This window comes from Trachinotus anak, unplaced genomic scaffold (genome assembly GCF_046630095.1).
Source record: "Trachinotus anak isolate AG129_WGS33_773 ecotype Australia unplaced genomic scaffold, CSIRO_AGI_Tana_v1 ptg000003l, whole genome shotgun sequence".
In the NCBI taxonomy this organism is placed as follows: Eukaryota; Metazoa; Chordata; class Actinopteri; order Carangiformes; family Carangidae; genus Trachinotus; species Trachinotus anak.
In genome coordinates this window covers 17758968-18285841 of record NW_027273854.1, presented here as the reverse complement: position 1 = coordinate 18285841, position 526874 = coordinate 17758968, and the positions used below count along the sequence as shown (strand labels likewise).

Here is a 526874-nt window from a genome sequence, read left to right as displayed (position 1 = left end):
ATATGTGGACCTTGACTTAAACTTTTTAACATGTTAATCCCGATCCATCAATTTTCTGCTGCTTATTCAGGTCTGGGTTGTGGTTAATGATTAACTATACTCATTGTTGATTATTATATGAAATATATGTAAATGACTTGACACTTTTTTTCAGGAGTATCATCCTGACAGGTTTTTATTGATCATTTTCATACTTTGTGGTGTTCAAAATGTCTTTGAAGTCTTAATTTAACTTGGAAACTCAGCTCACAATAGTGCCATTCCCCCTTTTCCAGCTCAATCACAATATACAATTCACAGGAATGTGTTTGTTTTTTTTTGTTTTTTTTGTTTTTTAAATAAGAACTTGTTATTAATGATGCTTTTTGTTAACATCTACCCCCACTCCCACTGCTGCACATACTGAGCCTATGATTCAGACCAATAATTTGCACTTGATGGCGTCACTTACAGTAACTCGTCTTTCCTGGGAACAACACGCCCTCTAGCGGCGAAACATGGCAGCATGCTCGCTCCATATCAAGGCAGTCATAATGGATGGATGACAGTCAGTGATGGACAGCATCACAGTGTGAGGACAGCGGTGTTGGATGTGTCCATTGGGGTTTCAAAAGGCTGATACAGCAGATCAATTGGTGACTCTGAATTGCCCATAGGTGTGTGTGTGTGTGTGTGTGTGTGTGGGGTTGTCTGTCTCTGTGTGACAGACTGGCGACCTGTCCTGGGTGTAGCCCGCCCTCGCCCAGTGTCAGCTGGGGTCGGCTCCAGCCCCACGCCGACCCGGTTCGGGTTAAGCGGTACAGAAAAAAAGATGGATGGATGGATGCATGCATGCATGCAACAGGAGCAGGTCTGAAGAGAGAAATCTGGAGTTAGATGTCCACATTACTGTTCTGGCTGCAGACCCCTTCACTTTTTGCAAACTTTATTCTGTCATTGTTCAGACCGTTTGCTGCGACTCCAGATTGTGGTCAGGTGCTTCCTGTTTGCCTAAATTGACCGAGATGTGTCTAGAGCCTGACTTGAGTCCACCTGTGGAAAACTGAATTGATTGAACATAGTTTAGAAAGGCACACACCTGCGTATATAAGGTCCCACAATTCACACTGCAGGACAAACACTGTGAATTACATTTAATTAAATTAGTGGTTTATCTCTCTCTCTCTCTATCTCTCTCTCTCTCTCTCTCTCATGGTATTGTTTTCTTGTCTCTCTCCTCTCTCTTCCTGTTGCACTCTGCAGGTCTTCCTGCCTCCAGCGCTGTAGAGTCTGGATCTGTGACTGCAAACCACTTACCACCCCCCATTATCCTGCTCAAAACCCACAGCTACAACTATTACTACTATTATTATTGTTATCAGTACCATTACTTAACATCTCTGTGTGGAACTTGCATTGTGCCTCCTCCTCTTGCTCTCTCTCTTTCTCGATCTTTCAACCGAACTGCTTGAGGTTTCTGCCTCTTCAAAGGAAGTTCTTTCTTGCCACTTTCGCCAAGTGCTTGCTCATGGTGTGAGCTGTTGGTTCTCTGTGAATAAAATTATAAAGAGTATGGTCTAGACCTGATTTATGTGAAAAGTGGCCTGAGATAACTTCTGTTGTGATTTAGTGCATAATAAATAAAAACTGACTTGACAGCCTGAGTTTGTCAAACAATATTTAAGTGATATTTCTAAGAGAACATGAGGACAAACATTGAACTTCAAACACTGTCTTCTGAACACAGGCACTGCATCATCTGGCTGATTCCATCCCTACAGTGAAACATGGTGGTGTCATAGTAGGGGAGAGGGTACGATTACACTTTCTGCATTGGAGATTTCAGTTTTTGATTTCCAATGACTAGCAAAATAATTAGGAATTATTATGGGTTATTGATGAGAGACTGATGTGCAAAACTGGCAAGTTTTCCCATTTTCAATTAAATCTAAAACTCAAGAGAGTGAAGGGGTCTGAACACTTTCTGAAGCCACCGAACAGACAGTTGACATTTGCATATTTTCACTACTCAACTTGCAGTGACATATTCACAGTAAAACCTCACTACAGAAAAAAATCTGACTTTAAACATACTTTGTAGCAGTGCGTAAGAGAGCCTCTAAATAAAAACTAAAAAAATACTTGTAGTTAAACATACTCCAGGAGTCATTTATTTTAGTACATATTTATTGGAAATGCAGTCAAAATAAAAATTGATTTTTAGAGAGAAGAGATGTTTGACAGATTATCTTTGTCAGATAACACACATTAAGTGACTTAAGTTAGTTCAGCTTACACATGTGACATGCAATAAATAATAGCTCACTACAGTGACCTAACGTACATTTGCTTCCATTTGTACATTACCCAACACAGCCTTGACAGCGGAAGTGTAAACTGATATCTTCTCCTTTGAAACGCACAAAGGCTAGTGAAAAGAGCGGACTATCAATTGGTAATACAAAAATAGAACCAGGTAGCATTTCATAATTGTAAAGTAAAAAGACAGACAGACAGCAAACACAACTGTGTACTTCTTTTTGTGCAACCATCCTCCTTGAAATGCGGAGCTTCATCTAAGCAGCAGACATTAATTCTCTCTCGTTGTTTTATGTCTTTTGTGACAGAAATAAACCTCTTCAATAAAACACAGGACAGGGCTTTGTGCATGTGTGGCACAGACTGACAGGGCATGCGGTTAGCTCTGTGCGAATACTGAAAAAAGAGCAACATCTTTACAAAACATTATTTGTAAGAAAGAGGAGCGGCTGAAACAGGCCCCGAGAACAGATTTGAGTGTGAGACCAAACCCCTGGAAAGCACTGTGGACAACTGGAATAACTAGCTGCATGGAAGTAGTACTGTAGACTGTAACATTTTTAGACCGCTGCCTCACCATCTGTCTCCCGCTCTCAGTAAACCCAGTGGCCCCAGGGATGAAACCTGCCACTGTGATCCATTTACTCTGCTGGACTGCAACAGATGATTTGAGCACATTTTTAGGGACCTCGGGCTTCCTATCATGCGAATAAATGAGCCACAATGATGAAATTACCACTCATTTTTCCATTCAAAGGCAAAAATGTCTTCATTGAACTCAGTAGGAAATGAGTGTAGTTTTTGTAAACATGTGGAATTATCTTACACTATTTACATGTAGAAAATGAGTGGAAAGTCTAATTATGGTTATTTGACTTCTCTTTCTCTTCGTTCAATAGCCCTTAAAGAAGCCTTCAGCCACCATGGCTTCTTTAAAAGTCACTGTCAGCGAGTTGATAGTCACGTCTGTCACGATCACCTTCCCGGGATGCTCTGCTGCTGTGGTGTTAGCAGACTGACTGCCTGGCGTTGTCGTGGCAATGCTCTGATTGTCGCCCGTCACCTCCTCGTTTCTTGCCTCAGCAGTGGAGCAGGTGGCGGCGGCGGTGGCACCTGCCATCTCGCTGCTCCCCGCCGTCTCGCCGCTCCCCTGAACGCTCACTATCACCGAGATTGTGTTGATTCTCTCTAATCTGGGACATTCTGACCCTGAATCCACACCCTCCTCACCTTTGTCCCAATCTGACCTGTCACCCATGGTAACCGCATCTCCTGGTCTGGCCACAGGCACTGAGGCGCTGTCCCTTGATTGGTTGCACACAAATGTTGTCTGTCTTGTTTCAGCTTTCCCTCCACCTGGTCCATCAGTCCACGTATCTGAGCCTACCGCTGTCAGGTCAGCATCCACCTTCTCCTCTGCCTCCATCTCTAAGTCCTGTCGCTCCAGCAAGGGAGGAGAGCTGCACTCTGATTGACCTTAAAGAGAGAGAAAGCAAAGTCTTGTTTATTTTTTAAGGTCAAAGGTCATGACAGAGCTGCTGGATGTCTAAGTGGCAAACCAACCGTATAAACTGTCTTCGCGTCTCTCCTCGGTGGTGCTTTCGGACTCCTGCTTCTCTTCTTCGCTGATGCTGCTCCAGTCGTGCTCCATGGGTTCCTCTTTCTTCCTCAGTGGACGGATGGGTTTGTTTGAGGGTCCATCTGGTCCTCGTTTTGCCACCCTCTGCTTGCTCTTCCTCCTGACTGAGCGATGGTACATGCTGCCCCGCTCACCCTGGTCCACATCTGTACTCATGGAGCGGGTGAGGGAGAGACGCAGCCTGGATGGGGTCTTCTCTGTGACCTTGTGGGCGCTGCGGAGGTCCATGGCAAAGATGTTCTGGGGCAGAGCAAAGGTGACAGGCAAACAGATAAATCAGTACTGTCTCAGCTACACTGAGTTTCCAGGTACAACTCTGTCATTTGAAAGGACATTTATGGGAAATGTCGTCTAAAGGGATATATCCTGTGATATCCTATGTTTTTGTTCGTGTCAACAAATCCCATGAAAAGACCACAACCAGCAATGAACTGATCCTAATAACGTAACATAATGTAGTATGTTGTAGCCGAAGCATGACATGGAGCTGCACTGTTGTCAAAAAACGATTAAATATTAAATAAATATAATATCTGATGTTTACAGTTATAATATTTACTATGCTCATTCTCTTAGTTTAAAATGTTAGCATGCCATCATTTGCTAATTAGCACTATACATAAAGTGCTGTTAGTTTTAACAGTTTAAAAGTTAGCATTGAATGTGTAGTGTGGCTTATTTTATTTTTTTTTAAATGACACTGTTTGTGAACCACTTTTTAAGATTTACAGCTTCAGTAGAAACTGGGGCGCAGACAGTGTAGGGAAATTAGGAGGAGTCAGAAGAGCCAGTTGGTTTTGGTCTTTTTATGGAATTTGTTGACAGTAACAAAAATGAAGAATATCCTCAGCCTTATCTTTTAAAAGAAATACCAAACTCTGATACACACACATTTTCATATATCATCAACTTGTGAGTAGTTTTGTTTGTTGTGATTGTTGTTTCCCACTGCACTCTGTTTTTGTCTACCTGTATTTCACATCACCTGTATTCTTTTTGACAAACATCAGAAATCGTGCATGAACTTGCTTGACTTAAGAGGGCGCACGTGGAGAACGACAGTGGTAATGACAGTGATAGTGACACAGTAGGATCAAGCGTCCTTCAGTGTTACAGCCCTCGCTCAAAAAGTTAGTTGCAATGCATTCTGGTCTTTTGAGGCTATTAGTACTGAAACTATTTTGTCTTCATTTCTACATTTGGACAGTATTGTACTCTCACAATACCTTAGTGGCTCAATTATTAACGTGATTATTCTTTTCTAATTGTTTTCTTATGTTCTCACTTTTTTACAGTAATTAAACGTTTTAATTAAAGGGGCATGCCACCTATTTTGCACATGAAGGCCAGAGTGCTAGTCAACCTGTGAAAACAGTTGTATTACATCTTTCATTGCTCGGGAAGAAGTTGTCCAAAGACAGAAAAAATAACCCTAATGATGTCATAGTGATGTCATCAGGGTTATTTCTGCTTGTGCTTGAGATTGAGAATTATTTATTAAGGATCCTGTGTTATAAACCAGACATGTGAAGTTTGAAAAAAGCAGGCATTTAGGGGACAAACAATGTCACTGAGTTGCATTATGGGAAATGTGGTTTAGTGACTTTGACCCATACTGAGGAATAAAAGTCAGGATATCTTGGCCTCTGCTGCTTCAGTTCGACCATTCTTGTGTTAATATGTCTCTCAGTCTGAGTCCTCCAACTTACTGAATGTACAATACTAGTTGATGGAGAATCCATTTAATGTATCACACTAAATTTGACAATAATGCAATCATTTTTAAAATTGGCCAACTGAAGGGACACCTGTCTGAGGGTTTGAGATGTTCCTAATAGGCAACCAACAACTATCACTTGGGTAAAGGTGAAAGTGCCTTTGAACAAACAATTTCTGCCATGCAATCAGGGTTAATGAAGGAAAATATAAAAAAGGCTTGAGAGACAAGAATAAAGGTAAGTGTCGCTACCCGCAGGACAAGCCTCCTGGGTCTGAGTCCTTTCCTGCGATAGGCCAGAGCTCTGATCTTCTCCTGACTGGGAGAGAGGCAGACACAGAGGGGCGGGAAAGGACAGGGACAAAGTGACAAAGAGAAACAGACTATAAGCAAAAGAACAAAAAGAAAACCAAAAAAGTGCTTTGCAAGCATAAAAAAAGCTTCCCATTGTTACTCACTTTTCTTCGTAGGCCAGGACCAGGCGTGGGTCCAGGATATTGTCCTCTGGTTCCCAAGTGCTGTACCTGCCAACACAGACACATTCAAATAACGTCTTCCCAGGACATGGAGCCCGGGCATCAAAACACATGATGAAAAGGCTACTGAGTACGTAGTGAGGGGATGAGGTCACTGTATGATGACTCAAGGCTTACTCACTTTGGGGGCCATCCCTGCCATTTCAGTAGATACTCCACATTACCCTGAGGAGAGACAGAGAGGGGGGGGGGCAAGCTTAGAGGAGATGCAGCACAGTCGGACACATTCACACAACCTGCACTTCAAATCTGCTGCAGAAACAAGCTGCTCAGGAGAGAGAGAGAGAGAGAGAGAGAGAGAGAGAGAGAGAGAGAGAGAGAGAGAGAGAGCGAGAGAGAGAGAAATGGACGACTGTCACTTTAAAGTGAGTGAGGAGGGAGGGTCATGGACATTTTTCTGTCTTTCAAACGGTGTTTTTCTCGGGATGACGTCAGTGACAGCGGGGCTGGGTGGCCTCCAAACAGCAGCTCCCTCTCTCGCGCATCGCGGTGACGTGACCGCACATGGCTACACGAGCCGGTCTCAACAATGCACGCGCTCTTTCTAGAAGCGCACACCGGCGGCTCGAGATAGGTGGGGCCACGGGAACATGTAAACAACGTGGTGTGTTGCGCAACGTCCCAGGCTCGGCTCCCAGTAAGCCTTAAACAATTACCCCCCCCCCCCCGTGCCATCGGGAGCGAAATTCAACTGTCTTTACACCTCCGATACGCATAGTGCGTATGCGTGAGAAAGGCGGTTTGTAAGGACACCAGCCGCACATCTAGTTTCACTATTATACCAGGTTATTCTAAACTTCACAACAGTCCATCACTATTGGATGAAGGTGGTGTCGCACACGCTTTTCTTGCATTTTACATCGCAGGACACACTGTCCGTGCACATGCTGCATTAAGGCCGACACTTTAGTTTGCACTGCGGGGTTGTTATCTCGGTGCGGGTCCACACCATCTCCCCTGCTGAACATCACCATCACGCAGCAGTCAGGGACATTACGCAGCAGTTTCACCCCGATACGCCGCCGCTCCGCTCCGCTCCGCTCGCTGGCGTAACCGAAATAAAGTGCGCAGCTTCCCGCACACCGTCCGTACACCCGTTTTCAAGACACACACACCCCCTTTTACATTTTACTACAGCTGCGTAGGCTCCTCCAAAACACGTTCATGCTGCAGCAGCTCAGCCGCTGCACAGGAAGGTTACAGGATGCGACTCGGGCTGAAAAACAATGTTACACTTTGACGCAGTTGATGAAAAAGAACCGATGTGGACTAACATCTCTTCTGCGTAAACTACAGGGAAACTGCGTAGCCTAGTTTTTGTTGTGCATGAGGGCAGAGGACGGTACACTGAGCACACCGCTCCGTTAGGATAACCACCACAGGGAAATAAGTTATATAAGTTGTGTGAAGTGTATTTCCAGTCGTCCCTCTTACCTTCCGGACTCTCTTCTTTGTTATTGACTCAACTGCAAACACTTGGTCTCCTATCGATGACAGCTCCATCGCCGCTCCGCACGCTCCAAACGGGACTCACACTGTGTCTCTGCTGGGTTTTTTTGGTCGAAGTGCAGAAGTGAAAACAGGCAAACAGGAGGGAAAACGCCGTCAAAGTGCCGCTGCCGCCGCTCGCTGCCGGGGTGAGCACTTGTTTTGTGCGCCGAGCCTCTGCGCTGCCCTCACGCCAAACTCCTGCCGCCTGCCTCCCTCACTTTTTAAAATCTGCGACACATCAACACTGGACAACGCGCTGCTTTAAGTCGGGCGCGCCCCCTTTCCATTGCGTAGGACCGAGCCCCCAATGTGCGTGCCCGCGCCTGCGGGGCCGCGCACGCAAATTAGAGCAGAGTGCAGAAGAGGGACAGAGGAGGAGGGAGGAGAGGAGGAGAGGAGGAGGGAGGAGAGGAGGGTCAAAACGACAAGGTTATTACGAAACTAAAGTTTGGGAAGGGGGAGACAACGGGGGAGAAAACATCGCTGCATTTTGAGCGATTTAGCTGATGTTTCTGTATCAGAACAGTTTTATCAAATTCAAAAAAGATGCAAAGGCACAGCAACTCTTTTGACTCATTTTTAATTGTGGGCAAAACTTTACCCACTTTTTAATAAGGTACGAAATGACAGGTCTTTATGTTTTAATATGTTTTTATTTTTTATTTGTAAAACCTTTCCATAGTCGACTCATGCTGTTGAAGAGACATTGTCTCATTGGCAGTCCTGTGAAGTAGATGAGACGATCAATAGCCTACTATTCTTGCCTGTACAGTAAGTATATAATGGAGACAGCAGTCCCTTACCTTAGCACAAAGACTGAAACCAGGAGGAAACAGCTAGCCTGGGTCTGACCAAAAAAGTGACAAAATTTGCCAAGTTCAGTGACTGATACATTATTTCTTCTTTGTTAATCAGAACAAAAAAATGTAGTTAAAAAATGACAATTGGGCATTTTATGACGTTAAATGGCAAATTGTTATTTTTACAAGTCTTGTACTGAATAAACAAGAATCAGTGAACTTTAATGTGCTGGGTCGCAGTTTCTGTTTCCTTTGGACACACCCAGGCTATTTTCCCACTTTTAGTCTTTATGCTAAGGAAATCTAGCTGGCTGCAGTAGCCTCAATTCTCTGCCAGACAGTGAATAGGTCTATTCTTCAAATGTTGAACAACATGTCAGTCCAAGCATAGCCTCAAAATACGACTACTGTGATTAATCTAAAGGTCTTCTGAACTGAGGTTGTGCGGTTAAAACCCTGAACTCCAGCCTGAGTGTGAAACAGAATGTGAACTGATGTATTTTTATGTAACTGTAAAGGCAGGAAAGATCAGAAGCTGCAATGGATATGAAAGACTTGCTTCACTCTCTGGTGGAAATGTCCACCCCTCCAGCCGTGTTTGATCCAAATATGGAACTAAACAGCAAAACACTCACTGAAAGTCTTAATTTTACATACTGAATGCTAAGCAACCTAACTGCAGCAAGGAGAGCTGGAAATAAGGTTGAGTACTACACAGATAAAGATCTCAGTGATGATAATGACTGCTGATAAGTTGCACCCTACATTTATTTTTACAGGGAACTGATTCTTAAAATCTCTGTTCAGTGGTGTGATCACAGCCACTGATCACACACACTTACCTAACTTTATACCTGAACATCTACACATCCAGCTCCAAGGTAGGGACAGCTCACAAAGTCAAAGTGAGGACTGTGGAAAAGAGGCTTGGAGCCAGATTCCTATTATCTCTCACTGAGGCTGATGTGGATCAGTTTACAGTGAAACTCTCTGTAACCACACACACACACACACACACACACACACACAATCCCTCCACACGGTCTACGGTCCACGGTCTCTCTGCACCTGGAACACTTGCATCACTTATGGGCATTGGGTGTCATAGCAACTGTTTCTACAGCGACTGCTGAAAAGCTGGATGATGATGATGATGATGAGATGGCAAGAAGCGTTGATGAACAGTTCAGGGCTGAAGAGTGATCCACACTCACTGACCTACCTGTGACCTTTGACCTCGCAATTTTGAGATTATATAAACAGCCCAAGCAGGAATTCTTATAATAATCCAATGACATAGAGATATAAGGTCTGTCATAGTGATTCTGGTCTTTTAAATCAAAATAAAATATGGAGATATCTAGAGCTGTACAGATAAGGTTAGGTTTAAATTGAATCTGAAAATAATGATTTTCATTATTATCACTCGTCATCCCTTTCTTTATAAACCAAAACAGCACTTGTTTGGTTTTGTATGCGCATTTTATATACAAAAAGATTATCAGTTTATTCTAAGCTGCAAAGTTTTTCCTTCAAAAATGAGATATTCAATACTTTATTGACCTCACTGGTGTTTGCATTTCTTAAAGGGATACCAGTGATTCTGCATCCACAGAGTTACCAGCTGTGAAAGCAAGGCTGGTATTGTTTTCACCATATTGTGTGTGTGTGTGTGTGTGTGAGACCAACCATTTCTGTAACTTTCCGAAACCAACAATGTGACACTGACACTCACTTCATGCAATAACTGGCAGCTGTGTTGCATGGAGGTGAGAAAGGAGCAGGGACTGAATCTCTCACTCTGACCTTTCACTCAATCTTTTGACTTTTCCTGTAAACACATGAGGTCACCATTGTGAGTGTCTTCCAGGACAGACTGAAAATGTGCATCTTTATCCTCATATTTACACCATATTGAGAGCGCCCCCACCAATTTGGCACACTTGGCTTTTCACTCCGCCCTGTCAGGTGTGGTTGTTTGCAACAACTATAAACACTGTCGTTCTCCAACGTGGTCTGACAACATGTCACACAAACTAATTTTGATCAAGCGTACCCCAGCCTGAGGTCCCTGGTATCACAAAGCTCCAAAAACGATAAATAATACACTTCCCACAATGCAACTGGCTAATAAAATACACTATATTCTACCTGCCTCATTAACACCCATGTCTTTCAAACCCTGCACCCCCCAGTTTGTAAAGCACTTTCTGTAATTTCACAATTGAAGTCGAAATCAAAATAACCCTGATGACATAGTATTTTTGATTTTTTCCCAAACTTTTGACAGCTGCCTCCAGAGAACTGTTTCCAGAGAGGCTGCATTGCACTCATTGTTATCTGCCCCTTTAATCGTCTTAAACACCTGAGGACTTGTGGGTCACGGTACTTACCGGAGGGTTCAGTGATCTTACTGTGATTTGCGGTGTAAAATATCTTGACAGGGACTGTTCAGACATGAGCTGCACAGTGATGTTCCTACAGCTCAGTATTTCTCTCAAGACTTGTGGCGATCTCACAGTGCTTTATGGTGTGTGTGTGTGTTTCATCCTTTATGCTGCTCCTATAGTGATCCTGTTACGGTATTTGTCTAAAATGTAATACGGGATGAAGGCAGCGCTTTTCCCGTAAGGAGGCAGCTTATCGCTGCGATTCAGCAAAGGGACACGGCAGTCACATGACTCGTTATCTGCCCGGATACTACTGTGGAGTTGGGAGCCGAGGATGGAGCGGCAAAAACACCACGGCAGGACGGATCGCAGCGCTCACTCCCACCCACATGTTATGACTCACGGATGACTCACCAAACGTGCCAGTAAGCGCACCGCCGCTCCTTCACTGGAACATCAACAGAGGAAGAAAAAACATTAGGGTAACTTACAGCCTCATACCGGGAAACCATACGTTTCTGGTTTATTTCCCTGTTTTCCCAAATCCTTTAATCCCCGGGGCTTGCGCTTCATTCAGCTCGGCCGTGAACAGAGGCGAGGAGCGGTTGCGGGGAAATGAGGCCATTTAAATCCAGATGTGACATCCACAGCTGCACGGCACGAACTTTATCTGAGGGGAGGCTTATGATCTGAAAACACTTATGATCGGGTAGACATTAGTGTGTATTTCTGCAGTGAGAACAGCGGACAGCGCATTTACTCAAGCACTGAGGTCCTTGTACCACTGCACTCCGCCTCCAAGTCTGATCCGACTGTAGCTGTGGTTACTACTTACTTTGTAGATTACAATTTTACATACAAAATGATTGATTATCATCTGTTATTAACCACCAGCAGCACCTTGACCCAATGGAACTGTAAAATGCTATTATTGCTTCAGTAACTATGATTCAATAATATATTGAATCATAACACAACGTTGACAGGGGGCAGTTTTCTAGGTGAGAGCAAGTCACACATTTCAAGCAAATCTTAACCTTCAAGTCCCAAGTTACTGTGGCGAGAATCAAGCAAGTCAAGTTATAGGAAAGTGCTTTTTTTTTGACTTGGCCCCTCCCCATGACAGCTGCCTTGTGCGTTGGCCTCTGCTGGTCTGCAACGTCCTATTATGTTGCCAGGTTTGTGGGCATTGGACTAGAAATCAAAAACAAAATGTAACTGAAAATGAAAATATTTCATAAAAAGTGAAGTTCATTTAAATCATCTGTCTCAACTCTCAGTCAATCCTCAAGTCATAATAACCAGGTCAGAGCGCTGATCACACCAGACTCAAGCCCTCAAATCTGTGACTTAAGTCAAGTCATGTAACCTCTGACTTATACATTTGATACTTTTAATATATTTCTCTCATAATGCTTTTAAAATTTGGATTCAGGGTTTTTACTTGTAAAGGGTTATTTTTTACAGTGCAGCACTGTGATTTTCACCACTGGTCAGGTCAGAAAATATGACTTTTTGCTCCATTTGGCCTAAGAGTTATGAACAGTTAACAGTTATCTGGAATGTGAATATCTTTAGAAAAATGCAATAGGAATAAACTATTTATATTTGCTCATTATGCTATTTGTGTATAGCAGCAACAAAGGTGTTCATACAACTGAAAGTGGACGACTACTCAAAATAAAACCAAAATCAAAACCACTTGAACCAAAACAAAAATAAATAAAGTCTCAAAATAAAACCAAAACCAAAACCAGAAGAACCAAGACAGAAACAATGAAAACCAAAACCAAAATTCGTAATATCACACACTGTGATAACTGTAAAGATATTAACCATAGAAAGTAACAGCACATTAAAGTTTATTAACATACATAAATATTCAGAAAATAATGATGATACTGACAATTCCTCAGACCACCAACCACTTTTCTTTCCTTTTTGCACTTTTTTACATAAGACAGTGTAAAAACATATTTTAACATTTCTTCCAACAAGAGAAATCCACCCATGTAACTGTTAAAGATGCAAATGGTGAAAATGAAAAAAAAACAAAAGTCAACATATTAATACATTCTATGAATTATTAATAAGCTGTGTGCAAATATGTTTTATTTAAAATACACCTTTATTCATCAAAGACAGCACTGTTTCTGTGTCACAGTCACCTTCCCCCAGCTGATCTCAATCAAACAGTCAGGACTGTGGATACAGACGCGAGAATCAATTTGATCCAAGGCCAGCTGAACCAGTTTCCCATTAACTGCTGAGCACTTTCTGCGGTTACAAACACCTGCGAGTTTTTAACTCGTTCAGAGCTTTTTCCTCAGGCAGTAAAAGAGCTTAAACAACCAGAGTTTAAAGCGTATACCTGAACACTGCGCGAAGCTTTAAAGGGAAACATTTGACATTTTGGCTAATATGCCTACTAGTCTAATAATCCGTCATAAAAGCACCGTAATCTGTGAAGAGTTCTTCTGTTACGTTCAGATTAAAAATGAGAGCTATAACATGTTACGCAGTGAGCTTTAGACGTACTGTTGCTGCTGATTCTGTTACTCTCAGACGTAGCCAGGCTAACTGTTTCCCCCTTTTCCAGTCTTTATGCTAAGCTAAGCTAAATGACCGCTGGTGGTAGCTTCATATTTACTGTATAGGCATGAGGCTGATGTCGACTTTCTCATCTAATTCTCGGCAAGAAAGTTACTAGCTTATTTCCTAAAATGCTGAATTCTTGTAAGGAGTCTAGAGCGGAAACTGGCTGCCATCTAGCAGTAAATAACAAACACAAAATGGTTATCTTGACCCCCAAAATGACCAATAACTTTTCCCCTGGAGGCTAAAAAAGAGTCATCCATCTTGAACAAGCACATTGCAGATCTAAGGAGACCTGGGAAATCACAGCTGAGTGAAAACAGAGAGTAAAGTACTAGTTTCTACTGAGCTGAGACACAAAATGTCTTTGACATTCCTATTTTTTTTCGCCAATGTGTGGCACAGCTCGGACTGGGAAATACCATTTTTGATTTTGTTTGGAGCCAGAGTTATTACATGACTTTGGTCTTGTTCTGAAAACTTTAACTGTCCTCTTGGAAATGTTATTGAATATGACTTTACAGGATGGATAGAAGGTCTGAGTAAAGTGTTTATTTACGTAAAGGTGAGGTCCACCCCATGTGAGGAGGCGCTTACAATCTGAGTTGCAGCATATTTGAAAAATAAAATCTGACTCCACACTGTTAGGTCTTAGACTTCAATAACTCCACGCACATTCGGAGCAGCTTCACAGTTATTGTCTTCACCCAGCGGCAGCGGTCACCGCTGAGGACAGGTGACTCGAGTGTGCCCCGGCATGTGGCAGATGCCGCAGGTGCGGGGTTTCTTTGCAGCGGGAGGTTTGTTAGGGGTGATGTCTCCCATCGTCTTCCTCCCCCTCTTCCCTCCGTCTCCACCTCCATTGAATCCACCACCAAAACCACCTGACACAAGGGAACGGGTAAAAACAACATTAGATGGTGAGAGGTCACTGCATAGAGGGTACAAAAGATTTTTCTGTGTGAGCCAGGACTGACAGCACCGAGTCTGCCTGATAAATGGATGCCTCAAGGTCTCAGTGGGAGTGTTTGTGAGTCGTGACAGCTTTTCTTTATCATTAAGTAAGAACGTAGGTGAAGAGGAACGTTCTCTCTGTTGTTTGATCTGAGTGTAAATCTTTTCTGTTTGCATGCTTGTATTAAAACATTTTCAATAATTTTACATAGCATACAGGAAGCATTATGTGATGCTAGGCTCACGGTGCAAATGATTTGACAGGCAGATCATGGTGGTAAGCCAGTGAACTGTAAGAAATATAATTAAATGTACTCCAAATGTCTGTCTGTAATGTATTGTTTATGTTAATGTAATAATTGGTGCTCCTCCCTTTAATGTAAAACAGAGTATGCTTGTGATGTAAAGTGATTTTCAGAGAAAAGTTTAATTATTTGACCACAGACCACAACCTAATCTGGTCCAAAAACACACAATGTCCTTAGCAAGCAGTTTCTAAAAGTGAACTTTTTGTCAGAAATCAAGCCCACCACATAGTAACAGAGCCGACATGTTGTGCTTTGAAAGGAGACTAAACTCCTTTATGCATTTTGATACAGTAAGAAAAAGTGGCCCTTTTTTTACCCAATGTAGCTGTACTTATACGCTAACATCAGCATGCTAATGACAATGCTAACATGCTGATGTTTAGTAGGTATAAGGTTTAGCACGTTCCTCATTAGTTTAGTGTACAGCTGCGGCTCCTGGGAATGTCACTGGTTTCACAGGTTCCTGATCATGATCCAAATACAGATTTTGACCTGATGACGGTGCTGGATGAAATGTTAAGCGATCACCGAAGGTATTTCAGTTAATCTTAAATGTCTGTACCAAACTTCATGACGATCGATTCAACTGTTGTTAAGATACTCCAAGTTGTGGACTGACTGACTGACTTTGCCATAATAAGCTTTTGATTGGTGTGTGCGAGTGTGCTGGTACTACTATCATTGTGAGGATAAATTTCAGTTTTCAACTATTGCAGTGGGTGGATTTAAGGTTAAGGTTAGACTGAGGTTTAGGTTAAGGATAGGGTTGGGGTTCGGTATTTAGTGATAGGGCCCTGGGAATACATTATGTCTTCAAGGGTCCTCACAAGACAATTGTGTGTGTCTGTGTGTGTTTCTGTTTGTGCATGTACATGTCTTTCTATGGTTGTGAAGAAAAAGTTTGGTTTGAAACTAGGGCTGAATGACATGTTAAAAAAAAAAAAAAAAAAACCCAAAAACCATGTGATTATTTTGGGAAATATTGCAATTGCGATATGAGTCACTATTTCAGTTGGAATGGCTATCACTGCATTTTATTTTCACTGAAAAAAATATAAAAAATGATGATGATGTGGTTTTTGTTTGGACCTTTAGCAAACAAGTATGTTCCTTTACCTCTGGAGAATATGATTTGTAGGCTGCAGCATCTCTGTAGCACCACAACGCTTCATTTATGGTATATCACGACACATTTTACCTTTAACAAAAGAAATACAGCTCTTGTGATTTGGATATTGCACTTGGCTGTATTGCAATTTCTATAGTGTTTCAATTAATTGTTCAGCCCTGTTGTGAGGACATTTTGGTTGGTTTTGTGATGGTTAAGCTTAGGGAATGCATTGCATCAATGAGTGTCCTCACAGCTAACAAAAGACAAGAATGCATGTGTGTGTGTGTGTGTGTGTGTGTGTGTGTGTGTGTGTGTGTGTGTGTGTGTGTGTGTGTGTGTGTGTGTGTGAGTGAGAGCCTTGCCTGGTGGAGGTACGTTCTCATCAGCCCATTGGAAGAAGCCACACTGCTGCTCTCTGGGTTTCCCGCAGGTGTGAAACATCCGGCCCTTGTTTGGACCGTCCTTCTGCACCGTGCGCATCACTGCTGTCTCATTGCAGTTACACATTACCTCTCCCTCATGTCCTCCTGCCCCTCCCTCCTGCCCTCTGCCACCATCAAATGTGTTCCTGAACCCCAGTGAGGGCCTCGGAGGCTGGGAGGTCCTTTGTGCAGGTAAGGGACGCGGAGGCCCTTCACTCTGTGGTGCCCCCTGTTGATTTGGCTGATCTGCCCACAGAAAGAAGTTGCAGCTCCCAGCGCTGCACTTGTAGAACTGACGCCCTTGGTTGGGGCCGTCTTTGCGCACAGTGAGGAGAAGAGCGTCCTGACCACAGTTACACACAATGGCATCGCTGTTTGGGTCTACACTGCTACCGCCTGCACCCGGTGGGGGCCGAGGCTGAGAGCTCCAGGAGGGGACAGGAGGAAGGGAAGGTCGAGGATTGGACCGTGGGGCTCTGGGTGGCTCTGGTCTGGGGGGCCTTGGATATGGGGGCCGAGGGTCATCTCCTCTCCCCCCTCCTCCTCCTCCTCCTCCTCCTCCTCCTCCCCCACCACCTCCTCCACCACCTCCTCCACCACCTGCTCTGAGGTATTTCAGGTCCAGCACCTCTCTGAGTGTCTCATCACATCCGCCAATACAGCCAACAAATTCCAAAGGCATCATGGGAGGGAGGCTGCCCCTACGGAACTTGAACTTCAACCTGAAGGACGTAGTAGAAACAAAAGACGGATGTTAAAGAGGGCAAACATAGTATACACCCTAGTGTGATGAAGCTGAACCAACAACAGCTGCTACCATGACTGGTTAAATACTGGTGTCAGCTGAGCACTGTTCACACTCTACTGAGAAGTGGTGCATCCCTTCTACACTTGGCGGTGCAAGAACATGTTGCATATGAAACTGAAACTTGAAGAAACCTACTTCAAGATTTTGAGGCATCTCGGAAGATGTAAGGAGATACCTTATAGGGTAAAGTCGGTTTTGCTAAAGAATGTGAACACAGACACTTGACACAAAGCTTGACTCTGAAAGTTAAGTTGCTAGAAAGTTTAACATGTTGGATAAAAAAAACTTTATAAATGTATCTTTTCATAACAGTCATGAAATAAATTAAACAATTAAACCAAACTTCCAGCTGAGATGATGTAAAAATAAATAAATATAAATAAAACTAACACATCATGTCAGTCACTATTTGACTTGTTCACATTCAATTGAAGAGAGGATGTAGATGTGTTGGCAACAAATAACAGGATTTTAACATCAAAATAAAATCAAATGGTGTCCCTTTCACATGCCAAATTGAAGATTTATTAATATTATTAATTTAAATTAATTGTTAAAATAAACATGTTGTTAATGATAATTAATGACCAATTTAACAAAAATAGGTTTAAGGTATGAGCAGTTGAGATTCTGTGTGATGCAGCAAAAACTAAATTAATGATCAAATTATATCCTGCACAATGTCTTCCTGTATCACTGGGCTTTTTTATTTGCATTGATTATGATGTACTTTCAACACTTCTTTCAAAATCAGAACTCATCATCATCTAAATAAGAGAAATGAATGTTTTCATATTTACTTGAATTTCATGTCTTTAAGCCTGGTATATTAAGAGTACGACAATCTCCCAACACACCTGAAGTAGTTGCTGTAACTTTTGAATAATGTGTGTGTGTGTGTGTGTGTGTGTGTGTGTGTGTGAATATACAATCACTAAACACAGGAATGCATGTAGGACAACAGTTGGGATAATATAGCAAGTTGCCATGGTGACCAGCGAGATGGCAGCAGTAGGCAGTTTATTACAGCACTTACTGAAATCTGATTTAAAAAGACAGTGATATTGTTTAAGAGTGCTGTAGTTCAACTTTTGAGCTCTGTACCAGATTGGTTGCTATGGTAACAGATGCTGGTGTGGAGCACTTTGGCTCGCTGCTAGTGAGCCTGCCCTATATTTGGACTGAGCTGAGGCACGTGCTCAAGGGGTTAACGCCCACTTGTGTAAACAAGGATTTTCTTATACAATGCAGATTTTCAAGAAGTTTCTTGTGCTGATGAAGCCGCTGAGAGCTTCATCCCTGTTCATCTGAGTGAGCATGGACAGTAAAGACCACAGAGACTCCCACATGCACTTCTCAAAAATGTAACAAGTGTAATCTGCGTGTCCACTGAAAACAATATGGTTTCAAAGTTTAGTGTGTGTAGTTAGAGAAATGAGTCTTTGTTGTTAATCAGTGAGAGTCAAATGTTCGGTGAGTGTGACATGTCAATGTCTTGGTTGCATGTAAATATTTCCTTCTCTGCATTAACACTTTCTCAAGCAGCTCTGTATCAAACAGATTGTCAACTGATATTCTAAACTACTTTGTATCATTTCTCTACTGTCTGTTTGGTCATTTGCTTTAAGTGGCATCTTTGTAATTTCCTATTACACTTTCATACAGCTGGGGAACTCACAGGAGACACATTAAAGAAGGCTAAGGGGGTGTTCACACATACGGATTTCAAAAGCTGAGAAAGTGATGGCTGCAATTCGTTGTAAGTGAGACCTGTCTTTACAGCCCCTCACCCCCCTCTGAGCTAAACAGACTTATAGCTACACTACAGGGGAAAGTTGAGAAAGGCTCAACGTGAGACCCGCCTGACTGTTTCGACAGTCACAATCATCCTGATTAAACAAAATGGAAGAAAAGCTGATTGTTGCCGTCACAAGTTACCAGGATATAAAAAAGTATTAGGCTGTGCTTAAGCCATCAGTATGCTTCAAGCATTTTCCCAATGGTCTAACAGCACTCACTATGACCAACAATTTATGTAATTTTCTGAACAAACATGTTGACACCTTAAGGCACAGCAGTGCTATGAGCTAAATGCAGCAGCCAAATCAAGGCTGATGGGAGTGTCATTAGTTTTGCAGATTTTTGGTAATTAAACCGAAGTATCTGAGGAATTTAAATTTTGACCTGATGATGGCACTACATGAATAGTTAAGGGATCAATAAAGTTTTTTACAATTCATCAACTTTGCTGTGAGACAACCAATGAAACATGGCCTAGCATAAAATAAATACTTACATGTGAACAGGGTGTGGCTGACATGTGGGACAAATGCTGTCATCTCTGCTGACCTCCAGCACTGTGTCGGGAAACCACACGGCTGTCTTACAGGCTGGGAAACCCACACAGGACAGGTACTTACTGCAGAAGGGTGGAGACACAGAGGAGGAAGCAGAAAGAGTTTGAGAGGGAAACAAGAGGATAATGAGATCTTTTACTCTCGTTTTAACCCATTTATAAAAAATATTTCAAAGCAGGCTGTATTTTGTTCGACCAACTTTCAGATCACCTTCGGATTCAGATAATGTCAGGTTGATACAACAAGATATAACACTAAATATTTAGTCACCATTTTATGATGTCATGGATTCAGGGCCTGGTGTGCTCAGTAAAGATCAGATTGGCTGAGACTTCTCTACGAGCTGTGATAACATCAATCTTTAAGAATTATAGAGTATGAGTTTAATAGTCTGTAATTAAAAGTGTGCAGTTGTGGCAGAACCACAAGGAACTGCATCACTATGCAATGACTAATTTCAAGTCTCTGCCAAATTAGCTTTATTACACACTACCTATTACACACCAAGTCAGAAAGGAAAATGAATAAGCTGTTTTGGAAAATGTGCAGGTGATTTGTAGTTAATGGGCAAAAACTTTTGTGACATTTGAATCAAGCATCTGTGTCGCCTTTTGAAGGGGATGAGCTGTTTTAGGTGCAGAATGACAACTCAACATATCCTACAGAGTCAAGCTTGTGTCAGTAACAGTTTTAAGCTCCTTTGCTTTGTGTCTCGTCTCACCTGTTTCCCTCCCTCTTCTTCTTCAGCACCATGTCCCGACCACAGTGAGGGCACTTCCTGACCGGCAGTGGGATCTCCATGTCCTGCTGCTCCACTTCAGTGATCTCCTGAGCTGCACCCAGATATGGTGACAGGGCTTCATCTAACCTGAGGCGAGAACAGACAGTGACTTCTTACCAGCAGCCTGCAGTGAATACAGCCCAGGTGTTGACTAATCCATCTTTGTAAAATATGACAGGACTCTGTTCATTTGTGTACAGATGGTGCATACCATCATCATACCACAAATACACAGGTTTATTACAAGATAAAGTGCAACTAACTTCTTCGCCTTCCTGACAGACTCAATGAAGACGGTCTTGTATTTCTGAATGTGGTGCAGCAGCACGCTCTGTTTGTCCTTCCTGCCCTCCGATACCAGCTTGAGATCTGCCTCCAATTCAGCACGCAGGTTTGGTTTGGACATCTCATAGCCCATAGAGTTGTACCCTGAACAAACAAACACACATTCACACTTGTGTTGTTTTTGAGCTGTATCAAATGTTTCATGGACTGTTGGGTACTTGTCAATTGTTTTTGTTGTTATTTTCTTGTTACCTTTGTTATGGATTTTAATTTATATTATTGTTTTGAATTATGATGTAATGTTTAATTGTGCAAACCCCAGGAAGAGTAGTTGCTCTAGTACCAAAGTAGTAGTGGCTAAAGGGGATCCAAATGAATAAATAAATAAATAAATAATATAGCTGATAATTAACATATGTGAACAACAGGGACAATAACAGAGGAAAGCTATCAAGACCTCTATGCATTAATGCTCACAGCTTATCGTGTGTGTGTGTGTGTGTGTGTGTGTGTGTGTGTGTGTGTGTGTGTGTGCGTGCGTGCACGTATACATACCCTCCACTAGTCCCATGCCGAGCTCTCCAGGGAGAAACCTCTGATCAGCTGTCAAGCCCACATACATGCGACTCTTAATAGTCTCAATGTGCTCTGCATGGGTTGCATCTGTGCCTGTAATATACAGTTCAAACAATAGAGTTTCCATTAGACGTGAAACACCTAATCTTGAACAAATAAAGTCTATCTGTGCTGATGTTAGTGTTAGATAAAAAAGGGCTACATCTTTTTACTGTATCAAAAATAAATCACTCCAACACCATGGTTTCATAAAGGAGAAGAGTCACGTTTCAAAGCACAAAGTGTCGGCACTGTTACTATGTGAAGGCTTCAGGTAAGAGTTAGATATGGTAAAAAAAAAAAATGGTTATCATACATGCCAACACACCAAAAAAATCATCTGGGAAAAATTGCTCTTTTGAATATGAAACAATCCAGGTGGACATAAATTGTCTAAACTGGCATATATCCACAGATCAGTGGGTGTGCTGTGACTGTGAGATAATAGAAATTCAATCTATACCATTTCCACCAAGGCCATTTTCTGTTAATATTTCCTGAGTGAGAAAGAAATTCAATGTTTTAGAAACATTTACTATTTCACAATAATTATCAATAAATCTATATAAACTGTGACAGAAGATTTGACCAATATCGTCCACCTCTGGTACTAAGCTTCATGGAAATAAGACTAAAAGATAACTCTACAGTTTAACACTGCACTCCTGTATCACCTCCTTTATTTCACCCTTTCTTGTTCCTTGTCATTACCTTGTGCCTACATTACCCACAATGCAATATAAACCATAAACCACCAGTTTGGTTGGAGATTGGGTTATTATGTGTGTTGTGATAGTAGCAGCTAATGTAGCCATGAACCACAAGCCTCAAGCAGAGATGAGAGGTGGAGTACAGAGGTCTGGTAAACTCACTTCTTTACAACTCCACACCCACAGTTTTCTGCTCCAACTGATGTTGTTTATCAGACTTTGCGCAGCTCCCTCTAGAGACACCAAAGGCTTTAACTTCTCTCACATATGCAGTTGCACTCCCAAACAACTGTAAACAAACTCTCATGTATAAACCTATTGGAACTCCCTTGGAGGTTATGGTGTTATATTGGAAAGGTGGAAATTTTCCGACTTAATTGCATGTTGTGCACATTCACAAATTTAGATGTTTGTGGGATTCATCATTATTTCTTATTTCTGACATGTTTGTAGTAAAGCGTTTGTGAGTGGGTGGGACCAAACACATTAAAAACACAGTCTCTGCTTGTGTGTGTGTGTGTCTGTACTCTACCAATGCCGTGCTTCTCCATCAGTGATATGAGGTCGGCTTCAGTGAGCAGCTGTGGAGGAGTTGTCTGTCCATCCACCATCTCAATGGCAGAGGGCTGGAACTGGGAGCCCTGCTCGTACACCGGAATCAGCTACAACATACAATGCAGATGTGCTGAGACATTTCACACACATGCAGCGAGAGCCAGGAATCAGCTGGAACCCCACAACAACATACTATCTAAAAATAAGGTATTTAAGCAACAGTAATGTAGCTTAGACTGAGTTTCACTGTGTTTTTTTTAATAACCTTTAAATCAGAATCAACAACACACACCCTACCTTAGTGCTCCACCTGTCATATGGGTAAACATCCAGGTAGTTCCTTGCAATGATCATGAGTCCTGAGGTGGAGAACTTTTCCTGAGCTATGTCTATGTCCACTACCGTCTCTTGCCCTAAAGCATCCTGGGATACGCAGGCCAGGAAGTGCCGGACAATGAACTCATACACACGTCCTTCATTGCCCTGGACACAAATGAAACAGAAAATCAACACTTCAGAATGTGTTTGTTCCCCTGTGGGTATAAATGGTGCACATTTTTTTTGCGTCACTAAAGTGGTGACTTCATCTTTCATGAACACAACGTCTGTAACATTGGAGCTACTGCAGCCAATGTGTGAAACCAGATGTTTCCATCATACTGTTGAAAGACAATACAAGAACCGGTTGGACACAAAAGACCTGCTACCATTGAACAGCAGGGGGTATACTTCACTATGATTGTTAATTATGATTAAAAATGGAAAAACATATTAGTCGCAGAAACTACTGTCAACATGCAGTACAAATATGTTATTGTTTAAAACACGTCCGCACAGGGGTTTAAACATCCGATCATCACGAAAAAAGTGACTGAATTATGCACAAACTGAGCTCTATTCTATTTGTACATACCTGCAGTGCATTGGTGTACTTGGTGGGGTGTATGGGGGGATGGGCCTGGTCAGAGTTCTTGCCCTGCCGGGGGTTGGGACCCCCAGGCTGATCAAGCACCCGCTGGGCGAACGTCCCCCAGACTGGACTTTGCGTCTGCTGCTCCACCAGGGGGCTGAGAGCCAGGCTTGCAGGAAAAATGTTGGTTTCTGTGCGGGGGTAGCTGATAAACCTGAAAAGAGGAGAAAATAATAAAAAATACACACACAGAAAGAAACTAAGGTGGAAAACTCAGGAAATACGACATTGCTGGTAAACTCCTCTATTAAATGCCTGAACTGCCAGATGGTGCCTTCTCGTGTGCAAAAATAGGAACGGCTTTGAGGTGGTTGAACTACCTGCTAAACAAAAAATACATCTGACCGTTTCACTGACACCACAAAGCCTCTAATAAAGGTGGCTTCAAGCCAGCTTTCTGATTGAAACAAGTTCAAATGAAAAATAGGACGTTTAGCACATGGTTGGATCAAAACAAAACTTTGCTGTATGTACGTACATTACCTAAAATGCTGCGTGCTCACACTCACATACTCACCCTTGGGTATAGAGTTTTTCAGCAATTTTCATGGTTTCTTTGGCACTTATTCTTAGCTTCCGAGATGCCAACTTCTCCAGTTCCTGTTGGTCAGATAAAGGTAGAGGATTGCTCGCTGGGGGGGGCTTAAACACGTGTTTATAGATGCAGCATATGTATGTGTGTGGCTGTTTGACTTTATATTCTTACCACAGTGTCCAAAGGCAGCGGTCTCCACTTGCTCTTGGGTTTACTGGTTACTGAGGTGACTGTTGCTATGGGATCCTGAAAATGAGTTAACGTTATTCTTGTGTGTAATTTTTTTGTTTTTTTTACATGTGGCCCTTAGCCCATTTTATTCAGGCAGGTTGAAAACACATTTGAATTAAAATTTACTGCTGTGTCCTCCTGAGATAACAGCTGCAGGTGGAGGAGAGGTACACTACAGACACTACACTACACACACACACACACAAAAACACACACACAGTTGGTACAAGTCCATACAGCTTTTCTAGGCTCACAACATCAACAATCAGTGTTTTTATATTAAATTAGTAAACTACTTTGTATGATCAGAATAACCACATCAGTATGTTGTCAAGATGAATGCCCTCTCCTGTCTTGCTTTGCTGCTGCTGTGTTACAGTATGAATACATTTTGTACCTGTTATGCAAGAGGAAAACTTAGGCCAAGTTTTTTTTCTTTAAGATATTTTCTGCCATTTTACCTTTATTTGATGCAACCGTTTAAAAAATGAAGGAAACACAAGAGAAAGAGGGGTTTGAGGTAGATGGGGGATGTTGCAGTTTAAGGGTTTATCTTTTAACCACAAGGCCACTGGACATCCTCAGCCTCAGACCATTTTTTGGGATGCTGGGACAATTTCAACTAAATTACTTAAAGCAGTGAAAGAAGGGTTTGGTAGCTCCCTGCAGTGCTTTGTTTCCTGATGATGAACCTTCCACTTTGTATAGGTTAACATGGAAGCAAAAGGACCTTAATCCATTAAGTGCAAAATTTCAATTAGTTGTAACAGGAGTTATTAAACTAACACATATATTCTGGTGCATGCTAGAAAAACATATGCACACATTACACATCCCTGCTAATGGTTTCACACAAGTCAAGTCAATTTTTATTCATGTAGCGTCAATCTAAAGGAAGAATACCCCTAGAAAGGAAACCTGAATGCAAACTATGTAGATTTTAATTTAAAAAGGGCTTTCCAAGTATTTACATGTGGCACCTTTAAAGCTCCATTATTGATATTTTGATTTGGAGCCGGACAAACAAAACAAAGAGTGTAACAAAGCTCAGAACACTAGATAGAAACTGCAGAGTTGGGTGATGATCTGAGGGTTTCTCTCTCTAAGAGACCTCTTTCACTTCATACTGAATCTGAATCTTTACTGAATCTGCCACAATCTTTTTTTTTAATATTAGGACTATGCAAATTTCACAAACAAATAAATATACAGAGGTTCGTGTAATACAATTTTATTGATGTGTGTTTATTTATTTATTATCTATATGTTTTAAGTTGATCTTGAAAAAAAAAATATCATTTAACTTTTCTTCTTGATTAGTTATTACTGAAGAAAGGAGAGAAGTAAATAATGCACACAAGTGCTTACTCAACAAATAATTGACAAAGCACTACAGGGACAAACAGTATCTGTGTTTGTCTGACCTGAGTTTGGCTCCTGATAGTCACATCTTGCTCCATGAGAAACATGATAATTACATGCTTGTTAGCTTTGAGCATCTTGGCAAACAATTAGTGTTAATGTCTCTCTGTAACAGTCATAGATTCAGACAACGCCTCTATCCTGCCACCAGTAACTGAGACCAAACAGCATTTAAAGCAAAAAGATGGTGAGGCGAGATCGACAAACAAGAGATTACAGAACAACTAAATGTACTGACAGTATGATACAAACAACATCAAAATAAAATGATCATTGTAAATACATAAAGTGTCCAAGGGGGGATAATAATTGTGGCTGAGTTATCATCAGACTTCATTACAGTCTGATGAAGACCCACTGATATTGTCTAAATTTAAGTTACGTTGTACATACAATGTCATTGTGTTTATATTCTGTAAAAATATTTGATGAAGCTGTGAAATGATTAAGGAAAATGTTAGTGTTTTGACCTGATCTGGCGTGAGAACTTTTTCTGATTCTTTTATTGGTTTACTTTACTGTATATGATAAGGAACAAACATTTTATGCTAAAAATATTTTGAAATGTTCACAGCTTTTGAAATGAAGTAATATTTTATTTTTTTGTGCATCCAACATTGTATCCAAGAGTGGGATTATGGTAATACTGTGGTAATAAACAAATCAGATAACAGTTGTTTTTTATTTCTGTTATCTTTATTTCTTTAATGTTGTTGTGTTTCATGAGTTTAGTGAGTAGTTCATGTTGTGCATTCCCAAAAATGGTGAGTAGTTATTTGCATTCTAGTTCAGTGGAGGCACAGTCTGCCCTGTGTTACTTAGGTTACTGCAGGACACCAGGTAGCTGTAAAGTTGCTGACATTTGGGCATCATGGCAACAAAAATTAGCTTATTAACACATTATGAGAATAAATCATAACTCCCTAAAGGAACAAGAGATTAGGAGGTAAATAAGACCAGTATGGAAACTACAAGCATCACGAGTAACAATGTGTGACATGACAAAATCAATAACATGACTGTCTTTACAAGACTCTAGATGTGTGACAGTCAGGATGGGCCTTCCTCGCATGTAAAACACCTCAGCAATGTTTAAACTTTCTGCTTGAGTGTTATTTGGACAGCACTCGTGGGAAATCAATTAAAGAACCTCAGATTTATCACTTTAAATTTTCTAAAGAAAGAGCTAACAATAGCAGCTACTGACCCATAAAGCTAATACAGCACAGTAGAGGATCTTAAAGATTTAGATATTGTGCGGCCTTACTTAATTCATGAACATTACATGAGAGTACGTGACAATGTAGGCACCGACCTCCATGCAGATCTGGTAGAGCACCAGGCAAGCTGTGTGGTTGAAGAGACGGTTTCTTTTCCAGCTGAATTCCACTGTGTCCTCCTCGACTTCATGGAGCACTGACACAAAGAATCAACAGACTATCAGTTTAAAACCTGAATAAATGCATCTGTATTGGATCTATGTGTCTGTGGATGGATGAATTTATACCTTTGATCTTGTAGAAAGTCTCAGGTATGAAAGCCTGGATGGCTTTGAAGCGCTCCACAACGAAGCCCAGAGTAGGAAACTGGCAGCTGCCGTATGAGATCAGCTGATTGGCCAAAGACTCTGGAAAGATTTTCTGCAGGCGAAGTGTCTGGAATCGAGTGAAGGATGCACCTGCAGAAGATGAGCACAGAAAAGAGGATGGGATCATATCAGCCACTTACATATTAACAACCAAAAATAGGTTCTGATATATAGTCCCACTAGTGTTGTGTCATTGGTAAAGTTACATTTAACCAAGGTCGTCATCCAGAGTCAGAACAGTTATTATGCTGTATGAACCGTTATCTGTTGAGCCATCACCTAATCCTGACAGAATCTTTTTAACATGCTCGAGCATGTCTCGTCGTATTATTCAGTACAGTATTAGAGTGCTACCTTACCTATCCGCAGGTCCAGTTCCTGACGGACATCGACAGCATCACTGACGTTAGCATCGGGCTCCATTAGAGTCTCACAAGCTCTCCGAATGGAGTTGGGGGTTATCTCAGAAAACTTTGCTCGAAAGACCTGTATATTGGCCTTAACTAAAAAATACACACAAAGACACACAGACACACACACAATTAGTGGGAGCTATTTAGGTACACAAGGCCTGCTACTCTGTACACAGTCACAGAAACATGGGTAAATCCTGGTCAGAAAACTATAGGATGAAGATACAACAACAAACAACACACACATATTATTAACAGCGTACCTGCTTTGCAGACATCAATAATTTCAAAGCCAATGTTTTCTCCCTCTCTGTCACAATCAGTCCAGATGATTAAGGCCTGGCACTGCCTCGCCTCTTTCTCTAGTGTCCGCTACAGAGACACAGAGGGATGGACAAAAGGGGAAAGAAAGATGGTTAAGGAGTCATAAAGAACTTACTAAGAACTTCTAATTATTTTATCTGTGAGAGTGATCAAAAGGCAATAAATAAAAATAAAGGGTTTGTCTTGGTCAATTGTTAAAAGTTACCATTACTAATAACAATCAAACATCATAATCACCCACACAAAGAGTGACAGATCCCATAGGTTCATTTAAGTACAAAGTTAACATACCTGGTATGACTGTAAATAAGCATACCTTGATTTGTACCATGTTATCTGGACAATACTTCTCTACCTCTGCATCAAATAACAGCACTGGATTACAACTGTGCCTTTGGAGAGAAAATATACAATCACGTGTTATAATTCTGTATGATGCTGAAGATAAAATAAAATAAAAAAACCTATTCTCACTTACCATTTCTGGAACGGTGCTTTAAACTCCAGACCCAGTAAATGGCCTGATACTGAAGTCATTGTTACTGTCACATTCTGGAGCAGGATGGAGACAAAACGAAACCAGCAAAATCAGAGACAGCGTAAACACAAAAGAGCAGACATGTGGATATTTAATTATTTCACTGTATTCACTTACCTGACCAAAGAGATGATATTCATACTCATAGATTTTATTAAACTTTGACATCCCTTCCCTCTGAAACAGAAAATCAAAAACAAAGGAACAGGTTGTAATACACAGTATGAAGTTTTTGGTATCATTATATTTATGTAACTGTGGGTCTAAGGATAGGAGGTGTTGGGCGATATGATGTATATACTTTATATATACATGTGTCTATAGTGTGACACAATACAAATTTGTCTACTGTCAGAGACCTTGTCGTACTGTTTATACCTTGGTGGCTACTGGTTACTCAACTAACATCTCTGGCTGTATTAGGACATTTGGGACAATGCTGCCAGTCAGTGAGCTGGACTGTTTTATGGCAATCCTAAATTTTATATGATTTTTGAATTGATTTGATGAATTGTCTTGATTTGTCAGATGTATTACTCACAGCTCTAATCTACATTGTCCATTTCTAGAGTGTGGTAAGTTTCTATTTGAGATTGCCCAATTCATCTTGTCCCTATGTTGAGACATAACCCTGTTGTCTAATTGGATGTTGTATCATAGATCAGCTAAAATGAATTATATGTTACAGTCCAGTGTTGGGTGAAACACAAACTAAAACGTTATACACTAACAACAAAGAGATATATTGATCTCTGAACAATACCATCAACTGATTTGAGGCTACAACTAATGATTACTTTAATTTTTGATTAATCTGTTGGTCATGTTGATTGATTAGTTTATAAAACAATAGAGAGACTGTTCATAACAAGTCTACAGAGCCCAAGATGTCTCGTCAGAACAGCAGTCCAAAACCCAAAGATATTCATATTCTTAAGTCATTTTCAAAAACAGAAACTGGAAACAGCAAATATGAGGCATTTTTGCCTTTTTAAATGGTATCCATCGACTAATTTCAGCATCACACTGTCTAACACTATCTGTTGGAGGTGTCTGTACTCCTGGTGAAGAGACATGACTGACCCTCCGGGCCCTGCCGCTGGACATGATCTCTGAGATGCCTTTGGCTGCATCGTTTTTCTCAGCTACGCAGAGAACCCGCTTGATCTGAGCCCGGTTCCGGATCATGTCTGCCTCCTGCTGTGTGTCTGGACACCGGCCACTCTGCGCCGCACAGAAACACCTCCGCTGGACCCCGAGCCGCTGTAGTCCCAGTCGAAGCAAGGATCTCCCGAGGAGGTGCACTATTAGCATGCCTGGCCGCTCTCACATGAAGCAGCCGGTCCTCCGGACAGCCCCGCTGTTGCTATTAGCATGTTAGCTGAGGCAGCCAGCTAAAGCCATGTTGTCCGCTTCCACAAACTTTTACCATGAGCTAGAAAGTAGCCTGCGGTTGCCTAGCTCCACTCCGGATAAAAAACAATAGGAGGAAATTAACGTTATCCCACGAAAAAATACTATTTACAAACTTTGTAAACAGCAGCTTCGACCTCTACAGTGCTATCACTAAGTGTTTACAAATGCCGCGCTCGCCTGTCAAATACTGCCGTATTCAAGGTCGTAATACTGTCGTAAAATCCTGGACCCACCAAAACACGTTTATAATAATGATAATAATAAATAAGTGCGTTCAAATTCAATGTTGTCTGCATAAATAGCACATTATTATTAATACTTTTTCATAATGGCAATTATACTGTAAATAATGATATTATATCATTTCTCATGATTAATGAGAAATCCACCCTAAATCAGGAATTTTCATTCTTCCATGTCAGTCTAAGTACGGTTCAAACCAAAACTGTTACTACCACCGAGGACACGGGGGTAATTTAAACTCGACATATTTGAATTTGACTGCTTTGATTCAGTGTAACTCCACCAAATCTGTATTGATGGCATCGTGTAGAGAGCACTGAAAGTGGCTTCATGTCAGGAAATAAAACATGTTATGTTTTATTTTATAGAGCCATAATTTCCTAATAATTTCGCTGAAAGTTTCCTGCAGAGAAACAGCATGTAATCTAGTACTAAGAAAGTATGGGCACAATGGATACAATGTTCTGTGACAGGTCTTTTAGCTAGAGATTGTTGACTCTACTTTTTGATTTGTAAAGTGCATGCAAATGTTCAATTTGAATACAAATTATATAATGATATAATTTATTAATGGATTGTAGATATTAAAAAAAAAAAAAAATCCAACATGGTTCCTAGATGTTAAAAAACCAAACACAAGACATGCAACAAAAAACTAAACAATAAAATCCTGGAATCCAAAAAAGCAATAACAATAAGTATTATTAATAGTAATTAGTACAATTGCTAATATTGAGGGTAGGGGAAAAAACTCAATAGCAAACCAAATAAATAATATCTGAATCAAATAATAAAAAAAGAATTATGTTTGGGGGCCTGACTCATGACCTCAGTACTTGTAATATCCTGGCGTTATTATCCTGGTACAAACACAGACAAATATCCGCCTAAACTGTAAAACTGGCAATGAATTAGAGACTGTAAAGGTGCGTAAATCTTTTTAATAATCACAACACAAGTACATCCAGTCATCGTAGAAAGAAATATGCGAGATTTTATTTTTAGGGTGGAATTTCTCCAGATGGGAGGTGGGTCGGTCACCTGACAAGACTACAACCAGCTGGGTAAACATGGCGTCTGTCTCTGGACGTGAAAATTACATGTAGCGCTTCTGTCTGTAAACGATGTTTCTGTCGCACCAGCGTCCCGCAGTTTAGCCCAGAGCAGAGCAACGTGATGGACACGACGCACGGAGACAGGCAGGTTAAAGAAGCGCTTCACTGATGCTGCTTCACATTTTTGTCTCTGCACAGCATTTAAAGGGTCTGATGCCTGCCCGGACCCTGTGATTGGCGCAAAATAATTGCTTTTGTTAACAGACACTGACTGTTTTTTTTTTGCACAGGCGTCTGCTTTAATCGATCTGACAAATATCAACGACTGGTCCCTACAGGGCCCCCTTTTTAAATTATACAGGCCAGCTTTATGATTATATTTTTGGGGACCCTCTCTATCTTTGGAGCCGTAGGATTGACTGCTTCTTTTAACCGCACTAACAAGCTCCGCCTGGACAACGTGAGAGCAGACCGATCAGTCTGACTGTACTTCATGTGGCTGCGCTCTCACAGCTGGTTCATGACTGTTCGTGCTGCTGCACTGTGTCTTGTGTTTCTCATGCCTTTGTCAACAACACCACTATGATAGGCTCACCTGACGTGGTGGCTTTCACTAAAGAGGATGAGTATGGCCAGACAAATCCTGACCCCTATGCTCTCCCCGAGGAGTTCTCCATCCCTCTCCATCCTCTGGCTGACTCCAACCCCTGGGCCAAAACCTCCTATGCCAAGTTCACCAAAGACTTCATCCTCATCTCTGAGTTCTCTGAGCAGGTGGGCCCTCAGCCGCTCCTCACCATCCCAGATGACCCCAAAGTCTGTGGCACCTTCGATCTCAACTACTTCTCCCTACGCATCATGTCAGTGGATTACCAGGCCTCCTTTGTTGGGCATCCACCTGGAAGTGGCTACCCAAGACTCAGCTTTGTGGAGGACTCGAGGGTGGTGCTGGGTGACTCTAAGGAGGGGGCCTTTGCCTACGTCCATCACCTTACGCTTTATGACCTGGAGGCGAGGGGCTTTGTGCGACCGTTCTGCATGGCTTACGTTTCAGCAGATGAGAGGAAAATCATGCTGCAATTTCAGGAGCTGTCCCTCCGCTTCTCGCAGGCTTCTGAGTGTCTGAAGGCTGGGAACAGGAGAGCCTTCGCCAAGGAACTCCAGAGGAAGCTCCGGGACCTTGAGTAAGACCCTCAGGACAGCATTTAATTGCTATAACACATAGGGTTCATTTCCAAATCTTAATGTAAGCCTGATATTTCAATATTAGTCCTCCCAGTTCCTTTGTTAAATCATACAGGTAAATAGGGAGCAGAGTAATCCCGGGAAAATTGTAACAGCATGGCCAGTTTAATCAGTTAAGGGCCCATGGAGCAAAAATGTGCTGTTTGATCCCTATGGACCCCTGATGCCTATACCTACTGTCCTATAAATTCTTGTTGTGACTTTTCTGTGAGAGTATGATAGACTACACGTTGGTGTCATATTATCAGGAAGTAGGTGCCAGGGACTGACTTTAGAAAACTACAATATAAAGAAGCAATGACATCCACAGTGATGTGCTACTGAATGGCTTAAAAGAAATAGAAGAAATATCAAAAGTGTTGTGTAGTTCCACATAGCAGCAGCAACAACATTGTTCCTCTTTTGCTTTAGCATGTTTGCAGGTGTTGCAAGAGAAGGCAAAAACAAATTGTGACATGCTAATCTTTTTGTCAGGACGTCCCAGATGGGTCATTGGTTATCATTCCCTCTGTCCGGCTGGACATTTTCACTCCTCACGCCCTATGTCTGTCTCGTCGGGTAATCATCAAGATGACACCATGTAGTCTGAACCTTACATGAAGCAAAGCTTTGCTTTGGGCTAAATGCTAAGAAGCATACAGTGAAAACGTCAACATACCGATGTTCAGCAGGTATTATGGTTACCATGTTCAGCACAAAACACAAAGTATAGCAGAGGTCCGCTTGCTTATTTGATCATAAACCAAAATGTTGAGATTTTGACCTGATGATGGTGCCCATTGTAAAGTCAGTGGATCACCTAAGTTAATAAAATTCACCCCAAAACCTTTTACTCAAAATCCCAAATGTGATGGTGGTGATTAGAGGAGAAGTCAGGGGTCACCAAAGTCTTCATTCGCTGGGGACTATGAATGTTGTCCAACATTTAATGGCAATCCATCCAATAGTTATTGAGATACTCTACATGCTACTAGAATGGTTAAATATGTAACTGACATTCCCCTTGAGGAAAAAGTCACAGTGCATTCCCTTTCCCTGTATAAACACATGTGCATGAATAACACCTGTTTCTTCCTCCCAGGTACACTCATTCTGTGCTGCAGAGGGAGGAGGGCCTGCAGAGAGAGGCGGGGCCTCAGTGCATATACTCTGCTCATGCGGTAGAGAAAGCCAATGAGCTTGCTAATGTGGAAAAAAGCATCTATGAACACAGAGACCTACTGAGACAGATCAGTTCCTACCATTGCCGCCCACGCCGAGATCCTCACGCTGTCACCTGCCAGAAGTGTATGACTGAGTGCTTGAGTGAGTGTGAGGCGCTGTTAGACAAATACGCCAAGCTTGCCAATCCCTTCAATTACACTGACAAAGGGGGTAAAGGGGAGGAAAGACAAAGTCAGATTGATGTTGAAGGAGGTGAAGAGGAAGTGGAGGAGGACGAAGACGAGGGCGTTAAACGCAGGCCGTCTTACACACCACAACTGATCAAAGCTAAGTCTGCCAAGTGTTTTGACAAGCGCCTGAAGACCCTCCAAGAGCTGTGTGATCAGACTTTCTATGAGGCCACCGTGCAGCTCCTGAAGGAGACAGAGAGGAGTTTCCGGGGCGACTTATGTTACCTTCACACATGCCGCCTTGACAAGACTCTGCGCAGGAGACAGAGAGTTACCAACTTTCTGTTTGAGGAGGACCTCGGTGATGATGATGAGGATGAAGGAGGAACACTTCGACCATTTTGTGCTGTGAACCATGCTGTAGACAACTATACACTCTTAAATCCACCTCCTATTGTACTAGGACCAGAACCTCTAGAGCTAGACTCACTGGAGCCTCCCGATCCTCTAGACCCAGCCTCTGAGACCAGCCATACTCAGGAGAGTGAGCTTGGGGTTGGGGAGAGCCATCTGGAGTCCTCCCCCTCAGACCAGACTCTGGAGACCCAGGAGAGCTCAGAGGAGACCAAAGGAAGCTTTAGCAGTGATAAGAGCGGGTTGGGTCCAGCAGAGAAGCAGCAAAGTCTTGCTAGTGTGAGGTCAAAACCTCATGATCCTGATTCTGACTTGACTCTTGACCCTGACCACAATACTGGCCTGGAGAGGGAGAGCAGCAGTGAAGAGACCACTGCGGGGGAGGATGAGGGTGACACTGGGGGAGACCAGACCCCTGTGTCTTTGCTGGAAGTGGTGTCTGAGCTGGAGGCCAGCAGAGAGGATGACTGTGAGAGAGGAAGTGACGGGGCTTGTGAGATGGAGTCTGACTTGTTGGTTCCAATAGACACAGCATGCTGTATGGCTCAAGAGGGTTTCCTTTATGAGGCGTCTGCCCCAGAGGCAGATCCTCATCTGGACCAAAGCTCCCACCATCAGCCCTTTCAAACCCTGGTTGTCAACCAGGAACCCCAGGCCCTTCTTCCACTCCAGGACGACTACGCTGTGGGTTCTCCATGTTCAGAAAGCCCTGCAGCTGGACTGGAGCTGCCCGTGGGGCTCCTTGGAGATGCAGTATCCCGAACCTCAGTGGAGGATGGATCAGACTGCACCATGAGTGCTTCTACAGGGTCTGAGCGGGCTGCCTCACCTCTCGGCTATGGGGGGGTGGTGACCCTGCGACAGAGGAAGAAGGCTGGACAGGGAGCCCTGAGGTTTGTGCGACAGTACCCCTTTGCCATACAAGCTCTGTGGTGCCTGTTGAGTGGTAGAACGCTGGTGGTTTTCGGGGCAGATGAGGGGAGAGTCCGTCGGTTGGTTGCTGCTCTGGCTCTCTTTGTGCCTGGCCCTGGGAAGTGTGGAGAAAGGGTTCAAGCCTGGCTGTCCTGCCCTTTCACCCTTACTGACCTGCAGCGGTGGAAACTCATTGGATTGCAAAGGTATGTCCAATTTGCATTCATATTTTAGTTATTCAACCAACACTTTTACACAGAGCCTAGAGGCTGGGATCAAACCAGAACAAGCAGAAGACAAATGCTGTTATTAACACAGATGTACTAAAACACAGAATTTAACGCTCACAGAACATTAGACAGTCTCCATCAACATGTAGTACGACCACCTTACTATTGTTACTCATCTGGTCTGACTCAGTCTTCGATGACTCATATAACTATTCAGCCATTAAACCTGCAGCTTCACGTCTGTATTGCAGTATTTTACATTTGGAGAGGAAGCCTTTGCTTCATGATCTCACGTACGCATTTGTTTGTTGAGAAATGTGGAGGCGCTGAGATAGACAGGAGAAGAGGGTTCAGTGTACCAGCACCAGTGTATAGCAAATATCACTGCCTATAAAATGAGCATTGAAAGCATTTTAATATGATCCACTAAACAGAATTCTAGCCATACAACAATTATTACATATACACAGTTTGAAACGGTGTCCAATGTACAGTTTTTGTAACAATGGCAAAGAATCATTCACTCACATATTTTGGTATTACCTCCAGTGAGGTTAGGGGTGATTTCAGATGGTGGTGAGCATGATCATCCTTCTTGGAAAAATATTGATTTCAACACTAACATGCATAACTTAAAAAATGAATTATTTAAACTGGAAACACTGATGTTCAATGGAAATGTATCTGTAACAAACAAAGAGTTTGTGATAAATGGATGGAATCAACCAAAATAAGTGACATGAAAATGTTTTGGTGGTGGCTTGCTCTTCTTTTCTTCATTATTACCAGAGATTTAAAATAGAATTTAAATGTATTAGGATTTTATCAGCTTGAGGCGGACAAGTTATTTTAGACAAGACTAAGAGTTTACAGCCTTACTAGTGGCTCTGTGAGGCTGTGTTTAGGCAAAACAGTGCCTTGAGCTAAATTCTAATGCTTTGACAGAGCAGATACAAAGCTGATAACAATTCATCTTCAGGAAGTTGTGAATCTGTTTATGAATGAATTGTACCAATCTGTCCAACATTTGTTGAGACATTACACTTAAAACCACAAATGTCAACTTCATGGTGGTGCTGTGGGAAAACTCAGGGCATCGTCTGACTTCTTCTCATCATTAGGATCCATCCCCTGGGAACCATGAATGTCTGTATCAAATTTCTTTCCGAGGTGTCTTATGTTGTTGAGATATTTCAGTCTGGAACATAATAGACTGACCAGCTGACCAACTGACAGACCAAACCGCCACCCATAGAGCAATAACAATAATTGTAATACAGAATAACAAATTATAGTCTTACTATTACGATAAAGGGAGCTTTACCAACATGTATAGTTATCTGTCTGTCTCTCTCACAGAGTGGCATCCCCTGTGGGTTCCAGCATGCTTTACTCGCTGTCCCGCTATAGTCGCTACATCTGTATCCTTGATGCCGACCAGAAGACTCTGCGCTGCCCGCCGTATCACGGCCAACTGCTTGCCAACATAGCCGACCACCGCACCTACATCCGCCGTGGCTCCACCTATTTCCTTCATGTGCAGAGCACGCTCTGTCGCCTGGCAGCCAAGGCCTTCCTGTTTACCTTCACCCACCACCTCCACCTGCCGGTCAGCTCCACGGAGGGGCCAGAGGTGGTGGAGGGCCGACGCCGCTGCTTCCTGCAGGAGCAGCTGGGCCTGGGCGAGGAGGACAGCCAGATACTGCTCTACCTCAGCCAGCTCATCACTCAGCAGTACCTACAGCCTGCCACCGGGAGCAATGCAGCAGCACCTTGTTTTAGTTTTAACTACACCACCAGCGTTTTATACAAAATCTAATATTCTTCTGGGAGGAGGATTCTCACACACATTTTAGCAGAAATCACCTGTGACCCTTTGGTTTTTAACGGACCAAAGGTGATCGTAATAAGGTCTAAAGTAATTCTAGTTTCAGGACAATCTCTGCATCAGTTTTTAGTTACTGTTTTTTTTCTGCCTTGCTGTCTTTTTCTCTGCTCTTGCTATTTCCTCTGTGTGCAGGGAAAAGGAGACAGAGCGAGTTGTGAATGTCAGTGAGTGGTTTACTTGTGCGTATTTGGTCCAGAGCATGTTGACACTCACGAACGCACACACACACACCACAGAGCAGACGAAGGTCGGCTCGGCTTATTGTCCTATGAGCCATTTGTGTGTTTTTCTCCTCTGTGGAAAAAATGTTACTTGCAGGTTTTTGTTTGAGGTCAGTCCCCCCTCCTAACTACACACACACACACACACACACACACACACACACATATTTATATGTATTTAATCTTACAAAACTCAATCCAACATTGTTGTCTGTGTGTCGCAAGTGCTGGTCTGACCTCAGCCAGCTCACTAACAAGTTAAATCACAGATGTGTGTTAACACCCACCAATCACTCAGCAGTTTGTCAGCTATGAGATCATCTCAGCTACATGTAAACCTGTTTTTTTTTTTCAGGATTACTGTGACATTTTCTGCTTGTGGTGAACAGACGCCTCTGTGAATCTGTCCATGAAACCATGCAGGTTTGTTGCAGCTGGTTTTGTGACATGCCTCTCTCTAGGAAAACTACCACTTAACTTCCCCACACTTTCAGTTTTCTCTTTTATGAATGCATTTTAACACACACTCCTGCAGTGACGGATGAATCTTTGTTTTGTTTTAAATAGATGTTGGATTTTAACTGAGGAGATTTGACTTTTGAAAGCATGGTGTAAACATTCCCAGAGGCTGCTTTCGGGATGTGGTGCATGAGGAAGTGTATTGGCTGTGAGAATTAGATCCAGTCGGCTCCACGTGATGTTGCATGTCCAGAGAAATAACGTCATCACATGCATACTCACCTGCGTAGGGCCAGCAGTAGCCAAAACCTGTCAATAATCACTGCTGGCAAGCATTTTCATGGATATTACTCACACGGTCAGGCACATTTTAAAGCTACTTAACCTAAATGTATTGAATTTCACTGTTGTCTTAAATTTGTGTGAGAGTGTCGTGGTGTCAGCATGAGACTGTCTTGTGCCAGGGTGAATCACTGTATCGATAATATTTCTGTTCTTGTTATATTTGAAGGAACCGACTTGGACAAGATGCTGAACAGTTTGAGGAGATGTTGCTGGGATGGTGATGTTGTGTTTGTATAGATTTTATCATGGGAAAATGAAATTTGTGTGCCATCAAAAGCAAAACTCTGAGGTTTGACACTTTATTTAGGACAGCAGTTGCCTATCCTTTTTTTTTGTTTCCTCAGCAATCCTTGCTGAATGTGAGCTGTGGACAAAACTCAACTGTTAAATATATTTATTGCTTTAGGACAAAGTTTGGATTGTGATCATAATGCTGAGTACACCCAGATTTTCTGTTTGGAGTATGCTGAAGCATTGCAAAACTTTAAAGTTTTGTCACCTCGGCCAGTGAAATCACATCGAAGTAGTGTCTTTGATAGTATTTTAGATTTTCCTGCTCCTCATTCTGTGGTGTCAGTGATGGAGCTGTGGTTCTGTGTCTAGGATGGTAACTGTACTTGTGACTGCATGGTCAGAGTTTTAATGTGAAAGGTCAAACAGTGTGGGATTGTGGCTGCTGTCCTTCCTGCTATGAACAAATAGTTTTTTGTTCTTTAAGGCACATGCTTTTAACTACTAACAACAACCTCACTTTTTTTTTAAAAATTCCACCCATTATTATTATTTTTTTTTTTTTTTCAGTTCAGTGCAGTTTGGGCGCAATGATTCTTTTGCTGCTTGTGACATCTTTTTACTTTTCACTTTTTTCTGCTCACATGTTACAACTCTTTTTTTTTAGCTATTGTCCCTCTAATGCAAAAAGCTGAATGTAATCTGAATAAGCCATACCACAGTGTGCTTAACATGTCGCCACTCAGTGTCCTTATGTTGCCATATCATGTCGACCTTTTGTATCTCATCACGAGGGGGGTACTGTGTTAACTCCAGCCCTGAACGATGGCGGCAGCATTGCCAGTTATTGTAATGAAGCACGTTGAGAATGTCTTGATGCTTTCATGTAATGTTGATGATATTCATTTATTCCATTAAATTATTTGAATCCACTTCATTTTTGCGTCAGTGCCTGGTTCACACTGGAGGTGGGTGATCATGTCAATGATGCCGAAGCTCACTGTGAGATACTGGGTGGAACAGACCAATGCAACCTACAGATCATCATTAAACATCTAATTCTCAACAGACTCACTCTGTGTGACTTGCTTTAGCGATGACGGATGTGCAAACATTTGAGGTGTTATGAATAATAAATGCTCATCTGTGAACACATCTAATTGCCCTGCTGGAGCAGAAGAGGAAAAGGTAGTGGGTTAGAGAAAAAGTCCCAGCAAATGAATGATTTAAGATTTAAGAGCACTGTTGCAACAATACACTCATGTTCAGTCTTAACAAACATTGTTCCACAAGAACTGAGTGAGAGGGCAGCTCTGTGTGTGTTACTCATTGTGTAAACAGGTGGTTTTTTTTCTACTGTTTTTCCCCTGGATGCAATTACTTTAGCTTCCTTAAAATCACACAGAGCTGCACAGAAGGAGAGTTCACTGTCTGAGGATTAGCATCAATTACATGTGTACAGTGACATGAAGATTTAGTTAAATAAAGATTATCTACAGTGTTTACGCCTGAGATGAAACAATACCACATATTGAATCATATCTGCAATTTCTTCTTGAGAAAACAATGTTTTATGGAAGAAAAATACTATACAACTGGAATTGTGTATGTCTTCCTTTCCTTAGTAGCTGCAGTGATTTTGGAGTCTCAAAATGTGCTTGGCTCTACAGGACTCATTCCAAAAAAATACTGAGGCAGAATCTGCTTGATCAGAGTCATTATGTGTGGCGTGTGCAGGGGTAGATGAAGTATTCAGATCCTTAAAGTATCTGTAGCACAATGTGGAAGTATTCTGTTACATGTTAAAGTCCTGCATTCAAAATCCTATTTGATTAAAGGTTTTATCAGAAAACTTTAAGTACTTAAAGTAGCAAAAGTAAAAATACTTATTCTGAAGAAGAAACAAATTCTGCCCACCACTGTACTTTTATTATATATTCTATCAATAGACGAACTAACTAGTGGTGGAGCCACTGTTGTTTTAACTACTTCCTGGGCTGTTAAGTATTTTTGTCAACATAGGGGTTTGGCCCCTCCAAAGGGTCACAGGATAAATCAGAGGGGTCATGGAATGATTAATGTTTCTGGAAAGTAGACATAAAACTAACTTCTGCTAATTTGTTTTCTCCTTTCTGTTATTCAGTTGAAATTAGGGAAGTTTAAAGGGGAACTCTCTCTCTCTTTGAAGGAACAACTCTCCCATCGAAACAACTGTTTTTATAAGGAGTCACAAGCCAAACATGTTAGGAACCACTGGTTTAATCCTGAATAATGGTATTTTATCAGATTATCGTGTGTTTTTATGGTAGAATCTAAAGAGTCACCAATTGTGGGGCAAAATATACAATATTGCCCTCTAAGATGTAGTCAAGTAAAAAGAAGCTTAAAATTAAACATTCAGATCAAGTACCTCAAACAAATAATGTAATTATTTTTCACCATGTTAACTACATTCTCTATATCATACAGTTGACTGGTGTTAAAATAATAAGGTTAATAAATGAAACTGTTTCCTAAACTGCAGTAGAAAACCATGTTATTTAACAAAATGAAAGACTGAATGTGGAAGTATTTACCCTGTTGTTCCTGAAATTTAAAGATGTTTGCTTTTGGGATTTTCCTCTGCAATCATGAAGCCATAGGTCAGACACACAAAAACAATTAGTTTGGTCAAAACATACAAACATTTTTGTCATTGGTCACCAAGGTTAAAATAAAAATACAGACACATAAATGACACTGAAACACTAAGGCTTTTTACATCACAGTTTGAACGTACTCCTTGAGGTCTTCAACTGTCAGGTGATTTATGCTACTTCAAGAAACAAATAGGTTTGTGAAAGCCAATTATTGTTCAATAATAGAGCTTTTTAAATTCTTACGATGAATTTTGCATAAGGATGAAGAAAGGTAAAACCAAGGGAGAAAGTAAACCAGAACTGTTTTATTTAAAATTATACTACAATTACAATTTTGAAGAAAAGTTTTCAGGTTTAAAACAATGACATTTCAAACAAATCATTTCCCTCCCAGACTCCTTTTAATGAAATGAAACACATTAGAACTGAAAATGATCTTCACAGTGAGTGTGACTAGCTGGAATGAAAGGCCTGATCCAAAAACAGCCAGCCTCAGGCTCCTACTTTGAGCTTTAGGAGATGAGGGATTTAGTTAGGTATATATAAAAAAAAAAAAAAACAAAACAAAACACAACACACAGAAAAACAAATGTATTTAAGACAAGATGGCCCCTCTCAGTGTGTTCTCCATTCTCCATTGCTCCCCTATGTTTAAAAGCAGAAGAGTAACAAATACTGATCCCCTATCAGGGCAGCTGAGGATGGTGGTGAGGATGTTTCTAATGCAGGTGACTGAAATAAAGACAATGTTGCTCTCGGGGACACGAGAGTGCACAGATGGAGGCTGAGTGAGCCCTGCTGTCCAACAGAAAGTAGACTGGAGGTCCAAAGCCTGCACTTAGCCAGAACAACCTCTACATCCACAGTGGGTGCATTCAATGATCCTTCCCTGCAGAGAGGTTTAAAAAACAAAAAAAGCAGCTGATGAGTTGCAACATTTTACAGAATTTACAGCCCCATTTTATCGTAAAGTTTCATTTTTCTCACATTTTCTTAAGATATTTTATCTATATCTAATGTGTCACTACACCTTATGAAAAAACTACGATGCAGAAAAGTCAGGGGCCTTTCACAGGCCATGTTGAGGTCTTTACCCAGACCGCTACGACTTCATGATTTGTTGCTGTATGGATTTGGAAAAGTCTAATACACATATTTCAGCACAGTAGGAAATGAAGTGATGACCGACACATACACAAACAAAGGGATTAGAGATTAAGAGTTAATGATATACAACATAAAACTCAAGGATAACGCTACACCGTGCACGCGCTGCAGGTGCAGGGTCAGGTGGAGTGTGGTAAGTGCTAGATTAAAACAATCGGAGGGCGCTCTGTGATTGGTGGTTACAGTTAGGAGTAGGGGCCTGACAGCAGAACAACCACAGCATCTTAGTCTTTATGGCTGATCCAACCTAGCACCAACCTGGAGTTTGTTGTCAAATCAATGTAAATTTTGCATGCTCCCGCACTGGACCGACACTGTTTAAAAACATCTACCGAGAGGCAGAAAAGTGTATTTCCAATTCACCAAGGAAGCATGAGTCTTCTGCGCATCGAGAGGAGGCAAAAAGAGCATTTTCCGTACAACCAGATAGAACCAGTTTGTAATTCACCTCTATTGTTTGTCATAAATAAAAGAAAACCAACGAAAAATGTCCTGTTAACATTTAACCAGACATACTGCCCTATCATACTTTACCTCTATCAGAGTGGCGACACCTATGAACAAAATTTGTTCAGTCTTGTCTTGAAGTGATGTTGATGATGAATCACTTTAACATAACATTAACAAATTAATGAACAGAAGTTTAGCCAATTTATTCACTGATACGCCTGACTTGATCATTTCAACAGCAGCATGCAGTTAACCAGACCAGCTGGCTGCATAAAAAAAAAACAACAACAAAAAAAAAAAAAACCTTCCTTTGCAGTAAAGTGACTTTTACATGTTTTCTTCCTATCTTCATCTTTCAAATATTCGGACTTTAAAAAAGTACTATCCATACAGATTTTAATCATTCTTATGATTTTGTCCACTTGTCCTTGTCTATGTTTAGTTTCTCCCACCACCAGAAACAGACAGGAGACAAATCTTAACTCAAAACATGTAACAATGATAATATGGCCTGTAGGGTAAAGGGTTTTTAGTAGTTTTGTTTTTCCTGCAGCAGCTTCCTCAGGGTGTCACACAGAACATATGAATGATGACTGAATATTGACACAGTGACTGAAAAGCCAGAAAATTCTGGCCTGATTCATCCAATCCAAGAGCCTGACATACTTCATGCACCATCAAGGTCTTTGAAAATATGCAGAGTTACAGTGTTCTGTTTATCTCACTGTGGCAGTCTTCATGAGTGTATTTGTATCGGCTGCGCTCATGTCTGCGCAGACATCAGCAGGAATAATGTAAAGCAGAGGAGCAACCTCAACCTTTAATACAAGTGCACAACCCAGTTTGTGTTAAAAAAATGAGTTTATGTCCGACTTACGACTTCCAGCTTGCTCTTGGGGACTCTGCAGATGCAGTTGGTTCCAAAGTTGGTGTCTCTTGTTTGGATGCAGCGCAGGCAGCACAGGTTCTCGTAGCCTTGCTTCTTCCACTTGGCAATCAGGTTCTTGTCTGCATAGCCTTCCTTTATACAGTACTCATACAGCTCTGCCAGGACACACACACAGAAAGACAATACTGGTTTACCAACTCATACCCAGAACAAAGCTAGACAAGGGTTTCATGTGTCTGGTTATGTGCACAAACAAAAACAATACCAAAAAAAGTCTTGGTTCTTGGAAATGTTACAGAAGTTGCTCCTTTATGTTATGTTATGTTTAGGGAAATGAAGAAGTATGATACCAAATACATCATGCTGAATTAAAATGAAAGACTATATAAAACAGTACACAGGAGAACAAAAACAAAGAGGAAATGGGAAACATCAGACATCAAGCAGCTCAGCAGGGGAGAGAGGTAACCCTGCCTACCTCTGCTGATGGCTTTCCTTTTGTAGAAGAGGTCGAAGATGTATCGACTCCGCTGATGGTGGAGCCTGAAAATTGGCCAAAGTGACTCCACCTTACGCTTTCCTTCGTGAGGTTCTGTTTCAGCTGCAATGCAGAAAGACAAATAAGAGAAGTTAGCTTTGGAAAACAAATTAAAATCACGATGCAATTACATAATATAGATAAAATGCCACTTTGGTCTGGGTTCTTTAACAGCCTTCACTCCCATCTGAATATTACTGGCTACTTGGATGCTGCTTTGCTCAACTTCAGCTACAAAAGCATCAGTGAGGTCGGGCACTGATGTTGGGGGATAAGGCCTGGGTCTCAGTCAACCATCCAGTACATCGTGAAAGCGTTAGCTGGGGTCAGTCAAGTTCTTCCACACAGAGCTGGGAAAACCATTTCTTCTTTTCCCTAGCGTTCCCCAAATTGTTGGAAACACTTCTGTCTAAAATGCAACTGTATACCGTGACATTAAGATGCCTTAGGCTTACAACTAAGTGCCAGAGCCGAAAGCAAAAAACGAAAATTATTACGGATTTGCATCCGACTTAAGCGCAACGATTTCAGCAGAAGACGACTGCGAAGTTTCCTTCAATCGTGTTAATCGACTTAGAGTAGTGTATCAATTTCCAAAATATCAAGCAAAGAAGCCAAAATCCGGTGAGACGGTTGAAATTATTTCAACACCTCCATCTGCGTGCTGTTGTTTCAACCCGGCGGCCGAGTGCTGCGAGGAGCAGCCGTCGGGACAAACGCGGTCTCCCGCCTCACCTTCTCTCATTTTCTGATCCAGCTCGTCCAAAGTGGGCTCAATGAGCTCCCAGCCGTCTGGGGGAGGCTTCCGACTCCTCTTTACTTTTGGCATTTCGCTGTGTTTTGTAGAAAAATGCAATTAAAATTCCTGGTGTTTTCGTTTTGATTGTGCGAATCCGTCTCAGGCGCTCTAATGTGACGTCTCCAAGGAGGGTCCGTTTCATATTCTCGTCTCTAAGACAACGTCATCACGCCAATACACTCCATTTATCGACATTTAATAAGATCTTAAATCTTCTCTTAAACTAGCACAACATATGCGTTAATACAAACATTTATTTAGGTCAGTATAAAGATGTCAAGAGAGATAAAAACAAAATAGATGTATTTCTGTCGTTTATGGTCTATTGCATCACTTTAGCGCACTAGCAAATTGCCTTAAGATAAACAACAAGATGTAGGTTTGTTGTATTTAATAACTCACGTAATTTAGTCAGGTCACTGGGCATTATATAGAATTCTGTATATTATTTAGTTTATAGCAGCCGCCGTGTTTAATAAATGCTTGAAAAAGTTGTTGTTTTTAAGATTTGTTGACAGGCATATCCTTGAACCACTTAGAGTCTTGTGTCGTTCATCGCTGCTGTGAGTTTAGCCAGCTGTCAGTTTGTGCTGTCGCTTCAACATTTATGTTGTTTGTCAGTATTCACATGTGAGGGAGTTTATAATAAAGGCGTCGTTTGTCAAAATGCCCAAAGGAGGTAAGGCCGATTGTAAAACCTGCTACAGTGCGTTGAAATCAGTTTTTTATACATGTGTTAGCCTGCTGTTAGCCACCCTACGATCCAGGCAATTTGCTCCTGCGGAGCAAGGATCGTGTCTTAACTTTCATATCTGTCCTCAAGCAAAACACTGGCAGCATTTTATTAACCGCTCCGCTGCTTCTGACACCTGTCTGCTCACGTCATCTGTCACCGTGGTCATCGTTGCAGGTAAGAAAGGTGGCCACAAGGGTCGCGTCCGGACCTACACCAGCCCCGAGGAGATAGACGCTCAGATGAAGGCGGAGAAGGAGAGGAAAAAGGTTGGTGTGGTCCACAACTAGAGGCTCTTTCATCATATGACACATGATGAGCAAATATGTGCAGGTTTTCACTTAAGTACTGGTCTAGCTTTAAAAAAATGCTGCATCCTACACTTCCCATAATGCAATTCAGTAGGCTCTCTTGACTAGCTAGAGTAAACTGATCTTGAAGTTAAGCAGTGCTGGAGATCCTCAAGTCCAAAAACCCTTATCAGCTCTCCAACGAGGGTGTCGGCAGGGCCAGAGAAGTCTTTGAAAGCATTGTATTCAGTAGTTTTAAATATTATTTACAAAGGTGTTGATTATTTTTTCTTGCTAGCTTTAGACAGTAACATTAGTTATAACTTTTGTCTATCCTGGGGGGCAGTTTCTAGAAAGCTCATCAGCTATAGTCTAGGTTTTAGCAAAAACTTAAATTAACAAACAAATTATTTTTATTTTAATTTGTGTATCCATCCAGCCTTTTTCTGCCACTTTTTTTCTGCCTCTTTTGTAAATACCTTAATTCCGTTCATACAGAGTCTCCCCACAAATCTCTCCACTAAGATAGAATTGCGCTCTTGCACCCTGTTCATGGGTCCAGGTCATGTTGACTGATTCAACATTATTTTGAAATACAGTTCGGAATTACAGGCAGAAATTTGATGTAAATGTAAATAAATCCATGTACTTAATAAATAATTGCAGGGCTTATTGTTTCTTTTCTGTTATTCTTGAACTGGTAGGACCATGACAAACGTGTTGAGTTGTATGCTGTGCAGCGCTGAAAAGGTCTTAAAAAGTCTTTATTTTAATTTGGTAAACACTGTAGGATACCTGCATACATAGGTGTTGCATGCATTACATATTGTAACTGCATATGTTTGACCTTGTTGATTTATTAGGTAATGTTCTCCTGTTTGTGATTTACCTGCTTGGCTGTCATTTATGTGTTAAAGCAAGAGCAGGAAGCAGAGGGGGAGGAGGGTGCAGCTCAGAATGACATGGCAGAGGAGAAGTTACCAGCATCAGGATCAGAGGACAGCGATGATGAAAATTCCCAGGTATCACCACACTAATTCTGTCACTCTTTCTCTCTGTTACCACGCACACAGCTTTCTAAACATGCACCACAGTAATAATGCATTTATCATTAGTATTGTATTTCATGTGCACCTGTGAACCTCCCTGTAACTCATTTTTTCTCTACATGGCAGTTTCTTATGAATGTTGTCATGCAGTCATTTCAGTACATGCTATATTCAAAGCTTTCTCTTTATACTGTATGAGATGTTGTGATGTGTTTGCAGAGGAGGAGAGCGGGCGTGGAGGGCTTGATAGAAATTGAGAACCCCAACAGAGTGGCTCAGAAGTCGAAGAAAGTGACGCAAATTGAGCTGGATGAACCCAAGCAGTTATCAAGGAGAGAGAGGTGTGTGGGAACATCTTTTTCTTCTCTTGTGTATTATGTGTTAGAACTGTCAAAATGTCACCTGCGTATTGCACTGCAGGATAAAACTGCACAAGAATTTTAACACCTTATTTTGAAATTGGTTTTACAGTGCTATAAAGCAGTGGTTCCTAACCTGTGTGCTGCAAATTTATTGAAAGCCACAGAACATTTGCAAAACAGTACAATTTGGGGGAAAAGATGTAATTAACTGTTAAAAAAATGAAAACATTAATAATGTTTTTAAATGTTTTAAAATGAAATGATCTTTAAAAACATTTAAAATGTTTAAAAACTTAATTGTTTTTTCTCTCTTGTATTAAGGCCTGTCACTATGATAAGCCAATGATAGAAACTTTTATGTTGTTGCTTGCCGGACGACATCATATACTTGTTTGCTATCGCGGTCTGATTGCCTATAAACACTCAGTGACATTAACTTTGTGTAATTCTAGTCAAAAATGTTTGACACTGAACTTATGTCACCATCTCCACCTTGACACACACCCACACTTGCACAGAGAAGAGATCGAGAAGCAGAAAGCAAAGGAACGCTACATGAAGATGCACTTGGCAGGGAAGACGGACCAGGCCAAAGCTGACCTCGCTCGCCTTGCCATTATCAGGAAACAGAGAGAGGATGCGGCAAAAAAGAAAGAAGAAGAGAAAAAAGGTATGCGCCCACAGTTAGGCAAAACATTTAATGAGGCGATGATCATACAGCGATGCATTTAACAACATGCAGTAAATAATGAGTGACATAAGCCGGGGAAAAAAACTACAGAACAGATGAGGATGCTGATGTGGCCATTCTTCAAGCAGTGTGCGTGGAGGTTGTAGTAAGAGAGATACTCAGAATGTAAATAGTTTGGGGGGTAGTCTCTCTTTTTTTAACCACTCTCCAAAACCAGAACTACAATAATAAATGTATAAGGTAAAAAATAAAATTAATAGTAGGTTTGTCTGTTCTAACGAAAGCTGCAAATGTTAGCATGTCCTGCTATTAGCTTTCAGCCTACAGCTGTAACCCAATGTTAATTGCGAAACTAGGTGGTGTTTCATGCTACATTATTTTGCAAAGTTACAGGCTGCATTAAAAGCCCTTTCCCTGCCCTGCTGGATATGGGGAAGTTTAGACTCCATCAAACTGAGCCAAACACTGTGTTACACTGTCAGACTAGTTAGTCCTCATCCCAAAACTGAAACATCCTGTTTGTCGATACAAACAATAAAGCATAAAGAAACTGGTCAGAAATGAGAAGTATGTTTTGTCTGTCGCTGTCTAAAATCAAGGACCCATTGTTTCAGAAATTACAAAAATTTCAATTGGTAAATCAGCCACTATTATCACTATAAGCTGCATATGTGCTGTGCCAGAGTGGAAAACTGGCATAGCAGTAGTGAATGCACAATTGCAGCGTGAGACCAATAAAATGGAATATGGTCCCTAATCAGCCCTTCTACGCAGAGAAGTCAGATGTCTCCACACCACCTCTGTATACATGTGCAGTCACTGTGTCAAGCTGATTGTGTGTATCTTTTATTTTCTTCTTACAGCAAAAGAAGCGGCGGCAGCAGCAGCAAGAGGAATAAACTCCCTCTCACTGAAATGATGCAGAGTATTTATCAGAGGCGTTTTCACATGTTCCTGGACTGGCGCAATATATATTTGACTATTTTTAAAGGAAGAGCTATGAAGAATATTTGACATTACTGTAACATATGACCATTTGGAAAATGGTTGAGGAGACACGAATGGAGAGGGGTTGTGTGTGTTTTGGCATGGAACAATTGCCTCGTTGATCCTTCCAGGAAGTACAGCTACAGTTGAGATTACATCGGTCTTCACGTACACCTGGAATGAACCCCTTCTAACCCATGAGCTTGTACATGATATCAATAATGGTTATACTTATCATTGTACAATTTCAACTTTGCTAACTGAGCTTTGCCACTATTTTTTTCTTTGGGATCTGACATTGTATATACCTGACTCATGAAAATATTTCAGATTAATATGATGAAACCAGTAAAATATGTGTGTTCATCTCTTTATTTGCTTTATTCCGCTGTGAGAAAACTGTCACATGGTTTGGAGCAGGCTTTCCCAACCTCAGGTGCAAGAGTCCATGTTAGGTCTACTGATATGAAAATTAAATGAGTCAATATTGCAGATATTTATTTTGGAATAGGAGTCAAAGCTGAGAGTTCAGAGAAGGCTTTGAAACAGTATTTAGCTGGATAAAAGTTATATAAAATATAACTGAACCTCAATCAGTTAAATTGATTAATAAAATAAAAATCAGAGTGAGTGAATTAATTCAATGTTTTGGTGGCTTGTCAATTGTTTTTTTTTTCAAGCAGTGGGATGGCACTGGGAAGATTTGGTCACTTTATCTAAGTATTTCTGAAGTCCTGGAGGTCTATGGTCCTGACATCAGGGTCAGTTTAGTCTCTGGTCCAGCATGTATAAAGCCCCTCAGACTAAAATTTCAGTCTTAGGTACATGATGCAACATTTTAAGACTTGTGTAGTTTTGCTCTTAGTCTTATGATTAAGAATAAATAACATGAATATGAAAATGTTCATGACATGATGGATTCAGTATAAGAACAAGCAAATGTTGACATGTTGGTGTGATCTTCCCAGTGTTCACATTTATCACATCTATATCGACTATGAAATGTGCAAAATGTATTACATCAGCTGTGCTGTCAAACACAAGAATTCAATTGAGTTTGAAAGACAATAAACAATAAAACGTTGAAATGACAAATTAAAATAAGTATATGAACTTGCCAATAAACCTTTCTGGAAATGTTCTGATCCCTGATGTTAATTAAACATAATTTCACATTCAAACATTTTATAAGATCACAAGAGATTGTTCTCAATTAACATGGTTACTATATACTCCTTGGTAAATATTCCTATGAATATCCCGAATAGCATATACTGATATTGTCAGTATATACTATTTATAACTGGGAAATTTCTTATATAAAATTTCCTCTTGCATGTTTCAATATACTGAAGCATGCAAGCATAGGATACAATAAATAATGGATAGTCAATAGCCTAATCAATAGTGGAAGAAACACTTAAGTGGAACAAGTACTAAAGTAATGTCCGCAAAATATACTACTCAAGAGTGTTAAATAAAAAAGTAATCATTGGACAGAATGGTCCCTTTCAAAATATGACATTAATACCATGACATCATATTATTTGAATATCATAACTGATGTGTAGGCGCCATTTTAATCATACAGCTGGTGGAAGTGGAGCTATTTTGAACAGTTTTATAGATAGTTTAATCTATAATGATGTATAATATTTTATAAATTGATCATTCTTATTAATCTTAAGTAGAAAGTTATCATAAAATGGAAAGATTCAAGTGCAGGTACCACAGAACTGTGCTGTAGTAAATGTTCTTCACAACTTCCCACCACCGAGTTCAACCATGACTTTAAGCTGTATTATCACTACAAATGGCTTTATCACACACAAACGTACTTTATTTTGATAGCATCAAACATCTCTTTCTCATGAGGAAACAACAATAAAAAACTCACACTTTGCCGCTGTGTCTTGATACAGTATGTATACAGACATACATGCCTCTTAAAACGGTGAAGGCCATAAACATAAACTACCAGACCAGTATTTTCTTTTTCTTTTTCTTTTTCTTTTTACCATTACACCTGATTCTATGACACTAGAGGATCATGAAACAATGCATGACGGTCCATGAAGTTCTCTGGGCCCGGGTCCACACTCCGACCCCATGGGGGCGGTAAGGCACTTCATAGGCCGGATCAACAGGAGGAAGAGGCAGTGATCTGATTGGTGGAAAGTTTGGCGGACTTTCTCCTCGGGAGGAGGAAGCTTCATGAGGAGGCGCTGGTCTGGTTTCAGCTCAGGTTCACCTCTGACAGCTGCAGGAGCCTCCTCTCTACGGGTGAGTCAGCCAGCTCATGTTTACTGAGCACACAAAAAATAACAATAAAAAAATAAAAACTATTAAGTTGATATTTGTTTTGGTAGCTGGAAGTGTTTTTTGTTGTTTTTTTTAAACAAACGCGTGAAAAGTCTTGTTTGTTTGATTTTCCCGCGGTGTTGCAGCCACAGCAAACACATGACAGCTGTCTTCCTGACAAAGCAACTAGCTAGCTAAGAAGTTATCATTGTTCACATGTGAATATTTAACGCTAGGAATACATTTTCGTTTTTAAGCTCACCTTACTTAATGAGTTTTTCAAACTTGTTCATTTAAACTCTTGTTTTGTGTTTCCCCTCCCCCGCTGCAAAGTTAGTGGGTCGGTCGACCACAGCAGATAATAACAGTAATAAATGTCATGTGCTCGGCCCTGCCTGCTCCTCATCCTCTGTCCCGCAGTGACTTAGCTTCATAGACAGGAGTAGCGGCCTCAGATAAAGGTTTGGCAGCTTTAAAGTTCATAGAGTCATGTTATTTGAGTTACCAAATAACCTGTGTCACGCCGGTCCTCTGCAGTTCAGTCTGTGTAATGGTTCAAAGTTTAACTGAGGCCAGGTCACGCCGGAGCTGAGGAGTTGCGACACTGCTGCTGACAGCCCAGTGGTGGGACATGTCCCCCTTTGGCCTGTAATAATAGATCTGTTTGTCAGCAACACTCATTGTATAATCTTTACGCACCAGTCATACCAACTTTTACGATTGCGAAATTGTTTTATGTTGTGATTCTTATCTAATCTCTAATTAAGATTATTTTAAAATGATCTTCTTCAGATCTCCACTTTGTGTGACCAGAGATTCAACGACCATGTCTGTAACAAACGGCCACAGCGTGAGCAAGGAAACATGGGAAGCGCACAACAAGATGATGCTGGAGCCTTTGGTCATCAACGACTCTGAGGTTTGTGGATTTTAAAGGTAGATCACATCCATATACTGGAAACTGACGTGTTGATGTGGTAGGATCACCAATATTAATATATAATATAGTTAAGATAGTTTAAAGGGCATTTATTTCTATTTTTATTTTTTTAAGAGCAACAACTGACAATTATTTTCACTATTATTTAGTCCAGTTATGATGCATTTTTTTTTCTTGTGTGCTAAATTGCCATTTTACCCCTGAATGACAGTATTTGTGTGTGTTTGTGTCTCAGGTGTTCTCCATCATAAAAAAAGAGAAGCACAGACAGACGTACGGTCTGGAGCTGATAGCGTCGGAGAACTTTGCCAGCAGAGCTGTTCTCGAGGCGCTGGGTTCCTGTATGAACAACAAGTACTCTGAGGGATATCCTGGACAGAGGTACAACATTTCATTCATCTTTCAAGAATTTAAAGTTTGTCAAATTATTTCTTAAACACCAATCTTTGATTATGACCTACACATTTAATTAACAAATGTAAAAAAAAAAAGTGTAAAAAGTATGGAGTTAGTTAATAATGATCCCTGTGTTCAGGTACTATGGTGGTACAGAGCATGTTGATGAGCTAGAGAGACTCTGTCAGAAGAGGGCGCTGGAGGCCTATCGGCTGGACTCAGATAAATGGGGCGTCAACGTGCAGCCATACTCAGGTATCAAATACTGATTTAACATCCAAAAGTCAGTTGATGTTTGGTGTGGAGCCTGACCGATGTGATCAGTAGTTTGACTTTGTTGTTCTTTAAACTCTTCTTCTGTTATCATCACTTATTGCATTTCCTCTCATCATCTTTGTCCTTTTTCCTCTCTCTGACTTGTTACACTGTTGTTCTCTCTAAGGTTCGCCTGCTAACTTTGCCGTCTATACGGCCATTGTGGAGCCTCACGGCAGGATCATGGGACTGGACCTCCCTGATGGAGGTCACTTGACACACGGCTTCATGACTGAGAAGAAGAAAATCTCAGCAACATCCATCTTCTTTGAGTCGATGCCGTATAAGGTAAAAAGCAATCTTATGCGCTTTGTCAACACACACACACACACACACACACACACACACTCATCCAGGAATCTTTATACAAGTTGGGTACACATTTTCCAAAGATGTCAACATTAACTGTACATTGCTTGAGATAACGTCTTGTAATAATTGGTAAATACACGAGAATCAAGGCACAATGCTCCCTTTGTGTAGGCAATGACAGCACAGGCCGAAAATAAGTACAGTTCTCTCTAGATTTATTTTTTATTGAATTTAAACAGATGAACAAAATGTACACACATTTATAAAGGCATAACATGTCAATTTTGCATAGGTTTACCCAAATTGTAAGAAATTTAGTTTATATAATATAGACAAAATTGTATTGTAATTGAGTACGCAACAAACTTGGTAATTTTACAGAGCTCATCCACAATAAAGGAGCACAATGTGGAAAGTCCCCATCATCCCTCACCCCCACTAGCCCCATTTTACAAGCAGGTTTTGAAGCCAATAAATAGTCTGTATTACTGATAGAAATCAACAGGCAAAACAAAAATCAAAAAGAGAGTGGAAAATAAGTCTAAAATGATTTCAGGAAAAGTCAACAAACATTTTTTAACTGTTTTAAAAAACTGTCATACTTATCATGACATTTGAACATTTCTCTTGTTTCCTGTTTAGCTAATTTAAAGTGACTTGATATGAATGTAGCTGTAAAAATTGGATTTCCTCTTAAGAAGCAAATAATAGAATAGTGTTCACACAACTTAGATAGATGGTGGATAGATGCAGTAGATGGATAAGATGGATATCAATAGATGGTGAGAATCCTAATGAGATTTTCTGATGGATGAAAATACCAATTAATATAAATAAATAAATAAATACAGACATGCTGGAAATGAGAGATTTGAAATGTGGAAAAGCCTAAAAGAACAAAGATATTTTTATTCAAAGTGATTTCAGTTTAATAAACTAGTGTTGTTGCTGTTAGTGTGTATTTATTATTGATTTATTTGTTATGACATGGTTTACTGTTTCTAGGTGAATCCAGAGACTGGCTACATTGACTATGACAGACTGCAAGAAAACGCACGACTGTTCCACCCCAAACTCATCATTGCAGGTCCTTTTCTTTAAAACGCACATACACACAAATAATAAGGGGTTATTCATCCAATTATGCTGAAAAACCATCACATTCACCTCTTCATCGTTTTCCCCTACAGGAACAAGCTGCTATTCGCGCAACCTTGACTACGCCCGTTTGAAACAGATCGCTAATGAGAACGGTGCATATCTGATGGGAGACATGGCTCACATCAGTGGTTTGGTGGCTACTGGTGTGGTGCCGTCACCCTTTGAATACTGTGACATTGTTTCCACGACAACGCACAAGACGTTGCGTGGCTGCCGTGCTGGACTTATCTTCTACAGGAAAGGTAGAAATGGAATATGATGTTTTTATTTTATTTGTCATGAATGCTTTTTTCTGTCTGTGTTTTCTGCCATTTATCTAATTTTCCATATTTTTTCCTCTCTCCCTGTTTCCTTCCTCCAGGTGTGCGGAGTGTGGATGCCAAGGGGAAGGAGACTTTGTACAACTTGGAGTCTTTGATCAATCAGGCTGTGTTTCCTGGGCTGCAGGGAGGACCACACAACCATGCTATTGCAGGTACCCCTCTGTCATCATTTTGCTCCCTTTGATTTTGTTTATCAGTTTTATCAACACAGACATCGACAACGACATCACAGTGTGTCAGCATCAATCTTATGTCTGTCTGTGGCTGGATGTCATCAGGTGTTGCTGTAGCTCTCAAACAAGCCATGACACCAGAGTTCAAAGTCTACCAGATGCAGGTGCTTCATAACTGCAGAGCTCTGTCCAGTGCCCTTATTGACCGCGACTACAAGATCGTCACTGGTAAGAGATGAGTGCCTCTCTACCAACATGCATTTGATTAAAACTTAGCTTCTGTGCCAGGCACCATTGTACATTGCATTTACCACGGAGAAAAAAATGAGGACAATAACAATGTAATTTTTCTTTATATTCTCCTAAAGCATGAGGAGATGTGATGTTGGTGGATAATGTAAACCAAGTTACCCTTAATATGGCATTTTTCATGGGCACTTTAAGTCCACAGCTTGATGTTCACATTTGATCACATTTGCAATCATTGACAAAAAATCCTTTAAAAAGTGAGCTCACTTTCCTGCTAATTATACAGCACGTTTCTCATAATTATGAGATAAACCGCGTTGGCTTTCTAATAATTACATGGTCTTATGTTGTAATCATGATGCCTTGAAGTCATAATTATAATTACGAAACAGTTTTTTTTTTTTTTTTTTTCTTTGATGTACTCAGTCTGCTTCTTTAGCCTTGAAAATGTCAGCCTCACACCCCTTAGACATCCTTACATCATGAATCTTTTTGTTCAGCAGTTTTTATAATAATAATTTAAAAAATAATAATAAAAAAAAAATTCAAACAGGGTTATGACATTCTGAGTGATGCAGGTATTTTTTATTTATTTATTTTTTTTTTTTAATGGCATGGTTGAAAAGTGGTTTGTAAAAGCACCTTACAGCTTTGTGGTCTATGTAATATCCTGTAATGTTTCCGGTCTCTTCCTGTGTAGGCGGCTCTGACAACCATCTGATCCTGCTGGACCTGCGCAGCAAGGGAACTGATGGAGGACGAGCTGAGAAGGTTCTGGAAGCCTGTGCCATTGCTTGCAATAAGAACACCTGTCCAGGTAGTGTGAGTGTGTCTGCATATGAGCGCCAACACAGTGATACATGCAGTATTGTTTGCATGAGAGTGTATCTATTAGTGTGTGCACTCCTCTAGGAAAAGACTCCATCCTTTGTTTCTGTGAATCTAGCTTGAGATGTAGCCATTCTTAATCAGTGTAAATGTCTTTTTCCCTGCAGAGTGCCATTCTAAATTTTTCACATGCATCTGTTTGCACAGGGGATAAGAGCGCTTTGCGCCCTAGTGGTCTAAGGTTTGGCTCTCCAGCTCTGACCTCCAGAGGCTTGGTGGAGGAGGACTTCAAGAAGGTGGCTGAGTTCATTCACAGAGGTAAAGTCTTAAAGAAAGGGAGCATCTTCAGGTTGCTTTCTGAGAGATTTATTTAAACTGGGAGTTAAACAAATGACCACCAAAACATGATTTTTGCAGAAATTAAAATGCAGTCCTCCCTTTCTTTTCCCCTGCAGGTATTGTGCTGACCTTGGAGGTGCAAAGAAGCCTGGATCCTAAGGCCACTCTGAAGGAGTTCATTCAGGCTCTGTCCCAGGGAGAGAAGTTCCAGCAGCGGGTTGCAGAGATCAGGGCTGAGGTGGAGGCTTTCGCTGGTCAATTCCCCATGCCTGGCCTGCCTGAGCTGTAGTTCAGACACTGAAGGCTGATGATTATAACAAACATTATGCCAATTTTGATGGTGTGTTGTTTCATGTGTATATCTGAGTGTATAACTGTTCAATGTGTCACTTCTCAAATCAAGACAGTTCTTATGACTTCACAGCAGGCATGGATACACACATTATACCACGGTTTGGAACAGATTTGTCTTACTTATTTAGTATTGCTACCAGTGCCTTCGCTGTTTTTAGATGTTTTTTCTTTCTCCCACTGTAGAGCCAGTCTCGTTGTTACAATTACATTGGACCTTTATTCTTGATGGAAATTTTCATTTCTTTTGTGTTACATTTAAAATTCCAAAGTTTTCTAGCAGACAGTACTGCTACCACAAAGCACAAAGCTTGACTACTAGTTTCACACATGAGCATCCGATATCCCATAAACAAGACATATACCATAAAATTTGATGGGTCATAAAACCACTATTGTTTACATTACATTTGATTAAATTAACCATAATGAATGAAACAACTGTCTCTCTGCATGATCAATTTGAAGGTTTTACTTTAAAAGGTCACGTATTGTATAAAGATTCCTGTGTCTTTTTTGATTATAAAGTAGGTCTAGGTGCTATATTGATACTGTGAAAGTATCAAAATGCACAGCCTGCTTTCAGAAGCTGTACCTTAAAACGAGCCGCCAGATTTACCAAGCTACAGTAGTAGGCTACAATCTGTCACCTGTGGTTGGCTTGGCCATGAGTCACTCAGAAAACAGAGGTTCTGAGCCTCTCTTCTGATTGACTGACTGCTGGTTCTTGCTAGAAGTCCAGAGGGAAGCCTGAGAGAGGGCATGTAAAACTGCACTGAGATATTTGTTTTCTTTTTAGGGCATTTTATGCCTTTATTTGTCAGGAAAGTGGAGACAGACAGGAAGTAGGAGAGAGGGAGGGGATCAGACATGCATAAAGTGTCTGGCTTGCCTGAGGTCTGGGCTTTGACCAGGGGATCTGCTGCTCAGGGCTCATTGTGCCCATATGGTATGTGCCCTAACCACCTCTGAGATGGTTTTTGGTACTTAAAACCACAAACATCTTCTTAGGGATATCAAAACTTCAAATGTGACGCTGGAAACTAAAACCTCAACAAAATTGATGTTCGCCTCCTGGATAGAAATATTAACTTTGCTGTAATGAGGGGAATCAGTTTGAGACTACTGGGTGATAGTAGAAAATAAACGGCTTCTTTCATGAAAATTTCATGGCAATCCATCCAATGGTTGTCAAGACATCACTTAAAACCACACATGTCAGATGGTGGGATCATCAAAGCCAGTATGATTCATCCTGTCTGGAACATGAACAACATTTTATGACAGTCCATCCAATACTTGTTTTGATATTTCAGTGTGAACCAAAGTGGTGGACTGGCAAACCAGCATTTCCATACACAGAGCCATGCCCAGTCATAGACAGGTCAGAAGGAAAGAGATGATGAGTACCAGTGTCATGTGGGCATTCAGAACAAAAAAAGTCCAGTAGAAATTAAGAGCCCTTACATCACGCACATTATTTGGTGAATTAAACTGTTGGCAGGATCACTGGCTGAAATGCATTTCCCCGTATAGTTGCACTCTGAAGTGTTAAATGAGGAAAACAACATAGAATCTCAACTTTTCTCCACACTCTGATACACTGATGATCAACAGAGGGACCTCCAGCTGCAGTAGGTAAAATCATCATATATTAATATTAAAATGATTGTAGTGTAATAATTTAGCAAGTAATTTGAGAAAACTACCTTTTGTTTTCTTTTGAAATTTGAGATATTGATTAAGAGGTCAAGTTACCTCAAGAAGGCAAACTGTTGTTTGCCCTGGGAATAATTGACTCAAAGTCAAAATTACTCTATAAAATAAAATTATTGCAACCATATAGTAAAATAATACTCAGCTGCATCGTTAGTGAAGAGGACACTAGACAAGACTAATGGCATGAAGGTACATTAGGTATTATGGTAAATGAAGCAAAGAATTAATGGGCACAGTTTTCACTTTAGGGAGTGGTTTACTAAATTGTGTGTATAATTTATTTATTTTTATTTCATGACATCTCCTGGGATCCATACATTTTTTTTCTTCTATGTAAACTAACAAATTGTTTCTCCACCGGGTTTTTTCCTGAAATCATACCGAACATTTGACCTTCATGTAGAGAATTAAAATTTACAGAAAATACAGTTTAACATTTAGGCTAATGGAAAATAAGAAAAATATGTTTGAAGAGTAATATTACTCAAAATGCGGTGGCTAAATGGTGGTGGATCTGGGGAACTTGGACGCAATTTCTTCAACTCTGCTGCGGTTTTAAGTGCCTCTCTAATAAGTCTTTTATCGCGTTTATCTTTTACGGTGTTACTTTCTCAACAAAATGTTTCTGAAAAATGTATTTAAACCAGTACAGGCACACCATAAGGGTTTGAACCGACCCAAACTCTCGGTGATCGTTTAGTCGAGCCTTGTTACGTCAGGTCAGAGGTCAGAGTTCAGTCTGCGCGCCTCACAGGAGCTGTTGAGAACGGGGAGCAGTTCCGTGACAAACAAAAAGTTACAGACGGACCAGCGTCCGGGGTTTTTCTTCAAAACAGCACCTTAAAGCTACAAGAGACAGGCAGCTGCCGCGGTTTCTCGTCGGGGAGCTCGCCGATTGTTGTTAGAGTATCGGTTAGCCCGGCTAGCCTCATTAGCCACTTTAGCTGGCTGATGAAGAAGTCACTAGCTAACTAGCTCAACTTTAAGCTAGCTAACATAAACGGACATTTCTCTGACCGCGGAACAGCAAACCGACACATGCAAACATGCAGGAGTTACTGGCCAACGTGGATCACATCAAGTTCGACCTGGAGATCGCTGTGGAGCAGCAGCTGGGAGCACAGCCTCTGCCTTTCCCCGGCATGGACAGTAAGTGCTGGGGTGCTAGCTTGTACTTTGCCGCTGTAGGTAAACTCTAACGGCTGTGACTGTTTGTGTCAGCTTTGTGTGTCCTCAGTCTGTTGTCTCTGTTAAAGTTGTAATGTGTCTTTCTGCAGAATCCGGCTCTGCTGTGTGTGAGTTCTTCATGAGAGCAGCTTGTGTAAAAGGTAAAAACACAAGATGACATCATTTCCACTGACTGACAATGAGAAATCAGTGGAATGAGAAATAACTTTTTTTTAAACAGATACTCCAGCAAGGTTGTGTTTTACTTCCACAAAGGTGGGGGACTTACAAGATACAGAGTTTCATAAGGGGTCTAAATGTTTTAATTTCTCATAATGCGACCAAAACCATCTTTTCATCAGAGCCCCCTGCCGGGTAAACACACGCCATGAGCCATCAACCTTTCCAATCAAGTGTCAATTCTCTCATAGTTAAAAATAAGCTGTGATCTACATTAATATGCAGTGAAAGCTCACAAAAAAACCCTCAGTAGGGCTGGGTGATAATTCAACACGATACTTTACTGACATTGAATAGTTGCAGGCAAAGTGAAATTGAAAATTAAGAAAAACTCATTTACATTCTTTTTATTTTATTTTTCATGACCCTCATCAGTTTGTTAGATATTATGTAGAACAGTGGAACACAGGTCAATGTGTTACATGTGAATTTTGCCTGCTATTTCATTGGATAAGCAATGTCAGTAATACTTTATTGATTTCAACCATCTGTTAAATTGCCGAATAATGCTGCCTCTTTCTATACTGTATATGGATTTTTTCTGTATTTTTCACGAGAATGAAAAGACTCTTACTTAACTCTGCTGGTGTGCTGGTTCTCACAAATATGGAGCTTTACATTCAACCTGCTTGTAGCTGCTGTTCCTTTTAACATTCCTCCCCTCACTATTAAAATGTGACCCGTGGGGAAAAGCACTTCAAATGTCCTTATGTTGTGTAAACCAAGGTATTTTGAAAAAAGTGGTTGTCATTAACCAAAGTGATCAGTCTGAGGCATTTCCTGTGGCTGTTTCTCAATAAAATCCTTTATGTAGAAAGCTTTTATTATGAAGACAGAGCAGTAACTGAAGACCATCAAATACAGCTATTATGTATTTGTGCAACCATCTTAATAGATACATGCACAGGATGCCGGTAGGTCAAGCTTCTCAGATCTATGTATGGGAAAATACAAAATACTATACTCTTGTAACCTGTCAGCACCTTATTTGACCTTATTTGAGTGACACAATCTAAAAAAAAAGCCTGTCCAATGGGTATGAATTAGGGAACTTGTTACAGTTGCGTCTGCTGATCATTTTTCCACTCTCAGGCGGCATGTGTCCGTTCCGTCACATCAGTGGAGAGAAGACGGTGGTGTGTAAGCACTGGCTCAGAGGACTGTGTAAGAAGGGAGACCAGTGCGAGTTTCTCCATGAATATGACATGACCAAGATGCCTGAATGCTACTTCTACTCCAAGTTTGGTTCGTTGACTTTCTTACAATTTCTTGTGACTGTTGATCAGCATTCGGTTATTGAAATGTCCAGAGTGTATTCCTTCCTCTTTTCTGCTGCACTGGGTAATTATTTGAGTTTGCTTGACTGTGTTCATGTCTTGACCTTCACAGGTGAGTGTAGCAACAAGGAATGTCCATTCTTGCACATCGATCCAGAGTCCAAGATCAAAGACTGTCCCTGGTACGACCGAGGCTTCTGCAAACATGGTAGGTACCAGAACGCTCTGGTTATACACAGTCTACCCCTGGCAGATTGACCTTCTTCATCAGCAGCTGTACAGCCTCTCTATGTTCTGTTATCCATCTGTGTTATTATATTTCTGTTCCTTACTTCTTGTCCATCTTCCCATCTTAGGTCCCGACTGCAGACACAGACACACACGAAGGGTGATCTGTGTGAATTACCTGGTGGGCTTCTGTCCAGAAGGAAAATCCTGTAAATTCATGCAGTATGTTCCTTTTTATTTGATTCCTATATGATAGTTCTCTGTCTGCTTCAATAACAGTATATGATGAGTAATGTCATTTAGTAAAATATTCATAATACACAAAGATAAACTTCACCCTACAGTTACATAGATTTAACAGTGAGATGTTCTTGTGCAGCCCTCGTTTTGAGTTGCCAATGGGAGCTTCTGAACAGCCTCCTTTACCACAGCAAACCCAGAACCAGACAAAGGTGAGAGGATACATCACAAACACCCACACATCTGGTTCTATAAATAATAACTGTGTCTGGTCTTGACACCTGTCCTACATGCTGTAGCTTCTACCTCAGTGCACTGCTGTGTGTCACGTACCTGCTACTTTGTTGCTGAAGTGTGTTTCTTGTGTCCTGCTGTAGCCTGTGCCGACCATCGGCCGCTCGTCGCTCTCTCTCATCCAGTTGACCAACTCCAGTCCAGGCCAGCGACCGCAGAACAACGCACAGATGGGTGGTATTCAGCAAAACAACCTCACTGCCAATAGAGGACCTCGGCCACTGGACCAGGTCACCTGCTACAAGGTGAGTCATGTGATCAGTTGTCTGTTAATGTGGCCTCATGTGCTCAAAGTCTGTTTCTGACACCAGTTTCTAAAGTTACTGTAAATATCAAGGCTGGCTTTGGCTACCTTAAGGCAGTAGTTTGAGATTTATTCGCTTTCTTGCCAAGGCTTAGATGAATAGATTTATGTCATTCATATCTGTTAAGTAAATATGAAGTTACTGCTAGCAGCATTTTTATGTGCAATGTATTAAGCAGTGAGCTTTAGAGGTGCTGGTTGGCTGAATGTGATTTGAAGTTGAACGGCAGCTAGCTCTACTGCACAGAGAGAAAAGTGGTATCTTTTCTGTTCAACTGTTGAACTATTCCCTCAGTATTAGCAGTTTCTATCTGACTGTTGCTGCTGTGATACATCTGGATACAAACTGAAGGGTACCTTCAACATACAATGGCAGATTATTAATTTATTAAATAAAATATCTGGATACAAAAATCAGATCTTAAAAGTTAATTAATTAATTAATATTATTATTACAATCATTAGATTATGTTTTCCAATTTTTTTAACTTTACTATCTATTCATAGAAACATATTCTGAGTTATTGAATGTAATTCTTTTCAATTTGGTGAGAACTCAAAATGATGAGCCCAGTAGCTTGCATGAACTTACCGCCAGAGACAAGTTGTTTTGGGACCACAAGCATGCACATACCACAAGCATACCATACACTAGAGTCATTGTTTTGTCAGGTTTCATTGTAAACTGGATATACTGTGGTAATCGATAAACTAAACTAGATCTCAGTGTTTATATGTGGGGGAAAAACTGAAGAAATACACTGACAGAAAACACATTTTTGATAATTCACTTCCAAACTTTTGCTCATGGCATCTTCTCAAGTTTGCTGCTTTTCTTTGTAATGCACCAACACACTTCAACATCCGATAATAATTTATACCTAATATTTACTTGTAACAATATTATTATTAATTATTTGTGCTGACACAAGCCTCCTGTCTTCTGTGCAATTCCTAGCTTTCTTTTCTTTTAATAAGGAGCCATTAATATCTTCATCCTTTTTTCTTCTGTGTCTGCAGTGTGGCGAGAAAGGCCACTATGCCAACAAATGCACTAAAGGCCATCTTGCCTTCCTGAGCGGACAGTAGCCATCAGCCTAGAGGTCTACACACCACAGTGCTGCAGGTCACCACCTGCTGATGTGCGCAGAGACAACAGGAAGTCCCCTGCTCCACAAGGCTGAAGTTCGACTTAAAGACTTTTTTGCCTCTTACAAACTGGATATGTGAAAATGACAAGAAAAGACAGTGAGGTCACGTCTGTGGCTGCGGTTGAAGGACTTAACTTGTCAAACCCAGGGTCCAGTCTGCAGCAAGTTTCTCCACAGAAGTGCAGAGCTGTAACATGTTTCTGATATTTGTTTCCTCGGGTCACGTCACTGCATCTGTGATACCAGACCAGCGCTTCGAGCCTGCCAGTTCTAGTACATCTGTCTGATAATTAATAATAATAAAAAGAAAAACTTAAAAAAAAAATACAAACGTGAGAAATGCCAGCAGGAATGTCAATTAGTGCTGTTTGAACTACTGTGATTAATCAGAGCCCAGATCTATCCTACATCACTACCTGAAATCGATTTGCCACACACACAATTTACTTTTCAGCTATAACTGTATATCTGTGGTTTTTTGCATTTAGGACATAATTATTTAGAGTTACATGTGGAGGCCCAGTGGGATTAGATCTGAACACACCAATCGTTCACATTTTAACTAAGGCAGTGTGTGGGGTAAAGAACTTTGGCTCAGCTCATTGTATCTGAGGATAAATTTCATTGTTGACACAGTCTGCACATATTCTTAAAATCTGTACAGTGTGTGCAAATAAATGTTCTTGTTACAGATTCACCTGTTATTCATGTATTCATGTCACTACAATAGTGAGACAACCACTGGTTATAAAATGTTATCACACAGGGTAACTGATAGTTGAGAATTTTAACTATTCCACAGCCTTAGATGTAGACATCCAAACATGATGTACAACATAAATCTTTATATTGTTTATTGGTCATAACAATCACATATTAACACAACAGAGCTGAGGATAGAAAGAGCAGGGGGAACAGAGACATTCAAGTTCAACCCCTGAAGGTCTGATGGCTGCTGAAGGGGCTTAGTGATACTTCCTCCAGCGATCGTGTTCTGGAAAAGAGGATGACAAATTAAATTGAAGAGTTTTTCCCATAAGTGATGTGTGTGTAGACAGAGAAACTGGAGGCTATACCAAATATTGAAGAAGTGACATTTACTCTTAGAAAACAATTTTAGCAAAAATGTAGAACATCATAAATAGAAAGTAAGAGTGGGTGCATTTCTTACTGATGTGGTCATATTCCCACAGGTAGCTGATGGCCACGTAGCCAGCCAGCAGCATAGCTACACCGCCAATGCCTCCCTTCTTCACATTAATGTACTTGTTGTAGTATCTGTCATGGCCTGGAAGAAGAGGAGGCAAAAAAAACCATAAATCACAGAAGAACTGCAACAAGGTGTGATTTTGACAACATGTGAGTGAACATGGTAAAAGGGAAAATAGATGGGGGAAAGAAGGCACATGTAATCTGTGCTCATGATTGAGAATTCACTGGGCTGAATCTCCTAATAAGCAAATGATAATACACTTCGCCAGCCTCTGTCTTCTACTGCAACTGTATTCACACAATATTTTCTCTTGCCAAGACATGTTTTATGAACGAAGCTGCTGAAATGTCCACAGTGATTGTCTGACAGGTGACCGGTCTGTGTCAGTGATTGTAAATGAATTCATTCACTAATGTAACATGTGCGACACTTTTACATGATAAATTTCATAACCTAGATTGTTCTTACACTTGGTGATTGTTTAATGATGTACACTTCATGAACTGACAAAATAAGGTCTAATAATAGTTTGGCTGCATTTCTGCAATACTGGAATGTTATTGTTGGGGAACTGACTGGATTCCTATCAGCCCCATCAGCCATCAAAATAAGCATTTCATTTTATTGTAGTTTTCCAAACACTGATGCAATGATGCCAATTACCTGCAGAATCGAACTAATGCATGTGGGTCTTAGTGACTTAGAAGACCTCTGTACTGCCTCTAACCTCCCTCAGACGAATGGGATCTACTTTTATCGCTAAAATGCGTTGTGAACTAACAGTCTTTAATGTTGGTACAGACACGCCACTAATTATTAGCAGCTACTTCTCCAGTGCTGTGTGAATAATCTGCCCTTAAACACGACGCTGGACCAACCACATTTCTGAACAGGTGTTAAGTGGCAGCAGGGAACAAATTATGTGAATGCTGATGAGAATTGAACCACAGCATATTAAAGGTTCCCTATTTAGTATTAAATTCTTGTGAACTGTTCTGTTGAAATTAAATTTAGTCACTTTTCCAAACAAAGAAATGAAAAACATAAAATGTTGTAGAGGCTAAAGTCTCGCCCTAATGTTGAAAAATACAAACTCCGAACACATTTCCTCACCCCTGCGGAGAGCTGAGATGATGCCATTGGGAGTGAAGTCTCGAGCTCCAGCCCAGCTTCCCAGCTCACCCAGCTTCACGTCCATCAGCCTCTTCTCAGCTACGGGAACTGGTCACAAGAAGAGAAAGCAACAACATTTCAATCACATATTGTCCATACTGAGCAAAACCTGTTGTAGCTCTGGCAGTGTGCTCTGATTTCATTGTGTCTCCAGCCATCAAAACAAACAACTCTCATTCTCAGGCTTGACTAAACTATTTATTCGTTTTGTTTTTCAATAGTTAAATGCCCCTCACAAGTTAGCAGAGGCTGAGGTGATGTCTTAAATACCTGAACCTAAAAGTATTGAATTTGTAACACTATTAAATGAAGAAAAGCAACATGCTCCTCTTATTTGTAAAGATGTGGTATTTTACCATGAAAACTGACTCAATTCTTAATTGTACAATCACAATTATCGTTGTAGTAACAGCCATTTGTCCAAACGAGGAAACACTACTCATTATGTATGAGTAATTTCCATATTTTGTGTGACCCAGGTGATGTTATGTAACTACCCAGCATGTTGTGATGTATAATAACAATAACAACAATAATTTAGGAATTTATCTTATGTTTTCAGGTAAAAAATTAATTCTGCCAGAGCTGAAAAAAATGTTACTTAGTTTACCAACAATTATTAATAATTAATAAAACATTTACTGGTTTCAGTATGCCAGATTTGAAGATTTGCAACGTGTTAACAGATTAAGTATCATTGGGTTTTGCACTTTAACAAAGAGAAAACAGTTAACATGAGGATGTCACCTTGGACGCTGAGGTCCTGTTATGAGTATTTCTTTCTCTATTTTCTGACATGTGCAGGGAAATAATCAGCAGACTAAGGTATGCTAACACTAGTCACTGGCTTCATATATAACATATCAAATATAACACTAATACTATTTAACCAACCTCACTTGCAAGTTTACACTGAGATACACCAACAGACTCACTTAAAGCTCCTCTTTAAAGTTACTTTCCATCTTCTAATGGGCCAAATTTGACATTTACCAGGTGTGTGTAACTAAATTACAGCTTTGATGAATGAAGTATTCTTAGCCCGTAGTTTCAAAACCACTATGAGGCAAAGCACAGCCTTTCGTTATGTTTTTTACGGTTTATTTCGTTTTAGAGTTAAACTTAACTAAAGAAAACATCAGCGTTTGGGGTAGACACCGGATTTACAGGCCACTGTGCAAGCTAGCCAGAAGTACCGGGTACATGACTCAAATATACAGCAACAACACAACTGCAATAGCTTCGGTCAAACAGCGAGTCAAATTCAAAGTTTCTGGTAGATAAACACGACAGGTTGACGTCCAAAAAATGAAGTTGAACTGTTCCTCTGCCAATGACACACAAAGTCCTTGAGGTGACTCGCAGGACTGCGTGCGGCCCTCGGTCAGACCGAGACCTTCAGCTGACTCTCTAACGCCCTGTCCGGCAGAGAAACTCTCTCAGACTCCGGAGACCTGAACACAAAGCGACAACAAAGCGCAGAACAGAGACGCTTAGTGATTAATTTAGCAGAGGACACGCTACGTTACCTGGTCTGTCCGCCATCTTGACTGGTGCAAGGAGTTCGCAGCAGAGGCTGACGGGAAAATAAAACGAGAAGTGCATTATGGGAGAAGCTGTAGTTTTTTAACCCATCCGCCAGAGGGCAGCAGAAGAAACGGGACCAAACTGATGATAAGATGAAAAGGATTTACAGTTATATCACTGTTATTATTTGTAAAAACATCTCAATGGATCATATGATTTTTTAAAAAAATGTGGTGTTTCCTGAAAAACTTTATCAAAAGGGAACGAATAATGTTAGATCTTCGTTTTCTGAATGTTAAAAGACAGACTGCACCGTTTTGGAAAAAGACTAACAGACCAAGTATTAAACAATAGGCTGGTCAAACACTATTAACTCTTCCATTATAAAAAGGCCATTTATATGTTGAAAGGAAAACAAGATACATTTGAAACAGCTTGGGGCCCATGTATTGTGTTTGTGAAGAGTATGGGTTTGGAAGATTATGAAAAAAAGGAGGAATAATTGCTCCCCGGTGTAAACCTCGCAGAAGTTGTGTGGGAGCTCTCGAGACAGTAATTATGTGATGTTAATTCAAAAAATATATTTGATCCTTTATTCTCAGCTTAGAAATGCTTTATTCTGAATCAGTGATATGTAAAAAGTCTTTTTTTGTGTCTGCTGAGAGGAAACTTGTTCCAGGTGCTCCACATTGTTACACAAAATTTGCTGTATTTTTGTCTGATGTTCCTTTAATCTCTGCTTTTTTTCTTGTGACTTGCTCTCTTCAGGCAGAGCAACAAAACATTTATGTTATTTTTGAAGGGAAAATGCCCAAAACATTTGCTGGTCCCTGTCTCTGAAATGTAAAGATTTCTTGATTTTTCCCAGTCTTACATTATTGCAAACTGAACATCTTTGGATTTTGAATTGTTGCTCAAACAAAACACATTTTTCACTGGTCACCATTTATCAACTAAACGATAACTGATGAAGAACATAACCACTGACTGCAGCTCTTGTCACAACTTACTTTACCTAGTTTCATATGTGTATACACACATATGTAACTGTTAATTATGGGTTGCAATTAGACGTTTAGGTCAGCCAATAAGGTTACTGCCTTAATGTAGGCTTTTGTTTCCACAGTTTTGAATTTTGTATTTATGTGTGTATAGATGGTATGAAAAATGAATATCTTGTTTTAAAAAATACACACATGGGATCAATTTTCACAGATATTTGTCACTATTATATTACTATATTACACTATATTAAACAAAGTTTTGCAGTCATGCATTAATGCATGATCAGCATCACACTATAATTTATAAGACTTTACCTTAGATATCACTTATTATCCATTAATGTAGATCTTTCCAAGGACATAGAGAAAGGCAGTAGAACAGTCACAGCAGAAGCAAACATCAAAATGCATAATAAGTCTGTATCTCATAAATTAATTGCATAAATATATCATACTGATTGTTCTTTAGTGTTGGTAGAATAAGATGAAAATATATCATGTTCTGATTCCTCAGTTTTTTTGTCAAACCTCTCTTTCCTTTAAGTGTGTCAGATCTTGTGTATTTTGAAGGGTTTACTACACTGGTGTCTCCAGACTCTCTATCAAAGGAGTCATTTTTTCCCAAAAGAAAGCAGCTGATCAATGTACAGCCAGTAGCAGTGGTATCAATAGTGTACCTGAAGATATGGTTAAGGCTGGTGTTTGTGTTTGTGTGTGAGTGGCAAAGGTGGTGCTGTGGTGGATCAGGTCCCTCCTCAACACACCCACCGATCAATACACTCCTCTCTATCTCATTTCTCCCTCTCTCTCTCTCTGACACACACACACACACACACACACACATACACTGAGTGAATTAGGGTGTGCAGTAGTGATTTTGGCCTTCATCCAAGGCTGAGTAGCAACCTCTTTCCTTTATTAGACTGATTTTCCTGCTTCCCTCTAATGACTTTCATTAGATTGAGGGCTCATACAGATGTCCAACACCCACTGCGCTTTCACCCCTATCTTTTTCTCTCATTTACTTTCCCGTAGGCAGACGTGTGTGTGTGTTGAACATGGATGAATCTCTACCAGGTTTAGTCTTTGATGTTGATGATTCAGCTCTCTTACACATTGACCCAAATGTCTCTTCTCTTCTCTTCTCTTCTCTTCTCTTCTCTTCTCTTCTCTTCTCTTCTCTTCTCTGGATGAAATGATAATTGTAAGGAATTTGGACCCTCAGAGCCTCCCACAAGCAAGCAAAGTTTATTTATATAGCACTTGAAATTTGCTGAAAACTGAAAGAATTAAATCAAAATACATCAAATAAAAAGCAAAAATAAAAACAATACAGACATACAAGAAGATAGACAAGAGGAAAACAGATAAAAGACACCAATTAAGAGCATAAAGTACCACATGCTACCTAAAAGCCTGTCTGAACAGACTGGTTTTCAGTTGCTTTTTAAAAGAGTCACTGAATCCAGGGTCCTCAAACTTAGTGGAAGACTGTTCCAGAGCTTAGGAGCTGTTTACTGGAAGGTCCGATCACCCCGGGTCTTTAAGCGTGTTCATTGAATATGTTCTGCAGTTCTGTGGCTCAAAATGACGGCAAAAAGAAAAATAAAGCTCTAGAAAGATGTGCCCTCTGTTTGTCTGTCTTATGTTTTAGTAGTAGTCTTTAAGTTTAAGTAAAATCAAAACTATGATTATAATATTAAAATATGATCTCCACCAAGTATCTTAGATAACACTACATTAAACAGAAAATGTCTTCTTTTATAGCTGTTAATAAAAAGTTTTTAAAGGCTTTTATTACAGAGCTATAAATTTGAGACTGAATATAATTTAAAATGGCTGTAATCAATATTTTAATGGTGAAAATCTCAAAGAGAACCACCTGACTGTAGTTTCCCTCAGCTCTATTGAGCTATTTAGTGTCTTTCAGCTCAATTTTGTTTTTCGGTTCTTTTTGTGCATTTTATTTTTATACTGGTTCATAATAGAAGAGAAAACCACAGATACAGTACATTTGATCAGTCTTGATTTACTTTACTCCATTTTATAAGTCTTTAAGCTCACATTTGACACTGCATATTATTTTTTCCTGTGCAAGACAAGACAGAAAGTTTTTCATCCAGTGGCTAATAAAATCATAAATGATCATTCATTATGTATGAACTAGACCGATATCGACTGTAGGCTACTAGTTTTCTGTTAAGTCCAGCAGACAGTTTCAGGAGTAAGGGGTCTTTCCCTGTCAGATTGTCTTTCCCTCCCATTACAATTGTGTTTCCTTCCACAGTGGTTAGTTAAGGTTGTATGTTAAAGTTACAGAAAACATATTGACAGAGGAACAGACTCCGATACAACAAGGGAAATGGTCTGGGAAGAATGATTAGGTCTATTATTTCTCTCCAGAATGGTTGTATATGAGCACACTCCCACACACAGCAGAAAAGAGTTCCCCTGTGAGATTGGCAGTTGAAAAAAAGATAAGGGATATTTGGGTTGCATTTAATTAATTTTACTGTCTAACATAATATTCTAATCACTCACTTGCCTGAAACTTCACTGTTTTAGTTCATTCTCAGGGCCCTTGTAGTGTCACTTTCAGCTTCAGCAAAAAACTTTTCAGAAGAAAAGCTCTGATAAACCCACTGAACACAATGTGCACAGCACCCAACAGCAGGCAAAGTTGATGACTAGCTAACTGGTGAACAAAGTGGTGCAAGTCTTTGCCCCAGGTGTTGGTGGAGACCAAAAACAAAGCTAAAAGGAATGTGAATATTGAACTTATATTCACTAGGACTCCATCAACACAACTCCCAGTGAATGACAATGTTGCTATGTGGCAGCTGAATGTGTAAATGTAAAATGTAAAATCAAACTCAAAAAGAAAAAGAAAAAAATTACATCACATGAAAAGAAAAAGAGAAAAGGGGATTATTTCAGTAATCCAAATAAATCAAGTAAAGAAACTCATTTCAGGGCCTCTTATCATCCTTTATAAGCTTCAGAGACTTACTTAGTAATTCATTCATTTAAAATACCCACATTTATGAACGAAAACTTTCCTAATTACAGTAAAATATTTAGCAGAAAATCTCTATTCCCATTTTCAACATAAATCCCAAACTTAAATTGATCTTCTTGGGCTGTAGAAAGCTCAATGTATGGCTCCAGGAGGACTGCACTGATCCACAATGGAAGAATAAATGCTCCAAGCTTTCAACCTCATTTTCACAGAACACACAGTCAAGATTAAACAGTCTCAGTCTTATGAACTTGTTTGTTGGGTAAATCTCATTTAGGATTTTAAAGTTAAACTCATTCACTTTAGGAGGCAGAGGAAGTGAAATATACAGTATCTTCTCCTTATTGCCTTAACCTCCTCAATTTCAAATTCCCTCAATATATAATTTCTTTTTACTGGGCTGATATAACATTCCTTTAACAGAATGTTTCTAATAACTTTGTTTGTACATTTACTGTCACAAAAGTCAATTCCTGCAATGCAATTTTTTGCAAGAGGCTATGTGAGTATTTCCTCGCTGGGCTAGTAACTGCCTGGAAAATACATGGTGACAAAAGGCTCCATGGTGTCATTTCACCACCTTTAGACAAAGCCAGGCTAGCTATTTCCAGTCCAAGTGGCAACCTCCGAGGCTGAAAAATGAAGCCAACACTGAAGCGCCTAAAAAATGTAGTTCTTTGAATGGCCACTTGCGGCCGGCTCCAAAAGTGAGTCAATCCCCACAGACTTCCATGTGACAGTGCCCAACAGAAATAAACATGTTTACAGCCTGGCACAAAAAACGGTTTTGCTCTCTATAACTAATTTCCCAATTCATGACATCTGTACGGGGGGGGAATTTTTATATTCCTCATCTGTTTAAATTTGAGCGGTTGTGCCGCTTTGAGTGACAGGTGGGTGAGCGTATGCTTGCCACAAAGCTACATGCACCCAAGTAACAACCCACCGTGACCGTCACCCATAGGTTTGTGAACTGCTGTTTTAAAGCCTTGAGTTTGCAATTTGGTCGTCGCCATCTTGGTTTTTTGAAACCAGAAGAAACCATATGTGGACAAGAAGGTGGAGCTAAGGAGGAGTGAGGGGTGGATCTGACCTGGTCTGTACTCTGACTGTCAGGCAGGTCGCTGTGTGTGTTACAATCTGTCAATCACACAGTAGCCCCCCCCCATGCATACCCTGATTTATCTTATATTTTCCTCTAAATGAGAACACAATTTAAAAAATGAACATCTTGTTGTATTGGAGAACACTTGAAACTAGTGATTGAGACCATTAACTCATTAGGAAAACATTTACTGAGGTAATTAATCAAGTGAGAAGTAGAGTCATTTTCCCATAGACTTCAATACAAACAGACTTCTTTTTGCAATTAGTGGAGTCGCTCCCTGGCGGTCATTAGATAGAATGCAGGGATAAGGCACTTCTGCATTGGCTTCACTTTTTAGACTCATTCCCATTTTTATATACAATCTATGTATCCACCAAAGTCTCGACTCCACACGCGCCCCACCTTTTTGTGCATTTTTGGATTAGCCAGGACTTTGGCAGAGTCAGGCATTGGCAAGATGGCGATGGAGGAGCTTCCTACTCTGAGCTAAAAAACTACTCTTCAGAAACATATAGGTGATGTCACGGAGGCTATGTCCATCTGTATTCGCAGTCGGTGTTTCCAGTCTTTATGCTACGTTAAGCTGTCAGAGGTAGCTTCAAATTTAGCATACAGAAATTAGAGTTGTATCAATTTTATAACATAAGAAATACTTTATTTATCCCTACAGGGAAATTCACAAATATATATTATATTTTAACTCTCAACAAGAAAGTGAATGATTTCCCAAAATATTGTGTTACATTACTTTAAAAGTCATGGCAGATAGACCACAAAGGTCCTTGTCTATCTCTGTACTAATTTGAATGTAACCTATAACTTTTAATTGGAGGAAACTGCTCAACTGTCTGGCAACGCTCTCTCTCCTCTCCTCATGAAGGTCACACACTCTGTTGAACCAACATCTTGCGTCTGTTTGATTTACACACAGCGCAGGCCAGAGCCTCTAATCCAATCTCATTCGGTGCTGTTGAGAAGCCAGTACACGCCTCCAGAGGTGGCAGATTCCCGAATGCACTTATCGAACACCTACACACACAAACTCACAGATGCTAATATACAGAGATCTAAACACACAATGGCAGATTGACACACTGCAGCCATGCAGAGATAGACAGGGACACACACACACACACACACATATATACATGCACACAGATTTAATTTGGCCTGTAAAGGTTACCGACAACACTGTAACATAATTTCATTTACAGAGTAAACTCAGGAGCAGAAATGACCCTGTGGTCCAGGTTCACCTGCTTGTTTATTGGGTTTGTTTGTTTGCTATAGCACTGCCCAGTGCACTTCAGAAGAGTCTGTACCAGCTACGCACACACACACACACACACACACACACACACAAAAAGCACTAGGGATGAATGATTTTATTCCACCTCAAGAGGCAGGTGCCCCCGAGGTCTGCCACAGAGACAGCTCTTTGAAGCTGATGCAGAGAGATAGAGGGAGAAAGAACGAATGAGGGAGGGAGGAGGCTGGAGAGGGAGCTGGTTTGTACAAAGAATAGACAGACAGGGAGAGGAAAGACAGGAATAAAAGAGGAGGAGGGAAGAAAAGAGATGAAGACCACAAGTACAAAAGGAGAAGCTGGCAGTGGAAAGAGAATGATGGCAGGAGATGAAGGATAAAGGAGAGAAAGGAAAAGGGGACTGAGTCCATGTTTCTGCACACGGCTCTATAATACACATGACCTTTAAGCAGCCACTTTACCAGTCACTCTCTGTTCATCCAACTTTCACGCACCACATCTTCTTTCAATTTCTTTTAAGGCTGTGATAAGGCCCTGTGTTTTTCCTTTATAATCACCACTCTTTTCATTGCCCTTTCATTGTAATTTCTCTTTTCCTTATCTGTATCTGCTGAACACTCTCTCTCCTCTCCGATTCTACTCTTTTGTCCCCTGCCTCTCCTCTCTCCTCCTTTTTTCTCTCAACTCACTCCTTGTCATGAATGTTGTTGTCTTCTCTCCCTCGCGTGTTTCTTCTTCTTCATCTCTGTCCTGTTCGAGAGGGTGGACACAAAGGCAATCATCAGACAGACGGACAGATAGATACCCGGAGGGACGGGTTGTCTGAAATTAGTTTATCAACTCTCCTATTGCTACAGTAATCTCATTAGGGATGTGGAGTTCACCAGGGGAGCTGCTAAAAGGAGCTCACTAGCCTGATGAGTGTCCCAGAGGTGTGTGTGTGTGTGTGTGTGTGTGTGTGTGTGTGTAAGACAGACATAGAAGGGCAGAGAACGAGGGAGAAAGAGAGAGAGGATACCACACGTGTACAAACGCTCCACAGGGACCATTTCATTCATCACAGTGATAATGGCTTTAGCCACTAAATCAAACTTTCCCATTCACATTCACTTACACACTTAAATGTAATGGGCGCTTATGGGACACTGACTAATCGAAGCTACACTTGTGCAGAATATGAAATGGCACAATGCCTAACAGACCTGCAGCACACCTCAAACCTCAGTTTGGTTGTAGCATTAGTGCTGGAATTAGTATTTGCAAAGAATTTGCAGTAAAAGATAAAGGTGGTACTTACAGCTGCTTTTAACTATCAGTATATTTTTTAATTGTTTGATATGCTTAATAACTACCCACATACTGAATATGCGTCTTGTCTTCATCTATGAATCATCATCTTTTGAAAGCACAAAGTCTCATAATTCAAACTGAACAAATCATTTCACTGTTTTGTCAAAAGCAAGATTTGATATGTTACAATGTCCCTTTACATTTTTACTGACTGTCTTTCCCAGACTTAGCTGAGAAGACTGATATCACTCTCATGTATGTTTCATTAAGTATAGAGCAAGAGCCAGGGGGTGATTAGCTTAGCTTAGCATAAAGACTGGAAGCAGAGGGAAACAGCTAGCCTGTCTCTGTCCAACAAGCTGTGCACACAACCTGACATACCCTATAATAATTTTTTTAATTGATATGGTGAACTTGATAGCCATCCAACAGACAAGGATAAAGCAACGTTAACTTCTAAGGGAAGAAGAAATATCTGGTTCTTTAGCTGCTGAATGCTCAACTGTGTTCACTAGCTAGTCACTAACTCTGACGGTCTGCCGTTTGGTGCTCAGCAAGTAGTGTACAGTGGGTATTTAGAGCTTCTTTTACCAACAACATCTGCCAGCTGTGGCCAATAACAGCATGATAGCTGAGAGAGTGAACCAAAACAGTAAAGTTAGAGGCCCTAAAACCAAACCAATGAGCAGTTCTGTACAACTCAGAGGAACCAGGAGCAACCCCCTTCACGTCTCACTAACTTATTTGTGCATTGATTGAATATGAACACTTTTGCTTCTCAGTCATACAGCTGCTGTATACACAACATGCCTTGCTCAGTGGCGGCTCCACTCACCAAAGGTTGCTGATAGATACAGTGCACATATTTCAACACTTCTATAGACGCAGCAGTTCTTCTAGCTTTAAACATACACAAAGAAACCTGTAGCTACATACTCTGCCCTTTTCGTCAGACATCCTTTGTTCTCGAAGGGATCAATGCCATTATCTTTTTTGAGCTGTGAGAGACATGTACAAGCTCTCCATTCAAGCATCAGCACTGTAGATCTCACCAGACTGTTAGATCACTGACGAAGCTGCAGAAACTCTCAGCCATCTCAGTCAGTCTAACTCATCCTCATCCTGAGCAGAAACTGCCTGTAGCATCTTTCACCATTTCTCCTTCAGTTGGATTCCTAAGTCTAACACGAATTTTCACTGTTACTGCATTGAAATACTTATATCTTAAAATTGACAGCACAAGCCATTAGATAAAGAGCTGGATGTTGCTGATTTATTTATCTAAATTTATTTTTTTTCTTTTTACAGCTGAGAGTTATTCTGTCTGCCAATAAAGCCTGGAGCAAGTAACAGCATTTTAAAATAATCTGGAAAAAGCTCATAACCACTTTCTTAAAGCTTCTTCACAAATTATTGCAAATTATTCATCAGGAACTGCTTCTGTTACATACTGTTCATCACCAAATGTTCTCATTATTATTATAGATTTTCATTTAAATATAGATATATATGTGGATGACTAAAAGAAGTAACCAATTTTTTACCCTCTTTTTTTAAGATCACACGTTTTAGCCATGCTAGAGGCATGTCTCTGTGTTTGTCAGTCTGTCTAAAGTATATCAAGAACTATTTGGTGGATTGCCATGAATTTTTTTACAGACATTTTCTCAGAGGATGAATCCCATTGACTTTGGTGATCCCCTGACTTTTCCTCTTGCACCACCACGCAGTTGACAATTGCTTTTTTGGAAGAAATGTTTCGACAATTATTGACTATAAATTTTGGTACATACAGCTGTGAGCTTAACTTGCCATCTAGCACCTTCATCAAGTTCACCTTCATCAGTCCTCATTATCTATAAAATCTGTTGCAGTGTAACTTATTTTCTGACTGACCACTGCGGGACAAAATGAATGTGTGACAGTGGAAGGTGAAGTCGACCTGGCCTCAAGCCTCTGCAGCAGATTAGACACAGATTGGTCCGATTGCTTTACTGTGGAGCCGTGCTGCTGAGGATAGAGAAAAATAAAATTACAGTACACACACACACTACAACAGACAATAAAACACACACTGAGGACACAAATGAACACACACACTCACACAAGCAGAGCTGTGTAAGTGAAATCGTAAAGGGGCTGATTGTTACATAGCAACCTTTAATGAACATTGGCTGTAAGATGGAGGCAGTGATAATGAGACATACAGAGCGAGAGAGGAATAATTGAACTCTGGCTCTCTGAGTGTCTCTGAGCTTTGTTTACATGGCGTTGAGTTTCAGAACAGGGATTTGTTGAGGATGTGTGTGTGTGTGTGTGTGTGAGTGCAGTGCATTTAACAAAGCTTTAAGAGCTCAAACTGACTGAAAGAGAAAGCACACACATGAACACAAACAAAGAACACACACTCACTCACATGTACAGAGACAATCCTCTCCAGTGAGCATGGATCAGATTTGAAATGGAAAAAGCAAAAGAGAGAGGCAGAAATATGAATAGTTATTATCTCAGCCATGAAAGAAGATTTCTGTTCTGTCGTTTGCTACAGTACAGACTACAATACACTGTATAAGCTCTTCTTCCATGTTAATTCAGTACATTGTTTGAAATTACATAATCCAAATGAGGACATTTTCACAATGGGAACTGGCTTTCAGTTAAAGGAATAGTTTGACATTTCGTGATATGGACTTGTCTAATGCTTCTTAGTCTGTCTAATTAGACAAGATTCATACCATGAAGATGAACCAACAGCCAGCAGCCAGTTAGCTTAGCATTAAGATTAGCATGCTTAACACGTTCTCTCAATTTCATAAGAAAATGATAGCAGTTGTTCTTCAGTTAGCTCTAGGTTTGCAGGTGGGTGAGAAAGTGGTGAGAAAGTCTCAAAATGTCAAACTATTCCTGTAGAGAAGATTTAAGACCAATGTCAGTTTAGAATTAGTTTTAGCTCAGTGGAATAATAAGACTAATAAAGTGTAAAGGAAGAATGTATTTAATCACATTCAATGAATACATGAATGTGGTCTGCTTGTATAGGCCTGCTTGTATGTATCTATATGTGTATGTGTGTTTGTGTGTCACATAAACAGAGAAAAAGACAGACGGAGATGCTGAGCTGCGCCTGTGTTGCCATGTAATTCCACTCCAGTTGAGACCTCAGCCAAACATAACAATAGTGTGGATTTAAAGCAAGTGCTTTCCAAGTGCTCAAGGCGCTTTCCAGTTTTCACAGCTTCTTAGATTGAGAGTGTGTGCGTTGAGTGTGTTTGCATTATTCTGTGAACACATCCCACGAAAGAAAAAGATGGGGATAATTTGTGCATGTGAGAGCAGAGAGAGTTTATGTGCCTGTGTGAGCGTGGGTGTGTATTTGTGCTCATGTTTGTGTGGCATACAGAAATAGGAAGAACATGGATGTGTGTGTGTGTGTGTGTGTGTGTATTCTTGTGCTTGCTTTTGTGTTTGATAAAAAGAACTGGAGATTTCTGTTGTGAGTGAAAGAGACAGACAATTCACTGATTGTAAGTGTGTGTCTGTAATGAGCAGGACAGGAACTGTAAAGACGGCTCACCGGTGACTCAGTTACAGTAAGAATCTGAGCTATATTTCCACTGCAGAGGTTTTCAACACTGTTATATAATAACACTATAATACTGTTACCAGAAATGGTTCCTCCAATGTGTACAGTGTGAAATCTTGATAGCTGTAGAGAAAAAAGACCTGGTAGCAGAAACTGTAGTATATAGGTCTGTCTGTAGAGCACTAACATTACTAAACTACTAAACCCCACAAAACCGTAGAGGCACTGTGTTTGGTAACAACTATTTAACTAAAGTACGTAACAATGCTGAAAGTCTGTGATGGGTCACAGAATTCAGTGAAACACCAGCAAACGGACTCAGTCCTAACCTCTCTCTCTATACTCCACAGTGCTGCCCGGTGTTAGAAAACCCATCTCTTTTTCCCTCTCTGTCACATCTCTATAGAGTCTCAGTGGAGTTGATAGACTCGCTCTGCCTCCTTCTTCCTCTGTACTTGTTCCTGCCTCCTCTCTGTCTCCTCCGTCTCTGTACTTTCATTTTCCTTCAAATCCACACGGCGACATTGCATACCAATAGAGTACACCCTGCTCTTTTGCTACTGAAAACCCTGCAGACTGTTACAGCTTCCTCTGCTTGCTCTTGTGTGAACTCTCTTTTCCTTTTCCCTCCCCTGGTATCTCTTTCTCCCTCACTTCCCCCAGTCTCTCCATCTCTAAGGAACTAATTTCTCTCTGCCTCAGACGCGGCAGCTATTCTCCCCTCCTTCACTTTTTTTTCTGTGTCTTCATCCACCTTCAATCCCTATATCTTCATCTCTGCCTGTGTGAACTCTCCACCTCCTCTTTCCTCTTCATGCATCTCTCTCTCTCTTTCCCCTCCTCTCTCCATCTGTCTCCATCCCTCGATCCCTCTGCCTGTGCATTTACACCTGTCTCTTTCCTTTCATCCCTCTTCTTCTTCACCTGCCTTGCACATCATTACCTTGTCCTTTTCTTCCTCCCAATGCCTATTTCTCATGCTCTTTCCCGTCTTCCTCTAACCGTGTGATAGGATTATTGCACCGTCTGTCTCTCTTCTTTGAATTTTTTGTCGCTTTTGGTGGCTCTGCTCTCATTTTCTTGTCATCATTTCTTTAATTTGCCCGTTTCCCTGCCTTCCTCCTTATATTTCAGACTCCATCTTTCTTTATCTCTCTCTCCAGAGGTGAGTGGAGGTGGTGATAGGCAGTAGTACTATCAGTATGCAGAGTCATGGCGCTGTGGCTCTGCCGTCATTGATTGAACCAGCAGCTAAATATAGACGCTGTTGAGGCTCAGCATCTTTACCAGGCTGGAAGGAGGGATGGTTGAATGGATGGAGGGATAGGACACACACATACAAACACACACATACGACGGTGAGGCAGTGTTACAGACACCTCAGTCAGTGCAGTCCCACAGGGTATTTGTCGGACAGAAAAATAATTCCATTGAGTGAAAGAGGCGTAACATAGTCTGACCTTTTTATACATTCATAACAGGGAGCTGCTGAGAAAAATATTTATGAAACACACACACACACACACACACACACACACACACACACACACAGGAGCAAATCACCAGTAACTCATTCTTTCTGGACAGATTGCTGTAGGCTAAAACAACATTACTATTCAACACACAGCATAAATCCAGAGCTGCGAGTCTTCCCACAAGCTGAGCGCAGAGAACATTACAGACACACACACATACTGACACACACACACACACACACACACACACACACACACACAGAGGGAGAGAGAAGCAGGCATGCAGCCAAATGGAGAACTACACAAGCAGGATGATAGACAGACAGAAAGACAGAAATCTGGCAACTCAATTATAACTCAGACAGACAGGTAAAGTGAGAGGCAGACAGGTAAACAAACAGACAGCTAAAGAGATAAGCAGGCAGACAACTAGAAAACAACGCCCTCGTGATCCACAGGATTTTACGCAGATTAAAGTCAGCTAAAGAACATGTCTCCGAACCAACATCAAAACCACTGCTGCGCCACAGAATATGTTCATACGTTTGGTTGGTAAATCACATATTAGTGTTGTTTCATTGTTCTAACAGAACTTCTAAGCTTCTCTTTGGCTCCTAGTGCTGTAGGTTTGTATCTTTTTGTCACTGTTATTGTAAATTTTGATTAATTTTCCTGTGATAGTGAGATGAAATGGTTGATACCACTGTCACATCTGTACAGTAAATATGAAGCTACACTCAGCAGGTGTTAGCTTAGCATAGCATAAAGAACAGCAAGCATTGCTGTGTCCAAAACCAGCATCTCTAACGCTCACCGCTTTACATGTTATAGCTCGTTCCTCACCTGTTTCCAGTCTTAATGCTAAGCTAAGCTAACTGGGTGCTGGTTGTAGCTTCATTCTTATCATGCAGATGAGAGGGTGTTCTCAGTCTTTAGAGCTCAACAAGGAAACAGATTAATGTATTTAGAACTACTGCTTCAAGTCACAACAGGTGAAATATGGTCTGTTGTAGGGTCTCTACAATAATGCAGGAATAAATGTAATCCTTCACAACAACTGCTAGGATGTAATTCTTTCTGTTCTAATTCTCCTGTCAAGCCTTTAGAAATTCAGCCCACAGTGCTAGCAGATAGAAATGTGTTTAAAGCGTAAGACTCAAAACGACGAGACAAGCTGTCGTACGCTGAGGAACAATGATCAGGCCGAGGTCTCAGGAGCTCCAGGAGAGTCAGTTTAGTCTCCACTGTCTTTCAAAAGCGGAAACAAGGTTACAGTGGGCCACAGCACCCACAACTGCAGTGTTGTTAATACAGCTTTGCCTTTTGAGTCACTGGATATTTTGAAATAGTTTTCCTTTGTATGTGTGCAACATGCTCCTGTTAGATATAGTGAGGTACATTGTTATTGTGTTGTGAACTCATGCTGTTGTTGTGGTTCATGGATCTCATGTGTGACGTGTCTGCAGGACTTGGGGAGTTTTGGTTAATTCTGGTAAAAGTCTGTGTAGAGTCATGTGATGAAAAAGAAAATCAAAAATTAAAATAGCTTGTTTTTGCAATTACAGTTTGCAGTTTTTTAAACCAATACACTGTTGCTTCACAGCAAGAAGGTTCTGGATTCAAACCCTGGTTCAGCCGAGACCTTTTTCATTAAAAAAAAAAAAAATCATTATTGTTATTTTTTGGGGATTTGTAAGGCTTTATTTACAGGACAGTGGAGAGAGACAGGAAACGGGACAGAGAGTAGGGGAATGACATGCAGCGAAGAGTCCATCTGGCCGGAAGTCGAACCAGGGCCTCGCTTGCTCAGAGCATTTATGTCCATGCAGGATGCACAATACCCATTTGGACATCAGGTCACCCTGGCCTTTCTATGTGGAGTTTGCATATTTCCTCTGGTGGCCTCCCACAATCCAAAGACATGCATTTTAGTTTAATTGGCTGTAGAAGTGAATGGTTTATTTCTATGTGTCAGATCTGTGATAGACTGGCGACCTGTCCTGGGTGTACTCTGCCGCTCGCCCAGTGACAGCTGGGATTGGCTCCAGCCCCACTGCGACCCTCAAAGGATAAGCAGTACAGCTAATGGATTGATGAATGTCTTTGCATTTCTGTCATTGGTTGATGAAAATATCTACCGAAGTATTTGCAGCAAATTGATACCTACAGCAAGATCCATCCACTGAATGAGTTTACTCACATCTTTTAACATTTTTAATATTTTTGCACGAGTTTTGTACCCAAGCCATTTCTTTTACAATATTTTCCACAATGTATTGGATTTTGATGTAATCGAAAAAAGAAACCCAGAATATCAAAAGGAATGCTCTGTGCACATAATCTTTAAAAGATCAGCATGACTTTATTTGTAAATGCAACAACGACTAAAATCCAGGAACAGATCCAGTTTCCTGATGGGTTAAACCCTTCTGCACAGCGCACATCATTTTACACAGATGATCTTTGATGCGATCTGTGATGTCGAGCCAAGCGTTAGGTGATCTGAATTTTGCATTAGTGGAGTCTAAACATCTTACTCTGTCTTCTTTAAGACAGTATACAACGTCAAAGACACTGTAAGTGGGAATCAAACCCACAACCTGCAATGCAGCTGCACCAGGGGTTCACCTAAAAAGACAGCTATACCGTTTAGCTAATTCCCATCTGGCTCTATTCTTCTATGGCAACGGTGGGGGTGTGCAATATGACGGAGGCCCTGCCAATAATAAAGCATTAGCATATTGAAGTGAACTGATAAAACTGTCAATCACACAGAGGCTCCGGTGCCAGCATTGTGTCTGTGTGTAGGAGAGAATGTGTGTGTGTGTGTGTGTATCTAAAAAGAGAGAGCCTAGAGAAAAAGCCATAATGATTTTTTCCCCCCTCCATTGTTCTCTTTTTCCTAGCCATTATTTTACTTACCTATGTGCTTTGGCAGCACACATGTACTTCACATATCATTCCAATAAGAAAAGTAAAACTGAAAAAAAAGGATAAAAAATAGGAGAGAGGAGGACAGAATCTCTATGGAAAAATCACAGCTTTTAATATTCCTGCAGGTCCTCCAGGGATTTATGAGCCCAACTGTGAAATCAGGGAATTGTAAGTAATCTTATCGCATTTTCTATGTCGTTAGAAATCATTATAATATTCATACCTGACTTATTGCTGTGGCATTTCAGTAACCTTTAAAATATAGGCTATACTCTAAAGTTTGTGTCTGAGGTGTAAAGGGTGAAATCCGTAGCTGCTGATCATTGCAAACTTCGTGCATCCTGTCTTTTCCCTCCTTAAAATGAGATTTTTAAGCTCAGTTTGATGGTAGCCTACTTTCAAGGATGAATACAAAAAGAAGAATCACTATCAATAATTTAGCAATCGCCTAAAACGTGTGCTTACTGTGTTCTGCATGAAAAAAAAAAAAAAGTTGTCATGCATTTAGATGCTCTCATCCTCCACTCTAATAGCGCTTTTGAAAAGAGTGATTGCAAGAGATGAACAGCCAGAGGCAACACCCCCTCCCCTCCCTTCCCTTCCTCCTCTCCCCCCTCCCCCTCCCCCTCATCCTCCTCACCCACCTTCGCTCTCCTCATCCAACCATCCACGCTTCCCTTTTCTCTGCTGCCGGATGGTGCGTTCAGGAGCGTACGCAAGACGGCACCGGGGCTTCCCTTCTGTCTGATGGAGACGGGCTGAGGAGAGACCAGGTCCGACCGGCAGAGACCACTTCGAGGATCCTGGGGGGGGGGAGGTCTCCGCTTCTGCAAAACCCGGGGAGCAGATACGAGAGAGCGGGAGACAAGGGGGAGGTAAAGCGGCCATTAGTAACCTGTTGTTTGTGTGTTTTTTGTTTTTTGCGCGGTGGTGGCCCTTAAAAAAAAAAAAAAAAAGAAAAAAACCCCAAAACACGCGTGGATCTGAAAGCGACATATGAACCTGCGTGGACTTGATGAGGATCAGCTTTTAATGATCATTTGGAAGAGAAGAAGCGGAGGAAGTGAGATGATGCTCTGTGTATCCTTCACTGCTCAGCCGTCGCGCTTTTTCTCCTCCTTTGATTAATTACAATGTTTTAATGTTTAACCTTTATAACAAGCACAACACGTGATGTTAATTGATGTGGAGTTCGTGGATGTTTTATAATCCACGGATCTGTCTGGCAGGTGATCTGCTTAAGGCGTGAAATCGGGCGCCTCTGTGATGTTGCTCACTCCTGAGGGTCATTTCTATGATTTCGTAAGTAAACAATAGAAACTGCAGCGTGACATGAGACTGCAAATCAATTATAGTCGCTGGATGGAGCCTTTTGATTTGAAGGAAAAGGCTGAGAGCGCCGCCTCAAGTCTGGAAATGGAAACACTGCAAAACACCTGTCTTGTTGCCAGTGATGTGGAGTCATTATTGGGTTTAAAACAACCCACAAAACCTCCATCCGACCAGTGCTTTCACGTCAGGGAGAGGGAGTCCACTATTTAATCACCTGTTTCCTCATTGCTCTACATCCACTGGAGGCCAGGAGGAGCCCACATCAGAGAGATGATAACCTTCTTACATCATCTGATCCTGCCAGTTTCCAGACAGCTGGGGGGGGGGGGGGGTTAAAATAGGACCTCACCCTAATAACAAAAAAGCAGCTGTGTTGCTTCATGCTGTAGGCCGGGGCTGAAATCTAACTCTCAGGGCATCAGAGGTGAGCAGACAGGCGGCCGGGCCACGGGCTGATGTGTGGCTCCCTGTGGCAACGCTCTGCATGTGTTTGTGTAACCACACAGGTGAACACAATAGATGAGCTTTTGTGTGTGTGTGTGTGTGTGTGTGCGTGTGTGTGTTTGCATATGGAACAATGTCAATACCCATTTATATTGATGTATCTTGTAACAGTATCATTTCCCTCAACAGTTCCCTGTTGACTGGAGTGAATGAAAACAGGTTATTGAGCCGTGTTACAGCTGCTGTAATGACAGGAGGGACAGCTGGAGATGAGTCTTTAAATGTAAACATGACGGGGTGGGGGCTTAAAAGTAGGTGAGGATGTTCACTGTAGAGCTGAAATAATTAGATGATTAATCGATTAGGTCTAGTTCATCTGCAGGACATTGGTTGATCGTGTCGTTGTGAAGATTTGCTGCTTCTGTCTCACTTCCATCATTGAAGAGGAAATGACTTTGGGTTTTGGTTGTTTGCTGATTGGACAAAATAAACAGTACAAAGAAGTCACGTTGGGCTTTAGTAGCTTGTGATGAGCATCTTGCACTATTTTCTGATGTTTTATAGACCAAACAAAATGATCATTGAATTGAGAATGCGATTGACTAATTCCACTAATCTATTAATGGACACAGAGTGAGTCTATTGATTTGTCTATTATTTGATTAATACATTGGTCCATTTAGTCCAAAATATTCAACGTGTGATGCTACAATACACAGAAAATCCTTTGCATTAGAGATGTTGGAACCAGAGATGATTAGACATTTTTGCCTGATACATGACTTATAGAAGTAACTGATCACCAGAACTGTGATCAGTCAAATTTTTAATCGATTTTCTCTTCTTCTCTGCATTGTACAGTAACAATATAATGCAGTGCCTGAACGCAGAGCTGCATTTTCGCTGACCTTGTCTGCCACCCAGTCCTGCATCCTTTGTCACTCCTTTGTCTCATTTAATATGCCTCTCACACAAACACACACACAGCAATCTATGTTTCTTTGGAGTGTCTAACCTTGTGTCTTGTCACTTTCAGTAAGGCATTGACAGAATTTTTTGAAATTTGTCTTCTTTTGCATTTTAATTCTGTTTCTGCTTCTGTTTCCTGTTGTTTCCTCCAGCAGAGCCTCCATCATCTGAAGGTCTCCTTTTTCTCCTCCACAGCGGGTCACTGTGTTTAACATGCACACTCCCAAGAGTGTGTAGCTTGTAGAACCACGAGGAGTGTTAAGTGTGCGTGTGTGTGTTTGTGCATACTTGAAGTGAAGAGATGAGCTTGGTGGGAGCAGAGCGCCGGAGGCCCACGCCGGCCCAGACGCCCGAAGAGAGGGATGTGTGGCGGGATGGAGGAAGAGCTGGATGGAGGGATGTGGGGAGGGAGGGCTGGAGAGAGGGAAGAGAGAGTGGCGTGGTGCAGAGCTACAGCTTCGACTCGTACCAGCTGGAGGAGGAGGAGATCAATAAAGATGCCCCAGAGCGAGGAGTGCTGGCTCTGTCCGAGCCCGGTGAGGGAGTTTCTGTTCTGTTCTGACAAACTGTGTTTGTGTGTTTACGTGTGTGTGTGTGTATTTGTATATGTGTGTGTATGTGTGTGTGTGTGTGTGTGTGTGTGTGTGTGTGTACTGGCTTTATAAATAGACAGACAAGGAACAAAGAGGGAAGGAAGGAAAGAGATAGATGTTTCAACAACAACAACTTATCAAAATGAAAAAAAAAGGACCACATGAGTATCCTTCTACTCTACAACACCCAGAGGAACAAAGTGTGTTTAGATACATAGATACATAGTTCCCAGTAAATTCATAATGTCATCCATCCATCTACATTCTCTCTATGGCTTATCTGAAACTGCGGGGGGGCTGGAGCCAACATTGCTAACATTGGGTGAGGGTGGGGTACACCCTGGACAGGTCGCAGGGCTGACACATAGAGACAAACAACCACTCACGCTCACATTCACATCTACGGGCAATTTAGAGTCACCAGTCAACCTAACATGCATGTCTTTGGACTGTGGGAGGAAGTCAGAGTTTCATATTGTCATTTATTTATTAATTTAACAGCTCTGTCTCTTAATGTATTTAGCAGAGCACCACATTCTTACATTAAACTCTCTATGTTAACAATATCCATATTAATATGTTAATATGGATATTATTCTTTATATAAATTCAACATTTACAATATTTTGTATATTTTTGCCTTGTAGGTATTTCTCTTTTTTGTAGGCTAATTAGCTACTGCAAGTAGAGCTTGACAGTGCAGAGCCATTTTAAAGAATGCCCTGTTCTGTAATATATATATATATATATACACATATATATACACACACACACACATATATATATACACACATATATATATATATATATATATATTGTATACTGTTTTACTCTGTGACATCACATGTTAGTTAATGTGTGTCGTCATGTGAACCACAGAGGAGCGTATGTCGATCTGAGATTACAGGACCCATGACAGTCTCAACCCAAATAAGCCTGTGAAAGAGAGACAGCTAACACTAGCTAGACCCTCCTTTGAATGTCATGTGATTACTACCATGGGAAAAAGAAAATTTAAGAAAAGCTCCACAAGGGCAAAATTTTGTTTTTATCCTTTACATTTTGCATGTGAAATAAGCGAGGCAGAATTTAATGCGTCACCACAGGCTTTCGCAGTGTGTGTTTGTAGACGATGGTGGAGGCTGGAGTGAATGAAAACAGTGAGGCGAATGAGAAAAAGGATGTGTATGTTAAACCCTGTAGACAGGCCTGTTCACAGAATAACTGCTGTGTTGCCTGGTTACTCAGGTTGCACAAAGGGCATGTTAATCAAATCAGAAGTGACCGAGGACACACAGCGAGGGTCCTAGATTGTCAGAAACCCTCTCTCTGCTCCTTGTCTCCTCGTCCTTTGCCTCTGTCTCGCTTTCTCTTGTAGCTGTCAATCTCCATACCTCAGTCTGCAGCCAGCAAGATAGAAAGAGTATGTTTTCTCTGCACAGACTGAATCTGCCTTCTCCCCTAAAGAAAAAAACTAACTCAGAAGTGTGAGAGGGAAGACTGACTTAATCCTAGCATTTCGTTAAATTTATTTTTTAGATGAAGGTAGAGTAGCTTGACATTTTTTGCCTGTCCTGATTTCATATTTCATTTCATACCTCCTTTGTGAAACAGTTATAGTAGTTATGTAATAGTTACATAAGTAGATACATCAAAAAGACAACTTTCATTTACCCCTGAACTAACATGTAATTTGTTCAGATGAACTCAAACGTAACCCACACAGTGAAATGTGTGAGCCGTCAGAGCTGCACTGAGTTGTGATTGATGTGGCCGTGCATCAGTGCTTGGATAGTCAGTATAGTCTTCATACTTTCCTGCGTGGTGTGCTGCACTTTGTGTCTTGAGTGTATAGGGAGTCAGACAAGGGTGATGTTGCTCCACTTGTTTCTGGTGCCTTCACTGCCACACTCGCAGGTGACTCTTCAGATATGTTGTCATTGTAGAGTAAGGCAGCTTTTTACAATCTATAATCTAAACAACCAAAATGTTCGCACAAACTCGTTCTGAGATGCTTTGATGTTGTGAATACCACATTGGGATGGCTTTGCCCTGTACCCCCTCCAAAAAAACAGTCCCTAAACATGAACATTGGAAAGTAAAAATCCATCCTAAACCCAGAGGAAAGGAAAATATAAGAATAAGATCTCTTTTTTGGTTAGTCTAGTTTTTTTTGTCTCAATTTAAGATCAATATAAGATTTTGACCAGTTTTTTTTTTTGTATTTCCTTTTCTCGATTCCTAAGATCTTTAGATAGTCTTTTTTTCTCTCGCTGTTCTGATCTTTACTTGTCTGAAATAATCAGCTCTAAAGACGGCAGTAAGATCTTAAAGAGAACGTGATTAGTTTATAAATGAGCCTGCACAACACCTGAAATTGTGATTGTAATCAAATGAAGGCCCGTAAGCACAGCATAAGATCTCCTGCTTTTCGTGTATTTCTCCTGTTATTCTCAAACTGGTCAGGATTGATTTCTCATATCTTGATGTCTTACTTTGCTGCTTATTTCTCCGGGGGGGGGGGGGGGGGGGGGGGTGATCATTGATCTCCAATTAAGATCTTATTTACTTCTGTGAGACAAAGAAGAGACATCAACATCTTCCTCTGGGAAGCACTTCCATATTATCAGTCCCTGTACTGAAATGTCAGTCGCAGTGTGAGCAATGCTGCAGTGTCCTCTTCATTGGATTCTCTGTTAATGAGGTTTGACTTTCTGCAGGCGCGGATCTTCTTCTCTGTCTGTGCAGCCCCGATGACAAAGTATCACTGCTTATGCTAATTACACAGTTTGCTTCATTCTGATCAAATTTGTTGCTGTAAGTCTAAACTGCTTCACATCCTGTGAGTCAAGTTTTTTTTTTTTTACCCCAGAAACAACAAACCCAACAGAAATGCAAATATGATTATTAAACAGGTAACTATAAAAAAATGATGTAGATTACTGACGAGCTAAATGCAGGTTATCAGCTATCAATAGATGACCCCAGTTTGCGTAATAATAAATTTGACAAATCATGATGATGTGACATAAATTGTTGGGGTTTTCTCCTTCAGTCTGCTGTAAAGTCAAAATGCTCAAAGATCATTTGGAGCCATTAATACCAGGCTCACAGGATTAGGAGGGGATTATAAACAGTTATATAAAGAACCTGCACATCACACTTTAACCATGACACTGACTCAGCTGTAAAACTGAAACTACTTGTGCTTCTAGTCCAATGGTTCACCCACAGTTCCTGTGATCAGTCTTTAACCAGCACAACAGGAACACAGCCCTCTCCAGCTTTAGCTGCTCTATCAGCAGAGCAGCAGCTACGCCTCCGCCCTGCTCCATCAGCATTCATCCTGATTAGCTTTAATGAAGATGGAGTGCGTTGGCTTCAGACCTAATTCGGATGTTTTCAAGACATTTTTATGGCCACTGTTTGAGCGTGATTTCATACTCTTTTAATTCTCTAACCCCCTGACTCCCTCATTCCCGTCCCAGACTTTGAGGAGCCGATCCCTGACGACCGTTACCATGGCATCTACTTTGCCATGCTACTGGCTGGAGTGGGTTTCCTGCTTCCATACAACAGTTTCATAACTGATGTGGACTACCTGCACCACAAGTTTGAAGGTATAAATATGCATGAGCACAAATAAACCCACGCATGTGCTTACAAAAAAGTAGAGGATGCATGAATTTTGCAGACACAAGTACACACCTGGAGAGTTCACATTCATATCCAACTCCCAGGAGTCATGGCTCTTGCGTGTGTTTCAGGCACGTCCATAGTGTTCGACATGAGTCTGACGTACATCCTGGTAGCTCTGTTGGCCGTCATCCTCAACAATGTGCTGGTGGAGAGACTCAGCATGCACACCAGAATTACTGTGGGTAAGTCAGACAGGGACAGACAAATCTCTAATTATAAAATATATCTCTCATTACATGAACTTATACTGCTACTCATTTGTTAATGACCTTCTGGGAACCTCAAGGCTTATCAGGGCAGAGTACACAGAGCAAAAATGAGAAGACAGTATAAAGAGGAAGAGAAAAAACTCTGCAATAATTCTCCTGTGTATTTTAGTCATAAAGTGTTTCAAACAAACTTTGCCAAAGACTGAATTCACATGGGGCTCTCTTTCAAGATCTTACATCATCCTCAGTTTTTTTCAGCTATCATAACATTTCACAATGCTGTTGAAGTAAACCATTCATGTAGAAGTGTGCACATTGAGGCAGATTTGACTTTAGGTTCGGATTGGCTGGCGAAGAGTGATTCTGGAGAGATTAAATGTGGTCCAAAATTGTTCATTAAAAAGATGCTTTTTAAAGCTACCAAGTTGTTGCAGTGTAAAATGTTAACACTAACATAAAAATATTAAAACTCTTCAGCCTACCCATATGTAACGAGTCATTCTTGAGCACAATTGAAAAAAGGTTCTTTAAAAGTGTATGTTCCCCGAGGAGAAGTTGGATATCTCCGCACATATACGGTGTATGAAAGAGAAAGGTTTCACCACTCTACCCTCTGCAGCTTAAAATAGCTCTGGATGTATCCTTGAGGAGATGTCTTTTGAAGTGTGTTGTCTGTACAAGAGCTTGTCTCTGGAGATATTAAACTCGGGATTGGACTTCAGCTGGAAGCGATGGTGTTCGCGCATCGGCCTTGTCAAATATGTGTTCAGTGCAATCAGCATGACCGAGTTCAGAGACGTCTCCTCACTGTCTGTCTGTCTGTCTGTTTCTTTTTCTGCAGGTTACGTTTTAGCTCTGGGGCCGCTGGTGTTCGTCAGCGTGTTTGATGTCTGGCTGGCAAAGTTCACCACCAGGCAGGCTTACATCATCAACCTTGTATCAGTGGGAGTGGTAGCATTCGGATGTACAGGTACTAATGCCTACTTATCTACATGCCCGTCTTCCTGTCTGCCTACCTACCTACTACTACTCCGCAGTCCCCCTCAGATCTATAGAGTACTTTTAGTGTCCTTTAGCCCATTGTTTTGATTTTACACACAACTTTACTTTTTTGGTTCATTTTCACCATCCTCAAAAATATCAGCAGCAGGCAGCTGTTAAAAACAAAACTGTGCACTACCTGTACGGCACGAGTGAGCAAATAGCTGGAGAACATAGTTGAGTATTCAGCACCTTAAGATATTTACCTCAGGAATTGATGGAAACGAAAAACAGCGCTAAAAGGGGCGTGAATATTAGACTTGCTTTCATCAGGTGGCCAGTGACACACCAGGTTATTAATGCTAATATTGCTCCATATCTACTGGTTGTTTAAGTAAGCCACTGTTAGCTAACAGTTGGCCCGCTAGTTTGTAGGCAGCTGTTTTTAGTGAATAAGCTCTAAAAACTGACTGTACACACCCTGCTCAAGACAAAATGGCTAACAGACCAAGTTAACAACTAGCTGGCGAAAATGGAGGAGCAGAAGTGCCAGATATTTCCCTAGTGGAGGCTAAAAGTTGAGTGGATTTTGGACTTACATTAGCAACTGTTTGCTAAGATATGTCAGTGTGTTTCCAACTGTCTCACTGCCTCCAAGTGGTCAAATGATCAATGATTTTAGGTTTAAAGAATGAACTCTACTGTAACGCCTTTAATCCATTGCCAAAAAAGTGTTTTATTTGCGTATAAGGCAAATTGAACAGAAAATAATGATAATGTTGATTTTTGCTCCTTCAGGATTTATGCATAGTCCCAAATAGTGGATATGAATATTATTACTTTACTGTCTCATACAGTAGATGCAGGTATAGATCTGATAAAGATATACTGTATGTAATTTGACCTCAGAAGTTACCTTTCTGTCACAGTCACTATATGGAAAATATGAAATCACAAGTTTTCAGAAAAGTCATATTTACTGTGGAGCTATTAGACTGTGATTGTGCTACTGTGGGAGTTTTCATGATGTTCTGTTCACCTCCTGTATATATACATACATATGGAGTAAAATGTAAATGTATGTTATCAGTCAGAGCTGTCAAATGAACAAGCAGCAGCGTCAGCACAAACACAAACACAGTAGAAGCTTTATTCATCAGCTGCTGCTAATGAGTTTCCTACACTGAGCCAGTTTCCTTGCTGTTACCATAAGTGTGAACACAGAGCTTTTCAGCCAACAGCAATAACAGTTTGATTAACAGAGGTCCAGAGGTCAGAGCAGAGCTCTCTCGACAGATGAGTGGAGTTTCAGGAAGCAGTGCTGCTACATAAATAAGTGTTGTTACAGGCCACCGTTAACCACTTCCTCTTCCCTCCCCAGTGCAGCAGTCCAGTTTCTATGGTTACATGGGGATGCTGCCCAAGAGGTACACACAAGGAGTGATGACTGGAGAGAGTAAGTACCCTCACAAAGACAAAGATCTCCATCTTGTATATTTTCCTCTGTTCATATTTGTAAACCTGTCTCAACGCCACCCTCTCCTGTCTCTCCAGGTACGGCCGGGGTGATCATCTCCCTGTCTCGCATCTTCACCAAGCTGCTGATCACTGACGAGAGGAGGAACACACTGATCTTCTTCCTAGTCTCCATCAGCATGGAGATGCTCTGCTTCCTGCTTCACCTGCTGGTGCGACGCTCCCGATTTGTCCGCTACTACACCAACCACGCCCAGGGCAAAGGCCCAGGCAAAGGTCATGACCCGCGTGACAATGGGACTGGATACAGGGTTCACCATGATGTCACTGCAGAGGAAGTAAGATTTGTAAGTCTGTGGACACTTTCTTGACCATAGTGAATGCACAGCTGTCTGTTGTGTATTCACACAGTGAATATAATGAATATGTAAGCACCATGGATGTACAGTATTATAGAAAATGCTAAGTTGAGCCTGACAAAGCCACTAGAATGTTTTTAATTTCAGCTTGTATGAAGTTTTTAATTTGAATTCTGGGACACATACCGGTTGCGCTAGCTGGTGGTTGAGCTTGAGGGAGATATAAATTCAAAAATATTGAAATGTTTGGTCATAGATTGCATTTTGTGTTGAATTTTAAAAATGTTAGCTTGCTGAGGTTAGCATTTAGCTCAAAGTATAGTCCACTTAATCAGCCTCTACCTCTACATCTACCTCTAACCTCAATATGGAACAAAAAATGTCCATGGCATGTAAAATACTTTCTGCTATTCCGCTAATCCTGTGAACCAATGCTACATGTTTCAGTTAAGAAAATGATTGTTGTGTGACTCTACACTGTAATTGATGATGAAAAATGATCATGATTAGTAAGTGTCTGTTTTTGTGTTGGCTGCACTGGCAGTTTGACATGATTAACTTTACATTTTAGACATTTTTTTTTATATTTTGCAAATGTGATTTAGTAGCTTTTTTCTTAAGTCTGGGATTTCAAGTAAACTGACTCTTCCACTCCATGTGGACCACCTTATACATATTTCATTCATCAAATCCTTCATTAATGTTGCAACAACAAACACTTTCTGAACTCAGACAGAGAGGAAATGTCAGGACTCTATACTGTGGTGTCATGATGCAACTCAGTTTCTTTGAGGAGTGTGTGTGTGTGTGTGTGTGTGTGTGTGTGTGTGTATATCTCTTGCCATTGTCAGTGTAAACGTCCACACAGGCATTGAGGGCTGTGTGGGTTGTAAAATTCAGAGTCATTTATTTAAATTTACAAGCTGCGTTTTGGCTGCCAGTCACAAAAGGGAAACATTGAGAGAGGAAGAGCAAGGGATTTTGGGAAGAGTTATTAGGGATGAGGTGAGCAGAGAGAGTGGTGCGGATGAGGCAGAAAAAAGATGGAGACAGATGGAGTTTTTGAGAGAAAAGGAGAGGTTGAGGTCTCCTGTGAACAGACAGAAAATGAGAAAAGGTTGGAAGAAATCTCTTGAGGGAAAGAGAGGTGAGAGGGGGTGGGGGTGTGCAAGTGCAGAGAGGCAACCTGCCAAGAGAAGGAAGAGGGAGGGATCGTGACAAAAAATGCCAAAACTAAAAGAAATAGAAAGTGAGCACAGAAAGGGAGGGAAGAGGACACAGCAGGACATCAGTCCTGACAAAGACAGACAGAAATGACAGAAGAGGAGAAAAACCCACACTGTAGTCATGTTTGAATGAGCACTTTGTTAGTCTGAAAACATGAAGCTAATATTCCTCATCACACCATGTCTGTGTGTGTGTGTGTGTGTGTGTGTGTGTGTGTGAGCCTTCAAAGGAAAACACCTCAGGCTGTCGTCCATGCTTGTGTTTGAATGTTGTTGCTGTAGTAGCAATAGTGTGTGTATGTGTTGGTGCGATGTTTTCTGCGTCGGGGGGCTGATTCAGGCGGCTCTTTGTTCTGGTTGCCGGGGGAAACCAAGGCAGCGCTCGATATTATGGGATAATCAAGAAGAGTGGTGCCCTCTGGCCTGGAATTCCCACTAATCAACTAATGGATCTCTGTGTGTGTGTGTTTGTTTGTGTGTGTGTGTGTGTAACTGGTTGTGCACACCTGTGTGATGTGCATATGAAGAAGTGTGTTTATGGAAATAAGCATGAGTAGAAGGATGTGACTGTATGTTTGGATTTAAGAGAAAATATATGTGTGTAGTCTTCTCTCTCTCTCTTTCTCTCTTTGTGTGTGTGTGTGTGTGTGTGTGTGTGCGGCTCCTGGGCTTATTTGCAGTCCTCTCTGCAGTCTCTTTAACATCATTACATCAACCTGCAGCTACTCACAGTCATCCTCTAATAGCCACTGCCATAAAAAGCTGATGTCATGCAGCCAGGAAGCCATTATCAATGAAAGGAAAAGTGAAAAGAGGAAGTTCAAAGTACTGACAGAGAATATGTTTATTTTCTGTGTGTGGTCTACCTCTAGTGTTTTCTTAATGAATTGTTAATTTCCTTCAAAAGCCTTGCAAGTGCTCTCATGAAATGAACAACAAAATGATGATGTCTCCCTGTGTGATTCCATAATTGATCTTTTAATAGTTTGTATAATATTTTCGATTAATTTTAAAACCATTAAGAGATTTAACTAATAGTTTATAGAATTAAGAGCTGAACTTTAAGAGTTAATATAATGCAGATGCTTTTTGTGGTCTCCCCTGTTTGCTTTATCTAAAAAATTGAAGAAAAGGTCTGTTTGTGTGTCTCTTCAGGGAAATGGTGCGACAGGACCGACCTCGACAGAAGAAGGCGTCGAGGACTTTGTGGGTGGTACCTATGTGCGATTTGATGCCCCAAAAGCCAAGATAAGGAAGAGCTGGCCTGGTGTCCGCGGTACTCTCAGTGTTAATCTCATATACTCACTGCTCAATTACCCTCTGACTCTAACAGATGGGCTTGAAATTTAAATGCATCCCTTGGTGATTATTAGGAAGAGGACCGTGCTCTTGGTGAAACTGTAGGCTCAGCTGGGAGCTTTAGGTTTTTAAATATCGCCCTGTGTTTGTGTGTCCTCTCCAACCAGACATGATCTTGCATCGTTACGTGGTGTCCCGTGTGATCTGGGCCTACATGCTGTCTATAGCTGTGACCTACAGCATCACTCTGTGTCTGTTCCCTGGACTGGAGTCAGAGATACGAAACCCCAAATTGGGCGAATGGCTCCCCATCCTCATCATGGCCACCTTTAACATGTCGGACTTTGTTGGCAAGGTGAGGTTCAAGTTTTTTAACTTTTCATGTAAAACAGAATGATAATTGAAATGAAATGAAGACACAATCGAGAAAAGACAGGATATATGTAAATATGGCTTCATCAGCCTTAATCAGTAAATACAGATGTCAAGGCCATTTTCCGTCATAAACACAATTTCTTTTATATAACTTACCTGAATTCTTATCATTATCATTTATCATTTTTGAATCCAGTGTTTCCAGTGTCTTCATGTAATTCCCAGTCTAGTTCCTTCAACCTGAGCAAAGCTCTTATCAACCAGCATGTGTTTTCAGTGTGTGGGTGTGCTGGGCCTTTAAAAAACCTGATGTAAAGATCACAATCATTATATATTTAAAATATGATAGCATGTACAACATTACATGTGAAGAAGCCTTTCCTCGCTTTTAGTGTTCTGACTGAAGTTTGTGCTATCACACACTGTGTCGGTGACTAGGTGCTACCCTTTTTAACAATGATTGAAATATTTGATTACCAATAGGTTGACCACATAATTCATTTCAGTTAAGAAAAGTGTATTTTTAATGACAGTTTATAAGGTGTTATCGTTATTAGATGGGTAATAAGTGTGGAAATTCTGTACTGGGTCTTAGAGACCTGCGTCGGGAACAGAGCTCAGTCTTGTCATAATTGTCTGTCAGAAGAGAGATAAGGAACTTGTGATGCTCATTCTGAGAACTGGGTGCTGCGAGTCACACACACACACACACACACACACACACACACACACACACACACACAAACACACTTTAAAATGTCTACAATATTTGATTACAGTCAGAAAGATAAAACCCACCCTGCTCAGCACCAGATGTCAGGTAGACACAATTAGCAACGGGCTCAGGAGTTGGTAGTTACCAACAACAGAGTTAAAATAGAAAAAATATCGTAGTAATTTTTGCCAGGTGACCAGAAATATGACTCCAGGTGAATGGTAATGTTGCTCTGTATTTGCTGAAATTGTAAACAGGCACCTGTTTGACAGCAACTGTATCCACAGAAAACTCAAATGAGCATCTGACTTTTTTTTCTGTGTGTGTGTAGATTAATCATCACAAACAATAATGGGAAATGTTGTTCATATTCAGATCTCAATTCAACAATATTGTTGGGCAGAATTCAGGGACAGAGAGGTGAATTCTTCACATTTCTCTTTGTGAGAGGCTGCTGCACCTGTTGCGTCATCAATATTTTCTTGATGTGATTTTCTTGCTAAACAAGGACATTCAGTGTTTGCAATTTATTCAGTAAAACCACGGCATTATTCATGAAGCCCTGGGAACATAGTAAATCACATACTGACAACACCGTGTGATGTTCTGTCCAGCTGGACTGGAACTTTATTTTGTCTGAATCAGGTCCAAACCTCACTGCCACAACACATCAACAGGCCTACAGACAGATTACTACTGGACTATCCAAAATATTATGGGAAACCATCTGGAAAAGCTTGTGTAGTTTGCACTGATGAAAACAGGATGTTGGGATGGGAACCAGGAGATTGGGGTGTAAATAACAATAGAGATCGACCTCAGACACCTGCAGGTTGCAGCATCCTCAGTGTCTCTACGTCTGCTTCTCTGGCTGAACAACGTCTCACTGTGGGAAACTGCATGACAAACAGCTTTCCTCATTACTCACATCTTACATCACATAATGCAGACGACACACTAATTGTTAATTAGTGAGTAACTTCAAAATTTCTTCTGGAAGATGGAGGGTTGGTACGCATGAGTAGGCATCGCACCCCAGTGACGCCCAACCCTCCACCCAGCAGTGGGCCCACTGTCTGCTGTATCAACTGAAAAGATATTGTGTTTACAGATTGTGTCTGCTGCCCCCATGTGGCACAAAAAAAAGTTATTTAAGGTTTTGTAGAAAGTATTAGTTGTATTTTTATTTAGGCATTCATAGCCTCAGGTAACCTCTGATCCATCTTTGTAGAAAAGATAAAGCTGATTTGCAGTTGTGAGGTCAGATGTAGCCTCAGAGTCGACTGAGTGAGGTTTGATGAGGCTACTTTTATCCAGCTTATATTTGTGATTACTATTGTAACAATTACAAGTGTGTATAGGAAGAACTGTAAGTCTGGTTACTCTCTTGAGAATAACGTCTACTGGATCAAGTGCTGGCAACACCAGAAAACATGGGAGTGATCCTTTATCACTCCACCCTTCCTGAGATTCTGTGATTTAATTGTATTTTTCAGGCTTCTCTGCTCCACATAAGCTTTGAAGAGACAAAGTCAAACTTGAACACTGAAGTTAACCTTGTGAAATTGTTGAAGGAGTTGCCCCATTTATTAAACCTGAGCGTAAGGCTGGGGAAACTCGGGTGTATTTTTGGATAATTGCTCTTAGCTTAAAGGCTCTATCTGAATATTCAGAAATGAAACCTTATCTGGTGTCCTAAAGTCATAATTTTGACTTTAAAGGGAAAAAAGTTGATTGAGTGAAAATTGTTTGGATTCTATGCTTTGACTTTGTCCTCACAGCAAATTTAGCTTTTTGCTGAAATGGAGGAAAAAAGAGATAAGGAGAAGAGAAATTAAATAGAAACTTGGAGAGGAAAATTAAGGTAGCTTAGAGGTAAAAAAAAAAAAAAAAGTCATGATAAGAAAGAGGAATAGGAGTAGAACATAATAGAAGTGAAAAGACGGAATAGAATAGAGTGCTTTTTGATTCATTTGTTGTGCTCTCTGGCAAGTGGCCTCCCAGTGAAGAGCCATAAGCAGCTGGTAGACCCTCCAGCATCACTGAAATATCCCCCGCTCCGCAGATCTTGGCAGCGCTGCCGTACGACTGGTCTGGAGGCCGCCTGCTCTTCTTCTCCTGCCTCAGAGTGATTTTCATCCCTCTGTTCGTCATGTGCGTGTACCCGGCCAGCGCACCCACCCTGTCCCATCCTGCCTGGCCCTGTCTCTTCTCCCTCCTCATGGGAGTCACCAACGGATACTTTGGGTCTGTGCCGATGATTCAGGCTGCTGGTAAAGTGCCGCCCGAACAGAGGGAGCTGGCAGGTGAGTAGTTCATTTCGATGGCTGTATTTAGAGGTAGTTTGTAAATGTTAGCTTTGACACACTGAAGTGATGTTGATCTCTAAGTTGCTTATCTGATCAACAGAAAATTAATCAAAACAATGTCGATAAGCTCTTTATCATTTATGTCATTTATCATAAAAAAGCAGCTTCTCAAATGGAGCCATTTGCTGCTCTCCTCTGCAAACGGAATATTTTTGAGTTTTTCTCTTGTTTTGGTGACTGGATCAAGTTCATCTTAGGTTACTGCTAATATTGATGACAGTTTTGCTGTTTTCAAAATTTTCTGATGTTTTACATACACATGTTTATCAGCTAATCAAAAAATAGTCAAAAGATGAATTGGTTGAAAATAATCACTGGTTGCAATCCTGTTTAATCTCTATCTGAAGAGATAGAATTGTTAAATAATTATCTTTAGGGGCGCTCATAGGTGGATTTTGTTACCTTTGGGCTTAGCCAGGCTAGCTGTTTCCCCAAAATGTCAAGTAAACAGCTGTGACACCACATCACAGGACAGAGTAGCATCTCACACTGGAGAAGCTTGTTTCCTGCTCTGTCTCTGTATCAGCTCCACACTCATTCTCTGCTCTCTGATTCCCTCTCCAGGGAACACCATGACAGTCTCCTATATGACAGGCTTGATGGTGGGCTCCGCTGTGGCGTATGCAGCTTACAGCTTCGCCGCTCCCGGGGCAGGAACACGCTTCTCTGCGCTCAACATACACACACCCGCCAATGGTACAGGGTACTGAATGTCTACACACGATTAAGACATGGGTGTAAACACACATACATGTACACACATAAGATCCTGGAAGGAGAAGCAGTACAGACTGATGGACCTCTTACATCTCATAGATTCTCCTTTGTCCAAATAATGCTCCCATTTGGCTCATTGGCTAAAGGAGGACGTAGAAGAGACAAAAAGTGAAATTTAGGGTTAGAGGAAATGATGTTAAACAATGAAAATTTAGCAGATTTCTCCACTCACTCATTCTCCAGCCTGGTGACCCAGATGACAATTTCTGCTGTGATGAACTTTTCACTGGAGGTGAAGAACAGGAACTGTCCACCGTTTGAGTGTCTCACAGCGTAATTATTGTCTGCGTGTGTGTGTGTGTGTGAACGGACCGGCTGACATTTGTACAGTGTAGAGTCAAGTGATGTTTCGCAGCAGGGAATGAGCAGCTCACAGTTTTCAAGGAGAACTTGTGTCCTGGGTCACATAAGTTGCATTTCATGATTTCTCTGAGCTGTCCCTGTTCAAAATAGATATGATGTCAGTGTGGGTTTTTCTGGACCTGTTGTTTCAGCTGTTTCCTCATTATAATCTCCTCAGATGAAAATATGACTGCTATTTTTTCACTCTCCATGGCGATTTGATTTGGGTAATGTTTTCAAAATCCTCTCACTGCACCATTTAAAAACACTAAAAGTAAAAGAGTTTTTAGCTTTAGTAATGTGATGCTTTTTTGAGTATAATGGAACATGTGGACTCACATGGGTATAATGATGAGAGGGATCCCAGATAGCAAATAAAAATTCAGCTCATACTTACCACTTACCACATGATTGTTTTCTTCTGGCCCAGTGTACACCCAGTTACTGGCCCATATACACCATGATTGTCGGATGCTGTTGAAACATCTTGGGCCAAGGACCCAGGCTTATGTTGGGCCAGAAGTTTCATTTTGCTAGCTGGGATTTACATAATTGGAAATATTACATAATTGGAAGTTTTTGCCAAATGAACAAACACACACTTCATTCAAATGTTTGTAGAAGCCCCTGAGTTCAAGGTGAGTCATGGGAAAATTTGCTACATTTTACAGGAAGAGAAAAAGGGAATTTGATATCAAACAATATTTAGCAGGTACCAAGAGATGACTGAACTGTTAACACAGTGAGGCAGAGTTTAACCTTTCAATAATGTGTTTATTATTTTACTGTGTCTTTAAAGGAGCTATTTGTAAGTTCTGCTATTGCTACATAGCTAACATTAGCATTAACAGCTGTTTATGCACCAGTCTAGAAGAAACATCGTGAGTTCACCATCAAACTTCATTCCTTTACTCAGAGCTGTGTTTTCTGCAACAGAAAACAACGTCAATTTTAATTCTTTCGCTATCACATCTTTTTTCTACTGGAGTTAGCATGCTAACCAGCTAGCCCCGTCCTGCCTCATCACTTTCCGATGGCGATGGCCTCCAGTCTGCCCTGAAGACGTAGAGCTGCTTGGAGGCGGCGTATATAACCTGTCGTATTGTAAAGACAAAGATGGCTGAAGTTCTTGTCAAGTGACAATCACCACCACCTGCTCCTGACAAGAAACCAGATTTGGCAGCATGGACAACTTACAAATAGCCCCTTTAAGGGAGTTACAGTGTCCCTTTAGTCACATACACGTCATTAAGATATTAAGACACTTTTCATTGAGTCAGTCCATCTGTTTTGTCTTTGTTCAGCTTGTTTGTCTAATCTGAATTGAAAAGGCTTCAGTTGTATTTATTTTCATTTTCATTTTATCAGACATATACAGTATATATGAGAAATAACTAGTAAGAAATGATGTTAAACCTTTTTGTAGTTGTTAGGATCATCTGCATTGCCATCGGCAGCCGCTCGTCCATCACTCTAATGCTAAAAGAAGAAGAGCGTGAGCAGATTTCAGTCTGTTTGGTGAGGCCCACATCACGTCGTGCAGCCACTGATGGCTGAAAACAGAACAAAGTGTTGGTAAGAATTCTCATAAATGGTCTGTGTCCCCTCTTTGTCTCTCTGAACTGTGTCTGTGTTTAACTTCCACGTAATGATGTGGGATATTATGGAGGAAAAAAACAGTTAGTGCCAAACAGTCTGCCTGTTACTGATCAGAGTATCTGAGAGATGAGTGAATGTAAAGTTGTAAATATACAGAATAAAATGCACTCAAGGCAGTGAAGAGCTTTTATTTTATCCATGTGAAAGCCTCTAGAAAGTACCAGATTCATATTTTTTGTAGCTTTGTTTAGCAGAAGCGATCCTGAAACCACCTACTTCCTTTATTTTTTATTTTCCAAGACAGATGCAGCAGCTTCTTAGTTCCTGTTGGATTTGATTAATTTTTCAGCGATAGAGGATCAGCAGAGTTCATTTATACATTATGGAGAAAACAGGCCTCAGTGTAGAAGCCACCAAGTGCACTACATAATGTAGGTGATGGCTTGAATGGAGCCTACTGTCAGTGCTGCTTGAACAATGGCAGGGTGCCATTTGGGAGATAACCTCATTACTATATGTATGTCCCGCTGTGCTGAAGGTGCCATACTGCCCGGGGCCTTGTCGCTCTGAGTGAGCTGCTGGGTTTGATGGTGTTTTTAGTTATTTTTGGTCAGATGTGTCATTAAAGGACATGGAAAGTCTCTTTACTCCTGTTTCTCTCTTTCTGTGGTAGAAAGTACAGTTTGACATTTTGAGAGAAGGGAGATCCCACTTTTCAAAGAATTGCATCACTGTAATTTTCCTAAAACCAGCATAGTGATTTTCCATTGCTATAACCAGTTCAAACTTTAAACTGTTCAGTGGAGAAAATGACACTTTGATTGTTTAAAACAGCCACTTTCAAATCTTATGAATGAATCTAATAACCTGCTGTAAGAGTAATTGTATGAACACTTTTTTTCCATGGGCGATGAATAATTTATCACTTCACAAGATATTTTTGGCATTAGCTGACACCTTTATCCATATTTTTTATGATGAGTTTAACAGTTGAATAGACGTCACTAAAATATGAAGGCAGGGAGCAAAAAGCACTGTGGAGCAGAGAGGAAACATAATCATGAGGTGACATCTTTGCCCCTGATAGAGGATAGAAAGCTACTCTGGAGTTTGTAGGTTATTTCACCGCTGGGGAAAAACATTCACTCTATGGAAAATAACTTCTTTTTTAATTTTGCATTATATCTCATCCATAACATCTCATATTTGACAGCTCGCCCTGTAACTTCCTGTTTCTGTTTTTTGACATCAGCCACAGCCTGAGCTAACTTTTATTTTACTCATCGCTAACAGCAAAGAATTTCTTCAGAAACCATCTCATACTGATAATTTTAGACTGCACACTGTGAAATAACAGTATGGTGTTCAAGGACAGTGTTACATATAGATGCTGCACTGTTTACATGTATATATCAACTGTAACATAAGATATTTTGCAGATGATATTTGTGACAAAAGAATAGTTTAAGAGCTTTAGTGATTCAAGCTAAGAATTGGGGGCAGTGAACTGAATTTGGCCTTTTTGCTGGTGTCTTTATTGCATAACGGTTGGGTGTCAAATCAGCTTCTTAATGTAATATCCATATATACAACTGAATGATTCAACAGCCAGACTGTATTTAGCTCAAGGCCCTGATTCTTCGGACTACATCTGTCTGGTTTCAGAAGCAGGAGAGAAATGATCTCATGAGGGGAACCAAGGTTGGATGGAAATTGTAGCTATTCAACTCTCAATGTTAAATTACTATTACTAACACTATTTCTGCCCAAAAATAATATTCATTGCTTAACCTATCAAAATGCAACTGATATCTTGCTCCAAAACTTTCTAAGCAGGTGCAAAATTCTCCTGACATTTTATTTTGTTGTACATAAGCTACATCATTTCATTTTAAACTAAGGGATTTACCCAAAAGAGTCTGTTTGTGCCCAACATTGTACCATCAGCAGCGCTTAATAAACAGTTGTTTACATCTTCGTCTGCTGCTTCATTTATGTGTGTTGTTGCTATTTCTGCTGTTGCATATTTACATGGAAGGAGAAAAGTCTGTTTTCACATATTATGGTTTAGATCCGAGCCTCTCTGTGTCTGTCAAAACAGGAAGCAACCTCATTTAGTCAGTCTGATTTTTTTCCTGTCTAAACAGCTGTGAGCAGAACAGTTCTGCACCACAAAACCTCCCCAGATAGCAAAATAAATCCGGCCCATATCTGGGCCACGTACTTGTTTTCTTCTGGGCCAGTATATGCCCAGATCCACGGCTCAAATCTGGCCCACATACAGCGTGATTGAAAGATGCTACTTCCACATATGAACAAATTCTGGCACATACACAGAAAATCTTCCGGCTCTCAGTCAATACCTGAGGATAACAGCCAGACTCTGCCCAGATGTGGAAATATATGGCTTTTTAGAATCCAGGCATTATTATAAATGTTTGATATTTCTATTACTGAGAGGTATCTGGGTTGATGTGAAGCATAAGTAACAGGTTTGATCCGGTCAGCTGTAAGTTTGTCATGTGTCTTCAATAGAGCTGGAGTCAGTGAGCAGGTTGCAGCAGCCAAGAAGAACAGAGACAAGAAATTTGAAGTGGTAACCCTCCATCTGTCGAGAGCAAGCGTCCTTTTGCCTGAAGTGTCCTCAAACATGGGTCTGACTTCTCCCAGTAGGGATCAGTAAATGAAGTGAAGCCAGGTAGTGACAGAAATCTGTGGTCGCTGCTTCTCTCCAGCAGAGAGCACTGCTGCTCAGAGAACAGCATCGAGGACAGTGCCACACAAGCACTTCAGGTCCATACACATAACAGAGAGGGGAGTTATCACAGGTCAGAGGTTGTGTCTTTATTTAGCTTCATATCTACGTCAGACACCCCTGAAAGAATTAAAGAAAGAGCTTCTTGTAGAGGGAAAGTCTCCCTTTTTTTTTTTTAACCTTTGACACCTCTGGTCGGGACAGTATCTCTACACAACCATGCAAACCTGAAACAGATCATCTTCTCCTTTAGATCTTCCAGTGCATCTTGTGTTGATAGTGTTGGAGAGGTCAAAGTGCTCTGGAGGAGCTGCACCTCTTGCTCTGTGTGTGCATGTACCTTCTGTATGAATATCTGGGTGTTCATGTGTGTGCACGCTCACATGAGTGTATGCGCGGGCCTGTGTGTGTCTGTGTCTGTGTCTGTGTGTGTAAGCTAATTTTGGATGTAGCTGCAGGGAAAGAAAGTCTCTGGTGTGTGACAGAGCAACTGATCATTAGTCATTCTGCTCCACATACTGTAGAGAGGAGGAAGAGGAGGAGGAGAGGCAAGATGGAGGAGACAAGAAGGCAGAAAGAGAGAGGAAGGGTAAAAGAGGTCTGGTAGTCTGCACTGCTCTGTGTTTTAATGCTGCTGCTGCTGCTGCTGTCTCAGTGTGAGGACCATGAACAAAACTCAGAGCAACATTATTGCTGCTCTAAAATATGTTTCATGAACTCACTGTTTCCTTTCTCAGATGTTTATTAAATTTATCTGTCTGCCTATAACTTGTCTAAACATGTTTGTGCAAGAAACTTGGACACATGGCGCCCTCTTTTTTTGTGCCATAAATCAGTATCACTGCCATAAAATGCAAAATGCAGAACCAACCTTATCTGCAAACAGCTTCTTTGTCTGAATAAATATTGGCCGTTCATTGATGTGAAAATGCAACATGTGGCATTTTCACATCATTAAGTAGTGTCGTTGTTCTTCTTTATTGTCTCTGTGGTGTGGACGTGGTAAACCAGAAGTAGGACAGAGCTCGATGGAAGACATTTGAAAATGACATCAGTCACCTTCTTTTTAATACTTCCCTTAATATATTTGTCTCATATCTTGTTATCACAAATTCATATTAGAAAAAATTCATGTATAATTACAACAGGATCTGTTAATATCTTACAGACTTTGTGCCAGTCATGAACTGCTGGGACAGTCACAATTTTTCCATGTACTCAAAGATTTTCCATTTTTTTGCAATGTCTCAGACTCCAAAGGAGAGAATCAAAAATTGACAACTTCTCACAGGTTTTAGAGCAGAACCATTCTCCTATTTTAGGACAGACAGAACTGGAGGCATAATGGTCTTGGGTTTGTCTGTCCTCCCCTCCATACCTGCGTCCCATTCTTCTGAACATGATATCTCAGTAATGCCTTGACGGAACTTACTAAAATTTGGCTCAAATGTCCACATGGCCTCAAGGATGAACTTACTAGATCTTGGTGATCAAAGGTCAAAGGTCAAGATCTCAGAAACCTCCCAAAACACACAGTTTTGGCCTACTGAATGTGATATCTCAGTTACATCTTGAGGGATTTTCTTCAAGTTTGGCACAAACATTCACTTGAGCTCAAGGATGACGTGCTTAGAATTTGATGGTTAAAGGACCTCACAAAACACGTTTTAGCCATGACTCCTAAATTCATGCACTAATTATTACACAATTTAGCTCAAATGTCATAATGATAAAATTAAGTGGTAGCATTTTATATGCAAATGGTCAAAGGTCAACTTCACTGTGATGCCATAATGTTCTGCAAAAACACTTCTGGCCATTATTCAATGTTGTAACTCAGGAAGGGGAAATTGTGACCCATACGACAATGAGATAGTAAGTCTAGTTTTTATTGAAAATTAAAGCATAGAACAAATAAACAACTGGACATTTAACAAAAAGGAATCACAGATTCTGTTTGTTTAACAGAACTTTTTTGACTCATTCAACACTTGAACAAACTTGTGGCATTGTTTCTACATTGGAAGTGAAACATTGTTCAGAGGGTTTGTGCCAACACTACTGCTGTTTGCTTTGCTTTCACCTTCTGTCCAGTTCATCCCAAACCAGCTCCATGTGGTTTCAGTCCGGAGATTGTGCCGCTCTTCCATCATGTGAAGCTACTGTCTGTTTTCCTCTAATGTATTGGGTCATTGTCTTGCTGTAGGATGAACCTGCAGGAAAGTTTTTAACCGATCACTTCATCCCTGAAAATGTTCTTTTTATGACATTACCTTTTTTTAAAAAAAAAAAAACGTTTTTATTGACCTAAACTAACTTTTTTTTTTTTTTTTTTACCTCAGCAGTTTACCAGTTACATTTATACAATTCCAGGTTTTTCACTGGACTTGAATTGCTTTGATACAAACTGGGAAAATGCAGCATTCTTAAACTTACAACCAGTAGTGTATATGCTTATAATGTAAATGTAATAAAAGCAAGGGATAAAACAGTCTCACCCCAGTGAATAAAGAACTAAATAAATCATATAAGGTGAGGCTGGGACAAGGAAATAATACAAATCTGGGTTTTTGTGACTACTAAGTAGAAATCAGCTGTAACATAATTAATATCATCCGGCTGTTGAACGGAGTGCGGATCTGCAATGGTCGATCATACCCACATCCTGTACATTGGTATTCCCAACATATATTCTGTCTTTTTGGAAGAAAGTGGGACATTTAATGTCAAGGACACAGGGTTTGAGTACTGATGTTTCTGTTATCTCCCTGAAATTTGTAAAAAATACAGGCGTCCTGTTCTTGTTCTGCATCTCACATTTGCTGCTACTCTTAATGTGTTAATTAAAAACAGGTAAAAAAAAAAGAGGAACTTTATCACTGATGTCTAAACAAATACAGTATCAGATCATAAAGAAATATCCAATGGTCAGAAAGATATTGGAAAGGAAACCTAGTGTAAGTTAAACCTTTGGTCTGATGTGCTGATGCATGTCAAACTGCAGCATCAGTTTTACTGCTTCCTCATACTTTTATTCTGTTACTGCTGTGGTCTTTGTACATGAATATCTACTGCACATCCGTACATCCTATAGAGGGATTTTTCCTCTGTTGCTCGTCCTGCTCTTTCTCCCTGATTTCCTGAGACAACCCTGCTCTGCTTTATAAATAAAACCGACTTAACAGAAGACCAACGGTGAATTAATAAAGTAAGGAGGAGAGAGAAAGACAAATACAGGTTATATGTACAATTAAAGTGACAGAGGGGGGTAAAAATAAGTGAGAAATAACAGAGGAGCAACAGAGAGGAGGAAGCAGGGTGAAAGAGAAGGACAATAGAGGAAACAGAGAAAAGAGTGAGAACATAACCAAGGTGAAAGAGGAGGAAGAGGGCAGGAGAGAGAGGAGATGAGGAAAAATGGCTAAAACAGGAAGGTTTGGAGGGATAAGGAGAGAGAGGTGGGAGTGGTGATGAATGAGATGGGAGAAAGGAGACAAAGTCAGAGAAGAAGAGACTGCCAGAGGGACAGACAGAGACATCCTAGTTAGTGACACAGATTCATCTCATACATAGGATGGATAGAAGACAATAAAAACAGTCAGTCATTACAAGATATAAAAAATGAATAGAAAATGTCCTACAGGTGGCAGCCTTGATCTTCCTCATATAGCATAATACCTTATTTTCTGTCATTTCATACTTATTTGAAAGAAAAAAAAGACACTGACCTTTGCAAAAACTTGAAGTATGAGGAGAAAACACAGCATCAACAAAGAAATGTGTTCTTTTAGCTTTGTATCTGCATTTTGTTGATAACTACCTTATATAAATTTACAAGTTAATACATTTAACTATGTAATCTAAAAGTACCTTAAGCAAACCAAACTGTGAATGCCACTCGAATCAAAAGCCGAGGTGTCAGTTAGTGGCACTATACTCTGCTAAACTAGGCTAATGATCTTATTAGCTGGACTAGTTTTTATTTTTCATAACTGCATTTAGCTGCTGTGTTATTTATTTTTTGTTAAATTATTAAGTTATTAAGTTCATCTAAATTAATATAGTTTAATTACAGGAATAGCCATGAGAAAAATGTAAAGCCATGATTAGCTGTGGCTACTTCTAGCTAGCTAGGTAGCTAGCAAGCAAGGGGTTGTGTATTGCTTTTTTTGTGGTAAATGCACATTTAATGTACTGTTTTCTCTTGAAATGATACATTTCTATGGTACAAAAAACATGGAAAATGAATGTCAGTAGTCAGATTCTGAATATGTTGCATTTTGGCAGTATAATACTATACATTACTGTTCTACATTGCATAATGTAATAAATGTAATAAATGAAAGACCGCGTTCCAAACTACCCATGAAATGTTCTCTTATTATAATAAGAGAACATCTTATTACAATAAGAGAACATTTCATAAGATATAGTTTAAAGATTAAATGTAATGTAATGGGGAGAGTCATGGAATAAAAAAATGGAGAAGCTCAGGACAGTTTCACAGGCTCTGACATATTTGCTGCCTCCATTACACTAAAAATCACAATTTTTTGGACCAGTTTTACGGGTCCACAATATTATATTTGCATCTTTACTAGAAAAGGCACTTAAGAAGAACATTAAATAGTAAATATACTTTTGATTCACAGATGAAGTGGGGGTGGAAGTATGGTCTCCAGCCCTGAGTAGGGAAGTGTCTGCGGACCTTCCTATTCCTACCTCTTATGACACCAACAACCTCCAATAATCATCAGGGTTGGGCAGCCTGTATGTAGCCTGAGAGGCAAAACCCAGGGGAAAAAACTTTGTAAAGCACTTTCTGCTGCTCCAAACGAATGAAGGCAAACCAGATGAGTGGTTATCAACTGTTCCCTTCTCTGGATTTTGGCTGCTGGGCAGTCAGAGGACACTGTTAAGAGAAATGTCAGAGACAAAATCAGGTCCCCTTCATCCTCAGTGTAAATTATGCCCTTACGCCTTCATTAGGAGGAGCTGGCAGTCTGGAGCTGGATTCAGCTGTCAGGTAATCAGTGGGCATCACCTCGTCTTCACAGCTACAGTGGGATTTCATTCACACTGTCACTCCTGTCTAAATACCCACAACGGCAGCTGTGTGTGTATGTGAGAGACAGAGTGTGTGTGTGTGTGTGTGTGTGTGTGTGTGTGTGTGAGAGAGAAAGACAAGTAAACATGTCTGAAATACAAAGACTGTGATGTTTCATTCATTACGTTGTCAGTATGAATAATAGATAGCTAATTGATATGCAGTACATCACACATGTACACGCGCACGCACACACTTCCATGTGGGACTGCACTCTGAACTAATATTTGTAAGGCTCAGTTGTCATTTCACATTCAAATTTATCACAAGAGGCAAAAGAACAAGAGGCACAGTGCGGGGCTGGAGAAAGAGATCAAAGGCCAAACAAAACAAAGTATGCACACACATATACACACACACAGTACATACTTATATATTATACAAAAAATAGAGAGTGGAAAATAATAACTATTCGTCCCTCTGTAGCTTTTTCTCATTGAAACATCAGAACTTTCACTTTATTCGATGCCTGATTAAGTGTTGAATTACCTCTGAAAAAGCACGTGTTATAGAGTAAACTCAGTTACTCAGTTAGGTCTACAAGGCCGATAGAGATGCTGTTTCAGTGCTTTCCAACCTGGCTGAATCAAAAAATCTAAATCAATCAAACCAACCAATCAAAAAAAAAAAAAAAAAAAGCTAGCCTGGCCTGACTAGGATGCTGTTCGCTACAAAACTGTCACAGAATGTAACTAAAATACTACTGATGTTTTTACACTTTGGTTTTTATATGCATTAAACAAAGATATAAGACACAACTTATTAACCAATGAGCTTTGAAGCATTAGTAGGTGGATCATTGAAGTTTGGAGAGAGAGGCTAGCTGCTTTCCCTGATTTATGCTAAGCTAAGCTAATTGCCTCCAGACTTTAAGCCCATACTTGACATGCAGATATGAGAGTGCTATCATATCTTTTTGTTCTTTCTCAGCAAGAAAGTAAATAAACATATTTCCCAGAAATAGTCTGGCTCCGAACCCCAACAAAACCACAAACTGCTGATTTTACGCTTTAATTTTTGTTTGAATTAAACAAACATGTTAATTAGTGAGCTTTACATGTGCTGAAAGTGGAATTTGTTTGCTTGTGTTTACAGTGGTCACATTTTTAACACTTTGTCACCTTTTGGAAATGTGATAAATGAATCCGTCTTTGCCTCTGCAATTTTTTGGGTTTTTTTTTTGTGGAGCACAACACTGTGTCCTGTGTGCAAATATAAAAATGGCTGTACTAAACTGATAAACTAACACCTGGATTCGAGAAACTCAGTTTCATAATAACGTCACATATTTCAGAAACCTAAAGGCTGCAGGTGTCTCCAACAGCAAGCAGTCCTGCACTGGATGTCCGGTTTGTGTCCTTTCAGACCTCCTGATGTTAGTCTGCATAAGCCAGGAGCAAAACACAGGTGGAAATAACACAAGTCAAGTAATCAGAGAGGAACAGAGCTGAGAACCACAGACACACAGACAGACAGAAAGATGAAGGCAAGAAGGAGAAAATAGAGTTGGAAACAAATTCTAAAAAACTTTTGTTTATCCTCTTTGACAAACTGACTTGAAGGACAAACACAGTTCTGAAAGTTAGTGAAGAGACTCCAGTCTGAATAACAAGCCTTTCAAACTGTTTGTGCTCAGTGCGCGTTTGAACGCCCCCTCACTCAGATACCTGTCTCCTGGGAAACCGGTGTGCATGAAACACACACACACAGAGAGAGAGAGAGAGAGAGAGAGAGAGAGAGAGAGAGAGAGAGAGAGAGAGAGAGAGAGAGAGAGAGAGAGAGAGAGAGCTGCCTGGAAGAGCTGAGGAGTAAAAAAAGAAAGAGAGGTGGGGGGCATTCAACAGTAATGAGTGCAAACTCTCACATATACACCAGCGCATGCGCGCACACACACACACACACACACAAGCATCTTGGCTCCCTCTGCTCCTTGTGTTCAAACTGTAATGAAGACCCAGCCAATAGAATGCCTTTTTTTGCATGATACTGGCCAATCGGATCCGTGCATGCTGACACACCCACAAGAGGGTGTGTGGAGCACTGCTGAGGTAGGATGGAGAGAGTGTGTGCACCAGTGTGTGTTAGGATGTGTGGATACCTTTCTGTGCTAGTGTACTGTGTGTGTGTGTGTGTGTGTGTGACACAGAGGAAGCTCCCAGCAGGTTCTGATGTTATGCTGATGTTGGTCCTTTGGGGAAAACAGAGAGGTGGCCGAACCCCTGACTGCTGCTCTCACCATGAAACAGGAACACACAGTCAGTTCATGTCAGCAAAGATTTAATTACACATGGACACACAGGAATTCAGAAGACACACAGACACACAGACACACACACAGACACACACACACACACACCCCCTCACCCTTGCCAGCTTTTTGAGGGCAGAGTCATGAACGGTGAGCGGTGGAAAATGTGTCTCCTGCGGTCAGCCCTGCAGCTCAGCAGAGGAAGCTGAACTTTCCTCCATTTTATCACAACCAGCAGCTTCATTACTGGGCTGCCAAAATGGAGGTCTGATGGAGTCCACTGTTGATTAAAGGGGCAGGACACACAAACCGAAACCAGGCACTAAAGCAGAGAGAAAAAATGAGAGCAGCTAATTTTGGTGGGCGTCCTGCCTCTTCTGGTGACGGTGAAAACTGCAGGACACAAGGCGATGAGAAAAGATTATAGCTAAAGTGCACTTGGCTGAATATTTACTGTGAACCGTTTTGTTAAAGGACCAGTTTGACATTTTGGGAAATACAGTTATTCGCTTTCTTGCTGAGAAATGCATGAGAAAATTGATACCTCTCATATCTGTGCGGTAAATATGAAGCCACAGGCAGCAGTCGGTTAGCTTAGCTTAGCAAAGGTAACAAAATAGTAAGTATTTTTTGACTGGAAACGGGGGGAAACAGCTCGTCTGGCTGTGTCTGAAGGTGATAAAATCTGCCTACCAACACATATAAAGCTAATTCGCTAACACGTTATCTTATTTTTGTTTAAACTGAAGTGTGTGGGGTTATGTGCTACTATTCTTTTTTTTAATGAGCCAGTGAAGTCAAGATATATTTTGGCACATATCTTGTAAAAAGGCAAATTGTCGGCTAGCCAGGCTAGCTGCTTCTTCCTTGTTTCCAGTCTCTATGCTAAGCTAAGCTACTCAGCAGCTGGTTGTTGCCTTGTATCAATAAAGACATGTAAACGAGGAAGCGGTCTTCTCATGTAACTCTTTGGCAGAAAGCGAATAAAGCGAATACCTGAACTATTCCTTTAAAACATATCTCAGATCCTTTGTCAAGATGTCATGTTACACCAAGTAAAATAAAAAATGAAACAAAGCTGTGTTCCATATTTCCTGCAAATTTCTGCCTGAAGTAAACGAAACCAGTCAAAGAGAGGGATGAAAGGCAAATCATCAGTATTTCAGCAGTTCAAAAGGAACACAAATGTCACCAAAAAACACAGAAATTTAAAGTACAGTTCCATCTGTTTATTGATTAACTATAAAATATTGAGTTACTAAAACAATTTAAAAGAAACACTGATAAACATGGTTGCTGTCTGTAAAAAAAAAAAAAAAGAAAAAAAAGAAAAAAATTTCCTTACACATACAGTATAGGGCGACAGAATATATCTGGATTCAGATTTATCTCTAAAATGTATTCTTTTTGCTTTTTTACAAGATTAGACATGTGTACAAAGTATATTCTGATAGCTTTTTCTCCCCTCGACAGTGAAGGATCATTTACAAAACTTAGATGATTTTGCTATTTATTTTCAAAATAATCATTTTTTTTTCTGTAACAGGACGATAACGATACTGAAGGAACAGCAGACGAAGAACCAGCCTCCAGTCCACCTCTCTCTCTCTCTATCCCATTCTCTCTTTTGCCCTCTCTCCCATTCCTCTCTCTCTCTCTCTCTCTCTCTCTAGCAGCTAGCTCCCAGTGCCCATCAGCAGTATTGCTTGAGAGGCGTGGACGATTGTTCAGAGAGGGGAAGCAAGGGGGAAAAAATGACAGAAACATGCAAAGAAAAGGGAAAAAAAAAAACAGATGAGAAAAATAAATCAGAGAAAAAACAAACTTTTTCGTTTGTAAAGACCAAATGCAAAACACATAAATGGTGACAGAAAGAACATATATAAAGTCAGGCTCTTTAAACATATGACACCAAATGAAAAATGAAGGCGAAGTGGGGAATAAGTGATGGGGTGTGTGTGTGTGTGTGTGTGTGTGTGTGTGTGTGTTGGACCCTGTTTGAAGGCCTAAGGCTGGGCTTTGGATGGAGATAGGGGGCAAATAGGGATTGGTAGGCAATAACATACACTTTATAGGGTTACAAAGGCGCGTAAGTGTGAATGTGTGTATGTGTGTGCATGTGGTAATACAAGGGGATACGAGTCTCTCTCTCTCTCTCTCTCACTCACACACACGCACATACACAGAAAAAAGTGCTTTAGCAGCTCCAGGGGTAAACAAAGATTAAAAACGGAGCACTTTAACTTGTTCACTCTGCAAACACTGCTACAACCTGTCTATCCATTGTGCTCCCACGGCTTGGGTACCAACCGGAGATCCATTTCGGCCGACTGTCACTCAAAACTTTTGAAATTTAGTCTGCAGACATTTGAGCTTCAGGCAGGGATCATCTGTCTGGTCTCCGCCCGAAAAGGGTCGATATTTAAGAGCAGCAGCTGGAAGAGCAGCTGGGGCTTTAGCAGATAAGATATTCTGGCTTCAATTGATCGAGTAATCTCAGAAAACAACAAATAGAGTCACTCTGTACCTGTTAAACCACTTTCAGTACTAACAAACTAGCAGCAAATTACCAACCTTATCTTGACTGGGTGGCTATCATGTCTGGACTTGATTTAAATGTGCACTGAAATGCTGCTTTACTGGCAGATGTCTTTAGTCATTTATTAGGAAAATGTCACATTAACATCTTGGGTTGTCCTTCTGACGTCACGCAGCCATCTCAATGTGAGTAAAAATATGATATAGCCTATAATAAAATCAGACAAATCCAGAGAAAACCAAAAGATCTCAAGATAGTAGAAAATATTAAACCTATTGAATATCAACAAGACAATCTTCAATCTCTGCATCGAAGCAGAGAGAGGGCAACGTGGTACGAAACATACAAGAAAACCGACATGATAATCACAGATATATACTGCATATACAGTATACTATGTACTGTATATAGATACTGATATATCTGATACACACTCTATACACAATAGTGTAACTAAGTGGGTTAAGAGCTCAGGAACGGAGGGTTGTTTCAACTATAAATCACAAAGAAGAAAGATGTTTCTCAATGTCAGCAGACTGGAGAAAATACCAATCTGATTTCTCCGCAGCACCGTAAGGAGCCGAGGATGATGGCGGGAGTAAGGGGCGGGACCTAAGAGACATTTGGCGAATCATCATCTTAAGGCCTGGGAGGGTAAGGCCACCCAAATGCTCACAACCCTGAGCACGACATTCAACAGTCTCACTCTAAAAACGGTTAAACTAGGCACATAGAAAAAATTCATAAGCAGCTAAGAGAGCCGAAAACAACGTGTAAAAGGGACGCGGTTGTGTGTGTGTGTTTGTCTGCCTGTGAAAAAGGGCGAAAGGGGCGTCACCGGCATGCAGAGGAGAGGCAGCGAGAGCGGTGGGAGGGGGTTTAGCAAATACTCTAGGAAGACATACATGACTCCCAGTCACACAGTCTCCTCTGCAGCGGAGCTCATTCAAAGTGCACTCATGTCAAATATGATTGCTTGGAGGGCAAAATGTGATCATAAGAGGTTAAGATGGACACCCATAAAACAGCAGAAGCAAAAGAAACATAAAATACATCTAACAGGACATTTAGAGGTTGCAAACGCTGCAGCAAAACTGAATGAATGAAGCCTAACTGTGGAAGATCAGTGTTAAAAATCGAATTATGTTGATCTGATCAGTGCTGGCAGCTTCATCCTACATATCAGTGCTATGACCTTGATGCATCTTGGACTGACTGCAGTGTTTGCAACCCTGGAAACACCTTCAAAAAGGAAAAATCCACCCTCTGGGACTCTTGCACTGTTGATATACCAGCTTGTCTTGTTCAGTGCATTCATGGAGTTACTTTATAAGTCAAGTGTTGTAGTTTTAATTTACTTGGTTCACCCCTATTTCTTACAAGAAAGGGGTGTCCTACATTTCCCAGAATGCTTTTCAACACCACCCAGACAGGCCTAAAGTCACCACATCTTGTGGCTGTGGAGAAACTGGCCCCTCCCATAGGACCCATTTCTCCCTGAATTGTTGCTCAACCTCAGTGCAAAATGGTCAAAACAACAAAATACAAGATCCATCAACAGCAGCTGTTTTTGTGTCATAGTGTTCAAAGAGTTTCAGGGTGGATTTTTCCTTGAAGATAAGGAACTCAAAGATGAAAATGGGAAGTGCTTTTAATAGTACACAATTCCTTCCTCTCTCTTTAGCCTGAGTCTCTGAGGGAGTCAGAAGTTTTAGTAGCACACAGACAGTTGTCTGCCCGAGTGAGGATTGTCAAGGGGAATTGAAAGGGTTAAAATAAAGGAGGATAGACTCAAAGTGTTTTTTAAGTGCTCTCTGTTGGACAGCAAAAGGAGGGAGTCTCTACCTCTCTCTTTCTGTGCATCTCTTTCTCTTTTTGCGTCTGTCTGTCGCTCCTGCTGTTCTATAGATACATTTATATGACTGTAACATGACTGTAACATCACCACGGCAACATCATAATCACAACGTCACACCACCGGCGCGTGTGTCCGTCTGTCCGTCCTGTCGGGGCGGGGCGGGGGGGTGGACAGACACGGGCCTCTCTCCTGTATCATCATTCACAGTTCATTAAAGCTTCTTGACTGTTTACCTCTTTAGAAAAAAGTACTCTGACATAAATCTATTACATGAAAATAAAACACTCATATTTTCCTCTATATAACTGTGTGTGTGTGTGTGTGTGTGTGTGTTTCATGGGGGTGAGTATTTACATGTGTCTGTGCATGTGAGTATATGTTTATGAAGGGTATATTTACATGTAAAAGGAGACTGAAGTATCCATGTGTCCTGAAACTCTCCCATGAACACAACAAGCAAAACAGTATGTGTTACTGGAGTCTGTGTGTGCAAATGATCCAGGAGACATGTTCCTTTTTAATACTGTCTGTAGTGTCTCCTGTCTCTGTAGTAGTAGTAGTAGCTGTTCATGACAGTCCGTTTGAAGTGTATCATGGTATCGGAGCACTTGAGTTCATCGAGTCATGGCTGCAAAAAAAGATCCATCATGAATGAAGATCAGTGATTAGACTTGAAAAGACCACGGGCTGGGTTTGACTCCTCGTGAGGTCCAAAGTTGGAACGTCGGATCGCAATTTGGTTTCAGCAACTCGCAGTGTGTTTGTGTTTTTGTTTCAGCAGATGACCGGGACTCCGTCAGTGTTGAAGATCATGCCAGTGGTGGGTTCATAGGTGCCAGCCAGGTAGTAGAGGTCCTCGCTGTCGGCGTAGCGGCGCGTGTGGGTCATCTGCTCATACTCATCCACACTAACCACCAGGCACTTGTGGCTGACCGTCTGCACGTCATTCTCGTCGCTGTGAGACGACTGGTACAGAGCGCGCTGCGACAGAGACACAGATGCTTTTACTCTTTAACTACTGTATTCTGTGTGTTGTGGATGAACAAAAAATGTATTAACAAAATTATACAAGTCAAAAATATCACTGAATACCTCAATACATAATATATTTAGGTATATAATAAAAGTAAGTGTAAAAAGAAATATAAAGCTTTACATTTTTCCTTTAATCTCCAATCACTTGGTAAAAAAAAAAAGCAAACAGCTAGTTAGCTTAACAAGTTCATGTTAGCTAACACCCAGCAGCCTTTTCAGCTCGCTACATAGCTAAAACAGTCAGTCATAAAACTACACCAGCCACTGAACATAATGTCATCATCTGTATACTGAATATACTAAAAAACTACTGTAGCCTCACTGTATTAATTCTTCCAATAGTAGCTAAAGCACCTCGTCAGAAAACTAACACGAACAAAGTTAGCTAGCTAATACTATATTTACGTTCCGGCACCATTCTGTCTTCATGATGTCTCTTGTCCTTATCAAGGACCACAATGTAAAAAGTCTTCAACTTCATTGTGCCGTTCTTACTATTTTTTTTAGATGTGTATGTCTCTTTTTCATAATATCAAAAAACACCAAAACAAACAAACAAAAACAGCAGTGTTAGCTAGCTGACTTAGTAGGTGTTAGCTTACTGGCTGAAATGCTTTAGCTAATGTTACCAGACATTCACGTTCATACACTGATGCTACAGCAGTCTACAGTACACTATATGGATGATCAACATTAGCTGCACTGGCTGCTGTAGTTTTATGACTAATGTAGCAGCAGCTAGGTAGCTAGCTGAAAAGGCTGCTGCTCAGTATGTGCAGTATAGATGAAGTAAGAGAGCTGGACACGGTGCCACCAACTTGACCTTTAAGCCAGTTTGTTGAATTGTTAATGTATTGTGAACTTTCAATCCATGGAGGTTTTACATTTGCAAAACTTCACCAGAACCTAGAAAAGTATGTTTTATTTTTGTGACAACATTGTAATGTAAACGGCACACACAGGAACATGCAAGTGGATTCAGGACCACTAACAAACATGTGCAGTGGAAACCGAGAAGAAACACTTTTTAGCTTATGTGCCAGGTGGGCAATTTTCATTCAATGGTGAATGGCTGGCATCGTTAAGCTAACTAGCTACATAATCCTCTTGAAAAAAGACCAAATGTCACCAAAAACCCCTGAAACCCAAGTGAAAAAGTTGAAAAATAAATGAGCTATTGAAAGATAAATAGAATATTTTAATACATTTTAATTTATTATCATATTATATTTCCTTTTACACTCCACTTTAATTATATAATTAACAGTATTTGTTTTTATGTAATCACAATTATATTTTTAACTTGACTGATAACTTGTCAGTTTCAAGTTTCCATACTGTTTAAGATCCCCCATTAGTTTATTACATGATTAAATTAAAAAACACCAGGGTTTTTAAAGCCTGATAAGCAGAATTGAAAACCATGGGTGCAATAATGAATTTCCCTCTTACCTCCATGAAGTCTTTCCTGTGGATAGAAGAGTGCAGAGCTGCTGGTAAAGACTGACCGCAGATCTGATCCCAGTTCTGGAAAGGAAACAAGTCTTACATTTAGGGAAAAACTGAAACACACAAACATATTCAGTCTGGTATCTTTTTTGAATAAGGCATACCAGTGTCATGATTCACTAAGTCAATGAGTAATGAACAGATAAATATTACTGTAGGAGGTTATATTAAGCCGCTTGTTATTTCTGGTCTGCTTAGATGCATTCCCTTTACAGTTTGACCTTTATTTGACCATGAATAAAAACTCCACTACCTTCTTGTCAGTGAGTTTCTTGCCGGGGTTTGTCTCCTCTGGATGATAGAACCAGTTGACTCTGACCACCATGTTGCTGCCCCAGGACTCCCACATGCTCTGGATGCGGCCAATGAAGGGCAGGTTGGGCCGCCCAGCAGACAGGAACACGGCACAGTCACCGATGCGGATCATCTCTCGGCCACGAACAATGGCCTTATAGAAGAGCTTCTTAGCCTTGCCCTTCATACCGCGTCTCTGGAGGGGGTCATAAGAGGACAAACAAACTCACACAGTGAAAGGAATGATATGTAGGGAAGAACGATGTTTCTTTAACATGACAATAATTCATTTTTCTAATTGTGTGTGTGTGATTTTTCCCTCACCTGAGTGGGTTTCCCAAACCACTTCCAGAGCTGCCTGGCTGGAAGGAAAGCAGAAATCTTGGGCCTGTTCTCCACACTGGGAAGCCTCTGACGTTTAGCCAGCTCCTTGGTAGTGGGGAGGTGGACCCCCTCTCTCCGCTTTGGTCTCCCCACTTTCCCCTCTCCTCCACTGGGCTTCGGTTTTGGAGGACGACCTCTTTGCCCAGAGCCCTTCCCGGTGGCTGGTTTACCAGATTTAGTAGGAGTGGGAGCGGAGGGAGTTGGAGAGGTTGATGGGGAGGGAGATTCTGAGGGAGGTGACAGTTCTTCCTCCTCCACTTTTACCTCTGCCTCCTTCTTCACGTCCTCTTCCTCCTCCTCTTCTTCTTCTTCTTTCGTCTCTTCTTTTGGTTTGTCCTGCACTGGAGGCGGGGAGACGGGGCCTGGTGGAGGCGTAGGGGTCCTCTCTTCATCTGAGCTGCAGGACGAGTCGTCAGTGGAGGAAGAGGATGATGAGGACGAAGATGAAGAAGAAGATGAAGAGGAACCTGAGCAGGAGGAAGAGGAGGAGGAGCAGCTTGAGGTACATTTCTTCTTTTTCTTAATTTTCCCTTTCTCACCTTCTTCTTCTGACTCTGAGCTGCTGCTGCTCTGAGATTCCTCTTTCATCTTTCTCTCCTCTCTTTTCTCCACCTCCTTTCTCTCTTCCTTTTTAACCTTCTCCTCTCTGGCATCCATCTCCTGTCCTCTACTACCACTTCCACGGCTGTCTGCTTTCTCCTTAGCCAGGATGGGTGTCTTATAGGTGGAGTCTTTCTCTGGCAGGCTAGTGTCTCTCTCTGGAGCTCTCAGCTTAGCTTTCAGCAGTTTTTGATTGGCTGAAGCCGTGGTGATGGGTGTGTGATCTCGTCTTACGCCCCGACCCTCTAGCAACATCAGAGCCTTGGTCTTCTTGGTCTTGGGCGAAGTGACACCTTCATGGTCCAGCTTCACGAGGGGCTCTGCCGACAGGGACTTCCGCCTCATTGCCGATCCTCCGTCACTTTGCCCCGGGCTGGACTTGGGCCTGGAGATGGAGATGGAGCTGGAGCTGGAGCTGGGTCTGGAGCTGGATGATAGCTGCTCGGATGGCATCTTTAGTTTGGGTCTGGGGGCAGATGATGATGAGGATAATGAGGATGATGACGATGACGGTCTGGGAGTGAGAGAGGAGCTGGGTTTGCCTGTTGACAGCCTGGAGATGGGGCTGGATATGAGCCCAGAGCTGAGGCTGGGTCTGGAGCCGCTGTGATGGTCTGAGGAGGGTTTTGTTTTGGGTGTGGAGGCAGAGGCGGGTCTGGGGGTGGATGAAGCACTGGGCTTGGGCACAGCGGATGTTGCCATCGGTCTGGACATGGGTCTGTTGGTGGTGGGACTGACACTGCTGGTACTCTCTCTTTCTCTGCGCTGGCTGTTGTATGAGCTGAGGTTGGGCTCGCTGTACAGATCCACAGTCAGGACCTTTCCATAGGTGGAGGGGTACAGAGAAGGAGGGAGAGCACGGGCTGGTTTAGAAGGAGGAGGCTGGGCTGAGCTGCTCTTCCTAGGCACCGGGGAGGGAAGGGTAGGGCTACTTGCAGGGGATGTGGTGGAGCTTTTGCGGCCTGGTTTTGTCTGGACTCCCATTGTTGGCCGGGACGCAGGGCGGGGCTTCTCCTGACCTGCCTTCTGGACAGAGGAGGTCCTGTCCTGGGCAGGTTTAGCTGGAGCCTGGGGTCTCTCTGCAGGCTGGGTGGAGGAAGGTGGAGGATCAGTTTTCTCCCTGCCATCTTGGTTCATGGATGCCTCTGTGGAAAAAAAAAGCAAAAACAGGGAAAAGTTTATTTTTTGGCCAAACACTGTAAAGGGATTCACACTGGATATGCTGACGTTTTCATCATGTGGCCTCATGATTTTTGTGGTTTGCAGCCACACACGCTGAGAATGGTCGACAAATCAGCAAGGAAACATTTCTGAAATGAAAACATTGCATTTTAGAATTGCTTATCCAGTCGAAACAAGGCCAGTGTCAGCAAATCAGACATGCAACATGTGATGTATTACAGCCAGAGTAACAGACTCTGAGCTTTACGGATGCCGTTTGAGCAAATTTATTAAACTGATACCAGAGATGACAGCCGTGTCAAATATGAAAGGTTTGATGAAAGGAGTATCTGAGCGTTGAGCTATTTTTGTTGGTTCTGTTGTTTTAAAAAGACGAACATGACTAAAGTATTTAGATGATAAATATGTTAAAGTTAGGACAGCTACAAGCCACATGGAACTCATTTCTATTATTATTCCTAATAATCACCACAAATGAAGTACATTTCTAACCACCTTCAGAGGATAAGTAAAGCACTCAGAAGGGAAACACACTGCGCTTCCATGACGAGCACCGAGCCAAATAATGTGAAATCCATCTCTTTTTTTATGGCACATTTGGCTCCAGTGTATGAGGAGATGTCCTTTACTGGTCCCATGGAATTACTCAAAGAAAAAAAAAAGGCAAATAAAGGCAGAAGTGATGGCAGTGCTTAATGCACATTGGATTAGTTTTACTTTAAGCACCCCCTCCATTATTTTACCTCCTGTGGGAAACATTACAGTTTCTTTCTTTAATAATTCTTAACAGATCTGACACTGATGATCAGTAACTTCTGTGGAACTCACCGTCTCTACCGACTGTTTCACTGATACATTACACACAAGAAGAATTAGACTACAGTTTATCTATCATGGGGATAAGCAGCGGGTTGGTGGATTAGTAATGACTATTAGTGATGATGATACTAAACTCAAGCTTCCAGCTCCAATGAACCAACAAAATGACAAGAGACACCTGACAAAGACTTTTATTAATCCATCTATTAATCCCTGGGAGGCAGTTTGATCGGCTCACCTGGTTTGGGTTTGGGTTTGCGACCTGGTTTTCCTTTGATCTTTGGAGTGGTCTCCTCTGGCTTTGTTCCTGCCTCTTTGCCCTCTTTGCTGCATTTGCGGACTCTCCTCCTGGAGCAGCTGGCCACGAGCAGCGCAGGGGACGGCTCAGCGCCTGGACAGAGGCAGAGAGCCAGAGGGCAGAGAATTAACCTACAGGCTTAGAGATACTGGTAATCAAGTTTCTTCACAAGAGAAAACAAAAACAATCAAGGCAAGATGTTGTCTGCTACCAATCTGTTATTGCCTGACATCATTATGTCTTTTTGACTGTGCACTGTGCAGAGCTCATCTCTTCAAAGCTTCAACATGTTGGATGCACGTTGCTTCCAAAGAGGGAAATTATTTTTACCCGCTTCTAACAGCAGAAATCAATAAAAGTGTTTTTTTTTTTAAATGACTGTGATGCAACAAGGTGTTTTGAACTCAGTGCTCAATATATACTTTCATTTTAGTACAGTGTTTTGTTGTTTCATCTTTTGGAAGCTCTATTGAAACAGGCTTTAGTCCTCAAAAACATATTCACACAAACTTAAGAACAACAACTACACACAGACACAGACACACACAGGATTCAAACCCAGAAGTAATGGTACAATGAAATTTAAATGTTTCGCTGTATATGAAAGTATTACGAGAGGAGGTGTGTGTGTGTGTGTGTGTGTGTTCCCTCTGCTCCTTTCCATGTTTCAACAGAGAACTGAGAGTGGCAACAAGAAAAATCTAATGAGATCATGATTGACTGAGATGTCACTGTTGCAGTGTGTGTGTGTGCGCTCACAGTGGATCTTGTAGTCTGGCGGCAGCAGTCTGATGTGGGAGAGGGGGATGCGGCCTGTGTCGCCATCGTCAAACTCCACCGTGATCAGATCATCGTTCTCGTCCATATCTGAACTTCCTGTTTTTGGGGAAAATCACAGTTGGCAGTGAACATTTTGATTTTGACACATTTTCAGCAAATGAAACAGCTGCTGTAAGACACGTGTATCTGTCACATCCAGTCTCTGGTTTATTCATTGCAGCAGAGCTCAATGAATTAAAAGTGTTCAATAAGAACAGAGCCCAGACCAGTTATGTTTCCATTACCATCTGACTCTTCAAAATAATAGACTCTGCTGCATAATACACTGAAGGAGCAATCCTGTTAAAATCTTTTACATTTGTTTGTGCTGCCAGCTACAATTAAATTGTCCATGTAAGTGGATTATGAATCATATCATGTAAGTGTTGGGTGTGTGTTTGCGTTTGTGTGTGCTGCTGTTGTACCGTTAACAACAGTGCCGGGGTAAAGGCAGCGGTACTGCTGGCTCCAGTAGGCAGCGATGCGGGTGCCCTCTGGGAGATAGCGCACAGATGGAGGCTTCACATCGATGATCTGCACGTACAGAATGGAGAACTTGTAAATGTCAGCGCAACACAGCATCAGCCACACACATTATTTCACAAGACGGGCTTGTATATAGTAGTTTTATAACTGCTCGAGTATCTCCAGCAAAATATATGCGAGAGTTTACTCACAGCTTCCTGCAGCAGTTGTTCCAAGCAGTAGATGTGTGGTCGGTTCCCTCTCTCCCCCTCCACCACCACACTGTATCTGCAGGGAGGAATCACCAGAGGAGGGTCAGGGTCAAAAGTTCGGGGTCAGTGTGCAACGGCTAGAGCTATTTACGATACTGTCAGACAGTATCCAGAGCCACATCAGCTCTCTCTGAGGTGTAAATGGTCTCTTTGCCAGACAAAGTGAGCCCTTATCTTGATTCTGACTGCTCTGATGTGTAACAGACCGGGGGATGTGCTGTTGTTTACAAATAATGATTATAGTCCCTTGTCTCTGGCATGGAGCAGTTAGCACCCACATCCCCCTGGAACATGAATCCTGTTTGAACAGGACTTAAGTTTGTTTGTTTTCTTTTAATGAAGCATTCTTTATGCTAAGCTAACCAGGTGCTGGATTTAGCTGTAGCTGATTTTGCAGAATGAAGACGATTTCCCAAAATGTCAAACTATCCTCAGGAGTATAGAGGACACCCCTGCAGGTATGAACTGTTGAGCGAGCAGCTGAAATCCTTGTTTCTGTTGCTGCATATATGACAAATGAAGAGGACTTTCTAGCAGGTCACTGTGCTGAGGTGCAACTGTACCAGGTACTTCTCAAATCAAGGACAAACTTTGGAGGCAAAAAAAAAACAAACAAACTGGAGCACACTGATTGATTCGCAGCTTCTAATAGTGCCAGCAGATGTGTGTGTTTCTTCTATTAAAGGCTGCACATCAATTACAGTGCTCTGTTTAAAGATTAAATGTCACCTCGCGTGTACTCACATGTCAGGGGAGTGTACAGTGTTCACGTGTCCGGCGTACAGTAGCTGGTCGTCCATTGGGATCAAAACTCTGAGTCCGTCCACCAGAGAATCCTTATCCAACACACACTGCACTGGAGCTGAACACAACAACACATGCAATAAATATGCACGCCATCATTTACAGTGTGTGTATGTAAGCACTTCCAGACAGTGTGTGCGTGCACTGACCAGGTGTCGAGGACCTCTCAGATACGCTGTTGCTGCGTGGTGGGAGGAGCTCGTCCTCGCTGAAGCTGCTGTCCTGGTTGGGCTCAAAGTCCTCGTCTGCTGCCATGCTCTCCATCAGCCGGCTCACCGCTCCCCTGGAGGGCTGCACAAACACATGCAAGGGCTTTAATTACACTCAGTTAAGTATTCATATAAGGAAAAAAAGCCTTGTATGTATTAAATTTATATTCAAAAAGCAAAAAAGGTCGTTAAGTGAAATCTGCCGTACTGTGAACACCTGGCTGAGGAATGAACCTGACTTTTTTTTGCTGCTCGCCAAATGAGCACGCTGACACACCACATATTAACTTCTCAAAGGGAAATGGTGAAATATTACAACACTTATGCTTACACACAGTCATTCTTTGCGGTTTTACTACCACAGAGAGCCCTGCACCCACTTTAGCTGCCTTTAGCGTCTCCTAAACAAACTCGTGTTCTGGCAGATGGAGAACAATACAACACTTAGGCAGAAAACACACGATACAAGAGGTTTACTTTTTCCTCTAACAAGAAAACAAAACAGCGTTAATTACCACACAAGGAGTCATTTCATTTTTCGAGATTTATTTTTTCCTAGAATGTAATGTGTTCACATTTAGGTCTGATAACTAGAATGTTTTGGGGTTTTGTCCTTGTTAGGATAATTAAGTTCACATCCATAATGACTTTGCAGCTGATCCATCATTGCACTGACCTCTCTGGCCTTGGTCTTGGCTTTTGGTTGGCTCTTGCGTGCCGGGCTGAGGCTCAGAGGCCCAGGGCTGTCGGTGATTGGACTGCACAGAGAGGACGGGCTCACGGGCAGAGGAGAGTCCTTCAGCTTCTTTTTCTGGGTTTTCAAAAGTCACATCACACAGAGTTAAAACATGCATATGAATGAATGAATGACGGCACTGAGGAGCTACTGGACAGATTAACATCCTTACACACACACACACACACACACACACACACACACACACACACACACACACACTAAGGACAGCATGTTGCAAGGCTGCCTGCAGTTGTCCTTTCTTGTCAGCAACACGACACAGACAGCAGGGGAGTGCTGCAGTGACTGAAGTACTGGGAAACCTGCTGGCAATCTGACACAAAGACACACACGCACACACACACAGATGTGTCAAGGGAGACAAAAGGATGCGAGGGTACCAGAGTTTGGAGGAGAAGCAGAGGAGTGAAACAGTAACAGAAAAGAGAGGGGAGATTAGAGAGATGGGGGAAAGAAAAGCTTGTGTGTCTTTGTTTTTCAAGCTTGTCTCAGTTGGTGAAACAACAACCCCATGAATTATTGACGTACTTTCACCACATCTTTCCCCTCTCTGCCCGGTGGAGTGGGTTTGGGTCTGGAGGCGGGTTTCGGGGTGAGAGGTGGAGCTGAGCTGGAGGAGGAGCTCTGACTGGTGGAAGCAGGGGCTGGCACAGGCATCTGATTGGCCGAGGTAGTGGCATCGTGGAGGAAAATCCTCTCGCTGCGTCGTCGGTTCCAGCCCTCGTCCTCGCTGAAGCCTCCCAACCCGGGGCCGGCGGCGAGGTCGAAGCTAAATCGCCGAGGCGACCGAGGGGAGGGGCGTGGTTTGGGCAGAGGCTTGCGTTTGACTGGCAGCACTTCATCTCGCTTGGTGGGGCTGGTCTGGTCGGTGCGGCGGGTTGCCGGGGGCAACAGGGGGAGCTCTGGGGCGGAGCGTTTGCCATGCAGCAAAGAGGGAAACTTCCTCAGGCGCAAGTCTGAGCCAGAGTCTGACCACTCACACTCTGATGAACCTGACACAGGACAGGACAGGAGAGGGTCACATGATGTAAAAACTCTTCTTCTCTTTTACACACACACACACACACACACACACACACACACACACACACACACACACACACACACACACACACACACACCTCCCATAAACATGCAGCCAGTAATAAACTAAGGTGTTGGATTTTCTGAAATCAATAACACTGAATAGGACTATTGATTAATTTGAAACTAATACATAATTCAAGCCTGAATCATTACATGCACCCTGATGTGACAATTACAAATGAATGAATATTTAACCATGAATCAATAACATAATCCTGAAGAAACGCTAGTGCAGTGAACCTGCCCAACCACAAAAAAAATACAATTATAGTGTATAGTGACCGCTGTCAGAGGAAACTGTGAAATGAGTAAAAACAGGAGAGTTTGTACAGTGAACAGCTTGAATCATTTTTTTTCAACAGAATTAAAAAAAGATGGTTTTTCTCAACTTTTCTTTTTCCTGCTTTTCATAAAAACTCTCTAGTTTGATTCTTAGTTACACACACACTGTTGTGTTTTTACCCAGAGTGCTTTGCCTGCTGTGGTGTTTGCCGTCATGGAGGAGGCTCAAAGGGGCCGAGCTGACGGGGAGCGCACTCGCTGCAAACCTGGCCAACAGACCCAGCCCGCTCTCCTCACAGCCACCATCGTCTGAGTCGGACTCCTCGTTGTCATCGTCGTCGTTGTCTTCATCGTCCTCTGAGGTTTCTGTTTCAAAGAGAAGATTTTCAGCTCAGACACAAGCACAGCTGCAGCATGGGCGTGGGCCAAAGGTCAAATCACTTCCTATTGTTTCTACTGACTGTGGACACAAAGAGTGCACCACGGAGAAGATGAATTAACGCAAGAACACAATCAAGATACAACTCCTCTAAGACAAAGACTGAGCTAAGCCCTGTGTGAAAAGAATACAGCAGGCTGGATCTTACAGTAACACAATTACGGTCTACACAATTACCCACAGGCACGCACGCACGCACGCACGCACACACACACACGCACAGAAAGTCACATCTTAGACTGTATGCTGATCAGAAACACCAGTGCAGAGAGAAGATAGACTGTCCAAACCACTGCAGCCTGCCTTCACACTGTTATGCTGTGTAAGCAAGATACAGCAGGAAAAAACTGCCATTTACCACATGCATGTGAGCCACACACAGTCAACAGCTGCTGAAACCATGTGAACTGAGCCTCTGACTCGGTGACAGAGTGAGGCGTGAAACTGCACTTCTTTTTCTCCAAGTTTGAACGGCTAGAAAAGCACACAAAAGGCAGCACACTCACATACACACAGATAGACATGTATACACTAAGTTGTCAGTTTATTAGGAACACCTAGCTAAAACTACTGAAGTCAAATAAACCCGTCCTGCAATAAATCCCACCTTCATGAAGGGTTCAGTGTTCAGTTTTTGTGTTAAAGAAGTGTTGAGTCAAGTGTGTGATCATTTTGGAGGATGTAGTCTGTGGTGCTGTTGGACAGCATTGTGTTATGTTGACAGGTGATCCTATTATTTCTCTCCTTCCCCATTCAAATCAATGAGGGCAGGCTAAAGAACGGACACAGCTCTTTGTTAGATTCATTACAGTTCAGCAGCAGCACAAATTGCCGCCTTGAAAATGATCAAATGAAACAGCTGAATCAACACCTTTTTAACACAGTTTCAACAAAAACTGGACATTACAACCATCACGAAGGGGAGAGTTGTTGCTTTAGACTGCATTATTTTAGCTAGGTGTTCCTGATAAACTGCCAACTGAGTGTATATACACTGTAGCATACTGCTGGTTAGCTGTGCATTGCTGGAAGTTAGCAGTTAGGTCCACGGCAACAGATGAGTAGGAGAGCATCTCCTCAGGGGTTAGAGTGTTAACATTGAAGGTGGATGCACAGTACACAACACCGTCTGCTGACGAAGAGTAACTTCACAAACACCACCTGTCTGGTTAAAAGCCTTAAACTTCTGAACACACCCTGCTGTGATGACACAGTGTACATGAGTCCACTTATTCATCATGGCAGCATGGTGGAAAGTTAAACCACTGGATGTTCTCTTGGTGTTGAGTTAGTCTTTAACCAGAACAGTAATGCTTCATTTTATTTTTGTGGCTCATTCAAATTTTTGTTGTGGCTCTGCACGACAATAAAATAAACATTAAAAACTATCTTCAAGTTGTTTGAACTTGATTTAGGAGTCAAATCTGGTACCTATGTTGTACTGTGAATCCACTATGTGTTAACAGTAGCAAGCAGACGACACAACAAGCAAGCACTGAGAGGACAGCCCTGTGAGGCCCCTTCGTATAATCTTCATAGTAAGTTTGAGTAACCATGGTTACCCCTCCTTTAAACCTTTATGTGGGGGTAACCAGGGTTTTCATTAAAGAGCTTTAATTTGTGAGAACAAAAAAAAAAAAAAAAAAACAAAACCAAAAAATGAAGGTAAAAGTTAATGTTCTGAATATGAAGTTCAATTTCAGCATCGTCCATGTTAGCGGTCAATAAAAAAATAGGGAGGGGCACTTCCTACTTACAGAGCAGGTGACAGGGGTGTGGCCTCAGGCAGGGCGGGGCAGCGCAGCGACGAGAGCGCAGCCTAGCCGTAGCGTAGCCTGGCCTTAGCACAGTCTAGCTTAAGCAAAGCTTTAGCCACAGCGTAGACTAGCCGCAGCGAGGTAGCGTAGGCTCAAGGCTGCGCTAGTCCTTGCCAAGCTTCTGTAATGTCGCAGCGGCAGCAGCACAAGCACATGGAACAGGCTGAGAGACACTCAAAGCATCATGGGTAGGACGAAGGGGGAAAGGGTGGGGTCAGAGGTGAAGGAGGAGGGAAAGGTGAGAGGACAGAGCAAGGTGTCTGAGAGAGCAACGTAAAGGGAAAAGGGTTATTTGAAGGTTTAGTAGACACAGAGGAGGAGCTCTATTGTCCAAATATCCCCAACATCTAACACAACCACTGCTGGTGCATTTACTTCCCCCACAACATCAAACACCAGGCCACATCATCAATAAACATTTAGTCTGAAAGAAATGTAGCTAACCATTCAAAACAATAGAAAACAAGCCAACTAGCATTAGATTTATCTTTGTTTTATAACCATTTCTGCTGACCAGGAAAAAATCTTCTCTGTCCAATCAGATTCAGCTCAGTGTACGTTGAATTTTACTTCTACATATGATGTTTTTTCCCCCAGATATAAACCTTAAGCTGAGCAGTGTTTTCTGACCTTTTCCAGGAGAACTAAAGGGATATTTGACGAACAGAGCACTAAAGGATGTGTGAGGTGCAGTGGCAGCTGGACAGACTGACAGAGACAGACAGACAGATGAAGCAGACACAAGGACCACAGCTCTTTGCTTTCTGTACCAATCAAATCAACACCTTTAATAAAGCTTATAGGTACCAAACTGCAATACAACAAAATCTCACAATTCACACAATTTTTCAAATGTACAAATGCTACAAAAACGGTTTGCAATCCAGGCAATAAAAAAAACACCATAGAAATAGGTAAACTATGTTTTTAAAAAAAGGCAACTTTGCAGAGAAGCCAGCAGCAAGAGAGGTAGAGATCGTCAAGCTAAAGCACAGTCTGGAAACAGCGGCCTTAGCAAAAAGCAAACAAAGACACGACCTGTGACGAGGCTCAGAGACACAGTATTGTCTGACTCAACAGCGAGGGGCGAGGGGGTGTAAGGTTTGGTCAGTAACCTTGGTCGAAGGAGTCGTCAGAGGAGCTGAGGCCCGCTTCCTCCAGCAGAAGGGATAAGTGCTTGTGTTTCTTCTTCTGAGACTTCTGGATGGACAGCAGTGATGTCGGCGATGATGCAGACCGCCTCTTCCTGGTCAGGTTGCCATGGGAACGCGTCCCTGAGAGAGGGGGCCAGCCCCCTCGAGCAGAATTGTGCTCCTCTGAATCTGAGTCTGGTGCGGAGAAAGTGCGGTTAATGATTCATGAGGTCACAGGGATGAAGACAAAGGGTCAGACACAAAGATGATTTCTGCTCCACCTCAACATCAAAACAGATGCTGCAAATTAAACCTGAATTCATTCTGTTTTCTCAAATACTGACGTCACATAAACTACAAGACCTGACGGGTTTGACCCTGTTAAACAACCGACCGGCGAGAAGCTTTCTACCACTACCATGCAACGGCATCATGTCCATCAAGATTGGGGGTGTCAAGAAGATGAGGCATAATGGAAAGAGTTGAGATGAAACAACATCAGTCTTTTAGTCTACAAGTCATCATCAGATACTAGTTAGACGGAGAAAAAAAATCCAGGGAAAATGAGATAAATATGGTTGGTTTAATGATTAAAAAGCACTAGATAGATAAAATGAAGAAAACATGTGAGTCAGTATTTAAATGATGAGTCTGACACTTTTCTTTAACAAATCCAGAGGACAAAAACAAAACAAGGAATTCTTTAGTTTGTCACTCAATGTTTTCCAACTTCACCACCCTCTTTGTGGCCATTTGTTGCTTCTCTAAATGTAAATTTTTTTTTAAAAAAGGGCACAAATTAAAAGTTTCCTTTTTTTAAAAAAAGCTAAGTTACTCCAACAAGAGTAAATAGTTCATTTGTGGGGACTATTTTCAGCAGCGGATGAATACACATTTGGTTCTTAGAGTATTTTCAGGCTCACAACAGAAATAAAGACTACTGCCAGCCTCATCACTGTGAATGTAAATCAGACTAACTAAAAGCAGACAAGCTCTGCTCTCTGTAACTCTGGATGCTTATAAAATGAAAAAATTACTTGGACTCTGTTCTATTTCATATCTGACATCATTATTGGTGGTTGATGGTTTGTCCTCAGGTACTCACTGTTGGAGCAGCTGCTGAGCTCTGATCTCACAGGAGAGAACAAGGTGGTCTTCTTCTGACCTTTAACCTTCTGGATGGTCTCTGAAGTGGAAGCCTTGGCAGCCATCTTGTGTTTCCCCCCTTTGGCAGCGGCGTGGATGGCGCGGTCCTTCATACGACTGTCAGTGGACTTGCCCTTCGACTTGTCTAATTTCGTGTTGGAGGTAATTTTGCGGGATGCACCGAGCGAGCTGAGCTGCGAAAGCGAAAGAGCTCTGTCGAGGTCTGACGCCAGCTGCTCCTGCTCACACACATGGCTGCGCTTTGCCTTCAACACCTGAGAACACCGCAAAGAAAACGTTACATTAATTAATCAGAACAAACGTGTTACACTGCTGGAGAAGTCAAAACAGGCTTTTCCAAGTGGCTCACCTCCAGAGCATGACTGGTGGATGGCTCGTGGTCATTCCAGCTCTTCTTCTTCTTTTTCTTCTTTTTCACCTTCACTCCTCCACTTCCTGCCTCCGTCTCCTCCTCTTCTCTGGACACCCGGAACCTCTTCCTCTGTCCTTCCCCAGCTTCAGAGTCCTCAGAGTATTGCACTGTCCTACCCACCCTGAGACAAAGGAGATTTTACACTGTTTTAAGCAAAAGCTGAACACGCATCTTAAAAAAAATAAATAAATAAAATAAATAAATAAATAAAAAAAAAACAACCTGCAAAATGGGATAAGAAAATGGCTGACTTGAGCTGCAGATCATCACTCACTTTGCAGGCCGGCTGTCCAGCTTGGGAGGCGTAGACAAATGTTTTCTCTTCCTGGGTCGTCCTCTGCCCCGTCTGGTCAGACTCCGCCTCTCATCCTCCTGCTGCTGCTGCCGCTCACTGACATAAACATAGAAGAGTTACGTGTGTTTGTCTGGGGTGGAGATGTGTTTTTTCTGTAGGTGTGTAATAATAGCAGCAGTGTCATTAATTGGTTTTGAATGTGGTTCCTATAATACATGTGCGAGCTGTGTTAAATAGCACTCACTGCTTGTCCCTGCGTCTCTGCAGCTTGCTCAGCTCTCTCTGCTTCTCCTTGTATGTCTTCTGTAGCTCAGCCAGGCGGACACGGTATTCAACTTCCACTGCGTCCAACATGTCCACAGACATTTTACTATATAGCTGCAGAGAAGATAGATGGAAAAAAAAAAGAAAAAAATGACAACTCTGTCACAACATTTCACAAACTGTCATCTCTGGGAGACCATGATTTTTTTTCTTCATCTTACTGGCTCCTCCTTCCTCTGCCTCCAGCTGTATTTCTTGTTGGGATCCAGCATTCTCGGCAGATCAATGTGGGACTGTTTCTCTATGGCTTCCAACAGGATCTGTCTGCTTGCTTCAAGAAGACAGTCCAGACCCTCTAATGTTAGATCTGCATGGGATGAACAGAGAAGTAAAATATTAGAGGAACACAAAAAACTACAAAATTTTTTAAACCCGATTTATTTCTGCCCTCTCCCCACCTTATCCCAACTCCCACCATACACTTCCTCATATCTACTCACCCTGCCCCTGGCTGATGTGCTCCATCTCTCTCTGGGCCATCTGGCTGAGCAGGGCCATCCCCTCCAGCGCCACCATCTCCAGAGGCCCCGCGCTGCTGCAGTCTTCAGCCACAGGAGGGTTTTCTATTTGTGGTATGAGTATTGGGGCAGGTGGGGTGCTGGGTCGGGCCTGGGCGGCCATCTCACTGGCTGTCAGCAGGGCAAGCATCCCCGCCATGGGATCCTCTGGACTGATGACGAGCGGGAGCGGCGAGTTGGAGGTGGGGGGAGGATAAACAGGGGTTTCAGACACACTTTCTTTCTGACTGGGAGTGTGCGAGTCGATTGGAGTGTCTATCTGTTCTTGTTCACACACAGCATTGGAGGTTTGCTCAAGTGACACACACTTCGGAGCTGATTCCTGGCTGTCTGAATCCACTGTGATGCACGATGGATATGGTGTTCGCTCTGGATCCTTGATGGCCTTTGGTTTGGGCTCAGCTTCAGTGAGTGGAGGGGGTAGAGGATACGCTGCCTGACATGAGTAAGAAGACACTTCCATTTTAATTTGGCCTCCTTCCTTCTCTTCCTCTCTGATTTCCTCCAGTCCTTTACCTTGTTGTGGTGGAGGACTGGGGACATGCAGAGAAAGTGGCTGAGGCTGGGGCTGGGACTTCAGTGCTTCTCCGTCTGCTTCTCTCTCCTGGATAACTCGGACAGGGCTGCAGCTCCGGCGAAGGGGACCCAAGGGTTCTGGTGTCATGTCCAGCTGAGGCCGCTCTAAACCGGGCTCCTGTTTGAGGAAAGATCCCGTCTTTGATGGCTCTAGTTTCTGTGGCTTGATGTCTGTGTCCAGGAGCCTTGGATGGAGGTGTGCTGAGGGCAAAGGAGCTGCTGAGGGTGGAGAGTGGGAGTGGTGGTGTGGGACAAGTTCTGTGTTTGCCCCTGTGGGAGCTGGGATGCGATAAGGGGGGAAAGGTGAGCCAAACGGAGCAGTGATGGACTGGTAAGGGTAACCAGGAGGGAGGTCTGTAGAGTGAAAACACAGAGTCACTTCTAGATTCATACGATATCAACCCGATTCATCCACTGCTCAAACATTCCTCACTCGCTCACACGACTGAACTTTGTCTCATCCACCCAACTTCACGCTCGTCCACTGAAGCTCATAACAGCATCAAATACACAGCAGGTGAAACACCTCAGACACCTCCTACATGTCACAGGTGTTCTGACGCTGCACAGATTAATAGACTTTTCAATAGAAAATGCACAGTTCAATCATTTAGTAACAACATGAAGGTGGAGCAGTTGATCACTGCAGCTCCAGACTGCAGCTCCAGACTCACCAGAGTATCTGCTCTTGAAATGTGCAGAGGCCGACTTCTGTCCCTCCGTCTGCTCCCTCCGTCCCACCTCCCCCTCCTCAGCCGCCTCCTGTTTAGGCCGCCGTGGCGAGGACGGGGGCGGGGAGGCTGAGCGGGGGGAAGGCGGGTGAGGCAGGGGTGTCGGCGGGTGCGGCATCACTCTCTGCCCCCCTTCCTCCGACTTGAGGGTGGTCACTGGCGAGGGGAGCGGAGGCAGCGGGGTGAGGGAGGATGTGGAGGGAGTCGGTGAGCGAGAGGGAGGGGGGAGTTTGCGAGGATGCAGAACGGGTGAAGGAGACGGGGAAGATATTGAGGAGGGTCTGGGTTTGGGGTCTGCGTTCCGCTTGTCTGATTTGTCTTCTATCTCTGGCCGGTGCTCGCTGGCCTTTAAACGCTCCTGAAACGCAGACAGAGAATGTGAGCAGCGTATGTGTGATGTGACGAGGGGGTAAAAACATTAGTGTGTGCTTCCACTGTTGAGGTCTCTATGACTGTGTTGTCCTGCTGCTGTAAATATGCTCGGGAGCATCAAATACATGAAATACATTCACCAATTGGTCTCGTTTGAGTAACGTTAGCTAAATCTACATAACTGATCAGTTAAAGAGCTGTTTTTAAAGATTTAGTAGTGACCACAGACAGGGAAGTTAGAAAGTATCAAAGATATGTAAATGTCCTTTAATACAGGGTTTGAACTATGTGTAGTTATTGATACGTGTGTGCTCAACAACACAAAGCCCACTCACAACTAGCTGTGCATTCCTCTGTAACTCCAGGACCTGCGCTGTGTGCTGCTGGATCATGAGCAGCTCCTGTTGCCGGAGCATCTGCTGCTGGGAGAGGAGCTGGAGCTGGGCTGCGTGCTGCAGCGAGCTGCCTGTACCGTAAACCCCCGACCACACCGGGGCTCCACGCTCCAGCACATCACCTCCTGCAGAGCGGTGAAGGGAGGCAAGAGGAAGAGTATTTGTTTACAGTAATTACCAACATCTGTCTCAAAATAAATGTGGTATTTATTTGTGCTAAAGTGCAATTTTAGAAGGGATAAATTTGGCAAACCATCATCATGCACACATCTGTCTGATTTCATATGTACGTGCACACACAGAGAGCAGCTTATACCATAGTGCGGCAGGTGTTCAGTAGGGATGACTATTAGCTGTCCAGACTGTGGGTCCCTGGCAAACTGGTAGGAAGGGGGTAAGGAGCCTGGCAGAGAGGGTGGGTAGCCTGGAGGGAGGGTCTGGTGGAGTGAGGAGGGACCAAGGCCTGAACAGGACGGGAGGGAGAGAGAGGGGAGAAAATGGAGAGAAAGAGTGTGAAGAGTGTTAGAGGAAGATCTGGAAAGAAAACAAAAACAAAAAACCTCAGCCGAGCTAAAACTAACCTTTACTTGGCGTCATCCAGAATTTATACCCACACTGAAGCCGCAATGGAGTCACATATGAGAGCACGCTCTGAATTTAGCTGCTTTTCAGAATTTTTGTCTTTTTTCGCCCTCACTGTCTAGACAGAGCTGGCCCTTGGGGAGCTCTGTGTATCCATGCATATCTGTGTGTGTGTTTGTGTTTGTGTGTGTTTCCATGTTTTCAGATGGTATGTGTAAGCTCACATAAGTATGCAAGTATGTGTCTCCTGACGCTGTTATTTCTGGACGGCGAGTGTTGGAGGAGGAGGAGGAGGTCTGGAATGTCCTGCAGAGATCAGGAATGTCTGTGGCACTTGACCCCTGGAGGCTGTTGCTGGACGGCCTCTCGACAGACAAAAACACCTCCCTTTCTGCTGCGCCAATCAGAAGAGGCTTCCAGAGGTGCAGGCAATATTTAGCAAGCATTTCTTTAACACCAGGTTGGATAACTCTGATGTACACATCACAACTACTGTGCTACTAAGGCTTTGGGCAGTGTGATATTGTATCTGTCCACATCTGGCGGTCTCAACATCTGCATCTGTCGTACATGTACAAACTACACTTGTATCAGCCTGATGTCACGATGCTGTGATGAAAACACTGCGACAATAAACTGAAGTTGAAATAAAATGTAAAGCATGTTGTCATGGTTCAACCAATCAGCACATGAGGGTGAAGTCTCACCCTTGTTATCTGATTTATCTAAGCAGTAGCTGAAAACACAGACATTCAGGTCACTCTCACACCAGAAAAAACATCCCGACATAATATCCATTATCTGCTGCTAGTGTTGTATATTTTGTAAATATCTAATTATATTTATTATTATATTATCATCTATTATTAATCTTTTTCTTAAGTATTTCTTGCATTTGCAGTATTTTCAGTATTCTCTTTGTATTTCACTGCTATAACACTGCAAATTTCCCCGCTGTGGGACTAATAAAGGCTATCTTAATCTTAATCTCAATAAGATGTTGAATATTTGAAATCACTAAATACAGCCCACGTGTGTCACCAGGAATGTGAAATGCAATGTTAGGAACATCTAAATATCTGCTTGTTGCAGTTAGCGAGTGTCTTCACTCATGTGTGTGTCTACTTACTGTATGGTGTGCTGGAGAGCCAGACTGGGGGGGCTCCAGGTCGGGGTATCCAAGGGTGAGAGGTCAGAGTTGAGGGGTCTGGAGGCCAACGCCCCGCCCCTGCCAGAGCAGCCCCTCCTGTCACCATAAGGTTGGGGGTCATGAGGCTGGGTGTCATCATACTGGGTGTCAGGCCGCTGGATAAAGGCGCAGGGTGCATCTGAGTGAACTCTGCCAGCTCTTTAGACTCTCTGAGAGGAAACGAGACATGTTTTTATTTAGAGTCATGTGTTTTGAAGCAGAGATTATGAACAAAGTTATGTTCTTGAAAACTGAGAGCTGATTTTTTTTTTTGCCATGGTAACCTCTAACCTGGCACAAGGGGAAAAATATGGTAAAGTATGGTCAGCACCTGAGCACTTTCTCCTGCTCACGCTCCAGTCGGCCGGCCAGCAGTCTGTCATCGTGGTGACGGGCACGGTCCTCCCCTCGCTCCTCATCTAAGACAGGTTGAGGCACGATTAGACAGGGCTCTTTAGAGGCTGCATCACTGAGACTCCTTGAGTGTTTAATCCCCAATCCCACATGTAACATACATTAAAGAAAAGAATAAGAAGAATACGAGCTGAGAAAGAAGATGTATCAGGTGGTACAGAGGTAAAAAGACATGAGGGGAGAAGAGAAAAATGGGGAAGGAGGGGGGGACAAGGTGACACCGGCTCTGTTACAGTGACATGACACCACATGTCAAAATGAAGGGAGAGGCTAAAAATATGATGTTGGGCTGCAGCCTGAACACAAAGAGCGTGCACGCACACACACTGCTCACACACACACACACACACACACACACACACACACACACACACACACACACACACACACAAATGGAGTGTCAGCTCTTATCAGTTATTAGTCCAGTGCTACAGGAAATGTGTGAACATCTCCTCCACTGCCTTACTATACGCACAGTCAGAGTCTTAAACCCATTCTGCTTACTAAGAGGGCTGGCGGCAAACGGCAGAGATGGAGAGCGAGGAAAAGAAAGAAGGAAGAAGGACAGCAGCAGCACTCAACCAAGACATCCAGAATAAACATGAGGATCTCCTGCTCACGCTCTTTCCCTTTAACCCTCTTCCATCTCATCAACGCTGACTGAAGGTCCCCGAGCAGTAGAAAGGTTTTATACGAGTGTGCTGAACCCTTCAGTTCTGCTCTGGAAAGTGTGTGTGCGTGTGTGTGTGTGTGTAGCCTGTAAAGGGACAAGAGACTTTAACAATCCCTGACATGCTCCGCAGGAAAGGTTTCAAGACTGTTACCAGGGTTACAGGGAGCCTGTCCCACATGCTATCCTCTCTGCATCAGAAAGCCAGCGATTAGCGCTGCACGCCCCCTCTTCCTCCTCCCCACTCCTCCATCTCGCACTCTCTCAACTTCTTTTACTTCCTGACATACCTCTCGTTTCTCGTCTATCAACTAATCGATCTCCGACCATCAGCACATCTCTTATCGTTAGCCCATCCTTCTTCCTCTCCTCCTTCCTGCTACCCACCCATCCATCCATTCATCTATTTGTGTTTTCTGTGTAAATCCTCTGCTGTTTATTTAGAGCTCTCCACAGCATGGGGGGGGGGGGGGACTGATGCCATTAAACCAATCAGTCTGCTCAAGCAGGGAAATGAATAAACCCCCAACGGGGATGCACGTGCATACACACGCACACATGCAAATACACAAACATCTACAGTGTCTCGCAAATACACACAATTCCTCATACACTCACACACACGCTCACACACACACACACACACACACACACACAGTCTGTCATTCTCAAGACTGATCCATTGCTTAGCAACGCACCCATGGTCTTATTGTAATTCAAGGCTTGTTTGTAGCTTTTAGCTGCACTATGTAATGACATGTTTAATGCAGAGAGGGTGGAGGTGAGGTTGGGGAGGTGGAGCTGAAGAAAAGAGCGGAGAAAGAGAAAAGGGGGCCTGAGGTGGGACAAGGAGGGAGCGCTTCTACAAAGACCCTTCTCAGAGAGGAAGGAAGGGGGGAGAGGAGGGGAGACATTCAACAAAATAGAGAGAGAGAGAGAGACAGAGAGAGAGAGGCTGGACTGTGGGAGGACAGAGAAAAGCGTGGAGCTGAGAGAGAAACAGAAACAAGGGGGAAAGACACAGAGAGATGGAGAGGGAGCTCTGTCGCTGAATGACCTTGACGTCCAAGAATAGAGAGCACTGTGGCAGGAATTGCTATGCAGCACAGAGAGCCCAGTGACACCCCAAAAAGAGCCTTTCAACCAAACACATCCCATGACATAATTAGCAAAAAAGTTGTGTTAACAATTCCAGTCACGTTTACATGGATGAACACCTCAAAGTCAAACAGGGGCTGAGGAAATATGAGTTTGATCCGAAAGAAAATGACTCCTCCATTATTCATGGAAACCAGAATGAGGAATCATTTGTTCTTGGTTCATTTAACTAAGGGATCCATGTTCCCTACAGTACGACTGTGAGAGCAGCCACATCAGAGAGTTGAAAGCAGAAGCAGGACAAAGTACACTAGAAAAATGTTTAAATATATCGAGTACACTTGATTTAACTTGCCAGAAACTATCAAACATAAAATTACTTGTGTGATCAGCTGAGTGAACTTTACCTCCTGAATCCTGAAAGTATTTCAAACCTTTCATACATGGTCACAGCAGTGACTTTTCAATATTATACTCCAGTCTTTATTGTTCACATGCAAGACACAACATTTTACTAGAGTAGTCAGCAGGATGTGCAGTTTTGTCACATCTACCTCACATAAAAAACATAATTACCTTTAATAGTTGTTTGCAGCAGCGGTCTCTGTGTGTCTGAAGGTCCACTGGTTGGTTTACTGGTGCTTCCACTGTCTCTCTGCCGGGCCACAGCTACAGCAATGCCAACTGGAGGGTGGCGCACCTCGCCCTCGCCCTCTCGGCCAAACGAACGGGCGCTGTCGGGCCGCTCCTGCTCTCTCTTCAGCTGGGGAGGAACCCTCAACGCCCCTGAACCAGCTGATCCAACCGCTAACCTTTCCCTGTCCCTCTCTCTCTCCCTTTCCCGCTCTCTCTCTTTTTCCCTCTCCCTCTCTCTCTCGGCATCCATGCAAATGTTACCCAGACCCCCAAAAGGCCCTCGGCCATCTGCAGCGTGCCTGGAGGACCCAGGACCTTCAGCACCAAAGTTTCCACTGTATTTAATTAGACTCTGCATGGCTGAAACCTCTGTGGGGTCTGAGCCGGCCCCCCCACCACGCTCTCCACCACTGGACCCTGCCACCAGTGACCCCCCAGGTCGGTAGAGGGCTGATGGGTCCAGGTAGCGTCTCTGACTCCCCTCCTCACCTGCACGCCCATGTCCGTGTTGGGAGGGGTGTGTCTGGGGGGAATGGCTGTGGGAGTGTGGGTTATTGTTGGGCCGGTGAGTTGTGTGAGGGGAATGGGACACTTGTGTGTGTGTCGGCTGGCTGTGGGGTGAGGAGAGTGTGTGTCCGTGTTGGGCTGCCAGAGCAGCCATGTGAGTCGTGGCGTAGTTAGCCAACGGGCTGATGTTATTCCACTTAGGCTCCGCCCCTGCCCGATCTATACCCAATCGGATTGAGTGTTTAGAGATGTCCCTGTTTTCTGGGCTGAACCTTGATTGACTAGAGGGGTACGATGTGTCCTGGCTTCGTTTACCAACAGAACCATTGGAACAAATGACAGAACCTTCCTCTCTTTGATTGCTTAAATCGCCAGACTGGGAGAGTCGAGGGTGATCCATCAGGCTCCTCTCAGGAAACCTGTAGCTCTCCCTCTCCCTGTCTCTCTCCCGTTCACGTTCACGCTCTCTGTCTCTCTCCCGTTCACGTTCACGCTCTCTGTCTCTCTCCCTCTCTCGTTCACGCTCTCTGTCTCTGTGTTTGTCACTATGTTTGTTGTCACGGGCCTGTGAGGCGATCTGGATGGGCCCGGCCCGCTCGTCATAAACCTCCACAGAAGGCACATATGTTGGGGCGCTGACTCGCTGCTCTCTGATAGGCTCTCTGGGTGCAGAGGGGTGGGGCGGCCCAGCGACAGGGGGCTGGAGCGCAGGGGGGAGGACATAAGATATGTGGAGGCTCCCAGCTGATGAGTCGTTCCTCCTCTGTCTGTCTGATTGAGAGTTTGAGTTAGCGTTAGAGTTATGGTTGTGATGGGGTCGAGAGCCACCCTCTTCATCCCGACCCCCTCTGTCAGTTTCTGGTCCATGGAACCTGCCCGCAACCCCACCTGGTGGGAGGGAGGGCTGTGGAGGTGATGGCCTGGATCTGGCCTCCACTATGGAGGGCTGAGGGTGCGATTTGTGCTGGTGGAGGTGAGGATGGAAAGACCAGCTGTCTCTGTCTCTCTCTGTGTCCCGGTCTCTTTCTTTCTCTCGTTCCCGGTCTCCGCTCCTCACCCTGCGGTCCTCCTCGCTCCTCCCATCTTGTGTCAGGTCCACCACGCTGTGCGGCCGCTGCTCCTCTCTTGACCGCTCTCGCTCCCTGTCCCTCTCCCCCCGGTAGGCCCGCTCCCTACCGCATTCCCGGGACATCCTCTGAGGGGGTGTCGAGCTGGATGGGGCGGGCGGCGGCGCAGACAGAGGATGGAGAGGCGACTGGCTCAAGGAGGCTGGCAAGTAAAAACCATCTACAACATAAAACATAAAACAGATGAGTCCAAAAACACAAACACAAGCACACACAGCTGAAACAGGTGATAAAGATTCATGTATACTGCAGCACACATGCAGAGGGGACCAGAATAAATATTTTAAATGTTGTCTTCTCAAGAAAATGTAACTATAATAGACCTACGGTCCAAGGAGAAGAGGGGAAAAAGCTCTATCCATCATAGCAAGAAAAAAAAAAAAAAAAAGAATCAGGGCCAAGACTGGCCCAGCTGTCAGCCTGCTTCTGGCTGGAGGTTTGGCCCAATTTCACTAAAATGAAAAGGCTTAACACAAAACCTACAGCTACTGATGTATCACAGGATATGAAAGGATATGTACTCTAAATCCAGCCATTTGTCTCCATGAATGTTGTCCGTGACAGTGACTGACCTTTATGTGAGTCGTAGAGAGGGTGCTGGGAGAGCGAGGGAGGATCGAGGTGCCCCAGGGACAGGTAGGGGCTGGAGTAGAGGCTGCTTGGCAGCGGAGGGTAACCTGAAGACACCAACACAGAACATGTCACACACTGCAGATCAGACTAAATACATCAGTAATGTAAACAGATAGAAGCAGATAGAAGCATCTTCTGCTGTCAGCTAACAGTGTAAAGCTACTACTTAGATTTAGAGCTGCAATGATTAATTGATTTATCAATTAGTCAACTGGCATAAACTTAATCAGCAACTATTTTGTTATTTGAGTCATTGTTTTCTGTCATTTTCTAAATTGAACTTTTCCAATGTGAGGATTTGCTCTTTTATATCATTTTAAACTGACAAAACAAACTACTGCTCTATTCTCCACTGCCTTCACTGAATCAGTTAATATTTGCACTTTAATGAGATATTACCTCTTTTTCTGTTTTACTGTTTTCTCATTATGCTTTTCACTTCTATTTTTTATGCTTCTTTTATTTCTGGGAAGCTCGTTGAATGACCTCTGTGTATGATAATGTGCTACACAAATACATTTGCCTTGAAGATGCCGCCTCGGATTCTGAGAAACTCTTGAGCCTTTTGTTCCACTAAGTTTTTTTTTATGTTTAATTTAAGCGACCAGACGATTGAGAAAATAATAATGATTAACTGATTACAATTAATTGATGATGAAAATAATCGTAAGTTGCAGCCCTACTTACTATTACCATCAACTCTGAGAGCAGAAAACTGAGGCTACATTTCAGATCATTACATAATTTGGCAAAGCTCTCTGAATATTCAGATTATGTTCATTATTATTTAACCTTCCAATGATTTTCTGTATAATCATTTGTTCTATAATAAGTCAGAAAATGTTCACCGTCTCAGAAAATTAAAATAAACAAAATCGATTCACTTTTGAGAAGCTGGAACCTTTTTTTTCCCTTTGAAAATGACACAACAGCTTATCAGAATAGTGCTGAATAATTTCCGTCGCCCAAATAATCAACAGTCTTAGTGCCAACTCAGACTAGTCAACAGATGTGAATACCTGTAAACCAGATTTGACCAATTTTAAATCATGTTAAACTTTCACCACCGACTTAACTGTTACAGAAAACAGCTACAGTCGACCCCACGTCACCTGCAACGACTCATTTTGTTCCTGAGGTCAGTCTGGGGTTGGTGCCGGGCGAGAGTCTGCCCATCAGCCAGCTGCTGCTCTCAGAGACCAGGTCTTAATATAGACAAAGTCTGGCGCTCTGGTGTAATGCTCTGAATCTTTGTGTTAGGACCGAGCTGACCGCAACTCTGACACTGGCTGGTGTTACGGTGTTAGGCCGAGAGTAAAAAAATACAAAATAAAAAAAGACTGCCACCCAGAGAGGGTGAGACATTCCCTGTTTCCACACTCCGGCCATTCCAAGAAGAATCAAAGATGCCTGTGCTGCTCCAGCACGAAGCGCTGGGGAGAAGAGCCGAAGAATAAATCTGTCTTCTCTCCGTTTTGAGAGCCAGAAATGGAGAAGGCAGGGGACGCAGGTGGTGGGGGTGTAAGTGGTGAGAGGAAGGCATAGGGAGACAGAAATACAAGAGGAATGATGTGACGAGAGCAAAGGAATGTGGGATGGGTTTCTTTCAAAGCTTCCTTTAACCACAGCTAACAGCTAACCTTGATCTCTAACAGCTTTGATACGGGGGTTCCTCTGCTGCTACGATGCATCCCAGGCATATCCAAAGTCTGCCTCGTAGCTGCTGCCCGGAAACGTCTCCAGCTTTTAGTAACTTTAGCTGCTATTAAAGCCAGCCACCAGGTATTAAGAAGCTCTCTTAGGCCGTGAAGGATTCTATTCATATCAGAGCCAGTGGAGTCTGTGGCTGCTTCAGCCAGCAGGAGGCTTTAGCTCCTTTAGCTTTAGGTACTCAACTTCAATGCAGGCTAAACTTTAAGTCAAGCATCAAAAGGCCATCCATCCTTTATCCCTCCTTTCTGTGGCTGATTATAAAGTCAAACAGGGTGTGTCTAGGCAGACATTCAGAGCTGATGAGCCAGTGACTAAACTGTGTAAAAGGATAACTTAAAGTCTTGCTCCTTTAAATTTTCATAAAACCAACCCCTGTTTTTCAGACTGTTCATGCACAGGATTTTTTCTGCAACAGCAAGTGAATGTGTTTACATTCTGTGAGATATCATCAGTGATGGGACCCACCATTCCCACGCTGGATCCAAATTTACTTCACATGCACAGGTGATTCACAGGCATGCATGTCATACAGTATTACAAGGACTAGGACATTTGTAGAGAGAAACTATAGTCCACTAAGGCTATAGTCCATATTTAATTAGCCTAGCTTAGCACAGAGACACAAATATTGACTTTTTTATGGCTATGAGAATTTGTCATAGTTGCAATCACATTTCAGTGCCGCCCCTTGAACTGTCCATGAATTGAAGAAAGTCAGCTCAAGACAAAAATCTTAGAAAACAACACACTAATCACACACAATCTGATTTGCTGCATTTGGAGGCCACTGAACAAGATCTGTCACACAGGCGATGCAATCAGCTTTAAAATGAACCCTAAAAAGAATCCATTCGTCCTTCTCCCTTTACCTTGCCAAAAAACCCTGTGAAATGTGTTTCCTCCTATCTGACCTTCTACTCCAGCGAGATTTGATAAGGAGACACAAAAGGACACGAGGAAATGAGGAGGGAACAGAGATTCAATCACTTACTGAACAGGCCTTGAAAAGAGCACAGAGGCAGAAAGGACAGAGTGGCCCAAGGAGAAGACATATTATATATCCTGGAACATGCATGCAGCACACTCTCATGCCCGCCCTGAATGACAGGTAAACAGAGGGCCAGTAAAGACACTGACAGAAACTTTATAGACTTTTTTTCCACATGGCGACTCGTTTCAGAAAGAGAAGAACGCCACATCTAATTGTTTGTAAATGTGAGTCTCGTGTTAACTTGAAAGGTCCAAATGGTGGAAAAATGTGCTCTGCTCACCCTTTCCTCAGTCTGGTCACGGGTAATTGTATCCAAGTCTAAGCACAACTTTCAGAGCCATAAGAAATATAAACTACACCTATCTTTTAACTGATCTACAGTGTGTGCAGCACAATAGGCCAACAGTGATATCAAAACCAAACAAACAGCCTATTATTTTACAGTGCTTTTCCAAGCTAGCATGGTCACATGCATTACTGAGCTAACACTTCACTGAGTAAACAAAGGTTTTTATTAATAAAGTAGGTCTAACTTTATTCGTGCAAATTATAGGGTTCCTTATATGTATGTATGTATGTATGTATGTACGTTTATGCACTCACTGCTTTTTGTGTCTAAAAGCGTGTTCATAAGCTAGGTCAGGAAAGACATGTAGAAAATTGGGGCAGGAGAGCAACAGACAGAGACAAAGTGCATACTGGACAGGAAGCTCAAAAAAAGAACAAGAGAGAGTAAGATAGATTACAGTAACGCGTGACTGGTGAAAGTAAGAGACTGGCTGTGGACACAGGAAGCAAGACACATTTAGGACAGAGCCAGGAGCGCAGCTACCAGCAGAGACAGAAATGGAACAGGATCCCACTGGTGTAAGCAATGAGGAACAGAAGAGGGACAAGCCTCCTGGGCATTGGACAAGAGCGGACTGGAAGAAATGTCATGAAAATATGGTGTCACGTGTGTCTTCAAGCAGGCAAATTATGTACTGAGACAGAAAAAGAGGACAGAAGCAGAGAAAGAGAGAGAGGGGAGCGTAAATGTTTATTGAGGCGAATGATGATATACCTTCATGAGCGTGTGATGCCCAGAGCTGAGCCATCTGCAGACTGCTGGGATTGGCCGATCTGTACGCTGGGTCAGAGGTCAGGGGGGAGGGGCCTGGATAACCTGACAAGAAGGGGCTGGAGCCTGGTGGAAAGGCATCACCTAGAAAAAAAAACCAAAAAAACGAAGACTGTCAGTCACACTCGTACCACGACGACCAAACTAATGAACAACAAAGGTGATAGATTTATACTGTACATTCTGTCACTTTCCTGTGTGTGTGTGTGTTTGTGTGTGTGTGTGTGTGTGGTGCACAATCAATACACACTGATGTTTCTATGCTGAAGCAGTCTGTTGTAATCACATTACTACCGAGCCACCACCTACTCCGCTTCAACGAGACAGACCACAGACAGACTGTGCTCTGAAGAAAAGAACAGTTAATGTAACCACGACTGAAACCACAATCGTCACAGCAGGAGAGGAACCACGTGGTGTCACCTTCAGGGTACGTTCTCTGGTAAGAAGCAGTGATTTGACGGAGCATTAAGGGAGTGGCCCTGACGTTGTTGGCTCAAACTGTCACATTCTCTCTCTTGGCAAACACAAACAGATCTGTCACCGTGCTGGGATTTCACGTCGTCAGGATTGAACTGCCTCCTAATCTAATCAAGTTACTCTCACTGCTAAACCACTGATGTGTGTAACTCTCTCAAAAAACCATCTGAGATTTTAAATCCTCCAGCAGAAAAGTCAAATATACAAAAAAACAAAACAAACAACACACATTGACCAGTTTACTTTGGCGTATGATCTACCTTTCAGAGGAATAGTACAGACTGGATCATTAGAAGCTGCTATATTTAGATATTGAACTTTAAAGTTCAGTCGCTGCCGACCAGCCCATTGTAAACTGCACATGCACCAGTTCTCCTCTGGAGCAGAACAAGAACCACTGACACCAGCTGTGGAGTTACAGGCAGGGAAATGGGTATGGAGTGTGCTCAGCTCATACTCCAAAGCTACAAGTGTGATTGGTTGTGACACACTTTGTAAATAGAAGACAGCATTGTGGGCGAAGAATAGTGGTGGGCGGAAAAAACATCCAAAAAAAGGATCAAAGTGGAGGACACATACGTTTGACATCTTCTGGGCAGGACTTTCACTATGAAATTGTTGCGTAAACAGGCTGCAGATCCTGATCCAGATCATGGATTGTGGTTCTACCCAAACAGATCACATGATCTTTTGGTCAGATCGCCCACCCCTGTTCACAACAACTGGGTGGTTTCATGTCTATTAAAGTGCACTGATCTGTATGTTGCTTTATGACTCTGTAAATCTAAATAATTTGCCAGTAAACAGTGTGTGAAGGACAAACACTGAGCCTCAGCCTCCCTCCACACTCATACCATACATTTTTAAAACATCACTTTTGCTTCGTTCACACCTGGTTTCCACACAACTCCGGACATTTCTAGCCCCTAAAAATGGAGACGCTGTTAGACCCGTTTTATAAACTCCGGAGTCAACCGTAGTCTGGATGGGCAGAAATTGAGGCTATTGGTAATGACACCCGCCTCGCCCCCTGATTGGGTCTCATCAGTCACAACTACCAGACAGTGAATGCAACATGGATATCAACCAAAGGTAACACTGTCAGTTTGTTTAATCATCTGGAACACAATCACATTGCTGGTAAGTCATATCGCTCAACCTTAACCAGTGACTGTAACTATTTTGATGTATTTCCACCACATTCTGGAGTCTTGATCATTGAACCCTATGAAACACTTCTACGTCTAATATTAATACTAGGAACATGACTGATAGGAACTTGTATTCAATCCAATCAACTTTTATATGAAATTTACATAAACATCATTCCATCACATGACGGCTGGTTGGCACCAGCTTTATTATGATAAAAAAAAAAAGACTGTCGACAGCAAGGACTTATCCAACTAAACCTCTGTCTATTTAATTTGAACAAATAATCCGTTCTGCTCACTGTGATGTGTGTGTACATAAATCATGCCGACGTCACACACCTCACCATTAAAGAGTGAATCCATTGGAAGAGTGAATCCTCATAAACTGTTTCATATCTCAACATGATACTACTATCGATTGTTTTTTTATTAGACATGTATTTATTAGACTCCATTCCCAGCATGTGTGCACCATTGACCATCAGTAAACTTTGAACCTTTGAACCATTACTGCCTCCTCCAATCACAGCCTTCTAAGAGCTGGAAAAGGTTTCATGTTTAGCTGAGGTTTCCCCCACCCAGCCCATTACTGGACGCACTGCACAGCCATTACCCTGATAAAACTAACCATGTGTGTAGGGGAAAGGGTGCTGTCTGTATGAGGGCGAGGGGGAAGGGACTGAGTGAGTGTGTGTGTGTGTGTGTGTGTTTCTGTATTAGTCCTGTGGGAATCTGAGAGACTTGCTGTGCTTGCTGACTTTCCACTGCATCTAAATCAGTACATTAAAACCGCAGTCTGTCAGAGCCTGCACACCCACACATTGCATTTTGAAATCAATAGCAAATGCAGCTTTCTAATTAATCACAAACAAAGGGGGGTGGAGGGGGGCGCGCACATACAGGAGTAATGCAGCGTTCCTTTACTCACCTTCCTTTGAAACCAACTGTGTAGGTGGATCCTTCCACACCAAGTAGCTATTAGACACAGATTTTTTTCAGGTCCCTCCATGTTTGCATGTGTGTTCGTGTGCGTGTGTGTCTGTGTGTGTTTACTGAGGGTCTCTGTGTATGTAGCTTAAGTGGCTGCACTGCATCGTGTTATGATCACTGACATGTGCAAATAGTTCCATGTGGGTTCGCAGTGAATGCCCTATGAGTCAGAGACACTGCAGGAGCTACACACACACACACGTGTGCAAAAACATATACACACTCGAAGACATGCACACAAACAAGCATTTGTGAACTCACACATGCACACCAATTCCTGGGAGTATAGAGAGATGAAAACATGCATGCTCTCACTCACACACTCTCACACACTCACTCTCTCTCTCACACACACACACACACACACACACACACACACACACCCCCTGTGATTAATCTTCAGTTAGTCTCAGTGCGTTAACTCCGCTGGAAAACACCCCCCCGTCCTGTGTGGAGCACAGTGACAAGGTTTTACTTCCAAACAGAGACAACTTTGTATCTGTGTAGTCTCATATTATAATGTCAGAAATACAAGCAACTGGTGTGTATGTTTAGAGTCCAGCCAAACACACTCAGGTTGTTTTTAAAGAGTCAGTCAATTATTTGGCTTTTTCCAAGCTGTGACCTGAACTTTATCTAACAACCCACTGTGGCTGCACATTTTTGTTATATTCCTCCTCTTGCGCTGCATTTTTGAGGAATGATCGCTGCCAGCTCTAATTTCCCCTCGTTTCCTGTGACTGCCTCACAATAAAAGCCTCCACGTGTTTCACGAGTTGAATGCTTTTAATGTGAAGCAGCTGCAGTAGGAAATGTTTGGTTTGCATTTTCAGTAACTTAATACAGCCGAACACCACTGGAAGAGAGTGAAGGGTAAACAGTGACGCTGATATCAGTGAGATAAAATTACAAACAGTCAGGCTGGATAACGTGCTGCATCGTTTTCCAACAGTCCCGTCTGTGTATGAAGGTCACTTTACCTCCACCACTATATACAGAGCTCATTACAGGATGTAAATACATATCCACATCCAAAACTAACTTAAGGATTATATTGTTAAAATTCATGGACTAGATGTTGACACTTTGGATATAGATCATTTTTCAGGACAGTGAAGACGTGTTATATTAAACTATGTGTTCTGTTAAAAACATGTTAAACATCTGATGGCAGCTACTGACTATAAAAAGTGATCGGCCAGTTGTTACTCGTGCACCGTGTGAGAGAAAGCACGATTCACTTCCAGCAGCTCATGACTGTTTGTAATTGGATCATGTAAATTAAAATATGATTTACCACGAACAAACACAGAGAAACTCTTTTCTACCGCCACCTTTCCACCCTTCACTCCAGCGTATCCGTGTGTGTCAGGCTACGTGCCAACAGTGTTGTTCTAACAAATTATCCTCACCTATTATTCATTTTTCTAATTGTTACCTGGTGTGTGTGAGGAAACGTAGACATACCCCCATCGAGACACACACACACACACACACACACACACACACACACACACACACACACACACACACAGAATACATTCACCACCACCACCTGTCAAGGATGTTGAGGTCCTGGTAGGATGTCAGCAGTTTCCATTCCTTCAGGCCAAACACCAGGGTCTCTCTAAAACACACACACACACAAACACACACAAAGAGGCACAGATGCCCAACTAGAGTATGGATCAATCTCTGCATCACAGCCGCCTACAGGGCCTTTATCCATGTGTGCAGAGTGAGTACACACACACACACACACACACAGCTGCATACAGTCCACAGTTACGTTTCATGCCAGCGATCAGGAAAAAAAATACAATCCCCAATTCCCTTTCTCCCTTCCTGAATAGTCTAAGGGAGGAAAAAGAGGGAGGGGCAGCGCGAGGGAAAACATTTGCGCTCTTCGTTCCAGAAACAACATCCAAATGGTAGCTGAGAGGGAAATGTTTCTTTAAATGTTTTGAAATTACTCTTTCATTACCTCCCTCTCCCTTTCTCTCTGCCCTTTCCTTCCTTCCTCTCTCTCCCTTCACAACTCCATCCCACTTTCCCACCCTAGACACACAAACACACACACACACACACACACACACACACACCATTTGGCTCCTACTTCACACGACAGTTAGTTTGCCATATTGGGATAAGCAAGTTGCCAAGAAACACGCTCTCTGACTCCCAACACGTTCTGAGCCTCCATTTTCAGATCCTCATTTCTCGATATCAGACAAGAGAAGGCCTGCTGGAGATCAATTCAGATAGAGACGCCCCTGCAAACCTCTCTCACACACACACACACACACACACACACACACACACACACACACACACACACACACACACACACAGTGAAAATCAGTGAAATCAAGCTCAAGAACAAGAGTCTTGATCGCAAATCGATCTAAGACGGACTGAAACACAACCGAATCCAAAAACAACAAAACTGGAAGACGTACAAAAGCACAAAAAAAAAAAAAACATAGTGTGAGAAGAAACCTCGGGTATAAATGTGTGCCCCACACACACACACACACCCCACAAACACGTACGCTTACACACTGTGTGAACCCATCTGTTACTCATCAGTGGTACTCGGAGCAGGGTTAGCTGGGGGGGTGGGGGGCTCTATTGATCTCTGGTTTTTATTCCCTGCAAGAAAAACATTTAAACAGTAAAAGTCTGCTGTGCTATCCGTCTCTGCCGCAGCTAACTGGCACACTGACACTGCTAATCATTAATCCTGACTGTAAAGCAGAGAGAGAGTTCCTCACATAAACACAGAGGTGAAAGGGTGTCTGGCAACAGATACAGTGTCGGGCTTTGTGTGCATGTTCATTCAGGCTGTGAGCGTGTGGTTTGAAGTGTGTTAATCATTTCAAAATGTACAAGCCTGGTTTTCCTGTGTTTTGAGCGGTGTAGAGGAAACAGTTTTGTTTGTGAGCTCAAGCTGAACATAAACTGTTTCAGCTTCACTTACAAATGCCTCCACACTGTGACGGATGTACGCTATGACATGTCAACTTTTAGTTTCGCAAATGGCAACGCAATGTGCTAATATTGGACAGGTCTCTTTATTTGTAGTATCGCTTTGTTCAGAAATTACACAATAAATTTGCAAAGGAAATACACTATACAAAACACAAAAGACAGACTAACTTGAAGAGCAAAGTCATTTAAATAATTTCATGTATCTCACTCATATTGCAGGGAAATGTCAGAAAATAACTGTTCTAGAAAAGTGCGACAACAAATACTGGGGTATGGAGTCTCTATGAGCTGTTTGTTACTTCATCTGTAATTTCTCTGAAGAAAGTGTTAAGGAAATGGTATGTTTGGTTAAAATGCATTAAATAGGAAGTAAAAATGCTAGTGGGAGGAAAAGTGGGAGCAAATTGTTAAGTCACTTTTATTTATACGGCCCTGAATCATAACAGAAGTTATGATTCTGTCACCATCAAAAGGAAACTGTAGTTGAACTCTACTTCATGGAAAAACTGACACATATCTGGAGACCACAACACGCACAGCTGGAAGCAAGCGGGGAAAAAGAACGATATACTTGACTCAAAATCATTAGCGCTGCAAAACATCCATCGACAGCGCTGCGTGCATGACTGATGGAAAAATACCTTTCCCAACTGTTTTTTTTTTGTTATTGCTTGTATCTAATGATGCAAGTCTCTTACCAGTAAAGACTGACGTGGAAAAAAATGCATATATGTTTGTGTCGCTCCTACAAAGAAGCTGCATACCATGGCTGTAATGATGTAAGTGTTGCATGAACCAAATCTGTACTTTTATTAGTTTGTTGGAGCAAAAATATTAAAATTTATCCAAAACACAATGGTTAACATGTTTTTCAAAAACACATATGTATCTGGTAAATTATTTTTGTTGCTGTTATATGTTATATAGGTTCTTTATTGTTATTGAATTCATACAAAAGTGTGTGTATATTTTCACATTTACATTTTATATGTATCATGAGTGGACTACTTTTATTATTTAGGTGCTAGAGTGCAGGTATCCTCTGTATTTGTATTATTACGGTAGTTTTCAGCGCACAAGTGTGATGTAGAGAAGTGTGTTAACATATGTTACGTGGTGTGACCAGAAACAGAACTTCAGTAATGGCTTTTGAAGAATGTTGTGATCTAAACCTCGATCAACATTCATCATTTCTCCTCCTGGACAGCTGCAGATTATTTTCTACATTAATCAACTGGTTGTTATCTCTATAAGAAGGTCCAAAAATAATGGAAAATATTTGTCACGGTTTCCCAGAATGCAAGGTAACGTCTTCAAATGTCTTGTTTTGTCTGACCAAAAATATTCAGTGTATAAACGGTATGGGACAAATAAATAACAATAAATTTGCACATCTGAGAGGCTGGAATCAGCAAATGTTTGACATCTTTATTTACAAAATGACTGAAACTATTGATAAAATAGTTGTCTGGCTATATACTAATCAATTAATTGACTAATCATTGATTAACTAACTAAGTGGCCTTTGAAACCAGAATAAGGTAAAATGGTCATAACACTAATATTGTTTTCTAAATTTATTCATAAATTGTTATGGTCGTTTTTCACAGCAGACATTTTGAAAAGCATCAAAGGTACATGTACAGTGTGACGGCTTGTGACGATGCCAGGGCCTGAAACTGAAGCAGCTAATTGGAATTCAGCCGTCTCAGTTGAAACGAAGTGAACACAAGAACAGTTGAATCACACAACGTTCAACCAACCAAACGGCAGAAAAGACACCAAGTTAGCGTTGTGTTACTTGCAGCTCTGAAAAAAGTGCAAAAGTTGCCCTGACAGTCGGATACACCTCGTGTGCGTATGAGTCTTGCTGTGCCGTGCTGTTGCACTCAAATCTCCTGTGAAGACAGCAGTTGTTATTTTGACACACACCTCGATACCAGCAAATGGGAACACTCTCGCAACAGGCGCGCGCACACACACACACACACGCAGTGTCACACACAGACGCAGTGGTATGCACAGTTGCACACTAACACAGATGCAATGAACCACACACACATATGTTCAACAACATATAGAAACATGACAACTATATTTTTACACCTGTAGCACAGGGTTGACCGACTTACAGTTTAACATGTATCACAAGCTAAACCCACTGAGCTGCCGACTGACAGGAAATGATCTGATTTAATAAAGACAAATGATGACTGTTACAACTTTGTGAAGAGAAATGAGTAAATAAGGATTAACTAATTGATTAATTAGTGAATCTCAGGATGTCAGTCAGGGTCAAAGGTGCAGGTCGTCTTGGTGGCTCGGCTGGCTAAAGAACATAATCAACAGACAGTCAAGTGTTTCTTTTCCCACACGTTAAACCTGCTCTGTGCGTCTCCTACACGTCACTGCTCATTTTGAATTTTACTTAACCTTCCTGGGAAGAATATTTTAAACCTTATGTAACGGGACACGTAGAGACTCAACATGCAGCCAAACTGACAGACACTGTGTGTGACCTCTGTGTGTCGGAGGGTGTTGTTTGAGTTATAGGCAGGGTTCTGGCAGAGCCAACGACTTAGCTAATGCTTTGGGTATTTCGACATGCCACGGCACGCTTGTTTTCTCTCTCTCTCTCTCTCACACACACACACACACACACACACACACACACACACACACACACACACACACAGGTCTGTCACTCTTGTGTTTGACAGCTGTGTGTATGTTGTGTGCGTGTGTGTGTGTGTGAATGACTGTGTCATTTGTCTGCCTCTGACAGGTTTATTGTAGCAGGGCAGCAGTGCCTTGTGCTTTTTCTTAAGGAGCCTGTTTTCTCTCCTGAAAGATTCAATTAATCTGAGAGGGGACGTGTCCGAGCCACGTCTTCTCTCACACACCCACATACGTAGGAGTCTGTGTCTTGAATACATATAAACAAACAGTCACCACATAAATTTTAACGTAAACAGACACACTAACCAAGTAGCGTGGAGGACAAATCGGTATCGATCAAGACAACCATGGCCTGTCCCACAAGCTGCATGAATCATACTTTCACTCCTGTGTCTGTGTGTGTGTCTGTACGTGCGTGTGTGAGACTGAACGAGAGGACATTTGAAGGGCTTCCACATTTATCTAACCGTGTATGAAAGTGTTGTGGTCAGGATAAATCTCTTCCTTTCTCTCTGCAGAGAGTCCCAGGGGGAAACCCCAGCTCTAACTGCACTAAGCACAATCACATGCTCCTGTTCCCATACACAGGACCTCAATCCTCTCATCTACACCGACACTCTCACATACACACAAACGACAACCTCAGCTCTTATCTTAACCTTAGGGATTGTGCCTGTTTATTTCTCCTTTTCCATTTGTCTTGAGAGGTTTTCATCTCCATTTATTGACTTCTCTCCTCTGCACTCACCACAACACCTACGTTTGCCTCTGCTTCCCACTCCCATCTTCTGCTACTCCCTTGTGAACACTAAAAATGCGTGTGCATGTGTTTATGTATGAGACAAGAGAGCAGGAAAGTTGCTGGTTGAGGTGTGTTGAGGGACGCCCCCCTGAACGTCAATTTTGCCTCATTAAGCAAACATTTGTTCCAACTTCGGCAGTACTAACGTGTAACGTCCTTCCACACAGTTAAAGTCATCATCTACAACTGTGTTTAATGGATATAACACAACAGTGATTCAACCTGCACCCAGTTAATGCACGCCCTTACAACTATTTCTACACTTGGAAAAAAGCTGCCGGTGCAAAGGAAATGATGTGCTTTACTTTTCCCGCAGCTGAGGCAACATTACTTTGTTTGTTTAAACAGATGAGAACTAAGTAGTTAATTGGCTCAAATCCAAGGAAAAAGTTTAATTGTCATGTGATATCTGGGAAACTTGCAGTGCAAAAGCGTTTTAGTCCCAAAAAAAAATGTCATTCTGATGAAAGAAATTCCTTCTTTACCCTTAATTCTTGATGCGCCGTATTCACAATAAAATAATATGAAACAACATCAGTCTGTAACAGTTAAAGTGCAGTTTTGGAAAGAAAAATCCTCTGTGGACTCGCCTGCTCGGTGCAGTCACATTTCACTGGGTCCCACCTCTGCTGCTCTTGGATGAAAGAGGGAGGGAAGGGGAGGCAGAGGACAGATGGCCTCAATCTGGTGATGGAGGCACCCTCGCCTCCGGTAGACAGAGGACCATTTACAGCCATTTATCTATAAACAGTGACTAACCTTGACCTGTTTAGATATGACCTGTGTGAATACAGAGGAATGGGTAGTGCAGGGTAGAAAGCAGGATTTGCTGATAGAAAATGATGTCTTTGCAAAGGTCCCTTTCTGCTGCCGAGTGTACAAGCAGCACAAATGTCAACAAACTATTTGTGGCTTCACAATGCATTTAAAACTCTCACACATCTGACAACCTGGAGGTGTGGAAGTAAGGGCGACACTTTACTCCATTAAGTCAGGTGGAAATCTAAAACTGAACTTAAAAAAGAAAACTCCTGGGAAAGAGGAGTGTGTTGGCAGCTATAAACAGTCAACCCTGCTATCAAGAGCTCAGCCAAACACAGCAGTGCAAAAAAAAAAATGTCTTGAATTCCATGAAACACGTGTAAACAAAAACAGTAGCAGGGCGGCCTTGGCTCCTCTGATTGCACACTGGCTGCTTGAGACCTGGATTCATGCTGCTTATTGCAATTAAATGGAAACATTATGAACATTTGCAATTACTGGCTAATTATCATGTAACAGGGCTGGATGGTGTTATTACAAGCATGGGACCGAGATCTCAATCGGGTTTGGTTAATGTAATGTGTGGGGATTTGATATGGAGGAGCGCCATAAAGCTAAATGACCTGTGTCGTACAGTGGTGTGTTTTAGTGGGCGGAGGCTGCGAGCGTGCGTAGGGGAGATGAGAGTCAGAGTGTGAGAAGGTCATTGTGTGGGCAGAATAAAATGTATCCCGTTTAAAAGGAGTGTTTAAACTACCAATCTGGGCTGGAACAGCGGTTGGGTCAATTCCACTTCACAACCCCTCCCTCCGGCAGCACAGCAAGTTGTTCCACACAAGCACATCTGCACACGCACCGCAAGCAGTTTTCAGCTCGTTTCAGAGCCACAGGAGGGGGAGTGGATGATCCCAGCTCGAATACACTGCTGCTACTGCTGCTGCAAAGACACGTTTTCAAACCAACAAATAGTGTTTTACAGTAAATCCACGCGTCTGATCATTTCACCTGGAAAAATTTCCATGTTATTCTGAAGGCACAAAATCAGATCGACTGGCTGCAATAAACTGCGCCCTGGCACATCTCTTTGCTGCGATACACCCGTCAATCATCCTAACGCTCCCTGCTGCGAGTTGATTTCATCTCTGACAGCTTTTCATGTGCGTGTGTGAGCTGAGTGTGTAGGCTCTGCCGGTGTGTCAAATTAACACTTCATCAGAGCCCTGCCCTGCCAGCACTGCCTCACTTTACTAGACCTCTAGTACCTCGCGCTCCAGATGACAAGTGCTGCATTGAACCCACGCTGAACGATAAGGACGGGGGAACACAGCGAAACTGGAATATTATTATCTGCGGGATTTACCTCTGAAAAGAAACCAGTGAAACTGTAATTGTATCTCTGTCTACACATACGTGACTTCTGGGAGATGTAAGTAACTGGAGAGTGTTTGTCAGATTTTCCATATTCCAAAAGACACAGGAGACAAACATAACACAACATATGGTTTGAACCTTAAGAAAACGCTCTGACTGACCACAAACTGTATGCAAACATTCAATGTTGTCCCTTTTTTTCCACAATGTTATTTCAAGGCTTCCATTACTAATAGCTGGAACAGAGATCAGTGTGCGGGCAGTGAAAGTAAAAGGAAAATCATCAGCTCAGCGGGGAATAACATATACTGTAGCTGATCTACTGACTGCAGTCTGGTAATACTACCAATACACACACACACACACACACACACACGCACACAAGGCAGGTAGAGCGTGATGTAAACAAACACATGGGACTCTGCTCTCTCTGGTTAATGCCACACCTTTCTTTAATGGCCATATATATCAAACCATCAGTTTGCACCCAACATGCTCATATGAACACACACACACACACACACACACACACACACACACACACACACACACACACACACACAGTCTTCTTTCCTCACAGTTTCGCTGATCTATTGAGGCAGCAGTGGGGATGTCCAACAGAATTTGTACAAATGCAGGAAAAAGCACCATCAGCCATTTGCCAAGCATTTACCAGCAGAGTGGCTTTTACTCCACATACTAGTGCCTGAACCACAGCCATTCGTCACTCATACAAACACTCAAGCAATACACCCCTCAACGGCGTAAGAAGTGGTCTGCCATCCCAGTAAGGTCACAACTTTACTACCCCCACTCTCCCAAACACAGACTCACACAAACACAACCTGCATCTGCTGCCACAGCAGTGACCGTGTAATGGTCCACATGCAATCCAAAACCATTGCACCCTGACCTGCACACTGCTGCAACAACACCCACTCCACAACGCTCAACACTCAACCCCGTTGTGCCTTTAAACCCGACGATGTGTGTGTCGGAACCTGCCAAGTAATTTTCCGCTGATGCGTTGCCCATTGCTAAGGCTGAGAATCCCTAACACGATGCCATACTTCCACATCTGAAACTTGTCACAGCTTTATAACAGCCACTCCTCCTTGTGAAACCTGCACCCTGGTTCATTTCCCACGGAACAACGTAGCGACATCAAAATAATGACCGCACACGCTGTCACAAACTGTGCGCATATTTGCGCAGCCTTATATCAAGTTAATGTTTGATCATTTGAGGGTTGTTCTTGTTTTGGCAGTCACCGTAAAGCAATCGGGCAGGCTTATACTTACTGTGGTGTGGATGTAGGTTAATGGCCGATGGCAAGAATTTTCCAGAGTGGAGAGGCGGCGGATGACTAGCGCCCAAGTGACCGGGCGAGGGAGGGATCCTCCCGGCTGCTGCTGCTGCTCCGAGTCGGTGAGACTCCATTGCGAGCCCCGCCAACAACGGAGGTGGTACGTGGACGGATCGAGGAGGTCCAAAATCTCTGCCATCCATTATCCACAAACGGGAAAGTTGTAAAAAGAAATTGTCCGTTCGGATAGGCCCCCTATTCCGAAAAAGACAATTCTGGCTATATTAATGTCTTTAGTTTTCCAGGCGATTCGAGCTCCTTTTCAGCCATCCTGCTGACCTATAAAATACAACAAGAACATCGCTTGATTCACAATCTAAGGGCAGTCTGAGCAAACTGTGCCGCACTGGTAGTTTTAGGGTTTCTTCTCTTTCCAGCGAACAGGCGGCCCATACGCGCAATGACGCAGTTTGGAAAACCACTTCAGAAACTAAACGTTGAGTATTAGCTGGTCGACATTAAGGCCACATGAGTTGCTCCTGGTGAATCCCAACTGTAGATTTTAATGCAGCTTTAACTCATATCCACAATATTATGATCTAACGTTTGAGCGGACTAGCAGCGCTCCTCCCCCGCTGCACACCGAGCAGGCAGCCGCTCCGGGGCTTCGCTTCCCAGGGAAAAACAACCAGGAGAGGAGCGGACAGCTGCTCTGCCCCGGCCGTGGAGACACTGCGAGCCTGCGATGGAAACGCGCACCGTCAAATTTTAATAACCTATTCTACCTTTTCCGATTACCCAGCTGTTTGCCTAAACCGTAAACCAGCAGTGCTGGCTACGGGCCGAGTCGCCCTGTAAACCAATACACCATAAATAGTGGAGGCGCATCAAATATAAATTTCAAACGGGTTAAAAATAAATAAGGTTGCAAAAGCCTGCATCATTAATCGGCGAGGTAAGCGGTGTTTTGTTGCCCACAGATGCGAATTTAGTCCGGGCTACTTCGCAATTGACCATGGGTGCTGCCCAAGGAAAGAAATCAAAACCCAACCCGTGAACACTGAAGTCCACAGTTTAAAAACTAAAACCCAATTTCTAACCAGGCACATGACGGTTTACCATCCAGACCCCAGCAGTATTAAAATGTAATTCTGTGTTTTTACATCACAACTCGACGGATAATTCAGTTTAACCCAAGCAAAGCGTCTTGAAGCTGTTAAAATGTCAATTTTAATCGTTTTGAAAAACACCTTATAAAACACAATCTTCGAAGACACCCGCAAGTGTGATATCAAAATACACAAAGCTGAATAAAAGTTACTTTAAGAAGGACAACAAGCACTTTATCAGCAGGCAAGACGGAGATTTAAAAAAATTATGAGCTACACATTTTTACATAATGCCCGGAAATAAACACTAGTTTGTTTGGTGGGTTAGTTAAATTATTTTTTTTTTTTTTATTGTTAACCAACAAGGCGAAAAGTGGCGTTAACCTTCAAAGGCTGCAAGCAAACACATCACAGCGATGACTCGTGATATCCAGGCGGGCGGGATCTGAAGAGTGGCTCGCTCAGAAATCACAAGAAAGCTTGTTTTCCTCTACAAAAACACAGCGGACACAAATGTCGCCTCTGAGCGCCGGGACACGGGCTCGGGGTTGTTCAGGCCGCGGTGATCCGGGCGGCACGGCGGCGCAGGAGCTCGGCTTTTCAGCCACGTTTCAAACTTTTCACGCTTCCATTAACGACACACAAAACTTTCTCGGAGGAAACGTCTCGACAGTAAGGTTTCCACACCGACAACAGCTTCCTAAAAATCCAAAATGTCGTTTGCACACCTCCGCGCCCTTTTCCCGCAACAATTACAACCCAAATTGTGTTTTAAAACACCGAGAACTACGGCACTTTAGCTGGAAAAAGAAAAACCAAACAAGAAAAAAAAAAAAAAAAACATGCCGAAAGCTTACTTGAATTGAGAAAATGTGGGGGAAGGAGCTAAAAATGCAAACGTTTCTCAAAATCCGTCCAGGTTGCTGGGAGAACTGGAGTAGTCCATTACAGGCTGGTCCGAAGGTAAACTGGGGGATAACTGGGGGGAGAAAGCCCCTGACGCGTCCGTAAACTCCTCAGCAATGAAACACAGCATTGTTTTGCAAGCCCCGCCCCTCTCCTTCGCTACCAGCCAATCCCAGCCCAGCCCAGTGCGTTTTTACACAGCTACACTCTGATTGGCTGCACCGAGTGTCAATCAAAAGTCCAGCGTTATAAAAAAAAAGCCACACACTGGCCGCTCGCCAGCACTATAAAACCAATTATGGAGCAAGGAGGTTGAGCCGTTTCAAGGTCCCCTCTCCCTTCAAGACCGGGTGATCAAAACAAGCAGAGGGTTTCTTCTTCGTTGTTTCGGTGCGGGCTGTGGAGGTGGGGGCCAGTTTTAAGGCGACCCCCCACCCCCCACCCTCCATTTCCACGCTGGGTACGACAGACGCTCAATGATTGGGAAGCGGAAAGCGAGGGGGCGTTGTTACCCTGAGAAATATTGCACTTGTTTTTAATGTATTGTGAGTTTACTTGTTCTCACTAGATAGCAGCGGATAATTACCCAAGTCATTTCTTTCCATCACACCCGCCTCCTCTCTCCAAAAGGAAAGAAATGCGACCTCAAGCATCAGAAATCTAAACTTGAAATAACAATTTAACATTTTCCCTTCAATTAATTCTAATTAAATTATTCTATTCCGTTTGAATGACCACAGTTTGGCCCACTGGCAGACTATAGGCTACCACAAGCTAAATATTATACATGGTTTCAAGAACAGAGTGAAAATAGGAAATCTGTTACGAGCCAAAAGAAAAAGATAAATGTAGGCCTGGCAACTGTCCAAGCAATCCACACAATAATCTTAATTTCTTACAGTTCATCTTCGCACTGAACAGTGTGTATGAGCACATCATCGGCATCATTTGTCATCCTTGATGAGTCCAACAAATCAGGAGTATAGAGGGGGAGCAGTGTGAAGAGTCATTGTCACTTCCCTATTGGACCAGATACAATACACAGTAATTTAAGTGTAATCACTTAGTGCGGCGGTGAGCCCGCAGGCAGGGGACGGACAGGCGCTGGCCGCCAGCATCCTGCACCTTCCTCATGCCGGCCGTGAACGCACCGACACCAGCCGGTGTCGTCGCCCTCGTGACGGCGACATTTTTGATTCCCCACGCACATTTTTCCCCGAGGAATCATGCCCGCGGCTTTCGGCATGCAAACGCACAGAACAGGCTGTCGGCAGGGCTGCGCTGGGTGTCTCCTTCTGCATAATGCGGCTCGGGTCTGAGCGAGGCACAGACGGATTTGCATTAGAAGAGGAAAAAGTGGCGTGCTCATTTAGTGCTATTATGCTAAAATTCAGGAGGGGGGGTCGACCTTTGTTGTGAACTCTAAAAACCCTCTCACATGACCTCTCTTCCTCCCTGCGCTCAGCGCTGTCTGACTCTCAGACTGTTGATCCATAAGTTTCTCTGAAGTGAGCCGCTCCGCGTTACATGGTCGCAAAAAATGTTGATTAAAAAAAAAATCTCAGGCGGTTTCAAGCCGCCCATGTCACCTCCCCTCCACTTCTCCAGCCCCTCCTCCTGACGGGGTGTCGGTTTCAAGGCGGCCCTCCGTCCGGGGTGGGGGGGGAGGAGGAGGCGCTTTAACCGAGACTTCATCGCGACAGGAGCGGAGAGCGCAGCGCGGAGCCTCCGCCGCTGGACCCGCGGACGCTCGCTGACAGCAGCAGCGGGGAAGCAGGCCTCATGCGTGGTTGTCCGGTGTTCCGATGAGGCTCGCTGGTCACGGCACGGTGTCCTTTTTTTTGTTTTAAGACCATCGGACATTACCACCGAGATGAAGAAAAAGAAGAAGCCGCTCGGCGACAGCCCTAACCCCGCTGACCTGTCTGCTCGCAGCGCTCGTCACCCCTGACAAGACCCGGGAGGGGAATTAGCCTACCAGGCGGGGCTCAGAGCGGTGTCCCGTCCAGGGCCGTCCGACCCGGCCTTTGTTCTCCAAATCGCTCCGACTGGGATTGCAGACTCTGCCCTCAGATTAAGGCCCTATTGTTGTTCTCTTTTCACCCTGCGAGCATGAGGCAGGTTTCATCCTCTCGTTGTTTTTCATGTCAAATACTGCGCTGTTCGAGGGGGGGGGGGGGTTATTTCCACTTTGAGGTGGGTATAGCTGCGAAATGGGTCGTGGTGGTTTTCATACAATTTCATGCAACAGCTCAGTCATAGTTCCTTCAGATATTAAGGAGCACGATGTGTGATCGATCCATAAATGAACCACCTGACGCATGTTTACGCAGGAAATGAATTCAGCCATACTGAACATGGTTATCAATTTAATGACATCATTTTCACTTTGTTGACCGAAGGCTGAAGGCGGTCCTACATTATCATGGTCTGCTATTATGCTAAAATTAATATCAGTGCATTTCTGCGCATCTAAACCCATTAGCTGTTGAGTCAGAATAACCCAATAAAGACTAATACAGAATTCCTCATAGCACTGCCAACATAGAGAATAGCAACCAGCGGATTAGTAGAACAATGTGTAGTTTATATCCAGGTTCTCACCTTCAGCATTGGATGGTAATTACAGACCTACCTACTATCTGTTTATTTCTAGGTTAGAGCTACTCACAGTGATGCTTTACTGCAGGAACAGATGGGACCATTTGGTAGATTATGTTTTTATAGCCTATACACCAACTGGGTTCTTTGAGGATGGTCCAACTTTAAGCTCCAAGCTTTTCCTCTATGTAGGGCTGCAGTGGAAAAGTACTGAATTCCTTGATTTATTACCGAAAAGGCTGCTGAGTCAATATAATAGCACAGCCAATTTTTCATTCCACTGACATGATTTTTACTCTGTGAACCAATGCACAATGAGAGCATTTATTATCCTTGACTCTGTCCTAGGTTAGTAGTCTGTCCTCCCCTTCTTGTTTGCGTCTTATCTTTGCCTGAACACCGTATCTAACATCAATCTTTAGCCATGTGGCTGCCCAAATATCATCACTGGGGCTTGGGTTAATTCTGTCCTATCAGCTGAAGGATCAGGTAAGGATCAGGTAAATGATTTGATTTGGCGGCCAGACTATCTGATTTTCTCCGGGCATGTGGCTGCATTAACCCACAGGGGACAGAGCACAGAGGCAGCATTGATTAATTCAGCTGGGGGTTGCACTCCTCTCCGGAGAAGAAATACATAAATAAATAAATACTGGAAGATGTCCTCCCGCATAAGCACCCACCCATCAATAACAGCGCTTTCATAAGCACGTCTCACCTCACTCTGGAGCTGCTCATAAAGCCTGAATGTGTGGCCATGTTCTCAATTACACACTTTCTACAATATTCCATAAATGGCAAATGAGAAACAGCAATAAATAACAACAGTCCAGATATTTTATGTGCCCCCTCCCCAATCGCTTTCCCACACACACACCTCAGATTCGCACACACGGTGCCTGCATGCCCACAGGGCGGAATCATTCATCATAGCTTGTGTCATGCTCCACACAAGCACTGTGTTGTTGTTGAAGCAAGCGCTGCTGCACTGCAGCAAGACAAATCCATACCATGATTGTGAAGAGAGCTAATTGCAGTGCTGTGTTATCTGTTGGGCTGGAGCAGACGTGCACAGAGACAAACACACATATGCAATAAACATGGCACTGAGTCTGAGACATCATCGAGCACATACACACACCGACCCCCAACTGGGGCACGCACACATGTACACACACACAGCCCTCATGGGGTACCTGCCAATCATCAGACAGTGCCTTGCAGGGTTTTATGGTGGACCACTGGAGGGGAGGGGTGGGGGGGGGGGCTTTCTGCTGCAGGACAAACACCCAGCCACAGGCGCACTACCCTGACAGTCATTCAGCTGAATGTGAAGTAGTCAGATGACAGAAAATCTAGATGCAGTTGGTTCACACATGATTATCTGTTACCACACATATTTCCCAGTTTGGGAGATTTTATAATTGGATGATGCTGTTTCTTTCTGGTTATTACTGGTGCTGCCACTAGAATGAGCTGCATTCAGGAAGCAGTGAGATGCATGAAGCGAGCATATATATATGGTCATACATGTGCTTAACATACATTACACACGGCAGGTTATTGCTATAGCAGTGCATTACTGACCCCCCACATATGCAACACTACAGTTAAAGCAAATAAATAAAGAAGTTGACTCAAATTTCCACCGCATCGAACCAAATTAAAGACCAGCAGTAGGAAATCACAACAGCTACTATATTAATATAAAGTGAAGTTTTCTGTCCTGCCAAAGAAATCATAAAAACACAGGCTGCAATTTGGATTTAATTTGAATATATGCTTTTTTATGGAAAATGGTTCCCAAGATGAGGACACGTGGAAGTCAAACCAAAGAGATTCCCATCTGCCTCCGCTTCAAACCAAAAGCGGGGATGGGGGTGTGGAGAGAGAGAGAGAGAGGTGTGTGTGTGTGTGTGTGTGTGTGTGTGTGTGTGGGTGGGTGGGGGGTGTCAACTGTGCATTGAGGGTGCTTGAGCAAGGTTGCAATGCACACGGTGTGTATTTTTGGTGTCTCACAGTGGTGCGGTTATAGAGCTCTGAGAAATCATGGAGTTTTTCTTGAGAGAATAAAAACCACCAAGCCTTGCCACAACTTTGAGGAAGCATCAGTGCAACAGACACAATCCTGAGAATAAAACAAAACAAAACAAAAGAGTGTGGTGATGTGTCAGGGCCGCTGAAACCTCATGAAAAAGATAGAAAGTCCCCGCGTGAGCCTCCACACCTCTTCACGCTCCTGACGCTGCAGCGTCCGTTCTGGGCACAGGGTGTATTTGATTTGACAGAGATGAATAAAAATCAGAGGGAGGAAACAACATGTTGCTTAACTCGAAGATGAGCCAAGTGACCGGCTTTTACAGCTTCATGTCAGCGAGCATGTAATCGATGGTGCAGAGGGCGTGCATTTCCCTCGGTGAACATGTCACCCTCAGAAGAATGCAAATCACTCTGAGGCCTGCAAAAAGAGGAGCTGCTGTATGAATATGCTCTATTATTCTATGCTGGCCTCCTTATGTCAGCTGTGGTAGCCCTCCATTTGCCTTTCACCCACTTTATAAGCCAGGCTCGGGTGGTGCAGTGGCCCCATCTGCTGGAGAGGGGTGAGAACAGCAGGGAGGATCAGCGCCCTGACCAGTGGGGCTGCTGTACAGCTGCACAGCTGTAGTAGATGGAGGAACACAGTAAGCCTAATTTTCTGACAAATTGGTCCCCCTCTGTGTCCTCTCTCAAGGGAAGACATTGTGCTGTTACAGACATTTTTGAACTGAGTAGCTGGAGTGGCTCATTCACAAACACCTGCAGTGCTCACACCTGCACAGGCAACACACACAAGCACACACGATAACCTGGACAAGCACAGAAAAAATGCTCTCCCTTCACACGTACAGTAAAGCACACACACACACACACACACACACACACACACACACACACACACACATGCCAAGCGCTGTTTCCCTGGCAGTGAGTGTTTTGCTGGCGTGGCAGTAAAAGGATATCAGAGGGAAGCAGTCTCAGCAGAATCACAGGGGGGGCTGCAGTGAGATGGAATAAATTTCCAATACGAAACACGCCTGATCTTCAGCGTGTGTGTGTGTGTGTGTGTGTGTGCATGCAGCAGGAAGTCTGCATGCAGCCTGATTTAATGGATGCATATATGAATTCATAGCAATAGCAAACACATGCTTCTGTATGCACGTGCACAGCCCTCCTGGATCATCATATATCACGAGGTTCCTGCATGCAGCCCAGAATACTGCAGGAAAGTGGGACAGCCAGACTAATGGACCCAGCATGATTTTAGTTAGTGTTGGATCTGGTGGTGTCACACACAGAAACAGGATATGATGCATATAGCATGAAGGTGTGGCTGCACCATCCGCCGTCCACCATCCATCTTATCCTCTTTCATCTCTGTAATATGCAAATGTGGAGATCTGTTTTTAGATGTGGACAGGAAATGTGCCCGTATCAGCACGGGATCTATTACCACTGTTCTAGGAAAGCTGGAATAAAACATGAGTGTAAATGGCACGCCCCATCTTTTATCCATGGTTCTTTGCTGCTGCTGGATTAGACACGCAATCCTGTCTCTTGCACTGCCCCATGTCCATCCATATTCACTGTCCATTACGCCATCCCAGTAATAACTCAGCCATTAAATCAAACTCAAACGTAAACCTTATCATTCAAAGGCAGAAATTCACACACGACACTCAAATCAGCTTCAGAGACATGGCTTCACATCGAGCTCTTTGCACATGCTTTAATGTGAATGAATATTTTGAGATGCAGAGAAAATGAAGGCATTGTGTGAACAAACAGGAGTGAATCACATTCATCACTTTGACCAGAAATAAAAACAGGCGTTCGTCGCCATCTCCTGTCTAAACTGTGCAACTGCTGTGGAGGCACAGCAGAAATGTCTGAAGACAGGCCGCAACTGCAAGTCAGAGCAAAATTCAAGAAGACTGAGCGACAGAGCATTTTTATGGAAAGTGGGGATGCCTGGCTGTTGAAGGCTCTTTGGTCATTTCTAAGTAATAAAAGGCCTGTGGTCTAATGATGGCACAGAGAGAGCATGATCAAAAATCTCATGATGTCATGATAAGATGCCTGAGGACAGAGAAAAGACTTCTCTTTTTTTTATTTGACAGTTGGTGACTACTCCAGGATCTGAGCTCATCCTGCATGACTCACCTCCTCAGGGCCTGTCCGGACCTTTTAGTCCTCAATTTGACATCCAGTCAGCTGAGACCCAGGTAACACTGCAGCACGAACATTGAGGTAGAGCACAGCAGAACCAGACACAACCTGATGACGGTTCTGCCATCGTGAAGAAAATCGGTGCAAAAGCAGCACAAACCATAACCTTTTAAAGTTTGTATTTCTGCTGCCTGAATAGAGAATGTATTGATTCCTGATACAGTATATAGGTATTTTTGCATTATATTTAATTAAATATAATTGACATGAAATGCATGGAAACACACATTTATTACAAAATAAATACAAATTAAAGGAGATAAAAGTTGAATTCACTTTCTGTAGCTCTGCACTTGGTGATGGGGTGTGTATTGACAACGTTATGCTTATGTGACTGCATCAGATTCTTTGAAAAAAACACATGGCACACACCCTGTGTGATCTAAGATTTTAGATAGAAATAAAAAAACATGTGTCCTAGGAATGACACTACACCCACAGTGTACATTAAAAGTATGAAGTCATTTGTCCATCTATAAATTTCTGCATCTTGCGACACATTTCTGACAAGCCTGCAGCTTTTTCTCCCCAGTCAGCCAGGATGTATACTGCTGCTAAAATACAGTTCAGGGAAACACAGTGGGCACATTCATAACAAATACAGTATGTTTGTGGTTGGCCCAGATGTGAGGGCACACCTGAGTCATGAGTCACATGCCCTTTAATCTGACCTTGACCTGGCACTCAGTTTCCCTCTGAGCGGAGCTGCAGGTTCTGTCATCCTGTTTCTAACTGTAAAACAACATGTCTTCACTGTGACTGTAACAGGTATTCACAAATTGAAAGCTGAGCACAGGTGAGACAGTGAGTGCTGCAGGGCCAGTAGTCTCATCTACCACATGTCATGTTTGTGAAATACACACAAGTTACTGCCTGGAATGATATTTCATAATTTAATATATTTACATATGGTATAAACAGCATTAGATAACTCACTGTTTAAGTTACACTGTGACAAACATATTGTGGTTCAGATGTCTAAATGAATGGTTTTGCCTCACATTTTTCACAGTAACAAGGCAAAACAGAGCAGCACAGGCCTGTTAGGAGGCAAGAGAAATCTGACAGCAATGTTCTTATGTTAGACTAAATGTTAAAAGTAAAACTAAAGTTCATATTGATTCTTTAAAAGTCAAGTGTTAAGATCACTGGTTTTAAGAATTGGGTAATTTTACCTTAATAGCTGAAAACTGAATAAACAGTTTTAAGTCAGAAACACATTTAAGCTTGTACTGTTCAAGCTTGTGTTTTTTACTGCTGCACTAGTTATTTTCCTTGAATACTAACACTGAAGCATCTAGTAACTTTACACTGAATTAAACCAGTCATTCATGTCCTTTATGCTCTGATCAGTTTTTAGCAGAAAGGTCAAGAGATTCTTATTCAGCTTTTAGTATCTAAACAAAACTTTAATTAAAAAAAAAAAAAAGACAGACAAGAGTCAGACGTCATGTCGGAACACATGTGCACTTTATTGGGATTGTTTAGTCAGTGTACAGGTTGGCCCCACCGGTCTGGCACCCCATGTTACCCCATCACTTCGAGACCCCTTGCCCCACCACCCAGGGGATGAAACCTCCAACAGCGGGAAGAAGAGGTCACGATTGGGTTTTGCATAACAAAAACAAAAAAATTAACAGGACCAAGATATTTTTAAGGCTGAAAGTACAAAAAACCCAGACATAATTTACATACAAGCGATACTACAACCATGTTTAAGTATGCGCCAACCACTGGGCAGCCTTCACAGAGGCGAATACGTGTCTGAACAATGCAGTTAACATTTGGAATCATGTGTCTGAACAATGCAGTTAACAAACATTTGGAATGACTCAAAGAAAACAACAAAATGTACATTTTTTAAGTCCCCAGATGCAACTGCAGAACCCTGGGGTGCTTTTTTTTCTTAAACCTAGCCAAACATTACTGTCTCCTTCATCGTTCCAGTTTTAAAATCCTGAGTCAAGCGCCAAAAATAACTGAAGCCATGCCAATGAGTTGGTCATCTAGGCTCTGCGCCTGAGTGTGTATGAGAAATGTGTGGTGTGGTTGTTTTGCACAGAGCTGAAGTTGTTGGGCGTTTGGTTGGGGAGGGGGAGGAGGAACAGTCTGTTTAGAAGCATTTGCGGTGGACAATGGAGGGGCCGGACTCATCGTACTCCTGCTTGCTGATCCACATCTGCTGGAAGGTGGACAGGGAAGCCAGGATGGAGCCTCCGATCCAGACAGAGTATTTACGCTCTGGTGGGGCAATGATCTGCAAAGAGACAAGAAAATAACCCATTAGGAGACAAAGCATTTTCTAATGGATACATTATAACTAATCTGACATGCCACGCAGGCAGCAACATCATGCCACTCTGCTGGTCATGTAACAAGTTAGCGCACCTTGATCTTCATGGTGGATGGGGCCAGGGCTGTGATCTCCTTCTGCATCCTGTCAGCAATGCCGGGGTACATGGTGGTACCTCCAGACAGCACAGTGTTGGCGTACAGATCCTTACGGATGTCGACGTCACACTTCATGATGCTGTTGTAGGTGGTCTCATGGATTCCGCAGGACTCCATACCTGAGAGCAGACACAAAACACTGATCAGCAAGTGGAAGTGCAGAGTAACCATAAAGGCAGAGTATGTTTAAGCATTTAATGCATGTTGTGTTTCAGTTGGGAAACATACCAAGGAAGGAAGGCTGGAAGAGGGCCTCTGGGCAACGGAACCTCTCATTGCCGATGGTGATGACCTGTCCGTCAGGCAGCTCGTAGCTCTTCTCCAGGGAGGAGGAGGAGGCAGCGGTGCCCATCTCCTGCTCGAAGTCCAGGGCGACGTAGCACAGCTTCTCCTTGATGTCACGCACGATTTCCCTCTCGGCTGTGGTGGTGAAGGAGTAGCCACGCTCTGTCAGGATCTTCATGAGGTAGTCTGTGAGGTCGCGGCCGGCCAAGTCCAGACGCAGGATGGCGTGGGGCAGGGCGTAGCCCTCATAGATGGGCACTGTGTGGGTCACACCATCACCGGAGTCCATGACGATACCAGTGGTACGACCAGAGGCATACAGGGACAGCACAGCCTGGATGGCAACGTACATGGCGGGGGTGTTGAAGGTCTCAAACATGATCTGTAAAAAGGAGAAGAAAACATTTTAGTATTTTCAAAACACAGCAAGTGTTTAGCTTTGTGGCCACTGCACCCACTACATGCAACAGAGTGAGGCTCAGACTGAAGTTAGTAGAAAAAAGGTGCAGAAAGTCAACATTCCTTCACACTTGTGCATGTCAGATGTCTATTTAGCTGCTGATCTACTGAGTCAGCTACACATTAGACACAAGTGCAGATAAAGGCACACAGTCAAGAGACCTGTTGATGATAGATCATCTTATAGGAGAGAGGTCCTGGAGGAGAGGGGGGGGAGGAAGGAGCAAGTGAGAATGGGATGGAAAAGGAAACCAAGGAGGAATAAGGCAACTAGTTTTGAACAGTCAATTATTCAATGTACCATCTGGCTAAACTGGAAATATCAAACTGCACAACTAGGTGTGTACCTGGGTCATCTTCTCCCTGTTGGCTTTGGGGTTCAGGGGGGCCTCTGTGAGCAGGACAGGGTGCTCCTCAGGGGCAACTCTCAGCTCATTGTAGAAGGTGTGATGCCAGATCTTCTCCATGTCATCCCAGTTGGTCACAATACCGTGCTCGATGGGGTACTTCAGGGTCAGGATACCTCTCTTGCTCTGGGCTTCATCACCAACGTAGCTGTCCTTCTGGCCCATACCCACCATCACTCCCTACACACAAGGTCAGACAGCTTGTTAATTTTATAAACAGCAAACAGTGTTGCAGTTAAGCATGGAGATTGCAAATCTACTTGTATCTCAACATGTACTTGGGACTATAAAATATGAGACTTGGGGGGGAGAGAAGAAAAAAAAAAAAGGAATTTTTCTTCCAGTCTCAACTGACTATATAGCATTTGAGCATAAAGATTAAAAGCTACTTAATAAATTTGAAAAAACTTTAAATGTATATTTGGAGCCATGTCACTCTTGTAATTAGTATATGCTTCTTTAAGGGGGCTCGGCTCCATCCTGTGGACTCCAGGCCTCACCTGATGTCTGGGGCGACCAACGATGGAGGGGAAGACAGCACGAGGGGCGTCGTCTCCGGCGAATCCGGCTTTGCACATACCGGATCCGTTGTCAACAACCAGTGCGGCGATTTCATCTTCCATGGCTAAACTGTAAGAAGGAACAAGAAAAAAAGAAAAAGAAAAAGCGTTAAACACTTAAGCACTTAAGTCTCACATCCACCTCCCAGCAGCGCCGCTTATGACGCGCCGAGCTTTCACTTCCTGTTCAGCCGCCGGCTGCAGTTGCGCAGAGCGGCCGTCAGGTGGCGCCCCCGCCCCACATTCCGCCGAGCCAGACAAAAGGAAGTGGCGCTGCATGCTGTTATTACCATATAAGGACATGGTTCGGGTTTGAGCAGCTTTGCGGCTACCGGCGCCATGGCGCTGGGCCAGAGCGGCAGAGCACGAGAGAAAACGAACACGACATTATGAGACCCGGCGCGACCACTCCCTCCGGTTCACTACCGTCAACTTCCTCCTCTGCCCCCTCCCACTATTGCTCAATCGCACTGGTTTTGATGCCGCATCAGAAACCTTAGCTTCATTAATCACTGCGTCATAACCATCCTCCGCCGCTTCATTCATTGCACAATGGCCGCCTGACACACGACCACACGCACCATTACTAACAATTAAACGGTTTTTTTTGTTTTTTTTTAAAAAAAGGTTGGCATCAACCTGGAGAATACCGGACACTAGCTGTTAAAAGAAATCAAGTTGCATAATGAGCTCATGTTGACTCATGAATAGGTCACCAGTGCTTGACTGATGCTCCATTTCCTGAAAGCCACGCCTTTTCCAGAGTAGACGGTCTGTCACTCGCGGTTTCCTTATTTCCTCTTGTTCAAGTTGGCAATACTGGAATTCATGCCAAGATGTGTCTGTTCCACTAAGACATTAATCAATTTATGCTTTTTTTTTTTTTTTTTTTTTTTGTGCAGGCCTTGTATCCTTCTTGGTCTTTCCTACTTATAGGAAGCCTTATAATTTAATTATTCAGATGATAAAGAGAATTTAAAAAACGCTTTAAGACTGTAACCAAGTGTCTATGAAAAAACTGATCTTGATTAAAATTGCCACTGTTGCCAGTCTGAAGGGCGGAGTTAGCATGATGAGGCTAGGCTAATATGCTAAAGTAGGTCACACCCCGCCGCATCGGTCGCACAAAGGGAGCAGCCGGGAACTAGACCACCTAAACTCAAAAGCCTTTTTTAGAGCCATCCTGTCGGGGCAGAAACAAAAAAAAAACCAGCGATGGAAAACTGAAAACGTTGCACAATTACACAATGATAAACCCAGTTTAAGTAGGATCATTAACTTAGTACCATTAACCATAAGCCGGCTACATCCAAGAGCACCTGTGAGCCGCCTTAGTACCAGTTCAGCGGTCTCTGACTACCATTACATACTTTAAAAAGAAAAACACACGCAAACGTGGATGCTGATTTCTATCATAACTACAGTTTTACTTTAGCAGTACAGTTCCTGTGAGACAGGACAAAGAACCTCGTGGTCCTTGCCACCTTTTGCATCCAAAAATCACAAATTTCACAGACGAAAGCATTAAAAAAAAACCAAATCAACTCGTTGTCTACTTGATGAATCTTGCTCTGCAGTTAGAATTTTGTAAATACCAGGCTCGTCTCCTTACCTTTGGGTGGGGGGGCTTTTCGCTTTAAGGGAACCGGTTTCAGGCAAATGATATCCCGCACAAGCTGTGTGTGACGGCGCTCAGAGTGAATCCGTTAGCTGTAGGCGCATTTCTTTTATAGTGCGTCAGTTGCCCGGCTCTAGCCATAAAAGGTAAACTTTCGGAATGGAGCCCTCTGATTGGTCCGGCGTCATGCACCAGGGCACGTCGCTCGCACACTGTGGTGCACTGGGCGCTCTCGATCTGAGGGAGAGAGAGAGAGAGAGAGGGAGAGAGAGGGAGGCGATAATAGCAAAGGATTGGAGAAAATAAGAGGGAAGGGATTGATGTTGTGAGGCCTAGCAAGCCTAATCTCTTGATATACTGTTTTATATACAGGGTAGATTGTGTGTAAACTTTTATAAGTGTGAAAATATCTTCCCTGCACCTGCTCTTAGCTGTTGGGCAGCACTTTCTAAAATGATAATTGCAAGAGCTCAGCACCCAGAACTCCTCCCTGTGAAGGCTGCAAAGGCCCAAGACTTATCCAAAGGCTGTCCTTGCTCCCAGATCAATCTGACACTATTTGAGGTTTCAAACAATACAGAGCGTGGAGGTGATGAGGTGGTGTTGCTGTCTACTTTGAAAACCAGCTGGGAGTCACTGCCCTGCATCACCAGGTCAAACACATGACATACATAACACACAGGGTGGTGGAGCTGCCCTGCACAGACCAGGGAATGGCCACTTACTGTATGTAGGCCACCTCTTCCCCATATTCTGCACATGCTTGCTGTTAATGTTCATTTATTGATCAAGTATTTGTGCTACATGGTCTCAGGCTCCACCTAAATACCCTGTCACTGCCTGCTTGCTGCCTCTCTCTCTCTGCCTGAGATACAGTTTGACAAAGGTGTGTCGTTCGAGGAGAGGTTGGGATATGTTAGCACTCTCTGATTTTAATGGTGTTTGCACTGCACTAGATGTAGAAGTGGAGCTAAATAATGCCGGCCAGACAAAGTACCAGGGAAAAATTACAAAAGAAATCACCAAAATACACGATGAGTGAAAGTACCAGCCTAGGGGTTTTCAGTTGCTGTTTCCTTTCAGTAATGTGGGCTACATATCTCTATTGCTAATCCTAACCCTATGAAGAAGGAAGTGCCTGGAAATCACCTTTTTGCCCACCCTTATTCACCTTTATCGCATGAAAAAGGACAAAAACAATGCTCCTATATCCAGTTACTGTGTGGCTGAACTGAAAATTTTGGTGCTCCCTCTCCCTCTGCTCACTCACATCCTGACTGATGAGGCCAATGTGACACATTCTCAGACTGAAATTTGAAGGCCTTTAAGCCTTGGGCTGGCAGGATAGTAACATTTCCATCCCTGATTCACCATATTAAAGTCCCACACACCATCAGACCATGGTGTTATCAGAAATTATGCAGCTTCACTTTAGGCACTTTTCTTTTCTCCCTCTCCCCCCTTTCTTCACCCTCTCTCCTGTCTGTCCCCCACCATTCTCTCATCTACCTGCTCTTTAATATATAACCTGACACACACTTTTATTCATTTTGTGCTCCTGAATCATCAGTGTGTATGCTTTAGTAGAATGGCTGGGCGACCTCAGTTGCCATTTAAAGCTGTAACGCTGGCCACTGAGACATGCAGCAACTTCATCTCTTCCTCCTTTACCACTTCCCCTTCCTCTCCGTCGCTTGTAACAAATCTTGTATGTCAGTTTTTTTTGTTTTCTCTTCCTTGTCTTCACTCATGCTCCTAAATTGGCTTTAAATGGACATTATTGTCATCCCCACATGGCTCACATGACCCCTTTAAATTAGCTACAAATCAGTGACCCTACAGTGTGAAACAGTGCTGCTTTAATAAAGATGACAATGGCTTGTGTAACTTCCCTGTAACCCTGAGGATTCTGATGGGTTATGCACAACATGTCAGTTCCAATAGGCCATTTTTTTACATGAAACAAAAAGGAACAATCAGAGCTAGACTCAATGTTGAGTCAGAGTTTTGACTCTTGTGAAAGACTGAACAGACTCACACAGGCGCTGTTAGAGGGTTTAAAGATGGAAGGAAGTGTGCTTGAGGTGATCAAAGGTCTACTGGGCCCACTTATTGATTTACAGGCCTTAAGTCCCATTGTTAAGGATCAAATGTCACTCCTAGTTTATCCCTGTCCAACTTATGTCAGGCTAAAAGTTAGGTTTTAACTCATATTTGTTTCATTGGTGATAAACCTGCATTTATGTGATGAGGGACTGAAATAAAATGTGAGGCCAGGTGACGCTATTAACAGAGATTTGAACAGAAACAAGCTGAGAGGATTGTTTCTCCATGTTGACGCTGTAATGGCGTAAACAGGGATTGGCTGGGAAATATTTAATCCACTCTCAAGGGAGTGCCTCCACTCTGTGTGTGTGTGTGTGTGTGTGTCTATATGTTGGCACATAAATGGGTGCGTGAATCATTGTTCCGGCCCAGCCTACTTTGACACAAGTGAAAAACGTCTGCTGACATGACATATTCCTCTTCATTTACTCCACTGTAAAAACTAAAACTAGAGTTCAAATTAGCCTCTCTATCACTGTATTAAATCAGTTGTCAGTCATCTTTGGTTAGCAGGACTGTGGATATGCATGTATTTATGTATGTGTGTGTGTACAGCTTATTGCTCATAAAGTGAGAGGTCTCCGATTAAGTGGCTTGTTGTCAACACTCTTCAGTGGGAATTTCACTAGCCAAGTGCTTGGAATACTGTCCTGGGAAGACTCCTCTCATGTATCATAGTGTGTATATGTGTGTGTGTGTGTGTGTGTGTGTGTGTGTGTGTGTGTGTGTGTGTGTGTGTGTGTGTGTGCTTACGCCCTGGGTGCCAGTGAAATGCAGACTCTGAACCGAGGCCTTGCTGCCAAGGTCCTTAGAGCAATAAAGCTACCTAATTAATTTTTTGGAGGATTTTTCTTCCAGACAGAAGTTTAAACAAACGCTCTTGAGGTGTTGTGTATATTGACTATTAGTATGAGTAGTGGTTGTCTAAATAGACCACTTGTCAAACTAAGTGACACTTTAACTAGAGCAACAAGTGGAAGCTCTGAGCTCAGACCTGTCATTTAGAGTCAGGGAGAGTTGGGGAGCTGCTGCAAATGACTGTAATTTAACTGTAAAAATCCTTTCTCATTTAGTGAAAAAAACACCTTGTGTGTATGGTTCCGCCAAATGGATGCTCAGCAGCTTGACTGTGCGGCCACTAGTGGAAGCCATCATGAGGCCAGAGTCAGGCGCTACAAAGGTTTTCAGCCAGGTGAATTGTTCAGCTGTCTGCCTTTCAATGCTTGTTGTTACCACTCATCTTTTTTCTTTATGCCATGTAGGAGGCCGAGGGCTCAACCTGGAATATCATAACTCACACGAGCCAGTGGTTGAAAGTACTGACACTGTTGTAAGCTGCATGAAGAATCCTCCTGAATTTGGCTTTAGGCTTCATAATCTGTCTACCAGCATCTCTGAAGCTGAAAACACGTAATATATCTTGTTTGAGTCATAAAAAAAAAAAAAAGAAAGAAAAAGCATGCAAAGAAAGAACATCATATAAAACATTATATGTGTAGTAGTGAGCTTCAAACGGTGCAACTTGGCAGATTTTGGTACTTTTAGTCACAGCCAGGCTAGCTGTTTCCCCTGTTTCTACTCTTCGTGCTAAGCTAGGCTAACCAGCGCTTGGCTGTAGATTCATATTTTACTGTACTTACTTTTTTCTTATCTGATGTCTGGCAAGAATGCAAGGGTGTTTCTCAAACTATCAAACTATTCCTTTAAATAATGACATGTTTATCAGTGACTGCATCTATTTTAATATCTAACTATTATCTCTTGAGTCATTGTATCTTTAGCACCTGCTGTGGCCTTGGTTTATATCACACGAGTAAACGACAGGTGATCTCATTGATGTTTTGCCTTTTGCCTGCTGTACTCAGGCATCACTGTGGCCATGTGATAAGTCAATTAGTAACTCAGCGACCAGTGCAGCACATGTGTTTATATGCATGTGCGGGTGATTCAAAGGTCAAAGAACCTCAAATGACAGCAGCTAATCATAACCGAATGCTACCTTTGATGACAGTGGAAGTATGTGTACGAGGAACACACAGCTCAGTGGTGAACTTTACATGGATATATGATCTGAGTGAGTGTGTACGTGTGTGTGCTAAGGCCAGCCCACTCAACTATAAGGAACAAGTCCACATTTTAATGACAAAAACACACAGTCGGTGTGACCGGATGACTTACAAAGTATTAATATGTGTGCACCTTCGAGCATGCATGTGTTCCTGTGTAGGCTCCGTGTTTACTGGTGAATTGAAACTGTTGTGACACACTCGTGTGATGTCACCAGCTCAGGTTTTCTCTTCAAATAAGGTAACCAACCAGGCAGCCAGGAGCAGCACCACAGAAGAAACAGTCTGTTCTGCAGCTTTGCCACGCCCTGCATTACTACACCATCCCACCACGGCTTCCTGTTCCTCTAATGAGCAAAGATGCTGCAAGTTTCTCTTTGCTCTCAACTTAAGAAAACTAATTCACCTCCCCTTCTCTCCCCTCAATCTACATTTATGGTGTCTCCACTCCTTCTGTTGTTCTTATCATAAAGAGAATTTGATATTTTGTATCATAAGGGCAGCTGAGGATAAAAGCAAAGGCATTTTGGTGTGTATGTGGGTGTATGTCTGCGGGGGAAGGGAGAGGAACCATGAAAGGCCTGTTGCTAATGGGTAAAGCTGGTCATAGGGGGTGGACATGAATACTATATCTATTATCCACACACACACACACACACACACACAGGCAGAGTTAAACATCTGCTGCCTTGAGTCTAACTGCTACTAGACTGCAAGACTGCAGTTCAATACAAAAAACATTAGTTGCAATTAGCCTTGAGTGAGGTTGAAAGCTAAGACCTGGAAATGTGGATGTAAAAGAGCTTCGGAAAACAATAGGAGTACGTTGAAAGAGAGAGAAGAGAGATAAAGCCCATCAGACGGGATCTGATGGAGTAAAGCTGGAGACACAGACAGAGAGAGAAAGAGAAGAGGAAGGGGATGAGAAAAATGTCATGACATCTTGGAAAGGCATCAAATTTGTCATCCACAGGAGTTTCAGTCTTACTTCACTGCAACGCTGTGTAATAGCATGTATGATCATGTGAGGTCAAGCTACATGCAGCAATGTTGGGATTTCCTCCTTTGGATTAACATCTAGTGTGTTTAAAGGAATAATTTGACACTTTGGTAACTGCACTTCTTTGGTTTCCAGAGGAGAGTTAGATGAGAACATTGATACCTTTTTCATCTTTGTACAGTAAGTATGAAGTTAAGGCCAGCAGTGAAAACAGGTGGAAACAGCTAGTCTGGCTCTGTGATCTGCCAGAGGGGGCACATATCCCCATGTAAAAGAGCAAATTGTCTTTTTTGCACTGGGCCTTTTGTCAGACCAAAAAGATAGATGATAAGAAGATGTATTATTTGGTGCTGCCAGGCTAGCTGTTTTGTGCTAAGCTAACTTGCTACTTACTATAGCTCCATATTTCCATCTAAACATTAAATTGAAAACGGTTTAACTTTCAGACTCTTGCTAATGTTACTGTGAAAACTGGGTTAGAAATGAGTCTATGTGACTTATTTCTTTTATAGGTAGACAGCGAGGCTAGCTGTGTCCCTGGTTCCAGTCTTTGTGCTAAGCTACAAACATTTGCTTACCAAACAGACAAAAGAGTGGTATGAATGTTTACATTCATTTTCTTATCAAATGAGCATCATTCCAGATTAAATAAGTTCACTTCTCAAAATGTCAAACTTTTCCTTGAAAGATTCGCTTTTAATTTGCTTAACAGGAGTTTTGGCTGTCAGCAGATGCTCCTCACCCCCCCCCCCCCCCCCCCCCCCCTTCCTAAAGACGCATGTCCATCCTCTCCTCTCTCCTCAGGCCCTCTTTTACTCCCTTGTCTTTGCAGCCTGTTGAAAAGTGACTGGCTGACCAATTGTTTGCCATCTGTGACTGGTCATAGTTTCAGAGAGGGAAGCCCTATTCACTGATGTTCCCTCACCCCCTTCCTGCCTCCCTCCCTCCTTCCTATCCATCCACTCCCCCCACCCCCCCACCCCCCGTGATACAGCCAAAGGATTGGTTGTCTGCAGCGTCATTGATCCGTGGGTCACCGTGGTGATAGTCTGACTCCAAGGCACGGGCCAGTTACCAGCTGTGTGTGTCTGTGTGTGTGTGTGTGTTGTGCCTGCCAGCTGGCCTGTTCGTGCTCCGATTGGATTAGCTTCCCATTTACGGCCCAAATGGATCCTTAACTCCAACCCCCCACTTCTTACTCACACACACTTATGCACACACACACTTTATTGGCCACACCCCACCATGGCATCCTGACCAGTATCTTATGTCATTTATCAACCTTACAATATATGAAATTCTGTTAACTTTTGCATGTATGTGTGTGTGTCTGTGTGTGTGTGTGTGACAGCAGTTTACCCATGACAGAACAACAAGTAGTTCAGATTACAAAGCACACATTTTGTGGATCCAAACACATTTTAGTTGTTTTACAGGTTTGGCACTTCCTCTTTTAAATCTGTGTCACAGCTCTTGCTGGTTTTGCTCCAGCCACTGTTGTGGAGCTCTAGAACAAATGTGATTTGTTGCTGCTGGCTACAAACTAATGCAGAAAGTCTTCAGCTAATAATAATCGATCAAAGTCTAATGTTGCCTTAGAGAATCTCCCTGCTCTTTGAAAATTGTGTGATTATTACAGCTAAATCTCATCAAGAGCTTGAAGTGTATAACCCAGTTTTCTGACTTATTTGTTAGACAAAGGGAGCTTCTCTATAAAAGGCCAAACTAATGTAATAACCACATGCAGAGCTGGAGGCTGTGGGGCTTCTTTGAGTGTTGTTCTTTTTCTTTTTCTGTTCCTCATGAACACACACCAGGCCCTCTGTCCTGTCTTCTTCTTACTCTTCCCCTTCCTGTGCACCAACCTCACTTCCTCTTGGTGTCCTGGCCTCTTATTGGCCCAAAGTAGAGACCGAGGTGCCTTTTATGGCTGTGAGGTTTTATTCAGATGTCGTACAAAACAGGCCCTGAGGTTCCAGCGCCTCTACCATGAATGGAGAAATGTCAGAACTGAACCCAAATCAGCACTCAGACACATCCTGTGGTGTATATTATGTGGGGTCTGTGAAGTGCATGTAAAGACATACATGCATGCAAGATGATATGAGTAAAGGGAAACTTTACTTTAAATAATATAATAATATGTTTTTTTGTATGGAGATTATGCAAAATGCAGGTAACATATGAACTAAATCTTCATCCCTACTGCTCAGACTGAGAAGACTTACCTATCTCTGTATCTAATACTATATCCCACTGTTGCACACACACACACACACTCACACACACACGCACAAACTCCTTATTCACCCCCCTGCATTGTGGTGAACCCAGGGAGGCTTATCTATCCTCTGCCATCTGTCTCTGTTTGGTGGGACGGCTCCTCCTCTCAGATTGGCTCATTTCACATGCCACCAGCCTTTTGATTGGCTCGTTTGGGAATTACGAGCCTCTTGACTGGCGGCGGCCATGCTCTTACTTCCTGATTTTCCTTATTCCATGGCTGCCCCCTCAACTGTGCAGTGAGAGAGGTCAGCCACCTACACACGCCCATGCACTTTGGTCTGTAGTCCTTGGCAGTCAGCGCTGTTTGTACATTCCTTACGTAACATTACAGCCTGCCGTGCCTCCTTGCTTTCTCTCTTGTTTCCTCGTTCTCTTAATATCTTTTCATATCTCTGTGTCATTCTCTGTCATTTACTTCCCGTGTTTCTTCATCTGACTCTGACAAGCATCAATTAGAAAACAACTACTGATTAAAGTGTTAAAATAAGCACACACAGAGGAATTTTAGGAGGGTACCTCTGTCCAAATCCTCCTCTCAGCTCTAGAGATCTATCTCCTCTGCCTCTCCTCTCCTCTCCTCTCCTCTCCTCTGCATAGTAACTGAGCCCACCCTCTCCTTTCTCCGCCAAAAAACAACTCCAATGCAGCGCTGCAGCATGCACCCAGTGCCCCTGAAATGCTGAGTAAAGTTTGCATTTGTTGCTTTGCTTTGTTGTATTGTAAAACATCTTTTTTGTTTCAGGCCAGCAGGCAGATTGTGTGTGTGTGTGTGTGTGTGTGTGTGTGCTAGTGGGGTATATTGTTTTGTATGGTGCGGTGCAGTTCATTGCTGTTTGCAGTTCCCACCCTTCTCTTCTCTCACACTCGCTGTTTGAATGAGCTGCCTGGTCTGCGCTGATTGGCTGCCGGTGGTTGCCATATAAGGGCATAGGGCAGCAGCAGAGGCAGGAAATGGGGTAAAGAGGAAGTGGAGAGCCGGCTCTCAGAGACCGGCAGCAGAATGTGCAGCCTATAGAGAATTCATAAGAAACTGCCACACCTTTCCTTCGATCCCTCTCCATCTTTTCTCTTCAGTTTTTAACATGTCATCCCTTCATTTTTGACATCGTTTCTGCTTGTCTTTCTCTCTGCACAATTATCATTCATCATCCACTCTTTTCTGTCTTTCTTTCTTTTCTCCCCTCCTTTTTTCCTCCCCTCCTCTCCCTCCTGACTTAGCATCCTTTCCCTGTTAGCGCGTTCAAAAACGTGTGTCGACACATTGGTAATACCTGCTGTGCGCACAAGTGTGTACAAAGAGTGTGACTGGAAGCCTCTTAATCACTCATGGCAGCGATCTTTCAGCTTAGTGCAGCACACTGGCTTTAGTTTACAGCCGAGGGCTGGACAAAGTCCACTTGGAGCTGTGTAGCAGCAGTACATGGTGCTGCTGTACAGCAGACTGTTATATGAGTACAGTATGATGTAATGTGTCATGGAGAGACATTCAAGGGAGAGCTCTGTGTTCGTCTGTGAGCCTGTAAACTCCAGCTGATGAGCTTTAGCTTGCTGATAAACACAAGAAAGCCATTAAGATCCACAGAGAGGAGAACACAGGAGATTGTAGTTTCAGAGATAGAGGCCACGGGTCTGTTAATATAGACAGAGAAGTCTCCAGCTCAAGTCTTTTGCGTTCTTAATGCATCACCATGAAGCTTTATAAAGCTCGTTATAAAGCTCATTATAAAGCTTTATAAAGGTTTCTCACCCGAACATTTTATGAGATGATTCGGATGCCTCCCTGTGGAGGGGTTCCAGGCACATCCAGCTGTGAGGAAACCACAGGGCAGAAGCAGGACATTCTGGAGAGATCTCATCTGGCCAAGGAATTCCTCAGGGTCCCCCAGGAAGAAGGATGAACTACCTTGCTTAGTCTCCTCTCACCACAGACCAGACCAGGATAAGCAGAGGAGGATGGATGAATGGAGTATGGAGCAAAGGCCGAGACTTGAGAAAAACTGACACACACACTTGTGACTCTTGATGTCGTCAAAACAGTAACAGCCTGACACTGGTAGCCTAATAACCACAGGGACATTGTTTCTAACCCCGGCTGCACTGTAACACGGGCATTAATCTAAAAGCTGACCTCTGTCTCAGTTAGAGCAGGTACAGTGTTGTGATCCAAGTTATGATTTATTGCAGCGTTTGGTCTGAAACTGTCAGGCTGGTGGAGTCCGGTTGTACCTGTGAAGTGACTTAGAGGAGGATGACAGCGCTGCCAGTCTGATTTCACAACTCTGCCCCCCTTTTTGTCTAGCTCTGTGGGTTTGTGTTTGTGTTTGAATTGGCAGGAGTGTGTGAGGTGTTATGGTCTGTAATAATGTGTATTCTTTATTTGTGCATGTGTGTGTGTATTTGTTGACCTGGGTGTGTGTTAGGGAGGCCGCACCCTCCTGTTAACGCTGACGTCCATAAAAGGAGATCTTTAAGTTTGTCACATGACAACAATCTGAGGAATGCAAGACCGGTCACATGGGATGCCGTCTCAAGGAAATCAGTTTCACCCCCTAAGGACTGTGAAATTATGTGTGTGTCTTTGCGTGTGTGTGTGTTTGTTTCTTTAGGTGTATGGTCCTGCTTGCTACAACTTCCATTTATTGTATGTGTCAGCATTGAACAGAGTATCTTTGTGTCTTTTTGTAGAGTGCATGTTCCTTCCTATGAATGTGTGTGTGTGTGTGTGTGTGTGTGACTCTAGGGGAATTCACAGCTCGAGAGATTTCACTTCTCTTTCAGTTGTGTTTCAGTAACTGGAAACTGCAGAGGAGGACGTTCCAATTTCCTTCTATCTTTTTCTGTGCGTGTGTGAGTCTGTGTTATGATGGATTGTGTACTTCAGTGTGTGGCGTGTAAGCCAGTCAATGTTAGTCAGTCACAACAGTGTGTGGGTTCAGAGTTGTCAGTTTTACATCATCGGAAATCAGAGATCTTTGAATTATTTGCAACATCAAAATAAAAGCCTCTAATTCCCATCCTGCTATTTGTGTAGGATGAAGCATGAAACAGTTCTACATATTTGTGTGCATGTGTGTTTATGTAGAAATGAAAATCAGCACTCACACCACTTCCTAAAGCTGAAGCCGCTGTGTGGGCTGTGGCAGATACTGCTCTGTGCTGCCTCCTACAGCTGCCAGCCGTCTACTGAAACCACAAGGTTGTCTCTTTTTTTTCTTGCTGAACACAGAAAGGGACTTCCTCTTTATTCACTATAGGGGACCATATAAGGTCAACGTTTGACAGGTATAGACACAGACACCACCAGTACACGAGTCAAGACGTTGGCATTGGTGGAGTTGTGGAAGCCATATCTGGTCAGAGTGAAGCTGTATGAACAATCTTTCCTTTTATCTGTTGCTCTGTTGCTCTCTGTGTGTGTGTGTGTGCGCGCGTGTGTGTTAGTCATCATGAAGACAGGAAATTTTGGGCAACAGCCTGGTGAGGCTGTTTAGCTGTCATCAGCAGACCATTTCTGTTTTTTCCAGACTGGACCAACAGCATAGCACAGTTTCTTTTTTAGTGTCACTAAACTCATTTAGTGAGTCGAGGATTTTCATATCAGAGCAGCATAAATGGAATTTTGCCAAATATCTTAACAACTATTGGATGGATTACTGTGGCATTTTGTATAGACATTCATGTGGCCCAAAGGATGAGGCCTGCTGACTTTGCTGATCCCCTGACCTTTCCTTTAGTGCCATGTGACGTGTGATTTTGAATGAAATGTCTCAACAAGGATGAATTGAAACACTGCTGTGTCTAAGTACAGCCTCACACAGCTGCTAGCAGGCTATGGGCCTCAAGCATAGTCCTCAAAAACAGATTTTCTTTTACGTTTACATTTCGATTACGTCCACCAAGGAGGTTATGTTTTCACCCCTGTCTGTTTATTTGTCAGCAGGATTATGCTAAAAGTATTGAACCGATTTGCACTGAACATGGCCCAGGGAAGAACCTGTTGAATTCTGGAGCAGATCCGGATCATTTACTAGGAATTCATTTTTTTCCTCTGAAGTCTGCTGTATGTTGTGTGTATAAGTTCTGTTCTCTCAGTTATTAGCTGCATTTAATTTCACAGTTTAAGACTTGAGCCCAGATGTGCATTTGCAGTGGAGAGGCAAAAATTCTGAATGAAACCAGTGCAACTCTTCTCTGGCCCCTGTCCCTGCATCATCTTAGGAATGTGCTGTACACCACTTCACCACAGGAAATGAATAAACAGATTCTAATTCAGGCTGCTGTCATCCCTGGACAGTTTGTCTCTCTGGTCATGACCTGAGCTCTACCAACCCCGAACATATGGTACATATATACGGTACATTCTCACCAACTCAACAACAGTAGGGGAGAGTGTGCAAGACATGACACATGAGAGTATATGGGTGGATAAATGCAGAAAAACAAGGTACAGCTGAAAACGAGGAAGAGAAAAGGCTGACAGAGCCACAAGGTGAATTCATTCAAGATCCTTTCCTGACTCAGGTTTTGCTCTCATTACCTAGCTTCCTCACCTTCGTCCTCCTCCCTCACCATGCCAGACCCTTTACTCCCCAGCCACACAGCTGAGATCCCACTTCATCCAAACAGGAGGATGTGATGTAATGTCGAACATAAACACCAGGGTAGATTCCTCCTCTTTTCTCCTTCTTTGCTCATCTTCTGATGCGCTCCCTCCCTCCATTCATTCATTTGCTCTCTCCTCGTCATCTCCTTGACTTTGGTATGTTCCTCTGGCATGGCAGTTAACTGCACCATGTGTGTGTGTGTGTGTGTGTGTGTGTGTGTGTCTAGGTTAACAAGCCTGTTTGGCAGCATGTCCAAATGGAACACCCCTCCCTCCTCCTCTCCAGACCTTCCCCTCTCCCTCTGCATTGTTACACTGACCATTTGCACAAAGCTGTGGCCTAGTTGCAGTCCGGTTTCCTTCTTCACTGTGTGCACATATTCACTTCCTGTCAGCAGTGGGATACAGTTAAAGTGGAAACAGCTGTTATAAAGAGCGGGCTCAAGGTGTCTTTCATTGGAAGAGAAGAGGAGGAGGGAAGAAGTTAGGAGAGGAGAAAGCATAAGAAAGAAGGAGATGTGTGTGTGTGTGAGTGTGTGCATGCATGGGTATATATAAATGTGCATCTGTGTGTGTGTGTGTGTGTGTAAATGTGTTATAGTTAATCATGTGGAATTCCCTCAGCAGTGGGTTACAGTCAAACTCTGAAATGTAGGGCAAGAGGCACAGCACTTTCCTTGCACTGTTGCATAACCATGCACAAACACACACGCACTTGGGCACATATGCAAAATTGTGTAGCTAGATCCCGCACAACCAGGATACACACATTAGCTGTGACTGTGCTGTTGTGCAGGGAAGAATCCAGTGTGAGCAACTGTGGTAGGTTCAGCTGTTCTCTATCTCTGCACATAGACCTCTGATATGAAAATGTGAGTGTGAGTGTGTGTGTGTTTGTTTTTGTGTGTGTGTGTGTGTGTGTGTGTGTGTGCGTGCGCCATGTGTCCGGCTATGGCCTTAGCGGACAGAAGAAGAAGAGCGAGATTAGACTTTTGCAGGTAGATAACTTGCTTCACAGTCATTGGCTGAGGGCTGCAGGTAATCACCTGGACTGGATTGCCTTATAAGGAGACTCTGGTCACAGACCTGCTGTAAATCCCTCATTCACTCGCTCTGGATACTCCTCTCTCTCTCTCTCTCTCTCTCTCAAATCACCATTTATTTCTCTCCATTTCAGCTCTCTCTCATTCTCTCTTCACCTCTGCAAAGTCTTCCTCAGTCAGTCTCTCACCCTCTCTATCCACCCCGCTCTTTTACATGCTCCTCTGTGCCACTAACGGCTGATCAGACAAAACGAAAGAGGATGAAGTAGAAGAAGAGAGGGAAGAAGAAAGAGGGATGGGGGATTGAGAGAGGGGGAGTTACGCCTTTTTTGGCTCATCTGATTGTAAGCTGATAACCTGGAACGTACTACCAAGCTGTTACATAAGGGATAGGAGACACCCTGAGAGACTGTGTGTGTGCATGTGTGTGTGTGTGTGTCTGTGTATGAGAAGACAATGTGTGACAATGTAAGCAGCAGCCCCATTTCTGTCTTGTTTTCCCAAGTTTCTTTGGTAACGCATGGATAACTGGGTCACACTGCCATTTTTTTCATGTAAAAGAATTTGCTTGTATCTGTGGTTCATTTGTGTGTGTATGTGTGTGTGTGTGTGTGTGTGTGTGTGTGTGTGTGTGTGCGTGTGTGAGGAGAGAGGAGACCACATTGTCGTTGAGAGGAACAGGAACATGTTGAGAGTCTGTAGGTCTTGGCTTTAATTCATCCTCTTTACACTGACCTAATTTCACGACACACCACATCATGTGTAGACCAGTGAACTGTTTCATGTAGCTGACTTACATTATAGACCACCGAATGTCCTGGGAAATCCTGAAAAACACATTTGTATCATTTCAGAAATGAAACAGGGGGTTGGAAAGGAGGAGGTGGTTTTCTGGGGGAATGCTGTTTGCTTAAATTATTAAAAGTAAAACTTGCATTGAGAGAATTCCCCAGGCACTATCCTCCCCCTCTGTGCATCCCTCTGTGTGAGGGGATCCTCTGTACATTTTCATTTTGGCTGCAGTTTCTACTTGAGTAACTCTCCAAAACAATTAAGGACAAAAACCTTTATTGTGAAGGTTAGTCACTGTGAAAACAGGGCCATGAGCAGCACAATGAAATACAAAGTGTTCTGTTGATCTTCTGGGCCTGACATTATAAGAATTACTACTATATGATAGCACAGGGTTTCCCCACATTCACCACTATTTCTGTGGTGATGTGACGGGAAATCTGATGTCAGCTTTCACAAGAAATTCACACGTCTCATATTAGAAAGCTATCAGAGTGTCATTATCTGCACGACAATTTTAAACTGATATTTTAATAGAACCAAATAGTAGAAAAAATTAATCTGCTCGTCAATCCATATCAATAAACACAATAATGACAATCATGGGCTGCATGCATTAGTTTATCAAATGTATTTGAAGAAAGAGTTTGACATTTGGGGAAATATTAACTTTCTTGTCTTGTTAGATGAGACGTTTGATACCACTCTCTCTTCAGTATGATGAATATGAAGCCATATCCAGCAGCTGGTTAGCTTAGCTTAGCACAAAGACTGTAAACTGGGGGAAACGGCTAGCCTGGCTCTGTCCAAAGTTAACAAACTCCACCTAGAAGCACTAATGAAGCTCCCTAATTAACATGTTCTTTGTTTAATATGTGAGAAAAACCAAAGTGTTAAAAAAAAAAAAGAATTAGCCGTTTTATGGGATATTTCTTGGCCAGGATGAGTTGCTAAGCAACCAGCAGAAACTTAGTTACCGTTCCTGGCCAAGAAATAGTCCAACACAAAACACCCTGTCTTGTGGCAGGGCTATCAATCTCCTCACCGAACTCCCAGTAAGAAAGTGTGTGTCCCAAAATGTCAAACTATTCTTTTGATGAAGTTCAAGAGAAAAAGGCTCAATGCCGTCCAATTGTATTGTCAGGATTAGTTCACCTTAAAAAATCCCCACAGTGAAAACATTTCATTTCCTCAATTGCCCACAGTGTAACCTCTCATTCAAACACTTAGAGCAATTGTTTGGAAATACTGGGCAGAAGTATTGATTATTAATGTGGATTAAGTTACAACTGTTATGATAGGTCTGCACCTCTGCTGGTGGACATGTATCTCACCTCTGGGCTCTGGGGAGGAACAAGGTGGGCTGAGGGTCCTCTCCAACACATGCAGTTCTGCCCATCAGCAGGGAGGGGCAGACCTGAGACCACTTGGCTTTAAAGTGTTGGAAACTTTTCAACCTTTGTATCAAGTTTTCTCAGCTTTGCTTGGTTTATTTTGTGCTGTAGTGGGAAGTGAAAGTTACGATGAGATCATATAAACAAAATACTTCCAGTGAATCAGTAGTTTGTTTTATACAGGTGGTAGTCAGCACACTGCACATTTAGAAGAAAAAATAAATGTATCAGAATTTCTGCATAATAACGTAATAAAGCTTTAGTCATGATGGCAACAACTGATTTTAAATAAAGAATAAATTAAAGCTGCAGACACACTCTCTTTTTGATACTGTATACAGTATCACACAGTATGTCCATTATGTGTGTGTATCGGCTGAAACCAGTGTACCCCCTGGTTTGACCCATAAGCGCGGTTGACCAGTGTGTGTGTGTTTGGGATGGCCATCTGTGCCAGATGTTAATGATCCCTGTGTGTGTGTGTGATAGCTTGAGTGTGCATGTGTGTGTCAGCAGATGGTGTGTGTCTGTCACACACATGCTCTCTTCCATTATCAGTTCCCCATCATCAATTATTCACAGTAGGAGATTGAAACCAGTGAGGAACAAATTTACAGTTAAACCAGTCAAACCAGTTACAAAACTATACCCTACAATCTACAAAATGACAAACTATATTTTGAGGTGATCAAACTTGGGCACTGTGAGTCTGTGTTAATTGTTGTTTGTTTAAAAAATAGTGTGTGTATGTGTGTTTACATGTATGCACACTATATGCGTGTGTGTGTGTGTGTGTGTGTGTGTGTGTGTGTGTGTGTAAAATGAAAAAGAACCAGAGCAGCTAAATCTTTCAGGCGATCTGTGTAATAAGAGGCCAGCAGAGAACAGCTGGTGTGTGTGTGTGTATGTGTGTGTGTGTGTGTGTGTGTGTGTGTGTGTGTGTGTGTGTGTGTGTGTGAGTGAGTGTCCAGAGAGGCTCTGTAAGGGGGCCTCCAACTCTTTGTTGCAAAAGGGCATATCATTAGCATCTAAAACTCCTTATTGCCCATGAAGAGAAAGAGAGATGAAAAGCCGCAGATAGACGAACAAGAGAGAGAGAGAAGGAGAGAGAGAGAGAGAGAGACAGAGAGAGAGAGAGAAGGAGAGAGAGAGAGAGAGAGAGAGGGAGGGAGAGAGAGAGAGAAAGAGAGAGAGAGAGGGAAAGAGGGAGAGAGGGAGATGCAGACTGAGGGACAAGTGAGGGAGAGGAAGAAAGCCACCCAGGGGATAGGACAGGAAAATTGTGGCAATGACTTCCAACACCTGCCAGTTCACACAAATGTACCCTCTCTCTCTCTCTCTCTCTCTCTCTCTCTGTGTGTGTGTGTGTGTGTGTGTGTCCATTCCATGTGGATACACATGTGTTGCTCCCAGTGCAGATCTGTGGGTGTGTGACCATGAAATTGATTCATAAGTAGGTGGAGGCTGTGACTGGTGTAGTTTGCTGCTGCTGCCAGTGGGTGGCGGGACAGAGCTCCTTTAGACTCAGTGACTGAGGAGAACTGTAGGTACAGGCCTGTCAGTCAGTCAGCACAGTCAGACTGTATTGTCCAGGAGAGAAATTCATGTTGTCCGCTCTCAGAAAACAGATACAGATTTCATAAAAAATGTAGATTACTAAGAATAAAACAGTCAAAGAGAAATTAAACTTAAAAAACTATATAAAATATATACATTACAATACCTAACTAGAGTATATAAATAAAATGGCCAAAGAATGTGAAAGAAATCCAGTAGTGTAACTCTGGCAGCCACAATATATGATGGAAGCGTAGAAGGTACATTATAATTATAAATAATAATGAATTAGAATTACATTATACATAATATTATATTCAAGTATATAGTATTGGATATAATATATGTGCAGTATATGTGCTACACAAACACCATAAAGATATTTTACCAGTAGAAATAGAGGATAATATCATGATATTGCCAGTAATATAATGTTAAAAAATATATAATTATGGAAATATTGCAGTTACAGTGTTATTATATAGCAAAATAAGTATATAATTCAATGTAAAATAAAATAGAGTTACATATACCACTAATCCCGTAGTGATAATGATCCAGGACAAAGTGCAGGTTTGTTGTTGCAAAGTGGTTGTACTGTATGGTCTACAGATATTATTGTCCATCTGCTATAACAACTGTATCTACAGAGTTCATATAAACAGTGAACATATTTGTAAGTCATTTTAAGACTTTTAAATTTAAAGCCTAAGAATATAAAAACTTGGATATTAGGATCATAAACTGATCACCGATGTGGTTTTCTGGTACAAAACACAGTGCAACATGATCACGTTTAAAGCTGATCTTTGATCTGATGATCAAATGACTTGCATGTGAGAGTTTTTGCTCTGATGAACCCACAGATACAGTCACTGTCCCCTGAGCCCAGTGTACACTACCTGCCCTCCACCGAGCAGCAGACAGGTGGAGTGGAGCATTTAGCAGCTCAAGAGCTGGATATTTAGTGGAGTGGTTAGTGGAGAGCAAAACAGAGCTAAATGAAAAGTGAATATTGGACTTACATTCACCGGGTGGCCAGAAACATGGCTCAACCAAATCACTGATAATGGTCTTCTGTAACTGGTGGGTGTAAGTGAGCAAATGTTTGCTAACATGCTTGTTAAACCTAGTTTAAGCTAATTAAGCTTTATAAGATGACAATATGTCCGTGTTACGTTCTGCTGCGTCCAAGCAGGCAAACAATCAGTTAATGCGTCTTTAAGATACAGTGTGTTTATCTGTAAATAAGCTGAGTAACTCCAAAGGTGAGTCCATTTCCTGAGGTTCGTCACGTGATACAGCCAAAAGAAGAAAAAGCTCCATTTCTTTTTTTGGATGGAGAGAAGTTGAAGTGATCCTCTGCAGCTGTTTACTGCCACGGAGATCAAAGAGGTAGCACACGGCGTTAAGAAAAGGAAGGAAATTAGTCAGGAAGGAGGGATATTCAGGCGACTGACCACAGAAACAGTGTTCATTCATGAGAGCAGGATGTGATGTCACAGGTCCTCGCTGAGAGGCAGGAAGAGGTATTTTTAGTGGTGTCCTGATCAAATTTCCCTGTAGTAAGTGCAGGAGGCGCCAATCAGCCCCCACAATCAATTCAAGCACACACGCACACACACACACACACACACACACACACACACAAAAGACAGCGTGGTGCATTCTCATGACCTTGAGAAGAAAATCAGCGTCTCGTTTCATCTCCTACAAAAGTCAGGGTGTCAGCTGTGGGGGGGATGGGGAGGTGAAAATGAGATGAGATGATGTGACAGCTGCACACAAAGCTAACCGTCATGCTAGCACACACTCACACACACGCACACACACGCACACAAACAAAATGATGCCAATGTAAAAACATGCACAGACACACACCCTGCAGTGCCCCACTCATGCCTCATTGCTCTGTCTCTCTCGACTGACCTATATCTTTCAGTTGGCTACAGGCGCTATGGCCACACACACACACACACACACACACACACACACACACACACAGAGCTACACACATATAATCACACACTCTTCATAATGTGTTAAACAGAGGGAGAAACTATGGAGTTGCTCTGCTGATCTTGGCTAGGCTGCTTTGCTGTTGCCATGACAATAAGAAGGTGGAGAAACTGGAGGTACCCCCAAAGCACACACACACACACACACACACACACACACACACACACAATGCTGACCTTCGACCCGACTGCTGTGTGGAGAATGGTGGCGAGGGCGAGGAGGGGAGTGTTCCCCAGTGGCTCCAGCTTCCAGCTCTTTGTTGGTGGAGAGGAGGCCCTTGGTAGGGCTGCAGCTGTGCGCACACACACTCACTCATGAGCAAACACACACATTCCTTAATGATTGCAAGAGACACCAGCAGAAACAGCTCACTCACTCACTTCACACTCTCTGCATTGTGTCACCGCCGGTTTGAAAAAAATGTTTCCATAACAGTTGCTCTGGCTCTTGCCCACAAACAAACCAGCAGCATCGACATTTTATTTTGTATATCGCTTAAGTATTGATAAGATAAGAATTACTGCATCAATAAAAAACTTATTCACTATATCACCCTTCATAATTACAGCTCAAAGTGCTTCACAGTAAGAAGATGGCAAATACACTTATATAGCTTCGTGGACTGATTAACCACTCAAAGCACTTTACAATGGAAGCAACATCCACCCATTCATACAGCACCACACAGCACTTCTCTACCTTACACACACATTTTCGGGTGTAGTGTCCTGCCCAAGGACACTTCGAAATGCAGACTGTAGAACTGGGAATTGAACCACAGACCAAGTGGACCAGCTGCTCAACCTCCTGAGCCACAGCTGGCTCAAAAAAAAAGAAAGTAACAAGACTCAGAGTCAGTGTATGTGATATGTATTTTCAGGTGTGAAAGTATGGATGGAGGTTATTTCTGATATGGAGCTAAAATGTCTAGATGGAGATTGTTTTAATTTTAAAACGCTATTTTAAAATGAAAGTTGCTGCTCGAGATCCTGCTCACAGGTTTAAACATGGCTGTAGGCTGAGATGAAGCCATGCTGCTCTGCTCCCTCCGTCAATGCGTTGTTTTAAGCTCCAGTCAGAGTCCAAGATAACACAGAGGTTGATAACTTAGATCTGATTTTCATTCTTTCTTTGTGTTCGTGAGGAAACGTGACACTAACAACCAGAAGAGAAGGAGCGAGACAGAAACAGAGAGATGGAGAGAGGGTCTCTCAGGACATGTGCCATTATGACAACGATCAATGAGATCAATAGAAAGACCAGCTGAAGTGCAACAAACTGTCAGGTCATCTGCTGCCCTCACCAGCATCATCGCATTAGGGACTGAGCAGTGGTGGGACAGTTAGATGTGGTTTGAATTTCACGCTTTCATGGAGAGGTATTTATGGCATCTACCTGACACAGCATCACATGATTTACTGCGTGACCAGAGCACCAAAGCGGGACAGATCGTGACATGATGTCTGATGTCTTCACGCGCATACTCAACCATCTCGGCTGAAACGCTCGCTGACCTCAGCCACCGCAGATCGAGCTGCATCCACTTAGCTGGTCAATGTTCACAGTAAAATGTAGGTTAATGCAGGAGAGCTGACATAGATCTCATTTGTTTTTCATAATCAGTCTGCTGTGTATCGCCATCCTGAACCTGCCAAAGCTCCAGTGGCTCCACTCGAACATGTTGGCTTAAATCTGACACAATCCCAGCTGACCGAGGACACGGCGGACACAAACGTACGCACATCTGCACGTGCCATTGTCCAGTGGTTTCTGCAAGTTGGACTCAGAGTCGAAATGACTGACAGAGTAAACACAGGTCAGCACTCCCTCATTCTCTCCACCCCATATTCACACTCGTTCATATCCTTCCTTTCTCTGCTGATGTTTCCATTTCATTGTCTTTCTCCTTTTCACGTGCATCTCTGTTACATTTCAATCAAGTCTGTGAGTCATGACTAAAAGCTGCAGGAACTTCTCCACAGCTGCAGCCAGAAACAAAGAATAATCCATTTAATTCACCATAAACTTGATCAGACTCAAACCTCCTCTGAATCTCCATTTCAATAAAAAGCTTCTGCCACACAGGCCTTTGGTTGGCCATATTATCCAGACACATCTGGAAAGGTGTTACCTGATTGGTGGATATTATAATGCAGGGGTGAAAAAGAAGTTTTGATTGGCTCTGGCTCAGAGGTGTGTGTTAGAAAAGGATACTGATTGGTCAGCATTGCGTCTGCTGACGCAGTGCTGCAGTGCCGTGAACGCAGCAAGTGTGTCAGTGTGTCAGAGCGTGCTTGTGTGTGTGTGTGTGTATGTGTCCGTGCGCTCGCTGCAGCAGACTCCCTGCCCTTCATCAACCAACAGATTTGAGGCTGGTCTCCGTAGCAACCATCCTCAAAGCTCGACTTGAGAACAAAGATAGCTTCCCTCTCTGTCCCTCCCCGCCTCCTTCTGACCAGGCGTTTGAGACTCCTGTGGTGAGATCTCTCCAGTGGCTTGTGTTTGTGTGTGTGTGTGTGTGTGTGTGTTCATATAGGCCTACATGTGTGTGTTGGTTTGTGTTTGGATGAGGTGTAATGTAATCACCAATATATGCTAATCTCATCAATTTCATCACATATCTGGGTCAAAACCTCTTTAGACATGCATAATCAGAGTGAGAGAGAGAGAGAGAGAGACAGAGAGAGAGAGAGAGAGAGAGAGAGAGAGAGTGTGTGTGTGTGTGTGTGTGTGTTCATGTGTGTTTGGCATGATGGAGCATCTCCCTCTCAAACACAAATGAACTTATATTTGCAACAATGGAGGCACCCATCTGGGGGGAAAGATAGGTGAAGAATGAAGGGATATCCACCTCCACACACACACACACACACACACACACACACACACACACACACACACACACAGTACAAAGCCAGGCCTGTACTAGCACAGGAGTTAAGTACATGTGTGCACGACTCTTCAAAACCAGAGCAGTGGAGTTTCTTCGAGGTGACTGAGCGAGCAGCTGTGGATGCTGTGATAACTCATTGTGTCATCGTGAAGGTCATTTCTGTTCGGAGAAGCGAGGATACACAAAGATTATCCTGCACGTTCATCCATGAAATGTGGGTTTAACTATACTGAACTGCAGTCTTTTGCTAACACGAGCCATGTATTTGTCCATATTGGTTTTGTTTCCAGGCATCTCCGTATTAGGCAGCGCCAAGTTGGAAATGACAGAGCTTTCACAAAAGTTTCCTTGTTCTAATTACAACGTGAAGTTGATGTCAATGCTATTTACAAGTCGGAAACCGGTGATTAGGATAACTTTGGTATGACATAAACACAACACGGATAACAGGGGGCCAAAAGAAAAAAAAATGGATGCCTCACATCTGCCAGAGACTGTTGCTCAATGTAATTAAACTAATATTCAATGAATATGAATGAATGACATTATTTCAATCTTCTAATCAGAAGTCTTGATGATATAAATGCTCTCAAGTTGTTAACCTGGGAATTTTTTCATCTCTGCCACATGATGTGAGCGACGAATGTGTGGTGATGCGTTCAGTTACTGATCACCTGTTAGTTTAGAGACGTCAACAGATATTTTCCAAAATGACTGTGACCATGTGTGAAACTAACTGAGTCAGTTGATTGTGATGAGGATTTTGATGATGAGGATGTCATTTCCTGTCACAGTGTAACATCTGTGAGTGTTGACCGCTGTCTGTTAATCCATCAACAAACCTGAATCAATTATTCATCTGAATCTGCTGCAGTTGGCACAGGAAGAAGTGGGGGATTCGCACTTTTGGAGAGGAAGCTTGTTAATTCTGCTGTGCCAGCCCTGTCGATCAATCCCGAAGAGTTGCCTCTTTCTATTTGAGGAAAAGTACGCGCTCATCATACAGAGGTCTGTTGCAGAGGCGGCTATCACTGTCTTTAAGGTGGATGCCTCAAATACCTTCTTTAAAGGAACGGGGAGACATTTTGGAAAATACGCTGATTTGCTTTTTTGTCAAGGCTTGATACCACTCTCATATCTGTCTGTTCAATATGAAGGTGGAGCCAGCAGCTGCTCAGCCTAGCTTAGCTTAGCATAAAGTAAGTGGGATCCCGCTTGCCTGGCTCTGTGCAAATATTACATCTTGTTTGTTTAATTTGTACAAAAACTGAAGTGTAATTGTCATTTATTTTGAAATATCCAGATGAGTTTGCTCTACCCTCTGTTTGATGTGGCATTTTAAAATAGCTGCAGCAGTTCCCCCAACAGGAACATTAAAATTTCAGAGCCAGTGTATTTTTTTCAAAATGAAACAGCATAAAAAAGAAAATGAAATATTGATGTCCTTAGGTCACACACTCTATATTTTAAAAAGGGCCTCTGCTTCCTCTGTATGCTACCTTGAAATCCAGCCTTATGCATGGTAGCTTCAGAAAATTCAGCTTAACCACAAAGTGAAAGGAGGTAACAACTAACTAGGTCCTGTTTAGTACTTACTGTATTTGAGTCTGTTCTTTGTATTAATGTTTGAAACAAAGCAGACGTGCAGTAGGCATTCAGAGATCATTGATATCAGCAGCTGTTGTTAAGGAACCTAAACATCACACCAGGTAAACACCAGGTATTCCTGACCAGACCTGAAGGCAACATCACGCAGTTAAAGTTTGCCTCTAAAATGCACTCACTGAAATCACTGATGCAAATGTTTGTGTGGACTCCAGGGGTTGAAAGTTTCATTTCTCCTGAAATATTTCTCGAAATGAAATAAGGTGACTGAATCACTACAGAGGAGGAATCTGTCTGCTTGACCACATAGACAAGGCTCAGTGATGCAGGTCCACTGCAGGGAACAGCTCAGAGATCTTTACACGAACGCCTTTTACAATTCAGGCTGTTAAAAATAAACATTGCACAACATGGACAGGGAAAAAAATATAAGAACAAGTTTGGTGATTTTATTAGATTGTGATTCTGGAGCTGAAATTACACAGATTTTATACAGATTTGATTTGTTTGAAGATGTTCTGTCTGAAGACTGGATTCATCCAGACTGCAGCACAGAGAGAGACCACTGATTAGATTACGCTTTAGGGTCAGATTACTTTCCGTTTGCAAACCCACCAGCGTGCAGACATGCTGATGAGGCACTGAAGCACTGTGTCATAGCTGTTACTACTAAACTATTCGTTTATGAATAATATAAATTGGTATTCTTCCTCTGGCTGTTGACACTAGTAAAATATTCAAGAGGACGACAGAAGTCTGTGTTGAACTGTGTGATTAGGGTAAGGTGTAAAGTGAATCCCAATTTCTTGAACATGTGAAGTTATATTATATTATATTATATTATATTATATGATATTATATTATATTATATTAGATTAGATTAGATTAGATTAGATTAGATTAGATTAGATTCTTTGTTGTCATTGTACAAAAAAACATACAAACGAAGGTGCACTCGAGTACTGGACTCAAATATATTTAAAAAATGGATGAAAATAAATAAATAAATAAATATAAGTAAATGTTTTCATCCCGTTCATTCAATTTGTACCATACACTCCTACACACATTGCCAACGTATGCAGTTAAAAAGTGCTCAGATGTTATTGCACATAGTAATAGTGTGTGATGTGTTCAAGGGTTTGCTTCCAGTTCAGAGATCACTATGGTAATGGCTCTTGGATAGAAACTGTTCATAAGTGTTGTTGTGCATGTTTTGATGGACCTGTAGCGTTTTCCCTGAAATGATTCGACAAAACTCTGAAATATTCTGGTGTGCACATCATTCATTTTGATGTGTTTAAACTTGCTAACTTTGTCTTAAGAGTTTGGAAAAGAGGGCGAGACGGACTATTTAACTCGTATTTACTCTTATTTCCCAGTGTTATGTAAATATATAAGTGTTTTTCCAGTGACTGATGAATTGTGTTGTCAACAATAAATTCACAATTTCAATTTTAATGTGACACTTGCTGAAACTGGTTTTATGTTTTTGGTCTTTATTGTACCATTTGAAAATCTATGTGAAACATTCTGGATCTGAATTATAAGAATTTATATTGCCTTGTAATCCCATGACATTTTAGCTGTATGCGTGATAAAGTAATAAAAACTTCATTCGTTCATACACAGGTAACGTGAGTGGGAATATAACTCACAGTATTTCATTTCCTTTGCCTCAAATCCATCTGTTACTCTTCCAGATGGAACAAATGATTGTTATAAATAAAAAATATCCTTCAAACCCTCACTGAATAATAATGAAATGATACATTTTGATCTCCTGCCGATCTCCTGTCACTCATATATCCAGAGAGGTCAAAGGTCAGAGTAACCAGGGTTTAATGCTTTGCTTATGGACACTTGAGCAGGGCGGAGGCTGGAGTCTGGTCTGTAAGTTCAATGTGTACAAACTGAGCTCTGATCTTAAAGAGATCCTTTGCATAGTGACACAGGCATAGCTGATGTGCGGTGTGTAGAGGAGGCGCAGAGATAAACCACTGTCAGTGCCATCGCTCACTTTGCCTAAAGGCACAGCTGAACAGCGTCCACGCCTGGAAGAGTCACAATAGTTATGTCATTTCTCTGGGAGGGAAATGAAGTATGAGCTACTTCTGCTTTGACCTTTGTTTTCATAAAAAAACAAAAAACAAAAAAACCCCAAACAGATCCACACTTTATATACTTGTATATGTGTGTGTGTGTGTGTGTGTGTGTGTGTGTGTGTGTGTGTGTGTGTGTGTGTGTGTGTGTGTGTGTTTGGTGCATGGTCATGCTCGTGCACAGACTGAGAGGAGGCCAGCATGATCTGTTTGGCCTCTTTGTTTATGGAACCCTTCCTGCCCTCCGATGTGCGTGCTCAGGCCATGAATGGAGCTTTGTGTGTGGACACACAGGATTTGAATGCTCGGTCCATCTGACCAGGGAGTGTGAGACAGAGGGATGAGAGTGATATGATGTTGGCATTTACACAAAAACAGATTCCCCATAAGTCAAGGTGGGCAGAGGGGCTACTGAGGTTAAAGGAGCCTCCTCAACTGTCTCCTTCCTTTATTATTATTATTATTATTATTTTTAGCACACTTCCTCTGTTTGTGCTGTTTGACTCTTCTGCCGATGCTCCTTCAGCCTGAACCATCCCACCAGAGCCTCTTCTTCTTCTTCTTCTTCTTCTTCTGCTGCTGCTGCTGCTCCTTCAGCTCCCAGGCTTCTGTCCGCCGCCGGGGGGGAGGGGGCGTGGCCTGCAGCGCTACGTCACTGATGGTTATATAGGCTGCAGCTGTGGCGGCGGGCTCGCGCTGCTGAGACAGGCGGAGCACCGAGGACCGAGCGGCGCGCGCACACGCACGCACACGCACGCACGCGCTCCCCCCAAACAAAGAGAAGCACGCGAGGCAGCGCAGCATCCCACCCTCTCGGCCACTTGCAGAACCGCCCCCCTCCTCCTCCCCCTCCTCCGGTCCCGCTCACACACAACCGGTCCGGTCACAGGCTGCGACGCACACAACCCACGATGACAACCAACGGCGCGGCCAACGGAACCAGCGACATGCTGCAGATCCAGTTCGGGCTGATCAACTGCGGGAACAAGTACCTGACGGCGGAGACGTTCGGCTTCAAGATCAACGCGTCCGCGCCGAGCATGAAGAAGAAGCAGATCTGGACTCTGGAGCAGAGCGGCGACGAGTCCAGCGGGAACGTGTTCCACCTCAAGTCTCACCTGGGCCGGTACATCGCCGCCGACAAGGACGGCAACGTCACCGGAGACAGCGAGAGCCCGGGGCCGGAGTGCCGGTTCGTCATCACCGCGCACGATGACGGCCGCTGGTCGCTGCAGTCCGAGCCGCACGGACGGTACCTGGGCGGCACCGAGGACCGGATCATCTGCTTCGCCCAGACCGCGTCCGTGGCGGAGAAATGGAGCGTGCACATCGCCATGCACCCGCAGGTGAACATCTTCAGCCTGACGCGCAAGCGCTACGCGCACCTGAGCGACAAGGTGGACGAGATCGCCATCGACCGGGACGTGCCGTGGGGGGTGGACTCCATGATCACGCTGGTGTTCCGAGAGCAGCGCTACCACCTGCAGACCTCCGACAACCGCTTCCTGAGGAACGACGGCGCGCTGGTCGCCGCCGCGGACAGGAGCACCGGCTACACGCTGGAGTTCCGCTCCGGGAAGGTGGGCTTCAGGGACTGCAGCGGCCGGTACCTCGCCCCCTCCGGGCCCTCCGGCACCATGAAGTCCGGCAAGAGCGCACGGGTGGGCAAGGATGAGCTGTTCGTGCTGGAGCAGAGCCACCCACAGGTCGTGCTCACCGCCGCCAACGAGAGGAACGTCTCCACCCGGCAAGGTGGGTGCGGGGGTCGTGTGTGTGTGTGTGTGTGTGTGTGTGTGTGTGTGTGTGTGTGTGTGTGTGTGTGTGTGTGTGTGTTTATCTCGTCCCTTGGTAGAGGAAGGGTTAAAGTGATGGAATGTCAGACTGCATCTCCCCTGCAGCCTACACACACACACACACACACACACACACACACACACACACACACACACACACACACTTGTACTTCCATCTTTGTGAGGACACTAATTGACATAATGCATTCCCTAGCCCCTTACCCTAACCTTAACCATCACAACTGAGTGCCTAACCCCTCACTCTGTTAGTAAAATACTTTTTTTGGTCCTTACTATGTAGCAAGTACAAGTGTACACACACACACACAGGACAGTGATGGCCTATATAATCACACGCAACAGGCCTGTGTGTATTCGTACATGCTAAACAATGATGTGTTTGCCCAGAGTCCATCAACAATGTTGAATTGTGGGAAACATCTATGTAGATCTAACCCCCCCCCCTCCCAACACACGTAAAACAACCAGAAAGAAGAGGTGATAACTGAGTACTGGCCACATTAGCTGATGTCTCTCCAGTGAGCTTTACAGACAGCTGCCTTGAACAGAGTGAAACAAAGAAGCAAAGAGTCCTCAGCCCTGGTAACACACACACAGCTCCATGTGCACGTGTGCCAGCATTCAGATGTAAAACAGCCTTGAACTGGCACAAAGCAGAACAACTCCACGGTTAAAGGGAGGGAAGGATACACATGATGCCTTTTAAAAACAGCAACATCGATTAGATACTTTGACTGTGACCTGATTGATCACTACCTTCATTATTTGTCTCATCTCTAACAATCGGTTGTGCTACATCACATCTGGTGAGTTTATTTTCAAGTTTAGTACCCGACAATATACTGAAGCATTTCACCTCACCTAGGACATCCACTGGTGTTCCTGTTGGTCAGAACTTCATCTGAAATGTAAAACATCACCATTGACACTAATGATATACTGAACAGAACCTGAATCATCTTTATTTTACTCTCGCAGCCATTTCAACCCCAAACCAAAACTCCTGAGTATATTTTCTTCCTGCAGCTGTATAATCAACCTGGATAGCAAAGCTGACATTTGAGCCTTTTGTGGGTTTGTCTTCAGACAGACTGGAGGTTGTTCAGAGGTTGACAGACAGACACAGGATATTTGTTGATGCACCTGGCTGATATTTAGTCGTCACCATCTCCAGGCGAGCACACTCCTGACGTGAATATTGCGTCTTACCCTTTGTTTTTGTCAGATTAAATCTGTGTGTGTGTGTGTGTGTGTGTGTGTGAGTGTGTGAGTGAGAGAGGGCTGATTCTGCCCTTGTGTGTCTGGTTTTCAGCTGTTCGAGTGGGCAGAGATATAAGCTTGTCCTCCCCCCGCCTTCTTCCTTCCTTCCCTTTCATCCTCACCCCTGCGTAATTTTTTTTCCACTTCTTCCTCACTATCACCTCCTTTCACCTCCTCCCTCATTGTTCATCCCGTCTTCTTTTCGACATCTCTCTCACCATTTCCTTATGCCTTCCTCTCTCTCCCCCAGCCTCCTCACCCCCTCCCCCCACCCCTCCTCCCTGCAACTCCTGCCTTCGGGCCTGGCTGCTGTGTGTCTGAGGTCATTACCAGTGGCATCCCTCATGCTGAACAGTTGATAGGTGTCTAAATAAAGGACCATCTTTTTGTCTCTCTCTGTTTTTTTTTTTTTTTTTTTTTTTTTTTTTTTTTTTTTTTTTAAATAAACACACCCTCAAACTTCACCAAGAAAGAAACTGAACTGAACTGAAATCTGAGCTCGGAGTGAGCGTGTGAATCATGCTTTTAGAAAAAAAAAATCATCAATGTGCCTTTGGTAGAGGTGAGGAACACTCCAGAGAAGGCTGGGAGACTGTGGCACTGTCTGTAATGAATGATAGGACTATGCTAATTGATGCTCTTCAAGCCTATATTTAGGTTCTGGTCGGGAGGAACACACTGGTGAGAATACCCTGCGGTTTAGTGGTTTTGCTTCCTCTTCTCTGAAAGCATGATTTATCTGTCCTTTCATATTCCTCTCCTGTCTCTCTGTCACACTCTGAGCCTGTTTGCTCTGTCTGCTTTGTTTATCTGTCATATTTATTCACTTTTCTGTCTTTTCTCTGCCAAAGAGGTGCTCAGTCTCTGACACAAAATGGAGGCCAGTTTTGAAGGTGGTTGTCGGACAAAAAGGTTCGTGAGATGGAAACTGTGCTTAACAACTGGCAATTTTAAAGAAATCCATTGGAATTGGATGATGACATCCTCTGTAATGAGAGCATGAATTACACGTTAGTGAACCCCAAGTAACAAAGGGTATTTCTGCCTGTTCCAACATTTTCCTGAATCAGATTATGCCTTTTCATTACAGAGGCTGCAGATCAGTGAAAGCAACATCCTGATCACACAAGCTCGAGTATGACATACGTCCACCATGCAGTACTACATAGAGTAAATTAATCCATCTAGGGTTTATTTCTGCATATACAAATAAAAAGTCCTGGTAGGGTATGTTTTAGCATCTTAAATGGAAAACATTACTAAGTGGCTTCATTTTCTCTACCAATAACAGTGCAGTTTTTCATATTACATCATCGTTGCAGGTGAGCACTGGCCGTCATGTGACTGATCGGGGTTAAAGGTGCCCTGCTGGGTTTTCTTGTGAACAAACAAAAGTTATGTTTACATTCAGCGTTTCTCACCAAACATATATGTGTCTATCCTTGACATGGGATAAACATCTAGAACCCAATTCTTTCCTTATGAAGCATTTGATTTTAAAAGATCTAAACTCTGCATTGTTTATGTCCATGTTTGCTAGCTTGTTGTCTTTTGTTCTTGCCTTTGTTGGTATGTTGCTGCCTTTCTTGGCGTGTTATTGCCTCCATCTGTAGGTCTGGGAAATGGCTGCGGTGTGTCGCATTGCATTGCCCACGTGTATAAACATTGCTCTATAGCACTACTAGTTGCCAAAAACTCCACAGAGCACCTTTTTAAATATAGCGTTGCCTCGTCGGTGTCATTATAAATTTCTTTCCACTTTTGTTTACATTCATTCAGTGACAGTGGGCTTCTCACTCAGTTCATAGTGCCACACTAATCCTTGCCACCATGTAACCTTACATTAAACGATTTAAAAAATCAGCGCTGATATCAGAGGATACCTTGACTTGAGATATTGAATTGGTTATGGGTAAGAAAGTTGTATCAGTGCATCAGAAGTCAGCTCGAAGTCAAATGTCTTGCTCAAGGACACTTGTGTAGGTTTGGGTGACTGAACCCATGTCCTCCCTGCTCTGTCTGCCATCCTGCAGCTTAAAAGTGTCCATAATGAGCAGGAGGCCTGAATCTTTAGAGGAAGACCGCGTTCAACCCGCCAACAACTGGATCATTGTGATGTGGATTAAATGTTGAGTGGAATTAAACTGGCTCCAGATGTTTTCAGGACCGACAGATGCTCGTAGGCCCTCTCTGCAGGGGCTGTTCGCCTCGCAGGCTGTGAGCCAAGATGGTGGTTGAAGTCGGCTGGCTTCCATTAGCGGCCTGAAGGTTTTTGACGTGTGCAAGCTCAAGTGGGTCAGTCCAAAAGCTGCGTTTTCAAATCTAAACTGCTGATTTTGTGACTCACATTTAATTGTTGTTGATGAAGTTTGTGTTCTTAGACGCAGTAAATCCAGTTGAGACATCTTTTGTTAAATGGAGCCATGATATGCTGAGTTTGTTGGGAACTCGGAGAGTTTATGCAATTTAGAGACCTTTCCCATCTATGGCTGAAGCTTTACTATTCACTTTAATACTGCAAAATGTGCAGTTAAGTTCTTTACACTGGTCAGTTTAACTCTGCTGCCACTTTTTAAGGTTTAAAACTTCTCGGATCACGTGTGGTGTTTGCTGTTGTGGATGTCTACATCCCCACACCTCAACAATGGAGTTGGTTAATAAAATATCACTCTAAGAAATAGGAATGATGGCCAGAAGTATAAGAAACACGACCCATGTTGTGAAAAAATAGATTTTATTCGGTCACCCCGTTTGCCCATATGAACCCACCTCATGTAAAAACATCAGTTTAGAGTAGTGCAACTGACCTACATTGGAGTAAATATTAAACTTATATCAAACAACAGTGGATTTAATGTTCCAGACTCATTGCAGTTTATTATGAGTTATGTGTTTGTTGTTGTTGCAAAGAAATCACAAGGAATTTGTTCTGTGATGCTGCCAGAAACCTTTAACTCCTCAGTGTCAGTTACTTAGCTTCTCCATTAACTCGAAAGGAGGCCTCTCATCAGTCAGTTATTTTATTTTTCTTCATGGTACCAGCTGCTTGAAGTGGGATCCTGGGAAACAATGTATAAGTCTATGTAATGTCATGAATTTCAGTCAAACAACAATCCATTGAATTCAGACACATTGAAATATGCAGTTTTGTCATGTAGGGAACGACCAGAAGTAAGTAAAATTTTCCGTCTGACAAATAGCTGAATATTACAGCCTTCCTTCTGTTTCTGCTGTCCTCAGCATTCATGATTGCCACTAGTTTGACCCTGTGCTGCAGCTTGGTTCCTGCTCATAAGATCCACTCTCCTCATGCCTGGTCACAAATTCCCTGAGAGGCTGTTTAACGACCCCTCATATGAACTGAGACACAATTATCAGTCAGTTAGCCTGGAGCTCAATGGCCCATTAAGTGGCCCGTTCTGCTCCTGCACTATGGTGCAAGTAAGACTGAGCTCTGGTTTGTCTTTAGCTAAATGGATGCGAGCCCATCACATCCTGTTGGCTACCAGTGTGACCACTGAGTGCTGACTGCTCTTGGTAACTGATGGTCCTCCAGGCCACTGGCTGCAGGGACCCAGTGGTGAGGTGCCTGAAGTGGAGACGAGAAAACTGCAGGGTTTCATTGTTCTCTCAGCTCTTAACTGTATATTTGGAGTGTGATTCCTGTTGGAACCAGGCTGTTTTTATGTCAGATAGTTACTCAGCTGAATATCCACTGAATTCCTGATATCATCTGACGATATGGCAGTAGGCCCTCAAATGTCTTCTGGCTGCATCCTGTGACTAAGCTCTGCTCTTTTACTAGAAATTGGATTTACAAGACTTGGTATGAATGTATGAAGCTCCTGCAAGTCCTGTAAAACATGGCCAACGCTTTAAAAATGCCAAGAGACTCCGAGAAGGCTTGAGATCAGACATTTAAAGGTTATTTAAACAGTTTGAGACCGTGGGAAATATGTTTATTTGCTTTGTTGCTGAGCATTAAATGGGAAGATTGCTACCACTCACTGTCTGTTCAATATGAAGCTACAGCCAGAAACCAGGTAGCTTAGCTTAGCATAAAGACGGGAAACAGAGGGAAGCGGTTAGCTGGCTCTGCCCCAGTACAAAAACCAAAGTAACTGGTTTTATGTGGGGCTATGTGCTGTGAACAGTGACCTCCAGAAGTTATGTTTCCTTCAAAGTCATTGCCAAGAAATAGTCTCACCCAAAAACCTCTGTAAAAACCACAAATTATTGTTTTTACATCATATTTTTACCTCTGGAAAGAACCAGGCTAACCCCCCCCCCCCCCCCCCCCCCCCCCTCAGTCTTTATACTAAGCTAAGCTAACTGGCCTCTGGCTAAAGCCTCACATTTAGCACACAGATATGGAATTATAATTGATAAAATGTTAAACTGATAACAGCTGACCTTTCGAAAGGTTACAGATGTGGAAACAGCATCTGTGTGCAGATTACAATAGTAATTACAATAGTAATACTCTCTCTGTTTGTGGTTGTTCAGCCTGATTGTTGCTGACTCCAGAACAAGCTCTCAGAAGTGTTGAAAATCAGTCATCATGTCGAATCAGAGGTCAAATCTGGCTCTACATCATGCACTGTAGACAAAAGGAGACAAAAAAATGTGGCTCCATGTTGTGTCTGGCCACGATTCAGTCCTGACACCCTTTTCTGTATCCTTCACCCCCCCACTGGCAGGAAATGAGACATGAGACACACAGCTCCGACCTTGGCCTGAGTGTGTGTGTGTGTGTGTGTGTGTGTGTGTGTGTGTGTGTGTGTGTGTGTGTGTGTGTGTGTGTGTGTGTGTGTGTGTGTGTGTGTGTGTGTGTGTGTGTGTGTGTGTGTGTGTGTGTGTGTGTGTGTGTGTGTGTGTGTGTGTGTGTGTGTGTGTGTGTGTGTGTGTGTGTGTGCGCGTGCGTGCGTGCGTTAATCTCCTGCAGGGTGAAGGGTGATGAGCACAACCCAGTAGTAAAAAAAAAAAAGAAGGGAAGCTATGAATTCATGCATCCTTGGTAGGGTTCACTGTTTGTGACGTGCTGATGCGTTTATGTGTTTATATGGACGGTCAGTGTGTTGGTATGTTTTCAGTGTCTGTGTGTGTGTTGGTAGCATGCCAGGAGAGCTGCAGAGCACCAGGGAGCCTCTTCTTCTTAATGTTGTCTGCTTTATTATAAGTTAGGCTTCAGCTGGTCTCCAGTGTGTCATCCTGCTCTGGGTGTGTCACCACATTAATGCCCTCGAACTCACAGTCCAACTGTACTTCAGTCGATTTTTGCAACACAATGAACACAGACTGGGCTTCAGATCAATTTACCAAAAGATTTGGGTCATCCCCGGGCACAATGCTGTATCTGACCTCGTTTTTTATGTTTTTTTAGGAACTGGGATGTTAATGTGGTGTGTGTTTTCTAGTTTGTGTATACTGTGTGAGCAGTGGTGTTTCAGTCAGCATCGTGCTCGGTGTGTAGGCTGGCTGGCCTGCTGTACTCTGTGCGTGTGTGTGTTTGGATCAGAACAAAGGCCGATGATCTGGCTCCCTGTTTGTGCCCCAGCTGGTCGCCTCCTCAGTCAGGCCTGCTGAACAATAGGAGACACACACACAAACACACACACACACAATTGCACTTGATACAATTGCGTGCGTTCACAGCAGACCTCTGGTGCTGGCTCACAGTAACCGAGGCCAACAAGCTGTGCCTGCCGCCATCAGGCTGAATGTGGTGGGCGGGGTGGACAGAAAGATAGAGGGGTTGTTTTCAAGAGCACGAGTGTGTGTTTGTTGTTGGGCTGTGGTGCGGTCTGGGAGGATTCTGCATGTGTGGTCACTTCTTTTGGTGTTGTTAGCTAAAGTGTACAGACCCTCCTCCTCCTCCTCCATTAGCCCTGTGAGCTTCACACACTGATCAGAAGAGACGTATCTGGTTATAAAATAAACTCACACAGGTACAGAGACTCACACCAACCCTGACAGGCAGCCTCGGCCTCTCTCCGAGTCACGGCTGAAGCTCCACGGGGCTCAGGGCCAGTGTTTTGTCTCCGTCAGTCTTGTATTTTTACTTTGTGTGTGTGTTTACCCACCAGTGTTGTTCTGTCCTTGTGATAGCTCGTGACCAGTTTCAAGGTGTGTGTATGTGTGGAAAGATGAGGCACTAAGCTTTTGACTATAGTGAAAAGAGCAGAACACTTCCTCCTGATACAGCAGACCGACGAGACAAACATCGTCCTATATCCTCCAAGACATTTAGGTTTGTAAATGTTATGAACAAGAATAAAAACCCCTTTGATGGCACCTGAGTGTCTGGCCTACATAAATTCAAATTTCTGGTGAATAATTTATTCAAACCATCTCAGTGCTGAAGTGACTAGTGTTACATACAGTATGCCATGTAAACTGTGCATTTTGTTAGTTTCCTGGTCTTTTATACAATAAAATTAACTTTTTTTTCCTTTTTTTTTTTTTACTCCATGCTGAGAGTGAGAGAGAGACTAACGGGATGATGATGGACTTAAACCAGTATAGATTTTTTATTTATTTTTAATTTATTCATACCTAATAAGATTTTAGATTTTTGATTTATGTAAACAAAAAAAGTTATTTTATGAGTACATTTTGGTGGTTCCTCACTTGATATTTTTAGACTGAGCTTTACTCTCTTTCATACTCAGTATCTTTTAAATCGGACAGTTTCTTGTCAGAAATGTTGAGTGTTTAATTTAAATGAATTATTTTGAGTGTTCAGTGTGAGTGTGACAAATGGAGCTTCAGTTGTTGAAGTTATTTAGTTCGTAGCTCTGAGTGTGTCAGGGATACACAAGATCCCTTAATAAATTATTTTCTGAAAAAAAAAAAAAAAAAAAAAAACCACAAAAAACAAAAACAAACAAAATTAGAAAAAAATTACAAAAGGAACACATTTGGAAATATGCTTATTTGCTTTCTTGCTAAGAGTTAGATGTGAAGACTGTTACTGTTTTCATATATCTGTACAGTATGAAGTTATGTCTAGCAGCTGTAGCTAGGCAAACTGATTTTGTTACTGTTTGGACAGAGCCAGGCTGGCTGTTTACCCCTGTTTCCAGTCTTTGTGCTAAGCTAAGCTAACTGGGAGCTAACTGTAGCTTCATATGTAATGTACTGAGAGTGGTATCAATCTTTTCATTAACTCTCTGCAAGAGCGTGAATCAGAATCAGGATTAGGGATATTCCCAAGTATGTTTTCAAGTAGGTTTTCACATACAAAGAATTAGCTGTGGTGTTTTGGTGCCTAACGATAAACATAAAAGAAAAAATATAAAGTAAGATAAAACAAAGCAAGTACTTCAGGTCAGACATCTTAAATATAAATAGAATAATGTAACAATAAAATATTTACAATAAGAATATGAAAAATATTATATAAATATAATACATTAGAGTCAATCAATTTCCCAAAATGTCAAAAATAATCCTTTAATAAAACAAAGAAAAACAAATCATGTCAGTCATTATCTCTGTAAATTGGCTATTTCAGGTCCAGGAGTTTTTTAAATGGATGTCTTTTAAATATGTGGCAGAGCATTTTTGAACATTTTGGCATTTTTGAATTGTCTCCTGCACTTGATTTTTTTATTTTTATTTTATTTTTTCAGATATAGGCTAAATGTTCAAAATACTAAGTCATGCTGTTGATTTTGTCATTCAAAAAGTCCCAGTCCTTGATTAACAAACTGATAATACTGTGGCTCCCTCATATCTCTCAGGAATAGGATAATAAATTTCACATCAGGTGATTTTTCCTGAGACTGTAGCATTTTGGAACGAGCCCATTCGTGCTGTAGGTGAGTCAGTAACTCCTCGTGGGTAGAGGCATCCAGCAGATGGTTATTCTCCCTCTGCACTGCCACAGTGATAAATGGTCTTTCCTGTGCTACTGTACTGAGTGTATGTGTTGGCTGAACAAAAGGCAGTGAGGATTAGAGGAGTCTGATGATGGTGTAGGCAAGCCGAGTCTGACCCTCTTTTCGCCTCGTCCCCCCCCCCCCCCCCCCCCCCCCCCCCTTCTCCGCCTCTAATGTGTTCCTTAAAACCTCCTTGTCTGTTGCAGCTAAACTTGCATTTCATCTTCCACACCCCCCACCCCACCCCCAGCCCCACCCTCTCCCCACCATGTGGTTCCCATTAGTCAGTTATATTTTCCTTCTCAATCATCTGTGTGTGTGCGTGCGTGCGTGCGTGCGTGCGTGCGTGTGTGTGTGTGTGTGTGTGTGTGTATGCATGCACTCATGTGTGGCCCCACATATTTCTGCAGAAACTCAATCTGTCCGCAGAGGCCAGAGTTCCTAGGTTGACTTTAGCGCTTTTTGGGTTTTTTTTTGTTTTTTTTTGTCCTGAAAAAAAAATGTGAGCAGTAATTTCTCGCGCGACTCTCACTTTATGTAATACTTTCTGTGGAAACACAGGCTTGTCTAGTCTTCATTATGTTTACTATTAAGCACACATTTGGCTTCAGTTGGGCACAAATGGTGTACAGCTTGTAATGGGACACCTTGTGTGAAGGGAAAAGCAGTCATGGAGTACTGTTAGGGACTGTATGAAAACTATTAGATTGGGGAGTGGGGCTGAACCTTATTTTGTCTTTGTAAACTTTTTTAACCACAAGAATTGTTAATATTTCCTTCTCTTGATATAGAAAAAAAATCAGTACCCTACATGTCAAAATTATACAACAGTATTGAATTGGCTCAACTAATCTTAACATTAGTGTGCATTGTGGGTAATGTAGGTGCCAGGCTTTGACAAAGAAGAGGAATGTATGTAATAAGAAAATACTGCTGCATCAATTTCAAAACAAAAATAAATCAGACAGTGACAGTGTTATAGAAGTGCAGTGCTAAATTAAGCAACAAAAAAATGGAAGCTGTCCTCAATTTAAACCACAATATCTCAATGGAACAATAATTTTCATGTAGCCACCAAACGAAAATTACAAATTAACAATCGTCAAATTAAGAGCAAACATAAGAAAATGTCTTCATTCTGTCAATCTTTTTTTTTTTAATAAAGAGCTGGTAAGAGAGCAGTAATTATTGCCACTGAAACATGAGTGAAATGTTGCTGCAATTAAATTTATAGGCTAATGTTATGCCATATTTAGCATTATTCTTTTCGCCTTTTGTGAATGTGGGAAAGACTGTTAGTAGAGATAGTGTTTAATCACATGCTGTATATCCATGGAGACCCAGTGCATTCTTTGTGTTTCTCAAAACTGAGATATTGGTCCTACGAGCTTATTTTTTCATTGAGATTAAAAATCAGAAACTGTATTGCTGGTAAAATGTAGCTTCATGACCCATTGTCCATGCGAAAGCCATCATTTATAACTATTAAGCCCTTTATTTTCTCAGAATCATTTTACAATAGACCTCACTACAATAGGTGAAATAATGTAAATCTGGGGTGAGAAAACAAAAGACCATACGCTACCATCCCAGACAATTTACCCTCCCTTCCCTCCCTAATTTTCATACAATCCCTTACTAGATATCATTTTTAATCAGAAGACCCACTTCCAATTTTGACAATCATGATGATGTATTTCTTTATTAAGAAGCTTATTTAGAGCAGATTTTCCCTTATAATGTATTCAGTGTTACCAGTGGAGCCAGTGGTGAGGCTGTAAGAGAACAAGAAACATGGAAAAAATGGGAAGGAGGAGGGGGGAGGGTGTCACACATGAGAAGGGAGATGGATAGGGAGGGAGCACATGAGCATGTTGGTTTGTTTTCTCAAACACGTCGTTGTTTCTCTGTCTCCTTCTCTCTCTTGCTCTGCACACATTTACACAGTGCTCCAACAGACAGTCCATCTCTCTCTGTCCAGCCATCAGGCTGTAAGTCCATCCATGCCATGACTTCATCATACATAATAGCTCGCATTGTGCTCCATGAGCTGTGCGTGTGTGTGAGGGGAGTGGTACACTGGGGGGTTGTGTGTGTGTGTGTGTGTGTGTGTGTTTATCCTATAGTTGACTGATGTTTGTTTACCTCTTTGTTGCTCTTAAGTGCCTGAGTGGGGTTGATGTGGAATTAATGAGGTCTGCTGTTCTATACATATACAGTGTGGTGTATTGAAACACATACACACACACACACACACACACACACACACACACACACACACACACACACACACACACACACACACACACACACACACACACACACTGTCTAGACTACAGATTCAAAGTATCTCTAAAGTTGCAGATTTTTCCCTCATTAGGTAGTAACGTTATCTGTTATCTGGTGTTATTATTTGATTAATAAACTAAATGTAGACACTTCCAGATGTCTACAAATTGTTTGTATCGTTCAGAAAACAGTCCAATTTTCAATAATATGATAGAAAAGAAGATGTTGGTTGTTTCACATTTTCACATTTTTGTCCTGACTGTAAAATCTTGACAAGTATTGGATTGATTTGGATTAAATTTAATACACACATTCATGGTCTCCAGAGGATGAAAGCTACTGGCTGTGGTCATGTAAATTTGAAACTTTTCATACTATAGATACTTTGGTTTATAAACAAACACCTGCCAAACTTAAGACATTAGCATCAACATCATTTCAGTTTCTCTGAGTTTGGCCGTTGCAGTAAATGGACAAATATTGGGGAATACATGTGTGTCAGCTCTGTTTTTCTCCTGCTGGTCTGATATCAATCCCACATTTCTTTATGCTTTTATTAGTGGACAAATCTAACCCCATATTAGTCTTGATTAAATGACTAATTTACTATCAAAATTGTTGTGGATTAATTTTGATAATCGCTAAAAGCTGCTGTCTACAGTCATCGTCAATGCCAGTGATTCTTGTGGCTTTGTGCTCTTTTTTTATCCAGTGTTTTGTGACCGTCCATCATGTTGACTAATCCTTTGAACTATAACAGGGTCTGTCCGTACAGATGTGTGTGTGGGTGTGTGGGTGTGTGTGCAGCTGTGTGAAATCCTTCACTAATCCAAGCCGTCTGATGTTGCTCACTTAGTGTGTCTGATCCTGACCAGAAGGTGTGTGTGTGTGTGTGTGTGTGTGTGTGTGTGTGTGTGTGTGTGTGTGTCTGCATCTGGACTGTTGGTTGTTAATGGTCATCTTCTGTGGCTATTTGCAGCCTCCACATGTGTGCTGGACTCATGAACAACTCACCAGTTGGTATTTTAACGACGTATTTTAACCTGCTCTCCAACTGCCTGACCCCACCCAGGTATGGACCTGTCAGCCAATCAGGATGAGGAAGGTGACCAGGAGGTGTTCCAGGTGGAGATTTGCCGCGAAAACAGGAAGTGTGCTTTTCGGACTGCTGCTGGGAAATACTGGACCCTCACTGCTAACGGCGGCCTGCAGTGCACCGCCTCCACCAAGTAAGAATCACACACAGGAAGATACACATCTGTAATCTGTCTGCTCCAGTCTGTCTGTTCAGTCCCCTTTACAGAGCCTGTGTGTGTGTGCGCGCGCATCAATCACAGACAACCTGATACTGGTCTGTCACAGCTCTTAGTCTGTAGTCCTGTTCTGTAATTTGAGCCGTGCCATGATTTAAGAGTTTTGTGTGTATTGTATGGTGTGTGTCGGGTGGTGGGGGGTGGATGACGTGTGTGTGGGTGTTGAGGTGTGAGTGATCTTATGTCATGGCAGTGGCATGTTCTGGGAGATTAAGTGTGGTTGTGTGAAAGCTCAACCTGTAGGGAGTAATTCTCCTTTATGTGCAGTGGTTCTGTCCAGCCTGAGTGCTGGCTGTTAACCCCTGACCTTTTGACCTTTGACCCTGTGCTCCTGGTTGATTTCCCTGTGAGCCCCAAGATGGATACATGAGCAGAAGCTGAAGCAACTTTCATAGAGACTACTCTTGTCATCCTTGAGTAATGAGTAAAGTGTTTGGTTCCTTTTTATTTGTGTCAAAAATTACCTTTTATTTTGAAAATGTCAGTGTTTCTTAATGCAAAGATGAGTACAGTTCAAAAGAAGCTGCAGATGTAGAGCCGTGAAGCACATTTATATCCACAGAGCACAACACTAATCCGATCCAGTATCAGATCAGAAGACGCATGTGTCCTGAGTTAACTCGGAGGCTGACGCTCCTCCGTTTTTTTTTGTTTTTTTTTTTAAGATTAAACAGAGCAGAGATGGTCGTCGACACTGAGGGGTCACACTGCAGAGTGCTCTGCAGGACGTTCACCAGATTTCTCCATCGCATTCTTGAGCTTTGACTCGGTTCCCTCCTCCCAGATTAGACCACAAAAATGTTCTCTATCACCAAGTCCTCTTGTGGTTTTGGGAAAACATTCAGGAGAATGTTTCAGAGCTTCTCTAATAAAAAAGTAGTGAGGAAAAAGTGAGTTTTTATGCAGGAATGTCAAAGCTACGGTAGAAAATAAAACCTGACTCTCTGCCAAGTGAAAGGATTTAACAAGTTGCTTTATTCAAATTAATCAAAGACTACAAGCTTATCCCTTTACCCTGAGCCTGCGTATCCAGTTACCCAACAATTACTTAAGCTTCTGATAAAACAGCTGGGTGTAGATTTCTGAGCAACAGGAGATCTAAATGTGAATATGTGTTTACACCTGACACTCAAACAAGGTGCCACTGGATGCCTAACTGCCATGTAAATTTAATTATCCTTCTTACCTGTCACGCCTTTACTTTCTCTCTCTCTCTGTAGGTCAGCTAATTGCTACTTTGACATTGAGTGGCGTGGGAAGAGGCTGACTCTCCGGGCCGCTAATGGGAAATATGTTGCCGCCAAGAAAAACGGCCAGTTAGCAGCCACCATCGACTCTGCAGGTCAGTGTGATGTGTTGATCCAGTTGCTCAGAAAGTGACACGTCGCTAAGTGATTTACTTTTCAGCAGTGACGGGCGGGAATTTCAGCACAGTAAAAGAAATGAAATCATGGCTGTTCCAGTTGCTTGTGGGCTTCAAAGGCCGCAGCACTTCTGAGGGTTGGTTTTGTAACAGCTGAAGATAGCTGTTTACTCCTTTGGGATTTAGCTTTGTTGCAATCTTTGTTCTTTTTCTGTGCTTTAGCTGTGTTTATTTGATGTTAGTCATGGAGACTGGAAACATAATGAGAAACCCTGTGAGTATGCAGACTCACTGAGGAGGACTGCATCGCCACCGCAAGATATCAAATCAGAAAAGGCATGTTTTTTATTAAATGTGTGCAAAAAATGAAAGCTTCCTAACAATGCTAACCAAAAACAAATCATACCGCAACTGTCATGGACGTGTACGTAAAATGTGTTTATTACCATGCAAAGTTTAGCCCGTGCAGATTGAAATTGTGCCTAATACACTGTACTTTAAACAGCAGTGTGACGTTTTGGAAAATAGGCTCTCTTCTTGGACCTCTTATTGTCTCTGTGCAGTTGCTAGGCAACAAGAGTCTGGCACCTGACCAAGAAAAGGTCAAATAACCTCTGTCATTGTCATCTTTACACTTCGCATGGATCCAAGAAACAAGATATAATGTCATAATTAGTTAGCTTCAGAGGTGCAGGTATTTTGGGTAGAGCCAGGTGAACAGTTTCCACCTGTTTAAAGTCTTAAGCTAACTTAAGCTAAGCTAACCAGCTGTAGCCTCATATTTACCGTATGTACATGCGAGTGGTGTTAATCTTCTGAGAGAACTCTGAGCAAGAAAGTGAATAAATGTGTGTCCAAAAATGTCAAACATTTCTTTAAATAACAATATCTTACTCAGGTTATTACACTGAAGCACACAGATGTATAAGAAAGGAGAAGTGAAGACTTGCGCAGAAGCTGATCATTTGAGCATCTGCATTAATTTCTGCAAGACACAAGCATCAAATCAGTTAAAGTGAGTGTTGTGTGTCTGGGTGTTTGCATTAGGAAATCAAAGCTGAAACTTTGACTTTGTGCTGCAGTTGCTGGTAAGGGCTGCAGAGAGCGTTGAGGTTTCGAACACAAGTTGCTTTGCACAGATTTTTTTAAATGAGATACATCAAAACTAAGCTCACGCAGTGAGCTGCAACCAAATGCACAAGTTGCTCTTGCGGAGCAGTGTTGCTGTTTTGAATGTACAGATTTTGGCATTTTAGAAGAGCCAACGTGTTGGGTAATTAAATGTATTTGAATCAATGCTTTCAGGTTACGTGAAGAAAACGTACTGACATTTATTGATGACTGAAGCTCCACTAAACATGTTGCATCCTTTGCCTGCCTACAGGTGAGACTGAGGAGTTTATCATGAAGCTGATTAACCGTCCAATCATCGTGCTGCGCGGGGAGCACGGCTTCATCGGCTGCAGGAAGGTGACAGGGACGCTGGACTCCAACCGCTCCTCCTACGACTACTTCACTCTGGAGTTCAGAGACGGAGCCTACAGCCTGCAAGGTCAGTTTTCGTTCAGGCTTATTGTGCCGAAGGACACACTGGCTGTAGTTTGACGTAAACTTGCACATGTGCAGCTGCAGTACACAGCCAGCAAATAGCTACTGCTTGTCAGAGCATGTGGAGGGACCTCCTGCAGGCTTACGAGGGATTAAATCATTTATTCTTTAAGGGATTCTCATTATGGAATTACTCATTAATCATGCCTCGGTGCCAAAAAGAGGGATTTCATACGGATGATTTCACTGCTTTTGCATTATGTAATTCAAACAAAGCAAATTTAAGCCAAACCTTTTGTTCCCTCCTTCATTTTCACACCCATCCCCCACCTTTTCGACACTCGATGCCTCCATCACACTCATTTCTCTCCCTCTCTATTCCATTCCTTCCTCCTCTTCTGTTTCCTGCTGCAGACTCGACGGGTAAATACTGGATGGTTGGGAACGAGCAGTCAGTGGTGAGCAGCAGCGACACACCCGTCGACTTCTTCTTTGAGTTCTGCGACTACAACAAGCTGGCTGTGCGCCACGCCGCAGACGGCAAGTACCTGCGCGGCGACCACGCTGGCGTGCTGAAGGCCAACGCTGACGACCTGGAGACCGCCACACTCTGGGAGTACTGAGGGAAGCGGGGGAAACCACTGCAATGGTGGATGCGGTCGCCCACTGCTGCAATGCTGATGAATGAAGTGTAGCGACGCAGCATGGCAGCACTACCCATCCATACATCTGTCTGTCCACCCCCCTCCTCTCCCTCTCCCTCTTCCTCCATTCCTTATATTATTTTCTGTACTTATGACTTTATTTGTTGATAAACTGCACAGAGAGAACAGGAAGGATAGAAGAAGGAGGGAGACACTTCTCTCTATCTCCTGCCTCCCTTTCCTTCCTTTTATCCTTCCTCCCTTTCCCAGCTCTGCTCTGCAGTGCCGACCTTTATCTGTTGCCATAGTTACCGTGGGGCTGTGCACTTTTTCTGCTCCGATCTGGTTCGCTGCTCGACCTGTCACTCACTCCCTCCTTTGCCTTACGATTGGGCCATCCTTCTCCCAGAGTAGAGCAGAGCCACATTTAAAGAGCCCCCTCCTCTCTGAGTTAACCCCTCGTCTCTTCACCTGTCTCTATTGTCTGTGTGAGCAGCACATGGTGGCAGTATTTATGGTGTCTGGTCTGGTCTGGTCTGGTAGAGCCGTTTCTACCTGATCTAATCTTCCAAAACAGACTCACTCCTGGATTAAATCTGCTTCAGATGTTTCCTGCCAGCTGGATGTGAAGGCTTGAGAACATGGCAGGGTTTTTTTTCGTGCAGGTTGGGTCATGTGGAAACTGATTTTCTGCTTGTACCAGGCCAGGCCCAGTATGTTTGTTTTCATGAGCAGGCCTCGTTGCCTGTGTGTGATGACTATGTGATATAACTGGAGTGGATCTTATGATGATAAAGATATCGAACATGATGTAACTGACGGGTTTAACCCCCCTCTCTTCATCTCACCTGTAAAATATTGAAATGTAAACCAGTTTTCCTGTGTTGTTCTCTAGCTGTGTTCTGTTTGGGTGGCAGGGAGTCCGATTTCCTGGACCAAACAGGACGTAGGAAGTTAAACCACTTAAACTTTCCCCCCCTCCACAAGCTAAAACTATTGTCCCAAGAACAATATAAAGAAAATTAAAAAAAATAAAATCGGTGCGGTCACTTATGTTTACTGCACTCACGTCTTACTGGAAAAAAAACACACTTGTTGACACACAGTTGGATTGATTTCTTTTTCTATGTCCAAGGCACAGACATTATCATGGGTAGGAGTACAGTAGGTAGCCATAGCAACTGGAGTGAAATGATTTATAGATCCTTTTTGAAAGCTGCTTTTTGAACCCCTCAACCAAACGTAAACCTCAGCCTTTATCTAGACCAAACCTTTGATACTGGATTAACAAATTATCATCTCACACACAACCAACAAAACTGGAACCTGGTGCTACTAACTAACTCATAACACGTTAAGAAATGTAACCGTCCTGTCTGAGCGGCTCGCACACTGTGTGGACCAGCGGAGGGTGTTTCCTGCTGCGTCTCTGCCCCTGCACTCGAGCCTCGTCATATAACCGAAAGGCCTGTGAGAGTGCCCTCAATGACCTAAATCTGCTTTTTCTTTGGTTGTAATTTCCGTCTTTGAGCAGTGTCACGAGTCTTCACAATGAGATATGACCAAATTTTATTTGTTTTTTTTGGGATGTTTTATGTTCCTGACTCGTTGGTGTTAGGGTTAGCAGTCTCTGAATTTGTCGTCTATTTAACTGAAATGTCTGTTATGCAGTCGTGTAGCACATTGCACCCATGGGTCCTAACCCTCTTTGATTCTCAATCCTTCTGCAGCCTGCTTTCTTCATTAAGCAGCAGTGGTTTTCATCTGATTTTTACAATACAGCGAAGATTATCTTGGCACATGGCCCTGACTTATTGGGCTCTTCCACCCATCATCATCGTCATAATGCATTCCTCTGATGTGGAAATCAGTATGGAAAAACCAGTCATTGTAGCCCCATGAAATGATACATGATTGTAGCCGGCTCTAAACCAAGTCCGTCCTATTTTCTTTCAAAAGTTCTGACCGTTTTTGCATGAAGGGCTGAGAATCTCAAGTGGAAAAAAAAAAGGAGTGGTTATCCTCAGAGAAACCAGCGTCTCCAAGGTAACCAAGACCAAGGCTTAGACAAACGGATGTGGAAGGGTAAACATGTGGTAATGACTGTGCCTTACTCTTGAGTTTTTGGGCAGTAGGAAAAAAAAAAGATTAAAAAAAATTAGGGAAAAAAAGGATTTAAGTCCACATCTTTGCTTTGTATAACTGGAACTTCCTTTTGTATTATTATTTTGTATAATTTTTTCAATATTGTGGAATTAATCTCTCTTGTGCCATTGGTTCACCTGAAATCCAACGACCAATAAAACTGGGATTTGGAACGCTACACGTCTCTGTCATTGTTTTCTTTTGCCCTTAGTTAGTTTCACTTGAACCCTGATATTTTCATTATTCTTCCTATGAAACTTCCAAAAAGGTTTTTATCATTTAAAACAGTACGAAACTTATGATGCACTGCTATCAGCTTTGTTTGCTGAACTGTTGTTGGGCCTGTCAAGCTATCCGTTCTATTATGGCACATATGTAGTTTACAATAACTGTGGCAGATTTACCATCACAATTCTTATTAAGTAATTGAGACAATTAGTCCTTGATTTCAGACGGAGAAAGACAAAGAGTAGGTGTTTCATTTCCAGCTGGATTTTATCAGCTGTAGCTATCTAGCTAATTAAGCTAACACTGTAAAATTGTTCTAAATATGATCTTAATATTATATTATATAAAAGCCTAAATCCAACATATTCCAGGCAATAAGTTAGTATCCTCACCTGTTGTTGATTCATGTAGAAGAGACAGACAAAGCTGAGCTAAAGCCGGACAGTTCAGGGGAAGGGTTTAGTCAGCATTTTGTGCAAAATTTTCAACGCAACATGACATTTTCAGGAGACAAAAGAAATGCTCAGCTGAATTTCACATGCAGCTCGATTAAACAGGACGTTTAATTTAGCTTTCCCTGCTCTGCTTATTTCTCATATAATCATAAGGCTTCACACAAGTTTGTGACCTCAGCAGCTCCATGCGCTGTCCCACTTACACACATGTATATGGAAACACACACACTTTTTCCTGTCTCCTGAATAGAGCCTTTGTGTTGAAACATTTATTCTAGTGCAGGGAAAGGGCAACCCCCTCCGAAGATTCACACACACACACATGAACACCATTCAGGGTGGTAATGTAATGATAGAGCCTCCAGAGCAGGTCTCTAATCCATTTCCCCCCGTCAGGCTGGCAGATCCCACAGGAACACCCAACATGGCAAAACAAACACACACCACCCCTCCATCTAATCTCCTCCCCTCTGCTGCCCCCCCCCATCTCTCTCCCTGCCATCAATCCCTCTTTACCTCATACACTTTTTGCATTTTCCACCTCTTTCTTTCCCACTCCTGTTCTCCCTCCCTCGCTTTTTCCTCCTCCCTCCCTCCTCTGAATGATTTAGCTGAAAAGATGAGTCACTAAAAAGTATGACCCAGATCCCAGAAATGGGTGCAGCGGTTTATGGGTAAAGTGTCAGGCTGCAGGCAGAGCCATCTGGTTGGCTCTCTCTCTCTCTCTCTCTCTTTCTCACATACAACAAATGGACGAGTGAAGCGAGGGAGGGATAGATGGATGGGGGGAGAGTAAAGGGAAGGGAGGAGAAACTGTGTGCGAAATGGCTGCCATCTCCACCCACATCTGAGTCCCCCTGCACCCCAACCAATCGCCTTGTTACTATGGAAACACCAGCTGCTGGAAGCTGAGAGGTCTGAATCAAAGAGGCGAGCGAGTGTGTGGCGTCGTCAGGGACAGAAATGTCAAAAACCTTCATTACATCCAAAATGCAGGCTGACTGAAGCCTAGGAAGGCTTGTGTGTGTGGTTTGAGGGGGTGGGGTGCACTGAGCTCAAGGCGGGGGGGGGGTAGGATGAGGGGCCTTGGGGAGCAGCAGGAGCAGCAGGAGTGGGAGGGGGAAGGGGGCGTCTGCCTTTGATCAGAAAAGAGCTCATCATTGAGGAAACATTGCCAGGGCCAAACTCTGCGGAGCTGCTCCGAACCTTTCCTCCTCTCATGTTCATCCCATGTACTTGACTCCACCTTTCATCTGGCCGCCTTTCTACCAGCTCTCCTCGCTCTAATCAAATCTACATCCACCCGTGTTTTTCCATCTCTCACGTGGCCAGGCAGCCAGTCAGCGGGTCAGTGGGTCAGTCAGTAATCTCTTTAGGGGATGTGAGGGGGCAACATGGGCCTGTGCAGGATGAATAGCTGTTGACTCACTATGACAGATCATCCACTGGAGACAGGGAAGTCACTCCTGGCATACTTTTACATCTACAGCATCTACAGTAGACGTTAAAAGAAGTGTACCGACACGTCTGTGTTGTTCAAAATTTTTTTTTAAAAATGAATGAATTGTAGGAATGAATGTCCACGAAAGATGGAACAAGACTCATCTAAAACCATGCTAGTACTAGAGCTAAATGCTAACATCAGCGTCAGCATGCTAAAATGCTAACATGTTGATCAAGTCTAATGTTTACAATGTAGTTCAGTGTGTTAGGGTCTCACCAAAGTCATCCTGAGAGGGGCAATAAAGTATGGAACAAATTTATTGGCAATCCATCCAATAGTTGTCAAGACATTTCACTCAAACCCACAAATGTCCACCTCATGTTGGCAACCCACCATGATGTCACCCACTGGTTTGTTTGTGATCTGGTCATCGCCATCTTGGTTTTTTGAAACCAGAAGAAACAATATTGGGACGAGAAGGTGGAGCTGAGGAGGAGTGAGGGGTGGATGTGACCTGCTCTGTTCTCTATCCTGACTGTCAGGCAGGTCGCTGTGTGTGGTACAGTCAGTCAATCACACGACAGCCACGCCCTAATCCATACCCTGATTTATAGACTATTTTCCTCTAAATGAGACCGTAATTTAAAAAATGATGTACTGAAGAAGACTTGAAAATAGCCACTGAGACCATAAACTCATCATGAAAACGTTTTCTGAGATAATAAATCAGGTGAAAAGCAGGGTCATTTTCCCATAGACTTCAATACAGTCAGACTTCTTTTTACAACCAATGGAGTCGCTCCCTGATGGTCATTAGATGGATTGGAGGATCAAGGCGCATCTGCATTGGCTTCACTTTCAGACCCAGAGTCTACGCCCATTTTTATATACAGTCTATGGTTGGTGGTTGATTCATCATCTGGGGACCAAGAATGTTTGTACAAATCTTTGTGGCAATTGGGATATTTCACTGGATAAGTGAAAGCTTTGACCGGCTGGTAACATTAGTCAGGGGGATATCAAAAGTCTTTAGGGCTCATCGTCTCGGCATCATGAATATCTGAAGCAAATTACGTGACAATACATCTACACATTGTTGAGACACTTGACTCACAACCAAAATGTAGACCTCACGATGTAGCTGGAGGAAATGTGAGGGGATCATCAAAGTCACTAAGGCGGGTTTGAAAAATCTTTAACTGTATAAGCAGCTGCAGTGAAGTCACAGCACTGAGCGGCACAGCTGTAATAACACACTCTCATTAAAATTACACACACTCATTAAGGATACACACGAACAGTAACAGACACAAACAATGCCAGAGGAGACGGAGCAGCAAAACCTGTCTGGGGAGCAAATGCTGCCAGACACCAGCAGTCCCTGTGGACGAGGCAGCAGAGGGCTTTAATATGCGTCTACATTCACACACACACACACACACACACCATTGACTCGGGGTGTTAAGGTTGTCACGGTCGCTACAAAAGATGCAAAGAATATAGAGCTCATTGTACGGTTCAGGTCACACTCACTGTCACAGGAACATGAATCCAGACCAACAGGAAGCTGCAGCAGAGGCCGTGTTTATCCTCCTCAGGTGTGTCAGGAGATACACAGGTCATGTGAGGTTCATATTTTCAGGACTACAGACCGACCCGGAGCTCAGATCGTGTCTAATCAAAACCCATTCAGAGCATCAGGTCCATACCAGCTATTCACCGAAAGGGCTTGTTGATGCTGTTATTGTACCGACTGATGTGCTGATTTACAACATTCATATCTCAAGGCAGATAAGGCGAGGCCAGCAGATTTATATGACACATTTACAACACAAAGCTTCACTTATTGCATAAAAGACACTGACTGAAAAAAATAAATTAAGATTTGGTGATATGCATAAAATCTTCTTTCATAGCATATTTAATTTTATCTTCTAATAAATTGTGATATTCTTGAAAGTCAGTGAGAAACTTAGCTACACAGGATGGTCTGTTTTTGAATAACCCTGCAAATTCAATACTTGACAAATAACTGTAGTTTTAATGTGATTGTCTAAGACTTGCTACTTGCTTGCTATGTAAGGAGCGTCCTCAGTGTATTTAAACTGTCCAGAGTGATCGACCGTCTTCTAACTGCAGTTTAATGTCATTTCAGAGTGGGTGTGTGTCTGAGTGACAGCACCATGTTGCCAGAAGTCTCCTTTATTGAGCATTATCGCGCTAGTTAAACCAGCCTTTTGTTCTTTGAATTAAATGAGTCATTAGCAGATAATACTCCATAATACTATCCAACTGTAATCCATGACCCACGCGCTCGTCTGGCAGGCCCTGGGGTGTCCTGGAGGACAACAGGAGGAATAAAACAGTCACAGAGGATTTCTTTTAAAGAAGAAGAGATTGTTTTTAGGGATTCAGACTCGTGCTCTTCATGCCATGAGGACAGCAGCAGTGACAGTCAGGCTGAGGGGTCACAGGTCTGAGGTCAGGGTTTATAGAGGGTGATTACACTCAGCATCGCAGCCATCGTGTTTAAAGTAGTCACGGGAGTCACACAGTAAACAGTGGCTCTTTAAAGATGCAGCCCAGTGATTTTACACATTAGGATCGTTGTACCCATGAGTGAGGACCACTCAGCCTGGAGTGAGGTCAACCCTAGCCTGCGGTGGCTTTGGAGGAGCTTTATCATCATCATCATCATCATCATCAGTCATGGTTATCTCTGCTTGGGCTTGTATGGAAACTTTGATTGTTTTTAACAGAAAGCTTGTGTTCACTGGAGGAGAAGAGTCTGAAAAACCAGACGGGGAGGGTCTGATCAAATACACAACTACGCTATGTGGAAAGTGTAGTATTCATTGTTTTTGGAGAGAACAGTCAGGATATCTCAGCTTTCACTATTCTTTTGAGTTACATGAGCAGCATGGCCTTAGGATGGACATGTTTGTCCACTGGTCAGTCCACAAACTGAGTCCAGACAATTTGACAGTTCTGCAATTTGGTGCAGACGTTCATGTTCCCCAGAGGATGAACCTCAGAGACGCTGGTGATCCCCTGACTTTTCACCATGAGGTGTACAATTGTGGCTGTGTGTAAATATCTCTAACTATTGGGTTGGTTGCCCCCAAAATGCCAGATGTACACAGTAATAAACAGCTGTAACTCTACCACTCTCTCAGACTCTGGAGGCCCCCACATGTCCTCGTGTATCTTTGTTAAATACAACATAGATTATTTCATTCATGACGGCTTGACTGGTGTTGGGAGATGCTGAATCTGATTAAAGTCTAATTGTGGCTCTCACACAAACACAGTCTGTCTCATACCACCCATGACTAATACCATTAGGACCCCCGGGCTAAAATGGGGGTTCGCTGTGCTACTTTTATAGTCTGCATGCAGGAACAAGAGGCTGTGAGAGTGTGTGTGTGTGTCTGTGTACAGCAAAATGATTTGTCACACTCACAGCACACTTGGCTGAACAAAGAAGTCCCCTCTCTCTATAACACCACAAAGCTTGGCTGTCGCAACGCCATGATTGGTGGAAAGCACCCTCCCTGTCATGTGATTGGTGCATAGCCCAGGGGCTCAGTTATCATGAGTCAGCCCCTTTTTCTGCATGGGATGAGGGAGGGAGGGGGGGGAGAGACAAACTGCGCGGTCTGAGAGAAAGACGGGCAGAGAGGTTTTTGTAACAACATGAAACCTTCAAAAAGGCAAAACCTGAAGTTGTATGAAGCAGAGCCTCAACGTAATGTGAACAGAAAGCTTTATTAGAAAGCTGTGTGGTCTCACACGTTACACAAAAGATACGGAAGGGAATGCTAAAATTTTTTTTATTATGTACTCAAAAATATCTGTATAAACTGGAAATAAATGTCTAAAGATTTTCAACCATTTATCATTGCAACCCCAGAAATTCAAGCAGAAAAAGATGAAAAAAGGAACATGTCAGGTCAGGATCTATGTCATTATTGAAGTCCCAAGTTCAGTGGGAGAAGGCAAAGTGTCCGAATGTGTGTTTGTTGTTCTACAGATGCACTTTTCAATAATTTCAGTGTGTTTTACTATCTGAACCCAAGAGGATGTATCAGGCAGAGGCTCTGAAATCTGCGTGAAAACAGATAAACAGAACGAATAGAAAACGGTAATGCACACAGAAAATGATAAAAAACAAAAAGTAACATTAGATCTAAAAAAAAAAAAAAAACACCACTGAAATGAGAAGTATAACTGTGTGTCCGAGGATGACCTCATTGCACCAGCATTAACACACTCAAAATGTGTGTTAGAAGCGTCTGTAGTAGCGGTGCGGGGGTCCGTAGTGCATGGGCAGGTCCATCACGTCCATGTTGTGGTGATGAGGGTTGACGGGGGGGTTGTGGTGATGATGATGGTGGTGGTTGTTGTTGTTGTTATTGTTCAGTGGGGGCAGGTGCTGCAGTGGCGGCACGTAGGGCGCCGGGGGCAGCCGGGGCACGATCACCTGGTGGTACATCCTGCCCTGGGGCGGAGCCGGAGGGTAGCGGGCACGTGGAGGGACGAAGAGGGGCGCTTGTACCGCCTGGGGATGAGGTGGGGCTGGGGGGTTCGGGTTGGGTGGGTTTTCGGGTGGCGGACCCACACGTGGCCGCTTTATGTCGGTAATGGGCTCCGGAGGAGGACCAACCCTCTTCCCTGAATTATCTGAGAAGAAGAAAAATGGGAAGTTATTGATGAACCAGCTGACTCGACCCTAACCCACACTGCATAGCATGTTAAATCATCCCTGGAGGTTTGAATCTCCCCCTGCACGCTCTCACCTGCACACACAAACACATTCAGACAAAGCAAACACAGGAAACACCCCTGCAACTGCTGCCGGTTTATGCTGTAAACATCCAGCAGAGGAAGCAGCAGAGAGAGGAAGAATAATGTTGCTGCAGTGCAACATTTCTCTGCCAGGGAACATAATTCACTTCATTTATATCAGTGTAAAAAAAAAAAAAAAAAAACTAACAGGAGGTGGGTGGGGTGATAAATGGGTCACAAACAACAATCAATAATTAATAGTTTCCAATGAAATGGAAATAGTCTGGCCACAGTTTCCAAAGTAAGCTGAAATGAGTGCTGCGCTGACCTGCACATTTCTTATTCAGCTCTGCCTCTCCTTCCTTCTGGATCTCCTGAATGATCCGCTCGTCATCTTGCTGCAGAAACACAAACACAAAGAAGGCGTTAGTCTTGATCAAATGAAGACAGCATATAATTAACTAATCAGACAGCTTTAAAGGAAAGTTACTTTACATAGTTATACTTCACAGGAACAACAGGAAGACCTTTACGAGATAATATACCTTTATTACCACCTTTATTATTAATACCATTAATACTTCTACTGTGGGAACTGTTGAGACTGTTTCGGCCCTGCTCATTTCTGATGTAATAGTTTGTGCTGTTGCTATACTGAATTACATTACACAGTGAGGTTTTCTTTTTATTTTGTCCCATGGAGACACCAAACAATTTCCACCTGCATCTGACACTTGTTGGGGAAAACACAAGGAAGTAGCATCAGCTGGCCAATCACAGCTCATGCAATCCCAACGTGTAGCTGCATTCTTGAGGAGGCTGCTGTGGTGGGTGGGACTGCAGTTTGTCATTAGAGAGGATGGTGTGGTCCAATTGATGGTGTGCTAGTCTGGAACGCGTTAACCCATCTTACAAAATATACTTTTGGGTTAAAGCTCGTGAGCCTCATGTTCAGATCTGTTAATCTTCACCTCTATGCTCAACAGGGAAGATTTTTAATTTAAATAATGCTAAGAAGGCAGCCGACCCCCTTTACAAACCCTCCACTGGTCCCAGTATTTATCCATTTCTTGGCAATGCTTTCAGGACCAGCTCTTGGCCGGCTCTGGGGCCTCTGCAGAGCTGCTGGAGCAGCTCCAGCTCATTAACTTCTCGGGGACTAATTGTTGGTTCTGGTTGCCAGTGATACTGTGGCCAGGTCACTGTGGGCTGCCGTGGAGTCAGATGCTCGGGGTCAAAGTGCAGGGAGAGTTGGTGGACATCTTTGCGAGTGTGAAAGAGTGTGTGTACAGGACCGCTGAAAGATCTTGGAGCTGGATGTGCAGTGAATTAAGTTTAGTGAAGTTTGAACGATTCCGTGACCAAATAACCAAAATGAAAGCACACAGGGAAAAAACGTTACCGTGGGGTCAGTCCACAGGGAGCACTTGCGGCAGTGGCGGCAGGGCGCGCCGGGAGAGCGGGCGTGCTGGCAGAAGTGGTTGTAGCCGGTGATGGGCTCTCGGCAGAGGTAGCACATGAAGCTGCCGCAGCGGCACGACATCCGGTTGCAGCCCTCCGACTTGACCAGGCCCGTCCCACACTTGATGCACTTCCTCACCCGAGCTGCCGTCATGCGCTCCTCACTGCAGTGCACGGACGACAGACAGACGGAGTTAAAAAGGAGGCGAAGATGAGGATTATAAAGAAAGATGAGCGGTGGAGGAAGAGTTAAAGAAGAGAAATTAAACATGAAGAAAGACGGGGAGACTAAGAGAGACAGATGGAGCACACTCTGAATCTGTGATGACAGATAGTCAGATGATCTTCCCTCTGCCTATCTCAAGGACAGAGTTTTCCTTGTGTATTTTAAATCCTGATGTCAAACGAGAAATTTTGTCTGCGGCTCAGTTTCATGTTTAGGATTTCCCTGTACACATTAACAAGAGGCCGTCACCTGAGTTTTAGTTTCAGGGTCAAAAAGAAATATTTTCACATCTTGTTGACTCGAGCTTCATCATACAGTCAACATGACTGTAGGCTACAGGAACAGGAACTGTATATAACCAGACTAGCTGCTTTTCCACATGGCTGTTTTCATTATTTTATCACTTTCACTGCTGACTGTCAAATGCTTATCACCTGATATGGCTGGCATGGTGAAAGGGGACGGGAATGGTGGACAGCTTTTGCTGAACAGTGACAACCAGGAATCACATTAAAACCTCATGAAAACTTTAAGTACATGGTCTGAGACAGGGGATGCTAATCCTACAACCATCTGAGTCAACAGATCGTATCATGTTACACACATGAGCTGTACTCACACTCAGGCCCAGAGGAACCAGGCAGTGCATTTCTAACTGAACCCAGTGTGACAAACACCGGCACTGAGTGCAGTACAACCCCAACAGGAAGAAGGGACATGAACACCCTCCTTCTCTAAATGAGACAGTTTTTACATCTTTATCTGTGCTAAATTCTGACATCTGGAATATGAAATACATGGTTTGTAAATGTATATATATTTTTTATTATGTATTTAGTTTTTTTTATGTTTTACCATATTTTAATGTTTCATTTCATGTCAGTTACAACTGTTTATTTTAGATATCTATTTGAGATATTTGTGATATATTTGATGTTCATCAGGCTGGACTGGTTGGATGGTACATCTGTAAGTGTTTTAACATTTTGACCTTATGAGGATACAACTAGGATCAAAATATTGTCCATAAAAATCAGTTTGTACTGAGGTAAACGACTCACTGAGGACTCTCGCTGTTCTCCATTATTTATGCACATATGAGACCAAACCTCTACATGTGGAGTGGACCACTGTTGCCATTGTGATTCTTTTAGTTTTGTCCTGTTATAACCATCAGGTCTGTCCTGCTCGGACCCTGATCCACTGATCTGTCTACCAGGCCACTTCCTGTCTCTTTCAGCACCAGGAAGTAAGAGGATCGGCGAACGGCTCAAAACAGGAAGTGTTGCCAGTGGGACTGCTGGGCTACAGGAAGCAGCCGGCCTCTCCGCTTCCTGGAGGCTTGTCCGGGAAACTGAGCTGTTTACCCAGCATCCTCTTTGAGTGAGCAGTGAGGGGTGGACAGCGGTACTGCTGTTTGAGTTTATTCTTTGTGATGTATCAAGTATTAAGACATGAATGTGAAAACTCTCCTGCTTGAAACACAATAGATGATTTGCATGAGCTTGATCATGGAGCTGTTTCTAGTGTGTTTTACATTAGAAGAATGGACCGTTTTAAATCAGAAAATAACCTGACAGTAGAACACGGACAGTTAACTGCATCCAAAAATAACAAGGCATAAAAATAAGACAATCAATAGAGTAACAATTGAAAAATCACAGTAAAAGATGGACTGGTTGGGGACAGAGAGGGGAAAACACCACACCACAAATGCTTTTTAAAATAGCAAATATATCATAGCAAACAGGAGATATACGGCTGAGAGGTGGCATGTTGATGAAGGAGTCTGGTGTGAGATACTTACAAGAGCACCCTCATGCGGATCTCATCCCTCTCCAGGACCTCCTCACATGTCTTCCCTACATGCTGCTTCCACTGGACGTGACACTTTCTACAGCTCTCCTTCAGAAAAAGACAAGAATGAGACAAATGTAGTGAGAGATCAGAGAGAGGGGTAAGGTAGACGAAAAGAAAGAGAAAGAAGGAATGTAACATTTATTATATATATCATCAAATAGCAAGAGATTATGCCACATTTCCACACCCCATCCCTCCGCCACTACTCCTCCTCTCACATTATCCCAGTTAGTGCTGAACAAGAGGAGCCCTGCAGTCAGAGTATTCCTCCACAGCGCCTGCTCTATATGCTGCTGGTGCTGCCACTGCAGGGACTCGGACTTGCAGACACATCTAGGTGTGGCTCTCCCTGCAAATGTGAGAGCGTGTCTGCAGCAAGAGTGTGCGATTTACTCGCCGCTGACTGCTCGGTTGCCTAGAAACAGCAACTCCATCCTCTCCAACCTCCAACCTCCTTCTTGTGTCAGCCCCAAGACGTTCAGCTGAGGGACGTGAGGGGCAGACAGCATCTCTCACACACACACACGCACACACACGCACACAGACATACACACACACACACACACACACACACACACACACACATATACACACACGTCAGCTTGGGGTTGCCTCCTTTGCTAACCCTTAGCTAAGTGGTGTCACCATAAATATTTGAACCATTCATGTAATATTGAAGAATGTGGCATATGACAGCTGATGCAGCACAGTATGATCCATATCTCCACGGCAACCTCCAGTCTGACCCCCAGCCTCAGTCAAAATCGCAACCTTTATATCCGGTGACCTCCTTAAATCACTGCGTGTGTTCCATCTTTTATGTCTCTCTGCGAACACAGGCTTGTTGCTCTCACAGTCTTCACTCAGACAGATATGGGTGTGCAAGGTCAGCCAGAGGGTGGAGAGCTGGGCTGGAGAAGCCAGAGTTTTCCCTGGCATTCGGAGCGGTTTGGATCACAACACTGTGAAGACTCTCGAAAGGCACACAAGGACTTTTAGAGACAAACTGTGGAGCTGGTTCAGTAGCTTCAAGCGAGGGCAAGATCCCGTTTTCTGAGCCTCATCAAACGTGAAACAGATGAAACTTTCCTGACTGCATGAAACATAATCAAGAGACATGGGTGTGAATATAATGAGAAAACCCTCACTGGTGTATGATTTCAGTTAGATAGAGGGGGTTTTTAGAGAAGGGGAGGAGAGATGTAGAATCAGACTGAAGTGTCAGAAAAAGCCAGATAACACAAAGACAGAGGAGGCAGAGTGTGAGGAGGGGAGGAGGGCAGGAGGCAGAGTGGTGAAAGATCACCCCCTAGTGGTAACCTAGAGACCAGGAAGAGGGAGCGCATGAGAACGAGAGAGTGTGCGTCTGCGCGTGTGGGACCTGTTTGACAAGCTGTTGAAAAGCAGGAACACACCGGAGTTCTTATAGCGCGGCTAAAAATACAGCCGGTGATGTCAAAGTCAACCTTGAGTGGGGCGTGTCATCCCCGCCCCCGCAGGTGTCTCATTTAAATACACACGAGTGTGACTGGAATGTGACAAAAGGTCAGAGAGACTCACACACACGTCACTTTATTTTATGTGCAGCAACATGAGGAACTTTAATCTGGGGGAAAGGTGCGTGTGTGGCTACTTCACTCTGCCACCATTCATTCATATTCACTCACTCCTCCCATCCTGTTCCCCTTGTTCCAACTTGTCCTCCATCTCTATTCACCACACTCCTTCCTCATGGGTCCTACCCTCCTTCCTCCTCTCCCCAACCAGTATCTCCTCCCTTCATTCATACCTCACCTCTCCTCCTCTGAATCTTTCTCTTTTTCTATCTATCTGTTGTGCTGCAGGCTGCAGCAGCCCTTATATGGCAGTGCAGGCTGCCTGCAGAGCTTCTGATTGGGGGGGGCCTTGCATCGAGTGTGTGTGTGTAGGTGTGTATATGTGTGTGTTTTTTTTTTTTTTGTGGGGAGACGGCCTTTATTGCAATCTAATCTGAATCTGCCCTGTGTTCTACAGAACACAGGGCAGGAAGGAAGAGAAGAGAAGAGATGTATAGCTAACACGATAGATAGTGATAGAAGATGCTTGTGTGGGAAAACTGATAAGAGATGCAGCAGATGTGATCATGTATTTGATGCCAACCAGAGTGACGCAACACTCGGAGACACACAAACACACTGTTGCACATTTTCAGCTCTTGTTTGCACTGTGACTGCTTTCCAGAGGCCTACATATTACATTCCTCTGATTTCATGAAGTAATCATAACCAGGCAAGGAGCAAGCCTGTCCAAATGTCCTCATAACCACATGTGGAATACATTAACATCCGCTTGTGTGTGTGTGTGTGTGTGTGTGTGTGTAGGTCAGACAGAGCCAGGGGAGAGGAGCAGGAGAAAAGAAAAGAGAGGGAGGAGAATCTGGGTCAAACTTGATCTGAACCACCTTTGAATCGGAGGAGGAAGTGTGTCCAACCAGTAAGAAATCAGTACAAGGGGAGTGGGAAGTGCGGCAGACCAATGAGGCCGCGGTGTGGAAGAAGACGGGTGGGCTCACGGAAGTGTGTCAGTTACATAATGAAGCCCCTCCCTGCTCACAGACTGAGTAGGGCGAGGGGGCGACTGCACAACAACTGTCTTCAGCCATGCTTATGCTGATGGGAACCAGGGACCCAAAAAATAAATAGAGTTAGAAAAAACCCCCCAAAAAAACGAAAACAAAACATACACATTAAAGCTAATCTGTCTAATAATTATATTCTTATGAGAATATCAGTATTTGTGAGGGGGGGGGGGTCTCTGCCACTCAGAGGATAAAACACACCAAAGCAGCCACAGTCACATTTTTATCCTTACACACATTAAAAAAGAAAAAAGTTTTAGTCACACTTTACTGTTGACTAAAAAGAGCATGACCACTGTTCCCTTTATAAGTGTCCTTTCAGAAATACTGGCCTCTAATCGTTGACCTACATCTGCAGCCGTGGGTTAGTGCCCTGCAGACGACCAATATTCAGAAAAAGAAAAAATATCTGGAGCATGTCTAACTTTTTTTTGTATCTTTGGGTGTGTATTTGGATGTAATGGGGTGCAGATGTGCAGTCACACTGCAGGTCAGACACTGTGAACCTCTGGCTCCACCTACGGGTGGATGCACAGAACTGCAAGAGAAAAGCCAGAGCTGTTTGCATTTATATAACCCCAGAGCTTTGTCTGCTTGTGTTCACGGCCCTGTGCTTCCCAAACAATGACTGAAATGACAGTGTTCAACCGAAGCAAGGAAGTTAGTGAGACAACAGTGAGCCAGGTGTTCATAGAGAAGCTGCTGCAAGTCAGAGGAACTAGAGGAGCCCGGGCACAGTCGGCAGATATTAGCAAATAAGAGGAGGTCTTTAAATGTCGCATCTAATACCCACAAGCTTAAAATACACTGAAGAAGAGATCCAGGCTGAATAGGCCGTGGCTGTGGATGCCCATTACAACCAGTTTCATAACAGAGCTGGACCTTCATCACCCCAGTTGGAGCCTGCTGTATAGAAATCCATGTCAAACTTAGGACAGGTGTCTTGAGTCATCAAATACACTTGCTACTTAGGAAGCTACAACAAAACCTAATTGATACTGGTGGCAACCAGTGCTTCCTGTTGTAGTTTCTGAGGGGTCTGAAACTACAAACTACAAAGGGTGGCAGGGTTTGCAGGGTTTGCAGGGCTTTGTCAGCCCTGCAAACCCTGCCACCCTGGTTCCTGAACCATCATTAGGAGCTTTTTTGTTTTTTAGCTTTTACAACTGGAACTATTGCACAGAAACTAAATTTAGTCTCTGGGTTCCTTTGGCTAAGACACGGGTTCAGTTCGTAAGTTCCGCAAAATCTTTTTTTGGTCCCCTGGTAAAGTTTCTGCAGTGGAAATGTGATGTAAAACTACAACTATGGCAGCAGAACTGTAGCAGTAATACACTGCTGAGGATCCTTTCAACACAGATCACTGCTCTGCTCTAATGTAACCGTTAAAGGCAGATGTCTCTCAGTGCTGTTAGTCAAACTGTTGTTGTGGACCTTGAAATAGAGCTTAGCAACATTTTGACCAACTACAGGTCTTTCTCAGTGTGTAATATCTTGTCTGAAGACCTGTAGTTGGTAGAAATGTTGTTAATAAAAGTGTGCAAATTTTCCTTGTGTTGCAATATTATTGATTTTTTTGTCCAGCACCCGTCCGCCTGGACCGCTGTGGATGGGTGCACGACTCCTCTTAACTTATTCAGGTTCATCTATTGATTATTTTTTTAATTAACTGAATAGTTGTTTAATTTAAAAAAAAAATAGTAAACCTGGCTTTGTTCAACAGTTCAAAATTCAAATATGTTCACTTTACAATCATATAAAAACAGAGAAAAGCTGAAAATCCTACATTTGAGGAGCAGAAACCAGCAAATGTTTGGCCTTCTTTAGCTAAATAATGACTTTACAGCAGTAATTTGAAAAATGCACATTAACAACAAATATCAATCATCTACCCTAGTCCACAGTTACAGGAGGGCTTCACCTGCTAAGAGGGGAGTAGACAGTAGGTGTGTTTCCATTAATTTGCTTAATGCACATTTGAAATTGCTTCACTTAAAAACAAGTAACTGAAACATATGAACTTCTCAAACGTCGTAAGAAAATGTATATGGTTGCATGAGGTGGTTTTTCAGACTATTGGACAATGCAATAATCTATGGATAACAAAACAAAACACCAGTGTAAAATATGGGACCCTTTAAATAATAAAAATTTTTCACCATATATATGGTATAGATTTATTGCAAGAAATACATTATGATTGAAATGGAAACATGTTTTTTGCATTTTCCCTCCCTGGGGCCCGTTACCTGCTGCATCAGGTCCCAGGGAGCCACTTCCAACCGAGAGGCAGACCGCTGGAAATCTGCTGTCAGTTTAAGTGGACTGATATCGCAAGAAGAGAAAGTGCCAGATTTAACTGCATAACATCACTGAATGGAAACACAGACCATTCACAACTGTGTTTTGTCGACTTTTCTGCACATTTATTATAACCCAATCTCTCTCCCTTGTTCCGAGAAGTTAGCGTTAGGAGGAGTGTGAGTGTGTGTGTGTGTGTGAGTGTGTGAGTGTGTGTGTTGAGTCATACAGAGATTGTGGTGGTGCAGGAGTGAGTGTGAGACATAAAAAGAGACAAAGACACATCAGGAGAAAGAATGGAGGGATGTGTTTGTGTGGTTTGTGTGTGAGTGTTTCTGAAAAATAATGGAGATTTTCAACTGGAATCCATGTGACCTCCCTGGCAGACACAAAGCAATGCCTCCCCCTGCATTCCTCAGACAGAGGGAGGTGTCCCAGAGATAAACACAGAGGGAGACAGAGGTGGCGACCTCGCCAGATGGAACCGTTTCATCATCAAAAACTGTTTATCAATCTTTCCTCTCTCACTTATTTTGATCTCTGTCTTGTCCAGGCTGCACTAAGGTGATTTATGCTCAAGTGGACGCGGCACACAGAGCTTTCAGGTTTTACTGTCACGCTGGACTGAATTATTCATGGCGTCCGCTCTTGAAAACAAATCGTGGCCCAATCTGTCTTTTGTAGAGTATAAATGAACTCTGACAACCAGCCACATGCGATTACATCAGAGGATGCTTACATTATACTGTGCAAGACCCACAGTGTTAAGCTACATTTGACTGTGGACATATCCCTTTAAAGCCATGGCCTGCAGTAGTTTCCCAGAACCACACAGTGTCTGATAAAGTGAAGAAATACAGAGTTGAACTGACCTTGCGGCACCGAGGGTTGGGACAGCTAAACAGAGACATGTCTTTGTCCAACAAGGCCGGGAAGTTGCAAAACGGACACCTGCAAAGGGCCAGAGAGGAAGGAGGGTTAAGGAGTGAAGGTGAGAGGAAATGAATGTTACAGCTGTGCATGAGACACAAAACATCCAGACAAAAAGATCCCACTGTGAGAAAACAAAGAGCCGTTATGTCTGGTCCCTGATGAGTGTGCTGGTCCCCGTCACACAATGAATCAACATGCATCCAGGCCGACTCCATTGTAAACAGAGGTGGACAGTACACAGCTCCATTACTTGAGTCAAAGTATAGATCCTCAGGGTCCAATATTACTCCAATACAGGTGAAAGCTGTGCAGTTAGATTTTTACTTGAGTTAAAGTACTGGAGTACTTGCTTGCAAAAAATACTCAAGTATCAACAAGTACATTTTTTATGTCAACGCATAGTTGTATTCTTCTACAGGGCACACACAGTGTGTGTTTGTGAAAAAATAACCTAACCTTATGAAAAAAAAAAAATATATATAACCTAGTTCCACACAGGAGTTGGCTGTGATTGTTTTTTCTCAACATATGGTCACAACATATGGTCTATCACATTTTTCAATAAAAGAAAATACATTCCACTGACTAAAAGCTCTCGTTCAAAGTAACGAGTACTTCATAGAAATGTAGTAGAGTCAAAAGCACAATATTTGTTCAATGTTTTTAAGTGTAGTGAAGTGAAAGTCATAAGTTTCCAAAAAGAATAAAACTCATGTAAAGTACAGATAGTTGAAAAATCTACTTACATACAATACTACAGTAAATGTACTTCATTACTGTCCACCTCTGATTGTAAGTTCAAAATATACTGCCAAAATGCAGCTGGACAAACAGCTGGAGTATTAACATATTGGTCCAAGTGGTACAAGCAGGACTAAGTGTTTGCAACCACAATCATAAAGGATCATTTCCATCATCGATTAATCTGCCAATTATTTTCTTGACTTGTTGATTCATGGTTTATCTGTATGATGCTGTATAATGTTAGAAAATGTAATGGAGCTAAATCACATCTAAGCAGTTCTGATAGAAAATGAAGGCGTGAACACACACACACACACACACACTTACCGCACTAATTCATCAGCACAGGTGGCAGCGACGGCCTCCTCTGCCTGCCTCTCATAATATTTACACAGTATGTTTTCTGGCAGGACCTTCTCCAGCTCACACACTGGGTAGGAGCACGGGCAGCCCCCCTCCATGCAGCTCAGCTCCGACTGCAACAGGGACACACACATTAACGCACACAAATAATCAGAACTGCACAGATATGTTCACAGAGCACCTTCAGATGATGCAGTTCTCAGCCACATGAGCATAAACTGAGATTATCAGGTACAACAGTGCACTCCGATATTCTGTCCTCCTCATGCATGGAAGTGGAAGTGGACAAAACATTGGAAACATGATCTGATATAACACAATCTAGACACTAACACTGCCATGACATACAGCCTCATAAAGATGACCAGCAGCAGAGAGAGGATTTATTACATGACTGTTTTATTGGATTACATTAAAATAAACCAGCATTTATAGACTGACCACTCTGTATTTTACATGGCTACATGGAGGGTCTGTCATGCATTTAAATCCTTATGTTGTGTTTTTTGCAAATTGTGTATACTTTACAAAACTGATTCTGATTTTAATTTTGATTCTGATTCTGATTCTTTATACTGCTGCTGGCCTTGTTTCATGACACAGTGATAGATATGATTCCTTGCAGTTCACTGCAGCAGGAAAGTCAGCGTGCACAGACTTGTAACCTGGACTGCACTGACAGTTTGGCAGATATTATGTCCACTGCAAATTTCAAGGGAGCAAAACCCATTCATTAATCTAACAGAAAGATTAGAAGCGCATATGGTTGCAGAAAATAAGGTTTAACAAACTATTTGGCAATATGACCATGACTTTTAACTACAGCATTAACATTTGTTACAATGTTGGTTTTTATAGGAATAGTAGTTTTTGGTTGCTTGGCTGCATTAGCAGGTTGGTCTGACTCACATCATGTGAGTAAAACTGTGTGTGTGTGTGTGTGTGTGTGTACCTTTCCGGAGCCAAACACTGCCTCCTGAGCGTATTTGACCAGGCACTCTTTACAGAACAGGTGACCGTCTGAACACTGCGTCATCTTCTCAAACGCAAACTCCCCGTAGCAGCAGCCACACTCAATCAGCTGGCCGTCCTGCAGAGAGAATATGATGTATAGACCTATTTTAATGTTGCTCTCTTGTATCCAAACCTCTCTGCACTTTTCAGGCGTCATCTTTTTCATAAATTAGAGAAAGTGTCAAGAACCTCCTGGTTTGAAAGGGATTAACAAGTAAAATTAATTTACAAAGGAACAAGTCTACAAGTAAATGACTTTTTGGGGACAACAATTACCTTCAGCCTTTTGACTTAATACTCAGCATATCTACATTTAATTATGGGTATAAAAATCAAAGTTAATTGGTGGAACCCTCATAAATTATCTTTAAGGCTGTCAATCGATTAAAATATTTAATCAATGAGATTAATCGCATGATTGTCCATAGTTAACTCTCGATTAATCGCAAATTAATCGCACATTCTTTATCTGTTATAAATGTACCTCGATGGGATATTTTTCAAGTTTTTAATACTCTTATCAACGTGGGAGTGGACAAATATGCTTGATTTACACAAATGTGTATCTATTATTATTGCAACAATCCAGAACAATGACAAATACTGTCCAGAATATTCTCCAGAATAATCTCAAAGGTACTGCACGCAGGCTTTGAAGCTGAACTCATCCTTCAAAAGACCCTTTTCTTTATCCGTTTCTGCTTGAGACGGTTTGTTTCTGCTTGCCATCCACAACGTTACTGCTGCGTCGCCTCCTGATTTCCCAAACTATGGGAGCGGCCCGACGGTCATAATCACAGAACATGCTTGTGTTAATCGCGCATCAAAAAATCAGCGGCGTTGTAAGGAATTTGCATTAACTCGTTATTATTGCGTTAACTTTGACAGCCCTAGTTATCTTACATATACAGTAATTTCAGTGGCAACATGTAACTGCCTGAAATCTTATATACTGTATGTATTTGGCATTTGGTAATAAAAACAGAAGATTTTCCATCATTCATCAAGAAGAAAGTCTTGTTTAGAGTTAAATGAATTATGTAATTTTAAACCGTAACACTCATGAATCGTGACATTTCACATTTTCTTAAAATTCAATTATGAAGTAATTTACTGACAAAATAACCCGATGAGGTTTGACTGAATGGTGAGCTCTTCAGCCTCAACGGCACCTACAGTATGAACTACTGTGAAGGTCGTATCAATTTGGACAAGGTGTGTGTGGAGTGGTTCCTACCTTCTTATATTCATCTTCATTGACCTGCAGAGCCAAGAGGAAGTCCTCATGCTGCAGAGAGAGAGAGAACAAGAAGGTTAGGCTCAAATACAGTCAGTTTATTCTCAACCATCTCCTCTGTGAATCAGAAGTCACTGGCACTTCCATCCAGTCCCTCTCCTCTATGTAAAAACCAGAAGGCTCTAAATATGGTTAGAGATGAGCTTATCTCTGAGAGTTAATGCTCTCTGAGAGGATTTTGTTTTCTGCTCAAGTGTGTCACTTGGTGTATTTTCATACATTTAGCTTCCTATACATGCAACCACACAAACAGTAGTGTTATGCTGGTGGAAAAAACTGTAATGCTGGCAAAGCAAAATATGAACTCCCTGCTGAGCAGAGACTGAAGTTTGATAAAGACTGTATTATTACAACTGTGAGTGAGAGAAATGTGTGTGTGTGTGTACAGTACCTCTGCCCATTCCTTGGCTTTCTGCTGATAGAAGGACAGCTCCTTCTGCACAGATGCTTCCAGGTTGCTGTACGTCCTGCAGTAGCGACGGTCGTTCTCCAGGAAGTACATCCTCTTATCCAACTTCATTGATCCTGGTGACAAAGTGAGTGAGAGCTGGATTACATTCAGTCCTACGTTCAGAGTTTTAACTGCACCAACAGTTCACAGTCCTCGGACCCAGTGCACAGTAAAAAAAGGCTTACATCAGCTGCATCAAAATGACTCCCCCTGACGCACCGGTACTGTCGCTCTGCAGTCAAACTCATTTACTGAAGCTTTTGCGAATGAAGGGCTGAAAGGCTTTATCAACAAATAATGACCTCTACCTTGATTTAAAGTGTTAAATACACTAGTATGTATTAGTACTGAGTAATGCACGTGCAGGTGGGTGTGAAGATCGTATCGTGTGCATGGAGAGAAAAGTGGGAACGTTTGCTCACCATGCTCAAAATGGAAATCAATGTAGCAGCGCTCAGAGGAGGCTCTGCTCCGTCGTCTCTTTCCTGAGGGGTCGCCTGAATCTTGCCACTTCTTCAGAGCTTCACATAAGGCCTGGGAGAGAGAGAAAGACAGAGAGGGGCTGCTGAGGAGGCTGAAAAGAGGCCAAAGAAGTAGAGAAAGGGGAGAATCGTAGCTGCATTCCTAAGATGCATAGCGTACTACGAGACCACGAGTACCTTGCGTGTGATTGCATAGTGTCCCTTCAGAGCATTGAGGGCCCATTTGATGTCCTGACAGCTGAGCATCCTGAAATCTGCCATGAGCAAGTCGGCAGCCTGCATCACAGCCTCTGGTCCCACCGTGCCCAGCTTGGAGTAGTCAAACAGGTCCTCAGTCACCTGAAAAAACCCGTTACAGATGCATGAACACAAATACATAGACCCTGAGGTATCTGAATCAAAAACACATTCAGGGCCGTCATTTAAATGACGTAAGGCTGTTTCCTGACTGTAGGGTGGGTGGGGGAGCAGCTGAGTGATCAGGCTTTAAGGACGGAGAGAATGTTTCTGCAGTCTCTGCTGTTTTGTGTGGACAGATCAGAGAGCCTGAGGTGGGATTGTTGTTTCTTCCTGTATATGTGTGTGTGTGTGTAGTACCCTGTAAACTTTACAGTCACTGTTCACTTTCTGTCCCACTCACATAATGTAGTCGCTCTCTCAGCATATTTATCGTCTGTTTACCCGTTCCTCAACAAGCTGCACCTCTGTTCACCAAAATCATCCACTGACTGACACCAAGAGCAGCTCCATTAGAGAAACTATCTGTCTGCTGTGCTCGGTTGACATAATTACATAATGAGGAACAATCTCTCCTTCGTTATTTTTAATCATGTAACTGCTTAGTTTAGAGATAAACAGAACATCAGTAATCACTAACATAGGTTTTATACTGCTGTGGCTCTAACAGACAAACTCACCTCTGTCTGGGTGTCTCCAGACTCCAGCAGGATGCTGCTGGGAGCTGCTGCAGCTGCTGCAGCCTCCCTCCTCGGATACTCTGGGTTCTCCAACAGCAGGTTACAGATACTGGAGACACAGAGGGGAGACGCAGGTAAACAGGCTTGCATGGACATGGACACGGACACGGACACGAACACGGACAGGGACACACACACACGGACACACACACACACACACACACACACAGAGACACACAGAGACACACAGAGACACACAGACACAGAAAATATTCAAGTACTGGTATTCCCCTGGAATTTATACAAATGGTTTCACTTTACTGTTTAGTATATGTATATTCACCAACAGACTTTTATTATCTGTCAATCTAGACAAAACAAATTCAAGTACACAGATTTGGTTGTGTGCTCTACAGCATCTGTGGCAATGAAATGCATATTGTGAAAAATGTCAATAACAGTTACCCGAGGACAAGGTGACATATTCAAATGTCTTGTTTTGTTTGACCAAAGGTCCAAAACTCAAACAGACTCAGTTTACTGTCACAGGAGAGTCTGAAAACTAGCAATTATTCACGTTTTTGTGCCTGAAACTTTTTTGTTTAAAAGTTAGTAAGTGACTCGCAGATTATAAGAATCGCTTACACACACTACAGTATCAGTCAGATTAAATCTAACAAATGTCATTCAAAAACATTAAGTACCAGTGATGCCAGTTCAGAGATATATGGGACATAAATGCAAATAAAGAGTGCATCATATAGAGCATTTTGACCAGTTTATGACTTGTATGTCTAATTTGTTGTTATGAACTCAAAAAAAAACTATTCTATTTCCCCAAACTAGACAAGTGCTGGAGAATTCAACAGATATTTAAAATTATGAGCATGTGAGTTGTTTATCCCGACCCTATATGAAACACAGGAGAAAAAGTGTAGGTGCTTCTTACACATTCAAGTCTTTCACATTATTCTTTTGGATCAGTTCTGCTACATAGGTTTCCTGGACATCTGGGAACAGATCCAGCTGTAGAGAATGCACACAGAGTTGAAGGGGTACAGACAGAAGGGGGAGATGGAGTTGAGGCAGAAGAGGTGAGAGACATAGTTACACCTCAATTAAAGTTATTCAACTTGACATTAACCAACTTCTGTGAGTCTGTCTGTTCAGATGCGGTGTGTGTTTGGGTGTACATTCCAGTACATGCTTCGTGTATATGGTACTTACAACAACAGTGATGAGGGGTCTGATGTGAGGATGCTGCTCTGGTCTCTCTCGTGGTACAGAGGGACCAGGCCTTGCATCCTCTATTCGTGGAATGTCCTCTGGTGCAGGGGGGACCGCAACCAGACCAGGGGCTGGATTGACCCTTTCTGGGTTTGGGGCCATGATGAGACGAGCCTCTCCTCCATTTGGAGGGACTGGGGCTGTGGGGGCTGGAGGAACAGGAGGGTTAGAGTTCACATTAGGCACCCTGATGTTGAGGCCGCGGGCTGGCGGACCCGCGCTGGCACCGGCTTGTGGCGGAGGATTGGGAACAGCCGCCCCAGGTCCCTGACTCCCCAGGATGATCCGGTGACCTGCCTCTGGAGGTCCTAGTCTTTCTGGGGCTGCAGCTATTAGCACTGCAGGGGGGATCACCGGTATCACCTGAGGGGCTTGTGTTGCCTGGACTGGAGGCTGGGCAGGGGCCTGGGCCAGGGGTTGTGGCTCAATCTGAATGAGATTGCCTTGCATTCGATTGAGTGACACAGGCTGTAGCAGGTTCTGCGTCCTGAGCTGCAGCTGGGGCTGTGTTATTAGAGCAGAGGCTTGGATACTCGGCTGTTGTGGAATAACAACCAGCTTCACCTCGTTCAGCTGGATGAGGTGGGGCTGTACGGTTGCAGTCTGTGTTGATGTACCAGGCTGAGGCTGCGTCCGTGTGTGAGCCTGTGACTGTGCAGATGAAGTACTAGCCTGAGGATTGTCTTGTGTATGAGCACTTGCACTTGCCTGCTCTTGAGTCTTTGTAGAAGAACTAGATGCAGTTACTGGAACTGCACAGGAATTATGTGTGGCACTGGCAGAGGTACTCGCCCGGGGCTCCACCAGTATGTGTGCTGAAGAGCCAGCTTGTGGCTGTGTGAGTCCAGATGTGCTGGGCTGAGGCTGAATACGAACTCGTATAGGTGTTCTGGAAGAGATGGTATTAGCCTTGGCATTTGTGGAGGTAGATGGGGTTTGGACAGAAGAAACTGCATGGAGCTCCACATTTGTATGTGCTGACGTACCGTCCTGTTGCTGTGATACTGTGTGAAGTTTTGGCTGAGACAGTGTGTGCGAAGAAGAGCCAGGTTGTGGCTGTGTGTGTCCAGAAGTGCTAGACTGCACTGGTGTCTGAGTTCGTATGACTGGCCTTATTGCGGACGAGTTAGCGTTGGCATCTCTGGAGGTAGAGGGGGCAGCGCTCGGCTCCCCTGTGGGAACCCCAGAGGTTGCACTACTCTGAGGTACAACCTGAATTAGGTTGTGAGAGGCCCCACTCCATTTAGCTGCTGGGCGAATCAGGTGTCTGCGCGCAGGAGTTAGTGGCTGCAGAAGAACACAGGAGGCAAAAGACACACATTGATAGATGAATGGAAACAAAGATGCTACTTCTGTTGTAACTTCTGCAATTTATATTATTGATAGCAATTTCTAACTGACCTTATACAAAAAAAATAGACTTTCACGTGTCTAGTGAGTTAAATAACAAGTCTCTGTGATGTGCAAAATCAAGATTTAAGAACAATGTTTGTTAGTCACCTCCAGTATGCTGATGTCGTCATCATCGGCATCATCTGGGACTAAAACAGGACTGCCAGGTACCAGAGTCACAGGCTCCTCGTCCGAGTCATCGGAAATGGTGATGAGCTCCCTCTGACGGGCACGGGAGCCTGCACAGGCACAAGGCACAGTTAGCATCAGGCTTTTCAGAACACTGCATGTGCATGGATGAAATCTAAGTATTGTACTACTGTCGTTAAGGGACAGAGTATGTGAAAGAGAAAAAAAAAGAAGGAAAAAAAGAACACGGTGGGAGCCATGGTGAAGGTATTCATGTTTATCTTTGTTATAGTACATTAGGTACAGTTCCAGAGAGCAGCTCCAGGACTGAGGCCAGTGTCGTGGTCAAGGGGCAGAAACAAACACCAATTGTGTTATAAAATCTGGTTCCTTTGAAATATAAGTCAAAATGTACAAGTCTGTGTACTGTGTGTAAGTATGCAACAAGTCAAAAATAAGCCCCACAGAGCCCTGGACTGGTACTGATATTTATACAACTTGACGCCACTTGCTTGTCTTGTACAAATTTTGCAACTTGAAGCAACTGAGTTCTGGATTTTGAATCTCTTCTAAATAAACTCTGCAAACATGATGCATTGTTGCATTTCTGGTTGCATCAATTAAGCAATCCAAAAGTGCTTAAATCATCATCTGTCATGCACAAGCGACAACATTTTCAGTATATAAAACAGAAGGCTCTATCAGGCACAGAGATTTCTCAGAGACCCAAACATCATCTACAACTAATTGAGATGCTGCAAGAAGGAAGTGTGCAGAAGATTCAGTTCATCCAGTCTGTTTATTTTTTTTCCAGCACACTCACTGAAAATGTATCTGTGCAAACTTCATTATCAGTTGTCAGCTTGTCAGTTTGGTCCTCTCGGCAAAGCAATGTGTGTCATGCCAATGAATTTTGTGATATAAGGAGATTGTGACTGACACAGACATTTTATTTATCTGCATGAATAAAAAGGTGATATTTCACATTTCGATGCCAGTGCAAATGTTTCTCAGGATAAATGCTTAATGGTGATGGTGACATTTTACATGTACAAATAAGATAACTAAGGGATGTTGCATTGCAAAGTAGGCTAGATTACCATGCTTTAATACAAAGATTTTATTTTCCAACACATCGTAGCTAACCTGAGGTTTATAGAAGGTGCTATGAGATGACATGTCACTAAATAAAACCATGAGTGCCATGATCGCCGTTGATGATTAAACTGGAAGATGGACAGTGGTGGTTTTATTACAGATTGAGCTGGATATATGCATGTAAGTGAGGACATGAAGGTGTGTCTCACCTTGGCTGCGGTGGACGTTGAAACTTGCCAGGTGAATCACATCGTCGTCACTACCTCCATCTGCCATTGTGAGACTACACTTACCAGCTCCCCTGTAACTGCCCACACAGTCACTGCTCAATCAGTACCATCTACTCCCCACACACACACACACACACACACAAATATTAAAGTGCTGGTAATCCCCTGAAGTTTAAACAAATAGTTTCACTTTACAATGTATGACTAGTCATAGCATTTACCAATCTCTGAGGGGTCTGACTCCACCCTGTTACCATAAATAATCTGATCACACGCAAAGCATATGCGACTATGCAATGTTCAACTGCCATGCCAGCAGAGGAGAACTTAACAAAAAGGAAGCCTGCATAAAAGCAGAAATGCCAAGCTTGTGGAGGAATGTGAGGGGATAGGATTTGTGTCACTTTAAAATATCATTGGCTAGCTAACTAAAAGTTGATTTGATGTTTTGGCCAATCTAATTCCACAGGAATATTTTGCAACACTACCTTTATTAGTTTTACTTGCTAACCCAGCCCCAGTAGACCTAGATCAAATCAAATTAGGTATCAATGTAAATCTTACATGTTATTAAATAGTAACGTTAGATGCTAACAAGCTGGCAGTGTTGAAATTGTAGCCATATGAATTTGCGTTTTATTCATCGCCTTGACATTAGCCTACACTGTAATACTAGCTTAAAGTTTAAGATGCTGTGGTAAAAAATAAAACATGCCAGAGCGACAATCGATCATTTCCGCGCACACACAGAACAAACCACTGCTTCCAGCTAAGCTAATGTTAATTAGCTTGGCTTGCTAGCTAGCCAGTAGGGTAACTAGTTAGCTCACTTCTGTCACGATTTCTGGCAATAACACTGCCTCAAACCAAACATGTTCAGTCTAACACCTATGTATCAAAAATACACAAGCAGAAAAGTACAATACCGCAGCTTCGTGTTGATCGACCAGTCCAAAACGCTTTGTTGGTGGACTGACAATCCGTGAATATCGAAACAAACTGCCAAAACAAGAACAGTAGCGACGTCACACGTACAATGCCTCCGACGCGCAAGCCGGTGGCCTTCTGGGAACTGTGGTCTGAAGGGAGAGGGTATCCCCGGAACTGTAGTAAGATTCAGGGTTTGGGTAAGTCCCCCCGCAGAGGGTAATCTGTTTTTACACAAGCCAGAAGAACGACAGAGGTGATGGCTGCGAGCAGTTCCCCTCTACACTCTCCTCCCATTGTACCAATAGTGAGCTGTTGAAGTCACACTTGAGGGAAAATAATTCTAAAAATAAATAAATAAATAAAAAATATGAATGAAATAGGTAATCCATAATTTCAAAAGTACAAATCATAAAGGGATAAATCATCACCAGAAACTACAAAACCTGTATTTCCAAATGACACAGAGCTACAGATTATAAGATTTTAAAAGAACTCCATCGCATTTCATTCATTTATGCCAAAAAATATCAATGCACACACAGCTCAATTAGATTTTAGTTGTTTAGATCAGTGGTTCTCAAACTTTTTCACATCAAGGAATGATTTATTATAGAAAGTGTTTGGAACCCATGACAAATGATTGTTACGTGACTGACTGCTGGAAAGGTTGGAGAAACAGATAGATGGATAGATAATACCATCCAAATCAAGCATCAATATATTTATGTTTATTAGAATCATTTAGCTATATAGAGTAAACATTTCTTGATTCTAGAGGTGCAATGAGTCGATTAATGTAGTAGTCGTACCACAGAATATTAATCAGCAACTATCCTGATAATTGTTTGAGTCATTTTTCAAGGAAAAAAACATCCAAATATTCACTAATTCCAGCTTCTCAGTTACATTTTGTCTCCTTTTCTTATGTGATAATAAACTAAATATTTGTCAGTTTTGAACAGTTGGTTGTACAAAACAAGCTATTTTAAGACTCACACTTTAGCCTAACGAAAATTCTGATGGTTGTTTTTTTGTTTACATTAAAACCCAATTTTTTTTAAATTTAAAAAAAATATTTTGTAGTCAGAACAGTATATCAAGTAAATACACAAAAGACTGATCAATAATTATCAGCTGCAGCCCCAGTTCATTAATTTGGATAGTCCTGTGTTCACGCTCAACTATCCACTGACACACACACACAAAGAAAATACTGCACATAACACAAGACATGTATTTTCAATTTAATTTCTTTTAATATAATCTTATTTACATTGTATTTTTTCATAAATGTTTAGTACATAGTAAGTTACAATACTCTTGCATCCATTACACAGTGAACTCAGAACCTAGAAAATGCAGATTGAAATGATACTGCTTAACAGTCCTCAATCTACAACACATCCCAACATTTTCCACATTACTCGCTCAACATTTAGGTTTTTGAATTCATTCACTTCTATGGAAAATTAATGACTGTAAAAAGACTTTGTTCATTCATGGTGGTCTTGAGGAGGATGACTACTTTTTCTAACTTTCAGGCTATTGACAAAAAGAGACAGGCAGAGAAACATCAGGGCCACAAAGAAAAATAAAAAAAGCTGGTGAGATGGATGATGAAACATGTACGATGAGATTTTATTATACATGTCACATACAACCGAAGAATTCCTGAAGCTGACTCCTTCTTTCCATCCGTCGTGGCTCATTTTTGAAAAAAATATCCAGGTCATGCCCTCGGTCCTCTCCATAACGTCAGTAGAGTTAGATTTTAAAATTAGGCCCGGGAAAGTCAATCCCTTTCACTTCAATAAATGTAACATGGTATTTAAAAACACCAACACACTAACAGTTTCCATACACTGACAAGAGTATTTCACCGCAATAATATGAATGTTAAAAAAATGTAACGAAATTCAATAAAACCCACTTTGTGGATTACTTGAAATTGCAAGTGAACTGACCCTTCAACTCTGGTAGAGGGGGTGATGAAGAGATTAGTGTCGGCTCTTTGTAGAGCATATAGCAGCTTGGTCGGTAATCACTTAGTAATAAATAATAAAATATCAGAGTGGATCAGAGTGGTCGCAGATACAAACGGAAGAGACAAAGAGTTACCAAACAGAGGAGCAGGCTCATTTGTTCATTTTTTTTTTTTTTTAACAGCATAACTGGGTGCCATGCCTGACACACACATTCACACACACTCTCACGCAGACTCACACACACACACACACGCGTACGCTCTCACATAGACACAAACACAATCTCACACTCTCACCGTCTGACATGCGCGCGCACACACACACGTTCAGATACACGACAGTGGTTAAACATGAAGCATGAATACTAGTCAGTCAATCAGCTTGTCAGACAGAGAGACAATCAGTCTCCGCCTTGTTCTTCACACATCTGACTTCAACGTCTCTGTTCGCAGGCTCATATGTGATTGGCTGATTCTGTCCAGAGACTCGCTTGTGGCGGTTAGACATTCTGAAGAATGACATCATAGCTTGTTAAAACTGAAGGATAAAAATGCTTCTTCAAAACATCTGAAAAATTTTTAAAATACTTTTCTTTTTTTTGTTGGGTTTTTTTTTTTCTTCCCTCCTGCTGTGCTTCCTCCTTTAACCCCCAACAGTTCGGTGGTGAAGAGGTGGCAGGTGGAGACTGTGTGTGTGTTCTTGTGATGCTTGGCCGCTCTGTATACTCTATGTATACTTGATATTCTGTTGAGGTGTGTGTTTGTGTGAAATGTCATATAGTTGTGTGCAAGCACAAGTGTGACTGTGTGTATGTTGGTTTTGGTTGTGGAGTCATCACTCCACAGCGAAGCCGCAGGTCTCTTCCACAGCTGTCAGCAGTTTCTCGTAAAGTTTCTCGTAAGACTCGTAGGGAGGGATGTCTATCCTGTTAAAACTAGAGACAGGGAAGAATAATTAGTGAGGCCAAGCCTGAAACAATAAGAAGAGCATTTTTTTCCTCTTGTGTGTCCTTACCATGTGTGAGCCTTGGGCAGGTTGTCTGTGTTGGCGTCTATCAAATGGATGGTAAAGAGCCTTGGTCCTGCAGAACCTGTAGAGCCTTACACACATACATTCTAGTTATCACTGCTCTACTCTGGTACACAGCATTACTCAGTATCTAAACAATAACACTCATCAAATCTCAAGTTCAGCAAACTATTTAGTTTCACTGTCCTGCGAATGTATTTTGAGTAACTGTATCTGCATATTAAAAATGACTGGACATTTGTGTGTTTGCATCTGAATTGCATGCTGGGTAAGAAAAGAAGCTGCCCAAACCCCGACCAAAACCACCTGTCACAACACGGACATGCCTCTCCACTGATTTTATACAAAACACAACAGGACACTACACAGACTAGTATCTGGATGTGATGCAGGCCATATTTTGTCAATGTGGAGTCTTTCCTAACACAGTCAAATGTGCTTTAACTGAACTGGTTTTAAAGACTTTTATGCAAGTCTTCCATAGGTTCAGTGAAGAATGTGCAGCTGCAGGATGTGAGTGTGTAGAACAACATAAACATTAAATAAGGATTCTTTATCTGCATCAACTCAAAGATAACCGACTTGAATTTGGAGCTTGCTAACAACAAGCTACCTCTTACTTCATCTACAGCGACAACAATTGATCAATAAGTAAATCGACAGAATTTGCTGTTTGCAGCTTCTCAGATGTTAAAATGTGATGCTTCTCTGTTGAAATGATAGTTCAGAATATAATTGGACTGTTGGCTGGACAAAATACAACTCTGGCAAATCACAGTGGGAATTTTTCATGATTTTCAGACATTTGTGGGTAAAACAATTTATCGATAAACCAAGAAAAGAGTTGCCAGATCGATCAGTAATGAAATGACTTGTTAATTATATCTCTAAATGAATCTCTGCCTGGCTTTAATATACATTAGGTCTGTAAGTATCTTTGCACAACTCCATTCCCTTTGAAATTCCTGTTACATGTGCACGCACAAGTAACATGTCCTCAAATGTGCAACAATTAGACTCAAACATCCCTCCGCTGTAATTTTCTTTAGTTGTTTCACTGCTAATCTGTGTGCACAGTCTCTTGTATAATAATTATCTTCTTGAAGACAGACAGCTGAACGTGATGACCAAATGTTGAAATCAAATTAGAGATGTGTGCAGAGTACATGTGTGTGGTTTCTGAGCCAGTGCATGACCCACCCTGCAGCGCTTTGAAACCCTGTAGTGGGACCCTGGTGGAGCCTGTGACAAACTGCAGCAGGCGTCCTCTCCTTTCCTCACTGAAGGCCTCCACCGCCTGCCAGAACCACCGCACCACATTGCTTTCACTTGTGCAATGCTTCAGACGGGTGTTTGTCTTCCAGTCTGCAAGGTCGATCTTCCCCAGTCCACCGATGATCAACTGGACGAGGGGCAGAGGAACAAATTCAGACAATTAATTAAGACTAGTAAAACTACTTAATACTGAGGCGGATTTTTATTTATCTATTTTTTTTTTAACTGTTCTCCTTTTTGTCTTCTCAAAACTAAAAAAAAAATAGACTGAACTAACCAACATGCAGACATACAATAAAGAGATTTTATTTATTTCACTTTCTCTGTTCATTGTAATAATTGGTTTATTGTTTACAGGCAGCACATGTACCTCAAGTTCTTTATGGTCAAAAGGTTTGAGGAGGTGCTGGGGGATGAGCTCGCTGAATCCCTTCTGCAGAGCCAGAAACTGGGCTTCAATTCCTCGCATGAACCTCCAGTTCACATAAAGTCTGAAATACACAAACAACGCAGGTCAAATAAATATACTATAATGAACTGGCAAAGGTACTGTGCAGAGCAGCTCTTATACTGTTCACTCTCTGTATCTAGGGCACGGTTAGGACAATACCGACCAGAAAGATGGAATTTAATCGTCTCATTGTTTTTACCTTACGTATTCTTTCTTGTTCTCCTCAGTGACAGGGATATTACGCCCATTAGGTTTGAGTTCATGTTGTAAAAATTTTCCAAAGGCGTTGTGCTCCACGCAGAATGTGTGGTCAAGGACTGAAGTGATGTCGTTCTCTCTGCATAAAGAGGATTAGAGTAAGTGACACTGAAATAGAGAGGTGTTGATGATAAAAGTCTCTCTGCTGTCAGACTGATGTGCAGGCGTGTGTGCTCACAGTATCCAGACGAGGCTCTTGTGCAGCTCAGGGTCGGTGGTCTCCAGGTCGTTGAGCTGGATGGGTTTTCCTAGCAGCTGTTTGTAGAAGGGCAGCGTGAAGCTCCCGTTGATGTAGTGACCGTGAAAAACTGCGAGGCCCATCACACGACCCACAAAGTGGAAATATGACAGGTGGTCCTGCAGGAAAGCAAGGAGAGACACAGACACACAGAGAGTCAGAGAGAGTCCTCTTATTTTTATTTTATTTTTTCCAGTGGTGACATTCATTTATGTGCACTGTGTGTGTTTGTGTGGACTCACAGGGTTGATGGAGGAGTCGGGGTTGATCTGTAGTGTGTAGATGTTGTCTGTGGAGTACTGGAACAGGCCGTAATAGGGGTTCAACATTTCATGACACAGCAGGTAGAGCCACTCCCTAAAGATGACCACCACATGGTTAACAAATGTGCAAACTGAACAACACTAGATTATATTGTGCAGTGTTTACAACAACTCAAAACTGACTAAAATGCAAAAAGGTTAAATTAAGAGGTCAGATCTGCTGTTTCCTGTATTTGAAAATGTTATATTTTCAAATTACTAAAGATCAGTGAATGTAATGGGAATGCTGTAAAATGACATTTGTTTCTTTGCTAGCTTCATGGTCATCACCTGTTTAGACTGATTCAACATTTCCACTAATACCAAACTATGATGCCAACATCATACAAACCAGACATTTCAAGAAGAAAGAAACCTGCTTTGGCCGATGATGTTAGTGTCTGAGTTGGAACATTTTGAACACTCAACTTTCCTTTGATAGCTTGCCACTCTTATTGCACTTGAACCCTCCATGACGCTTAAAAATAGGAAGATGAATACTATGAGTACCGGCCATCGAGCCAGAGTTACCATGAAAAGCAGTTTTTGGTCCCATCTTTTCCTCTATGGAGGCTTGACAACGGTTCTAGCCAAGCAGCTATTAACCAACCAAAGCCTGCATCAGGTAAGTTCACTAACTGGATGTTAAGGAAATAAAATGTCCAAACTGATAATGCCAAAGACGATATGGGAAATAATAAGGTGTGGTTTTACACAACACTCCTAAAGTTTTGTTTTCCTTATTCTGAAGAAGCTGCAAATTAAGCAGTATTTTCATATATTTTCAACTATATTTCATATAGTTTTCTTTTTCAATTAGTACTATCAATTACCTGGCCACCCCTCCGTAGTCCAGACCCTCCTCCCCCCTGAACTTCACCATCAGACGCTTCTTCAGGTCTTTGGGCCTCATCTTCATTATCTGCCGATACGACTCCTATAACAAACACAACATTAATACATATATCAACAGATGTGCATGACACACAAAGGAAACAGTATGTGACCCATAACACGGCTCTTTCTCTGTGATGTTCTGCTCCGCTGTTTATTAATAGGCACAATCAGTGCTGCCTTTGTGCTCCTCTACAGACACTAAAAGAATGGTTTGTTGTGACTGGTGTAGGAGTCAGGGGGAGTGTGGATGTGTCTGTATAAATGGAAACTTTCAAAGTATCTACCCCCTCTGCACACTGCATTCGTACGACTCTCTGATCTGTCTGCGTGTGCGTGTGCGTGTGCATTCAGCAGGGTTTCTCATTTTGTTCCTTTGTTCCTTCCCGGCTGCACATCTGCACCCACCTCAAAAATCTCCTCTCGGGACACCTCTATGCGACAGTGTCCTGCTTGAGGCTGCTGCAAGGACAGCTCGTGCCGGAGCAGCTTCAATTTATGGACCAAGTCTCTCTCGTAGCGCGCAGCCACATCTCCGTCTCCTCCGCCTCCGCCGCTGCCCACCCCTCCGCCTCCACCCTCCTCACCCCCCACATCCATCTGGGGGGCTTGGGAGGATTCCTTTGCTTGGGATTGCTGGCTGGAGACGGGGACAAGCAGAGGAGAAGGAGGACGGGGGAAGAGACAACATGATGAGAGGGAAGGGTGCCAGGCGAGAGATGAGTTGACAGAAAGAAAAAAGAAAAAGAGCAGACTGGATTACACACTGTGCATTCGCCTAGAGCAGCTAAATCTGTTGTAAACCCACATTTGTGTAAAACACACGATTCAGCATTATTAAGAGCTGATGACTGTTAGTAGGTCATGCTCAGATCCAGTCTGAGTTCAGCATTATAGCAGTGACAGATTAGATTAACAACAGATTAGTCCTGAAACCACTTTTTGTGTCAGATGTCTGTCATCCAGGTGTGGAGTTCATCTGCCATTCAGGTACATATGAGAGTTTTTCAGGTGTTTGTGTGCGTGTGAATGCCTGTACCTGATAATGGTGTGTAAGCGTGGGTCTGTGAACTGTGTGGTTCGGTTGTTGTGGTCCACAAAGTAGATCCGGCCGGACACGGTGCTTCGGACCTCCCAGCCCACTGGCAACGGACCAAGCTCCTCGCAGCTCACACTGGCCAGGTCCCTGCACCAGTGACAAGTCACCAGACTGAGACTACTGTGCTTTCAACAGACTTCTCCCCTAACACTTCTAATCCTACATACTGTATGTTCTTAGCCCATCATTACTGACCTAAAGCCAGTCAAGTCTCAGGAGCCCCAAGGAAATAACCTGAAAAATTTCCCTTAATCTGTTGGTGTAATTAGTGCAGAACAAAAATAAGGACAACAAGGATTTTCAGCCGTTTTAGTCTAAAGACAAGCAACAGAAGCAGGATGTTTGTTTGTGCACCAGGGGACAGCTTGAAGCATTTTTGCTCTTCTGTTAAGTGGTGCATGAAGTGATGTGGACAAGAAAGTTAGGATGCAATTTCATACATTTCTAAACCCATGTCCTGATGTGAATGTGAAATTTCACAGTCATAAAGACAGAGTAATCCTTCTAATGACACAGCATTACAAAGATGCTACTGTATATATCTGCTGTATTATCCTCTGCTGCTGCAATGACCCCGTTTCTCAGCAGGGTTTATTCAAGGTTTGTCTCATTTCAGGTTCTGCTTGGAGTTTACGTAAGTAAAGTGGGGTGGAATCGTACCGTGGTATCCTAGGGTCGTGCCAGGTGCTGACGCCTGTCTGTGTGTGGAGGAAGTACACCTGGCCCTGCACTGTTGTTCGCTGCTCTGTTTTAAAAAGAAGACAAAGAAAGATGTTACACAACTTTATGAATTCAGCACGGGAGATTTAGGTCAAATAAATATCAAGAGCAACAGCAACATTTGGTGTTTTTGGCTGACCGTATCCCTCTGGTAGGTCAGGCGGTTGGTGCCCGTGAGGTCTGTTCTGAGGGGTGTGGCCATGGCCTCTGGAGTCCTGCCCTCTGATTCGCTGGGTTTGAAGACGGCCCTCCTGACTGGGTGAGTCAAGCCGGCAGTTCCCGCCCCCTGCCGCACCAGTGGAGTCGGAGTAGGGCAACGGTTCCTCGCTGAAACATCCCTCAAACACAGGCCTACACAAACACAGACACAGACACAGACACAGACACAGACACAGACACAGACACAGACACAGACACACACACCACTGAAGTCTTGTCTTCTGTTTTACTAGAATCACATGATAGGCCAACTGCTTTTTATTTTGAACTCATACAGCCAAACAAAAAATAGAGACAAACATCCGAAATGGGTCTCAGTCCAACTTCATCTGGGATCTCAGAATTTTATCAATTAACAGAATTTTCAGACCAAAATGAAACTAACCTGCGACTGGCGTTTTTTCATTTTTTTAAAATTACATTACATTGCATAGATGGATAAAACCTGAACCTGAAGACATTTATTCAGAAACATAACAAATGCCGGACAAGAGGGATCACTGACTGATCTCATGAGGATCAAAATGTGAACTGTTTGTTGTGGACTTCCCAGTAAACACCTCTCTGTGATTTTTGGGCTAAATGTGGGGCCATCTTTTGGAGGTATGGTTTCCATGCCTCAGGAAAATTAAGAAAAGTATTTTGAAATGTACTCAATTTTAGGCTGATATGTGATTGTACCAGTGACAGTTAAAAAAGCACTGAATGTGACATATCCAAAGACTAAAACAAGAATCATCTTTCAACTAAGAAAGCGTTACAGAAAACTCTATGAAACATATTCAAACATTTAAAAATGTGACAATAACTGTTTCTCTAAACTATGTGATACTGGCAGCGTACTGTCCGGTGACACACTCACCCATCATTTTCCAACAGTCCTCTGCAGTCCACCACAGGGCCTCCGCTGCCAATGCGGTCTCGCGTCTGCAAGCTCACTGGAAACAAGCAGGTGGTAAAGGTCAGAGTGGTGACAGTGTGACAGAGAGGGGGGGGGGCAGAATATGAGCAGTGTGAGAGAAAAGTGACACCAAAGATAACGGATGTGTGTGTCCAGCCTTACCTACGATCTGCCCCCGCACTGCGTCGCTGTCTGAGGGGTTGAGCTTACATAGATCTAGACGCTGGTCTGTAAGGAGAGGGGAAAGGAAATGCATCAAAGCCAAAAGCCTTTTTTTTTTGTTTAATTCCTCACTTGGGCTGTTTGCAACATCCGTGAGTTTGCATTTATAACATCAGAGGGCTGGACAAAAAAAAAAAAAAGGACAAACTTACATCCTGTGTCTTTTAGCCTGCTGATAGCATTGGAAAGAAGTCGTATGCAGCCCAGGAAGCCCGCCCCCTGTCGTTTATGGATCTTTTTGTGGTTCCATATACTGATGGTGATGGAGTCTGTCTTTCCAATATAGCTGAAAGAGAGACATCATCATGCCCTTATGTCTTGACTTTAACAGTAAAACAATGAAACAAAAAAAAGTACATTTATTAAATGATCTCATCTTTAAATATTGATTTATGTACAAAATATGACTAAACATCTGTATCTGTATTTAATGTCTTGAACCATTAACCAGTAGACTAGATGTGGGTGTGGTGCAAGAGACTCACAGGTCGTAGTGCTGATTCCATTTGGGGTCCAGTGTGCTCTTGACTGTGTCTGTCGAGTGGCATTGACCTGATCCATCCACCACAACTTTGGCAAATGGATCTGGCAGGCCTGCATGCACATAACTCAAATTAATTGTTTGCATCTACTAAATTAACTCACAAAGAAGATAATAACTGAGTGCTGCATGTAACACTCTCCCCAATAAACCTAACTCTCCATTACTGCTGACATTCAGCTGAATTTGATTGTTTTCTGTATCTTTCTGAGACTGGCCTGCATTGTGCAGTCCCCTGACCCAATAATAACATATTCTATTAGGCTGACACTGTTACAAACAGTGGAAGAACTTGATTATGGCAAACATTATGTGTGCTGACTTTGAGAACATGAACAAACAACTGATTGTAGGTCGGTCGCTGCAGTGTGTACAGGCAGCCAAACTTGTTATTATGCTGCTATCACAGGTCAACAGTCAACATCCCTGCTCTGCTGTGAGGGCACAGTGGGAATGAATAGTATGACCACAGCACATCACAACAACTGAGCAACACCAATTAGCTTACAGTGTAGCTTTTCATGGCATTCAAACAGATCCTTACAGTAACACATCATCTCATCATGTTTACCAGTCATCATACTGTCAGATTCATGCACATGACAATAAGCACAATAGAGGTACTTACGAAAGAAGTCTTTCTTTGCGAGGTTCTTGGCACATAATACTGCAAAACAAAAAATCATTATGAACAAAATGCCACACACACACACAAATATGTAAATGATCTCACTGTGTGTAGGCTGCTACAAATGGATGCTGGTGCAGATAAAAACATCTGAGGAGGAAGACTGTTGGTTAGGATAATGTATGAATGCCAGGGGATGGTAATGAGCAGGAAAACTTATGTGACATGCAGACAGAGTGAACAGTAAAGTATAGGCTAGTCTCAGGACCATTGCACGCACACACACACACACACGCACGCACACGCACACAGGCCGCCCACAGTGAGAGTGGCAGGATGCCTTCTCTGCCACATCATCTTGTGGACTCAGACAGCAGCACTCAAACTGACCAAGACCTTGTGAATTTGTAAGACTGTGCTAAGTGTTTAGTTTATTGTGTGCGTGTGTGTATTTGTTTGCCAGACAGCCTTTGTGGTGCGACAGCTGGCATATGCAACTCTAGGTTAACTCTGCTGTAACAGTAAAAACACAACTGTACCACAATAACTAATTTTTAGAAACCTGTTCATGTCCAGTCTGTCACAAACATGACTCCTGATTACAGGGCAGTGTGGACATTGAACAAAAACAAGCTGCTTGTTTGTATTCACAGCTGATGTCATGCACTCAAAAAGTGACTGCAACACAAGGCGACATTAAAACCACAAAAATATTTACACTGCAGGTTGTAATGGCTAATTCTGGTTGTTTGCCTGTAAGCCCATTATTGGAAACTTTATGTGGTCAAAGAATGTAAACATGAATTAGCTGTGGATGGACCTCTTTTCCACAAAAGACTGATTTCTGAGGGAAGCTAATGTCAGAATCTTAAACCCCTGAGCCACCTCTCAGAGAGAGCAATTTAACTACAGTAGATAACTTTCAGAAACCAACATTGACAATTAATTAAAATAAACTGCCTTGTTTTGAAGCCAGAAGCAAGCAGGAGAATTTGACTCCTATTTTTCTTTTTTTTTGGCCCCATTTCTTGGGTCTTCTCTTTCAAAATAAGACAAAGCACACACATCTGACACATGAGGTAGAATGTGTAACCATATCAAGTCAACCACCTGTATCCAGGTGGCTGTGGGAGAGATGAGGGCTTGAAGTGGGTAAAGTGTCTTCCCATAGATTCCTTTGAATTTGTGAGGGTTCAGTTTCCTCCTGTATATATCTACCTAAGCTTTAAATAAAGCCTCTTGGGATACAATCGGAGCTGAAACAACTACTCCACTAATCAGTTCGCCTAGTTTTCTAGCAAATGTGTCTTTTTTCAAGCGAAATCTTCTCTGCTCAATGTGACTGTAAACTGAATATCTTCAGATTTTAGACTGTTGACTGAATTAGGCAAGTTATCTGATTATGTGACCTCAGGCACTGGCAAGATTATAATTAACAAGTTTCTGACATTTTTTATATGAAATAATTACCAGAGTAATCAAGACAGTATTTTTTGGATTAATTAATAAAGTCAATAATTGTTAATTGCAGTCTTAAATACCTGTCCTCTGAACAATGGAGGGGTGATACTGGCAGTGTTTCAGAAATCCAGATGTGTGGGGCTGTCTTGGCTCAGGAGAACAAAAGCAATCTCATGATCTATTCATTAGAGGTGACTTGCTCCGCCACCTGAACTGTTATCATTGCTTTGAAATCCAATTAAAATCTGGCATGATTTGGTTTGGCCCAGACATCCATTTAGGAAGTTAGTGAGTCGGCCGGTGGGTTGGGATGTGGTGACTGTGGTGGTGTGGATCTGTCTGGTGTAGCCTGGTCTATTTCCTGTGATTAACCCATGGAGAATGGCTGCAGGATATCCTTCCCTCTTCCTCATCAACCCCTTCCATTCCTCCTCCTCCTGACTCACACATTCCTCACCGAGACCTCATCTTTTCTACACAGACAGAATGAAGGAAACACAGCAACAGAGAGAGAGAGGAAAAAACAAATCAAGTCTCTAGTTTGCTCCTGTGTCCTTCTCTAGACTAGCAGAAGAGGACTTTCTCGGTCACTGTCACTGCTGTGCTCTCCTCCCCTCTCACCCTCCAATCTCTTGCCAGAGGAAAGAGACACCCCTAATTTCACCCCATCGTTCTTTTTTCCCCCTGCCTCTTGACCAGCTCTTCTGTGGCACTGAATGTGTGACAGGCTCTTTCTCTGCATCTCAGGAAATTCCTCATTCTGCCAAGGTCGTGGCTGGTAAAGACACACACACACACACACACACACACACACACACACACACACACACACACACACACACACACACACACACACACACACACACACACAACTCAGCTTGTTCTTAATTTCCCCCACTGCTGCTTTCTTTTTTAGCATTTCTGTCCTCTCTTAAAAAAAAAACCCGGGGGGGGGGGGCCCACACAATTTCTATTCATCCAATCTTGAGGGAGAAGCAGAAAGAGTTCAAGGGAGATGATGAAAAACTGAGCTACTTCTGTACCAGGCGAGCAGCTCCTCTAGGAATTTAAGTCACAACATATTTGTAGCACAATCAACAATCTCACACAAATATTTCAAGAGTTGACAATTTCTCCTCTGCTCTTGCACATTATCAAGGGAGAACACTTAATATTCTTCAGGTAAATGACAAGAACCATAAAACTGTAGAATCTTAGAAGTTGATTAAAACTTCTTAAATCACAGATAATGCACAAGTACTTTGGCAAAGATGCCAAGCTGCTGTGTGCTGAGATTAATGATCGCGATCACAGATCTAGTGATATATTATAAATACTAAAATCCTTATGGAGCTGGCAAGACTCTGTTTTAAAATGCACACACAGATTTAGAAAAGAAGTAGATTAACTCATGGGAGATTACAACAATGTAATTTCCTGTTGAAGGTTTTTATTTTTTCTACTCTTTTTTTCGCTTTAGTTAGTCCTCATTGTCACACTCCTCTACCCTCTTTCCAGCTCTCTCCCTCCCTCCCTCTCTTGTGAGCATCACCTGCTGTCCTGACATTGCCCTGTGTTGGTGCTTGGACAAGTCTGTGTTCAATCCGACCAGCTGGCACTAAAACCCCAGCAGCACGTGTTGCTTCTGTGAGCAAATTAACACTATCCTGCTGAATCGCTGTTTTCTTTTCTCCTTTCCATTCATTCGACAGCAATTTTCACAATAAAGCCCAACTTTAAAGAACAACTTTTTCCCCCTACTTTTTGACCCACTCGTTTCCTGCATTTTGCATTATCCTGATCAAGTCCCTGCATTCAAACCACATCTTTCACAATTTTCTGTTATTGTATCAACATAAATTTTAAGTATCAACATTAAGTAAAACATTACTGAAAAATTCTTAACACAAACAGCAGTATAATAAATATTCCTAAACAAAACATCTATTTATATATTCCATGGAATGGGAATGTGGTCTCAGACTTTTGGATCCCACTGTATGTACATGTAAATAAAACTTGAAATGGACAACAGCTTATCAAAGAATAAATAAACAGGATTAAGAATCTCATCAAACATTTGTTGCCAGTATAAGTATTTAGGTTCAATAACTCTGCTGAACAAGATGTGCAAATTTCAGAGTGTATTTCCTTATAAAGTCAAATACTGTCCATTCACATCTCACTAAACCAAATTACAAAGGATAATGTGACACTTTTCTTATACCCGGAGCGCTTCTCCTTCAGCTATTTTAAGCTTATCCCCGAAAACTGGTGACAGGGACAGAAAGACACAACAATCACCTCTTAGTTGGCTAAAACATGTCTGTATAAACACATCCCAATCTCTGAAACGTGAACCAATGTCAAACTTGCCTGGGCTTTGTTTGTGTCCCTGCCACAGACACACAGGCCTTTCTGATGTAGGCCAAACAACCGCTCTCTCTGACAGACTAAACAGAGCGCAGGCCAGCCGGGCAGCATTGTGCTCCCATTGGCTCATCACACATTCCTCACCCAATTAGAATTCCACTCATACCTGTGGGGGCGGGACACAGTCAGGGGCAATAACCTCTGTTTGCATCTAAGCTGAAATAATGAGTGACTGGTTTTTACACACACACACACACACACACACACACACACACACATACAGTGTTGGACCTATTATAATCCAGATGGATTAGAGCGCTATTACTCTATTTAGTAATTTCTCCAAATAGGGGTTTGCTATATTCATTTCTTGATTAATTGTGTGATCAAATAGTGAAAAATGCCCATTACACATTCCCAGAGCTCATAGTGACATCTTCTAATATCTTATTTTGCCGTGAAAAGCCGAGAGATTTTCGGCTTACTAATATCTATATATAAAAAAGAAAAACTGTAGATATTTATATTTATATAGGTTCATCTTGAGAAGCTGAAACCAGTGAGTTTTTGCCAGTTTGCTCAAAGACTTACTCACTCATGCAATGAATCAATAATCAAAATTGTTGGATTAATTTTTCATCATCTCTTTTTCTTAATATTCGAACTTTTGAATCCGTTTGGCACATGCTCCTGTCCCTTACTGTACGTTATATTTTAGGGGTTTTCCTTGTCTTCTTTCAGGGCATTTGCTGTTGAGAGCCAATTGAGACACTATATATATGATACTTTCTATTACAGATAAGCTTGACATAAACTGACATGAGCAAACAAGTAAGATCTGTGTGTCAGATATGTGAATCTACCGTTTGTCAAAATGATGCCTGCTCTGCTTTCTTGAAGTCCAGTTTCACAAAACAGATGAACACAGTAGAAAAATAAGCAGTCAGCACATGGTGGACATTTTCAGTAGCACTTGAATAGCATTTAGGGCAGCACTTTTACTCAAAAGACATCCATCACAATTGTACACTTGGAGTGCCCTCCTACCCTGGTCCATACAAACCACATCAAGTCTGCTAGCAAGAAAATTCTGGTGTTTACTGAAGTTTGAATCAGGAGAAGAACAAGGCGTCTGCCCAGCGGCACAGAGTGGCCATTACCATTTGAATAGAGGCCCCTGGGTGCCCAGTGGGGTCACATTAGCTACAGTAAAAAAAAACATTGTTCCAGCTGTGCGTGTGTGTGAGTGAGAGAGTGTGAGTGTGTATGTGTGTGTCTTTGTGTGAGTGCGAGAGAGGGAGAGGGCAAGAGAGTCCTATGTGCCCTACAGAGGAGAGTCTGACCCAAAAACGAACAGAGATGTTTGAGTTGCGTACAGTGCACCCGAAGACGCAAACGTGTCAAGCTTCTCTGGGGAAGGACAAGTTCAGTGAGTCAGACATTTGTCTAGCTGCAGCTGACACAGCAGCGAAATGCCAATCAATACTCACGGGTAAACTAGGCTAACATGTCAAATCTACCGACAGATCAATTTTCAGAGAGGCTGTTGTTCGACAATCGCTTTCATCTTTGATACAGAGCCCGTCGCATTCAGGTCAGACGATGGGTTAGGCTGGTGGTCAGCCCAAAAAATGGGTGTAACGTTAGCTAGCAAGCGTTAGCGGTCAACATTAACTACAATGTTACTATTAGCTAACGCTAGCTGGCCAGAAGGCAAGTGCTAGGAACTGATAAAGTTTCTGAGCATGGCTTTCAAGCGTTGGTATTTCTAGTGAACTGAAAACAGATGACCAGTCGGACGTTCAAGCTGTGAAACCCACAGGACAGTGAACTGCTTCTTGTCTGTCCTTTCGGTAATTTGCTTAGCATCTCAGCTAACAAGCTAGCACTTGTGCTTCTGTGTTTGCCACACAAAAACCGGATGTTTGGGCAAAAGGCAGACCCGAGAGCCCTAACGACAGTTCACGGTGTCTTATTTGGTTTGCTAAAACCAACACTTTACAGTAGCGGTTAGAGGGTGAACATTTAAGCTACAGTTAAAACATGCACCGTAAGCGCTTTCTTTCGGTCTCGGTTTTTTACCTGTCAGTCGGATTTTGATGCTGGACCCGTTCCTCCGAGTCCCAGGATTCGACATCACTCCGGGAAAAACGATCACACAAACTTCCCGATGGAGTCTCCCAAAAACACAGTTTCACCACTTAATGGGAACGCGAAGAACTTCAGTTTAAAATCATGCGGTTTGTTTTTGTTTTCCTCACGGGTAAAAATGTATTATTTCATGGCAAAGTCCTGCGCTCCTTCGAAACCCCACAACACGGGAGAACATTTTCGGGCAGGCTCAAGCACGTACTGACGTCATGTTCTTAACGGGTATAGCGTTACGTGCTCGTGTCCGGGAAGCGTGGGCGTGCCCGCGAAGACCTTGTTCTTTCAGGGAGACGCTCAGAGATCAGGGTTTACTTTTTCTTTTTTAGATTCTGTATTCTACATTACACCCAGAACGGAATTTCCCCTGATCTCTTTATGCTCATTGCCAGTACTTGACAACGCATTTTACGTTTTAAGAATTACAAAAAAATCGCATTATATTTTAATAGAGAAATGCGACGGGGTAATAAACATAAGATAAAAATCAACGATCAATGACTCATGTTGATTGTACATATTCACCCACACCTTGAGCAAATTTTCAGCAAGTTTGTCTTTTAGTTATCCTCTCCATTTCAAACATCTATACACCACCAGCTGTTTAAACTAGCACTGATTTCTGTTTTCTGCTTTCTCCCAGTCTCCCAATAAATTCTTTAAGAGGCTACCACCAGCTCCTGGATATTTAGTCACAAAAATTCATACTCCAAAGAGAATTTTACTCTCTTTTACACATTTATTTCTCTTCTCCCAATCAATGAATAAATTGTTGTTGTCAGTTGTGTCGTTCTCATCAATAATCTCCCTGTTCAAAAGAGCTTGTTGTTTTTAATTGATGCCAGTATTAAACCTCCCACTCTACCACTTTTTACTCAGGTTTCCATTATCTAACTGCTCAAGTCCAAAACATCAATAGTAGTTCATGTAAATATGGATGGATGCCCTTATGTGATCTTGTGACCTTTAAGGTCAAAACAGAGAAACAAGAAAACCACAGGAACATTGTGAAAAGACTATACTATTCTGTTCTATAGATTTACCCCCATTCAAAAAGAGCTGAAGTATTTATTCTTCGTTCCAAAATCTGTGTGGGAAAAAATAGATACATTGACTTCCCGAAACAGATGTTAGGGTGTAATTACATTGCTGTTTAGCCCAAGGGACCACATCCAGAAATAAAGTCTCAACCTGTGGGAACTGAGACTAACAGCAGTGGATGACAGCAAAACTGATCAACTCAGTAGCACAGGTTGTGTTTTTACACAGTTTACCTGTTACCACAACACTGTATCTTAATTAAGATGATCAGCATTTTAATGAAAAATCACCAGCAATGAAAACAGTTAATGTTAAGGTAAACACTGCTATACTATGTACTACATGTTGTTGTTCTGAATCGTGAGAGGCATCTGCTTTTTGGAGCTCCCCACAAGCACTTGAATGCAACGTGATGAAGACTTAACACGATACCCTGCAGTTAGATCTGCAGATCAGAATAGTGGCTGCATGGAAGTTGAAGTAAATGCAAAACTTTATCTATGTTTTAGAATCTGTTAGTCAGGAATGTGAACTATAGCGTGTGGTGGGCTGAAACACTGGTACAGTCCGGTGAAGGCTGAGGGAGAGCTGGGTGGATGGGGATAACGGCTGGAGGGATTTGGCTCTTTAGCAGCACTGGGTTTAGCTGCACGGCTGCTGTATTAGTTGCTGGAACAATGGACCTTCTCACCAGCCTGTTTACAGGGCACAGTAAATCCACTTAAGCAGTGAAACGGCTTGTCGGACACTAGACTGGGCTCACAAGTACACACTTTGTCTCACAAACACAAACGTGCAGTTTTAACCTTTACATCCATTTTTGTCTGTTGGTGTGTCTGAGTCTGGAACCGATGACGATACGATATGATACGATGATGATGATATTTCAGCCTTCCTCCTCATTTCCTCTTCATTTATTTTTTTGTTGTACCCCGTCCCTCCTCTTAGTGTCTTCCTCCCATTTTTCATCTCCAACTATACTACATCTGTCCAATTCCCGCTTGTGTTTGTATATATTTGTATGTTTAACTATGTCAACACTCCACAGGTGGCAATACCACACACACACACACGCACGCACACACACAAATTAGTTTATCCCTCCAAAACGGTCATGTACAGCTGTTAGTATGATTATGTGATTGTGTATGTCTGTGTGGATGTGTGCACATCTACGTGTGTGTGTGCACGCGCACATGTCTATGTGGTGTATGTACGCAGTGTGTGTGTGTGTGTGTGTCATTCAAAGAGCCCCAGAGACCAGCTGAGTGTGTTCACAGCTACTTAGATAATTCCAGTCATAGAGACAAAGTTAGTTATAGGCTACCTCTGGGAACACACACACACACATGCACACACACACACACACACACACACACACACACACACACACACACACACACACACACACACTCACACACACTCACACACAAACACAGTTAATGAAGTCATTCTTTGCGCAGAGCAGTTGGGAAATCACAGTGGATGTTGAAATTAGGGTTTTTTTTCTCCCACAAAAATATTTAAATAAAGACGAAAAGAGCAGCAAAAAAGTTTTATTAGGCTAAGAGAGGGAGGGGGGGGGGGGGGGGGGGGGGAGATAAAGGACACAGGGAAAGAGATTTCATACGCTGTGAAAATGTGCTATTAGCTCTTAAAATCTGTGTAATACCAGAAAATTCTCAATGAAATTATGGACTTTTAGTCAAACCATTAAATCTGAGGCTGATTCTGTGTGTGTGTGTGTGTGTGTGTGTGTGTGTGTAAGAGTGTGTGATTAGTGTGAGGCTGTGTCTATCAGTGCCCCCTCAGGGGAACAGGAGCAACAGCTGCTTCAGTTCTGAGGAATCTCCACTCTGGATGAGACATTTGCACAAGTGCTGTACTCGAGTACAGTTTTGAGGTCCTTGTACTTTGATTGAATATCTCAATTTCATGCTACTTCAAAATTTTACATGACTTGAATTCAAAGATAAATATTGTATTTTTAATCCACTATATTTATTTGACCAACATAGTTACTAATTATTTATAAATTCAAATTTTACATAAAAAAACAACACATGACAATCTCATAGAATACAATGCTATGTTAAACTGGTGTTTCACCCCTCACAGAAATGTCAGATATCTGCAGTTGTTAGCAGTTCCACCAGAGGGTGATTTCCTCTTCAAATTTCTCTGTCTGAGGTCTGAGGAAGTCAAATTTAAATGAAGCTGAGCGTTGTTTTCTCTTTTTCCTCATCCTAAAATGTATCATGTGACCCAACTAGTGAAATGTATATAAAACAGAGACCTATAGCTCCACCTTGACCAGCTGCTACAGTAAAATATAGCATACACTGATACATCAGTATTGATAATGTAATAATGTCATCTAAAATAATATTTCACTGACAGGGGCAATTCTTCTGCATAAGAAGCACTTTTACTTTTCACACTTACAGTGCATTCACCTAATAACGGTTAGATACTTTGATAATGCAAGATTTTTAATGAAGGATTCTAGTGTAATGGCATATTTGTACACTGTTCAACTTCAGCGCTCTGACTACATCTTCCACCACTGCAACAGTGATCCTAAAAAGAGTGTCGTCTCTGTCAAAGTGCCTCAGAACAGGCTTTGGTGGACACCGGAATTTTCTTCTCATTTTATGTGTGTCAGATACTTTGGCAAGACCTGACTCAGCCTCCTCACAGCTGGCCTTTAACCAAACTCAGCTCCGCCTCACAAATCTGTTTATGCCTCTACGCTGTCCTGTGAAGTCCGCAAGGGATTATGTAAAGATAACGTGATAAACATGCCATGCACTCTTATGTGAGTACTAGTTAGTCATAAAACATACTGGTTTATTTAAAAATAAATTGGGATTGGTTAGTCTGTAGAGCAATAGGTTATTCTAAAAAGGCAAAAAATATATTAAGAGAAAAATTGCTTTTCCCTGTGTCAATGGTTTTAATTTAAGATGCCTTACTCATCCCAAATCCCATCGGGCGCACAAAGGAAAAGCAATTGATGGTTAAGAGCAGAGGCATGGCGGGATGAAAATTGAGGGCAGAGGGATGGAGAAGATAGATGGAGTGAGGAAAGGAGATGGTTTCAGCCTGAGTGATGGCTTTCCAGGGAAACCCTAAATGGAGGGAGGCAGATTGAAGAATTCCCAGATCCTGCACTGCCAGACAGATCGGAGGGATGAGACCTCAGGGTGATGGCTGGTTTTAGAGATGTGACCATATCAGGAAGGAGAAGGTCTGATATATAAGAGCATGGCCTCAACACACACACTCATACTCCTCCCGAGCGTCCCTCTGCCTCCTGCATTGGTGAGTATCAGCCTGCTGACCTGACAGCCACTGTCCTTCCTCTCACTTTATAACAGCTTTATTTCTCCTCTCCATCTATTTCTAACGCAGACTCTCTCTGCAGCAGCCAGTCGGTAGGTGAGCCAATCAGTTGGTGTGTGTTGGTGGCAGCAGCAGCAGCAGCCATGCCGGGTGCATATAAAGGGGAGTGTGGGGACGATGTGGACCCCATGCCGTTCCTGGTTCCCTTAGAGAAGGAGCGGCTGGATGCAATGAATAAACCATATGACATCAAGCGCTCCTGCTGGGTCAAAGATGAGAAGGAGGCTTTTCTTGCTGGGGAGATTCAGTCTGAAGATGGGGACAAAGTGACCGTCAAGACCACCAAGAACACTGTGAGATGAAGACTAAACCTGTGCATTTTGTCATAGATATTTACTATAAACGACTGATCATGATACGTATGATTATATGATTATTCTTTCTGATCAGACTGTGACTGTGAGGAAGGATGATCTTCAGCAGATGAACCCTCCAAAGTTCTACCAAGCCAACGACATGGCAAACCTCACTTTCCTCAACGAGGCCAGCGTCTTGGAAAACCTGCGCAGCCGCTACGTCAGCATGAGGATCTATGTAAGTCTGTTAATGACAGCAGAAAAAACTTTGTTACGTTGCTGTTTTGACACTTAGGACTAAAAGCTGATTGGACTACGTTCAGCTACACTTCCATGGGTTATTAAAGGGGCATTCCACCGATTTGACACATGAATATCAATTTATTTAGCATGGAGAGTAACTCAGGCCACAGTTACGTCTTCTGTGTCTCTGGAGGAGTTTTGTCAAGTCTGAGAAAAATAACCCTGATGATGTCATAGCGATGTCATAAGGGTTATTTCAGCTTATGATCAGAAACTATACTAATATGTATATCCTGACTTGCATTATGGGAAGTGTAGTTTTCAGTGTTTTGGAGCTCAATCCATTCCAATTCTAAGTGAAAAACTAAATTAGTGGATGAACCCCTTTAAAATGCATTCTGGGAAAAGTGCAAACTCAAATAGTAGCACACATTCAGGCAGTTTGAAGGTGTCTGTGAACCAGATGTGGCCACATTTGTGAAAGTTTGTCGACAATATTACCAAGCGTTTTATTCCTTTCAGACCTACTCAGGCCTCTTCTGTGTGACGATCAACCCGTACAAATGGCTGCCCATCTACGGCGCTAAAGTGGCCCAGATATACAAGGGGAAGAAACGCAGTGAAGTTCCTCCTCACCTCTTCTCCATCTCTGACAACGCTTACCACGACATGATGATGGGTGAGGAGAGGGCGATGGCGAGAATGAAATGTTACATGTGGAGCAATGAGGAGAAAGACACAGAGGGAGGCTTTTAGAGGGTAAAGGGAAGGAAGAAATTTTAATCAGTCATAGGTCATTGATGGGTGAGAGGAGGGAGGTGAAACTGGCAAAGAGGGGAGAGTAGCATGCAAGTGGTATGTTGTAATTTGGGATATCCCCCATGAGATGAGTTGCCTGAAAGTTGTTACACAGTTATATGTGGAAAGAGGGAGTGGGGCAGTTGCTGGAGGTGTGTAATCAGTGTGGCGTGCGATGATTTGCTCAGGGAGTAGAAAAATACTTTACAGCCATTATGTGGCATCAGGGGAGAGCTGACAGCTGTCTGTGTTGTTGGTACTGCTGACAGAGAACATCAGCAGTCCTCTGATCTGCTCAGAGGGAAATCAGCAGTAATTATTCTCGCCTCACTCACACTCTCTCTGTTTCTCTCCTCTCCTGCCATCTCTATGTCCTGACCTCACAGAGCAAGAGAACCAGTCTATGCTGATCACGTAAGGACATCATATTCTTTTGTTTCTAAAAAAAAGAGTCCCCTACAAATGATGTATACCATGTAGTCTGCATGTCTCACAATTATTAAATCCTTATTGGCGTCTCTCCTCCAGTGGAGAATCTGGTGCTGGCAAGACTGAGAACACTAAGAAGGTCATCCAGTACTTTGCCAATGTTGGAGCCTCTGGGAGCAAAGTCTCAGACTCTAAGGCAAGTGTGCTTGTGCACAGACATCATTTCATATGCTGCTTGTCTTGTCTTACATAAATCATGTAAATTCCTCTCCTCTTCTCTCCTCTCCTCTCAGGGGTCTCTGGAGGACCAGATCATTCAGGCTAACCCAGTGCTGGAGGCATTTGGCAACGCCAAGACCATCAGGAACAACAACTCCTCACGCTTTGTAAGGACACATACACATAAATATATGATCATGTTTTACATCATGAAAGGACACAAAAATTGGTCGAACATGTAAAAAAAACAGTACAATCACAAATCAACGGGAATCACACTTATGTGTCTGTTTCAGGGAAAGTTCATTCGCATCCACTTTGGGTCAACAGCTAAGCTGGCTGGTGCTGATATTGAGACTTGTGAGTGGATTTAATTTATTGTCTTATTATTTTGGATCAGGCTTTACCAGCATTATTGCACCTTGGTGAAACACCCAGTCTTAGCTTCTATGGGCTATATTTCATCATTCTATAAAAAAATGAGTTGTAACATGTAAATAATTAAGATGAATAACCTCATAATCTCTGTGCGTCTTGGTGTGTCTGTTCTGTGTGTTTGTGCATCAGATCTGCTGGAGAAGTCAAGAGTGATTTCCCAGCAGGCTAGTGAGAGAGGATACCACATCTTCTACCAGCTCCTTTCTGGAAGGAAGCCAGAACTCATGGGTGAGAGACATAAAGCTGCACTGTCACTAGTTAATATTGAATTTAAGTGAATGTAAGCAGAAATAATAAAGTAGGGATCTATTCCACTGCTGGAGACACCCTATTGTTTTACCGTCGACATTGTGAAATCGCTGAATGTTGAAGAATTTTCCTCTTCTTTGTAACATCAGAGACAGTTTCTCACATCTGCATTTGACAAAGGAAATAAATGATTAAAGGATAATTTACAAAAGTAGTGTATACATAGTTGAAATATTTAGCTAAAATGATGGGAAAACAGTGAAGCTAAAGGTAATACATGGTCAAAATACTTAAAAGTAGTGCATTAACTGTGGAAATAGAAGTGGAAGTAATGGGTAAAGCAGTGTATACAAATAGTCAGCTAAAAATAATGGGAAAATGGTGCAGCTAAATGTAGTGAATGCATGGTGGAAAAAGTTAAAAGTAATACATAAACAGTTGAAACATTGCACTAAAAGTAGTTGAAATGTCAAACTTCTGCCACTAGTAATGAAGGGAAACTTCACCAAATTCACCTAAAAAATAAACTAAAATAAAAAAATGTGTGAAGAATATTGTATCACATATTAAAGTTAAATAACATCCAGTTTAAAATCATTTCAAATGAACACATTTGCTGGTGGTGTTGATGAAAGCACCTGAGCTCATCTGACAGAGCTCTGATACTTTTTGTTAATAATAATCAACATCCATTAAACAGTGGGATTTGCTTTCAGGGAGACAAATGATCATTGTCTTATTGTTATGAAAATGCGTTGTTTTCCAGGGGCTCTGCTGCTGAACCCAGACCCCAAACAGTATGTGTGGGTGTGTCAGGGAGTCACGGTGGTGGACAACATGGATGATGGAGAGGAGCTGCTGCTCACTGATGTGAGTCAACACTTGCTCTCTCTCATGATTGGATTCATAGTTTTGCCTGAGTTTTTCGTGCTGTGCTTTGTCTTTAAATCACTAATTAAAACTGAAATACTTGATCTGGTCAAACAAATGAATTTGCCTGTTGATGGTGCTGTTGCCTCTTTTTCTGTAACTTTGTTGTGCAGCACTAGTAATCTCTCTTCTGTTTTCTCTCTATGCTTGTGTGCACACAGGAAGCCTTTGATGTCCTGGGCTTCACTCCTGAGGAGAAGATGAGCGTGTACAAGCTGACCGGAGGCATAATGCACTTCGGCAACATGAAGTTCAAACAGAAACCCAGAGAGGAACAGGCTGATGTGGATTCCACTGAGGGTATAAAAATCCCACATTTTCCTCTCTGTCTGGCTTTTTCTTCATCAAGTTACCTCTCTCTACCCTGTCCATAAGGCCTAGTTCTGCATCTTTTTTATCTTTCTCCTTCTCTTTTGACATTTCTCCTAAAGCCTGCCCTTTCATTCTGGTGTCCCTGCTCATATTTTTCAAACTCTATATACTGTTTCTTCCTTCCATTGATCTCCATCTTATTTGTGTGTCCTACTGTCTCTGCATATGTTAAAATAATTTGATTAATTCCTTATCCCTTCTCTTATTCCCCTCCTAAAGTGGCTGACAAAGTCGCTCACCTCATGGCCATCAACTCTGGGGAGCTGCAGAAGGGCATAACGCGCCCCAGGGTCAAGGTTGGCAATGAGTTTGTGACCAAAGGTATTACAAGCACATTATTTAGATGATTAAAAAAATGTCTTGAAAACAATGACTTTTCAACAAGCGGGGACAGCGCACTTACTCACAGTCCAATATTTGAACTCAGGTCAGAACCAGGACCAGTGTGTGTACTCCATCGGGGCTCTGGCAAAAGCTATCTATGACCGCATGTTCAAGTGGATGGTGACCCGGATCAATAAGACCCTGGACACCAAGATGCAGCGGCAGTACTTCATAGGAGTGCTGGACATTGCTGGGTTTGAGATCTTTGAGGTGGGATGCAGATGGATTGTGTGCTGGATTGTATTTCAAGTTATTTCATCTCATCCTCTTGCATCTCATGATCCAAACCTGTCTTTTGTCTCCAGTTCAACAGCTTTGAGCAACTGTGCATCAACTTCACCAATGAGAAGCTGCAGCAGTTCTTCAACCACCACATGTTTGTGCTGGAGCAAGAAGAGTACAAGAAGGAGGGCATCGACTGGGTCTTCATTGACTTTGGCCTGGACCTGCAGGCCTGTATCGACCTGCTGGAAAAAGTAACGCACTAACAAATACACAGCTGACAACATGGATATACAGTACACTGTACGTTGCGTACATCCTATTTTTCCTCTCTCTGTCCTCTCCAGCCTATGGGGATTTTCTCCATCCTGGAGGAGCAGTGTGTGTTTCCAAAGGCAACAGATGCGACCTTCAAAGCAGCTCTGTACGACAACCACCTGGGCAAGTCCTCCAACTTCCTCAAGCCGAAAGGGGGGAGGAAAGGAGCTGAGGCCCACTTTGAACTGGTGCACTATGCCGGCACTGTGAGTCCTGGGTTTAACGTATAGCTAGATGTTAGGGTCTGGTATGTGTCTGTGTTTGAGGTGTAGAGGTGTCTGTGCGTCCGCTCTGTCAACAGAGTCAAGTAACATCTCTGTATTTATAGCAGGACATGTAACTTTAATGCGAACATGGGCGCGGTTAAGATGTTTATGCCTTTCACAGGTGGGTTACAACATCGCTTGCTGGCTGGAGAAGAACAAAGACCCTCTGAATGAGACGGTGGTGGGACTCTTCCAGAAGTCCTCCATGCCCCTGCTGGCTCTGCTCTTCAAAGAGGAGGAGGCTGCTGCAGGAACTAAGAAGCAGAAGAAAGGGTCTTCCTTCCAAACTGTCTCCAACTTCTACAGGGTAACTCACAGAGAGACACAGGGATGCTTACATGTACTCACATGGGCATACAGGCGCACATAGACCAGAAGTAATCTCTTAGCCCGGTCTCATCGTGAAGCGTAATTTACCACAACCCAACTCAAGTCCTGACCAAAATTAAAGGGAGAAACAAGCTCAATAACCACACTGCTTGATCTAAAGTAGATAAATTAATAAAACACAACTGCAAAACCACACACTGAGGCATATCTCACAATAGGCTCACAAACACACATCACAGGAGTCCGTTAACTATTTATGCTTCACAGGAACAACTGAACAAGCTGATGAGCACCCTGCGAAGCACTGCTCCTCACTTTGTCCGCTGCATCGTGCCCAATGAGTTCAAGAAGTCAGGTCAGTGGTGAAGACTGTGGGTGTTGTTTGATCTACACGTGTTTTTTCTGTCATAATGTCAAAGTACACAGTGTATCTCAAACAGTAAAAATGTGTTCACTAAATTAAGGAATGTGTTCAATCAACTGGAAATGTTGGGCCTTAACAATCACGTTCTCTCTCTTTCATGTTGTGAAGGTGTTACAGATAATCATCTGATCTTGCATCAGTTAGCCTGTAACGGCGTACTAGAGGGCATCCGCATCTGCAGGAAAGGATTCCCAAATAGACTACAGTACCCAGAATTCAAACAGAGGTCTGACTCCCATCACTTTTGTATTGATCTCCATTATTTCAGTATCCATCTCCTTTTTTAAATTGCAGTAATTTTATATATTTGGTTTTCTGTCTTTTTCTGTCTGATGTGTTTTTACAGCCTTTACATGAAACTGTGTTGGAAAAGTCTTTGATACTCCATTTGCCTTAAATTCAGAACCTTGACCCAGCACACAGTTTATTTCTAAACATAATTTTTTGAGGAATTCTATAATCCCAGTTCCCAGAATTTTGTTTGTCTCAAATAAGTTGAATCAAACCTTTTTCCCCCTTTCCCTTCTGTTCTTCCTTTCTCCTTCTGCTCCTACTGTCTCCTAGGTACTACATCCTCAACCCCAACGTCATCCCTAAGGGATTCGTTGACAACAAGAAGGCCTCTGAGCTTCTCCTGAGCTCTGTTGGTCTGGATAACATGGAGTACCGTATAGGCCACAGTAAGGTATGCTGTTGCTGATCACTGTTGTGATATTTTATTTATACAAGTGAACGCGCTCATGCTGGCAGAGATACAGGGGTGGAAAGTAACTAAACTTCTACTACTAACTATAACTACATACATTTACTCAGGTATACTGCACCTACGTGCAATTTTGAGTCACTTCCAACAGAGAATAAAGCGTTCAAACATTAAAATCCACCATGACCAACTGCAATAGTCAAATGAGTAAATTAATGAATTACGAGAGAGACAACACACATAAACAGATATTAATATCGTAAACACAAAACAGTATCATCTCTGATTAAAAACACAAACACACATAATAAATGCAATATACTACAATTTATATACAGTAGCCTATGTGATCATGTTTTACAATATATTTTGAAGTGTCAATAATTGATATATTCTTCAGTGAAGGGCCAATACATCTGAGATATTCTCCACTGTTACTACTTATTACAGAATAGTATGCCAGCATACTCTAATATGTATAGATAACAAACAAAATTCCACTTATAATTATCTAGTGCACATACAGTTTGCTGTGTGATCAAACATCATCCACTCTGGTGGAGAAACCTCACTCATCATCGCATTTTCAGTCATTTGGTCAATGTTGTGCATAAAACACTTCAAACCTGAATCCCTCATTTTTACGCTGCGGAATGTGCAGTCGATAAATGATAATAATTTTCCTCTCTTCCTCCTCTTCCTCCCTCACCTGTTTGTGTTTCCTCCCTCTCCAGGTGTTTTTCCGTGCAGGCGTCCTGGCGAAGCTGGAGGACATGCGTGACGAGCGCCTGGCAAAGATCATAACCATGCTGCAGGCTCAACTCAGAGGAACTCTGATGAGGATTGAGTTTAAGAAGATGGTGGACAGACGGTCAGTGTGTGTCTGTGTGTGTATTCACAGCAGTTTTTCCCCCTAAATGTTTGTGAGCACTAACAGTGTTTCTGCTTTTCTGCAGAATTGCACTGATGGTGATACAGCGCAATGTGAGGAAGTTCCTTCAGTTACGCTTCTGGGGCTGGTGGAAACTCTACACTAAGGTAAAAAGCCAAAATTTCCCTTCCTGACAAATAATTAATTATCTTCATCAGTACCACCTTCATCATCGGCATATTTCCCCCAGGTGAAGCCCCTGCTGATGGTCGCCCGTCAGGAGGATATCTTCAAGGCCAAGGAGGAGGAGCTGAGGGTGGCAGTGGAGAAGGTCAAGGAGCTGGAGGGCAAGATTAAAGATCTTGAGGGGAAGATGGTCACTCTGTCACAGGAGAAGAACGACCTGGCCCTGGCACTGGCTGCAGTAAGTGCACGTCTGCACACAGTTCAGATTACAGGAGGATAAGACAGTATGTCCCTTGAATTTGTTTTGGGGGTGTTGAGTTAGTGTGCAGATATGGCACATAAACTATTCTTACTCCAGAGCTTTCTCTGTCATTGCACCTGAATAATTGTGAACATGGAGACACACTTTATCTCCTTGTCTCCCTGCAGGAGCAGGACACGCTGGGTGATGCTGAGGAGCGCTGCACCCAGCTGATGCACCATAAGGTGCAACTGGAGGAGTCAGTACAGGTAATTTACCTTTAACAGTAAATAACAGTTCCCTGTAGGCATGTTGAGATGATGTGGTGATACAGCAACAAACAACATAAGGTGTGATTGCTACAAAATTGACATTAGTGTTGCTGACAATGTAGACGATTAACAGTGACTTTACTGACAGTGTTAATTGTATAATGTTTATTCACAGGACCAAAATAAGAACTTCTGGAGTCTTGTATGTCTTGAAAACAAAGATTAAGCTAACTGGTTTATTGTGACTAAAACTGTGAATTCAGGATCTGCGTGAGCGCCTGGAGGAAGAAGAAGGCAACACAGCCTCCCTCCATGGCCAGAGGAGGCAGCTGGAGGGGGAACTGAATGAGCTGAAGAGAGACCTGGAGTCTCTGGAGTCCACACTGGCCAAGACTGAGAAAGAGAAACAGGTAAAGGAGAGGAGGATGAAATGAAACACAGCAGCTGTGGAGATACAGTTCATTTGACTGAATATCTCCAGGCACTGCGTGTATCTGGAGCCATCTGGATTAATGGACAGAAAACCAGGATATTGTCTGTAAGATTTTGATTTTACCACTGAATTCTTGTTCTAGGGTCTGGACTTCAAGGTGCGGACTCTGACAGGTGACCTGAGCCAGAGAGACGACCATATTGCCAAGCTGCAGAAGGAAAAGAGAGCTCTGGAGGAACTGCAACAGGTAGACAAACACATGCACACAGGAGAACATGCATGCACACTAATTTTAAATTTTATTTGTATGAGTTTCATGACGACTGATTTATTTTAAAACGTATTCAGAGAACTGTGGAGGATCTGCAAACAGAAGAGGACAAAGTTAACCATCTCACCAAGACCAACAGCAAGCTCAATGCCCAAGTGAACGAGGTGCGAGACCTGACAGAATGTCTGCACCTGCAGCTGAATATACTCTGTATTACTGTCTAAATCGTGTGTGTGTGTGTGTGTGTGTGTGTGTGTGTGTGTGTGTGTGTAGCTGGAGGACAGTTGGGAGCAGGAGAAGAGGATCAGGGCGGAGGTGGAGAAAGCGAGGAGGAAGGCAGAGGGAGACCTGAAGATGACCATAGAGAACCTGAATGAGATGGAGAATGCAAAGATCGACCTGGAGGAGGTCATCAAGAAGTGAGAGAGAAAGGCCTGCACGCACAGACACACACACACACACACACACAAGCTGACAAGTTTCTGACTTCCTCTGTACTTAAAACACACTGAGCAAACTCTTATACAGTGACTTTATATCTGTGTATGCGCCTCATTCTCTGTTCCACACTGTCAGTCCCAGTGGGTACTGACCCTCTGCTGTTTGTGTTCATCCAGGAGAGACTTTGAGATCAACAACATGAACTCAAAGCTGGAAGACGAACAAGCTCTCAGCTCCATGCTCAGCCGCAAGCTCAAAGAGCACCAGGTTTGTGGTCAGACGCACAAGAGTCCACAGGCTTTTATTCTATTTCACGCTGCAGCAGCTGATTTCAGGTAGCAGATGATGAGAAGCCTGAACTTGAGAAGTCACTGTAGATGTTGTTCCTGAAAATGTTGAGCTGAATTTGTAATTATTCTTGCGCTAGCAGGAATGACAATGACAGGTGGTTGGTTGGTCTTCCAAAATGGTGAAGAAATGTATTTATTTTTGTTTATTTATTTAATAATGACTGTGCATGTTACTGTAAATAACATCAGTACAAAATACACAATGTAAACATGCCCGGACTGTAGCAAAAATGCTAATTTACATCCATAGTGCCTTCGCATACAAATCATTACAAGTCACAATACACAACTAAAAACATAGAGGACACAAACACAAAGACAAATTTATTTTGTTGCATAGTGATTTAAAAATGATCACAGATCTGGTTTGACTTCAGCCGGTGTTGGAGACGTGTCTGCAGGTGGGATGTGTCGGACACTTCCTGATTGCAAGTGGAAAGCCATTCCAATATTTACTTCCCTGTCGTGATGGCACAGTTTGTCCATATGTGGTGATCCTATGAGGCACCTCACAGTCCCCTCTAGTGGCTGCCCTGGTGCCAATGCCACTGTCGACCCTCTCTTTAATTAATCCATGTAAAGGTGGTGACGCAAGTCCACGCAAAATCTTATTAATAAAACAAGCACAATTACATTTTTTTTATTCTCAAAACTCAATAGATTATATTTTCCAGTATATTGCAATAATGAATTTAAGGTGTTTTTTTTTCTAAAACGTTTATGGCTTTCTCGAAAACTGATTCTATTGATTTAAGTGTTTTTCCTCCGGTAAATGAAAACCTGTTAAAACAATAACCAATGTGTGAAGAAATCAGTGAGCGTAAAAACAATTAAATGAAAATTAGAGTTGCAGAAGTGAGGGCGATAAACAGCAATGATGATAGAAAGTTTTAATGTCGTTTTTTTTTTTTTACTCAAGCATGTGTTCCTCCATTTCTCTTTCAGGGCCGCATCGAGGAGCTGGAGGAGGAGCTGGAGGCTGAGCGAGCCATGAGAGCCAAGGTACAGCAGCTTCATCCATAGTTTCAGCCATGACAGGACACTTTAGTTCAAACCTGATATATGACTGAGAACTACAATCATTTATTCACATGCTGACCAGCATAAATAGGCTGAAAGATGGGATATTGCATGTTGCTCTTCAAGATTAAAATTGGTTCTCTGTCTGTTCTCTGACAGGTTGAGAAGCAGAGGGCAGAGCTGTCACGAGATCTGGAGGATCTCAGTGATAGGCTGGAAGAGGCGGGAGGAGCCACCGTCGCCCAGGTGAGTGTCTGACAGCTGTCAATCAACCACAGAGTAACACTGAACTCCAACATGACCTCTGCCTGTCTAACCTCCACTACCTCCTCTGCGCTTGACGCCTCAGATTGAGCAGAACAGGAAGCGGGAGACGGACCTGCTGAAGCTGAGGCGGGAGCTGGAAGAGGCAGCGCTCCAATCAGAGGCCACGGCAGCGGCTCTGAGGAAGAAGCACTCGGACGCGATGGCAGAGCTGGGTGAGCAGCTGGAGAACCTGACCAGACTGAAAGTTAAACTGGAGAAGGACAAACAGAGCATGAAGGCCGAGATCGAAGATCTCAACGTCACCATGGAGGCCACTCAGAAAGCAAAGGTACAAAGTTATTTCAGAAAAATGATGTGAATGACTCCATCACCCAAACATATCATACAAGAATATAAACTATTCATTCTTCTGTTATTGCCTCTGTGCGTTTACATGTGTAGATGAACTCGGAGGCCCACGCCCATAAGCTGGAGGACAACCTGGCAGAGGCCAACACTCGCCTGGCTGAGATGGAGCGCACTCAGACTGAGCTCAGCACGGCCAAAATCCATCTGACGGGTGAGAACACACAAATACATACACAGTTCTTTGGAGTTTGGTATAGTCCTGTCATCTATCCTTTTTTTTTTGTTTGTTTGATTGTGTAGCGGACAATAATGATCTGAGCCGGGAGCTAGAGGACGTGCAGAGTAAGCTGACCCAGGTGACCAGGCTGAAGGCCTCGCTCACCTTGCAGATTGATGAGCTCAAGAGACAGGTGGATGAGGAGAACAAGGTACAAGTCACCACAAACAAACACACACACACACACACACACACACACACACACATCTGTTTAACCTTGTTTAAGAAATGTGTGATATACGTACATATTTTCTCTGGGAAACTGGGAGCTGCCCAGTTCAGTCACTTCCTCAGTGACACTTTCCCAGCTGAGTTTTGAGTTTCAGCTCTCTCTCTGACCTTTAGGTGACTGTCCATCTGTCCCCCTGACAAAGTGATTATCAGACCTCTAATAAAATCCACAGCTAAGACTTCTCTCCCTCTCTGTAGGGTCGTAACACAGCGGTGGTGGCTCTGGCCAACGCGCGCCATGACCTCTCCCTGCTGAAGGAGCAGCTGGAGGAGGAGTCGGAAGCTCGTGGGGAGCTGCAGCGCCTCGTGTCAAAGCTCAACGCTGACGTCACCTCTTGGAGGAGCAAGTACGAGACGGACGCCATCCACCGCACTGAGGAGCTGGAGGAGACCAAGTAGGTTAAATACAAGATACAGTAACTACCACTATAAATCAAAGGGGAACCAATGTTTAATAAATGGTGGTGGTGAAAACACAAATGAACTATTGTTGATACTTGTTGATAATTTAATCCCACGGTTCCCTCTTCCTCTTTCCTTCCACCCACTCTTCTCCAGGCGCAAACTGGCAGTGCGTCTCCAGGAGGCTGAGGAGGCTGCGGAGGCAGCCCAGGCCAAAGCTGCCAGCTTGGAGAAGGTCAAGCAGAGGCTGCAGGGAGAGGTGGAGGACCTCACCATAGACCTGGAGAAGGTACACACACACACACACACACACACACACACACACACAGAGTCCTGGCTTCAACCGTCACCAGAGTAATTTGTTAGCTCTCATACTTCTGTAAGTGACGCATTATTGATTAATTTAGCTATATATTCTTTAATTAATGTATGTATGTTTTAAAGAACAAATGGCCATCACAGGTTAATAGATCCCAAAAGGCTGCCTGTTTTTGACCAACTCTATCCTGTAACCAGAAACTGTATTGTAACTCAATAATCAGTTAATAATAACCAATAATCAATTATACCGTATTGCTTCTGTAGCGTCTTTCCTAATGATATGAAACTGTCAAAATCTAAAATAAATTTGTTCTTCGTATCCTATAGGCGAAACACTGTATTTCTCTTCCATTGAAAATTACAACCTACTTATCAATATCTGTATATCAATAAAAAAAAAGATTAAAAAAAGATTAAAAAGATTAAAAATGTATAACTGATTAATTAACTGCAAGCTGTTAGGTACACTCCGTAAATGCACTGACAGAAAAAGTACGTCTTTGCATGAGAAGATGCTTTTGTCTGTGTTTGTGTGACTAGTCCAACGCGGCGGCAGCAGCTCTGGATAAGAAGCAGCGAGTTTTCGACAAGCTGGCGGCCGAGTGGAGCCAGAAGAACGAGGAGCTGCAACTGGAACTGGACAACAGCCAGAGGGAGAGTCGCTCCTATATGACAGAGCTCTACAAGCTGAAGACGGCCTTCGAGGAGAGCCAGGATCATATAGAGACGGTCCGCAAGGAGAACAAAACCCTCTCAGGTGCCTTCAAACTGCTGTGGTTCAATAGATCATAACAGGAAACATGAGAGATAAGGGATGGTATCCTGAAAAGGCTCAAAGTTGGATAATAAAACCTGAATACAAATGTATTGCAACATGTTTTTTTTGACAACGTACCCCCTCTCCTCACAGAGGAGATCAAGGAGTTGGTGGACCAGCTCGGTGAAGGAGGCCGCAGCGTCCACGAGCTGCAGAAGGCCAAGAAGAAACTGGAGGTGGAGAAGGAGGAGCTGCAGCTGGCCCTGGAGGAAGCCGAAGCGTCACTAGAGGTGCAGAGCGCGCTTATTGCCAAGAAAAAACTTGGCTTGTGTGAGCTGTCACTGTAGTAGATGAATTTTGGAAAGACGATGAAAGATTATGTGCAGGTGATGATAGAGTAAACCAGGGACTCCTGCATCCATTCATAGGTTCAGTTGTCAAAATGTGGTGTGTGTGTGTGTGTGTGTGTGTGTGTGTGTCTCCAGGTGGAGGAAGGTAAGCTGGTGCGTGTACAGCTGGAGCTGGCTCAGGTCAAGGCTGACATCGACCGCAGAATCCATGAGAAGGAGGAGGAGTTTGAAGTCACCAGGTTGGACTTACTGTAACATGCAGTAACGTGTGAACCAGGCACACACACAAACACACACTTTACAAACTAAATCAAAACACATAAAAGAGTCATACCTCCACCTCCAAAAGATGTGATGCATTAGAGATGTGTTTTTTAGTAAGTGAAATTACAGACCTTAAAGGTCCCATATTGTATAAAGTGAGATTTCCATGTGTTTTTGATCATAAAGCAGGTCTAGGTTCTACATTAATACTGTGAAAGTATCAAAGCCTCAGTCCACAGAGAAATGCACACAGCCTGTATTCAGAAACTGAGCCTTAAAATAAGCTCTCAGGACTTCTGCAACTTTGTGATGTCACAACAAAGCAGCCACCACTCTCAGCCATGCCCCAAGCCCCGCCCACCACCGAACCACCATCCAACCCTGAGGGATTTGGTTTCTCTGAGTGTTTACCTAAAATCTGCTATATTTTTATTCTGTTGCTCAGAAGACAGATTGGCTCACTGAGCTCCAGAGAAGCCTGAGAGAGAAGATGTAAAACTACATCTACTACGAGATGGTTTTTGGTTCTTAAAACCACCAACATACTGTATCTTCTCATGGATATCAATACTTCAAATACGGGACCTTCATGTATGCACTATACTAACATCCTCACTTCATTCACAATTGTACTGATTGATCACCAATATCCACAATTTGTATCTGTACCGGCCAGCATTAGCTTATATTTATAACCTCTACTCCTCATCAACAACCTGTGTGTTTGTGTTATCCAGGAAGAACCATGCACGTGCAGTGGAGTCGCTGCAGGCCAGTCTGGAGGCAGAGGCCAAAGGTCGTGCCGAGGCTCTGAGGATGAAGAAGAAGATGGAGGGAGACTTGAATGAGATGGAGATTCAGCTGGAGCATGCTAACAGGAACAACGCTGAGCTGGTCAAAACCCTGAAGAAGCTGCAGCAGCAGATCAAAGTAGGAGTTTTATTTGATCACCGAGTGGCGGAATATGGACCCACGTAGAAAAATACCACAGCAATAATCCTTGTGTCTCATCTCTAACCCAGGATCTGCAGGTGCAGATGGATGAGGACGCCCGTCAGCACGAGGAGCTGAGGGAGAAGTACAGCCTGCAGGAGCGCCGCCTGTGTCTCATGCAGGGGGAGATGGAGGAGCTGAGAGGAGGCCTGGAGGCGTCCGAGAGGGCCCGCAAACAAATAGAGCAGGAGCTGGTGGACATCACAGAGAGGTTCAGTGAGATCAACATGCAGGTAAGTGGCTGCACAGGAAGGCTACAGAGGCACACACACATACAGACAATGGATGGTTTGAATGGCCTTATAATACTAATTTCCCACATTTTTAATTGTTGTAGGCAGTATATTTGGTGTGATTCATAATTTGACTCTGTGCCTCTCTCATTTTCTCTCACACTAGAACCAAAGTCTGACTATCCTAAAGAGAAAGCTGGAGGCCGACCTCGCCCGACTGTCCAGTGAGAATGAGGAGCTGATCTCAGAGTTTCGTGCTGCTGAAGAGAGAGCCAAGAAGGCTGTGACTGACGTGAGCGACCTGACCACACAAAAAAGACACACAGAAAATTTGAACATTAAGCAAACATAAACATTTCATAGCAAAGGCATTAAAATTACAAAAAATAAATAATTTGAATTGAATTATTGAATGCGTTGATATGTGTGTCTGCGTCCAGGCAACACGATTGTGTGAGGAGCTTCGGCAGGAGCAGGACCGGAGCGCCCACCTGGAGAAGATCAAGAAGAACCAGGAGCAGAACCTCAGAGACCTCACACTGAAGCTGGAGGAGGCTGAGCAGCAGGCTCTGAAGGCGGGAAAACGCACCATCCAGAAACTGGAAACCAGGGTGAGGAGTTGGATTTATTGAGGGATGGTAGCAATCCAGACAACACCCCTGGGTCAGGCCTCTCATCCGCAGATTGCATCATTTCTTCCCCTTTATTGTCCTACTAGATCAAGGAGTTGGAAAATGAGCTGGACCAGGAGCAGAAGCGCCACGTGGAGACGGTGAAATACCTCCGTAAGGGAGAGCGTCGACTCAAAGAGCTGACCTTCCAGACGGAGGAGGACCACAAGACCAATCAGCGCATGCAGGAGCTGGTGGAGAAACTCCAGAACAAGCTCAAGTCCTACAAACGTCAGATCGAGGACGCTGTGAGTAGGAGTGGTGACAATGAATTAAAATTTTTCATCTTCATATCTTTCTGAAAATGATTTGTTTTAAGGAGCAGGTTCTCGCTGTTACACATACATACACACACACCCTGCCAAATCTAAAACTAAAACTCCACCCCATTTATAGCAATGAGGGTCGGCTAAATAACAGAAACACCTCTCTGTATAATGCAACACAGCTTGCAGTGCGATGAGCCCTCAGGGCCACCGTACCATTGACTACATCCTCTATGGCTGAGATGATTGATGCCACTCTTGTGTCTGTGTGGAAATGTGCAGAAATGTCCAACAATTCCTTTAAATTGTGGCACTTTTAATTACTTGGTTCATGGATCCCGTTGGGGCCTTGTATATTCAAAATTATGTCAATCAAAAAAGAGGACACTTTCTTTAAATTCCTTAAAAGCTCCCCCTCAAACAAAAGTGTGCATTTGTTTAATACTAAGACAAACTTCTTGTGTGTGTCACTGCAGGAGGAGCAGGCCAACAGCAGCCTGTCTAAGTACAGGAAGACGATCCACGAGCTGGATGATGCTGAGGAGCGTGCAGAAATGGCAGAGATGGCCCTGAATAAAATGAGGACCAGGAACAGAGCCTCAACCACTAAGGGCTTCACCTCGGTGGAGATCGTGCAGGTCACCAAGCCCACCAGTGGAAACCAGGATGGGTAGAGGGGAACAGACACACACACACTTTGCTAGCAGGTGGGCATATACACGCACGAGAAGATGTCTTAGCATGTGCTTATACACATGCTTGTGTTTCATCTTTGTGTTTTGTTTTTTTTGCTTCCACAGAGTGACGCACACTCATTCAGCCCTCCAGAGGACGCTTCACTGAGGAAGTGTGAGCACAGGCACACTGAGGAAAGTCTTAAAAAGCCCACACAGAGCTCCTTAGAAAGTCTTAAATAATTAAATAAGTCTTTAACATCACCAATAGTCTTAATGAGTGTAGTCAGGATTGGTCACATAGCCTGTTCTAGTCTATTTTTGCCTGCACGCCATGTTTTACTGTTAGTCTGCCTTGAGTGTGCTGTATGTGTCTCCAGTCTTTGAATGTGCACCTGAAGGTGTTTTATATGGACCTGTCAAGAATGGAGGTTTGCTTTTGTCTGCCCTTTGCTCTCATGGGTCTGTATGTTTTTTGGTTTTTTTTTGGATCCCATATTGTCTCTGTGGAGACAATAAGGGTGTGTGTTTGTTGAATGTGTTGATGTGTGTGACTGTGTGACTTGCATCATCTCAGTCTGCGTCTTCGGGCTGGAGGGAGGAGTGAGTGAAGCTGTGCTCTCACGTCAACGATAGAGAGCCCACCTGTGTGTGTCGCTCCTGCTTGTGTGTTAAAAGTGTGAGTAGTGACCTGCTGCACAGTCTTAATAAACCATAAGCAAGTGACAAGTGTCCTTTCGTTATTGTGTGAACAGGAAACGGCTCATGCGTGACGAAGCAGACATCCAGCAATGTTATATTTAGTGTTTTTGACTCTTTAGCCATTATATGGACTAAAATATCAACATCTAATCTGGATGAGAGTGAATCTAAAGAGACCGCATTAACAGTGTTCATGCAGGCAGTCACGTAATGTACCTACAGTCTACATACCTACTGTCTTCAGTTAACACCACAAATGATACAACTTTGAGGGGCCCCCACTGCCTTCCCAACATAAATCATAATAATGTGGTTAAATGCAAATTAATTTAAGAATATTTACCTCTAAGCATTCTTCTACCTCTAATAATAATAATAATGTAATTATTATTATCAATTACATATAAATACTATATAATAGTAATAATAAAAAGAATGGAGCATTTAGCATGTGTAAGTAGTCAACTGTTTGCATATATCAAATTAAAATGTGATGCAATGTTTACAGCTTGTGTGGCCCAAAAAGTCTAAATGCGGGTTTAAAATTGAGCTAAAATGCAGCAGCCACTTTTAGGCACTTATCATCTCACTTTACATCAAGCTTTTCTGGCGCATATTATTGCAGAAATGTGCTATTAATCAAATCCCTAAATTACCACAAAGTAATTGCCTGAAAATTTGGGGCCCACGGGTCTGAGGGAGATTGCGTGGAGATTAGTGTGTCTGCAGTGCTGCAGCCTACAAATAAAAATCCTGATTAACAGTAAGTCAGTCATTCATATTTGGATCTTGGGACAGTGTGCTGAAAATGGCTTTTGATTCACTTTAATTTGGATATGATCATGTCTATAAGTGAAATTAAATGCTGGTTCTCCTCAGTACTTTGTGTCAGTAATCTTCAACATCTTAAAGCATTTGGTAAAATGTAAAACTTTTTCAAGAAACTATTATAAAAGTATATCTGAGGTAAATGAAGAATATCTTCTGGTTACAGAAGCTGTAAGGCAGAGTAACACCATGGTAAATACTCACTGTTCTTATTTAAATGTCCCCGAGTCCTTTTCTAAATGAATGCAACATGCCACAGTGTAACAACAACAAAAGGCACCTATCTCATACATCAACATGGAATTTATTTTCATTTTAGTTTCAGATGAATGTTTCACATTTTATACAAAATCATTAGAAAATGCCTGACACTCCAAAATCCCACAGCTAGTCCTTGTTTAGTGGCTTCAGACACCAAAGGATTAATGGGGAATCATGCAGCATCCTGGAGCAGTTGATGCGGCTCAGCCTGAGCTCTCGATCAATCAAATTATAATCCACAGTTTTACTCGCAGGCCCAACACTCACTATCCCAGAGAGCCTTAAAGTCAAACCTGACAATATAGCACAGCGATATCTTGCCACATCTAGTTATGTACAGAGTAGAGATTCAGTGGGATGAAGAGTAAGAGAAGACTGTCACTGAGGACTTTTCACTGACAGCTTCCTGCCTTTCTCGACTGATCTGCTGCCTGACTCGAACTGATCATCACCACCCAAATATCTTTGATGTATGGACACAGTAGCACATCAACATCACCATGCATGTTTTCATACGCATGACACATCATTGGTTATGACTGATTATGTAGATTTAAAAAAGCTCATTAATATCAGTTTAAAATCAACCAATGACTGCAGGCCTGGGGGGTTGGGGGTGGGGTAGGGCGGGGAGGTCTACTGAGCCTCTGTTTGGATGAGGTAAATGTGAGCGCAGACGAGTGGAGGCTAAGTTCTCACTGTTTAGCTAATGTACATGCCCAGCAAACACACACAAATGAGGTCTCAGCATGAGCGCGCAAACACACACTCCTATACACAAACACCTCTGCCTCATGCCAAAAGCTTCATTCTTTCAAGGGTAAACTCGACCGATGCCACAGTCTTCACAGGGCAGTGTGTGACCGGATTCAAGAGAGGAAGAGGTTAGAAAAGATAGTACACACCCTCCAGTAAGATCCAACAACTGAAAATAGATTTTATTAAGCCAATGCAAAGAGATCCCTCTCTCAGACAGAAGAAAACCATGACTCTGGGGCAGAGAGGCACTTACACAATCACTTTCAGTTTACACAGTGCTTGCGTCTGTGTGTGTGTGTCTTAATTGGAGACACAGCTACATTTTTTTTTTTTTTTTCAATGAAATGTCCAATACACACACACAGATACTCATTTTCACATTGGAGCATGTTTGTAGCGGTTGGCACGTGTACATGCAAAGCTTCAGTCTGGCCTGCACAGGCAAAACTGAGGGAGAAGGAAGCGGAGGAGGGGAGGAGGGAAGAAAAAGATGGAAATGGATGTGAACAGACAAACGCACATACTGACAGACAGGCCCTTTGAGCGTTTAAAAACACCCCCCGGTCTTTGATCCTGATCCTGCCCCTGCCCCCCTTGTGTCACATGTTCATAGCAGCACCAGAGGAGCCCTCTGAGTGGTGGGTACAGCCGTTCGTAAAATCAGTCAGTTTCAAGGATGAGTGGCGGTTGCTCGTTCTCTTCCTCTAAGCGCAAGTCATTGAGGTCCTCTTCTAGGCCTGCCCCTCCTACGGCGCCCTGCTCTTCGCAGTAACCTAGGAAACAAGGGGTCAAAGGTCAAATATTGAAACAAAAAAACTTGGTGTACTTACTGACTTACATTCTGTAACAAAGTCAGACGTGGCTTACCTTTAGTGACAGCTGCACTATAGGTTTGGGCCACAAGCGGGCGGTCATGTGACCCCTGCTCAAGGATCTCATTGGGTGCTTCAGCACTGCCATCTAACCTGAGGTCAATAACAAGCGCAGATTCAATAGAAGAAAATGTATGACTGTCAAAACTATTACTCCACATTTGTCTTATTCACTCTGTATTAACTCTGTGTGTGTGTGTGTGTGTGTGTGTGTGTGTGTGTGTGTTACCTGTGTTGCTTCATAAGTGTGCATTCCCCTCCCTCTTGTGGGTCCAGGTTGTACAGATACAAGTAACCATCAGCTGCTGCAACCAACAACCTGGGAATCTTCTGAATCCTGATTTAAAACAATTAAAACAAAAATTCACAAACATCTCACATCAGAAAAAAATCGTTCAAAATAAACAACACAGAATTAACAAACTATTTAACTCATTTCAAACGATCACAACAACTAAAGTGAAAATAAAGTTTTTCATCTTCATAAATGAATCAGAACCAAATTAACTGTCTCCATCAGGTGCTAATGAGAAGCACGAAGCAAACTGAATGACCTGTCTGTGTATGTAAATGTGACCGGCACTCACACAGCTAAGGCGCAGATGTTCTTGTGTCCGCAGAAGGGCAGACGTACGGTGGCGAAGGCTCGCCCCTGGGTGAACATCTCTGTGACCTGGGAAGGCAGGTAGGTGGTGGACGCCATCAGGACCTTGCCCAGGTACCCTCCCCATGTGGTGGGCTCCTCCGCAGGCCTACACACACACATACACGCACACTCAATGTGAGAAGCCTGTATCGCTCTGTTTAACATGAATGTAAAGATGGAGGAAAATCCAGCCAAGCTGCCTCAGAAGTCTTTTAAAATCTGGAGACAGAAAGGTACGTACACATACTTCTCCTTCTGCGTTTCTAATTTGAAGATGTGGACCGTCTCTGTGTTGCTGGAGGCCGACAGGTACAGGCCTTCCATACTGAATGCCAATGAGCAAATGCTCACACACCTAAGATATGAAGCACAGAAACAGGTGAACGCACACATACCGTACATACCAATGCATGCGCAGACACAGATACAGAATCATGCTAATCCATCACAGTAAAACCTCTTTCATTTCTGAAAAACCTGACTGTAGCTGCAGCAAGTCAGTGATCAAATCTGTTCTACCTCTTGACTCCTCGCCGAAACTCAAAGAGCTTCTGTCCCTCTGGGATTGAGAAGACACGAATGACTGTGCCCTGGGAGGAAGTGAAAGAAACGAGATATGCAGAGGATGACAACACTTGAAAAGGCAGCAACAATAAGGAACCATATTTACTCAGGCAGGAAACAAAAATCACACACAAATGAGCCACATAGATACCAGGCCAGAGCGCTGTACAAGGACTGTCCTACCTTCTCTGAGGCTGTGGCCAGTTTGGTTCCACTGGCATCGAAAGCCAGAGCCGCTAACGGGCTGTCATGGGCTGGGATCATATTAGCCGCTCGCTGTAAAACAAACACACCCCCTGGTTAGAGATGTGCTACTTCAGGAATACAAATTAATATCTATGAGCCACTTTGACTAATGGTAGCAAACACTGCCTGACAGAATAGACAAAATTTAGCTTTGGCTCTTTATCAACATGACATTCAATAGTCACTATACAATACTAAATGACTAAATGACAATACAATACGCAGCAGAAACACTGCCTCAGCTACAAATGCAAGTGTTTGTGTGCCATGGTCAAAAAAAACTGCTGACTAATGAGATAAGAGCTAAGGACATAAAAATGGTTAATACATTAAACCTCAGGGCTTTCTGAAAGGCAGAGGGTTTCACTGGGCTTGTGTTCACCTACCAGGTTGACTGTGTCAAACACTTGAACTTCTCCTATTGTAGCGCTGCCTGGGTACGCCAGGTAGCAGTTATCATTGCTGATGGAAAGGGCACACAATCCTGGAGAAATGTGTATACAAATAGAAACTAATTAACAAAGACAGATGAACTTGAACCACCACATTCATCTGAACTTGGGAATATGTGAAACTGAAACTAAAATAATGAACTGTGTACACTTTGAGACTGCAGTAACCATAGGATTTATAATTTCCAATTGTATTTTCTCTTTCTTGTTCTGTGTTACATGTTGGAGAGCTTAGTTAGCAGTGAGAGATTTCATCCTTTAGGGCAGCAGCAGCCAGAACAGAGATAATGATGAACCGGCTGTAAAACAACATGATTAACTAGAAATAAACTAATAAAAATGAAAGCGAAACCGAAGGCATCATCCCTGGTTTCACTATGAGCAAATACCGTACAGGGAAAAACCTACTTCCCAATAATTCAATCCATTTTTGCCCTAGGAACATTTTACTGTAGTACACTACTTATCATACCATGTTGAGATAATAACCGTCACTGCTCAGGCTCACCTGAAGGGTTGGGTGGAGTCTCTCTGATAGTATGCAGCACTTTCATGTCTCGGATGTTGTGAATGTACAGCGACTCTTCCAGGCACACAATCAGCCTCTGCAGAGGAGCCACAACACATCAACGTCACAGTCAAAGACAAGCACTACTTTGAAATTTTGTTGCACAGATTTCTCAGCCAACTCTGACATTTGCTCAAGATCAATAAGTTGTTGTGTGATGAAGACGTGACTATAGTGAGACAAACAGGTATTTCTTTGCCCTCGTCCTCCTACCTGTCTGTTGAGTTTGACAGCCAGTATGGTGTTGGAATAGGAGTAGTTGCAGATCTCAGTTCCCTTCTTGAAGTGACAGACTTTGAGCTTCCTGGGGGCCTTCAGGCTGACGATGGCCACCAGGCTGCTGGAGAACAGACGCTCCACAATACACACATCCTCCGTGTCTGCTGCAGACACACACAAAAAATAATCACTTCGCACCTCTCATCTTTTAATAGCTGCCTCTCTGTGATCCTTGTGGGAGTCATTTTTAATAGTCAACGGAGTGAAACGGCGCAAATGAAGACATCGCATGATGATATTTAACAACATACTTAGGGGAATAAGCTGATTACTTCAGAAAAACAATCACTCTTTTCCAACTTTCTGATGGATGCCAAGAATGGTACCACTTTAGTCACAGTGTGAGTTTTGTTGTACCCTAACATACCTGCAAAGACTCTACCACACTATCATGTTTAGTAAATGGTTGAAAGAAAAGCTGGGTTAGTGAATTACAGTGAACAGAACTTATTTTCAAAGATGACTCAGAGTCATCCTCTGACTATACAACATGAGCGTGCTACTACTTCCTTTGCATTGGCTATTTAAACACAATGGGATGATCAAAAAAGTACAGGTTAGCTAACCATACATAGATGCATAATGAGGGTGTACCAGGGAACATACTGTAATGTATGTAAACCCAATAATGAGGAGGAAGCTTGATGTCAAATACTAGGGGAAAAGTGCTGACAAACTTTATTAATATTTAAAGTAAAAGCAATCCTCTACTGGTGCAGTGATTGTGTTCTGTCTAGAGCGTGCATTAAACACAATAACTCAAAAATATGACTAAGCAAAAATGTTACAGAGTAGTAATACAGTTATTGTAAAACACGTTTTAAAACACAAATGTGTGATACCCATTCTGCTTGGGATTAAGAGACTTTACACACAAGTGGGTAGAAAATACTTACTACATTCATATATCTGCTCCAATTTGTCCACAGAGGACAGGGAGAAAAACTTGTATCCTGATTTGGTGCCAACAGCTAAGGACCTATTTACATAAAAGAAACAGGCACAACAGCAGGACTGAGCAAGCGTTGCATCAGAGAGATATCACACCCATACACACTAAATACTGAAGGATTCAAGTATCATTATTACAGAGGCCTTTTAAAATAGACTCTATAGGAATCCGCCTGTTTAATCTCAGTGGTCTCGGTCTCGTCACACGACTGGAGATGTTTTGCAATAGCACCAGGCCTCTGGTCTACAGCGGCCACCTGTACATGTAGCGGTATAACCCTCCGTGCGTTACAGAGGTATATCTATATGTGTTACCTCGGTCTGTGAACAGAAAAACAGTGGCCCGGTTTGAGACCGTTACAGCATTGTCTAACAGTCCTCCTACTGTAGCGCCAGTCCTGAAACATATCAACAAAGCTGGCGCCCAAACCAAACAATATTACTTTGACTTCGGCTTTGTCCATCTGTAATTAATATATTAATCACAACAATTTTCACCTCTGCCACCCGAGAAGTTACATGACACCCAACCTACATGTGTATTGTAGCTAAAGTTAGCCTCGGACCACACAACATCACGTTAGCTAGAAAGCTACGCCCGTGGCGGCTGAAATAAAACATATCTAGACATTTCCATTAGCTAGCTAACATCAGCGTATCTGGGTAGCTATATCTAAAGTGAGAAACCACGTCCAGGGTTTTTCATATCGAGCCCTGTCACCCCGTGAGACGTCCAGACAAGTCCACACTGAGCTAGCTACCGTCAGCTAGCTTGACAGCACAGGCCATCGGATCCCCCAGACACTCTCCCCCGGCCCTGCCTTACGTGTTGTCCTGGTTAAAGTTGGCGAAGAGGAGCTGGCTACCGCCAGCATCCCCGCTTTGACTAGCCAAGTTCATGGGCTCGGCAACATGGACATATAAAGCTCCGGTAGAAACAGCAGCAGTTGGGCTGGTATTATGGCTGTGGTAGGGGCCAGACGTGTGGAGCTTCACGGGGCCATGTCTCTTCCCTGGCCCTGCTGTAGTGATTGTTGTTGTTTTTCATGGAGGCTGTTGCTCCCCCCTACTGCGCAGACTCCGAGGACGCAGCGTGAGGCACCTTTAAAGAGCCAGGACAGTTCCGCTGGGTGCGCTCCCCTGGTGAGATTAAACACGGTGGATGTAAGCAGATATAAGTGGGAAGAGTGTTTCTGTTTCTGATGTCTCGGTTCCACGGGAGAGAGGAGGCAAGAGCTAACACAGCTCTCCTGGAAACACTCCGCTGTGCAGTTGCTGCTCATGATTTGATCTAACAGCGCCCCCCACCGTCAATATGTGCAAACAACATCTGAAATGAACGGCCAACGTTCACGTTGTAGGCTGTAATTGTGTTAAATATATTATATTTAGGGAACATGTGCTGGATAAGATCACATTTATTCAATCAATCAATCAATCAATCATACTTTATTTGTATAGCACTTTTCATACAATGAAATGTAGCACAAAGTGCTTTACATAGATGATGAACAATAAAACAGCAACCCCCCCCCCCCAGCCCTATTGAACATATATAGTGGATAAGAAAGGCATTAGTGGAGGAAGTATTCATCCTTTATCCTTTGTGGAAATAAAAGTACGAATAACATTGAAATGGTGCATAACAAGTAAAAGTCATCCATTGGAAATATACAAGTACATAAGTCTGGTGAGGAAAATGCAGTTAAAGTATTAAAAAAAGTACTCAATGCAGAAAATCTGTGAAGGGATCTCTTCAGGGCTAGATAAACAGGAGGAATAGTGACAGCAAGTGTTTATATTTGTTTAAAGACTGTGAACCTATCCTTTAAAGTCTAAGCAGCATTTAGTTGATTGAGATGCAGTTTATTCTTAGCTATAGTTGTAATATGGTAACAATCAGTGGTTGTTTGCATTATTGATTAATGTGCTGATTATTTTCTCAATTAATTAAATGTTTGGTTTGTACAGATTTTTAGTTATTTATATATATATATATATATATATATATATATAACTATAAATCTGTACTATATATATATATATATATATATATATATATATATATATATATATATATATATATATATATATATATATATATATATTAAGTATTTAAGTATAGTGTATATTGCAGTGCTGAAGTTTGTGTCCAGCATGTAGATTTACAGTATTGACCATGTATCAGATTCTTAAAAATTACTACCAAAAGTTACTAAGAAAGTAAGTCAAGGTAAATAATTCCATTAAATTGCATTTGTTTCAGCTTTTGTGAACATTACCTATTATCTTCTGACTGTCTGTGTTTGATGTGAGCATGAGCTTGGCAACTTATACAGTAACATACAATAACAGCCCTGGCAGCTGGAGCAACAAGCTCTGAGGCGTGGGACGAGAAGGAGACAGTGATGTGAGGTGTTGACTGAAGTGTAATTTGGGATGTGAGTCACAGGCCTTGCCTGTGTGTATTTGTTTCAGGGCAGTTTCAGGTGTAAGTCTGAGCACGTCGCAGCGCTATCGTGACTGACACAAATTACTGACTGGATATAAGAACACAAAGCTTAGCAGTTAAGAGGTAACTGCCTGAGACAGACTCTGCAGACAGCTGCTCCTCATCCTGTGTGCGGATCTCACTGAACAAAAGAAGGATATAGAGTAGAAACACTGCTAGCTACTTGGCACAAGTATAAAAAGGCAAGAAAAAAAGCAACAAACCTGAGAAACCAAATGACACTAAGAAGAATTCAGTCCATTGTGATGAACCTTTGCCCAAATAAATGCTCCTGTTGTCCCCAAAAACCCATCCCTGTGTAAATCAACAAATAGTCCTTATCAACAAGCAAGTATTAGTAAGTATTGGCAAGTGTTTTAATAAAGAGAAATTATTACTGAAAGTGAATTCCCTGAATGCCCACTCAAAGGCCTTGGCAATGTGTAGATAAAAACTATTTTTCATTCACTTTATTGCTCAAGCTCTACTAATGGTCATTATAAGCGCATTTATTTTTGAATTTCATCTGTAAGATTACCACAGTGACTCCATCCATGCATCCTCTTTGGAGTCATTTTGCTAATCAGAGCATTTAAGATCCCTGTTTGCTCCCATGTCGCTGTGATGTCAGCTGTGTCTTTTGGATCAGTTTACTGTTTTCAGGGACTGAGCGGCTGCCTCTCTTCCAGAGGTCTGTCAGCACAGGCAGAGGTCCAACGCGCTGTGTACCGGCCTTTGGTTTACACAAGGCATAGCTTTCAAACAAACATGATGGAAAGAAAGACAGAGGTGAGGTATGGGAAACAGACAGCAGGGCCACGTACCCAGCTTTAGATTAATTATGAGGAAAATGTTTTTTTCGATGATGATGATGGCAGTTATAAGATGCTATGATGATAAGAGACAACAAATGCACTGAGAGTATGAACAAAATATGTTATTGTTATTTTAAAGATTTAAAATAAGGATCACAACATGAAAAAATTTAGTGTTGTAATGTGAGAAAATATAGATATATTGTATATAAAATGGCCTGAATTTGTGACCAAATCCTAGCTGATTTCCTGAATCACTGCAACAAACAAACAAACAAACAAAAACACAACAAACAAACAAAAACCAAATACTCAGCCACAAGCTTCTTCCGAGCTTATAGTCTGTAGGTAGATGGCTATAAAGTATACCTTGGTCACACACACACTGATAGTGATAGTGTATATTTAGGAGTATTATTTACCTGTGCATATATGCTCATCTGGCCACTGTCATTGTTATTTGGAATGTTATCTCTGAACGCAGCCACAGAGGTAAATGTGTAACAAGTTTTGTTTAAAGAGTGGGAATTCGTTTGGAAGTCTGTGTGTTTGCATAATGTATCTGTTCTGTCTCACACAGCTGCTGCACACTGCCACAAAGGGCTTCTGGTGGGCACTGTTATTGTTGGATAATATTTAATTTTCCACTCACTTTGTGTGTGTGTGTGTGTGTGTGTGTGTTGTTTGAAGAGAAGCATGAGTGAATCTGCAAAGTGGAGTTTAGTGACACGCAGGGAGACACATGTGAGACAAATGGAAGCAAAGTGGAGCCATGTCTTTTTTTTAAAGAGAAATGTGTGTATGTTAATGTCACACACAGCACACATGTTATTAAAAAAATCATATACGCTGCCGAATTTCAGTAGGAAGTACTGTATTTTTTTTACTGTAGGTCTACATGGTTACAGTAAAATACTGCATATTTTCCGTGCATGGTCATAAATCAACTAATAATATTATATACAGTCACAGGGAGCATCCTCTGCATGAGTAATTTTACTTGTGATATGTTAATCACCTTTTGGTGATAATAACTGTGTGCTTGTATATTAGTAAGGTTTTGATTGCAGGACTTTAACTTGCAGTAGAGTACCTTAACTTAAGTTAGAAGTCTGAATACTTTTTCCATCACTGCTAAATGCATTTGATAGTGGCTGACAGGTAACAGAATAGGCAACATAATAATCCAAAATAAATAAACATAAAATATATATAACATATCACCTGTCACACATACATACTTTCCCATTATGTTCCAGTATGTTTTTTCTCCCCCCTGCACATGACAGTTTTAGGCCTACAACTTTCACTTTTCTTTTCCTGTATGTTCCACTTCTTCAGACTAACTGTTCTCATGAAAATGAAAATAAACGGCGGCAGGGGAGCGCTGTGTTGTGGGGAGGGGTTGCTGTTTGCTGCTGTGTTATCATCAGCCAGGAGAGGGGAAAGGGGAGGGGAGGCGAGAGGAGGGGTTACAGGCTCAGTCCCGCGGAACATCCTGCAAACAAAACTCTGCACAGTTCCCCGCTCACCGTGAGCTGCGGCGCACACCGCCTCCGCTCCACCGGATGGCTCGTTGTTTGATCTCCAGACAAAGCCCCGACACTTTGGTCAAAAGTCATTTAGTTGTTGTTGTTGTTGAATAGTTGGCCGACTCCGCAGGTCGCTGCCCCCGCTGGACTTATGTGTTTATGTTTGGACGCACGGCGGTGGGACATCCGGAATGGGGAATCCGTAGGAGGGGACGCCGCTCGCTGGTGTGCCGCCGTCGGGAGATAGAGCCGGGGCGCACCGACGCGCTGCGCGCACACGACCCACACACAACATGGACTTGAAGAGGACGAAGTTGGGAAGGTAATTTTATTTTGTCAGGAGGGTTTGACCGCTGAGATGTGGCACCATATTTCTCCTGTGTGACAGACCCTGTGCATCCATGCGCAGTGACGCGCTGGCACAGGGACAATCAGAAAGATGTTATAGATTAGTTTGTGTGTCCGTGCGTGTGTGTGTGTGTGTGTGTGTGAGAGAGAGAGAGAGAGAGAGAGGGAGAGAGACCACTTATCTTGCTATTCTCTGGCTAGAGAATGAAAGGAGCTCATGAACAATAACATTCAGTTGCGGCCTGCTATCAGAATCACTTTATTTCATGCTTCTCCAGACTCCTTTTAGAGTTGTTCCCTATAAAAAAAAATTGATAAATAAATTAATACATTTTTTAAAATGTGATTTATTATTAAAAATAAATACATCCACATGGCCTACTTATTTGTGTTAAGGTGGAAGATAAGCAGCCAAACAGAATTACAAACTGGTGTGATGCTAATCATGTGTTGCAACTGTGTACATGAAAACTTGTCAGCAAATGGGAAGAGACATCAGAATAGTTAGATAAAAGTAGCCTCATGGATAAACTGCTACAAGAATACAACCGATACTGATAGTTGAATTAACTGAAAGTAATGAATAGACATTGAAATAGTTGAACAGCTGAATTAGCTAGCTAAAAGCTAATAGCCTAACAAATAAACTGTCAAAACTGCCAAAAGTAATGGAAAAATAAAATCTTTAAAAACACTTGAAAGTGTTCGCTGAAAGTAATGAATAAACAGATAGCTAAAATGAATGCAGAGTAAAATAGATAAGGGGTACATAGGTCAACAGAGGTTGGGAACCACGGACATAGACAGCAGTTAACAGTATATCACACTGAATTCTTCTTCAGTGTGAGTCACCAGTCAGTTTGTATGTATCTGTGTGTGTCACGCGCTGTTTGTGTGTGTGTGGGTGGGAGATGGTGATAATCGTGAGAACCAGAGTTGGAGTCCCAGAGGAGATGAACTTGATCTTTGCTGGAAAAGGAATAGTCCTGGAGTTACAGAGTGTACATAAACACACACACACACACACACACACACACACACACACACACACACACAATCCTACAGTGTACACTATCCTACCAGGATCCAAAGTTTCTGATCCTCTTAGATGCAACCGATCCTATTAATGTATGGAATGTGCTGTAATGGGCTTTTATAACTAAGCGCTTGCTATTTGAGGTGAAAGCATGGGTTCCTCGTACACACACACACACACACACACGCACGCACACACAGGAAGAAGTAATGAACCGTACAATAAACAAGTTTGTAGAAATCTGAATAGCAGAAAGAAAGAAAAGAAAGAGAATAGTGTGCTGACAACAATGTCCTCTCTGATCAGAGCCTGTGAATCCCTATCCCTTCCTTTCAGCTCATTACACACACACACACACACACACACACACACACACACACACACAGGGTTTTGTCATAACTGATTAGAGGACATCAGAGTGCCACATTCAGGTTCATTGATAGCCCTAAAATACTGCAACAGCACCTCGAAAAATACTGTTCTCTTGTTATGCACTTGGTACAGCCAGTAGAACTGTGGGGGAAAAAAGAAAGGCATACGAGCCATACAATAATCTAATGTTATCTCACTAAATGTTTTCTTTCCGGGGATTCTGTAATTTCTCTATCTTGAGAAAGATAGAGACTGTGGCACAAGCTCAATAGTGAAGCATTCAAGGTGATTATCCATCCATCCATTCATTATCTATACCACTTATCCTTACAGGGTTGCAGGGGTGCTGGAGCCAGAAAAGTTTATTATGTAAAAGCAAAAAAAGACTAGAAAGAATGACTCTTGATGCCCCATAATGTTGGTATTAGTAAAAAAAAAAAAAGGGCGAGAAAAAAAAGGTGAAGAAAAAATATGTGTGTGAGAGGTGTTTTGTGCTGTAGAGAGCTCTGATGTCTTGCACTTCCAACCTGAGCCACAACAGGAAAACACACCGACATTCCTGTTATGAGGGTTGTGGTGGTAAGTGCACACACACGTGCACATGCGCGCATGCACACACACACACCCACACACACACACACACACACTTTTGTACTTCTATCTTTGTTAGGATCCGTTTGAATTTTAGACCTTGAGAGTGAGGAATGTCGTTTTTGGAAAGTAAGGGTATTGTGGCCACTTCATTAAAAGGCTGCTTAACAGAGCTTAGACTTAGTTTTAGATTTAAGGTTAGATTTAGGTGTAGGGTGAGTTTATAGAGGTTGGGGTTTTTTAAATATTCAAATTTCGTTGTATAATTTTGTGTGTGTTGTGTGAAAGATAGAAAACACTCAAATGAAGTTATTTCTTTGATTCAATAAACATAGACTCCTGTTATCAACCATTACTGCCATTTCTACACGTAGTACAGGTTAGATAGGAGGGAGGGGATCCTAAATCCCTCCCACACCGACACATCGGCAAACATGAACCCGATGTCCTGTCGTTCACTGAATGTTCTGAAATGTGATAAGGGATTCACACCACTAAAGTAAAATGTCAACTAAGGCAGGTCCTGCATTATAACCTAATGACATGGCCCTGGATTGTAGAGGGGTCCAGTGTCAAAATCAAGGTTTGTGACCCTTATTATTATAGTTTACATTGTTCTCACATGCTGCATATTTCTAAATAATGTTGTGTTTATACAGTAACCTTGGGGACGTGTTATTACAACAACAGAGAAGGCCTACTGTTTGTTCTCTGGGTACAGTAGTTGTCACTTTTCTATGACTTGTTAGCAACTGTTAGATGTTCCATCAAAGACACATTTCCCCTGCAAACTTCTCGGTCTAAGCCTCTGACATAGAGGAGCTTGAGAAAATGATGCAGCCCTGCAATAATTCCTCTGAGAAGCTGCAGGTCCCCTCAAAGCTTTGGGATGGAAAGAGGGAAAAGAAGAACGAAAAGGAGCTCAAGAAGGATGAGGAGTAGCTGACACTGCCCTACCATGGCAGCAAACTAAAGGCTGTGGAAGAAAAAGGGAAAAACATGGAGCATCAAGCATGAAACAGAGGTTCAGGCTGAAAAGTCAAAGCTTCACATCCAAGGGTCAAAGACCTGCAGCACATAGAGAGCAAGAGAGGAAGGCTCTGTAGGAGGGAATGGAGAGACCATAAGACTCTTTCAGAAAAGTGAGAAGGTGTATAAATAGCAACTGGAACAGCTGAAACTCCAGCTGGAGGAAAAAAAAACATCCCCCTGCCTCCAGCTCACAGGTAAAGTCAAAGCCAAGGAGGAGAAGAATCGGTACCTCCAAAAGAAACTCGCTGTCCTGGAGATGGACATCTGTGAGCTGTGTGTGACAAGTTCCTCCCTGAACCTCAGACCCTCAAAGTCAAGGAAGACATTAAACTAAAGTTGGGAGATAAAAAAGACAAGCACGGTCCTTGAAGTGGAGGTCAGGGAGCAAAAACCTTATCCAAAAAAAAAAGAGCTTGCTGGACCGTCAAGGTGAAGTGAAGATGACTCTGGAGAGGAATTTGCAGCTTCCAGCCGGAAGAAGCAGAACAGACTGATGCTGGTGACGCACACAAACTTTACTTTCTTGAGTCTCATTCTCTTTGCCCAACAAACCACATTCATACTTTACAGCGTATTCAGAACAAACTGAGTGGACACTAAAGTTTTACTGCCTGTTTCTTTACTTACCTTTCCTCAAAGCTGCATGGTGCATTCTAAGAAAATGCATTTAGACCACCAGAGAAACTGTCATAGGAACTTGTCATAGCAAATCAGATAGTGGCACACTGTTTGAATGTGGAGAGGAAGTCTTTTATCACATGACAATATCTCAACTATGCTTCTTTCTCACAATATTTACTGCAGATACTCAGCCAATATTCAAACTTGTTCCTAAGTACTTTGTATTACGATTACGATTATATGCCAGATGTTTGGCCATTGAACTATGTAAGAGTTTTTCTTTACATTTGGTTACCACCATTCCTCGATACTGAGTTTACTTTTTCGAAACTCTTGACAGTTCTTATTTGGCCACAAGTTCTCTTCGACATTACAACTTCTGGGATGTCTGATAATATGGCTGATGGTCAGAAATGTTCTACCTTCATGAGGAAAATAAATCCTCTATCGGGCAAAGGAGTGGTGTGAAAGGTAGACGGAAGAGTGTCACCATCCTTAGATGGGTTGTACACCACATCATCCCATACCATTACAAAATAGACTTAGTCTCACCTGCCCCTTTTCCTCACCTGGCACACGTCTTTCATAGAGGTCATCAAGGAATCAAATGAGGTACTCAGTGTTCCATTAATGGTTCGTGTAACCGCACTGGCCCTCACATTTCTTCCTCACCATCCAAGTTGAAACCTGCCTCATCCACAGAGGTGAATCTGTGGAGTGTTGTCCTGGCTTCAAGATCCACAGCTCTCTGAAATGAATCTGCAAGGAGACATAAGAGTCACACCATCACAGTAGTTACATCATACATGGAAACACGGTTGTTTGTGTGAATGGTTTGATTTTGCTCTAAACCATGTTGTGACATCTTATCTGTACATATTGGTATCTGAACTCTTTCACACGATCAGAGTTCCTTATAAGGAGACAATGCCGTTCCTTCGTCCTGATTTGATGCTTTTTGTGAAGTCTTGCAATAGTTGTAATGTTTAAATTTTAGACATTTCCAAATGTTGTGTTATCTGCCAACAACTCTTTTCTGAATTCCTCTGAGCTTTATGATATGGTTGATAATAACCATATCAACAAGTGCAGTTTCCTGCTCAACAGTGAAAATCCTTCCACTCCCCCCTGTGGGAGATCACCGTTGGATCGAAAAACACAAATGCAAAAGCAATTACACAAAAATGCTCACTAAAAGTATTATTGAAATATATAGTTCAGTCAGAACTTCCTGTAGAATATACATCTTACCTATTGGTTTGTCAGAAGTTTTGGACAATTGTTGCCACCGTTGAGCGTTGCAGCTTTGGCTGCACTCTCAGACCAGCCTCTCGCATCGATAAACCATAGTTTATCTCATCTGAGACACAGTTTACTTCACACTGACTGCTGTTGTGCTGTTTTGTGAAAGTGACGTGAAGAGATGTGTGTTATCAATTGTTAAAAACAAACTGTCACAGGAGGGTTTTGGTAATCTAGTGTTTGATAGACGGCATCTGGATTGTGACAAGTCGTGGTGCTGTAGCTTGACCTGAAGGAGCAGCCACATTACCTTCCTTCATCTTCTTCTGCTCCACTTTCTCCTGATTGCTCTCTTCACTGTGCAGAGTTCATAGAGCGTTGCAACAAAAAGCAATGGGGGCGTGTGTGTGTGTATGTGTGTGTGATGATGATGAGCCTAAATGTGTAAACATATAACACAGCTGACCCACAAAGACACACCTGTGGCCCTGCACGAGGAGCTACATTCAAATTAGTGTGTGTGTGTGTGTGTGTGTGTGTGTTCATCTTGACGTATAAAATGTGGTTTCGTAACATCTCCAGATGTGTTTTTTCCTGTAAGCTGGGATTGAGAGATTTACTGCTGATTAAATAGCCTACACAGCATGCACACAAACGCACACATACACACACACACACACACACACACACATGAACACATAGACATGAACATATGCAGTAATGCCCTCAGACAAACTCTCATGACAAACGATGCAAATGTAGTTAATGGTTAGTGGTCTGAGGTATCCTGTTGTGGTAGTACAGACGGTGACATCACTGGTGGCCATGGTAACGCATACAGTTGCCCTAGTAACGATGAGGCAAACTAAAATTCAGACAACGTGATGTGGATTAGAGACCTGTAAATCCCTCAAGAATGACCATCACACACACACACACACACACCCACACACACACACACACACACACACACACACACACAGAGCTTTGGCCTTCATGGGTTCAGCACAAAGTAACTTATTAACTAATAAAGCAGTACCTTGTTTTGCCTTCAGGTCTACATTGATTACCTGAATTTCTTTCTTTCTCTCTCTCTCTCTCTCTCTCTCTCTCTCTCTCTCTCTCTCTCTCAGGTTCATGAATTGCAGGGTGCCAGCCAGTAGGAGATACCAGCCCACTGAGTATGAACATGCTGCAAACTGTGCCACACATGGGGTGAGTCAAACAAATACACACAGACAGATACACACACACATTTTCAGAGCAAAAACTGGTGTCTATTTTTGTTGGTTTACTCTCTCTATCCCAGACTCTCTCTGTGTTTTCTATGTGTGGTGAGGATTGCGAGGAATGAGGCAGAAAGGGGAGGATTTTTGGCTGTGTGATGGAGGCGGTGGGCGATAATCTGTGATTCACCCTGTAGCTTTCTCTAATCTGCTGTAATCCCTGTGCACTCCTGCCTCTGAGAGAGGAAGAAAGAGAGTGAATGAAGCAGACAGACAGGAGGAGAACAGAGGCAAAACATGGCCATAATGACTGTAAAGCCTCAAACAGGGCAGCGTTTTCTATAGTCGGTACCATTTATCATATGTCCATTCATTCACTTAGTGATGCTATGCTACCTGCTAAGGTGCCATTTTGCAGGACGGTGTGCAAAATCAGTTTTGACATTTTGAAAAATATACATATTTAATTTCCCGACAAAAGTCATATGAGAAAATTGCCACTACTGTCATGTCTGTGTGTGAAACATGAAGCTACCTCGAGCAGCAGGTTATCTTAGCTTCCAATCAAGACTGGATACGGAGAAACAACAAGTCTGGCTATGTTCAAAGATAACAAAATCCTCATGGCTATGTTCTGCTGTCTTTCTTGAGGTATGTCGGTTGTTCACATGGGATCTGTATAGATGGCAGAGAGCCCACCCCTCTAGTAGGACAAGCTACTGTCAGCCAGGCTTGTCATAACAGTAGTTAGGGTTTGGCTTTGGCATTTAGGGTTGAAACTGGAGCTCCACAAATAATCGAAATATAATCAATTTCGATTATTTGTTTGCTTGCAGAATAAAGTGAAAATCAAGTGACAACTTCTTATCATTTATCAGAATGAACAATATATACTTTTACAATTAAAGAATAATACCATGATGTGTCATTTTTGCACCTAGAGTTTTGTGTGGATGGAACAAAACGACATAACATGTCATTATGTGAGCCATAATATGTTTCCAGTCCTTATGCTAAGCTAAGCTAACCAGTAGCTGGTGGTGTACCGTACAGACATGAGAGTAGTGTAAGTCCTCTCACTTTATTCCCGTCATGAAGGTAAATAAGTGTATTACCTAGTCAAAGTATTACTCTGATGTAGGTTGCAGCTGTGTTTTTTGGATTCAGAGAAATAGGGATGTTAACAATGCCAGGAACAGATTTAACCAACTACTTTTTTTAGCAACTTTTCGTTTCTATAAAGCAAACATGAGGAAAACAAAATGTGGATGATCCTTCTCCTGCAAGACCCTGGACTGTGCTCCTATAAAATGTCTACATAAAATGGTAACGATGGTATGAAACTATGGTTTCGTGTTTTTCTGATTCCTTCTAGTTGTGGATCCTTCCAAGTCTGGTGGGCGGCTCGGTGCTCTACTTCTTGTCTGTGGACCAATGGCATCGTGTTGCTGCCTGGCTCTATGGGAGCGGCCTCACCGGCTTGTTCATCACCTCAACACTCTTCCACACCGCTACATGGAAAATCAGCCACCTCCGGTGTGTGTGTGTGTGTGTGTGTAACAGAAATTGCTGGTAGGGATTTAGCAGATGTGCATGGGTGTCCTTCTGTGTAGACATTTACATCACACTCAGACATACAGTTTGCTAATTATGACAGAGCCAGAAGGCCAGAGACCAGAGAACAGATGTGGCGTGGTGATGAAAATATTTCACATCATCTTCAATTCACACGCTCTGAAAACAGGTCACTCTTATATGGAGTCAAACGCAGTCACATTAAAACAAACTTTTCAGAGTCTTAACACAGAAGTCTTTCCTCTCATGTACCTCATAAAAATGATATCTCAGAAAGTTATGTTCTTTAAAAGTTACTTAACACATCATCAAATAATGGAAGTTACGTGTACAATGAGCGAAAAGACATAAACTCAAAACATACGGCGTTTTATTTGAGATTAAAATGTGAATTTGTCATTTGAACACTAAAACGCGTTAAATGATTAACTGCAGAGCTCACTTTGCTGAAAATTGTTCAAGCTATTGAAACTATTTTTGAGAGATTTTAGTAAAGCTTCATAGCAGGTTTATGATTATCACTTAAAAGTCTCCTCACCTCACCAGTCATCAACATCAGCACACTCACTGGTATTATCCCATTGTTAATCAGTGCTGAAGGTGTGGAAACATTCTGGTGTAGACTAAAATAACATCAATAACACAGCAGGGACACACATAAAATGAATCTTATTAGCGAGATTTTATTGCCCCAGTGAATGGTGGGATGGTTCCCAACACACTTACCTCATATAAACCACAGCTCAGGAGACAGAGTGGGTTGTCCACTGATTGAAAGGTCGGTGGTTCAATTCCTGGCTCCTCCATTCCACTTGTTGAAGTGTCCTTGGGCAAGATACTGAACCCCCGAATTACACCCGCTGTATCATTGGTGTGTAAGAGTGTGTGATAGAAAATGTGCTGTATGAACGTGTGTGTGAATGGGTGAATGTGGCTTGTAGTGTAAAGCACTTTGAGTGGTCGATAAGACAAGAAAAAAATGCTATATAAGTGCATTATAATCTATTATAACTTATAACTGCAATCACATGATCGGCCATATTAACACTGATCATGGTCTCAACTTTGTTTTTTAAGGTAACTTAATCCAGGATTAACAAATCAGTCCTCAAACAGCCAAATAAAAATTTAACAGGATTACTTTATCCTGATAACAGCATGTTAGCCTCAATTAATTGAACCCTTTTTATATACACTCTATGGTTGAGCCACATTTGAAGCGCAGGGCCCAGGTCCTTTTGTTCACAGTACACACTACGTTTGGTTTGAGGTTGAATGCTTTTTCTTAATTCATTTGGATTGTACCTATTATTTTATTTTTTTGAAGCATTGGTATTTAATTCTTAATTGTAAAAAACTACCCTGCATGTTCGCTAACACTTTTCATCATACCTGTAATTAAGGGAGTTATTTGTATCTGACAATGAGTTCATGCATGGGTTCAGGCTCATCATCCAGCCTGTATTTTAGCTTGTTTTTACCACAACAGATCCAGATAACTTTTAAACCAGCTTTGAGGAAATGGAAAATCCAGAAATTGCAATAAATCATCAACAATTAAATCAAGCTAAATTGGTTATCCATGTAGTAACAGGGCTCAGGACAAAATTAATATGTTTAATTCTTGCTTAAGCCTTTTAGTGAGGTGTAAAACTCAGTTTGAGTGATTGTTATCACAAACAGATTTTATCAACATATTTGACTAAGAAATGAAAAGAAATGCTTCTTCTAACTCATCCTCTAAGAAAACGTACAATAGTCCAAAAAGACACAACAAACACTGTGTTATATGAAGGACGTGGTCAGGAGGAGAGGTTTGAATGTGAATGTGAGTCTGTGTGTTTTAGCAACCAGATTAAAAACCTCAGTGCTCAGTAAAAGCTCTTAGGTGCTTTAATTCCCTGCCTGATAATATTTTTACAGTCTGGATACTGCATATTTTAGGAATTATGGATGATGAACAGATAATGATTCTTCCCAAAATAAATATAGTTTATCATGTTTTAGAAATGAGCTGTTATGTCCTCTTCTGGTTGTCTGTGTGTAGGAAGTTGGAGCAGCGTTTCCACATGTGTGACAGAATGGCCATCTACTTCTTCATCGCTGCCTCCTATGCTCCCTGGTGGGTCATGTGATTGCAGCCAACAAATTATACACCTCTATACGTCTGATGGACAACCAAACCGGTGAATAAGATCATAGTGAATAATGATGTACATGTGATGTGTTTCCCCAGGTTGATGCTTAGGGAGCTGGGGCCCTGGGCGTGCCACATGCGCTGGCTGATCTGGGTCATGGCTTGTATAGGATCCATATATGTCTTCTTTTTCCATGAGAGGTAACACAGTCTCCTGCTCTCTCTCTACTCTGTGCCCTGGTTTGATGCAATTAACCTGAAACCAAACTCCCGTCCTCAAGTGTTAACAGCAAACGCTGGGCGGCTGTTTGAAGCAGAAACATATACATGGAGAACTGGAGGTATTATCTTTTCATGTCCCAGTTTTCTACCTGCAGGTACAAGCTGGTAGAGTTGGTGGGATATGTGGCCATGGGGGCTGTTCCTGCTTTGGTCATCCTGTCCATGGTAAGACCAATTACAGTCAGCTCTATTCTCATTGGTTGGTTGTTTTGTAGTTGTATTCTGACTTGTTAGTTGGTTTTCAGCTGTATTTTGATTAGTTGGTTGGTTTTTAGCTATATTCAGATGGCAACCAATCAGAATAAGGGTACAAACTGACCAACCAGAACATGTCTGCAAATTGACCAATCAGAATGCAACTACAAACTGACCATTCAGAATACAGCTACAAATTATCCAATCAGAATGCTGCTACAAAACGACCAATCAGAACAAGCCTACAAACCAAATGAAATGATTAGAACTTTGGTGGTCAAAGGTCAAGGTTACTATGACTGCAGAAAATACATTTTTAGACTTCATTTTTAAGACTTCACACAGCAATTATGACAAAGTTTTACACAAATGGTTAATATTTTATATGACTCTTGATAAACAGATCTTAATTTATCTTATATCTTATCTTATGATTTATCTGAGAATCTTACCTCTACCAACTCTTTAATTATAGGTTCCTCTGTTGTGTTACAGGTGGAGCGTGCAGGTGTGTGTGAACTGGCATTGGGCGGTGTCTTCTACGTGGTGGGCGTGGTCTTCTTTAAGAGCGATGGCCTTGTCCCTTTTGCTCACGCCATCTGGCATCTTTTTGTTGCCGCTGGAGCAGGCATTCATTATTATGCCATCTGGAGGTACCTGTACTTACCTGAGCAGCTGCTGCAAACAGCGAGGTGACCAACCGGTCTCACCGGAGATCACATGGTTCCATACCAAGTGACATGACCAAGAAAAGTGTATTTCAGTCATGAGATCACTGTGTTTTTAAAACAGCTAGCCTGATGCTTGAGGATCCGATGGTGCTGACATGATCTGACCATCAGCTCTGACCGCTGAGGATCAGATGAAATTCTCCCCAGGTGGGACCAAAACCCTGGGACCAAATCCCTTTACTGTCTAACTGTTACGTGATTAGGCCAAACGTGTGATGACTGATAATAAGGTGTGAAGTTCTATACAGTGGACTAAGTATATGCACAAATCAGATTCTCATTCTGCTGTGTAAGACCAGTTATGATCACAGAGACATACTTTGTTGTCTGATTCACCACATGGATGCCAATCGATAGAGAAAGAGAAGATATTTGGAATTCAACTTAGTAACAGCCCTGGACATAAATCTAAATTTATTTATCACCTCATGATGTTGAAGGTGATGTTTGCACAGATAGGGCAACGCATAATGTGCCAGAAGGTTTAAATGACCACTGTTGAGTTAAAGGAGTAGTTTCATATTTTGGGAAATATGTTTGTACGTTTTCTTGGTGATCAGATTGATACCACTTCCACATCTGTATGCTGAATGAGAAGCCACAGCCAGCAGCTGGTTAGCTTAGCTTAGCACAGAATCTGTAAACAGCTGGCCTGGCTCTGTCCAAAGGCGACACACAAAGAAATCAACCTACCAGCACCACTGAAGCTCTTAAGTTATATATCACTTGTTTAACCAGTACAAAAGCTGAGGTATGAAAATGACATGTTGTGATTTTATGTACAGACTAGTTCTTGGGTTGGGAGCAGTGACCTCCTGGAGTCTTGTCATCACCATGAGTTTGTCAGGCAACCAATGGAGACTCCAGCATGTTACTGCTGCTGTGCTAAACTAAAAGGCAACAAAATGGTGATATCAATCTTTTAACCTAACTCTTTACAAGAAAGCAAATAAGAGTATTTGCCAAAATGTCAAACTATTCCCTCAAGTGAACTGACAACATATTGTCTGTGACAACACCTCCTCAGCTATCCAACACTTGTTAACTCCAAAAGTGATGTGCCAAAACCTACCAGACACACATTCCTTTGTAGTGGTGCTAAGCCTGATTTAAATGAGTCAGTGTCACAACTGCACAGATTTTAATTTTATCAAGTTTTGCACATCTTCAAGATATGAAAATGTCATCAGCCAACAAACCTTTAAGTAAAAGTTAACTATTACAGTTTAAGGCCAGTATATTGCATGTTCCTCTGAAGACATTTGAACTTTAAACTCTCATTGTACAGCATATTTGCTGTACTGGCCCTAGGTTATCATAGGCTGACTTAGACCATGTTATGTAGTCTGCTGACAGACTTAAGGGCACCATGTAATAGCTGGGTGACATACTGATATGCATTAACAGTCACCCTGAGATAGACTGCAGGCCTCAGTAGAACTGGCCTCATGCTTTACTGTAATGTGATTTAAAGATGAAAAGTCTAATCTGAGATTATCACAATGCAACACTGATTCTGTATTCTGGGTCAAATGTTAAATTCACAAAGAACATCAAGGCTGTATGCTCTGATTATCTTGTTTAGAGGACCATGATTGTCAGTTGTTTTGTGTAAGTGATGCACTCTTTTCCCAAAGCACCTTTCTATCAACAGCAGTGACGATTTAACTAGAATTCCCTGAATTCCTCTGAATATGACAGAAATAACACATTGTTGATTATATATGCAAATTTCCATTTTTATTTTCATAGTTTTGATTTTTATACTTAATCAAGCACTTCATAGGTCACACTTTCAGGTCTTTACTAAACCTTTAGTAGTGAAACAAAGTCTGTTTGAACTTTTAGAAAACAGAGCACTTACTCAGGAAGTGAGCATTTCATTTTTTTTTTTTTTTTTTTTTTTTTTAAATCAGATGATCTATTTTGTAAAATTTTATGTCAGTGAAATCACTGTATTAAAGAAGAGACACTATATTACACGGCAAGGATCTGCGCATTTTGTGCATGTCAGATATGCTTTATGACATCATGTTTCAATCAAATAACATTTATTTACAAAATAATGTGCAAAATCAAACAAGTTTCATTAAGATGCCCAGGAGGCCATTGGCCATCAGTGTTTTTTTTTTTAAACACTGATGTATGTCCAAATGCCAATGAGATGATGATGTGTGGTGTGTGTGTGTGTCACTGTGAGTGTGTGTGAGTGTGTGTGAGTGTGTGTGGTGTGTGTGTGTGTCACTGTGAGTGTGTGAGGCTGGTGAGGGTTCGCAGCTGCAGTGGCATGGACACATTGGTGTCTCGGTGCCACTGTGGTGTGGTGACATGTGGAGATGGAGTCAGGACACTCTGAGCCACACCGGGGGTCTTCAGCAGCGACCACAACTCCTCCCCTCGTGTTACTATGGCAACAAGATCCTCTTCGTCTGAGCACCAAACCACTGACCCCCCTCTGGTTACTGTTCTTAGCTTGGAGAGGAACAGAGACACCCTACAACAGGCAAAAACACACAAATACACTACATTACAGTTGTCTGTGCGAATGAAAACAGAAAAAAAACTTGGATGTGCATGCCTGTCAGTCACCTGGGGATGAGGTCATGTGACCGTGACGCCAGCTTAGCCAGGGCACTCATTAGAGTGGTGATGACTCTAGGGGCAGGGCAAGCCGCTCCAGGTGGCGGGGCAGATGAAGTTATCTCAAACAGCACCGCCTCCAACGCCTCGAAACAGGAAGTGATGAGCCTCACAGAGCAGCGAGAGTCACATGACACAGAGAGGTACTCTCCCAGTACCCACACCTGAGAGCCAAACAAGGAAAATTTTATTTTGGTGTAAGTTTTTTTGGCATATTCTATTGTGTTTACAATTTTACAAATACACAGGGAGGAAAAACAGACACACACACACATGCACGCACACGCACGCACACACACACACAGTTTCATTACCACGTGTGTGTAGATTTCTTCTTTGCTGTAGACGTTGGCTGTGGTTCCAGCAAACTCCAGCAGCTCGTGAGACTGGTCCACTACCAGACAGGGGTGGAGCTTGCACAGCCTCAGCAGGTGGCAGCTGAACACCCTGCAGAAACAGAGAGAGAGAAGGAGAGAGAGAGAGAGAGATGGAGCGAGTGAGGAGACAGCATGAAACTACACACAAAGCCTCCATGACAGAGAACAGCAGAGCAACGATTTAGCTCCACAGTCTGTGTGAAGGCAGACCTGTGTATCTCTTTGACGTATGTGGGGAGGTTGAGGAGGAGGCTGCTTCTCTCCAGCATCACCAGAATCAAATGGGCTAAAAGCTTCTCGTCAGCGACCTACAAACAAGACACAAACACGTGATACAGTTTTTAGAAAGGGAAACTAAACATCCAGCGTTTCCGTGTACAGTAGCATAATGAATTTGTAAAGAACATTTTAATCTTCACCGTAACAACTGTGTTGAAAAAAATGTGCAGCATCACAGGGACAGTCTGGGCACACTGAACAACTCTTGGCCAATCAGCTGCCTCGGCTAGCAGCTCATGGAGCGTGCTCAGTCTGTCAATGGTGTCACCTATGGAGGGAGAAAGAAAAGCACAAGGATTTCATTACCTGCGTTTCCTCGATGAGGATATTCGCATATCCAGATCATCTTATATGCAGGTTCTTGGAAAGTGTCACTTCACTCTTGAAAGAAGCTTCACCCGAAGTACAGTTCTTACGACTCTGATCTCAAGTAGATGATGCTCCACCCTTTGTTAGCCCAGGTGTGTGACAGTTAATCTCTCGTGGGAGTGTCTTTCAATCACTGACAGTGATTTCTGTAAACTCTCGTCATGTTGTCCACACTATGTATATGTATATAAATATATGAGGAACAAGTGAGATTACCTGTGCTTCCAAAAGCCAAGAGTCAAGAGCCAAAATGAACAGTCTTAACAAGCACAACAACATTTCCTGAGAAGATTACTGTAACTTGTGGCAACAAGTTAAACACAGTGAAAGGGAAAAAAACTCTTTCACAGTGGCATCAATTTCATATAATATTATTTCATATTCACTGTGGCATGAATGAAAACTTCTAAAAAATATTTCAACAACTTATTTTTAAACCACTGTCTTGAAAGTAATAGCTCAGCATTTTGGGAAAATATGCTCACAGTCTGGAAAGCTCTGGTTCTTGGCCACCACTATTTCCTGCTGTATTAGTTAGTGAGCTGTGAAGGTGGTGGGAGGTGGATATTGTTGACAGAGCCAGGTCAGCTGTTTATGTGGTTCCTTTCTTTATGGCCAGCTGCAGCAGATATGTTTAACATATAGACATGAGACTGGTATTCCTCTTCTTGTAGTTAGATGAACTATTCAAATTAAATTTCATCTAACGCTCAGAGAGAAAGTGAATAAGCAAATTTGCCAAAATGTCAGACAATTGGGCGGCCCAGTGGCAGAGTGGTTAGGGGGCGTACCACATGAGCTGATGCGCTTAGCAGGCGAGTGCCGGTTCGACTCCCGACCGGCCCGACTCTTTCCTGCGTGTCATTCCCCCTCTCTCCCCTCTATAATAAAGGCAAAAATGCCCCCAAAAAAATAATCTTTAAAAAAAAAAAAAAAAAAAAAAAAGTCAAACCTTTAAATTGTGTTACTGTTACCTGATCCTGCTTCTACTCGAAGCAGGTAGAGGAAAAGCCCTCTGAAAGAAGTGCTTCGAAAAGCATCCACTGAGAGGAGGCCGCGCCCACCTGGCTCAGAGATGGGCAAGCACATTGACCTGCAACACACACACACACACACACAACCAGTGAGCTAAACGATGTAAACGCTCTGTAGCTAAAACAGAGTGGCAGGCAGTTTAGATAATTTTGCTCTGATGTATGCGAACACCTGAGCTGCAAGACCAGTGTGGCAGAGAGACAGGGCAGGTCCAGCAGCGTGTGGAGCAGCTCCACCACAGTCTCAGCGGTCAACAGAGAGGGCAGCAGATCCACAAAGTCATCCACCACCGCTGGGCTGTCCCACGCTAAGAACTGCAGGCACAGAGAGAGAGAGTGTAAGCGGCATCCTACACTTTGTGTAACATGTATTCCTCACTAGTTCACAGTAGGTATGCGATGCATTAAAAAAACAGTATGGATGCATTTCCTCTGATTTTGACCTTCAGCAGATTTGGGAAGGAGCGGGTGTACTGTGGAACTCGGAGCTGCAGGTTCTCGAGGTTCAGTCGTAGGAAGCGTAAGAGCTCATGTGCCAGAAAGGGGTCGTTGAACAACTCGGCAGGGAACTGGCCAAACACCAGCTTCCACACACTGTCACAGTCCACTGCTGCCATCTCACCTAAACAGGTTCACATATGCATGTATCCATTTTAAAAACGGAACTGACCCAAGCAACTGTGTGTGTTTGAGAACTTATTACAGTGTGTAATAAGCATGCAGTATGTGATCTGGAGAAAGAGACGGACGTATGTGAAGTTCAGCACATGTACATGTTGATGCACATACACACCATGGTTGAGGTAGAATTGAGCTATGGGCAGCAGGACTCTGGCAAACGTCATGTCTGAGCTGAGCCGACCAAAGAGCGCCTTGACGCACGGGAACGCTCGGTAGACCAGCGAGGCGTCCTCTACACACACACAGTCCAGGATGCACACCGCCTCCACCAGACACTAGGAGAAGAAATGGGACAGACGCCATAAAGACACCAATCTAAAATCTAGTTGCTTTTCTTCTGAGTACCAACCTCCCTTAAAGCTGTCTCTGTTTCTTTCATTTTTACTGAATATTTTTGGTGAGTGAATTCCCACATTCGTATTCGGCTCTTCTGTGTGTAGGTGTGGTGTGAAAGAGTAATAACATAGCAACAGAAGAAACAGCAGCATTCCTCCCCAAATGAACAAGTGAGTTGCCGTGCTCTTTAGTTACAACACAAGATCATGAACCTGATGTTCAGGAAAAAAGTAAGAAAAAGACACTGAGCAAATAATCACTGAGTGGATTTTTAGAAAAAGTAAAGATACATACAGTGGATATGACTGGGGGGAACATGCAGGACACTGTTGCTTTGAGGCTTGTTGGCGGCAAAAACTGAACCATTTTACTACACAACTCTGTTTTGTGTATGATTGCACTGTATGAACAATGGGCTCACCGCTTTCTGCAGCTCTGCATCTGTTCTTTTGTGCGCCTCTGAGACAGAGACAAGAATACACATAAAGAATGTTGTAACTTACACAGTGTACAATATAACATACAGTCGGAAAAGAACAAACTAACTTAACATATGCATAAGGTAATGATACAAAATCTGCATAAACTAACTGCTCATCCAGCATACACACACTCACTGCGATCGCTCTGCTCGATGAGGCGTTGGCAGTATTGGAAAGCCTTCTCCCTCAGACGCTCCTTTGGAGGCAGCAATCGGCTGGAGGAGGAAGTTGCCGAAACCATAGAAACCACTGATCCGTCCACCTCCGACCGGTCATCTGCGACACAAGAGGTCAGGAATGAGAAGTCACGATTCAAAACCTCCTCAAACGAATGAAGGTTTAAAATGAACCCACTGCTGAGATATAGATTGTTAGAGAAGTTTGAAACGATAAAGTTCATCATGGAACCAATCAAATCCCTCAGGAAAGCTGTTCATTACAACCCAACCAGAGAAAGTGTGGAGCACAACAAGAACCATATAATGATTGTGTCAAATAAGTAAAAATCACACATTTATATGGATTACATACACTATAGATTATGATTGAATCATATTTAACTTCCAATCAAGGAAGTCAAGAGGAAATTAGTCATAAGACAAAAAATCTGGTTTGCATGTCTTATTCACACCACATGCAACGTATAATATGTTTAGTATAGGAGTATCCCATTCTGATAGTGGTTGCAGTCGGAAAAACTTTTTAGTCATTCACCCCAGTGATTCATCCATGTTTACAAAGTCATCAGAAGATTTAAGGTCAGATAAACAGGCACACCAGTGAAAGTGTAGTTAAGAAGTCACATATCAAGATTTCTGGTTAGAAATTATTTGTTAAATCAAACATAGCTTTGAATCATGATCATATCAGGTGTTGTGAGTTGACCTGCGCTGCCCCTGAGGTAAACGGAAGATGTAGGAGTTACGGCTTCTTAGACGCACGCGCATGCAGGGAAGGTCAACAAACTGACATATCTTACCATTAGAAAAGGAGTGGGAGTGTGAGAGGGAGAGGCTGAGCTGTAGCCTGTTTGCTGGAGATGATGAAAACACAGATCAGGTCAACTGACACGAGTGATATCAATGTATTACAGCCTTCTCACGGCTGACTCTTAGAGGGTGATGTTCCTTATATGTTCTTTGCAGCTATGACACAAAACAATGAGCTTCTCTTGCATGGGAAGGCAAAAGGTTGTGGTTTGTATCAGAGTCATACCAGTATCAGCTGTGGTGTTGCCACTGGAAACAGAGTGGTAGGTGAGAAGCCAGTGGCGCAGCATGGAAAAGGAATAAACATTCATCCACTGGTCCTCAGTGAAGCTTTGGCCTACACACAGCACAGTGAAGAAATCCCCAGACACTGTCCCATCCAGCTCTGCTATAGGCACCGGCTGACAAAAAACACACACAAATAAAAAACACTGTTGAAAACTCAGAGCTTTTTTTAAAAGGCTGCTGTTAAATTTTAGTGGAGATCGCTTACCTGACGTGACCTTGGTCCTGTGAAGAATCCTCCTGAGGAAGCCCCGCCTCCCTGCGTGATGCTCGCATAACGCAGCCAATCAACAAGCTTTTTACTCAGGAGGGTCAGGTGATCTGCAGCGAGACAGGTGGAGAGGAGGAGTGGAGTGAAAACTTCTCCATGCACACAACTCACTGTGTTCAAATTGCTTCATCGCTGATTTAAACTTGCTGGAAACTTTGTCTGATTTGTCTGTTACCTTCAGTTAGGCACTGAGGGCTGTGTGTGAGGATGGTGTTGACGATCGGCAGTGTGTGTGTAAGCGAATGAGCCGGTCCCTCTGATTGACGGCTCTCCAGGCTGCGAAGGAGCTGAGTGCACAGAGATGATAGATCAGCCCTGGATCCAGCCTGTAGGGTCAAAGTGAGGGAAAGATGGTATTTAGGTTTAGATCGGAAAACAAAACAAGCTCCTTTAGATGTTGATATATTACTTTGTACTAAAAACCAGTGAAACCAAATAGTTCTACTCTTGTACCTTATAGTACTCTCTCACTGGAGAAGGATTTTCACAAAATGAACACTATGTTGTGCGAGTTAAAACATGTAGCTTGAGTACTTGTTGATCGATCGCTCAGTCGATGGAGTCTCTTTGTTATATACGTGTCAAAATAGTGATGAGATAAGTTGAACATGACACCTGTGAGAGCAGCAGGGCAGCTGCATGGGTGTTGAGCTGACTGATGTTCTCTTGGTTGTAGTTCAATTCCTGACCAGAGAGGGGCAGTGTCTCTCTGAGCACAGCTGAGCTCAGCACCTGAAGCTGCTCCGCTGGTGAGGACAGGAGAGATAAAAGTCTCTTCTGCAGCTCTGTAGGCAACCTTTGGTCAATGACAGGGGAGACGTAAGACGGGCTGTACAAAGGCAGAAGGGTTAAGCATAAAAGCACAGACTGGATATCAAACAGTTTGGAGCAGAAAAAGACAAAGGTAATCTACTTTTTTTAAGTACAGGGCCAGTGCTCTTTGATTTCTATTGTCATAATCAATATGTTGATAACTTATCATAAAAATTATTCCAATAAGTGTGAAACTGACAGGAGGCTGCCCTGTGCATTTCAGAAAACACAGAGCAGATGGAAAGATTATTGACTGAGCGAGGGATTGTAGCTCCACAGTCATGGGGGTTCAGAGAGGGAGAAGTAGTGGTTGAAGAAGGAAGGAACAGTTGGGTCATGAGCAAGTCTGAAATGTGAAGATTAAACACAAGTGTGAAAAGGACAGGGGCTAATTCATGTACATGTGAGAGGTGCAGGCTGGAGCTCTTACGTCCTGGTGTACTTGGTGGCAGAGAGGATGAGGTGCAGCCTCTGCAGGGAGTCGATCGTCTCATGACCAAACTCCTTCCCTTGGAGCAGCTTCACTAATCTGCTGTAAAACTTCTGCAGCTCTGACTCCTGAATCTCCCTGAACAACAAAAAGACACACACTGCACCTGTTGGTTTCGTCTCTGCAAAGTCCTTGGACGTGTGGATGACACATTTTACCACCTGAACGATTAAGACAACATTAATCACTTTTGAAACACTTTTGAACTCAAACACTTTTGATAGTTTACCAATGAAAAGTAACAAACATAGCCAGTATTGCAGGTTTTTATTTCATACGAAATGAAAGTTAGATCGCTTCTCGCTGCGTACACTGCTAAAGGAAACCTTTTTGAAATTTTATCACGATAATACTACTACTACTACTACTATATACAGTATATTTGTAGGTATATTTGTATATTATTATATACAATAAATACGCTGGTAAAAATACAACAAGTATAGGGGAATTATTTTTATCTGCTCTCCAACGTGTGCTAAAGGACTGTTAAAATAAATAAACTTAACGTACTGGAAAATATCGGCAGGTTAGCTGGCTGTAGCCCCGTTAGCTTAGCGGGGGAAATGGTGGCAGAACAGTGTAAACAGATTGAAGAGAAGAGCCGAAGGCGGCAGAGAAATTTCTCCTTTTCTGTTTTCTTACCTTGCTTGTTTAATTAAACTCTCTGAACCGTGGGAGTACATTTTGAGAGAGGGGGACTGACATTACTCTGCTGCATCTATCTGCAGCGCAATGTAAACAGTCCGGTCATTAATCAGGTCCTGACTGGAATCACATGACATGACTTTAGTTCCGCTTCTTCCTCTTCCTCTTCTTCTTCTTCTTCTTCTTCTTCTTCTTCTTCTTGGTCTGGCAGTCTAGATGCAGCGATGGAGTATCGCTGCCCCCCCAGTCTAGATCATAGACAGTATATAAAAACACCATTGGCACATTCAGTATCTATATACACTGGTACAATCCAGTGGTATCGAGGGATTCCAGCAGTATTTCTGGTTTTCTTCAGCTCCTCGACACTGAGTGTGGTTGAGAGATTAAAGTGTTAATAATAATTTGCACCTTCGATCAAAAATAAATTGCGCGCTGCAGAAGAACATGTCTTACAGTCTCATTCTGGCCGCACTGTCACTTGCATGTCTCAATATTTAACTTTGTCTGCTCGTCCTCATCCCATAATTTTTGCCATATTTCTGTGATTCCAGATTTGATTTCAGAATAAATTTCCAATGAACCATACACAAGTGAAATTCACTATTTTCCTTGAAGGTGCTGCTTCATTCCCCTCTATTCCTACATGTGCTAGCACCCACATGAATCCCACATGCATCCAACTTTATCTCATCTGCACTCTCATCATGATCATTTCTGTAACCACATGTGACCTGGCCTTCCCATTTGATGCTTTACTCACTGGGATTGACTCAGATGGCCCTGAATTTACCAGTTATACCAGTTATCTACCCCTCCCTCGCTATTCACACATCCTACCAACTGTAATCTTTCCTCAGATTCTTCCCATGTTGCCCTTTTGTAGCTAAATATTCTTAATTTGACATGTGACTCCTTAACTCGGTTTCCGCCAAATCGACTCAGGATAGGAGCGTGATCGTGACCCAGTGCGTACCTGTCCATTATATCCCACTCACCCACTGGAGCTAAGATTGCTGAGGTGAGTTATCTTATCTATGAAGTCTTCTAACACCTGCCCATTCCCATCCAGCCCTACTTCCCCACAGTGCAGTGTGCTTATTAAAACCCCCCACCCATACCAAGGCTGGACTTGTGTTTCCATTTATTTCCTCTAGCAGCTCCCCCTCAGGCCTAGAACTGGAGGGGTTGTAAAGATTAACGGCTGGATTTTCCCCCTCAGGAGTCCGTTCTTCAATAAAAACACTTTCTCTTTTGGTCTTTATAGATTCCCTTTGATACTGATTTTCCAACATGAGTAATGTTGGACATCTCTCTCCATTTGTGTCTACTGCTCACTTCGCTTACATATCCTGGAATCACAAAGTCCATACTAGGTTTATCTGTTTTTCTTGTATACATATTAACTCAGGTGTTTGTTTAAATACCTCCATGAATCATTTAATTCATTTAATTCTTGTCCATTGGGCTTCTAGCATTCCATTGCAAAATATAAAACATAGGCACTAACAGTTTAGGAAAGATCCAGGTCTACTTCACATATCATTTCATCTTCAACCCACAGGCTTTGGCTTCCATTCATGGGGAAATTTTATTTTTCTGTCTGATTTTCTGATCCTGCTCAGCTTTTACAAAATCTGTGCACCCTCAAAAGGATGCTCAAGAAACTCTGCATATGTTATGACTGAGTAAACCAAGTGATACCCTTTTTGGCAATTCTTCCTCTTTCAATGCAATAAGCACTGGAGTACTATTTATTTCATTTGGGGATTTCCCATCCAAGTCACACTTACAATGTTTCCCCCCTTCAAATTATTTAGCTTCTCATGCTTTGCTTTGATGTCTCCACTGACACTTAGTATAATACTCCTTTTATCACAGTACTATGTTTACTGTGCAGAGGTGGACAGTAACAAAGTATATTTACTTGAGCACATTTGTACTTTACTTGAGTATTTACTTTTATTCCACTTTACTTAAAAGACAAACATTGTACTTTTGACTTTACGTGCAAAGTGAAGTACTCATCACTTTGAAGCAGAGCTTTTAGTCAGTGGAATGAATTTTCTTTTATTTTGAAAAACGTGATAGACCATAAGCTGTGTTCATCACAGGAGAAAAACCAGACACAGCCAACTCCTGCAGTGTCAGTCATGTATGAACAGCTCAGTTTGAACCTGTCAGTGTCCTAACGATGCTGTGTTACATAAACATGAGGCATCATTGCTTCTTCACCAGAGCACCGTCTTAAGTCTGTTTGAAATTTTAGAAATAAATGAAGATTCTTGTAATCCATTCATGTTTGCTGTGTTTATCACAACCAAACTTCATCACTGCCTGAAAAAAAAAAAAAGAAATATGAAAATGACAATGGCTGCTTTTGTTGATTCAGTTGTGTTTTATGGCCATTTCTGCAGGCTTTGTATCATATTGTACAAGCTTTTTATTCTACAGGTTCAACCGTCAGTCAGTCATTCAGTATGTTGCTATTGCGACATTAAGTTCCGTAAATGTGGAACAATACAAAAATGTGTTCACTTAAAAAGATCTACTGAGTATTTAAGTATTTTTTTAAATTAAGAAATAATAAGTACTCCAGTACTTTAACTCAAGTTAAATAAATTGACTGAACAACTTTCACTTGTATTGGAGTAATAATTGATCTGAAATTTGACTCAAGTAATGAACCTGTTTACTTTGTCCACCTCTGCTGCTGTGAAAAAAAGCCTATGGGGGGAACAACAATAATTACTTTACAGGATTTCATTGGGTACTGGAAGCACTAATGAACTTATGCACTCAACAAATAAAATTTTGAAATTTTGAGGTCCTTGCAATTATCATTTTTATATTTTTATTTATTTATTTTTACAATTCAGCTGTACTGCATTTCAGATTATTACTTAGATAAAGATCTTACAATGGCATCTGAACCCACCACTGCTATTCAGTGGAGGTATTCAGATCATTTGCTCCTTATAAAAACACTATCGTTGTATCATGCTGCAAGTAAAAGTCCTGCATGTGCATTCCTGTACAACGAGTGCAAGTGCAGAGCTGTCAGAACCAAGGTGCTATTTAAATATCAAAAGTGAAATGTACTCATTGCCTTCTTTCAGAATCAGTGGTGGAGGATATATTCAGATCCTGTTGAAGTTAAAGTGGCGATACTGCAGTATAAAAATAGCACTGCATACTGCTCTCAGTTATAAGCAGTGGAGTAGAAGGTGTAACATTAGTCCTCTGAAGTATTTACAGACTGGCAGTACTGAACTGAAGTACAGGTGTAGGCTGCATCAGTATTTCCACATTCAAAGAAAAGATTTGCCTGATATACTGATATCATGCGGATGAGGGTTGAACAATGAGTCTATCACAGTTCAGACAATTAATAGCCCAGTCTAAAAAGCACCTCCCACTCACCTCATGTCAAGTTATAATAAGACCCTACAGCAGAGTTTGAATATTGTTGCATGTTTGGCCGTATCATTGGTCCTGTGCGATCACAGTCAGACGGGTTGCGCTCCTCCTCACCTCACTGCAGTAAACTTGTTATTTCCATCTACCGCCCGCCTCCGCTTTCTGTCTGCCTCTCTCTCTCTCACTCTCTCTCTCTCTCTCTCTCCCTCTGTGGGTCTCAGGCAGTGAGTCGGGGCCACATCTCCCATGCGCTCCTCAGCCTCTTTAAAACCTCTCTTTCTTTTGGATACATGGAGACAACCTGAGCCTCTGGGATTTGGACTGAAACAACCGGTTTTCGCGATTTTTAAGAAAGAAAAGAAAAGGAGAGATAGTGGGGGTGGAAAAAGAGAAAAGAAGAGAAAAGAAAACAAACGGTGTACCACGCCTAAGTCACGTCTGAGCTCCCTCCGAGGCTTCGGACTTCTCATCCGCTGCATCGCATCTCAGGTAGGCAAAGTAATTGTGATCTTATTCCCGCTGTGCAAACCTATCGATCCATAGAGAAACACACAGTCGTTTGTCACAAAAGCCGTCGAGCGGGCTCGTAAACATGCGCCAAGCTTGAGTGGAAAAAGCGACAAGTCACTTAGACTCGTTTCACCCCGTAGACTGACACCACAGCCTGTCGCAGCCGCGCCGTGTGTTATCCACAGTGGTGTCGTGATTAAGAAGGGGACCGCACTTCCAAAACAAGCGACTGAGACTTTCAGTGGAGCTTTAATGACTGAGTGCATGTTCGTCCCTACTGCACCTTACTCACTCTGATGATTAATACCAAAATGTGACAAAACCAGTTCAGCGCTCTCTGTTTGTGATTGTTGTTATTTGTTGTGCATCACTGCCATCAGATCCTGCGGTTCGTGAACGTTTATCCTCGCCTCTCGGCGCGTAAATGGAGAAAGTTATTGGTTTGGTAACACAATAGCTGAACTTCTGTCATCCCCCGGCCATTATCAAAAATGTCTGGGATTCCTGCAACAGGTGCAGACACGAGTGCACACAAAGGGATCCAGTGCGAGGGAGAATCAGTGAGATGGGACTGCATCCTGCGAATGGATGAGGATGCACTGGCTGTTGTGATATAACTTTTTAGTAATATTGTAAAGTTATGCACACATACTCCACATTACAAGTATTGTGCATTAACCTTTTAAGTATTTTTAATAAACATAATAATGATAATACATTGTTATTTAGAAGCGCCTTTCAAGATGACCAGAAAGTTCTTCATGTAAAGCCTCACTCTTGGAGGTCGATGCAACCTTGAAAAATTCTCATAACTAGAACAGAAAAAATCATCAGAATGACTCAGTTTTTCTGCAGGGTTAGTACAAGTGAAGTATAAGATGGTTTGTTGCAGGTTCCAGCAGACGCACATGACTGTGCCCTTTTCATTTAATTTAAGGTCACAGATGAGCCCAGATATCACATTCCTATAGACCTCAGCTATTCTGCTGGACAATGGAGCCTTTATGCTGGTTTGAGCACCTGAACCAATCATATCTGTCCATCAGCTTGCTGCTCAGCCAATCCCAGCCCAGCACACTCTTAGTGAGCCTGGATGGGGCCCTCATATGATCATTGAGCCTTATGTTGTGCACATGGACTGAGCTGGAATTGACTTGAGTTAACTGAATGAGTGTGAAGTCGTAGAGATCCTCATTGATGGAGAGAAAACATCATCACTTATTTGCTGGAACATGACATAAACTGCATGTGCTGCACAATGGAAAGGAAAACACTCTCAGTGAGTTCAGTGACTCTGCTACACTATTACATGTTGGATTGACTTGAGTATAGTTGGCATTCACTTACAGTCCATGAGTCAGTGGCACACAACTACTGGTGGATTAGTTTTCCACTGCCATGGACACTTTGGTCTCCCTGACATGAATTGTTTGTGTGTGTGCAGAATATAGCTGGGGTTGGCTGTGAGTAAAATGAATCTGGGTCAGACTTTGTGGGACAAACTCATTCTTTTGTAAACAGTGCAAACTAATTTCCCCCTGGGGATCAATAAAGTAATTTGATTCTGATTCTGACTCTGATTGTGGTTTGCATATATGTCAGAGGAACTAAAAGGAATTTACTGATATTTGTCACACAGCAACTCCACACAGATATTTTTTGCTTTTCATTCAGTGCTAACATTATGGCGACCATCATATGAACAGAGTGGTCACAGAAACAAACTGTGTGACACTGAAACACTCTGTCTCTTTGCTTTATATGACCAGATCAACATCTAGATTAAAATCTGATAAAACATCTGATAAAAAACACTTTATATCAGCATCATGGAAAATAAGTGGAAATTTGTGTTTCCGCTAAACAATTCATCATTCATCACTCACAGAAAGTAACAAAGGTGAGTGCAAAGAGAATAAAAAACATATCTAAAGTTTCCTCTCTACCTCTGATATCACCACAAAACACTGAACCAGCAATACACAAGTCGACTTGTTTTCAAGAAGTCCCAGTTATCGTAGCAGTAAAAAAAAAAAAATAAATAAAAATACAATATATGAAATACTAAAGAACAAATGAATATCAACAAAATGATAGAACAGAATATAAATAACAGAGAAGCAAATGAACGAAAGAGTATAGATGACTTGAGATGTCAGTTACCTGCTGTGTTTACATGACTGTAGCCACAATTGATGAAGTATGGATTGAGCTGTGGGGATGCAAGGCAAGCTGCAGGGTACTAACAACACTAACACAGCATTACATCACATGGTTTATATACTGTTGGACTGCCGTGCATCTGATGAGGTAATCACTCCATCTTAGTGTAAAATGATCTCCTCTTAGAAAGCCCCAACTAATCTTTCTCACAAAAATGTAGCTCTCAACATAAATAAATAATTTTGCTAAATGGCAAAAACAATTAAGAAGATAAGGAAGATAAAAGCACCTCCATGATTTCTGCTTTATTTGATTTGGAGGCTTTGAATACTCACTCCATTGGATTTATTCATTATTTTTCAAGGGTTAATCTCTGCCGTCATTGGTTCTCTTTCATGAAACTTTCATGTGCACAGATTTGACTTGGACTTGATTATCTTCTCAAAACAAAAACTTATGTGGGAATTAATCAATATTTTCAGATTTCTTTTTCTTTTTTTATTTACTGATTTAGAGAAATCGGGAAACATAAATAAATAATGACACCCACTTGGTCCAAATTATAAAATTATATAATAGTAGACAATGTGTGGCAAAAGTCCTTAGCTGACTTAATGTGTTGAAATCTTTTTGCAGACATGTTGAAATCCTTTTCTAGGCATTTCAAGAACTTACAGTAAAAACTCAGTGTTTGCATTTGAAAATGGGGTCTATTTTACATTCAGAGTTGATTCAAATCTCAAATCTTAAATTTTTGTTATATAACACCAAATCACAACAGAAGTTACCTCAAGGCACTTTCCAAACAAAGGAGGTCTAGACCTTCTCTTTTGATTAATTGCAACTCATACGTCTTCGGCAGTTATTAGTCATGCACACACATAATATGTGAAATAAAACTGATGGTCTGCATTCATACTAGATGTATGATTTTACAGTGCACATAGAAAAAAACAGTATTATCAGTAGTAGGCCAGTAATAAGGATGTCCGGTACAAGAGGCATAAAGCTAAGGCAAGGCAGCAGTAAAAAGTTCAAGTTGTCAGTGGGTGTGAGATAATAATGGAAACAAATGTGCTGCTCAGTGCATCACAGTCCTGCAAGATGCTACAGAGTCATGTTTGTGTATCTGCTGACGCTTAAAAAAAAAAAGGGAAAATGTAGGGTTTAGTCTGAGGACACACAGACACTCAGACTGCAGTAAAAAAAGACAATCAACTCTCCTGACCACAATACTATAAACAAAAGCAGCTGACTGAGAAGACTAAAAGAGAATAGAGGAAGAGAGCTACTACACACATCTGGTTTGAAAAGGAGGAAGCAAGGATTAGTTTTCTCGGTAATGAACTCCAAAATAAGAGAAGAGAGAAGAGGAAACATGAATGTGGTTACTGAAGAGGTCTGTGTGTGTGTGTGTGTGTGTGTTAAACTTGTGTCTGCATGCACTATGTATTTCTGCATGAGTGCATGGGTGTGTGTTAGTCTGACTGCTTGTGGTTTCATCATCTGCTGTGAGTGTGGCAGTACATACACACTCCAGATACAAATAATAGCTTTAAGTGTTGAAAGAGTGTGATATTTCTCTCTTCCTCAGACTGCATTTGGAAAGTAGCCGATCATTGATTTTGTTCGCAGACTGTCTGAGTCTCAAAGGAGCTGGATGAGACTGACTGAAGTTTGGTAAAAGTGACATGGCTGGCGAATCGTTTCCCTTCAGTTTAACTAGTGTTTCTCAGTTTTTGTGTTGTCTGAAGCATGAAAGCACAAGCTGAAATTTTTACATGCATGTTGCCGGTGACAGTCATATGCAAAAGTGTGAGTGATTGTGTGTGTTTACATGAGTAATGACATCAGATAGGCCTGATTTGCCTAACTGTAGCCTAAAAGTCACAAAGCAGGATTATAGGATAACACCTACTAGCCAGGCAGCATGCAAATGCGAGAGGCGCGTGGACAGCATGCATGTGTGTGTCTGTGTGTGAGAAAGAAACTAAAATGATGGAGAGAGGAAATCAAGTGGGAGTATGAGGAAGATAAAGAGAGTAGAAATATGTCTCTGGAAAAGTAAAAAGAGACAGGAGAGGCCAGTGGAAAGATGTCAGTTGGTTAAAGTTTAGGTGTTTATAAGGGAAACAGATGAAGTGGAGAATGTGTGGGACCCAGATGAACACAATCTCTCTCTCTGGCTCTGTTTTGTTATACTCCCTGAAGACTCACATGATTCCTTTGCAGATACATGTAACTTGCCATATTACACAGGCGCATTAGTTGTAAATATAAAGCTAAGTTAGCCACTGTTGCTACAGAGATGATTGTGTAATGGGGATGATGTTCTGTTATTAATTCATTCATTCATTCCACACTCACTAGTACATACGCTGGGAGTGGAGTTCATCCCAAGGACACAGAAGGTGTAGAGGAAGTCAACATCCTACATAACGCCTTGCACAGGCTGCCAGTCCGTTGATCTGTACTTGTTGGTCACATCATCGCTGTGTTTCTCGATTTATGCTTACGTCTTTCTTTTTTTATGCTAAATGCTAACACCGGCCAGCTGACATGCTCAGGCTGATGTTTAGCTGGTTCAGTGTGTACCATGTTCACCATTAGAACTAGACTGATAAACTGGCCAGTCCTGTATATTATCTATAGATATATTAGTGGTGGTGTCTATGTCGACTGACAAGTAACAAGACATTGCAGTACAGAAAACAGCTTCCTCCCGAGACATCAAGGTGCGTGTTGGAATTCATGGGAATTCATTCAACAGGTATTGAGACAATTCACTCAAAACCTGATGCTGGCTTTACAGGAAAAGTCAGGAGATTATCAAAAGCATCATCTGGGCACCATGAATGTTTGCTAACATAGCTAAAAATATACAATAATAAGCATGTGCCATAACTGATCTTCATCAAATTCATAACATTTATTACAAATATTTCTTGTGGCATCACTGAAAACTTATCAAGATACTCGAACTGTGTGTTTTAAAACCACTGTCTTTCCTTGTGCGTGTGATAACTTGAGCCTGCTTTACCTTGAAGCAGTAACAGCATGGCTAACACGGCTAAAATTAAAAGACGGGAGGGAGAGCACATATCTGCTATACTGTGCAGAGGCAGAACCAGACATTGTAAACATTTGGGGTTTAGCTCAAACGTAAGGGGCTGAAAATGAGAACATTACACGTTTTGCGTCAAGCCAAAGACTGCGCTAGTTGTCAGGCGACCTATAGATGGCAATATTTCCCCAGTAGCTAAAATAGCTCCATAGATTTGCCAGTCCAGTCAGACAGACTGAAGGGAAATGACACCAAGTTGACGTCATATTATAAACTTTGGGGCTTTTGGAGGAACATCTGTGGCTGTGTATCTCCTTTATTATTGTGTACAACTAAACACACTACCTAAGACAACATGATGTCAGCTTGTAGTTCCTCAAAACCTAAAAAAATCTTATCTTCCTACTTTCTTTGCACGCACTTTTTGGTGCCAGTGTTTTACAAAGAAGCCCCTCAGATGTCATTTTGTCCAATTAACCTAAATAATGTAATGCAGCCCTGTTGTCTGTTTAGAGTAAGGATCATTATAATAGTCAAAGACAGACACACATCACGGTGCCTTGCAGTGATTCAGTTGTAGATGCAAAGTGACGTTAACAAAATAAACACGCTGCATTGCCAATGGCCCCTGTCGGTTTTACTGATTTTCAGTGTTTAAGAGATGGAGAACGGGACTTCTGAGATGTCTGAGGATGTGGAGGCGCTATGGGAGAAGGTGGAGAGCAAACGCTACGAACTGTGTCGCATCATCTCCCCGGCGAAGCTCACCCCCTACCTCCGCCAGTGCAAAGTCCTGGATGAGCAGGATGAAGATGAAATTCTCAACTCCATGCTGCTGGTCTCCAAAGCAAACCGCACAAGTAGGCAGAGGGATATGTGTGTGTGTGCAAATGTGTGTTACCGTGTTGTGTCTTCATTGTAGAGGCGGAGCTCTTGTTTTCTTTGATTTAAGTATGTTAATCACTCCTCCATCAGGCCGTCTACTTGACATCCTCCACACTAAAGGAGAGCGGGGTTATGTGGTGTTTTTAGAGAGTCTAGAGTTTTACTACCCCGACCTGTACAAGACGGTCACGGGGAAGAATCCAACACGACGCTTCTCCACCATCGTAGGTGAGACACACACCTCTGGATGCAGACACATGCAACACAGATATGCAACACAGACAAACCTTACAGATTTTACAGACATGTTGCACTACAGCTGTTGAGCCATTTGCAAACAAACTAAGTAAAGAACAAAAGAATGTGATCACTGTGGACACACCTAACATCAATTATCAAACAGCTTGATCAAAAAGAAACACATTTAATTACCTTTTGTACAACAGGTTTTGTAGCGCAACGGAACCCTACAACACTTTTCATAGATCTTGTTCAGCTGGTTTAGGTTCGAATCTGAAATTCATGCACATTAGCTCACAGTGAAATCCAGTTATGCTATCTATAGGAGATAATGCAATTCATAGAATATTTCATATTCAGTGACATGCCTGTGCTGACTGCCTGTTATCTCGCTGCAGTGGAGGAAGGCCACGAGGGCCTGACGCAGTTCCTGATGAACGAAGTGATGAAGCTGCAGCAACAGTCCAAAGTCAAGACCCTGCAGCATGTGGAGCTCAGCAGGAAGAACTGCACGCTGGAGGACGAGCAGAAGAAGCTACGACTTGCCAATCAGGAGCTCCAGGCCTTCCAACAGAGTAAAAATACATGTTCTCATTTTAACATATTTTCTGATCATGACATGCAAGACCCCCCTTCATCTGCGTTTTGCCACTGAATTCTATCAATAAGAGAAGACTTGAAAAATAAAAACAATAATGATTAGTCTTAGCAATAAACCCAAACCATGTGCACTGAAACTGCTGCCCCGCCACACACGCTTGGTTTACCCTGCTTGGTGCACCACAGCTGAATTTAATAAGGCTCTGTTGCCAATCACATTGTCTATCAAATCCTGTTCATGAAACTAGGACAGTGTGGTATTTGTCATCATGTCCTGTAAACTCTGCAGCTGACACACACTGACACTCTCAAATGCTAAAAATAATGATAACACTTGTGCTTGTCTGACAGCCTTTTGCTGCACACTTAAATGAGGAAGATGTAGTGAAGTTGCCATGACAAGTTTGTTTTATTGTAAATTTCCTGGCGTGGGTGAATTTGCTAAATCTTATCGTCCTGAACCTGCTCCTCCTGATATTTTCAACTTTATATGTCTAAATATTAAATTATGGTTCAGTTTCTTTTATATATTAATTCAGTTTGGGTTATTCTGTCATGTATAGAATAGAATAGAATAGAATAGAATAGAATAGAATAGTTCATCAAAAATAGCTGATGTGCAGCCAGTTAATAAATAAATGCATTGAAGGGTTGATATTTTAATTAAATTCATATTTTCAAAGTGGCTATGAGAAGCTTTGAAGAACTTAATTTAATCATTCCTACTATTTGTGTTATTTTAGCTACACTGTATTCAAAATGCTTCCAATGGCGTAGCAAAACTTTGATAAAAGGTCATTAAAGTTCATCTTAAACTAATGAAAAACTCTAGCGTGAAAATGGGTGTTCGAAAACAGAACTGGAAAAGCACAGTGAAGTTCAAAAGTTCAAAAGATCAAGATGCCAGGTGTGCTGACATGCATGACAGCGACATAGAGTACAGAACAAGGCAGGAAAACATTGCTCTTAACACTTAAAAAACATAGATAACATTTACGTTTCATATCACATTGTTTGTTCATCATACTATATTACATTTGGTATAAAAAAGTAAAGGAGTAAGCATAATATTTCATACATTTTGCAATGATTACTAAAACTGACAGGACATACAGTATGTGTGCGACAGGCCAACACCGAGCATAAACCATAATTGACTGTGGTTGGTTCTCCAGGATACAATAAGTTGAAAGAAGAGAGAAACACCTATAGTGATGAGCTGCTGAGAGTCAAGGATGAAAACTACAAACTGGCCATGAGGTACGCCGCACTGAGTGAGGAGAAGAACATGGCAGTGATGAGGAGCCGAGACCTGCAGTTAGAGGTAAATGATGATTCATAATAATGACAATGACAATGAGGAAATTTAGGAATTTGAAAGCATCAATCAGGCAGCATATCTGTATCTTATTATTCATTCTCTCTGTATGTATAGATTGATCAGCTGAAGCACAGGCTGAACAAGGTGGAGGAGGAGTGTAAGATGGAGAGGAGGCAGAGTCTCAAGCTGAAGAATGACATTGAGAACCGGCCAAAGAGAGAGCAGATCTTTGAGCTGGAAAGAGAGAACGAGATGCTCAAGATTAAGCTACAGGAGCTACAGTCCATCATACAAGTACGGCCTGTCTGAAACACACATACATGCACATTCACAGTAACACAGGGTAACCTCGGCTACACTTCAGCTTAGAACGACCCTGGAGGTGGCGTCCAAGTGTGCATATTCTTTATGTGGTCATACATTATTAAAGTACAGTACACGATGACCTGGAACTATGTTATAGACCTCGTTAATCTGCAATCTGCACCAGAGTGTGAACTTAACAATGACAAAATGGGAGGAGACATCTTCTTCAGGGCGAAAGGAAACCCAGCACAGGGCAGGCATGTGCTAGCTAACATTCATAGCTAAACTGAAACTGAGGCTAAAGTTAGAAACTAGCTAACATTCATAGCTAAACTGAAACTGAGGCTAAAGTTAGAAACTAGCTAACATTCATAGCTAAACTGTAACTGAGGCTAAAGTTAGAAACTAGCTAACATTCATAGCTAAACTGTAACTGAGGCTAAAGTTAGAAACTAGCTAACATTCATAGCTAAACTGTAACTGAGGCTAAAGTTAGAAACTAGCTAACATTCATAGCTAAACTGTAACTGAGGCTAAAGTTAGAAACTAGCTGATGTTAGTTAGCTAAACTGTAACTGAGGCTAAAGTTAGAAACTAGCTAACATTCATAGCTAAACTGTAACTGAGGCTAAAGTTAGAAACTAGCTGATGTTAGTTAGCTAAACTGTAACTGAGGCTAAAGTTAGAAACTAGCTAACATTCATAGCTAAACTGTAACTTAGGGCTAAAGTTAGAAACTAGCTGATGTTAGTTAGCTAAACTGTAACTGAGGCTAAAGTTAGAAACTAGCTGATGTTAGTTAGCTAAACTGTAACTGAGGCTAAAGTTAGAAACTAGCTGACGTTAGTTAGCTAAACTGTAACTTAGGCTAAAGTTAGAAACTAGCTAACATTCATAGCTAAACTGTAACTTAGGGCTAAAGTTAGAAACTAGCTAACATTCATAGCTAAACTGTAACTTAGGGCTAAAGTTAGAAACTAGCTAACATTCACAGCTAAACTGTAACTGAGGCTAAAGTTAGAAACTAGCTGATGATAGTTAGCTAAACTGTAACTTAGGGCTAAAGTCAGAAACTAGCTAACATTAGTTAGCTTAACTGTAACTTAAGGCCATAGTTTGGAACAGGTGACATTAGTTAGATAAACTGTAACTTAGGGCTAAAGTTAGAAACTGTATACTGACATTAGTGTTCATTTGTTGACACAATCAAATTCAGAGACCGGAAGGTAAGAAACTAAAGTGTATTAAACAAGCCAGAAGTTAGTTACTGCTGCTTACGTTTACACACAGTGTCTGTGTGACGCAGGGAAGCAGAGACTTGAGGACAAGGTCACTGATGGAGTGAGCCAGGCAGACCAGATGCGTCTGAAATCGCGTAATCAAGATTCTTCTGACATGAATGTGGGAAATATACTGTAATATTTACATTTACAGATGAGAAGGATATAAATGTTTCAACCTCCCCAAACTGTTGTTTTACCTCCTTTTTTTGGTTGGTGGTTGGGTGGTGGGGTGGGGTCCCAGTCTTAATCAGGGCGGTCAGACAACCCCCCCCCCCCCCCCCCCCACCCACCCTCCCGAATCCTTGTGTGCACCGACTACTGAGAACAATATCTGACTCTCAAGGTAAATGTTTGGTGTAAACAGGTTCATATCCAATAATGTATGTATATGTATGTGTGTGTGTGTGTGTGTGTGTGTGTGTGTGTGTTTTTTGGTTTGTTTTTTTTATACCCAGCCTGGTCCCCTACCTGCATCAGACAAGGCCATCCTTGACATTTTGGAGCATGACAGACAAGAAGCACTAGAAGACAGACAGGATCTGGTCAACCGCCTCTACAACCTGCATGAAGAAGTCAGACAGGCAGAGGAACTACGAGATAAGGTAACACACACACACACACACATACACACACACACAAATGTATGAATGAATGATCGTGTGGACCTGTATGAATGTAAAGCAAAGTCAAACTGGGAAGAAAGATAGGTTTGTAAAAACACACCAAAGAAACATAAACCCATGACCAGAGAGCCATATGTGTAAAACACACCCTGTGCTGAAACTATCTTTCCTTTCTCTCCCTCTTTGTTTCTCTTCCCCCTTTCTGCTGTTCTTTGTCAAATAATCTCTAAATAACTCCAATGGTGTTTGTGTGTGTGTAGTACCTGGAGGAAAAGGAGGATCTGGAACTGAAGTGCTCTACACTGCAGAAGGACTGCGAGATGTATCACAATCGCATGGACACCATCACCATACAGCTAGATGAGGTGGAGAAAGAGAGGGACCAGGTGAAAACACACACACATACACACACACACACACACACACACAAACACAATTTTTGCAACTGCACATTATGACCATTTACATGTGTGATTATGTATATGCATATTTTGTTGTTGCTCACTCACATTCCCCCACTGCTGCAGGCGTTTCGAGCCAGAGATGAGGCGCAGCATCATTTCTCCCAGAGTTTGATTGACAAAGACAAATATCGCAAGCAGATCAGAGAGCTGGAGGAGAAGAGCGATGAACTCCAAATTGAGATTGTACGCAAAGAAGCCAAGCTGGTCACCCTGGAGTCTCGCCTACGACGGATGTCCAAGGACATTGTTTTGGACCAGGTTAGACATGGGAGAGTCATGAGTTACTGCAGATAATCTTGCTTATTTCTTTTGTTTGAATATCTAATTTCAAAAAGTTGCTGCTGTTTTCATAAAAATTTTTTTTTGCAGAGTCTGCCGAGGGACGTGCCTCCAGCCATCATCTCTCATGGGGATGAGTTCAAACCCACCCCTGGCCAATCAGAATGGTCCAGCGATGAGTCGCCAGAGGAGAAGGTCTTAAAAGAGGAGCCTCGTCTGAAACGCAGACCTAACCTTAAAGCAGGGGTCAGCCCACTGCCCACATTTACTTTATGAATTTTAAAAGTAACATTTAAGCGCAGGCCTCAAGTGGTCACATGATTAATCACACATAAGCACTGCACAGGGGTAGCCAATCAAAGACAAGGATTTACCGAACATTAAAAAAAAAATCCTTTTTTTACACTTTGCTCAGTTATGATTTCTACAAGAACATATGTTATTTTTAAAAAGTTTATTTTATTTTAGTGAAATCCTTTATATGTGCAGTATCAATTTACTTTTTTCATGAACTGCAGTCTAATATATCGAAAACTCCAAGGCATGTATTAGGTGTGTGTTCACCTCTGTCTCTATTGCAGTCGTGTAGGATCTACACTCAACCCAAGTTAAGAAACCTGTGGCGCTCTCTTAAGTTTAGGAACATTTTAAGTCACAAGAAATTTGATGAATTATGCAAGTAGGAATAAATACAATATAAATATATGGCCCTATATAGAGAAAGTCTGTGTTGTCAAATGTTAAATTGCTATTTATCATTTATGCAGCCATTTGTCAATAGAATGGTGCAACTGTTTTTAGACTCTAATTTACAGAGTTTTATGCTTTGTCTTTTAGATCAGAGTTAAGTCTCCAGTCTGTGTACCCAAGGACAGTCAAGTGAACTCAGAGCCCACTCAGCCTGCAGGTAACACACTCTCACATATTTCATTCATATATTCCTCCCTAATGGCACTTCCTTTGCTCAAGTTTATCTACATTTGTGCCCAACTTTCAGTCAATGGAGGAGATTTCCTGGAGATTCAGACGTCAAACCCGCGCATGAACAGCAACTCCCTCCCTCCTTCCCCCAGCTTCCCCATGTCCCCCACATATCCTCCCAGCTCAGCTCCCCCACTCTCCTCCTCATGTCCCTTTTCCTCACCGCTTCCTTTCACCAACGTGGACCTGGGTGACAGGCCAAACCTGGTGAGGTCCAGAGTTACATCTGTCAGATCAGTGCAGAAAAAGTGATGCATCTCTTTCTCACCAAGAGATTGGAGAATTGTGTCAAAATGGGTAACTGTTTTGTTGGGTTTCTGAGTCAGTAATGTCAGCTTCTGCTTTGTTCACTTGTAAAAACTCCAGCTGCGTTACCGTAACGACAGCATCCTCTCCACACTCCCTGAACCACCTGAGACAGGATCGCTGTATCGCAGAGAGAGGGAGAAGGAGCATGACTTCCAGCCCCGCAGGTAGTCACAGCCTTTTTTCATGTCAGCTAGACAAAGTGGTGCACATACAATACATAGTGTTTAACAAATCATTTAGTCTTTTTCAGTCATTTTGATGGAAATGATTATATGTAAATCTATTTTCATCATTTTTTATGAATTTGGGCTGAATTGTGTTTAAATTCCTGTTATGCATTACTTAAAAAAGGCTGATGTTTGGTCACTTTTAGCCTCTTGGACTTTGACAGTGACAACATGGAGATGGAGTTTGGTAAAGTATACTTTAAAACATATCCCAAAATCATACTAATGATATTTTTGTCTGTATTTATCTTCTGTTTGCCTGTTTTGTTTTAAATGAATCTCTTTGTTATTCTGTCTCTTTCCTGTCTTATTTCTATCCGTCTCATATTTCCTCAGGGGACGAAGAGCGGCGTGGTCCTCCTTCTGTCCACTCATCTTCCTCCTCCCATCTGTCTGAAGGAATGGACACCTATGACCTGGAGCAGGTCAACAACATCTTCAGGAAACTGTCTTTGGAGAGGTACAGTACAGACACTCATGCGCTAACATTCACGAGAATCCTTACAAGTCACACATACTTACTTCTCACCGCACACTGTCACACTTGTTCATGTGTGTGTCTGTGTGTGACCTTGCGGAAATGTATGTGTATACGTCTGTGCAGGCCGTTCCGTCCATCTCTGTCCTCCTTCTCGAGGATCAGCGCGTCCCTGAAGCCAGTGCAGGAGCTGTCGTTGCTAGGTGACAATCTTTTAAAGGACATCACTCTGGTTGGTGGAAATGACAGTGGGATTTTCATCTCGGCTGTCCAGGTGGGTTCCAATGCTGAGAAGGCCGGACTGCGAGAGGGTCACCACCTCCTGTTGGTAAGTAGTCTACTACTGAAGCATCAAACAGCCGTGCTCACTGCATTGGTTAAACCCCAGGCTTACACAGCCTGAAGATGAGTAAATGTTCAGTGAAGTATATTTTTGTCCAATTAAAACCATTTGTTGTACAAAAAGAAAGAGCTAGTAAGAAACAAGGGTGTGCACATATGGTTTTGGGAAAAAACTAAAACAAAAAAAAAAGCTAAAACTTGGAGAAACGTTTACATTTTTACCCTGTGTAATAAACATCTTCTTTAAGCTTGGGATTAATTTGCAAAAGTGCCAAAATTACATGTAATACACCCAAAACATGAAAGCATTAACCATCTGTCTTGTGCTGTGATTGGCTGACCAGCTTGAGGGTTGTATACGTGGAGAGAGCCAGAGCGTGTCATTGGATACCAGCACTCAGGAGGAAGCCTATTGGACGCTGCAGCACTGCTCTGGACCAGTCCGGCTACACTACCGAGCCAACTTTGACTGTAAGTGCTGTTTGTATGGGACGTATAAACACGTATCTGTGGGTGTAATATTCATATACTATAAATTTGAACACGTGTTTTTCAGCGTACCGTCGTCTTCAGAGGGACCTAGCAGATGGCACGCTGGCTTCTGGCGACTCCTTCTACATTCGGGTCAATCTCAACATCTCTGGCCAATCAGACAACTGCTCCATGAGCGTGCGCTGTGATGAGGTGGTGCATGTCCTGGACACCAGGCATCAGGGCCGCTCTGAGTGGCTGTGTGCCCGTGTCGACCCCTACACTGGCTCCGACCAGGGCGAGCGTGGCACCTTACCCAGCAACTCCCGGTACAGAGCAGTTGTTTTAGAAATGAAAGCTCTGACATTGTGACAAATGGGATGAGAGTTTGATGAAACCTCTTGTTTGGACCTGTGTACTTAAAGGAGCTATTTGTAAGTTTTGCTATTGCTACATAGCCAGCATTACCAGTCTAGAGGAAATGCTGCGAGTTCAGCACCAAACTTCATTCTTTTCTTCCCCAAGAGCTGTCTGCAGAGGTGGAAAGCAACACCAATATTAACTCGTCTCTACTGCAGTTAGCACGCTAACCAGCTGATGTCTAATGACTAAATGTCAAAAGACCAGCTAACCACTAAAACCATTCTTAATTAAAAGCCAGACTGAAGAGGTTTACATTTAAAGATTTCAACACTTTCGGCTGCTCTCAGTTCCCCAGACTGTTCCAGCAGCCCAGTGCATAAAAACTAAAAGCTGCCTCACCAAAGGTTTTTGTCCCACACTTTGGAACAACTAACAGACTTGTGCCGGAGGACCAAAGGAGTCGTACTGATTCATAGATTGTCTTCTAGTCCTGTTTAGCACTGGAGCAGCAGAGTTCTGGATCACTTGTAACTGATTTGTAACATTTTGGGGTAGCCCAGATAGGATAGCATTACAGTAGTCAAACCTGCCAGCATGCATCAGTTTTTCTGGGCCACTCAGGTGCGACGATGGCCAAAGCTCTTGTCAAGCGACAATCAACACCACAGAAGTTTCACTAACTGTCCTGACGAAGTCACACACAATGAAACCTTTCACACCTGAGCACCACAGTCCATTTGTCGACAACAAGAAACAGTTTTTCTGGGAAGACAGACCCTTAAATGATAATTCTGTATATGTTACTTTTGTTTTTGCAATTGTGTCAAAATGATGTGTTTGATAAACTGATGGGAACTTGTGCGTGTGTGTGTGTGCGTGCATGCAAATGTGTGTGAGTGTAGGGCCCAGCAGCTGCTCCTGGTAAAGATCCAGAAGTTGGTATATCGAGGGGGGAAAGAAGAAAATGAAAGCCACCGCAACAGTAGAGTAAGAAACGTTCTGAGCCACTTTCTGTAAATCACACAAATATATTAGGATCTTTGGCGTTAATGTATCGACACGATCCTATTTAACTAAATCAAAAATACTGAGGCAACTCCTCTGGGGCACGTATGGTAAGTACGGTAGTTGGCAAGTGTTTGCAGGATGTGAGGTGGGTGAGGGAACATGTTTTTGTGGCTGTGTTAACAAGACCTTCTCACAATCAGGACATCTGGATGGAAGGGTTTAGACAGGGGGGAGAAGGTGTGAACCTCAGGCTCTCTTTCACATCTCTCAAATGTGGTGCAATGCACTGTATGACTGTTTGCAGAAAAGGCGCACTTGCCAAAGCAGACCACTATAATGCAAAGAAAGAATGGTTTAGGACACAGACACAGGACTGTAGTACATGAGCCACTTGTTATTCTACACAAGGTAAAAAGCTGGAGAAGAGTTAAAGAAAAGCTTCTCCTCTGGTACTGTTATTCAAGCTGACCAGATATGTTCATAGGTATCCACAGTGCAGTGTAAGCGTCGTTGGTGGTCTAACACATAGGGAGTTGCCTGAGAGCTGTTGCATGAAGTCTGGGTGTAGCTGGTGATGTTGCCTCAAAATCCTTTTGCCACTGGATTCTTTATTTTACACCAAATGTATTGCATGTCTAATTTCTCTGCACTTAGTACCAATCAGCTATTTTCCATTAAAAAAAAAAATTCTACATCTGTCTACACCATCTTGCATAAATTCTCAATGATGTTAAGTCAGAATTGTGCATTGCTTTGTGTCTGCAACAGCCCCTGTGAGTCCACTGTGCTTTGTTCACAACAGTTAATTGCTTAACTGCTTGTCTGAATGTTTAAATTGTTAAGTTGTGTCTCTGTGCCTGTGCAGGCCAGTTTACAGCCAGAAGAAGGCAGCCCCTTGCCTGATCCTAAAGCCAGCCCACGTTTGTCTAGAGCCAGCATCTTCCTCACTCAGATCATACAGGTAATGGAACACATAAGCCAAACCTCCAGCCTGCAGGCCCAGAGGTCCTGTAACAAGAATAAAACCTCATTAGTTTGAAAAACAATGGCCATTTAAACACCGAGGATTATAGAACTTCAATCATTGTTATGTGCTGAACAAAGCTGTAGATCTAAGGTACTTTTCTGTGTCTGTTTTGATATGTAGTTTGTCAGCAGGGTGGATATCAAGTACAAGCGAATGAACAGCAGTGAGCGCGTGAGAATCATCAACTCAGGGAGCACAACACTACCCAGACAATGCTTTGAGACGCTTAGACTAGAAGGTGGGTACAAGGTGATGCAGGGGGTTACGAAACTCACATGCAACCACAAGAAACAACTTGAAAAAGTAACATTTTCTCAAGAAAATACGCATGTTTGCCGCTCAACAGTTTTTTTGCATTTGAAATAGTTAAATTGTTGAAAGCAGAAGTTCCATGAGTTGGATTTAAAATGGGAGTCAAAGTACAGATAATGAAAGCAGCTGAATTAGCAGTTAAAATGGAACTACTAAATGTAGTCTGATTTTCATTTTCCGTGTAAGTGCTGAGTGATTTTGAAATATCAGTTGAAACTGTTGAGATTTCAGTTTTAGCAAAAGCTCTGAAGCATGTTCACTGCAAGCAGCTGAAGTATAAGATATGAAAGTAGCTGAACTGTCAGTTGAAGAATAATATAGCAAGCAATTAATTGTCTTTTAGTCTGTGTTGGATATCACTCAGTGTAAATGTCCTGGAAAAGATGTTAAGATTTTTAAGATTTTGTTTGAAGTTTCTAGAGAAAAGTATATGGATGTTAGAAGCTCACAAAACAAGCGTCCAGAAGAAGAAAACATACAAATAAATAAATACGGGAATATAATTATACATCTCTCAGGACAAACACAGTAGTTATACTATATAAAAACCATTGTTTTATTATACTTCATATGGTCCTTAACCAAACTTTAACATGTGAATGACTTAGCACTTACAAAATTCAGGTTAACTAAAGCTTAACATTTCTTGATCAGAGGATTTGAATTAATAATAACCCACCTCTTGGACCTTCAAACTCTCATGTCTTTCTGTCTGTGGGTGTATCACTGTGTGTTATTCTTTTTTATGTGTGGTGACTTGGCTGTAAACAGATGCTGCTGACCCAGACAATGAGCTGAGCAGGGGTTTGAACCTGATTCCCTACAGTCCTGTTACCCTCCAGCGGACCCAGAGGAAAAGACCAGTCCTATTCACTCCCACTGCTCTGGCCAAAACTATTATCCAGAAAATACTTAATATGGGGGGTGCCATGGACTTTAACATCTGCAAACCAGGTCAGTGTATGATGGAAATAAGTAAGTCCACCGCAAAAAAAACATGTCATCTTAATGTCTTCATCAGAACTATTTCCACCTCATAGGTGTATCTTCATTGTGTTCACCTATTGTGAATCAAAGATAGAAGAGATAGTGGATAAGAAGTAGTCTCAGGGGGGGAGGAGGAGAGAGAAAGGAGCTACTATTGGGATTCGGGTCATGTATTGTACTGCACGGTTTTGTAAAGGTTAAAGAGTGTAACCAGAGAGAAAGCGGAGGCAGGATGGAAGATTGCTAAGCTGATAATTAGGCTGATGATAACTATGCTGATGATGACAATGACACAGAGGAGTTTAAATCTCCATTTAGTGATAATGGTTACAAGAGTTGGTTGTGCTGTTAAGCCCACAGAGAACCAACTCTCCATTCTCATGACATACCAAATGTTCCCAGGACTGGGGGGAGGGGGTTCGAACATCTGGCAAACCAAGAGCCTGTGTGGTGCCTTGATTATGTGGAGAGTCCCCAGGGCAATAACCTCAAAGGTTTCTGTTCCTCTTGTGCTAAATGTGCTGTGTTGATGATTAACATAAGACCACCATTTTTTTCTATGTCCTATATGGACAGAATTTTCTCGACAACTTTCAGAAACATTTTTTCTCTCTGTTCTACTCTGGTTTGTAGACACCCTGTCCAAAGAGGAGTTTCATCTCAAACAGAACGTGGAGCCCTTTATTCACTACAAAGAGAAACACGCCACATTTGAATGCATCACCCGAGAGAATATAGAGGCTGTCGCTGCCAAGGTAGGCTATGACGTACATGCATTTATGTGCTTAATTGTTTTTGGTTTTTTTTGTTTGTTTTTAAAAAAAATGACAATTATAGGTGTTTGCACTCAACAGAATCGTATGAAATACCACTCTAATGTCTCTACAGGGAATATGTAGCTTGTGTCAGCAGGTGGATAGTGTAACTTAACATACAGACTTGAAACTGGACTTTGTCCAGAGGTCGGTTTTAATTAGTGAGCTTTAGAGGTGCTGGTAGGTGGATTTTGTTACTGTTGGACAAAAGTAGGCTATCTGTTTCCCCCTGTTTCCAGTCTTTATGTTAAGCTAAGCTAACTTGCTGCTGGTGCTTGCTTTATATTTATCATACAGACATGAAAGTAGTACCAATATTCTCATCTAACTCTCGCTAATAAAGTGAATATCCATGTTTTGTATTTGTGTTTTTTCACCCTACTCACATTTTAGTTTTTTCTGTTGTTAAACTGCCATGATTCTATTCTTGATTTTCTGATTGATAATTTTCCCCCTCTTGTTCAAAGGATGTAAAAGTACCACACTGTGCTTAGAAATCTAATCATCAGGCAAAATGCCTTCTGTAAAAGAATGACTTTTTAATGTGAGGTTCACGTATACATGTATCTGCGGCACACAGTGTAGATCTATATTTGTCTGTAAAGCTCATTTTTCCGCCCGTCACCAGGGCAAACACTGTCTGCTGGAGGCTGAGCTGAGCTGCGTCAAAGACCTACTACGGAGAGAAATCTACCCGATCATCATCTATATCAAGATCTGTGAGAAAAATGTCAAGAAGTTACGGTAAGCCTAACTAAACCTCACTTACTCTCATGTTTACCCAGCACCTCTTACCCACAGCTGCAAACCACACCTCTTTTTCCAAATGCAAGCACGTCAATCCTTTTATGAGATTTTGACTCCAGGCAGGAGATGAGACTGAGTCTGCTATTTCAGAGCATACAGACTATATGAGGTTTCCTGCACAATTAAATCCACCAGCTTGTAGACAAGGGCTCTGAAGTTTTAACAGTAGCAGAACAACAGCTTTTTTTCTGTCCACGTAGGTGAGAATACAACATGTTCTCTGGCGGTATTTCAGTTTATTCTAAATTGAGGATAATACCAGTGCAGACACTTTGTTTCTGGTGGACTGTGTCTTTAAATAGACAACCTGTATGTAAACCCAGGACTGTCAAGTGTTATCTTTCTGAGAATTACAACAAAGCACACAGACCACTGTTGCAGAGTGTCTACAGGATCTCATCAGAGATACTGGGCTCCAAACATTACCACACTTACCACCACAGTGCTGCTTCCTTCCTGTTTCCTGTCCACACAGGAAGTTGCCTCTGCGTGTGGAGGCGGAGGAGGAGTTTGTGAGGTTGTGTCGGGCGAAGGAGAAGGAGCTGGAGGGCATTCCCTGCCTCTACGCCAGCCTGGAGCCTGAGGCCTGGGCAGGGACGGACGACCTCATCAAGGTCATTAAAGACCGAATCCTAGATGAGCAGAAGAAGACGGTCTGGGTGGAGCAGGACCTCCTGTAGACAGAAACACACAGACACACACAACGGCTTGTACAAGAAAATAAACGTGCTGCTGAGCACCATGAAATACAAAATACATCATGCATCATTTATGCATACACGGTATATTTATGCTCAGACTCAATAATGGACACTCAAAGGCTTAAAATAAATGCATTATATATTTTGTAAATGTGTGCTTTTCCTTTTGAGAAATAAACAGATTGAAATCATAAAAAAGGCACTTCTGTGAGCTGCACTTTCACTTTAAGTCCTTAACCTAGGCTACACTGATCTCTAGTGGCTGCAGTTAGGTCTTCACTAACTTTTTTGACTTGAGTAAAAACTCAAGTCAAATCAAAACAAAATCAAATAAAAAAAATAATGTTTATTTATTTAATTTATTTATTTATATAGGTCTTGTTTTTTAGAAAATGTTGTATGCGTTTCTCCTAAAAATGCTCCAGAAACTGAGAGAAAAATGTAAAGTAGAATATAATTGAACTTTTATTGTGTTAGAGAACATGTGAGAAATTTGGACAATGTACCTGGCAGATTTAAATACAAGCGTTTTAAAGATCCAGTCAGTATTTTTTTCTCTTCATATGAAGCCATATCTCCCTGCAACCCAATCACCAGTTGAATGTCTACATCTTGTGAGCAGCTGAGTCAAAGCGTGAGTTCTCTCTTCTCCTTCTACCTCGGTGATCATCTTGTGTGAGGTTGTGTACTGAAGTACACCAACCTTTAACACCATCAGAAAGCACAGACTGTATACATAGAGATTTAATTAGATTTAAGTGGTCAGTCTGTGTTTTAAAAGGCCTGTCGATTGATTTTGGATGTGTTAGCTATCGTGTGATTTGAATTTTTGCAGTTGGGCTATCTCGATTAGCGCCTTTAAAGTCCATCTCTGATGCTCTTTTCACTGAAGCTGCTGATTGCTGTTACTGTTTTCCATGCAAATGTTTTAGATTCATTATCATAGGATTTAAATAGGCCATCAACAAAATATCCTACAAGATCACTCATTTTTATTACTGTGACCTTTAAGATTGTCAGAATTGACCATCACTTAGCTCTAGAACATGTTCTGGGTTGACTCAGCAACGTTATCTATGACTCTGTAAACTTGCTCGGGCTGTGGTGACTTTGTGGAGTTTTAAAAGCTTAAATAAATCAGTGTTAAGGTTTTTTTAAAGGCGAGCAGAAGGTTCATTTTGTCAAAAATGTGCAGGCCAGAAGGGGATTTAGAGTAACCTCTTTCATAAGTGTGCTAGATAATCTCCTCGTCTGTGAGACAAGAGACATGCAGCAGTCCCACAAATACTCATATGTGGCACATACTGTATATAAGAAACCCAAAACATCCTATCTGCCTCACTCTAGGCTGATATCTACCACTTGTACTACACATTCAACTTTTTGCTTAATAAAATGCAATAAATACCATAAAAAGTAACAAAATATACCAAAAAAGTGAAGGTAATAAAATGTTATGTTATTATATGATATATAAATATTGGGACAAGCCTATGCCCACTTTTACATCACTCCTCTGAGTGCTTACAAATTATTTTACAAAGAATCTCCAGTGCGCCTTCTTTTCCTTCTCTTGAGATTTTTATGTAGGCTAATATTTTGTACATCTGTGAGTTCATGCTCAGAGAGAGAGAGAGAGAGAGTGTGTGTGTGTGTGTGTGTGATCAAAGCAGAATGACTGCCAGGGTACACAGCTATATTAAGCAAATTCATGAGAACACAGCGCTGAGAGTAAAATCAGGAGTGGGGGTGAAATATATGACGCTGACTGAAAGCAGATGATAATGTGTGTGTGTGTGAGTGTGTGTGTGTGTGTGTGTGTGTGTTGCAAAGTGAATCAGCTCCTCTGTGGGGGCTCCTTGCTACGTTTGATGTCACAGGATAAAAAGAGCTCACAAATAACAGGATTTTAACCGCATCAGCCTGAGGCTACAGAAACACTCACAGATCCCCGCAGCCACATTCCCTGATTATCATTCCTTTGGTTTAGTTTTTTGAGTGAGGATGACATTTGTTTTTTTTTTTGCAGGTACAGCAGGTTATTTTCAGCACACTGTTCCAGTGGGAGGGAACAGGGAGGGAGAGGGGCTGTGGCCTGTCTACATAAATCATCCTAGGGTAGAGACATGTTAGACTGGAGCTGACCCAGAAAAGCGATTTTTTCCCCTCATGAGCTCACTCTGCAGAAACCTCAGCCTCAAACTCTCGCGTTGCTTTGCGTGCTCCCGCTCCATCTCCTCAGATAAAAGAGGGGCTCGCAGCGCAGGCAGGCACAGCTGACGCGGCGCTGGGAGCAGCCTGCCATAAAAAGAGGTGAGGGGGTGCTGTTTATTTTATCCGTCTGACTTGTTATTACCATTAAATCACGAAAGTAAGGTGACGTTTAACCTTCTCTGTAGCAGCTACATTTTTGCATGCACCTCTGCTCCGAGGCTGAGCGCCTCTCTGACACCTAGACGCCGCCAGGCACAGCGGCAGCGTACGTGGATGAGACCAAAGGCTGCGCGGAAGCTCGTTGTTTTCCTTTGCTCCTCTTCATTGTCTCCACGTAAATGTGACTTCACGGCTCCACGCAAAGCTGTAGTGAACCGACCGCACGCCGAGAGCTCCCCGGCGGGAGGAACAGCCCGTTCCCGCGGCGCTGCCCTCCCGTCAAAGGCTACATTGTGTCCGGTCTGGCATCCGCTGACGGCTGCTGCGGACAGGACGGTGTGATTTATCCGCCGCTGGGAGAGCTCCGGCTGCTCGGCTGCCTGTATGGCTTCTATCTGTTATTTACACAGCTGCTTTGACACCAGCATTAACGTGGTGGGGAGCAAAACACAGGCATGTGTTCCATGAAGCAACTTACCTCCAGTAATAAGAGCCGCAGTGAGACTTCTTCACATGGTGTAGACACCGAGAGAGTGCATCCAAAAATATTTATGTCAACACAGAAAGGTGCAAGAGCCGTGAACTAAGAAATGGAAAGGGTCGTTTCGCCTGTATATCCCCAGATATTGATTTAACCCTTCAGCCTACTGTCCATGACCACAGCACAGTACAAGTAACAACATCACCCTGTTATAGTAGTCTAATAACCATGTGGGCGATTATTAGCAAACTAATGCAGCCCCTTTGAGTGTTACATTTTTATTATTATAATATATTATATTATATAATATACAATTATATTATAGGTCTATTATGTTACAGTAAAACAAAATAGTTTCAGGTTATCAAATATGGATATGGACATTTCTTTATTTAATATGGAAATAATGTATTAATTAATCAATTAGTTAATTATAGAATAATTCTTTTTTTTTTTTTTTTACTATTGCTTAGGCTACACAAGGTTATCGTGATGAGAAATGTTCACTGTTTTTTATATATATATACACACACACCTTCTCTCTCTCTATAATATATCTATATATAATATAGATGTATAAATATATATATTATGTATATTATGTATATATAATATATATATATATATAAATCGTTTTTACAGATAAATGCAAAAGGAAGATATTCGTTATGTGCAGCCTTTATTATATTATATTATATTATATTATATTATATTATATTATATTATATTATATTATATTATATTATATTATATTATATTATATTGAGTTGCATGTTACTATTGAGGGTGACCTAATTTTACGTATTATATACTATATATCATATACCCTTGCCTATTATATACTGTTTAATCTATACAGTAAATAACATCAGGTTAATTTTAAATGTAACTTTAGATGTGGAGTAAAAAGTATATTATTTACCTCTGAAATGTATTGAAGTATAAAGAAGTATGAAATAGAAAGATAGTGCCTTAAAGTTGTACTTAATAAAGTGGGATACTTGAGTAGATGTATTTTGTTATATTCCACTACTAACAGAGAATCTTAATGTTTTTTGCCCCTGGCATGTCTGATATGATGTACATTATAAGATGACAGTGAATTTGTTGATGTGCAGGGAGGAGGAGTAGCAGAGAGGGGAATGATGATTTTCCATGTCAATGGTGCCCTCTACGCGTCAGGAAAGAGGAAATAATATGAGGACTGTTGCACAAGAGTTCCAATTTTAGAAGTCTGTAGGAATGGAGAAACGACGCCCTTTGCTTTTTAAACTCAACAGGAAGGAGAGATAGACCGGAGATAAAGTGTAATTAGAAACGATGATTGTGATTGAGATAAGCCACATGTAGAACAGACACTGAGTATCTGTCCTCTAGACTACTTCAGGGAATCTTTCTGTGGCTCTCCACAGAGTATTGGGCTATTTTGTGGACTGCATGAGCACAGTGAGCTTCAGTGTGTTTTGTACACACAGAACGTATCTTGGTTAGGTGTGTAAAATATTTGCGATTGGCCGTCTTTCAAAGGTTGCTAACATAGGGGCTTTTATAACATCAGGGGTGCTCAGTATTAAAGAGTGCCAAGACTGTACCATAATCCATAGGAAGCATGGTATGAGTATAGCAGGACACCTTTGCAATACAAAACGTATTACTTGGATGCCCCCTGGCATGCAGATATTTGACAACCACTTGTGATTTTACTGCCGGGAGTGGGAGTAAGGTCAGCTCTGAGAGGTGAAGCAGACATTCAGTGAACGCCTTAACGAAAACTGAGCCCAATAAACTGTTGGACTCTCTCACTTTGCTCTAGTTTTCAAGCTCTGTTTAGTAACAGAGGACCAAGAATACCTTGGCTCATGTGAACAATTTTTCTGTGTGCTTCTGTAAGTGTAATACTCCACATAGGTGCTTGAACAAAGAGGGATTAAAAAAGGGCAGTCAGTAACTCCCTCACACTTAAATCACCAAGTATTGTTTCACAACCTTGGTCTGTTAATATGTTTTACATTTTACTGGGTTTAATATGAAAGTGTCTTTGCTCTTTATATCGCTGAATTCTCTGTCTTTGTGTGTCAGCGTTTCTTCATGTTCACATGTGCTCGAAAAACTACAGAATAATCCAATGTTTTGATGAGATAAAGTCTTTTTGTGATGTGCCAGCCAACGATAAAACAGGCACAATGTGATTACAGAAATGGGAGTGGCTATCCAAGCAAGAATAAATTAAGAGTGGTTTTCTGTCTGTGTGTTGTCTCTGTCTGCAGGGTGCTGCAGGCATGGAGCAGAGGTGAGCGCTAATCCATGAATGGGCAGTAACACTCCTGAGCAGCACACTCCTGCAGTGCACCACCATCATGATAAGCCCTACCACAGACTAGCTGCCGTTTATCTATCACCATGGTGAGATTGAGTTTCTGGACCTTGACTCTGTTGCTATGGTGACCCAGTAGCAATAACCCTGGTGATCACATAAAAAGATCCAGGTAACTATTCCAATCTGCTGCCATGGCGATGCTGTAGAGACGCCCTGTATAGTCATAAGTCTGTTGCTATGGTGATCCTGTAGCAAAGCAACAGTCACTATGGGAACGTCCAGGATGTTCCGCATTTTTGTTGTCCTGGGCTCGGCCTTCATGATCCTTCTCATCATCATCTACTGGGATGATGTCGGAGCCTCTCATCTGTATTTGCACACTCCCGTCTCGCCGGGCCCCAAAATCCCACATCCCCCTCCCCAGCAGCGGCCCCAAACCTCCCGAACCCCGTCCTTCTTGTCCGACATTGATGCCTTTGTTAACCAGTTCTTAGAACCGGGAACTGGTGAGCCCACAGACCCCGTCCCCGTTGACACAAGCAACCAATCAGAGAAAGCAGAGGAGCGGTATATACCGCGGCGGGAGTGGAAGATTCACCTGACTCCAGTGGCAGCAGAGCTCCGTGAGAGACAGGTAAATACTTGAAATTACTGTTAATCATCATTATTATTGTTTGTAGTTGTTGTAAATGTTTAATAGGCCTTTTTCTCTGTGGCATTTTGATATGTGATTGTATGAAAAGCTCAGGTGTAGCTGCTAAAATGAATAATAGCAGTGTTTCATGTACGGCAGTAGCTGGTTTCATGGGACATTTAAACAGAACAGAGCCATTGTTAATGTTATTGGTTTCACTGCTATGAAAAGTCAAAATGTCTGTTATTAAAAGGCCTGTGAGAGAACAAAATACTGATTAGCTGACAGCAGCAGCTTCTCGATTTAGATAATGTAAAGCTAATAGTGCTGAACTGTCATATTGGAAGGATTTGTACCGTAATTGAAAGGAGCCAACCGAGACTAAAGTCATTTTTATTTATGGATTGGAGTGGGCTTTACAGCCTTGTAATATTGATTGATATTTGAATAACTTTTAATGACAGTCAAATGCTTACACTGAATTGCTGTAGCTTTCTTTCTTTCTTTCTTTCTTTCTTTCGTTCTTTCTTTCTTTCGCTGATACCTGAGTTTTTGTACCGATATCAATCAAAATATTGACCATTCTTTTCAAAATTGATAATACAAAATTATCAAATGTCAAATGTCATCTGCACACAATCAGCTGTACAAGAACTTTGCAAAGATAAAGTACAGTGTAAAATTGCCAATTATTTAAAGACCCTACTATGGCCCACCCACACAGCTGTTTTCACTGAGTTTGATTGACATCTCAGTGACCTGTTATTTGGGTTGTGCGGAGCTACCCACCATGTGTGTGCCAGGATTAGGCTCACTGGTCAATTACAATATGTAATCAATATGACTGCCCAACTCTACCCTAGTATTAGTGCTGTGGCTCCTGTCTGGGCAGTGCCAGAACAAGCTGAAGCATCTGTGTAGGTGTCCACTGGTCAAAGAGAATTAACAAGATGATAATTTTATGACCACCCTGTACCAATCCATTTAGAGTGAAACGCATTTAATTCCTGAATATCTCTGTCCTTTAATTTGTCTGTGTACATCTTTTTAGGTATAGTAAGAAAAATATTGGTGGATAAACTTCATGCGATTTTAGCTGCTGAGGATAAATTTGTGTGTGCTTAATCACATGGACTAACCAGGAGCAGCGACGGAAGTTACTTCAGGAGATGTGCGCTAACGACAGCGTGGTGTTTCCCGGCAAAAACCGTTCATTTGATGACATTCCCAACAAGGAGCTGGATCACCTTATCGTGGACGACAGGCATGGCATCATCTACTGCTATGTCCCTAAGGTGCGCCAGCGCCTGCATTGTCTTACTGCTTTGGTTGAGTCTGTGACGAGAGCCGAAGCACTCAGCTGTGGCTTTTCATACGATAAAACCAGACTCTGAGCGCGATTCATTCAAAAAATGCTACAGAGATATTGCCTGTGGTTTGACTGTATGTGTCTCTCAGGTGGCGTGCAGTAACTGGAAGCGGATCATGATAGTTCTCAGCGAGAGCCTGCTGCATGACGGTGTTCCCCAGAGAGACCCTCTGGCCATCCCCAGGGACCTGGTCCACAACAGCAGCATGCACTTTACCTTCAACAAGTTCTGGAAACGCTACGGCAAGTTCGCGAGGCATCTCATGAAGGTCTGTTAGAATAACTTTGCATGATCATGATAGTGCTACCTACTGATAATACAAAATGATAAGAAAAAACACACAGAATAGTTTATCCGTTGAATGTATCAACTGCTGTAATTGTTTGTTGAACGTGTGTTGACATTTACTTTTTCGATGCTGCATGGTGAGGCTTTGTGCTTGGCATTTTCCTCAGATGCAGAGCTTCACCTGTTTGGTATTTTGGTGCCAAAGTGACTGTGACACCTGCTAAACCATTTAAGCACACCACGACTGCCTGATCTTTTATCAGCTGCGCAATCATCAACAAGACATTTCTGATGCAGACACATTCAGCAAAGCTTCTCTCTGTAAACACCTCCTCAGCATTTGGGGTTTAACTTATCTCTGCTAGTGTCATATCATGATATCAGTATCATATAATCACATCTGCTAGCTCTAATTCACTACTGATGATTCACACAAGGGCATCAGTTTTACTTTGTGAGATGTTTTCTGGTGGATTTGCTCCAGACTGTTTTCTCCATAACAAAACTGTCAGAGTGCCCTAATGCAGATGACACTTCAATAGGTGACACCCAACCTGTTTTCAGCTGTGTCACTGTGCGTCTCTGGACACAAGATTTTTTTTTTTTTAAGTCAATAGTAATCACACAGAGAGGCTTTGTTTCTCTGACCTATAGAGTCATCCGTCCTTTTCTTGAGTTAGTTGCTTCGTTTATTATAACCAGTTGCCTTCAGCATCTCAAGTGACTGTCCAATATACTGTTTGTGTGATAATAATATGTTTTGTGTTCATTTTTGAAGGTGAAGCTGAAGAAGTACACCAAGTTTCTCTTTGTGCGGGACCCCTTTGTGCGCCTCATCTCTGCCTACCGGAATAAATTTGAGCTGCGCAACGATGATTTTTATCGGCGCTTTGCACAGGTCATGCTGCGCCGCTATGCCAACCAGCCGACACCCCCTGCCTCTGTGGACGAGGCGTTCGCTGTGGGCGTCCATCCCTCCTTCTCCCACTTCATCCAGTACCTCCTGGACCCTCAGACAGAGAAGGAGATGCCCTTTAATGAGCACTGGCGGCAGGTGTACCGGCTTTGCCATCCATGCCAGATTCAGTATGACTTTGTGGGCCACTTGGAGACGGCAGAGGAGGATGCTGAGCACCTACTCCGCCAGCTGCGGGTGGACAACGTGGTGGAGTTCCCCACCTCCCATAGGAACCTCACAGCCAGCAGCTGGGAGGCCGACTGGTTCAGCACAGTACCTGTGGAGGCGCGGAGAGAACTCTACAAGCTGTACGAACCTGACTTCAGGCTTTTTGGCTACGACAGACCAGACTCGATCCTCAATGAATGACTCGTGTTTTTACAAAACTGACCCTGCCACACACACACAAAATGTTTTTATGTAATGAATGATGCTACACTCCAACAACAGTGACACCTCCCTTTGTTCTGGGCTTTGCAGATATGTTCTCCAGTGTTTTCTTTCCTACACTGTATGTGCACGTCATTGAGGACACCCACTGCTCTAAGGTAGCACACCAGAGAGGTGAAGCCTGATAACAGCCAATTTCCATTAATTTCATTATTAACTCAAAAAGATAAAGGAGAAGCACACAAGTTAGAGTGCGATAGTTGAGATACGAATTGTGGAAACAGCAGGTGTCCCTAACATGTCGTACATCCGGTGTAGTCTGCAACTCAAAACTCCACGCCAAGTGTCTTGCACTCCCAACGTTGATGTCGAAACCACGCCTGTGATTTGCGATGTCACAGCTCTGTTGTGACTAACTGTGATGATCACACAGGCTTTGTAGCAGGACGTCGCAGAGAAACCTTGCCGAAGTGATGTCACAGGGCCACACGCCACGTTTGTGCTGCCACAGAAAACCATGCGTGCAGTGGTTTTGTAAATGTGGGCAATTAAGTTAAAACAAAGTGTTACTAGATCAGTTTAAAATATAGTTGCACTAGAGTGTTAGTTGTCAGCTAATTTATTTCACATTGTGTAAGTGCTATGTTCATGTTAAGCATGAAAGGGACTTTTATGTTGAACACACTAATGACAGGTGCCAATATCAGACACATCATTCCTTTATACCTCATAAACATAGAGAAGATGTTCACGTGTTACTGTTCCACCTCAACAACAAACCCTCCTGCTTTTTCAGACCTCAGTGCGTCAGGTTTCAGCATGGAGAAGTCCATTAAATTATATTAACAGCATAATTTCTGATAGCATTTTACCGGCTTGCTTTATTTGACAGTTTCAGAGCATGACTATAAAAGGCTCGTCATGTAGAAGCACAGCAGCTCCAGTGAACACTCGACTGCAGAGCTGGATTTGCCTCAGCTTGTCTTTGAGGCATAAAACTGGAGTTTAAACATTCTTTTGATTTCATCTCAGCTGCACATGCACAGGTGTATTAAAACAGACAGCTTTCTAAAGGGAACATTTTCTTTTATTGCTTGTTGTTACCATGACACTGGTATCTTCAGCATTTGATCATCTTTTTGTTTTCATGCACAAACCGCAACCGTAACCCTGGAGACTGCAGCAGTGCAGTCTCCACAATATGATGAACATTTTAAGGGCAGCATGTTTATGGGATGCAGTGTTTTGTAGCAGGGAGCTGAACACATTACATGAAGCCAACAAAGAGTGTTACTGATTAGGTACAATGCTACGGTGCTGTTGCAAAGATGCGTCACTCTACAGGTTTGGTTGCTGTTAGCATTTTAAGTACAACTGTAAAGGCTGTAGTCAGAATTAATGTCAGAGTTCCAAGTAAATGTTGGCTCATGGTTAGAGTCAGGATTAATTGCATCACGATCTGGGCAAGGATTGGGTCTTATGATTTATATTAGAGTGGGATGAGAAGATAGTGCCTTCGGTTGCATACATTTACACAGCAAAAAAGTATTTTTGTAGGACTTCATTTTTACTTAGAAGACAGTGAGAGCTGTATGAAGCCACAACAAGGTATATTTGATATACTGGGCCTTGATTATCTTGTGTGATTATTATCTGGGACAAATAGGAAATAACAGCCCTTTGGCAGAAATGTCTGACTGCCTCTCTGGGAATTTGTATGATTTGTGATTCTGTGAGGACTCTGTCAGTGTGCTTTTCAAAGTGGTTGTGTCCAGTGGATTGCTCTGTGTACCATTTACCACATTGGATTACTGTGTGGTCTGTACTGTACGTGATGTCATGGACATGCTTCTGCCACACTGTTCTGCAAGTCACTAAGATGTACTTGTTCACACACTATTGACTCAGTGTTGTCTCACTGCCTTTTGGTTCATTTGTTTTCTATGAGAGTGGGATGTTGGAGACATTTTTTTTTTTTTTGTATTTTTTAAAAAAGGCTTAGTTCACACCTGAATAGGATGGAATTATTAAAAATCGGTGGCTGGTTTCCCCAAAAGTGTGTTATTGTCACAGAAAAGCAGGTTTATACTAAGAACAAAATCTGAAAACACACCTAGTCATCCCACACTCCCACATACACCAGTGTTTGTCAAGTTGATTGTATTTTCATATCTCTTTTGTATTTTTATGTTCTTTTAGTGTATTTACTTATGTGACTGCCCATACGTCTTTCTTTGCATTTTTTTCTTTCAAAGTGAAAACAACACTAGAAAATGAAATAATTTTGTAAGGCAAAAAGAAACTGTTCATTTATTGGCAGAATAAAAATATGTGTGCATTCTGCTTCTGTATGGGGGAAATCAGTCACAGTGCGCCTTTATTAAGATTAGGGTTTGACTGCAGATATGCATATTCTTTTCCTCAGTGACCTGACAACAACACCACAACATTTCCGCTTTGAACAGCTTAAATGTTTGTTGAAGCTGCAACACCAAACCTTGTCCTACATTTTGACCTCATTCCATTTCCTAACATCAAATAGTGGCACACACCAAAATCTATTTTTTGGATAGATGTTTTTTGTAAAACGTTCATTTTTCCTTCTCCCATTCATGGAGAAAATGCAAAGTATTCATTCAGTTTCATTTGTATTATGGTGTCATGCATCATCTGGTCTAAGTGCAAGAGAAATAAAGCTGGTGGGGCATGATGGAAGATTTATTAGTCTCTTTTTGTGCACATCACTTGTCTCTACTAAATAAGGGAATTTTCATTTTATTTGGTATCATGGATCTATACAATTCATATTAGATAATACTGGCACAAAATTAATATTCACCTGCCGTATTAGCATATTTTCAGATATTTCTCAGAGAAGAATATATTGCAAAGAAAATAAAGCAGAATCATTATATTGTGTAATGAGGATTGACATGAAGTGTCAAGCCTGGTGGAAGTGGTGGTGGGAATTATCCAGGAAGCATTAGTGGAAATGTAAACAGGAAATTCCAACCATTTTTTGTAAAAATATGGAAACTTTTGGATGACAGAGCTTGAAAAGCAAATATGGCTGCCACAGACATACCTCCCTCACAATATGTCCATGACAGCATATGTGTATAATGTGCGTCATATGTGAGACCAAACAACTGTCATTTGGTGAGTGATGGCTCAAAGAAAGCAGATTCTTTAGTTTAATGTTAGCGCTAAAGCTACAATAGAAAACATTGGCTTTGGTGAACAATTAACCAAGACATCCTCAAGGTGTCACTGTGTTCACGTTTGTCAAAATCTCCATGGCAACATCTCATGGATTTGGAGTAAACAGACTAGGCTGTGAGAGCAGCAACTTCTGCAGCATGGACGTGATCCCACACTGGCTTCCCATCCTCCAATGCTGCCAAAGGTCTTTGCACTGCTGGATGAATGCTTTCTTCTTTGCACCACTTGAGTGCCTCAATCATATGACTACCTTTACTGACTTTAAAGAAATATTAAGACATTTGGGGAAATAAGCTTATTAGTCGAGAGTAGGAGAAAGAGCGATACTACTCTCATTTCTGTGTGGTGGATACGTACATATTACATTGAAGGAGTTGGTAATCAGATTTTGTTACCTTTAAGAGAAAGTCTGTGTTTCCAGTCTTTATGCAAAGCTAACTGGCTCCTGGCTCCAGCTACAGTATAGCACAGTTAACAGATAATTTTGGATTGACACTACTATATTTCAACATACAGTATATTACAGTGGACATGAGGGTTAAAACACTGACAACTGTTATGGTTTTAGGATTTCTGGATCCAAATGCAGACACACACGAAGGCAAACTGATGCAGTGAAAACACTGAAAACAAGCTTACAAACAGGTGGGTGGGTAACTGACTGGAGAGTGGATGAGCAGGCAGGGGATGATGCGCGGGAACAAAAGCAGATATACCAGGAAGACTTTCAGGAATTAACTCAGGAAACTAAACAAAACTAAAAGAAGCATGTGATAACACCAGGGAACAAAACAGACGTCGGAATCACTAAATACTAAAAGTAAGGGTAATTGGGAACAGGTGAAACCAGTGGGGCAATTAAGAAGGCCATAAACACACAAGGACAGGAGGTAAAGCAACCAATAGACACAACGGGTAAGATAATTCCAAAATACAACAGGAAATAATAACAGAGTCCATCACTGAGCTAATATTTTATTTTTATGCTCTTTAACTCACAAAAAAACTCTTAACTTTTAGAAATCTGCTACCTGTCATCACATTGATCCCTTTTGAGATTGGGATCTCGTTCTGTTACATCTTACTCAATACTTAGTATGCTATACTAGACCTTGTGCAACAGGTACTTCTTATAAGAACCCGCACTGCTGCTAAAGTGCTCATTGTATTTGAGTACAGCATTAGCTTGGGAACTAAGTATTTGTTTACCTAGATCAGGTGTTGGAGATGCAGATTTAGTCCAAACTAAAACAAACACCTGCACCCCATCACCGTTTTCTTTTCATATTTTTATACAGTTGTTGCTGCTTTCCTGTTACATAGTTTCCTGGGGTTATTGACTGAATATAACTTGCACTAGTTTTGAGGCACTGAAAGCACCTTCGTTTTATTGACTGTTACCAAAACAAATGGCAACGTTACCTTGGTTCCATCAAATCTACACGTTTTACCATAATGTAAACATGGCAACCAGAATGAAGCATCATATTTTTGAGGCTTTATTCAAAAAGTTGGATGAACTTTGTCAAGTTTTCCCTCAGAGATAACATTTCCTGCCATTCCTCAACTGAATCAGGAGAACACAATAACAGAATACAATAACAGAATATTCACAGTGTAAATATTATTTGCAGATAATGCACAAAAGGTTTACATTGTTTTTATTCAATGCACACTAAACACACTAAGCAAGCAAAAAAAAGAAAAAAAACAAAACAAAATAATGATGAAGGATTAAGTTTGTTTTTCTTCTTGGTTGATGGTGCTCAGTCAGTTACGCCTATAGGAGAAACAGAGAGGAACAGGGTTGTTAAGAAGAATGATTCATGTACCACCACGTCCCTCATCACAACAGTGTGTAGAATCAGCTACTGCATAATTGTTTCTGATATATTGGATTAATAAACAAATACTTCATGGCATTTTCAGTCTTTTCACATGTTAACAATGAATCTTTCATGCATACAAAACTTAGCGTTGAAGTTCTGCAGGGTTCCATGTTAGGGACCGATACTTTTCACCCTATATATGCTTCCTTTAGCTAATATTATCAGGAAGCCCCAAATGAATTTCCACCTCTATGCAGATGAAACTAATCAGTCTGGCAAACTTCAGGCATGTCTTAAAGACATAAAAGCCTGGATGACATCAATTTGCTTCTACATTCAGACAAAACTGAGGTTATTGTACTTGGCCCTAAACACCTAAGAATTATACTATCTGATGATTAAGTTACTTTGGATGACATTACCTTGGCCTCCAGTGCTACAGTAAGAAACCCTGGAGTCATTTTTGACCAGGACAAGACCAGGACTCTGTCTCTAGGACAGCCTTCTCTACCGGTGCAATATTGCAAAAATGAAAAACATCCTGTCTCAAAAGGACGCTGAAAAACTAGCCCATGCATTTGTAACTGCTAGAATGGACTATTCTTTATTATCAGGATAACCAATAACTCAGTGAAATTCAAAATGCTGCAACATGAGTACTAACAGGAACAGACATTATCTCTCTTATGTTAGCTTCTCGACTCCCCTTGAAATCCAGAATAGACCTACAAAGCCGATAATGGTTATAGTTCCCTATTATCCTGACAGACACTCTCTAAATGCAGGCCTCCTTGTGGTTCCAAGAGTTTGTGAGAGTAGAAAGGCAGGCAGAGCCTTCAGATAGCAGACTCCTCTCCTGTGGAGATCCCATCCCATGATGCACTGAGCACTTTCTCTCTGTGTGTCTCCCTCTCTCTTTCTCTCTTGCTCTCCCTCTCCCCATGCATTTATAGATTTATATACTGCTGCCTGTCTCTCTCCCTAGTCTGTGCTTCTCCTCTCTGTCTCTCTCTCTGTCCTTTATTCTGCAGGTTTCTCTGACTGTGCAGCTGCTGGATCCAGATCTGTCACTACAACACTCATTATTGTTATCAATATTATTGTTATCGATATTAATATGTGCTGCTATCATAGCTGCTGTTATTATTGATAACACCGAATATTGCTGGATATTACTTTCATTTTCAGTTGGAGGTTTCATCCTGGTATAAGAGAGTTTTTTTTTCTCTCCACTGTCACCCAGTGCTTACTCATTGTGGGAACTGTTGGGTTTCTCTCTATTATATTGTAAGGTTTTAACCTGACCATGTTAAGTGCCTTGATAAGGTATGTTGTGATTTGGTGCTATGCAAATAAAGTTGAAATGAATTGAATTGGAAATAGCGATACATACAGTCAGCAAGGGATGAAGATGTCTTGCCCTCACTGAATGGGGACAACATGGCAACAACATACACACTTTTACAGACTATAGCCTACTGTGGAAAATTCTGACCAGATCTGGATGCAAACAACAGAAAACCTTTAACTAGACCATGTTATGAGCCTGGGTATGTGGGGGTCTCGTCTGGCACAATTCCCCTTCAACTAATTATATGACCTGCCTATCGACAAAATAAAGAAAACAGAAACAAGTTTGTATTTTGCCAAATCTCAATCCCTATTCGCTCAGTTCAAAACGTTACATGAGTGATCACAAGTTATATAACTGCTGCTCCAAAATCCATCAAACCTTAAGGTCAAGTCTTATTTTTTCCACAACAGTACATTTTGAGCTGACAAGTTACTGTACAGTGAAAAAATCTGTTTACTATAAAGGTCATAAACTGGTCCACCCCGTTATCTAATTTTTGTTCTCCCTCCAGCGCTCAGAAACCATTTCACATTATCAGTTGATGAGAAAACTCTGAGAGCTCAGGGGTATTAAAAAAGTCTTATGTCCATTTAATTTAATCAGCTGAGGAGTCTCTGTGTCGTGGGATCACTGAGTATCAGAAATGGTAAGTTTAGTGAAGAAGAAAATCGCAAAGCCAACAACGAGGGTGGAAATCTATTCAAAACGAAACTACATTAGAAACAAATGTAGCATTTTGCAATAGTTTCCTCTGAGCTACATGTGTTGTGAGGGACTGTATGATGCTAAAACCCTACTAGAGACACGGGGTCCATCTCTCTGTGAGCACTGCGGTGAGCACAGTTACTTAGTCTAATGGTGCTAGATTGAGTGTGATTTCTTACTTGCATTTATCATCTTCATCCAAAAAGGTTCAATAATGAGTCATGTTTGTTTCTCCCGCTCATTAATTACAGTTAATCATAGGCAGCAGATGACTTAAAAGCATCACTCTGCAAAGAGTTCACAGAGGTCAACTGACAAAATGTTATCCTCTGGGTACGGCAAATGATCAACAACACATATATACAACTCTCTCTCTCTCTCTCTCTCTCTCTCTCTCTCTCTCTCACACACACACACACACACACACACACACACACACACACACACACACACACACACATACATTTTTTTTTCTTTTGAAGGCACATCATTATAAATCATCCGCACATTTACATCACCAAATTATTAGAAAGAACCCCTCTGGTGTAATCTGGTCTCTAAATCAACACATTAAAGTGAGAAATCGAGGCACTAAAAATCCTTATTTCCTTCCTTTGAAGACAGAGCCACTTGTAAAGATAACAAATCTGCAGAAGGGTTTGCTGCCACCAACTGACTGGTCTTTGAACAGTTTATCTGTGTACTCATGGCTTTAGTGTGGTGGAGGAAAAGGCCAGTAGAGAGGCTTCACCGCCCTCTTGTGGTGGAAAGGTATGACATTCATCCGTCTCTGTCAGTCCTCAGCCTTTCTATGGATCTCAACATGCGTGCTGTATGAGCAGTACGTGTCATATGGAGGCCGTGACAAGGCAGGAGAGGTCTCCACTCATAATTCTGTGCTGTACCTGATGAGATGTAGTTTGATGGCCTGTTTCACTGAAGTCACAGGCTTGGTTGGTGGAGGAAGCTGGTCATAGAGCTCGATAGTGGGCTGACTCTGACAGGGAGGGAACAGGCAGTGAGGTAAGTCACAACATATGAATAACTAAGTCTCTACTTGTTGAGAGGTTAAATAATGTCAGTTAACAGGACACCTTCGAGGATGGCGTAGCATACCAGGTCGTTTGTGAATTTCTTTGTGGGCATCTCAAGCTCAGTTGTGCCAGGTCTCCTGTGGCTTCGTGGGCCCACAGTGGGAGATAGACTCTCTGTGGGTGAAACACCTATAGACGAGCCTTCAGAGCAGGTGGGCTCCTCATCAGGTTTGAACTTCTCAGATGAAGTTTCTGAGTTTAGAGAATAAGCGCTCTTTGTGGCCTGTGAACTCCTCGAGGCTGAAGTTTGTTTGCTGCATCTGGACACTTTTGTCACAGACAGTGATTCCTGTAGAGAACAAGGAAAATGTTTTCAGCAAGGAAGCTTATTGTAGTAAGTTTTGACTAATGTCTTAACACCGGCACTGGGCATGTTCCAGGATCAGTTTTAGAGAATATGCTCAGTGACATTTTTGTTAGGAGTAGGATAAGAAGATTGATTCCACTCTTGCATCAGTATGTTTAATATGATGTTACAACCAACAGGTGGTTAGCTTAGCTTAGCATAAAGGTAACAGTACATAAATTCAAAAATGTTTTTTAATGTGCAAGTATTATAGATAAATTAAAAAAACACACAAATGTTTTGCTGACTATTGCTTGGCTGGGCACAGTGACTTCGACCTGGACTTTTGTTGTCAGTCCAGTGCATAACACACTGTAAAACCACAACTGGTCAATTTTACACTTTGGATTTTGTGTAGATTAAACAAATGAGATATTTAAAAAAAAAAAAAAAAAAAAAAAAGCCAACCAGCTGCTGGCTGTGGCTTCAGATTTGCTGTACAGAAGTAGAGTGATCACCATCTTCTCATCTAACGCTCAGCACGAAAGCAAACAGGCAGATTTCCTATAACAGTGAAGTACTCCTTTAAGTTGACAACGTTAACATGTACAGGACATTTTCACACCAGAAACTAACTGATTTTGTCATCAGCAAAGCATGGCATGGTTTGGCGAACCTTTTCAGCTTTCATTCTTTTGGCTGGCATCTCAGCCTGAGGCCAGTCTTTCCTCTTTGTGGCTGGTTGACCCAGGCTGACAGGTGGTGTGTGACAAGCTGGCACTGTGGCAGAGATTTGGTGGCTCACTGCGGGCTCTGGTTTTGGACTGAAAACCTTTTTGCGTTCGCCATTAGGCATCTCCCAGCTAAGATTTTCCCTGCTGCCATACGTGGCTGATATGGTCATCCCCTCCTCATACATCTTGCAGTTTTCTGCCTGGCTGTAGACTGTAGCAGCACAAGATAAAAATATGAGTCATAATTCTACACAACATTGCTCCAATTCTACTAAAAAACATACCAATATCAGTGAAGGAGATGAGGTCGGACATCAAGTCTATTTCCTGGTTTTTAGACATGTCTGTATTAAAGGTCAAAGAAAGTCCAATCAGCCAGGTTGTGCTCACTCCCTCTCTGAAAAAGACAGAAATACAGGCCAGTGAGTGCTTCATGCTTTTCTTACTGCAAACTGAGAGTGCATACATCGCATAAGAACAGTTCAAGTACAACTATTTAATCACATCTTTACATGTTATTGTTCTTCCTGGGTCCCTGGAAGGGCTGTAGATGAACATGAGCCAGGGAAACATGCACATTTCTCTCCAGAATTCCCACCAGGAGTCTGATTTTCGACTCCACCAGGCCAACCCTGACCGAGTGAACAAAACATCACTTTCAGAAATAATAAACTGGCTACTAGAATAGTTGGAAATAAAACATTAAAACTCAACTCTTTGAATAATGTGCATTGTCAGCCAAAGTTATGATTGTCTACAAAAATGTGTACATTCATCCCAGTGCCAGTCGAACTCACCATTCAAGATGCTGCTTCTCTGTTGCAGAACTTGCTCGCAGCAGAACGTAATGCCTGGAAACATAAGAGGCACAATGATGGCAACAGACGTCACAGCACTGTGGCTTTGTACCCAGGCTGGGATCTCACTACAGGAATAATCATTTCTGTTTTAGCAACAAAGATCATTTTGAATTAATTTGTGGTCAATATTTTGTCGCATCACTAGACAAAGATACTAGTTTTCATTGTATCCATTATACAATAAACTTCAAATATGACAAATCTACTTTAAAGGATAAAAGTCTGTTGTTTAAAAATTTAAGTGATCTACGTTTGTGTATTTAATGCCAAAACTATACAAGACAATTTTTAAAATTGACATCAAAAGTTGTCAACAGTTGCTCACAGGATAATAACTGTATCATTAGCTGCATCAAAGTACTGCCTGCTCTGACCAACATTTGCTAAATAGTTGTGTAATTCAAGAGACAGAAATAAAGAAGAGTTTCAAAATTTCGAAATTCGTCAAAGTAAAAAAGTGAGATCAGAATACACAGCAGATTTATTTAAACAAGGCATTACATAGAAAAGACATAAACTCAACAACAAAGTTCAGACACAATGATGAAATTAAGTCAGAGCTTAAAAAGTGATTTAAAAACCTCAGCAGTCCACATGGCAATAAAGATAACATCACATTTTTCAAATACTTTGTCACAAGCTTCAGTCCATATATTGAATTGAAATCATCAAGACCTGGTCTGCAAACCCATCATAACAATCAGTATTCAACCATCAAAATATTTCAGTCTGGGACAGCACATTAAGAGATTACTTTAAACATGTCAAAAATCCACAAAGAGACCAACAAACGATTCACTTCCTCTGAAAATCAGTCAACATTTTCAATATTAATAACAGCAAACAGCACATTCATTCATTAGAGAAATGTGAACTGTCACAGTAACAAACAAGAGATGATCAACTTCTTAAATCACTTCAACAGGGGTCAGTCTGCATTTTCAGTTAACAATAGCAGAAATTGTTCTGGACGTGGATTATAGATACAAAACATGGTCAGTTTAAAACAAGAAGATCATATCAGTTTCATTATGTAACACACAAGGAGCCTGTCTCAAGTAGTTCACTTTTGAACTGGATACAAGCTAGGGTACAGGAATCTTCTTTTATGCAACTATGTACTTAAATATCTTATATAAGAAAGTAGCAAAAATCCTCTTTGGCTCCTTTGAAGGCATGAGTGTGTGAGAGGAATCAGGAGAGCAGACGTATATGAGATATATGTAAAAACATCAAACAGGTCATCAACTAAAAACAATGTCCATATTTTAGAAAGCAGTGTGTATGTGAGGATATTTTGTACATCCCATATCCTTACATTTAACTTTAGGTAGCTCAATACATACTGGTAATTCTCAAGAAAGTTTGGTGTTTCAAAGAGTTTGGACCAGTTGGCTCTTTCCTGATGTATTTCTTGAGCGATGGCGTGGCCTGTGAATAAGGAAGAAAAAACTTGTTTCAGTTTAAGTAAAAAAAAAAATCTCATCACTTTGTTTTGAGGAAAATCCTTGAGGTTATGAATTTAACATGGTTTGACTAAACTGGGCTGACTTAATCCAAGATTACAGCACAGTAACCGAAGTTGTCAGATATTGTGTTAAATCAACTTTGTTACGGTAACGGTTCGCTGGCCCACAATGCAGGCAGTGAGCAGTAAGTATTTAGTGGTTGTCAGCCAAGTGACCACGTACCCCGCTCAATCTCTGCTGTTATGATGGCTAAGGTGGAGGGAGACACGTTGAACGATGTGTTCTGCTGTGGGTATGCTGGGGTAATGATGGGCATGATGTGGCTGCGGTCACTTAGATTAATCTGGAAATGCAGAAGGACACAGATCTTCAGCTTGATAATTCTCTATATTCCAAAATCTTGATGAAAAATGCTGCAGAGGTCTGACCGTGGGATCCCAGAAGGGAAGGTTGTAGTGGCAGTTCTCTACGATCCTCAGACGAATCGGGACTGGCCACACCCTGACACAAAACACAACGTTTTAAAGTCAACTGATCTTTATCTTTGTCTTTCACGAGGCATTAACATACAACATTTGCAAAGTGACAGGATGCAGTCACAATTTTAAAAGCCCTACACCAAATGATTTTTCAAGTTGAAATTAAACTGGTAGGAACACAGAAAAAAGTCGTTTCAGTCAAAAACAGTGATTCACCGACACTGTTTGGTGGACATCTTGGAGGGACTTGGGAGCTGAGCTGCCTTACATTTGCTCTGCTTTTTTCTCTGATTACTTAAGATTCAGGCACAATGCCAACGCATGCACATAGGAGATATGACGTCATTGACAGGCGACCAGATGAAATCTACTGTAACCTTGTTTAAAAACATGTATTTCTCTGGGTTTGAAAAGTGCTGGAAACATCTGGGATAATACAAATACACAACTCAAAAAATATAAAACATAGATCTAGTCATTTTTAGACATTTTACTACTCACCACATGGAGTAGACCTTGAAGAATTTGATCACCAGGGTGGACACTGCAGCATATGGGTACACCTGACAAATTCTGGCTACCAGTATGGCCCACGATATACCGCCCAGGAAGCCCAGCTTATTAGAGTAAATGTTACGGCCTGAGGGGAAACAAAAGGATGAGAATTTTGGAAATAAGATAAATAATATTGCATTATTTTTCTGTTCCTAAATGTTTAAGTTTTAAAATACAAATGCTGTGGCAGCTATATAGTTAAGTAAACCTGTGCATTGTTTTTTTCTGCAAAACAGAATAGGTGGACGAACCAAACAAAATATCCATGGCAACACGGCAGACTGAAAAGCATGAGCCCTGGTAAACAAAAGATAACAATGACTTTGTCCTTGTAAACTCTTTCCCCTCAATATTAACACTCAACATTAAACTTCAGAATGAATAATAAACCCATTTTGGATGCAGTCACTGATGTCTAATCCTGTTTTGAATGAAGGCCAACGCAGGGCAGAGGACAAGTCCACCAACTGACAGTCTCTGGAGTGACCAGTGAGTTGAACTACTTCTGTGTTTGACTCACATTTGGCCCACAGCTTGATGGCTCTCAACGCAAGCCTGAAGTTAAAAATGTTTGGCACAAGACTCAGGATTTCTTCTGTAACTCTGTAGCCTGTAAAAACAGGACGAAAACAAAGATCAACATAGAAACAGTAAAACAGGACAGTGTAACAAACTGTTGTAGATCAAAGATAAATAACTCCAGCTGTCATGTAATACTGCAGGATTTCTCACGTGTTGTGTACTTTAATCTGATGCTTACCATTGAGACTCCTGGCACAGTGTTTGTCTATGTTCTGCAACAACTTGTCGTCAAGGAGGTTGAGATTTTCAGGAATGCTCTTCCGTGCCACCCGGGCAAAGACTAAGTCAATCTAGAAAATAACAGAAACACAAAAACAGTATAGACACATGCATACAAAATGTTAATTGAGTTTTTATTTATTTCTCAAGACAAATTACCTCAATTCCAACAAAGGACAGTTTGATGACAGGGACAAATGTGTCTTCAATGGCCTAAGGACAACAATATTGTCAGTCACTTGTACTAGGGAGAAAAGGGTCCTTTGACTTGTATGCAGTAAATCACTTATATGACCGACCTGTATGTCTTTGACCTCCTCCTGGGCTTTCAGCTTCTCATAGAAGGAGGTAAAGAAGTGCTTTCTCTCAAGAAATCCAGGGCCGACACAAAGGGCATCAATGTCAGCACCTGTCGAAGCAACACAGATTCATATGAGAGGAAAGTCCATTATCTTAACCATGCAGCCCACCACTGTATGAACCTACGCTGTGTGTCCCTTGAATAGAAAATGTAACTGATGGCTAGCAAATTTATCACACATTTATCACGAGTCTCTGAATTACCTTTGGAGTGAACTCCCAGATAATAGGAGCCAAATGGAAGGACCTTTCCTCTGACGTTTTTGGTTACTGATTCAGGTATGTACTAAAATCAAAAAGCATAACAAGTAAAATTGTACTCTCTATGCAATGACATGTTTATGGTATCATATTTGGAGATACTTTTGAAACATCACAATAGATGAAAAAGATCTAACCAACAATTTCTTACCAATTCTTCACACATTTCTTTGAGCCACTCCGTATAGAGTGACTCCAGCCTTTTCACAACCTTTGCTCTGCAAATGAAACATAAAGAGCATTTTCAAATATTGCCATTTCCCCGAAGCAAAGCACGCTATGATCTCTTTCACTTGTGGTCTACCACTTGTATTTACGTCATTCACTGACTCTTTTCACAGTAAAAACCAACGCAGGAAAGAGGTCTAAACAGAAGCATAATGTCCAAGACACCGAGTCACAAAACCCACAAAAAAAAATCAACATGTTTTTTCAGTTCTACCTCTCCAATCTTTCTTAATTAAACAAGGTGGAGGTAATTGAATAGAAAAGGATGTTTCACACCTGTGCTGCAGCTCAAAGTCATCCTCAAATACTCCATATGACTTCAGACTGTCAATCAGTTTTCTGGTCTGGCTCAAATCAGCTTCTTGGGGTAGATCCTCACTGATAGGACCGGTGATCCCGTACCATTTGGGTATGTCTGGCTTTGTTGGACTGAAATGGGATATTTACATGTTGGTACACTCCACAGGAAACATTAATGAAACAAAAAGTATGTACGGCACACAGGTGTAAACATGTTAAACATAAGGTGACTTGAGCCTCCCATTGTGCTAAGACATCTGAAATGAACTGTGTCAACTATGTACATTACTCCCATCATAATGTAGGTACCAACACCAATGCTACAGCTTAATTCAACAAGTGCCCACCTGTTTTACCTAAATCTTTGAATCTAAACAAGAAAAGAGTAACAAGACTTACCGAGACATCGTTACGCACCTCCTTGTCTGTAAGGAGTCATGCATCTTATTTCCCCTTGGTTAACCACAGGCTGTAGGACAGGGACAGCGGCGGACGAACACTGGAGGTAGGAGCGCGGCTCCACAGTGACGTCACTTCTCGAATCTAATTGGAGGACGGAGACAAGCGACCAGGAAAAAGCCCGAAACTTCACGGGTTTTAATCAGACTGCTAAGCTTTTATGCTGCTTTTCCAATTTAAGTGCTACAATTTCTTCTATGAAATGCATGTCTGTTACCCAGTGAAATATATGTTCAAATATGAATGATTTTGGTGTGCTATATTAGTAAAATATATTAATAAACATTGTTCCATATTTGTTTTGGGGCTACACTTAAAGTAACACATTTTGGAGTGTACAAAAAAAAGCATGTTCATTTTTGAACTTCAAGCAGTAGACCTACATTTATACATGTAGCTTAGTCTAAACTCAGTTGCTGTATAACAGATGTTTTGGAATAAAGGTTCTGTATGTAATTTTTTGCTATCGCGACATAGCCAAGAGTGATAATCCAACTATCTTGTATTGAAATTAGCGTGCTAACCAGCTTGAACCATCTCACAATACCACAGTCACTGTGGTGTGCAGCGTGCCCATGACAGTATCAGGAAGTAGATGGCATATTCTAACCTCTTGTCTTGTAAATGCAGCAATGGCTGAAGCTCTTAGCAAGAACCCACCAAGAAAGAAACCAAGAAGAAACCAAAAAGTGATTCCAACTAGGGTTCAGATATGGGAATTGGGGAGGTCTGACCCCCCTGATTAAGACTTGGACCCCTCCAAAAGATGTAAAAACAACATTTCAGCAGGGGGTTGAAATGTTTATACTGTATATCCTTCCTACCTGTAATTGTAAATGCTGTAATGGATTTCCTGTATTCATGCCTAGAAGAATCTTAAAATGATTTCAGACATCCCTAAAGTGGACCATACCATCTCTTTACCCTGCCATCAGTTGAAGGTCTCCTCTGCTTGACTCACTGCCGTCAGTGGCTCACATCCACAAGTCCCTGCTCACGTGTTTTGCACAGACGCTGCAGGTAAATGTAAGTAGCAGTCCCTTGCTATCGAGCTTGTTAAATAAACTTTACTTTCCTACCTTCAGAATGTCTTAATTCGACTGTGTTTATGGATTAACAATATCCATAATATATATATATATATATATATATATATATATATATATATATATCATCTCATTTTAGCAAACACTGGTGCTCAGTCATGAGCAGTGAGACACTGAAATAGTTAGAGATACATTTTAAGATCAATATAGTTATTATTACATTTTAATAGCCCTTATGTGCACATAAAGCAGCTCTTCATCAACTGATCAGATAACTAATGGGAGTTTTACAAAGAGTTTTTGCATCTCTCAGTTCATTATTTAGTTTTTACAGCCCCCTTCTAAAATGTTGGTGTATGCTATTTGCTCAGCACCAAATGACAAACAAAGCTACCCTGAAACACAGTGGAGCACGTACAGATAAGAGCCAGATATTTTTCTCACAGGATGGTGGAGAGTAAAACAGAGCAAAAGGGAGAGTGAATATTAGATTAATATTATAATTTTAGATTTAACTTCGCCAGGTGACCAGAATAATGACTTCAAATTAATGCTAATGTTGCTCATGTCTGCAGGATGTGGAAGTCGGCAACTATTTTCGAAGTTCACCATATCAGCTTTAGCAGCTTGTGTCTGCTGCCCACTGCTGACCAAACAAAATCAATGATTACAGATTTTTCAGTAAGGTTACTTGTAACCAATCAGTTTATCAATTTCCAAATTAACATTTCCAACCATGTATGATCTGATAAGCAAACAAAAGATGCCTGACAGTGAAACAATCAATCACATTGGCGTAGAGTTTGAGCATCCAATCTAGCACCAACCCAACTCATCACATCCATTGAATAAACCCTCAACTGACTTGGGATTTGCCCAATCACATACAAAAAGTATTATCCTTATCCAGTATGAAATGTTGTCGTGTTTTGAGAAATGTTCTCATGTTGTGTGACATGTTTTGTTTTGACCCTCAGATTGACGATAGTTACCAGTTATACTTTTGACTCGTCAGATGGCCTTTAACTGCTTTATGCCTGTCACATTATGCTTTCGGTAGAAACAAAACTCAAATAGACTCAAAACTCAAGCCATTTTAATTCATACACAACAAAAATTCAAATAGCACCATGTGTTAGCACCACATATATAGTAAAGTGTATATAGTATACTTTTTCTTACCATATGCTACATAATTCTTTGTTTAGTTTCTTCATCATAGAGAGACAATACTAAATATCAGCCACCTTTTTCATTCAATTTTCATTTTCTGTCACTGAAAGAAACAAATTACAAATTATGCAAGACAAATGATGTCCTTTTAAAATCAATGATCTTGTTACTCTGTAATGAGGAATGCAAGACTCCTCTTTTGTTGTTATGACATTCAATCAGAGATACATAGAGAATGAATCGGCAAATTCTGACACTTTTCCAATAGGGTGGTGAGTGTATTCAGTTTACTTCATAAACAGGTATCGCTGCTTCTCCTATAACAGCTGTGATTCTGCACCCTGGTGGAGCATGTTGGACATCTTTTTATCTAAAAATGAAAGGAAGAGGTTTGTTTGCTCTCCATATTACTGAGCCCAACAGTCACATCCTCAGCTTGTTTTCCCTCTCATATTCACTATTCCTCCACGCTCGCTTTGATGAGGTACCCATTGAAAGTGATATAGACATCTACATCATCACTGTAAATTGCGTTCTCCCGCTCCCTCTTGTACAGTCGGACCCACACCTCATCGTTCAGCTTCAGGTCCAGCATCAGACTCTGACTCTGCATGATGGAGCGGTCGCTGGGCTGGGCATACACGATGGCCTGCTCTTTGTCATTCCGCATGATGTGTAGATATGTCTCCTTGAAGTTCCACGTGTGAATGTTAACATTGAAGAAGTAGATCCCCGGGATGTGGCAGAGGAACTTCCCGCTGAACATGTCGAAGTGGCCGTCAAGATTGACGAAGACCGTGTCAAACACCAGCGCCTGGTAGGACTCCAGGCTGTGGAGGGATTTGCGACGGCCAACGGAGAAGGAAGAGTACTGGACTTTGCAGGGATCTCCTGGAGGACCTGCCTGGCCCTTAGAGCCTTTTGGGCCAGTGGGTCCCACGGATCCTGGAGGGCCTTCGTGTCCAGCTTTACCTGGTGTCCCTCTGTCACCACGATCTCCTTTGTCACCTACACAGAGGAATATTAGTCATACTTCTTTATAATGCTAGAGAGACAGATACGATAAACTTACAGGAGACAGAAAGAAAAAAAGGTGAAAAGAAGTTGATGCTTGACCACTTAGCCACCAAAGCTACATTTTCTCCTTGGTTCAGTTCAATTCAAGATAACAGATGTTTTTGAGGTCAACTGTTGGTACAAAGACTGGGACTTCTTTAAACTATATAAACTGTAAAGACACTAAGAAACTGGACCTGGTGTGGTGTTGTCTTTATCTCCAGTGTCCAACGACCCTGACCACTTCATGTCTAGAGAAGGAGCTGAACCCTTTTGGCTTACGGCCACATAAAGAAATTCTTTGAGTTTGACAAACAAGACTCCTGAATAGGTTTTTTTCTATTTCAAGAAGTAAATCCCATGGTTTGGAAACTCCCCCTTTTTTAAGCCTACAATATGTTTTCCCTAACAATGAGTAAGTTCAGTGTCAGGTAGAAGGAGACCTCAGACAGCAGCAGCCTTAGGTCAGCCAAAGGTGCTTCATCTGTTTGAACGATGAAAAAGTTAATAAGCAGGTACCAGTCTGTGTGCTAAGAGTAAAGTCACTAGAGTTTACCATCCCTTATGCTTTACCTTGGAGGAAAGTAAACCTGAATATTTTTGCTGTAATGTGCTTGAAACCTTCTAGAACCAGTATGTATGAATGTCTAAAGCAGCACGAGACAACTAAGAGTCATCCTTCGAGTACCTTTGAGGATGGTCATGTTGATGTAGGTGCGGACTTCTGGCACATGGCTGAATCCTCCTGTGGGTGGCTGGGCTCCGCTGCCCTCTGCTGGCTCTAGGTCGTCACAGCAGTGCTTGCAGAGGGCAGGAGGAGCACGCGGGGGAGGCACCAGGGCCACCAGGGATGAGAGGGACAGAATGAGCAGGACACCCAGCATGGCTGTGGCCTATAGAGTAAGAGCAGAGCAAACCATCAGATAGTTGTAAGAGCCAGTTAGAGTTTAAGATGGTTTAGCTTTGAGTTTGTGAGCATCTCTGCAGGTGGATCTGGATCCTGGTGACTTGGGAATTTATTTCACTTGACCAACTGGAAGTTGATCTGGGTTAGTGCTACAGTAGTCTTGCATAGCTGAGCTATTTTTTCAGTACTGTGTCAGCACTGGACATTGGTCTGGCTACAGTTATTATCATTTGGGTACAAGTAAAAACAAAAATGCTCTGGCTTGTTTGCATTTCTTTAAACCAATCACAATCGTCTCTGGGCACAGGATGCAGCGACAGTGCTCCTGCAAAATAGCATCGGAGGGGAACTTGTCTTTGTGGAATATTTGCACATGTGGAGGTGAGCACTGTCATTAAAATCACCAATTCTCCGTAAAGAGAACGCCTCAAAAAACAGCAAAGATGTACTTTGACAATGTGATTGCACAATCCAAATCCTCATCAAAACTTGCCATTCTCAGTGTGCAGGGAAGTTAGCTCGGAAGTTGTTACTGTTTCCTATAGTGAAGGGGATTTTGAAAAAGGTAACAGTCAGGGGAAGCAGAAAGGGAGGAGAATGCCACCTGGAGGTGCCCAATGGCAGGCTCGTCCCCACAGCTTACATCCATGAAGTCAGAGTAATGCTGGATTTACAGGATCTAGCAGTGGATCTATGTGCATCTCCCAGGTTACTGAATGCTAATTGGCATTCAGTTAGCGCGTTCCACAACATTTAATAACCAGTCGTAATATCATTACTCGAATCAAAGTGAGAAAGCCAGTTGCACCAGTAGTGAAGGCACATGACGCCATTATTGAATGGTGTCACCACTGGTGCAACTGGCTTTTATGTAACAACTGGAATATGATTTGTTTCGCAGCTGCTCAGAAAATAAGGCCATTTTGTGTTCTCAATATAATTCCCAGAGCAGTGGAAAAGAGAAAGAAGAATCTGCAACCGTGAGCCAGTGAAAATACTGAACGAGGATTGCATTGAGAGAAGTGTTCCACTGGTTCTGTAAACGAAATGCTATGGAAGATTTCCATACATTCATAAATGTGCACAGAGCTGGCTCAAGTGGTGCTCAAAGACTCAGTAATGGGCTTTTCTTCTAAATCCCAAAAGTAAAGAAAATATCATAAGAATGGGCGAAGGCAGGGCTACATGGATCCTAAATTACCAGAAAAATGACCCTGCAGACAGCCTGTAGTTCATCCAGTTCATAGCTTTGGAAGGTTGATTTCTCACAATGGTGTATTTAACCCAAAGAAAGTCAGTGGAGTGGCTTTTTTCAGACAAGAGATCCAACCCCAAGAATGTTTCTGTGGAAAAATTATGGCTGTCTGCCAGACTCCAGTGATCAGCCAGTCTCTGTGTACTGTAACAGGAACAGTGTGTGCTGCTGTGTTTACATAGGACAGCTGGATCCGTAACAGGGTACAGGATAAAGACGCTAAATAAAAGACCACACACAAAAACACTCACACACACACACACAGAGATAAAAACATTCGTGATTAAAGTTTTCCCATGATGAAGAGAAGAAAAAAGTTTGGGGCTGACTGTGTTTCTTGGCAACGCAGCTCCAGTATGTGCTTTTCACTGACTGTGTTTGGTAGGAGCATAGAAACAGAGGACATTAAACCAGTGGCACCAGTTGCTGTATTGTTTGTTTGAAGTGACTCTTAATATTTGTGCAAGGAGACACAAACTGAGCAGAGACGACATGGATGCATTGTTTGCAGTCATTTTGTGTCTCCTTCAGTCTGCGTGTTTGGCTCATGTGTAAGAGAGGTTTGGGGTCATTGTCTCATGCCATTTGCTTTCCCAGTTTAAGAATTGTTTGCTGTTTGAATTGATCTTTTACTCAAATGAAATCTCTGTATTCATCTGTAAGCCCACACAGCACTTTTGCAGCTGCACAGTGCATATTAATTAAAAATGTTATTGTTGGTCCTAATAGTGTTTTCTCTACTCTACTGCCATTTATCTTGCAGTGGAAATCTTCTGCTTGTGTTAAGGTTCTGTACAGATTTCCAGACTGAAGCACAGATGGTCATTCAGTGTGTTTGATGTGGCTCATACACTGACCAGGGATATTACATAACTGTTTTTTGTGGAAACCCCTATTTGAGCTGGAAACTTGTACATCAGATACACAATTCTGAATTTCCATGCATTGATGAACTACTGTCTCGAACCATCTGTGTGCATGTTTATACAGTTTCACTTGTTTTAAATTGAAATTTTACGAGTGGGCTTAAATGAGCAAGTTTAATCAGTGTGAGCAGGGAAATCACATGACATGCAGCAATAAAACAATATAAGCAATGTACGTTTGGCAGATTTCCATGCATTAGATTAAACAAGCATGCTCCTGTGTTTGTGGTCTAGTGCAGCCGGGTGTGCAGCCCGGTGCAGGCTCAAAGTCGTTCCCCGGTAAATAAACGCACCCAGCGCTGACAGAAGTTTGTGTCTGAGTGAGTCTCACCTCGTTCACGTCTCTGCAGTCGCAACAGTCCGCTGAGGAGACACAGGACGGAGGAGAGAGGCAGTCCTGAGTTAGCAGCCCCCTCTCCCTCTCTCTGTCTCTGTGTGAGTGAGTTGTAAGATGTTGCCTATAAATCCCTCCTAGTTTTATGCAGACTCTGGCAACAAGTGTCTGTCCACTAATTTGACAATAAAATCTGGGCGTGTAAAAGATGGATAGAAGGATATGTGCAATTCTGAAATACCGGGACAGACTTATTTATAAAGTCATGGAAAGTCCTGTTCATTTGCCCCTGGGTCTGTATTTCCGCTGTGCTGAATTCCTCCATACCCCCCGTCTGCTGCAGCTGCAAGGAGAGAGAGAGAGAGAGAGAGAGAGAGAGAGAGACAAATGCAGGAGATGCAGAATACATTGGGGAATGGGGGAGGGGGGATCTTATATTCCAGATCTCGGTCAATCTTATGTTCTGCCTTAGGTTGGTTTTTGAGGAGAGGGGGATGACAGAGAAAATGCAAGACAGACAGAGTCACATTATAGGACGGAGTAGTTGGCTAAACTGAGAAAATGATGGACAGAAATGGCAGTGAATGACAGGAAGAAGAAGAAGACAGAGGACCGTGGAGGGTGTGTGTTGCAGGTGGGCAGCAGGTGTGTTTCTCACATGGACACTGAAGTAATCCACATGTTCCCAAATCATCATTTTAATATCAGTGCTGCGTGCTACTGAAAAGATAAAATGTGATGAACATATTTAATTAGACATCATACATCATACATTATACATTCTCAAAAATACTTTTTTTTTTTTTAACCACAAAAATCTTATTGTGTGTCTGCACAAAATTGACAAATGGGGCAAAAGTTTTGCAATTGCTACATAGTCAATGTTATCATTAACAGCTATTTACTTACCAGACCAGAAGAAGCGCTGCGGGTTCAGCATCAAACTTGCATGTTCCTGTACTCATCAACAGCTGCCTCAGGAGGTTGAAACCAACACCAGTGTTAACTTTTGTCTCTTTCACCTCTTTTCTTCTAAGGTAGCACGCTAACCAGTTAGCCCCGGCTCCTCTTGTCACTTTCTGATACCGAGTCACTGTACTGTCCAGGCTGTGCTGAAGAAGTAGCGCTGCCCACAGGGCGTATCATAACCCCTTGTGATCACAATGATGGCTGAAGTGCTTGGCAACAGGTGCTAAAGCTAACGCTGGCTATGTAGCAATAGCAATACTTACAAATAGCTCTTATTAGTTATCTTTTAAGGCACGGTTTTAGTCTGCTGGTTTGTTACCCAATAAAGGAATAGTTTGAGAATTGATCAGAAGACAGATACCATTCTCATACTACTCTGTTAAATATAAGGCTACTTCCGGCACGTTATATAAGCTTAGCATAAAACTGGTTAAAGCAACTCATTGTTTTTACTCTTTAGGTTTTGTTCGAAGTGAACAACGACAGTATAATGTGTTAATTAGTGAGCTTCAGAGGCGTTTAAAGGTGTGTCCACTCTTTATGCTAAGCTACGCGGCTGTGGACCGGAGCTTCATCTTTACCAGACAGACATGAGAGCGGTAGCCTGTCACTCTTCTCATGAAACTCTTAGCGAGAAAGCAGCCCACAGACTTGTATCACAGCTTGCATGTGCATGAGCTGTTAGCAGTGCAACTGAGGAGTGACTGATTCATTTTTAAAGTTTTTGGGGGTCTGAAGAGGTCAAACAATCCAGCATATCACAATAAAAAGCAATGATTGGAGAAAGCTCTTTTCTTATTTCATATCTTTTTAATCTCTGCACAAAACCTACTCTAACCACTTCGTAACAATAAAAAAAAAAAAGACCTCATCATCACGTGTGAGACAAGTCCAACTATTTTATGACCCATGTTGCCACAGTCAGAGAACAAGTGGAGGCTGAGGCAGGATTTGTGCACACGTGTAGCATGAGCACAGCTGTTGAACATTACCGCCTTTGGGTCCCGAGGGGTAAGGTTTCATAGACTGTTGTGCCATTACATAAGAAGAACATTCCTCTGTTTTTGTTGGCCAATGCAAACTATTACAAGACGCAACTGAAACCACAGGATGCAGTTAATGCCGTCTTCCTTTAAACATTCACTATCTGCTGTCTTTAGGAATCAGACTCTCATTTCCCAGTGCGGCTCATAACTCTGTCATCCCTCTCTGTCTACTAATCCTCCTCCGGTAATCTAGCAGGTGGTATTTAAGACTGCACTCTTAAATCAGGCGTCTCATTTATCTCTCTGTTTGGTATGAACTTTATGAGCTCCAGCAGCAGCAGCAGCAGCAGCATCTCTCTGACAACATATCATCCCTCCTCCCTCTCTTTCTCTGAACCCAGGTGAATCCTTTTCTCTTGCACCTGGATGAGTTGACTCTTGATCACTGTATGGCTGCTCATTCTTACAGCTCATAAAACTGACTGGAGACTTTTGGGGCCCCAGGCAGATTCCCCCCCCCCCCCCCCCCCCCCCCCCCCCTTTTTTTTTGCCTCCCACAATACCACCCGCATTTTTTTCCCCAAAACATATTGTTAGTGGCTGACATAATTATGGGGAATTGGATTCAAATTTGGATACCAGAGGTGAGTTGAGATTTTAGACTTCAAAGCGTTCTTGTGGTTTAGCTCAGGAGAAACAAAGGACGTGGACAGCTGGTTCACGAGATCGTTGACAAACTTAATGCTCACAAGAATATGCCACATTTTGTTTTATCACCTAAAAATCTCTCAGAGTTGTTGAATTCTGTTGCGTTTTGAAACTCCATCATGAAACAGCTATACTTTTCGTACAATGAGTTTCTGAGTTCAGTGTCAGATTTAAATTCAGTAGAAATGAATGGATTTCTGTTTGTTTTTTTAAATTATGGCAGGAAGCCATTTTTCAAGCAGTAGTCTAATGCTGTAATTCCTGTTTAAAAACAGTCAGACATTTCAGGGAATATGTTCATTTTTTTTGGTAGTTTAGCATGAAGACTAGAAACAGGGGCAAACAGCTACCTTGTCTCTGTCCAAAGATAATTAAAGATAATGAATGATCAATAATGAACACAAAGATATCATTTTGTTGTTTGGCAGGGATCATACGTCAGATTTTTTCTTTGCAGGGAGAAATAACTTGCTTGCTAAGACATCGTCTGTCACTTAACCCCCATAGAATAATGAACTGGCGGGTGTATTTTGTTACCTTTGGACAGAGCTGATCTCGCTGTTTCTTTAATCTAAGTTAACTTTTGCATGTCCCAGCTTTATATTTACCATACTGACTCAAGATTGGTATTGATCAACTCTCTTCAAGGAAGTGAATAAGCGTATTTCTCAAAATGTTGATCTATTGCTTTAACCGAAACAGAAAGTTCAAGAGTCATTATGAAACAAGTTAAGTTTGCACCTACACATCTTTATGTAGAAAAAGCAAAAGAACAACAGCTCTAGTCTTCTGTCCATTGTCCAATCGATTCCACATCAATTGGAGTAAAGACGAAATAGTAAAGACGAAATAACTTCAGACTTCAAAACGAGCTCATGGATCTGTTCCTCTTGTTTTGGTACAACCACTTTCTGACATTGGCTCTAATGATTATTTGGCTCCTGTGGTGGTTGTGACTGATCTGGTGTCTCCTTCTTCTGATAGCAGTGGTATCTGTTTCTATTCCCCACGGTCAGCCTGACCTCATCCTCCCATTTCATTGTGGGTTAGATCCAAAACAAACTCTGTGGGTTTTCAACTAAATTTACAGAGTATTTCTCTCTCTCTCTCTCTCTCTCTCTCTCTCTCTCTCTCTCTCTCTCTCTCTCTCTCTCCCTCTCTCTCTCTCCTTCTCTACATATCCTAAGGCTGGCTGGTCCAACGCTTCCTCGGTGAGTGACACTTGAAAAATAGAGCATAGGGAATGACTGTAAAATTGGTTGCAATGTGACACCAAACAGATCCCAGAGGAGGAGGAAGAAGAAGAAGAAGAAGAGGAGAAAGAGTCACCTAGTGGTGGACTGAGCATAGCACATCAGAGATACTTCAATCTGCTCTGCTATGAACCAAACATGTCAACAGTTATTCACACAAGAAATAAGTGATTCAAAGCTGATGGCACAGATGCAACAGTGGGTTAATTTTACCCAGAATTCTGTGGTAGAAAACATTAAACATTTGGTCACCATTTGGACCTAGAGTTAGTGCTGTTTTTTTTAAATATTACTGTTGGGTCATTTATTCAAACTACAATATGGCATGGTTGTAAACTGTTCTCTATGTACTCTCAGTCTTGCCAATATTTGGTATTGATTGTCAGTAATATGTGTATCCTTTGCAGTTTTGATGAAAATCATTTACTACAACTAACAACATATTTGTGACAGTTTTAAAGGTTAAACTTTGGGTGCTTGTTTCTAACTCATGGATCAAAATAACCCATTGTCCTGAGTTTGATTGCTGAACTGGATTTTCTGACCTTTAGGAAAATTGCATCCACTATTACATCCGTGCCAAATCAGTGATTATTTTGTGATTATTTTATTTTCTTGTGAAGACTCAGTGTGTACAAGTACATCTACATTTGTGCGCAGAATGTGTAGTGTTTCGGTATTTTACATTTAGACAGATGAAAATTCTTCTGAGATTGCATCATTTTTCAATTTGGGGCAGCAAAATGGGCCAACAACAGGTTTTGACACTAAACAGATGAATAAAAATGTTCTCTTTATATCAACTGTTACTACTTTTGTGTGTAATTCAGTGAAACAGCTTGACATCATTTAGATATCAAGTTTAATTTGTTAAGCTGTTTTGAAATGGAAAGAGAAGATTGTAGAAACACCGATGAAAAGCAACGTCTTGTGTGGTTTCTTACTGACATGGCTAAATTCTCTGTGAGGTGAACGGATGTCGCTGGCTGTGTCAGAGTTAAATGTCAAACCACACTCTAATACACATGCTCACTCTCTCTCTCACACACACACACACACACACACACACATCACCAGGACCACCTGACAGGACATGTAAACACTGAAAACAACACACACACGCAACGCAACACACACACACACACACACACACCCACACACACACGGAGCGAGAGAACTGAGGGTGTCTCTCACACTTCTCCTCACGTCGGCTCACATGCCCACCCCTCAGCCCTCATTCCACACAACACAGGAAGTCAAAGGGTGACCCATTTCTACCAGAGCTTTTATTTTGTTTGGTCTCTGCACAGATGTCACTGAGTGCAACGGAAATATACTGCTGGCGTGGAGTAGCAAGATTAACAACATTTATTACTGACCTCATTGATTTATATGAAAAAAGCAGTCTAATAAACATTGTTCTAAAATCTGCTAACAATCTTTTATTATAGACAGCAAAGTTTACCAGGTGTTATTGTGGAGTGGATCTGCCTCTGAAACAATGATAGATGATGATTAAAGGTGGTGATTTGATACATTCATGACATTCAAACATATGAAAAATGACTTACAAAAACATCAATGGCAAACCAGCTGCCTTCCCTTTGACAGTAAATCAGTGTGAATAAAATCAATTAATTTAATGCTTAACTGTTACTATAGAGTTTCTCACCCTTAAAACATCAGCGAGAGCACAAGCAATAACAGATGTCATATAATATAATGTCTTCTCATGAGTGGACTCTAAAGTAATGCTTACATGTTCTCTATTAAAAGTAATTTATTACTATTTATATAGTCAAAGCACTTCTGAGTCTGGCCTCACTGCTTTCAAAATCCTAGATCTGCCTGCAGGAATGAAGATTTTTTTTATTTTTATTTTTTATTTGTAGTTTTAAAAAGCTGCCACAACTTGTGTTTGTAAGATATAAGTCATAGGCATAAAAAGCAAACAAAAACTCAATTTTTGCATTTTCTTAAGACAGTATCATCAATAACTGAGGGTAGCCTTTTGTTTAAAGTAATGCGTTGCTTTGCAAAGTTATTTCATATGTATTTCAACACTAAAGCCAAACTGAAACTAAAGAATGGATCATTTAAAATACTTGTTAGAAGTCACATACAACTGTACTCATTCAATAATGAGATATTACACTGTACACCACTCTGCATAGAATATGTATCAGCTAAATAATGTCAGTATGTGTCTATAAGCAGCATACTGAACTGGTTGATTCTGACTCTTCACAGATTTAGCTCCATACCTTTCCATTGTATTTATTAAATGTGAGATTGTTCTTTAACCGTGCTGTGTCAGATTTTTCATTAATGTTGTACATGTATATCTAATCTCATCTCATCATGACACATTTCCTGTAAATTAAACGTGAATGAAATTCTGATTTGACTTATTGCGGCAATAATTACAGCAAATGACCCAGAGCCAATATGACACCTTCGCTGGTTGTATCTATTGTTGGTGACAGTGCTAAATGCTGTCGAGTTTTGTCAGATTGTTGGAGAAGCACTCTCTAGCAAGCTACATTATATGATTAGGATGATGTATCATTATAAAAAGTAATATTAAGAATAAAAGTTTCTACAGAAACAATTAATCAAAGGATTATATGTAATGTGAAATGTATCGTTCGACTGGAATCATTATCACCCAACTCTGCAATTCCCCTCAGCTCTACGTAGTTTTTTTTTTTTTTTTTTTTAGCCTCTTTTAGCTCTTTGTTTCGTTTTTCTGGCTCACAACATTACTGTTTTGGTTCACGCTCACGGCTCTTATCAACCTTGTTTCCAGCAGCAGCAGGCAGCTGTTTTCAGCGACAAAACTCTGCTAAACCCACTAAACGCTACATGTCCAAGTTAGCGACTACCTTGTGAACTTAGTGGATAATTTAGCAGCTAAAGAGCCAGGTATTTCCCTCAGGAGTTAGTGAGACCTAAACAGAGCTAAAAGGGTAGTGAACGGTGGTCATATTATGTCAGTCGTTAGCTTGCTCTGCTGCCCTCAAGTGACCAAAAATAATCAATGCAGGTTTAAAGTATAAACATGATAGAATTTGTTAAAATGCAATTACTGTATTCTCCTTAGGCAAAACTGCACAAAAGCCCTCCATATATGCTCCAAATCAGACAAAAATACACATCAATCTGTCAGGTTACTTGTGCTGTAAACACAGATTAAATTAAAAAACGTTTGCACAGGGTTTCTTGCACGCTTTCAGATGGATTTATTGCTGAATGTGGTCTGCAGTTCTTTGAGGGTGAGATAGCCTGTTTTACAGGGCTCAACGGGCATTGAGGAAGACCTGCACATGGAACCAGCCACAGGCCAGGCCGCATAGCTTCCACAAGCAGCTGCCTCGGGTTCATCCTCCATCTCTTGGCTTTCAGAGCAACTCTGAGTTAGACTGGGAGGATGAGGAGGGGGTGGAGCAGAGGAGGGAGGGCACACCCAGGAAGGAAGGTGCAGAGAGAGGATAAGAAGGGGTGAACTCTGATGGTCATCTGAAACCTCTTCCACATCCATGACCTTTGCATCATTCTTGTCCTCTTCATCTTCCTGTCCAATGCCAAAACCAGAGTCTGGGCTCTGCGGCTCCCTCATCAAGCTCTCATAGGCCCGAGAAGTGGTGAAGGAAGGGCAGAGGGAGAGGTGAAGGTTGTGGTTGTTGTGCAGATTGTGGAAATCATCCTGATACGTGAAGTAGGCAGGACAGGGGTCAGTTTGAGCTAAGCTGCTGGAGGCGCTGGACATGAAATAGCCCATGTTAGAGAAGCAGGATGAAGAGGAGGAATTATCAGCAACCCCGCTAGTGTCTGAGCCAGAAATGGGGTAGCTCCTGAAGTGAAGCAGAGCGCTGGTGGAGCTGGAGGAGGGAGAGCTGGAAGGGACCACATCCCAGCTCTGACACACCTCCACCGGGGAGATGTGGTCGCGTGGCTGAGCTGTGAAGAATGTGTCAGAAACTGACAGAGGATTCAGCCATTTCTAGGAAAAAAGAAAAAGACATATAAACTAGATAATACACCTGAAATGATAGTAGTACCTTGAAGAAGTACCTTGCAGGTCAAGATAGCCAGATAATATATGTGTGTTTATCTGTCAGTGATGCCTCTAATACAAGCAACAGACGGACCACACCAAACACACGTCCTTTTGTGGTTTAAAAAATGATTTCTCTAATCTGGGACAAACTGTGGCTGCAACTCTTTCCTTTTTCCTGGTAATCAGTGATGAGCAGAGAGTGATGCTACTTGATTTCTTATTTACCTGAACCAGAGCTGCAAACTGAAAACAGGCCAGGGTGTAATTCAGTGGCTGACTTCACTCATTAGTAGATAATAGCAGTAGATTCTTGATAGTTTCAGTGTCTGTAAAGCTCAAACGTGATTAGACCCGAGCAATGTTTCTTAAATGCTTCAATAAGGTGTTTAAAACATTTGCATGACCTTGCTCACTTCAATATTTAAACATAAGGTTGGGATCAAAAAACAGGTTTTTGACAGAAATACTGGGGTACTCACACAAGACAGATTTAAAAAAAAAAAAAAAAAAGCATGGTCAAAATTGAAGCAGCAGAGACTGAGGTATTTTAACCTTCATTCTCTTGTGTGGGTTAAGCTCTAAAACTCGGGCGGCCCGAAAAGCGGAACGACCGCATCTTTTTTTTTTTTTTTTATATATTTTTTTGGGGGGGCATTGTTTGCCTTTATTGACAGGAAAGTAGAGAGTAACAGGAAAGCGGCAGAGGGAGAGGGGGAATGACACGCAGGAAAGAGTCGGCCCGGTTGGGAATCGAGCCGGCACTTGTGTGCTAAAAACATCAGCTTATATGGTACGTGTCCTAACCACTCCACCATCAGGCTGCCCAACAGCCACCTCTACCTACATTCCTACCTTTCACATAACAGGCTTTCTATTATAAATCAGTAATGTACAAGCCCAAGCTGAAATAACCCTAATGGCATCATCAGGGTCATTTTCTCAGGACAAACCTTGTCTAGACCTACAGAAGACATTATATAAGTGTTGTCATATACTCGTAGTGCTCCTCAAGACTAATAAACTGACCCTAAGTCTTAAAATTGGAGTTATGGGACACAGTACTAAGACAAGACTAAATTTGTGAGTGCAGGTAATAAGACTTCGACAGATCTGGTTTTTATAATGAAGGATAGGTTTGTAGAATTACCACATAGACAAGAATGAATCTATAAAGAATAAAATTGGTCCCAGCATTGAACCCTGGGGTACTACTCTTGGGAGAGGGTCGTCATGGTTGCTATCAGAAACCAAAAAATTCCCGTATTGACCCACCGACAAACAACATCGTCAGTAATTTCTGCAAGTGCCTTAAAGTACCACATGACCACTAAACCTAACCAAACCTTGACCATAACGTTGTCACATCATAAACCTCATCTCATTTTTCAGCAGTTTTGGAAGGCACAGACCAATATGATGTCCTGCTGATAGGGGGGTCAGATCAGAAAACACTTCTAAGCATTGTTCTAGAGGGCCGAGACAAACAACACATTTTGTTTAATTTTGACGCAGGTTTGCAGAAACAACATGCTGTGATATCTAGCTGTAGTGCTGTTAACAATTTCATCAGACGACACGATCAGTGACAAAAGTTGAACAGTTTCTGCTGTACAAGAACACGAATTAGTTAGTGTTGCTGCTACTCACTTTAACTGAATATTGATTGAACACGAATGACTTGCATTGATGGACTATAACAGAGCGACAGAATACATCAAGAAATTCAAATAATAATGAAAATTTAAGTGAACATTTCATCCCTTTTTAATGTTGCAAGCCACAGTAAGACCACACAGTTGTGTTACCTGTGTGTATAAATAGTTCATGAAATTTTGTGGTAACAGCTGCAGTTTCTAAACCATGTGTTAAATGTTCCTTGTGGTAAGATATACTGCAGAGGTAAAAGCTTAATGTTTGGTGAGAACGTTTATCTTTACCTTTAGATTTCCTGCGTGGACAGAGTGCAGAGTGGGGAAGTATTTGGAAGGGTTTGGTACTGGCTTCACCTTGAGACGCCTGAAAAGGCACGAGGGAGCAATTATATTAGACGTAATGCATGCAAATACACACACACAGAAACACACAAACCCACAGTATACTCACCGCCTGCACAGGCAACTCATGCACAAGACCAGCATTACAACAAAGAGACCCACACTCAGCATCACTCCCTGCACCACCAGCGATGTGTGATCCAGAGGCCAATCTGAAACAGAGAGATGACATCGAAATGTGTAAAATGTAGGTATTTCCCCAGACCGCTACAAGGAGGCAACACCACATGCTGTTTTTCATGCCTATGCTCGGTGAAGACTTTGAACCAGACTAGATGACTACATCTTCCATCTGGTCCATCCGGTGTTTTTCTTGTTGTTACCTCGATCCTGTGATGTTTTCGCCACATCTGTCTCTCCCATCCAAGAGGTTGTCGGACTCCAGTTGCTCCAGTGGCTGTTGTCAGTGGACTTGACTCTCACCCTAACCTGGCGGTGCCCCCTTAGCTGCTCAGCAGGTATTCTTAGATATTGTTCTTGTGAAGGCAAAGTATGGGCCTCCTGTTAACAAATGAAAATTTGGCATAATTTCACAATTAGGATGTTAACAAATTATTTTGTTGGTTGCTCCATCACTTTGGTACAGACTGAAATATTTCAACTACTGCATGGATTACATTTTTTGGCTTTGTTGATCCCCTGCAGCTTCATCTAGAACCATCGTCAGGTCAATTTTAATTCGTCCAATATTTTGTTGTATTATTATAAAATGCCTATGCATGCATGTGCGTATCCACTTACCTTCCATGTCTCTTTCTTTAGTTTAATCTGAACTTGGAAGTCAAAGGTTTCAATGTAGCTAGAGAGAGGACTGCCTGGACTCCATGATATCAAGGTCTCGTTAGCATCGCTGCTGACATTAGGAACACCTGGAGGATTCATTTTTACTGTAAACACACACACATGCACACGCAGAAATCCACACGGACACATACACGCAAAGACAAAAAGCGCATTATTAAGTGTCAAAAGTCTTTCATTACCAGATTTGACTTTTCAGGAGCAACTGAAAGGACAACACAGGACGTAACAGCTACTCACTGTGTCTCCGTGGCATATAGTTTGTGAGGCTCTCCAACAATGTGCCATTACACTTCACGCTGATGTTGGGCATGGTTTCAAAAAAGTCGAATACCTAGACGGACCCATTATATAAGCCGTTAAACAGTGATGACAGAGATTGTATGTGTAAGGCAATTTCATTTATCTATGTAGGTTGAACAAAAAATTTAAAAAGTCAAACAGTGATTCAAAAGGTTAAGACATGTTGATAAGAAACTCTTGACCTGTTTACATGTTCTTATGAATATTATATACAGTATATTGGTGACTTACTTCATTTTCAAAGACTAAACTGCAGCCTGGAGGAGAGTCTCCCTGTTGTTTCAGCTTGCAGCTTTGGCTAATTAAAAAATGACCCAGATTAAACAAGTTTATTTTCTCTTCATGGAATTTCCAAGAAAATGGAGCAAATGCATGGTACACTGGCAATAATAAATACAACATCTGTAATATCGTACACAATTAGTTTGGTAGTTCTTCTGTTGATCTCAGTTTTCCAAATCAAGGTTTTCTTGACACCTTGGATCCAACAGTCCACACCAGGGGCCACTGGCGTGCTGTTCCATGTACAGTTGACTTTGTTGACAAAGTCATTCACACAGGACAGTCCTTGAGTGCCAGAGACATAACAACAGACAGACAGAAAGAGATAAGGATGGAGTCTCTTGTGATCTCTGTACACGCTCTCTGCAAGTTTCTCTCGCATGGTTAAAGTGTAATTCTTACCCTGTGACCCTCTGGAGGAGTGTGCTGCCTGGGCCGAAAACAGAACCAGGATGAATAAGGGCCACAGTATCTCCATGGCCATGACTGCAATATGACTGTGAACAGACATACATGTATAGTGTTTAGTACATTCACATATTCAGCAGAAAAATGTTCAAACATTTGAGTGGAACTTAAAACAAGAAATTTAACACATTTGTTGTATCCACATTTAATCCAAAAGCAGCATCCAAAGCATGTCCAAGTAAAACTGGGGAAAATGTATCAAAATCAAAAGCTTTTTTCAGACTCATCACAACCGGCCATGTTTCTACCCCATATGAATTTTCTTTCTGAAATGAAGTTTCTGAACTGGTTTCTGAAAGTATATTAACCAACCATCATCAGCGTAGAGCTGTACACTACTGAGAGCGAGAAAGCAATGCTAGATCCACACTGAGCAGAACACTCATCTCGAGAAGGCAGCAGTTACAAGTGAAACTCGACTGAAAACACGGACACCTGTGCTGGTGCACGACAGAGAATATACTGACTGTTACAGTCAGAGCTTCCTGTTGGCCATACTGATAATATTTTATAAGTTTATTGTGGCTGACTTCATGTGTTACAGTCTGTGAAAACACAAGTGGTCACACATGTCTGTTGAAAAGTGACATACCAAGTCCTTCTGTAGATACAGATTACAATTATTCATGACGGTATAACCCAAAGAAGAAACATTTTCCCATTAAGTCACATATTTTGTCCCCAGTTTGAGTCATGAGTCATTGCTGTGTTTTTTTTTTCCGCTTAGAGCCTGAACTGAGTAGGACTGCAAGGGACTGTGAAAGGTGCAGATGTGTCACAGTAACTGTTGTGCATGTTATAAAATAATTCATGGTGGAAAACAAAACCACTTGTTCCTAATAACAACGGCCGATCAGGAAACCTACATAACACCTGACAACTGAACAGCCAAAAGACACTGTAAAAAAAAAAGCTATGCTAAATGTGCACACATTCAAATACATTAATATATAGAGTCAAGCTGTTACAAGAATATTGCCACATTATATATAATATATACATTATATGATAATAATAATAATAACATATTCTTGTGGTATTATTTTTAAACAGGATTAGTTAAAAGAAAGAAAGAAAGAAAGAAAGAAAGAAAGAGAAGTGATACTCTACCTCCTCAGTCTTGGTCAGTAAAGGTAGCAGGGGGTCCCTGAGAAGAAACACATTGTCATCTCCTCCTCTGGTCAGACGAATTTAGAAGATTTCTTTTCTTCTGTCTCTTTCTGTCCCCCTTTCTTTCTACTCACACATCACTATTTCACTCTCTTAAGCAATCTCTCGCTCTCTCTCTTTCTCTCTCTCTCTCTTGCGCTCTCTCTTTCTCTTTCTGTCACTCACACTCATCCCTCTGTCTCCTCACTCTCACCCCGCACCCTTCTTTTAAGTGCCCAGTGACATTTTCCACTTGTAACCACAGCCCGTGTCTGGGGCTTACAGGAAGCCTGTTGAAGCTGTGAGTGACAGAGACAGAGAGAGAGGCAGAGAGAGATGGGCTGGGGGGAGGGCAGGGGTAGGGTGGGGTGGGGCGTGAGGGGGGGGCTTTTCAGTCATCGAGCAGAGCACCGCCCTCCTTGCTCACCACCAGTAGCAGCTACCTGGACCCCGTCACAGCTTTTAACACGATAATTATACTGAAAACAAGAAATACAAAGCAACACCACATCCTGTTTCAATCACAACGTAAAGTGGGTTGTATAAAGAGAAACTTGCACGTTGTCCTATGAAGTGGTTTATGTCAGTGAAACTCTGCTTAAACTGAAGATCGGGAGGATTAAAGAGGCTAAAGCTACCAGATTTAGAACCATGGGGTTATTTAAGATGCAAACAAACACACAAGAAAAAAGTTGTACAGCGTCAAAACCACTGCTGTTACAGCCGCAACCGCTGCAGACACATATGTATACTACTCAAGTGCTTCTATAGAGGAAAGAGGAAAGAGGGTTGAAAGTTAAGCAGCAGCTTGTTCCTCACTCAAAGGTCATTGAACATTTCATTTCTTCAGCCACAGGCCTCAAAAAATTCCCTCTCATTGTCGGTAAGTCCGTCCGTCCATTGCTAACCATTAATAAGCAACTAAAAACCTGCTGCTTATTAATGGTTCAGAGAGGCATTTAGGTAGCATGAGGTATTTTATGCATTTAACTGCTGTCCTATATCTGTTTTCCTCTTGTATATCTTATCTGGTGTTTTACCATTAGATTTATTTGATGTGTGTGATTTTAATTCTTTCATTTGATTTAATTTTCTCAATTTTATTTATTATGAAGCACTTTGGGGCCTGTGTATGTGAAAAGTGCTATATTAGTAAATGTTGCTTGTTTGCTACACCTCAAGACAAATTCCTATAGATAAAGGATAATATGAACATTATTATGGAGGCGGTGTCATGACAGGGTGATGATTGTATATTTTTTTTCTTTCTTGCAAAAGGCAGGGTCTCTTTAATTTTCTGTATTTTTTTTCTTCTGTATTTTATGTTTTGTAGATTTCTTTTTTTATATCAGCTGTGAGATCTACTGGGAAAAAATAGTCTAGATCAAGAAAGAAATAAAGGCGTGTTTCTCTTGTCCAGTTTCAGCTGTGTGAGAATGATCACTCCATTGATATGTTGAGGTTGAAATCAGGGCTGAGTTGAGAAATTCTGTTGCAAATATTTCCAGGTAATTCTTATACAGTCCCTAATGTGCTTTGCCAGGAACTTCATCGTGACAACATATGACAACATATGAAATGATAAGTGCGTTCTGCCTGGAGATTTGAATTTACAAAATTATTCCATGCATAGAAATGCAATGAAAATGTTGCAGATGAAGAGTAAACAGCAGTGAATCAATTTTATCCCAGTTACATTTGAACCTTTGTAGTCAAATGGTAATGTGTGAGTGCAGTAAGTATGGCAGACTAAACACAATTGATCATATCAACGCAGGTCTCACAAATGCGCTCAAATCTAAGTGTTCATCTCAGTCTTAAAGTTCAATGAAAGACCGTTGTGTAACACGCATCCATGCTGCATATATAGGTCTACAAACCACGAAGCATTCACGCATACAACAACTGTTGCAACATAATATGTTTGAAGTCAGCAGTCAGCAGGGGCCTGGTTTGGGTGTCTGAGTGTGTTCAGGCCTGCAGTAGGGCAGAGGGTGATCTGATGCAGCCCCCTCGCTAGTTCCTGCCATTCTTAAGGTGTCAGCATCACCTAACAGGAGAGACAGGGGCAAGGAAGGGTTGAGGCGTGCAGAGGAGGTGTAAGAGGAAGGAGAGCGTACAGCACTTGTCAAAAGGTCAAAGTCCGCTGTGCCTGAAGCGGGAAGCTGCTAAGAAGACCATAAGTGATGCTTGTGCTCAGACAGCAACAAGAAAACAGTCTCCATCAACAGACCACAAAGACGAGGGGGGTGCTCAGTTGGTGAGAGGTGAGAACAATAACAAGGGAGGATAGACTCAAAGTGCAAAACCTGTAGCTCTATAAAAACCAATGACGTAACTGTTTAATTTGATACAATTACTATAGTGCTATTTTTTCTGCTTAAAAATAGTGAAGACAACAGATACCACACATAGCTTCTATTTAACACTGTTTATCAATTCAATGAATGCAGAAGTCAAAAGTTCTTAAATATGTATATAATTCCAGAGTTGAGTAAGCCTGAGTATTCTGGTGCACAAGGCTGCATATTAACCTGTTTCAAAATGATTCACACACAGTCCCTGTGCTCAATGCAAGATCTTCCACTGTTGTGTGAAGGAAAGGAAACAAACCTAAGAATCTACGGCCATGCTATCAGGTCTCTGAGGCTGCACAGCAGTGCTAATGTTCAGCATCTTAATTTAGCATGTTAGCCTGTTAACATTTGGTAATTAGCTAAAAACAAGAAAAAAAAAAAAAAAAAAACTGGATAAATTACACGGCTGAAAATGAAAGAACACATGCTAAGCTAATTACATGTATCTATGGGCTAGGTGTGAAAATGATAGTAGATTGTGGTCTCCTACATTTTAAGCAGTGGAGGAAAAGAAATTTCAGCCAAACACTCTAACAGGGTTGAAAACACAGTGCAACAAGAGCAATAATAATGTGACATCGGTGGACATGAAGAGAGACCTGCTGTAAACAGACTTCACCTGTCATCAGCTTCACGTGAGTGACATGAGTTTAAACAGCACTAACTGCAGATTAGTGCTGACTGAAGACATCAGCTGGGATTACATGGTCTAGTATGCAACTTCAGCTCAGCTCTCAGATTAGATCAGATCACTACTACACATACTCATTATACACATCTGACTTGACAAGAGAAGCAGCAGCTTGTGACAAAAAGCCAGTTTCAGTGGTTTCTGTTTAAACCGCCTCCATTCTGTTGCCTTTACACATCACACAAAGCTACAAATAACCCTTTCAGCTTCTGCTGGCATTCAGAGGTTTAGGTCCTTTAGTTTTATTTGGAGGGACTTCAGTATGTTAAACTTTAGACAGCACTCATTATTTTCAGGTCACAAATGAAGCAGCTCTAGGAGTTAATGAAATGCAGTAAATAAAGTTTACTGATCATTTTAGTTTTAATTCCCTTTAGATATTTTTAAAGCATATTTATGGACACATGCAGCATATTATCACTGTCACGCTGTAGCACCAAAATGATTTCAGCTTGGTTAAGCCTAAAACCAAAGGGATATCACAGATATATTATGTCTAACCAATCATCTTTCTAGTGGTATTTCATCTTTAACATAATCGGCCTCTTGTTTGTTATTGTTGAGCAGCAAGCATAACAATACATACGGTAGCAGATCACACTTTGTTTTTGCCATTCCTAAGTAACCAAAAGTGTGAATCACAAGGGTGCTGCATGTGTTGTGGTCTCAGGGTAGGAAGCAGGACCTCATTTTGTGGTGCCCTTTTTTTTTTCCATTTCCGTTAGTGCCTTGCTGAGCCTCTGGTTCATGATGTTTTTCTCTGTCCACTGGACTGCAGATGATACAAACAGTGAAACGTATAAGTTAAAAAAAAAAACCCCATCAGAACAAACGGAGCTGAACAGTATATTATTAACAAATATATATATAGAAAGAGGAACAGGAGTGAAGACCTAGCGCCAACCCATTTCATCTGTCTTGTGGCCGAACCAGAGGTGGGGGTCTGGGGGTCGGGAAGTCACAGGGTGGCTGATGTAGGAGTCCTGGGTGAGGGATTTCCATGTAAAAGGAGCACCTAAAGATGGAAGGTGCAGTAGGTTGAATTCAAGGTGGGATAGAGATTAAGAGACTAAGAATTTACAACCATGTTATCTCTCTGAGGCCGGATTTAGACATGGCAACATGTTGAGCTGAACGTTAACATCGGCAATGTTCATAACGACAAAGCTGCTAGCATGTTAACATGTAGCAGGCATAATTCTTAACATGTTGACTGTCTTAGTTTAGCTTGTTGCCTGGCTAATGCCTTCGTTTGACAAGTTGGCACGTCAATATTTGCTAATTATCAAAGAGAAAATCACCGCTGAGGCTGACGTGAATGTCAGTGTTTTGCAAGATATTATTATTGTTATTATTATTATTATAATTATTATCATTCTTGTTGTTGTTGTTGGTGTTCGTAAACCAATGGGATCAATTACAATTGTGAGATGATGATGTCAGTGCTAGCCAACTGACCAACTTTCACAACTATCTGAGGCCAAATCCCATGAATAGCTCCGTGGTTTTGATATTGACATTTGCCACCACAAACCACTGGTCACAACAGATCACGTAAGGCTGTGGTTACAAAAAAACCCCCCTCAGAATATCTTTTATTGCTGATGAATTTAACTTTTCATTTGCCAGAGGAATAATGAGGTGCTTCTGTCTCCAAAGGTTTCATGGTCTCCCATTAAAGAGCACAGTGAGTGAGATTAAGTTAGTGTGCGTCACACAGTGCGGTGTGCAGCGGTGCACATGGCAACATTCACACGCAGCTCAATTATTCAGCAGGACAACACAGATTGTGTTTCGGCTACTCAGGGTTCCCTTGATTTACGATACCATCATGTCCATGTGACCCCTGCCTCTGAAATGCTGTCGGTCATGTGAGCAGCATGTTGAATAATAACAGTCCCTCTCTGTGCTGCGCGCCCACACCTCCCCAGGCTGTAGCTGAATGCAAGCAGCACTATCCAAACATATTTTAAACATCTTTATTGGACCATGGCTCAACAGTAATTTTCTTAAACACAAATTTGAATAGAATTTAGGACATCACACAAAAACAATATGGTCAGAAATGATGATTCCTCCCTGCCTGGTCAGCCTTTGTGTATCCTGATCCTGAGGAAGTCTTTTTTCTTACACCAACTAGAAGAAATTAAATAAAGCACTTTATCCATGACAGCAACTGCAGACGCTTAGGAAGTTGGGATTGGATGTTGGTGTACAGACCTGGAAATATATTGGCGCGGAGACAGTGGCCCCAAGCTGTGATAGCTGTGGGGACACGAGGAGGCTGATCCAGGATCAACACAGCGAGGCAGTAACAGAGGCGGCACCAGAGGGGTTTCTACTGGCCTCACCTACACACAACACAGCTTTGTTCAGAGGAATTCATAACTAACAACAGGATTGTTACCATTCAGCAGAAAAAAAGAGAAAAAACAATGTAGGGTTCTCACCTGTGCCTTTGTCAGCTCGGTGTCTGTTTGGCCAACTGCGGGCATATTAGATAATAAACCGCAGGAGGGGTGAGGCAAAACAAAAGGTGTTGAGGGTGTTAAATTTCTTAAGAATTTTACTTGAGAACATGACATCAGGTTTCACCTCACCAAAAAAAAAAAAAAAAAAAAGAAAGAAAGGAAAAAAAAGACATTTTAATACTAACATTGCCTGCAGAAAAAAAGTGTCACACGCACACATAATTCTGATGTTTATTATTCAGCACCCCCCCTTATTGCTCCAATGACAAGGAAACATTTTGAAGAGCAGTTTGTCAGATGATATTTCAGACCATCTTAGATGAGCTTTATGGATCATGTTTAGATATGGTTTCTTCTTTGCATGATAGAGTTTCAACCTGCATTTGTGGATTGAGCAACAAACTTTGTTCACAGACAGTGGTTTTCAGAAGTGATCCTGAGCCCATGCAGTGTTTTCCACTATAGAATTGGGTCTGTTTTTAATGCAGTGCTGCCTGAGGACCCCAAGATCACGACCATCCAGTGTTGGTTTTCAGCCTTGTGTCTTTGCCTACAGAGATTTCTCTGGATTCTCTGAATCTTTTAATGATATTATGAACTGTAGATGCTGAAATTCTTTGTAATTTTACATTGAGGAATATCATTCTTTAACTGTTACACTATTGGCCCACACAGTCTTTCAGAGTGGTGAACCAATCATCTACTGACCTGTTGCCAATTAACCTAATTAGTTGTGAGATATTTAACCATGTGTTTTGTTTTTTTATTTTTTTAGCATTACACAACTTTTCCAATCTTTTTTTGCCCCAGTCCCAACTTTTTTGAAACATGTTGCTGGCATTAGATTCAAATTGAGAATATATTTTTCATAAAATGATAAAATTTCAGCATTTCAACATTTCATATGTTGTCTTTGTTCTATTTCCAATTAAATATGGGCTTACATGATTTGCAAATCATCGCATTCTGTTTTTATTGACATTTTACACAGCGTCCTAACTTTTTTTTGGATATGGGGTTGTATATTTATACGAGACAACAATCCAAGATAATGACTCACATGTAAATTTACAACAATAAAAATAAGCTTCATATTTCAACTCCCACCAATTTTACACCCCCCCCCCCCTCCCGGCAAAAAAAAGACAAAAACAAATACTTATCAGGTCTTTTATTCAACTTTATTTCACAATTTTATGCCATTTATTGTGTTTTCTGTTATAATACCACACACAAATGTCAACTGGCTAAAACAATATAAAACATAACTTCCACAATTTTTCATTATTTATATTATGTACATGCACTCATTTACTTAGAGGCAAAAAAATCTCAGGCTTTCGCTTACTCTCAAGTGCACTTTCATCTGCCTTCCTTGCTGGTTGAGAGGCCATTCCAATGAGGATCGTTCAGCTTCTGTTGGACTTTAAAAGTCTTTTGGATTTATAGAAGTTGATATTAATTTTATACGAAATGTGGGATAAAATGACTGAATGAATTGAGCCAAAACACACACACACCAACAGTTCTTATTACTTTTACTATGTAACTTCTCCTCTAACAATCTTAAAGTTGGGAAGCAGAGGACACACACCGATGTTGAATGTGACTGAAGTTCATCACTGTAACAGACAAATGGTTTCACTCCCGGTTGGATTCACAAAAATAATCTTTACACTAAGTTTATCTTAGTTTTACAATAAAAGATGAATGATAGAGGAAAAATCTGTGACTCTACCCTCCTCTGACGTGGACAGTGAACCACTTCCTACCAACATAACTGCTGTGGTTTAGCTTGTAAGTGGCAGTATTGTCTTTTACTTGAATTTGACGTATTGTTCTGTTGATATCTTTTTTTTTTGACTCTGATGTGATGGTGTGATAGGAATGAAAGAGGGGATCATGAGCACAAAGAAAGCAGTCACTTCCATTGTGCTTCTGACTGCTTTGCCCCAATTTACGCCCATAATCATCAAACACTATCTACAACATTTCTGGGGTTTGATGGTTTGATAAAAACTGGAAGGTTACGAATAAGCAAACACCGTTCCTCTGCCACAACCGACCAACATTACACAGAGAGTGGTTTTGACATGAAATCTTATTTCTACAGCGCTGTCCATACATTAGCATGATTTACAGAATTAATGGAGGCATGGGTGATCTTAGCAGCACTCATGACAAAACTGGAGATATGGATTATACAGGAGTTACAAAGAGCAAAGGTCATGTTGACAGCTAGGATCATCAGCTATGCATTAAAATGCATAAATATTTCTTGAAGACAGTAAAATTGTGATCTTTTGTTGTTTAAAAAAGAAAGAAAGAAAGAAAGAAAACAGGCTCACTTGTCATCTGTGTAATAGTATAATAATACTCAAAACTGGATTCTTATTGGAGTGGTCCTTCAGGTGCCACCTGCCTCCTGTTTGTAACCTCTACCAGTTCAGGCTGCTCTGGCAGGATAGAGGCCAGCACTCCTCTCTATGTGGGGGCAAACTTCTTGGCCTGTGCCCTTACTCGCTTCTCATAGTCCATCCTGTTCTGACTGAAAGACAAAAATTAGAGAGAGAAACATATTTTAAACCCTGCTAACATTACTCATAAATTTCCTTAGGATTTCATTCTTACAGATATCACATCAGTGTATAAAGTGGTGAAAGAACTGGAAACAATTCTTCCTTCTTTCTTGTTATGGCTTACCTTTGGTTTCTAAACATCTAACATCTGAGATATCTTAGAAAATGAATACTGTCCTGACAGTTCACGACTTTAAAATATAGGCCTTTACTTTGTGCAAAAAATTCCACTTGTAGCTCGCAGCAAGGGCACAATACAAATAAAAACTGCAAATGCAGAAATGAAAAAAGAGCTGACATTTCAGCTCAGCTGTTTTGAAATGATATTGCTGAATAAAAAAACAATTCATTCAGGCTTCATTTGCATGCTGGTCAGGGCAGATACACTTACCAATAAATTGTGTAGGCCTCTGCTTGTGCTGGGTCTTGAATGTTAGGCTCATTCAGCAGCTCCTGGATACCCAACAGGATCTGAAAACACAGTCAATAATCACCCAGTCAGAGTCCAATAAGTGTCATCGTTGATTGATTTAAAGCCCACTAGCTTTGGATTCATGGCAGTTAACTCCTGCTTGATACACACAACACCAAGTATTTTACATTCATTTACTGAATTGTGCGATGAAAGGTTTATACTCACAAAGCAAATGACCAAAATCAGAAATAACCTAATGATAGATTAGTAAACCAACCAACTCCACTGTTGATGACAGTGACTATGAGGGTGTTCTGACCTGTTTGATGGTGATGGCTGGCCTCCAGTCTTTGTCCTCCTCCAGGATGGACAGACACACAGTGCCTGATGGGTAGACATTTGGGTGGAATATTGGTGGCTCAAATTTGCCTGAGTGGAAATCATTGAAAAGAAAGTGAGAATTTTAAAGCTTGAAGCAAAACTGATATAGTAATATTAAAGATAGCAGTACAATGTAGTTGTTAAAGAAAACCATCACTACCATAAGTTTTTCATTCAATATCTATAAAACACAAGAGGATCTGTGACATTTCGTAAATCTTTCTGTGACAAATTGTGCAATTTTCCTCACACCTTTACTGCTGACATCACTGATCAACTGATACTGTCTTTGTTCAGCTGCTGAGCTCAATATCACTACCCTTTACTAACAGGAGTGCTTATGTACTACAGGCTAAGCTCAGTAACAAAGTTTTCATTGGAGAATGAAATGTACCGTCCTACTCTACTCTACTTAAGCTTGCAATACACAATATGTGTTTTTTTAACCTAATGGCACCACTACACCAAGGAATTGTCAGTCAGACCCCTGGAGTAAAGCAAATGACATTAGTCTAGATTTTACTTGCATATGAAACTTTTTTCACCATCACAAAAAGAAACTCATCTTGTACTCAGGGTTTGCTGTTTACACAAGGTGGTGGCTAAACCTGGTTTAATGACTATGTTGCCAAAACTCTTCCTCTTTTATTTTGAATAGACAGCTGCATGTAAATTTCTGAACTTCAACATAAAATGAAACTATGTACTAAGTGTACAACCATACTCACATTTGGGTGGTGAGGAAGGGTAGTCATCTTTGAACAGCATTCTGAGTTTGTAGAGTCCTCCCTCCCACAAGGTCTAATGGAAGAATAAATACATAACAACTACTTTAGTGAACTCACTGAGGAAAAACAAAGGGATATTTGACAAAAACAAAGGGTTAATCTAAAGTAACAAAAAATGAATGATCTTCAAAACACTGGCATATTTTAGTGTGGAGCCACAGCAAAACAAATATGCGGACATTATGTAACAGTTATTGCACTTCAGAATAAATGCACTTAATAAAGAAAAGGTATCAATACCACAGTATTAAAATAGTAAAAGTATGTAAGTATTGGCGTCAAAACATTAGAGATGTTCCAGTACCATTTTTCCTCCCCAATAGTGATTCCAATACCTGAACTTGGGTATTGGACAATATAAAAAAATAACAATCCAATACCATTGTATAAAAATAAATAGATAAATAAATGATAACAGCTGTATATTGATGCCTTGCATGGATGTGATATGGTTTCTATCATTGTTGTATGGCATGACTCACATAAAGCCCTTTGTGAAACATGAACAGATACATGAATGCCTCAGAGTATTTATTTTATTCTAATTTGAGTGTAAATCATAAAAAAAATAAATATAGGAATAAATAATAATTCCTACACTAGTTAAGATAACACTAGTACCACCACTCAAGACTAAAGCCCTGTACACATTGACTTTTTCTGGTGGAGCTTTCCAGTTCAACATATTGGGTGCATAGCCCTGCATACTCACCAATACCTGATCCAGTACTTTAGGCAGTATCAAAACATTTCCAAATATTGGTATCAAAACAACTCTGCAAAACATACTCAGTATTGGTAGATTAATCTATATTAATACATCATAAGTTATTAGTAGGTTTACATTTTGTATTAACAATTTGAATCTGCACAGTAACTTGTAACTACAATTGTCAAATATAAGTATTTCAATAAAAAAGTAAGATTTGCCTCTGAAATGTGGTGGAGTATTAGTATAACATTGCATACATTGGAATTACTCAAGTACAGGACCTCAGAATTGCACTTAACTACTGTACTTGAGTAAACATACATAGTTACATTCAACCCCACTGGGTCTGGTCATCTTTACAAATGCATGACACAAATATTAAAGAATGGGCTGTAGGATGTTGTGTAAAATACAAAATTACCTATACATGTATCAAGGATTGTCCCGTAATAATCTCCCTTTACAGTAAACGTGAATACTACTAAGGAAATTGTGGATGAGAGCGTTAACGGTGGTAGAGTAAAAAGTTCTTGACTGAGGATTATAGTTTGAATGTCAAAGATGTATTCAAATTATCTATTGCTGGCCACATGAAGAAGACAAACAAACATAAAAACAGCTGCTCCACTCTATTGTGCAAGTGGGCCGACTGTGGCTCACTCTACACTACAGGGTAACCTACTCCTTTCTTCCCTGGAATGGCACACTCCCAGTTCATCAGATTCATGGTCCCATCAGGATTCTTCGTAGGCACAGCAACAAAACCCTACATGATTTATAAGAGACACATAACATCAGTGGGCAACCTCCGTCCTGCTTGACTGCATGGTTATCTACTTTGCACTAGTAATTAGAAAATAAATCTATGAATCTATCTAAGAAACGGGTGACAAAATGTTGATACTACATAATGATCAACACGCAGCTCCTTACAAATGGGTGGTCTTTTCTCCAGGCCTTGCGCTCCTGGGACAGTCTGCTAAGAGCGATGCCAGACATTGTTGCTCATCAACGCCTCCCTGTGGAAAAACAACCCAAAACAAATTAATTATTCAAATCAAGCTGTCAACAATCTAGTGAAATGCCCGCGATTGTTTCTTCTGAAAAACATAATACGTGTTGACAATTTACTACTCAACACCGCAAAAACGGACATTATTTGATTCCAGTAGAAAGGACACGGTTCATTTAGCGTCAACAATCCACCGTACCAGACATAATATACAACCATAGCGAACCGTACCCTACCAAAAACTAACTCACACTAGTTTCAATGTTAAACAACAGTCTTTTAGTTCAACTTACCTCTGATTTTATTTGGCTAAGTATCAGAATTTCGTCGGTTTGAGGATTAGCTTGTTTGCTTCGCTAGCGCTAACGTTAACGTTACGGCCGACAAAACACACCCTTCGACGCTCAAAGACAAAACTACTGGGCCAGTTAGGGCGTCAATGACCAAACCGGTTGAAGCTACTACTTTATCAACATTCCTCAAGCACACTTCTCGAAATATATTTGTGTTATTTTTTGACAATTTACCACAGTTGTGTAAAACAATGTGACTCGTAGTATCGTTTCGGCAGCTAGCCTATCGCCAAAAAGGACCCCAATTTGTTTATTTCTTTAGGACCTTCAGGCAGTTTACGGGACATCCGACTGACATGCGTCAGAGACGGTCGGCCATCTTTGTTGTGGCATTCTTGTTCAGGAGAAGTTCAGGATTTTGGGTGATGCAATCTTTTTGTATCATGTCCTCCAAATGCGTCAACTTTCAATCCCGCTTTTTACAATTTGTTTATTATTATTATTATTATTATTGTTGTTGTTGTTGTTATCATTATTATTGTTTATTTATTTATTTATTTATTTAGCTCTTTCACATCAACCTGTCTGGTATATATCACATTTGTGTAAGTAATATGGGCATTATGCATGTGTGGTAATTAAATGTGATTTAAGTCTACAGGACTGTGATCTGTTATTACCATTACATTTTAAAGTCAGGTAAACTTCAGTGTCTATGTCGTGAAAAATGTATTCTTATCTTTTCTTTTTGGCCTTAAATATATTTCTTCCCTTAAAATCTTGTTAGCAAAATGAGCTTTACTTGTTTGTAATATTTGAATGGTGTGGCCTGCCATTGTGTTTAATATGGGATTCAGAAAAAAATAAAATGAAAACAACTTTCTTATAAGACCTAATTAAATACTGCAGTCCTATCTTTGCTAAACACCTTGCCTGCTCATGTTGTAGGCCAACCTACAGGCTAAAGTAGCACCTCCACTATTCAGTAGCTACTACTGTTGTGCAAAGTTTGCCCTGTTCATGAGCTCATATAATGGAACGATTTAAGCAAAATTGGATATGGTGATTGTTGGGATTATTGACAGTATACATTATCACATTATCCAAATGATCACGTGACTTGTGTGTCCATGGGTGATGGTCAGAAGCCAAACCGAAATTAATGAAACTGCTGTCTGTCACAATGTGGGGAGGTTTGATTTATGTGAAGCTGTATATACCACTGCAGATACAGCAGGCAGAATCTCAGTTCCAGAAGAACTGTTCAAAATGAGTTGTTCGTTCTCTTCTGCCCAGTCATAATGGTCTTTCATCCAGGTCTCTGCTTTCTTCTCTTTACCACAGTGGAACATAGCAACAGCTGACATCACAAACAATGACTAATATAACTAATTATTCTCTGTACTTGACAGTTTATATATGGCAGTGTCATTATAGCTTATAATAAAAGAGGATGATGCAGGTGGGAATAAGTGCACAGCTCCCAAAGCAGTTTTCTAAGCCACACTCAAAATGGGACCCCTGCTTAGTAATTAATAAATTCTTTGTCCCATTAGCACACATTAGTGCTCGTATCAGTACAAACGCAGGAAATAGAATAGTTGTGCATTGTTTTATCACAGCTGAACAAAAGTTAAAACACGTAAACTTTGTCTTGGAAATCGGGCATCTTGCCAGACACCTCGAATCCAGCACAGGAACAGGACTGAACTGGTTTTGATTTCCTCAGCGTCAGCATCCCAAATTTTTATATGGCGTCTCAGCAAAAGCTGCACTGTTTGTGTGGACGTTTTATCTGCTTCAATGCTTTTTTAATTCACAGGTAATTATGTTACATGTAACTTTGCAACATTTAAGAATGTTATGAAGTGAAAATACAATCGCAAAACATTTAGACTTGCATCAAAATCAACTTGAGACTGACTCCCATGGGAGAAACCTGGTTGATCAACATTTCTTCCATCTGCAGAATTTTGTCCTGCTATTTTCTACAGCCTTCCAGCAGAGTTAAATATTTACTATTCTAGTCACTCAATACAGGAGTTATTCCTCCATGCAGGAGCTAGATCAATACAAAAAAGAGAAAAAAGAGGGAGTATGGCAGCCAACCTGTTTGTGGTATAAAAAACAAGAACCTCAAGCATCCATTTATTATAACATTTATAAAAGAATACAGTATATGCACATGTTATCCTCCTATTAACAAAGTGCACTAAAATCAGATCTCTGCTGTTTTAACACATTACTTGGCAGATAAACCCAAAATTGCGCAACAATAGTGGCATCTTTTCAAAAATATCTTTGATTATTCTACAAACAAATGAAACCTATCATGTTATTTTAGGAGAGTTGCACATTATTCTAGATGATGCAACTTCCCTGTAATGAAAATTTTAATCATTTGCATAATGTAATGGAGGTTTTCATAAAAGGTTTCTCACAGCTGGTGCAACTTGCATCTGTTATGTTAGTAATAAGGTTACATAACAAGCTCACCATACACAGCCTTCTACAGCATATAGTACCTCCTCACTCTCACTGGCAGCAAACACAGCTTTCCCTTGGAAAAGTGAGATCACATCCTTGTTTTGTAGTGGTCCACTGCCTCTCCTCTTTTGTTTGCTCACACCTTCTTTCCATCTCCCTCTGAGATGATGTGCTCCGGACATGCCCTTTTAAACCATTCAGACCAGGAGCCGTCATAAACACACACCCCTGGGTGGCCAAGCAGGTGAGCAGCCAGGACGACATGACATGCTGTGACACCGGAGCCACAGGTGGCCCACAGCGGTCGCTCCAGATCCACCCCTGCCTCCCTGAACAGCTTGGACAGGCCCTCAGTGCTCAGCTCCTTTCCAGAGGTGTCCATGAAAGAAGTGAATGGCATGTTGACTGCACCGGGGAAGTGGCCTGGCAGCGTGTCTGTGTGGGTGAGATAGAGGGGTGAGGAATATTATGAAAATGTAACAGTAACATCATTAGGTTTGACCAAAAGTTGTTTTTTTTCTACTCAATGTTCATTTACTTTTTTCTTGAGATGTGGCTGACATGGGATGCTTTACTTATTCATGACTGATGATAACTAACCCATCTCCAGGAAACTATATTCACTGATGAAGGTCATGAAATATGGCTGAAAGCAAAGGAAGAAATCTAGTAAGTGGTCCTTGAGTAAAGAAACTTTTACCAAATACAAGTTTGAAAATAAATAAAAAATATGTATTTTTACATTAGATCTATTAGTTATCTTCATTAACAATAAGACCATAAAATAACATGAAATTATATTCACTCTTGACATAGCCTACACATGATGAAAAGCAATTATGTGTATTCTGTAGCTGTAACTGGAAATTCATATTTTTCCTTAATTACTTGCAAAAGCAATAAATGTTCACAATTACATTTTATTTTCTCATTCAACAGCCAACATTTTTTTTAAAGGAGTACTTATTACATGTTTTTTTGCTCAAGAAAATATCTTTTTTTAGAAACAACATTATGATGATGTCTGTTCAGAAAGTGGCAGCCCACTCATCCTTCTCACCCTCTCTGGGCTCCGGCTCAGTGCCCCTGAACCTGCCAGCAGACCTGGCGTCCACAATCTGGACCCGCCCGGTCCTGATGTTCTCCAGCACGTCCTCATAGCTCTTCACCCACGACTCATTCAAAGTGGCCTGGAAGTCCCTGCGCTCCGGCGTGGAGCGCTCAGCCGTCAGCGGATAACCGTCCGCCTGCCAGCTCCTCATACCGCCGTCCAGCACCGACACCAGGCTGTGTCCGAACAGCCGGAACATCCACCACACCCGGGGGGCGCTGAACGACCCGAAGTCGCTGGTGTCGTACACGACTACGTGGGTGTCGCTCCCGATGCCCAGACCCCCCACATACTGCGAGAAGTGGCTGGAAGTTGGCAGCATGTGATCAAACGGGGAGCTCCTGTCACAGCACTCGTCTATGTCAAAGAACGAGGAGCCCGGTATGTGCTTCTGCACGAACTCCGCTTTCGGGTCCCGTTTCAGCTTCGGCAGGTACCATGATGTGTCGAGCACACGCAGCCTCGGACCGATGAGGTTGTTTCTAACGGCATCTGCCAGCCACTGCCCTGACACCAGGGCTCGGGTCTGCGCCGCCATGACGATGCACTGGAGAGCCAGCCCCGTCCGCTAGAGGGAAACTGTGCTCGACCCGGAGAGCCGAGCTTAACTCGTTCAATAAGTGCAACAACGAAGCACCAATCTTATGGCACTTAAGTGTTTTTATTAGGAAACGATTGTGAACATTAAAAAAAAAAAGACAACATTTAATTTAAATCATCATTGAAGCTCATTTGTTCAGCCACCATGGTGTTTTATAACACACAGGAGTTGCATAAAACAGGACTAACAAGTTCAACCAAGCCACATCTTTTAAAAGTTCACATCCCCTAAAGCACCAGCAGGCCGTGCCATATCAAAACATTTCTTCAAAGGACAGCAGAAGGATCGTTTCAGTAGAGCTATCATCTCACAGCTAGAAAACTGCTCAGAATATACAGTTATTCTTATAAAATAATAGCGGTAACGCTCCTGGAGAGAACCAGAGTGAAAAACAGGAAGAACTTTGATAAAAGAAAAAAACTGACACAAATATGAAATTATATAAATATAAAATGATAGAAAAAAGTCTCAGACCTACATCTGTGTTGTTTTCACATTCAAATCGTCTACCAAGCATCCAGACACTGCTGGTTTAAACATCTATGCTCGTTTCTGCGGTTAAAAGGTTTCATTGAGGTTCAAATGTGGTGAATCAATGATCTCAGGAAATCAATCAGTCAATCAAAGGAAAGTTGTTTTTTTTTTTTTCCACAACTTCGAGCTTTCGACCTCGGACACAATATGCTCGGGAGGAGCCTTGGTGAACCACTCATACCAGGATCCATCATACACAGATGCCCCCGGGGCGCCACACAGGTGGGCAGCCAGCACCATGTGGCAGGCGGTCACACCAGAGCCACAGGAGCCACAGAGGGGCTTGCTCAAGTCCACCTGTGACTTCTCAAAGAACTTCTTCAGCTCCTCTGTGGGCAGCATCATGCCCTGGTCATCCAGAAACCTGAAGAACGGCATGCACTTGGAGCCGGGGATGTGGCCCGGCCGGACCCCTGAGAGACAATGACAAATTATTTAACCTCTCTGCACACATTTGTAGCACAGTGCAGAAGGATAGTGTGGTATATATAGGTAGAAAGTATACACATATATTGACGGGCCTAAAAACCTATCATCTCAATCAGCTTCTTATTATGAGCGACAGAAATATCTGTAGCTGATTTCAGCTTCTGTCTGCGCTCGTCTCGCTGATGTAGCTTGATTCAGCAGTATCTGAGCCAGAATCTGATCACAGTTGTGAGGCTGTTTGCTTGTGTAACCAGGGGACTGTCAGTCAAATCTCAAACCACACCCACATAGTCCTGATGGAGCAGATCAGCTAAGGTTTTGATTGTATAACAAAAATAATAATTTTTTTACCTCAGAATTTAAAATGATCGTTGCTTATTTTGAAATAACTATTCAAAGTTTTTCGAAAAACACTTTTCAAACCAAGTTTTATTTAAATTGAATTAACATCATACCTGGTTTACTGACTGGTTACTGCTGAAGTGACAAAACTGCTGTCCAGTTGATTGTGTAAGCACTCGTTACAATATGACGGAATTCAGTAAATATTACCTTTGAGCCGCTCAGATCATTTGCTTAAACTCTGTTATTCCTTTGCCAAGTAGGTTATATTTTCAGCCTTTTCTGTTTGTCTTTTCAGCAGGATTACACAAAAAAGAACTCCACTGATTTGCACTGGAAGAAGAAGCTGTTATAAACCTTTGGGGCAGATCCTGATCATTTACTCTGAAACTACATTTTTTTCTCTGAGGTCTGGTGTATGTGCTCGACACTGGCCTTGGCAGAGGTCTGTGGTTTCTGAGCGCCCTTCTAGTTTTGCTCTTGCTATATCCTGTTAAATGTCTTAAGTCAACGTGTTAAGCGTTTGTGACCAACGTCTTTGGCATGGTGCAGTTTTGTTGTGTTTAGCACTAGGTATTGCTCTGACTTACGGACCCCTTGTTGCACTGCACAGTTTAGCAGCAGCCACCCAGGCAGCTCTCAGACCTCTCTGTGCCTCTGTGTGTTGTCTTGTTTTGTCTTGAAAACTTTCGGCCTCTACAAAAACTGACACGTTCGGCTAATTGGTATAAACAGGACTCCTCTGTGTCCAGCTCTTGTACAATGTCATTTGTGCAGGGGACAGACAAAGTAACAGAAAATGATCGTGAAATAGGTTCTTAACTTTGGAGTCACAGCTAAATGGCTGCTTGGTAAATCTCATAAGCAATGTGAATGAGTGAGTTAATGGATTCATAATAGTTAACAAAAAAACTTCTAGATTAATAAGTTTGGTTATTTTAAAGATCTGCGTGAATATAAAATTAGATGCACCCTCTCTTGGTTCTGGCTCTTTTCCACGGAACCTTTCGTAGGGTCTCACATCCACCACCTGGAAACCCTGAGTTGTTATGTTGTCTGTCATGTCCTCAAATGACTTGACCCAGGATTGGTTGACAGTGGCGGTGAAGTGAGCGGGTTCGGGCTTGCTGAAGGTGCCTGTGACTGGGTGGCCCTCTCTGACCCAGTTCCTGAAACCCCCGTTCAGCACCGACACCTCAGGGTGGCCAAACAGCCTGAACATCCACCAAACCCTGGTGCAGGAAAATGCCCCGAAGTCACTGGCGTCGTACACAACCACACGGCTGTCATTCCCGATGCCCAGATTCCCAACGTAGTCTGCAAAAACCTGCTCCGTTGGCAGCATGTGGTCAAACTTTGAGGTCCTGTCCGAGCACTGGTCGATGTCGAAAAAAGCCGCTCCTGGGATGTGAGATAGGAAGAACTCCTTCCTGCCGTCTCGGTTCATCATCGGCAGGTACCAGGACGTGTCCAGGACCCGCAGGCCGGCAAGATTCCGTTTGACCATGTCAGCCAGACATTTAGCAGAGACAAGAGTCTGTACTCCCATGGTTACACCGGGGTGAAGAAACACTGTCCCCGACCTCTGCCCATTTTACCTGATGCCTTTTAGTGGCTGGCAAAGTAATTGGTGCAATATCTCCACCTGCTGGTATGAAGTGCGGCTACATCCAAAAAAAAAAAAAAAAAAATCAAATAAACAAGTTGCATGAAATCAGTTAAAAAGTAAACAAACGCTTTACAGGATGTAATATTTTTTCATGTATGTACACAACCTGTATGATATGATATTTTATATTATTTCAAAAGGCGTGCTGTTTAGTCATGTTGCCTAAGTCTCAATCTTGACCTGGATATTGTTTTTCTTCTTCAAACTATTAATCGCTTGATCTTTAAAACATCAGAAAACGGAATCATCAAATCTCAGTGTGAAACTCCAAAATATTTAATATAATATAAAATATAATATATGGGGTTTTAATATGATATAAACCCCACATACATACATACATGTTGGTCTTTGTGTTGTGGTAGATTTAAGCTACAGATTCTTGGTGGTACTATAGGACGTCCATGCCTCTCCATAGTTAGTTTTAGCGCCACCAGCACAGCTGTTGTTGTGGTTGAGAATGAAAACTTGGACAAATTTATCAAACCTTTTGAGTCATATGGAGCTAAATAGCAGACACAGACAGATGAATGTTTGTGGAATGTTATGTTAATAAACGCAAATGAAATGTAGACACAATGAACTGAATATGTTGGTTAAATTAAAGCAATACAGTTTATAATATGTCATACAGTTTATGTTATAACACATATCAAATAGAAGCTGAGTAGGCTGAGCAAATAAAAGGCAACATCGGACATCTCTTCCATTCGTTGACAGTGGCAGTACTGTCTGTCTGTTAGAGCAGCAGACACTTATTACAGCACATATGACCTTTACTGCTGTTCGTATACTGCTGCGGTCTTTGCTCCACATTGATTCATGGCTGTGGACAAAGCAGATTAAATGACATACATAATTAAGATTCTGGTTTACTGCAGATATGCTGTTCAGACAAATCAAAGTTGCTGTGTGTGTTCCAGTGAACACCTACAGTGTAATGTTAGGAGGCAGACAGGAAGTGCAGGACGGAGAGAGTAGGGGAATGACATGCAGCAAATGGTCCAGCCGTCTGGAAGGTGACCTGGAAACTGGCTGCCAAGGGAATTTGTGCTCACGTGGTGTTTATCAAACCATTTAGCTATTAGGTCACTTCCAGGCATACTGAATTATAGCAGACCAAGTTAATTCGTTTCTGGCCATCGTGTTAACCCAAGGGGAGTGCTGCTCTGGGTTGTAATTTTTATATTTTAGTAAAATGACATTATATACTTGGCCACTGTCTGTCAGTGGTGGAATAAGAAGTCTGATCCTTCACTTAAGTAAAAGTGACAACCTCCAACTGTACAAATACTCCAGTACAAGTAAAAGTCTTGGTTTCAATGTATTACTTATTACTACTATGAGTCCCAGCGGAGTGCTGGTGTCCTTCAAATGAAGCAAACAAACAAGTTGGTCTATGTTGCTGTTTGTCACTATATCAACAGCCCTGGTCCTCGTGAGAAAAACGGTTGTCATGTTTGCTTGTAACCCCACCAAGACAATCAAATCAACATGTGAGCAGTCTGGTTGTGTCCTATTCTACTTTCTGGCAGAAGAGGCTGTAAAGAACTCGCTGAATAGTTGCCTCTGTTATTTAGTGGTTATGATTCTGTTGTAATGAATTCACATTGACCATTGACCTTTGTGATATCAGAAAGATTAGGGACATGGTTTCATTTGAGGAAAACCTAAAAGTTACTGGTCAGTCCTGAGGCTGGTGTGAGTACAGAAGTCCTTTCAGTTTCACCAGAAACTTCACTGATATCACTGATTAATTGGATTTAAGCTCTGTAATGAGTGATCATATTCGACAACTTTATGAACTACTTGCAACATTTTTTTCAAGGCAAAATTAAATTTATAATCCATCACGTTTTTCTACCCAACAGTCTAAACCTTAAAATTATTCTTTTAAGCTGATTTTTCCCATGGTAATTAAAAATAGGATAACAAACAAACTCTGATTCATTTTTTGACAATTAACTGCACAACTAATCAATTCATCATCTAATTGATGCAGCTCAAATGTATAATACTTTGCTCTGAAATTTAGTGAATAGGAGTAAGAAGTGTCATGAAATGAAAATACTTCAATACAGATACCTCAGATTTTTTCATATGTAAGGACACACTTCGTTCCATCCCAACACTGCCATCTGCAGAGAGGAGCACCCACACATCAGTATCAAGCTGCTGGATGAGTGGATGAGTCTGAATGTTGCCTTAAACATCAGGATGATACAGGATCATATTGTCACAGTGGCTGACAGACACCGGCCGTCCTAAGCAGGAGTTAGTATATTTCTGATTACTGAGCACATAAAAACTTTTATTTTAAATATGATTCCCTGCTCAAAAAGTGTTTACAACCACAAGGACAGACAGTTTAAGAGGGAGGGATGGTCATTTGAGGCACCTGTGTTGATGGTGCTTTGTTAAAGTTAGACTATGGAACAGATATGTAATGGTTCACAAAAAAACACATGAACAAACAGGGAAGAGAGAGAGAGAGAGATACTGTGATTTGAGGAGAGAGCCAGAGAGAGGTGGGAGGCAAGACACTGAATTGCTTAATTGGAGTCACTGCTCTTGCATTATAGACAAACCCTTAGTTTGTGGTCCAACCAGGCTTTCCTCCCACTGACTGTCCTTCCATCCTCCCAACTGGCCAGATCTTAAGAGAAATTTCTATACTGAGGTAAGCTGACTTTTTTTTCTGAAAGAAAACACATTTGTGAATATTGTAGAAAATTAAAAAATGAAGTAATCTTCTGTCACTATTGCTTTTTGGCAGTTTCTAAGGTAAATGTTTGAGTTAAGAATGTGAATAGATACAAGTTTATAGTCATGAAACACAAAAAGTGTCTCTATAATTATCAACAATAATGTTTTTATTAGATATAAAATCATTTTCTTTGTTTTAAGATGCATTTTGTGGATATATAGAATGAAAACTGAAATAAAGACCATACAGAAGCCTGAGCTCTATTAATATAGCATATTGGCATAGTGTCAACAGTGTCCTCCTGAGACAATGTCCCGTTATGTAAAGCCATGCTTCTCACTGTGAAGAGTTTTTTTTAGAATATTTCTTTGGCAGAAGATAGTCTCAATGGAGCTGTTGACAGCAACTTCCAGTTTCTAGGATATTGTTACTGGAAAGATATGTTAAAATATATCTTTCAGTTTTCAATGCTCTAAGCAGCACAAACAAAATCTCCTTCGCCGCTGTTGTAATGGGGTGATGGCAAAAATCTCAGACACAAATCTAAGAATCTCAGCAAACATAACCAATAACATCAGCATGAGAAAATACAACTTAAAAAAAAAATTTAAAAAAAAATCTGAATGAAAATTAGTTTAATGTCCAAAACATATGATAATTTGAAACTTACAAAATATATGAGGGTAAATGTCCTGTCGTGTTTCATTGAAAATTATTACAACATGTAGTGGTAGAATCGGTAGTGCTGCTTGTACTTGTAATTGCGCTATTAGTATCATAAGACCAGGATCCTCGCAGAAACCCAATCCATCCTCAGAGAGAATACAGACAGCCAGCGTTGTGTGGATGACTAGAACTGATGGGACAAATCAGGAGAAATCTAATTTTCAACCAGTCATACAGTGAGGGATGCATTTCCTTGACAACCAGCAAGAAAAAATGCCAAGCTTTGGAGGAGTGGCAAAACGGGACTAACTGCTTCCACGTGTTAGCAGATGGGCTTAGTTATCAGCCATTACCAGGGTCCAGGGGGTTATTGTCTCACACAGACGTAATATCTGGATGCATTCCACTCATGTTCACCACATTAATACACAAAGAGACCTGTGTTGGTCTAAGCAGCCCCTTCACCATAATTAAAATAATTAACTTAGGCTACTGGCTCCACTAATGTGAGAAAGGTTGGACATCATGTGAAGGAAACGTAAGCAGTATAATATAATGCATTGTATCTGTTTGTTGTGTGTATGTACAGTATGTGTGTCTGTCCAAGACCTGAGGTATAGTTTGTAAAACCCTGACACATTTTGTGAAACAAGACTTAGACTCTACAATTAGACTAGCATCACTGCAAGGTGGATACAGGGGAGCTTTGGGCTAAATGCTAACACACTCACAATGACAGTGCTAACATATTTATAAGATACATATGTATAAGGTTTATACCATGTTCACCATCTTAGTTTAGCATATTAGCACGCTAACATTCGCTAATTAGCACTAAACACACGGTGCAGCTGAGCCTGATGGGAATGCCATGCATTTTTCAAGTATTTGATCATAAACCAAAGTATTGGACAAATAAAATGTTTGACCTTATGATGGGGCTGGATAAATAGTTAAGGGATCACCAAAGATCTTACAATTCACCCTGAGAGAAATAGTAATGTCTGCACCAGATTTTGTGGCAATTCATGCTATATTTGTTGAGACAGTTCACAAAAAATCCAAACAGCAAACCTTGTGGTGGCACTAGACGAAATATCAAATGATCACCATAGTCATATGGCCTAACATCTCAGTCCCATTAAAGTAGCGGACTTACTGATATACCAACAATGCCATTCCTAGAGCCATGCTAATAGCATACCTTAAAAATGAAGGTTAAATTAGTGAAGACAATTCAATATTTTCTTTACTTGCTGTAATATACTTTATCTGTTATCTGTTCAGTCATTGCTACATAAATGTTCAAGAGAACTCATCCTATTCAGCAGCTATGATGATTTTGAGTTTGTTGTGATGATCATTTTGGTTGTAGTTAGCATAACTCAGCGCTGATGTTAAGATGTGTTGTTATTACTCGTGTCATTTGTTTGTTAAGGCTGAACCAAGTTGTTTACTTAGATTACGTACATATAAAAACTACCTGTAGTTGCTGTGCATGTATGCTATACTCTTCACATGCACGCGGTTTTCTTTCTCTGTGCCTCCAAATTCTTCAATATCTGATGATCTAAATCAGCGTGCAGTTTCACAGAGTACCTGGCATCACCACAGATTCTTTATCTCCTGTTCTCCTTCTCTATCAAGCCTCCTCCATACCAACAGGATGACCCTTCTCGACTACCCTGTTCCAGAGTTGGATGTTACCTTGAAAGAAGTGGGCCGTGTCCTGCAGCTGACTTTGAGTCCTGACCGTTACCCTGAGTTCAAAGGTGCACTGGAACAGCAGAAGGAGCTCCTTCAAGAAGCCCAGCAGAAATTAGCAACTACAGCTGCAAGCCAGGAAAACTGGGTGACAGAGCAGTTCAAGAAAGGTCTGCTGTCATGTGCCGACCCCCTGCCCACCTCCACAGCCCTCCCTGTTGTTCTTCTTCCATCCAAAGCAAAGAGATGTACCCAGCTGGGGAGGGCAGCCGCTCTACTCTGGGCAGCAGCAAAGCTGTACAGTGAGCCCTTGTTACTGGAGGGTGATGTGCCAATGGAGCGCACACAGCAGTCTGAGGTATTTGCTGCCAGCCGGATTCCTGGCAGGAGTCAAGATCAAATTAAGGTAGGATCACTTGCAGGACACAGCTTGAGGGAATAGGTTAGCAGTTTGAAGTATTTAGGCAATAAATTCAAATATGTCAGGATGAATCTTGAATTAGTTCATTTCTTGACCTTTCATCCTCCCACACTGTATTTTGAGCAATTTCTAATCTGCAGCTTTGTCTTTTCCAGGTCTACCCAGATAGCCTCCATGCCATCATCACCTGTGTTGGAGGAGTGTTCCCTGTTGACATATTGTGGCGTCCCAGCACCGGTGGGCCAGTTTCTGCTCGACCATTTACTGACATCTACAACCAACTGTCTCAGGTGATGGATCAACTCAGCGCAGGAAAACAGAATGATCCCTCTGCCATTTGCAGCCTCTCAGCTCTGCAGCGTAAAACCTGGGCTGCCATCAGGGAAGAGATCCTGGAGCAAGCAGGGGAAGCAGCTGCATCACTGGGGCTGATGGAGAGCGCTGTGCTAACGCTCTCTCTGGAAGACTTGAATGCACCTTCTGAACTGGCTGATATCCTCAATGCAGTGAGGCTGGGAGGAGGAGGAGACAGCCCACGTCTAAGATACTATGATAAGGTACTGGAGGGAATCTGAGGATTTAAAGAAAAGTTTACATCAGATTTCTCAAAGCTTTCACACACACACACACACACACAAATGGCATTAACAAGCTAAGCTAGTAAAATGTTTTGATTTTGATATGAATACAAGAATATATAAATTTACACAAAAGTTGTCAGTGCTATTGTGGGTGGTTACAGTACTCACTGATTTTCAGTGGACAGAAAAAAACAATCCAATCTTTCTTTTTCTGTTTTTTGACAGGTGGTGAACCTGGTGGTGTTCAAAGATGGCACAGCTGGGATGGTGTTTGAGCACAGTGCTGTGGATGGGATGGTGGCTGGGCTTATGACTGAGCGTGTGTACAATCTGTCTGAGACTGCTGACTTAAACCTAGTCTGTACTAAACCAGAAAATGTGAATGGGTTTGCCACAGTAAACAATGTCAATTCTGTTTGTCCAACTCCATTAACATTCCCCTTGCAAGGAGTAAACACCCCCAAACCAAGCCCAGACTTAAGAGCAACTCATCCAGTTCTTACTTTTGATGTGTCCTCCTATCCTGATGTCTTTTCTACTCTCAGAGGGCAGAGAGGCCTGTATGATGCCTGGATCAACTTCTCTCTGCAGCTTTCCCTGAGGCAGACTCTTGGGGAATCTGCTTCCAGTCACATACTTGTCACACCTACCCATATGCGCCACTACAAACATGGCCGATGTGATCCTACATACTCACTCACCATGCATTCTCGCAAGTTAGTAGGTGCCTTGGCATCCTGTGTTGGCCCAGATAACACAATCCAATACACTACTGACCTCCTACGCCTGTTCCATGTTGCATTTTTGGAGCATAAGAGCCTAATTAAAAACACCAAAAATGGTCAAGGTGTTGGTCCCCATCTAGCTGCCCTGCGTCGATCCTTGCCATCTGACAATCCACTGAAGAGGTTTCTGGACCCCTTTGGGTGTCCATCTGTGTACCTCACTGGTACAGATCTGATGGAGGGTGTAGAGTGTGGAGTAGGGAATGTCTATGCCCAAGATCAGCTGGCTGTAACCTACCTTGGAAAAAGAGACAAGGTTCGCATAGTGCTTAATGGGAAAGGGAGCTTTGCTCTTACACTGAAAAAGCTTCAAGAAAACCTGAAGATAAACCTGAAGTTAGTGATGCTTCTAGCAGTTAGATATGCCATTGCAACCCAGATGGGAGCCCTGGAGTGTCTACTCCAACAAGGTCAAACAGAGAAAATTAATGGACAGACATATCACTGTCCAGTGAACCCAAACAATCCTAACAGCACGGTTGACTCCACCTCAGGCATGAGTCCAGACTACACTCTGGTGATCCATGGTGGAGCTGGAGAAGAGATGATGTTGAACACCCAGGTGATTGGGGTTATTGAGTTTGCCCTACAGACAGCCTTAACCCTTGGATGCCAAGTGCTTCATCAAGGTGGCAGGAGTCTGGACGCAGTTCAGAGGTCAGTGGAAGCTCTGGAGGACTGCTTCCTTTTCAATGCAGGTAAAGGCTCAGTACTCAACAAAGATGGCAAAAATGAATTGGAAGCAACCATTGTAGATGGCAATGCAGCAAGATCAGGATCTGTTGCTTGTGTGCAAAGTGTAAAGAACCCAATTAAAGCAGCCAGATGTGTCATGGAGAAAAGCCCACATTCACTCATTGTGGGAGATGGGGCTGAGGAGTTTCTTCAAGGGCTGGAGGAGAAGGAGAAGCCTGTTGGGCATGAATATTTCTACACTGATATACGTCACAGAGAGTTAACTGCAAAGCTCAGTGGTGGAAATACCTCAAAAAACAATCACCCTCAAACAGTTGGAGCTGTGGCCTTGGATCACTGGCATGGGTTGGCTGCTGCATCCTCCACAGGTGGGTTAGTAGGAAAGTTGAAAGGGCGAGTTGGGGATACAGCAGTAGTAGGGGCAGGAATATATGCTGATGACAAGTTAGCAATCACCTGCTCTGGAGATGGAGATGTATTTCTGAGGCACACAGTTGCCCAGAAAATAGCCGGTCTCTACCATCACAAAGGTTACAACCTGAGAGAAGCATGTAGAGAAGTGATGGCTGAAAATCTGAATGGGATCTGTGCAGGTATCATTGCTGTGGACACTAAAGGTGATGCCATCATTGAAACAAATGCTGGCGTGATGTTTGTGGCATCAATGATAAGTGGTATTTCACGAGTAGAGGTCCTCAGGCCTCTGAAAAGCTTCTCTAATGTGATCTGGGAAACAGATGAGCTGGTTGCTTACCTGAATCCCAACCCCTGGATCCCTGGGTCAACCATTCTGACTAGAAAAACTCTTAGTGGGGCATGTAGCATCTTCCACTTGGCTACACCTGATTTTGTGGCTATGCTACAAGGAGCAAGAGCTGTGTCAAGCTTACTATGTGAGCATTTGGGAGTGCAGCGCTGTGCCATGGTTTTCAATCCAACCTCTGATCATCCTGCACAAATCAGACTGCTCCCACTTCATGGCCTAGAGCCAAAGTGGCAGCCCCATCTTGCTGGTGAAGAGGAATTCAATGCTTATGATCCTGGCTACTGCACCTCAAAAAGTGGCCCACACTGGGATGACGAAGCACTGGCCCAAGTTCAAGCTAAGATTAGAAGTGCCCTGCCAACACCAAATGCACCCTCTTGCTTTGACTTTTTTGGGGACCCTTCTAATGATAACCTGTTCAGCCGTATTGTACGTGGAGAACAGCAACAGTGGAGAGTGTGGGAAGACAGTGAGCATGTTGCCTTCCTCACACCATACCCAAACACTCCTGGACTTACTGTTGTGGTGCCACGCAAACCACTGTCCAGTGACATCTTCAAACTGGATGAGGCTGACTACAAAGCACTGATCTTAGCCACTCAAAAAGTTTCCCGACTTCTGGAAGAGGGGATGAGAGCTCAAGGTGTTGCACTGATCTTTGAGGGCTTTGAGATTGACTATGCCCACGCCAAGCTGATCCCTTTGTTACCATCACCTGATGGCACCAAGCCTGCTGAGCTGCAACCAGAATGCTTTCAAAGCTACCCTGGATATGTGTCATCACTGGATGGACCAGCTGCTGATGCTGAGACCCTCAAAACAATCCACTCAAAAATCACCAATTGCAAGCCTCCTCATTCATGGAAAGAGCCTAAATCCCACTCTACACTTGCCATCAAGAGCCAGTGGTATCGCAACATGTTCCAGATTCAAAACACGCTTTTCCACAGCACAGTGGAATATTTCCACAACTCCTGCCAGTACTCCTATGCTCTGACCCCTCTCACGACAGACACCATCTCCTCACCAATGGGCCTGGGATCTGACTCAGAACCAGTTTCAGTTAACCTACTGGGTCAGGACATCTACCTGGCTGACTCAATGCAGTTTGTTCTTGAATACTTCCTTCGCTTCCAGGAGAACCTGCCAGGGACCTACTACATATCTCCCAGCTTTAGAGGGGAAGATCCTGATGCCACACATTTGAACCAGTTCTACCACGTGGAGTGTGAACTGTTGGGTGACATGGACAAAGCCATTTCCATAGCAGAGGGATACGTGGCTCATCTCACCAAATCCATGCTGAAGAAGCACTCAGATATAATTCTCAACACTGCTGGGACCCTTACACATGTCACAGCTATGCTCAGTAAGCTGGATGGAGAAATTGCACTACCAAGAGTCCCTCTAGACCAGGCCATTCCAATGATGCCCTCTGCTGACTGCGTAGAGTGGGTCCAAGATGGTCAGCCCCAGTTTGGCAGAAAGCTAACACGCAAAGGAGAGCGGGTATTGATTGAGAAATATGGTGGTGCTGTTTGGTTGACGGAGATGGATCATCTGGGAGTTCCTTTCTACCAGGCGTATGTGGAGGGCACTGGGCAGTGCAAAGCCAAAGCTGCTGACCTTCTGCTGGGGCTGGGTGAGACTATAGGTCTTGGTGAACGCCATTCCACCCCTGACATGGTACTAGAGGCCCTCAGACACCATGCAGTGCCCGAGCAGTCCTACAAATGGTACAATAACATGCGCCATGTGAAACCACTCCTCACCAGTGGATGGGGCATGGGGACGGAGCGCTACTTGTGTTGGCTGCTTCAGCATGATGACATTAGAGACATACATATCATACCTAGGATGAAAGGAATGAAATACATGCCCTGATCATAAGTTCATCTTGGATTTTCAGGCCATTAGATGCAGTACGCTTGTAATAATGGGGCCAAAGAAGAGTACAGAATATGGATTTTTACCATAAAATTGCCTCAATTATTCAGAGCTTGGAACTTTCAACCAGCTTTGGGTTTCTTAAAATATTTTCTGCTGTGTTCCTGGCCAGAGGAAACTTCCTACAGCCATTAGTAGCAGAAAGTAAAATGTTTCAGAAAATTAAGTTTTCTAAGAATGCAATACAAACTGGAGGCATCATTGCAGAAAAAAGAGAAAAGTATATTAATGTAGAGTAAGTCAAAATCAAGCTTACACAAAGTAATTAATTAGTTACTCTTTTATGTCATCATGTTAAACTAAAGGTTGGTTTCCTTTGTTTGTGGTAAAGCTACAGTATCAATATAACTACCAAATGAAAAAACATGAAGAGTTTAAGTACATCTTGTATTTTCACCGTCTATTCATTCCTAGGTGTAAGACTGATAAATAGTCTGAACAAAATCATTTGTAATATGGTATAAGTTGTATAAATACAGACAGGAGATAAATTAAAGGAAAAACCAACACAAAGTGTCTGAGTAGGTGTTAGGCCATCAAATGCTGCCAGAACAGCTTCAGTCTTCCTTGGCATTGATTTTTACAAGTCTCTGGACTCTACAGGAGTGATGGACACCATTCTTCCAATAGATATTCCCTCATTTGGTATTTTGATGATGGTGATGGAGAACACTGTCTACACACAGGTCCAAAATCTCCCATAGGTGTTCTGTTTGGTTGAGATACGGCGACAGGGCCACAGCATGTGTTTCACATCATTTTCTTACTCATCAAACCATTCAGCGATCGCTTAATGGTTAGGGGCATTGTCATGCTGTTTCTGATACAGATTTTTCAGGTTTTTTCTTAAATTTGTCATCTGTCTGTAAATTCTGAGAAACATAAAGGAACAAATTTGTCCTAATTATTGACCATAAATGTTGTATCATCAATTATACAAGCAATGTCTTTATATTGCTTTTTGTTGTAATTTGTTTTTGTGTTTCTGTCTTATTTCTATCATGTTTTCTTTTTATGTAAAGGATTTTTGTTCAAGTCATATGGATCATGTACGCGTGCTGTTTTTCATGAGTTGGAAAAAACCCCCCAAACAAACCAAATAAATACCAGTCACCAATCTGGATGGATTAATAACCTTTGATCATGTTGTTGGTTCAAGGCCATCACGCTGGGCACAGGTACAAATATCACAAAGCTAAAGTGTGTGTGTAAATATAGAATCTTAACTTTAAATTTAAATAATTAGATTAGAATTAAATGAAATAATATTATAATGTGAGATTAGATTAAATGTAATGTGGGCTGTGGCAGTATTTAAAATGACAGCAGAGTGAGTTGAATGGAATAACCAGTACTATGAGATTACTGAGAGTCAATTTATTTGATGTTCAGGTTATAAATATTGATGGGTGCAATTTAAAATATTACTATTTTTATGTTTTAAAGACATACTATATATTATATATGATTATATAATATATGCACATTTTGCATAAAATATTTCGTTCTGGGTCAAATTTAGACAGTGATTGAGAATGTCACAAACTTATTTGTCCACAGGTGCAAATCGATGAACACACTCACAAACACATAGATGGCCTCACAGAGCAGGTTTCTGGGCAAAACTGACCCAGTAATTTAATAAAAGCAAATTACCAATGAGAATATAAATAATATGTATGAAAGTATATAAAGAGCTGCCTAATGATTCAAATATATCAAATTAAACTTTGTGAATAATTAATCTAAATTAATCGCATATGTCAATATTAACGTTTAGCAGTGCACCAAATAGTACATTTCTAAATGGAAACGTATGTGGGTAGTACATCTGCCCCTGCATAGCCTCCTGCTCTTGTTGTGCTTCAGGAGCGTTTCATGTTTAAAGTTTAACTTAATTTACCCCATTTCAGTACATAGGTTGCGAAGCATGGTGCTCGGGTGTCCCTCTAATCTTTTGAAAACTGAATCCATGGCGTTGCATTGTCGCCAGAGGGCCAGGCTAGAGGACACAGGGAGATGATATCCTGCACAGAACTATCCACATCCAGTCTGTTGTCAAGGGGCATCAGTGTTGAGCAAGAGTGATCTGCGTTCATTTTCTGACGCTTTGCTTTTCTATAATTAATTTATAGAAATGGAACCATTATTTTTAACAACCCTATTTAGCAAGTCCCTTCACACTACAGCTGGCCGCTTGATATGACATGAAAACAACCACACTGCAAATAAATTGACCCGCTATGATGTGTGCGCTGTCAGGATTTCATCGGCTGTATCGGACATTGTCAGTATAAGGGATTATTTATAATTTGTAATCTATTGTTATGAGCTTTCCAGTTGGATGTAGGCTTGTCAAATCATGAATGGATGACAGAACAGGAGAGTTTTTTTTTTTTATAATGCATTAGTTTAGTTTTTAATTTGTAATTTATCACTTTATCACTTTATAATATCACTTTGTCAACAACCAGAATTAACCCAAACATAAAATATAAAAAACACACAAGCATGAAAAGACTTAATCCCTGAGCACATCATGTAAAATGAATCAAATCTGACAAAGAGATAATTAGTATAATAGTAATGTGACATTTTAATATAAATTTAGTGGCCATTTAAATTGTAGCGAATTAAATGATAACCCGGACGTAGTATGTGCGTAGTACACTATTTGTTTCCGGTGTTACTGCCGATTCTGACCCCCGGCTTGAGCAGAGCCCTGTCTCTGTCAGAAGACAGAACTCTTTGGTGTAATTCCTGAAACGTAAGTTTGCTAGTGTTTCTCTCCTGAAAGTATTTGTGTTTTTTGCTTCCACTATATACTGTACTATTTTTACGGGTAGTTTTTGTCAGTAAGGTTGGCTAAAGGTAAGGTCAGCGCTGCCTAGCCTAACAGCTAGTTCGTTAGCGTGTTAAGCTAACAGGCTAGTCATGAGATGTGTGACTTTGCGTTGAGCCAGCCATTTTCTAAAGACAAGGGGAACTCTCCAGCTCACTATGTTGCTGTTTTCTTCTCTGTTGTGGTAGTGATCATTTAACAGTCGTTTGAAATTAGGCCAGCAGTGAGTCACTGTGCATAAGTGGTCAAATTTGCATGGTTGCTAACGTTAGCTAACGTTAACTTAACTGGCAAAGGAACTGGTTGGTTTCTCTTATTTGCATTTTTGCAAAGCAGATAGAGATTACTTGTTTAACAAATTATTTGCGGCATTTCTCATTGATGAACCGGTGGAGAAAGTTAACCTTTTGCATCAATAAATGGTACTAGAATCCAGGGCAGGCTGATCACTAATAGTGAAAGGTAGGTAGCCTTACCTGACAGTCTCTTGTATAGCTCCCCAAACTATTGTTCACTCTCTCAACCCAAACTGTCTTACTGTTACTTAATTTAAAATTAATTCCTCCAATTCCTGCCAGTTACATTCATGCCTGAGCATGGAGCCAAGATAATGACCAGATGAATATTTGGCCCATACTAATATTTGAGATATACTTTCTACACAGTTGCTGTGTCACTCTACAGGGTGCTCACTTCCACAATCAGTTAACTTCAGTCCCTTCATCACACAACTTCTGCTTTCATTTTTCCAGGTGCCAGGGTGTCCCCCCTCTCCATGTGTAGTCCCTAATGGGCGGCTGGTCTCGCAGTGCCGTGCTGGAGCTGTACCGGGCGCTGCTCCGTGCAGGGCGTCACCTTCAGTACACTGACCGCAATTACTATCGCCGTGCTGTGGCTCGCGAGTTTCGCCGCTGCCAAGCCCTGACAGTACCTGCAGACAAGGAGGACGCACTGAAGAGGGGCCAGTTCTTCCTCAACAGCCGACTGGGTGGGCTTATGTAGGGGGAAAGAGGTCACAGGTCATCTTGGAGGAGGGATAAAGGTTGTCTGGAGGTGTGTCTCCCAGGTGGGTTTACAAGAAGAAAATACTCTGTGTGTCAGCAATGAAACTTTTTAGATCTGAGACATTTTGTGTGGGAGATGGAGGACGATTTATTTTTATAACAAATAAGATCATGTTGGGTGTGGTTATTCACTGATTTTAATTCTGTAGGTGCACAATACTCAATCACTGCTGATTGAGTGGGGCTGTCTGAACTGTGTATGTAATATTAGTAGTCTTAAGAATCTGATTACCCAACATATGTTGATCCTTTTAGCTAAGAAATGGAACAAAGACAATAGGTCCCCTCCTCTCTCACTCTCATTCCTTATCTCCTTTTCAGTGGCAGGATGGCAGGGGTGAATGGAGACCGTAAAGGGAAGAAAGATGACAATGGGATTGGCACAGCTATCGACTTCATGCTTTCCAATGCTAAGCTGGTGCTGGGGGTGGGAGGAGCTGCCATGCTTGGCATTGCAACACTAGCTGTCAAAAGAGTAAGTCGAAAGACATTTATCTCTTAATTGCTTCCCTTAATCCTTGTTCCCATGTGTAATGATGGAAACAAATGTTCTTACATTAGCGCCCATATTGATATGAATAACGTGCAGACAATTCTTTGTTGTACAGATGTATGACCGTGCCATAAGTGCTCCAACCAGCCCCACCAAGATGGAGCAGACAGGAAAGAGAAGCTGGGAGGAGCCCGCCTGGATGGGTTCGTCACCACGGGTGCTAAACCATGACATGAAGTCCACGGTTAGCAGGTCACTACAGTCTCTGCCCACTGCCTCACATGCTTTTGAACCAGGTGAGAAGTGCTCTTTAAAAATTAAATTTGTTCTGTCATTGTTGAAAATGTGGTTGAGTTGCCAGTTTTGTGGCTTAGACTCTTCAGCCAGCTAAGATTTGTTTTTAATCTGTTGACAGACAGCCTGTTTGGACGATTGTTGCTGTTCCTTTACAGTGGGTGGTGGCTCTCTGTAGTGCTGTAGTTAGTCACCCAGCTGTTCTATATTAGTTTGACAATGATGTAGTTGATCCATGGTGTTTACATAATCTCTGAGATACTTCATTTATTCCTTGTAGAGTGAAGTATTTTTTAGCTTCTAATATTTAAAGCACACACCCACCCCTCGCTTCCTTTTGCACCTTTACCCTCTGCCTCCCCCTTAAAAGTCACTCTTTGAAATGGTGGAAGGGGGAAGGTCACAAAATTCTGCACAAATGCATTTTTTAACTTTCATTTGCCTCCAATGTCTTTAGACTGTCTGCGGAGGGCAGTGGGTCGAGCTGCTGTGGGAGGCAGTGGGGCCACTCAGTCCGACCTGCTGAGGGCCCGGATGCGTTTGTCCCTGCAGGAACATCTGTGGGAGTTCTACCAGAATAATGTGAACATCCCTACTGAGGAGCAGGCTATGGCTAGGAGGGCAGCGCTGGACATCTGTGCGGAGCTCAGGGTTTTTCTTCACGCCAAACTGCCTGACATGCCACTCAGAGAGATGTACCTGAGTGGCAGTCTGTATGATGACCTGCAGGTAAGAGCTTTCATGCCTTTAGTCCTGCTTTTTGACAAATGTATTATAATTCTTATATTGATGTGATTAGTTTTTTCCCTTCTTCATCTTTTAGGTGGTTACAGCAGACCACGCCCAGCTTATGGTGCCTCTTATTTTGGAGAAGAACCTGTGGTCTTCCATCCCCGGGGAGGACACCATCATGAATGTCCCGGGTTTCTGGCTCGTCCGCCGGGAGAACTTGGAGTATTTCCCACGGAACAGCAGCTACTGGGACCGCTGCATGGTCGGAGGTTACCTCTCCCCCAAATCAGTCCTTGAGGTCTTTGACAAGCTTGTGGCTGGCTCCATCAACTGGCCAGCTATAGGGAGTGTCCTTGACTACGTCATCCGTCCTGTGGTTCCCTCAGAAACGCTGACCCTGGAGGTACAGTATGAGACGGACAGGAAGCTGTACGTTGACTTCCTACCATTACTTGTGATGGAGGATGGAACCTCACTGATAGCTAAACCACATCGGCTTGCTGCAGAGCGCCATGAAAACCTGTGGCGGCAGAGCTTCCGCGTAGCTGAGACGGCGCGACTCAGGGCACTGGATCAGGAGGACGGAGGCTGCCGGTGCACCTGCCTAAAGGTGGCGAAGGCGGTGTGCAAGCTCAACCCTGCCCTTAACCGGCTCAACGCCAGCCAGCTCACCAACGCCATCTTGTTGCTGAGCGATAAAGAAGGTGACTGGACCCAGGAAGCACTGGCTGACCGCTTCCTCCAGCTGCTGCGAGCATTAGTGGGACACCTAGAGGCTGGGAGGCTGCCATGTGCCCTGAGCCCTAAAGTTAACTTATTCTGTGAGCTGACAGAACAGGAAGTGGATGAGCTGGGCTATACGCTCTACTGCACCCTCTCAGATCCTGAGGGGCTGCTGAGAACTGCTATGGCACAGCCACCCCATCCCTGAGAACCTCATCACTGCACAGCAACGTGGCAGTCAAATGTCAACCACAGTTTTTGTGGGCAATGGTGACCTCTCACCAAAATGAGGTTCCTGGTGAAAAATCATCTGCATGGAATCATCCTCTCTCCTAAAAAAAAAAAAACAAAAACAAAAAACATGTTCTCTTAATTTCTTAATGCTTCTTCACAAACATGTGTGAGAAAATGTGATACACACAGTAGCAGTTACTTAGTGTTGATCAGTTTCTTAAAAACTGTATGTGGTGTGATCATCCAAATATTTCAGTCTCAGATGAAAGTGAAGGGTTATTGGAGTTCATGGCTGTCAGTGAAGCCATTGTATTAATGAAGCTAAGAGTAGACATGCTGTTAGGGCCAAATACACTGGGACGGAGGGACTGATCTCTGGATTGATTGATCCATATGAAAGTGGATAATGCCATATTTGAGCCCCTTTTAACTGGTTGGAGAGTTTTAGGAACACAGACATGTCTGGTGCAGTTAAGGTTACCATGGTTACGGCGTTGACTGTTTTAAGATAGGTCGGTGCCACTGTGTCGAGGGATAGACTGTCATGTTGATTGTGTGTATGCCAACCCAAAAGCTAATAAATTGTTGATCAGTCATGACTCAACATTCTTGAGTAAAAGAGACAAGCTAACATTTCATGCCCCCTTTGCTATCAGATCTAATATTAAAAACAGCAAGTTTTGTTTAAAAAAAAAAACAAAAAAAAAAAAAAACCAAACCTTCATTAATACAGTGGCCTCGTCCAAGATGTACGCTTTACATGTTTCCAGTGATTTAAGAAAGCAAACATTAGGCTGTGGTTGGAATGTCTGCAGCTTGCATGTGTTCGCTACCTAATCTAGAAATCAAACGGGTGAATAAACAGTGACCTGTGCTTTGACTATTTCTAATATTTAACGCCATTCAACAACGAATCTGATATGAAATTTATTGTACATCCACAGATGGAATATTTTAGCATTTATGGAAGTAGGCAGTTTGATTTGTCAGTGATTCATGAAATCTGAACAAAAATGGAGCACCATCCTTTTATCATACAGTTATTTTGAACAGGAAATGTTTCCATGTGACTGTCTAATACAGAGCCGCTCTTTGTTTGTTTCTGTCTATAGTTGGTTTGTTCTCCAGTCTCACAATTGCTGCTTGGGTGCACAGGTCTGAATTGCTTTCTCAACTAATCTTTATTTTGTACGACCTCACAGGGTTTTTTGCACTGTCAAGCTGTTTTAAAGCAGATGTGCTACAGGGTTAAAGGTTGACACTCTAAATGCTGTTGTCTACTGGTTTTTGCTTTAATTTAAATTGCAGTTCAGATCCTCTTTGGTCTAAATCATTACAGTCAAATATAGACTGTTCAATGTTGCATACACTTGCTTGGGCTTGGTCTAGATCTTTGTAGCAAGGGAGTACCCTTGGTTGGACATTTTTTTTAAGGAGACTGTTCCTCTTCAGTATCAGTACAACACACTGCTGTGAACACTGTTGGAACTATCCTGCAGGAGGTTTTGTGCATTTGTCATTTGGTGAATTAGTCTCAGTATTAATTTCAGCTCCTGTCTTGATCTCAGTTAGAGCATGGAGCTTTTTACCTCGGTAGTACTGTGCTTGTGTTTGTATGCATACCTGTGCACGTTTTAAGTCCACATGAAACCCTGATCAACTTGTAGGTACTGATCTAGCCCAATCTGTCTTGAGTAGGTGACCAGACGTGGATTAGTGCGGTATGAGGCTGTGTCAAAAAGCTTAAAAGACCGAGCGCTGTCACTTGTCAATACTGCCACTGTACTGCCACTACAACATACGTTACAGATCAGCTGTGGTTATGTGATGAGTTAAAGGTTGTGATTATCACTACCAGCAGGCTGTATATTAATAGATTACAGGTGCTAATCTCTGTAGAATATGATCTGATCCAGGAGGATCTACGCACAGATCCTCAGTTATATAACTGCAGCTTTGATAGCCAAGGTCTCTGATGTTAGATTAGCCTGGTACTTAGTGGAGCTTCATCAATTTAAGCTGCACAGTCCCACATGTTGCGTCAGCTCATGTCACTGCATCGCAGGTGGCAGTCGGTGGAGTAACTACAGTAGCTGCCAGTGGGGCTTATTGCATCTCTTCTCTAAAATGAGTATCCAAAATACGCTGTCCAAAATAATCACATGGCTGCTTTTTGTTCTCACTTTTAGCCTTAGAATGAAAAAAAAAAATGCAGTGATATGGAGCAATTGTCCCATCAATCCCTGTTCCAGTTTGTGTACTGTACAAAGTGGAGGGAAGAGGGTTGTTTATACTTCTGTTGTGCATTCAGTTAAAATAATCATCCTGATAATAATGGAGAAACAGGTGAATATTTTTGTATTTATTGTACATTTGTAACCAAAAAGAGCCGAATATTTATTTGCATTGATTCAGTTCTACATGTGAAGTATCACTTGTTGTGCTTCACTAAGTGCTTTGTTCTGGATGTACAGACATAAAGTGAATCCACAGTAGATCTTCTTTGTGTGCATATGAAGCGTCTTCCTTTGCAGACCTAGTTTATGCTACAAATTACTACTGTGCTAATGTGAGGGGAGTCACTGTGCCACATTTGTAATGTTATTGTAAAACAAAACCCAAAGTAGATCACTACCTCTACCTTGTGGAGTGCAAACTAGCCATATGCGGTGTTGCATGCTGTGTAATTTTTTTTTCCCAGCTTTTCTTTCTTTTGTTCAGCTCTGGAGTTGAACAGTGCAGCACTTTGTATACTTCATTAAATGTTACAAATGTCATTCTGTATGGTCATCTTTGATTCTTCTTTTTTCCCCCTAAGGTAGCATGCAAATTGACAGATTTCGTGCTCTTAGGCTGGTTACTATCAAATAAAACCCATCCATCTAAAATTTTATTAAACATTTAGTTGTTTTATTTAGTGAGATTTGGTAATAAAATTCACATAGGTTTGGTAAAACATCCTGAGATATGGTCAGCTTACAAAAGCAGTGCCAGGTCTAATATTTTGAAATCTAGTATTTTGAAACTGGAAACATGGATCTGTTGTAAGGAATGGGAAAAAAATTACATTCAAAAGTTGGAAATTACAAAAATGAAACAGCACAAACATCAAAATGCATAGTTGTGATTGAATCCTGCCATAAACACCATATCTAGTTAAAGCTCAAAAATCAAAAGCAGTTTCACAGACAAGTGCAAGAAACTGAAGCAGTCCCTTTGTTCAGTGGCAGAACACCTCCGCTCTCCATGCTTAATATGTGGAAATGGTTTTTAATGTACGATTCATACTTAATCATTGGAAACCAGTTTCTCATTTAAAGCTCATTGTTCTTAGCAGATGTGAGATTTATGTGGCAAGCCAGACCTTTCAGCGTGAACAACAACCATTACATTCTTCTGACTGTGTGACCTTTAAAGTCAAATTACCATAGGCAGTGAAACCTATTTCATACAGTGTTCTCCAACTACTTGGCCGGGGCAAACCCCACACGATCAGCGTTCCTGTCAAACACAGTGTAGTACTTCCCAATGAATACATCTCCCAGGATCCACAGGGGCCCTGCAGGAGGCGGGATATCCATGGCCATGAAGCCAGACAGGCAGATTGAGACACCCATCTGAGACTCCTGCAATTAAAGGACAAAGCAAAATAATCTTTCCACTTTTGCAGAGACACTTAATATCATTTAACTTAAGATAAACTTGCGTTAATAGACACTTCGAGAATTGAATGTTTGCCGAAGCACTGGTTGTCAACCTTTGTCTACATACATATCAGAAGCCTGTCATTATAATGCAGACCAACATACCATTGCCACCAGGGCAGGTATAACAAAGCTAAACTTAAACTTCGTCCGGCTTTCTTTAGGTGATCCTGGAAGCTGGCTATCAACTGACCGCTTTACATATGAGAGAGGTGGAGTTGATGGTTACAAGCGTCATCATGAGAGCTATATGAAATGAGATGATGCGAAAATTTGGCTAGAGCGGCAAGCAAAAGTTGTGATTTACATAAAAAAGAAACAGTTACAAAAGATATGTCAGACTGTTTCTGCTGCCACAGCAGAGATGAGAGAAATAAATATGTTAAGGTCAAATTGCATGAAATTTTAAAGTTGTATGTGCACTGAAGGTAGAGTTTATTTCATTTTTGTGTTTATTTTCCTAAAAAAAAAAAAAACATCTGTTTAAAGAAAAATATTTAAATAAAGATTCTATATTGTGAACAAATACTAAGGAAGTGCATAAATCTAAGTGTTCTTTTGAAGATCTACATCTTTTCAAAAGACTAAATAACCAGCTAGGGATTGTACTTGTAAGTTACTCAACAGGAGTAAATAGTGTATTTGTATTTTCAGATGCAGATCCTCTAGCAAGTATTTTATTTTTTTGGACTGTGTATATGGGGTTGACTCAAGAGTTAACCACAGTACCCATGTTCATCATAATGAAGGAACATGTCCTCCAGTGCAAATGTGACTCACTGATGTGTTTTTAACCTTGGCATGGAGTAAAATGCTGTGTCAGGCTTTGGCTCCACTACAAAAGCCCAGTGTGTGTAGATTCTTAAATCCTTGAGGGAAAGGTCTACTCTAGTTTTAAACTGCTGGTTTAAATAATTTAAATAACTGGCAGTGAAAAACTTCAAGTGAATTTCATCCGACATCAGTGAATCTACCTTCATGATATAATCCTCTCCAGTCAGGTTGAACATCTTCCCTCCGATGTTTAAGGAGATGACGGGGAGAGATGGAATCTTCTTACAGTCAATGAAGTACTTCGAGGGAGAGGAGAGGACATGCTGACAATACCTCTCAAAACCAAAAAGGAAAAAAAACAAACTGAGTGGCTTTGGATTTTTCAACTGTACCTCTCCCATCAGCAGGGGCAGAGCTCCAATGGCTTTCTGCAGCGCTCTGATTTCCTCCCGAGGACCTACAATGAGGGACGTCCCCGTGTCAACAATAGCCTGGCAGCCGGCTTTGCAAAGAGTCAGTTGGTTGCCAACCGTAACTCTGCAGGGTAGGTATGAGAGGGAGCAGCAGAGTAGGGCAGAGAGAGAGAGAGAGAGGGAGAGAGAGAGAGAAGTGGCATGAATTTAATCCTCACGGGGCAAGTTGGCAGGCAGTTGTTGCACCTGCTTTGATGCAGCCTTTAAGACCGAAAAACCACAAATTTAAATATCTATAAAATGAATTTGGCAACATATACACATTGTGGATACCAGAAGAGGGAATTAAGTCAGTGATAAACACAGAACAGAAAGTGTGTCCAGTCACGCTTCACTTTTCACAGATCCTAATTCCTTGTAACAATGAGGTCACATGAGATTGTTTCTTACCCATCCATCTTGATCTGCCAGTAGGCCTTGCGTGTGACATTAACATAGTGCAGGTCACCGGTGTAGTACTGAGGATCTGTCCCGCCCAGCGTCAGCTCCCCTCCTACTGCTGCTTTCGGGTCTCTGGGAGACAGAGTGGACAGAAGTGCAACTCACTGTCTTAACAAAAAAAACAAAAACTGTGGAAACTCCAAAGTTTCTGAATTAACATCTGACAGTGGTTTTCGTGTTGCAGTGAAAAACAAAGCCACGAGGTCAACAGTTAAACCAATAAAAAAATTCTGTTGCCATGGCGCCGCGGATGGCTGCCTCGGTGTTTTGGTGCGCATTTTTTTGCCTTATTTTCTTTGTAAATCCAGTTTTCTGCTTTGGTTTCCGGAGCTCTTTCACCAGAGAAGAGCTCATTAATATCAGAGAAACAACTCCAGTGGATTTTTTTCCTACTTTTCTCGACTCATCTGTGGGATTATTGGACATTTTGGTCAGAGGTCACTGACCGTTACTCTCGCAGTGAAACGCCGGAGGAGAGGAAAACGTGCCGGTGCGCTTGCGCGTCTCCGCCGGCGCGGACTCCGCACACCGCTCCCAGGTATCTTTCTCTCCAAGGTGCGTTCACTGCCCAACAAACTGGATGAACTTCAGCTACTGGTGCAGAAGAACAGAGACTTTTCCTCATCTTCCGTCCTGTGCTTCACAGAGACGTGGCTGTGTGGATCGATCCGGACTCTGCGCTGGAGCTGGCCGGCTTCCAGCTCTTCAGAGCGGATCACGACATAGAGCTGTCCGGCAAAACCAAAGGTGGAGGAATCTGCTTTTATGCAAACAGTGGCTGGTGCAGAGACGTGACAGTGATCCTGCAGCACTGTTCTCCTGACCTGGAGACTTTCATCATAAACTGCAGGCCCTTCTACTCCCCCCGTGAGTTCACCTCATTCATCCTGGTCAGTGTTTACATCCCACCACAGGCCACAGCAGATACTGTGTGTGGAGCGGACCAACCCGGACTCCTTAGTTATTGTCCTTGGTGACTTTAACAAAGGGAACCTCAGCCACAAACTGCCCAAATACAGACAGTTTGTTAACTGCCCGACCAGAGAGGGGAACACTCTGGACCACTGTTACACCACAATCAGTGGAGCTTATCACGCCGTCCCCCGGGCTGCACTGGGCCACTCTGACCATGTCATGGTCCACCTGATTCCCACATACAGGCAGAGACTAAAACTGTGTAAACCTGTTGCGAGGACATCGAAGCAGTGGAGCAGTGAAGCCATAGAGGATCTGCGGGCATGTTTGGACTGCACTGACTGGGAGGTGTTCAGGACTGCTTCCAATAGTCTGGATGAGTTTACAGAGGCTGTGACGTCATACATCAGCTTCTGTGAGGACTGCTGTATCCCATCACGCACCAGGGTGAGTTATAACAATGACAAACCCTGGTTCACAGCTAAGCTCAGTCAGCTCAGGAGGCAAAAGGAGGAAGCTTTCAGGAGTGGGGACAGGGACAGGTTTAAAGAGTCCAAGTACAGGTTTAGCAAGGCGGTGAGAGAAACTAAACAACTGTACTCTGAGAAACTTCAGCTCCAGTTCTCAGCCAATGACTCTGCTTCTGTCTGGAAAGGGCTCAGACAGATCACAAACTACAAACCTAAACCCCCCCCACTCCACTAACGACTTCCGTCTGGCCAACGATCTGAATGAGTTCTACTGCCGCTTTGAAAGACAGTGGGACAAGCCTGACACTAACCTCCACATCAGAGCCACATCAGAACCCCCCTCCTCCCCTACCAAAGGAACGTCTCTCTCTATCCTGGAGAGAGATGTCAACAGGCTTTTTAAGAAGCAGAACCCCCGCAAAGCAGCCGGTCCTGACTCTGTCTCTCCATCATCCCTGAAGCACTGTGCTGATCAGCTGTCTCCAGTGTTCACAGACATCTTCAACACCTCACTGGAGACCTGCCACGTGCCAGCCTGCTTCAAATCCTCCACCATCATCCCTGTCCCCAAAAAACCAAGGCCCACAGGTCTAAATGACTACAGACCCATTGCCCTGACCTCTGTGGTCATGAAATCATTTGAGCGCCTTGTCCTGTCCCACCTCAAATCCATCACTGACCCACTCCTGGACCCCCTGCAGTTCGCCTACAGAGCCAACAGGTCTGTAGACGACGCCGTCAACATGGCTCTCCACTTCATCCTCCAGCACCTGGACTCCTCAGGGACCTATGCCAGGATCCTGTTTGTGGACTTCAGCTCTGCCTTCAACACCATCATCCCGGCTCTGCTGCAGGACAAGCTCTCCCAGCTGAGCGTGCCTGACTCCACCTGCAGGTGGATCACCGACTTCCTGTCTGACAGGAGGCAGCACGTGAAGCTAGGAAAGCACGTGTCTGACTCCCAGACCATCAGCACTGGATCCCCGCAAGGCTGCGTTCTTTCTCCTCTGCTCTTCTCCCTGTACACCAACACCTGCACCTCCAGCCATCAGTCTGTCAAGCTCCTGAAGTTTGCAGACGACACCACTCTCATTGGACTCATCTCTGATGGCGATGAGTCTGCCTACAGGTGGGAGACTGAGCGTCTGGTGACCTGGTGCAGGCAGAACAACCTAGAGCTAAACGCTCTGAAGACAGTGGAAATGATAGTGGACTTCAGGAAGAGCCCAGCCCCACCCACCCCCATCACCCTGTGCGACTCCCCTGTGGCTACCATGGAGCATTTTCGCTTCTTGGGAACCACCATCACACAGGATCTCAAATGGGAGCTAAACATCAGCTCCCTCATCAAAAAAGCTCAGCAGAGGATGTATTTCCTGAGGCAATTGAAGAAGTTCAACCTGCCAAGGACTATGATGGTGAACTTCTACACCTCCATCATTGAGTCCATCCTCACCTCCTCCATCACCATCTGGTACGCTGCTGCCACGGAGAGGGACAATAACAGACTGCAGCGTATCATCCACTCTGCTGAGAAGGTGATTGGCTGCATTCTTCCGTCCCTCCAGGACCTGTACACCTCAAGGACTCTGAGGCGTGCAGGGAAGATTGTAGCTGACTCCTCCCACCCTGGACACAAACTCTTTGAGACACTCCCCTCTGGCAGGAGGCTGCGGTCCTTCAGGACCAAAACCTCTTGCCACAAAAACAGCTTCTTCCCATCTGCTATTAGCCTCATCAACAAGGCTAGAGAGCCCCACTGTTGCTGATCAATTGCACCAATCACCATAAAAAAATCCTTGTATGTGAAAACATACTTGGCAATAAAACTGATTCTGATTCTGATTCTGATATGGAGGGCAGTGAATGTAGAGCTGGCTGAGCAGAATTACATTTGTGTTATTTATGCCCGTTTCTTCCCTGTGTCTTCTGTCAGGAACCAACCTGCTTATGTAGAAAGAGAAGATGTTCTGGGGCAGCAGCTTGGCGGCCATGGCTGTGTCAAAAACCGGGCGAACTTGAGCTACTGCTATGGAGGGGTAGGCCATGCCCAAGACCCCATCGAACCGTGCAACAGCAAACGTGATGCCAGGCTGCTTCACTGCTTCAGCAAACTGCTGACCAGGAACAGGCAGACCTGCAACCTGCAAGGAGAGGAAAAGGAAGCACAGACAGACGTCAGCACCAAAATTAAAAAAAAAAAAAAAAAAAAAAAAAGAAAGAAAAGTCTTTAATGAAATGATAGGAATGGCGTGACCACCAACACAGGGGAGGAATGCAGTTAAACAAAGAGCTGTGTGAGTGAGTGTTTCTCAGACTCACAGAGACAGTGTCCTCGCTGATGAAGCCAGACAAGCTGCCTCTGCCGTACTGGATGGAGAACTCTGTGCCGTTCTTCACATATGTGCTCGACTTCTTCGAGTTGTACCGATGGTGAAGCCCTAATGAGAGAGGACGGTCAATCAAAAAGAAAATGCACACATTTCATGGACCTAGGAAACTTGGAATGCCATTGATAATACACCACTAATCGATGGCCAGGGGTGGTAGGTAGTTAGCATGTCAGTATCAGAACCTCTGTATGAAGTGAAGTCATGATGTCATTAACGTTTCCTGTCTGAAAATCAATCAAATAAACCCCAAAGCATCTACAAACAACACAGCCTTTTAAATGTCTGTGTCCAAATACTAATTGTCCATGGCTGTACCATGGACAATGTACCACCCCCCCCCCCCTTTCTTTGAATCTGTGCCCCCGTTTCTAAAACTGCCCCTGATGAGAGCTGATGGGAATTTTGAAAGAATTGGTCTGATAGCAGCAAATAATTTTAATCTACCTTGTGACTACGAGGCTGGCTTTTGTCTCTCACAAGGTTAAAAGACAGTTTGGCCTTTAAATGCAATTCAAAATAATAATAAATGAAGCCACAGGACACAGGGATGCCAAACTGTCCCCCTGTCTTTTCAACTTCTGTCCTGCTGACAATGTACTGTTGTTACACTGATGCAGAGCGATGGCATAGTTGAATGCTGTGAGTAGGATTTACTCAATAAATTGTGAAACAGAAATTAAAACTGTATCGAAAGATACAGAAAATGGTTTGTGTATATACTGAAGGTAAAACAACCCAATAGTGTGATATTTTAGTCACACGGGTGTTTTGCAGGAAGCAGGCCACACATACATTTTGAATATATTTCATGCAGAATGAGTCATTTCCCCAAAAAGCAAACTCACAGCAGGCCAAGTCAAAGAAGGAGCAGTGGATGGAGGGGACCCACAGGTTGGAGGAGCCGGTGTCAAACAGCACAGTGAAGTTCTGTGGAGGGGTGCCGATGCTGATCAACCCATAGTACTGAGCCTGAGGACGTGGATGTTTAATAGAAAAAGAACAGAGATTATACAGTAAATATGAGCTTTCTTCACAGCAGACTGAAACTTTGGCAGAAATGCACAAGTGTTACTAAAAACAAAATAACGTCAGGTACAGCTGTGCCAACATACACAATAACTATTTAACACAATAGCATACTAGAATCCAGCTGCTGTGGGTGTTATTGGTTGGAAAATGGAGTATTTCCTGCGAGAAAGTCTAAATGTCACTTTAAAACAACGCTGTTATCCTCTCAGCTGCATGAAGTCTAAACCCAACATTTAGGAACAAATGTGGAGACGTCAAGTCTGATGTCCCCATGTCAGCCTTTCTCACAGTGACTTCAAATATGAGGCGAAAAAGAGAGAAAACACATGTAAACCCGGGAGATCATGGTGCAACACTTATTTCACTTCCTCCTTTGTCACGCTGGCAATTCCGCCCAAATATTTGACTTTTGATACTTCACTTAACCCACAATAAACTGTGTGGCCCCAAACTCTCAGGTTGTGCTGCACAATTGGAGAAGTGTGATGGACATTTTACATTTGAAGCTGTTTGAAGCTTCCTCCTAAAAAGCTGCAACACCAGGGGCTGCACACAGGGTCCCACTTAGGGGGGGGGGGCAACAACTGAAACGTGTATCTGCAGGTGTGCATACATCCATGAAGTTGGTCAGCCTCTCCACAGGCAGGTCCGGGGAGGGGGAGCTGTCTGGTGCCCCGGTACTCTTCGCAAAAGCCCGAAGCTCCTCCAGGGACATCCCATTGTCGCTCATCAGGCGGCGCAGGCTTCTGGTTTTATGAAGGGGAACTCTGAAAAGACATCACTTTGATGAAATGCCACAGATGCATCTGCTGCTCCCTGACACCGAGGGCTCGGCTCGTGTTTTGGTGCATGTAGATTTAGTAACCGAGCAAAGTGTAGAGCCGAGTGCGACCTGTGAGCGAACACACGTTAATTAGAATCACATGGGGCTAATTGTAACGGCGGGGAGCAGTCTACGGAAGTGAGCCATGGATGCATTATAAGACCTTAAAATATATTATAAGACCTTATAATACACAGACACATACGACAATACGCACTCAGCGATGCTCCCTGACAGAGGGACGGTGACTCTGACGTGACCCTGGTACAAGTTGTACAGCATCAGCTGACAAACTGTGTTTACCTTATAATGGCGACGCTTTGTGCGATCAGCAGCGTCCCGACGATGTGAAGTATCTTCAGCCGCGTCATGTCTGTCTCGGTAAAAAAAATGAAATAAAATAAAAATGAATGTACAACCACTTTTTGTTGTTGTTGTTCCCGATATTAACGGGCGCTCAGACGCAGGTCCCTATCTACTGACGCAGAGAGCGAAGCGAAACTGCTTCGGCAATGTCCGTGTCCGCTCGTTTTTCCCCGCTCTGCGGCTCGGCGGTTGGAGGAAAATGATCAGTGAGCTGCTGTCATTGGCGGAGGAGGGTGGCCATCATCCCGCGTTACAAACCTGCGCACAAAGTCTCTGCAGGGCCACGGGTTGTGATGTGAGTGTGGCGTGGATGATAGGGAGCACACTGTGTCCATGTTAGAAAACGCTTCAAACAACAACAACAACAACAACAAAAAAAAAACATACCTTAAAAACGGTGTCTACACAGAATCTATAAACCTAAGCATACACAGTAGAGTTTACAGACAGATCATAGACTCTAAAGGGAGCGCCCGTGATGCAGCAGAGTTCAGAGGTATACTGACTTTTAGTGTCCAATAGTCAAGCTTAAAAAACAGTGGATCCTACACTTCCCATAGTGCAACCTGGCAGCATCTTTTATCAGACGTCTAGTAAACTCCACGCTTTGTTAAGTGGGGCTTGCCACTGCGTTTATTAAGGTCAGTTTACTGCTGTTGTATAAAATCCTCTGTAACTCTGTAGGGAAGGAAGTTGAGCTGAGAGACACGGGGATTTACCAGTCAGCAGGGAAAGTCTAATGAAAAATAACTGCACCAAAAGTCAAGAAGTCTCAGCTTCTGCTATAGTTCAGTTCTTTTTAAAAATCTGTCTCAAGTCCCCAAACTACATGAAGGAGCAATACGAAATTGTTGGAGTATCATATAAAAAGTAGTTGTCTCTGACCCCGAAAACTCTGAAATAAATCTGATGGCTGTGAGGGACCAAAAATGACACAAGTATAAATAAATACAGAAATAAATAATTAAATACATGAATGTATTTGGATTTGGTAATGAAATATTATTTTCAGATTTTACAAAGCTCTCCCATGGTGGATCCTGTCTGACCATGTAGTCGGAAAGTCCCTGGTGTAAGTCTGCCAAGGGACCATCTTTCCTCTTTTCTGTCGTGTCTTGTCTCTCCCCTCTCTCTCCCGTCCACCATCAAATAAAAAAGAAAACTGCAAAACAACAACAGCAATAAAAATCATCTAAAGATTATTATTTAACACGTGTCTCATTAGTTTAATCAGCATTAAAACGACAATGTGCCTTCATAGGAGGTTGTTTGTCAGACTGTTGTCATTTTTAGACTTTGGTGTTTGTACAGATTAAATTAGATATCCGGACAGTATTCACAGCGCTTCACTTTTTTTTTCATTTTGTTATGTTACAGTCTTATTCCAAAATGGATTAAAATCATTTTTACCTCAAAATTCTTCTTTTAAAATCATACATTAAAAATCTTGGTTTGGAAATACTTTGTTCAGCCTAAAATAAAAATACAAGATGAATCATTGTTCAACAAGCTGCCCTCTCCGGCTCAGACGTGACAAAACGTAAGAGCGGCTGGGGACAAGATTACAAAAACGGACACTCGCTTGGCCTGTTGAACGAGTTTCAGTTAAAATCCTCTACACAGAAAACAAACTCTGACGTACGCGCAAAAAGTTGACACACACACAGACACACACCCTCGATCGTCATCAATCAGACTTTGGGCTGTTGACAGTAAGAAAAGCTGAAAAGGGAAGCCATTAAACTTAAGCACTAACAGTTGTATTTCAGGTGAGTTTAGAGGTAGTTTAGAGTTCACATCACTGGTGAAGGTCAGAGTAAGTCTCCACTATAAGTCAAAGCTCCTCCTTGACAATGACTGTGTGTGTGTGTGTGTGTGTGTGTGCAGATGTCTGAATGTGTTGACATATTTCAGCCTTCTTTCCCCTGGCATTTTAAAGATCTGCAGAAAGAGAATCCACCCATTAACTGCTTTTTTTTTTTTGCTGTTGTGACGCTGCAGGAAAGTCACACTCCCCTTCACATGCTGCTTTACACTGGATGACAGAGAATTAGACAAAGAGAGAGAAAGAGAGGGAGGAGCAGGCATCCATGGCATCTGCGGCCTGACAGGAGCTCAGGTATATGAACGCACTAGAGAAACAGTGAGCTGTTTCTTACACTGGATCCACAATCAAGGATAAAAGGGGACTAATAACAACGGCTTCTACACATGACGGTGAGAATCAACTCTTCCTGCTGTATATCAATAGGCAAATGTATGTATTATAAGCTGTAGAAAAGAGTTAAGGGTACATTACCTCACGGAGAAAAATTTCAAGGACGTTCCTGGTTTTGTCTAATACTTGTGTCAGTTTCACTCTGCCTCCTCTTACTTCCACCAGTTTCACTCAAAGATTCAGAAACAGCCTGGTATGTTGCCTCACATGTGATTTACATGTATAGATGACTATAATGAATTGGGTGTTGAGGCTCTTCATTCATCTTTATTGAATTCACAATCATATAACCTCGGCTCGACTGGTCAACCATGAACTAGAATAGCAGAAACCTTACATAATCAGAGCACCAACACCTAGCAACAGGACACGTGTGACCCGGTGAACACAGCAGCACATGGTGGTTTGTTGGAGGCGCTTAAATGCCTGTCATTCCCCTTACACTGATGAAAATGATCACAACCCAATCCAGATCACACAGCTGATATGTAAGGTGTTATCATTAATGGCTACAGGTGGATTTACCAATACTGCATGTGTGTGTTTACTGTGAACCTAAAAAAAAAAAAAAAAATTAAATGGGATTTGAATGCTAGTGCTGATATCAGCTAAACTTTCTCACTTATTTGTTTTCTTTAGTTGACGAACAGGATGTCAGGTTATAAATGTGGCTGATAGTGTGAGGCGTCACTATATGGCATCAGTATTTTCTTTGTCTGGATGTGAAAAAGGGTTTTGTCTGGAATCAACAGAGCTGATACACTGGGACGAGGACAGCTACAATACACCTTCTCACAGCTGACCTTTTTACTTGTAATGCTAGGAAAAGCACAGGTTTTGCTAATAACATTGACAATGGCGCAGTTCTGTTCCAGTCATGACACAAGAGCAGGTCCTAAGTCAAAGCAACTAAATGGAATTCGGCCGTTTTTCATTTTGTTACGATACACCTGTGCTTTTGCTGCTGTGAGAACAATGAGAACATCGGTCTCCTGCTGAAATGGATTGCTGGATTTCTAACTGGCCGACTGAAAACCCCATGCACAGTGTGTGTCACTTGATTTGTGGTCATTTCATCAAATAAAAACAATGGAGTTTGCACCTCTGAATCACAGCAACTAACATCATGAGGTGGATCCTGCTTGAATTTCTTCTCTTGAGGCAGCTGTGTCAAAATCTAGTTTCAAGACCATCATTGCACAACATTTTCAGTGTTGTCCTTATTCGTGCACGATGGTTTCAACTGCTGATCACCATGATTATTTATTCAAATGTGTAAGCTGTATTAGGACAGCTTACGGTTTTCTGGCAGATATCCACTATACCCCTATATTCAAGGGTTACAGGAAATGTCCATAGCACATGACAACGGCAGAAACCTTCCTGGTTGGTGAAAGATAACAGGAACATTTCTGGTAACACAACCTTTAAGTAGGACATGTAGGACGGCACAACCAAAGAGTGCACTTGTAACCTGATGAGTGAAACCTTACGATTAGTTGTCCGGCAGCCTCAGACTTTGCTCGTGTCCTGATCGTTGTAATGTTAGAGAGTTAAATTTGTCACTGTTAAACCCGGTAGCCGCCTAAACCCCCAAGGACAAAGTACATGATGAAGGCCAGCATCAGTAGCTCCCGGTTCATCTCACAACCAGCCTATGAAGACCCTGATGCATGTAAGGTAAGAAAAAAAAAAGATAACAGGTAATAAAAGCAGTTCTCATGCATTATTTGAAAGGTTGATTAATTTTGCCTTTTTTTTTTTTTTTTTGTTAGCCTGCCGTCACAGATGGAAGCCAGTCAGAGGTTAAAGTCAAGCCCGTGCCTCTTCCCAGGTCTAAAGCACAACCGGGAGTCCAGAGTAACACCAAGAAGACTGTTGACTCTGGAGACAAAACTAACAATACAACCAATGCAGTGGTGAGTTGAGCAGTTTTGACACTTGATTTATAAGAGAAACTCATGATAGAAGATATTGATTAGCATTTTTTTGTCCTTTTGTCATCAGAGTTCCCCACGCAGTGAATGCCCGGCAGACTTTGTGAGACCCCACCCTGTTCGTCCCCCTCCTAGACCACCAAAATATTTGACCACCAGTAAACCCACAGCAGCAGTTAACGGAGGCAGTCGATATATCAACTTAAATACTGACCCAACTATGAAGGTATATGATATTTTAAACAAAATTACAAGCTTCATTTACTCCTTAAAAGATTGCTACATGTGGTGTTGTTATTACATTACATTACATTCATTTGGCAGATGCTTTGTCCAAAGTTTTTTAAGTCCAGTTTAAGACTTTTTAACATCTGCCAAGACATTTTTTTAAGGAAAATGAATTCATTGCTTTTGAAACCTGCAGATACAGTGTAAAAGCATGTTCAGTGCTACAGTACAAGTGCTTCCGGATTTATTACAAATATTACTCATCGTAAAGGAATGGCTCAACATTTTTCAAAAGGTAACTTGACTTATCAAAACAGGGAAGCCTCTGCTCACGCAAAAAACCTTACTTACTCGAATCGCACCTTTGTTTTTTTTCCTGCCTCTGAGCTGGAAATGTCGTTGTCACTGTGACGTTGTCAAACAACCAACAGAAACTCCAGAACTGCCTTTGGCCAAGAAATAGTCATATTTCCTCTTCCTGTTAGATATTATTATATGAATGGACAGGTATGAAAGTAGTATTGATTTTCTCATCTAACTCTTGGTAAGAAAGCAAATAAGTGAAACACTTTTGACAGAATTATTCATTATAAAGGCTTTCGGGTTCCAATTTATCGAATATTATTAATAATACTTTTAATATTTATTTATATTAAACCCACAATATACACATTTATTTTCCTAGATATTAACAGCAGTGTTTCCGTGATTAATACAAGGTGTATTGATTGTTGTGGTACATGAAGAAACTATAACTTTCTCTCTGCGTCTCCGTCTGCTATAGCCTCCACCTGTCGGTACTGAGAGCACACAAAATCCTCCTCGTCCCCCTCCGCAACGCCCCCCTCTTCCGTCCATCTATTATGATAGATTACATTCTACAATGGGGATTCAATCGAAGGTGAAGGCTCTGCACAAATCACACTTTGCTGAGATATAGGTCTAAAGAGCTCTAAAAACCTTATATAAGAGATATAAACACCTGATTTCCTGATTTAACCATGTCACATCGTGAATGTTTCTTTATTCTTTGATAGAGCTGCACTGCGGCGTCTCAACAATCCACACTCAGCTCCCCGCAACAAACTCCAGTCTCACCTGTTTTCTCTGTGGAGGAGGTGAACCTTTGTGGGACTTATGGTGAAACGGTAAATTGCAAGTTAAGTCTTATAGTCACTGACATTGCAGTTTTTGTGAGTTGGGAAAATGAAGATGTTTAGATGTCTTTATCATTAGTTTATGTCAGGTATGAATAGCATGAAAGCTGAGAAACCTGTAACCTGGCGTACAGCCAGTGTTTTAGTTATACTTGACTGCCTGTGAATGTCTTTGATTTTCAGGCCACAGACAGTAAAGACAGACCTGCAGTTCCACCTCGACTCTCGCAGTCCTCCCTCCCCCGCTCTTCCTCAGAGTGTGAACCCTTGTCTCCTCAGGTATGAGAGCCACTGCAGAGCTGATAGCAACATGTGATAAACCAGGACAGGTGTCTGTCAACATGGCAACAAAAGGTGCAGAAACACATGCTTTCGTCATACTGTCATGGAAAATCTGAAACAAAAGAGTTTATCCTTTTGTCCTGCATTTAACATTGTTCGGTCAGCATGACACACACATTTTGGAAGAGCCGGCCCAAAAGCTTTGGAAACCCTTTACACCCCTGTGACAGCCTGTTAGAAAAATTCACTGAGCTCCAATATTACCATGCGAGAGATTACTTTCCTGCATTCTTCAGCGAGTCATCAAAAATGAATAAAGGATAACTTGATGCTTGGATGCTCTGGTTATTCACCTGATAAACAGTTTCATTTACTTCTGTAAGGACGGAGGAATATGAACGTATCATCAGTAAATATACAAAGGTTTTGGAGCATGGTGGGTCTCCCAGTACCTAACTGAGAGATTAACACAGAACAACATGCTGAACCTCGTGCCAAGCCACGAGCATGGCTAAATATTTAGTATTTCCCAGGTAAAAGTTTGTGAAAATAGGACAATAATAAAATTTACAGTCAAAAATTGAAATCCCTTCATCAATTTCCTGCTCAATTGTCATAAAACCATGAATTTTATTAACTGTTTTCTTTGGAGAAGTGCTGTTGTTGTTTCTTTGTGCAGCAGAGCTGATAAAGAAAATTCATTTTCTGTGTCTATGACAGACCAGACCACCACCTCCTTCATTCAACCCACCACCACCACCACCACCACCTTCAAGAGGGACACCATGCGAGTCGGTGTACACTGAGATAGAGCATTGTCCCTACCTGGATGTTCTGCCAGAGGATGATGATGACATGGTGAGAGAGACACACTAGTAGATAACATTTCTGTAGATTAAGGCAGGGGTGTGTTTGAATTTATTTCTCAACCACTGATGTATTTCCATTAAACACTACCAGACAAAAGGGAGGACAATGCCTCACTCCGGACTACGCTCCAAGAATGGCTGCATCTCTTCTCAGACCAGAGAGGACAAAGAAGTGAGGCTTTTCCTATACTAAATCATTTACTTGCCCCTTCGTCTCCTCGCAAATAAAACTTTGTTTTAGCACAATTTGATTTACTGTGGGCCTACGTTTGGAGAGGTTTGTTTCCATTCTCACAGGATTAGTTCTTTTCATTGCACCATTTTCTTTAGAGATACATTTTGAAGACACTGTGAATGAGAACCACCACTACAGGTCAGTTTCTGTCCCTACAAAGTGTTTTTGACCAGAAAATGATCTGTTTTCCTCAGAACCTCTGCGAGATGTTGAGATGGTTAACAAGAGTGTCAAGTAAGTACACATTTTATTTTCTAGATAAACATTGCATCATTGTGAGTGGCAGCAAATGTTGGTGTGTGCCATTTTTATACTTTTATTTTAATGATGACCAATAATATATATTCTTTTGTTTTCAAAGATATATGAAGAAAATGAATGAATAAATCAGTAACAATGAAAAAAATACACAATATATCATCCTCAGTAAAAAAGAGCATTGTCAAAGTATCCTAGGCCGACATGTAATTTATCTTTGTGCAATTCTTCCAACAGAACCTGATTACATGACTCCATCACTATATGGCCTCAGTATAGAGGAGGAAATCAGGTAACACAGAAACTATCTTATGAATTCTTTCTTGTGAACTGGTGATGTCCTTTTAGTTTCATGTTATAATATTTAAAGTATATTAAAGAGGAAACTGTGCAGGAAAATTAGATGTACAATGTTAAACACCTACATTTTACTACATTTGCTTGCTAAATAATTACAGAATTCATATCAAATTCAGATAAATGAGCTAAAGAAGCAGATGTTAGCTTGTCCTGTCACTGTCTCTATGCAGATCATTTAATCAGAGAGCCATGAATGTGAGCAAGGCCCTGCGCCTCTACAACGTTCTCATGATGAGGCGCAATGAGTGCCTGCGGAACGTCATCACAGAGTTCAACTCCATCTCCAACAGCATGGACAAGTTGCAGAAGAAGAGCAAAACCATTGGCATTGCTGGAGGCACCACAGGTGCCGTGGGAGGGGTGACTGCAGTGGTGGGCATTGCCTTGGCTCCTATGACCATGGGCGCCTCACTGATTGCAACAGCTGTTGGTGCTGGCATGGTGGCATCCGCTGGGGGTATTGGCGCCCACAGTGTCAAGGCCAACAAGAAGGTCGTGAACAGGTCGACAGTTGAGAAACTAGTATACGACTATAAGTCAAATATTGGTGACCTGGAACGTTGTCTGGATTTTATTGTCTCTGGGATGAATGAGCTGCGAAGGCATGACATTGCCAGGTTACAGAGGGCAGGAGCCCAGCCTGACGCACTGAAGATGGCACATCTGTCACAGTCTGTGTTTCGGGATAACATGAACGATAAAAGGAGGACTTCTGTTGGGCACACAGGTGGGATGTCATCTGAGAGGCTGCTTCTGGCTTTTGCTAAGGAACTGGATCAGTATTTTACAGAGAGTGATGGTCAGAAGCTGAAGAAGTCGAACAAGAGCAGGTTTTCAGGTCGGGTTCGCCTGCTGGCTGCAAATCTGCAGGAGGAACTGGACCACCTGATTCATATGTGGGAAATGTTTAGTTGAACCAGAGAACTCTTTGTCTGTCTGTGTGTGTGTGTGTGTGTGTGTGTGTGTATGTATGTATGTGTATAATATGTTTTAGAACATTTCCACTGGTGCAATTAAATTCCTTATTCGCCACATGTATTTTAATAAACAATTTATATTTGTAAAACCTAATGTGTGGTTTATTAAAACCAGCATTTAAGGGTAGTTTAAGATTGTAGTTCGACTACCAATCATGACTGTGATAAATAAAACAGAAGAATTAAGGGAAATCACCGCCATAAGTTAAAAAAAACATCTTAAATTCATAAACAATACTCTAGACTAGTCCCCTTTTAATATAGCAGTTGAAAAGAATGTGAATAACAAACACTGGCGGAGTGATAATGTGAGCACCGCGGAAGGATACCTCCAGCCCCCACTTTAACTCTATATCAGCACCACGCCGCAGCATGCGCCATTTTCCTTTTCGAGGGACAACAAACGAAGTAGTAGCATTGTCGGACATCGCTCTATTGGCCGAAATGGCAGTGTAAAGTGTGCAGCGACCCAGCAGCAGCCAACAAAACAGTGCATCCAGCCAGTGCACTGAGTCACTTCTAATTCAGCAAAAATGTCGTAAGTATTATTTTGATATCGTTTGGTCGATGACAGCTGTCAGGTGCGCCCCTTTGCGGCCTGAGCTCTAAATAAGATCTTGATCATTTTTATGAAGATTAGTGTGACCACTAACAATTAGTTTGACGTATACTAGGTTGTCGAGTGGCTGGATACAGTGACTTTATTATCAAACATGAACTGGGATGACGTAATACGCGCCATTAACATGTAATGTTAAATTTTGTCCTGTTGGCTCATATTGTCTCGCTACCTGGTATCGGTGTAAAAGCCCCGGACAGTTTGCGACATTTGTATTCAACTTTGTTAAATTATCACGACTGAGTGTGAGCGCCGACGTGGCAGTCAGAAAATGGTTCATTTCCTCTCGGTGTCAAAATGGCGGAATGAGAACAAAAGTGTAGCTGTGTGTTGTGAGGGAGGGCGGCGGACTCCGTGACCCCGGTTGGAGACAGGCTGACGTCACAGTCATGAGACCGGTGTCTGGAGGGAAACACGTGATGTGCACTGCAGGGATGGGGGCAGTGCTGAGCAAAAATGGGAAAGAGTTTGTCTTCTCAGATCCCAACCATTGTATTCATACTCAGCAGTCTTTTTGTGCACACATATGTGCTGACAGTTTGATTTGTGAATCAACGAATGTTTTTAATTTGTCTGTATTAACTATTATCTAATTCTACATCCGTGTCCATATTTTCACCACAAATGTCTTATTTTCGCCCCTTTTCTCAGGTCCTACGTGGAAACCCTCAGCACTGCTGCATTCGACAGCATAAAAGAATTCGACGCTCTCCTAGCATCGTCACGTACTCCATTTGTGACCAACAACAGCCACTATGACCATGATGATGACAAACTCACAGTTTGGCCTGGAAGACATGGAGGCCCTTCTCTGGGGGCCTTCCTCTCCCATGGCTGACGCCATAGGCTCCTTATTTCACCCTGACCGAGAAGAACATCAGGAAGGAGGAGGAACCTCACGGGAAGGGGACACTTCCCCTGCGTCACCCCTCACCTCCTCATCACTGTCTTCTTCCTCTTCTCCTCCTCCCTTCTACTCTCCTCCTCCCTCGCCGCCGGCCGCCCTCCTCCATGCGGACAAAGCCGGGAATGAGTCTGACCTGCTCTCCCTCCCCTGGTTGGGCCACCCTGCTCAGCTGAGATGTAGCCAGACAGTCTCAGATGACAGGAAAGGTAATGATTGTCTAGATTAACCAGAAATGTAACACTCAAGCACACATGAGAACATACTTGAAGTATTTTTAGGCACCATCTATTAACCAGTAATGGTCTGACTAAATAAAGTACCTTATTTGCTCCCGCAGAGGAAACATTTGGTGACCTGGACTGGATGGCTGAGAGGATGGATCTGAGCGAGTTTGACCTGGAGTCTCTGATTGGTTCGTGCAGTCCTACTGAAGAGTCCCCCAGCTCTACTGAAGACCTCCTGGCCTCCCTAGATTGCCCCATGGAGCTCGACTCCCTCCCAGTGCCCACTCTCCCAACTCTTGCACTCTCAAGTCTTCCTTCTGCTTCTCCTCAGAGCACACCTCCTCCTACCCTTCCCACTATCAGTGAAGATACTTCAATCATTACAGTGGATGACTGTGAATCCCACACTGATGGGCAGGAGGACCCCTCCTCTCCCCCATGTGTGCCAGAACCACAAGAGGAGCTTGAAATCAAATCTGAGCCTGCTTCTCCTGGCCCCTCCTCCCCTTTGGTCGATTCTCCTTCCTCCCCAGTCTACACCCTGGACCTGGGCAGTGAGGTGGATGTCTCAGAGAGTGAGGTGAAGCCAGTGTTAGCCGCTGTGGTCCCTCAGGTCCCGAGGCTTGTACTCTCCCTGTCACCAACCCGCATCGTCCTCGTGCTGGCTCCCAAAAATGAAGTCGGGATCACCACCACTACTGTGGCCACCACATCAGAGGTCGTTCACTCCGCCCCTCCTGCCTCCCCTCCACAAAGGTCCTCCAGAAGCAGACCATACCTTGAGCCCAAATACAAAGCTAGCCCACCCTCTCCCGGTGCCACTAGTGTCAAAGTCAAGTCCCTCCGGGGTGCAGGTGGTGAAGAAAGGGTGACTTTGAAGGCACCAAAGGACAAGAAACTTAAGAAGATGGAGCAGAATAAGACGGCGGCCACACGTTACAGGCAGAAGAAGAGGGCTGAGTGGGACTCCCTCAATGCAGAGTATGCGCTGCTGGAGAGGAAGAATATGGAGCTGAATGAGAAGGCTGAATCCATGACCAGGGAGATTGAATACCTCAAAGAGCTGATGGAGGAGGTCCGCCTAGGCAGGATCAAAAAAGGTCTTAGTGCTGACCCCTAGTGGCAGGGAAAAAAACTGACAGATGAGTTGAGCGTAGATGGAAGCGGGCACAGCAGATTTTATTTTCAATGCAAACATATCAGTATAGTATGTGTTCTGTCCACACAGCATGTCTTGGATGTACAATCCAATAAAACTGATGTTTGTCAGAGTATCTTCTTTTTAACTATCTAACACTGGTATTAAATATAGAATAGTTTTATGTTTAGAGTAGTTCTATGGAAACAAGTATTTTCCATTCAGTATATCAACCTGTGTGCTGTTTGTTATATTTTCCTATACCTGGACCTTGGTAACTTGCCAGTAAGTCTTTTTAAAGTTTTAAAATGTGTAAATTATAGTATAACTGCACCACCTGTATTATCATTCTCTTAATAAAGAGTCTTAAACCCAGTTGCACTAATTTGGTGTGATTATTTGTTGGCCTAATGTTGGGAGGGAAGTGAGGGCCAGTGCATATAGTAGCTAGATTTTTTTTCTTTCACTCTTTGAGAGATTCAGTATAATAGCTGTGTAAATGTTTGCATCACTTAACACACTGGCATCAAACTGTAGAGGTGTGTGTGAGAATATATAATACCTATATGAAGTGAAATAAAACCCCTACAGCAAGAATTCATTTAAAAATAAGCTTTTCTTCAAATGGTAATTCACTTTTTGTTTTATGAACTTCAAAAAATGATTAAAAAATATAATTATTATAATTATTAATTAATTATATATTGTATATATTATATAATTATAAAAATAATGGCATGTGAATAAGTTTGGGCACCTTAGATCAGTAATCCGGCAGCTTGCGAACATCTCTTGTAGTGAGAGTTTCACTATTTAAGATTTAGGAATTTTAACCCGCTTTTCCTGCAGATCATTTCCAATTCAGATATTCGCAGGCTTTCTTGCACACACATCTGCCCACCGTGCTTCAGCAACACAACCTTGAAAGCAGAGCATCACCACTCCCACACTGAACAGCTGATGAGGTGTTTTCATCAAATGCTGCCCTTTTTGAATCCAAACACCTTTGTTCGCTGTGACTGAAAACCATCTGTCCACAGCACTTGTCTACAAAACAGCTCATTCCCACTGTGTGTGTTGACCTTTGCGATGGATTACATGTAAGGTTTCCTTATGACTGCTCTTCAGTGTGGTTTGTGCGTGAACACTGCACAGTGTAGCAGTACACCACCACTCCTGTGTCAGCTAACCCCTCCCACAGCTCCTCCACTTTTCTTGTTCTCCACATCTTGTCTTGACTTCTACAGTTTCCCCTCAGCTGCCATTTCTTAATAACATGGCAGACAGCAGACATTTTAAGGCGGAAGTGTTTTGTGTAAACATCATTTCCCCATCCAAGTTCCTCAGAGGAGCCCGTGGTTGTTTAACGTTAACACAACGTCTGAAGAGTTGAAGAGAATTTATCAACTCTGGAGCTGTCACCAGCTGGCAGTTTGTAATGACAGCTCTCGACCTGACTCACAAGTCCTAATGAATGAAGTTCTGAGTGTTTTACAATTAGAAAGGTGCCCAAACCTTTGCAGTTACTGTTCATTTTTTCCTATGTTAAAATAAAATGTGTATCATATATTTTGAAACAAAAAAGTAACAGTGTGTTACATTTGAAGAAAGGCAAATTTTTGAATGTGTGTTTGCTGCTGCGGCTGTATTTAACCTCTTTCCACTTCACAGAAATCAACAAAATATGGAATTTGCCCAGGTGTGGCCAAACTTTTGAATGTTCATGTACATGTACAATAAACTTCATTTTCACATCAGCATAGCACAAGTTCATGACCTTTTTAGAGACTCTTGTCATTCTGTTCAGAATGAAACCTTGTCCCAAACACAAAGAGCCTTTGTTCCTGGTCTGATAATACCTTACAATGAGCCCGTAGATGTCCCTCTGAGTGGAGCCTCTTTCAAACAAACAAACAAACAGGGAGGAGGATAATGGAGGCCGCCTGACCAGCAGCATGCTGCAGGCACATGGGTATTCAATCAACTGACAGTCATGTGAAGTCAAAAATGCCATTTCTACATATTAGGGGCAGCATTTTGGGACAGAAACGGTATTTCTTGTTTTTGTGTGTTCTCTCCTGCTGCTGTTCACTGAAGTGTTTGTGTACTTATAGGAAAACATGCGCTTGTTATGTTATGTGGGAGAATGGAGGAGCATGCGAGAAAGGGAGAAACAAAAGAGAGTGCTGACTGGTGCTGACCTCGGCACAGCTTGAATAATATTTCCAAGAAACAGTGCATTCAGCCTATAACTGGCCCTTGGTGTGCACGCTGTAATTGGTCCAGGCTTTGGTCCAGATAGCTTTGGGACAATCTATATGTGGAGGCACGCCAAAGTCAAGATGGTGCAGAGAAAAGCATTTCTGCCAGAAAACACTTACTCTCTGTGGATGCTGGCTGCATGTAAATGCCCTCATTTTTCAAGGGAAGCATTTGATTTAAGAAGGTTCGAGCTCTGTTATTTCAACATTAAAACAGAGAATTATATCAAACATGCACAATAGCTTATTAGGACAAAACGTGGACACAACTGAGAGTAGATTTACCTTCTAATATTATACTGTCATCTAGGTGCTGTATTTGGGTGCAAAGAGGCAGGATCAAGATTACTACTCTCTGAACAACATATCCATGAAAGACCTAATCTTGTTTACCACAGTTAGAACTGGGTTATACACAGTAGAAATTGTCACCTGACCAGATTCAGCAGCCCAAGCTCTGTAAAAGGCAAGCTGCAGAGTTTTTAGTGTTCTGAAAACTCAAAGATCAAGACCACAATTAGAATTCAAAACTACTTAAAACTGTACAGTGCTAAAAAGCTTTCCTTTCAATGAGCTTTAAGCCCATCATACTGCCTGAGCCTTCAAGAAATAACTTAGTCATGATGTAGCTGAGGATACTGAATTTTACTTTGTTTTCTGTAACCTTCACTGCCTGTGATGTCAGACAAATCTGCTTGCTATGGTGCCACCTAGTGACACTGCTGCACAATTACTCCTTCCACCCCAGAGCAGTCCACTCAGCATGACTGAATCATAACGGTTGTTCTTGTAGGACTGTACTGCAGTCCACCGATGAGAAATAAAACTGACAAAACTGAAAGAAACAGTTCAATAATGACAGGAAAGCCAAAAATACACAACAATATATCCACATCTTTTATTGTTGTCTGGGGATGATGATGCGATCACCATGTACAAAGGACCACACAGGAAGTAATGTCACTTTGGCTACAGTAAAGTGGTACACAGTGCAAAATACCTCGCTAAAAGCCTACATTGTAACATATTGTACACTGGAAATATACACTGCTTATACAATATATTCACAGGTGGAGTGGGACTAAGACTCCAGATGAATGTTTGAAACATCCTCATATCAAATTGTAAAGTCATGCTTGTCACATTAAGTGCTGCGGTAGCCTACATCACTAGATGAAGCACAGAGTCAGTAAAGCAAACAGGAAGCAGTGTCAGGGTTTCTTTTATAGGCTACATCATTTGTATAAAATCTGATTTTACAGCATGGCAGTGGTGTCGGTCACATGTTATACAGTGCAGACCACAAATATTAGGACGATTACACAGGTTTTCAGCACGTTCAATTCCAATATTGATGTGAATCTGCTCAAATAAAAGCTGATCTTCGTCGTATCCATGATCTTATTTCAAACCGAGTCTGCTAAAGCTCAGAAAACTGTCCAACTGTCCAAATACCTCCAGTCTGGATTGTATGCTTTCATTTGCACCTTTCAGAGTGTAAATTCTCTTTTTCCCACTTTTTTCTTTTTTTTTTTTTTTTGCAGTTGTAAAGGTAGAGGGTTGTGATGTCGTACCAGAAATTCACATAGACCTGCTCAAGCAAGAGTCAGAGCAATAAGACGTGAGGTTGCCTTCAACTCCATAGGCACTCATTTATCTGCATGCGGTGTCTTAACATGCCTCTGAGAGCTTAATATATATATATATATATATATATATATTCTATTTTTTCAAAATATGACTTTCAATGACAGGAACAGATGTCTCAGTGATGTAGAAAAAGGTAGTAAAAGCCCTGTGTGAGCTCAAATGGTTCATGAGGTTATGTTGTTTCTGTAGCATGCGAAAGCTCGATGTAGCCTACAGGGTACGGCCCTGCCGCAGGGCTGTACCCCCACTCTCACGCTTTGATGCTGAGGCACGTAGCTGAATCTACCTTGTCGATAAATGACCACAGACAGCGAAGCAGAGCCAGCCCAGGCCGCTCCACAGGGATCTGAGACTGCACACAGTTTGATCACAGCCTTCCCTAACTGTTTTTTTAGCGCTCCTGTTGAGCATGAATGCAACAAAGGTGGGATAAAAATATATATTTACTGCTTTTGATGGTTGCAGTTCTTTTTTTTTTTTTTTTTAGCACAAGAGAATCAAAGTAACTAATTACAACCAAAGCGCAAAGACTGACTCTCTTCTAGTTCCAGCAAACAAAAGCATAAAATACTCACAGAAAAGCTCCAGTTTGAATTAATATTTGACTCACGTCAGCATTGATCAGTGTTTCTGTAAATCAGCCAGATTTTGCCCTGGAGGAATCAATTCAACCCTGACCCCCTGAGCTAAACCGATCAAATGTTAATGAGGAAAATGTTAATATCGCTGTCATGAGAGATCAGGAAGTTTCCACACTTCGCGTCTGAAGGTTCACTCTTGTGTTACTGAATTTTACAAAAAAAGCCCACTGTCCTCGTTTGACACTGCGACACAGATATTCCAGTAGACATTAGTATCTCTCGTCAGTCGTGATGCAGAAAGGGATGACTGTACTGTACAGTCCATCCTAAACTGATACAAGACATAATGTAGTGACATTCCTCTTAGTCTTCCAATAACCAAGAGTGACTATCTTGCTACAGACATGAGCCCTACCCCTAAACCTGGCTGGTCATGGTCATATTATCTTTTATCCAGCTTGTAATACAAATCTTATCAGTGCAGTCTGAACATAGAGTTACAATGATGAGTAATTCTTTACTCTGCAGTGTTGAAACAGGGTCTCTTTAGCAGCAGTTGAAGCAAAAGCAGAACATTTCTCCTCCTCTTGGGCTCGGGGGGAACGTCTTTGAACGTTAAGTCTCTCAGACGTGTTTATTCACTGCACTGTCAGTCCAGATCGAGCTTTGCTCGGCGATCAGTGAGTTCGGTCTTCATTTCTAACAAAGAGCTACTCATGACGAGACTCTTGTTCCAAACCGTTTGCCTTCCCTGTAACTCTTGAGAGTCGGACAGGGATGTCTAGATGAGGTTTAAGTTACGTGAGGTGATGTTTGGGCCTATTGAAGACTCAGAACATAGATAAAAAGGCGACCACTTTCCTTTTAGAGTGATTGTATCACTGCAGCTGGCATCCTCGACAGTCATCCTCAGGCTCGGTGTTGTCAGAAGAGTAAGAGCTCTCCTCACTCACTGTCAAATGCAACACAGTTATATGAGACAGATGTAATATATGCATATTTGATGTTAAGACACACACACTTCAGACACACTATATAGGTTTCAACTGCAACACAAGACAAGACAAAAAAACAGTAATTAACTTTGCAAAATATATGAAAATAAAACAGTATGACTTACACCACTCGGTCTGTATGGGGAGGAAGGCCTTATCACCGTTCTCCCTGATCATCTCCTCTATCTTATCCAGTAGGACTGACACACTCCTGTCTTTGCCGGGGGTCTTACTGTCCAGGACGTGGTAATAGTTCCCACAGTATTCGAGTAGTCTCTGCAGCTCCCGCCCGCCTCTAAGAATGTGTTCTTCAATTGGCGTGCGGCCCAGCCAGTCACCACAGCTAAAGAGCACCATGGTGTGGAGACACGCACCGTCGCCAAACAGAGTCTCTATGTGAGACAGGAGTGTTCGCCTCTTCCTGGCCGTGAGGGACGAGACAACAGGGAGGACCAGCAGCAGGGTGTGGGGTCCAGGGCGCAGGAGGGCAGCTCCACGCTGGGACTCCTGGCGGATGCGCTTCGGGGTTCGCCTCACCGAGAACCAGTCCCACCCTGGGGTGTCAACGATGGTGACCCGACGGCCGGATACGAGCGCCTGCCTCCTGAGGCACAGCTCTGTCTCCTGGCCAGACTCAAAGTACCGGCGGCCCAGGATGGAGTTCCCCACCGAGCTCTTTCCAACGCCCTTCCAGCCCAGCAGCAGCAACCTCAGTTCTGTAGACAGAGACAGACGAAGAAAGAAAGAGATGAAGAAATGAGGAATGGAGAGAGACAGAGGCCATTAAGAGTCAAAGAAAAACAATATTGATTGACCAGTAATGAGTAAGCTATTTCCTAGAACGCCAGTTTTTGCGCAATCATCTCTCCCCTTCATAGCATGACTCACTCAGTTACACACACAGACACACACACACACACACACACACACACACACACAACTCCCTCACACCTCTGGGAGGTCCTCCAATCATCTGCTCCCTCTGTCTGGCGTGCTCCTCCATCCTCATCCTCTCTTCCTCCAGGGCTCTCCGGGCCTGCTCCTCCTCCAGTAAAATCAGCTCGTTCACCTCAAAGTACCATCCTGCATCACAGCAACAATCAGTTCTTCAATTAACTGTTTTCAATCAGCTCCATAACACAATTGGTGCGTTCGTTAATAATGCGCTAATCAGAAGATAGAAGCTGCAGACACGGTGCTCTGCGGGACGTGTTGTCATTTAGTGTATCACAGCACAGATGTGAAGAACTAACCTTGGTTGTCAGTGATCATTTCCTCCACCTTTTCCATCAGCTCGGGCACCTGTGTGTTATCCTCTGTCTCTTTCCGAGTGTTATCGAAGGCGTGGTACCTGCAGGTAGACAAACGCGTTTTGAAAGGGGCGCTTTACCAATTTTACACATGCAGTTCAGTTTACTCATCGTGAGGAGGCATGGGGTCTAATGAAAGACACCATCAAGTGGGAAATGCAAGCTCCAGTCTTTTTGCAGATTGGTCCCTCATAGTAACCAAACGTCAGGATGTCTTGACCTCTGCTGCTTTGAGTTTAGGATCTTGTGAGCCCCCTCACTCTATAGAAGTGCAATGCTAAATCTCTGGAATTTAATGAATGCAAACAAGAACAGTTAAAAGATTAGACGTGAAGTTAGCTTGTGAAAATAGTTTTGGCCGATTTAGCACTGCACTCCTGTGACATACTGAGCACACGAGGGACAATGTATAAATATATAAAAGTATTTAAAATGAATGCAGCAGAATCAGAGATATTGTTCTTTCTATTGCACACAGCCTTCTTCCTTGGTACACATTACCCACAATCCAACTTGACCACTGACAGACCACTTTTCATATTAAATCAATTCAAGCAGTTTATGAGACATCGTGCAGCTCCCTCTGAAGCCACAAAAGGTTCTATATTGAACTTTTTTCACATTATCTGATACAGTAATCCTCCCCAGCAGCTATAAACACATTTTAGTGCTTGCACACTTGCAGGGGGAGCTGCAACCCTGAACATAGAGACAAGTGGTTCACAAAGTGGGGCCCAGGGACCCCCTGGGGTCTTTGAGGGGGTTCCTGTGGGTCCCCAGAAAAAAGATGAATTATTTATTTGCACTATAATTCCTTCCATAAGATCACTAGTACAAAGTGATGTAATGCTCAGCTAAGCCGATGTGTGAGCAGAGCCGGTCACTGTCACAGTGACCCAGTGGGCGTGTTGATGATGTTTCTATCCTGACTTTTGCGTGCTCTACCCAGGCACCTTCCCTCACCTAAACCAGTTTCTGGTTGTGTGCTCCCTGTGTGGGTCAAAGGTCAACTAGTTCATATGAGAAAACATCTTTTGCTGTATAAAACTGGTGGTGTTCCCCTTTAAGCTGTGTACTGAACTGCTGCCGCACTGTTATTCCAACCGCTAGATTTAGTAATCATTTCTCATTGCACAGTATTACCAAAGGGCTGACAGACAACAGAGCAGGGATTTGATGTTCCTCTGCTCAGAGCAGGCTTCTGTCAAATCAAACAGAGAAGAGAGAGAGAGGGAGAAAACAGGCATCATACCTGCTTCCACATCTTTCCACCAGCCACTGCAGGGCCTCTCCAGTATTTGCTATGTGCTCCTCAATGAAGACACCTTTGGGCAGCTTGTCCACCCCAGTAAAGAGCACCATGGAGTACCTCCAGGTCCCTCCACCCAGGGCGCCCAGTTGCTCCTCTGCAGCCCTCCTGTGGGTATCAGTGAAGGGCTGGGTGACCGACACCACCAGCAGTATCGCGTGGGGTCCAGGAGGGCAGAGGATGGCCCCCATGCACGGCCCCTCGCTGTCCAGGCTCGGTGGGGGCCGTCGTGGGCTGTCTGACTCTGCACCTGCGTTGTCATTGTCGTCAGCTTCAGGGTCCTCCTCCGGGTCAGAGGGGATGACCCATGGAGGGGTATCGACCACAGTGACACGCCGGCCGTAGATCTCCGTCTGGCCCACGTTGCTGTGAGTCGTCTCTGTCCCAGCATCGAAGACCTCGTCCCCGAGGATGACGTTGGCAGTGGAGGTCTTACCAGACTGTGGGCCCCCCAGGATCAGCAGTCTGCGCTCAGGGGGGTGGCGGCCCCTGGGGTCACCTGTTGAAGCACAGACAGACTGGATTGAAGTTCCCTCTGAGGATGGGTTTGCTGGTTTTATTTCCACAGTGCTACCTCTCAGAGGAAATGATCCCGATCCTTTATTCTGTTTTAATCCTCTGTTTCATCTTGTCCTCAATGTGCTTTTTAGAGACGAGGACACGTCTCCATTGTTTCCACAGCGATATATATCCTACTCATGCTCTGTCCCTCCTTCCTTTCTGTCCTCACTCTTTTTCCCTGTTGTCCTCCTCTTATCTCAGTTCCTTGCTACCTCATACCTCTCCTCTTTTATTACCTCCTCTTTCATTCTTGTCCTCATCCTCTTCTCTCCCCCTAAACCCCCTTCCAGTGTGCCCCCTCTTTGTTTTCTTCTGTCCTTAGCCTTTGGAAGAATTGGGTCATAGAGGAGGAACCTTGGACTCCTTCCAGAGAGAACGGCACGTGGACAGAATACAATTTACTTTGAGTAAACGTTACCAGAAGAGGATAAATGCTCTGATGAAAAGGTGAGACAGAGAAATGCGAATGGCAAGAGGAACGATGTGAGCTCTGTGGTGATGAGGAGAGGATATGGAGGGAGGTTTATTGATTTACTCACTGCTGCTGACACTTTCCATGTGAGCTGCTGAACACAGGAAGTTGTGTCAAGCAACAGTTTCCCACCACTGTGGGACATGGCTGTTGGAAACATAACATGGGTGTTGGAGTTTACCCTGCGTGCTGTGACTGAGTGAATGACTGGTGATGGTGATGATGATGATGATGATGATGATGATGATGATGATGATGATGATGGGGGACCTGCGGCGAGGTGTGCTGCAAAGAATGAAAACCCCACTTACCAGTGTCAGAGGCAGAGGACACAGCAGCCATCTTGTGTGTAGAACCTCTGGCTTCCTCCTCCTCAGCCCCCCTCCTCCTTCTCCTTCTCGCCTCCACGGTGGATTCCTCTTCTTGCCTCTTCAGAAAGCGACGGAGCCTGAGTGGCGTGCGAAAGGGTGGCAGCTCAAATGCTTCTTGGCTCTCTCCTTCCCTTTAACCCTCATTCTACTGCGGTGTAACTCACTCTGTCTTCTGTTCCCTCTGTCTACCTACCACTGCCCCCTGTCCTCTCCTCATACCCCCTCTGCCATTCAACCTCTTCCCCTCTTTTCTTTTTTTCTATCTATTATCTTCCACACCCCCTCAACCTACTATGGCTCTTTTCCGTCCTTTTCTCTGTATCTTCTCTCCCCTTCTCCTCGTCCTCCAGCGCTCCTTCTTTTGTCTTATTTATCTGCCTGAGCAGAGGGGAAAGATTGTGCAATGCAGGAGACTAGAAGCCAAATCCACCCCTGCTGCAGCAGCTCCAGGAAGATGTCTCGTCATTTTTCTTTCTTTCTTTTTTTTTTTTTTTTGAGGCAAAACAGAGGAAGCTGTTCCTCCCACTTGCTTGTATCACACAGCAGCAGCAGCAGCAGCAGCAGTAGCAGCAGTGTGGCACTGTATGCAGACTGCAGTCAGGACAGATAGAAAGATGGATAGACAGAGAGAGGGAGAGAGAGAAAGAGAGAGAGAGAGAGAGAGAGGGACCACTCTGTTCTCTGTTTACAGCTGGATGTATTCCCCAGATGCTGCATCATGCACAAACACAACTATTTATATGATGCCTGCAGACACAGAGGTATTGTGAGGCAGTGGGGGCATGTATACTGCATGAATACATTTAAATATTCATATAAGACACGGCTTACATAATACATAAAAGCTCCTATAAATAGTAAATGACTGTGAGACGTTATCTGGTTGAACTGAAATCAAAGCACTGTCACCGTAGTGTGAATAAATTCTCAAGGATGCATCATGTGTGGCAGAGAAATTACATAAATCACCCTGAATGTCTGAGCTCATCTTTGGCAGGTTAATTATGTTCGCTATATGGTGAGACACATTCACGGACCTACAGGAAATCACGTAAGACAGAGGGTTAAAAAACATTTGCCGCATGCATTTTGAAGACGGAAATATCGACAGTGATACATTTAGTGAAACGTTTTTGACGTACTTTTATGTTACATAGCAGTTTTTGCGCTTTTATTTTATCATGAACAAAGAAAGTGAGGAGCAATTAAACAGTGACATGTGACATTCAGACCTCACGCCGTATGCCGTATCGCAGTGTCGTAAAACCGCGCTGCCTCGTCCATGTGATGCGACCAAGCTGAAGTCGGCGCGGCAGCTTGACAAACGAGTGCGTGTGTGTGTGTATATTTGAGTGTGTGTGTAGGGGCGACGGTGCAGGGCAGACCTGTAGGTTTGAGCGGACACCACCGGCTCTTGCAAACATGGAGGCAGCCGACGAGTTCATGAAGTACCGTTCCCCGCTGGTGTCCAGGTATGCCAGCAAGGAAATGGCCTTCAACTTCAGTGACAGGAAGAAATTCACAACCTGGAGAAAGCTGTGGATCTACCTGGCTAAAGCTGAGAAGGTTTGACACATTTGTAGCCTCCATAGCCCGTGTCTTTTGTCGGTTTTTTTGTTTTGTTTTTTTTGTATTCACACATGCACCTTTCTGTCAAGCTTTACACGTCTTATGAACTAAAGTTGGCGACCTTCAGAGAGACCTATCAAGTTCCCTGCTCTAAATTTAGTTTAAAGGAGGGTCCCAGCAGCACTTCAGAGCCTCAGGCACGCATGTCTACTTCTCGTACAATTAACATTTAATTATTTATTATTACAGTTAGTTATCAACAGTTTTAGGCCAAAGGGAAGTTTTATTATATTAAAATATTTCAGACAAAATTGATTCTTTTTGGGGTTTATAGATAAGTGAGTTCAATCAGTGCTGATTGACCTCCTTTAAAATTCTTTTACCCATAGATTTTCTTTTATGAACGAATAATGTAGCCCATAATATCAAAATACACGAAAGTGTGTATATCTGCAAACTTTGTTTTCCAAAACCACATTAGGCCTCCAACTTTCATGTACAAATGATCTGCCAATGATTTGTCCCTAACTGACTAATGGTTTTGACCATAACATCTCAGAAAATAGTTTAAAAAATCTCATTAGAATTTCCAAGGTGACAATGTTAAATGTCTTGTTTTGTCTGACCAATAGTCCAACACTTTATCATTATTATTATTATTGTTATTATTATTTCAGCGTGCGATACAATAGAGAAAGGCATCAGTTTCTCACACTGGAGAAAGTGGAGCTGGGGATTGTTTGGCATGGATCGGCTAATCCACCAATCAACCAACGGATTTAGCTCTTATGCTTAAAAAATGCTGCTGATAAAAACTTATATAGACCTGCATTGAGACAGTTACTTTCCTCTTTGATGACCCGTCCCATTACAAATACTGTGAATGTGGTTTACACTGTTACAACATAGAAACAAAGGACCCAACATGTTGGTCAAAATCCAGCAGCGATGGTGCAACAAACCCCAATCTTTTTCTTTTGTTTACCCTTGTGATGCTTTCAATCTGATGTGTTTTTTTTTTTCTGAAACTTTGGGATCTTCACTTGAAATTTAAATAAATCTTTGTGGGTTTGAACAATGTTTGGCTGCACAGCAGAGTCTGTACTGATGGCTCCAGGGGTTGTGAGAACATACCCTCTGAAATACAGCAGCTCTCTTGACATTTAGCTTCCAAACTGAACTGCTACTTGATCCCTTTAAGGTCCCACAGCCCATAGTTTAACATGGGTGGGGTCAGGTTTTATCAATAAGACGTGAGGTTTGTTTAATCAAGCAGAATTTCATAGTAACTGATGATTTCAGAGGACATCTGTTAACTAGTCCTGCGGCCCTGATAATTCCTTAAAGTGACTTCTGCATTTGTAATATTTGAGGGAAAGCAGGGGGGCAAGCCTCTCTCACATGCATCACCTCACATGACCTGTTAAACACACACGCACACACACTAATCAGAGCTGATCAGAGTCCGACTTTTCTTCTTGTCCTGTACGTTGAGGTCTTCTTCAGGGGGTTTGCTTTGCCACAGTTTGCCTGCGTCAGGCTTGTGGCTGCCACTGTGTGTGGAAAATAGTGTCTAGAGAATGTCACAGTAACAAGAGACCACCCCCCTGAGAGGTTTCTGCTGTTTTGGCTTCAAAACTAATCATATTTTCTTGCTATGAGATTCATTGTGTTTAGCCACCGTTTACCTGGACTTGACCCTCCTTTAGTTTGACCTTTGACACTGCAGGTTTGGGGTCTTGAGCTGTGTTGGAACACGCAGGGAGAGAGGTACTTTCAGGGGTGGGGACCAATTTCTCAATCAGCCCATGTTCTGTATTCCCATCACATGACTGCTCTATCCCAACAGAGAAAACCTAAATCTAATCAGGACACTGTGCATCTTCTCACGAGGACAGCACATGCCCATCAAGACAGTTGAAAAGACAGAGGAGACAGCTATCATCTGACGACCCATCTGACTATTATTTTTTTCTTATCTTCTAAGAGAATTAATTAAAGTAACAGAGCTCGGCAGTCCTTCAGAAACGTTACATTTAGCCGAATATGCTCAAATATTATTTCTCTTAACAGAAAACCCAACATTACCAGTGTGTAAATATTCATATATATCCACTCTGGCTTTTTATTTACCTGGAAAGTAGAGCTGCATCAGTTAGTCCATCAACAGTTCAGAAGTTAGTCAGTTTATTGTGTAAAATATATTTTAAAATATATATGTAAAACGTATAAATATTCTTTAGTTTGAGCTTATCAGCTGTGAACATTTGCTTCTGTTATAGCAAATATTTTAGTTAATGATTCCGGTGCTATGATGTCTCTGTCTTCATCATTCTCCTCCTCAGGCTTTGGGTCTGCCCATCACCGACGCCCAGATCCTGGAGATGGAGAGTCACGCAGACGACATCGACTTCGCAATGGCGGCCGAAGAAGAACGCAAGCTCAGGCACGATGTCATGGCTCACGTCCACACCTTCGCACACTGCTGCCCCACTGCCGCTCCCATCATCCACCTCGGAGCCACCTCCTGCTACGTCGGAGACAATACTGTAATTATGATGAATGAATATTACACACACAGCTTTTCAGCCAGAACTGTAATCCAGCATTTTGTTACCGACTCGTCCTGTATGTGTGAAAGTTCTCAGCAGTGCTTAAGTTGTGCAACAGCAACTCAGTCCCATCTAGAAAACACAACGCAACGTTGTGTAGTTCCTCAAGTACAAAGTTTTCCCGTTCTCTACATCATTGTGTTTTTCTTCCTCAGGACCTGATTATGCTGCGTGATGGATTTGACATTCTCTTGCCTAAGGTGAGGCTCAGCTGCACACCCACCCAGTGGTGCATCTGTGAAATCAGTGGAAATAAGGGCATAGTGGCTCTGTGTGTCTGTATGCCCCAGCTGTTTAGTAACAAGTCAACAATGTAGAAATAATCACCTCTTTTTTTTTTTTTTTTTTTGGTTGCAGTGTTTTGTCACAAAACAGTACAAACCAGGCATAAGTTCAACATGTGAGGGCTGCGTGGACTTGAGTATTAACTGTGGGTTATGCAGGAATTAAAGCCTCTGTTTTGATTTCCACAGTTGGCCAGAGTCATCGACAGACTGGCAAACTTTGCAGAGAAATATGCTGACCTCCCCACTCTTGGCTTCACACACTACCAGTGAGTCTGAACACAGCTTCCTCACACGCGTCCTACCTGTGACGTTTCCATGTGTCTCTAACTAACTGCGCCTGTCTCACGCTCTCTCTACAGGCCCGCCCAGTTGACCACGGTTGGGAAGCGAGCTTGTCTGTGGCTGCAGGACCTGGCGATGGACATGCGGAACCTGCAGAGAGCCCGTGATGATCTGCGTTTCAGGGGTGTCAAGGGGACGACTGGGACCCAGGCCAGCTTCCTGCAGCTCTTTCAGGGGGACCATGACAAAGTATAAATCATCAGCTTGATTTAAATGATGAACTTAGCGATTTAGTCTTCTGATCTACTCAGTTGTACCAATTATTATGTTCCATGTTTTCTTCCACCAGGTGGAAGAGCTTGACCGGATGGTGACAGAGATGGCTGGCTTCAAAAAGTAAGACGCCCCCTGCTGCTTCCAGTGTTCAGAAGAGTCGTATCAGTTCTTACCATAATGGAAGAAATAAAATAACGGTGGCGTTATTTAACAGTTGTTGAGACTTGCTCTGTTATTGTTCCCATCGTAGAGCCTACCTGGTGACTGGGCAGACGTACAGTCGTAAGGTGGACGTAGACTGTTTGTCCAGCCTGGCCAGTTTGGGATCTACTGTTCACAAGGTATGGCCACAAAAGCTGGAGACACGCAGACGAATGTCTCCATCTAGTGGTGTTTTAATGGAAGTTGGGTCATCTGCACAGCACTGTGGTAACCCTGCCCCTGGTACTCATTTCTGATGTATCTGCCTGCTGTAGATCTGTACAGACATCCGCCTGCTCGCCAACCTGAAGGAGATCGAGGAGCCTTTTGAGAAAGAGCAGATCGGTATGTTCTCTCATTACTTAACCCTTTATGCAGTGGCAAAGAAAATGAAGACAAAACATCTGCTGATGTGAAGATGTCACTGTGACGCTCTCTTGCCCCTCCAGGTTCTAGTGCCATGCCTTACAAGAGGAACCCCATGCGTGCGGAGCGTTGCTGCAGCCTGGCCCGACACCTGGTGGCGCTGATGGCCGACCCGCTGCAGACGGCCGCGGTGCAGTGGTTGGAGCGGACGCTGGACGACAGCGCTAACAGGTCGGCAACCCATGACATACGAATTTGCCATCACACCACATATGCACTGTAGTTCATTGAAATTGCTTTTCAGTTGCGGATAGTAGCAGACAAAGTGAACACCATATTAAAAGTTGAGGTTTTATCTAAATAAATCCTTTTTAGTGGATGATTCGAGCTTCTTTCTCCTGGATCCTTCCTTCTTCCTCTTCATGCTGAACTCATTGCAGGAGGATCTCTCTGCCCGAGTCCTTCCTCACAGCGGACATCATCCTCAGCACGCTGCAGAACATCACAGAGGGACTGGTGGTTTACCCCAAAGTCATTGAGAGACACATCCGCCATGAGCTTCCCTTCATGGCCACAGAGAACATCATCATGGCCATGGTGAAGGCTGGAGGAAACAGACAGGTAGGAGGAGATAGTTACACTGTGAGCAAGCCAGCACCGACATAATCAACATCTGAGCATTAAGCACTAATTCATTTATTCTGCTAGAGACATAATTTACTTAAGTCTAGATCAATTCTTTTGATGCCAATTATACTTAAACATTTATTTTATTAAAAACCTCCCTCTCCTTCTTTGTGTAATAAGTGTTTGAGCTTAAAATAGATACTGTATATAATCACACACTGGTGTCATGAATGTATCCTTACTGACTCTAGAGTTGCAATGAACCAGGCATCACATCACAAATCAGCTACAAATGGATTCAGATTAGCTCTCTACACAGGCCTCCATCTCTCCTCTGCGTCTCTCCCTCAGGACTGCCACGAGAAGATCCGTGTCCTGTCTCAGGAGGCTGCAGCCGTGGTCAAACAGGAGGGAGGTGATAACGACCTTCTGGCCAGAGTCCAGAAAGACCCCTACTTCGCCCCCATCCTGGGGCAGCTGGACGCCTTGCTGGACCCCAAGACCTTTATCGGCCGTGCTCCGCAGCAGGTACGACATGAACCGTCCCTCGTCTTTTTTTTCTGGACTGGATTCTCTGCCGTTACTTTTGAGTACTCATATACTGCACATACACACACCAGTTTTTTTACTTAAGGACATTAAATCTGTAGAAACTAATGTGTCCTCCTGTTTTGTAGGTGGCCAGGTTCCTGTCTGAAGAAATACACCCCCTGCTGGAGCCATTCAAGGCGAAGATGGATGTCAAGATTGAGCTTGAGCTCTAACACACACCCACTGACTCGCACACAGGCCAAGAGAAAGACACTTCACTATGGCGTGTGGCTGCGGTGAACGCTGCATTGTACCTCAATAAAGAACAATTGTTGAATTGATTTCTCTTTTTCATAGTTTTCATTTCTGCCGGCTGCTTTTGTATGAGAATTTTAATGAAATATAACTACTACAAAAGGTGCTTGATAAAATTATGGTAATTAATTATGTTTGCAATGTACACATCATCTTTACTGACAGGAACCAAAAGTAATATGTGCCTCTAGGGCTTTTATAATGTGTGTCATATAAACATGCTGATTAAATACTGGATTAATTATTAATCCACCACTTTATTAGCACACTTTTATGAATGATTCTGCGATCGTTCACGGACACCAAATGTTGGCTTTCAGTCATTCAATGTGAAACAAAATTGAAGCTCTTATTTCAGTTAACGGAAAGGAAAAGGTAAACTGTTGAGGAGAGGAAACCTGGGAGGAACTCGTTCAAGAGGTCGTTAATCTAAAACCCTCGGCTCAAAGTCCAGCCCCTTTAAATAGAAACAGTCGCTGTATTTTACAGTATACTGCCCTGCCTGTGTATATATTATTTCCATTGCTCTTGACCTACATCTACACCTCTCCTCGCTCAGTAAGTACTCAGCTTTAAGACCAGATACTCTACGCAACCATTGTGATCACTTGTCTTGTAAACTTCTGACACAAAGTTGACTTATCGCTCTGTGCGTACAGTGTCGGGACAAAGTGCAGTAGTGTCCCAGCTCACATCGTGCACTTGTATCATCATGATCCTGGTGAAGACGGAGTGAGTTGTGTTTCATCAGGTTCTAATAGAGAACTGTGTCTCAACCAGCATCGAGCCGTTCCTCAGCACAGAGTGAGTACAAATGTCTCACACGGTTCCTTTGAACTCATGGTACTGTTTTATAGTAAATATAGTTTATATTTTAATATTGCAGTTTTACATTATATTTTGTTTCGATTGGGATAGGAGGCTTTTATTTTTATGTTTCCCTACATATGAACCAAGCAGCAGCTGTTGGGCAACATGTGGCTGTGGGCATTGCTCCCCATCTGCCTGGCTGTCTTTGGCACTGCAGGCATTTGGACTGTGTGAGTATTCAGCTCCCTCCTCTATTAACATTGTCTTTCAGTTTTCTTAGACATTTAATGTTTTACACATCTTATGTCATTTCTCAAAACTGAACACAGGAAATGCTCTCCTGAGTGTTATCTGTGTAGCAGATTAGGATGTATTCACAACAAACAGCATTTACTACTTAATGATTTCAGCTCAATAGGCACTAATATTGGTCAGTGCTGATAGAAGACTGATCGTAATTATATTGTTGACTAAAATACTGCTTTCTTCACTGAAATGTGTGAGAAGCTTCTGTTGCTGGGTTCTGGGTCCTAAAACTACCCACAAGTGCTGGAATGATGCTGTGAATCCAAAGGTGAACTGCTGCACACTTTCCTGGTCTGGGACCAGAGACCTTCACCTTGATTGCAGTTTTTACATTGTTTCCTCATTTGTCCTGTCTAGTTGTTGTTTTTGGATTAATGGGCCTTCCCACTATCAAAAAAATAAAAACAATGACAATGACAATACGATGAGGTAATGATGTGAGTATGACAGACTCAATAGCCTATTGAAAGTAGAACAAAGTACAGATGTACAAAACACAGTTTTATAAAGATGCAATATATTATGTCAGTATATTATATTACATAACAAACCTCATGTTCCTGATGAGCTGATTTACAGAAGAAACACAGGTGCCTGCCTCTCTTCTGATTAAGCATCCAGTCCAGAGGTTAATCAAAGACAGGCTTGAAGTTTCCGTTCAAATGTGCAAAAATATGACATTAAAATGTTGTTTAAACTTCCATAAATCCGTAAATTCCATATCAGAAAAAAAAACAATACATGCCCCACTGAATATTTTATGTCTCATGCATTCAGTCATGATACAGTTGTTTCTTCCCATTAGGTTTGCTGTGGCTGTAACAAATGGATCAGTCAACCTCACAGACGGAGTCCCTTATATCAGGTTGGTATAAATCTTCTCTGTCCTGAGAGATGATGAAGAGTAAATAAAGTATTTAAAGTGAATGGACAACCTGCTGTTTCACCTCTTCAGGTGAACAACAAATCCCTGTCGACTTGCCTTAATTTATATTATAGCAAAAACCCAATTAACAAATGAATGGTGAATGATAGTGATTCTGTTTTCTCACCCTCTCGTCTTAGCCAGTGCGGCACATACAACCCTCAGAGCTGTCTCTTCGCCCAGATCTGCAACATCTGCTCTGCTTTAGGTAATGACAGATATATTTATGCCAGTTTTGACAGGCTATAGTGGGAGTCGTAATTTATTAATGTTCCTGTGTCCCTACATGCTATACAGCATGTTCAACCTGCTTCAGAGTTGATTTAGAGCTACTATTATTCAGGGCTGTAGAAGTCAGGTTTCCATTTGAAATCTTGCTTTTTTTTTTTTTTTGTTATAAACATTTGTTCATTTTCTCTCTCATACTATGCTCAGATTGAGGAATTGCTTTTACAGGAAACTGTGTATGCAGTTATCCCCTAATTTTCTGATTAGTTGGTGTTTGTGGACCGACATGCTCAAATTAGATTTCTTATTATCACAACATATAGATCACATATAGAATTTTTAAAGTGACATCGTCTTTCTTTAAATTTTTACTTTAATCATAATTCTATGTAACTTCTTTGCCATTTCCTCTGCCTTCTTCTCCCTCTCTCTCTCTGCCTGTCTCTCTCAGCCCTGTGGATTGTGGTGATCCGCTTCCAGCAGGTCAGGGATTATGGTGACCATGGAAAGGCCAACACTGCCAGCATTGTTTTGGGATTCATCGCCTCTGTCGGGATCTCTGTCATTGGCAATTTCCAGGTAATAAAAATAATAAAGAATGTTTTTTTGTTTTTTTTTTTACTCATAATAATCACTCTGTGCTCATTAATATCTCCACCTCCTCTGCCTTCACCGCTTAGCAATCAGTTTTGATGGGAATTCACCTTTTGGGAGCATTCCTGGCTTTCTTTCTCGGCCTGGCCTACTTCTGGATACAGCTGTTTTTAACCTATAGGGCTCAGCCATCTCAGGACAGATGCTGGGTGGGGCCTGCCAGGGCGACCTGCTGCATCCTCTGTACCGTCCTGGTCATCGCTAGTATCCTTCCTTCCTGTATGCATTAACAGTTAAAAATGAAGTTTAAGGTAAGCTGATGATAACGTCCTTGTGAAAAACTGAGCAAACAAGGAGATTTGTTATTTTGTTTTTTTGTTTTTTTTTTTAATAATTTCAGAAGGGATATGTGCTTTTTATTGCAACCACAATTGTAATGCACAACTATCCCCTTGACATATTTTTGTTTGATATACCCCTGAAGCCCTGCCAATACTTTCAATCGACATCACAATGTTCCAGCTTTATTTAAACTAGATGTCATTTAAAAGCACAAATTATCTTCTGTTTCAACAATTTATCCACTACATTAAGCCATTTGTTTAAACCTTTATCGGCAACTTTTAGCTAACTTTCAACAAACTTTCAAAGCCTACTGTTCTATTTTATTCATTCATCCATTACTTTAGCTAACTAACTTATTTCAACTTTTTTATCTATTTTATAGCTATATAGCGATTCTATAGCTATTTTATCAGTTATCTGTTACTTTTAACATTAGCAAAATGTTCTAACTTTTTATTTATTGTTTTCAGCAACCTTTTTCAACTGTATAGATAAGTTTAGCTGTTTTAACATTTTAACTATTTATCCATTACTTTTAGCTAACTGTTTAAACTGTATTTACTTTCAACATTAGCTCATAATTTTAACCAATTAGCCATTACCTTTAGCAATTTCAACCAATTTTTTGTTACTTTTAGCTATTTCAACCTGCTACTGCAAACTATTATGATCATTTAAAAGTTACATTTAGCCAACTATTGTAACTGTAGCCTATATATTTTTTTTTTGGAAATTTCAGCATTTATCTACTACTCTATTTATCTGGTTGGGAATCACTGAGACTGTAGTGTTTACAGATTTAGAGTACAATGTGTCTTTTACACAATAAATTTAATAGAATACAATTGTTGGGAGGTAAATTCACTGGATCTTTATAATTGTCCATTTTGTTTTTGTTTTGAGAGTTGTACACAGATATATTAGATGGATATTCACACTATTTGTGCGAGTGCAAGAGAATTAATTTGAACTCATACACTCTTAAATGGCTGCAGGTACTATTGGTCTGCTTTATTTTTCTATATGTATTTTTTTTAAAACTAGTCTTGAATGCCTGACATGGACAGCATGTATTTTGAAAGATCCCCCACATTTGCAACAACACACCAGACCAAAAACTAGACAGAAAGGTACAAGGGGAGGGCACTAATACAAACATGGACTGTATCACACAAAAGCTACATGCACCCAAGCCCAGCTAATGAAAGTGTCAAACAAACTGCAAGGTTAACTCAAATTTTAATACATGTTTTGATTTACTTTTTAATTTTACACTATGCATTTCCTTAGTTTTCTGTTCCTTGACCTCTTTCCCCTCCTTCAGTGTCCGTTCTCCACAATCGTGGCTACCCCTCTGAGGCTGCTGTGTGTGAATGGGCCTTGGTCATATTGTTCTTCTGCCTGTTTGGCCTTTTTGCAGCTGAGTTCAGACACATTGACTGCCACCACCTCACTGTCCAGAAACAAGCTTTGAGGGATGATTGTAGCCCTGCCTCAGTAGAGACAAATGGCTATGTTGCAAATGCACTCAGCTGAACACAGACACAACACTTTGGTACCTACAGTTGTCATGTAGTCTTTAATGTATAATGCCTGTGCACTAGATTCACAATGTACATTTTCAAATCCTGTACACTATTGCTGTTTCAGTGTCTTTCAGTCACTCAGTGAGGAGTTTATGATATTGCTTTTTATTATATTTATGTATTAACCCTTTTTGAAAGATTCAATAACAGATTTGCTTGATAGCTGTATAGTTGAATCTTTTTTTTATAAAAGGTGTATTTAACCCTGAACATTGTTTTCCTTGTACATTGTCTCAAGTGTTAGTAACATTTAGTAACTTTACCTTTTTATATATATTTGCTGTTCCAGGGTCAGTGCATAAGGATAGTAGAGAATGTATCATCTGTCTATCACTAAAATAATCTATAGTTTGTATGATTAATTGATTACTCATGCCCTATCAAAAAAAAAAAAAAAAAAAGAATCCACAATAATATTCAAAAGCCCAAAGACATGTCATCAAATGGCCTGTTATGTCTGACCCCAAAATGTTTTGGACAAAAATAGCAGAAAAGTCTCACAGTTGAGAAACGGGAACTACAGAAATGTCTTGGATTATTAATCGATCATCAAAATAGTGACAAAATATTTCTAAATCGACAAATAAATTGATCAACTGATCATTTGTTTTTGTTAATTTTTATTCAGCATTTGTAAGATAGTCGAAACTGCATGTTCCTGGAGAGTTCTGAGCTTCTAAAATCTGGACTTTGCATGTGTAGCAGTAATTACATACTAACACATGGTGGCACCATTCAACTATCATTCACAGTTTGAACTCTCTTTAAATATTGTCCATTAAATAAATATTCTAGTTCCACAAATCATTCATGCATATATCATTATCTCTTCTGAAACTTTTTTCTAGGTGAAATCCCCTTAACGCTTTCTCAGCATGTTATTTTTATACTCTGCATTACATTTTTCTTTGTGTGTAAAGAGTAAAATGATCTCATGATTAGTGCCTCGACAGTGAATACCAGGAAAAGACTGGTCTTCCTCGGCCTCACTCCCCACCTGTCAGCTGGATAATACAACAGAGGAAGGGGAACAGAAAAGAAGGATGGAGGTGTGAAGGAAATGTTGGGTTAGCAAGAGAAAGAAAAAAAAGTTTCCTAATGACATAATACATAATGAGAACTGTAATCTGCCTTTAGATACATTTTAAGTGCTTTTATTTTGAATCATTGATCAAAGCTTTGTGATACTACTCAAAATTCCTGTTATTACAGTTCATCTGAGGATTTAGACTTGAAATTACCGCTTCACAGATTATTATAATATTATAATAAAATCTTACCTGCAAACTGAAGATGCCTTTCACATCCTCAGAAACAGCCCTGACCAGCAGGGGCGCTGTGGAGCGATCCTGGACGATGATTGTTTTACTGATGGGAAAATGCAGCTCTGGCGCCGCGCCAGCATGTTTCTGGAAGATGCCTCTAGTTTAGACAGAGGTTCTACATTCAGCACAATTTGTCAAGGCTGTTTGAGATGGACAAAACAATGAAGCTCTCATAGCAATGCTGATAGTGGGAGAGGTCCTACTCTTGGCTCCAGCACTCAAACTGCTTCTCTCATCCAAGTTCTCTGTTTATTTAAATATATCGTCTTGGGGTCTGTTTGCACTGTCTCTTTGTGATCAAGTTTTCACTTTTGTTTGTATCTTTCATTGATGTAAAAAAATTACAAGGGGCATGCGGGGAAGCTTGAGATGGGAATACTGGGCCCCTAGTGTCCTGCTATGTCCCGACAGCATTCTTTCACATACTCCATGCTGTGTGATCACCAGAGGGGGGCTTTGACGAGCGGGCACAGGGATCAGACGGACGGCTCGGAATTCTATGGGAATTTCTCGAGTGCTGTTAGTTACCAGTGTTTCTGCTGCAGACAGCACGCAGATTTCCTACCCACACTTGTGGTTAAACAATGCTGTCTCGGGTCTCTGATAAACTTGTTTACTGCAGCTGACTGGCGGCATAATCTTCAGGTCACTCTAACTTGACGAAGTTACATTTTGATTATTGAAAAACCAGAGAGCTTGACATGTGCCCACCTTGCACACAAACCTTTTAGCCATCCGAGGGACCTGACACAAAGTCGCCTCAGATGGTGTAAACATTTGAAATCATTTTCAAAGTGCAGTCCCCAATAAAGACAAACTGCACCTTTATTTATCGAAATGACAAAATGTTTTGAATTATGCAGCAGCTCATACAGAGGAATTCAGAGGGAGAGCTTTGGTGCCAAAACACACTTAACCCTGCTGTTTTCATTAGTGAGCATAAAAGGCTTCTGATAAAGCAGGAAAACTCATAAAATCACCAGGAGCGATGTGCAAAGACTGGGAGGCCCTTGATGTAAATGTCAGAAAAAGGTCTGGATCCTCTATTGTAGTGTAAGAGAACGTGGTTTATGTGACACCCGCCTTGTTGCTTTTGACTTTAATTCAAGAAGGAGGTAATAGCAGGCATGCTTTCTTGGTCTATACTGTAATCTCTCCTAACACCTGCTCGTGCCCTCGTCTCTCTTATCCCCTCAACAGCTCTTGAGCAGAAACAATAGCAAAGCTTGCCTATCATGCAGCGGAGCAGTCGCCTCCAAGTCCGCTATCAGACATCAGAGTGGTCGCGTTCAGCCACTCGGCTTCTCGCTAACAGTGCGACCTGTCAGCTCTTATCATTGGGAAGCCGAATCCTGTGCATTCCACATTCAAAGGCCACTTTATCTGCAAGACAATTTGCCAAACTTGAAGGCTTCGAGAGCACGGGCAGTTAAGTGTCGGGGAGAATGGTTGGCGAGCGGCGGAGGGATAACGATAGGGTGAGAGTGATAGACACAGAAGAGAGATGGGATTGTCCAGAAGTGTCAGAGCTTGATCCTAGAGACAGTAAAGATGAACTGAGTGATAGAGACAGAAGAGAGAGGAAAAAGAAGAGTGGGCACCAGCAGCCGTGATCTCACCCTCCTCTCCTCTCCTTTGGCAGTGGCTTCCAGAAAGCTGCCCTTTTGCTGAAAAATGCCAAGCACACCGCATTCCACCAGCCACACAAAGGCCCTCCCTCGTCTCAGCTGCACAGGCACAATCAGACAAGGGATAATTATATAATTAGGCTGGCTGGTGCAGACAGGGACCCTCAGATGGTGTGTTGGTGTGTCATATTTATGTTATCAGACAATGAAGAGAGTCTGCCCTTATCAGAGGAGGCAGCAGAGTGTGTGGGGGGCACCAGCTGTGGCATTTAGGGACAGATTGTCATGATAGAGAATAACGAGTCGATAGAATGACCTTCAGCCTGTGGCCCAGCTGAGATCAGGGCATGTATTGTGGACGAGCTTCGGTGTGTATGTGTGTGTGCTGGGATCCTGTGATGTGTGTCGAGGATGTGGGGATTTCTGGGGGCTCCCACCACCAGATGATATATGGCGGGGTGAAAAACAAAAATTCAGTCAAACCACCACACTGTAGCTGTGCCCACTGATGTGAACACACTGAGAGTACAGTATTTATGTGTGGTATTATGTATACTACTACTCCATCTGCCACGATTGTACATCACTTTCGGTCAACACCTGTTGTTTTTAATTGTGCTAACTAAATAAAAGTGACTTCAGTTGAGTACTCATTCACTTTCATGCAAGTGCACAGAAACGTGCTCATACACTAAATAAGTGGCTCCCAACCTTTTTTTTTCTGAACTCAAGTACCCCAGTTATGATCCCAATGTGCTCATTTGAATGGATTTAAACTGGATAGTTAATGCCATTAATTATGGAAAAGTGGATTATTACAGAGTTTTTTTCATACAGTTGCGTTGTCAGTGGTGCTTCCATATGAAGTGATAGTGCCTGACTGTCTTGATGGTTTCAACCATTCATTCATTACTTACATACCTTTTGTAATTTTAGCCATTTATCCACAGCCTTTTCACCTTTTATCCATAGCTTTTAGCAGTTTCAAGTTTTCTTTTAACATCAACCAAATCTTTTACTTTTAGCTATAACTTCAGTCATTTGTCCATTACCCATTACTTTTTTAGACAACTAGCTAATTTAGCTAATTGCAACTTTTCTTTACCTTTAACTTTTAAAAAAAATTTTTTTTTCTTTTTTTTTTTTTTTTACCATTTGTATATTACCAATCGTTAGCTATTTCAACCATTTACCCTATAGCTATTCCTAGCCAATTATCAGTTTTTGGCTAACTAGAAGCTAATATTAGCTGTACCTTTTCTAATTTCAACCATGTGTCCACAGCTTTTTCACCTTACTGTTTGCTAACTATGTGAATCATTTAACCATTGGGCTAACTGGTAATTCCAACCATTTACCTGCTGCAACTTCAATCATTTACTCCTTTTATCTTTTCCACCTTTTACTTAATGTGTTCCTCCATTACTTGATCTATTTGAGCAGCTCTACAATCTTTCCACATACCCCTCAGCTGCAGAAATACCCTTGGCTGGGGAATCACTCCACTAAATGACCATTACAATTTACAGCCAAACAGATAAGACCACCTCTGCCCTCTTGTCAGGGCAGGATCCATGCTCCCGGACGAGAATTGAGCCAGTGTCCCTCTCGGTTGGCCACCAACCAACAATCTCCCCTTGCACCGTGGCCTTGGCTTTGGGTGTGTCTCCACTCGCACGGGACAGCACAGAATAGACTATTGTTGATCGCACAAGACAGAGAGCCAGAGAGCCAGGGGAGGAAGGAGGGGTGGTAGTGGAGGACTGAAGATGGTGGGGGGAGAAATTAGCTTTTAACGAGCGAGCGAAAAGCACATGGACAATGAAGCATGGCTCACCTCCCACTTGCATGTCCACTGATGCAAAACCGTTGGACATTTATTCACATACATACCACACACACACACACACACACACACATACACACACGCAGACCCCTATGCCTTCCTTCCTTCAGTGTTTCCAGATACATGTAATATTTGCTTTGAGATTAACATGGAGCACCAGATGCTCACACACCAGGCATCTGAAATCTCATGCTAAGCATCACATCCAGAGGCTCATGAGGCACTGCAAACCTTTACTTGCATGTTCACAGTGATGTGCATCAAGTGTCACCCAACAAACATCAAACAGTTTGATATTTTGGGAACAGCTTATTTACTTTCTTGTCAAGAAGTGGATGAGAAGATTAGCGCCACTGTCGTGCGTATGATAAATATGAAGCTGCAGACAGCTGATTTGGCTGAGCATAAACACTGGCACAACAGTGACAACAAGACTGCTGAGCCTGGCCAAGGAATAGTCCTGGATTATTGCCAAAATGTTGAACTACTGTGTAGCGTACCATTATATGGCCAGGCTCTTCCCCCAAACCACCCTGAGCGAACCTTGTATTCCTGTCATACACCCCCAAACTGTGTGTGTTAGTATGTTAATCCATTCCTCAACTGCTCTTTAAACAGACAACATTAGAAATCTACTTCCATAAAGGTTTAGTGATGTTAGGGCTGCTCAAAGCTGTCTTAAATTTATTCACCAATGACTATAGAAATGTTGTCATCTAGGACAGGAGCATTGTGAAGAATGCATAGGTGTCAGATAAATGGCATTGTAATCCATATAACTCTTATAACCTACAAAGCACAAGATGACATGATACTAAATGACCCCATTGGATGGTTGACCATACCATTACCGATATACTGCTTATCTTCACCGGGGTGAGGCCCTTTAGTAAATGCAGTTTTGACACCAAATGAGGACAACACATCATATCACACTGTTACAGATATAAACTGCTGCATGGTTCAGCAACAGATTGTCCTATTTTGTCATTTCATTTCAAATTAATGTTGATGCGTAGTTTTGGAGGAATATTTCTCGAACAGCTGCCATGCTTTTGAATGATGCATCTTTCGTACGCAGACATCTACTGAACCTTATCGGACCTCTAGTGTACAAAGGGAAATTAAATTGCGAGCTGGTTTTGGGAGGCTGACTTTACATTGTTTTGTGATGAAACTTTCTGGTGTGTCCACTTTCCCTCAACCTGCCTCATTGATTTCTGCTTTATTTACTGATTTCTCATCTGCCTTTAGACAGATTTTAGAATGAAGCTTCACATTCAGGAGTCGCTCAGCTTACACAAAATACATGTTTAGCGTAGTTTTCGTGAATTCAAAAGACTGTGTGAATGGTTTTGCATATTTCAACTTCACATAAATTCCCTCACATACCTTTCCTAACAACGTTCGTTCAGACCATTTTGAAAGCACAGAATAGATTTTTATATTGATTTTTTAGCTCCTGGCAACCTTCCATTTTCTGGAAGATAGAAACTGATGGTGTGCCGTAGAATAGGCAATTTTTTGTTGATGAGCTAAAACATGCAAAACAAGTATGTGAGTATCCTTTTATGTACATACATACATTTTATATTTCTGTATTTCTTCTTAGTCAAACACGTGCATAAATTCACTGATGCAGTCTGTCTGGTATGCAGACATGTTTCCAAAAAAATGTGCTGTGATGTGAGAAAGCAGATGAGACACTGTAAAGCGTTTCTTTGTCTCCCATAACCACAGGTGACTGTTTGCCTTTAACACCAGCAAACAGTCATTAGCACTTACGAGGCTCCAATTGTCTGTCTCTTTGAGATTACTGCTTTTGAATACATGGAAAAACAGATCCTCATATGGTAGAAAGTATCACTGTCATAGCAACAAAAACAACCCTCCTCAATTACAGATTCTCATCCAGCTTAGAGAAGATATTCACATGCAACCCACTGCTGCAGAACTATATTTGGGCTTTAGAAGTTTTTGAAACGTGAGAAACTACTGTCGTAGTAGAAATGGCTGCTATTACCAAGGTTCTCTGTTTTTAATCGTGCTGTTTTTAGATATTGGCAACAACTTCTTCAGCTTTGTTTGTCCCCAGAGGTTTGCATTGCTTCGGAGCTTTGGAAGCGAAGGAAGAAAAAACATAATAAGCAGAGGTCAAGTTTATTGGCATGTACCATGGATTCAAAATAAAATATAACTTCTTCCCTTTTCGTGGCATGTTGTGTTAATTTGACTCGTGAGGATAAAATATTAGTAAAGAATCGTTTATGTGTCTTCAGTGTGACCTTGAATGGTGACAGAGGTCATATAAAATGACTAAATTGACAAATGAGTCACTTTACATGTCAGTGAGCTGTGCCACCCAGCTTCATTGGTCACTTTAAACTATGACATAATAAATTAAATCAGCATCAAGGTCAGGGAGGGGCTTGAGAAAACGCCATTTGTCTGAATTCCCACTCTCCACGCTAACCTTTTGCATGATGCGAGGCGAGCTTGCCAGGTCCATTCTCTGCTCTCTAATGTCTTGACCTTTTTGTCTTGTTGGAAGACCTCAGAGCGGGGAGAGGGGTACAGCTGGTGTGTCACCACAGAAAATACATGCAGGGATTATGTAAGGCCTGTGACATTTTGCGGTGGGCTGTGACCTGCTCTGCTCCTTTACTGCTTTGAGGATCAGTCAGACATTCGCTCAGACGGACCCTCGAGGTCGGCGCCACTTGTGGGCTGAATTGATGTCTTGATGCAGCAGCAGTAGCGTTACAGTAGAGAAGCTCGTCATGGGCTCGTTCTGTGTGATGTAAGACAACAAAGACGTTATTATCAGTGCCTCACAATACTTATGGCAAATTAGAAAAAGCGTCGTTCCTCATCCATGATGAAATTGCACTCAGAAATGTGTTTTGCTTATCGTTACTTCACTTGGATGTTTGAGCTTCACCATGCAGAATGATGCATGTGCACACACTTGAAGTCTTTTTTTTACTTTCACAGAATTTGTGACATCGCAATTTGTCTGGAACTAATTGTGGTCTGATATGAAACTCACTCAAAACTTAAAACCTCCAGCACACAAACACTGAGAAAAAACTTACCAGTGAAGTAGCAGAAATCTTGTGTCCAGTGGTTAAAACTTTTGACCATGAAAACACTTGCATTTTCATAGATGATCGATTTCAGTTTTTTTTCAGTTTTTTGTGGAAACAAATAATTGAATTACAAATTATTATTAAATGTGTAAAATATGTCTAAACTCGATTTTTTAAGCGCAGATATGATGACTGTAAGGTTTCACCCTACAAAAGCATGCAGGAAGGATGTGTTTGTATCCCTGTAACTTATGATCTACAATGAGAACCTTACTGCTGCTATATAGAGGAATAATTTCAAGTCATTGAGTGCGTTTACATGTGCATCAGTATCCTGGTATTGACCCTTATCTTGTTTTTGGTTATATTCAGAATAGGGTGTTTACATGGGACATGGAAAACCTGGGTCTCATATCCCTGTGATCATAAGATTGTCCAGGTTTCTTGATTGTGTGTCTGCAGGAGTGTCTTGATTTCTCACCATCTCTCAACATCTCACTGGATGTTTCAGAAACCTGGATTAGGTGTTTAAATGCCACAGTATCCTGGTTTCTATCAGACTAATGCATATGCATAATGCATATCCTGGTTTTTCAAATCTGCGATAATCTGTTTACATGCACAAAACATAACCAAACCTGATCATAACCAGGACACTAGTGTGCATGCAAAAACGCTCATTATAAGAAAAGGGACAATGAATCTAAAATCAAATCTTTATAGTGCAAGAAAAACACACACACACACACACACACACACACACAAAATGTACATTTACTGTTTGGAGAAGCTGTACATCATCTTCTATGAAGAAATAGTGTTTGCCTCTTCTGGTGTCAAACTGTATAATTTCAGTAAATACTTAGTCCACATTTTCATTAGAGTTGACTGACATTTTCATTGATGTTAAAACAACTTGCACTAGAGCAAACACTAGACTCTTTGTTATTTTTGCTGCGGTTTTTGGTCCGGGTTAAATCGAGCCCTGGTTCGTTTTCCCCTTTGGTGCGATTTGTTTGGGCAGATGTGAAAACAGTAATCACACATTGTTAGCATGTCACTGTAAATCCTCGATATTAGCTCGATCCTTCTCAAACGTCTTATGGCAGCGCAGAGTCCGAAACTGTGCACCATTATGACGATGTGCTGAGGTGAACTGGCAGTCTGGTGTTGGATTATATGTAAATAAAAATGCCCAGGTACACATCAGAGCTATGAAGAAACACCATTTCTATTGATCTATGTTGCATAGGGTGTCACAGTCCAGAATACAGGACCTCCTTCCTGTGTTTACTTTCCTGCTCCCAGACAATCTGACCAAAAAGCGTCGTAGTGATGATGCGTTTTGGTTCACTTGAAATTCTCTTTGTGTGAAAGCAAACTGAACCAAGGGGAAAATACTGCAAGTTTACAAAACTCATCAGCTGAATCATCAAACAAACTTTAGGTGTGAAAACACATGAAATGTTCACAAATTCTCACAGTGCAGCTTTAAAATATATTTTAATCTGACATTTGTTTGTCACACAAACCTAATAGTGTGTGGAGCTCTCAGTGTATTTTGTCAGTATATTTACATTCACTGTCATGATAGAAGCAGATGTCCACTGAACTGGCAGCTCACCAGAGATCTCTGATGAACCTGAAGTCCAATCCAGGGCTGGGCCAGGCCATGGGAAACTTGACGTCAAAGAAGTTCGCCCTCAAAAATAAGTAACCTTTTTTCCCCTCTCCTCTCCGGTCTGGCCTGCATTTTCATATTTTACTGGTATTTCCGGATGGCTCCCACATTTGCAAAATAAAGGCCATCAGAGTAATCATTATAATGTTGAACAATAATAACTGGGGGGACTGAATGAAAGCCTGGAGAGGCTTGTTGACCTTTCAGAGCTAAACTGGTCCTGGCTTCTGTCTGTGCACTGCTGAGCCCATTGTGTTCCCAGACCTTATCATTGTGTTGCAGTTTCCTCTCCCTGCTGCGTGTGTGCACATGTGCATGTGTTAGAGTGAGTGTATGATTTGATGCATGTGCGCGTGTCTTGCCCTTGTGTTTATACTATATTTGTGTGTGTGTGTGTGTGTGTGTGTGTGTGTGTGTGTGTGTGTGTGTGGCTTTTAGTGAGCTGGACCGGCGTACTACAAAGGTACAGAGGCTTGAAGAGTGCTACATGTTGTTTCACACTGAATGGACCTTTCTCCCCAGTGAACACACACATGCACAGGGTTGCTGATTTCACACATTTGGATCAAAAGTTTACCTGTTGACAGTGGTTATTAATGCTTAATCTGTTTCCTGTATGGGAGCCCTCAGGATGACACCATTGGATGACATCATTATAAAAGGTCCACCACATTAGACGTCACATTATCATGTGCCTTTTTAAGTGTATTTCTTTATTGGGCAACACATTTGTTTTCTGGATTCTCCCATGTCAGAGAGAATGACTCAGATGACTCAAGCAAACTAAAACACATTCTCAAATTATGGTAATGATGCATTGTCAAAAGTTAACATATTCTAGAAGAGAAGAGATTGCTAGCAAGGCATTATTTCATTCAAAGATGAATATGGTCTCAGATATGTCAGCATAGTCACAGCAACAGTCGCATACAGTGAGTAGATGACACAGAATAGGAGGAATTTGCTTCCCTTGGCATCATGTCTCAGTCAATGCTCTTGCTAAATCCCACAGAAAAAAAAGAGTCTTTTAACAGTGAGGCTCATTCATAAAAGTTAATAGCTGATGATAGCTGCAGTTATCAAAGTTTTACCACAGCTCAGAGTGAGTGTGAATGAGTGACGGATTCTGCTTTCACCAGTAGTATTCTGCACATGTGTGTGTATGTCATGAGAGAAGCAAAGAAAGAAAGAAATCAAAAAATTACCCAAAAGAAAGAACCACTGCCTACACCTGTTGCCAACCCCCACCTCCTCCCTCTCCCCGACCTTCTCCACAGACTGGTGTAGGAGCGAGACATCCTATGATGTCACGGTCAGCTCTGTTCTCACAGACAATACACCCACACCTCCGGGGCTTCCCCTGCCCCGGCAACAGGGGGAGCTGTTGTGTCCTGGTGGTATGTGTGCTATGACTCATCGCCTCCTTTCTCCCACGCAGGACACACAGTCAGTCGTTCACACACACACACTTAAAAAGACATACACAGCTGCTGTCAGCCAGTGCTCCATAGTGATACACAGACACACACACACAAACACACAGTGCATCATTGGGTATACACTGCAGTCCATGGACAAAAGGGACAGGGGCTACATGTAGGATGTGGGGGCGGACCGATGGAGATGTTGCCAGGGGCAACTGATATCCCAACACAGCTCTGACCCTGGTAACGCCTGTGGCTTGTTGAATCAATGGCAGTATTGATACACATGGAGAGAGTGAGACAACAGAGGGGGGAATGGGAGAAGGACAGAGGACAGACTGTATGTGTTTGTTTAGTTGCTAAGTTTGTATTAAATGTTCATCACACAACTGCTGAGTCCAAAATACTGGAACTCAGGTGTCATTGCCCCATATGATGTGTGTGTGTGTGTGTGTGTGTGCTGATGAGATGAAAAGTGTAGTGTGCATACAGTATGTGTACTTCCCACACAAATGTATTCTCTAACTTTGTGTGTGTGTATTGGACTTACATTGGAGATATGTGCCGGCACTGTAAAATAAACCAGGATTAATGGATTTTGTCTGTGAAGAGTCGACCAGGTCATCAAGTCCAGTCGTCCTTTAAAGTTTTCTTGGATTAATGTATTTTATACAGGAGTATAAGACAATGTTAAAACAATATTTAATTTTCACAGCAGCTATGGAGGAAAACAACCTGTAAACACAACACTGACATACTGCATTATCACTTTATAAAGTTATTATGGTGAACATGTCAGCAAACTATTACCTAATAACACATTCAGCAGACAGAATGATATTCATCTGGAGTCATGTTTGAGGCCATCCAATGAATTTAAGCCTGATATTTACTCTCATTTTTGCTCTGTTTTTGGTTTCCACCAAGTCCTTAGGGAAATATCTTACTTTTTAGCTGCTACTTCTTTATTTTTCTTTAATTTTTACATGCTAAATACATTATTCGCCAGCTAGTTACTAACTTTGTACAATTGGCTTATCAGTTTTTGCTGAATATAGCTGCTTGCTGCAGTTGTTGATGAGAGCAATGACAGTGAACCAAAACAGTAAAGCTGTGGGCTATTAAACCAAAACAATGAGCTGAAAGATGCTAAAATGCTACGTAACACTGGGTAACTGGGTTCTAACTCTCGATCCATCTCACATTACACATAGTCATCTGATTCTTTGTTGATAGTAAAATATTGATTAGTGCAGCTTTATTTACACTGATGATAATATGATTGTCAATAACATGGTGGCATCTTAAGTAAATACAAACAAATACAAACAACAACGTGTTAATAACTGTATAGTACATAATTATAACCTCTTCCATGAAAAAATATTTTATATTATTACAACCATGTTTTACCACATAGTCATTCATTATTGGTTCAAACTCCAGCTTCCACTCACTGGCGCCCATGGAAGTTAGAGTTAGGCTTAGTTAGGATTATATTATAGTATTACATTATTATACATCATAGTGTTATGTAGTATATAGTATTATACCATATAGTATAGTATATTATAGTATAGTATTATAGTTTATAGACCTATGGACCCCACTGTATAATACACTGTTGTAATCACTTGTTGCTAATAAGAGAACATTGCAAACCATTTTAGTCTGTCCTGTCTGTTGAAACAGGTACATTTCCATATGTCCTGACATCCTGACACTGGTCAAGGATAAAGCTGTTTCATACAGTAGGATACTGCCAAGATCTATAGCTGATCTGGTGATGTTGGGGCTGATAAGGGAGTACCTACAACAAACCACCTCTGGCCATCAAAGCTATCCTACCATTGTTCCCCCACGCACAGGAAGCAAGGTTTGTTGTGTTATTGTTGGATGAGGGAGAAAAAGTGAAGTAGCTGTGTGTGTGTCTGTGCGTGTGCGTGTGTGTGTGTATGACGTACTATGTGTGTGTATGACTAAGAGTCTTCTTGTGTTCATTGTGTGATTTGTGTCTGTATGGGAATTTGATTGCAGGCCTACATGTGGGTATGTGGGTCCTGGGGGTCCGTGTTTTAATATGTGAACCGTGTGTCACAAATGTGTATATTGATCAGTGCGTTATGTGTTGCAGCCAGAGGAATCCATCAGTATACTGTACCTGAGTCAGAACGGAAGAGGAGCTTAAGCGGCCCTCTGCTCAGCGGAACACGGAGCCGTGCAGGAAAACACCTGGGAGCTGAGGGAGAACAAACAAACCCAGAGGAGGGAAAAGGAAGAAGAGGGAGAGGAGAGGCAGGATGAGGAGGGGGAATTAAACAGAGAGAGTGAGAGAGAGAAGTAGAGCAGCTGCTGTTGAAGCCATGCTGAGTCCAGGAAGAAGGCTAGGGAAGAGAGTTCCGGTTTACACGTTAGCGTAGCATCATTATAATTTAGCTGCCAGAGAATAAGCTGGTTTGTGCGTGACTTGAAGGAATAAAAAAAAAAATCACACTGCTCTGTGGTTCCAAATAAATATAACTTAAGAGTTTTCAGAGGGACTTGTTTCCCCGGTTTCCAGTCTTTGTGCTAAGCTAAGATAACGAATCTAAGAGTTGGAGGAGAAGACTGATGCCAATCTCATATCTGTTCTTCAAATATGAAGTTACAACCAAGATTTGCAGTTTTAAAGGAGTAGCTCAGTATTCTGGGATATATTTACTTACTTTTCCAGAAGTTAAATGAAAACATTAACGCCCACTACAGCTACAGCCAGTAACTGATCTTAGCTTAGTTTACCACAAAGACTGGAATAAGGAAGAAAGTGCAGGAGGGGAAAAAAATCTTGTTTGCCCATTTTTACACTTAATTTTTTTTTATGTATTAAAAAATCCCCAAGATATATTGTGTCATTAAGATAATAAATATATGTTCTGACACAGTCAGACTAGCTGTTTTTCCCTGTCAGCAGGCTAAGCTAAGTTAACTAGCTGCACGTTGGCTCTGGCCAAAAGGCAAACTGGGAGTAAAAAATCTTTTTTGCCAATTTTTACACTTTTTGTATGTATATAAAAAAACAAGACATATTGTGTTATCAAGATAAAGATGGTGGTCAGATTCAGATTCAGAGTCAGATGTAAGAATGGTATCAATCCTCTAAGTCCAATTGAATTGGCTACATATTTCTTATTTCCTTCCCTTACTCTCATTTTTTAATTGGCCAGTTCTCCATGTGTGTTAAATTCTTGTTAATGCTAACTTACTGCTTTGCCTGATGTTCACAGTCAGGTGTCTCAATTACTAGCCCTGTCACCAGTAATCTGCAACAGCAAAAATGCTTTGTAGAAAATATGCTTCTACCTTTGTAGTAAACATACTACATACAAGTAAAATATACTACTTGTAAAAACGTACAGAAGTGACTGGATTATGTTTTACATTAACGTCATGAGGAAATGTTTTTAATTTCATTTTTAAGTTGTAAGTTACTATTAGTAAAATGTTCCTAGACAATGTATTTGATTCCCACTAAAATGTCTGATCTTGCAGTACAATATTCATTTATAGTGACTACAGCAGTATTACACTATTATTCATATTTTTTGTTAACATTATAATTCATTACACTTTTTATTCTTATACACAGATGGAAATATGGATGTGAAGTCTCGTCTCTGGTGTCTGCCATCCACCCCAACCATTTCCTGGTGACTTGGCTGAGGTCAATAAATGTAGTGCTTCTTGAAATAACAATGTTGCCTCAATACATTGTCACTATGTAACTGGGGAAAGACTTGAGTTGTATTAAATGCAGTTTCCAGGGGTCAGGGTTGCTCATCTACAGTGATGGATCTCCAGTCTCTTCTTTTTTTTAGTGTTTTTATTTGTAACTCTTCTTCTTTGTGTTATAAGCAGTGTGAGACCTACTGCTGTTATTACAAGTGATTGTTCTCTAGAGGATTAAAAGTTATAGGGAGTATAACGTCACTCTAACATGTGTCAGTTAGCCACTTATAGCACTTTTATAGTCAGTTACAGCACAGAAGGCAACAGAACAGCGACAACATGATTAACCAGGTACTACAGGGCTTTCAGGGTATAAGAGAGTACAGTCTCTTAAATGGTGTCTTCGCAGAGGGTGTAGTGTGAGCCACAGAGCACAGCAGGAGCAGGAACTACAGTAGTCTGTTTCTACACGAGTCTGCAGAGGAGGTGCTCAGATACAGTACTGAGCTGTAAGTCAAGTCATTTGCACAATCACAATAGACTTGGAGCGTAAATATATACGATTTGGGTTGCGCTTACAGATGTATAGGGACAGTGAAACGTCAGCACTCATGCAGCCCGAACAGACAACTGGATTCATTAAAATAGGAGCACATCAGGTGTGTCAGACACTTGTGAGACGATGACTGAAAAACACAGCTGAAACGGTTTCTATGCAGACAGGCCATTGTACCCTGAACGCCGTCTATAAAAAAGCAGGCCGATTGCAGGAGACAAACCTTAACCGAACAATGTAATTGTAATGCACTGACTGCTGTTATCTTCTGTTTGAACAACAACAAACAAGCAGATTGTCACAAAGCAATGCAGGCCTTTGCAAACTGGACCTTCCTAAGAAACAAGGCCTGGCAAACACAAGTCCTGGTCAATTGTAGTCCAGACATCACATCCTTGACACAGTTCCCTGGCTGCCATGCAGCTTAACTGGGCCACTCCAAAGTTTCTTCCCACTCTGTCTCTGCACATGGCATTGTTTTCAGACACAATTTTCATTGTATCTGGAGTAGGAGGGGTTGGAAATCACTGCTACAGTAGACGCCAAGCGGTTTTGTACTCCACGACCCTCACTGGCAGTCGAGAGTCAGCTGCAGGTCTTCTTGCCTGCCCCCCTCCCTCTCCACCCCTCCCTTCCCTGTCTTCTGGGAGGTAAAGCCTGGATTTCCCCGTTTCCACTCTCCCTACCTCTTTAACAACTAACACCTCGCTCTCACCCTCTCATTTAGTGCCACTCCTCTCATTTCCTCTCCTCCCCTTTTAAACCATTATGTCCTTTTATTCAACAAGTTTTCTCCTCCCCTTCATCTCCATGCCTACCTGTATCCCGATCACTGAACCTGTCTCAGTGCCATTATATACTGGATAATTACAACATCCTATTTTTACATTAATTGAAACAATCATTTCAGACCATTTTCCTCACTACAGTTGTCTTTTAGTCCTGTAAAACAGAGCCCCAGTTTGTTTTATAGTTGTGATTTTTGTCACATTTTCATGCGTGTACCTATAATTTTCTGTGTGCATACTGTATATAAAAGTGTATCAACCAGCAACATAGAGATCCCAAGAATGTTTGCTCTTCCTTCACTTCTCTCTGTTCGCCATCCCCAAATCCATCAGATGAGTAATTACCACTATAATCTAATGAGCAGGTATGGCAGAGATATTTAAGGCATTTTCGGATGCAGTTTTGTATTTGCTCAGTGTTCCCCCAACACCATGTCTGTGCTGTCTGGACCTGTCTGATCACTTTGATTACAGGGTCCTCCCCTCAACCAACATATTAAAACTTCCTACTAAGTGTGTGTGAGATGCTGCACAGATGGAAAGAGTCTGTGTGTGTTTGTTGCAGTGTGTGTGGAACAGATGCATTGATGGCTGAGTGTTTTGTAGGCATGTGATGGGTGTGCTTGTGTGGATGTACAGTACGCAAGTGTGTACTTGTACACATGCATGGTTGTGCAGTATGTTGTATGTGCGGTTGCGAACGCAGGTGTGCACATTCTCTCTGTATAAAAGCCTTCCAAGAATCAGTGAGGAAGACGTGACATGTGTGTAATTTATGGCACTCTGAGGATTTTCAGCTCTCGGTGAGCAGCTGCATGGCAAAGCAACAAAGAGAAGCTCTACCAAATTACAAACGTGTCAATCCTGGGTGGGTCACATTAATTATCTTGACCTTGTGTTTTATGTCTTTTTCAGTGGATCTTTAGGGTCTTTTTTTTCTTCTTAATAGACCAAATATGGAGTCATATGTTACACTGAGGTGTTTATATGAGAGGCTGCTGTCTAGGCCTATATATAGACTTTTAAAACAGTTGCTTAGATTATAAAAAAAAAAAAAAAACTCCTGCAGAGTTAATACTGAATCACCATATTTTTTTTAGCTGCGTCTCTATTTAACGTCTGCTAATACAATGATGGCATGTTCAAAAAATGAACATATATTTACTGGTGAATTTTCACATTAGTGTATTTCAGACTGCCATGCTGGTGTGATAAAAAACATACAAAAATGTGGTATATATAGACTAGTAAAAGGAAACAGGAACTCTAACAGCAGCACTATCAAACTAATTTTAACCAAAAACCAGTGTTGGTGGCAATGTAAGAGTAAGTAAGAGTTTTTTCAATTGTGTATTTTATGATTTATTGTGTGTATTGTGTATGTGAACCCGTTGGGACCTCATAGCATGCACAAATCAACAATTTCAAATTTGTCACTTCAGTGTGTCATAGAACAGCGTCATTCCTTTTGTAGCCCTCCAGGATGTGAGCATGTGTAACCTACACATGGGACAACTGGCAGCCAAGACAAAGAGGAAAGTGAGTATCAGAAATGGACATTAAGAAGCTCTGACTAATTAATAAGGTCAGGATCATTTGATAAAGTCACACACACACACACACACACACACACACACACACACACAAACACACAAAACCAAACATTTCTGAGAGGTATACCAGATGATGGACCATGACACACTCAGCACATCAGGAAGCAACCTTGTAAACAGGAACTACTGGGAGGAGGCTCAGCCTCTTTGGGGTAAAAGAGAAACAGAGTTCATGGAGGCATTTTTAGATTGACCATTACAAACACACCTGTAATCCTGTTCCCTGTCCCCCCTCTCTAATGCTACTTCCCTTTCTATTTTTGTCAAGTGATGAATCGTTACTGTCTCACGTGCTTGATTCCCTCACCTTCTCATTTACACTCCCTTTGCTCCCCAGGCTGCCTGCATACTAAAAGTAAAATTAAAATTAGATACAAAATACTTAAAAATACCACCATCAAGATATGTGTAGGAACACTTCCATAATGAAGAATAATATAATAACATACAATCAATTTGTGATGCAGTTCATTATTCTGTGAAAAGATATTTTTGAAACTTTTGGTACCATGTTTTATCCTGCTTCTTAAGAGGTGGACGTCAAATGCTTAAAAATTATTGGTGAAGTATATTACTCCTAAATTTATCAAGACTAAGAGTCTGCAGCGATAGTTAGCAACACTGTGAAGAGGTGTTTTCAGCTAAATGCTAACGTCAGTATGCTAACATGTTTACAATGTCAATGCTAACATGCTGGTGTTTAGCAGGTTTAAAGTTTCTGTGTTCACCATCTTTGTCTAGGATGTTACCTTGCTAACATTTGCGAATTAGCGCTACAAACTACTGTAGTGTTCACAACATCACATCATCTGAAGAAATGTTCATTGTACCCTTCCAGTTGTAATTTTAATTTGTAAATATTGAGATCTCTTGACAGCGTCAGTTGGTGAAAAGAACTACAGAAGTGTTTCCAAACAGGTGGCAACGTGGCTACAAAGCCTCCATAACTGACAGTTACATCTATATAAAATCTAATATCAACAGCAATAAAGTCAATACATCTAATTTCATACTATTCTAAACTCATATACAGTTTGTATATTTTTAACAAAAGTATCTTAATTATGCTATATATAAATGATTTAAAAATGCTATTTGTAAGTTTTGCCATTGCTACATACCTAGCATTAGCATTAATGGCTGTTTATTTACAAGTCTAGAGGTTCAGCATCAAACTTCATTGCTTTACTCGCTATGAGCTGTCTCCAGATGTAGAAAGCAACACCAGTGTTAACTTGTCTTTATCAAGACTTTTCCTCTACTGAAGTTAGCATGCTAACCAGCTAGCCCAGGCCTGTCTTGTCACTTTCTGATAGCGAGTCACTGTAGCCACCAATCTGCCTTGAGTTTCTACCTCTTCAACCTCTTGTCTCGTGAATACAATGATGGCCAAAGCTCTCACCTTCAACGGCAGAGTTACTTATAAATGGCCCCTTGATTACTAAAGGGGCTAGTCAGTAATCATCTTGGAATAACCTTGTCCCCACCTAGGGTTAAATACCTGGGTTTCCCGTACTGGTCTTTAGAACTGAAGAAGCCTCTTGGATGAGAGGCGAAACATCTTGAAGAATCAAAAGAAGTCTAGTTGCCTTCAACTTTAGCACTTAATGACCACGATGACCTGGATGACTGAGAACTTTCACGGATATCTTGGAATAATGTGTAAACACACCTGAGCTGGAATAATGACTATTATTGGAGAGAAATCTATGCACTAATTGTTCGTCACCCACAAGTTTCTGAATAGCAGTTCTAAAGCTCAGAGTGGGCTGCTACACCGACACCATCTTGGCACTCCCTGACTCCTCCCAAGTCCTGGCTAATCCAAAAATGGCCAAAGAGGTGGGGCATGTGTGAGGCAGAGACTTTGGTGCATGCCAGTTTATGGCAAGCATATGCTCACCCACCTGTCACTCAAAGAGGCCATACCATCAATCAAGCATAACTTTAAGTATTAATAAAATATAAACGGGTGAGTCATGTAAAAATTCACCTCTGTAAAGTTGTCATGAAGGAGGAAATTAGCTATAGAGACCAAAACTGTTTTTGTACCAGGCTGTAAACATGTTCATTTCTGCTGTTAACTTGAGCATTTTAACATGGGAGTCTAAGGGGATTGACTCACTTTTGGAGCCAGCCTCAAGTGATCATTCGAGGAACTGCCGCTTTTGGCACTTCCATTTTTCAGCCTTGGAGGTTGCCGCTTGTTTGTGATTGACAAGTTGACACATGCATGTTTTAGAATAAATGCTCACACCTGTACATAGGAGTGTAAATTCCACTCCAGTATTCTTCAAAAATGCTTAGGAAGTTTGACAATAAAAGTAGATGCTGTCAGATTGAAAATAAATAAAAAGGGTGAGTCTAGCTTTTACAGAATGGAGGTAATTCATTACTGTCCTGTACGGAGTAATATTAATTATACAAGTATCTACAGTACAGTAGGCCTACATGGTATTCATTAGAGTAGTTCAGTACAGTAGAGAGCAGGGAAGTCCCCTGTGAGCCAGGATAGGGAGGGGAGGCTGGCAGAAGAATGCTGCTGTACACAGCCTCTTGGAGCTGAACAAAACCAGGCATTCCTCATGGAGGTGTTTATACTCTGCAGTGTGGCGTGGTCCATCCTCACTGCATCTGTGAGTGTCTTCATAATGCCGTCGTCAGCAGCGTGCTCATCCAACAGAAATAAAACAAACCTTAGAGAACAAATGTTGACACATTGCGAATAGTTTGGTTTGGCCCCATTGTAGCAAAGCTTGAAGAGAGAAGAATGTTTCAATGCTTCTTTTCATAATTGACACTCTGTCTTGTCAATAGGGATCAGATATAAAAAAAATTTAAAAATAAACATTTTTCAGTTTTATGTGCTGTGGTGGTCCCACAGATGTAATTCCATACCAATATAAATTATTACAACATTAGGATTCATTTTCATGAATGTGCAGATTCAGGTTCAGCTTTTTGCACAATGAACTTTGTTCTAACCTGAAATTGCATGACAAGCATGGGCTATTTTCTTTAATCAACACAGCCAGAAAACATGTCCCAACTAATACTAATACTTTGGTTCAGTTTTGACACCCAATAAAAGTCAGTGATGTGTGTTACAGACTACATGTCAATACTGCATTAAGACTGCATTAGTTTAACGGTCTAATGCATGATATTTGTGCATGTCCATATGTTTGTGTAGAATGACAGAAGTTGCCCTTTGCAAAAAATGTTGGAGCATGATGGTGCAGTTATGTGGAGGTCACAAAACTGCTGAGAAACCTGCTGATAAACTAGCACACAGAGATTTTACAAGCTGGCATTAGAGTTGAGGATGTGACCTGGAAGAGTCGATATCAGCTGTGAGAATTATATGCCTGTAGATTAGCCTCACTTGCAGCAGCAGGGCTACAAACATCAGAGTGACTGCTGCTGGCTCTGGACCAGAGGCTCTCTGAGCCTTTGAAGAGAGAGACTGACTGACTCTGTGTTTTCTCCTTAACATAATGCCCTCTATCAAACATGCAGCCAGATATCTTTTTACCCTAAATTTGCAGCTATATTTTCTCTTTTTTGTCTTTGGGTTTCAGTCTACTCCGCCACTTTGCATATCTCAGTGTGTCTCTGTCTGTGTGTCTGTCTCCCTTTTCTATATCTTGCGCTCTCTCGGTCCTTGTTTCAATAGAGTGCATTCCAACAATTCTTCACTGTCAGTCTCTCTCTCATTCAGACTCATTCGTTAGCTGCTGCTGACAGATCCTTGCTGAGACATGAAGACTTTGAGCTGCCATAACTCTGTCAAACTGGTCACAGCCACACTCAGCTCATTCCTATTGGGTCAATGGTACAAAATAGAAAGAGACTATACACATGTAAGCATGATATTGTATAGTCTGACTTGTAGAAACCATTATAAAAGTCTCAAATCTAAGATGGATTATCACTGTACACAGAGAACATTTAGGGTAGTTTTTGGCATGTTTGAGCTCATGCCTTTGTTGAATATAAATAACACAACCATTGGTCTCTGCACCTGAATTTACCCATTTAGTTTTTTGATCTAATTCGGCCACATTCCTGCCTCTTGGACTGGGAAACCCGAGAGCCAGGGTGAGCGGTCATACTGGAGGCTTGAGGGGCCAACTAATGGCTTCCCATTAGTCCATTTGGTCTACACGATCCTCTATTATCTCTGAGACACGCGCTGGAGAGGGTCTATCCCCACGACTAATCGAGGGTCAATTGTCTCTCCCCTTGACTCTGATGCATGTGACAGCAGCCAAATGTGCACCTCTGCGCACGCACACACACACACACACACACACACACACAAGCAGGCAACAGTGCACACGTCCACAATCCATGGTCCTTTGTACAACACAAATACAGTAGATTCATGTTTTTTATCTAGAAAAGCTGACCGCAGGGGGAGGACCCAACTATGCGATTACTGCGTCAAATTAACCACTGGAGCTTTTCAGCCAACTTCGGAAAAATGCGTGAAATCAAATGCCATCATTGTTCAAATTGAGGATTAGTTCAGGGTGCTGTGACCTTCTCCGGATCTTCTGAAAAGCTCTTCAATATGTGAGCGAGTGCTGTCATTTCTCACTCAATTGTTAAGCATAGAGGGGCCTCTGTCCTCCATTCATGGTTGAAAATGGCTGTGAGCTCGGGACACTGAGCATGTATGTGTGTGTGTGTGTGTGTGTGTGTGTTTGTGTCCATGCATGTGTGAGCCAATATATGAGGGGGTGTGATTTTGTCCAATACAAAAGTATGCTTTAACATGTGTCAGTGCTCTTCATGTGCAATTTCACTCAGTCCATGTTTGCATGTATAAGACTTTGATTTTCTTAAGATACATATAAGCCACATACACATGTATGCTGACTGATATGTGTATTTTTGTACACGCACATATGCTCACACACACACACACACACACACACACACACACACACGCACACAAACACACATGCACACACACACACACACACACACACACACACACACTACTGAGCTTTAGATACAGGTGCATATACAGTATTTTCATGAGTGTTTCTTATTAAGCTGTCGCCTCTGTAAAGAATGATGGATGGCATCTCTCAGTGGGATTGTAGTGAGATGTTACAGTCACAGGTGTGTGTGTGTGTGTGTGTGTGAGAGAGAGAGAGAGAGAGAGAGAGAGAGAGAAAGTCCGCTCGAGTGTGATTTGAATACAGGTCTTGGTGGGAAAATCCCTACCTCTAGTCAAGAACCTGCCCCCCCCCATCCTCCTCTTCCTTCTCCTCCTCCTCCTCCTCCTTTTCCCTTTCTCCTTAGAACCAAACGCTCATGTTTTGAGAGCATAAAATAAAATATGTTTTGACGTGTACAGACAAAATTAACCGAGACAGGAGAGTGGTAAAACAAGCTCACAAACACCTATTTTATCACTGTCTTTCACACAAACATGATACCACCCAAAAGTTAACCTCAGTCTACGGTTTAGAGAAAGATTACGCAATCTGTAACAAATCCGACTGACATTTCACTTGTCACAGTCGTGTGTATTTGCTTGTCCAAAATTGTCATCAAAAACGAGAAGTATTTCTACTCAAGTACAAAACCCATTATTTTTCACCTTTGGGACTTTATAATGAAAAGGTATGGCAACATAAGTTAATATACAGGATATATACACTAAGTCTGGATATAATCATTCAACTTGGCATCACCACTGTTTCCTTAGTTTTGCATTGCACTGGTATCCAAAGTCACAATTGTTATCCCATAGTGCAAGTGGCCTTGGCCAAACGTGCGAAAAAGAAACGCAGTGTAAATATAGCTCCATAGCTCATGCTGTTTCCTCCATTGACTCTTGTTAGAAAAACAATGGTATCCTATTATTCTTTGGGCCATGATTGAACTGAAAGAAAAGACTTTAGTAACTGAAGGGACATTCTTCACTGCTACAGTACTGTGCTGTTTGAGAAACATTAAGGATCTGTCATAAAATACCTTCATTCAGAAATAATACAGGGGTTTTATTGAAGAGTTTTATTGCTCACCTCACTTCACCTTTCAAACGCATTTTCAGGGATACAAACTTTCTTGCTCTTTTCCCCTGTCATATAAAATTTGGCATCATTTTAAGTCCACCAGGTCGGCCGGCTGATATACTATTTTGGGCCTGGGTCGGCGGAGTTTGCACATGCAGAGTCACTGTTGGGCATTGTTCAAAAATGTTCCCTAAACATGACTGACCGTCAAAGGTCAGGAGTCTGAGAATAACTCCTGTGATATTTAGAAACACCTTTTCTTTCCTGATAGCCTGGCCAGTGGTGATACTGAGGTAATAAGAGGAGTCAGTTGGCATGGCAACTATCCCTGTGACCTCTCGAGCAACAGTGGCTGCATAAAGGCCTGTTACGCAATAGGCCGAATTTGCTTAAAGCATCTTTTGCTTTTCATAAACTCGATGAACGAAAACAGTGAATTCAACTTCATTCAATATTTTAAACTTTTAAAATGAGGCCGCATGGCTTGGCTTCAGTCTTCAGAAAAAAAAAAGTTGTTATTGTTAATTATTTGTCCGTCTGAACCAGAATCTGTCCACAAAGTATGACGGCACCTCATTAAAACTTTAAAAAGTATAAAATGGGTGTGCCAACAGTGCACGGCTCGTTCAGATCCTTTTCTTGGCACTAATAGTAATGATAGTCCACCATTGCAAGGCCTGAATTCAAACTCTTACTCAAGTGAAGTATTAAAAGTTGTCACCGTCCGTACCATACATTAGATTACTGGATTATTAATACTGATGCACTAAAGTGTAGAAAGCCTTTAAAGTTTGTAATGGTGGAGCTAACTACTATATAATGCTGCTGTTAATCTGAAAAGTAACTATAGTATTTTGATAAATGTAGTGGAGTAAAAATGCACAATGTATCTGAAATGTAGTGGACTGTAAGTAGAAAGTGGCATAAAATGGAAATATTGACGTAAAGTACCTCAAAATTGCCCTAAATTACAAAAACTTGAGTTAATATATTTTGTTACATCCCCCCCCCCCCCCCCCCCCCACTGCTCATGAACACTGGCAGTAGATTGACGTTTTCACACATGCAAAGCTGATGGTTTTGCTGTGTGTTGGGGGTATTTCAAACCCCATCATGTGGCAAAAACAAAATTCAAATCATCAGGAAAAAAAAAAAAAAAAAGCCACAGGACTTGGCCCGGTCTCAGGAATATCTGCATAAATGATTCACGACAGAGGAAATATTGCTCAGAGCGGCAGCTGCGAGGCGGTTGTTTGTGGACTAATGTGCGCAGATTATCACCCATTCCTCAGGCAGGGGGCGGGAGAGAGATACTGTCGAGCAGACCAACAGCGCACTCTTGGAAATCTGCTCTTCCCTTCACCACCATCGCCACCACTGCCGCTGCGTAATCAGGCAGCTCCAGGGCTGAGGCGCACCGAGCCACACAGCGCTTTGCTCGTTGATAAGACTCCTTGGAAGAAGAGCACCCGTCCTGACCTGCGACGCTCTTTCAGACGCGCAGCTGAGCCGGACTTTTGGGACGCATCACGGTTACAGAGACGCTGAACTGCTGGGGGGGGGAAAAAAAAAAAAAAAAAAAAGCGAAGACAAGTGGATTTTCAAATTCTGCCATACATTAAAGAAACCGGGACATCACTGGAATAATTTCAACTCAACTTACTTTCCGAGCCTCCTGGATAGTTTTGCCTTGCGAAGTTCGGACCTTTGCCGCTGAGAAATGACGTAAAGTTTTTCAATTAATCCGAATTATCGCAGTTCAGTTTGCGCTTTTTTTTTCTCCTCTTTTTTTTGCCGAAAAAAAAACAACAACAACAACAAAAAAAAAAACAACAACAAAAAAACCCGCACACGTATGCGCAAAGGTGAACTAAACAGAGAAGACTGCGCATCCTGCCGAGGAGAAAGTTGGAGGATTGCTTTTTTTTTAACAGTGGCCGCCGCTTCTTCTTCCTCCTCTTCTTCTTCTTCATCATCATCATCTTCATCATCTTCCTCTTCCTCGGGTGTCTCCGCCACAGGGTGGACGGGCCGTCGACGCGCGCGCAGCTCCCGCGGGGCGAGCCGCCGTCCCCTCGCGCGCGGAGAGGGACCCTCGCGCGCCTCCATGAATGCCCGGTCCCACGCGGCGCGAGGCTGGGCAGCAAGATGAGCGCGTGGGTGCAGCTGCTGCTCGTGATGCTGGCGGCGTGTCCGCGGCCCGGCGTGGCCGAGGTGAGTCCGTGACCGTGGGCCCAGCTCCTCACACTCAGACAACAACCCGCACCGTGAAAACACACGCGAAGCCCCGCTCGTGTTTTACCGGATGGGGCACGAGAGGGGCATACATGTCAGCTAGTTCACTTTAAATCCTTTAGCAGCAATCAGTGTGTTTTTACGTGGCTATTTAGTTTTTTGTTTTTTTTTTTGACTTTAATTATAAGTTGGCTAACATCATTAAGAGCAGAGCTGCTGTATGTGTCCCTCACTAACTCTGTAGAAGATACACAAACCAACATGGTCATCAAACCCAGGTGTTAGGGTTAGCTATTTATTTATTTATTTTTAATAACTTTGGAGTTAGTGCACCTGCTTCAGCCTGGTCCCGTAATAAAAGCCAGCCTTTCCCTCCCTGCCTGTGAGAGGGGCGGTGGGATCCTTGCAGAAAATAACTGTTATTCCTCCCATTAACTGGCCTTATGAATGGATGCCCAGAGGCAGACACATGCAGAGGCCTTCCTCTGTGGGTGATGAGGCAGGAAACAGAAACTGCCATGAAAGGCTCCTCTGCAGCTGGATGCTCCACGTGGTTTAAGTGATGCATTCGTGGATGCTGTTCCAGATGTTGAGCGGGGCCATAAATCAGTGAGTGAGCACCATCTTACTGCAACATCATGCTGTAGAAGCCACATGCTCGTTACAGTTGATGACCTGGGAAGACCACAGTGACACTGCATGATTGTTTTCTCTAACTTTGACGCCCAGGGTGAAATTTATCTTGGGAGCAAGACGACATGATATGGTGTGCCGTGGTGCGAAAAGTTTATCATGCATCAAAACAATATGAGTTAGGTTTCTTGTTGATTTTGTGGATGTCTAAGGCTTTTCAAGTCTGTCACATGGATATTGTCATGCAGGCGGTGGACTTATATTTTCCCCCTCCAGTGAACAACCTCTGCACTGCAGCTCCAGTTTACATCACAATGCAAATCTGTCTGAATGAAGCTTTCTTAAAAACTTGTGAAAGTGAACAGGCAGTTGTGAAATATGAATGCACCATAGATGGACAAAGCCTGACTGTCTGCTTGAGGTCAAACAGGAAGACAAAACTTAACCAAGGGTCTTGTCTAGGTCAAGTGAGGCTTGACCATAATTTTGGGAAAAAGCCTCAGCCTCTTTCTTGCCTGGCTCAGAAAAACAGATTAAATCTAAATGGAGGCAGAAAGAAAGATAAAATCAGATTCACCAACTTCTATAAACTTTTTATTCTTTTTTTTTTTTGCTGATATGAAGTCTATAGAAGTTGCACAGTGACACACAGTGAATTGGATTTTATCTTTCTGTCTACCTCCATTCAGATTTAATTCTGTGAATGATTCTGGGTTTCTGAGCCTGGCAATTCATCTCTACAATGAAACACCAGTGTTAGTGGCTTTTAAAACTTAATGGAGTTTAAACACACACAGTTAACAAGTCAGTCGTGGGGAAGTGGACATTTAAACAGGTCAGAAAAGAGGGCACAACCCTTTTGCCCTTGTGTTTTTCATCCAGTCAGATGAGGTGGTAAGATTTTCCCCCAGGACTCAGTAACTTCTGCACATGTTGGAAACTGTTAGCTATCACTTAAAATAAAATCAATAAAAATACAAACAGGATGTTAACTATCAATATAATATTATATTCATCTACATTATAAAGCTCCTGAGTCATAAAACATTAGAACTGGTAGTCCTCCTTTCATTCACTGAGCCGATTGAATATAGAGACTGTACTGTATGTAGTCTGCCATCACCAGGACTGCTTCACATGAAGGTGGATTTTGTGAAACATAGCTGTGATGGATGACTTTAAATTCCTGTTGTCAACCCGTCTTTTCATTTTATGGCTTCTGTAGACACCACATGTAAAAGAAAACTCAAATTTGACAGGGCACATGTTTCAGAGGGAGAATGTTACGAAGGCTTTGAGGTACACAACCAGGAATTCCCCTATGTCTAATTTTAAAGTTATAGTCGGGGAGTCTGTGGGCTCAATCATGTCCCTTATAAAAAGAACGTTATCATAAGAGAAAGGGTTTAAAACACATCTCGTCTTGAGAGTGAGTGATAATTGAAAAGCCTGCTAATATATGAAGTGCTAGTTTTAATGAATGTATACATTCCACTATGGACCACCAAAGGGGAATCCAGCTGACACATCAAACTCCTCATTATCTTTAATTGCATCAGGCGCCTTTCTATTTCAGGACTAAATTATGACAAAGGAATTAATTAAAGTCACATTTATTCACACATTCCAGTATTGTGCACGTGCAGGCGTAGTTTCAGCGACTACATGTGAAGCCTCGCACATGTGCTGTGGCTACTGCTGCTGCTGCTGCTGCTGCTGCTGTGCCGGCAGCAAACTCGACCCTCTAATTATGTACGATTAGATGTTCCCTCTCCTCCCCTGCCCGCTGCAGCCGATGCCTGTACCTGGCATTCCTCAACCTGTCCAATAGGCCCGCAGGGGATGGGAGCTTGCCTCAGGTGATAAGTTCTGGATAATGTCAAAATTTGGGGTTTGGGAACATGAAAAATGGCAAAGAGTATACCAGACACCATAAGGTTGTTATCATTATAGGGAGCAGTTCTGTTATGCAGTACGGTTTCTAAGAAGTGGTACTGCAGGAAGTCTTGTGTGTTGCTGTAGATAAACATAAAGCTAAAATCATAGCAGCTAATCTAACAGCTGTTGTTGTCTCTGCTTTATCATCAGAAGCCCATTATTTGAAAAAGGCCAACTGCTCCAGATGCAGATGAATGATGAGACAGATTTTGTTCACACTCCCAGCACAGGGAAATATTAGCATTCAGACTCACTGACTTCACCTTTTATTTGCCATTTTAGGGGTAATTAATCAGCCCTTCACAAAACCACAGGGACGCCCCTATGGCTTCTTGAAGGGAAGGATGACATTAGAGAAATTTGACAATTTCTAGTTAATTATCTAGTTCCAGCTTCTCAGTTGTGACATTTTGCTTTTTTTTCTTTCTTTCTTATTGGACATTAACTGAATATTTTAGGGTTTTGAGTGTTGGTCCTACAAAAGATGCAATATCATGACATCACCTTGGGCTTTAGGAAAATGTGATGGGCATTTTTCATAGTTTTCTTATGTCTCATAGACTAAGCTATTAATTGATTAATTGAAAAAATAATCAACAGATTTATCCATGATGAGAATAATCATTAGTTACAGACTTACTTGTTAGTATAGTTATCAATTACAGGATATATCTGTTTTATCTTATTTTATTTTAGTATCTTGACATTAACTGTATCAAAATACTCGTCCCTCATAGTTTCACATTAAACATAACCAATGTGTGTTTACATATTCTGTCTGTGCCGTTTGAATCTGTTTACATCTGTTTTGTTTATCAGAACCAAAGTGTTTATTTAATATTTCCTGCTTAGACACAAATCGTCATGACAGCAGGCACCACGGTGAACAAAGGCATACATCCTATAATTAACATCAGACACAATTAGCCAAGCGGGCAGGTTTGCTCCGTCGGCGGAGGGAGGAAATAATCATGATGACTCCTCAGGGGCATCAGGCAGTTCTGCAATGGAGATGTAAGTGTAATACAGAAGGCATTTCCCTGCTGGATAATTTGACTGTATGAAAGGCTAACCAACAATGGGGGAGAGTCAGTGGCATACAGTATGGGCAGGGTGAGAATACATGTTCATGCATGGATGGCTACTTCCTTTGGCTACAACCTGCTTCCCGCCGGGATGCGTCCTATTCTTCACAACCTGAATGGAATGGTACACTGGACTGGACTTGCACTATTAAATGAATCTCTATTTTAGAGAAAAAGTTGTGTGCGCAACATAACACATTTTGCCTATTTCCAAATGCTGTTGTGTGTTAATTACAAGACGGTTAATATTTTGTTAACCGGTGTACAAGCCGGACCACATTTGCTCCCTTGAGGTCATCTTCATCGGTTCATCTCACCCTGTGGTGGCAAAGCAAATGAAGCACATCCACCACATTTAAACCAATGTGAGGAAGTGTGTCGACCCATGTCTGATCCTTGTCCATTTCAACCGGCCTTTTATTCATCTATTATCCCTCTTTTTTTCAGATGCACCTCTCCTCCTCTCTATATCACTCCTTCCCCCACTTCCTGACTCCTTCCTGGCTCCTTTGACCCCTAAATGTTAGCAGATGAGAAGACACAACGCCAATAGTCATTCACCCTGCTCTTAGTGGCCATTGTGTGTCTGCTTTGGTTAATACTCCCGCGCCCCCAGCTCTCTTACCCATTAATGACTGGGGGGCGGGGGGTTAAACCCACAGTCAATCCATAGGAGGACAATGTAGAGGTGCTGCTTGGCATTTGTTGTGGTGATATGGATAAATTTTGTTAAGTGCATGTTGTTCAAGGATAAAGGTAATGTTATCTGGTCCCTTTGTTATTATCAACAAATCCAATAAGAAAAACAAAACCAGATATTAATTTTCCTATTACCTGTGGAGCCAGAACCTGATATTATGGATGCCTCTACACCATAAAAATTCAGTGTCTCCCAAAAACTAGTGATTATCTTTGCGCTGAATGATATATTCCTTAATTGTGATAAACACAACAGGTGCAGTAGTGTATTGATTTCATACATAACTGGAGAGATATTAAGGAAAAAACTAAACAAAACAGCAATTCTCAGTGATTGGTATTCTCAGCCAGTCATAATTCAGTGTTGCTCAAGTGTTTACAAGCATCACAGCTGTAAACAAACCCTTCACAGCCACAGACAGTATTATAGATTCAAATCTAGTTAATAATAAATAAACAATGTTAGTTTTTGTATTAAAAGTCCAGTCATTTTGAGAGAGATAGCAGGTTTGAGTTTAGAGCCTTGGGATTTGGTTTTTGAGAGATTAGGGCTGCCACTGACCAAAGATTTTCCTGGTGACTAGTAATTGTTAGTTCAAGCCATTAGTCGACTAGCTGTCACAGGTGTATGATATTGATTTAATTATTGAAATATGTATTTTTATGAGGCATCAGAAAACTGTTTGAGTCCCAGGCTCAGACAGAATATTTTAAGGAGCATTGTTAACGCTGCCACTGCAAAATCTGTAATGATTCTAAACCTGCAAGCTGAACGTTAAAGCGAGCGGCAGTGCTAAGAGCAGGCTACTCACATGCTTCAACCTTGTGTGAGGCTGGTGATCGATAGGCGAATGTTTGCCTGTCTTCGCATGTCACCTTGTTTGGGTCGTCCTTTACCCTCTCAAAATGATCCCCAAGCTTTGGATTTCCTGTTATTACTAGCTGTTAACTGCAGGGACCAGCCGTGTAAACGGTGACTGACTGAGTGACTGAATGTTGCCACTTCTTGTTGATGGGGACAGCTCTAGAAGAGCTACTGTTTTGTTTACATTTTGATCACCTATTGTGCCTCAGTCAAGCGACTACACGCACTGAAGCACTTGTGATGAGCTTGTGGCAGAAGTACAGCAGTGTTATTCCATTTCCTCAGAGGAACTGTTTGGAAAACGCTGTAATGCCTGTTGCAGGATGCAGAAGGGTGGGAAATTCTCAAATAGCTATTCTTATAGTCTTGTCTACTGCTGAAAAAATGTCTACATGCTTATGTGACTTCTTCTTTTCTTCTTTTCCCATAGTCATTTTCGAAGATGGTGCAGAGTGATGTACGATATCTTATTTCACTGGTCTTGTGTGTTTCAGGGGGACCCTCTGCCTGCAGCCCTGGTGGAGCTGGTTAGAAACAGCCCCATCGCCTCCATAGAGGACCTTCAGCTGCTGCTGCTCTCTGACTCCGTAGGTAAAGATCAGAGCGTTTTACTTTCATTGTTACATACACTGTGTTATTATGGACCCTAACACAGCTGTACTCTGTTCGCATTCTTACTTTAACCTGAACAACATGTTAAATCCTAAAGCAAACAGAACAATTTTTAACTTTACTACTAATGGAACCAATTAGACCAGTTCATTTGTTTATTCTGCAAACGAACCATATAATTCGGCAGACTAACAGTTGTATATCTGCCCATAACACTAATGTGATCTCTAATCTTCTGTATTTGTAGCTCGTTTATTACAAATAAAACAAAAATATTTTGGCAGCATTGTCTAGAATGTGGTTATGCTGATATATTTTTTAACCAGAAAGTATCAAATATGTAGTCAACAGTTTCACGTGAAACAGCACAACCTTTGGGCTTATGATCCTTTCAAAATAAAGTGCAAAATGCTGTGCCATCAATCAAAAACATTTTCTTACTTCCTAAAATTATGGCAGTGTAGAGTAGGGCTGCACGATATGCAAAAAATGCGTGGGGGCCTGTACCATGTTACTTTACCTCTGGAGAATAAGATTTGTAGGCTGGGGCATCTCTGTAGCACCACAACACTTATGGTGCTAACAATGCACAAAAATGTTGTGACACATTTTACCTTTATCAAAAAACTTGCAGCTCCTGTGATTTCACTTATATTTCGCTGTGCAGCCCTATTGTTTCCATTCAACAACAGCCTAATAAATGAAGCCCAGTAATGCAGAGACAACCAACTCAGTCAGTTCAGTAGGCTGATTTACATGTTTTCTGTTGAATGAAGACTTAGTTATTTATAATTTCAGATACTATTTAAATGGGGGAAATTGTAATCAAGAGTACAGTAAATAATAGTGTAAATGTATGTGGCCAATGCAAAGATGAACTGACAAGTAACAACATCAGATCAAAGTTAGAATTACAACAACAGTTACTTCAACTAGCTCGAAGTCTCTCACATGCACACTCACATCAGTCACATGTGACATTAACTACCCCCACACCCTCTTTGTTTCTCCCCCTCTCTCCTTCTGTCCTTACACACCCACATGCGAGGACTTAGGCTCATGTTTTATCTCCACACATGCAGAGGGCGCTAGAAGGCCCTGGAATGGAATATTACACCACATGCCAAAAAACGGACTGAGCATAAATCAGTTGCCATGTTTATTCACATGATGTATTTGTTTATTGTTTTGTCTCAGATGAGGAGGACGGGACTTCTGCAGCCAATGGAGGTCACAGACTACCAAGGAGCCTTGGTGAGCCAAGCCCCCCCCCCCTTCCTTTTTGTCCCTTTTTGCAGCTGAGCACTGGTTTCTTGTTGCACTCACAATGTAAATTTATTGTATATCATGAAGGAGAGAGACATTGCTGCTATTACTCTCATGTGGCTTCTTTAGATCTAAAAAAGGCCTTCTCATGACATGGCTGATAATACATGCATTGGTTTGTGAGGATACATGTGTGCCTATTCCTGCTCAAAAATAGATTATTAGAGGGTCGAAGTGCTGAAATGGAGAATTCCTGATTTTCCTCATGAATGTTAAAGTACTCCATCCTCATTAGTGTGGGACAGCGGGTGTGTCCAGTCAGCCTTCTTTGGAGTTGATTTATGTGACAAGTATGGTTTTAGTGACACGGTAAAATCCTTCCCATTAACCTTTTTAAAGCTATCATGATAAAGCAGATGTCTACACCACTAGACATCAATCTACAACAGTCTGGGTGACTTTGCTGGACTCCCTCTGGCATGAGGAGACACTAATGGTCCTACATTAATCCTCTTGTAAAGTATGCCCAGTATCTTATATGTGTCTGTATATGCCAACCCACAAAGTAGCTTATTGAATAGTGAACATTTCTGAAGCACAGGGGAATAGAATTCCCCCGTGTTTCAGACCAATGCAACGCTGATTAGAAGAAGCTGTAGCATATCTGCTCATTCCAAATGCATGAGTTTCATTTTATAGTCCGTCTGCTTGTTTCTGCTCTGCAACAGCTACAGACAGGCTCTACTGGATGCTCCGGTGCTAGTGGAGGATAGTTATAGTTGAGCTGCGTAAGTCGCAGCCACCGTTGTATAAAACGGTAAATTGGGCTTCAGTGATCATGTCACACTATCCCATAAATAAACATGCAGTCCAGCACTTGATGAATGAGCCAGCTAACAATTTGGGAGGGTTTAGATTTCATGAGGAGCCCCATGTGCTAATACTCATGATAATGCTAACACCAGTACCACAAGCCATGCTCACACTCGGTCATATGTCGTCCCTCAGATGCCCAGCCAGCCCAGCAGGCTCTGTGTAAAGTTCGCACAGAGGTGGTTGAGATCACCAGGGCGATGCTGGACCGTAGCAATGCTAACTTCCTGCTATGGCCGCCTTGCGTCGAGGTGCAGCGCTGCTCTGGCTGCTGCAACACCAAGAGCCTGCAGTGTGTCCCTGTTGTCACACACACCAGATACCTGCAGGTAAACAGCCACACACATGAAAATATACAGACAGAAGTAAAAATGGAGCCTGCAATGTGTTTTTGTTACACTGTTAATTTCCCCCCGTGACTCCCACCTTCTCCAGGTCATGAAGATTGAATACGTAAATAAAAGACCCACTTATGCTAAAGCAGTGGTATCAGTGGTGGATCACGTGGAGTGCCGATGTCAGCCCACGCCACGTGCCCCGGTGCCCAAGAAAAAGTCACCTCGCAGACAGCACACCCACCTGCATCGAAACCAGACCCTCAGCCAAGAGCACGGACAGGGACAGGTACAGTGTGAATGCTACTGTGCATGCTCTCTGTTGTTTGGGGGATTTTACAACCACTTTAAAGGTGCTATATGTAAGTTTCTGCTCTTGCTATTGCAGCCTAAAAGGAAAAAAAAAACTGAATTCCTTTACTCAGCAACAGTTGTCTCTAGCAACCCTGTTGTTTTGCTTCTATTTCTATTATTTCTTTTCTTCTGTGGAAGCTAGCATGCTACCCAGCTAGCTCTGGGCTGGTTGATCCATTGTATCACCCAGCCTGTCCTCAGTTCCACATGAGCAGTAGTGTGTAAAGAAATGAAGTTTGATGCTTAACTCACAATGCTTCTATATATATGGTAAGTAAACAGCTGCCTTGGATAAGCAAAAATATAAGCAAGAATTAGCAATTTGTTTTATGTATCCAAACATTGAAATTGGCACAACTTATGGCAAAACTGTTTCAAAATAAGGCTATGGTGATACACAGTGCTAATGAAGGTCTGATCACAACAACACTGAGATTTCCAGTAGAACTGCAACTCTTTGCCTAACCACTTATTAAACGACGAAATGTCTGAATGACCTGCAACACTTCTTCAACTCTGATCCACAATAAAACACATAAAAAGACTTTACCTTTGTGGATAACTTTTTCTGTCAAAAACCCACCAGAATAGTTACATGGTTCTCAAGACTTTGTTGCTGTTTAATGTATTTATAATGCAGTGAGTTGATTTTTAAGTAAAGGTTTGGACCCATATTTTAAAACAAGATAATAAATACACTAGAAAATCAGTGTAGACTTAGTTTGTCACACAAATACATAGTACACGTGGAATGTTTACTCATCAACACTGATTACAAACGGACAAAACTGAGATAAGCTATACTCAGTTAAGCTGAACTGAATTTTGTTGAATTTTATTACCAAAGGTCAAGATGCACTCCAAGGACGAGCTCCATCAGTGGGACGAGCTGAAACAGAACCAGAGAGCTCACCTGGAGGATCTCCTGGAGCAGCACTGGAGCCCCAGAGGAGACACCTTCACTCAGCCTGGAGAAGGCTACAGTCTGGCTGGGGAGGACACGTCTCGGTCTGGAGAGGCTGTTCACTTTGCTCCACACTGGGCGCACAACTCCAGCAGGCTCCATGGGACTGAAGACCAATCTGAGAATCCAGAGAATGTGGAAAGGAAGGATGGTAGGATCTCAGATGGCAACAAGACTGTGTCCTCAGTGGATGATGTTGGTGTTGAGGTGAAGAACAAGTTGGCAGAAGGTGGGAATGGGTTTCTGCTCAACATCACTGAAGGGAAAGTTAATGAGGGAAACGGAGGCAGGGACAAAGTTACACAAACACACAGCCCATTATTGCAAGAAGACAAATCCAAATTTTCAAAGAGTCACACGAGTGGTATCTCTCAGCCTGTTACTCAGAATCCTCAAGCCAAATTCAGCCCGACTGAGGAAACCATTAGTGAGAGAGTTGGGAGCAGGGTCCGACCGACCAAAGAGCCAAATCCAGACCCTCAACAGCAGACGAGACGGCGACAGAACGAGACTCCAGAGGAAGAGAGGATATTACAGATTGAGGAGGCAAAACTGGAGGAGGAGAGAAAAGAGCTTCTACTCCTCCACAAGAGGTTGGACCAGGAGAAGGAGCTACTGAGACAGCAGCAGATGAAACGAGAAGAGGAGGAGAGGCTGAAAGAAAAGGGCACAGACGGTCGGCATCACCTGCACGGTAAACATCATCATCTGCAAACAACAACACAGAAACCAGGTAACAGGCAGTGTTTAACACTTTGGAGTAATAAAACAAACATGAAAGGAGAATAAAAGTAATGCTCTTTTTTGTTTTTAATTTTTCCTGTAATATGTAAATTCTACTGTTACAGAGACAACAACATCTACGACTACCACACGAAAGCCCTCGCCTCCAGCAGGCCCCAGACCTCCAGCTCGTCCAAACCAAACAAAGAGAAGGATGAGGAAGAATCGCAAACGGATCAGCAAGGCAGCTATGAGAGCAATGCTAATGTAATGACTAAAATCAACCCAGGTGAGTTCACAGAGGACACATTAAGAGAATAGAATAAAAAGTAATGATTTGATAATGAGCTAGTTAATGTGAAACTGTGGAGAACTGTGCCACTGTGTGTGAAGTTTAAAGCATGCCTCCCTATATTTTCCCCCCTCAGGGACACGACGTGAACTTGGTGTATTTCGTGGAAAAATCCAGAGGTGAAGCAGAGTGACTCCCTTCATATAAATATTTATTCATTCATTCAGTAACCTGCTCATCCTGTGAGATCTCCTCAGTAACACTACTAATAACTGTCTGGTGAACCTGTAATTACACCTGGATGGAGTAAGACGAGGGTGAGAGGAAAAGTGGAATAAAAGGTGGACCTTTTTTTTTTTTTTTTTTTTTTAAGGGAACACTTCTCTACAACGACAGTTGCTGGTAAGAGGGAACAAGTGGCATCTGAAGACTGACAAATTGTGTGCAAGCACAATACATCTGGACTGAAACTGCATCGCTGTAGAACTGTGGATAATAGTGCAATTTCAAGACTCTTCTCGAAGCCAGGTTTTGATATCAACAGAGAGAAACTGCACTTATATATTGACAAAACCGAGTCTATATGGGGTTTAAATGACAAAGTTTGTTGCTGAAAGACTTGATTCTGTGATAATTACAGTCAGACTGGACTATGACGTGTGTTTGGTGGGAAAATGGACATAAAAATGGACATAACTCTCATGAAAGAATCTGTTGCATTGTAATTGGATAATCTAAGAGACAATCATCAATAGACTGCGATGACAACTAATGAAATGACCAGTATTTCCATGTGTGATAAAACTCATATTTAGGGCTCAGTGTTGACTCTGTTGGGAAGATAAAGCTGTGTAGATTTAACGTACCAAGGCCTGATATCAGTTATTAGCTCATAAAACAGTGATGGTCTCTCTCTAACCATATTTAATATTTAACTCATTGCAAACACTGGAATTACACAGATGTGATCAGAGAACAAAAACATAAAATGTTGCATTAGTGAGGTGTCTTCTTTTCACAATCTCATCACAGGTGTGAAAAAAAAGAGTGAGGTGGTATCTGAATATGAGGTGATGGCGTCACACCTGTGAGCCGGCTGTGTGCTATGTTTCTTATTTATTTGTCTCTACCATTACTGTGGATTAACGCTCCATAGAAATACTGCAAACAAGTTGTCGTTGAGATACGTATACAACATTCAGTCTGTCGCGATGGCTGGGTGGTTGAATTAGAAACAATGAACGAATGAAGTTAAAAAAAAAAAAAAAAAAAAGATCAAAACTTTCTGTGACCTCCCAGTGTCATGCAGTGTTTAACTTCTGTGTCAAAAAGTGTGTGCATGTGTGTTTGTTTTGTGTGGTGTAGTGCGTGCATAGGTGTGTGCCCACACCTACACTTCTGTCATGCATCTCAATACTCATGTAGCAGCATATATCTGTTTCTCTCTGTCTCTTTCTCTCTTTGATAGAGAGGTTGTTTTTTTCCCCCCATGTTATGTTTAGGCAGAAACGATCACGTTCCTTTTAAACTCTGGAGGAGGGGAAAGAAACACCCATCCACGCCATATTTTCTTCAACTTCCCCTGTATTGGTTTTTATTAATCTACCACACATTGTTTTTGACATTTCATTTACAGGAAACTGAATGGGTCAAAGCAAGTGAATCAACAGCTAGTCACTGAAAGGGACAGCAAAACTTTGCAAATGTAGATATTGTTTTTGTGTATTTCCATTAGCAAAACAACACGTTTTGGTTTTCAGTAATCCATAATCAGCCAGACATCTTAAGTTATTGAAAAACATGGCTTGTATGTCCTTTGTGTCAACTTACAACTGTTACTGATTTTGTCTGTTTTATTATGAGATATGATGAAAATAAGGAATGTCTGTGATAACGTTGCCACCTAATGCTATTTTCATATGGGTATAAGAAGCTAATGTGCTTAAATCTACTTTGTTTTTGTGTTTTTATTCCTTCCTGGATTTTCTTCCAAAAGGCTCTTCCATTTCATAACAATATTTTGTTATGAAATGTGCAGCTGTCATTGGGCCAACAACTGCTGCTCTACAGAAGCAACAGACAAACAAAGCACAACTGATTTTAAGGCGAAAGGCCAATTCATGCGTCCACTTGTCCATGTGGGTCCATGTGACATCATTTTCATTATCTGCCCAAGTCTGTACAGGGTCCATGTCAGCGTACAACCCAAAGATTTGAGTTCACACTGCAAGCACAACAACTGTGCATGCAAATAAACTAGACACTTGTTTCGTGCACCGTATGTATATAATGTTTATGTCTCATCCTTAGTCCTTTTCTCCTTATTCAATATTTTCTTTTTTGACTTTCTCATCAGTCAAATACAACAAACGAGCTCCTCTTGTGACCAGGAGATTGCCATCATGTTTTCTAATGTTCGTATGTGGAGCGAGTTCGTGTACGCATACCATGATTGTGGTATGAATAGAAGCATCCAACCGAGGGCAGGTGGAAACCATGAGTTGGCCTTAAGAGCCTACAGTCGACTAAGTGGCTGAGTACTTAGGCACAGTGGTGTTTTTTTGAGCTCAATGCTAATGTCAGCCAATGCTGACACACTTGCAGTGACAATGCTAACATGCTGATGCAAAGCTGGTATGATGTTTGCCATGTTTAGCATCTCAGTTTAGCATGTTAGCAAGCTAACTTTTGCTATTAAGAAATTACAGCTGAGGCTGATGATGCCATCATGTTTGCAGGTATTTAGTCAAAAATCACAGCATTGTACAAAATGAAATTTAGAAGTTTTGACTGTTGATAACGCTGAAGAAAAAGTTTACCAACATTTAATATGAGCACAAAAATTATCACAGTTCATGCCGAGGGGGATATGAATGTGTCTAACAAATTTCAAGGTAATCCATCCAATGGTTGTCAAAACATTTAACTAAAAGCCGAAAATAGCACCTTTATGGTGGCACTAGAAGAAAGGTCAGGCAGTCGCCAGAGTTAATAGAATGCATTCTTGCCACCATGTGTATCCGTTTACAATTGGTGGCCAAACCAGCAGACAGACCAACACTGTCACTCACAGAGCCATGTGCGAGGCCCTTTCAACTCCAGGGTCACTGCTCATTCACATGACAGTTCACTTGAGGTTTCAAGGCAAGAGAAGTGTCCCAGATGATCCCTTTAGTCTCCTACAGCTTCTTATAATCAGAAGGCGGATGATTTTTTTAACATCAAACATTTAGATGTCGCAAGGATAACATATCACTTTTTGATGACATCATGAAATATCTCAATTTCTTACCACTTAATGAGCCCAGGTGGACTTACATACTAAGTGTGTTTGACATGTTGTGTCCACACAGTGCATCTTCAGCTCTCCACAGACATCGTATTGACTCCTTACATTCACTGCTTTGTATTGAGTGTTAGTCCTAGTGATGTGCAGTGAGGTTTGTTCAATCTGACAATAGAGACAGAAAAGAAATAGTGGGGGTTGATGTACTGTAGGTGAACTCTGGCACACACTCTCTCGATGGTTTGTTTTTCACATTTACCCACTTGACTCTTGGCTGCACAAACCCCCCAACTCAGCAGTCAGCTGCATAGCTACGTCTACATCTGCTTTCCTGTCTAAATGGAATCATACAAGGAATGGCTTTGCAGCACAATAAATGCTAATAACCATCTTTAAAGGATGCAGATGTTTTTTACATCTTAACACATTTTGGGCCTAAGGAGCCTTGTTGTCTTTATACATTTTTTTTTTTTACAAATAACTAGAATTGATCTCACATTTATCTGTATAGTATCTGTCCCTTACCCTTAACATCCATGTATGTGACTTGTTAAACTCAGTGTGTATTCAGGTATTCATGCATTACTTCCCGTTGCCCTACTGTCAATCTCACACAGACATACTACTTCTAAACAGCAGACCATCTCCAAATTCAGCATCAAGGTGGGATGCCTGTTTTTCCGTGGGTGTCTGAGCTGCTCCCCACCCCCCATGGACCTCAAACAAGAGCAGGGAGATGTGCCGGGAGGCTTGTTGACTGTGACAAACACACACAGGCCTACTTGCGCTCATTCAAACACACACAGGGGTCAACCACCATGACAGTGTCTCTGAGGGACCAAGGACTGTGACTAAAGACACAGGATGGTTCATAGCTGACTGGCTGACCTTAAAGGACGGTCAGTCAGTCAGTTAGTCAGCCACTGTTATCTAACCAGTTAACAACCACTGGAACAATATAATGACCCATCATGAACAGCAGAAAAAACAGACTCGTAACAAACTATGACCCATCTATTAAAATCAATTGATCCCAATCAAACCAGTTAAATCAACTGTGCTGCAGTCACTAAATTCTGAAATCAATTATAGTAAGAAAACAATTCAAACCCAAAGAACCTACAACTTAGCCCCAACTCTCCTCTGGGTCCTGTAAGACTCCAGAGGCTCCTAGATTTGAAGCCAACCTATAGCTAACAAAAGCCTTTCTGTTTGCATGTTTACTCTATATGTTGTCCAAAACATGCAGGTTAGGTAAATTGTAAATTGCAAATTGCCCAAAGCTGTGAGTGCGAATGTTAAGTCCATCTCTATGTGTCCATCTCCTGTGACAGACTGGTGGCTTGTGCAAGGTTTACCATGCTTTTTGTGCATTGCATGCCAGGACAAACTCAGAGTGAATAGGATTTCTGCTGAGACGCTCGTCTGGTAGCTTATTTTAGGCTCGTCTTAATCATCTGTTTTAAGGCTAGGATATGCTCAAAAAGAGCTAATTCATATGATGTATTTTGCGACCATATTGGAAGACAAAAGTGTTTATAGCTGTTTTGAGTGGCCACACTTGAAAGTGTGTGCTCAACGTGTGCGTCATAAACACAGATAAGACACAATAATCATAAAAATGTGGGGGTAATGGCACATGACAGGCACTTTCAGATGATCTCTCCTGGAAGAAATTCATAGTGTTACACTCAGGTGTTCACCCAAAAAGAGCCAGAAATAGCTGAGTCACGGTGAAAAAAGAGTCTGAATGAAGGGTTTGACCCCTGGCTCTTTTCACACACATCTGGCCAATCACAGTGTGAATGTAGGATTGCCGGTTTCAGAAAGTAACAGAAGTTATTGGATGCAGCCCAGTTTCAACACTGAAAAGGTGTGTGTGTGTGTGTGTGTGTGTGTGTGTGTGTGTTGGGACATTTTTGTCAAAGCGTACTGATGTCTTGTGTTCTAAGGGACATAAATCAGTGACATTGTGGGGAATAGCCTCCCTTTTGAGAGAAACACATGTCCTTGTGGGGACAGGGGTGTTATTCCCTTGTTCCCACAACACATGTTAACTCTAACTCTTTGGGTTAAGACTTGGTTTAAGGAAAAAGGTGGGGTCAGGTTGGGGGTAAAGCATGAAGTGGGTATGGTAAAGGTTAGGTTAAGTCTCTAGAGAATTAATGAATGCAATGTCCCCCTAAGTGATGGACACAAGTTTGTGTGTGTGAAACCAGGCATTTAAACATGTGGTGGACCTCTAAGAATGTGCATCCACGCAGAACAGGAGCAGCTTTAGTCTGACTTCTTCAAGATCTGTTCCTTCATCCCGTCTAATCTCATTGATGGGAGACACCCGCCATTATACACTGTCAGAATGCACATTTTTCCATACTACAAAGAGAAAGTGTAATTTAAATCATACATCGTTCCAGGTCTTGTCCATCAGCAAAAAACAAATACAAACATAGAAACAAGGAATGAAAATGTTTCCTCTTTTGTCCTTCTGACTTGTATCAAATCGACCAGGTCGATAAGTAATAAGAAAATATAGTACTTTAACAAAAACAGAAAGGGCACGAAAACACGAAAAGAAACCAGACCATCCAAACCATCGTGACATTTCACTGCCCTGACAAAAAGCATCTATGTCCAAACTGCCTTCGAGGACGTGTCTCTGTCATGACTGTCTGTGTTTCAGTTTGGCCTGGATTCCCCGATGTACAGTAGTTAGGAAACAGGAGGCCTTTGAACAGGAGGTTACACAAGCATCCGTGTGGCGCCACGCACCCCCTACACCTTCCAGCGCTTTTATTTTCCTGTTTTTATGTACGACAAAGGACAGGGACATGCTGTACACAGATGACCACACAGTTACCTCACCCTCAAGCCCACACACAAACTAACATTGGTGTTTCCATCATTCACTTGTTCACTCCATGGCTTTCCGACGGTGAGATTAAGGAATGTGTCTGTTTAGAGCAACAGAAAAAGGCAAGAATGCTGGAAAACACATAAAATCACCTTTCCCTTCCTTTCCCCAACGTTGGTCAAGGCTAAAGAAACAAGAGTGTGAGCGCCTTCATGGGGCATCGTGACTTAGTCGGTGTGTGTCACACTGCTCCTCAGCCTCATCAGACAGGAAGCTGTACCTAGCGATGGGCTGAAAACACAGGAAGTCGATATCAGCATGCCTGGAATTCCAGCATTGTGCTCTCTGACACGACAGACTTGTGCATCGGTCAAACACAATCTCTATCATGATATAAATGTTTTACAGTAATGTTGCATTGCAGCATCATACACGCTTGCACAGTGCATACCATCTGTATTACACACTCACACCTGCTTCCAGAAACTGACAGACCCCGAACACTGTGTACAACCCTGTCAGGCTATACAGATGTGCAGATAAACAGAGCAATAAGTTAGATAATGCTGTGAAAGTGTGTGTGTGAGGAAGAGAGAGATGGTCTTACCACTATACACACAGCTTTGCAGACACAGTGATATCCAGAACTGTCTTACCTGAAAATGTAGCACCTGTTAACAAACACGGACACACACTAGTAATGCACCCAGGGTAACAAATATGCAAGAGATTAAGAAACACACAGTCACACAGAATCTGTGCCCGCGGACAAAAACTATTTTTGGCCAGAGATAAGAGTTTGGTTTCCATCTTATGTTTCTGATACGTTGCAAGTTATGACTTTGTGTCATAAATCTCTTGTATGTACTCTTGTACATCAGAGAGAAAGACAGAAAGAGGGACAGAGAGTTCAGTGTGATCGATGAAAAAAAACGGTAGTGTGATATGAACAGACAAGAGACTCTGCTGCCCTACAGAGGCAAACCGCCGTACTAAAGAGAGTGTGTGAATGAGAAATTTGCAATACCAACAAAACCAAACTAAATCGCAGTCGTGGCAGTAGCTGCGGTAGCTGCAGTCTGGCTATGTATAGCTGCCCAGGCTGCAATAACTTCACTCTAGCTTGTTAATACCTGGGCTATAAATGCTGCTGTCATACTCACTGCACTCTGGCACAGAGAAACAGCCAACTACGCAGCTAAAACATAAACGCTGGGCTATAGAGTGCCACAGGACGGAGTTCTAAAACCCGTAAAGTAGTTAGCATTTTAGCGCTTCTGTTTCCCTTGTCCTGAAGTCTATGTGTTGTTTGGTTTTTGGTTAGATGGCTGAAAAAAGGTTTGGTGGTTAACACAAGACATTATCACATTTCATTCTAAGACGTAAAATACGTCAGTAAATATCCCTGTCATGATTTCTTTAAGTTTGTAAAAGTAAAAAAAGCTAACAAGTGGTTACATGAGACTACAGAGGTTGTTGGGGACGTTAAATGTCATCCCACTGAGCACGAACACTGATCTATTCACCACTCCGCCTCTACATCCTCATGTTTATACCTACAAAGGAAAGGCTTTTGTAGAGGAGGTAATAGCTAAATGAAACTACAAGTTGGAAGTTTAGCTGTGGTGACGCTGAAGTCATGTGATGGTAGTGTAGTTTGCTCATAGCCTAGCATTAGCCTTTTAATTCTGGTGATTGCATTTAGGCTTCAAAAATGATAAAAGTGGTGTTCATTTGATTATCCTGCTGAACAAAATGTGTAGGTATCATGAACTCTTGTTTGTCACAGAGCTTATTTTCTGCAATAAAGCCCGTGTAAAAATGACATTGGCTTTTTGTCTATATATATAATTTCAGCTTTTGACCCCACTGGTATCACAGAAATGCACATGATATAACTTCTGCCACTAGAGGTCTGTAGCAGACTTAAGATCCAGACATCCGTTTTTCATGTGGTTACCTTGTAAACAACCAAGAGTCAATGCTGACTGCTTCTGGCAGGCAACCACAACTATGTGCAAAAGGGATATGACGCTATAGAAATTGACCATTACCTTGATTTAAATCATGGATTTTACTAGATTTGAAAATTGCTGGAAAATTTGGGATAATGTACGCACACAACTCAACAAAATGAAGGCCTAGTAATTTTTGGGAACTTTAATGTGGAAAAGTTACATATTATAGCGTTAACTTTATTAAATTGTAAATTTATGTATATATTAATTTCAATAGAAATATTACCAACAGTCAGACAAACACCTAATAAGACATACATTAGTTCCAGTTAACTACTGCAACCAAAATAAAGTTTATTTTTTCAAAAATGAAGATTATTCACAGTGCAGGTAGCAGCCTAAACAGCATGCCATTAAGCCATTATAACCTTTATATTATAGCACTTGTTACACAGTTTGTCAGCCAGCCTGAAAACTTTAAAACCTCAGCTGTTTTCGTAGTTTCTGTTTTCTGCCTTTGTGGGGCAGAGCTGAGGGGTGTCATAACACGGCAGTATTAGCACATCCCAGTGTAGATAACATACAATACCACATACATTCAGCAACCCGTAGGCTTGACAACAAGGACCCAACTCACACAAAACTGTGCAAAAATGCATATTGTACAACACTGCAGTAGACAGGGCAGTCAGCAAATGTACACACTTTTCTCATGAAAGGCAGTTTACACAATTCAGTTTCTTATCTCAGTTGTGACAGAGACACAAAATTTGAGGAAGTAATAAAAAAATACAACATTTCAACAGAGTTGTCACAGTCTGTGGTTAGATGCTGTTACTGAATACGTCAGACATAGTCTCAATGAGGAGACACACGTTGAGCTCCACAAAGATAAACTTAAATACAGTGCTGTTGTAATGGATTATATTTATCCTTCCTTTGATTCCTTGGTATGTAATGAAAGAAATGTTTTTTCTCCATCCTCCTGCATTGCACTAACAGGCTCAGCTCACTACTGCCCTCTATTGGTCAGGCATCTAAAATAATCTCAAGTCAGGTAGGAATAAAATAAACAAAAAAGTTTTTCTCAAAAAAATCCTTGTGATACATGTGACTCATTTTGTCACATGGGAAAATAAATAGCTTGAAATAAACTGGAAGGCTTATGGAGACACAAGAAATAACTGTTTGATTAATTGTTATATCTGCTGAGAATGCCTGATAGGTCCTGTTTTTTTTTTATCCTCCTCCCAGATTACGTTGCTGCTCTCATTGGGGCTGTGGGAGGTGGCAGTATCCCAAGGTGTTTATGGTGCTACCTTGAGGCCAGGGAATGAAGGGCCCGGTGGTGTAGGGTGGAGGTTGGTCCATGCTGATGGCCTCGCTGAGGCCTGGCTGGACGTCCGTCTTATCTGGCCCCAGCGTGGTATCTGGACACTGTTGGTTCTGCTCGGCGCAGTCATCCCTGTGTGTGTTTGTGTTGGCATCGCTGTGAGATATGAGATCCTGTGTGGACGTGGAAGCAGTGCGGTTGGGTAGACACACGTAACCTTCTCCGTAAAGGGAAAAATTCACAGGTGAAGGAGGGTCATCGGTTACGCTCTTCTCTGCTTTCTCTTTCTCTTTCTCTTGACACTTGACATCCACTGACTTGGAGCTGGACTCTGATGCCTGTCAGATAAACACAGTGCTGTTCAGTATGCAATTTAATGGCTGTAAATGAATTAAAAATTATTTGATAACACTACCTTTCTAATTGTCATTTGCTAATATATAAACTGCTATACAGTATGTAATTCAGCCTACCAGCACCTCCTCAGCTCACTAATTCACATATCATATCATGCTCATTTAATTCATACAAAAAAACAACACAGTGTGGATTTATGGGGGTGATGTGCCAAACTATTTCTCAGGCTGCAGTTGTGACTGCACCTGGCCAAGAAATAACCTGATACATAATCCCCATCAATCGACAGTATGTTGTTTTGATGCATAATTTATTTAGTTGAAGGTGGAGGATCTTCTCATCCAACTCACAGAAATGTGAATAAGCACTTTATGCATGTTAGTCAGTATTTGAACATATATTAAAGCACCAAGAGGATAAAGATATTGAAAATTCAGTTAAAGTCAGTGTTGAGTGTCTTTGCTTTTTTCTTGATTCGCTAGTAGCTGACCCGACAGAGGATGTACGGCCCACTGAAACTCAGGGAGGATGTGTCAGAGCTGTTAACCTTCTCAGGAGGGGTGGGCAAGTTATCACTGGCCCAGAAGCTCTTGTCTGCCTCCAGACACTTTTTGTCAGTGTCCGTGGTTGGCCACAGCGAGCTGCAGGGAGAGAGAGGTACAGAGTATTGTCAGTAATTCATGCAAGTGACACCCAGTGCCACAGTACACAGTACTGTACTACACATATTCTCTGTTGGAGGTGGGGCAGTGTTTACATCTAAAATAGAAGGATTATTTATTGTTGTAATGTCAAGTGTGAAACGTGTTACCATGTAGATATGGTGTCGTAGTGTTGCTCGTTGCAGATGGACATGTCCTCACTCTGCATGAAGGTCCAACTGGTGGCGGACTAGGTCACAGAAAACACACAATGGTTCACACATCACAAACGGAATAACTTAGTGACTGATTCAAATAGTTTCGTTAGACTCGGTCTCACCTTGATCTCAGATAGGATTTTGCTTTTGTCTGGAGAAGGAACTGAGTCCACCCACACGATTACCCTCCTGTTTGTTCAAATACAACATACATGTAAAGAGAGAGTTTTATTCGACATGAAAAATGTACACACACCTGTCATTTATAAAACTTTCACTGGCATGTGAGCAAAGCATGCCAAGTGGTTGAGTTTGCTGCTTTTATGTTTTACATAGGTATATTTGTCCATAATGGAAACTTTTGCAGTTGGAAAGCAATGAGAGGCTGATGCTTAAACTTTTTAACTTTTCTTAACTTGACAACATTTTTGATGAACTATTTGTACTATGTATGTATTCTCCTCCAGCAGCTCCCAACCTTTTCCACCCAATGGCCCACTTGACAATCTCAAAAAGGCCAAATAATCCTTTCTTAGAGCACTTTTAATGCTACCGATAAAACATTCAGGATTGAAGTGAAAGCTGAAGAAAGATCACTTGTCAATAATTGTCAATAAACTGATACTCCACTTTTTTACTGTGGATGTAATCATTTAGTGGGCAATCAGACTGTTGATAAAGTGGTCTGGCCAGCGACAACATAGAAGTTCCCATCAATGGTTTACCACAGTGATGGACCTTAATACATAAAAAAAAAAGAAATAAAATAAATAATTTGTTGTACTTGCAAATGATTTGTCTGACCGCTTGCAATACCTTTGTGGTCCACAGGTTGGGAACCACTGCTCTACTCCATTTATCTGACAGTTGTAGTTAAACTTTAACAGGACTTTGGGTTTTCACTGTGTGTTCAGGCAATTTCAAGTTTGAAGAGAAAGGATGCAACACAAATACAGTATGAATGCATGAGTAAAGTACCTCCGACAAGCTGGAATGGTGCAGTAGAGTGTGAAGAAAACTGTGACCACAAACACACTGATCAGAACATATATCAAGGTGGCGAGGGAGAAGGTGGCTGTCAGGGAGCAGAAAGCAGAATAAATGATGATGATGGTGATGATTTTTCAGGCCACTTATTTCTGAATTCACTTTCTCCAGAAAAAATAAAACTCAATGAACATGAAGTACAGGTGATATGAAATGTGCATATGGTACCTGCATGCGTGGTCCAGTCCACGGGGTCAGTCCATTCGGAGGGGATTCCCTTGTACTCGGAACCTTGTCCGGGGAGGACCAGTGACCTGACCTTGACCTGGTATTGCTGGGAAGGAGCCAGAGATTCTCCCAGGAGGGTCAGGGGCATGGACCCCTGTGTAACGTTCAGCGGGGAAGAACATTCCTGATAATGTAATGCATACACATTCATTAAATATTTCCTGCTTGTATCTGTTTTAAAGACACAATTATATTATTAACAATAATAAAAAAACAGCAAAGTCATAAAGTGTCTCACCTCTTCCTGTGTCTTGTAATAGCAGACCTGATAATGAAGTGGCACTATTGAAGTTAGACTCGGTAAAGTCCATTCCACAATCCAGTTGTGGTCTTTCTCCCAAACTTTCACCTGCTGTGGAGGGTTGGGATGGACTGTGGACCAAGAGATACGTTTGTAGCGTAAGTTAGATTAACATGATCACACATTTTATAGTTTTGTGTTAAATAGATAGAATAGATAAAACCAAAATGAAACCAACATAATTTCCCAAGAAACATCTTATCTTATACAGGAAATGATCTGGCAACTACGTCATTAGAGTTAATTGCAAGAATATGTCATGTATGGCTCTGATACAATCAGGAAGTGATAATATGTGTAATTTCTGTTATCATGTTCTTATTTAGGAACAAGATGACATACTACAACGGAACAACACAATTCATGTATGGGATGTTTTAAATCAATAATATGGTTCTCGCCGTATGGTTCAGTATTAGCAGCAAGTCATGTGTAAAGGCCTAAATGACAAACATAGGGTGAGTAACTTTCTGAATTCATATGGATAGGATTTTATGTGCAACGCTTGATTTGTTTCATGTGCGGTTTATTGTAAATATTTTGTGTTTATACATATTATATTAATTCTAAGATTTTTTTCAAACCATGTTATCTTACTTTGTGGTAATTAACAGACAGAGATGCAGTGGTGCGATTCAAACACTAGGTGGAGACACACATCACAGCTCTTCTATTTGTCTGCACGGCTCCCTGCTTTATGTTTGTGATTTGGACATCTTATCTTGACTCTCTACTCTTCTCAGAGCCACAGGCCCCCACCCGCCCCACCACTGACCCACCCCAGCCCCACTCTTCCTCTCTTGTAATGCTGTGCCCTCTGTCTCGTCTCCACTCACTGTGTTGGTGGGGTTTAAAAGTCTTGGCATTGTGTACTGGTTGGAGCTCCAGCAGCAAATGTGCAGGATCTGCAACAGTCAGTGAGCAGTTGTACTTCAGCACGGTCCCGTTGGGGCCTGAACTGACTGTCGGCTTCATGCAGCATCTCTCAGACCTGGGGGCAGGGACAAAAAGGAGGAGGAGAGGAATGGTCAGATAAAGGAAAGAATGATAAGTGGATGGGTGCCTAGTTCAGCCTCAATCAGGTGGTGTTGTCAGCGTCACACTCGACTTACGGCGCCGTCCGGTTGTGTCGACAGGCCAGCTGGTAGGTAATGAAGTGAGCCAGCTCTCTGTTCACCTCCCAACTACACATTACCTCCTTCTCTCCATCCAGCACACAATGCAAACTGGGGAACTGTCCAGTGTCTAGGGCCAGGGAAAGAGAGTGAGAAAGAAAGAGACAGCTATTAGCAACAGCTGCAAAGCTCCAGACTTTTCCAAGGCTTCCATAAAAATGGACAGAGAGAGAAGATTAGAAATGTGAGGGAGGGAGATAAGCAGCAGGGTCTGTATCAGAAGCACCCGACTTGTGCAAAACGATCCAGTACATTAAATATGTGAGCTAAATGGTTTTTCAGAATTATCAAAGTTCAAGCCAATTTTTGCATATGCAGGATATGATTCACAATTTTGTTAAATGATTACATGTAGGTTTTAAATTATATTCACTTTGGCTTACCGTCTTCAGTCTTCCAGGTCACCACTGGGCTCCAATGGCTCCACTGGCCCAGGCTGGCCCGGGCCCTCACCCTGGCCTCATATCTGTGATGCAGAAGCAACAATTGCCTCTCCAGTTTCAAACTTGTGTTCATGACACTCACAGTCTGCAGGAAGAGTAAAGAAAGATACATGTGAATCCTGGATCACAAAACATTTCATTCAAGGTCAAATAAATATGTAGGCCTATGTTTAGTGTATTTATCTGCTTCCTTTTAACATCACCAGGCCTCAGACTTGGTTTAAGTATACAAATTTGAATAAGAATGGGCCCCATGGGTTCAGAGCTTGCACTGGTTTTCCTGTCAGAGGAACTACAGTATATCAGATGTGATTTATGCACCAGTGATACCAGTTATCTTTGCTAAATATAATAAAATACAGCAAGATGTTTACACGTCAGTTGCTGTTTGGGAAATACAATAGCACCAGAGCCCGTTAAAATAGATCTCTTCTTTTCCTGTTGAAAATAGACTGGACTGGACATTTCAGCTTTTATGTTTGAGATTTCAGTTGAAGTGAAACATTTCAGAAATATTACACTACCTAAACTTAAGGGATTCTGAAAAGCCACTCTATGATTTCAAAAGTGATATACAATAATGTGTCATTTGGTCAAAATATGGCAGAAGAACATGTTTTGTTTTTTTTTGTGCTTACGGTCCATTTCTGCGTGTCTGCTCTGTAGCTGAGCTGGTATGTGAGGTTTTTGTTCCATGAGGAGGAGGGAGGGTAGGGGCTGGACCAATTGAGCAATCGACCTCCGTCACCTGCATCATGTGTGGAAAGGTCCACTGGAGGGCGCGACCTCACTGTACAACACAAACACAAAAGCACCCACTTGAACAGCTGAAGTGATGACCCTGACATCATAAACAACTGATATTATTGCCTTATAAAATGTTTTAATTTGTAGTCATTTTTATGTAATTATCATGGTAAAGGTGACAGTTGTGATTGACAGATGTCATGTAAACTCACAATGCTGAGAAAGATACAGAGGCTGCTGTGTGGCAGACGAGCAGACAGTCAGTGGCTTGTTCTCGAGGAAGAAGACGGTGTGTTTGATGCCGATGGCAAATACAGAAGAGTTATATCGACACTGTTGTGTCCTGTTCTCGCCTTGGACAGGTGGACTGTACGGCTCACACAACTCCCTGCAAGGACATGGACACAGAGCTGTGACACACACAAAACTCGGTTTGCAATATCACACATTCGTCTTGTTAATTTTCAAACATACTTGTCACTTCTGTTCCCTTTGGCCTTCTCTTGTCTTTTCTGTTGAGTTTACCTGTTGTTTCCAGTCGTGAACCAAAGCTGCAGTGACGTGTTTCTGTGCTCTCTCCATTCGCAGTGGACGTAGGTCTGGTAGTTGTTATGGCACTGTAAAGACTGCAGCCATGGAGACGCTGGGTAGACAGGGAGAAATTTTGTTTGTAAATGACTCGTCAGTGACTGTGTGAAAGTGCTCTTAATGGTTCCTTAAGTAAAAGCAGTAATAAAACACTGTAAAAATACTCCATTATTAGTAATTTTTGTATTCAAAATTATATTCAAGCAAATGTGCATGGTAATAGATAATAGGCCTAAAGTAAAATGCTTGTTGTGAATTCTGCATTCCCAGTGTCACTATATATGTATCTTATACAATTATATAAGATATCCTGACCGAGCCTCCATATGCGACAAGTTGGGATAAAGTACAAGTACTTCAAAATTGTAGATGCTTCATTACATTTCACCACTAACAGTAAACATTCTTTACATACCCATATGTATTAATGTTGCTGAATATGGTTTTGAATGATTTTGAAGGCATTATTTGTCCCAGGTGAATACTGCAGACACTTACCATCCTGTGAGCTGCTGCTGTCGTCATGGACGGTACAATTATCTGGAGCAGAGAGAAGAGCCAGAGGAGGGAGCACTGGCCAAAGTACAACCCAGAAGAGAGGCATCATTCCTGGGAGCAGAGAGGGCTACGAGACTCTTTTGTTTTATTTTCTGAGGTCATATCAGGAAACGCGCTGAACTGTGTGTACACATACCATCAAGAAGTCTGCAGAGGAAAGGAGAGATCATTCACAGAGAATGTAAGAGAGAGTAAGAGAAAGAGAGAGAGAAAGAGGGAGAGAGAGAGAGAGAGTTCATTTACTAGAAATAATGAAGAAATGACTCATGACAGCACCACCAGAAGTCACTTCTGCTTTGAGTGTCGGCTTGTTGTGGGATGTCACCACACATCCGCCTGTTTCTTATCTTTCTCTTTCACATGTCATTGGCTCTGATAAAAAACACACACATGCACACCCACATACACACGCACTATATTGGTGATAAAGATCAGTGGTTTTACATCTGCCTGAATATAAATAAAAAGCACAAAGCGGACTCCTTTAGAACTGCAGCCTTTTTAACAAAAGGTATTTTTACTTCTGCTAAAGAGGTTTTGTTTGGTTGTTTATCCATTTATTTGTCAGCAGGGTTACACAAAACGTACTGATCCGATTTACACCAAACGCTGTGGAGGGATGAAACATGGCCCAGGGAAAAACCCCCCCAAAAATTTGAGGCAGATCAGGATCATTTACCAGGAATTTGTTTTTTTTTCTCTGAAGTCTGGTGCACGTTATTTGGCACTGGCCTCGGCAGAGGTCTCTGAGTTCCCTTTTATCTGTTGTGCAAGGAGACGCAGCGAGTCTCACACTCACCAAAAGGGTGTAAATACAGACTAAATCTAAAGGGCACTGATACAAACATACAAAAACCAGCCCGGGACATTGGACTTGGAATGGCCCACCAAAACCCATCTAGAGACTCACCATCACATACGGCCTGTGTCACACTTTACAAGACCCATGTAGTGAACATTATGTTTTGTTGAGCAATACTGGAAAGAGAGCAACTGGCACATTGAACTCTATTTACTCTGTATAAGAGTTCAGTAAATACATATTTGAAGTTCGGTAGTTTTTCTCCATTCAGTGGCTCTTTCTGTGATAACACTCTGTAGATCTGAGCTGATCTAAGACTGAGGACTTAAATCACACTGTAGAACCTCTGATGAAACAAACAGAAAACAAAGATATACACCATTATCCTGCTGAGTAAACGCAGACTCAGGTTTCTGTAAAACTGTACTCACTGGGAGCTGTACTGGGAACTGTGGTTCTGAAGCCACTCCTGCTATCTGTCATCTGCAGAGTCACTGCTGCCAGATTCACAGCTATTTAAAGCATTTACGTTTTTCTGAATTTTAACTTCTTCTTCTTTTCTCCGAGCTGCTCTGCCACAGTTTTTTTTTTCTTTGTTAATCACGTAGGCTAAAGCGTGTCAGCATCATTCCACTCCTGCCGCCTCAGTGTTCAAACAATGATAACAATGATAAAGATACAATCACATAAACAGTAAGCAGGTGGGCGGACACGCTGGACTAAACCGAACATAGTTTGCTGGGAGGGAGACGTGAGGGAGATGACGGCCATGCAGAACCAGAGTGGGCCGTGCATCCCGCTCCACTGGGCTGATCGATCACGTCAACAGTCACATTTATCTCTCTTCTTCTTTCTCTCTCCTCTCCGCGACAGCAGGGCTGGTATTGTTTTCACCTCGTGAGCCTGTGTGTTTGTGTATGATCATGCCGAGACACCCACTGTAATGGGAGCTACATCACAGTACAGACTACTTTGGCTTGTGTCTGTCTGTCAGTCTGCGGACAGGTGTGTTCACTGTGATGCTGTCACAGCCGTGCAAAATACAGTCATGACACTTTACAGGTGTGTACCTGAGATCTAGGTGAAGGCCGAGTTCAAAGATGGGTGTGGTTCATGGGTCAGAATATAAACATGGTGAAGGGCTGGTGTGACCCCATTGTAAGATTTCACAGAGCCACCAACCCAGTAGCCTACTGCTAAAGTGGAACAAAAGTCATAAACGTACATGCAGTAGTAGTCAGAGTTTTTAGTTTAGAGTATTGAATTTTTAACAAGACAGCCTACAAGATCTATTTATAAAACTGTTGTGTTTCTTCGGACCTGTAACGCCCAGCTACACCCAGCTACACCCAGCCTGGTGCACCAGGCTTCCTGTGCCTCCTGATTGACTATGGAAAAGTTCTTTCAGTTTTGCCAAAATTTCATGGGTGACAAAATGATTTCAACATTAAATTGTTGTTCTGAGACTGGTGTAAATGTTTAAAACCTATTTCTTTACTAAAATTCAATTTCCATGAGGTTATGAATGTCAAAATCTTTGTTATTTTGTAATTTTATATTTCCTTTTTCTTTGAATTGTCATTATCTGCACCCAAAAGTGTCATGAAGTGAGCCACACAAGTAACATCAATGTGTAATTTCTGAATGTAAATACATCCTGCATTTGAAAATTCATAAAAAAAAAAAAAGATGTTTTAATTTATTTTAAATTAAAATTAATTATTTTATTTATTTATTTTTTAATTAGTGATATCTACAAACTAAAAATGAAATGTGTGGCATGATTAAGTCTATTTGATTCCCTGCAATCATTTCTCATTTCTCTACGTGTTCTATGTGATACATAAATATATAGTTGATATAGAAATAATGTCGATCTCTGTAGACAAATTCAAATAGTTACATTTTAAAATGATTTTGAATCCTTTTTACCATTCAAATAAATCGAGAAACATGAAAAAGGAGACGTGCAATTTAAAAAAGATAGAATACAATAGGGAAACAATATGAAAGGATACTAAATTTTAGAAAAAGGAGAAAAATAGAAAGCAAAGGTATGAAAATGGCGGCACAGTGAGCCAAAGGGGGATTTTAAGGATCACTCAGGCATAACAGACTCCACTTCTGTCTTTTTAGCTGCTGTTTACAGTAGGAGGTTTGGGGAAAACCCCCACCCGGTGAATGTGGGAATTTAACATCAAATATGAAACCAAATAACCTTCTCAACGTGTTATTGTCTGCAGTGCAGTAGGTCACACAGCAGAGCACAGCGGCAGGTTTGACAGTGATGCTGACATGAAACCACCAGCCGCATAAAATCAAAGACAACATGGAGATTAACCCAAATACAAGCACAGACATGGAAAAGTTGCATATGCGGGCAAATGGCAGTTCGCATAAAGCATCTGAGAAGACATGAAGAAATCCCTTCATAAAAGAAGCACACAACTTGGCTTTGGAGGATGTAGTCAGCTTTTGGTTAGACAAATCTCTGTCGGTGCAAAGTCCAAATCATCGTGAGGAGTCTCACTCTGTTATGAAATTCTTGTCTGATTATGAAAATTCACTGTAATTTGAGTTACAGGATGTGAATGAGTAGTCTAGTCACCATTCATCCACTCAACACATTTCATCATCAGTTCGAAGGAATACTGTGATGGCTCTGAGGGTCAAGGACATTTCATTCGGACAGTCAGTGAAACAGTGTTTCTGAAATGTTGCATTTTGTGTAATGTTGTGTTTCATGTAATGTTGTTGTGATTTGTGTAATATTGTTGGCTTTTGTATGACACTTTGTGAAATGTGGTTGCGGTTTAACCCTCAGGGCAACTGTACCGAACAGCCCCAACTCTCTGTGACTTCACTGCTTCAGATAAATTATTGTCTCCTGAAATCATGATGGAAAATCAGGGCTGAACACGCATGAATATCACTGTACACAAACTCTTTCGTATTGCGATATCTACAACATACTCACAAGTTAAATTATAAATGTATAAATGTATAAATGTTAGCAAACATTCACCCCATGACTATTTGTGTCTTGACCAGCCATTCACAAACTCACAAAGTGAATCCCGTTCTTACCTGCCTTAGATGATGAAGACTGCTTGTCCTTTGTCTGTCCGTCTGTTTGTCACCATTGCTTCCTTCTTGTCAAGCAACTCCTCATGAACACTGTCGAGAACTCTGTGGGAGTTTCCTCTGTGATGAGCTCAGTTTCCCCTTTTATGTCCACAGTGACACTCTGTCATTTTTGCTTTATTGCCTGATCAGCTGTTTTTCTTTTGCACTCTCCAAAATGCTGTACTCAGTGGAACTTAATGTTTTCACACTAAAGTTGACTTGAACGCCAAAGTTATTGTGGCGTTACAGATAGTTAGAGATGGACGCAATGACATATTTTACATTTACTACAAAATGCGAAATACATGTATGTGATGAGCCTGAAATAGTTCCCCAGAAAAGCAGTTTTCTTCCTGAGACTGTAACTAATTTAGAATAGAAAGTGGAAAAACAGGAATTACAAAGACTTTATTTATAGAAAGTTGTACCAGTGAGTACAAAACAAAGGTCTGATAGTCAGTTTGCTTACAAAAAGTTTGAACTGACTGCAGCCTGTGACACGTTAAGCTTTTCACATTACTTAACTTTTCCTGTTTAAATGCAATAAATGAAACCAACTTTGCTCTCTCAGATACAGCCTACTCAAGATTGCCAGCTACACAGGAGTATCAGTGGTTAATCAACCACATGCTTGGAGATAAGAGTCCGGATGGTTGCAGATTTCCTTTGTGTAGCTCTGCCACATGCAGCCGAAACCCCTACTTAGATATTACAGGTAGATATCGTCATTCATGACTTACTCATTTCCATATATTATTGTTCATAGCTATGTTCCCTTAAACTGTCTTACTTAAACTGCTACTTTACATACTTTACTTTTTCCTACAAGTGACTTTAAATGCCTCATAGAAGTGTCTGATCTCTCTGCTGTCAATCAGAGGTGGGTGTCATGAACAGTTCTTCAAAGCTTGATCATTCAGTGAATTACGAGCTGCTTCTTTCCATTTCTTTTGAGGGGGCACAGTTTCACAACTCTTTGGCAGCGAAATGTAGAGTTTCTGCAGAATTTAGAACTTACTCAAAGGGATTAGATTAGATTAGATTAGATTAGATTAGATTAGATTAGATTAGATTAGATTAGATTAGATTAGATTAGATTGCATTAGATTAGATTAGATTAGATTGCATTAGATTAGATTAGTCATGATGAGAGACTAAATGTGAATTTAATATACAAGTTAAAATAAACATTACTGATCTGGGTGATGGAAACAAAAGTAAAAAAAAATCACACAACCTTCTGTTGTCAGTGAATTAAATATATTTGCAGTGGTAGAAAGTAAATGCTTTGTAGTTATACTTTACTTGAGTATCTCTCTATTTAATGCAACTTTATGCCTTTAATCCACAGCATTTCACAAGGAAATATCACACTTTTTAATCCACATTTACTGTATCTGACAGTTACGCAGATTAGGATTTTACATATAAGCAGCTTTTCAAATAAGATGTATTGTTACAGATGAAACCATCGAAACATGGTAAAGTAGTTAAAATAAGCTCCAGCTCGTGCAGCGGCAACATTAAAATGATGGTTACATGTTAAAGCATTAATGATAATATTATATATAATAATACAACACTGACTGAATAATCCTTAAAATCCCTTCTGAAAATCTCTGTGCTGCATAATGTGTATTTTTACTTTTGATACTTAAAGTGTATCTCGCTGAAAATTATTGTAAAAAATCTTCCCCCACCACTGCATATTTGTGCATATTTTCATAATGTCGTGGTAAGATCTACACATAACGATCATATTTCGATTTAAATTTTTGTGTCTTGCCACAAATAACATTTGTCCCTTAACATATTATAATTCTAAAGTTAAATGGTGAGTTTATGTTGTTGAAAGTACGCTTATAACACTTATATACTTTATTTAAGTGTTGGTAAATCATGTATAATTTAAAGTGAATGGTTAGAGCTGCTTACTGTGTTTGCTCTGCTCTCTTGTTCTGACTCTGATAGTGATGCTGGTTTGACTGTTCGGGTTTTCTGTTCAGAGAAAGCAGTTAAGTTATGAGACAGTGCAGCGCATTGTTAGACAGATATAAATGGAAATAAAGCATATAATGTGCACACTGACAATTTCCTTAGTTATGCTGCTGTAGAGCTCGACTGCTGGGGGATTCCCATGATGTATTGAGCTCTCTTTCTCTCTCTCTCTCTCTCTCTCCCTACACATTTATATCATACTCCTTTATGTCATTAACTTTGTATTTTTTCTCTCCCTTAGTCTGTGCTCCTCCTCTCTGTCCCTCTCTCTCTCTGTCCTCATTCTACAGGTATCTCCGTTTCTGGAGCAGCAGGATCCAGATCATTATTACTATTATTACCAGTGTTATCTATTATTATTATTGATAACACCATTACCTATAGTATATACAGCTGTTCCTGGTCTCTCTCTCTCTCTCTTTCCCTCTTTACTCTGAACCAAACCGGTCGAGGCAGACGGCCGCCCACCCTGAGTCCGGTTCTGTTGGAGGTTTCTTCCTGTTAAAAGGAGTTATTCCTCCCCCCTGTCGTCAATCGCTGTTCTTTGTGGGAACTGTTGGGTTTTTCTCTATAATAAAGTAAGGTCTCGACCTGACCCTGTAAAGTGCCTTGACATAATGTATATCATGGTTTGGCACTATACAAATAAAATTGAATTGAATTGAAGTGAAGTGAAGTGAATTGAATTGAATTAATATCTTTATATGAAGTGAGCATGTTCTCTGAGGCTCAGTGTCCTGCAGGAGGACATGTGGCTTTTTTTCCAGTCCCCACACTATGCTGCCACATGGACTTTAAGCAGCAGCACACCAGACATCAGATTCATGCTACAGTAACACTTGTCATTTCAATATGACTGTAAAGTCTTCATGCTTTCTGACAGGTCCAGCAGTTGACTTGTCTCAGATCATGAGTCACATCACAGTCTGACAGTGGTCTCAGCTCTATGCTTTTGAGTCATGAGAAAGTCCATCTAACAAAGAGAATGAGATAAAAAAAAAAATGTAAAGGACATTTTAAGGCCATGTAGGGAAAGGCTGAAACTTGCATGCACAGCAATAGGTGTTTACAACTCAGGAACAAAAACCTAAGTTTAAAGATCAAGAAAACAGACACGAAGCTCGTCGATGTTATCAGCTTGTGAGTTTGGTGTTTATTGATTCTGATCAAAAGGCCGGTTCATGTCAAGTCAGCTTAATTATTTGCTCAACTTGTCATTCACACCACTCAGATGACCTTCTGACTTCCTGCTGAGGGATAATTTTAATGTCTCAGTCTGAGCAAAGTTGATAGTGAGGGCACATGCAGACTGACCTCCCGCTCAGCTGTGTGATTTCAAGACAAACAGTTGCTGCCTGTCTGACACTCCACACTATCAGACACATGAAAACCAAGAAACAAACCATTTAGTGAACAAATCATATTCTTGCATGAGGGGCTCAACACAATGAGACGCCCCCCACTTCTTGCTATTGTTAGTTTCTCTTTTTTAATTGCAACACAAACCCAAACATATATTCAGCCACAGTCATCTGTTGCTACTAAGCCGTCAGTATTAGTGCTTCACATGTGGGTTTGGCCTGGGTCCCGACAAGTTGGGAAGACTAGAATAGCTTCTGTCTCTAGAGACATTAAGAAGAAGAAGAAGAAGACGACGCAAACAAAAACTCCCTCTGATTCTCAGAAACAACAAGGAACTTGTTGGTCAACTTGCTGATATCTACATATAAGATTAAGTTTATCTGTGTCAAGAATATGTGTGTGTGTGTGTGTGTGGGGGGGGGGGGGGGGGGGGGGGGGGCTAGCTCATGAGTTTATGCTATCTCATTTTACAGAGGAAAACCACATAAATTATCTGCATGTGGAGCTAAAATTAACTTGAGCTAATAAACATCATAAAAGTGTAACTTCAGTTTGGCATGTAAAAATATGTTACAGGACACATCACATGAAAATGTGGCACATGGATCTTGGACACTTTAAGACACCGACCACAGAAGTGACTTGTTTCTGTCTAAGAGACTGTATCATAATCATACAATAATATAACAGTACAAATACTGAACAGAATTATATTAATGTAATTGTGAATTTTTCCAGGAAGCTCAGCAATGACATTTCAACCTCCAACCAATTGTGCCACCTAGTGATGACAAACTTCAACTGCTGTTGGGTATGCCTAGATGATGATATTATGATGATGGAACTTATATAAAACGTTTTTTTTCAAAAATTGGACTTGATTGGACTTGAGAGTGATCTTATCATGCAACTACCTCTGAGGGCTCAGATCAGTTTCTATTTGAATGACTCTCAGCACAATAATGGCCACAGCGTGTTTCTATTTGAATTTAACACATACAACGTGCATTAGCTACACGTGTCACAAACTGGACACATTTCAACTTATGTTTATTCACAACACATTCATTTCAACCCAGTTCCTTTTGATTACATATTTAGAACCTTATGCACCCTCATGGTACTTACCTACTGTAAGTTGCAGCTCGTGGCAGCAAGTAAATCCATGCTAAAATCTAAGTGATCTTACAGACGATGCATTGCTGCTATTTTGCTGAAACGTGGCCCCTAACAATAATGACCGATGCATTTTTGAAAACTTCAAAATAAAATAGCCAGAAATCATGTGGTAGGATATCAGTCACTGTGTTTACATGCAAAAGTTCACGTGCTTTACTGTACATGCCTGAATGAAAGCCAGCAGGAAACATTTATTTCCTTCACACCACTAACAGCTATACCACACATCCTGTTCAGCATTGCAGGCAAATGTAGGGTTTGTTCAGTAAAATCTTTTACTCTTTAGGGGTCATTTTTCATATCTGTTTGCGACAGCTTTCTACAACATGTTGGAGGAATGTGATGCTTGTAAGGCTGCATAATACTAATAATTAAACTATTATGTATTAAACTAATACATAATAGTTGTGTGCTGCTTTTAAATTTCAATATAATTTCACATGCTCTATGTCAAAAGTTTCAGCGCTCCTCTGCTGCCGTCCAACTTTGTGAGTCCTACGGAGAAGAATGGTGTGCTCCTATAAATCTTGTCTTGTGTGGATTTAACTGTGAATTTATGGTTGTAATTACATATTTTAGTTTGATTTTACAAAGGAAAATCTTCCTTTTGGCAAAGCTGAGTGAGACTAACGTGCATGTCAATGATTTACATATATGCAACACATTCAGAGAACATGGGATAATGTTCAAAATGCTGTTTTAGGGTGGAAATCTGTGTTAACCTCTCATTCATGAAGACACACAGATGTCACAGCAGTAAATAAGCACTGTAAGTGAAGAAAAGTCTGTATCCTTCATCTGAAATCTTTGTGTCTGGGGATTTATTCTCAGGTTAAAAGTCAGGTTCTTAACAGGAAAGAATAAGTTGCTCAGTTAAACCAATAAGATCCTAATTACTCAGAAAAAATAGCTGGAAAAAAAATGACTGCAAATCAGTAAATGGCATTTATACACAGCATGATCCAAATGATTGGACCAATCTGTTGCTGTTGACTAATAGTGCTGCTTTCACCAGTGTGCAGCCATCAGCCTGATGGTGTAAAATTAAATACGGTTTGAGGCTAATGAGAATGTAATGTAAATTAATGAGATCAATAGTGAATGTGTGTGAGAGCCGGAGAGGGGTGAGGGCGGGAGGAGGGGGGGCGTGGTGGGGGAGCACTACAGCAGGAGAAAGGCAGAGAGTCAATTACTGGACTATTTATTGAGAGAGGCCTTCTTGTCCAATGAGAATACATTATAGTAATTATAATGTAGTTGTGGTTTAATCTGGTCAGAGTGGTGTGTGCTGATAAACAGCTTGAGGAGACATGTCTGTCTCTTTCTATCCTGTCTCATTCATTTCGTGACTACTATTTCTAACTCTGGATGTGCGTGCACACACACACACACACACACACACACACACACACACACATACACACACACACTTGTTATTGCCGTCATTACTGCTTGTTTCCCAATATCACTTCAGAACAATAAAATTGAAAGTGAGACTAGAAATCACATTGAAATTCATGCTCGTGGCAGCTGTGGTGCACACAAGCATTGAAATGACACAATCACGCAAAAGCACTCATTTGACATTACAATGATGGTAAAGTCACTTCCCTTACTCTGCCCAGTTTCTCCTCCAGATAACATTAACAAAAGTTGAGATATCCAAAGAATGATTTTTATAAGAGTAAATATTTTTTGGGTTTTACGTCAGAGAATGTGCAATGCACTCACCTCCTCTCTTTTCGCCTGTTTTGGTGCTTGTGTGCAGGACTGGCAGCCAGAGTTTGGTCTGGGATGTTGAAGCTGCAGCTCTGGAGTCGACAGAAACGCAGAAGCTTGTAAGACGAAATCCCTCAAAGCTGGAACGGCACCCATATCTCTCTCTCTCTCTCTCTCTCTCTCTCTCTCTCTCTCTCTCTTTGGCCGTCTTTCTCTCATGCTGTCCATTTATTTTACAAACACAAAATCCATGCACACACAGATGTACAATACACACACACACACACACACACTCTGGAGGGTGATTTGCCTGAGAGTCTCACAGGGGTGAATCCCACGGTGCAGCACATTAGTGTGTGGAAAACAACACATTACTGGCGAGCCTAGGGGCAGTTTAGATTTTTTCCCTGCTCCATATGGTTGATTTTTTTTTTTTTAATGAAAAAGGATTGCCACTGTCAGTAATGTGTTTAAACAGCTGAGTATTGCTTTTTTTTTTTTCAAAGGGAGACAAGAGGACCCAGGATTAAGCTCTGCACTGGCAAGCACTCTGCTGACGTCCTTGAACAAATGAATCCTCACCTTGACAAAAATAATTTGCTCGTCAGCTCCAGAGTACTGCAGCTGACCCAAACCTCTGACACTGAATACAAAAATAGGTTTTCAACTGCATCACATCTGTATTATCACAGGCCGTTTTATGGCCCTCTGGCCCTACATGGATGAATAGGACTTGAACTGTAATTTGAGATCAGTGCCTTTTTTCAAAACCGTGTC

General features: G+C 42.0%; 37 protein-coding genes and 2 long non-coding RNA genes across 64 annotated transcripts; 19 read left to right on the top strand and 20 right to left on the bottom strand.

Annotated features, from left to right (window-relative positions):
• Positions 1-2148: 2148 nt before the first annotated feature.
• On the bottom strand, positions 2149-7944 carry cbx7a (chromobox homolog 7a). The gene is made up of 6 exons (XM_071474280.1): positions 7625-7944; positions 6312-6355; positions 6113-6178; positions 5907-5973; positions 3862-4177; positions 2149-3774 (listed from the first exon to the last, which is right to left on the bottom strand). Exons 1-6 carry the CDS (start codon positions 7691-7693, stop codon positions 3191-3193), a joined length of 1146 nt encoding a protein of 381 aa, XP_071330381.1. The 5' UTR covers positions 7694-7944; the 3' UTR covers positions 2149-3190.
• A 4772-nt stretch (positions 7945-12716) lies between these two features.
• Positions 12717-29996, bottom strand: top3a (DNA topoisomerase III alpha). 2 transcript variants are annotated; one of them, XR_011689722.1, is made up of 20 exons: positions 29477-29996; positions 28511-28570; positions 28334-28407; positions 28172-28247; positions 27795-27903; positions 27478-27621; positions 27038-27208; positions 26846-26946; positions 24049-24123; positions 23860-23942; positions 23286-23496; positions 22670-22855; positions 22350-22479; positions 21048-21161; positions 20471-20636; positions 20148-20294; positions 19366-19488; positions 16202-16983; positions 15845-15926; positions 14211-14350 (listed from the first exon to the last, which is right to left on the bottom strand). XR_011689722.1 is itself a non-coding variant. In XM_071474275.1 (19 exons), exons 1-19 carry the CDS (start codon positions 29705-29707, stop codon positions 14187-14189), a joined length of 3147 nt encoding a protein of 1048 aa, XP_071330376.1. In that variant the 5' UTR covers positions 29708-29996; the 3' UTR covers positions 12717-14186. The 2 variants fall into 2 exon arrangements, 1 of the variants encoding a protein (XP_071330376.1); XM_071474275.1 differs by lacking the exon at positions 15845-15926 and having other exon boundaries at positions 12717-14350.
• Positions 29997-31091: 1095 nt separating this feature from the next.
• On the top strand, positions 31092-39323 carry smcr8a (Smith-Magenis syndrome chromosome region, candidate 8a). 8 transcript variants are annotated; one of them, XR_011689728.1, is made up of 5 exons: positions 31092-32291; positions 33434-35218; positions 36602-37461; positions 37707-37774; positions 38322-39323. XR_011689728.1 is itself a non-coding variant. In XM_071474277.1 (4 exons), exons 2-4 carry the CDS (start codon positions 31690-31692, stop codon positions 37059-37061), a joined length of 2847 nt encoding a protein of 948 aa, XP_071330378.1. In that variant the 5' UTR covers positions 31095-31251; positions 31398-31689; the 3' UTR covers positions 37062-39323. The 8 variants fall into 8 exon arrangements, 2 of the variants coding, with proteins under 2 accessions (XP_071330377.1, XP_071330378.1); XR_011689727.1 differs by having other exon boundaries at positions 37919-39323; XR_011689725.1 differs by having other exon boundaries at positions 37707-39323.
• A 1987-nt stretch (positions 39324-41310) lies between these two features.
• On the bottom strand, positions 41311-45002 carry bud31 (BUD31 homolog). Its single transcript, XM_071474283.1, has 4 exons — positions 44805-45002; positions 44010-44132; positions 43520-43686; positions 41311-41914 (listed from the first exon to the last, which is right to left on the bottom strand). The coding sequence occupies exons 1-4, from the start codon at positions 44896-44898 to the stop codon at positions 41864-41866; spliced, it is 435 nt and encodes a 144-aa protein (XP_071330384.1). The 5' UTR covers positions 44899-45002; the 3' UTR covers positions 41311-41863.
• A 390-nt stretch (positions 45003-45392) lies between these two features.
• pdap1b (pdgfa associated protein 1b) lies at positions 45393-50125 on the top strand. The gene is made up of 6 exons (XM_071474282.1): positions 45393-45547; positions 45779-45870; positions 46809-46913; positions 47160-47281; positions 47821-47972; positions 48857-50125. Exons 1-6 carry the CDS (start codon positions 45535-45537, stop codon positions 48910-48912), a joined length of 540 nt encoding a protein of 179 aa, XP_071330383.1. The 5' UTR covers positions 45393-45534; the 3' UTR covers positions 48913-50125.
• A 999-nt stretch (positions 50126-51124) lies between these two features.
• On the top strand, positions 51125-57109 carry shmt1 (serine hydroxymethyltransferase 1 (soluble)). The gene is made up of 12 exons (XM_071474279.1): positions 51125-51263; positions 52074-52200; positions 52457-52602; positions 52757-52872; positions 53060-53220; positions 54250-54331; positions 54435-54647; positions 54767-54880; positions 55007-55129; positions 55851-55967; positions 56186-56296; positions 56434-57109. The coding sequence occupies exons 2-12, from the start codon at positions 52108-52110 to the stop codon at positions 56604-56606; spliced, it is 1449 nt and encodes a 482-aa protein (XP_071330380.1). The 5' UTR covers positions 51125-51263; positions 52074-52107; the 3' UTR covers positions 56607-57109.
• Positions 57110-59096: 1987 nt separating this feature from the next.
• Positions 59097-63985, top strand: cpsf4 (cleavage and polyadenylation specific factor 4). The gene is made up of 8 exons (XM_071474281.1): positions 59097-59536; positions 59665-59715; positions 60887-61039; positions 61184-61279; positions 61428-61521; positions 61679-61751; positions 61917-62078; positions 63158-63985. Exons 1-8 carry the CDS (start codon positions 59434-59436, stop codon positions 63224-63226), a joined length of 801 nt encoding a protein of 266 aa, XP_071330382.1. The 5' UTR covers positions 59097-59433; the 3' UTR covers positions 63227-63985.
• Positions 63986-64125: 140 nt separating this feature from the next.
• Positions 64126-67320, bottom strand: atp5mf (ATP synthase membrane subunit f). The gene is made up of 4 exons (XM_071474284.1): positions 67204-67320; positions 65615-65722; positions 64460-64576; positions 64126-64282 (listed from the first exon to the last, which is right to left on the bottom strand). The coding sequence occupies exons 1-4, from the start codon at positions 67277-67279 to the stop codon at positions 64254-64256; spliced, it is 330 nt and encodes a 109-aa protein (XP_071330385.1). The 5' UTR covers positions 67280-67320; the 3' UTR covers positions 64126-64253.
• A 16200-nt stretch (positions 67321-83520) lies between these two features.
• On the top strand, positions 83521-103618 carry slc29a4a (solute carrier family 29 member 4a). Of its 4 annotated transcripts, XM_071474273.1 has the most exons (12): positions 83521-83756; positions 85782-86162; positions 89708-89839; positions 89987-90100; positions 90969-91097; positions 92490-92564; positions 92663-92931; positions 95325-95445; positions 95636-95823; positions 98624-98864; positions 99492-99623; positions 99888-103618. In XM_071474273.1, exons 2-12 carry the CDS (start codon positions 85928-85930, stop codon positions 99893-99895), a joined length of 1644 nt encoding a protein of 547 aa, XP_071330374.1. In that variant the 5' UTR covers positions 83521-83756; positions 85782-85927; the 3' UTR covers positions 99896-103618. The 4 variants fall into 4 exon arrangements, with proteins under 4 accessions (XP_071330374.1, XP_071330375.1, XP_071330372.1 ...); XM_071474274.1 differs by having other exon boundaries at positions 92663-92922; positions 99492-103618; XM_071474271.1 differs by having other exon boundaries at positions 99492-103618.
• A 9344-nt stretch (positions 103619-112962) lies between these two features.
• On the bottom strand, positions 112963-160515 carry tnrc18 (trinucleotide repeat containing 18). Of its 2 annotated transcripts, XM_071474269.1 has the most exons (30): positions 160328-160515; positions 158357-158700; positions 145770-145910; positions 141942-142046; positions 139676-141529; positions 137249-137336; positions 136858-137087; positions 135463-135609; positions 135087-135271; positions 134323-134737; positions 132995-134002; positions 132716-132861; positions 132475-132608; positions 132210-132326; positions 131873-132056; positions 131462-131777; positions 130339-130551; positions 127148-127333; positions 126128-126591; positions 125519-125653; positions 124783-124924; positions 124574-124691; positions 123770-123845; positions 123518-123626; positions 123033-123149; positions 122214-122366; positions 119315-121119; positions 118950-119186; positions 118640-118714; positions 112963-117133 (listed from the first exon to the last, which is right to left on the bottom strand). In XM_071474269.1, exons 2-30 carry the CDS (start codon positions 158562-158564, stop codon positions 116927-116929), a joined length of 9315 nt encoding a protein of 3104 aa, XP_071330370.1. In that variant the 5' UTR covers positions 158565-158700; positions 160328-160515; the 3' UTR covers positions 112963-116926. The 2 variants fall into 2 exon arrangements, with proteins under 2 accessions (XP_071330370.1, XP_071330371.1); XM_071474270.1 differs by lacking the exon at positions 158357-158700.
• Positions 160516-168694: 8179 nt separating this feature from the next.
• On the bottom strand, positions 168695-173237 carry actb2 (actin, beta 2). Its single transcript, XM_071474268.1, has 6 exons — positions 173021-173237; positions 171349-171478; positions 170789-171028; positions 169926-170364; positions 169635-169816; positions 168695-169503 (listed from the first exon to the last, which is right to left on the bottom strand). The coding sequence occupies exons 2-6, from the start codon at positions 171469-171471 to the stop codon at positions 169360-169362; spliced, it is 1128 nt and encodes a 375-aa protein (XP_071330369.1). The 5' UTR covers positions 171472-171478; positions 173021-173237; the 3' UTR covers positions 168695-169359.
• Positions 173238-199177: 25940 nt separating this feature from the next.
• fscn1a (fascin actin-bundling protein 1a) lies at positions 199178-218929 on the top strand. Its single transcript, XM_071474265.1, has 5 exons — positions 199178-200244; positions 212811-212967; positions 214272-214393; positions 215799-215966; positions 216377-218929. Exons 1-5 carry the CDS (start codon positions 199404-199406, stop codon positions 216583-216585), a joined length of 1497 nt encoding a protein of 498 aa, XP_071330366.1. The 5' UTR covers positions 199178-199403; the 3' UTR covers positions 216586-218929.
• A 5698-nt stretch (positions 218930-224627) lies between these two features.
• Positions 224628-245534, bottom strand: rnf216 (ring finger protein 216). The gene is made up of 17 exons (XM_071474264.1): positions 245395-245534; positions 244448-244578; positions 243120-243250; positions 241560-242906; positions 241282-241358; positions 240333-240441; positions 239593-239754; positions 239356-239467; positions 238874-239007; positions 238423-238473; positions 237124-237261; positions 236136-236284; positions 235004-235082; positions 229161-229258; positions 227069-227291; positions 225995-226064; positions 224628-225561 (listed from the first exon to the last, which is right to left on the bottom strand). Exons 2-17 carry the CDS (start codon positions 244512-244514, stop codon positions 225164-225166), a joined length of 3345 nt encoding a protein of 1114 aa, XP_071330365.1. The 5' UTR covers positions 244515-244578; positions 245395-245534; the 3' UTR covers positions 224628-225163.
• A 2368-nt stretch (positions 245535-247902) lies between these two features.
• Positions 247903-262336, bottom strand: smurf1 (SMAD specific E3 ubiquitin protein ligase 1). Of its 2 annotated transcripts, none has more exons than XM_071474263.1 (18): positions 262077-262336; positions 256161-256199; positions 255477-255585; positions 255144-255277; positions 254932-254997; positions 254731-254806; positions 253789-254000; positions 253590-253674; positions 252870-253016; positions 252239-252470; positions 251770-251873; positions 250877-250991; positions 250575-250753; positions 250338-250475; positions 250058-250178; positions 249613-249814; positions 248398-248473; positions 247903-248317 (listed from the first exon to the last, which is right to left on the bottom strand). In XM_071474263.1, the coding sequence occupies exons 1-18, from the start codon at positions 262129-262131 to the stop codon at positions 248218-248220; spliced, it is 2190 nt and encodes a 729-aa protein (XP_071330364.1). In that variant the 5' UTR covers positions 262132-262336; the 3' UTR covers positions 247903-248217. The 2 variants fall into 2 exon arrangements, with proteins under 2 accessions (XP_071330364.1, XP_071330363.1); XM_071474262.1 differs by having other exon boundaries at positions 247971-248317; positions 248398-248482; positions 262077-262275.
• Positions 262337-266540: 4204 nt separating this feature from the next.
• LOC139618383 (myosin-16-like) lies at positions 266541-284077 on the top strand. The gene is made up of 44 exons (XM_071474258.1): positions 266541-266881; positions 266979-267122; positions 267650-267806; positions 268312-268339; positions 268454-268550; positions 268648-268740; positions 268870-268933; positions 269141-269239; positions 270027-270130; positions 270352-270490; positions 270782-270883; positions 270990-271156; positions 271252-271422; positions 271516-271692; positions 271874-272059; positions 272350-272437; positions 272615-272732; positions 273071-273191; positions 273944-274080; positions 274166-274247; positions 274331-274504; positions 274696-274776; positions 275043-275189; positions 275355-275459; positions 275561-275647; positions 275757-275902; positions 276101-276191; positions 277220-277276; positions 277454-277540; positions 277644-277889; positions 278003-278120; positions 278210-278337; positions 278616-278812; positions 278976-279108; positions 279681-279897; positions 280051-280187; positions 280383-280486; positions 281249-281441; positions 281534-281737; positions 281904-282029; positions 282178-282348; positions 282456-282656; positions 283151-283381; positions 283475-284077. Exons 1-43 carry the CDS (start codon positions 266672-266674, stop codon positions 283346-283348), a joined length of 5832 nt encoding a protein of 1943 aa, XP_071330359.1. The 5' UTR covers positions 266541-266671; the 3' UTR covers positions 283349-283381; positions 283475-284077.
• Positions 284078-285163: 1086 nt separating this feature from the next.
• Positions 285164-291522, bottom strand: wipi2 (WD repeat domain, phosphoinositide interacting 2). 3 transcript variants are annotated; one of them, XM_071474259.1, is made up of 12 exons: positions 291303-291522; positions 290422-290504; positions 289460-289629; positions 289187-289283; positions 288613-288710; positions 288164-288256; positions 287936-288006; positions 287658-287771; positions 287358-287522; positions 287000-287107; positions 286766-286863; positions 285164-286671 (listed from the first exon to the last, which is right to left on the bottom strand). In XM_071474259.1, the coding sequence occupies exons 1-12, from the start codon at positions 291374-291376 to the stop codon at positions 286559-286561; spliced, it is 1284 nt and encodes a 427-aa protein (XP_071330360.1). In that variant the 5' UTR covers positions 291377-291522; the 3' UTR covers positions 285164-286558. The 3 variants fall into 3 exon arrangements, with proteins under 3 accessions (XP_071330360.1, XP_071330361.1, XP_071330362.1); XM_071474260.1 differs by having other exon boundaries at positions 289460-289626; XM_071474261.1 differs by having other exon boundaries at positions 286052-286671; positions 287664-287771.
• Positions 291523-295297: 3775 nt separating this feature from the next.
• Positions 295298-308679, top strand: mmd2a (monocyte to macrophage differentiation-associated 2a). Its single transcript, XM_071474257.1, has 7 exons — positions 295298-295636; positions 301690-301771; positions 303158-303318; positions 305405-305479; positions 305594-305695; positions 305872-305941; positions 306467-308679. Exons 1-7 carry the CDS (start codon positions 295608-295610, stop codon positions 306665-306667), a joined length of 720 nt encoding a protein of 239 aa, XP_071330358.1. The 5' UTR covers positions 295298-295607; the 3' UTR covers positions 306668-308679.
• Positions 308680-308742: 63 nt separating this feature from the next.
• On the bottom strand, positions 308743-316544 carry ap5z1 (adaptor related protein complex 5 subunit zeta 1). 2 transcript variants are annotated; one of them, XM_071474253.1, is made up of 18 exons: positions 316394-316544; positions 315689-315826; positions 315061-315241; positions 314621-314771; positions 314383-314495; positions 314116-314290; positions 313880-313933; positions 313036-313176; positions 312840-312877; positions 312195-312357; positions 311845-312023; positions 311574-311716; positions 311342-311460; positions 310139-310266; positions 309930-310027; positions 309657-309789; positions 309292-309506; positions 308743-309196 (listed from the first exon to the last, which is right to left on the bottom strand). In XM_071474253.1, exons 1-18 carry the CDS (start codon positions 316432-316434, stop codon positions 308944-308946), a joined length of 2463 nt encoding a protein of 820 aa, XP_071330354.1. In that variant the 5' UTR covers positions 316435-316544; the 3' UTR covers positions 308743-308943. The 2 variants fall into 2 exon arrangements, with proteins under 2 accessions (XP_071330354.1, XP_071330356.1); XM_071474255.1 differs by lacking the exon at positions 313880-313933.
• Positions 315235-340580, top strand: card11 (caspase recruitment domain family, member 11). Of its 3 annotated transcripts, none has more exons than XM_071474251.1 (25): positions 315235-315349; positions 326205-326413; positions 326529-326666; positions 327077-327253; positions 328454-328602; positions 328714-328893; positions 330644-330790; positions 331072-331197; positions 331339-331533; positions 331645-331800; positions 332392-332461; positions 332552-332742; positions 332902-333008; positions 333218-333258; positions 333408-333531; positions 333676-333877; positions 334236-334362; positions 334448-334691; positions 335628-335712; positions 336599-336694; positions 336881-336998; positions 337844-338026; positions 338693-338814; positions 339503-339618; positions 340157-340580. In XM_071474251.1, exons 2-25 carry the CDS (start codon positions 326215-326217, stop codon positions 340359-340361), a joined length of 3498 nt encoding a protein of 1165 aa, XP_071330352.1. In that variant the 5' UTR covers positions 315235-315349; positions 326205-326214; the 3' UTR covers positions 340362-340580. The 3 variants fall into 3 exon arrangements, with proteins under 3 accessions (XP_071330352.1, XP_071330353.1, XP_071330351.1); XM_071474252.1 differs by lacking the exon at positions 315235-315349 and adding an exon at positions 320165-320305 and having other exon boundaries at positions 331645-331749; XM_071474250.1 differs by lacking the exon at positions 315235-315349 and adding an exon at positions 320165-320305.
• Positions 340581-342572: 1992 nt separating this feature from the next.
• Positions 342573-351903, top strand: LOC139618381 (carbohydrate sulfotransferase 12-like). Its single transcript, XM_071474256.1, has 5 exons — positions 342573-342695; positions 345504-346187; positions 347330-347482; positions 347646-347825; positions 348624-351903. The coding sequence occupies exons 2-5, from the start codon at positions 345822-345824 to the stop codon at positions 349170-349172; spliced, it is 1248 nt and encodes a 415-aa protein (XP_071330357.1). The 5' UTR covers positions 342573-342695; positions 345504-345821; the 3' UTR covers positions 349173-351903.
• Positions 351904-353087: 1184 nt separating this feature from the next.
• LOC139618377 (poly(A) polymerase type 3-like) lies at positions 353088-365261 on the bottom strand. Of its 2 annotated transcripts, XM_071474248.1 has the most exons (19): positions 364130-365261; positions 363707-363859; positions 363354-363420; positions 363146-363227; positions 362881-362990; positions 362741-362794; positions 362541-362652; positions 362301-362390; positions 361727-361865; positions 361175-361247; positions 360969-361089; positions 360624-360708; positions 359215-359268; positions 358930-359049; positions 358702-358814; positions 358360-358628; positions 357420-357686; positions 357209-357300; positions 353091-354195 (listed from the first exon to the last, which is right to left on the bottom strand). In XM_071474248.1, the coding sequence occupies exons 1-19, from the start codon at positions 364171-364173 to the stop codon at positions 354186-354188; spliced, it is 2055 nt and encodes a 684-aa protein (XP_071330349.1). In that variant the 5' UTR covers positions 364174-365261; the 3' UTR covers positions 353091-354185. The 2 variants fall into 2 exon arrangements, with proteins under 2 accessions (XP_071330350.1, XP_071330349.1); XM_071474249.1 differs by lacking the exon at positions 362741-362794 and having other exon boundaries at positions 353088-354195.
• A 1048-nt stretch (positions 365262-366309) lies between these two features.
• On the bottom strand, positions 366310-371103 carry c1qtnf6a (C1q and TNF related 6a). Its single transcript, XM_071474247.1, has 3 exons — positions 370884-371103; positions 368153-368357; positions 366310-367416 (listed from the first exon to the last, which is right to left on the bottom strand). The coding sequence occupies exons 2-3, from the start codon at positions 368346-368348 to the stop codon at positions 366866-366868; spliced, it is 747 nt and encodes a 248-aa protein (XP_071330348.1). The 5' UTR covers positions 368349-368357; positions 370884-371103; the 3' UTR covers positions 366310-366865.
• Positions 371104-376069: 4966 nt separating this feature from the next.
• il2rb (interleukin 2 receptor, beta) lies at positions 376070-384229 on the bottom strand. Its single transcript, XM_071474246.1, has 10 exons — positions 383881-384229; positions 382705-382799; positions 382437-382587; positions 382252-382318; positions 381958-382051; positions 381658-381803; positions 381240-381417; positions 380966-381068; positions 380800-380878; positions 376070-378805 (listed from the first exon to the last, which is right to left on the bottom strand). The coding sequence occupies exons 2-10, from the start codon at positions 382784-382786 to the stop codon at positions 378035-378037; spliced, it is 1671 nt and encodes a 556-aa protein (XP_071330347.1). The 5' UTR covers positions 382787-382799; positions 383881-384229; the 3' UTR covers positions 376070-378034.
• A 2791-nt stretch (positions 384230-387020) lies between these two features.
• LOC139608888 (uncharacterized) lies at positions 387021-389403 on the bottom strand. The gene is made up of 3 exons (XR_011685109.1): positions 389188-389403; positions 387872-387982; positions 387021-387739 (listed from the first exon to the last, which is right to left on the bottom strand). It is a non-coding gene; the product is annotated as an uncharacterized lncRNA (long non-coding RNA).
• Positions 389404-390594: 1191 nt separating this feature from the next.
• Positions 390595-395937, bottom strand: LOC139618373 (SUMO-conjugating enzyme UBC9-like). The gene is made up of 7 exons (XM_071474245.1): positions 395619-395937; positions 395247-395332; positions 394996-395079; positions 393542-393614; positions 392752-392861; positions 392409-392488; positions 390595-391986 (listed from the first exon to the last, which is right to left on the bottom strand). Exons 2-7 carry the CDS (start codon positions 395310-395312, stop codon positions 391923-391925), a joined length of 477 nt encoding a protein of 158 aa, XP_071330346.1. The 5' UTR covers positions 395313-395332; positions 395619-395937; the 3' UTR covers positions 390595-391922.
• Positions 395938-397753: 1816 nt separating this feature from the next.
• LOC139618372 (3-mercaptopyruvate sulfurtransferase-like) lies at positions 397754-399771 on the bottom strand. The gene is made up of 2 exons (XM_071474244.1): positions 399166-399771; positions 397754-398540 (listed from the first exon to the last, which is right to left on the bottom strand). The coding sequence occupies exons 1-2, from the start codon at positions 399752-399754 to the stop codon at positions 398242-398244; spliced, it is 888 nt and encodes a 295-aa protein (XP_071330345.1). The 5' UTR covers positions 399755-399771; the 3' UTR covers positions 397754-398241.
• LOC139618374 (uncharacterized) lies at positions 398427-402776 on the top strand. The gene is made up of 3 exons (XR_011689721.1): positions 398427-398561; positions 398716-398774; positions 399110-402776. It is a non-coding gene; the product is annotated as an uncharacterized lncRNA (long non-coding RNA).
• Positions 399857-402722, bottom strand: LOC139618371 (3-mercaptopyruvate sulfurtransferase-like). Its single transcript, XM_071474243.1, has 2 exons — positions 402095-402722; positions 399857-400764 (listed from the first exon to the last, which is right to left on the bottom strand). Exons 1-2 carry the CDS (start codon positions 402669-402671, stop codon positions 400439-400441), a joined length of 903 nt encoding a protein of 300 aa, XP_071330344.1. The 5' UTR covers positions 402672-402722; the 3' UTR covers positions 399857-400438.
• Positions 402777-405792: 3016 nt separating the features above from the next.
• On the top strand, positions 405793-414198 carry LOC139618370 (uncharacterized). Its single transcript, XM_071474241.1, has 3 exons — positions 405793-408274; positions 408445-408846; positions 409096-414198. The coding sequence occupies exons 1-3, from the start codon at positions 407663-407665 to the stop codon at positions 412999-413001; spliced, it is 4920 nt and encodes a 1639-aa protein (XP_071330342.1). The 5' UTR covers positions 405793-407662; the 3' UTR covers positions 413002-414198.
• Positions 414199-416695: 2497 nt separating this feature from the next.
• Positions 416696-416908, top strand: LOC139618369 (mitochondrial ribosome and complex I assembly factor AltMIEF1-like). Its single transcript, XM_071474240.1, has one exon. The coding sequence runs from the start codon at positions 416696-416698 to the stop codon at positions 416906-416908; it is 213 nt and encodes a 70-aa protein (XP_071330341.1).
• A 390-nt stretch (positions 416909-417298) lies between these two features.
• On the top strand, positions 417299-422223 carry mief1 (mitochondrial elongation factor 1). The gene is made up of 4 exons (XM_071474236.1): positions 417299-417445; positions 417579-417759; positions 418215-418486; positions 418581-422223. Exons 1-4 carry the CDS (start codon positions 417299-417301, stop codon positions 419418-419420), a joined length of 1440 nt encoding a protein of 479 aa, XP_071330337.1. The 3' UTR covers positions 419421-422223.
• napsa (napsin A aspartic peptidase) lies at positions 421794-431245 on the bottom strand. 2 transcript variants are annotated; one of them, XM_071474238.1, is made up of 9 exons: positions 430772-431000; positions 430259-430412; positions 429462-429585; positions 428546-428664; positions 428168-428367; positions 424788-424910; positions 424317-424461; positions 424125-424223; positions 421794-423072 (listed from the first exon to the last, which is right to left on the bottom strand). In XM_071474238.1, the coding sequence occupies exons 1-9, from the start codon at positions 430837-430839 to the stop codon at positions 422911-422913; spliced, it is 1194 nt and encodes a 397-aa protein (XP_071330339.1). In that variant the 5' UTR covers positions 430840-431000; the 3' UTR covers positions 421794-422910. The 2 variants fall into 2 exon arrangements, with proteins under 2 accessions (XP_071330339.1, XP_071330340.1); XM_071474239.1 differs by lacking the exon at positions 430772-431000 and adding an exon at positions 431222-431245 and having other exon boundaries at positions 422335-423072.
• A 1429-nt stretch (positions 431246-432674) lies between these two features.
• LOC139618364 (uncharacterized) lies at positions 432675-439444 on the top strand. Its single transcript, XM_071474235.1, has 12 exons — positions 432675-433051; positions 434634-434732; positions 434828-434971; positions 435060-435215; positions 436002-436118; positions 436255-436365; positions 436558-436653; positions 437377-437514; positions 437617-437697; positions 437955-437994; positions 438256-438310; positions 438549-439444. The coding sequence occupies exons 1-12, from the start codon at positions 433046-433048 to the stop codon at positions 439291-439293; spliced, it is 1788 nt and encodes a 595-aa protein (XP_071330336.1). The 5' UTR covers positions 432675-433045; the 3' UTR covers positions 439294-439444.
• A 281-nt stretch (positions 439445-439725) lies between these two features.
• Positions 439726-442618, top strand: atf4b (activating transcription factor 4b). Its single transcript, XM_071474237.1, has 3 exons — positions 439726-439893; positions 440626-441087; positions 441219-442618. Exons 2-3 carry the CDS (start codon positions 440730-440732, stop codon positions 442223-442225), a joined length of 1365 nt encoding a protein of 454 aa, XP_071330338.1. The 5' UTR covers positions 439726-439893; positions 440626-440729; the 3' UTR covers positions 442226-442618.
• Positions 442619-445378: 2760 nt separating this feature from the next.
• On the bottom strand, positions 445379-452757 carry LOC139618361 (GTPase IMAP family member 8). The gene is made up of 6 exons (XM_071474230.1): positions 451694-452757; positions 450293-450848; positions 448984-449081; positions 448682-448813; positions 447856-448446; positions 445379-447687 (listed from the first exon to the last, which is right to left on the bottom strand). Exons 1-6 carry the CDS (start codon positions 451722-451724, stop codon positions 447614-447616), a joined length of 1482 nt encoding a protein of 493 aa, XP_071330331.1. The 5' UTR covers positions 451725-452757; the 3' UTR covers positions 445379-447613.
• Positions 452758-453029: 272 nt separating this feature from the next.
• On the top strand, positions 453030-458845 carry adsl (adenylosuccinate lyase). The gene is made up of 12 exons (XM_071474232.1): positions 453030-453319; positions 455668-455871; positions 456090-456134; positions 456408-456487; positions 456581-456752; positions 456853-456899; positions 457030-457120; positions 457256-457325; positions 457430-457577; positions 457787-457967; positions 458325-458501; positions 458651-458845. Exons 1-12 carry the CDS (start codon positions 453176-453178, stop codon positions 458735-458737), a joined length of 1446 nt encoding a protein of 481 aa, XP_071330333.1. The 5' UTR covers positions 453030-453175; the 3' UTR covers positions 458738-458845.
• A 273-nt stretch (positions 458846-459118) lies between these two features.
• tmem150b (transmembrane protein 150B) lies at positions 459119-465289 on the top strand. Of its 2 annotated transcripts, none has more exons than XM_071474234.1 (8): positions 459119-459377; positions 459479-459623; positions 459738-459859; positions 460741-460800; positions 461001-461068; positions 461540-461667; positions 461769-461946; positions 463352-465289. In XM_071474234.1, the coding sequence occupies exons 3-8, from the start codon at positions 459795-459797 to the stop codon at positions 463561-463563; spliced, it is 711 nt and encodes a 236-aa protein (XP_071330335.1). In that variant the 5' UTR covers positions 459119-459377; positions 459479-459623; positions 459738-459794; the 3' UTR covers positions 463564-465289. The 2 variants fall into 2 exon arrangements, with proteins under 2 accessions (XP_071330335.1, XP_071330334.1); XM_071474233.1 differs by having other exon boundaries at positions 459121-459377; positions 459780-459859.
• Positions 465290-488801: 23512 nt separating this feature from the next.
• pdgfbb (platelet-derived growth factor beta polypeptide b) lies at positions 488802-500688 on the top strand. 3 transcript variants are annotated; one of them, XR_011689720.1, is made up of 9 exons: positions 489314-489517; positions 495253-495349; positions 496568-496624; positions 497645-497838; positions 497945-498133; positions 499046-499895; positions 500011-500174; positions 500314-500356; positions 500551-500688. XR_011689720.1 is itself a non-coding variant. In XM_071474228.1 (8 exons), exons 1-7 carry the CDS (start codon positions 489452-489454, stop codon positions 500154-500156), a joined length of 1599 nt encoding a protein of 532 aa, XP_071330329.1. In that variant the 5' UTR covers positions 488802-489451; the 3' UTR covers positions 500157-500174; positions 500314-500561. The 3 variants fall into 3 exon arrangements, 2 of the variants coding, with proteins under 2 accessions (XP_071330329.1, XP_071330330.1); XM_071474228.1 differs by having other exon boundaries at positions 488802-489517; positions 500314-500561; XM_071474229.1 differs by lacking the exons at positions 489314-489517; positions 500551-500688 and having other exon boundaries at positions 495255-495345; positions 500314-500451.
• An 8713-nt stretch (positions 500689-509401) lies between these two features.
• csf2rb (colony stimulating factor 2 receptor subunit beta) lies at positions 509402-519905 on the bottom strand. 3 transcript variants are annotated; one of them, XM_071474225.1, is made up of 15 exons: positions 519801-519905; positions 515852-516058; positions 515291-515408; positions 514978-515153; positions 514657-514808; positions 513959-514103; positions 513513-513645; positions 513237-513391; positions 512338-512471; positions 512040-512223; positions 511803-511899; positions 510947-511013; positions 510777-510856; positions 510456-510606; positions 509402-509946 (listed from the first exon to the last, which is right to left on the bottom strand). In XM_071474225.1, exons 2-15 carry the CDS (start codon positions 515958-515960, stop codon positions 509545-509547), a joined length of 2103 nt encoding a protein of 700 aa, XP_071330326.1. In that variant the 5' UTR covers positions 515961-516058; positions 519801-519905; the 3' UTR covers positions 509402-509544. The 3 variants fall into 3 exon arrangements, with proteins under 3 accessions (XP_071330326.1, XP_071330328.1, XP_071330327.1); XM_071474227.1 differs by having other exon boundaries at positions 510513-510606; XM_071474226.1 differs by having other exon boundaries at positions 519805-519905.
• Between the last annotated feature and the right edge of the window lie 6969 nt (positions 519906-526874).

Bases quoted from the DNA above. Each gene is read 5' to 3' on its own strand.
- LOC139618373 (XM_071474245.1), bottom strand. From the start codon at position 395,312: ATGTCTGGCATCGCTCTTAGCAGACTGTCCCAGGAGCGCAAGGCCTGG. The intron at 392,489-392,751 runs GTCAGAACACCC...CTGTGTTTTCAG, and splicing joins CAGCCATCACCATCAAACAG to ATCCTGTTGGGTATCCAGGA. The intron at 391,987-392,408 runs GTAAGTGTATCT...TTTGTCTTTCAG, and splicing joins GAGGCCTACACAATTTATTG to TCAGAACAGGATGGACTATG.
- LOC139618383 (XM_071474258.1), top strand. From the start codon at position 266,672: ATGCCGGGTGCATATAAAGGGGAGTGTGGGGACGATGTGGACCCCATG. The intron at 275,460-275,560 runs GTAGACAAACAC...AAACGTATTCAG, and splicing joins CTCTGGAGGAACTGCAACAG to AGAACTGTGGAGGATCTGCA. The intron at 277,890-278,002 runs GTACAAAGTTAT...TTACATGTGTAG, and splicing joins AGGCCACTCAGAAAGCAAAG to ATGAACTCGGAGGCCCACGC.
- atp5mf (XM_071474284.1), bottom strand. From the start codon at position 67,279: ATGCACTTCTCGTTTTATTTTCCCGTCAGCCTCTGCTGCGAACTCCTT. The intron at 64,577-65,614 runs GTGAGGAAATGT...CTCTTCTTCCAG, and splicing joins CATCTCAGCTCTCCGCAGGG to GCCATGACAGATACTACAAC. The intron at 64,283-64,459 runs GTAAGAAATGCA...CCTCTTTTCCAG, and splicing joins GTGGGAATATGACCACATCA to AACACGATCGCTGGAGGAAG.
- LOC139618370 (XM_071474241.1), top strand. From the start codon at position 407,663: ATGTATGCTATACTCTTCACATGCACGCGGTTTTCTTTCTCTGTGCCT. The intron at 408,275-408,444 runs GTAGGATCACTT...TGTCTTTTCCAG, and splicing joins GGAGTCAAGATCAAATTAAG to GTCTACCCAGATAGCCTCCA. The intron at 408,847-409,095 runs GTACTGGAGGGA...GTTTTTTGACAG, and splicing joins GTCTAAGATACTATGATAAG to GTGGTGAACCTGGTGGTGTT.
- fscn1a (XM_071474265.1), top strand. From the start codon at position 199,404: ATGACAACCAACGGCGCGGCCAACGGAACCAGCGACATGCTGCAGATC. The intron at 212,968-214,271 runs GTAAGAATCACA...CTCTCTCTGTAG, and splicing joins CAGTGCACCGCCTCCACCAA to GTCAGCTAATTGCTACTTTG. The intron at 214,394-215,798 runs GTCAGTGTGATG...GCCTGCCTACAG, and splicing joins AGCCACCATCGACTCTGCAG to GTGAGACTGAGGAGTTTATC.
- LOC139618371 (XM_071474243.1), bottom strand. From the start codon at position 402,671: ATGGGAGTACAGACTCTTGTCTCTGCTAAATGTCTGGCTGACATGGTC. The intron at 400,765-402,094 runs GTGCATCTAATT...ATTGTCTCTCAG, and splicing joins AGAGCCAGAACCAAGAGAGG to GGGTCCGGCCGGGCCACATC.
- csf2rb (XM_071474225.1), bottom strand. From the start codon at position 515,960: ATGATGCCTCTCTTCTGGGTTGTACTTTGGCCAGTGCTCCCTCCTCTG. The intron at 515,154-515,290 runs GTAAACTCAACA...ATGTCCTTGCAG, and splicing joins TTCACGACTGGAAACAACAG to GGAGTTGTGTGAGCCGTACA. The intron at 510,857-510,946 runs GTGAGACCGAGT...TCTGTGACCTAG, and splicing joins AAATCCTATCTGAGATCAAG to TCCGCCACCAGTTGGACCTT.
- LOC139618381 (XM_071474256.1), top strand. From the start codon at position 345,822: ATGGGAACGTCCAGGATGTTCCGCATTTTTGTTGTCCTGGGCTCGGCC. The intron at 347,483-347,645 runs GTGCGCCAGCGC...TGTGTCTCTCAG, and splicing joins TCTACTGCTATGTCCCTAAG to GTGGCGTGCAGTAACTGGAA. The intron at 347,826-348,623 runs GTCTGTTAGAAT...TCATTTTTGAAG, and splicing joins TCGCGAGGCATCTCATGAAG to GTGAAGCTGAAGAAGTACAC.
- pdap1b (XM_071474282.1), top strand. The intron at 46,914-47,159 runs GTATCACCACAC...ATGTGTTTGCAG, and splicing joins GCGATGATGAAAATTCCCAG to AGGAGGAGAGCGGGCGTGGA. The intron at 47,282-47,820 runs GTGTGTGGGAAC...ACACTTGCACAG, and splicing joins CAGTTATCAAGGAGAGAGAG to AGAAGAGATCGAGAAGCAGA.
- tnrc18 (XM_071474269.1), bottom strand. From the start codon at position 158,564: ATGGATGGCAGAGATTTTGGACCTCCTCGATCCGTCCACGTACCACCT. The intron at 132,609-132,715 runs GTAAGATGAAGA...TCTTCTCTGCAG, and splicing joins GGCAGAGGAAGGAGGAGCCA to CTATATAGTAAAATGTCTGT. The intron at 127,334-130,338 runs GTTACTGACCAA...TCTTTGAAACAG, and splicing joins TGACGACTCCTTCGACCAAG to AAACCTCAGAGGACGATGAA.
- adsl (XM_071474232.1), top strand. From the start codon at position 453,176: ATGGAGGCAGCCGACGAGTTCATGAAGTACCGTTCCCCGCTGGTGTCC. The intron at 456,488-456,580 runs GTGAGTCTGAAC...CTCTCTCTACAG, and splicing joins CTTGGCTTCACACACTACCA to GCCCGCCCAGTTGACCACGG. The intron at 456,900-457,029 runs GTAAGACGCCCC...TTCCCATCGTAG, and splicing joins GAGATGGCTGGCTTCAAAAA to AGCCTACCTGGTGACTGGGC.
- LOC139618369 (XM_071474240.1), top strand. From the start codon at position 416,696: ATGGGCGGCTGGTCTCGCAGTGCCGTGCTGGAGCTGTACCGGGCGCTG.
- smcr8a (XM_071474276.1), top strand. From the start codon at position 31,690: ATGATAGGCTCACCTGACGTGGTGGCTTTCACTAAAGAGGATGAGTAT. The intron at 32,292-33,433 runs GTAAGACCCTCA...TCTTCCTCCCAG, and splicing joins AGGAAGCTCCGGGACCTTGA to GTACACTCATTCTGTGCTGC. The intron at 35,219-36,601 runs GTATGTCCAATT...TCTCTCTCACAG, and splicing joins AAACTCATTGGATTGCAAAG to AGTGGCATCCCCTGTGGGTT.
- cpsf4 (XM_071474281.1), top strand. From the start codon at position 59,434: ATGCAGGAGTTACTGGCCAACGTGGATCACATCAAGTTCGACCTGGAG. The intron at 61,280-61,427 runs GTAGGTACCAGA...TTCCCATCTTAG, and splicing joins CCGAGGCTTCTGCAAACATG to GTCCCGACTGCAGACACAGA. The intron at 62,079-63,157 runs GTGAGTCATGTG...CTGTGTCTGCAG, and splicing joins ACCAGGTCACCTGCTACAAG to TGTGGCGAGAAAGGCCACTA.
- pdgfbb (XM_071474228.1), top strand. From the start codon at position 489,452: ATGAGCGCGTGGGTGCAGCTGCTGCTCGTGATGCTGGCGGCGTGTCCG. The intron at 489,518-495,252 runs GTGAGTCCGTGA...TGTGTGTTTCAG, and splicing joins CGCGGCCCGGCGTGGCCGAG to GGGGACCCTCTGCCTGCAGC. The intron at 499,896-500,010 runs GTAACAGGCAGT...CTACTGTTACAG, and splicing joins AACAACAACACAGAAACCAG to AGACAACAACATCTACGACT.
- napsa (XM_071474238.1), bottom strand. From the start codon at position 430,839: ATGACGCGGCTGAAGATACTTCACATCGTCGGGACGCTGCTGATCGCA. The intron at 430,413-430,771 runs GTAAACACAGTT...ATGTCTTTTCAG, and splicing joins CAAAGCGTCGCCATTATAAG to AGTTCCCCTTCATAAAACCA. The intron at 424,911-428,167 runs GTTGGTTCCTGA...TCTGTCTCCCAG, and splicing joins TTCTCTTTCTACATAAGCAG to AGACCCGAAAGCAGCAGTAG.
- smurf1 (XM_071474262.1), bottom strand. From the start codon at position 262,131: ATGTCGAATCCTGGGACTCGGAGGAACGGGTCCAGCATCAAAATCCGA. The intron at 256,200-262,076 runs GTAAAAAACCGA...TTTGTTTTGCAG, and splicing joins CATCAAAATCCGACTGACAG to TATTATGTGCCAAGAACCTC. The intron at 253,675-253,788 runs GTCAGCCAAAAA...TTTTTAAAACAG, and splicing joins TGACCTACCAGAGGGATACG to AGCAGCGAACAACAGTGCAG.
- il2rb (XM_071474246.1), bottom strand. From the start codon at position 382,786: ATGGCCATGGAGATACTGTGGCCCTTATTCATCCTGGTTCTGTTTTCG. The intron at 381,418-381,657 runs GTAAGTGGATAC...ATTTGTTAACAG, and splicing joins TAAAGAAAGAGACATGGAAG to GAGGCCCATACTTTGCCTTC. The intron at 381,069-381,239 runs GTAACAACAAGA...TCTCTGTTTCAG, and splicing joins GAAAACATCACAGGATCGAG to ATTGGCCTCTGGATCACACA.
- slc29a4a (XM_071474271.1), top strand. From the start codon at position 85,928: ATGAGCTTGGTGGGAGCAGAGCGCCGGAGGCCCACGCCGGCCCAGACG. The intron at 86,163-89,707 runs GTGAGGGAGTTT...TTCCCGTCCCAG, and splicing joins GCTGGCTCTGTCCGAGCCCG to ACTTTGAGGAGCCGATCCCT. The intron at 91,098-92,489 runs GTACTAATGCCT...TTCCCTCCCCAG, and splicing joins GGTAGCATTCGGATGTACAG to TGCAGCAGTCCAGTTTCTAT.
- tmem150b (XM_071474234.1), top strand. From the start codon at position 459,795: ATGTGGCTGTGGGCATTGCTCCCCATCTGCCTGGCTGTCTTTGGCACT. The intron at 461,069-461,539 runs GTAATGACAGAT...TGTCTCTCTCAG, and splicing joins CAACATCTGCTCTGCTTTAG to CCCTGTGGATTGTGGTGATC. The intron at 461,947-463,351 runs GTATCCTTCCTT...CCCCTCCTTCAG, and splicing joins TACCGTCCTGGTCATCGCTA to TGTCCGTTCTCCACAATCGT.
- ap5z1 (XM_071474253.1), bottom strand. From the start codon at position 316,434: ATGTACTCCCACGGTTCAGAGAGTTTAATTAAACAAGCAAG. The intron at 314,496-314,620 runs GTAACAGACAAA...GTCTCGCTGCAG, and splicing joins CCCTCAGTGCCTAACTGAAG to ATCACCTGACCCTCCTGAGT. The intron at 309,507-309,656 runs GTAATGAAACTG...TTTGGCTCTCAG, and splicing joins AAGAAATCTACACACACGTG to GTGTGGGTACTGGGAGAGTA.
- cbx7a (XM_071474280.1), bottom strand. From the start codon at position 7,693: ATGGAGCTGTCATCGATAGGAGACCAAGTGTTTGCAGTTGAGTCAATA. The intron at 6,179-6,311 runs GTGAGTAAGCCT...CTGTGTTGGCAG, and splicing joins TGGCAGGGATGGCCCCCAAA to GTACAGCACTTGGGAACCAG. The intron at 4,178-5,906 runs GTAGCGACACTT...GCTCTGCCCCAG, and splicing joins CCAGGAGGCTTGTCCTGCGG to AACATCTTTGCCATGGACCT.
- LOC139618372 (XM_071474244.1), bottom strand. From the start codon at position 399,754: ATGGCGGCGCAGACCCGAGCCCTGGTGTCAGGGCAGTGGCTGGCAGAT. The intron at 398,541-399,165 runs GTGAGAAGGATG...TCACCCACACAG, and splicing joins TGAGCCGGAGCCCAGAGAGG to ACACGCTGCCAGGCCACTTC.
- bud31 (XM_071474283.1), bottom strand. From the start codon at position 44,898: ATGCCAAAAGTAAAGAGGAGTCGGAAGCCTCCCCCAGACGGCTGGGAG. The intron at 44,133-44,804 runs GTGAGGCGGGAG...TCTGCATTGCAG, and splicing joins GGATCAGAAAATGAGAGAAG to CTGAAACAGAACCTCACGAA. The intron at 43,687-44,009 runs GTAGGCAGGGTT...GTGTCCTGGCAG, and splicing joins AAGGAAAGCCATCAGCAGAG to AGCTGTATGAGTACTGTATA.
- atf4b (XM_071474237.1), top strand. From the start codon at position 440,730: ATGACCATGATGATGACAAACTCACAGTTTGGCCTGGAAGACATGGAG. The intron at 441,088-441,218 runs GTAATGATTGTC...TTGCTCCCGCAG, and splicing joins AGTCTCAGATGACAGGAAAG to AGGAAACATTTGGTGACCTG.
- mief1 (XM_071474236.1), top strand. From the start codon at position 417,299: ATGGCAGGGGTGAATGGAGACCGTAAAGGGAAGAAAGATGACAATGGG. The intron at 417,446-417,578 runs GTAAGTCGAAAG...TTTGTTGTACAG, and splicing joins CAACACTAGCTGTCAAAAGA to ATGTATGACCGTGCCATAAG. The intron at 418,487-418,580 runs GTAAGAGCTTTC...TTCATCTTTTAG, and splicing joins GTCTGTATGATGACCTGCAG to GTGGTTACAGCAGACCACGC.
- card11 (XM_071474251.1), top strand. From the start codon at position 326,215: ATGGAGAACGGGACTTCTGAGATGTCTGAGGATGTGGAGGCGCTATGG. The intron at 331,534-331,644 runs GTTAGACATGGG...TTTTTTTTGCAG, and splicing joins AGGACATTGTTTTGGACCAG to AGTCTGCCGAGGGACGTGCC. The intron at 336,695-336,880 runs GTAATGGAACAC...TTTGATATGTAG, and splicing joins TCCTCACTCAGATCATACAG to TTTGTCAGCAGGGTGGATAT.
- LOC139618377 (XM_071474248.1), bottom strand. From the start codon at position 364,173: ATGCATGACTCCTTACAGACAAGGAGGTGCGTAACGATGTCTCG. The intron at 363,860-364,129 runs GTAAGTCTTGTT...ATCCCATTTCAG, and splicing joins AGGTGCGTAACGATGTCTCG to TCCAACAAAGCCAGACATAC. The intron at 362,653-362,740 runs GTAATTTGTCTT...GTTATTTTCTAG, and splicing joins TGTCCTTTGTTGGAATTGAG to ATTGACTTAGTCTTTGCCCG.
- mmd2a (XM_071474257.1), top strand. From the start codon at position 295,608: ATGGACTTGAAGAGGACGAAGTTGGGAAG. The intron at 295,637-301,689 runs GTAATTTTATTT...TCTCTCTCTCAG, and splicing joins AAGAGGACGAAGTTGGGAAG to GTTCATGAATTGCAGGGTGC. The intron at 301,772-303,157 runs GTGAGTCAAACA...GATTCCTTCTAG, and splicing joins CAAACTGTGCCACACATGGG to TTGTGGATCCTTCCAAGTCT.
- top3a (XM_071474275.1), bottom strand. From the start codon at position 29,707: ATGCTAATAGTGCACCTCCTCGGGAGATCCTTGCTTCGACTGGGACTA. The intron at 27,904-28,171 runs GTATGCTTATTT...GTGTCTCTGTAG, and splicing joins ATAACATGGTACAAATCAAG to CGGACACTAGAGAAAGAGGC. The intron at 23,943-24,048 runs GTAAGAATATAA...TCTGACCAACAG, and splicing joins CGCTGCCTTTGGACACTGTG to GAACTGGAGAAGTTGGCATC.
- actb2 (XM_071474268.1), bottom strand. From the start codon at position 171,471: ATGGAAGATGAAATCGCCGCACTGGTTGTTGACAACGGATCCGGTATG. The intron at 170,365-170,788 runs GTACACACCTAG...TCCTTTTTACAG, and splicing joins ACAGGGAGAAGATGACCCAG to ATCATGTTTGAGACCTTCAA. The intron at 169,817-169,925 runs GTATGTTTCCCA...GTCTGCTCTCAG, and splicing joins CTTCCAGCCTTCCTTCCTTG to GTATGGAGTCCTGCGGAATC.
- LOC139618361 (XM_071474230.1), bottom strand. From the start codon at position 451,724: ATGGCTGCTGTGTCCTCTGCCTCTGACACTG. The intron at 449,082-450,292 runs GTATGATGCCTG...GTCTACCTGCAG, and splicing joins GTGGAAAGATGTGGAAGCAG to GTACCACGCCTTCGATAACA. The intron at 448,447-448,681 runs GTGTGAGGGAGT...CTCTGTCTACAG, and splicing joins GATTGGAGGACCTCCCAGAG to AACTGAGGTTGCTGCTGCTG.
- LOC139618364 (XM_071474235.1), top strand. The intron at 434,733-434,827 runs GTAAGAAAAAAA...TTTTTTTGTTAG, and splicing joins AAGACCCTGATGCATGTAAG to CCTGCCGTCACAGATGGAAG. The intron at 436,119-436,254 runs GTGAAGGCTCTG...ATTCTTTGATAG, and splicing joins CAATGGGGATTCAATCGAAG to AGCTGCACTGCGGCGTCTCA.
- rnf216 (XM_071474264.1), bottom strand. From the start codon at position 244,514: ATGGCAGATGGAGGTAGTGACGACGATGTGATTCACCTGGCAAGTTTC. The intron at 238,474-238,873 runs GTACTGTACACA...CTCTCTCTGCAG, and splicing joins AAGCCAAGGAATGGGCAGAG to CATGAGGACTTCCTCTTGGC. The intron at 236,285-237,123 runs GTACACACACAC...TCCCTGTTGCAG, and splicing joins CAGTGTTTGGCTCCGGAAAG to TCGGAGCTGAGCTGCATGGA.
- c1qtnf6a (XM_071474247.1), bottom strand. From the start codon at position 368,348: ATGCTGGGTGTCCTGCTCATTCTGTCCCTCTCATCCCTGGTGGCCCTG. The intron at 367,417-368,152 runs GTACTCGAAGGA...TCCTCTGTGTAG, and splicing joins CAACATGACCATCCTCAAAG to GTGACAAAGGAGATCGTGGT.
- shmt1 (XM_071474279.1), top strand. From the start codon at position 52,108: ATGTCTGTAACAAACGGCCACAGCGTGAGCAAGGAAACATGGGAAGCG. The intron at 53,221-54,249 runs GTAAAAAGCAAT...TACTGTTTCTAG, and splicing joins TTGAGTCGATGCCGTATAAG to GTGAATCCAGAGACTGGCTA. The intron at 54,881-55,006 runs GTACCCCTCTGT...GGATGTCATCAG, and splicing joins ACACAACCATGCTATTGCAG to GTGTTGCTGTAGCTCTCAAA.
- wipi2 (XM_071474259.1), bottom strand. From the start codon at position 291,376: ATGAACTTGGCTAGTCAAAGCGGGGATGCTGGCGGTAGCCAGCTCCTC. The intron at 288,257-288,612 runs GTAGGTGAACAC...TTTGTTTTACAG, and splicing joins TGTTTGACACAGTCAACCTG to CGAGCGGCTAATATGATCCC. The intron at 287,523-287,657 runs GTACGTACCTTT...GTGTGTGTGTAG, and splicing joins ACGCAGAAGGAGAAGTATGT to GCCTGCGGAGGAGCCCACCA.